General features: G+C 45.4%; 7 protein-coding genes across 39 annotated transcripts; 3 read left to right on the top strand and 4 right to left on the bottom strand.

Moving 5' to 3' along the window:
• Positions 1-128,686: 128,686 nt before the first annotated feature.
• LOC130839624 (uncharacterized) lies at positions 128,687-139,628 on the bottom strand. Its single transcript, XM_057713854.1, has 5 exons — positions 139,400-139,628; positions 130,405-130,527; positions 130,156-130,270; positions 128,988-129,750; positions 128,687-128,755 (listed from the first exon to the last, which is right to left on the bottom strand). The coding sequence occupies exons 1-5, from the start codon at positions 139,626-139,628 to the stop codon at positions 128,687-128,689; spliced, it is 1,299 nt and encodes a 432-aa protein (XP_057569837.1).
• Positions 139,629-144,840: 5,212 nt separating this feature from the next.
• Positions 144,841-179,653, top strand: CRHR1 (corticotropin releasing hormone receptor 1). Of its 2 annotated transcripts, XM_057715362.1 has the most exons (14): positions 144,841-144,850; positions 151,286-151,308; positions 152,118-152,205; positions 161,554-161,673; positions 166,900-166,985; positions 173,976-174,082; positions 174,838-174,958; positions 175,187-175,340; positions 175,636-175,696; positions 177,978-178,050; positions 178,314-178,399; positions 178,635-178,770; positions 178,961-179,002; positions 179,513-179,653. In XM_057715362.1, the coding sequence occupies exons 1-14, from the start codon at positions 144,841-144,843 to the stop codon at positions 179,651-179,653; spliced, it is 1,248 nt and encodes a 415-aa protein (XP_057571345.1). The 2 variants fall into 2 exon arrangements, with proteins under 2 accessions (XP_057571345.1, XP_057571346.1); XM_057715363.1 differs by lacking the exon at positions 161,554-161,673.
• Positions 179,654-190,865: 11,212 nt separating this feature from the next.
• Positions 190,866-192,929, top strand: SPPL2C (signal peptide peptidase like 2C). Its single transcript, XM_057716830.1, has one exon. The coding sequence runs from the start codon at positions 190,866-190,868 to the stop codon at positions 192,927-192,929; it is 2,064 nt and encodes a 687-aa protein (XP_057572813.1).
• Positions 192,930-218,277: 25,348 nt separating this feature from the next.
• Positions 218,278-326,423, top strand: MAPT (microtubule associated protein tau). Of its 21 annotated transcripts, none has more exons than XM_057716587.1 (15): positions 218,278-218,614; positions 218,998-219,085; positions 279,349-279,468; positions 283,637-283,723; positions 286,189-286,275; positions 290,098-290,163; positions 293,773-294,885; positions 297,543-297,598; positions 300,156-300,353; positions 301,434-301,566; positions 304,616-304,881; positions 315,484-315,576; positions 319,050-319,131; positions 321,210-321,322; positions 325,723-326,423. In XM_057716587.1, exons 3-15 carry the CDS (start codon positions 279,366-279,368, stop codon positions 325,936-325,938), a joined length of 2,613 nt encoding a protein of 870 aa, XP_057572570.1. In that variant the 5' UTR covers positions 218,278-218,614; positions 218,998-219,085; positions 279,349-279,365; the 3' UTR covers positions 325,939-326,423. The 21 variants fall into 21 exon arrangements, with proteins under 21 accessions (XP_057572570.1, XP_057572569.1, XP_057572572.1 ...); XM_057716593.1 differs by lacking the exon at positions 218,998-219,085 and having other exon boundaries at positions 218,279-218,614; positions 293,773-294,480; positions 294,580-294,786; XM_057716591.1 differs by lacking the exon at positions 218,998-219,085 and having other exon boundaries at positions 218,279-218,614; positions 293,773-294,480; positions 294,580-294,885.
• A 6,214-nt stretch (positions 326,424-332,637) lies between these two features.
• KANSL1 (KAT8 regulatory NSL complex subunit 1) lies at positions 332,638-493,383 on the bottom strand. 4 transcript variants are annotated; one of them, XM_057714854.1, is made up of 16 exons: positions 493,363-493,383; positions 491,638-491,776; positions 450,925-452,296; positions 382,010-382,151; positions 370,645-370,749; positions 363,658-363,770; positions 362,658-362,853; positions 348,526-348,697; positions 340,000-340,182; positions 339,334-339,522; positions 338,850-338,998; positions 335,154-335,275; positions 334,468-334,525; positions 334,160-334,272; positions 333,316-333,568; positions 332,638-332,998 (listed from the first exon to the last, which is right to left on the bottom strand). In XM_057714854.1, exons 3-16 carry the CDS (start codon positions 452,211-452,213, stop codon positions 332,771-332,773), a joined length of 3,312 nt encoding a protein of 1,103 aa, XP_057570837.1. In that variant the 5' UTR covers positions 452,214-452,296; positions 491,638-491,776; positions 493,363-493,383; the 3' UTR covers positions 332,638-332,770. The 4 variants fall into 4 exon arrangements, with proteins under 4 accessions (XP_057570837.1, XP_057570836.1, XP_057570839.1 ...); XM_057714853.1 differs by lacking the exon at positions 493,363-493,383 and adding an exon at positions 492,818-493,035; XM_057714856.1 differs by lacking the exons at positions 339,334-339,522; positions 493,363-493,383 and adding an exon at positions 492,818-493,035.
• On the bottom strand, positions 366,762-367,438 carry LOC130839956 (60S ribosomal protein L13a-like). The gene has a single exon (XM_057714857.1). It carries the CDS (start codon positions 367,398-367,400, stop codon positions 366,789-366,791), a length of 612 nt encoding a protein of 203 aa, XP_057570840.1. The 5' UTR covers positions 367,401-367,438; the 3' UTR covers positions 366,762-366,788.
• Positions 493,384-519,201: 25,818 nt separating the features above from the next.
• Positions 519,202-575,623, bottom strand: CDC27 (cell division cycle 27). 9 transcript variants are annotated; one of them, XM_057715329.1, is made up of 19 exons: positions 575,461-575,623; positions 564,843-564,918; positions 555,137-555,284; positions 553,271-553,396; positions 549,108-549,205; positions 548,184-548,338; positions 547,867-548,078; positions 546,688-546,802; positions 544,027-544,160; positions 537,680-537,779; positions 536,509-536,716; positions 536,110-536,282; positions 533,532-533,684; positions 532,392-532,600; positions 530,116-530,233; positions 527,737-527,865; positions 524,405-524,479; positions 523,437-523,529; positions 519,202-522,245 (listed from the first exon to the last, which is right to left on the bottom strand). In XM_057715329.1, the coding sequence occupies exons 1-18, from the start codon at positions 575,485-575,487 to the stop codon at positions 523,455-523,457; spliced, it is 2,331 nt and encodes a 776-aa protein (XP_057571312.1). In that variant the 5' UTR covers positions 575,488-575,623; the 3' UTR covers positions 519,202-522,245; positions 523,437-523,454. The 9 variants fall into 9 exon arrangements, 8 of the variants coding, with proteins under 8 accessions (XP_057571312.1, XP_057571308.1, XP_057571309.1 ...); XM_057715325.1 differs by having other exon boundaries at positions 523,437-523,593; positions 575,461-575,622; XM_057715326.1 differs by having other exon boundaries at positions 523,437-523,593; positions 536,110-536,279; positions 575,461-575,622.
• Positions 575,624-575,833: the final 210 nt, after the last annotated feature.

Here is a 575,833-nt window from a genome sequence, read left to right as displayed (position 1 = left end):
AAACCCTGCAGCCTGTAGCAGTTACTCCCCATTTCTTTCTTACCTCCCAGCCCTAGGCCATTGGTAACCAGTGGTCTCCTTTCTATCTAGATTTGGTGGGGACACTTTTTAAACTGCTAATTTTCACCACCAGGTGGTCTTTGAGGAGTACCACACTAAGAATTTTTCTCTTATTTTGATTTTCATTCTTTTACTCTAATACTTGGGAAGGCTTCTAAGAGGATGCCTGTGGCCAACACACAAGCATTGGATGGACCACTGAACTAGGCGACTTCCAAGGTGTGTCCAAATCCTTAGACCAGATACTAATTTGGTCAGTAAATAGCTTGCCACACTCACTGCCACTAGGTGGTGCTGCTGCTCCACCCCACTGACGCGCAGCCCTGGCTGGGGTGGGCCATGGGGGTTCCCAAGGGTGGGAGAATCCATCTTCCTGCCTGGACACCAAGAGTGGCCCAGAAAACTACAGCCAGGGGTATGCCTGGACGAGACAGACAAAATAGGCACCCAGGAAACCCAGGACTTCTGAGCGCCAATAATAAGAAAGGCGGCAGCAACGATTGTAATTGTGAAGCAGTAATCTCTGCTCTTTACTGAGCATACTGAGTACTGTTCTGGATCCTTTGCACACATCATCTCTAATCGTCACACCCAGTAAGGCATGTGTACCTTATATCTGCTTTGCAAAAGGGGAAACCAAGGTTTAAGATTACGAAGTGACTTGCTGGTGGCCACATGGCCATGATTCAAATGCAGGTCTGGGGCACCACAGCCCATGTCCTTCCAGTACATGTTAGTGCCGTGGGCTCTGGCCTCCAGAGCGTGGCAGGGGGGAGGGAAGGCAGCAAAAGTGTCCAGTGGAGACGTCTGGGGAGGGGCACAGAGCAGCATGTGGAGAACCGTGTCAGCTGACATGCGAGGAGAATGAGCTGTGGCAGGAGGGGAAGAGCCAGGGCACAGAGATGCTCTGAGGCCAGTGGAGACCTCGACCTACACTGGAGGCTGATAATGTTCTTGGGACGCAAAAGCAATAATCATCGTGGTCTAAAACTGGATTGTGGCGATGGATGCATAACTGTATAAATTTAGTAAGAACCATCAAACCATCATATAGGCGAATTGCATGATATATGAATATTCAATAAAGCTGTATAAAGTTTACAATCACGAAACCAATAGCAATGAGGGTGTCGACTCAGTAGGTCTCAGCAGTGCTGCAGGCACTTTGAAAGAGAGGGAGAGTAGCAGCTCAGAGTAGAAAGCCTGACCGATGGCTGTCCAGCTTGAATGCTTTCAGTGTCAGGGAGCTCAGCACCTCATAAAGCAGCCCATTCTAGTTCAGGATAACTCTCTCTAATCCTTAGAAAGTTGAAATCTATCTCTTGTCCTTATCCTGTTGTGCAGAATAAACCTCTTTGCTTTGCCATATACCACCTCTTTCAGGGCTTGAGGACAGTCATTGCATCCCCCCGAGTCATATTTATCCTGTATAGAAACCCCCAAGGTTTTCCATAGGACAAGATTTCCTGCCTCTCCCATTCTCCTGGCAGCTCTCTGCCATACTTGCTTTGATCTGTCAACATTCTTCCTAAGATGTGGGGGCCAGTGGTGGGCCCGATATTCTGCAGATGCCAGCCCAGTGCTATGGTTCTCAGGTTGGATCCTAGAGTTACAGGCCAGCGGTAGGACCATGGTTAAAAGTACAAACTTGTCTGAGTCTCAGTGTCTCCGTCTGAGTGACTGTCAGGATGATACTGACTCTCATCCTCTGAGGGGTTCTGCTGTCCAACCCCTTTAGGTGGGCTTGGCCTGGCTTGGTGACAGCTAGAGCAAAGGAGAGCAACCCAAAATGGCAAGCTGTCCCAACTGCTAATGAGCCCAGTGGATACACACAAGCCAACAGGGGAAGCGGCTCTGCCATCTCTGCCTACAGGGCTTTCCTCCCAAGGAGCTTAGGTCCCTGGTAGAGGGGGTGTGGCCTTGGGGAAGTGGGGCAACCAACATCAGCTGATGGGCCTGACTCAGATGCCCAAGAAGCTACTTACTTACAAATAACTCCCTTCTTTTTCTTTCCTCAATGTTTTTATTTGAAAAATTTCAAACATACAGTTGAAAGCAGGATTTAGAAAATCTTCACCTAGATGCAGCAATTGTTTACTTTGTTCTATTGGCTCTTTAGATCTCTGTTCATATACACTTCTTTTGCCGACTCATTTGAAAATAACACGCAGACACCATGAACCTTCACCCCTAAGAATTTCAGCATGATGCTCCTACATGTGAAGACATTCTGAACATAAACCCAAGATTATTATCACACCTAAGAAAAGCTGTGCTCATTTCCTAAAATTATGTCATTTATAGTTCATATTTAAATTTCCTCAGTTGTCTATCAATTGTCTTTTATAGCAGGTTATTTTTTTTCCCCCAAACCGGAATCCAACCAAGTTTTATCCATTACATTTGTGTATGTTTCTTTAATCTCTTTTAAGCTACATCAGTCTGTCCACCTATTTATTTCATGGCTTTTTTATTTCTTTTTTGGTTGTGCCGCGTGGCATGCAGGATCTTAGTTCCCCAACCAGAGATCGAGCCTGTGCTCTCTGTGGTGGAAGCGTGGAGTCCTAATCACTGGATTGTCAGGGACGTCCCCATGGCATTTTTTTCAAGAGCGTGTCTTCTTAATCTCACCCTTTATCACAAATCCCTCCTCCTAACAACCCCCAGGGCAGGGCTAATTGAATCACGAGTTGCTCCGTGACATTTAATTAATTAATTGGTTAATTAATTAATTTTAAGCTTTTTATTGGAGTATAATTGCTTTACACTGTTGTGCCAGTTTCTGCTGTACAACAAAGTGAATCAGCTGTATTTATACATATATCCCCATGTCCCTTCCCTCTGGGGACTCCTTCCCACACTCCCTATCCCACCCCTCTAAGTCATCACCCATCATGGAGCTGATATCCCTGTGTAATGCAGCAGCTTCCCACTAGCTATCTGTTGTACATTTGGTGGTGTATATATGTCAGTGCTACTCTCTCACTTCGTCCCAGCTTCCCCTTCGCCCCCCACCCCGTGTCCTCAAGTCCGTTCTCTACATCTGCATCTTTATTCTTGGCCTGTCACTGGGTTCATCAGTACCATTTTTTTTAGATTCCATGACTTATTTTTATTTCAGCCCTTTCTCTTTGCAATCCATTCACTTGAGAAAGAGGCCCGCACACTGACACACCCTAGGCTGGGTCTACATAATTCAGCTTTAGTCAGGTCTATGGCTCCATTTGGTTGAAGTCTAATTTGATTCACTTCTCACTCCCCCGAGGGTCCTAGGAAAGTGAACACCCTGCAGATTCTCCCACCAACACTGTTTGTCTCATGATGTTGCTCTCAATTCACTGACTCCACACATTATTACTCTATCTTACATACAAACAGACTTTTCCCTCTTCAAGTACGATAGACATTCTTTTTGATCAAAACAACACACAAGTATCAAGAAATCATTCATGTAAGCCCAGCACAGTACCGGCATACAGTAAGCACTCAATATATACGAGCTATTGTTGCTGGAGCAGTGTGCATTGGGACCCTTCTTCCTCCATCCTCTCGTGTAGCTGAAGGTTGCTGTTGTGCTTTGGCAGCCACTTCACGCTAATGAAGCACGTTAGCTGCCCATTGTTTCAAACCTCTTTATCAGATCTCTCCCATGAACTGTGGTGAAGCCGTATCTCACTTCATTTGTGCAGCTGCTTTTAGGAACCTAATTAATGACTTTTGTCTCTTCATTTCATCTAGGCCCTGGCCCATCATCCCAATTTGTTGGCTTCATTTTGAATCTTGGATTTTGTTATTGAATGTATCAGTTCTCCCTCCAAGTTTTGGTTTCTGCAAATTTGTTATCATGACTCATAAGTCATTATCTCAATTGCTGATAAGACATATTGAACAAGACGAGGCCATGCCATCAGAAACCTCCCTCTGGCTTGACTCATTCGTGTAGCAAATATTTACTGAGCCCTATAATGTGCTCTGGAGTGGGCACTGTTTGATTCTTTAGATGTGGACATTTGGCCACCTACAATTTGGCTAGTCCTACTTTAAATCTAGCCCTTATTCTTCATCTTGCCCATCAGGAATCCTGAAAAATTCTGTCAGGTGCTCTGCTAAAATTAAGTATACAATTTGTATAGCAGTGCCTTCATGTACCAATCTATCAATAATGGAAATGAGATCAATTTGACCAATTACCCTTGGTAAGCCACATTGGCTACGAGTAACACCTGCCATCTTCAATAAGGGCTTAAAACCTAGCTGACAACAGCATACATATGAATCTGTAATTTCTGAAATCCATTTTCTCTCTCAAATCTGGGCAACATTTCCCCAGCTCCAGTCTTCCCCACCCCTCCCAGCTTCCTGATTTCTCAATATTTACCAGTAGGGGTTCTCCTATCATACTGGAAAATTTTCAGATATTTTTAGTTGGAATCAAGAGCTCATGCAAAGCAGCAGGGCTCTCCTTGAGTGTTCCATTGTCTATCTTGGGTCCCAATTATTCCATAATCATGTTTGTTAACCTTTCTAGTTTGAATATTATTCTCTTTAACAAAGGAAATGGAAGAAAATTAGGAGAAATAAGGCTTTAACTTTTTTCAGTCTTTTATTAACATCACGTCATCTGCCTTGGGCTATTATTCTTGCTCTGAAAAAAATTAGTTTTTAAAGGCTGCTTTAGTTAATTTACATTTTATTATAAGCCCTCATCATTCTGAGATTCAGTACTCCTACTACTACTAATAATATGAATGCCAGTTAATATTTATTGAATACTTTCTGCATTCTAGGCACTGTGCTAAGTAACTTACACATATTTATCTCATTAGTAAACAATTCTGAAACTATCCATTCTTATAATTTGTCCTTTAGTTTTTCATTTGCAGCCTCTTAAAATCTGAGTTTAGCTGTGCTCTCCTGGTGCAACCACTTGTGTTTCTTTTCCTTTTTTTTTTTTAAACTTATTTATTTATTTATTTTGGCCGTGCTGTATAGGTTATGGGATTTTAGTTCCTTGACCAGGGATCGAACCCGGGCCCTTGGCAGAGAAAGCTCAGAGTTTTAAGCATTAGGCTGCCAGGCAATTCCCCACTTGTATTTCTTAAAAAGGTGAGCCTCATTGCTCTTTCTTGGGTGGGTGGATCCTGCCTCTGAAGCCAGGATGATCTGGGTACAGATGAGTCCCACCTTCCAAGACCTGCAGGAGGGGTGGTTCCCCGAGGCTGGATGGATGATGCAAGGGTGTGACTCAGGCTAAATGTTGGCTTTGAAAGGGAAGGGAGAAGCTAACAATTAACCAAGGAAGGTTGCAGAAGATGGGGAGGCAGGCTGAGCATCGGGACCTAGGCCCTAGGATGCAGGGGAAAGGAATCCAAAGGTTAAAGTCTGGGAAGCTTGGTGCGGTCAGGACATTCCAGGTGGGGGCTGTACCACTGTGAACCCATCTGTGAGGGTTCATTTTACTAGTCAGCTTGAATGCGCTAGACGATGCCCAGCTGGTTGGTAAAAAATGTATTTCTGGGTATGTCTGTTGAGGGTATTTCCAGAAGGGATTAGCATTTGACTCTGCAGACTGAGTAAAAAGGATTCATCCTCACCAATGTGGGCTGACATCATCCAATCCACTGAGGGCTAGAACAGGACAAAAAGTGGAGGAAGGGCGAATTCTTTGTCTTCTTGAGCTGAGACATCCATCTCTCCTGCCTTTGGAGGTCAGAATTGAACCTCCTGGTTCTTGACCTTGGACTCCAGGACTTACACCAAGCTGACCCTCCTTTGGCCTCCTTTATGCCACGAGCTTTCCTGGTCCTCCAGATCACGGCACATCTCAGCCTCTATAATGGTGTAAGCCAATTCCCATAATAAATTTCCTCTCCTATATCATGTTGTATCCTACTGGTTCTGGTTCTCTGGAGAACCCCGATGCACTATCATTTCCTTTTTTCAACAATGAGGGTCAGAAATGAGTCCAGAGGAGTGGCTTTCTCCACTACTTTCTCAACTTGCTGAGGATTGAGGCTGGCCACAAGCAGGTAGGACCTTATAGGACACTGTACTTTTAGCAGAATGAGTCTTTCTTACAACTTCCTGAGAGCCAAATTTCCTCACCACTCCTGAATCTTGGCTCTGTTCCATGCTGTGATTTGCATTTTTTTTTTTTTTTAAGATATAGCCTCCTCACCGTGCTGTCAACTCTTGGAGATAAGGGATTGTTTTTGCAAAATTGCATCCCAGGACCTGGCACTGGGTAGGTGTTTAACAAATATTTGGTGAGTTAGTGAATGAGATCAAAGCGCATTCCTTACCCTCTTCTGGCTGGGTCATGTAGAGAACAGTCCCAGGGTGGTATCATTTATAGTTCTTTCTCCTTTAACCGACCTTAGAAATTCTCTATGATGTATCCATTCTCAGATATGTGGATTTCCAGGCCAGTCATTTGCACGCAAAGACTGCTCAATATATGTTCCTTATTCATCTAACTAAAGACCCCAGAAAAGACTAACAACCCAAAGGAGCAAATATTTCTCTTTCAGGGCTTCCCAGCCCAAAGCAAACATGGTAGGGGTGAGCAGACAGAAGGCAGCTAATAAATACTTGGTGACTAATTAAGGAGTACAAATATGTAACAATATAAATTAGAAAGAAGGAGAGCTGCATTATAGTTAATTAAATAACAAAGTTATCTGGAACGGTAGAATCTACCTCTGTGAGTTCTGAATATAGGAGAGGAAGCGTTGGCTGGTGAGACAGATCTTCCTTGTAATTAGCTTGCATTAGGATAATATTGCAATTAGTCTGGGATATTATAGCAGCTATCTTCTATTCTTGGAACAAACTCCCTGGGGATTTAAGTTGGGTGGTAAAAGCAGGTTGTCCCAGGAATGAATAAGTTCGCTATGGACCACTTCTGAGTGAACCCTCCTCCTGTGGCTAATGGAAGCTCAACCATCTTTGTAAATTTGATTAGGTTGCTTCGTTTTGTATCAATGACACTTAAACACAAGCTCAAGAATCTGGATGGCCAATTAGCAGAACGTGGCTCAGGAAATGAGAAGTTTTAAATTGCAGAAAAATCAGTGATAACTCGACTATCTTCTCCTCATTTGGGCAGAGAGCCTAAGCCTCCAAGTTCTGGCTGACAAGGACTTGCTGTGAAGATGGGCACCAAAGAAAGTAAAAAATAATGTTCTCAATTATCGTGCCAGTTATTGAGATGTTTAAAAAATCCACCTCACCCCCCTCAATCCCATTTAAAGAGCTCAATTTCATGTTCTTTAATCTGTTGGCAGACCCAGGAGGATGGGCTGTCTGGGGATGTCTGCTCTCTCTGGCTGGGTTGGATACGGTTCGGCAGGTTCAAGGTCCTCTCTGCCTGTGACAGAACCAAGCCACCCATTCTTGCTCTCTGACCCCTCCAACCAGCAGATTTTCACTTCATTCATCCCATCCCATCTGCTCATCTTCTCTTTCTTCTGTGACAAGAGAGACAGTTGTCGTGCACAGAGTTTCAAAGGTTCTGAGCTGGAATCCCTGCCTGGCTCTACTGCCAACTAGTTAGGTTCTAGCTTTCTCAGGCTTAGTTTCTCCATCCGTAAAATGGGTACAATAATATCCTCCCAAATCACTAAGGAGGTTGCTGGAAAGGGGTGGTGCCCATGTGACTGCCCTAAGATTTATAGAGCCGTCTGGGTGCCGGTCTGTAGTCTGCAGTCATTACTAGATTCTGACGGATGATCGGCAGCCCTCAGGACCAGCCCCAGTAGCCTCCGCGTGGATGCAGGATTCCCTGCAGATGGCGCTCTGGCCCGGAGAGTGCTGCTAGCGATAACTCAGGGCAGGTGGGACTACCCGGAGTCTAGCAATCCGTGGGTCCAGCCTGGGTTTCCACTTCCTGTACGTCCTGGGTGTGTGTCCCCACAAAAGGTCTCCCACCATCGCACTTCGTTTCTCATAGTGCTAAATCAGTAATCCTCTATTTCTCCTTTTCTGCCCTCTCCAGAGGATGGAGCAGTGGGTCTCATCGACCTCCTTTGCCAAGGCCTCTCCTGCTTAGCCATGGCCTTTGACCCCTGTGAACCCTTGCAGCAGGCCGTGTGTCTGCAGCTCCTTTGATCCCTTTGGGGCATCTTAGATGACTCCCCTGGACTCCCTTCCCCTGTGACAGAGACTGCCAGCTCTTCTCTTGGGAACATCCTTTTTCGGACTTCATTTCTTATCCGAGATGAAGCTATGCAGTCTGATAAAGTATCTAAGCCAGTGCTAAAGGAGAGGGGCCCCAGGACCCCTTGTGTTGCTTAGAAGACAAAGGCTGAAGGGCATGGCTTGGCTCCAAGAGACAGGTTAGGTCAGAATCCCAGCCCACCACCCAGTATTGTGTGACCAAGAGATGCCCTAAGCCTCCCTTCCCTCCTGCACAGAGAAGAGAATGATACCTGCTCTCCAGGATGCAGTAACAAAGACACAGCGAGGTGAGTCATGCAATGGGCCTGGCAGAGTGCCACGCACATGGTGATATTCAAATGAGAGAGATTATTATTCAATGAGACGTAGAGGTGATGGGTCGGGGACATCAGGCCAGGGAGAAGACCAGGCCAGCTAGTGAGGGAGGACTGCGGGAGGGAAGTGATGGTGCGTTCAGGAGAGGAGGGTTTCTTGGGGGCCTTTGAAAGCCACCATGGGGACCTGCCCTCACTCAGCTGACCCCTTGGGGGTGGCCCTGCTGGCAGGGATCTGGGCACAGGGCAAAGCGAGCTGACCGTCTGGCCAGGTGTTTTTGCAACAAAAAGAGATGGTGTCAGAGGCTTTGAGAACGGAGCTCCTTTGACCCACAACTGGCAGCGGAGGCCAAGGCTCCCTGGCGATCACCAGACTCTCAATCCCAACTGTCAGGCCGGCAAACTGCAGGAGCCCATGAGCACAGCAGGCGGCCTGCAGGAAGCCTGCGCGGAGGCCTGAGGGCCAGAGCCTGTGCTGAGCAAATCCCGAGGACACCGTCTCACCCTCCTGGTCAGTGGTCCCATGCCCCAGGGGCGCCGTCTCCTCTGTGCCCCACCAAGATGCTCCCTTCCCTGGCTGCAGTATTTCCCACACTGCACGGTTAGCAGTGCGGCCAGATTGCCCGGATTCACAGCCAGCTCCCCTGTGCATTAGCAAGTTGACCTCGAGCAAGTTACATAGCAACTTTCTGCCTCAATTTCCTCAACTGCAAAATGGAATTGTGAGTGAGGGTCTATGGAGTTAATGCATGTAAGGTGTTGCAACAGGGCCTGGAGTTTAACACGTGCCTTGCAGATGTGATCTGGGACCACTGTGTGCCTGGGGTTCTTGGTGCTCCGACATCGCAACTTGTTCTCTCCCATTTGAAATTCAATCTTTCTGTCTGTCTCTCTCTCTTACTTTCCTATTCCCTTTCTTAGCATGTATGAAGGACCTGCCACATGCCAGGCCCTGGGGAGGGGAGGATGTTGGAGACAGAGATGGAATGTACAGTGAGCCCTGAACAGGACTCTCCAAAGCTGTGATCTGTCCACCCTGCTGCTCTTTTACCATCACTGCAATGGAGCTGGTCTCCCAGGCCCTGAAGACTGGTCCAGCACGGTCCCCACAGAGACAGGGCTGCCGTGACCCTCAGCCTCCCGCGAGAGCTGCCGAGGCTGGGGGAAGAGGAAGAGGCGGCAGAGGCTGGGAGTGAATGGGGCTGGTGGCTGACAGCACGGCTGTCAGATCCGGAGAGCCTCGTCCAGGCGCAGCGTGCCTCTGCCCTGCTAATGACAGAGCTGTCACTCACAGGACACCACGGCATCATACAGGACCAGACACTGCTGTCTCTCCCCTGACAGCGTGACACATGTCGTGGGGGCCTGGGGATTTCCAAGGGGAAAGTTGGGATACCCTCCCCCCAATCAGGTCACATCTCCCGGGGTCACACAGAAATGTTCTTACACACCTCAGTGCCTTTGCAGAGGCCGTTACCTCTGCCGAGCCTGCCTTTCCCTACCTCAGGCCTTCTCCATCTGATGGTGACTCACGTGTCCTTCACGGCTCAGTTCCCAGGTCACCTCCTTTGGGAAGCCTTCTTCAGTGCCCCAGGATGGAAGGAATCTCTACCTTCTCTGCACTGCCCTGACATCCACAATGGTCACAGTGTGTGATCATTATTTGTTTAGGTGTTTGTTCCCCCACCACACAGAGTGAGCTCCTTTTATTCATTCATTCATTCATTCATTCATTCATTTATTGGCTGTGTTGGGTCTTCGTTGCTGTGTGCGGGCTTTCTCTAGTTGCAGAGAGCGGGAGCCACTCTTCATTGTGGTGGGAGGGCTTCTCATTGCAGTGGCTTCTCCTGTTGTGGAGCATGGGCTCTAGGCACATGGTCTTCAGTAGTTGTTGGCACAAGGGCTCAGTAGTTGTGGCACATGGGCTTAATTGCTCCGCAGCATGTGGGATCTTCCCGGACCAGGGATCGAACCCGTGTGCCCTGCATTGGCAGGCGGATTCTTAACCACTGCGCCACCAGGGAAGCCCCACTGTGAGTTCTCGAGACTGCCGGCCAGGTCTCCGCTTCCCCTGTGTCCCAGGGCGGAGCACATAGTCGGCACTTCGCAAATGTGTCCTGAGGAGTGAATTGTCGTTGCTGCCACCATCCACCCTGCACAGTCCTGACACCGAGAGGGATCCAATCCCTGCCTCATGCTTGGCTTAGAGCCACAGAACCGCTTTAGTCCGGGGTTGGGGTTTGGAAGGCCAGCTGGATAGAAGGATCTAGAATGAGGGAGTCTTTTCCTATCGAGGACCAAATCTAAGCTCTTTTTTCCTAATGAACTAGGAGGACCCATTTGGAATTGTTTACAAATGTACACGATGGATTTGAGCTCAGAGCTAGCTAAGCCTCTTATTCCCATCCGAGGTGACCCACAAAACGTGAACTGCACCCACCGGAGGCGGAAATGAGACAGGGTTTCCCAGGCAGAAACCCAGGGAGAGGCCTCCCACAGACCAAAGGGGAAAAAACAAAAAGCAGTTTAATTTCAGTTTTGTAATCAGAAACATAAAGTGTTCCACATGTTTGCTCTTAAGATGGAGATGAGAGAACAGAAAATGACACCAAATGAAGGAAGCAATTAGAAAAAAAACCCTGCTGCTCTTTGTGATGGTCAGTTAAGGAAGAAAGAGAAGGAGGAAGAGGGAATAGGAACGGGAAAGGAAGGAGGGCAGTGTGCAGAAACAATGACATGAAAGAAGAGAGAGGCCCAGAGAGAGAGGGTCTTTGAGAAAGCCGGAAGAGATGAACCTAGAAACACTCATACCCATCACACCCACAGACACACAGACTCAGACTCACACCCACAGACACACACACAGACACAGACACACTCACACACACACACCCCCACAGACACAGACTCAGACTCACACCCCCCACCCCAGACACAGACTCAGACTCATACCCACAGACATGCAGACACACACAGACACACACACAGACACAGACTCACACCCACAGACACACTCACACATACCCGCCCGCCACACACAGACTCAGACTCACACACACAGACACACAGACACACACAAACACACACACAGAGACACACACACACACACGTTTGATCTCATCAAAGAGTTATTTTCTAAAATTATTTTTGTTTGTTGTTTTTACCATTGAAGGGGGCGATTTCGGACGTACTTCTTTTGTGGTTTTGGGATGTCTAGAATGAAAAATTGCCAGTGAGAAGACTGATACCATTCTTAGTATTGCTCTCTCTCTCTTTTACAATCTGATATTTTTCCCTCCTCTGGAAACTTTTAATATCTTTTTTTTATCTTCATACACATCACCATGAAAACAGTCTGGGCCTCCATTCATTCATGTGTTGGATGCTCAGTGGATTCAAAATCTGGAAATGCAGGTCCTTCAGTCCTGGGAAATTTTTTGGTATCATTTCTTTGATAATAAACTCCCATCCATTTTCTCTAATCTTTCTTTCTTTTGTTGGGTCTCCTAGGAAGATCTTCTACTTACCCTATTTTTTCTCTATTTTCCATATTTTTTTACCCCCACTTTCTGAAAGATTTCCTTGCCTTTATCTTCCAAACCCTTCTATTGACTATTTTATTTCTGCTATCATATTTTCAATATCCAAGGGCTTGCTCCTTTTTTTTTTTTTTCTGAGTATTCCCTTTTTTACAACAGTATTTTGGGGGTTCAATTTACATACCATAAAATTCATGTATTTTAAGCGTACGCTTCAACGATTTTTAGTAAATTTACAGAGATGTGTAACCATCGCCGCAATCGAATTTGGATTATTCCTTCTCTTGAAGTCTTTTGTTCTAGTTTCGTGGGTGGAATATCTCCTCTTATGTCTCTGAAGATATTCATGACTACTTCTTTGATGTTTTCTTTCCTCCAGTTTCCTCTCTTTGGTTGTTGATGAGCTGGTTTCAGTTCCTGTCTTTCATGTTGAAGACGTTCCTCAAGTTCTCGGTTACCCTTTGTGGTCCACTAATATTTACGAGTAAAGTATGAAGAGGCCATCTGGACACTCTGTGCATGGGTGTCATTTGTCAATTGATGAACTTCACCATAGGAGCTATATAGGGACCATTTCTTTGGGGTTCCCCAAATGTCAGTAGCAGGTCTTTTCTAGGGGCCATTCAGTTCCTCCAGAGAAGAATCCAGCAAATGCCTCTCTGGGGTGCAGGTGGATGAATGGGGTGGGGTCATGCAGATCAGTTGCCAATATCCTTGGAGCTGTGTGGCGCTGGCGACTGGGGATACAACCATTTGTAGATAGGTTTTCATTTAATCCTCCTATTTTCCCTCTTGTGCCTCTCTCTTCTTCTGTTCCTGTTGATTTGGGCTTTAGATTCTCAATTTCTCCACTGAATAAACTCCCTGCTGGGGTAGGGAAGGGTGATCACCTGGCTATACCAAATGGGTGTGGGGACCTGGGGCATCTTTCTACCAATCCCCCAGTTTCCAGTTGGGCTGAACCTGCCGAGTTTCCAGTTCTACAACTCACCCTTGTCTTTTGTGGTCCCCAGGCGGTACCTGCAATCCCTGTGTCTTGCCAAGGTTCCACAGCTTGAATTGGCTCCGTTCTCATTAGCATCCCCCTGTGTAGGCACATGTATTCAGATTTCTCAGCTCTGATAATTCCTCCACCTGCTTTCCTCTTCCAAAAATCTGTTGACATCTTTTGTCTTCTGCTAGTTTTTTTTTTCTCTTACTCTTTTCATTCTTGTGGGCTTATGCCTTTTTTATACCTTAACGCACACTTTAGTGGAGTTTCAGAAAGAAATGATAAGACCATGTGCTCGATTTGCCAGGTTTAACATGTGGGATTAAAGAGTTTTCACGCTATATTGTGTTTTTGCAGCTATAGACATAAGGAAAAACAAGAGGAGGTCTCCTGCGTTCTATACCAAATACATTATGGATTCTCTTCTCATCAGAGCAATCTTTCTAATCTGGGTCACTGGTTCTTAAAAAAGATGTGGGAAACTGAGGGACATCCTGAGAAAGGAGCCTGAGATAATCAAAGGGATGGACTTTGGATCCAGGGGAAAGTTTGAAGGTGTTGGCTATGTTTAACTGGGAGAGGAGGCTCAAGGATGGTTTAGTGATTCATTTGAATTCGTTTTCCTTAAAGTGATTTCTGTCCTGATACATCGCCCATTTTCCTATTTTGTGTTTGTGTGAACTTCTAAGTTGCCGTGGAAGAGGCAGCCTAAGCTTGAGAGAGAGGCAGGTGGGGGGAGAGAGCAAAACTGTATTAATCAGGATAGGTTAGGCTATGCTGCAGTAACAAGTGCTGAAATTTCAGTATCTTAACAAGAAAATGTTCATCCCTCTCTCATTTCACCATCTTGTCCCTGCTTCGTAGCTCCCTCCAAGAGGGGGCTCAGGGACCTAGCCTACACCCATCTCATAGCTATGTCATCCGGAACACACAGTTTTCCAAGGTTCTGCTGAAGAGGAGAAAGAACTGGAAGATCATGCAAGATGTTTTTAAGGGCCAAGACTGGAGGGGTTTATATCACTTTTACCCACAACCATTGGCCAGAACTCTGTCATACGGTCCCAAGTTACCTGTAAGGGAGGATGGGAAAGGTGGTCTTCCTATGTGCTCTGGAGGAGAAGGCAGTGTGGTTAGGATGTTGCATTGTCTCTGCCATCTTTCTACTAGGTTTTCTGAGGGATGCCAATATTCCTAGGGGAAGGGGAGATGTAGTCTCTGTATCCACAAAGCCTGAAAAGAGGAAATGATGTTCAATTAAAGTAGGAGGCAGCAGTCAGACATAAAGAGAATTTTTTAAAAAATATTTATTTATTTGGCTGCACCCGGTCTTAGTTGCCGCGTATGGGATCTTTAGTTGCAGCATGCGGGCTCTTAGTTGAGGCATGCGGGATCTAGTTCCCCAACCAGGGATCAAACCAGGGCCCCCTGCATTAGGAGCATGGAGTGTTAACCACTGGACCACCTGGGAAGTCCCAAAGAGAACTTTCTTGACTCTAAGAGAGTCAAATGTTAGAATGGGCAATTGAGAGGTGACATCTACTCTTGCAGATCGCTGAGGAAGAAGGTCTTGGGAGCTGATGAAGCTACCTGCTTGAGGGATGAACCAGATAATCTTTTGGAATTCCATCTAATTTGGGGATTCTACTTTCAAATATGCAGGCCTCAGAGTTTGTAAACCTGGAAAACAAGGACCAAGGGTGGATCCAGGTTTTGGGAAACCTGAAGATTATACCACTTTGGGTGCCTTCTGTAAGAAAAATAATACAAATTTACAAATGCAAAATTGGGTACAGTAGGGGCCCTTGCAAATAGAGGGCCTCAAGCATAAACTTGTTAGCTTTCCGATAAGTACTCCTCTGGCCAGGAGAGGCGCATTGTTCACTGGAACCAATAGATTCCAATAAATCTTCCCCCAACAGACTTGCTCTTCCATCAGGGCAAAAGAGGAGGAGGAGGAGGAGGAGGACAGGCACAGAATGCCAGAGGGGAGAGCAGGTCCACGCATGACCTGAGGACACGGGTGGTCGTCTGTGGACTCCAAGCCCCTGGGCTTGGAGGAGAAATCCATGCTGCTCTGTCTTGCTTCTAAAAGGAAATTTTCGTGCAGAAGCCTGCTGTGGGTTGGGAGGCTTGGCTGTTTCCTGCGGCCCCTCTGTCAGACATATCACTCCTCTTTGGGGGCTGGAGTTGAGTGTCACCACGAAGAGTCAGCAGTCTGCGCTTCGACACTTGGCCTGGAGCCCAGCTGTTAGCCCTGTCCCCACCGCTGTCCCCAGCACTGTCTGGGCCTTTCTGAGCTGATCTAGCTGCAGTGTCTGGAAAACTCCAGAGCAATGCTAAGTCCTGTATCCAACCTCTAAGCATTTTCCTTTCTCTCAGAATTTTTAACCAGTAGAGTCACAGACTAGCAGTGGTTTCTGAGGCCCCCTCTCTAGTCAGAAGACCAGGCCACAGATTGGCTTGGACGACCTTGACGGACACTTTTGTCTCCCTGGGCCTCCTTTTCCCTTATCTGTAAAATTGAGAGAATAATCCCTGTGAAGGGTGATTTTGGTCACTGTGGCCAAGGCCAGTATGGGTTTGGGGGAGTGGGTGGGACACTGACATCCCACTGTCTGTCTTCTGGTTCAGCTGCACAGGTGCTAGCCAGGGGGTCCAATCAGCTAGGTAGAATGGAGGTAACTGGGCAGGTAGGGTTCTTGGAAGCCCCGAATTTGCTTTATGGTTTGTGACATCCGCTCCTGGTTTGCACTGGGCCGAGGCTTGGCAAGGCTAGATGGAAGGAGTAGAAAAAATCAACTTCCTTAAAGTGATTTGCCTGAAAATTTTTATATGGAGACACACTGTACTGAACACAAGACCTGAAAATGCATTTTAAAAGGCTTTCTAATGAAGCAAATGCAAAACAACTCACGTTAGGTATACCTCTATGGCAGAGGACGATTAAGGGGAGAGCAGAGGTTTTCTCAGCCAGAGAAGGTGCGCCAAGGAAGAGGCAGGGGGGGATATCAGGGTGGGCTTTGAATGTTTTCTGCAAAGAGGAGCCTGATTTTTCTCTCGATTCTCCCATTCAGGACCCAGGACAGAAACCCTCCCTCGAGACCAAGCTGAGGGCCAGAGAAGGTGGCCAGCTGGGTCACTGGGAGGGTGGGATGCAGCACCTTAAACATTTAATCACACACTGGTGATTAAGCAAGAGGACTATTTATAATACAGGGCTACTGACAGTCATAATTGTGGGTAACAATGATTGAGAGCTTCCTACGTGCCAGGCCCCACATGGTGTTTGTGGATTACTGACGATCGTTTGATCATTCGAAGAGAAGAGACTGGGACAACCTCCTCACCGGGTGCCTTCTGTCACCTTCAGTTCCAGTTCATTCCTGCCCCACCCCCATTCTCACTGAAGCCTCCCCACGCATGCCCCCCCATAAGCCATGATCCTCTCCTGAAAGTCCTAGGTCAGAGCCAGGAGGGGCTTTGGAGATGCCCCAGTTCAGCGCCTCATTTTATAGAGCAGGAAACTAAAGTCCCTGAAAGGAAGGGACATGTTTTCTAGATCAGAGAAAAAGACCTCAGAGCCCAGCACGTGGTGGGTGGATCCAGGCAGGGGCCGGGGTTAGCCTGCATTTAATGCCCACGTGATCGGGGGTGGGGGTCTTCTGGGTAAGGTCACGCCAGTGATATGCTGGGTGTCCACATGCTCCCTAGATTCACATGCAGGCCACTCTCCTTCCAAACGGTCGTTGTCCTCCGTGCCCCAGGCCACCTGGTTTCCCCTCAGGTCAAGCAGCTGAGGTGGGAGGTCCAGGCCTGTCCAGGGCTCCACCTGGGGATGGAGGAGACATGGGCAGGATGCCATGGCGACGGTGATGTGTGAGGTGATAGGAACTGCTCACTGTAGCACTGTGTGAGGGACCAACTCTTAGCCACCTTGCATCCAGCCTCATCTCCTTTGGGGACATACCTGGGAGTGGAATTGCGGATCACATGGTAACTCTGGGTTTACCTTTTTGAGAAACTGCTAAACTGTTTTCCACAGAGGTTGCACCGTTTTACACTCCTACTAGCAAAGCACAGGCTTCCAATTTCTTCACAGCCTGGCCAAATTTTGTTACTTTTAAAACAAATTTCTTTTTCCTCTCTAACCACAGCACCTGCAGGGTCACTCCCAGCACGTTCTGTTCTCTTTAAGACCGGATCTCAAATGGCCGCATTCTCACTCCTGAGAGAGCCGCTGCAGTGACTGGGAACAAGGTGCTAAGGCAGCAGTTCTCAAAATTTGCGCATCAGGATCCCCTGGAGAGCTGTTAAAACACAGGCCGCTGCGCCCTACCCCCACAGTTTCTGATTCAGTGGGTCTGGGATGCGGCCCTGGAAAATGCATTTCTAACAAATTCCCAACTGGTGCTGATGCTACTGTCTGGGAGACCAGTCTGAGAACTAGACTTGAAGATACCATTCCGCACATTTTGCCCTAGGAGGTCTCTGCTTTGTTCTTTCCCTTCCTCGTTTGCATAACAATAGCATCCCTCCTCATCTCAATTATACTTTAAACTCCCCCTCCCCCAAATCTCATGAGGCTGAGGGTAGGGACTGGAGGGGAAGAGAGGGCAGTGATTCTTCCTCTTCCTCAGTTCTCAGACCCTCAGCCCACCCGTTCTGCTCCATCTGGACAGTGAGTGTCCCCTGGCTGATAGCATCACAAGCATTGAGGCCCCAGTGTAGCTTTGGATCATCTTCAATGACTTTCCACTTTGGAGCTATTCTCGGTGAGAGACTGATATTTTATTCAGTGTGTTAAATGGCTGATGGGAGTTGAGCGTGGTAGAAGATTGCCCTGGGAATACTCCCCCAAGGCCAAGTGTGAGGGAGAAAGAACGAAAGCCTGGCCTCTCTTCTGGGATGGAGGGCCTCTCATTTGAGCTCCAGAACCTTCCACGGAAGCTCTGTCCAAGAAAGCCAGCTGCCAACCACAGCTCCTCTTCCTCTCCCATTCTCCCAACTCTAGCGTGGAGACCTTGACCAACCCTTGGCCTCTGGATTTGGGAAACCGATTCCTGCATCTCAGCTCTACCCTGGCTGCTCACTTTGCATGACAAATCGCTTCCTTTATTTGGGCTCAGTTTCCCTGTTGGTAAAATGAAAGACTCGACTACAGCAATGGTTTTCACACTGTGACCTACAGAGCCCAGGGTTCTGCTGAGGGTCAAGGTATCTGCCAGATGTATCACCTCTGCTTCATTAGAGTGGCCTCACTTAATTTTATGTCTTTGGGCTCTATATAAACATCCTTTTTTTTTTTTTAATGTGTTTCTCCTTTTGTTTCTTTTTTATTAAATATTTATGTATTTGTTTTGGCTGCGCTGAATCTTCATTGCGGCCCGTGGGATCTTTAGCTGCGGCATGCATGCAGGATCTAGTTCCCTGACCAGGATCGAACCTGGGCCCCCTGCATTGGGAGTACAGAGTCTTACCCACTGGACCACCAGGGAAGTCCCTATATAAACATCTCGATCTCGGGTGGCCTTGGCCTGTAGCAGCTTGAAGCAGGATTTCGGTTCCTGGCCAGAGACTGAAGTCAGGCCGCGGCAGTGAGAGTGCTGAATCCTGGCCACTACATCAGTGGCCAGTGACAAGGCCCTGACCCTTCAGATTTGTAGAAATGAATTCCCACAAAGAGACGGAAAGTAGTGAAACAAGTGAAGTGTTTATTAGGATGAAGAATGGTAGGTGTGAATAGACTCACACGGGCAGACTCATAGAAGTTTGAATCACTTATATGGGAGTTTCTTCCAGGTTTCCTTTGGGCAATCATCTTGCTTTGCCTGGTTCTGAGTTCGTATTTGGTTTATCTCAGGGCCCTCCCCGTGTGCCTGCATATCACTCAGCCAAGATGGATTCTAGCCAAGAGGCCTAGGGATAGGTTGACATCACTTACTATGGGGCGACACCCCCTCCCTTTTGACCTCTGAGGAGCCTTTCTGCGTATGTGTAGTCGGGAAGGTCTCCCTGACCTCAAGAATGAGAGATATGAGGTCCCTTATCTGGGCAGGGCTCAGCTCCTCTCTTGCTCCTGCTATCATCTTCTTCTTGGAGTATCTGTCCACAGGGGACACTCCAGCTGCTCAGCCTGGGGCCCATCTATCTCCTGCCTCAATCTCACTCGGAAGACCAAATTTCTTGTGCTGAAAAGTAATTTGAAAATCACTGCATTAGATGATCTTGAAGATTGTCCCCATTTTGGTTTTATCTTCTCTATTCTGTAGTTCTTTGGCCTCTGTATCTTTTTTCAAGTCCAACCTGTGTGTGACTCGGCCTTGAGATTCTCCTTGAGCTTCTGAAATTCAGCACTCAGGATGTATGTTTCTTCCAGGACAGAGGTGGGGGGCAGGTCTGGCAGGTTAGCTGCTATTCCAATTGACTGATCTGGTTAGGGGGGCGTCTCCAGGCCAGCTGGGTGGGACTGAGATGGGGAAGGAGGTTTGAGTGGACACCAAGAGCCTGTCAGGGTGTGTGTATGTGTGTGTGTGTGTGTATGTGTGTGTGTTTTCTATTAAGAAGAAGGCATTTGCAAAGGAGTGGGAACCCATTTCATAGTCCCTGTGACAGGCCTGTGTGAAACCAGCAAACTCCCAGGCCCAGGGATGGTGAGAGTGAAGGTCAAGAGGGAGCCACCCATGAGGGTGTTTTCTGGATCTCAAATTGACCTCCCATGACTGAAGCTGGTACCGGGTAACCAGTAAGCATGATTAATGAGCTGTCATCAGGACAGAAAAAAAAGTCATCCATGGGATGCTTCTCTGAGAGCCAGAAAGGTGGTAGGAAGATGCCGAAATGCGCTGAACTGGAGGAGTGGAGGCGATTTCCCCTGGAGAGGAGTAAGCAGGGGTTGGGGTGGGTAGATGGGGGCTATCTATTATTAGGCTCAGGTACATGTATCCTTATTCCTGGGAATGTGATGCACAGGCTTCTGGATTCACTGTGAAAGCGAGGTAGGACTCTAAATCATCTTACAGACCCTGAAACTGTGACTGGAGGCTTCTCGGGCTGGAATATATTACAAGTGGGAGCACTTCCTGTGATTTGCCATAAATTGTAGCACCATGGCCACTCCAGAGACACTGGAAATATTCAAAGGGAAGAAGGAGGAAGGGAGTTGGATGACAGGAACGTGCATGTGAAGAGAGTGCCCAGGCAAGGGAGAAACAGGCAGCTGTGGTGAGAATAATGCTCCCAGACGGGACCCAGGTTCTAGCCCTGCCCTGGCATTCTTCAGCTGTGGAAATTTGGCCAAAGGCCCTTATTGTGTAGGAGGAAGGGCTTTGCAGCCAGACAGAGATGGATTTGAATCTTAGCTCTACCAATTCTCAGCTGGATGACTTCGGGCAACTTCTTTGAACTCCAAGTCTGTTTCATTATCTGTAAAGTGGGAAATAATAATAATAATAATAATAATAATAATAATACCTATGGATGTCACTGTTTGTTGCCCATGCAAAAGCTAATCTCTCCTTTCTCCTTAGATTTTGTTTAGCTGGAACATGCTCTGGAAGGAGGTTCCCTCCTGAAATCTCAGGGGATAAAGTACAATTGGTCTAATCCAAGCATGGACATGTCCTTTTCTTTTTGTTACTGATTAGTTTCAGGGTGGGCATGTGACCTAGTTTTAGGCAATGAGATATAAAGGGGAGGTTATTGGGGGACTTCTGGGAAGAATTTTTCTTCTTCACATGCCAAGAAGTCTTGCTCCTATCTTCCTGCCATGAATGAGGTTGAGTGAGGATGTGATGCTTGGAGCTGTGGCAGCCATCCTGCAACCATAAAGTAATAAGCCTGAGAAAGAAAAGCTAACATAGCAAGGATGGTGGAGCAGAAAGAGGCTGCATTTGTTGTTTTTTTTAACTTTTTTTTTATATTGGAGTATAGCCAATTAACAATGTTGTGATAGGGACTTCCCTGGTGATCCAGTGGTAAAGAATCCGTCCTGCAATGCAGGATGATCCCTGGTCAGGGAACTAAGATCCCACATGCCGTGGGGCAACTAAACCCTTGCGCCACAACTATGGAGCCCGAGTGCCTCAATTAGAGAGCCCACGTGCTGCAAACCACAGAGCCCATGCACTCTGGAGCCCGCGAGCCACAACTACAGAGCTCACACGCCCTGAGCCCAAGTGTCACAACTAGAGAAGCCAGTGCACTGCAGCGAAAGATCCTGCAAGCTGCAACAAAGATTCTGCATGCTGCAACGAAGACCCAACACAGCCAAAAATAAAAATAAAATAAAAAAACAAACAAAAAACCCCAGTAGTTTCAGGTACACAGCAAAGGGACCCAACCATACATATACGTGTATCTATTCTCCCCCAAACTTCCCTCCTATTCAGGCTACCACAGAGCCTTGAGCAGTGTTCTCTGTGCTATACAGTAGGTCCTTGTTGGTCATCCATGGAGGCTGGATTTTTGATGACTTTGTTGAGCTGTTGCATCAGCCCTGGGATCCCTCCAGACTTCTTTTCTGATCTGGTGAAGCAGCTTTATTCCATAAGACATTAGCAGACACACTGTTACCTACAGCCGCAGCATTCCTTGCAGTAACACAGCGATCTCAGGGTTGTTGTGAGACTCAAATAAGATAATAATATATGGGAAAATTCCAAGTCCAGGACTTGGCTCAGAGTAGGTGTTCAGTGCGCACTAGTTTCCTCCCTCCTCTGTATTTTCATGTCTTAATTTTAGATTTTTTTCCTATTCTACCAGCTTCACAGGATTGTGGTAAGAAACAAATGAGATAATTGTTATTTATTGCCACAATAATGCTGTAGTAACAGAAAACCACAAAACCTCAGTGGCATACCACAATAAACATTTCTTTAGCTCACAAGTGTGTGCCTTCATGATGTAGGCTGGCTGCCTCACAGGGCTGGTGGTCGGCTGGCTGTCAGCTGAGGTGATGAGGCAGCTGGACCACGTACCTCTTTCTCCACAGGGCAGCCCGGGTGTGTTTACAGGGCGATCGCAGAGGAGCAGGAGAGGAAGTCGAAACACCCAGCCCTTATTCAAGCCTCTCTTCCCTCCGGTTGGCTAACGTCCCACTGGCCAAAGCAACTAGCTTGGCTGCGGCCAGCACAAAGGGGTGGGGCGGAATGAGAACACCACGCCCACAGCGGGAACGATTTGCATAACAAAGGGAGGGAGGAAGAACCGGCCCGGCTTTTTGTCTTTGCTTTTGTTTTTTGCGATTGATTTCCAACATACTTATGAAAGGACTTTGAAAACTGTAAAGGGCTCTACAAAAGATAGTAATGATGAGGGTGAGGATTTAGACAATGTCCCCAAAAGAGGAATGTTATGTGAAATGTCAAGAACAGGCAAATCAATAGAGACAAAAAATAGGTTAATGATTACCTAGGGCTGGGGGAGGGGGTGGGGAGTTTGGGGGGTTGACCGCCAAAAGGTGCAGGGTTTCTTTTGGGAGTTATGAAAATGTTCTAAAATATATATATATATATTTTTTGGCTGCATGGCCTGTGGGATTTCAGTTCCCTGATGGGGGACTGAACTCAGGCCACAGCAGTGAAAACACCGGATCCTAACCCCTAGACCACCAGGGAACGCCCCCAAAGTGTTCTCAAATTGATTGTGGTGATGGGCACACAACTTTGTAAATACATTAAAGGCCATTGAATTATACAGTTTAAATGGGTGCATTGTGTGGTATGTGAATGATAGCTCAATAAAGCTGTTCAAAGAAACGAGAAAAAAAAAAGGAGGGGTGATCCTGGATTAAGGAGGGGCGCTGTGAATCACTAAGTGGTGGCAACATCTCCCATTTCCTATAAAGCTGCCATGGCACCTCCATGAGCGACCATCGAAAGACCAAATTGTTAAGGTTTTCTCCTCCATCTTTGGAAATAATCTCTGACTTTATAATGGATTCTGTGTGGATAATAAGATTCTTTTTATAGCAATTCACTGCATGGCAAACTTTAGGACAGCAAGCCCCCTAAGCCTGGAGAGGGTCTGCGGGGAGTCTCAGGGCATGTGGGATGTGGTAGCTTTTTACAGGCACCACGTGAGGTGCAGGAACATCAGCCCAGGCTGTGGAGGGAGGAAGAAGTCTTCAACGCTCTTAGGGTCCCTGCCTGGGTCCGAAAACAAAACTGACAAAGGCAGAACAACAGGAGAAAAGCATACACATGTATTTAACCTAAGTTTTACATGATACCAGAACCTTCATAAGGAAGTGAAGACCCAAAGAAACATTAAGCTTGGGTGTTTTCATGCTAGGTTTGCTGAAGAGTGGACAGCCGTGTCGAAATATAATAGGTCAAAGAGTATGAACAAGAGTAGTAAACTGGGGGAAATATAGCAAGGTCCATTCGTCTAGATTCTTCTGGGTGTCCCTCTGTCTTGGAGATAGGATGCTCCTTTCCTCTGGGTATAGGGAGGGCAGCTCTCATGAGAGGGTCTTAAGACCTGATTCAGGGGAGAAAGATGGGGGATGGTCAGAGAGACTTTCCTGCTTCTGATGTTTTCTCAAACTCTTTCAGCTTAAAATATTTGATATGCCAAGGTGTCCTATTTTGGAGCAGAATGTCCTGAACCTGTCACCTGCCACCCCAGCTGGAAAGAGCATTAAGGGCTGCTGTTCTGTTGTGTGTTTGCAGAGGTAGGGTGTGTGGAAAGGGGACAGGCTAGAGAATGAGAGTGGACCTACGGGGCTGGACCTACAGGGAAAAATGAAAGCCATTGTGTTATGAGTTGAAGAGGGCAAGCTCAAAGGGTGACTTAACACCATCTACAGGAAACAAGGAGTCTGTGTCCAAAGGCCACTCTGTTGATTCTTTGAACTTGAGTTTTTGGGAAGCAAAGCTGTTTTCAAGGAAACTGGCAACTGCCCGCAGCATCCCAGCAAGTGCATGGGTACCTGGTTCAGGCTGACGTGAGCTTCCCCTTTTCTCTGGAACATCTCCCCTCTGCCCTCTGGTTGCCCAACTCCTACCTGCCCTTCAGGACTCAAGGAAGACACCTCGTTCTCCAGAAAGCCTCCCCTGATGCTCTCGCTGCCCCTTTGAGCATCTGTGGCACCCTCTAGCTGAACGCCTATCATGCTGAATTGAATTGTTTCATGTTAGACTGTAAGCTCCCTGTCCTAATGATCCCAGAACCCTTATATCTGGCACAATGCCTGGCCAGAGAGGGGAGAGGGGAGGAAGCAAGGAGGGAAGAAGGGGGAAGGGAGAGAGAGGGAGGGAGGAAGCAGAGGAGAAGGAGGGAGAGAGGGAAGGAAGGATTCCACTGAACCCTGGTGAGGAGCTGGGGAATCTGGCACATGGTACCCGTTTCTGAGGCAGGTGATGACCATCTGATCAACCACCGGCATTGCCTCGGTCCCCACGGCCTCAGCACTGTGGTTTGCAGGCATCTTGGACCTGCTGGGATAACCCAGGGAAACTGGGAGCCGTGTCCAAGTGTGGACCCAGGGTCTATTGTGCTGGTTATATTAGCCTAAAATAATGAAATGTGTCACGTGTTGCGTTCTCTGGAAGCAGAGGCTGGGACAGCGTCTCCTGGGGATCAGCAGTGCAGGGGAGGGGAAGCAGCAGGGCTGGGCACAGGGAGAAGTGGAAGGACCTGTGAGGCCTGACAAAGGCTCAGCCAACCCAGGAGGCAGGGGGGCTCTGGAGCAAGCCCTGCACCCCACAAGATGAGGGGGTCTTTATTCCCCTTTGGCGCTCAGCTACCTGAGGAGGGCGGCCCTGCCAGGGGCTTGACCTGGGGCAAAGCTGCTCTCTGCAGCTGAAGCTGGGTGCTGACCCTGCACGCCTCGCCTCCCAGCCCCCTGAAGCTGGGCAGCTGCCCTTTCCTCAAAGGGGGATCTGGGTAGCACATCTCCGAGTCCCCACAGTGAGACAGTCACTGAAGCTGCAATTCAGCGAGCACTTCTGCCAGGCTGTACAATCATCATCCTTTACAGGTGAGGAAAGTGAGGCCCAGAGAGGTAAAGTCACTTACCTGAGGTCACACAGCTAGGCCAGAAAGTGGAGGAGCTGGACAACCAGACGGGCCGATTTCAGAACCTCCGCTAATTGCTGAGACAAAGGGGCGTAGTTATACACGGACAAAACGGATACTTTTTCACAGTGAGTTCTTAAAATATGAATATATATGGGAGGGGGTGGTGGTCACAAGGGAGCCCTTCACCCTTTTGCCTGACTGCATGCTTCTCACTGTCCCCAGCAGGAGTGTAAAAAACTCTGCTCGTCCCCTTCCCTCAACACTATCATCAGCTTATCGCACTGAAGGAAGGGACAGCCTCCTTTCTAAACCCCATTCTGCCCACTGAGCTGGGGCTTGGGAAGCACATTCAGTGAAGAAAAACCCTGTGGTGCAGTTGTAAAGATGTGGAAGGGGCCGAGGGAAATTGCCTTTGCTGAGAGAATTGCTCATATTTTCATGCTTTTACAGAAAGGGCTGCTGGAGGTGAGGGATGCCGCGGGCGGGAGGGAGGCAGGCAGGCCTGGGGGCCAGAGCACCTCTCTTTGTCCTGGGCCTCACCAGGGGGGTGAGTCTTGCCTGAGAACCACTGCCCCAATCCAACGGCATCATTTTATATAGCAGGAAACCAGACCCCACAGAGAATAAACAAGTCGTCCTAGTTCACACCATCAGTCTGAGTTAGAGGACTCATCCAAGGTGGCAAAGTAGCATTAGGATCTGGTCTTTTGACTCTAGCCAGCCCTCTGTCTATGCCCCGAGCTGCCTCTCAGAGCTGGAAAGAGGGCACTTGCTGTCTGTCGTCTTTCTCTGTAACTGCAATGGTGTAGATGCCCTATGAACTGGGTTGAAGATGTGACGTTGGGGGCACCCTGAGGTCTCTCTGGAGGAGCAGAGTTTCGAGCTTACCCATTTAGGGAGGCAGCATAGGCGGAGGTCCTTTAGAGGGAAACAGAACTCCACTGACTAGCTGTGTGACTTTGAGCAAGTTACTTTACCTCTCTGATACACACTTTCTCCATTTATAGGATGGGAACAAAAATGCCTTCCTTGTGAGACTGTTGTAGGATTAGAAGAGATTATGCATGTAAATGTTTAGTGTTATTCCTGGCACAGAAGTTGTGCTAATCAACAGGCGCTATTACAGTATTTTTATCTCATCTTGGTATTAGATGCACGGCTGAGCCCTCCATAGCGTTGTGTGTGGTATTCTTAGCAAAGCGAGAGGCAGGAACTGAATCAGAAGATAGAGGGCATTCCAGGCACGGGGGGATGGCCGAGGAAAGGCCCCGAGGTGGGAGTGATTGAGCTGTGATGAGATCCAGCTCTGAGCCTCCATCCAGGTGCTACCAGCCCTGCCTGTCTCCAGACTCTGCCTCCCAGAACCTCTCCTCCGTCCCAGCTCCTGAGCTCTGCTCCGCTGCCGGTGGAGTCTCGCCCGCATCCTGTTCCTTTGGGGAAAGCAGGTGTGCTGTCTACATTGGTAGCCCCCAGGAGACGACTCCTCTGCGTGGCACACAGTAGGTACAGCCAGTCAGGCTGAAAAGCAGTGACTTCTGATAAACATGAAAGAGAGACAGGGCAGGGGTGGCTGTGGCGGGGAGGCTAAAGAGCTTCCGGCCGATGCCATGTGAAACAAGAAGCCGTGGTTGGCCAAGCTGGGGCTGGTAAACAGGAGACCCCCAGGGGTTCCTGGGGACCCTGTACTTCTCTGCCCCCAAGGCTGGCTGCTCTGGGTGGAGCGGTGCCTCGGCCCCTGGCTGGTCTGGGAGTGCTCCCTGCCCAGCACGGTCACACCCTTCTGCGCGTGTGGAATACAGCCGCTCCTCCCCCAGAGCTCGCAACCCATCCCCTCGCTCACTGCCAAGGCTGGGCCCAAGGTGTCCGAGCCAGCAGCAGCCACTCTGCCTGACAGTGCTGGGCAGCCTGCCCACGGCTCAGGGAGGGGGTGAGGAGGAGGGGACAGGCTAGGGAGAGGCAAGGGCTCCTCTGTGTCCTCACAGGCAGGTCTCAGCAATGGGAGAGCCAGTGGGTCTGGAAGGGGAGTGGCTACAGGCGATTCGGGGTCCACCCAAGCCAAAGTGATCGTGACTGCATTCAGAATCCTGATGTCACCCTTTGCATCTGTAAAGACAGCATAGTAGTGCTGACAAAATTCTTTACCGTGACTTTCTCATTTAGGGTCCTCAGGCCATGTCTTAGCCTCTGTACTTACTTCCTTGGGGCTCGGAGATGTTTTTCCAGGCCGGCCGCTGGGGGAAACGTGTTGGCTTTTCAGCTGGTGCTGTTGATCCCTAACCTGCCCATGCCTGACTACCCCACCCAAATAAAGGGGTAAAAGGACCCCCCCTCCTGTGCTCCCCCAGGGATCGGGGTGTCTTGGGGGCGGTGCAGGGAGCACACCACGCTTTTCCTCCAAGGCCATAAGCCCAGTCTGGGGGTGCCACTCATCCTCCGAGCGCCCAGGTTTCTTCTCCCCCAGGGACCCCTCCCCACGCTAGCGTCCGCCCCATCTCCAGCCCCCTCAGGCGGACTCCATCTGGAGACAGAGAGCGGGGGACTGATGTGCTGTTTTTAGTTCCGTGGGAGAAGTCACAACAGGGGTTGTAATTTTTCTGCAGTTTCTCTCCTCGACGAGACATCTGTTGGCGTGCTTTGAGGAGGGACTCTCATCTGAGCCGACAGCCTGTATCCGGAGCCACCGGTGTGACTGAGCCTCACGGCCCCCTCCTGCCTCCCAGAGGCACTGGCTTTTGCTCTGAATCAGGGGAGCCATTTAGGGGCCTGTGGTCTTTCTCTCCCTCCTTCTCCGGCTGGGTCGCACGCAGCCCCAGCCCTCTCCACCCTGAATGGCACCTGTCTATGTCTTGGTCACGATCTCATTTCATGCCCTGAGCCAGGTGGTCTCCTTGATGGCGCCGCCCCTGGCCCCTGCTCGGTCACCACTCTGATCCGCGCCAGGCCCTGCGCTTTGTCTGGAGATTCACAGATGCAGAGGGACACCCTGTGCCCCGGCAGCTGGCTGCCCCCGGGGCGGGAGGGGAGGCTCGGAGACTGACATGGGATGCTTGTGTTCACGGTGCCATGCACGGGGGCCTCAGAGCTCATAGAGGGAAACCCTCGTCTCTCGGGGGTAGTGATTGGCAGAGCTGGAAGCCCAGACTGGTCAAATATAGAGGCTGTGACATTTGGGGAAAAAAGTGATTTTAGATTTTGTAACGAAAAATGTTGCTACGTTTACCTGATGACAGGACATGCCTCCTACACAGTGAGACACCTGACAGGAAGAATGGTTATTTAAAATAGGAAGCTTCCAGGTGCATAATTAATAATATCCTGCTGCCCACCCCCGAGCCGTATCCGGCACTGCCAAGCCGATCTTTGTTCTTGCCCTGGGCATCAGGATTGCCCCGTACAGTTCTGGTAGTGGAGGGTCCACTAGACAGCAGGTGCTGCTTGAGCTGAGTCCTGAAGGGGGGCTGGACCTGGCCAGGGAGGTGTGGGATTCAGGGTGGGGGAGGTGGAAAGAGTTCCAGGTTGGGGATGGAGGTGTGAAGGCCCACACCGTATTCGGAGGATCAACATGGTTTGGCTGGGCAGAGGCTTAATGGAGAGAGGGCAAGAGATGGTCCTCAAATGGTAGGTGGAGGCAAATCCCGGGGGCCTTGAATGCCATGCTAAGGAGGTCAGAGCGTCCCACCTTCAGACCTTTGCTCATCCCGGACTGTGAGCCCCCCAGGAGTAGGGCCAGGACTAGGGTGAGAAGAGCAAGGCAGCCAGGGAGCAAAATTTCAGAAGACACTCATCCTCAGAGTTGTAAGAAGGCAGGGCTGGCCCCTGACAGTGATTAACTCCTTATTAATGATTATTTCTAATTATTATTAATAATAATTATAAGTAATAATAATTATTAATAATTACTATTATTAGAGAGAGTGACTGCCCTCTCACTGCCTACTTGTCTCACTAGACCTGGCCCTGCTCAGGGGACAGGTCACATCCTGTAAACCTTCGTATCCTGAGGACCTAAAACACTGCCCAACCGTCATAGGTCAATAAATGCTTATTGAATGGATGAATGAACAAATGTTTTTTCCTCTGTCTGGATTGTGTCTGCCTTCCTCATGGCCAAAGTGTCATTTCTTTTACAGCTACTCCTTGCCTGCAGCCCCTCCAGGTAGCCCTCCCCTCAGTCCTCAGCTCTTAGGTCATACGCACATCTCATCTCACAGCCAGATCATGTTGTTTTCTCTCGGACAAAGACGTAGACACAGTATGTGCTCATGCTAGGGGCATAATCAAACCTCCGGACCTTTCCTGGGCAGGCTCAGTAGTTCTAGAATATCCTGGCCCCTGGGATGGGAAGGACCAGCTGCTGCTACTGCTGCTGAGATTTGAGGCCTCGCTTCTTTCCACCTCCTTCGCTAACCTTCACAGGGCCAGACTCAGAGGAGGCCATGGCTCCAAACAGCCCCTCCACAGTACTGCCCTCTTATCCAGCCTGCTTCCTTTGCTCAGCCCTCTTGGACCACTCCTAGCTGGCTGCTATTCATGCAATTATGAAGGTTCCAGAGGTCTTCTGATACATCGTCCTTCCCCCGCGCTCCCCCTCCTCCCCCCGCCCTTCTGATTGATAAGACTCCTTGCCAGGTGTGGAACACTTGGCTCAGAAAGGACATTCTTGGGCTGTTGAACATTCCTGGGCTGTTGAAGCTGGGGGATGATTAATGATGCTACTTGGGAGGGGTTGAGACATTCGCATTTCTGTCCAGTGGAGGATCTATTTCAATCAAGAAGTTACTCTCGCAGCCCAAAGAAGCTGATTGGTCCCTTCCCACGCTCACTTACTGCTGAAGGGAGAACAGGCACATGGCATCGTGTGGGCACCAAGACGGGGGCCACCACCTCGGCACCCATCAGGAGCTGGCAGCCTGCAGATTTGATCTCAGAAGGCACCAACCTCTCAGGAGCATTGTTGCTAAAGAATCTGTTGCTCAGATGAACTTTGAGCAACTGCAGACAGAGGATGAGACCATCTGCGGATAGCAACAAAGGGCTGGAGACAACGTCAAACCCCAAATCTCCTGCAAGGTGAAAATAAATTGGGAGCCCCAGAGGAGCTCCAAGGTCTGCAAAATAAAGAACAAATACTACTTTAATCAACGAAAGAACTAGAGTATGCTCTTAGCCAATCCTGGCCATAGGTTTCTTATTTATTTATTTAGTTAGTTAGTTATTTGGCTGTGTTGGGTCTTTGTTGCTGCGTGCAGGCTTTCTCTAGTTGCAGTGAGCAGGGGCCACTCTTCATTGTGCTGCACAGGCTTCTCATTGCAGTGGCTTCTCTGGTTGTGGAGCACGGGCTCTAGGCTTGCGGGCTTCAATAGTTGTGGCATGTGGGCTCTGGAGTTGAGGTTCACGGGCTTAGTTGCTCCATGGCATGTGGGATCGTCCCAGGCCAGGGATTGAACCTGTGTCGCCTGCATTGGCAGGTGGATTCTTAACCATTGTGCCACCAGGGAAGTCCCCTGACCGTAGGTTTCTTATGAGCTGCTATGATTGTTAATTATGCTTGAATCGGGTGGCAGTATAGAGTCCTGGTGAAGAGCTCTGCCATTTTATAGTTGTGCATCCTCGGGCAAGTGACTTAACCTTGCTGGAACTTACTTTCCTCATCTGTAAAATGGAGACAATAATTGTACTTACCCCATAAAGTTGTGATGATTAAGTAAAGCCCTTAGAAGAGGGCCTGGCGCACCGCAGGTGCTGTGTGCAGATGTCGGTCTGTGGTTTGTCTCTTCATTTTTATAACGGTATCTCTTGAATGGCAGACGTTTTTTTTTTTTTTTTAATTTTATATAGTTCAGTGCATCATTTTTTTCTATTATGTTTGGCCTTTTTTTGTGCCTTGGACCCAGAATTTGAACTCAGATGTGTGGGCATCGATGACTTTTTTCTTATTATATTTGGTGTAGTGTTTCCTCAAAATCTATCCTCAGACCAGTGCCATGCTGGCACCACCAGAATCATGCAGGGAGTGTTTTAAAATTAAAGAGTCCTGGGTCCTCACCCCAGGGAATCCGCCGGGGTAGACCTGGGAATCTGTATATTTAACAACTCTGCAGGTGACTAGGTGATCAGCCAGGCATGGAAGGGACTTTAATCAGGGCCCCTGGCATCCCCAAGTCTTCACATCTGGCTGCTTCTTGGCTTCTAGCTGCATCCTGCAAAGCACTGCTCATGGTGATGCTTCTTGGTCTGTTTCCTACCGTGTCCCCACCGCTTTCTTCTTCCCCGGTTCTTTGGCACAGTATTCAACATTCATCAGATGATCAAAGCATGTTTTTGAACTAACCAACCTACTCTCCATCAGTCGCAGGGAGAGGCAACCCCACTCTACAACTGGCACTAAGTGGAACCAAGTAGAAATTGTGTCATTACGGACCTTGGTGGGACGTGTTCCCGTGCAGCCCCCTCCCGAGCTGTGGGTGGCCACTTAAGCCAGTTTCCTCAACCTCCAGCCCAGTCAGAGGGTTCCCCACCTGGAGAGACTGTTATTTTAAAGTAGCTCCAAGATCAGCTCATTGGAGTTGAGAAGGACACTTCTGCAAGTGAACAGCTGTGCCAGCCTCCACATAGAAGAAAACTGTATTCGTTTGCAGCAGGGGGTGGGGAAATGGAGTGTGTTTTGGTTTAAGAGCAAAACAAGCATGTAGAGGTTTTAGCAATTTTTCTTTGGCGTATCAGATTGTGACTTGCTTTCCCCAAGCAGATTGGGTAGCAGATAAGGGAACTAGGATCCGTTGAGCCCCTTCTATAAGCCAGGGATTTATATTTTTAATTCTTCCAACAACCCATAAGGTCGATATTATTATTCATATTTTACAGATGGGGAAACTGAGGCTCAGAGAGGCTATAGAACAACCAGGAGTTAGAATGTAGCTGAAGCTGAGCTACTGTAAAAAGAGACCTCAACATACAGTGGCTTAAAGAATCTTGGTTGACATTCTTTCTTTCTCATTTAACAGCCCAAAGTTAGTAGGAAAGCTCTGCTCCAGGCAGTCACTCAGAGACCCAGGATCCCACCACCCGTGGCTTCACAGGTCCCTACAGTTGGAATTGGCAAATATTTTTCTGTAAAGAGCTGGGTAATGAACATCTGGGGCTATGCAAGGCATATGGAGTCTGTCCTTACTACCCAACTCTGTTATGTCATGAAAACAGCCACAGACAATATGTGAATGAACGGGTATGGCTGTGTTTCAATAAAACTTTATTTATAAAAAACAGGCCACAGGGTGGATTTGGCCCAAGGGCCTTAGTTTGTTGACCCCTGCCCTAGAATAGCGGTTCTCAAAGTGCAGTCCCAGGGACCCAGCAGCATCAGCAGCATCTGGAAACCTGTTAGAAATGCACCTTCCTAAGCCAGTCCCCGGACCTGCAGAATTAGAAACTCTGGGGGTGGGGCCCAGCAGTCGGTATTTCAACAGACCCTCCGGATGATTTTTATACGTGTTGAAGTTTAAGAACTACTGTTCCAGAGCCCTGACTCCCAGCCCTGCCTGCAAGGGAGCATCACCTGGGGAGCTTTCAAAATTCTCAATGCCCAGGCATGTCCCAGGGCAATTACATTAAGCCCTGTGGAGTGGGCCCAGGCATCAGCATTTTTAAAGCTCCCCAGCTGAGACTAAGGTGCAGCCGGCATGGAGAAGCACTGCCCTAGAGCACTGTCACCACCTGCACGGGTCGCCATCTGGCCCACTGCCACATCTGCCTCTCCAGGGGGGATGCCCTGTGCTCCCTGAGATCTGGGTTTTGATCTCTTCCTTTGTCTTACCTCCCAAGCTCCTAGCACCCTGGCCCCTTCCTGGGGACTCTGTATGGGGGGGAGGACCTTGGTTCAAGTTTGTCAAAGTAACCCATCTTGGCAGGAGGCGGGCAGCAGGAGGCGATGACTTCATGGGGGGTGAGGAGTGGAATGGAAAGCAACCAGAAAAGGAGGGAGGTGACAGCAGGAGGAGGACATGGATGTGGAAGCACCTAGCACAGTGGCCAGTTGCTGGGGCTCCGGGAAGTCCAGTTCTCTCCCCCACCCATGCTCTAGGGTGACAAACAGCAGTCTCCGTGTGTCCCGGAGCCTTCCTTTTTATGGAGAGCGGGTACGTGGCACTTACTGTGAGCCTGTGCTCTGAGTGCTTTACATAAATTAACTCACATCCTCACAGCAACCATCTGGGGTAGGAACTACCATTAACCCCACTTTATAGTTCGTGAGACTGAGGCTTTAAGAGGTTAGGTGACCTGCAGAAGATTACACAGGTAGTAAGTAGTACAGCTGGGATTCAACCCAGGCAGTCTGGCTCCAGAGCTGAGCTGTTGGCCGCTATGCTTTGTTACTTCTCTTTGTAACAGCCACAATGATGTTATTATTCCCATCTCACAGCTGAAGAAGCTGAGGCCATGAAACTGGCTCAAGGTCACAGAGCCAGGAGGTGGTAGAGGTAGGATTTGAACCCAAGTCTCTCTGCCACCAAAGCCCTTGGACTTGCCAGTTTGCCCCACAGGCGGGTTTGGGTTCCCTCCCATCTTCCCTCCATCTGTCCACCCAGAATATTCTGGGTTTGCACGTGCGTGGCTGACTCATGGCGGAGAGGTGAGCCCATCCTCTGGAGTGAGAAGGCAGATTTTATTTCTGTTCAGAGCTTCTTGGGTTGGTGCTGGGATTGCTGCCAAGCCCAGCAGGCAGATTCTCCTCCACCCGCCCACCACACCCCCACCCTGCCCCGCCACCGCCAGAGCTGCTGGGTGGGTGGGCAGCCCCTGGGGACCCCATAGGGCCCCATGACACCAACTCCTCCGATGAGTCTCATCACCCAAGGGAAAGACGGGCATGCCTGCTTCATCTGCCTTAACTACAGTCTCTTTCCCCAAGGGGGTTTACTGGTTCCAGTTGCCAAAATCTCTCTCACTTCCTCTCTGCTCTGGTCCAGAAGTGAAAGGGACCCCAAGAAACCATTTGTTTCAGGCTTGCCTTTAGGCAATTGACACATCCTGGTTATTTCCATTTTACACATTCACTAATTAAAGTTAGCCATGGACTCCCAACTGGATTTTCCTCTTCCCATCAGTTCTATAATTTCCCAGACGTCCCTGATGGTAGGAGTCAGCTGGGGCACTTGTCAACTCTCTAGATCGTTAGTCCTCCGCTGGGAAAATTCTGATGTGGGTGGTTTGAGCTGCGGCCCAGGTGATTCTCATCATCAGGGATGATGGGAAATACTGGTAAAGAGGGAGCCCTACTGGGTGCAAGGATTCTCCCCCATTTCAGGTGCAAAAGCCTGACTGGCTGCCTCAGCTATGCCCCAAAATAGTAGCAATTGCCCCCTGAAACTTGGATGAGTCTTGTGGGCTTCACGACTCATTTAGCGACATTTCCTTTCCAGTCCAACTCAGGAAATCAAGAAGGGTCTAGAAGGATGGTGTGGGTGGGATCTCCACCCACTCTGGTCCATTCTGCTGTGTCCTCCAGGGGATGTATACTGAGGACCAACAGAGACCTTCCAAGTGTCCTCAGATATACAGATATCTTATCCCCACTTCAACCAAGTCCTCCAGAGGCTGAGGGGCCCCTACTGGCTGAAGGTTCCCTAGCCCATTTTTTTGTGGTCTGTGTAGGAAAAGCCAAAAGGCTTTGGAGGGGGAGTTTGTTTCGAGATATGGCAGTTTTAAGATACATATGCAGACTCTTGGACACTCCATCCTGTAGAGGTGGAGCTTGATTCCCTTCCCCTTGAGTATGGATGGACTTAGTGACTTCTCTCTAATGTGTAGAAGAAAGTGGACACAGCAGTATGTGGCTTCTGGGACAAGTCATCAAAGGCACCGTGGTTGCCTTCTCTTTCTTGGAGGGAAAACCCACTGTCCTTGGTGAGGACACTCAAGCAACCCAATGGAGAGATGGTCAGAAACTCTCACATGGTGAGACGCAGAGGCCTCCTGCCATAGCTGGCAAGAACTGAGGCCTTTGGCCAATAGTCATGTGAATAAGCCATTTGGAGGCAGAGACACCAGCCCTGGTCAAGCCTTCAGATGATTGCAGCTCAGGTCAATGTTTTATCTGCAGCCCCATCAGAGACCTTGAGCCAGAACCCTCCAGCCAAGCTGCTTCTGAATTTCTGATTCAGAGAAGCTGTGAGGGGATTTCTCTGATGGCGCAGTGGTTAAGAGTCTGCCTGCCAATGTAGAGGACACAGATTCTATCCCTGGTCCAGGAAGATCCCACATGCTATGGAGCAACTAAGCCCGTGCACCACAACTACTGAGACTGCGCCCTAAAGCCTGTGAGCCACAACTACTGAAGCCCATGCACCTAGAGCCCGTCCCCTGCAACAAGAGAAGCCACTGCACTGAGAAGCCTGTGCACCGCAACGAAGACCCAGTGCAGCCAATAAATAAATAAATAAATTTATAAAAAACAAGAAGCTGTGAGATAATAAATGTTCGTTGTTAAATAATAGAAAAAATATATATTGGTCTCTGCTCCCAGTTCCTGGCACAGAGCTCCTAAAACCCTTGTAATTTCTTAAGTAATAAGAGCAGTAGGAGCATCTTTTGTTCTCATCTTTGGTCTTTGTTCCTGGTTTCTGACACAGAGCTTCTAAATCTCTTGGAAATTTCTAGCTGATAAGAGTATCTTTTGTTCTAATGAGGCAACTCTTGGAGGGCTCCTGGAAAGCTTCAGGATGGTGGCTGCTCACCAGAAAAACCAAGCCATGATTAGAAGTTTGGAACTTTCAGCCCCATCCGCCCATCCTTCAGGAAGGGGAGAGAGGCTGGAGATTGACCTAGTGATTGATCGTCTATTTGAAGAAGATTCCATAAAAATCCCCAAAGTCTGGGGTTCAGAGAGCTTCCCAGGTGAACACATTCACGTGCTGGGAGGGTGATGCACCCCAAGTCCATGGGGACAGAAATTCCTGCACTCAGAACCCTTCCAGACCTTACCCTATGTATCTCTTCATCTGGCTGTTCACCTGTATCCTTTATTATTATGTAATAAACCAGCTATGCAAGTAAGTGTTTCCCTGATTTCTATGAGCCATTCTAGCAAATTATCGAAGACGGGTACCAAGGAGGAGATCCTGGGAGCCCTGATTTATAACCGGTCGGTCAGAAGTACAGGAGAAAACTTGGGATTTGCAATTGGCAGCTGGAGGTGTATGGGGGAGGGGTCAGTCTTGTGGGACTGAGCCCTTTATCTGTGGAGTCTGATGGTCTCCCCAGGTAGATCCTGTCAGAATTGAGTGAAATTGTAGGATACCAGCTATTGTCAGAGACTTGCTTGATGTGTGGAAAAAACCCTCTCATGGTTAGTGACCAGAATTGAAGTGTGATGGTGTGAGAGTAAAGGAGAAACACAGGTGTGTATTTTTTCCTGTACAGTTGTTTTAAATTTGGGGTAATTTTTTTTTTTTTTGGCCTTGTGGCGCAACTTGCAGTGTCCTAGCTCTCTGACCAGGGATGGAACCCGTGCTCCCTGCAGTGGAAGCATGGAGTCCTAACCACTGGACTGCCAGGGAATTTCCTTGGGTAATTTTTTTTCATTCAGCAATAGATAACTAATACACAAAGCAAGAGCAGAAAACCCTCTGCAAGCCACAAGGGTAGTGAGAGAACTGAGGCAGGTGTGATACCCAAAGACCTGGCACCACTTGGTGGACAGGGAAGCAGAATTTACAGGGCTGGAGGTCAGCGCTTTCAGGTGTGCCCTTTCCTTTGCTGTTAGGGCTCTTATCCTCCCTGCTGTGCATGTGAGGCTCAGAGAGGTCAAATCACTTACCCAAGGCTGCTGAGCCGGTCGGTGGTGGAGCCAGGACTGGAGAGCCGTCTGTCTGCCCTTGGCCATGCTTTCCCATCCTCCATGCTGCCTCCATGATCTTGGTGACCTTGGGCAAGTGTCTCCCTTTCTGAGAGCTTTGCACAGAATTTGAACAGGCCCCTTGCACACCCATGAGAAGATTGAAGCTGGTTCTTCCTGGCCCTCAACGCGCTGGTACAGGGTATGTTCGCACGCCCCCCCCGCAGCCTTCGCTCTGTAGCGTGCCCTGGAGTAGGGTGGCCCTGTGGGCTAGAGATCTAGTGAACCAAGGATGAGGTTTCAGCAGCTTGGCTTCAGCGGCCCCTGTGCAAACTCGCAGGAGCCCTTGGCAGTACCCTCCACCCCATCTCTGCTTCCCCCCGCTGGACACACAGACACAGGCCCGCAGGCATCATCCCCTGCCCTTGGCCTAGCTCCTCTGGTCGCCTTTATCCACACAGAGGCCAACAGCGGGCACTTACTCAAGACACATGTGCTTGGGGTGATGAACCTTGAGGCCATCCTGTCACCTGGAGCCTCGGGTGTGAGGCTCTCACCACTTACAGGGACACGATGGGGAAGCACTGGCCGAGGGGGAGGGTGCTTTCCTGAGCAGTCGGATCGGGGGCACGGGGCTCAGGAGCAGCCTCTGGAAGTTGGTTGCTTAGCAGCTGCCAGACGTTCTGGTCCATCTCCTGGAGCTTGGCCATCACCCTTGGCATGTGAGTTCTTTCTTCCACACCTCCTTCTGCAGGCCAGGATCAATTCCACTCCGGGACCCCTCCCCGCAGCTCCATTCAGGCCTTCAAGGGGACACTCTTCAGCATGTCTCTCTGATCCACAGCTTCCATCTTGGCCACGGCCCCAGCCCCGACCTCGGTGCCCCCCCGCCCCAGAGCTCACAGTCTCACTGCCTCTGCTGGCAGCTCCATTAGCTCCACGCTCACCGGGAGTGGAGCCCCCCAAGGAGCTTCCTGCAGCCCCACCTCACCTTGTCCCACCCTCTTCCTGAAGAACCCCCACCGGGTCCTCCTCCTGCCGTTCCTTGCCGAAGGAGAAGCCTGGGCCATAGCCCTTCCCTAGAAGTTTGCTGTGTGATGAGAATAGAGGGAAAGCTTGGGGCAGGGGCGGAGCTTAGGGAGGGAAAGGTGGGTTTGTTTTGCCCCATCTTCTTCCTAAAGAACCCCCATGGGCTCTTCCTCCTGCCGTCCCAGGCCCTCCAGACTCTCGCCTGGTCCACACACCGTATCGTCCCCTTCACCAGCCTCTCTCCAAGTGGTCTGAGCCCGGGGTCCCTCCAGGGCTCAAACCCCTTCTGTAGACACCCCCACTCCCCCGCACCTACTTCCACACTAGGAATAGAGGGAAGGCAGATGGATAGGGGTGTCTGCACAGCTCGGGGGGCGAGGTGTGGAGACAGGCAGGTAGGGCAGGCCCCAGGATGGACAGATGGAGAAGGCATCCAGCCTTCCCCTTCCCCTGAATGGCCACGGGAGGAATGAGGTCGCCGCCCCATGCCTCTCACAAGATGCTGAGAGTGTGAATGAGAACAGCTTGCGAGGGACTCTGACGGGCAGGGCCTGGTGAGGAGACCTTTTGTAACCTTCCGGACCTGGCGTTGAACCAGTGGACAAGTCACATGACCCAAGTTGCTATGCCCCTTTAGCCTTCCTGGCTCACGTCCCAAAGGCCCCTTCACCCTGCAGGGGCTCTTTCATCTGAGATGGGGACATGGATCTGTCTGGGGAGGGGGCAGTGGCTCTGGGGTACATGGCCTAGGTGAAACATTATGGGTATGTGCACGTGTACATGTTTTCTCCCAGAGAGTCGGCAGCATCCCAAGAGGGGTCTGTGACCCACGAAAGGGCCCAGCTTGGCACCAGCTATCCAGACTGGGCTCCCATGTATGTCTACTCCAGCAAATCCGCTTTCCAAGTTTAAGGGCGGTCAGCGTTCACCCTGAAGAAGCGCTCACCACTTCATGTTGAAACCCTGACACTTAACCCGCTTCGGGAGATTTGAGATCAGACCTGCTGGGGGTGCATCCTCTATACTTCTCATCCTCCCAGGCAGACAGGTTTCCCTGCACCTCCAAGTGGACCAGCCTCGTGTTCCAGCCACACCCCAAGCTACAGGAAGTGTTCACAGCGGCAGGGAAGTCATCTGCCCCATGCAGACATCCTGCATCTCAGCAGCCCCTTCCCAAAGGCTTTTTTAGGAATGAAATTTAAATGCATGGGTTCTGTGTTGTGTAGTTTTTGTATGTTTCCTGGAACTGAACTCAGCTTCCTGATATGAAGAACAAACAGGATTGTTCGTGGGCTAATGGCCTTGATCGCGGCAGAAATGACTTTTGTCTCAGTCTTTTCTAAGTTCCTCCTCAATTCTGCTTTAATGTGAGGTCTGAAAGCTGACTATAGCGCGCTCATGAAAGCCAAGAGTGGCAAAGAGGGAGTTTTCCTCAAGGATTGCCCTGTCCCAGGAGAACTTTACCTTATTTTTTTACATGTAACAAATTCCTGAAAGCATCTATGAGTATCAAATGTATCAAAGTTGGATGATGCCCTTGTTCTATACAGGAGGCAGTGTGGTCTAGTGGTCAAGAACATGGACAGCACCCTGGTGGCTTGGGCATAAATCGGCCACTTCTTGGTGTATGGCTGAGAGCACTCTGTGCCTCAGTTTTCTGAAAATGAGAATGATTATAGTAACTACCTTGTAGGATTCCTGTGCAAATTAAGTGATTGAATATATTTAAAGCCCTAGAACAGAATCTTATTGCACTATGTGTGTTAATAATTGTTGTATTGATATGTTTTAAGGTGGGTTCTTTATTTGACAACTGAAAGGAATGATCGACGCCCTACTTATATCTTGCCTCGAAGACACAATTAATGATAATTTATTTCTAAGACTTCTTTTTTTTTTTTGGCTGTGCCACACGTCTTGCAGGATCTTAGTTCCCCAACCAGGGATTGAACCCAGGTCTGGGCAGTGGAAGTGCCAAGTCCTAACCACTGGACCACCAGAGAATTCCCAAGACTTCTTTTCCTCACATGTGAATCCAATCAAAGGTCTCAGGACCAATGAACACTTAAAGATTTGCTGCTTTCTGCATCCTGATGATTTTCATCTTAGTTTCAATTGTTTGTGAAAACTTTTGTTTTTTATTACTAATACGTGCAGTTTTAATTTCCTGGTTTGGCTCATCCTTTACCTCAGTAAACACAACAACATATCCAAACAAGTGCACCATTATGTCGTGTGGCGCAGGTCAAATGGAATGGGGATGATTTAAGAATGGGATTGTTGGTTGGTGGCTTGTGTCACCTTACGACAGCTCAACGTATTTACCAATGTATGCGCAAAAGTACAAACTGGTGAAGGAAAATCAGTTTAGGAATGTCAAAGTCCAACGTAGTGTGATGATGGCAACGATTCGAGAGCCAAAGACCACTGAGCCTGGCACATATTTCTGGGTTCAGGTTCATGATCTGTTGGTTGAAAGGACAATGTGTTACCGTGAAGTTGGAGACAGGCATCCTTCACTTTAATATCGGACCCGTTCCAAGAGAGCTGGCTATAAAGCAACCATTTATAATGTAAGTCATATTTTTTTTTACATCACTTTAAAACTGAGATGGTCTTCAAAGGAAAATGGACCCCTTTGAAAAGTTTTGGTGATGGGGCCATGTTTATGTCATGTTGAGATTGTGAGAAGAGAGATTTGAAAGTGCTTTTAATAATTGCTGCTCCTTCCTGTAGCAGAAGCTTCAAAGGAGGTGATTCTTAAATGGAATTGTGGTGAGTTCTGCTGTGTACTCTGCTTAAGAAATTACAGGGAGCAGCAGATACTCAAGGCTGCTTCCTCAGTGTGGCCTGGATCCCTCCCTTCTTTTGTTCCCCTGGAGAGTAGTCTTGCATTACAGCTGATAATTCTCACTAACTTCTCCATTTTTTAATGCCATATTTCTTTGACTCCTTTTCTGATTGTGGTTAGTTAGATAGAGTTGGAATTCTTCATTCTCCTTACAATTAGAGGTTACGTAATCTTGGTATCCTCCTTCCTTTGATGGCTAGATTCTAGAAGTTGGAGAGGACACGTGTGACTCTGAGCAGCACGTCTGGCAATGAAACATCGAGAGAGGCCTGATGCTGATGGGGACTTTCACATATTAAGGGGATGGCTCTATATATAGAAGCAACCATGGGCTCCAGAGAGGGAGTACCGTCACCAGATAGCACTTCATAAGGACAAAACACTGAATTCCTTCCTTCCTCTCTGATGGTAATGCCCCCTACTTTTAAATTCTGGGATGTGCATTGTTTTAGTGGTGGGGGCTTGCTAAATTGACAAGGGATGGCAACTGTTATAATGTCAAGTGGTATTTGGATCATATGAACATTTGTAAGTGTTTTTTTTTCTGTTTCCATCCCCTACACCTGTCATGCCAGTGGGCATGTGAGGTCAATCATACCTTCTCAGCTTGTACAGGTCAGCCTGGCTGCCCCTGACCCTATATGATTCTGGGGACTCCGAGGAGGTTCCAGAGACCAAGAAGGGTCCAGTCTTATGGTCCTGGACAGATTGGGATTTCATCCTTGACCTTCTTCTCATCCTTATGCTTTTCTAGACTATAAAGGTTTCTCCTAGCTCAGAACACCTCCACTGTATCCTTGTCAATCTCATCCGCCCTGAGGGCTCATCAGGTTTTTAGATTGGGTGGTTCCAGGAACTCCTGCCTACCTCCCCTCTCCCGGACCCCTGGGCAGTTGTCCTAGTTGACAGAGCCGGCCACCCTGTCGCATTCCTTCCACCAGCGGGAATGAGCATTTAACATGTGCAGGGCAGCCCATTGAACGCACCTGCCCTTGAGAGGTCTAGAAATTAAACCCTTACCCAGCTTTATCGATCCTGGAAGCTCACGTTTTAGTAAAGTTAATTTACTTCAAAGGAGATGTGAAATTGTTCAGGCCCACTCGGAAATCCATTACAAGAGGTTCTGGCATTTACAAAGTTTTATTATTTTCCCAATTATGAGAGTAATACATGCTCATTGCAAAGAATTAAGAAAATACAGAAAGGTATTCATGGAAAGAAGTAAAATCTCTCAGAATCTTCTCTCTCAGAAAGAATCATTATTAGCATTTAACACGCCACATTTTTTTTTTCCCGCGCACATCTATTTATAAGATTAGATGGTATGTTATATACAATTTTACGTCTTGCTTTTTTCATTTTATGCAACCGGAGCTTTTCCCTATGTCATTATCTAGTTTTGAAAACTGCCATTTTAATGACTACATGATATTTCACTGGCTGGTTGTACCAGAATTTATGTAGCCAGTTCTCTATTTGCAGGCATCTAGGCGGTTTCCTATTTTTCATGATTATAAATGATGCTGTGACGAATACTCTCGTCCAGGAAATCTTTATCTGGGTTTCTGATAATGTCCTTAGAAGAAATTCTCAGAAGGGAAATTATGGAGTCTCAGCTCTGCTGTTTGGTACCTCTCTCCTTACAGATGCCCTAGGGAGGTGAGCAACCCCTGTCACCCCCTAAACTGATGGCCTTTGCTGCTGCCTCTGAGGCCTAGACGGGAGGATCTTTTATTCATGTCGGGAAGAGAGGCACAGGGGGCCCCCACAGCCTCCCCAGGCTACTTACCTGAATCCACTCCATGCAAAGCAGAGCTTCCCCCTGCAGGAATCATTTCATAATTAACTTAGAGACTAAAGCATATTTAATTAACCATGGAAAGCCTCCCAGCCATCTGCCTCTGTTTTTATTTTGAGGAAGATGGCAGATTTTTTTTTCCTGAGCTCTCTCTTTTTGGGGATGGAGCTCATTTCCAGCATCTTGGTTCTTGTAGGGAGCAGGGCCCCTGCTCTGCTGCGGTGAAGCAGAGTGGCAGAGCTAGGCGCCTAGCTTGAGGTGGCAGACGGGGTCAGAGGTCATGCAGGCTCCTTCTTGGGGGCAAGCTAGGCCAGGTAAAAATACAGAAGGTATTCGTGGAAAGAAGTAAAATCTGCCTGCACCTGCCCTGGCTGAGCACTGGCCATTTGAGGGTCCCAACCCCCGCCTCTTGGCTGCTGTCTTAAAACCACAGGCCTAAGGCACATCCGTGTAGGAAGGAAGCTTCAAGGAAAAGGCCAACATTCTCATTTCTCAGATGAGGAAACTGAGGCCAGGAGAGGCTCAGGGTGATCCGAGGACACAGTCTGAGGCCCGATTTCTTTGCTCCTTTCTTGGGACCTCAAGGAAAGGGTACGGCTTTGCTTTCAGCTGCACTCCAAGGCCGGAGGATTTAAATGGAATCCTAGGGGATATAATGGTCCACCGTGTCAGAGCACTTTAAAATGTGCAAATTGCATTCCCAGATCACATATTGCTGGACACTCACCCCAGCCCCGGAACCCTCAAGGGAGACTCGGGAGGTCACGTGACTTGCCTGTAGCCACACAGCTGGTTGAGTGAGTCTGGAGGCTGAGGTGGAAACACTAAGTGCTTTGATCTGAATTGCTAATGTACAAACATGCCTTTCATTTCCATGGTATTCCTCAGAAGACCCTGACTGGGTGCTCACGGAGGAAGGGTCCAATGGAATGTTAGTCCAGTTACTTCTTATGACACCACCTCCTCCAGGAAGCCTTCCTGGGGTCACCTCCCTACCCAGCTGAGTTGGGAGGAAGGACTGGTTCTCTGCCCCTTTGTCACCCCACACATACCTCAGTATTATAGCCTAAAGCTCTAAACTTCCTGTTGTCCCTAGTTCTAGCTAAGGGCCGGCCTTACACTGACAGGGCAATAAATGACATTGAATTCAGTGAGCCTGAAAGTGGACACAAGTGTGATTGCTTCAGTAGTCTCCCCTCCTCCTTTCCCTTCACTTTGGCAGGGGGTCATCTCTGGTTCCTCTGGGGGGGTGAGTGTCATGTGTGCCTTGGGATGGTCCCCGAGGGCTGCCATATGGACCTACTCATGCTGCCAGGCTGGCCTTGTGCCCCAGATCCTGGAGCTGACAGCAGGGATGGGGATGTATTCCACAGACCCCAGCCAGGTAGCATTACCTTCAACAGATGTGCAGACAGGCTTGGCGGGGTACTGGGGACATCCACCACCAGGTGGCCTTGTGCTTTTTGGGCAAAACATTTCCATCCTCTGAGACTCGTTTTCTCTTTTATCAGGCAAGGCAATTAGACTGGGCCCTCTCATCCCTGATGTGCTGTGTCCTCTGACTCTATTTCTCACGAGCCATGGGAGGGTCCAGGAGTGGCAGGATGAGGGCCAGGGCAAACGATGGAGAGTCAACTTCAGCAAGAGGTCAGAGCACTGAACCCGATAACCAAGCCAAAGAGGCATCCCGCACATCAAAGGTCTGAGCCAGATGGGAAAGCGCAAAGCTTCGAAGAGTTCCTGGATCTATTTCAATGTTCCTGCCAGGCTGAAATTCTCTCTCCTTTTAAGATGTAAAAGATTTGCTCCCCGAGACTGTCTTCAATCATATTCTATGCCTCTCCAGCCACTGCAGACGGCACTGAAGAAGAGGGAATCTGTGGTGATGAATTAGGGCTCCATAGATATTCCTCCAGAGCTGCCTGTTAAACTCAAAGCAGGTTTTGGCTCCAATAAAATCAGATGGACCAAGAAAAGCCCTGGATGGCAGAGCACTGGGGTGCCTCCAACCCAGAGCCTCGCTGCTGTCTTCCCAGCAACACCCGCCTCGGCGCCCCCACACTGCCTGGGCCAGCTCGTCTCTGAAATACAGTAAAAGGACAGTGGAGAACTTATTTTTTTCCACTCAAGGGCATGACCTACAGAATAGAAAAATAAATCAATGGAGGAAGATGAAAGTAAAATGCAGCTTCATTCAGGGAGGATTAGGGTGAGAGAAATAGAAAACGTTTCCATCAATTGCTTTTAAAAATCAAGAATGGGGAGCGTGTAACTCTAGCCGGTAAGTACAACCAGCAATAAAAATACACTTCAGTTATCTACTGTGGCCAGTTACTGAGAGAGGCTGAAGGCAGAGGAGGAGAAAGAGGTTCAAGGAATGGGAAGGAGGAGAGAAGCAGACTCAGAAACAGGTGACTAGAAATAAGGAAAATATTGAAACTCAGAGAGAGGGGGAGAGAGAGAGAGAGACAGGAGCAACAGATCCACAGTCAAAGAAACACAAAAATGCAGACAAAAAAAAAGAGAGAGAAGAATACACACACACAGAGGCACTCGTGAAGAGGGACAGAGATGGAGAGGCCAGAGCAAAAGAGAGAGAGACACCTAAAGAGAGATATGAGAGGAGACGGCAAAGATTGAGCTCATCCAGGAAAACATCTATTTAAAATAAACAACAGGGCCATCTACAGTTAGTTAGTTTTTTTTAAAGAGACAGACGTTACCAGAATTACTTCTTTTTTTTCGGAATTCCTTTGTAATGTGTTTTCATTCCTAACTTTGATAAGCACAGGCATTCTTTAAAGCCATTTTCCTCATGCACCACGGCAGGAAACCCCTTATTCATTGGCTGAGAAGGAAGACATCAGCCTCAGGTGGTAGGCTTCTAAGATGATGCCACGGCTGTGTCCTCACAGCTGCAGACCTGGGCAGGGTGGGGGGGCGGTCTCACCTCTCACTGCAGCTAAATGGCCACATTCAGCTCAGCCCTGTACGCCTGTCGAAGTAAACCTCATTTGCTCAGAGATCGCTAATTCAGAATCCGGGATGGATGATTCCACCAGCTGCCGGTGCCACTCTGGTCAGAGTTTGCTGATCAAATAAGTAATGGAGTAAGATGGCAGCAGACGTGCTGATGTGCTGGGTGAGTGACAAGCGCCAGGCAGTCTGGCCACATCGTACTCAGCAACAGCTTCCCAAACCTGCCAGCCACGCTGACTCCCCGCTGCCAGGAACACCCTCTCCTTCCTCCCTGCCTCTGCCTGGTAAAATCTTCCCATCCATCGATCATCATCAGTTCATATGTACTGAGCATCTCCTCTGCGAATCTGTTTCCGACAACCCTCTACTCCCTGGGAGCTAATCGTTCCTTCCTCTGGGTTCTCGTCTTTATCGTCAGTTGTTGCTACGCTTCGGGTCTTGGCATACTCTATTAGAGCAGACTTTCTCAACCTCGGAACTGTTATTTGGGGCTGGGGGCTGCTTTGTTGTGGGGCTGTCCTGTGCATTGTAGAATGTTTAACAGCATCCCTCACCTCTACCCACTAGATGCCAGTAGCCCCATCATCCCAGTTGTGACAAGTGAAAATGTCTCCAGTTACTGTCAAATGACTCCAGGGGGCAAAACTGCACCCAAAGATGCTACATTAGAATGAGCTGTTTGGGTGCATTAGCCCTCAGAGAGGGTGCACCCTCTGGACCCTCAGTGCTAGAATGGTGCCTGGCATGGAGAAGGCACCTGGATCCCATGGAGGAAGGATCCAGACCCTTGGGCTGGGACCATGCGCAGGCAGACAGTGAACTGGCCAGCTGTGCACATTGGCCATGCTGATCATCACGACAGGAGCTTATTGGCACTTGAGGTCTGTAACTAAATCCACAGGTCTCTACTGAACGCTAACCTGCTATGAGCTGTGGGGGACACGCACAAGTCAAATAAAAGCTTCTACATTTAAGGCACGTGCAATGCTCTAGTTCATCCGAAAAGGCCTGCAGCCACAGGACGCTGAGGTAGGAATATCAGGCAACTTAGAATGAGGTTCTGAAGCAGCGCAGGTTCCTCTATGATGGGCTAGGGGCTTAGAGATGGGAAAACCAGAGTGGTCTGCTACTCCTGTGGAGGGCTTAAGACACTGTGTAGAACTTGACCTGGGCCTTTAAAGATGGGTGAGACTTGGATGACAGCAGTGGAGTTGGGGTAAGTGCGGCGTGGCCTCAGCAAGGAAAGTCCACCTCATGGGGCAGACCTAGCTGGCCAGGCCCAAAAGCTGGTTCTTGATTCAGGGAGGCCAAGTGTCTCCAAGTATGTCATGAATAGCTTTCATTGAGGTCACCTGGGATACTGGTCACAAATGCAGATTCCTGGGCTTCCAGGCTCAGTGAATCAATTTTGCTGGGGTGGGCCCAGGACTCTGTATTTTTCACATACCCCCCTCAGATGATTGGGACATTTGATTAAGTTTGAGACCTACTTTCTTGAGGGGAGGGCCACTGGACAGGCTTAGTAATAACCTTGGTCTTCCATTGTGTGCTGTCTATAGGGTTTATACAGTCTAACAGAGTATGAGTAAACAGGCAGTAGAGCCAGACTGCTAGGGTTCAAATTGGGTTCTTGTCATTTCTACCTGTGCAATCTTGCGCAGTTTACTTGAAACTTCTGTGACTCAATCTTCCCATTTATAAAATGGAATCGCCAATGTCCCTGCCTCATGGGGTCTTTGTGATCTTTGTGATAATTACACATGTGTATATATGCCTGGCATGGTACCTGGCAGTTACCAAAGGCTCACATGATAACTATTAGTCATCATTATTATTAGTTTGGCATTTGATGCTTGCTAAAGTTTTGAAAGGACTGAAGCCACCTGTCTTTAAAGGATAGTCTGTCGGGAATTCCCCGGTGGTCCACTGGTCAGGACGCTGTGCGCTCACTGCCGAGGGCCCAGGTTCAATCCCTGGTTGGGGAACTAAGATCCCACAAGCCTCACGGTGCAGCCAACAACAACAACAACAGAAACAAAAGTATGGGCTGTCACCCGCAGCCCTCCTCTGCTCCCCTACCTTGCTCCCAGTTACTCCCAAACCTGAAGTCACACCGGCCCCTCCCTCCTCCAGTAGGAAGCTGAGCCCTGAGGTTCTCTGATGAGGCAAAAGGCAGCACAGGGACACAAAAGAGTGTCCTGGTGGGGTCAGGTCCCTCCCAGTTTGCAGTCTGAGAGGAGACACTTTTTGCCTCCCCAGCTCTGGGGTAGATGGACATATTGGAGGCCCAGAACCTCCTCTTGTCGTTGCCAGATGGCAGTGTCACTTCTCAGCAACTCTCTCCCTGAGGGGTCCCAAGTCAGAGCAGAAAAGTAGGGAGGGCAGAAAATGGCTCCATCTGTATGAAGAGCCACGGCTCCAGCCTTCCTATTGTACTAACGTGACCCTGTGTCCAAAACCCCACACAATGTCCTCCACTGAGCCTCACAATGGCCCTGCGAGGTGGATGGGAAGGTCTTGCCCATCCCATTTAAAAAATGGCTTTATTGAGCTAAAATTCACATACCATGCGATTCACCCTTTGGAAGTGTACAATCCAATGGTCTATAATATATTCTCAGAGTTGTGCAGCCGTCGCTACTACATAATTTTAGAACATTTCGTCACCTCCCAAAAAAGAACATTTTCATCGCTCCTAGTCCCTGCGCCTTCCCCCAGTCCCTGGCAACCGCTTATTTACTCTCTGTCTCTACGGATCTGCCTGTTCTGGACGTTTCATATAAATAGATTCATACAGTATGTGATCATATGTGTCTGGTTTCTTTCACTCAGCATAATGTTTTCAAGGCTCAACCACGTTGCAGCATGCGTTAGTACTTCACTCCTTTTTATGGCTAAATAATGTTCCATTGCATGGGTGTACCACATTTTATTTATCTTTCATCAGTTGATGGACATTTGGGTTGTTTCTATTTTTTGGCTATTATGAAAAATGCTGCTAATGAACATTTGTGTACAAGTTTTTGTGTGGACATATGTTTTTATCTCTTTGGGTGAAGCCCTAGGAGTATAATTGCTGCATCATATGGTAACTCTCCGTTTACAGTTTGGAGCTAGATTGTTTTCCAAAGTGGCCGCACCATTTTACATTCAAAGTGTATAGGGTTCCAGTTTTTCCACATCCTCGCTAATACTTGTTATTAGCTGTCTTTTTGATTATAGCCATCCTAGCAGGTGTGAATTGGCATCTCAGTGTAGACTGATCCCATTTTATAGGTAAGGAAATTAAGACTCAAAGAGGTGAAGCAACTTGTCCGAGCACACTCAAGTAGCCAGAGGTGAAGCCAAAATTCAAACCAGGCATGTCTCACTTCCAAATCCACTTTTTTTTTTTTCTATTACATCAGGCAGCCCTCCAACCGGACAACTGTGTCTGGGCCTGGACCAGTCCCTCAGTCCAAGTGGTTCTTGGGATCCACACCAGTCATGGGACAGGGACACTCTGGCTGTGAGCTGGTCAATGTCTACTTTCCTGGCCAGGCTACCGGCCAATGCTCACTGAACTCTTATTAAGGGCCCAGCTCTGGAGATATAACTAGAATATGAAAGGCATAACCCCTTCTTTCAAAATGGACTGAATTCTCCAGGTGCTTCATCAAATAAAAGGAGGATTTTTTAGCTTCTAGATTTACAATGTGCCAGCAAAGGGCAAAAAGGCAGGAAAAGAAGCGTGGAGAGACCCCTGGCAGGAGGCTTGGAGGATGTTGGTCTGAGCCAGCTTAAGAAAGATTTGGTGCCAGTGCTGGGGTCCAACTTAGAGAGGTAGGTTGGACTGCTTTCAAGGATGGGGTTTAGCATGTCACTGAGCAGTGATTAAGAGGCAGAAATAAAGAAGAGGGTCTGAAGGAGGAGGGGAGAACGAGTGAGGGCTGGTCAGTGTAAATAATATCAAATCTATACCTTCCATTTAGTGAGCGCTTCAGGGCTAGGCACTGTGCTAAGTGCTTTGCGTACCCTACAAGGTAAATGTGAATATTCTTATTTTACAGATGAGAAAACCGAGGCTCAGAGAGGTTAAGTGCTTCAACTAAGGACACACAGCTAGTAAAAACCAGTCTGATTTCAAACCCCATTCGCCTAACCACTGAAACATCTACTGAGTGAATAACTGAGGGATCTGATGGGGGACATGCTGCCAGGGGTACTGGAAATGGGAACCTGGCTCAGCCTCCTTTCTAGAAGGCTGGTATTGTTAGAAATAGAAATGCTCTGGAGCTGATGGTTTCGCCTGTGATGATTTCAGCCTGTTTGGACTTTCACACTTCAGTTTATAGCCTCAGCCACGGGTGCTTGCTTACTCATTTATGCCTTTTTACAGGAAAAAGCCAATGAATTTTTAATAAATTGGGCTTGAGTATTTGACCAGTGAATCAGAAAGGTTTCCAGGTCTTCGGGTGGCGGTGCCCGTGGGAGATAGAAAACTCATCCCCGTCTGTCCCGAAGGAGGTGGTGCTGCGGAGTGAGGGTCCCAGGGGTTCCATTCAGGACCAGCACACGAAGGCAGAAGACCAATTCCACAGGCTCTCTGTGCAGGATCTCCGAGCTCTCTGGGCATCGTGTCTCTCAGGGGACAGCAGCTGGTGGAGGGGCTGCAGGTGGGTACAACATCCAGCTGCATGAAGAGGAACTAGCCCAGAGGCGGCAAACTTTTCCTTTAAAGGGCCAGATAATTTTGAGCTTTGCAGACACCTGTGGTCTCTGTCACATGTTCCTGTCCCCTTTCCCTGCCCTTCTTTCCTCTTCTTCTCCTTCTTCCATAACCATTTAAAAATATAAAAACCATTCTTAGCTCATGGGCTTTACAAAAACAGACTGTGGGCCAGATTTGCCGGCAAGCCGGGTTGCCAGCCTCTGGTTGGGATGTATCTTGGAAACTCGCTTGGATGCATTACTTAAGTTCTTGGGGTTTCATATAATATACTTACTGAACACCTACTGTGTGCATACCTGCATACCAGAGAATGTTCACGTTCTTTGCAAAGGAAAGAACATGACGATAAATGAAGAAGCTTATTCTAGTTGTTGTGGCGTGAGGTAAGAGGAACAGCAGTGGACCTGGACAGAGCAGACCTGGGTACCTGACCTGCTTCATTTCCCCAAGAGCCTGCAGAACCACATCTGTAAGATACACTAAAAATAATATATTCTTTGCAGGATTAAAGAAGCTCAGGAGGAAAATAATTTTGAAAATCACTATATAATAGGAGCTATATTTAGACAGTTGGGGTTACATGTACCTATGCATAGTTGATTGACAGTATAAAGACTGTATAAAGCTGTGATATTTGAGGTGTCACAGGTTAGGAGAGAAAAGAGATTGACTGAGATGCTGTCATATGGGACATACTATGCTGGGTACTTTCACCTGTGTTAGCTTGTGTGCAGTTTAGGCAGTTTATCAATTAGGATTGGGTTTAGCTGCTTCCTACAGGAAACCCACAATAATCGTGGCTTAAACAGGACAGAAGTATGTCTCTCTCTCTTTTAAAATGCAGAGAGTGAAGTAAGTCAGAAAGAGAAAAACAAATACCATATGCTAATGCATACATATGGAATCTAGAAAATGTTATGATGAACCTAGTGGCAGGGCAGGAATAAAGATGCAGATGTAGAGAACGGACTTGAGGGGGAAGGGGAGGCTGGGACGTAGTGAGAGAGTAGCACTGACATATATACACTACCAAAGGTAAAATAGACAGCTAGTGGGAAGCTGCTGCAGAGCACAGGGAGATCAACTCGGTGCTTTGTGATGACCTAGAGAGGTGGGATAGGGAGGGTGGGAGGGAGGCTTAGGAGAGAGGGGATATGGGAATATATGTATACATATAGCTGATTCAGTTTGTTGTACAGCAGAAACTAACACAACATTGTAAAGCAATTATACTCCAATAGATGTGTGTATATATATATATATAAAACAATAGGATATGTAATATTAAAATAACTAGCAATGCCATGTTTTAGCAAGAATGCAGAGCAACTGAACTGTCAGTTATCACTGGTGTAAATTAAAGAAATATATAGCTAAAAAATAAATGAATAAATAAATGAATAAATAAATAAATAAATACAATGCAGAGGTAGGTAGTCCAGAACTTGTAGGGTAGCCCCCAAAGTGTCAAGAGCCCATACTTCTCCATTTGCTCCATCATCCTTGCATGTAACTCCATTCCACAAGGTCATCTCATAGTCCAAAATGGCTGCTAAGTCCCCAACCATGACATCTGCATTCCAGTCATGTTAAAGGAGGAAGGAACAAAGCAGCAGAGGGCTAAAGGACACAAACCAGCAGTTTTATGGAAGTTTCTTAGAAGCTGGCTCTAAATACTGCTGTTTATTTCTAATTGGCCATACCTAGCAGCAGAGGAGGCTATGAAAATCAGTCTTTATCCTGAGCGGTCATGTGCCCAGTTAAAACTAAGAGGTTCTGTTTTCAAAGAAAAAGACAACAAATACTGGCATAGGCAACCAGCTATGGCTGCTGTAAGGAGTATATTCACGGAAAGGACAGGTATCTAGGTGGCCAGAGGAGGGAGGGCTTGGTCAAGGGAGCAAGACTGAGCCTGGCCTTGAAGAAATTGATTGCATTTTTAAGTGGTAGACATGAATGGAATGGGCATTCCAGGCAGGGGAAAGAATATAACAAAAGGGAAATGCACTCAGTGTGGCGGAAGATAGTGGGAAACGTCTAGCCTGGAGCACTCCTATAGAGAAGGTTTGAGAATTAGTGCTGGAAAAGATAATAAAAATAAACAGTAACCAGACTTCTGTGGTGGCGCAGTGGTTAAGAATCCACCTGCCAATGCAGAGGACACAGTTTGATCCCTGGTCTGGGAAGTTCTCACATGCTGCGGAGCAACTAAGCCTGTGTGCCACAACTACTGGAGCCCGCACACTTAGAGCCTGTGCTCTAGAGAAGCCACCACAATGAGAAGCCCGCACACCACAATGAGCAGCCCCTGCTTGCCACAACTAGAGAAAGCCCTTGTGCAGCAATGAAGACCCAACACAGCCAAAATAATAATAATAATAATATTATAATAAAAAATAACAGCAACCAGTCAGGGAGGGACCCTACCACCTTGGGTGGGATATGGCTCCTTGACCACTTTGTGACTCCCCCAGAAGCTCCTCCCCTTGTGCTCCCCTCCCTTCACTTTGTCACCCGCATAGCCTCCTCCTGCCAGGGCTGCCTTCCTGCAGGAGATAGTCCTTGGGGCCTCTTGGGTGACCTCAACACAGCTCCAGTCTGTCTACCTCCTCCTGCATCCACCTGGTCCTTGGAGAAACTTGGCATCTTTGCCCCACTAAACTCTGCAGGTGGGGATCGTTCCCCGCTCAATGGTCTCTCTTTTCTCGGCTGCCAACACAGACACAGGCTGCTCCAGTTGGTCTCTTGACTTTAGACTTTTTCAGGGGTGAGTTAGGCCCCAGTCTCTGTATTTTCTGAGATCTGGGGGGGTCACAGGTCAAGTTTTTCCAAGATATCTCTGATTCCAGCTCCACAGCGGTGTCCGGTCAGTGGAGCGCCCGCACTTGGCTAGGGGAGATGGTGACAGGTGCGCCCAGCATTACCGCAGCTCTCACCATTAGTTGAGGAGTCGAAGAAAACCCACCTCCATCCCATCACCCCCATCTCTAGCCTTCTCTTCCACATGGGCCAAAATGTATAATGAGGGCAAGTGTTGCAGAACCAGTGTGGGGCCAGTCTTAATAAGTCCTACCTAGATGGTCTGGCATCTCCCTTCAGTACATGTGGGCAGTTTATACCTGGAGTCCTGAGCCTTGGGGCCTCTGGTGAGATTCCAAAACAGCAAGACAAGCCCTCACTGAACATCCTGTCCAATAGACTACATTTATTGGGTGCTTACCACATGTCAGCACCATTAGCTCATTGGCTATGAGGTTGTTACAGGTGAAGAAACTGACAGTAGAAGTGAGTGAAGACTGAAATATCCTGGGAAAAAGTCATGAGAAACGAGGCCAGGAAGGAGAGGTGGGGCCAGATGACAGAAGCTTTAGTGCCAGGCTCAGGAGCTCAGACCTTCTCCTCTGAGCACTTTGAAGAATTTTGGGCAGGTTGTAATGCGGTCTCAGCTGTGCTTTTGAAAATCTGATCTCAAAGCAAAGTGTGGGATGGATCAGAAAGAGAGGGCAGATGTCTTTCCATTAGAATATGAGTCCTGGGGAGTTCCCTCGTGGTCCAGTTGTTAGGACTCCACGCTTTCACTGCCGAGGGCACAGGTTCAATCCCTGGTCAGGGAACTAACATCCCACAAGCTGCGAGGTATGGCCATAAAAAAAAAAAAAGAATGTGAGTCCTGGGCAGGGCTGGGGTGGTAGAGGGGAAGAGATGACGGAGCAGGGAGAGGGGACCAGGGGGACCAGGAGAGGGGACCAGCATACAATTCCTGAATGCCCAACACACGCGAGAGGAGCTCAGATAAGCAATGTCAGGACCACCCACGGCCCTGTAAGGACCTCACAAAGTGGAAGGGAGGAGGGTCGAGGATGCCAATGGACATATGCAGGGTCCTTTGGGGGCTCACAAAGAGCCTTCACAAATACAGTCTCACTTGATCCCTGTACCTGTTCTGTGCAGTAAGCAGGACACGTATTCTCATACCCATTTCATAGATGAGAAAGCTGAGGCATAAGCAGGTTAACTGCCTCACAGTTGTATAGCTGATCCGGGACTCAAATTCAATGCTCTCTCTGTTACATCAGGCACATCCAGGAAAGGTACCCAGAGCTCTGGGGGATGTGGGAATTAGGTAGAATGGTTAAGGGCTAGGCTCTAGAGTCAGACTGCTTGGCTCCATCTCCAAGTCGCTGTATGAACCCTGGGCAAGTTTCTTAACGTCTCTGTGCTTTAGCACCTTCACCTGTAAAATGGGAAGAAGGTGCCTATCTTGTAGGGCTTCTTGAGGTTTACTCCTGATACCACATACAAAGTGTTCAGCACAGGTCTGGCCCAAAGTGAGCACTCTGTAAGAGATTCTACCATTACTATTATATTTTGAGGTGAGTGAGACAGGGAAAACAGTCCAGGCAGAAACAATGAGCCAACTCAGAGGATGTGGCAGAGATCCAGGCCACCATTAGGGCCTTTTTTCCATGCCCTGACCCCCTATAATACCCTGTACCTAAACTTTGCTTCCTCTCCTGCATCCTTCTCCCATCCTTCTCTTCCTCCCCCTTTCTTCGTACCATCGATTTTTCCCTTTCCTCCCTGCCGCTCCATGCTCAGTTCTGCTGGGAGCCCTGGGGGCTGAAGACCTTGCTGACACCACCCCACCCACCTGTGTGACTGCGGGCCAAGAGTCAGCCTTCCAAATTGCTTTGACATCCACTGAGGCGCACCCTCCAAAAATATCAGCTATTCACCAGGTCTGCAAAAGGATGTGGTCCAAGCACCTGGCTTTTTCTGGGGGGAGAGTCCTCTGTAGGCAAATGTCTCCCTTCCTTATGCCATTTCTCCTGATCCTCAGTCCAAATGGTCTCCTTTTGATTAAACGGAGGAAATGGGAGAGAGGGAGAGAGAAGGGGTGGGGGTTGGGGAGAGAGAGAGAAATATTATTACAGTCTGCCCTCCGGTTTCACAGGAGGTAATCAACAAAGAAGGGAGGGTAGGACTGGGCTCTGTGGTTATCACAGCTATTAGCAGGAGATTATTTGTTCATCAGCCTGTAAAAAGTTCCCAGCTTTGGCCAAGGTAATTACCAACCTAGGTGCTGGCCAGGTTGGGGCATGGGGGAGGTGAGTTTGTCATTTCCAATTCACCAACCTCCATTTGCTGCTTGGTCAAGGGGTTCAAATGAAAAGGTTAATTAAGAATCAGAAGATTTGCCCATCAGGTTAAGTCATGTACACACTGCACAAAGGTCATATCTATATACGATAACTGCTTTTAAGAAAACCAGTCCAATTCTACATGCACATATTGACACATGCACCTCCTCTCCCACCTCCACCTGCCAACCACATCCCCATCTTCTCTGGACCAGGTGTCTGCTAGGCTTTGTTACAGGGGATGGGTAGAAGGTACGGCATGGGTGCTGCTTTTTTGATGCTCACTTGGGAAATGGGGCTCATACCACAATGGAGAGCCTACAAATATTACGTGGGCTCCTTTCACACTAGCCACTCACCTGCTGTGTATCCCTGGGCAAATCACCTCCTTTGTCTCAGGGCAGGTTGGAGTAGATCAGTAATTCCTAACCATGATGGCTACTGTGTGTGTGTTGCGGTGGCTGGGGTGGGGTGGGGGTGGGGGGAGGTGGAGAGGTTGTAACAGAGCATCTTGGACAACTCTTTAAACTATGCCTCTTCCTGGGATTCTGATATGTGCCCTCTGTCCGACATGGTTCAATTTGTTATCCCATGTGGTGGTTGCTGTGGGTGTCACCCTGATCCCTTCTTCAGGACCAAGGTCTTCATTCCTCCAGAGTTGGAAGATGATGTCAGCTGAGTCCCTCTCCAGGACTTGCCCTCAGCCAAAACAGCCAACCCACTCAAGGTCATGCTACCTTCCTGCTTCCTGGGGGAAGCCAGCATCCCAACTATGAATGTGGGGGTGTAAATACTCATCCTTTTTGCCTCAGGACAGGACAACTCAGAAGTGTCTCCCAGCTCCAGAGCTCCTGTAGAACTGGTTGAGAATTTTGTTGAAACTTCAGCCCAGGTCAACTCCTCTCTCTGCCCAATCCTACTTCCTTCACTCTCCTCCCCAGCCCTCACTCACAGTTGTTGATACCAAAAGCATCCTCAATAGATTTTCTGCATGCAAATCTCCATTTCAGAGTCTGTTTCCCAGGTAACCTAATGTAAGACAATACCACAAAATTGAGGATCACCAGATTTGGTGATTCCCAGGACCATCCATCCATCCGTCCATTCAGCAAATGAGTGTTTGGCACCCAGGATAACTCCAGCCCTGGAAGTCTTCCTGAATGAGGAAGGAGTCCAAGTGGGCCTTGAAGGGCAGGCAGAATGTGGAAGGGGGAGGAGAGGCAATAAATTCAATGGAATTGTTGTGTGTGTTGTGCTGGTCATATTTGTTTTATCTCAGCCTGTGGAGCATCCACCACAGTGGAGATTTTTGAAGTTATCATGAATTACCAACTTCCCAGTTCCAGCTCTACAGTGGTACTATCTGACCTCTAAGAGGTGCTGGATTATTGCACACCAAAAATTCTATCTTGTTGCTACCATGTGATGTGTCCCGTTGGCATCCCCTCTTTAAAGTGGTGACCCATCTCCACCCCAAAGCTGATATCAAAAAACCAGAGGAAACTCTCAGCCCCATAGTATTATTGCAGCATTTGTCTTGAACCTACCACCTCTTTCCACTTTGAATCTTCTCTGAATTGTCCCTGCAGGCCTCAGATGCTGGCCCCTTGTCCTGTCCCCTGTCCAGGGCTTTGCAGACTCTGATGACTAAGGTTGCCTTCCCAATCTTCAGCCTTTGACTCTCTCCTCATCTGCAGTTCAGACATGTTCTTCATCCCATCTGTCTCAGGCTCTCTCCCAGCATCACCCAGCTGGCCAGGTGTTCTGCTGGCCTATAACCCCCGACTACAGACCATGTTCAGAATTATTGTGAAGGGGATCTGCAGCTCTTGGGGGTGCTTGGGGACTGTGGCTCTGGCTGGGGCACATAATTCAGGTGGTCTTCTCATTCTAAGCACAGCAAGAAAAGGTGCGAGATCCCTTCCTTTCCAGGGTCCTTCTCCCATCTGGTCTTCTCCCACTTGGCATGGTGTGGCTTCTGGCTCCTGGTGCAGTCCTCCCCAGGAGAGAGGCAGGTTTGAGTGGAGCTGAGCCCTCAGTAAGGCAGCTGGAGGCTTCCTCTTGAAAGAAATCAGGAGGGAGACATGGGAAATAGAAAGCAGCCTGGGAGGAGGAGGAAGAGGAGGAGAGGTTCTGTCCATGGGGCTGAACAATCCCAGAAATAATTAGCCACTGAGTGACTATTCACGGCTCAGCACTCAGCTGTCCTTTGCCTTCCTCATAGTGGAATAAATGGCCTGCCATAAATGGTCTTTTAATCAAGTTGGAGACAAACACCCATGTGAGAACACATAAGAGTAATCCTAAACAGTCCGTATAATGATAGGTCTCAGAAAACTACATGGGAGAGAGGGTTCTGGCTGTCTTGATAAAGGGGTCCGTGAGACAAGCCTCGCTTTAGGATCTATGCCCTTTAAGAGAAAAAAAAAACCACTTTATAATGAGATGTTCTTTCTTTAGTCACCATATCATTCCCTAGGGTATTTAAAGCCTAAAGTTCTTGGATATAAAACCAGTTGATCTAACTGCAGCAGTGCAGTTTAAATTTAGGTGCTAATGCTATGTTTGATATCTAAGCTTTGTGACTGGCTTTTTAGTTAGGTCTTTAAAGAGGATTGGTGAGTGATTTTTACCTGAGTGCCCATCCCAGGACTGTAAGGCATGGTCTCAACCTCTGCCTGTCCTAGTCACACCCAGCTGCCCCTATCAGCAGGAGGCTCCAGAAGACCACTGCTGAGGGAGTGCTGTCCCTCCTCAGTCCCTCCTCTGCCCTCAGCATCCTCAGGACCCGGGCCTGTGGAGACTGTGCCCATCCCCCTTCTCCACTCTCTGCATGTGCCCCTCCTTGCCTTGAATGCAGGGAGGCTGCAACTTGGGACTCCCTCTTTAGCTAGGACCTCCCTGCCTTCCCCACTTGTTTGCAGGGGGGATAGGAGGAGGCAACTCGCCCATGCCTTCATCCAGACTCTATCTTTGTGAAGGTCTACTACTCACAGAGGAAAGGAATTTCTTTAGCTCTATCACTGAATTGGAAAAGTTAATATTTCATCAGATCAATACACTGATCCCTAACTAACTTGCTGTATGAGGGGCACGTTGCATGTCTGTTGGTCTCCGTTTCTCCTTTAAGCTAGAGGAGTTGACTAAATGGCTGAGCAGGGGTCTGGCTGGTTTTTCCTTGCAGTCTGGGAATCAGAAAATGTTGGCTAAGTCATTACTCACTTTGGACGTATATAGAACCCGTTCATCCACCTCATTCCCTGAAGCCTTAACTTCCTGAGAGCTAATACTCAGGAAAATTTCCATCCGCGGGCATACTCTTTATTCTCATATGGGACTGTTGCTTTCAATTTTATTTGGTTTCTTACCAGTGGAGCTGGGTTAGACAATGTGGACCCTAAAGGAACCCTACACCCATCCCTTTCCTGAAACCTTAACCAGAGCCAGCTTCACTAGCAAGATCCTTTTTAATTTCTAGTAACTCTCAAGAGAAAAGGCAGTGGGTATGACCAGATCCCAAGCCTCACCATCTTGGAAAGAGAAAAGAGAGAAGAAAGAATAGATCTTTACTCCTCCAGACAAAGGCTTCACTCTCAAGGCTTCAGGGAGGGACCGAGTGATGCCAAGAGGAGGCTTGTGCAGGTGGGAATGTGGGATAAGACATAAAGCCCGATTCTGTGTGTGATAAGGATTCCCCAAGAAGGCTTCTTCATAGAAGCTTTCAGAAGAAACACTGGATCAGGATTTGCAGAGAGATGGGGATACTCACACATTGTAAAGACAGAAGCAGGAATTGGCAAGTTGAATGTGTGTAGGGAGCAGGAGAGCTGAGTGGGCTCCAGAGGGCCAGGTGAAGGCCGGGTGTGATGTGTTTGGTGAGATGCAGGACTGTGGGGTGGGCAGATGTGACCTGGGCCTTGTCTGCTGGAGTCTAGAGTTGCTTCAATAAGAATGAGAGACTCGTTGGTCCTGATACCATGTCTCTGTGGGTTGGGTTTTTGCCCTGGGACTCCCAAATTTGGGGAGATTTTAGGGCTCAGACATAAGTTGGTGTGAGTGTATGATATGTGCGGAGGAGACCATGGAGATGGAATTCATTTGGGTTATTATGGTTTGATTCAAATTAGTTTTAATTTGGTCAAGAGTATTAATTCAGTGTTTATTAGTAATTGGTAATTAGCTCCAACTCAGCCCAGGCCCCAGGGACACGCTGTCAGGCTGTGTAATTGCTTCCCTGCCAGGGGAAAGGAGAATGGGACTTCAATATTTGGTAAATACTGGGTTGGGGAAGAGAAATGGAATTTTTTTCTCTTCAGTCCATCAATTTTGTTATTCTCAATTGCTGTCCCAGCAGATTCTGTGTCCCCAGACATCCCTGAAAATTCTGTCACATTTGGTATGGCTGGGGACAGGAGAAGAAATGCTAGGAGGGGTACCTGGGGGAGAGTCTAAGCCCTTCTCAGAGGAAAGCCAGCCATATCTGGATGGGCAGCAGGATTCTGCACCAGCCACGTAGATCCAGCCATCTCTGACTTCTTGCCTCCAGCCCCAGTTTCTACCCTACTTTCCAGATGTTAGACTTCACTTAGCAGAAAGCCAAGAACCTTCCCTTTCAGGGGCTCCAGAGGCTTCCTGTCCAGGTCTCCCTCCTGTTCCCCCCCCAGCAGCATCAACACTGGAGCCCCTGCTGGGTGTCCCCACTCCCTGCCCCCATTAGCCCCACACGTACCAGGGGCCAGTCTTGGGAACTGCAGGAAGGGTGGGGAAAGCGTGTTGGGTCTGTTGACACAAGTGAGTCACTCTGAGTGGGAGTAGATGACGAAGCGAGTATGACTCAGTGAAGGGACTACAACGTGGGTGTAGGCAAAGAGTTTGCACATCTTTACCTGCCCAAGGAAATATGGCAACTCAGGGGCCTCAGCGTGGAGGCAGCTGATGCCCACTGATAGCATGTTGGCCTGATGGCCTGGCATCCTCAGGTCTCTCTTTGGGTCACTCGTGTATACGGTATTGTCTTCCTGATCTTGTCCCACCTGCATTCTTTGGTGCTTCCTAGTATATTTTGTTTTCATCCCTTTAGTCCTTCTTAGTCAGTGAGGTTGGTGAGTAGAAGTTTCAGGGAATCTTTAGCCAATGGCCCCCCAGCTACTGAACTAGGTGCATGTCCATCAGAGGGTGATGGAGCTAATGGCCAGTGTCCTGGCCTGAGTTTTGGAGCAGAGTCTGCCATGGAGAGAGACACTTAAGGGTCTGTGTTAGTCACTGGACATAGCAATGGCCTGTGTGGGTCTCTCTTTGGAAAATGAGGAGACGGATATTATCCTGGCTGCTATATATACAGTAATGCCTTCCTTCTGTGGCCAACACTTTGAAAGAAATGGGAGGACAAAGTGATCTGAGGAGGCCAAATTATACAAGGAAAAAAGAGTGGGGAGGTGGATGGGTGTTGCCACAAACCACACAGGACCAGCAATCACCTGCCTCAGGGCCTTTGCACATGCTATTCCCTTCACATGGAAGTCTTCCTCCTGCCATATCTGGGTGGCCAATTCCCTTATTTATTTTATTTTATTTATTAATTTATTTATTTTTGGCTGCATTGGGTGTTTGTTGCTGTGCACAGCTTTCTCTAATTGTGGTGAGTTGGGGCTACTCTTCGTTGGTGTGTGGGTTTCTCACTGTGGTGGCTTCTCTTGTTGCGGAGCATGGGCTCTAGACGCATGGGCTCAGTAGCTGTGGCACACGGGCTTAGTTGCTCCGTGGCACGTGCGATCTTCCCAGCCCAGGTATTGAACCCATGTCCCCTGCATTGGCAGGTGGATTCTTAACCACTGAGGCACCAGGGAAGTCCCACATACAGCTTTTTGGTTTCAGTCCCCATTCCTGACCATAGTTTCTGTGTCTCTGTGATGTTCTCAAGAGAGAGCATTTCTGGTGCCCTTGAATCAGCCTATGGATGGAACTGTCACTTGTCCACCCCTCATCCAGGTCCCTGTGGCCTGGAGGGGGACAAAGTCACATGGCACATGGCAGACGGGTACATGGCTTCTCCCTTTAATGTCAGGGGGCAGGGAGAATTGATCTAGAGGGGCAGTTGGGGGACTTTCCTGGTGGCACAGTGGTTAAGAATCGCCTGCCAATGCAGGGGATGCGGGTTCCATCCCTGGTCCGGGAAGATCCCACATGTTGTGGAGCTACTAAGCCGGTGTGCCACAACTACTAAGCCTGCACTCTAGAGCCTGTGAGCCACAACTAATGAAGCCCACGCGCCTACAGCCTGTGCTCCTCAATAAGAGAAGCCACTGCACTGAGAAGCCTGCACACCGTAACGAAGAGTAGCCCCCGCTCACAGCAACTAGAGAAAGCCTGCGTGCTACAAAAAGACCCAATGCAGCCAAAAAACAAAAATAAATAAATAAATAAATTTATTTTTAAAAAAAGGCAGTTGGGCAGGGGTTGAATACAAGTCCTCAATAGCATTTTGCGGGCAGGGCTCCCAGGGCGGATTCTGGGAAAGGGAAACAGGGCCATTCCCATAGTGACCCTGTCAGAACTTTAAGCTTTACCTTCACTGTTGCTTCACTCACTCACCAACCCCCAGTGCCTACCTCGTGCCCTTGCTGTCTCCCTGCCTGGCTCTTCTCCATTGATTGAAATCCACCCCTCCTTCAAAACTCCGCTCTGCCCCATCTCCTGCCAGAAAACATCCCTATCCACTCCATCCCCTTGATCCCCGCTCCTCTCCTCCTCTCTTCAAGGTCATTCCCAGCCCGTTGGCCCTTGATGTGATGGCTTTTGTAAGGTCATCTTGTATTGCTGTTTAGTTCTGGTAAATTTTCATGCCTTGTCTTTCCAGTTGGTTGACAGCACAAACATCCTGCGCCCCCTCCCCAGGCCTTTGCTGGGTACACAAAGATCCTTATAGAACTGCGGTCATTTACTTTCAGGGCTGGAAGGGGTGGTAGCCATCCTTAGCTCAAAACTCCCCAGTTTAGACATGAAAACACTGAGACACAGAGAAGAGGAATATTTTGCCCAAGATCACATATTCGGAGTCAGAACTGGGATTGGAATTCAGATCTTTCAGCTCTTTGCCCAGGAGAGAAGGATGAGAAGGAAGAGGCTTTGGCTGCGAAGTTGGTATCACAAGGCTACAAGGTCAACCAGAGCAGGGTGGCCAGTGGCGGTCAGGGAGGCCTCGTGCATCAGGGAACACCCCCCTGGGGTGACTCAAATGCCTGCATCCCCCTTCTCCCTGGAGGGAACCAGGGCCTGATATCCTACCAGGAGCCATTTACACCTTTGGGGATAGGATTTCCTCTTAAAATGCAGACTCCTGAGAGATGGCTGAAGGGCACAGGCTGGTAGAGAGCTCTGTTGGGTCCTCCTTGCAAGGAGAGAGAGGAGTGGTAATGGAGGGGTCTTATGATGTCACCTATTTCTCAACCTGGTTCCGGCCATGGGCATGTGTGTGTGTATTGTATTGTATTTTATTTTATTTTATTTTATTTTATTTTATTTTAATTTTGCTGCTTTGGGTTTTCATTGCTGCGCACGGGCTTTCTCTAGTTGTGGTGAGTGGGGGGCTACTCTAAATTGCGGTGTGCAGGCTTCTCATTGAGGTGGCTTCTCTTGTTGCATAGCATGGGCTCTAGGCTTGTGGGCTTTAGTAGTTGTGGCACACAGGCTCAGTAGTTGTGGCACACGGGCTTAGTTGCTCCATGGTATGTGGGATCTTCCTGGACCAGGGATCGAACCTGTGTCCCCTGTATCGCCAGGTGGATTCTTAACCACTGCACCACCAGGGACGTCCCATGATATGTATTTTTGATTGACAGGTGATCTGAATAAAAGCCAGCCCAGGGATCTAGGAAGAATAAGTTTCAACAAATGTTTATTTTGAGGGTTCTGCTGCTCTATGAGGGAGAAGCAGTTGAAGCTGACAAAGAGCAGGCGGGGTGGGGGCTGGGCTTTCCCCAGCCCCTCGGGAGGGGTGACTTCAGGGCCTGGTGATCCTGGCCTCAAGGCAACAACACAGCTATGATTCCATTTGATCTCACCTGGTCTCATCTGTTCCCTGTGGAGAGCCCCCTGGAAGACCTGGAGGGCAGGAAGGGATGCATGATTGTCCCCATTCTGCAGGTGGGAAGAGTGAGACCCGAAGTGGCTAAGTGGATGTGAAGAGAATAACGAAGTAGAAAGGGAACTGGATAGGAATTGGGGTCCTAACTCGCTGTGTGATTTTGTCCAAACCTCTTACCTCTTCTGGGTTTCTTCACTCCGTTGTGGAGGCTGAACCAGATCAATGACTTTCAGTCTATTTATTTCCACTTATGACTACACTCGCTTGCCTCTCCCTCTGGCTGCTCCAGGACTACTCCAGGGGCTATAGGAACAAAACACCTTACCCTCCTCTCCAAAAAGCTCATTGGAATGATGACCAAAAATGACATTGCAGGGATACCCTTGCAGCAGTCCTAATTTACATCACAAAGTTCAAAGCTTTTGCACTTGATATTTAGGAATGATTTACCGAGCACCTGGGTCACTGCCTTGAGAAACTCCAGGCATCTGCACTCATGGGCTAAGATGTCCTGATTCTGGCTTTCTGGGTGTGCCCAAGCACTGGTCCCCTCAGGAAGAGGCAAACCTGGGCCAGGTTGGGGTGCCCAGCGTGCATGCCCTTCACTGCCAGGGGCCGCAGTGCCCGCCGCCGCCACCTCCCCCTGCCTGAACACCAGACTATGGCCAGCGGCAGGGAAAGTGGGTCAGATGTCCAGATTCCTCCTCTGGGCTGAAGCAGATCCAGCTCAGCGTGCTCCCCAGCCCTGCTCCCTGGGGCTCTGAACTGCCTTTTCCCATATCTCCACGTCCCTTTTCTCTGGTCTCCACGTCCCTTTTCTCTGGTCTCTCACAGGGAGCCTGATGTACCAAGCTCTGCGCAAGGTGAGAGATGCTAATAGATCCCCTGGGGATGACAGGCTGGGGCGAAGGCTGGCACGGAGAAGGCAGACTGCACGGCAGCTGCCACCCCAGTGATGCTGAGCACTGCGGGCTGCGGCGGCTCCAACACTGGTGAGACATCCTGATCAAGGCCATTCCTACCTCTGGGTGAACAAGCCAGGCTCAAGGGCACTGCTGACTTGCCCTGAGGGAGCCTCTAGGCAGCACAGAGGGCCTTCCCGGCAAACCCAGGTTGGAAATTTTTCTTGCTCTAGGCGCACGCCAGCGCTGATTTCAGAGCCTGAATGTGGTGCCTGAAAGTGCACGGTGCCCCGTTCTGATTGAACTTAAAGCCCCAGGACCAAGGAAGAAAATTACACTTATTAGGACCTGGTGGGTAATGGTGACTCCTTCAGGCACCATCTCATTCGTTCCTCGCTTCCCAACAGCCCCGAGCGGCAGGCAGCGCTATTCTACATATTTACAGGGACATTGCCTTCCATCCAGAGACGCCAAGCAGCGGGTCCAGGGTAACACAGCTGGCCAGAGGTGGCAGCGCAGGAATTCTGCCAGTCCCATCGCCCAAACCAAGGTGAGAAAAGCCAGGAACCGGAGCTCCGTTTAAGGTGGACAAAATGGGGCCTGTTTCTTCCTTCCCTTGCCCTGGGTGGAGGTGAAGACCCTTTTCCTGCACCAGCCCCCACTTGCCTCTCTTGAGACCCCAGCCAGGGCAGTATCTTTTCTGTTCAAGAAGGAAGAGAATCCTCATCTCCTGCCAGCAGAAATCTATAATTTATGAGCCACCGCTCCAGCCAGAGCAGAGAGTGATTTTTTTTAAAATGCTTCTTAAAATACAACATTAACAAGTCTTCTAAAGGGTGAAAATATTTGAATTAGGGTAAATGAATGTTTTAAGAGTTGGCTGGGGAGCAATCCCCTGAGGTGGGCCTGTGGGGAAGCAGGAGAGACTCTTGGATTAGGGCTGGCTGAGCTGTCCTGGGGCTCCAAGCCTGAAGCCACAACTCCAAGGGCAGAGCAGATTCAGAATCGGGCCCAGCAAAGGGCCCATCCCTGATGCTTGTTAGGTGATGGCCGTGGGTGTCCGGGTCTAAAACTACTGTGGATTTTAAATTCTCACTTCTTGGGACCTGCTCCCTTAGAATGGTTCTCCAGACGTTCCCACCCAGGTGGCTGTAGGCAGAGCCACCCTTTATGGAAGACTGCGTTACGTTCAACATATATTTCTCTCCTGGCGTCACTGTGCCGCTGAGTATACTGCCTTGCCCTGTTGACTATTGCTTTGCTGATGGAATGTAGCTCATCCAAGCAGAGGTCTTAAATATGCTTGTTTGGATGGCTTGGCCTCTTGGGCTCCAGCCCTGCACCCGGAAAAGAGCATGCCTCGTGCAGCCACTGCTCCTTCAACCTGGGTCCCAGGATGAGAGACAGGTGGGGCAGAGCTGAATCCCACCACAGCCAGGAGGAGCCACCACAGCCGGCCTGCAGACTGGTGAGCTCATGGTTAGAAGACACTGAGATCTGGCGGCGGGGGTGGGGGGGGAGGGGGGGCGGGGGGACGTTTGTCACAGAATCAGCATCGTCACAGAAAAGTGAATACAGCTTCCCAGCCCCTCTGCCTCCACCCCCTTATTGGAGAGGCATCTCCTTACCTCTTTGTCCAGGCTCCCCGTTGTCAGAGGCATTCCATTTGAAGAGTACCCACTTTCCTACCAGACATGCTCCCACCAAAGAGGACAAAGAAAGCTCCCCACACTTTTTCCATTACGAAAGCCCTTTCACAGCATCGACCCATGTCTCAGACCTCCAAGCTTCAGCGACTGTATTTTGGTATCCATCAGTTTGGACCAGGTTGGGAGGAGGGACACAGCGTTAAAAAAGCAACAATGAATTTGTTACCTTTTAAAATTGATTTTTTATCCAATATGACAGCTGTTTATGAACATTTGAAAAGCAGTACACAAACAGAAAAGGTGTAGTATTTATTCTGTCATTGTTTGATACACTGCAGATTCATGGATTCCTTGCAATCTGAGACTCCAAGGGCCCAAGGGAAAGCATGTGAATTTTGTTGTAACACAGACCACTCACCAGCAAGCCACTTAAGCTCTCTGGATCTCAGTTTTCTCTTCTGTAAAATGGTGATAAACACATCTGTGCTGTAGGGTTTTCATAAGTATTAAGTTTGTGAAAACATTGGTGGCAAAGCACTTGGCAGACATGGGAGGTACCTGGCTAATCTCCTTCCTTCTGTCTGTCTTTGCTGCTTATTTAGCCCTGTGACCTCGGGCCAGATTTAGAGCCAGCTCTTGGCCTCAGTTTTCTCATCTGCAGAATGGGGACCACATACTTACCTCCGAGTATTTTGGGGGAGATGATCCAGAGTTCTGAATGGAAACAAACCTGGTGCACAGTAGGTATTAAAATAGTTTTCTCCTTTCTTTCTTCTTTGCCATCCCCACATATCTTTTTTCATGACTGTGTGCAAGTCACACCTTCTCCAAACAGCTTTCCCAAGACCCCCACTGTGCTCCGGAGCCTCCTTTAGGACATAAAGCTCTTCTCCAGGAATGCATTCATCACAAGCTAAAGACCCAATAGCTGATGTCAGTAGCAGAGAAGCCCTAATCACAAATTGATTTAAGATCCTGTTTACACCCCTTAACCATGACCACGTGCTCCTTTGACCTGCAGTCCTGCACCTTAATTAAAGCAATTAGTGTGCAGCAGTGAGTGACAGTCTGGATTTCTCAGACCTCTGCCAGTTTCACACTTGCCTGCACTACCCGAGGCCAGGCTGGGTCAGCTCGTCTACACCTGGTGTTCATAACGTGGCCAGGCTCTCACCTATGTGACTCGATCACTCTTCAAAAGGGAACTGGAAATAGAATCCCACCAGGCAGCGACAAAACAAGGCAAGAGGAGTACTTTGCTGAAGCAGGGACTGCATGATTTTTTTTTTTTTTAGCACAGACCTCCTATTTTCACATCAGTAACTGGGCCACAGTAACTGACCTACGTCAGCCTCCTAGGGGCTAGGATATGCTCTCCGCTCCCACATGTCCTCGCCTGTATCCTTTTGTCCTGGACTTTGCTCTCTGTTCTGAGGACAGCAGCAGGATATGAATATTACTTATAGCTAGGATAGGCTGAGTGTTCATTTGTGTCAGGCATGGCACTGAAATGTAGTTTTCAGTGTGGTGGGTAAGAATTCCATTTCTGGGCTTGAGTCCTGACTCTGCTGTGTGACCTTGGACAAATTACTTAACCTTTCTGAGTCGGTTTTCTCATCGGTAACATGGGGTTGTAATAGCACCAGCTTTTAGGGCTGCTGTGGGGGCAAAAGGAGGTAATGCTTATCGAGCGCTCTGTGCAGTGACTGGCACATCAGAAGAGCTCAAGAATTGCCAGTTATTATTATACCTTGATGATGAAATGACTTCTCCCAATAACCTATGGAATAGCTGAACTTACTCTTCTTTTACACGTGAGGAAATGGAGAACCGGGGAAGTTAAGTAACTTGCCCAAAGTCACACAGCAAATAAGAGGCGCTGAACCCAGTTCTGTGTGGCTCCAAAGCCCTTGCTCACAGCCCTGGGAAGCCACTGTGTGTCAACGAAGGAACAAATGCCTCCTAGGTGTCCAAGGTGGGAACCCCTCTGAGAACCCCATCTGGGGGGAAGCAGTGGGGCCTGAAAAGACTGAGTTCAGAGCCACAGACTTCCGTGCTGACAACCAGCTCCATGCCTCACTGGCTCTGGGCCTTCGAAAGTTCTTGGCGTTACTCAGCCTCCGTTTCCTCCTCTGTACAATGGGTGTGAATGCCTGCCTGTGCTGATCATCGCACAAACACTAGGGGGCAAGGCAGTGTGGCACAGGGCGTGGCACAGACTGGATGCTCATGAAATGTGAACTCTTCTCTCTGCTCCGGTGAAGCTTTTGGAGTTGGGGGTTCCTTCAGTCGCACCCGCCCCGGCCACCTCGCACCCTGCTGATACGCGGTGCTGGTCCTCAGGGAGACTGCAGCCCATCAGTTCCCAGGCACTTCTGTGCTGGATCGTCACACAGCACAGGCTCGACTAAGGGTGACACTCTACCAGCTCTCTGAGAGACCTTGGTGAATTCTTACTCTGTGGGATTCAGTTTCCCCACCTGTCCCATAAGTGGCTTGGCCTAGATAGGGGGCCCAGATAGCACATCTTGGATGGTGGGCTGCGTTGGAATCATCTAGAAAAATATTTTAAAATACAAATTCCTGGCCCCATCCTCTGGAAGATCTGCTTCAGGAGGCGGGATGGGGCCTGGGAATCTGAATTTTTTTTAATTAAAAAAATTTTTTATTTTACTTTTTTTAAAATGAAAGGGTATGATTTTTTTCATTGAAGTATAGTTGATTTACAAGGTTGTGTTAGTTTCAGGTGTATAGCAAAGTGATTCAGTTATACCTACGTATGTATCTTTTCTTTTTTCAGATTCTTTTCCCTCCTAGATTATTATAAAATATTGAGTATAGTTCCCAGGAATCTGTATTTTTAACTATTTCCCCAAGTGATTCTGTTGCTCAGTCAGGCATGGGAACCATCAACCTAGTTTCTAAACTACTAGCGGTTCCCCTGGGCTTCTGTTCTACGTAGGGACCGTGCTGCCTCTCTCTGTAGGCTCCCTTCCCCTCTGGTGCCACCCTGCACCCCCGCCTGGGATGACTGGTGAAGCAAGGGATTAGGACCTGATGGCTGGAAGGAGGAATGACTTTTCAAGTCAAACAGGAACTTTGCCAGATGCCTTGGGGCAATCACAAGCTCCCTGGGAACTGTTTCCGTTTTCTCCTGGGGATAAGGTACTTCTCAGCTGGGAAGATTCATGCCAGTGTGGTTAGATTCCCTTTCCTCACTCCCCGAAGACCATCCCACCCCAGACATACATACCAAGGGATCGAGTCTGTCCAGGCCTTGGCTTTGCCCACGCTTTGAAACCGCTGGGCGTTTGGAACTTGCTCACGCTGGGGTGGGGGAGGGCAGATGGACTTGCTCATTAGTTTGGGTCAGGGAGGGGGAACTTCCTGCCGGGTCTTAGTTGCGGCACAGGAGATCTTTAGTTGCGGCCGTGAAGGATCTAGTTCCCTAACCCGGGATGAAGCTGGACCCCCTGCATCGGGACTGAGGAGTCTTAACCACTCGACCAGCAGGGAAGTCCCCAGAGCAGCCTTTGAAATAAGAAGACCAACACATAAAGAGCAAGAAATAAGGGTCAACCATGACAGGAAAGCTGTTCGACTGTGGAAAGAACTGGGTTTTGTTTTTAATGATTTTATTTGTAAGAATCAGAACAAAATCCAAAACTTACAAAAGGGTTTCCTTTGAAAAGTGCCCCCTTCACCGCACACACTTAGGCGCACCCCATGGCAAACACCAGCCCACTTTCCTACAGATCCTTCCAGAGACAGTCTACGTCAATCAGTGCATGTAGGGGAAGATTACTCTTGTCCTCCCAGGAAAGGTAACATCCTATACACACTGTTTTGCCCCTTGATTTTTCGACTTTACGTATCTTGAAGTACTTGTCTTGAAGATCTTTCGAGATTCACACAGAGTAGCTACATTTTTTAAACAGTTGCCAGTATTTCATATTATGGACTATTCATTTAGTTAATCCTCTATTAACCATTTAGATCATTTTCTAACATTTTGTTTTACAAGAGGTGCTTCAATACAATAGCCCTGCAAGTACACACTTCTATGCTTAAGCTGTGAGATAAATATTTGGGAGTAGAATTTCTGGGTCGGGGCATATGAATTTTGATAGGGCCAAGTTGCCTTCCTCAGAGATCGTACCAATTTACACTCTCCCCAGCGATATATGAGTGCATTAGCAAATGTTTTTTATCTCTGCTGATTTGACAGGTGAAAAAAATTGCTATCTCCTTGTAGCCTAATTTGCATTTCTTTCACGAGTAAGGCTGAACATCTTTTCACATGTCTGAGAGCTATTTGTTGTTCTTTGCTTGCAAAATGTCTGTTTAGGCTCTTTACCTGCCTGTTTTGTATCCAGATTGTTGTTCCTTTTTCTTATGGATTTGGAAGAATCTTTACATAGTAAGAAAACAACCCTTTACCTGGTACTAAGAGATGCCACCTTGTTGTTTGCTTACGATATTTTTTTCCTTGGCAGAAATTCTTGACTTTTATGCAGTCAAATTTATCAACCTTTTCTTTATGACTTCTAAGTTCTGTATCACATTTTAAAGGTCTTCCTACCTCCAAATTAATTTTTTAAATCTCTTAATAGTATTTTTCTGGTTTCACTTTTTTTTAATGTTTAAGCCTTCGATGCACATGACATGTATTTTAGTATAAGGAGTGAGACAGGGATCCAATTTTTTCCCCAGTTGTTCCCTGCTGTATAATAACTAATCCTTCTCATCCCTAGTCATTTGAAACATGACCTTCACCACATACCAAATTGCTGTTGCTATGTGCTTTCGTTATGTTTTTTTTCCTGTTTCATTGATTTGTTTGTCTATTTATGTTTTTTTTTTTTAACATTTTTTTAAAATTTATTTTTTGGCTGCGGTGGGTCTTCACTGCTGCACGCGGGCTTTCTCTAGCTGTGGTGCACAGGGGCTACTCTTCGTTGGGGTGCGTGGGCTTCTCACTGCGGCGGCTTCTCTTGTTGCGAAGCACAGGCTCTAGTCATATGGGCTCAGTAATTGTGGCTCGTGGGCTCTAGAGTACAGGCTCAGTAGTGGCCCATGGGCTTAGTTGCTACGTGGCATGTGGGATCTTCCCGGACCAGGGATCGAACCTGTGTTCCCTGCATTGGCAGGCGGATTCTTAACCACTGCACCACCAGGGAAGTCCCTATTTACCTTGTTTTAATCACCATAGCTTTATACTATTCTAAATATCCCGTGGGTCTAAGCCCCCTCACTTTTATCTTTTAGTTTTCTGCCTATTCTGGCTTGGTGATTCTTCTGTATGAGCTTTAGAACGAGCGTGACTGATTCCCAAAAGGAAGATGTTTTGGCGGTGGCGTGTGTGGGTGGGGCTTGCTGTCTGCCTCCTCTGGTCCTGACATGCAGCTCCCAGCAGAGGAGACGCAATGGTGCTGAACAGTTACGGGTGACTCCTTTTTCCTTTCTCTCCCTAAATCAAAGAGGGCTTTCTGGAGGAAGAGGAGTTGAAGAAGGCAGAGAAGGAACAGGAGGAAGAGGAGGGGTGGAAGAGAATCTCAGAGCAAAGGATAAAAGAGGCCTCCTGGCACTATTTTCTGTGGGAGAAGAGACAGAGTGAGAGGAGTCCTCTTGGAAGAGCAACCAAAATGAAAGCTGCAGGGAGGTTTTCTTGTGGAGATTGGAAAGGAGTGGGTGGGCAAGGAGGTGGAGGCCAGCTGGGAGGCTCTTGCCTGGTCGGGGGTGGCCTGGAGTTGATGAAAGATGTGGTCAGAGGGAGGCAGTCAGCCTCTGAGTCATGAAGCAGGCCTTCAGTGAGCCAGCTGCCCAGGCTGTTTGGAAGAAATGGAACAAAAACCAGAAACCCCAATGGCGTCTCCAGGCCTGTGGCCCCCAGGGGCCCCGTCTCACAGTCCTTCTAGTGACACAGAGCCCCTCCCTCCAGGGGAATCATGACGTGGGGTTTTGACCTGCCTGCTGTGACCAAGTGGGTGCATGTACTCTTGGAGACGAATCAGAAGCTGGATTTTGAGAGCCCTTGATGGGGTTGTGTGTCCTGGGCTACAACAGAAGCACCTCGAGGGGGTATTGCAACTTCATTAGAAGCTGTAATTCTCCAGACCAAAGAAGGCAGCAGGAGCTGGGTCCTGGGAGCAGGGGGTGCAGAGTCAGGGAATACCCCACAACGGGGAGATGGCTGGCACCAGGGAAAGAAGGGAGGCTGGATGAGCCTGAGCTTGGGTCCCACTCACAGCCTGTCTGCTTCCGGGAAGACCTCCCTGGGTGAGGACCCTCTCGGCCCCAAGCAGACTGGTACACACTGCTACAGACATGTGCAATGAGCTGCTCTTGTCTCCCTGCAATGATGCCTTCAGAGCCCCTGTCCAGGGTGGCTGGGACCATCTCCTGCCTCTATCCATCCTAAAGCTGGCTCTTCTCTCTGCTCCCTTCTGACTGGGCTGGCCTGGGAGCAGAGTCCTGCTTGCCTGCCTGAGGACCTAACCAGATTTTTCCACAGCAGCTCAAATCACAGAATGTCATCAGTTCCAATAGCTCCCCACCCCTGAACCTTACCACCTGAAACACTGATGCCCAGAGAAGACACAGGAGGGTCGCGCAGTCACACAGCAAAGTCATCATTGATGTGACCAGAATCAGGCTGCTGGCTTCCATCTGCAGGTCTCCCACCCACTCTGGTCTCCCCATCCCCCGTGTGCTATGAGGCACATTCTGCATCCCACCCCTGGGAGCCCATGCTCATCCCTGGAGGAATCTGCCTGTGCTAGGCCCGGGAGGTGGGGGTGGGATGGTCTTCCTTCTAGAGAGCTGGGACACCTTGGTTTCAAAATGCTTCCTAGGTGGCGCAGTGGTAAAGAATCTGCCTGCCGATGCAGGGGACACGGGTTTGAACTCTGCCCTGGGAAGATTCCACATGCCACGGAGCAACTAAGCCTGAGCGCCACAACTATTGATCCTGTGCTCTAGAGCCCGTGAGCCACAACTATTGAGCCCATGTGCCACAACTATTGAAGCCCATGTGCCTAGAGCCCGTGCTCCAAAACAAGAGAAGCCACTACAATGAGGAGCCTGTGCACCACATGAAGAGTAGCCCCTGCTCGCAGCAACTAGAGAAAGCCCGTGTGCAGCAATGAAGACCCAATGCAGCCAATAAATAAATAAATACATTTAAAATGCTCAGGGGTCAGTGCTTTGAGGGGTTATGCTTATTTTCAGTTAAAATGGATAGAATAGTTGTTTGTGTTTTGCTTTTTTTAAAAATAAATTTATTTTAATTTGTTTATTGGCTGTTGGGTCTTCGTTGATGCACACAGGCTTTCTCTAGTTGAGGTGAGTGGGGGCTACTCTTCATTGTGGTACCCGGGCTTCTCTTTGCAGTGGCTTTCTTGTTGCAGAGCATGGGCTCTAGGCACGTGGCTTCAGTAGTTGCGGCACACAGGCTCAATAGTTGTGGCTCACGGGCTCTAGCGCCCAGGCTCAGCAGTTGTGGTGCATGGGCTTAGTTGTTCCTTGGCATGTGGGATCTTCCTGGAGCAGGGCTCGAACCCGGGTCCCCTGCATTGGCAGGTGGATTCTTAACCACTGTATCACCTAGGAAGTCCCAATGGTTTGCTTTTTTAATACAAAATACATGCCCTGGATATGAGGCCAGCAATACAAATTTCTAGGGAGTTGGTAGGGTTTAGTAGAACATGTTCGTGCTGAGGAGCTGAGACTTAAACTCTACCTGGAAGTCACATCCTCCCTCTGGGCCTCAGTTTCCCCCTCTGTAAATTGAGGGGGTTGGATTAAGGAATCTCTCAGGACCTTCCAGCTCTGACCTGCTCTGATTTTCTAAAAGGGCTATAGTCCCATGATACTGTGTCTTGGGGCCCCCAGTGGAGATAGGGGTGAGGCCCTCAAAATCTTTTTCCAGGGATGCGGTTGGCATGATTTGCTGGGAACAGTCTCAGGCCTCTCTGTTGGGGGCGGCCACTCCTGCACCTTCTGCTCAGTAGGTCATGGGGGTGGGGCTTACTGGACACATGTCTTTATTTATTTGTTTTTTGTTTGTTTATCTATTTATTTTCTGCCACATCACACAGCTTGCAGGATCTCAGTTCCCCAACTAGGGATTGAACCTAGGCCACAGCAGTGGAAGTGCTGAATCCCAACCACTAGACCACCAGGGAACTCGCACACATCTCATTTTTAGAAGGAAGTAGCTGCTGAAGGAGCTCCCAGGGACCCAGCACGGGGCCACAGTCCAGCAGGGAGAGATCCCAGCATGGAAATGGCCAGGTGAGCAGAAACACTCCTCACTGCCAGACCAGGCCAGCTGGGTACCTCCTACCCCCAACACTCCACTACATCAATGTAGCACAGGCGCTCCTAGAAAGAGCATTTGCCCTCATGACTCCGCAGAGGGAAAAATATGCTTCATGACAGTTAGAAACATGAGCATTGTCAGGAGTATATCCAATCAGTGATGTAAGTTATGAAACAAAAGTCAAAGTTCCATTTGTAATGAAATTGGGGGGGAAAAAATCAAGAAAAGCCCAAACTAAGAAAAATCATGAGCCCTGCAGCCAAGCACATGACAATGACAATTCAGTTACAGCACCTCTGCCAGACCTTGCAGCCACCTGCGTGGACTTTTGGTGCACGTTAAAGGTTTGCAGAGTTTTGCATCACTCAGCACACTTATTTTGACATTCCCTCAATTGTTTGCAGCAATAATCAGACCTGGTTTTTCCTTGGTGTATTAGTTAGGGTAAGGCAGGCTGCTGTAACAAAGAGACTCAACCATAACTCAGAAGATAGAAGTTGAATTCTCTCTCCTGTAATGAGGTGAATATTCCAGGTCAGTGGGCAGCTCTGTTCACACAGACATATAGGCACCCAGATTCCTTCTGTGGTGTGCCTCTGTTGACTCACAGCCTTGGGGTCAAAAATCCAGGCTGGATTTCCATGGAGATACCCCTGTCTTAGGGCTTCAGCCTGGAACTGAGCCCCTCTCTTTGCTCATATTCTGTTGGTGAAAACTTAGCCCCCAGGTCACACCTAACTGTAAGGGAGGCTGCTTAATGTGATCCCTAGCTAGACACAACTTTGTTACTGAGGAAGAAGGGGATATAAAATTTGAATGATCACTAGTAGATTTTGGATATCTGAAAATGATGTGAAGCCAACAAAAGTTCATTTTTATCCTCTGGCAGTCCTTTTTGTGTGATTCTGATTTTTGCATCATCTGTCCACTTATTACTATCCCTCCACTTCCTTGCTCTTCTTTCTTCTCCTTCTCCTTCTCCCTCACCCTCATCACACCCCTCACCCTCTCTCTTTCTTCCACCTTTTCCCTCACTTGGTACAGAACTTCTAGGATGAGCAGGATGGAGTGCCAGGTACCATGGGTCAGGGTGCACAACAATGCCCCAGATGCTTGCAGCTAATGGTGATGGTGTGCATCCCTGTCTACAGTAGCCCATGACCACTTAACCTGTGCTAAGCCATCCCCAATCCAAATGGCCCTTGAAGGTGCATTTGAGAAACAGGTAGACTATACTAGAAAGAAATATTGATTTTGCAGGCAGGAGAACTGAATTTCATGTCCTGATTCTGCCAGTTACTAATTGTGAGATCCCAAGCAGGTCTCTTGGCCTCTGTTCTGAATCTTCATCAAAAAAGAGAAAAAAGAAAGAAAAGAAAAATTAACCTGCATACACCAAAGAGTTTTTGTGAGGCTAACACAAAATGATGTTTGGGTAAAAGTGTTGTATCTTTTAAAGTATTTTTCTTTAAGTAACTTAAACATGCTTGCTTATAGTCTGAATTTGACAATTCCAACATCTGAGATCCTCTGGACGTCTAATTCTGCTGGTTGTTTTATCTGTTGATTTTCATTCGCACTGGCTTATTTTCTTAAGTATCTTGTAATTGCAGGTTGTGAGCTCATGTTCACCTGGGCTTTCCTTATCTGTGGGAATCCTGGGAGGCCTGAATTAAGAGTGTTAGCTCCAAAGAGGACTAGCATTAGCACCCCAAGGTGTTATTGGTCTGGTCCCAGTTTAAGTAAATTTCTTGGTTTGGGATTTTCCAAATCACATAAGCAGTGTACATGTGAACCTCAACCAGCAGAGGAGAGGAGCTCTGATTTCAAATTCTTAGGAGAGACTGATTTCTTTCAACCCAGAGGCCAGGCCAAGACAGATGTGTTTCCTTCAGGCTCTCTTCACTGATGGAGCCCTTCAAGGATCTAGGTTTTATGTTGGGAATCTCAATTAAAACTTCCCACCTTGCTTGGGTCCCCATGTGGATTTTTTAAAATTAATTTATTTATTTATTGGATTTATTTTTTTATTGGCTGTATTGGGTCTTCGTTGCTGCACACAGGCATTCTTTTGTTGCAGCGAGCGGGAGCTAACTCTTCATTGTGGTGTGTGGACTCCTCATTGTGGTGGCTTCTCTTGTTGCGGAGCATGGGCTCTAGACGCGTGGGCTTCAGTAGTTGTGGCACATGGGCTCAACAGTTGTGGCTCACAGGCTCTAGAGCACAGGATCAATAGTTGTGGCACATGGGCTTACTTGCTCCCTGGCATATGGTATCTTCCTGGGACAGGGCTTGAACCCATGTCCCCTGCATTGGCAGGCAGATTCTTAACCACTGTGCCACCTAGGAAATCCCCCCATGTGGATTTTAAAACTCAAGACCCCATGTTAAGGAGTTGAGCTAATGCCCTGAGGGAAGCTGCCACCTTCAATGCCATCCCAGCGTTCTTACTTCCCATTCCTTCTTCATTTGGGGCCTTTGAGGAATGTCCTCACCTGCCTCTGAATTCAGGACTTCATCGAAAGGTGTTTGTGGTATTTTGCCTAGCATTCTAGTGCAGTTGGAGAGGTTTTCAGGATGGCCAGTGGACTCTGAAATGCCACATCTTTCACCTTTTTTTAACCCCCTGCTCCTCCCCCCTTCCCCTTTTTCTCTCTGGTATTCTTCCTAGTCTATGGCTCCTTCTCTCTGCACTTGCCTACTAGATCTCAATTGTTAGCTTTTCATGTCCTAAAGGAACATTCTCTCAAATTTTCTTCAGTGCTCCTGGTTTTCTCTCCCCAACTCCTCGCTTTGGTGTTCTAGGTCCAGCTCCTTAATGTGGCCAGTGAACAACCCCAGACACTCCACTGCCCCAGTCTGCGACCTCTGGCTTTATCTTCCACACAGACTTGTCATAATCCCTCTTTATTCATCCAGAGCTCTTCAACCCAGCACTATTCAACACGTCAAAATATGCTCCGCCAGGAGCAGGTTTTGGTCAAAGCTTTTTTGTAATCTGTTTGGAGCTTTCCTCCCTTGAATCACTGTGAACATTATCCATCAGAAAAACTCAAAGTTTTGAGCCTCAGAGCCCCAAATATTAACACCAAGGCTTCAGTCCCAGCTCTTCACATGGGCAAGGTTCTAGCCTGTGAGGTCCAGCTATGGGTTCGGAGGGGCCAGAATTTGGCTAACTTCTCCTCTTCAGAGTGGAGTAGAGGAATGTGAGCAGATTCTGGGGTGGGAAAACAGGCAAACTTCATGAGAGGGAAAGAGGATCTTTGGCCCTGCTTTGAGGGTCATTTTTCTTCTGGTTGGCACTCATCTCCCCACAGATGGGACCCTGAGACCTTCATTCAAGCAGGCTCCCAGGAGGGTGTGATGAAGCTTTTACCCTGAAGGGAATTGACCGGACTTTGGAATGTGCCGCCTCTATCGGGGACTCTACGTGCTAATAGGAGACAAAGCCTTACACCCAGGGGACAGGAGCCCAGGCTTCCAGGGAAAGGAAAGCCAAACAGCGGGGATCAGGGACCCTCTGCCCAAGTCTACTAGAACTAGGCCTAGAAAGTTCTGGATTCTCTAGTGCAGTCACTGTGCCCCAGCACCTCACTTCACATGCGATGTCTCATTTAAAGCTCATTACCACCCTATGAGCACATGACATTATCATCATTTTGTAGGAAACCGAGGCTTAGCAGGCCACAGAGGTCCTGTCACTTTCTGACTTCCTTTGAAACCGGTCCTCTACCTATTGTGCTGAGCTGTGTCCAGGAGGCAAAAAGATGGATGGGCAAGTTGGCTCCTGCAGCAATCCGGGTAAGAGCTGACACCTGTGCACCAGCCTTCAGGAGGTACAGACCTAGGGGCTCTGGAGAAGCCCCTGGGCTCTGGAGTCAGAGTGGTTGAGTTCAAATGCCAGCTATAGCCCTGAACTAGCCAAGCAACCTGGGTAAAGTTTACTCCAGCCCCTCCCCTAGTCTCTCCCCACCTGTAGCCAGAGTGAACCTTTAAAATACAAACTGGATCATTTCACTCCTCTGTTCTCAACCTTCCAACAGCTTCTCATCACTTTTAGAATAAGATCCAAGTGCTTCACCAGGGTCCACGGCAGAGACTGCCCGTGGTCACCAAAGCCTCCGTCCTTCCCTTGGTCCCAGACTCAGTGCTGCAGGCTTCCTCAGTCTCCTTGCACAGTGGGGCTGGGGGGCAGGTGGGGACATGTGACTGGTTTTTGCCAAAGGAATTCAAGTGGAGGTGATACTTGAGGCTGCCAGCTTAGGCAGTCGAAAGGGGTGTGCCCTCTCCCCACTTTCCCCATCTGCCGGCTAGATGTGGGGGACTTGATGAGGACTCTGAGAAGTTGATAGAGCCCCTAGATGGGAGGTGCCTGGGTCCCTGGGCATGTAGAACGAACACCCGCTCCCTGCACTCTGAGGACTGTTTGAGGATAATCGAGCTGTTATACAAGCCAAACAAAACAAAACAAAAACCAGACCTTTATTGTGTTAAGCCATTAAAACTTAGGTGACAACGTGTTATATCAGCGGGCTTACCCTGACTCACACAAGACCCTGCATGGCCTGGCCCCCTCTCAGCACTCACCCACTTCTCTCCCTCTCCCTCACTCTGTCTCAGCCACCGGCCTTCCTGCTGCTCCTCAGACACTCCAAGCTCACCCCTGCCACAGTGCCTTTGCCAGGCACTGTTCCCTCCTCCTGGAATGTTCTTCTCCCAAAGCTTTGCATAATGTCTCTCTCCAGGCTTCTGATCAAATATTACCTCCTCAGATACAGAACCCTTGGGCACCCTTCTAAAGTAGTTCCCCCATCACTCTGCATCCTGACTCTGCTCTATTTTTCTCCAGAGAAGCTATTATTTGACATTTATTATCTATCTTCTCCTATGTCCGTCTCTCCCTGGTGCCTAGAACAGAGACTGGCACATCGTAAGTACTTAATCAATAGTCTTTGAATGGATAAATGAACACTCTTCTCTCTGGTTCTTTATATTTCATTCTCCGTTTTCTCATCCATCGAATGGGGGTTGCGTGTTGAGGATGCTAGGAGATGATGCCAGTTAAGTGTGCAGCACAGAGACTGGGCACAGATGTCCCAGGAAGGGCAGTTTCTAGTGTCCTTAGGGATCTAGACGGCGGAGGCTGAAGAAAGAAAGGTTTGAATGGTGCGATGGCAGCAGGAGACCCAATTCCTCCTGGACTCTCAAATTTTTACTCAGGCCCACCCTCTACCCCTGTCCTGTCCCCTCCCCTCCCCACTCTGCAGAGCTATCAGAGGTCTGGAGCCTTGAGGTGGGGGTGGAGAATCCAGATTGGACCCAGTGCGAGAAGACCCAGGCCCGTGCCAGGGGGCTGCCTAGAACAGAGCCAAGGGGGGTGCTTCAGGCAGGAAGATTCCAGTCACTGCCCTCCCAAGAGAGAGAGTGGGGCTGAGCCAGTGAGCTCGGGATCCTTGGGCTGGCCACCAGCTGCCAACACTGACAGGCACGTGGAGCTTCGCTGGTGCAGGTAATTGAACTAATGGAGTGAGCTGACAGGAAGGAGGGAGGTTTAGGCTGCACTTTAGGCGAGAAGCCGTGGAGCTGGCATCAGTGGCTGTAGCCACAGGTGGAAGGAATTCATCTGCCAGCCCTTCCAGCCTGCAGGGAGGAGACCCTGGGGCTCTTGTACTTGTGGCCTGAGGGAGATGGACAACTTCAAGGTTGTCCTCTGGTTGTTGGAGACGGAGGAGGGCTTTCAAAGAGAGAATAACACAGGCGAAGTCATGGAGCTGTGAAATAACAGAATAACGAGTGCTTGCCAGTTAGGATGGCGAGAGGGAGGCGGCATTGGTGGCCCTAGGGTGGTGGGTTGAGTCAGGAGCTGACCTCAGAAAAGCCATGTGGGGGAGGGTTGAGCGCTAGACTAGGAGCCAGGAGACCTGCCTTTCAAATTCCGGGTCTGCCACAAACTGGATCCTTGAGCAGGTCATTTACTTCCTCTGTGCCTCAGTTTCCTCATCTGTTGAACTGAAGATAAAGCTCCTCACAAGAGGTGAGGAGGAGAAGTGGGTGTCTGTGCAGCCTGAAAATTGCAAAGTGTTCGGTTATTTGGACTGAGAGGTAGACAGGAACAGCTTAGAAATTCTCCTGGGGCATCTTTGATGGGAGGGCTGAGGGTCAAGTGGGAAATGACTTTGCTGAGAAGAGAGAGGGAGAGAACAGAGAGAGGAAGCCCAAAATGGGCTACAGTGGGGAGGAGAGAAGGGGGAAGGAGAGAAGCTAGAAGTGGTTCCAGAGGAGACCAGATGTGGCCAGTGGACAAGATTTTTGGTGTCTCATGGCAGAGTCAGTCCAGCTGCTTTCTGAGGAAGCAGTGAGGGTGCAGACTGGGTCTCTCTGGCTGTCAGTGGGCTGTGCACCAACACTCTGGTGTCTTGCCATCTAAGTACACAGCAGGACTGTGTCCTGAATGCCTTTGAAACTCTGCATGGCCATGTGACTGGCTTTGGCCAAGGACATGTGTGTGGAAATGACAGCATCACTTCTCGGTGGAAGCTTGAAGAGCCATGTATGACTCACCACGGAGGTGGACTCCATCAGCGCCTCACCTGTATCCCTTAGATCTTTCGGGCCAACTTTTACCTGCAGCGTCTGCATTTTGGTGCCTCAGCCCTTTCTCTAGACCACAAAAGACAGTCTGCCTGCATTCTCAGCAGGCCTGAGTGCCGGGGAATGACCTACCATCACCCCCATCAGCCCCCACAATGACTAGGGAGTTGAGATGTAAATACTCCAGCTCTCTCACCCCTTAGGTGGGCTCGCCCTTAGCGCACGTTCCTCACCACTTCCCTGGGATTTCCCGTGGCATTCAGTTCACTCACCCACAGTGGTAGCTGGCTTAACAGGCATCAATTATTAGCTGCCTTCCTTTCCCTGTTGCATTTTCCCAGTCCACACCAGTGTTTCTTGCACCTCCCAAATAAACTCTTGGTACTCATGTCTTTGTTCTGGGTCTGTTTCTGGAAGGCTGTGTTCTTCTTTTCTGCTGTCATGACAACCCACTGACCAACCAGAGAGTGGCTGCTCTGTCATCCCAGCCCTTGGGGTGCAGATAACTAGAAGTGGAGCCCCCAGTGGACTGACCATGGACAGCAGGAGTAAGAAACCCAGGGGCTACTCTTTGTGTCTCTCACCTGCTATTCTCTCAGGTAAAAATTTCAAATTCCTGGGACTTCCTTAGTGGTCCAGTGGTTAAGATTTTGCCTTCCAATGAAGGGGATGTGGGTTTGATCCCTGGTCAGGGAGCTAAGATTCCACATGCCTCGGGGCCAAAAAACCAAAACATAAAAAAATGAAGCAATATTGTAATAAATTCAATAAAGACTTTAAAAATGATCCACATTAAAAAAAAAATCTAAAAAAAAAGTTCAAATTCCTGGCAGGAAGAGTCTGATTGGCTAGCTCCAGTCAGATGTCCTCCTTTGCTCTAACTAGCTAAATCCAGGAGTGGGGAGGAAGCTAGGAGCACACTGGGACCAGGCTTGAGGGTGGCCAGTTCCTGGAAGATGGGGACGGTGCGAGGAGTCTGCCATCCACTCATACCTCCTCTTCAAAGGTCTTGCTCTTCATTTTTCCAGAGAGCAGGGGTCTCTGTCACTTCATTCAGCCCTCAATGAGATTCTAATTGATGTCTCACGGGCACCAGGCGCCATGGAGACAATCCTCACACCCCTTGTTAAGACAAGGGCATCCACCAACCACAGCAATGCGGGACCCTTGGGAGAGCCTGGCTCTGGTGGGACCCATCACTGCTGGCTCTGTATCTCAGTCTCTTCCCTCAGCCAGGGGATGCTGGGTTTGATCTGGCTGAGCTAGTTAGCACAGTCACATGCAGACAGAAAGTGCTAGAATCTACCTTCATCTGCTCCCCAAGTTCCTACATGGAAGGCTTCAGGTTTGTGAAAAATCCCAGAGTTGGATTTCACTGACTCATCATATTAAGATTCTGTCAGTGGAGGGAATTCTCTGGTGGTCCAGGGGTTAGGACTTGGCACTTTCACTGCTGGGGCCTGGGTTCAATCCCTGGTCGGGGAACTAATATCCTGCATGCCATGCAGTGCGGCCAAAAACAAAGTAACAAAGAAAAGATTCTGTCAGTGGGGTTTTTCCTAAAGAGGGACGCTTGCCCTTTGACTCAGCTGCGGAGCTGCCCACAGTGTTCCCTCAGCTCGATCTCTCCTCCCACCGCCCCTCCTGTCCCCGGGGACTCCCTCTGGGTGCCTCCAGGCCAAAATAGCCTCCCACTCGGGGGGAGCCTGGCCAGAGGCCCTGTTGTCATTTTCACTCCTGTTCTCATAACGGTCCCTATGGAAGGAAAGAAAAATGTCACCTAGATAAAGACACAGAGCATAAAGAAGGAAAAAACCAAAGAGTGACATTTGGAAAAGTTTAGACAAGAATGGCCTGCGCAGGGCTGAGCTTGAGAGGAGGAAGAAGGTCAGAGCCTGGGGGAATGGGGACGTCAGACGGGTGACAGGGTGACAGGAGCTGTCTGGCCCTGGGTTCCTCTTTCATCATGATCAGAGGTTACTCCCTGAGCTCTGCCAGAGCACTTCTTAGATGCTAAGCACCTTCCATTCACTGTTGCATCTAACCCACACGACAACCCTAGGAGAGCGTTACTATTATTCCCTCAGTGGGTGATGGGAAACTCATGCTCAGGGAGGTAAAGGAATATCCCCAAGGTCCCCTATCCAGCCTGACACTGTCTGACATCCATCTGACACCAAATCTCACCAAGTCTTGCTGGGCTACCAGGACCCCTCTGGTTTTGAGGTTCAGGGTGACTGAGATGTCTGAGATAGTAAAAAGCTTAATCCAAGCAGGTGAGACTTGCTTAGAGAACAATCTTTGTGTTCCCGGAGAATAGGGTGGCAAACTGCAAAGAAACTAGCTTGGAAGTCAGAAATAACTGAGTCCCAGCCCTGGCTTTGCCTCCTACTGTAGTGTTACCGGGAGCAATTTATAATACTTTACTTTTGGGAGCCTCAGTTTTCTCATTTGTAAATAGACTAATAATCCCTACTCTGTAGGGTGTGCTATCTGACCCAGCTCAGGTACTCAGTAAGTGGGAAGACTGTCCCTACACTATGGCTTCCTCAGCATCTTCTTCTCCAGTGTGCAGGGTTCAGAGCTTCAGTACAGCCCCGATGACTTTTTTGCAGAACTTTCTGATGGGGAAGCAGCTGCACACCCACACAAGATACTCCCTCTCCCTGGTACAGACCCGGCTTTGCTCCAGCTTCTGGAAAGGGGGAAAGAGGGCACTTAACAGCTCAAGTAGCCAAACCACTGGCTGGGCAGGAATGCTGCCAGCCTCAGAGGTGACTAGAACCAGGGCCCCTGGGGCCAGCAGGCCTCACTCCTACTGTCTTATCTCTGATCCTCTGGGTGTCCCCTCCTGCTCAGACACCTCCTCCCATCTTCTGTTCCAAACCTAATACTCCACTCAGGACCAAAACTCTTCTCTCCAATTCTAGTTACAAACACACAAACAAGGAAAGACTCCAATTGGGCAGACTTGGGTTACCTTCTCGACCAATCATTGAGATCCAGAAGTAGAAAAGTACCATGAATGGCCAGGCTTTGATCAGGTGATCACACCCAGACCAATCATTTTTAGCAAGATGGCCACTCCCACACAGATCCCCTAACTGGAGCTGGAATGGAAAAAGGGGATGAAAAGTTCTGGGCAAATTAATAAATCTCTTTTATTTTTCAAATCCCAGTTCTCTCTGTGTCTAATCATTTCCCATTCAATACTGAAATGCCACTACTAAGATTTACATTCTGCCACCTCCTGTCCACTACCCTGGCGCTTAGGTCTCTGCTTTCTGCTCACTGGGCACAGCCAGCCTGCTGAATCAGCCTGGCTGACAAACCTGATGGGTTTTCCTAACTTCAAGGAAGTCCTCTCTTCCTTCCAACTGTCTTCAATGTCTTTTCTCCTCTGCCTTGTTAACAATTTCATTGTTGGAGATTCACCTTTTCGCTTAGTAGGGCTTGTTCCCATTAAAATGCACATCCTCTTGTGAGCAGGCACTTGCCGTCTGAACAATTATCTGTGACTTAGTACTAGAGGCTTTATTGGATTTTCCCAATTTGGCGGGGGAAATGAGGGAGAAGGCTTGAGAGGACTTGCTTGAGGCTGGAGGAAGGAAGAGACCGGATGCAGAATGAGGAAGCTGACCACTCTCCTGATTCAACAAGTCTGTCCTAGGTGAGTCCAGGTGCCTGTCTGGAAGCCTTGGCCATCCTTATTTCATCTTGGAGAAGCAGCAGCTGTTTTTCCTTTTTTCACTCTCTCCCAAGTTTAAATTTATTTATTTACACCTTTTAATTTTGAGATAATTGTAGCTTCACATGCAATTTTAAGAATTAACACAGAGAAATCCCATGTGTCCTTTGCCCAGTTCTCCCCAATGGTAACATCTTGCAAAACCACACTAGAATATCACAACCAGGATACTGACATCGCTACAGTCAAGGCACTGAACGTCTCCATCACCATGAGGATCTTCACGTTGACATTTCAGAGCCACATCTATTTCCCTTTCCACCCTACTCTCTCTTTAATGGGTGTCAACCCCTATTCTGTTTTCATCTCTATACTTTTGTCATTTCAAGAATGTTATATAAATGGAATCGCATAGTGTGTAACCTTTGGGGATTGGTTTTTCCACTGAGTGTAATTCTCTGGAGATTCACCCAGATTGTTGTGTGTATCAGTAGTTCATTCCTTTTTATTGTTTAGTATTTCACAGTAGGATATGCCATAGTTTATTTAACCATTTCCCTTTGGAGGACAACTGGGTGGTTTCCAGTTTAGGGCAATTATAATCAAAGTTGCTATGAACCTGTGCACAGGTTTCTGTGTGAATGTCTTCATTTCTCCATGAAAAGGAGCTGGGACTAATTATTCCAAAATGATTTTAAAAATTACATGCATATAATATACATGATTTATTTTGGATGTATTATTTATATTATCCAACCATTTTGGAAGAAATTTAGATTTACAGAAAAGTTGCAGGATAATATAAACAGTTCCCTTATGCCCCTCATTCAATTTCCCCTAATATTAACACCTTCTATCACAACGGTACACTGTCACAATGAGGAAATAACATTGGTACAGTACTACTAATTAAACTCCAGACTTTATTTGGATTTCACCAGGCTTTCCACTAATATCCTTCTTTCTGTTCCAGGAGCCAATCTTGGATCCCACGCTACATTGGGTCATGGTTTAGTTTTGTGGTTTTTGCACTAAGGCCTCAGGGATGTGGCAGAAAGCTGCTGTGAAGGTGAGGTGGGGAGGTGACAGAGGCTTTAAAAAAACTATGTTATAATTTACATCCAGTAAAATTCAGCCTTTACAGTGTACATGTCTTTGAGTCTTGATAAACGCACACAGTCATGTAATCGCCACCACAATCATGATAGAGAACATGGCCATCATCCCCCCAAAATTCCCACCTGCCCCTCCATACTCAACCCTTCCCCCATCGTCAGCACAGACAACCACGGACCTGTCTTTACAGTTTTGCCTTTTCTAGAAAGTCATGTAAGTAGAATCACATGACACGGAGTTTTTTGAGGTCTGGTTTCTTTCACTTAGTAAGATGCACTTGAGATTCATCCGTGTTGTTGCGTGAATCAAGACTTCGTTTCTTTTTACTGCTGAGCGTGGACATCCCATGGCGTGGATATGCCTGTTTGTTTACCCATTTACCAGGTGAGACACTTTGCGGGGAGGGGCTTTTTGATGATTATGAATGACGTCTCTATGAACATTCACGCACAAGGTTTTAGCATGTACATACTTTTCATTTCTCTTGGGTAAATACCTATGAGTTGGATTGCTGGGTTGTAGGGTGAGTGTATGCTTAACTTCACAAGAAACTGGCAAATTGTTTTCAAAAGTGGCTATACCATTCTGCATTCCCAAAAAGCAATGCATGTGAGTTCTAGCTGCTTCACTCAGCCAGGACTTGGTACTGTCAGGTTATTATTTTATTATTATTGTTATTTCAGCCATTCTTTTTGGTGTGAGTCTCAGAATTTTATAGCCCTTCTTTCTGTCTCTGCTGCCCCCCTCCCCCTGCCATGTGTACCAGTGAGGAAGGGGTGTGGCCACAATCCAGAGAAACAGAAGGACTGGCTCTCAGAATTCCCCTGGACACTAGAAAGTTCAGGACTGCAGTTTTCAGGAAGGGGTGACTGTCAGCAAATATGTCAGAGAGAATCAGGACAAGGGCAAAGGTGGGAGGGGCACCAGGGCATAGGGCTGGCAGTGGAGGGCCTGGGGGCAGCGGTCCAGAGTGGCAGGACCTGGAAGACCTCGCCTGTGCACTCAGGGCCTGCTGGTAGAGGGAAAGGGTCTCCTGGGGCCCAGGAGGAGGCCCTACTGTCTCAGCACGCTCCCACTGCCCTCCAAGCCTCCCAGCCTTTGCCTACAGAGAGAACTGCAATCTCCTGGGATCCCCACAGGCTTGAGAGGGAGGGGGAGGGAGCCTGGGAACCAGAAGCCTGGCTTGGGGCCCAGTTGTGTGACATCTGAATCTTGGGGAAGGTGGCAGAGGGGCCAGGCCACTGGAGCCTCCCAGGACAGCTGGGGACAGGGAGGGGCGGCTCAAGTTTCATCCCTGCTTGATGTGTTACCTGGGTTCCGACTGGGCAACAGAATGATGCCAGGTCCTGGCTCCTGCAGGGTGATACCTTTCAGCAAGTAACCGCCATCCTTTCCTCGTTCCACAGGGACTACTCTGGACTTCGGGTCCTGTGGCCCAGAAGAAAAGAGACCAGATTTAAGTCAGGCCCCAGGACGGGAGCCTAGAAACTCCACTCTGGAGAGGATACATGGGGTGTATGTGTGCATCTATTGCCCTATGTGTCTGCAGAATGGGGAGGGTGTCATCGGGGGGAGGAGTAGCCTCCAAATACTTGCTTTCAGTTTATTGGCTGTGTGACCTTGGACAAGTAACTTAACCTATTTGGGTCTTGGTTTCCCTGACTTTTGACTCAAAAGTTTGGTGATTTTCAAATTTCACTGAATATCGACATCACCTGGGACTTTTAAAATAAACTACAGAATTCTGGGCCCCACCACAGACTCACTGAATCAGCCTCTCTGGGCAGTTAACTGGTTCCTCAGGTGGATTTTTCTGTGGCCAGCAAGGCACTGACATTTCAAGAACCACACGACCCAGTAATCCAGTAAATCCCAGTAATCCAGTAAGTCCCAGTAATCCAGTAAGTCCCGGGGCAGCCTCTGGCAGAAGTTAGGGAAGCCGGTCCAGAGAGGAGGGAGGAGCCAGAGAAGGGGAGCCAATCAGTGACCAGGAAGGAGGAGGAGCCAGAGGGGGAGCCAATCAGGAGAAGCCGTTGCTGCAGGACTGGCATTTGCGGGAAAAGGAAGATTTAGTCTGGTTAGAGAAATGGCTGTGCTAGGAGCTCGGGAAGAGAAGTTTCTGAGAAGAGAAGCCAAAGAACTGGCTATTACTATCTCCGTGTGGCTGTTAGCATCATGAGACAGTGAGAAGGGGACCACCTTTGGGTTTCAGGAGAAGGACAGAGAAGGGCGGGCAAGTGGGGCACCTTCTATGTCTGCTTGGAGACTCCGAGCAAGTCTAGGAGAAGCTGCCTCTGCCTGGAAGGACACTATAAACCCTGCAAACCCTGAATAGCTCGGGGAATAAATGACTGCTTGGGCCCTGGCCAGTCCACGCCCGCTGTCCCTGACTCGGTTTGGAGGACCCAAGAGTCCTGGTTTTCTACTTCCTGGCTTTGTGACTGTGGGCAAGTCCCTCAAGCTTTGTAACTCTGTTGCCTCCTGTGTAAATGAGGATAATGATTACACCTGCCCTACCCCTCACGGAGTTCCTGCAGGCATCACCTACGATGAGGGAGGTAACAGGGCTGTGTCACCGGCAGCATGGGGGGGGCACTCGTGGACCCCCAGGAAGGAAGGCATTGACCTCACTCCTCTGCCCCATAGTTGGAGTGTCGGAGCTTAAAATGAAACCACACAGGCCGACTCCTTATACATTATTACATAGTCACAGATCATCTCCCCTTTGAAGCCTTACTTTTAGGGGTAACGATTACTATATGAGTTTGGCGTGATCCTTCCACACTTAAAAATATTTGGGCCCGTGGAAAATATACAGTGTTTTGTGAGTGTGTATGTATGTGTATGACTTATTTTACATAAAGTGTCACTGTCATATCATTCAGCAAAATACCTTTTTTTTTTTTTAACTCAAGATTTTATGTCTGAGATCTAACTAGGTCATCCCTTTACCCGACGTGTAGGATTTCACCGCGTGTCTCTCCACATGCTGTCTATTTGGCCTGATCTCAGAGCTTTCTTGTGCCTTTTCTGGTCCCAGGGCAGCCGGATGGTCCGCCTTCAGCCGCAAGCCTAGCAGGGTCAGTAAGGAGCCGGAAGCTGTCGAGGAAGCCTGAGGGTGAGTCGTCACCTGCAAGCCTGGAAGGAGCGTCCTCTGCACCTGGCCCTGCTGGTTCATCCACCACCAGCAGGAAGGAGAGCAGGAGTGAGCCAGAGAGAAAGAGAGAGGGAAGGAAAGGGAGCCGAGGCCCCTGATGCCAGAGAAGACCTTGGGTGGCCATCCTCCCATTGTCAGAGCACTGCCACCACCCCTTCACATGAAGGTCAAGGATCTTTGTCCGAAATCAGGGCAGGTGACATATTTCGCAATGCCCAATGCAAAATAAAAATGCAGCACATTTGTTTCAAAAGTATGAAGAGGGGACTTCCCTGGTGGTCCCGTGGATAAGACTCCGTGGTCCTAGTGCAGGGGGCCCGGGTTCGATCTCTGGTCAGGGAACTGTATCCCACATGCATGTAGCAACTAAGAACCTGCATGCCACAACTAAGGAGACTGTGTACTGCAACTATGGAGCTGATGAGCTGCAGCTAAGGAGCCCTGGAGCTGCACCTAAGACCTGGTGCAACCAAAAAGTAAATAAATATTTTTAAAAATAAATTAAAAATTTAAAAAATTAAGAATATGAAGACTGCATCGAGCCAAAGGCAGTCTCCTTCTAAGTGTGGGGCCCTGTGTGACCCCATGAAGGTGGCGCTGCCTGAAACTGTCCCCCGGGGCGTCCTGTCATGGTGTGGGGGAGAGAGTGCCAAGCTCTGCCAAGGGAAATTCTGTCGTTTCTGAAGCGCTCGGGGACTTTGAGAACGATCACACTGAACCGTGGAGGTCACTGCTCCGAATAAGTTGGGAAAAGTCTCTGATTTGTCCAAACAAATAGGCAACCTCACAAAAAAATAAGCTTCCATCCCTAGGATAGAGGCTGGAGAGCCAAGAGGGTGCAGGGCCAGCAAGTAAGTCAGAAGGCCGGGGCCCAGATCCTCCCTCTGTCCTTGCTGCGCTGAATGGTGGCTTTGTTGCTCAGCTTTTCTGTGCCTCAGTTTCTGTATCTGTGATATGGTGTCTACTAGGCGGGATTGCTTTGAGGATTCATCCTAAAACTCTATGGAGAGCCTTAGCAGAGTGCCCAGCATGGGGTGAATGCTTAGTGTTAGATACTCTTTCCCAGAAAAAGAGAATTGAGGGTGGAGCAGGCAAAGACAGAGGGAGCCCTGGATCTGGAATGAGGAGCCCTGGGTTCCAGCCTCAGCTCTACTACTGATCACTGTTGACCAAAGGCAGGCCACCTTCCCTTCTGAGTCTCACTTTTAAATCCAAGGGGTATGTGTCTATATGTGTAGGGGGTGGGGGTGGGGGTTGGGCAGTGACTTGTCCCTTCCAGCTTTGTCATTCTGTTTCCAAGGGAGCCTACCCCTCCTTCTCATTGGCTTATTCAATTACTTTTCTCCAAGATTTAAGAAGTTCTTCCTCTTATCTGAATTCAAATCTTTCTGCTTTAAAGTCCATTTCTCCTTGTTCTGCCCTTCAAGTGAAAACAACTGGCCAGTGACCCATTTTATAGACTAAGAAACTGAGGCACATGAGCCATCTGCTCTCCAGATGGAATAATCCCAGTCCCTGTCTTTGATTTCTTCTTTCATTGGCCCTTCACTGTACCCCCTCCTGCAGGAACTTCCACCTCGTCCCACATTTAGAGATGCACACAGGTCACTTCTGTGAGCCAGGCACTGAGCTACATCCTTCCCTGGATCTCCCTGTTCAATCCCTTACCTGGAAGGAAGCAGATCTTGTTATCGTGTTTACAGTTGGAGAAGCAGGCTCCTGGAGCCTGGACTGAGAGGGTCCTTTGTGGGTGACTTCTAAGACCCCCTAATGCTGTGACGCTGAGCCCCCATCCTGTGGGGCCCATCCTTCCCTGGAGAAGGGCTTGCCCTCAGCACTCATGAAGGAAGTTGTCCCTGCTAAACCCACCCCTTGGGCATGTGCAGCTCTGGGCACGCCGGCTGCGGTTCCAGCCCCCTTGCTGCCACTCAGGAAGACCCATGAAAATGCAGACAAGTGCAAGTGACCTTGTCGGGGACAATCCTCAAATCCGGGCTCCTCCCTGCAGACGAAGTCAGGGCCCCTGTCAGCTCCAGCGCTATTACAATGCAGTTTGAATATTTATTTGTGGGGATTATTTAATGTACATCTCCCCGTAAAATACAGCTCTTGGGTTGGGGTCAGGGGGCTTGGCTTGTTCACAGATGCCTGCCACGCTGCCTGGCACGTGGAGGTGCTCAGTAAGTGTTCCATGGGTGAGCAAATGATCCACTGTGATTCCTTTAAAGTAAACCTCTGGTAGATGTTGGCTTTTCACTCTTACTAACAAATTCCTAGAGGCACAGCTCTGACAGGATCACTACGACTGCCTACCGATTTAGAAAAGCGCTATTTCTGTATCACGTTGTGATGGTTCATTCATTCAGTCCATATGTACTGAGCACCTACTATGAGCCAGGGCCCTGGGGAGAAGGCAGGAAACTAGCCAATGTTCCTGATCACATGGAGGTCACGTCCTAGTGGGGAGACAATTAAAAAGCAAACAGTCCACAGCTACCTGATAGGGTCGGGCAATGCTTTACGCTATGGAGAAAAATAAAGCAGGGAAAGAAGACAGGAGAGAGGTGGGGTGGGATCTTATTTTATACCGAAGGGTCCGTGAAGCCCTGCAGAAGGGCTGGTATTTGAATAAAAGCTGCCACTGAAAGTGTATCAGGGGATTTGGAGCATCCCAGGTGGCCAGCAGGACTCAGAGAGGATTCCTTGAAGTCTCGGGCTGCTGGAGGAGTCAGTGGGGACACACTCTGCTTGCCATCAAAGTGAATTAAAAACTCATCCGGCTCAAAGCCTGTGCCAGAGTCGTCTGGGCAGCAATGGCCTCTTTCAAAGAGAAGAGTTAAACCAAAAAAAAAGAGAGCAGCGTGGCATCCTGATGAGGACTGGAGGCTTTAGAGTTTTAGGCAGAAACGTGTTGAAATCCCAGCTCCAACAAGATTAAGATTCATGTCTTAATCACCCTGTGCCTCAGTATCTTCATCTGCAGATGGGGCTAACAATAGTGCCTCTGCTATAGGGTTGCTCTAAGGGTTCAGAGAAATAACCTGTGTAAACCTGTGTTCAGCCCAGTGCCTGGTGCAGAGGAAAAGTTTATAAACGGCGGCCTTTACTACCCTTGTCGTTCTCTTGGCTCCCAGTGGGGCTCCTTGCTTCTCACTCATTCATTCCACAATTCTCCCACCTACCAGTGGCTGGGTACTAGATGCTAGGGTACCCAGAGGAGAGACACCTGAGCAAAGGTGAGACAGAGGAAACACCAACCCAAGAGGCAGAGCCCTGGGCATTAGGCTGCCAATCCCACCCCATGAACTTGGCCGCATTGCTTTATCTCATTGCGCCTGAGATACCCCAACTGTTGACGGAGGGGTCCTCTTGGCAGACCTTAGGTGGTCAGTGGTGGGGACTGCCACCTCCAAGGACCCACCCACATGGGCCTAGGGCCCTCGTGGGGACATGGAGGGAGCAGCCTGAACAGGGAGGCAGAGGGTCCAAACATACCTTCAAAGGAAGAGGGCGTGCTCAGCAGCAGTGAGGGGGTCAGGGATTGCGAGGGAGGCTCCTGAAAGAGGAAGCCACTGGGGAGGTGCCCCGAGGGGTCAGACGGAGGTGGAGGCAGAGGAGGGGGACCTCAAGCCGGAGAAGGGACTTGTCCCATTTCCTCCCAAGACCTGTTTTCCCTTCTGGCTCTAGGAGAACTTATCAGCTTATTTGGGGGCCCCCACACTTTTGGCGTGCCTTCTCCTCCTCTCCACCCCCGTCTCCGTGGATGCCTTGTTCCCTGGTACTGTCCCCTTCTAATTCTTCCTCCTTCCCCCCACATGAAAATTTACCCATCCTGTGTACCTCTCCCTCAGGACTATGGGGAACTTGGCTCTGCACTGTGTTAATTCATTTATTCAAAAAGTTTTCAATGAGTTCTGTGCCAGGAACTCCTTGGGCATTGATGATATAGTAGTGGACAAAACAAACAAACAAACAAAAACTCCTGCCTTCTGGGAGCTTGCATGCTAGAAAGTTAATAATTTAGTGCAGCATCTTGTTAAAATCCAGTCTCATTCAGTAGCTCTGGGGTGGGGCCTGAGAATGGCCCAGTGTTGCTGGACCACAGTTTGAGTGGCAGGGTTTATGTGTTATCCCTTGTACGGGGATTAAAATCTGGAAGAGAACTCCCTGAGATGGAATGACTTATCCAAAGGAATGGCTATCTAATAGTGGAACCCTGGATTGGTATAAGTGCTGGTAGGTGGGTACTTGAGGGCAGTAGGGCCATTAGCCTGACCCTTATGGTGGCTGCTTTCTTTGTCGATATAGAAGGCTGGCTCAGCTTTCCAGCTCCGGCTCTTTAGTTCCCCACTGCTCTTGTTCAGCCAGGCTGTGGGTGAGAACATCTGGAAGGGATTCCCTGGAACTGGAGGGAATTTCCAGGCAAATGAGGCTCTGTCACCCCAGCTGGGAACACCCACCCCTGCCATCTGCTCCAGACATCATTACAGAGTCTGTGTGAGAGGAACCTGGCAGTTTCCAGCTCCTGCAAGGGAACATCCGTGTCCTGCCCCAGGGTACATCAGCGGACAGCCCCTGCTGCTGGTGCCCCAGGATCCTGAGAGCACGAAGCAGGGCCCTTTCCTTTCTCCCTTTCTCCGCTGGGAGGTAGGATGCCTTGGAATTCCAGAGATGCTCTGAGGGTCTTTCTAAGAATGGTAATGGAGACAGAGGCTGCCCTGATTTTCAGAAGCAGTCCCATCAGCCCAGAATTTTCTCATCCTTAGGAGGCAATGTTTGTCTGACACCCTCCATGCTCTGCCCTGTGCAGCACCTTGGTGACACCCACTTCTGTGTGCAGATGGCCCTGTGTCCGGGGGGCTTTACATCTTGACCTCAATTGATCTGCTGGAAACTCTGTGAAACTGTTCTTATCCTCACCTTCCTACAGATAGGGACAGGGCAGCTCAGAGAGATCAGGTTACTTCCTGCAGGAAGTACAGAGCCAAGATTTGAACCCAAAGTCATCCAATACCAAGGCCCAGTGTTAACCCCTCCGCCAATCACCTCCCTACATGTTCTTCTAAGAGCAGGTGCTGGCTGAGAGGGACCGCAGGGCTGGGTGGGAATCACCTGGCCGAAAGTCTTGCCTCTCCCTCTCCTCCAGCCTCACGGGAAGCTCCTTGCCCAGGGTTGGGGTGGGTGTACCCACCATATTTCTCACATGCAGCTGCATGAGACCAGGTGGCACGTTACTGAGGGTGACAAATGACCATCATCAAGCCTGGGAGTTACTCAGCACCAAAGATGGATCTCCATTTGTGACATCCTCATTAATAGCCCATGATGGAGCAGAACGCCTAAGCCAAACCTGGAGGCCCAGGAACTCCCAGGGGGCTCCAGGGACGATTGCTCAGTCACCGGGCAGCAGGGTGGGAGAGCCAGGGCTTGGGGTCTGCTCTCGTGGAGGGGGTCTGAGACTCCAGTGTCTCTACCCTCCATCCCCAAGCCCCACTGCCATCAGGGGATATGGGGGGCGACGAGGGTACCATATGATACTAAAGCTGTTTTTTTCCCCTTTCTATCTTTATTGGAATATAATAGCTTTACACTGCTGTGCCCGTTTCTGCTGTACGACAAAGTGAATCAGCTGTATTTATACATATATCCCCATATCCTCTCACTCCTGAGACTCCTTCCCACCCTCCCTATCCCATCCCTCTAAATGATCACTCATCATCGAGTTGATCTCCCTGTGCTATGCAGCAGCTTCCCACTAGCTGTGTATTTTACATTTGGTGGTATATATATGTCAATACTACTGTTTCACTTCATCCCAGCTTCTCCTCCCACCCCCCACCCCGTGTCCTCAAGTCCGTTCTCTACATCTGCGTCTTTATTTTTCCTCTGCCGCTGAGTTCATGGGTACCATTTTTTTAGATGCCATATATAGGTGTCAGCATACGGTGTTTGTTTTTCTCTTCCTGACTTGCTTCACTCTGTATGACAGACTCTAGGTCCATCTAAAGCTGCTATTTTATTATGGTGCCCTCCCACCACCACCACCGCCGTCTCCCGCACCTTCCACCTAGCATGGATGCCCCTGGCCTGGGAGCCCCAGGCTGAGCCAGCAGGTGGATGAACACGTCTTGATGTGTAAATTTGTGCCAACCACAATGAAACAGAACCCCTGCCCCTCCCAGCTGGCTGGGACCGCAAGACCAAACAGGCAACACAATCGCTCTGTCTTCACCTGCTCTGCCGCCCTCTTTGTCTGTTGTGCCCTCAGCTTTAAATCTGAGCTGGGAAAGGGTGATCAGGGAGAGAGGGCTCCGTGACCATGATTGGCTGGGAGATTAGGGGCCCCTGAGGAAAGGCCTTTGTTCCTGTATTTTGGTTTCACAGCTTGGGGAGATTGGAGATAAGGTACATTCCCCTGAGCAGACTTGCTATGAAGGTTCTATAAAAACCAGGCAGTGCTCTTGCCTATAAATGGGAGGACACAGATTGTCATTTTATGGGGCTGAGCCATCTCAGACAGGTCTAGACTCCCACCCCAGGATGCGGCAGTGGCCGGACTAAGACGATGGGGTGGGGAACAGGGTCTCAGGATGTTTGGAGACGGGTCTTCACAGTGGACTGGCTGTGTGTCTCCAGGCCGGTAAGGCACCTCTCTGGGCCTTGGATCCTGGTGAGAAGGAGGGAGTGATTTCAGAAGATGAAGGTACAGAGTGTTGGTGAGAGAAGTAAGAGTGACTGGGGAGGTGGCTGCAGGTTGGACGAAAGAAGGAGAGGGACTGGGACACAGGGGGGGATGAGAGACAGGACAGACTCAAGAGTGCTGTTGGTGAGGCCGGAGGGCCCGTTCCACTGGCCTCCTCCGCTGTCTCCTGCTCCTTCCTTGTGGCCTGGGTGCTGCTGTGCGGGGCACCCGTGCCGAGGTGGCAGATGGATTGATGTATAGGACGTGTGCCAACCACTGTGAAGTAGACCCCACAGGCCTCCAAAGTCCTGCCCATCTCCTTGCCCCTCCAGCGCTGCCCCACCCCACAACGGGCGCTGCTCAGCCTCCATCTGCAGGGTCCCCCCCCACCCCAGGCTCTGCTTCTGGCCCTGTTCCCAGATGGAGGATTTAGAGGGTCCATAGATTCAAAAGCAAGTCACCTCTTATCTTCTTGGTTCCGTTGAAACCTGACCTTCATCCTGGGCCCGGTTCCAGCCACGGGTTTGGATCCCAGCTCTGCAGCCTTTAGGTCTACAAGTGCCTCTGCCCTGAGTCTCACCTCCCTCTTTTGTAAAATGATCATAATAATAGTGCCTCCCTCCTAGGGCTCTTTGAGGATGAAATGAGAAAGCCAGAGCTCCCATCGAAATGCCCACACATGGTAGGAGTCCCTCTCCCTCACCCCTGCTGTTCAGCAACTGGGGTTGTGCAGCTAAATGGGCTTGTTTACAAAGGCCTGGCCAGGCAGCGCACAGCTAAGGTGCACAGAGGAGTTCCAGCTGCCACCACCAGCAGTAAAATTAAGTGGGTACCAGGACCTATCACTTATTGGGTGCTTTAGAGGGCCAGACCCTTGCCCTGCAAAACTTGTAATCCTCACATTAACCCCGCAAGGAGGGTTTTAATATCCTTGCTTTCGAGATGAGGAAACAAAGTTCTACCTTCTTAAATACCCTGCCCAGGTCCCAGGGCTAGTGAGAGGCAGAGCCTGGATTTGTATCCAGCCCCCATTTTCAGGCTGGCTGGGCTCTCTCCACCACCCCACTTTGTGAGACAGTGTCACTCAAGCCATGGGTGGCTGAAGGCGGATAGGACCAGGTGAGGAACACCGATGCTGGAAGCAAAGGACCGCAATGTCAAGGCCAGGGCTGTGAGGAATGCTCAGGTAAACAGAGACCAAGAGCAGAGCTAAGGGGCCCTGGGACCCAAGATCAGACCCTGGACTGGATCAGAAGACAGGCAGACAAAAACCCAAGCAAAAGAGCACCTCGGAACACAGCTGTGATTGTGGGAGCGAAGAGACACGGAGAGGCCTGGGCCATGGTAGCCGGAGGGTGCTCAGGGTGGGGAGCTTATGTCATTTCTCCCAGGCAACACGTTTCTCCAGTATGACAGTGGCCAACAGGAAAAACTAATTACTCTACAAAAGCCCAAGGTATAGGCATGACCGACCAATGTTTCAGGGAGCCCCCAATTTCTTCGTATTTCCAAACCAAGCTATTTCTCCCAGAACCCCACAAACGACCAGGCACTTGGGCAGACTTGCCCAAGGTCAGGGACACTATTCCAGGTATGAATTCCATTGCTAACCAGGTGACACTTGAAGAGGCTCAGAAATCGAGGTGAGAAAAAGTCCCTGGTTGTTATTACTCAGTACAGTCTGGGAAGAAGAAAGGGCTCTTTGTGGAGCAGTGAAAGGGATCCAAATTGAGGCAAGCCCCTGCCCTCCTGAACAGAAATCATCTTTTCCATCACCAGTTTCTGCTTTGCACGGCCCAATCTCATTGTGCCCCTGCATTTCACCAGGGGTGAAAAAATATATTTGGACACATGGCTTTCTCAGTGCAAGTGCATGTATTTCTACATAAGGACCTGAATGTAGATCTATTCTAACCATCATTATTTAGAAATATTTTGACAAATTATTTCTTTAAAGGTACTGCTATTCCCCTCCCCTCTTTTTGTTGTTTATCTTTTTTCTCCCCCCCCCCATCTCGGGAAGGGTATAATTCTCCAACACGATTTGCATTGTAAAGCCACAACAACATTGAGTTGAAATGCAGCAGTGGAGGCCCGGTAGGCAGAGATGGCTTGTGTGCACAACAAGAGCATAAATCCAGGTGGCCGCCAGCACCTACGGCTCCTCCAGACCTGTCCTGCCACGGTCATGGTCACGACCCTCACGGTCCTTCTCCTCCCCCTCTGTCCACCCCACCCCTCTGTCCTCCTCCTCTGTATGTCTCAGCACCAGAGCTATGGTGGTGAGTCAAGGAGACCTTTTTCTACCCCAGGGGGCGGGGGCTGGGGAACAGGCAGGAGACTTCATAAGGATGTTTCTAGGAGTGGTGGGTGACCAGCACTACAAGGCTGATGGACCAGGTGAGGAGCACCGATTTGGGAAGGGAAGCACCCAAAATGTCAAGGCCGGGGCTGCAAGGCATAAAAGAGACATCTCAACTCTTTGAGGCCTTATGCTCCAGCTGAGTAGGTAAGACAAGCTTTTCGACATGTTGCTGAAGCTGTGGCCTCTGTGCAGAAGGCAGTGACAGTAACAGAAGGTGGTTGGGCTGATGAATGTGGCAAACTGGTAAAACACACAGCTGCAGTATCCGGATGGGTGGACAGGGTAGGGGGTAGCTTGTCCCCAGGGTGGCTGCCGTCCATACCCTCCTTTTCTATGGATGTGCCATCCTCCCATCCCTGCCTCCTGATTCTGAGCTTTCCTTAGTGATTTGCTTGACCTGTACAATGTGGCAGAAATGACACTCAGGATTTCTAAGCAAGATACCAAGAATCCTGCAGTTCCTGTTTGAGCCTCTAAGAACTTGGGGCCTTGAGCTGCTGTGTAAGACTAGCTTCCCTGAGGCTGCCATGCAGTGAGGAAGCCCAAGGTGTCACGTGGAGAGACAGAGCAGGGAGAGGGAGACATGCCAGGCCACCTCCATAGGTTTCAGCTCCCAGCTATTTGAGTCACCTGAACTGCAGCCACGGACACCCTGGAGCAGAGGTGAACCATTCCCTCTGTACCCCGTGCAACTGTCCAAATTCCTGATGCACAGAATTGTGTCACCTGATAATAATAACTTGTTTTTTCAAGCCACTGAGTTTCTGGATTCTGTCTCATGCATCAGTAAGTGACAAGAACCCAGGCAGGGGGCAAGTATAAATGCCAAGGATCTCTGTTGATCCAACCTTCCCTCTTTAAGACATTACCCAGGGACTTCCCTGGTGGTGCAGTGGTTAAGAATCCACCTGCCAATGCAGGGGACACAGGTTTGAGCCCTGGTCCGGGAAGATCCCACATGCTACGGGGCAACTACATCCATGCGCCACAACTACTGAGCCTGTGCTCTAGAGCCCTGTGAGCCACAACTATTGAGCCCTCGAGCCACAACTACTGAAGCCCACGTGCCTAGAGCCCGTGCTCTGCAACAAGAAAAGCCACCACTATGAGAAGCCTGCACACCGTAACAAACAGTAGCCCCTGCTCGCTGCAACTAGAGAAAGCCCACGTGCAGCAATGAAGACCCAACACAGCCAATAAATAAATAAATAAACAAATAAATTTATTTTAAAAAAAGAAGACAGTACCCACCTCCTCTGCTCCCCCAGACCTCCTCCTCCACCATCACCCTCCTATGCCCTGGACCTCCCATCCCCAGGACCAATCCTGATTCCTACCAAATTTCCTTCTAGAAGCCCAGTTTGGGAATTAATTTGCTGCTTGGAGAAGAACTAGGGAACACTGGGAGAAGGGTGGCGATTCCGTGTGGCCTGTCTCTGGGGTAGCCCCCGGTGGACTGGCCAGTGGGAGGGGAAGAGTGTGAGTCTTGCGTGCACAGTGGCTGTGTGATTCCTCCACAGAAATGATTCCTCAAATGAAAGCTCGTTCTTGCCTCCCCTCCAGAACTCCTGTCCAGTGTTTCCAGCTGGACTCTCCTCAGAACCTCCCTCAGGTCCCTCAGATCCAGTACATCCCAAACCAGGGCCTTCTCTAAACCCACCCCTAAAGCTATGTCCTGCCCTGCCCCATGTCTGCCAGGGATGCAGAAGGCACCAGGCCCCTCTAGGGCTGGGCAGCCAACCCTCCAGGGCCAGGACTTGCCCTGCGAGAGCTGGAGCCAGTAAGAGGTGGCGCGAATGGCTGGAAGTTAGTTCTGGGAACCCCAAGGTCAGGGCAGAGCTGGGGCGGGGCTCCTGGGTGTGGGCCGAGGTGGGAAGACTTACGGCTGAGGAGCTGCGCAGAACCCAGCCAAGGTCATAGGGTTCCTCCTGAAAAGGAAAGGGGTCCTGAGGCTGTGTCCTAGGGGCTGGGAGGTGCCCACAGGAGGCTAACAGGCCATCTGCAGTCTTAGAATCCCCCCCTGCCTCTTCAGTCCCCCTCCCTCCCGCTGCTGCTGGAGCAGCCATCAGGAAACGCAGCGGCTTCCTGCTTTCGGGGTTCCTCCCACCCCTCCTGTGCTTTCCGTCCCCCGTCAGACCCTGTCTTGGCTTGTCCTCCCCTCAACCCTCGCTCTGATCTCCCTCTGGTCCCCTGCCCTCACCTCCCCCTCCAGCCCAGCCGCCACCATCCCCCACGTCACTCTTCTGAGGCTCCCTCTCGTCATAGCAGTCCCCTGCCAAGACCTCCAGTCACTTCCCACTGCCTGTGGGATGAAGCCCCTGCGTGGCCCAGTGGTTCCAGGCCCCTGCCCTCTGCCTGTCCTTACAACAGTTCCCCAGCATGAGCTCCTGGCTCCTGCCACTCTGGCCTCCCCTTGGGGTCGCTGACCTCCTCTGAGCAGTACTCGCCTGCCTTTGCAGACCCTAAAGCTGCTGGGCCTTCAGGCCTGTGATCCAGTTTGATAGCCAGTTACCCGCCTGTGGCCGTTGAACACTTGGAATTGGCTTGTGCAATGGAGGAACTAAAATTTTATTTTCCTTTACATCCATTTAAATTTAAAAAACTGACAGTGGATTCAGTTATTGGAAAACTTTTAAATATGTTTGGAACAACTCGGGTATGTGAACCTACCTTTTCAACTGTACTTTTAACGAAATCCAAACACAGGTCTAATATATCCAGTGAAACACACTTGTGTCTGAGGTTAGCGTCTACATTGAGATGTGCTGTAAGTGTAAAATACGCATTGGGTTTTGAAGACTTTGTACAAAACTTAAAAGGAACAAAATATCTCAATTTTTAAAATTGACTACAAGTTGAAATGATCATATTTAGGATATATTGAGTTGATACAGAGAGCAAAGAGAAAAAAAATCTTTGGGTTCATTTTTTTTTTTTTTAACTTTTAAAATGTGGCTACTAGAAAATTTAAAAAGTATATATGTGGCTTGAAGTCTATTTCTGCTGGACAGCACGTATGTAAGCCACCAACCTAGCACTTGATTGACAGTTCAGCCCCACCCTGTCTTCCCATCCCCCACACCCTCAGACTCAAATGCCAGAGCCCTTGGGTGTATGGGTGGCCCATACCTGGCATGCTAATCTCAGTAGGACACAATATTTCCAAAGAACATGTGTGCGTGCGTGAGGCCACACGCACGTGTGCCCCTACCCACACGTATGAGCAGGCAGGTCTGCATCCAGAGCTCTCCATGTTTTCAGTGTGTAAGCACCCGGGAGGGCCCCCTGCATGAAGGCATTCTCAGGCCAGGGTCTGGATGGGAGTCCAGTGCCTAGGAGGCGTTGACGTGGGGACAAGGCCTGGGCGTGAAGCCTCAGGCTGCTTGTCCTCCCCGAGGGGATGCTGGAACAGGCAGCGTTTCCTTGGCAAGTTGATGAGAATGTCATGTAGGACGGAACCAACAGCCGCCCTGAAATCAAGATAGATGACAGCTCCTTCTCGCCCCTCGCCAATGAAGCCCGTCACTCTATCACTGGAGAGAAAATTAAATTGGTCTGGCACAGTTTGCTGTTCCCAAAGCCAATGTGGTCGCTGCTGTGTAGTGTGTTATGCACTTCTGGGTGGTGTCTAATTGATCATTTGGTTTACTGATAAATTTCCAAGGTACAGTCTGCGGCGCTAACCACACCACAGGAAACCAGGAGGATGTCCTTATTCCTTTTCTAAAAATATGAAACAACCCCTCCCTTCATCATCCGTTCATCCACCCATCCATCCATCCTCTGAGTCATTCAGTTATTCAGCCAATATATACAAGTACCCACCATGTAGTGGGCAGTGTGTAAAATAAAAAGAACTGTGAGGTGAGAGTTCCAATACCAGCCCTTGGGTAGGTCTCTACTCAGTTTGAGCCTCAGTTCTCCTCTGTAAAATGAGAGATGGGACTAAAGATCTCAAGGACCCTTCCAGCTCCGGCACATCAGGGTTTAGGGTCAATTTTCTGGGTGGAGATTTCTCATTCCCAGGTAGACGTCCTCTCCTAAAGCCCGGGGGCTGCTTGGACACTAATAGTGGGATGGGGGGGACACAGAAGGATGCCAGGGCCATGGGCATCACTAACTTCCACAGGCTTAACTCCTGATTTACAAGAATGGGGTGACCCTGAAATACAGAGGGTTCAGCTCAAGTGGGTCTTTGTGTGTTTGTTGTAGCTCAGAGGTTTGCAGGCACCAGGCAGAGCAGCAGTGGCTTAGTCTGTTTGGGCGGCATTAACAAAGATAATACATTCTGGGTGGTTTCAACAACAAACATTTATTTCTCAGTTTTGGAGGCTGGTAAATCCAGGATCAAGTTACCAGCAAATTCTGTGTCACAGACCACTGTCTTCTTGCTGCGTCCTCACGTGGTGGAAGGGGTGAGGGAGCTCTCTGGGGTCTCTTTTATCAGGGCACTAATCCCATTCATGAGGGCTCCACCCTCATGACCGAATCACCTCCTAGAGGCCCACCTGCTAATGCCCCCACACTGGGGATTAGCTTTCAGCATACGAATTTTGGAGGGAGGACGCTAACATTCAGTCTATAGGGAGCAGACTCTGGCATTAAGATTTTGGAGACTGTTCCTGTCTTGTGATGTCCCTCAGTCCCAGGAGCACGTAAGGTCGCTGGAAGCCTTTTCTGGTTCCTAACCTCCTCCACAGGCAGCCTGTGTCTTTGGGCAATTCCAAGGCTCTCCTCCTTTGTACCAAAAAGTTCTTACCATTTTCTGTCCTGTCTTCCCTGCTTCTCTTCCACTCTAGGCTGGTTTGGTTTTGGGGTCTGCTTCCCAGTGCCCCACATGTTGGCTGGAAAGTCTAGCCCTGGGGCTCTGAGGCATCTTGTCCAGCTGGCTGTCCCCAGCTCCCAGGACCCATTCCAAGCCCTCCTAGGAATCTTTTGCCTCAGCCTGGCTGATTGGCGCAGATTAACGGAGCTGTGCTGATCTGGTTACTGAGGGCTCTAAATTTCCACCACGGAAGTCAGACACAGCAGAAGCTCTCTCAGATCCCCGTCTGTGTACCATCAGTCTTCGTAATGAAGGTGCCTGATTGCAGGCTGGGTCGTAGGTGGGCGGAAGCAGAGGAACAGGGATGCGGAGAGGGGAGATTTGTCACTGAGCTTTGCCAGCTTTGAGCCTGCCCGCAAAGAGCAATTTCCTAGGGCTCCTCTTCCAACATTCAAAACCTGTCAGCAACCCCCCAAACCAAAACCACAACAATGACGGCATGTTGGAACATCCCGAATTCAGAAATAAAAGATGGGAGGAAAAGTGGATGTTGAGAGCATCTATACTCACTTCCCAGAAAAATGCCTCCCCCCAGCTAACCTCATCTCCTCTGTAATTTAGACCATGAGGGACTCTGAGTTCTGCTGTGTCCCTGAGCCTAGCGCAGTGCCTGGCATGTTGTAGTTGTTCAATAAATATCGTTGAATAAATTGATTTCTAGCCCTAGAATCACATTGAGATTTCTTGGTCATAAACCCAGTCACAAGTGGCTGAGGGCATCATATATTCATCCAATGAGCATTTGTTAGGCCTGGCACTGTGCCAGGTGCTGGGGACTGGGATGACTGGACAATGAAACCACTCAACAATAGGCATTAAGCTCCCATTCTGCTGCAAGCTCTGTGTGGGGTTCTGGACACAGAGAGGTGAACAGGACAGATATTCTCCCCTCCAGGGAGCTCATATGTTCCCCTCCACAGGAGACAGACAATAAGTACACAATAAATAAGCAAGAGGATTCTAGATCGTGTAGGTGCTGTAAAGGAAATATGTAGGTGCTGTGATGGAGAGCCGCTGGGTGGCCTATTTGGACAGGGGCAATCTAGGGACGGGCTCTCTAGGACCTGAAGACTGAGGAGAAAGAGCCAGGAAAAAGCATAGAAAGTGCAAAGGCCCTGAGGCTGGAAAACAGCTCAGGGGGTTTGAGGAACAGAAAGGAGATCAGCACAGTAGGAGTGCAGGACTGAGGGCACAGCGAGGCAAGATGAGGTTGGACAAGTCATTGCCCTCCAGTGGGAGAGGCAGACAAGTGAACACTCAGAGCGGAGTGGTAAATGCGGCGATGGAGCGGGGAATGTGAGGGGGAGCCCTGAACTCAGTCTGGAGGAGACAACGTTGGCACCAAGTCTTGAGACTGCACCCCAAAATCTCTCCCAGGTCCAGTGTGGCCTTCCATGCACCCTTCTCTCGTCATGGACTCTGCTCCAATTCCCTCCCCTTCCTTGTCAGAGCAGGAGGCTCTGGGTCGTGTCAGCTGCACCCTGCTCCAGTCCCGAGGAGCATCCTCCAAAAGATTTCCCTGCCCTGAAGCTCCTTCCAGTCTCTTCCGCTTCTGCAGAAAGCTGCTGGGTGGCAGCTGCTGGAGTTACCTGGGGCGGGCGAGGTTGGCAGATGTACTGCGTGGGGTAATATCACCAACATGGCGAGACTCTTCCTTTCATCTCCCTGGTCTCTCTGGAGTTTTTACTATCAGTGAGCCCAGCATCTAGCAAATAGCTCCTTTTATCTGGCTGGCTTTCAACTTGAGACACCCTTTCCTGGGGCCTGGCTTGGCAACAGCACTCTTTGGAACTACCGTCCTCAGAGTAGGGTATGCCAGGCACTTTAATAATAATAATAATAATGATAATAATAATAAATGATGTAATAATAACTGAAACATCAGCTGCCTTTTTATTAGAGTTCTGGGCATGCCAAGCACTGTGCTAAATACTTTACATGTGTCATTTTATGTAATTCTCACTGTCACCTTCTAAGGCAGGTGTTGGTATGAGGCTCAGAGAGGTTAAGTAACTTTGCCAGGTTGCATAGCAAATAAGAGCTGGAACTGACAGTAGACCTAGGGAGGTCCAATTCTACAGACACGTTCTTCTATAGACGAGTGGTTCCCAGCGCCAAGCTGGCTGAGTTGGAATGATCAGGAGAGCTTGTTAGAAATTAAGATTTCTGGTCCCTCATGGTCAGAAATTCTGATTTTGTAGGTTTGGAGTAGGGCTCAGGAATCTGGTTTTATTTGTTTGTTTGTTTTAGCAGGTTCCCTCAGGAGATTTAGATACGAGGTCAGATGTATACAGGTACACCTCCTGCAGGTGTCCACTTAATCTTCTTAATCTTCGTGAGTAGAAGGCAGAGAGAGGAAGTGGGTTGGGGAAAGGAAGTTCTCCCAGAGGAGCACATCTGACTCCCTGGCCCCCTCCCTCACCTGTCCTTTCCCCAGTCAAGTGCCAGAGACCAAACCCTTCTCAAGCTCACCTCTTTCTCCCACAGTGAGGAACAGCAGGGAAAACACTGCTGAGAACAGACTGAATAAAAGGGCTTTCAGGGAATACAGGAGGGGCTTGGGGACGGAGGGTCTAAAGTTGGAAGCCAGGCAGGTAAAAGGCATGATAGAAAGTGGTGAGGTGACCTGTGGGGTCTCCGGTCTGCCATAGTGATGGTAGACTAGCATTTTTTTTAAACTTCCCCACCCCGAGTGCCGCACAGCATGTGGGATCTTAGTTCTCCAACCGGGGATCAAACGGGTGACCCCTGAAGTGGAAGCACAGACCCTTAACCACTGAACCACCAGGGCCGTTCCTGAACTAATCTTTATTAAGCAGCAGTATGAACTAATACTGGCCTGGAAAGGGGTCGTAGGGTAGAGAGGAGATACACGTTGTCCTTGCCCCGAGCCTCCATCCCAGCACCGAGCATTCTTGTTGGCATATGTGAATCTTCCGAGACAGTTCTGTCACATGAATAAAGAGCTTCTGTTCTAGTGGGAAGGCAAGTGCAGCATCAGGGATAGCAGAAATGACAAGTGGGACGAAACAAAATTAAATGTTGACACATGGCAACATGGATGGACACTGTACTAAGTGACATAAGCCAATCACAGAGACAAATATTGTATGATTCACGTTTACGAGGTATTTAGAGTAGTCAAATTCACAGAGACAGAAAGTAGAATAGTGGTTACCAGGGGCTGGGGTGGGTGAGGGGAAATACAGAGTTGTTGTTTAATAGGTACAGAGTGTCAGATCTGCAAGATGAAAAAGTTCTGGAACTTGATTTTATAACAATGTACTTAGCACTATTAAACTGTACACTTTAAAATGGTTAAGGGATTTCCCCAGTGGCACAGTGGTTAAGAACCCGCTTGCCAATACAGGGGACAGGTTTTCGATCCCTGGTCCAGTAAGATCCCACATGCCGTGGAGCAACTAAGCCCATGCGCCACAACTACTGAGCCTGCGCTCTAGAGTCCGCAAGCCACAACTACTGAAGCCCACGTGCTGCAACTACTGAAGCCCGTGTGCCTGGAGCCCGTGCTCCACAACAAGAGAAGCCACAACAATGAGAAAGCGCAGTGCACTGAAGAGTAGAGCCCCCTCACAACTAGAGAAAGCCCACACACAGCAAAGAAGACCCAATAAATAAGTAAATAAATTTTAAAAAAATGGTTAAGATGGTAAATTTCATGTTATGTGTATTCTACCCCAATTAAAACAATTTTCAAAATTTTTTCTATAAAAATAATTGTGTTACTTTGTGCGGGAGGGTGGTAGAGATTGTTAGTTTCCCCCCAAGGTCCATTCTCCCCTTTTCTGATAGAGAAATTTTAGCCAGGTGCAAGGCCACCCAGAATAAGGACTACATTTCCCAACATCCTTTGCAGGTGGGTGTGGCCATGTGACTAAGTTCTGACCAAGGGATATAAGGGCAAGGGTCCTGTGAGAGCCTCTGGGACTTCTCTAACAGATTTCATCAATGCACACTTTACCCCTCCTCTTTGTCCCTTCCTCCACTGGCAGCTAGGAGCGTGGGGGCTGCCATATTGGAGCATGAAGTTGGGAGCCGTGAGCTCATGGAGGTCACACCTGGTTGAGGAGTGGGGTGTGAGGCCCTGGAATGGAAACACCTTATCAGCCCTGATCTATCAGCATGGACTTCTGCGTGAGAAACAAACTTTCATCTTCTTCGAGCCACTGCTATTTTTGTTTTTTGTCATTTGTACTCAAACTTCATCCTAATAAATAGAGGGATAGAATGAATGATGGTGGGAACAGAAAGGACCATGAGGGTTAGAGCATTCATGGAAGGCTCTGTGGGTGAGGTCAGACCCGAGCTGTCCTGATGGATAATGAACAGGCTGTGAGATGAATAAGGCCTGGTCCATGTCCCCTAGGAGCTCGCTGTGTAGTGGAAGGAACAGACATTTACACATTATCTATAGCCAGGGCCACTGCAATCGGCTGACATTCGGGGAGCCCTTGCCAGTGTCAGGTCAGACGCGTGAACTTGTATGTTTAACCTTCACAACAGCACTTAGGGGTCAGTACTGTTATTATTATCTCTGTTTTTCAGGGGGAAACAAGCTGGTGGAGGTTAGGCAGCTCGTGAAGGTTGTACAGAGCAGTGGCAGAGCAGGGATGGTGACCCAGGCGGTTTGGTCCTTAACCACTTAACTAGGCAGAGTGTAAAGGAACTCAACAGAAGGAGGATTCATGGTCATTTGTAGGGCTTTGGAAAGCTCTATGCAGGAGGTGACTTTTTTTCTGAGCCTTGAACGGGGCATGGTGGGGAGGGGCGCTGTGGACAGAGCAGAGGCAGTGGCGTGGTGGGGAGCTGGTGAGGCTGACCCAAGAGGGGTGCAGCGGGAAACGAGGCTGGAAAAGGGCTCCAATGCCACACAAAGGATTGGAAGGAAGCCATCTCTTGGGCCTGAGAGTGTTCCCTGCTGAAAGGCTTGAATTACAGAAGACTGTAGACCTGGGATGATGGATCTTCCAGGTGTATTATGATTATTTTTAAAAAGCCAAATCTGGGGCTTCCCTGGTGGTCCAGTGGTTAAGACTCCACGCTCCCAATGCAGGGGGCCCAGGTTCGATCCTTGGTCAGGGAACTAGATTCTGCATGCCGCAACTAAGAGCCCATATGCTGCAAATAAAAGATTAAAAGATCCCGCATGCCACAACTAAGACTCAGCAGCCACATAAATAAGTATTTAAAAAAAAAATTCTTCTTGAGAAGAAAGAATTGGAAAGGTGCAGCAGGGAGGAAAGCAGGTGAATTCCTTCCTGGATAATTAGTTCTCAATGGCCAGATTAGCATGGCAGGCGGAGGAACTGGGAAAGGCTTTTTTAAAAGAAGAATTGCTAACGGCTTACAAATGTCCATGGATAGTTCCAGACCATGGATTTTGAAAACTTAACTATTTCCAGAGAGGCTCAGGGAGATGCCAGAATTAATTTAAGCAGAGATTGATAATAGTTTTGTTGACAGAAGGCACCCATCTGTACTCAGGGGTTGGGGGGTACTTTCAATCTTGTTCCAAATGAGATTTTATTTTAAATTTAATGGGCAAAAGGAGTTTGGAAAGTTTTTGTATCATTGTTTTAATGTTGCTGCTTTTATAAAAAAAAATCTAATTACAAATAGAAATGTGTGCGTTGTGGTAGCCCCTGAAGAATAAACCACCCCTCTGACTTATGCCCTGTGGGGGTGGCTACTTGATTTGGGGACCGGTGGCCAAAGGGAAATGAACCAGCCCCTCCAGGGTAGAGTCCCGCCTCGCCAATGCCACCCCCATTTCAGGCACAGAAACTGGGTAGGATGTGGGGGGCAGGGGAAGAGAGTTTGAGGGAGGGAGGCATCCGACTGGGGAGAAGCCTGCCCTGCAGATGGGTGGCAGTCAACAGCTCCTCCCCCTCCCCTTGCCACTGGGGAAACTTCAGGTTCTGCAAAGTGCTTTTATTTTCTGTGATCACAACATGCTTGTGGGGTAGGAAGAGCATCCACAAAGTGGCATTATCCTCGTTTTGCAGGTAAGGTGAATCTCAGAGAGGTGATGTGGTTTCCCCAGGTGGTGCAGGAAAGACCACCAGCGTCAGGCAGAGGGATGCGGGGGCAGGTGTCTGAGCAGAGGAGGCATGACTGACAGAGGTGGTGTCTGATCCAACCCCGTCCGGATTGTGGGAAGGAAAGGAGCAGGCAGGGATGGAAGTGTGGGGGAGCTTCCCGATCCCTGTGTCTTTCTCACGCCCTTCGCCCGCCCCCGACACCCTCCCGCACCCAGTGGACAGAGCACCCCCTTCCTCCAGGGGACTGTGCCCGACTGCCCGTGCTGAACCGTTACCTCATACCATTTGCAGCCAAGCTCCCTGTCTCCACATGCACCGTTCTCATTTTTCTTTTTTAAAATATCAGAATGAAATTTTATTAAAGGAAAATCAATACCCATGACATAACCCACGGCAGATAAATCAGAGAAGCTTACTTTTCACAGTCTGAGTGCCTTTTGCAAGGATTCCCCAGTTTCCCTTCTACTCCCTTGGCCAGAAACCTTTCTGTCATGGGGTCTCTGATGAAGCCAGCCCAACCTCTGGTCTTGCCGGCAGTTCGGCTCAGCTCTCCTCTCATTACACCTGGCTGCCCCAACCCCAGGCAGGCCAGCCTCCTAAAGACTCACGCCCCTCAGCCTCGGTTTACCAGCCTCTCCAGCGGTCCAGCCTATCACTTCCTTCAACACCTGCTTCCTTGTCACCTCCTCCAAGAAGCAGGGACCTTGGGGTCAACAGCCTCTGGTCTCCTCTCACTCCTGTGTGACCTTGGGTCCACAGCACAACCTCTCTGAGCCCCAGGACCTCAGGTACCTCAAGGGTAAAAATGTTGATACTGGCACCTCTTCCACAGCACTTTTGAGCTAAGGAAATTACCTAGTGTATATAACAGCCCTTAGCCCGTGCTCAGCACTAGCAAGCTCTCAGTAACACTTGATTCCTTTCTCTGGGCCTATCTGAACCCTGCTCCTTCATCCCACCTCTCCGGGCACTTAAATGCCGGAGAGTGTATCCTGGGAGCAAGCATCCTACCCCTTTCCCCTCTGTTTGGTGCATCCACTGTGGTAGGCATCAAGCTCCCCTCTGGATGGTCAGAGCTGGAATTCTGTCTGTCATGAGCACTCAGTGCATGCCCGAGGGAAATGGGACCAGAAAGACAGAGGAAGGAAAGGAGGGAGAGGGAAAGGGAAAGGAGGAGGGGGGAAAGGGAGAAGGAAGGAACAGAGGGAGGAGAAAGAAAGAAATCGTGGGGGCAGGGAGGAAAGGAAGGAATCCTTTGTCAGCAATAGACATCTGGTGAATCCCAGAGGGACTGGTGCAGAACAGGGGCTTGGGGCACTTTGAGCCGGACAGATGGATGGATGGGTGGGTGGATGGATGGATGGATGGATGGATGGATGGACAGATATATGGTTAGATGGAGGGAAAGGAAGGAGGGAGGAAGAGAAGGGAAGGACGGAGGGAGGGAAGAGGGCGGAGGGAGGGAAAGTGGTGTTAGTCCGTGTTCCCCTGATCTGGAGTCCCCTTCCTGTCCAGCTCTGATCTCCCTTGAGGCAAAATGGGGCTTCCAGGCAAGAAACCTTTGCTCCAGAGGCCCTGTGCTGCCCATGGCCAGGTGTGGCAAGGGGCCAGGGACTGCAGAAGCAGCAGTCCTGACACAGGCAGGCCGGATATGGGCGCCTGGCTGGTGAAAAATGCTTTCACCTTCCTCCTTGGCTTTGCATCTAGCCTGCAGCTCTCTATCCTGGGGCCTTACTGAGGGGCAGCCCTGTTTAGCATGCACGGGGCCTCCTGCCTGGCTGTGGGTGGGGAGGGAAGCAGGACAAGAGCCCTCTGGAGATTCCTGAGCTCTTAAAGGCCTGTCTGGATGGATGGATAGGCAGCTGCAGCATCCACGTGGCAGGCAGGGGGCTGGGAGCCAGCCCAGGTCTCCAGAATGCAGCTGCCAGAGTCCACACTAGCCTGGAAACCCCCCAGGAGAACCCTTTCCCAACTGGACTCCGTGGAAATCTTCAAGATGAGGAGAGGGAGGGAGGGAAATCCTTAGTCTCTGGCCCCTTCCTAGACATTCATGATGTAATGAGTACAGTAAAGGCTCTGGGGAGTCCTGCTGCAGGCGAACCTGTGTAATTTGAACTCATTGCTTCCCAAACCTTTTCCATCACGGGAACATTTTTTCCCCTGTGGGCATTTAATGTATATCTTGAAGACACTAGAGTTTGTAGGATGCAGTTTGGAAATGCTGAGGTTGCCTGGGGAATAGGATTTTGGCACCGACTTACTGAAAGGACCATTGAGGTCCCTCTGGAAAACTCCTACTCATCCTTTGAAACCCACTTCAGATGTCCTCGGGTTCTCTGTGGTATTTCTCTACTCCTCACTCAGGGAGAATTGACCAGTATGCACCCCACGACCCTCACATACCACTTTATTCTGTTCCTTTTGTGCGGAGTTGGTAGGAGTTGGCTGGTTTGCTGTCCTGCTCGACAGAAAGCTCCTTGAGGGCAGGAACCATGTGTTGCTTACTTTTGGTTCCCTCCTACCTGGCATGTCATAGGTGCTCAATGCATGTTTCTCAGTGGAGTTTAGTCCAGCACCCTTATTTTACAAGGAGGTAAGCTGAGATCTAGGGAGGAGTGAGGCCTTGGCCTGTCTTCACCAGCTGGACTTGGCAGAGGCGGGAGTTGCTGAGCAGGCTTCCAGGTTCCCCTGAACCTGCCCTTTCTCCATCCTTGACATGGAGCCAATTGTCCTGAGTGCTGGGTTTTCTTTCCTGGATTTCTGTTCACAGTCAAGCAGGAAAAGGACTCAGGTAGGAGAGGTTGCAGCTAATACATCCACTTGGTTCAGCAAATGTCAGGGTGGTCATTTCTGTTCCCACCGTAACACCCCATTTATGTCATGGGTGGCTGTAGGTTTGGTTTAAGGGCTAATACCCCTGACCATGGTCCTGGCCTGAGCCTGCTGGGTAGAGGATTGTGCTTTTTCGTATCCTTTTGTGTCTGAGGCTGACTGTTAATGTCCTAGCAGGGAGAGTAGCCATCACTTAAATAAGCTAAGCGAGGGCACAGCATCCTGAAAGCAGGTGAGAGGTCGCCACAGAGCAGATGATCGGCAACTCACCGAGCAGGTGGCCAGGCCTGGCCTCTGTAGTGTCCGCTTCTCCACCATCTTCTTCGGGGGCCTCAGGTGAGGTGGGGGACTGGGTCTCTGTCCCAGCCTTGTGGGGACAGGGTTGGGAGAGCAGGGGTAGGGAGAGGAGAGAGAAGGGTCCTGGGGCCCCGAAGGCCGACGCCACCTCCTCCGTCCAGCCCTGTCCGCCGGCTGCAGCGGGCTGACTCCTGGCCTTGAGGTTTGTGTCCTCAGCGTATGGCCTTGTCCCTCTGTGGGGTTCACAAGCAAGGTGTGGATTCCGGGGAATGAGGGCAGGATCTTATCTTGGACCAATTAAATAATTATGGAGTGGGTACTTTTTGTACGGATGCCTGGAGGTGGGGGCGGGGCTCAACGGACGTGCCAGAGGTAGTTTCCTTTTAGGGAGCTTAGCGTCGCGTTACCCCAGACATACCTCTGGACCTTCTCCAGGACTCAGCAGCCCGGTGGGATCCTGCAAGGGCGGATGACCAGGTGTCAGCCTGCGGTGGTGCAGCAGGATGGGGCGAGGGGAGGGGTGTCAAGGGAGAGAGGACTGGCGTTCCAGAATAGCCATGTGACTTCGGGGAAGGGGCGGGGCAACAGGGCACCCCCGTTTCTGGAGGAATCCTACCCTCACACCCCCCCCACCGGGATAACGGAGGCACGCCTCCCACACAAGCTCCCCCGTTTCCTCAGTGGGATTAAGCTCCAGTCGCAACAGGGGTTACCTGCTTGCTTCCTTCCCTCCCCTGTCTCATTCCCCCACTCCCCTGCTAGAGCTTCCTGGGATCACCCCCCCCCCGAAAAAACTACCTGCTCTAAATCCCCATCCCAGGGTCTGCTTCTGGGGAAACCCACCCTAAGACAGTGTAAATTGGTACGATCTATCTGGAGGATGATTTGGCAAAAAGTATCAAAATTATCAACAAACATGTTCATGGGCTGTAGGCATGAAATTTATCCTGTAGATATACTCTTACAAATGCCAAAAGATTTATGAACAAGGTTATTTTTTTGGCAGCACTGCTGATAAGAGCCAAAGATGAGAAACATCTAAATGTCCATCACCAGGGACAAGGTAAGTAGATCATGGTTCGTCCAGTTAGTGGAATGTTATGCATCCACGAGAAGAAGTGAATGGGGACGCTCTTGATGCGCTGATTTAGAACAATCTCCAAGATATGTTACGTGGAAGAAAGCAAGGCACAGAAAATCATGCTTGTATGAAACAAAATCATGCTTGAAACAAAAAGAATATACAGCCGTAATTGCTTGCTTATGTAGATAGACAGGCGATCTCTGGGACTGTGCCAGGAAACTAATAACCTTGGAGCCTCTGGAGAGAGGAATTAGGAGGCTGAGAGCAGGGAAGGGAGGGAAATTTTCAGGATATATCCTGTGCACCTTTTGATTTCTGCATCATGTGCAAGTTCTGTGGTAGCTATTAAAAATTATATATATATATATACAACTTAAAAATAATTGTAAAATATAACCGTATACCTGGATGCCTGATCACAGAGTTTTGCTATAATAATCAACCCAATTTTAGCCCATCTCAGGAAAGTTGAACCCATGGCCAGCGGCGTTCAACCTTCCTTTTCTCATTTAACATTCCCATAAGGTGGTTCTGCATCATTAGTCCAAGTTTCTAAATAAGGAAAGTAGGCCTGAGTCCAGCCTTCCCCCAAGATGCTGAGAGTCCAAGCCGTCCTTCCCCTACCCCTTACCTGGGATAACAGAAGCTTCCTAAATCTTCCTGACACACGGAAGTTTGCAGCCCTTCCTTTATAGAGCTATTTGAAATGCAGATTGCTCTCTTTGGAGAGGATGAGATGAGGCAGAGGGCTAGATAAAACGACCTCTTCTCCTGGGCTCCTTGTGGGCAGGTGCCATGTTCTGTTTCTATACTCCAGAGGCCGGGTGCAGCATTTGGCACATTTGTTGGGTGCACGGATGGATGGATGGATGGATGGATGGATGGATGGATGGATGGATGGATAGATAGATGGATGTCTTTTTGCACCAGAATTCTAGGTGTGGAGGAGCAAAGGGGGAAAAGACCCCCTCCTTCCAGCTCCTAGGATCCTAGGTCAGTGAGCAGAGCTTTGGAGTTGAACACATTCTGCTTAAAATTCCAGTTTTGCTCCTCTGGCTGCCATGTGACCTTAGGTTAGTTTCTTCACCTGAGCCTCAATTTCCTCATCTATGCAATGTGCGATGGATACAGAGCCCTCCTCTGCAGAGGATTAAATAAGACTCTGTCCAGGTGCCCCCCGTGTGCCTGGCACATCGTGGGCTCTGCTAGGTGTTTGTTCTCCCCCTCCCCTCCTTTGAACAGAAGAACAACCACCACCAAGACCAGACATGGTCACCTCTGCCTCCATCAATCCCTCTCATGTCAAGGGAGTCCTCCTTCTGTCTAATTGACCCATCCTACTGTAACCCAAGTCTGTGGCATCCTGTGTTATGGTCTACGGGCAACAGGGAAAGCTGTCAGTGTGGTCCCTACAGGAGGCTTTTCCAGATCTGAAGGCACAAAGAAAGTCAAGGTTGAGTCTTGTTAATTGTGGGCTCTGCAGGCCCAGTGCCCCCGCTTGGCCCATTCATTTTAACTTCTCTGCCTTCTCCTGGGGTCAAGAACTCCTGGTGCAAGGTCAGCTGAGGGTTGCCTAGGGTTCCAGGGTACAGCGCCCGCCCCTTCTCCACCCCACTCCCTTCTCCTCCACCCAAGGAATCGGCAAATGGCTCAGATTCCCAGAGCTAGGAGATTGAACCCCGGGCACACAGAGCTGACAAGTTGTATTTTACAATAAATCCCTGCAATTAGACCCTGCAAACATCTTCACTGTTGCTTCCCTGATATACGGCAGGGAATTAGCTTAATGTCCCTGGCAACCAATTCTTGGACTAAAAATAGTTAGCTTGTGGGTTCACCTTTCCTTCTTTAACATTCAATTTCCACTGGTGTCAGGGAAGGAGTGAGCCTGGGGTCTGGGTCCTGCCCTGGTGCTGGGGCAGGGGTGTCAAGGTTTATACCCAGCTTTAAATAACGCGACTGTCAAGGAATTAGCCAGCAGGGCATGGGCGGGCCGCCTTCTGTGGTGGAGGGGAGCCAGGCTGAGCTGTTTTATTTTGTGCGCCAGCTTTTTGAGTAGGCAGCCACCTTCCCAAAGGACTCCCTGGTTGGCCTCCTGAAATACCACCCCTTCCTCCACCCTCCCACTCCCACCCACCCCGCAGCAGACACCACCATTCAGTGGACTAGGAATGTGTTCTAACCCATTGTGTCACCTTGGCCTGGTCCCTTCTCTGGTGTGCTGTTCCCTCATTTGCAGAAAGAGGGATTAAATGAGTCCATCTGTTTATGTATTGGATTTTCAGACACTGTGGACTCACAATTTATAGTATTTTGTCCCGAATCTCTTCACAAACATCAAGGTTCCTGAAATGCCAACACCTCTGTGTGCAAACTTCCTCAGGAACCATTAGGTAGAGTGACAGTCCTTTGTCAGACTCTTCACACTACTTTTTAACCCTGGAGGGAGGGGGAAAAAAAAAAAACCTAAACAAACTTTAACATGACCTTTAAAGTCCTGTCCAGAGCTAAAAATTCTAAAATCCCTGTCTTAGAGCCACTTGCCAACAGTAAAACACCAACTATCCCCATAAAACAGCTTATTCATGACATCTTGTCAGTCAGTCACATCTTAGTATAAATCAATCCATAAAGTCCTTTCCTGGAAGAGGAGGAGGAGCATGGAGTCCTCGGGTCCCTCATGGGGCTGTCAGGATATTGAAAGCCTCCCCTGGCTCCCCACCACCCCTATGAGAAGCCCCCAGGTGGAAGCCAAGGGCCTCCACAAGCTGTGGCCCCAGCCCACCTGTGCCACCTCAGGACCTCCCAGTCACCCTCTACTCCAGGGTCACAGGACTCCCTGTTTCTCAAACAGAGCAAGCACAGTTCCACCACTGGGCCTTTGTTCACAACAGTGCCTCTACCTGGAATGCTGTTCCTCCTTCTCCCCTCTGTACCCACATCACATTTTTCGGTTGATGGAAATCCTATGCATTTTTGAAAGTACAAATGCCACTATCTCTTTTGTGAAGTCTTCTGTGTCCCTTGGTGAGAATGAGTCTCTCAGGGTCCCTCTTCTACCAGCATTTGGAACGGTGTCGTATTAGAGACAGAAGAGCCTTAGGGACCATCTACACCAGTGTTTCCCAAAGTATTCTGACTGTGACCCATTATAAGAAATCCACTCTGTATTGTGACCCAACACACACACACACACACAAAATATACATAAGTGCACATATGCACACACGTACACACTCAGCTATACATACATGTAAGCACATAGATACAAAATACATACATGTACACATACCCATTTCTTTACGCAATACTTACCTCTACTATGTGCGGTGCTTTGATTCTGGTATAGTTGCTTAGCTGCTGCTTTTGTTTTTTGAATGCTGGTTCTGACTCACTAAATTTATTTCACCATCTTGTAATGGATTGCAGAACGACAGATTAGAAAATGCCAACCTTGTTCAACTTCTTATTTTACAAATAGAATCACCAAGATCCAGAGAGAGGAAGGGACTAGCTCAAGGTCATACAGCTGGCTGGCGGCAAGACCCAGACCAGACTGCAGTTCTGTTGGCTTCATAGGGGCGACCTCTCCTCTCACACACCGTTGCAGCTGCTCCTGCAAGATTATAAATCCAGGAGGAAGAGGGCGGTGTCCGCAGCCCAGCCACCCCCTCCTGGCTGTGAAGGCCTCGTCCAGAGCAGGTGCCCAATAAAGGGCTGCATTGGAATAATGAGGAGAAGGTGTTTGGGAAGTCAACGACGGCCCTGCAGGAGCGAGGCGTTAATAAATGCAGCAGCCTGGGCTTGGAGACCAGCTTAGCTTTAGCTCATTAATGGGGCTGGGCTTTCCCAGGGCGTCGGAATGCAGAAATTTGTCGGAGAGCAGAAATCCCTCTGAGTTGGGGTGGGGGCGGGGAAACGAGGAGGGGAGGACGGAAGAGGCGAGGAGCCCATGGGGAGGGGCTGTTGGAGGGACGGCGGACAGAGGCCAAGGGGGGCGGGGGCGCGGTGTCAGGGGCAAGCAGGGCTGCGGCGCATTGAAAATCTGGACAAGCTCCAGAGAGAATGCAACTCGGGCTCCTTCTGCCTCGTCTGCTCCTGTCATTCTGGGAGAAGTGGCTCAGCTCCGGAGGTCGGAGAGGCGAGGCAATACGTGCAGAGCGAGAGATGAGAAAAGGCGAAGATGCAGAAATGAGCAATTTGGACGCAGTTCACATCAGAGGCAACGCGGCTCGGCTCGGGGGTGGCCTAGAGCCCCTTGAGGCGTCGCACAGCCCCCTCCCCCTCCAGCGCCACCCCCACGGCACCCCACCTCACCCCCCAGAGCTCTGCCTTGCTGGGAACAGTGGGGCCAGTGCCTCATCCACCCACCAGAGCGCCCCCCCTCCCCAAGTCCCTGGGCCTTGTGGGAAATTAGAGCTGGGGGACTGGGCAGCTGGGGGACTGGGCATCTTGGGAGGGACGAACACTCATTCATTGACCAGATGAGCCATGTTCTCCACCTGAGATAGACCTGGAGTCTGTGAGCCCAGAGTCCTCAGGAGTCATCTGGGCCCATCTCCTGTGTACCTGCATCCCCGTGTACCAGTGATAAGCACAGGTGCAGGATATAGAAAAGGAGATGAGTAGGGTGACCTGGTGGGAGCAGGGGCCCGGCCACTGGTTTATTCATTCATTCGACAGGTATCTACTGAGTTCCTGCTGTGTGCCGGGCCCAGGGCTAGAGTGGACTTGTGAACAAGCATAGAGCTGAGGGTGGAGCAGGGAAAGCAGACTCTGCACAGGTGTTCTGAGTGACCAGGGGAAGCCCAAAGAGCTAGCCTGGGATACCAGTAAAGGCTTCCTAGAGCAGGTAAGGTTTAAGGTAAAATTTCCAAAGATAAAGAGTCCAGAGGAGGAGCTGAAGCAGGACGGGTGGCCTGGGGAGTGCTTTATGTCTGCAATTTGGTGGGGGCTCCTCACCCTCCTCCTTGACCTTAACTTTGCAGCATTGGGAACTTTGTTATTTTTGCTGCCTCCAATGGGATACAGCTCAGTGGGGCTGACTCACAATAAACAAACCTTCCAGAGACTGAGTCATACATCAAAATGCCAATTTGTTTTTCTGTAATGGAAGTGTATTTGGCAAACTAAGCCTCACTGGCAGCCGGCTTTAGGACTAGAGACCCAGAGTGTGAGTCTCAAGGCCACATCACACCAAGTAAGGAACTTGGGCAAAACTTTAATCCTCTATGAGTCTTGGTTTCCTCATCTGAAAACAAGAATAATCATGGCTACTTAGGATTGTGCTGAGGAGTAAGTGAGCTATTGCATGTAAAAGTGCCTCATTTCTCTATCAGAATATCTATCCATGGGTTAGTGATTTCCTTTTATTTATTATTTATTTATTTATTTATTTATTTATTTAATTGGCTGTGTTGGGTCTTCCTTGCTGCACACAGGCTTTCTCTAGTTGCAGTGAGCGGGGGCTACTTTTCACTGTGGTACATGGGCTTCTCATTGCGGTGGCCTCTCTTGTTGCAGAGCACAGGCTCTAGGCTCATGGGCTTCAGTTGTTGCAGCACATGGGCTCAATAGTTGTGGCGCACAGGCTTAGTTGCTCTGCGGCATGTGGTATCTTCCTGGGGCAGGGATCGAACCCGTGTCCCCTGCATTGGCAGGCAGATTCTTACCCACTGCATCACCTAGGAAGTCCCAATGGGTTACTGATTTCTTAAATTTATATTTATATTTTAATAGATGGTAAATGCACGTGGTACAAAAGTCCAAAGGTAGCAAAAGATTTAAACTAACAAATGAATCTCCTCCCTGCTCCCCACCCCTGCTTCAGTCCTCAGCTACCCAGTTCCCCTTGTTGGAAGCAAAACAAAAAAAAATTTGACTTTTATTTTTCAAAAAGAGTTTGTTATGTTATAAAAGTAACTCATGGATTTAAAAATAATCCAGAGAGAACACAAGGGAAGAAAATGGATACTTTTTCTTTCTACCAAGATGCCCAAGCTCACACCCCAGAAGTAAAGGTCAATGGTCTTGTGTTCCTTTAAAGGATAATAGTTATTGCTGGTTCCCAATGCACCTTTCAAGGGATGGTCTGCTCAGGAACGTTTACAAATGAGAACATGCAGGATTTGTCAGGAGGTGGGCAGAGGTGGTGGGAAGTTCCCAGGGAACAATTCTATTAATTTAGGGCCATAGGATGAATTGCCTTCCCCCACTCTGGGGAGATTTATCATTCATCCACCCACCCACTCACCTACCCACCCATCTATCCATCCAACCCTTACCAGCTGGGCCCTCTGTTAGGTGCTGTGGGGAATAAAAGGATGAATGAGTGAAGTGTGCTCTCTTCTCTTCCATCATCTATCTGTGGGATAAAAAGACATAGGTCTATAGATTTGTGCAAGTCTGAAAAGGACAGGAGTGTTCCCCTAATATACCACCTGCCACCACTACCCTTTCATAAACAAGGAAACTAAGTTCCAGAGAGGAGACGTGACTTGCTCAAAATCACACAGCAAGTGAATGGCTGGGCCAGGTCTGGGAGGCAAGTCTGGGGACACAAGCCTAATGTAAGACAGGAACTGATGGAGCAAAGAAGTGGGCCTGGAGTGCCGTGGCAGGCCAGGAGAGAGTCTAGCTGTCCTAGAGAGGGTCAGGGAACTCTAGGCAGCCAGCAGAGCTTGAGGAAAAGTGCGAAAGCAGGGAGCTGGGCAGTGTCCAGAATTCATTCTGGCTCCCTCAGGATGTTTACCAGGATGGGGGAGGGGAGAAGTACCCAGAGCAAGGTGGGGAGGTAGGTTGGGCAGGAGCTTGTCCAGCCAGAGGGGCTCATCCTTGGGAATCCAGCAGCCATGAGCCCAGACCCCAGGGCACCTCTGGAGTTGTGCAGCGCACAGCTGTCTTCCTCAGCGCAGCTGGAGAGGGATGGGCAGAGCCTGGCCTTGCTGCTCTTTGCCCTGGACCCCTCCACCTCCTGTCCTCCCCTCCCCCATAATAACATGCTTCCAGTGAGGTTTGGGGAGACCCTCAGATCTCCTCCTGACACCTCTACCAACCACACTTCTAGTCGGATGCCCTCCACTGGGGTTTCTGCTTCTTTGTTTTGGGTTGTCTCACATTCTGCCTTCACCCTTTGCCCTCTCTGTCCAGTCAGGCCCCCTGGGGAGGCCTCACCATCCCTCCGGTTCGCTAGAGTTACATGCAAAAAGAGACTCATTGTGCAATCACATTTGCAAACTCAGCTTCTGAGCAGCCTGCATCGATCAAGGTCTTAGCAGGGAAATGAATGGCCCACCTGAATCTGGATAAATGAGAAGGGTTTATTAAAGGGACTGTTTACAAAAATTTGCACAGGATGGGGAAACCACAGGGGGTGATGCAGTACCTTGGGGGAAGGGGGAAGACTACCAGAACCCTGGAGGAGAGTCATGGAGAGAGGCTGCCATGAGAGCTTGGGGACCCTTAGTCAAGGGACATAGCCAGCCCATGGCCTCCCCACTGGGAAAGAGCTGGTGGGTTAAATACCCCCAACTCATTCTCATCCCTTCCTCTGATCTTCAGCCGAGGCTTCCTATTGGCTAAATCCAGCTGGAAGTGGGAGGGTGAGGAAGCCCTTTGGTGCAATTCACACCAGTCAGCCTGGAGCGCACAGCAGGTAGGGAAAGGTGGAGGGTGGGTGTGGACGGGCAAATGGGAGATCCCTTGCACAGCCAGCATGGCCTCCTTCATCTCTGACACTCCTGCTCTTCCTTTGTGCCCTCCCGAGTCCTACCAGGCTCTGTTTCCTGTGAACGGACCTCCTACCTGTGTCACAGGTAATTTCCCCTCTTTTTCCCCTCGTCTGCCTCATGACTCAGGAAGCCTCTGTGCTCCCTTCCCACGTGGCCTGCTGATGGGACCCAGTACTTCGGCCTTTATTACGCCTTTCCCCTGACCACATTGGGATGGAACCGTCTGCCTAGCCTCAGGCCAGTCCTGCCATGTGGTAGGGACTTGGGAAGGGGAAGCATAAGGCATCCTTCTGCTGCTGTGTATGCGGTGGGCTGAGCCCTGGTCAGCACTTCTCTGGCTCAGGCATGCCTGGAGGTGCTGGCTCCCACCCAGCTGAGCCACTGGGGCTTGGCCATATGGCAGCCAGCAAAGCTGAGGCTGGCTGTGAGCCACAGGCCTGGCTCTGGAAATCAGGCGATGAGAGGCCCACGGAGGCTGCATACCCAAAGGCACCTCGGGGCAGGGATGGCACGGCCCAGCCCTCATCTTGGCTGTGGCTCATTAAACCTAGGCCTCAGTCTCCCTGAGTCTTGCAGGGGCTGTGGGGCATCAGCCAGGCTTGAGGAAGGCCTTGTGGTGCAGTGCAGAGCACAGGAGGCCTAGAGGCAGGAGACTGGGCTCTGTCCAGCTCGGCCCCAACACAGCTGGTCTTGGAAAAAGTGCTTCCTCTTCTGGGCAGAACCCTTTTCCCAAAATGAGATCTCCTGTAGAATTCCAGTGTATAAAACTAGTTCAAACAAAAGTGCAGCCTCAGAGTGCCCTGTCCAGTCTCATTATCACCACTTCCTCCCTCCACCCCATCTCAAGCATCAGTCCCTGGGGCATCTTTTTGCAACCTTGGGGTTGCACAGAAAATGATTTGGAAATCCGGGCCTATATACTGCCTAAGAGGTCTCAGGCAGCTCTTATATGCTGTGAATTTTTAAATACATAAAAATAGACAAAATGTTACCATAACCCCCCAAGTGCCCATCACCCAGATTCAACAATTAACAATTCATGGCCAGTCTTGTTTTGTCACTATCCCCACCTGCTTCCTCCCTTTCCGTATTACTTCAAATCAAATCCCAGAACTTCCCTGGTGGCACAGTGGTTAAGAATCCACCTGCCAATGCAGGGGACACGACTTCGTTCCCTGGTCCAGGAAGATCACACATGCCTCGGAGCAACTAAGCCCATGTGCCACAATTACTGAGCCCTCATGCCACAACTACTGAGCCCACATGCTGCAACTACTGAAGCCCACACACCTAGAGCCCATGCTCTGCAACAAGAGAAGCCACTGCAGTGAGAATCCCACACACCACAACGAAGAGTAGCCCCCGCTCGCCACAACTAGAGAAAGACCCTGTGTAGCAACGAAGACCCAACGCAGCCAAAAAAAAAAAAAAAAAAAACGCAAATCCCAGCCATCATGTCAGTTCACCTGTGAATATTTCAGTTTGTGTCTCTAAAAGATTAGGACTCATTTTAAGTAGATAACCACAATGCCATTGTCATCCTTTAAAATATCTAATCAGAATTTTTATTTCCAATTGTTTATTTATAGGTTGTTTGTTTGTTTGTTTACAATTTGTTAGCATCGAGGTCCAAATGAGGTCTGCATATTGCACCTGGTTGACAGGTCTCTTCAGTCTCTCTTTGTCTTGTTCTGTGTATTTTAAGTGGCCAGTGAAGGTCAGGGTGGCCAATTTGTACAGGCTTCTCTGGCAGCAGTAAAGACATTCCCAGCACCTGGAGGCAGAATCTGTTCTGTCCTGAGCCTCTAAGGGAAGAGGAAGAAAGGAGTGAAAAGGCCAGACTGAGGCTCAATTGTGTAGTTTCTCACCAAGAAACTGCAGCTATCTATTTGTGGGGGATGGGGGGGTGTTCTCATCCAGGGCTGGGTGAGGTCAAACCCCAGAAGAGGGGGTGCCTCATTGGTGGTGAGGAGGACCCAGAAGAGGATGGATGCCTACAGAGTCTTCTGCCCTGGAGGCAGGAGCCTGGGGTCTAATCCACTGGTAAAATTGACCATTAACTGAAAACATTCCCTTTGGTTTCTGCTGAGACACAGGACTTTGCCAGAGGCTAAGACTTCTGAGATGAATGGGGAGCAGTCCGCCCTCCAGAAGCTCATAGCTCTTCAGGGAAACAGATAGGTACATTGTACATTTAACCTCTAGAATTCAATTAGTGATCTGTAAAATGGAAATAATAGCACCTTACTTATTGGACCAGTAGGTTTCTATGAGAAACATCCTAGTCATAAATGGGATTTAATGAATAGGAAAAAAGGGACAAACTATATGTATAAAAGAGGTGGAGAGGAAGGAGGCCTGGGCACTAGCATGGTGGAGGGATGAGGAACATTCACGGAGACCCCAGAGTCCTCAGGTCCTGGCTTTACCAACTACCAGCTGGGCAGCCTTAAGCAGGATGCCCCCACTCTTGGTGTTACCCCAGTTCCTTCCCTGGTGCCTCAGTGTTTTGGAAATGATGGAATTCAGAAAGCGTAGAGTGGGAAACCCTTACCCTCCGGTGATTTTCAGACCAGGTAGAAAATCTGGGTTTGGATTGTAGCCCCATGGAAAGCCCAGGTTTCTGCTGTCCATGGTACCAAATTCTTGTCTGGGTTTCAGTGCCTCAGCCTCCGCACTGTGGACGTGTTGAACCAGATAATTTATGCTGTGGAGGCTGTTTTGTGCTTTGTTGGGTTTAGTGGCATACCTGCCCTCTACCCACTGTATGTCAGTAGCTCTTTCCCAGTTGTGACAGCCAAAAATATCTCTAGACTTTGCTAAACGACCTCTGGGAGGCAGAAGCACTCCCAGCTGAGGACCACTGGTCTAGCCTAAAGGGATGCTATTTCTCTGTAAAGATATGAGTATGTGCCCTTCCTTTCGACTCCACACTCTGACTGGCACCTCTGATCTGTTGTCACTTCCAGAATGTTCCCAGGGTGCACCTTTAAAAAGTCCTCTTAAAAACAAACAACTTCAATGGCCCTCTTGGCCACACTTAATAAATGCAAAAATATGGTAATTGTGCCCAAGGTAAGCACATTTGCCCTTGATTGATATAGACTCAGTCTCCGGAGGAGGAGTGGGTAGGTCACCTGAGGAGCCTCTGTGACCTGACGGCCCACCTAGCAGTGTCTGCTGTCACTGTCAAGCTCTGTCATGTAGCTTGCCTCTGCTCCTCCCTTTTGTCCATCCACTGGGAAAAGAAAAAGGGAAAGACTGGCCCTAGAGCATCATTTTTCTGGAGCCAGGGCCTCCTCCAGGTGATATCACAGCTCCTTGCGTGTCCAGGCTCAGGTCACCCCTCCATGGTAACACTGGAAAGTATCTGGAGCTGGGGACATGGGGCTGGAATCCTGCCATGTGACCTTGGGCAAGCTATCAACCTCTGAGCTCAGCTTCCTCATCTGTAAAGTGAGGCTATTAATACCTCCTCCTCAGGGTGGTTATAAGGATTAAATGAGAAAATGTTTGTGAAAGAGCTATGTGGCACACACTGCCCCACAAATCCCTATCAGTATTGCTTGTTCTAAACAAGAGAATGAACAGTGTCACCGGGTCACTGCACCCCCATCGCTTGTCCCCATCAAATCAGTCTCCTCCCCTGCCCCATACTTTTTCCTCTGGCTGTATCTCTAAGGGACCCTCCTGCCTTGAAGGTGTCCTTCTCTTCTTCATCTGTCCACACCCACTTCCTTCAATGCCCAGCTCCCAACCTGCCTCCTCCAGAAGGTCCTTCCTCTGACAAAGGGGGTGGGCCAAAGCCAGCCTACCTTCTGCCCCCGACCTGAGCTACCTACAACCCCACAATCCCAAGCCGAAGTTAAGCACAGTTCTGGGTAGATCTGGGTGGATGATGATGGCAATAACATAAGATTTTAATAATAAAAACTGCTAACACCTTTGAAGCACTCACTCTGTGCCAGGCACTGCACTAAGCACTTTACACAAAGTAGCTCATTTATTGAGTGCAGGCAGCCTGCGTGGAACTGAACATCTGCCTCTCTGCCTCCAGACCCCAGCACAATATCACTTACTTGGTAGACCTTCCCCATTGGCCCTGAGAAGAATTAATATGTCTCCCTCCATGCCCCGATGCCTGGTCTATTACTGACCTAATTTCACTAGCTTTTAATCATTCATCAAAGCGGCTGTCTCCCCTTCCAGTCTGAACATCTTGAGGGCCGAGGCTCTGTTACATTCACCTTTATTAGCTTTGGCATCCAGCAGTGACTGGCACATAGGTGCTGCTCATTAAATGTTTGTTGAGTGAATACACAGATGAATCGAGGAATTAACACCATCTCCCTCAATGTTCATGTGCTTTTATAAGCTGCTCCCTCCGTGAGGCCATGTCCCTGACCTCATACTTCAGCAGCATCCTAGTGCTACCAAAGCATGACCTGCCTGCACACTATTCGCTGCCAGTCGTGACAAGGTAGATGCAGAAATGGAGAGTAAGCATGTAGAAATTTTTAAGCAACTTGACAGGGTAGTTTTATATCCATTGCATCTAATAATTTTTAAAATTGGACTTGTCTTTTGTATATCTTTATTTTTTCCTCTTGTTTTTGTTTGGTTTAATTTTTGTCATGAGATCAGAAATTGTAATAGATTATAGTTACGGAGTTCTTATTATGTTCTGAATATTAGCCTTGTATGTCTTTATTTATTTTTATCTCATTTTTCCAATATTTCATTCCACATATATGTGTGTGTATACAAACACACACATTTTTTTGGCTGCATTGAGTTTTCATTGCTGCACACAGGTGTTCTCTAGTTGCAGCAAGCAGGGGCTACTCTTCATTGCAATTCGAGGGCTTCTCGTTGCGGTGGCTTCTCTTGTGGAGCACGGGCTCTAGGCCCGTGGGCTTCAGTAGTTGCAGCACTCAGGCTCAGTGGTTCCGGCAGGCGGGCCCTAGAGCACAGGCTCTGTAGTTGTGGGGCACGGGCTTAGTTGCTCCATTGCATGTGGGATCTTCCCTGACCAGGGATTGAATCCATGTCCCCTGCACTGGCAGACAGATTCTCAACCATTGCACCACCAGGGAAGTCCTCCCACTATATTTTGCAATAGTATCATTCTGCAACAGATTAGAAATTTAAAAATCAAAAACTGATTCTTAATCACAAGCAGTCTAAGAAATACAGTTCCAGACCACCGACCTCACTGGGATGCCCATGGTTAAGCCAACGGCAGAAGGGATGTGCTCAGTGCTCTCTAGCGGGATCCCATCCATCACTGCTTGTTCTCATATCTGTCTCTCCCACTGTTTGGAAGGAAGTGGAATCGTCTTTTATTCCTGTTTGGATTCCTCTTATTTCTCTTTTCTTCCAATCTGGCAGGTTCAGTGGATGAAAGCTGACTCTGGTCTGGGCTTGTACAGGAAGAGGAGAGGGCAAGGGAGGGGTACAAAGAGAATTTGGGAAGGGTCTGGCTGGGAAGAGGATGCTGGGATGGAGCAGGAGACGATCCTGAGGAGGGTTGGAGAGGCTGCTAAGGAGACCACCCTGAACCATCAGGCTGGTTGGCTGGAGCAGCTGGGTTTGATGGGGGGAAGGGCAGGGAAGGCCTTTGAAGACAGAAGGAAGCAATTTCAGGACAAATGAAAGGGGATATGGAATCCTTTCACAAGAGCATTAAATCTGAGGCTTTCATAACCCTCCTGAGGTGGTCAAGGCCAAAACTACAAATAAGTAGGTCATGGAGTGATACAGAAGGCCTCCTCCTCCTACCTAGGGGTGGGGGCAGTGTGGAAGTTAAGTCAATGAAATCAACACAATCAACTGGAGGGGGAAAGAAAGGGGGATGAAATGTGCCATGTATAGATGCCCCTTTAGAGAGAGAAGGTCTGAATCTTAGGCCAAAAAGGCCGGAAGAGCAAGACTTGATTACAGCCTGATCGATGGCATTCGCATATTTAAAGATCATGTCAAGGAGAGAATGAAGGGGCCCATCCAGAAAGGCGAAATGGTGTTTATTAAGCAGAGAGAAACAGAATCTGGAAATCTGGAGCTGTCTGGTCCTTGAAGAGTCAGCTCCAAGGTCAAGCAGGGCTGGGGAGCAAGGCCTTCGCAGGGCCTGGGCAAGCCTCCCTTAGGACCTGCCAGTTCCCTCTCCTCTGGTTCCACAGTCCATCGCTGCTGTGACCTTCTAATCAAGATTCAGTTTTCCGCAAAGGACTGCCCAGAGGGAGGGACCACGCTGTCCATTTGAGCATCTGGTCCACTCGAAGATGATTATGATGGTGGTGGTGGTGGTGGTGATTACAGCCGCTAACCTTCACTAAGCCCTCACTACATGCCAGGCACCATTCCAAGCCATTTACAAATATTAACTTGTTTAAACCGTCCAACCTATGAGATGGGTATTCCTACCTCCATTTTATAGATGAGAAATTTGAGGCAGTATTAAATAATTTTCCAGGTTTACACAGCTTGTAAGCAGAAGAGCCAAGACTCAAACTCAAGCTGACTCCAGAACCTGTATACACTAGACTAACCCTGCATTTAACTTTTGTTGAAAACAATAAATTGGCAATCTGGTTGGTGCATCCATGCCTTTGGAATTGGTTAGGGTGAATCTGTGCCAAGCTCAGCATGACCAGTTCTGGGGCATTAACCAAACGGGGGGTTTTTCAAGACTCAAGACTGTGTGCTTCATTTATCTGTTGTTTTAAGAACTTTTATTGATGTATAATTGACATGCAATAAACTGCATATATTTAAAGTGTACAATTTGATTTTTTTTTTGTATTAGTAATGTATATATGGCAATCCCAATCTCCCAATGCATCCCACCCCATGTGTGCTTCATTTAGAAAGCGCCACCCAGTGTGGCTAAGCCAGCGTGACCAGCTGGTGTCCTGGGCATTGCCCCTCCCCACTTCAGAGCCCCAAACCCCATCAGGGCCCAGCCCTCCAGGCACTTTGAGCTGGGGATCAGGAAGCCAGAGGACTAGGCTTATCAGCTATGAGATCCGGACCGGTTCCCACCTGTCTGTGCGCCTCAGCGCCCTCACAAGACCTCCTGTAATAACTCCCTGTCTAAATGAAGTATCAGTTGGACCCATGAGTGTGCTGGCTTTTGCTGCTCAATGTGCTAAGTGGGTGGAAGGAAGGAGGCGAGTGGGCGCAGCAGGGCTCAGAATCCAGGGCGGTTAGGTTCCGCGCTGGATTGCAAATCCTGCCGACCACCACTCTGGGAGCGTGCTCCTCCCGGAGTGCTCCCGGTACCTCGCGGAGGGGCTGCGGTTGGCACTGCAGGCCGAGACTCTGTGCGGTAGAAACATGTCTCTACCTCCCCTGTCAGCTCTGGCGCGAGGAAGGAAGAGATTGAAGTCAAACGTTCTGGCCACCTGGAAGAGCTGGAGGGGCAGGTTTAAGGGGCTGGAGGCGGCGGGAGCTGCTTCCCAGTGCTGGGGGCGGGATGGGGAGCTAGGGAGCCAAGCTGGATGCGGGCCAGGAGGTCTGGCGGGCCGGCTGACCCGACCCTGAGCGCTCGGCCGAGAGGAGGCGCTGTGGCCTCCTCGCCCAGCCCTTCGGATTCCTAGCTGCTGTCCCTGCGGCAGCGCAATGCTCGCTCGACTTTCCCCCTCCGCGGCGCTCAGAGGCCGGCTAGTCCTGCAGGGCCCCGCCATCTCCCTTGGTCTTGGGATTCCCAGGTTAAGCTCCTTGCCGGGACCAAACCGGGCAGGCTTTTAGTTTGTAGAATGAATGAAGGATGAACGAACGAATGAAAGACAATGAATGAATGAATGAGAAGGGTTCCTCCCTCCGAGCTTTCGCGCCTCCGCGCGCACCTGGCGCTTCAGTGCCCAAGGCGCGGGGGATCTGGCCCAACACCCCGGCCCGCTGAGGATGGGGGCGCGGCGGGGACCTGCGGGCCGGCTGCAGGGCGGGAACTGCCCGAACGCAGCTCCCAGCTTCTCCCGCTTTCCGCGGCGGCTCTGCTCAGTCGGGGCTGCCCTACTCCCCCGCCTCCGATAGCCTCGCTCTCATAGATTCACCGGAGCCCCCCAAGTCCCCTCTGACTCCCCTGGGCTCCCCAGGCCCCAAGCTGAGATCCGGCGGGAGGCGGGAGGCTGCCTCCTCTCCCGCCCCCCCCCCACCCCCTCCACCCCAGCTTCTCCCCGGGCTGCGGCGGCCGCCAGCGCAGCCAGCGCGCCCCTCCGACTGTCGCAAACCCGGGCTCGGGGAAAGGGGGTGAGCGCGGCGAGGGCGCGGGGAGCCGGCCCCGGGAAGGAGAGGGGGCGGGGGAGGCGGGGCGAGGGAGGGAGCTGAGGGGCGAGGCGGCGGAGGGACCGGAGGGGAGGAGAGAGAAGGAGAGGGGACGCCCAGGCGAGGGGGCGGGGAGCCGAGGCGAGTAGCGGCGCGCACCGAGGGGGAGGCGGCGGGGGCGAGGCGGGCTCCCGGCGGCGGCCGAGAGGCGGCTGCGGGTCGGGCTGAGTCGGGAAGCGGCGGCTGGACTTGCCCGGGAAGGGGAGAGCGAGAGCCCGCCGGGCCGGGCTGCGGGGCCGGGGAGCGCGGGGCCGGGCACCTCCGCCACCCGCGGCCGCACAGGAGCCCGGCCGCCCTCCCGGCGCAGCCTGAGCCCGCACCCGCCGGCCGGCCCCTCTGGGATGTCCGAGGGACCCAGGCATCCGGGACGGTGACTGAGCGAGCCCGAGGATGGGACGGCGCCTGCAGCTCCGGCTCCTCAAGGTAAGAGCGAGCCGGTCAGCCCTCGAGCACTGCGGGGCCCCCAGCTCCGGGCGCGCGGGGCTCGGTGGGCTGTGGGTGCGATGCGGGACATTGGGTGTCACTGAGCAGAACTGTGCCCAGGTCCAGGGGTGGCCGGGGTGTGAGGGGCAGCCCAGCTCCCTCTCCATGGCCCTTTGGAGCCGGCGGTGGGCGGTGGGGGGAGAACTCAGGTGAAAAAAAGAAATCGTTGTGGCGAAGCTGCCGGGATGTTGGCGGGGGGCGGGGGGGGGGTCCGCCCACCCGGGTAACCAGCTCTGTGACGGGAATCGCTCTAGGCTTTGGGAACCGAGGCAGGGTTCCTCCTCCCACCCCTCCCGGGTAGACCAGGGTCCCGAGACAGGAGGCTCGGCAGAGGGGTTCCCCATCCGCCCCCAGCACCCTCTCATCAGCTCCCCCACTCCGCACGCCCCCGCCCTGTTCCTGGGGGCTCCTTCCTGCCCCTGCAAGTCCGGGGAGATAAATTGTCCCCCGCGCCTGCGAGCCCTGGATCAATATCGCAATCTCCGAGGAACAGACCGAGCATCCGGCGGTAGTTACCGTTCCTCCTCCGTCGCCGGCCCGCCCGCAGGAGCGCAACGCTGGCTCTCCGAGCCTTTGCACTCGAGGGTCCCCGCGGCTGCTCGCTCCTGCCCGGGCTCTGGCGACGCGATTCCTGCGCCCGGAGTTTAGGAAAGTCGCCAGATCGCACGTCCAGCGTCTGTCCGCTGAAGTTCGGGGGCGGCGGGGGGTGCCCGGGGAAGGGCTGGGGGGTCGACACCCTTGTCCGCCGCTAGTGACAGCCGCCACTTCCTGGTGCCCGGCGATTCCCAAAGCGGTTCGGCTTGCGGGGTGCAAGCCGGCAGGCAGCAGCCGGAGGGAGGGGTGGGTGGGCCTCCGCGCCGCAGCGGGGGAGCCCAGCGCAGCTCTCGCCTTAGGATCCGGACTCCGCAGGGTCAGTGGGGACCGCCAGAGCACAGACAGACACCAGCTTGACTGGATTCAGCGCATTTAAAAGCGATTACATTCAAAGGAATTGGATGGATTTGGGGGAGGGGTGCGGATTGACTGAATTTCATTTTTCCATCAGTTATTAAACCAACTGTACGTATATCAGCACACAAAGTGGTTTGAGTTAAACCACCAAGAATTAAAAAATGCAACTGCTGCGGGATCATCAGTTGAGACCTTGCTAGTTACCCAGGCCTTCTCCATTCTCTCCCCCCCCTCCCGAATATTTATAAGTTGGTTTTTTAAAACGACTAAGGGTTGGTCTGATTGAACCCGTATCCCCTCCCCCATTCCTTAACTGAGGACCGGGGCGAAACCAGAGATTATTTTCTGGGTGATCAGGGAGACCTGGGGAGGGAGGGAGGAGGAAAAACATCCAGAGAGCTTGCATAGATGGCACTGAATGGGAATGTTTTCCAAAGGCTAGTGGGTCTAAATTCACAGATCACTTAGACCAAATTCAATGTTTTAAATGGATTCAAAGGACTGAACTGTGCGTTTTTGGTTTTGTTTTTGAGTTTACATGGTAATAGGTAAATGTTCTTTCCTCTGGCCTTTCTTGGAATCATGTGCAAATTTCTGCTTAGAATTATGATGCTTTGTAAAAGGAAAATTTTTTTTTTCTGTTGTTGTGTGTGTTTTTCCTGCTAGGTGGTGAGATGTGTGCCCTTTATGTCTGGCCTAATGAACTCAGTGGATGCTCAGTAAATACATACAGAATGGGTGGGAGGCAGTGAATGAATGGGCAGCTAATGTGGTTTCAATTAAATAATTACTTTTTTCTTTCATTTATGTGGCACATACAACTTGCCAGGTAGTGTTCTACCTGCTTTGCAAATATGAAGTCATGTAGTCCATAACAGTCCCGGGAAGTAGGAATTACCACTGAGGCACAGAGAGGCTAAGTAACTTGTTCAAGGTCATGCAGCCAGTGAGTGGTGGAGCCAGAACTCAGACTCAGGCGCTGTGGCTCTAAGGCTTTGTTTTGTTAGCTTTTACCAGAAAATCTTCTAAGCCACTAAAATCTCATCCTAGACTTCTGCCAGATGAGAGAGTGCAGGTGGTTTTGTTGGTATGAAAGTCTGAGTCTAGGTGGGGTTTATCCAAAATCTGGCTCTGTCCTCAACAAGTCAGCCAGTGTTGGGAAAGAATCCACTCTGGGGCCCTTACCGTGGGCCTCACACTGTACTGGTTACAGAGAACTGGGGGAGAGTGCGTGTGAAAGTGCGTGAGTGAGAATGTGTGTGTGCACAGAGGGTGGTTGTATATGCCAGTGAGGGAGAGATGATGCATGCGGGAGTGTGCGTGAATGCCAAGAGGGCAGATGAAGTATGGTCTCTACCCCCAGGGGAGGGCCAGAGACCAAGCACCTCTGAGTCCCCTACCCACCAGCCACAGTTCCTTGCAGGGAGACCCAAGTGTGGCTTAACATGGTGGGTTTGGTTGAATGTGAAGAGTGGAGAAGGCGAGGCCTGGTGGACTATTAAAGGAAAGTGAGTTCTTCAGAGAGAGCTGGTTTTATTGCTGTTGTCATAAAAGCAACCTAGCAGCATCACACAAAGTTTGAAAACCAGAGGGGAAAATTATTACAATCTCACGCTCCTAGCACAGCTATTGTTGTCATTTAAAAAATAATCCCTGCAGGCCTTTCTTTCAAGTGCAGGTTTGGGCACAGCTGTGGCCCCTGGGAACGCCCTCTCACTTACTGTCACAGCCCGAGTCTGTCCCATGTTATTCCAGAGCCTCCAGAGGGATGTCGCCAAATCTGCGTATTCCCTGTGAGGGGATGCTCTTTTGCCATGCCTGTATCCGTGCACATTTGGGCCATCTCCAAATTGCTTCTTTGACAAATAATATGGAGCCGGGTTTTGAGGGGAGCATGGGCCGGAGGGAAAACGAGGGTAAAAAAGTGAGCCATGGGGTGTGGGGACAATTGGCATGGCCACAGCCCAGAGGCAAAGGAGGAGAGGGGGGCTGACACCAAGCCAAGCCATCAGGATTTGATTTGCGCAGCCCTGGAGAGGGGCATGACTTGGGTCCATCCAGTTCTCTCTCTCTTTTTTTTTTTCGGCTGCGCTCGGTCTTAGTTGCACAGGATCATTTGTTGCGGGCTCTGTAGTTGTGGTGCGTGGGGTCCATAGTTGCAGCACACAGCCTCTCTAGTTGTGGATCACATGCTCAGTAGTTGTGCCTCATGGGCTTAGTTGCACCGCAGCATGTGGGATCTTAGTTCCCCGACCAGGTATCGAACCCACGTCCCCTGCATTGGAAGGCGGATTCTTAACCACTGGACCGCCAGGGATGTCCCCATCCAGTTCATAAGGAGGGCATAGATTTGTGGAAAATCAGGACACTGACCAAGGGCTACTGAAGAGGAGCTCAAGTGGAAAATCCATTTCTCACCCTAGCTAACATTTGGCTCCTCAGAAAGCATCAGTAGCCAGTGGGCTTCAGCTGCACAGAAGGAGTTTGGAGGGTCGAAGTTGCCCCTTGGCAGTACCCCATGTGCCCATGATGTTTACAAGCCCATGGGCCTGAGCCCCAGCCATGATATGACCTTGAAGGAAGGGGTTAGGCACAGGGCTGATCATTTTAGCAGCTATTGGGGTGGAAAGACCATCAACCTGGGAGCTGGCAAACCTGACATCAGTCACAGCTATGCCTTTAATTAGCTGTGTGACCTCAGGTAGGTCACCCTCCCTCTCTGAGCCACGGTTTCTCTGCAAACAGGGATATTTGACTAGATTCCCTTTTACCTTTCACGTCTCCGTGCAAGATCTATTTCCAAAAACACTCCTTAGGGCCATGACCTCACACGAGAAGGGTGGGGTGCAGCAGATTTAATTCCCAACTCTGCCCCTTCCCAGCTGCAGGACGTCAGTCCTTGGACCCAAGTACCCTCTCTAAGCTTGAGTGTTCCCACCTATGAAATGGAGGCAATACCTAACTCGTAAGGTTGAGGTACGGATGAAATGAGTTAACACATGCAAAGTGCCTAGAACAGCACCTGGCACAGAGTTTGCTTTCAGAAAAAGTTGCAAGGTGACCGGTCTTTAGAGCCAATGAGGTAGTGCAGGAAAAAGCAACTAGGGAAAGCTCTTGGACGTTCATTAGGTAGCATTTTTGCATTTCATCCTTCACAGCACTGGGCCTAATAATCCCTGGTACATTGTAAGCGTTTCACAAATGTTTGTGGCTGGATGGGTGGAGTTATTGCTGCTTCCCCCAGTTTAGTATTATATGATCAGAGCAGACCCATTGCTGTTCCCACGAGATGCAGGTGTCATGTCCAAACAGACTGAGAGATGCCAAAACCACCCTGGCAAGTAAGGCATCTCTGATGCAGAAAAGACTGGAACTGTCCCCCTTAAGCCCACTATAGTTATGTTAAAAAAAAAAAGAAAAGAAAGCAACAAACAGCCAAAGTAGCACCTGGTGATCTGGAGAATTCGTTGGAGGTGGGGCCTTGGCTGGTCTAGAGGAGAGCAGGTTGGTTAGCAGGTGACTTGGGGCCTTTCTTGTTTCCTCCTCTGTGAAAAGAGAGGGTGGTGTGACCTCTCCCAGCTCTGACTCTACCTAACCACTCATGGAATCAACAGAAGGAAAAGTGAGCCCATGTTGGAGCTAAGGCTAAGTCTTAGCTGCAGTTTTATATTCAATGAACGAATTTATTAATTACAAATGACTCCTGTCTACTTAGATCCTTGAGGGTCCCAACAGCAGAGTCCCTTGGAAGTAACATCGTCAAGTCCTTCTTAAATACTTGTCTTCGGACTTGTTGCTCTTAGGCAGCCAGCCTTCACTCCACCCAGTGTGGCAGTCAGCGTCTTCTTGGGTGGACGGGAACATCAGGTGAAGCAGATGTGAGCTTGAAACCTGACTCTGCTAGGAAGCCAGGTTGTCACGTGGAGCCTCAGTTTCTTCATCTGTTAAAAAAAAAAGAAGAAAAATAGTATCCACCTTATAGGAAAATCATGATAACTTCATGAGATGTCAAGTGTGAAATTAAGCACAATTGTACATTGTCTGCCTAATAATAGTAAATAATTACGATTATTTATTTATTAAATGAATAATAGTAGTCTCTTAATAAACCTTTACTGAATTTTATCAATCTGAGGAAGGACAGCGAAAGGAGGAGTGGTAAGGAAAAGAGAGGTGGACGAGGGAGTGTTTAGCAATGTAGAATCTCCTCCTGCCCCGGGGTCCTTTTCACAGACCCTGGGGAGAAGGGATGTGGCCACCCGCAGTCAGCCAGGTTCAAAGGGCAGAGGACAGAGGTGCCTGCTTTTGGCCCTCTGAACATCTCTGATCTGTGAAAACATTTGGCAACAAAAGTAGAGACATGTAGGGAAGATAATACAAAACGATTAAGTCACTGAGGCAAACAATTATTTTGAAAACAACTAACTGGATTCCATTAGGCAACAGTTTGTTAACCATTACTCTTCAGGGTAACTGGGGTCAGCGTCAACAAAACTGAGAAGCTGGAAGGCAGGAGGGGAGGATGGGAAGGAGGAAGACTTGGAGAATATGGACGTGCATTTCCTTTTCTGGGACACGGGCGTGTTGAGATGTCGTTCTGGGAGATGGGTCCCATGTGCTTAGAACCACCAACTCAAACGCTTTAGCCGAACGTGTTTTTTGGCAACTCCCTACCCAGCAGCCATGAAACCATTTCAGGGACACATGAAGAGGTTTGTGGGTGCCCTTTCTTCCCTATAAACACGAGCAATGTCACAGTTCCACCCCTGGCCCTGCTGGGCCCCAGGGAGCAGCTCCAGCGAGGTGCTTAGAGGTGGGGTTTGTGAGGTGCACACCAGCTCCCCTTCACCTGTCACCCTGTTCCCATCCTCCAGCCAGCCTGGCCGGGGACCCAGGACACCTAGGTCAAAGCCCAGGACAGAAACTGGCCAGACTGGTCGAGCTGCTCCCGTGCCTAAAGAGCCAGGGAGGCGGGGTTTGTTCCGGGTTGACAGGCTGCAATTTGGAGCCCACCTGTAGCGAGCTTGAAGAGGTAGAGAGGCTACCCGGACGCACAGAGGGAGACTTAGTTGAACCTTTAGGCACTGGGAGGTCAGGCCTTTGGGTCAATGTTTTGCTCGGTATCCCTGGCAGGTACATGGAGCCTAAGAGCTGGAGGACAGGCTGCCCAGGGTGATGGGCTAGTGATGGCTGCGACATTTCCACTTACAGCAGGGGTTTCCCCGCTGTGATCTGTGATTCCTCAGCCTCCTTGATACCAGCTGTTCCTGGAGCAGCCCCACCACTGTGCCAGACAGAGCTGGGTGGGATAGGGAGGGATGGCCAGGGATGAGGGCCTGGGCTGTGCAGGCTGCAGACAGAAACCAGGTGCAGGAGGGCTTTGGCTACCCAGGGGAAGGGTCGAGGGAAAGCCCCGGCTGTCTAAGGAGCAGAAGGTCCCCCTGCACAAAGGCCCAGGTGGGTGCCCATGGGCCTGCCCAGGATGCACGATTTTATTATTATATAAGATTTGGACATGTAAGCAGACAGAGAGAAATTAAAGGTGACGCAGAGATGGAGCCCACTGGCTAAAGGTAGCATGAAAGAGCGTTGAGGACAGAGAGGCCTGGAGGAAAGAGGAGGGGGGGACGGAGGGAGAAAGGGAGAGAGAAAGAGGTGATCGCGAGAAAAAGACCTGCGTGTCTTTTTTGGCCGTTCTTGCTTTGTACTTTCTCTTTAGCGACTAAGAGAATGTGTGCTTCTGGTACTGAGACCAGAAATGGCCTTTACCAGAAACCCCCTTCTCCATTTCTTACAAGAATTACCCCCACCCTCCCTAACCTGCTGCCAGGAGCTTTCCTCAGCCATCAGGGTCAGGAGAGCACCAGAGAGCAGGGATGCTCTGAGTCAGGCCGTGTGGAGGCCGCAGATGCCTGCCCCTGAGAAGGAGCTCCCCCCAACCCTACACCCTCCAGCACCCCCAGGGCTGGGTTCCCCTCACTGAGTTCAGAAGGAACAAAGCCTGTTGCCTTTGAGGTTCTAACCGGCCCCCAGTGTGCAGTCAGTCTCTTTCTTTCTTACAGACACACACATACACACACACACACACACACACACACACACACACACACACACACACGTGCGTGAGCTGGGATCCTCAGGGAGCCCTTTGCAGTATTTATAATAGCATCCCCCCACCTGCTACCCCCTCAGAGGCTACTGCACAGTCAAACCAATGAGACACGTGTGCGGGTCCCGCCTACCCAGGCCAGGGCTGGAGGACAGACTCCCAGGGACCATGGGGTCAGCAGGGGGAGTGGATGGCAGGTTGCACAGCCTCCATGGCCATGCCCCAGGCCACACATGCCTGGGAAGCCGAGAGGCTCGTCCTTGGAGGGAAGCCTGTGTCTGAGTTTGGTCTGAGCCCCTGCCTGTCCCCCTCCTCCTGCCCTTTCCCTCCACTTCACCCAGCTTCTCTGGCCAGATGCGCTGTTCACCGAGCTGCCTCTGTGCCTGTGCCCAAACGCACAACCGATGGAGTCCTCCTGTTCCACTCTAGGGGTGAAAAACCCAGATGCTCCCCACATCTCTCCATCCGCTCTTCTGGCCCTCTGCCCCAGCCCTCCTTCCTACCTCCACAGAATATTCATTTTTTCCCATCTGCCTGCCTGCCTTTGGCCGTACTGTTCCTCCTTCTAGGGCTCCTGTCCTCCAGTCTCTCTGCATCAGTCCTGTCTAACAGGTCCACCAAATTCTTCCTGAACCATCACTACCCTCTCCTCCAGGAAGCCCTCTGGTCTAAGTCCATCTCTCACAGGTCATTCCTTTGCTTGCTCTCCTCCCCCCTCATGTGAGCCTCCAGCTCACGGTGGAGCCTGGGCTCTCCAACAATAGGGGACCCTGCAGCTCTTTGGTGTGTTCCCCCCACAGGATGCTCAAAACATTTACCAACCAGACCCCACACTCACCTAACCCGAGCCCTTGTCCGCCACAGATTCTGAGCTCTGCCTGGGCCAGAAGGATTCCCTTAAAAATGAAAACAAAAACAAAAAGCTAGTGACCCTAGTGCCTAGCCCAGTACTCCAAGCGCTGTAGGCACACAATAGATGCAGAATGCAAAGGAGGGCATCTCCCTGCTCCTGCTCCCTGCTGAACATTTATCTGTGCGTGTGGAGGTGCTATGGCGACAGAAGACACAGAAATGACAAGCTAGACAGATAGATTCCTCCGGCTCGGCATGTGGATTTATGACTCGGTGGCTTATCAAGTGCTATGCTGTTGGCGCCACTTAGTAACATTCAGCGATTCCAGTCCTGCCGCACGTTCCATCCCTGGTCCCCGTAGCACTGGGGGCATTTGTCCACGGGCAAAAGCAAGGGCAGCATTTTGTTTCATGAGGAGTTCTGGGCAGGGCTGGTAGGAGATGTTGCCAGAGGGAGGTTGGGAGCTCGGCTGAGGACAGATATGCAAGAACCTTCTCAGAACCTGGGGTCTTCAGAGAGCAGATCCAGGGTGCTCTAGTTCCCAAGCAGGGAGGAGGCTTGCTGGCAGATTGGGGCTACCTCCCCGCTGCTGGCCTGGTTCTGCTGGTTAAGGGGTAAGAATAACCAGGCAAGGCAGAGGTGGGCAGAGGACACCACTGGAAGGGAGTGGGCCCATTTTTGGCTCCCTCTGTGGGATCCTGTCTCTCAGTCCACATCCCTGCCCTCCAGCTCCCTAAGGGTGGGGGTGGGGCAGACTTTGGTGTCTTTCTCTCTAGATCCTGGGCCCCAGTGGCCTCACTGTCAACACTGCTGCCAGGCTGTGAAACTCTGGGCCCATGCAGTGGCACTTGTGCACCCCTGAGAAGCACAGCATCCCTGAGGGGAGCACTGTCCTTCAAGCTGAGGAGGCAGGAGGCCTGGGATTGGGACTGGCTCTGCCACTTCCTGGCTGGGTGACCCTGGGCAAGTCACACAACCTCTCTGGGCTTGGTCTTCCTCTGGACCATGATGGAGAATAAAGGAGGAAATGCCTGTGTGGTGAGCGGCCCGTTTCCACCGAAGCTCAATGAGTGGGACCTGCTGCTTTCCCTGGTGGGGTCCCTCCCCCAGCCCCCGCTCCCCCTGCCACCCCCCACTCCTCCCATTGATGCTGAGCCCAACCTGTGCTCAAGACCCTCCTCCTCCATGATGAGGCAGCTGTCGCCTGCTCTCCTCTAGCTAAGGCAGGGCTTCTCAAGCCAGCTGTGGGGAAGGACCACGTGGGTCTTTCCAGTCGGTGGCACGTGTTGTGCGTGATGACCATGCAGCCTGCAGCACACAGCTCCTCTGGAGAGCTGGACAACATCTGAATTGGTCTAGACCCTGATCAAGGAGATCACGGCGAAGACAACCTCATATCAACGTTTCCAGAGGCTTACTCTTGGTAACAAACGGCCCCGCACAGTCCCCGCCACTCTTTCAGCAGCGCTGATCTAAAGCCCTCCTTTGGGGCCAGGATTCACAGCCCAGAATCCCTGTTCACTTTTCAGGGGAGTCTGGTTGCCGGCCAGCCCTGCACCTGTGCACCTCCTGCTGTAAGACTCGGTGCTGTAGTGGCTGGGCTGGGTTGCTGGAAGAAGAAAGAACTCCTGTCCAGGAGGGTGGAAGCCTTAGGTTTAGTCAGAGCCCTTACCTGGCAGGTGCTAGGTGGGCCCCTTCCCCCTCCTCATCCTCACTCATCAACCTGCACCTCATCACCCCCGAGGTCAGGCGGGGTGGGGTTGGGGGAGGAGACTCATGACATTCACAGAGCTCTGGCGAGACACAAGAAGCCCTTCCTCGGTGGTGGGCTCACCCCCAAAGCTCACAGGACTCAGCCCCACGCTGGTTCTGGCCCTTGTCCCTGGGCTCACCCAGGATAAGGGAGCATGACTTCTCCAGGGTCAGCGCTGCCTCCAGCCTCCAAGGAGCTGGCCCGGGGGCCGGCTGGCCGAGCTCTGCTCTCTGGCTCTGGGAAAAGGCTGTGTACAGCACGTGCCCTCCCTGCACAGCTCGACCCCTAGCGTTGGCCACCGCCCACAAGTGCTTCACCTGCATCTCCCATGCACACCCCCCAGGAGAAGGCCTGGGGGCTCCAGGACAGCAGCGAGGGGAAGGACATCCCATCTCCCCAGCTGGCCAGAAGGGGTCATTCCCACCAGTCCCCTGCCTCTGGGCTGAGACTAGGAGGTGGGGGAATGATGGGTCCAAGGCCACAGAGTGAGATCAGGGCCTCTTCCTCTCCTGCAGGCTCCTCCCTCTTGTCCTCCCATTCTTTCCAGGGTTTTCCTCCCCGCCACCACCTTCCTTCCGCACTCCCAACTTCCATGATGGGCAGGCAGGTGAGTGTTTTCAGAACTGGGAGGGAGCTCCCAGGGTCTCCCCTGCTCAGCACCGTGGACATTCGGGATCAGGTAATTCCTTGTGGGGCTGCCCTGTGCACGTAAGGCTGCTGAGCAGCCGCCCCAGTCTGTAGCCACAAAATGCCAGGAGCTCCTCCAGGTTGTAGCATCAGAACTGTCTCCAGATGTTGTCTTATATCCGTGGGGGACAAAATGCCCCCAGGTGAAAACTCCTGGGCTGGCGCAGTTCCCCTCAATTCTGGTGACATTTCAGAATCACTTGGAGAACATTAGGAAATAGACTCCCGAGTTTCCCCTCAGGCCTGCCGAGCCCAGATTTCTGAGGTGAAGCCTGAAAATTAGAATTTTCTGTCTCTTGGCTCCCAGGCACTGTTTGAAACTTCTGATTTTGTCTAATTCACTTCTCTTACAGACAAAGAAACAGGCAGGGCCATTGCCCATCTTATGGAAGATGGTACCGTTATTCCTAATCTCTGTCCTGAATCTCCCTGCTCAGTGGGGTTGGATGGTCCGGCAGCCCCCTTTAAACCGCCCCTCCTGGCCTTGGAAAGCAGCCACTTCTCCAGGAAAAACAGCCTTAATACCTTTAGCGGTTTTCTAAGAGAAATTAATTTCCAGCCGTCAGACGCTTTCACTCTGCCTTCCCGGCCCTCTTCACATCCCTTTTAAAATGTAGCTTCTTAAAGGACATCCCTTTTCTGCTGACACTGAAATCCCCCTCACTTTACCCTTGTCAGAGAGCCAGCTAAGCGAGAGCACAGTTGATAGTGGCACCTGCGTGGCTGGTGTCTCCGTGCTGTCCCCAACTCCTCGGCTCTGTCTCTCCCACCCCCTCGGGGGCCGGTTCCCAGTGTCTGGGAGCGGCTCACAGCTCATGGCCGGGCAGCTCCCAGGGGCAGGCCCACGCCCTGCGAGAACCAAACTCTACCCTTCCTGAGTCCCCCACTGACAGGGCCCCACTGGTGTCTGCCCCCCAGTTCCCACTGTCAGATTTTGGGGAGCCAGGCCGTGGCCCGGAGCTAGAGGTCAAGAGGCAAAGGAAACCTGTTCCTCCTCTTTGGGAGGATCCACGCGGGGCTGGGGCTAGGAAGGGAGGCAGGACAGGCAGGGAAACAGGCGGACCTGCCCAGGGATGCAGCCCCAGGATTGGAGCGTCTGTATGGTGGGTAGATAGTAAAGGCTTCACTTCTTGGGGTTGAGAAGGAATAAATGAGAAAAATCACAAGGTCTGGCATTGTACAACTCTCCAGTCAAAGCTGGAATTTAGAAGAAGAAAGGAAGGAAGGAAAAAGAAAGGAAGGGAAGGGAAAGGAAGGGGGGGGGGTGGGAGAAAATGGAGGCTAGGGAAGACTGAGAGAGGTGGAGAGCTCAAGACCAAGAGAGAGAGGAAGCTGAGTAGGAGGGACACCGGGAGGCCAAGAAGGCACGAGCTGTGAGGAAATATTAATGAGTGAATCGAGAGCAAATCATATCAAGAGGAGGAGAGAAAGAATGTGTGAGCAGCAGGAAAGGAGGCTAGACCGGGATGGGAGTTCAGCGGTGCTCCAGGGCACTGCCCACCCCCACCTCCCTTCCGGAGCTCAGCAAATCTGCAGCAGCCACAGTGATGCAAACTTTACTTTCACAGGTGGCTGCTGGCTCCTGGGACTAGAGTGGCGGTGGAAAGCAGGTGTGCACGCCCTGGGTGGGCAAGGGACCAGTCAGGGGCAGCTTCTAGAGAGAAAAGCCAAGTCAGGAAGGAAGCAATGCGTACATGGTCGAGTGATACTCATCACTACCACTGGTTAATGGTTTACTGTGTGTTCGGCCCCATGCTGTTTGAAATGCACCAGATCGTTGAATCTCTCCAAAAGTTTTAGAATGTAAATACTTCATCCCTATTAGCCCCATTTACCGAGGGGGAAGCTGAGGCTCAACGATGTTAAGTGATTTGCCCAAGGTCACGCAGGTAGGAAGCGGCAGATGAGAGATTCCAGTGTGGTTCTCTCTGACCTCAAAGTTAAAGGGCTGAGTTTCTACTCTCCTGTAAGTCCTGGAGCCAGAGCATATTCAGACCTGGAAAGGAGTGTAGGGAACACTGCCCTCCTCATTTCACAGATAAGGAAACTGAAGCAGGGGTTGGGGATAGGGGATGGGGGTGGGGGGGGGAAGAGGAGTGAGCCTTGCCCACGGTCACAGAGCAAATTTGTCAGATTCAGAGCAGGAACTCAGCCCTGCACTTTCCACCCCCCAAAACACTTTTTCTTCAGTACAGCCTTCTGGAGTCCAAGGTGGAGATCAATGTAGGAAAGAAGGACCAAGAGCAAAAGAGAGCTCCTGGTGGGCATGGTGAAGAGATGCAGGAAAACGGGGACAGGAAGTGAACCCGTCAAAATGTCCTGGTGGGACCCCACTGTCAAAGGGGACAGAAAGTGGGCTTTGCTGGTGGTACCATGGTTAAGAATCCTCCTGCCCATGCAGGTGACATGGGTTCTGTCCTTGCTCCAGGAAGATCCCACATGCCAAGGAGCAACTAAGCCCGTGAGCCACAACTATTGAGTTCATGTGCCGCAACTACTGAAGCCCATATGCCTAGGGCCTGTGCTCCACAACAAGAAAAGCCACGGCAATGAGGAGCCTGTGCACCACAACGAAGCGTAGCCCCTGCTCACCACAGCTAAAGAAAGCCCGCACGCAGCAACAAAGGCCTAACACAGCCAATTAATTAATTAAAAAAAAGAATCTGCCTGCCAATGCAGGGGACATGGGTTTGATCCCTGATCCGAGAAGATCCCACATGCCACGGAGCAACTAATCCCACAAGCCACGACTACCGAAGCCTGCACTCTAGAGCCTGCAAGCCACAACTATTGAGCCTGTGTGCCACAACTACTGAAGCCCGCGTGCCTAGAGCCCATGCTCTGCAACAAGAGAAGCCACTGCAATGAGAAGCCTGTGCACCTCAATGAAGAGTAGCCCCCCAATCGCCACAACTAGAGAAAACCGGTGTGCAGCAACGAAGACCCGACACAGCCAAAAATAAAATAAATAAATAATATAATAAATCTTGTAAAAAAAAGGGGGAGGACAGAAAATGAAAACCCTTCCATTCATTCACTCTATCAGTCATTCATTTATTTATTCAACAAACATGTATAGGGGCCCACTCTGTGCCAGGCCCCACTAAGGGTACAGGATTGGCCAAACACAGACCCTGCCCTCAGGGAGCTTGTAATCCAACCAGACAGCATATCTGGAACCCTTGGAAGCGCATGTGTGAACTCCAGAGCTGGGGTCTCTCAGGTCCTCACTGCCCTTAGGGTGGGTGAAACAGGCTTCAGCTCTGCTATGGAGCCCCATTATGGGAGCAGAGGAATGAAGTACAGTAGCAGGGTAGGGTGGCAGGATGCACCCGGAGTCCAGGGCCCCATGGAGAAGACCTGGAGGCGGAGCACCCAGGTATACCCCACTCCTGAAATGTAGGCTGGAGATTTTCCTTCCCATTTTTTCCTCTCTGCACAACAGCAATTTAAGTTAATTAAATGTAACAATAAATTATTTCTCAACTGCCTAGAATAGAATAATCTTTCCCTACTCACCCACTTTGGGGAAAGCACAGGCTCTTTGCTTTGAGGTGGTGACAGGTTGTGGCTATCTTAGAAAGAGGCTGCTGGAGCTGGGAGGAGCTGGCCTGGGTCAGGATGAGGGGACATGGTGGTGGGGCAGACGTCTTGGGCAGTCAAGAGGGCTGAGAAAGGACATCTAGCACCACTACCCTCTGTCCCAAGTCTGATTTTACCCTGGTTAGTCTTTAGAGCACCTCTGCGTGGGTTGGAAAGTGCGCCGCCGCCACCAGCACCGCCCCGCCGCGCCCCCCCACCCCCCACCCCCCCGCGCCCGAGGGTCCGGGCTCTGCTGATGGCCAGCCTGCAATTCTAGGCCCCAGAGACCCTCCGCTTGGCACCTCTGTGCAGGGCAGGAATTGCACGATTGCATGTGGCTCTGCGCCTCCCCCGTATTGTCATTCTGTCACTACAGATATATCCACCATAGGCACACAGGTTTCAGAAGAGTTAATCGCGCGTATGCTTTATTTCTGCAAAGCAGATCCTAATTTTTAAATCCAACGGGGGAGCCAGCTTTCTAAAGAAATCTTGATTTACGATGCCTCTTATTTTTCATATTTAGATTTTCTTCTCTTGGCTTTGCTTAAAGCAGGCTATACCTTGAAAATGACATCTCTGATAAAGGGTCAATATTCAAAACATATAAGGAACTCATACAACTCAATAGCAAAAAAAAAAAAAGCCCCCAAAACAAAAATGAGCCCCACAAATAATCCAATTCAATCTGGGAAATGCAAAGAAAAAACACAATAAGATATCACCTCACATCTGCTGGAATGGTTATTATAAAAAAGACGAGATAAGCACTGGGGAGGATGTGGAGAAAAGGGGACCCTCGTGCACTGTTGGTGGGAATGCAAATCGGTGCAGTCACTATGACAAATAGTATGGAGTTTCCTCCAAAAATTAAAAATAGAACTGCCATATGATACAGCATTTCCACTTCTGGGTATGTATCCAAAGGAAATGAAAACATTATCTTGAAGAGATATCTGAATCCCCATGTTCATTGCAGCATTGTATACAATAGCCAAGATATGGAAACAGCCTAAGTGTCTACCGATGGATGAATGGCTAAAGAAAATGTGGTACCATATATACATACAATGGAATATTATTCAGCCATAAAAAGGAAGGAGATCCTGCCACGCGTGACAACAAGGGTGAACCTTGAGGGCATTATGCTGAGTGAAATAAGTGAGACAGAGAAAGACAAATACCATATGATCTCACTCATACGTGGAATCTAAAAAAGTCAGAGGACAGATTGGTGACTGTCGGGAGTGGAGCGGAGGTGTGGGAATGGGTGAAAGTGGTTGAAAGTTACAAGCCTCCCATTATAAGATGAAAACATTCTGGGGGTGTAATGGACAGCATGGTGGCTATAGTTAATACTGTGTTGTATATTTGAAAGTTACTAAGGGAGTAGATCTCAATCATTCCCAACACACACGTGTGCGCTCACACACACACACACAACTGTAATTATGTGAGATGATGGGTATGTTAACTAAGCTTATTGTGGGAATCTTTTTGTGATATATATGTATAGCAAATCATGTTGTATACCTTATCTTATACAATGTTATATGTCAATTATATCTCAATAAAGCTGGAAAAAAGCCGCAGCACAGAGCAAAGCAGAGTCAGAATGGTTAGAAATTCAGGTTGTGGAGCCAATTCTGGGAAGCCAGGACCCAAGAGAAATGGGCCTTCCTTCCTTGGCCAGCAGGCAGCAGTGTTCACTGGGGGGGGGAGGGAGGGGTCTTGCCTCCCTGGGAGGGCTGCAATTATGGCTTCACTGGGGAGTTGGAGGGGGGAGCCTCTCTGTGCCCCAAGTCAGGACCTGTCACGTCTCCTGGGCCAGAGAAGGCAGCCAGGCCCAGCTTCATCCCCCAGCTACTGAAGTGCCTTCCACTGAGCCAGTGCCTCTGAGCTCTTTCTTCCTCTCTCTGGGCCTGTTTCCGTACCTGCGAATGATGCGACTGATCGGCTATGACAAGCTGATGCTCAGGAATCCACCTTGGCACTCCAGGCCTGATGGATCCATCTCTGCCCAGTGTCTGAGCCCTTCCACAGGTGGCCCGTCCAATCCCTCAAATTCAGGACCCTCCCCTTGCCTGGAAAGCCCTCTCTCCTTCTCACAGTCCATGCCGACTCCGCCTTCCTCAAACTCACCTCCTCCAGGAAGCCTGCCCACACCATCACCTTGTGCTGACCCCTCCTGTAATCCCACAGCCCCCCCGCACTCACAAACACCTTGCCTTGCCATTCTCTTTTTAGTGTGTGTGTGTGCGCGCACACCCGTGTGTCTTTCCCTGCCTCTTCTGAATCCCTTTCCTTTTTTCCAGATCAAGGAGTCCTGGAGGGACTTCCCTGGAGGTCCAGTGGTTCAGACTTTGCCTTCCAAGGCAAGGGGTTTGGGCTCAATCCCTGGTCAAGGAGCTAAGATCACACATACCTAGCAGCCAAAAAACTGAAACATAAAACAGAAGCAATATTGTAACAAATTCAATAAAGACTTAAAAAAAAAAATGGTCCACATCAAAAAAAAAAAATCTTCAAAAACAAAAAGGAGTCCAGGACACCTTGAATGTAGAATCCCAATTCAGCAAGGGGCTCTGTGAGATCACTTAATCTGGAGGTTTAAAAAAAACGAGACAAAAATCAAAACAACTTTCCTTTTAAGCTGAAGAATCCCTTTTCAAAGGAAAGCTTACAGAGAAGACAGAACAGCCTGAGTGGAGGAGAGGGCTCTGGTCCTGCTTCAGCCCCTCCCCCAGGGCCTGGACGGAGCAGCAGAACCAGCCTGCTCTAGTCCAACCCTCTCGGTAACCAAGGAAGATTCCAGGGCCCAGAGTGAGCAAGTCATGAGAGTGACCCCATGGGTACTTGTAGGAGACTTTAAATTTCAGAAAACATCTTTCTCCTTCCCCTCCAGGTGACCTGCATCCCTGTGATGGGGATGCAGGTAAGAAAGAGCGCTTGACCAGAGGGGCCCAGTGACTCACCCAAAGTCGCACAGTCAGTAGCAGGACTGGGCTCAGAACTCAGCAGAAAGGGGAGCAAACGAGCGCTGAAAGGTTGCTCTCACATGCTGCAGCTGTGGCTCTGCCCAAGGGCCAGCTCAGTCCCTGGCCCCTAGGGGAGGTTTTCCTGGGGCCTCTGGGGGGGCTGTCCCAGGCTAAGCGTCAGAGATTGTTCTGAAAGGGAGGGCAGGCAGGCCCCCTTCTCCGTGCTCCTCCTGAACTTTTGGGAGGTGAGGGCGGCAGGACTCTCCCGGAAAGGTTAATGACCAAATCATCCCATCAAAGGAAGTTGCACTTTTGTGCCTTGAAGACCAAACTGAGCTTCAGCAACAGGGTTATTTATGGTCTCTAATAAGCATTTTCTGGCTGTGATTCACCTTTATGCCAACGTCACACTGGGAATTGGGCTGGCAGCTTCAATTCTAGCCACGCTCTGCGCTGGCCGGGGGTCGGGGCATGAGCCGCAGCTGGAGCAGCCTGGAGCAGGCAGCTGTCAGACTCTGGCCCGCCCGCCCCGCCCTCTCCACAGCCTCCTGCGCCCCTCCCTCTCCTCTGCCCATCCCTTCTTCCCATGCCCTGTCCTGGTCTATCCCCCTCCATCTTTCATCCACTTGAAAGACAGGCCCGATCGCCTGCTGACTGGACCCCAGCCCCCACTCAGCCACGAAAAACAGTTCTGTGACCTTGGGCACCTCAACTATTAAAACCCCTCTAAAACGGGGAGCAAGAGACTCGTTCTGTTTGCTTTCCACAGCGCAGTGCCCCTTCTGTGTCAGGGATGCCTGGGTCCTCAGACGGTCATTTTATGTGATGCTGTGATCGAGCCACTGCACGCCCTTGGCCTTCTCAGATTTAACCTTCAAGGTTTGGCTCTTTGGCGAGTGGAGAGATGTGCAGCTGAGGTTCGGGTTTTATTTTGGGGTCTCGGGGCTGCCAGGCTGGCACACGGAAGGGAGGCTCTACCATGTGAGTGAGCCTAGCGGCCGCCAGCTTCAAATCCTCAATTCCACTTTGATTTTCTCTCCCACCTCACAAAGTCCTGAGAACTTGGTTTCTCAAAAATGGTTCTGAAAGGAGAGCCAGCGGCTAGAGCTGGTGACAGAGGTGTCCAAGAAAGTGGTGGTTCTTAGGTCAAAACCACTTTTGGTTTACTTTGAGAGAGGATGACGTGTCCGGTTTGGTGAGGCCCAGGCCTCCGATGTGACCCCACTCATCACATGTTCTGGCCATATTTTGGGATGCTAGGCCTCGCTGAGGAGTGGAGGAAGCTCTCAGCCCTCCCCAGGAAAATGGTCGGACGACATTCTGCATTTAATTACAGGGTTTCATGCCCCCCACCCCCGCCTCATGTGTTTGTGGACCCCAGATTAAAAACTCTCGGCTTCAGAAGAAAGCAAACAACACCCTTGAAACTTCAGGGACCTGTCCTTACAGTGCCATGCTTTCCTGTTGGTGGAGGTGGAAAACTAGTGGATGTTGGAGAGGCGATCAGCGTATGGTGGAAGGAAATGCACAGGAGAACTCTGGATTTTCATGAAAGTGTGATTCAGGAATAAGCCAAGAGCCTTGACAAACCCTTCCGCAGGGAAAAAGGTGGCACAGGCCCAGATTCTGTACAGAGCCAACATTTCCTGAGAGGAGAGATTGGTTTGGGAATTTTAAGAAGCCTTTTTTTCTTTGCATAATGCAAAATCAGCCCTCTATTGGGAGAAAATGAACTTGTGAACCAGCACATCCATGGAGAGATCAGGGTCAGGGTTACAGGCAGCCAGCCGAGGACAGGCTTCATCCCGTGACATTTGCTTTGGTTTCATGATGAATCTGGACTTGCCCTGCTTCTCTGTGAACCCTGGGACGCTAAGATGCGAGGCTAAGACCTTCTGGCTGGTGTATCTGCCATCTAATTAGAACCCTGGGGTGTGAGCGCTCTGCGGTGAGGCAATTCCAGGCATTTGGGACTAGTCTGAGTTCTCCAATTGCCAGGGTCTAGTGCATGAATGGAGGGGACCTGGGCACATTGATGGGGGACTGAGCTGCTTTGCTTTGGAGGGTCGGGGAAGGCGCTGTCAAAGGGGAGGGGCCCTGATCCTGGCTTTGGAGGACTGCAGAGTTCACCAGGTGGGCCAGGGTGAGGAGGGGACAGAAGTGTGCAGACACCAGCAGGACCCCCATGTGCTAGGGAAGCAAGTGAATTAAACGTGGTATGCTTTCGAGGAGGATCTGAAAGACCGAAGCACGAAGCACAGCTTCAAGCTTAGAAGGAGAGCAGTGGAATGCCAGGCAGCAGGGCTGATATTCCCACGTAGGATGTTGCCGGTTTCGTGAATTTGCCTGTGCTGAGCCGGCTCTGGGAGCCCCATTTCCATTCCGTGTGTAAATTGTACATGCATGTCGTGTTGGGAGGTGGCAGAGGCAGGGGTGGGTGACAAGCCAGGGGCGGGGGTCCCTATTCCCCTTCGAGAAGAGGCCTCTAGCCGTACAAGCTGAGCGGCCCTCTCTGGGGACAGCCCAGAGCTGGGTCCTTGTGGACTGTGCTGAGCTGCCCGGCAGGTTTGCCAGCGAGGACACTGCTCTCCGCTCCGTATGCAAGAGCCACTGGGGGGCCTGGTGGCTTCCCCCTCGTTCCCCTTCTGCGTTTTCATTTGGAAAATGAGGGTAAAGATATTTCGCCATCTCTCTGGGGACTGTGACGTTTAATTACTGATGAATAAAGTGTTGGAAGTTCCTTGGGGCCAGAGAGATGAATGGGTCTGTTCTAATCACTCTTGAGCCCCAGGAGTGAGAGCTGACCCCAGAGCCGTGGGCTGAGGCCGAGCACTGAGCACAGGATGGGGGCGCAGAGCTGGGGGGGCTCAGAGCCTTGAGCTTGGCCCAGTAGGAGCAGAAAGACCCCTAGATGTGACAGGAGGAGTGTGCCAGCGAGGGAACAAACAAAGCCCACGGAGGGCTCAGGCACGGCACGGAGAGGACAGAGTGGTGAAGCATCCGCGTCAAGGGGGGGGCTTCCTACGGGAGGTGGGGGTGGAAGAGGCCCTGACCAGGAGTGGGGAGCATTCAACTGCATCTGGGAATACAGGGTGCGAGAGAGGGGAGCAGGGTCTGCCGTTGCCATCAGACGGGAGCGGGAAGATGGGTGGCACGGGTTGAGGGGTCCGGGGGCTGCGGGGAGGCCGGCTTGGAGAGAAGGTACGTGAGCAACAAGGCCAGGACCAGGGTGAGGCAAGCGAGGCATTTTTTTTCTCAAGCACGGAATTTAAACCACTTCCCTAAATCACAGTGTCAATATAAATAATATGTTAATATTATTACTGATTTTTCCTTTTATCCCAGGCTCCAATATGACCCAGCACTGTTAGTGATCCTGCCTTTTAAAAAAAAAAAAAAGCCTTTGATATGTTGCTCATCATGGAATTTTTTGCATTCATTTAGAGTTTAAAAAAATATTGCATTAAAATATTATGTATTTTGACTACTAAGGTTTTGGGTGCCCCCCCCACCGGCTTAAATTTTGCACCGGAGGTGAGTGCCTTGCTTTCCTCATCCTAGTCCCGGCCCTGCGAGTAAGGTCTGCAAATGAGGGCTGCGAATATGTGCTGCTGGCATTGGCCACGGCCCTGGCTCTCGTCTAAATTAGAAACTTGCTCACCGTGGGACTCGGACAAGCCCCTACCTCTCTCCGGAGCCCATTTCCCCCTGTGAAATGGGTAAGGCTGCTTCCAGATCTAAGTGCCCTTGTCTGAAGTTCTGCAGTGGATTTTGCAGAACTGTTTGGAAATGGGCTGGTGCTGAGACACCCTGGCAGGTTGGGGGGAGGGGAGGAGAGGGTCCCAGGGAGGGAATCCCAGGAAGAAAGAGCAGGGGAGCAGGGGTAGCGATGTGGAGAGCAGCCTCCCATGAGGTCAAGGAGACAGAGCTCTGCTGGTCACGGAGGGGTGCTGGTTACAGCCCTCCCCCATCTCATCCCCCCACACGCTCCTTGGCCCTTCACAAATCAAATCCCAGGGGAAACAATTGCCTCGCCTCCAACCTCTGCCTTAAATAAGAATCACCACGTTCAAATCAATCAACATGACCTATTGAGTGCCTGCTGTAGACCTGAAACACAGTGTAGCTCGTTAATGTATTCAGCAAATTTGAATGCAATGAACAAAACAAAATCCCTGCCCTCTTGGAGCAAGCTGTGCTACTCACAAAGGACTTCTACATACACTGCATCCTGCAAGCCTGGCGGAGTGGCGGGGAGCAGCTATCATACCCATCTTTACAGGTGAGGAAATTGAGGCACAGAGAGGTCAAGTAACCTGCCCATGGGAACACAGTGAAACCGGGGCTGGATGCCGGGTCTCTTTTGACTCTAAATCCACAGGGAGGGTGTTGACCTTAAGGGAGGGAACACAATGATTATGTGGGGGTGTTAGCTGAAGAAGGGGCAGTCCTCTAGGTGTGGGGCCCGTGCTACTCTCCTCCCAGGTAGGCTGAAATTTTGGAATCAGAGTGACACAGTCCCCAGGGAGGGTAAGAGGCAAAGACCCTCCCTGGAATAGGACAGCCATCTTTCCAGACACATTTATCCCTTCCCCTCTCTGGGCCTCAGCTTCCTCATCAGGAACAGCCACGCCAGGCCCACAAAAAATGAAATACCATCAAGGATGTACAAGGGCTTGTTAAATGGTGAAGCACAATTTGTAGTGACCAGTAATTAGCTGGGCGGGGATGAGGGCCCAGGAGGCAGCTCATTAAAGCACAGGTCCTGAGCTTCTGCAGCTCGGGAGGGAGGGAGGCAGGCTCACTGGGGCGGTGGGGGGGGGGGGGGGGGGTCTTTTTTTTTTTTTTTTTAATTTATTTTATTTATTGGCTGCGTTGGGTCTTCATTGCTATGCGAGGGCTTTCTCTAGTTGCAGCAAGTGGGGGCTACTCTTCGCTGCAGTGCACAGGCTTCTCATTGCGCTGTCTTCTCTTGTCTCATAGCACAGGCTCTAGGTGTGTGGGCTTCAGTAGTGGCACATAGGCTCAGTAGTTGTGGCGCACGGGCTTCGTTGCTCCATGGCACGTGGGATCTTCCCAGACCAGGGCTCGACCCGGTGTCCCCTGCATTGGCAGGTGGATTCTTAACCACTGTGCCACCAGGGAAGTCCCAATGGGGATCTTCTGTGAGCCCCGGGTTGGGGGGTGGTGCTCAGGGGGCAGGTGGGACTGTGTGTGCGCACGCACGTGTGTGTTGGGACACAGCTGTGCCTTCCTTGGGATCCCATGAGGATGGAGGTGGCTTTGTCAGGCAGAACCTCCCTGGAGGCCCTCAGCCCTCAGAGAGAAAGGTCACCTCTGTGCTGCTGTCACCTGCCTCCCTTTCAGGCCCCTCAGACAGCAAGGCAGCCCCAGACCTTGTAGGCAGGGAAGACACAGGGGAGGAGGGCAGGGAGGCTGGGCCGGTGGGGGGGGGGTGTCTGGGATGAGGCACGTATGAAGGGGACAGGAGGCGCAGCAGGGAGCTGCAGGCCAGACTGCTCACGGCACAGTCTAACTGTGTCCCTCGCCTCCCTGTGCCCACAGGCCCTTCTCCTCCTGGGGCTGAACTCCATCTCTGCCTCCCTCCAGGACCAGCACTGCGAGAGCTTGTCCCTGGCCAGCAACACGTCCGGTGAGCACCCCCATCTGCCTCCTGCAAGAGTCCAGGTCCCCACAGCCCCGCCACCCACCACCCTCAGGGCCCCCAGAGCCTGCACGCAGAGCCATGCCCTGGGGCAGGACGAGCAGAGAGATTTCCTCTCTCGGGCTTCACGCAATCCATCATCTGTCCACAGAGGGCTGTGTTGAGGAGGGTCCTGAAGCTGGGTGTAAGCGTGGTGGGCGAGAGAGCTCCGATTGGGCGCTAGCGTCAGCCAGGGGCACAGCGGGGCTCGGGGCAAGTGTGCCAAGCAGTTATCTCCCCTGCTTTGGGGCGGACAACAGGGGAAGTCGCCCAGCCCTTGCTGCTGCGAGAATCAACGGAGCGGAGGGCTGGGCTGTGACTCAGGCATCAGGGAGGAAGAAAGCCTGCTGTTTCCTGCTGCTAAAAACACCCAACGCATACTCTGTAGGGTGCTATGTGCAGGGCACTGTCTGAGGTATCTGAGATACAGCTCGTCCTTGACTTGCGATGGGGTTACGTCCAGATAAAACATCGTGAACTGAAAATATCGTAAGTGGAAACTGCACTGAATACACCTAACCTACCGATCAGCATAGCTTAGCCTCGCCTACTTTGAAATGCTCAGAACACTTACATTAGCTGCAGTCGGGCAAAATCATCTAACACAAAGCCTATTTTATAACAAAGTGTTGAATATCTCATGTAATTTATTGAATACTGTACTGAAAGTGCAAAACAGAATGGTCGTCTGCGTACCCAGTGGTTGTTTGTGTATCGGTTGTTTACTCTCATGATCACGTGGCTGATTGGCAGCTGCGGCCGCTGCTGCCACGGCCCAGCATCACCAGAGAGCATCGTACCACACATCACCAGCCTGGCAAAAGGTCAGAATTCAGAATCTGAGGTGCGGTTTGTCCTGAATGCGTATTGCTGTTAAGCCAGCGTAAAGTCGAAAAATCATGAGGTCGAACCATCGTCAGTCAGGGACCATCTGTATATTACCCGGTTTTCACAATGACCTCCTGAGGGAGGTGCTGTTATCCTCCTTTTACACATAAGGAAACTGAGGCACAGAGCAGAACTAGGAAGTGCCGGAGCTGATTTGAGCCCAGGAAGCCTGGCTTCCAGATATGTTCTTTACCACCATGTTCTACCCCTCCTCAATAGAAAATATTGCCTAACTGCAAATATTACTAATACTTGTATAATTTCACCATTTACAGAGTGTTTTTGTGTAATGACCTTATTTTATCCTCCCAAGAGTTTAAGATGTGATGTTTGTACGGATGAGGAAACTGGGGCATGGGAGAATTACGGTTTTGGGCTCCCGAGGCCATGCCTTTTCTGATTTGGGGTGTGGTCTCTGGAGCCTCACCCCGGCCCCTTCAAGCAGGGTCCTGGGGACGCTGCTGCCCAGCAGAGGTGGAGAGGTGCACCTGAGGGTCTTTGGGAGGCTGATTCTTTGGTGATTCATTTTCCTCTGCAGGTCTCTCTCCTTGATTCAATCCAGTTCATTCACTGAGCACCTACTATGTGCCGGGCCCTATCTTCCCTGGGAGAACAAAGAGGGGCTCACATTCTGGTCTGAGAGCCAAGATCATAAACACATGTGCTGTGAGGCGGAGCACAAGGCTCGTGCTGGTGGAGAAACGGCCACCATGTGCCAGCAGCAAAGCAGGGAGTTTCTAAACTTGGGCCTGCGGGGAGAGGAAGCTTCCACAGCTCCAAGCAGCTGCCCCCTGGCTTGCTGTTCCCTCCCTAGGGAGGCCCGGGTGGAGGGAGGGGAGGGGTGGGGGATTGCACCTGACCTGGAGCACACACTGGGTTCCCCGGTCCACAGCGGTGCTCAGTTTTGTCCTGTCTGCCCTAGGGGCCCCCACTGGTAGCCACAGGGATGAGCTTGAGCCTTGAATCCCTTGAGCCTCACTTTGTAACTGTAGAGGAGGGTGAGAGGGCGGACCCCTGCCTCAAGGATCTGTTATCATTAAATGCACTACGTTTAATGGCAATATTTCACAAACTGTAGAGTGCCACACCACTACTGAGTATTATTTATCATGGTTGGTAAGAGCAGGCTTTTAAAAGTGCTTATCGTGTAGCTGGGATGAGGGGCAGGCACTTGCCATGAGTTGCTCACTACAATGGAAGTGGCAGGGAGGGTAGATCTGGGGTGGTGTGAATCCAGAAAGGCTTCCTGAAGGAGGAGGTTTCAAGGTGAGTCTCTGAGAGACTCTGAGCAGGGACTGGCAGAGAAGAGCCAACGCTCTGAGCTGAAGCTAGAGTTGACTGAGGACTAGCAGCTGTGTTTGTTGGAAGACCAGGGGAGGGATTAGCAGGGAAGAGGAGTGAGCCTGGGGAGGTGCTGAGGGCCCAGAGCATCTGGCTGCAAAGTTGGCTGAGCTGGGCCACAGGGAACGGGAAAGTTCATGAGTAAGAATCTGGAGTTCTAGTGGAGAAAGAGTGGGAGGGAGGAGACCTGCTCAGAGGCCCGGCCTGAGATGAGGCCCCCACCCCAACCCGAGGCCCGTGCACGGGGGCCAGGTCAGTCTCCAGTACCCTGCTTGCTGTGCTCCTGCGCAGTGACATCCCTGAGCCCACGGAGGTGTCACCTGTCCTTGGAGGCAGCAGGCCGTGATGAATGTCGTTCATTCCCCAGGGATTTGTACTTTGTGCCCCTATTCCCAGCCCAGCCCAGCCCAGCCCAGCCTGCCTGGCTTCAGGACACACAATCCATCACCCTCCACAGCAGCCTCTGAAAACGGGCTATTTGTTTTCCGACGCTAAGACCTACCCAGACCGATGGGCACTGGTAGAGACAGATGGTGAGGGTGGGGTGGAGGGACTGAGACAGATGGATGGGCGTCTGGCCGGGGTGGCTGGCACTGATCTGGGGCCTTTGGGGGGCCTCTCGCATGCCAGGAGCAGGGAGAAGGTGGGTCCCCAGGGCCGAGGCTCCATCACGTGGCAGATCACAGACTTGGCAGCCCATAGAATCATGGCATGAACATGACGATGCCAGAAAGTAACAGAATTATTGACCAATGACATCAGAGACACGTGGAATCATATTGCCGACAAGGACCCAGGGTCATCCCCTGTCTTAGGCTCATGAATGATAATAATAACTAATGTTTACTTAGTGCCTATTGTATGTTAGACACCATTCGAAGTGCTTCAATTTCATTCAATCATCAAACGATACTGCTAGGAATTATTTTTATCATCATCTAACAGAAGAGGAACCTGCAGCTCAGAGAGGTCCAGTCACGTGCCCAAGTACACATGGTTATGAAGCAGTAGCCCAAGATTTCAATCAAATGGCCAGATTCTGGACTTTCCCGCCGCCATATATGTGGTTGCCTGGAAAGTCGCAGTACCCAGGGCCCGCTGTGGTCAGTCCCCCGGGGCTGCAGAGCTGCCCCTGCAGTTTCCCATACCTAGGCTGGGTTTACACACAGCCCGCCATTTTCCTCAGGATCTACTATGTGCCTGGCACTGTACTCGGTGCAAAAATGAAGAGCCCACAGACCCACAGGACAAGAGGCTCCCACCCACATGTCCTGATGAGTCACACACCCTACAAAGGCATCTTTCTATTCTGCCCAGCCAAGGAGGAGACAGTCCAATGACAAAGTGGCTGAGCAGAGAGCAGGACTCTGCCTGGCCTCTCCATGCCAGGTGACCCAGGCAGAGCCTCTGCCCATTCATCCCAGCAGCACCTTCCTGGAGTGGGCAAGCATGTGTGTTTCAGAGGCTGCCCTTGGGCCACCTGGCTACCCCTCTGGGCAACCTTGGCTGAGTCCCTCTCTTGCGCTTAAACCAAACAGGGGGATGGGCTTCCCAGCTGCAAGGCTGCTGCCACATGCCCACCTACCCTGGTTCACTCAGAAGCCCCTGATGGGAGACCCGACATAACCGGGGACAGGAACCAGGTACCAATCTTCCTTGCAAGTTATCTACCATGGAAAGATCTGCTGGGTACTTTTGGACCCTGAGCCTGATGGGAAGGGAACTATATAATCTACTTGGGGGAAGAAACCAGTGCCCAATTGTGCACAGGTTTTAAATAGGCCACCTTCAAAGGTTTCTTCTTTAAAGCAGTTCCCCCAGGACTCTGACTCAGCAGGAGTTTTTCAGAGGCGGGTGGGAGCCCTTCACACTGTTCCTCTCTTCTCTCCCTTCCATTTGCAGGGATCTGGGGCAGGCTGACCACGGTGCTCCCATGAACAATTGGAGTGTGGGCCCCCAAGCAACTGCTCTGTGATGTATGGGGAAGGAGGGAGATGCAGGACCAGTTTTATGTATTACTTTAGCCCACTTGGCTCCACCCCCCTGTCCCGAGAAAAAACTCTGAAGGGATCTAGCTGCCCCATGAATGAGGTGGTGAGCCACCAAGTGATGGGAATGTTAACACCTCAGATACACTGAGCACACACCTGCCTCAGGGCCTTTGCACTTGCTGTTTCCTCTGCCTAGAACACTCCTCCTCCAGGTATGCACACAGCTCCCTCCCTCACTTCCAATGGGTCTCCACTTAAATGTTAGCACCAAATTAAAATAGCACCCCGTCAGTCTTTTTTTTTTTTTTTTTTTTTGACACGCAGCTTGTGGGAACTCTTGTGGGATCTCAGTTCCCTGACCAGGGATTGAACCCCAGACACAGCAGTGGAAGCACCGAATCCTAACCACTAGACCACCAGGGAACTCCCCTCCTGTCAGTTTTTATCTCCTTACCGACTGTCTGCACACACAACCCCACTCCCAACCCCGTAGACTGACGGTGAGGCATTTATTTTATCCCCAGCTCCTCGAATATTTCTTGAGTGATCAGTAAAAACTTGTTAAATAGAGAGCAAAGTCTTTATTCCTCCCCATCTATAACTTCACTGACCAGGAGGGGCTTCATGGGATGGGTTGGGGTGGGGAGGAGTTGGCTCCTAAAAGTAACTCAGGCTTCGTGCTGCTTGCTGGTAAGTCCGCTTGGCTATTTGCAAGGCTGGTTTACTCTGGTCCAAACTGCTCCTCACTCCAGAATTATGATATCCAAGTGGGAAAATATCCGCCAGGAGACCCGGAGAGATTGGGCAATTGTATCAGCGGGACCCGGAAGGGACGGACATTGGTCCAGCAATCACAGTCCAACAGCCCTGACCGCGAGCTCCTTATAGTCCCCACACCGAGTGACAACAGGACTTCCTTTCCTTCCCTCTCCCCTTCCCAACTGGGAGATCCAGTCCCTCCCCACCCCCAGCACCTCTGAAATTATTTTTCTCTGTACCTTGTTCTCCTGGCTTTCTGCCTGCTTTTCCCTGTTTTATTGTGTCTTTTGTCTCCTATTTCCTCTCTCCTCTCCTCTCTCCTTCTCCACTTGTCCCCTCCCCACTTTCCTTCTCCTCAAAGGGTGATGGAGTGAATTGAATGGGTGGCATGAATTTCAGCAAGTGCCCTTCACATGGCCTGATACAGAGTAGTGTTCAGTAAAGGCTGTTTCCCCCGACCCCCCAAATCCTGAACACCCTTCCCCTTCGGAGGCTGCAGCCCCCTCCCTTCCCTCGACCTCTGGATCCCTGCCTCTCTTCCTCCACCCTTCCTTGCCTCCTCGATTCCCTCCCTACCTCTCTCTTCTCCGTCGTGCGCTCCCTAAAACCAAGCGGCCACCTCCGATTTGAACTTTCTAGCCTGTATTTGCGAGCCGTAGCCCGGTCGCCGCTCCTGATTGGCCCTGTGCCTCTGGCCGCACCCCTGCTTGGCTCCTCCCCCATCGGACCCCGCCCATCCAGCCCCGGGACCCCAGGCCCTCCCGCGCTGGCCTTTTACTCCGGAGGGCGGGGCAACGTCGTCTCCTGACCCCTTGCATTTGGTTTCTCTACTTCATTCTTGCAGCCTCTCTCTCCCTTTCTGTCCGAGACGGACACGCAGACTTTCATCCCCTCCAGAATTTTCTGGGCTCTTCATGTAAAGGTCACGTCTGCTGCAATGCTCCCCCGCACCACCTCCACGCAGCCTTCTGTGAGCTTCGGAGGATGAGAGGGAAGAAGGGAGGCACTGCCACCCGGAGGAACCCGCGGCATAGTGACCGGTGCAGCCAAAGGCTGTGAGGGCCAGTTGCCCAGACTGGGGACCGCTGCGGTGCCATGGGAAGAGCCCTGGGCCGACGTCAAAACCCACTTTTGCCTCTTAGTGTCTGTGTGACTAAGTGTAAGCAATTTGCTGGGCATCAGTTTTCTTACTCGTAAAATGGGGAGAATTAGCACCCACGTGGGCAGATGGTGTGAGACCTATAGTAGGTGCTACGGAATCCTAATCTATACCACAGACTAGGGGCAAATAGTGTCCACCCTGCGCACTCCCACCCGCGCATACCCGACCAGCTGTGGGCGGGGTCAGCCCATCCGGCATTGGCTGGTCCCTGGTCCCTGCGGCCACCGGCTCAGCAGCCTTGGCTCTGACCTGGTCTTGGCCGTGGCTGATGCCCAGTCCTGCCCTGCCCTCTGTTCTTTTCAGAACAGGCTCTGGGGAACTCAGGAGCTACTGTGAATGAGTGACCGAGTCCATGAACAACCTATTGAGGAAGGTTATTAAGTCAGATGGTTTATGTAAAGCACCTGGCAGGTGCCTGGCACACAGTCAGCCCTCAGTAAATACTCCTCCTTTCCCCACTGCCCCCTTGACTGTGCCCCTGCCTTTGTTGGCACACAATGTGGTGTCGTAGAAAGAACACTCGATTTTAAGTCCGAAACACCTGGCCATAAGTCTTGGTTCTTTCACTCATTGACTCATGACCTTGGGCAAGTCACAATTTCCCTGGGCCTCAGTTTCCTCATCTATAAAAAGGGAAGAATGAATCTGTAAATTAAAAAAAAGGGGGGGAGAGTAATAATGACATTGCAGGGTGAATGAGGAGCAAACAAAATACATAAAGAAAGGCTTTGAAAAAGCAGAGCAGGGACTTCCCTGGTGGTGCAGTGGGTAGGGATTCGCCTGCAAATGCAGGGGACGCGGGTTCAATCCCTGGTCCGGGAAGATCCCACATGCCGCGGAGTAGCTGGGCCCGTGTGCCACCACTACTGAGCCTGTGCTCTGGAGCCCGCGCGCTACAACCACTGAAGCTTGCGGGCCGCAACTGCTGAGCCCATGCACGGCGACTGCTGGGGCCCACGCACAGCAGCAAAGACCCAGCCAAAAAAGAAAAAAGAAAATTAAAAAAAAAACAAAAAGAAAAGAAAAAGCAGAGCAGGACCCATAGTATTATCCCTGCCTCCCCGTGGGCACGCGCGTCTGGCTTCTCCCCTCAGCACTGTCGGCATGACCCGTGGTGGATTAAAGTCTCAACCTGCTTCCCTCACTCCCCCACCCCCAGCCCCTCTCTGTGAAGCCGTTCATGGAGTCGACACTGTGGCACAGCACCAGGGTTCAGCCCACCCCCGCCACCTGGCCGGCCATCTCCTCATGTCCATTAAGCCCCAATCCCAATTTCTTTCTCTTTCAAGTAAACCCCTTGGCCTCGAGGCCTCTGCCCCTTGAGCCTGGATTTGCCCGCACACCCTATGCATAGCTTTGATTAGAAAGAAAAACTAGGGCTTCCTAGGTGGTGCAGTGGTTAAGACTCTGCCTGCCACTGCAAAGGACATGGGTTCGATCCCTGCTCCAGGAAGATCCCACATGCCACGGAGCAACTAAGCCCGTGTGCCAAAAAAAAAAAAAAAAAAAAAAAGAAAGAAAGAAAAACCAGCATTTGGTACCAGTGTTGCTCAGCGCTGCCCTGCATCCAGCAGGTGAGGGATGCCAGTCTAACCCAGTGCTGCTTCCTGAGAGACTGGGCACAGGCTAAGCTGGGGAGGAGTTGGCAGGTGGGCCCCAGCCAGGGCTTGGCAGCTGCTGATGCCCGGAGCTGAAGATGCCACCCCTCCTCATTTGTCCGTGGCTCTCCCTGGCTTGTCTGTACATTCTAGGGCCAGTCTCAGGTCATTAACCTCTCCCATCATGATGGACACGCTGGGTCTCCGCAGGACTGGTGCACCGGCCTTGAGAGGAGAGGGGCGTGGAAAGGCAGAGAAAGAAGGGGCAGCATCTGGGGGGGGGGGCCAGGACTGTCCTCAGCCCAGCCCCCATCCCTTGGAGACCAAAAGCCCTCCTACCCTCCAGAAGTGTTATCGCGGCTTCCACTCTGCTCCAGCACACACGCACACCCACCCACACCCACACACACACACACACACACACACACGCTCCACTCCAAAAAGCTCTTCATTAAGGGTGAACATTTGGAAGGGGATTTTAACATCCTCCTTCTAGTCCAGTTGTTTACATCCTTTTTTTGAGTCACAAACCCCTTTGAGAATCTAATGAAAGCCATTGTCCCTCTCCTAATTAAAGTGCAGGTACAGAACAAACTTTTCACTTAATTTCAGAGTCTCTATGAACCCTGAAATTTTCCAGTGGACTGAGATTAAGAATTTCTGGGGGCTTCCCCAGCGGTCCAGTGGTTAAGACTCACACTTCCAACACAGGGGACCAGGGTTCGATCTCTGGTCTGGGAACTAAGATCCCACATGCCGCTTGGCACAGCCAAAAAAAAAAAAAAAATTCTGATTAGATCCAAGTACTTCATTATCAATAAAGACACTAAGGCCCAGAGAAGGCAAGCGACTTGCCTATGATCACACAGCAAATTAGTAGCAGAGCCCAGTCTGAAGCCAGGTTTCCAAATGACTGGTTCAGTGTCCTTTCCACCCCCCCCCCCCCCCCCACATGGTGTCTCCCTCTCTTTTTTTCTTCATGGTCTCCTTCTCAGCCAGTCGTCTCCTAGGTCCCAGCACAGACCAGAGCATGAATGTTCAGTAAATGTGGTTATCAGGCGAGCTGGAAGGTGGGCCAACTTCTTTTAGATGGTTCCTCCCTGAAGGTCCAGAGCAGAGGTGGTCTGGTTCTAGAGACACGTGAGGGGACTGGGTCGGGGCTTGGCTGGTCCCTTCCAAGCTCTCCCTGCTGTGAATTCTGAGTGCTCCTGTCTACAGCAAGCGAAGGGCCAAGAGAAGTGTCCTCAGGCTACAGAGCAGGGGACCTGGATTACGTCCAGCCTTCCTCTAAATGCCAGCCAGGACCTCAGCTTTAACAGCACCTCCAGCCGTCTCTGTCCCTCATCTGCTCTGGAACCCACACTGGCTCCCTAGTGCCACAGCGTCAAATTCAGATTCCTTTCCCTGGAGTCTCCCCTGCAGAAAAGGAGCTCATCTCTGTACTCGGGTCACTGCTCCTGTGCTGTCCCCAGCTGGTGTGTGAATGTGGGCCTGTTGCGGGGCGGGGAACACGGGGTTGGGGATATTGCTCTGCCTCACTAGCCGTCTCTGCCCCCAGGGCTGCAGTGCAACGCATCCGTGGACCTCATCGGCACCTGCTGGCCCCAGAGCCCTGCAGGGCAGCTGGTGGTTCGACCCTGCCCTGCCTATTTCTACGGCGTTCGCTACAACACCACAAGTAAGGGAGCCCGTGGAGGGCAGACGTCTCCTGGGAGGTGGGACAGGATGGGGCGAGCTGGAGACTTGTGGGAGGTGGGGAAAGTAAGAATGACAGTAACAGTAATGATAACAATACCACTTGTGGGTACAACCGCCGTCGACCCGAGGCCGGCCCCGTGCTCTGCTGGGCACTCCGCTCGCCACCGCTGACACTCACGGCACCCTGGAAGGTGCGGCATGTAAGTATGTTACATCACCAAGGCCTCTGAGGCTCAGAGAGGTTAGGGAAGTTGCCCAAGGTCACCAGCTGGTAAGAGGTGAAGCTGGAATTTGCATCCAGGCCTGACACTTTCTTAACCCAGTTCACAAACTAGGTTAACGTTGGCATGAGCCATGAACTAGGGCAGGAATCATCGGAATAGCCCCGGCTTTGCTCAGAGAGGTTACTGGGCCCACCCAGGGCCCTCCAGCCACGAGGTGGGGGACTCAGAGTTGTAGATCCACAGGTGGGGCTGGGGAGGGGGGAGGCGGCAGGGGAGGACAGACCCAGGCGGTGTTTGTTCAGATACGTGATCCCCACACAAACACGTTGCTCCCCTAGGGCCCTGAGCCTCTCCCTCCAGGCTTTGCAGCTTCTTGCTATGCCACCTGTCACCCTCAGAATTAATTTGCTCTCCCCTGTCAATGACTCATAGCCCCTGCTTATCGAGAGAGCAACAGCTGTAGGCCAGGGGCCCTGACCTGTCTGAGGGGAGGGTGGGGGTCCCTGGGTGGGTCCTTGGGGTCTGGTGGGCCTGAGCTCAGAGCCCCCCAAGAGGGGACAGAGGGTGACCACAGACACCAGGTGACTGTGTGACCTTCAGCACATTTTTTCCTCTCTTCTGGCCCTCTGGTCCCTCATCTGAGGATGGAGAGGACTGGATGAAATGGCTTCTTAAGACCTTGTCCAGCTCAGAACTCCCAAGTTCCTTCTCCTGCCCCTCCCTTTTTTACCAGCTGGATTAAGGGGGTTTGGGATGGGGGCCACAGCCAAGGAGGGGTGGGAGGGCCCTGGGAAGGTGTTGGGACTGGGCAGGAGGCTGGAACAGCCAGACTATGTAGCTTCACGTGTCTGCAACTGCACCCTGGGCCCCAGGAGGAGAAGAAAGACTGGGAGAGGTGTGGGGAGGAAGGGCAGAAGGACCTAAAGGAGAGTTTGCATATCCTGTCAGCTTCTAACTTATTTGGGCTCATTTTAGTAGGAAATGGAGGCCGAGAGGCCAAAAATGCCCAAGGTCACAAAAGCTTGGGGGCAGCCCTGGAACTGGGGAACCAGAGTCCTCCTGCTGTCCCACTCACCAGCTGGGGGCCGCGCCCTGGAGCTCCCCGGAAGGAGGCAGCGTTGGGGCTGGTGCGTGGTGGGGGGCTGCTTCCAGAAGGAGCCCCCCAACCCCCCTCACAACAGCACTAGGTCCCGTCAGTTCCACCTCCAAAGTGAGTCTCCTGTCTGACCCTCCCTGTCTTCCATCCCCAATGCCACGGCCCCCGTCCAAGGTACCCCAACCTGCAACCCTCGTTTCTCATCTGACCTTGTCACATCCTTGCTTGGAGTCAGCCCTCCTGTGGCTCTCAGTTGCCTCCATGGTCAAGTCCACCCTCTGTGGCTACAGTGCTGCCTACCTTTGCAACCAGTCCTGGCCACTCCCCACAAACTCCCTTAACTCTTGTCCCCAAGGGCCACTTGACATGCCCCAAATGAATCTTTAGTGCCTGGGCACAGGCTACTCGGTTTGTCAGCTGTAAGTGGAAGCCAGGAGTCCTGGGCTCTAGTCCCAACTCCACCTGTAACTGGTTAAGGAACCCTCTGCACTGGCTCTCTCTGGGCCGCAGTTTCTCCACCTGCAGGATGGGTGGGTGGTTTGGGTGAGGTGCTAGCTCAGCTCTTTGCTCTTCCCTCTGCGATCCCAGGAGAGGAGCTGGAGGAGGTGATGGTTGCTTGATGTGGGGACAGGGCCGGAAGCTCCCCCCTTTCCAGGTGCCCCCAGGGCCAGAATGATGAGGAACGCCCGTGTAATCAGTAGCGGCTGGGAACCCAGAATTGTGCCTAATCATTAGGCACTAATTAATTCATTTACGGATGAGGTGCTGCCAAGCCTTCTAGGCCTTCTCCTTAATGCTCCCCCTCCCGCTGCATCTGATCTTCAAAGGGATGGGAAGCATATCCAAAAATATCCATTTTCCCACGATTCTCCGGGAGGACTGCCCAGCTCAGCAATTAAAGACGAGGAGGTCGCATCCTCCCTGGCAACGATGTCTCGCTGCCTGTTGGGTCTGTTTTCCTGCCGGATCACCTCCTCGCTTCCCACCAAAGCCCGTTCGCTCCCTCCGGATGACCCATCCTGGGAGGGACTCCAGGCTCCTGCCCTACCTGAGGGAGTCAAAGGGGTCCTTGAGCCAAGGGCATGCCTCCCAGAATCCCCGCCAGTACCCCCTGTGATAGCAACAAGTGACGTTCTGAATCTATGTCAGGTTATATACATACAGCTCTAAGACAACAATAATAATAATAAAATAACAACTCACACCACATGCCAGGTAGAGCTCCAAGCACTCTATACATGTCCACCAAAAATGCTTCTCAACCACTGAGGTAGGCACCCTTGTTAATGTCATTCCTATCTTGCAGATAAGAAAGCTGAGAGGTTGAGGGACTTGCCCAAGGTCACACAGCTAGTAAGGGCTGGTGCCAGGATTTGAACCCAGCTGTCAGGGTGGAGAACTCTTAACAGCACAGTGTGCTGCCTCTCTTAAGGCAACCCCCACGCCCCCCACCCCTGCCCTCGGACCCCTTTCCATCAGATTCCCTGAGCCCAAGTCCCTTTCTCTGCAGACATTTTGGAGCAGCCTCTGGTCCCAGGCACCTCCCATCCATGGCAGGCACACGGGAGTCCCCTGCTTCCGTGCCTCCCCACCAAGGCCTCCCTGAAACCCCAGCCACTGAGCCCTCAGCCCTCAGGTAGCTTATCCCTCGTTTAGCAATTAGGAAGGAATCAGCAGCATCTTCAACTCTGCCCAAGGGTCAACTCTGCCAAGACTCAGGTCCACTGGCGGGGAAGCTGAGCAGAGCTTTAATATTTGTAGTGAGGTGAATGGACCTAGAGTCTGTCATGCAGAGCAAAGTAAGTCAGAAAGAGAAAAACAAATACCGTATGCTAACATATATATGGACTTTAAAAAAATGGTACGGATGAACCCAGTGACAGGGCAAGAATAAAGATGCAGATGTAGAGAATGGACTTGAGGACACCGGGCGGGGGACAAAGCTGGGACGAAGTGAGAGAGTAGCATTGACATATATACACTACCAAATGTAAAATAGATAGCTGGTGGGAAGCTGCTGCATAATGCAAGGAGATCAACTCGATGATGGGTGATGACTTAGAGAGATGGGATAGGGAGGGTAGGAAGGCGTCACGGGAGGGAGGGGATATGAGGATATATGTATTAATACAGCTGATTCACTTTGTTGTACAGAGGAAGTTGGCACAACAGGGTAAAGCAATTATATTCTAGTAAAGAGCTTAAAAAAAAAAAAAAGAGAGAGTCCATTTAGCCTCGTTTGCCCACCCGTGTGCTGCAGGTCGAGCCGCCTCTCAGCTGAAGGGCCGAGGAGTGGGCTTAGAGAGGAGGCCTCAGCCTGGCAGCCCTGGAGGCCAGGCCAGGGCTCCCTCTCTGGGGCAGGCAGTAGCAAATCCGCCCCCCGCCCCCCACCACCCACCCCATCCTCTCCCTCTTGTCTGGTGCTGCCAGCAGAGAGGCAGGTCCCAGGCCGGGTGGCCCCTTGGGGATCCGCTGGTCCAGCCCTTCCTCTTACACATGAGGAGAGGGTCCCGAGAGGCCGGCTGGCTGATATCACTCATGCAGCAAGGGGCCCCCGTTTCTGTCTGCCGCATGGTGCTCTGCCCCTGCAGGTCTCCAGGCTCGGGACTGGGACTCGAGCAGCTTCCCCAACCTTCCTTCAGCCCTGCTGGGGTGGGGATGTGTCGCGAAGTTCCGTGTGAGCCATGGAAAGGCCTGCAGCAGGGGACGGGCTCCGGTGGAACTGGCTCAAGGCTCTTCCAGCCAGCGCTGCCTGGAGTCAGGACCAGAATTTACTCGAGGAAACATTTAGGGCCACCGATGCCTGAGAGGGGTACAGGGTGGGGCAGGGTGACCTCCATCAGCAAAGAAAAGACTCCAGATTTGAATCTCCTTTAGACCCCTCCCTACTGGGTTTCAGGGTCCTGGTGCCCCCGGGGGCGGGGGGTGGGCAGGAAGGAGGGTGTCCCAGAGCCCTGAGGCCGGGCCTCAGTTCAGGCCACAGGCAACCCTCAATCTCCTTAGAAGGTGACGCGTTGTGGCTTCCAGGCTGGTGGCTACTTGGACCCCCACCCCTCCCCAGGCCGCTTGCCTGTCTTTTTTTCCCAAGTGCCACGTGCAAGGCTGGGAGCCAGCTGGAGAGGATCCTAATAACGAGATACTTGCTACATGAGACCCCCTCCCATGACACCCCCCCCCCCCGGCACATCTCCCATCTCCTGCCACCTGTCATTTTCTGTCCCAAGAGACCTCCACCATGCATGCTCCCACCACGTAACGCTCAAACCTAAGGCCTGCTGTAGGGAAATGCCACCCTGGGGACCGTCCATAACACCTGCCATGTGAGCCCCCCCCCACGGGATACCTCACCACAAAGAGTCCCACCGTGTGAAAACTGTCACTGCACGGTGCCACGTGAGCTGTCACCACACTCCCTTCCACATCATGCCCGGCCTCAGGAGTGAGAATTGACTCATCAGAACTCAACCATCTCTTTTGCTGCCACGTGAGACCCCAACATGGGAGATTTTTCAGAAGGGTGCCCACCGTGTAATCTGCCCCACACAAGGGCTTAAGAGGAAATAGCCCAGTGAGCTGGTGACGTCTCTGCCCGTGGGCCAGTCCTGTGGGCATCATCGTGCCAGCCTGGGTGGGCAGAGCCATGGCCCATGGGCAGACACTGGAGTCGCCACTGTACCTGTTGGGGGCCAGTGGGCAGAAAGATGCGGGAAGATGGAGCTAGTAAGAAAGCCCCTCTCCCCAGCCTCACCCCAGAGCCCCCCAGCAAGCCGGCTCCTGTGCTGGCCCAGATGGACGGATAGATGGACAAATGAATGGGCAGACAGAAGCTCGGTTACTCTTTGGGAGAGGAGCCATGGGTCACTCTGACTTTCTCTTCTTTTTCCAGACAACGGCTACCGGGAGTGCCTGGCCAATGGCACCTGGGCCGCCCGCGTGAACTACTCGGAGTGCCAGGAGATCCTCAGTGAGGAGGTGAGGCCCCGAGCCAGCTGCCCTGTCGTGAGCTGGGCCTGGGCCCCCAGCACAGCTCTGGGCCAGTCGGGTGGGGGAGCCAGAGGCTGGCATCTCTGCCCTGCAGAGAGCTGCCAACTGGGGAGCCAGAACTAGGCCAGCCCGTGAGTGGGCATCCTTGAGGGAGGACGAGGCAAGAGGGCAGCAGGCAGGCTCTGACAGCAGTGAGTTGAGTCTTCCTTCCTTCCTTCCTTCCTTCCTGCCTGCCTTCCTTTCTCCCTCCCTCCCTCCCTTCTTAGCTCACTGGGACCGGTGGTTCTCATCTGGTTTCCACCCCACCCACCTGAGCCACACATCCAGGTCCAGCCAGGGTCCTGCATCAGAATCTGGGATGGGGGTGGAGGGAGGAATGGAGCTGGAAAAAGCCCTCGAAAGAGCCTTTTAAATATTTAAATGTTTTTGAGAGAGACGTTGCTTAGACAGAACACAAAATTCAAAAAGTACAAATGGGAAAACAGGAAAGTCTCCCTCCCAGCCCTGTACCAGCCACTGGGCGCCCCCCCAGTTAGAGGTAACCATTTTGCCAGTTTCTTAGCGTTCTTCCAGAAACCGTCTCTGCATAGGCAAGCGGTTATGTATATGTATTCTTTTTTGGTTTTCACCCAAATGTTGCATATTATACACGTTGTTCAACACCTTGCTTTTTTCATGTAATCATCCATCTTGGCGATTGTTCCGAATCAGTACGTAAAGAGCATCGTCGTTCTTGTTTTTACATTTGCATAATATCGCAGTGTACAGATGTTCCGTAACTTATTTAACCAATCTTTGTTCTCAGTCTTTGGTTATGACAAGCAGTGCCACAAGGAATAATCTTTTCAGGGTGACGTGTGGCAGATGCACAGGCATATCTGTCGTCCTGGTGTTGCTCTACCTCTAGCTCCCTTGCCCCCTCACCTACATCTCCACTTACCCCTTCGCTGGGTGCCGAGGAAGGTGGGGGTCATGGAACTGGAAGGAGTGAGTACAAGGGAAAAGGCAGCTGGGAAACGCCCCGATGTTGTCCAAGGTCCCCAGGCTGCTGGGGTGTGGAAGAGAGGAGATAGGGTCTGGGTTTCAAGAATTCCAGTGTCTAAAAGATCTAAATTGGAAGGGACCTTGGGGACCCTCCATCCCATCTTGATCTGCCTGGTGATAAGAATCATCCCTAGCACTTGTTCAAGTACAGGACTACACCCAACATCCAATAAATCAGACTCTCCAAGGACGACCTGCGGATCTGTATTTTCAACAAGCACAGAGGGGGAGTGTGGGGGCGGGGGTGATGGGGAAAAAGTGAGAAACTCTGATCTAGGGTAACCTGTTCACCTTACAGAAGGGCAGACTGAGGTCCAGAAAGGGGGAGTGACTCACACAAGGTTACACGGCCAGAGTGAGTCAGAGCCTGGAACCTGGGGCTTTGGAGATGGCTCCCTTTGCCCACCACCAGGTACTCCGTGTGAGGTGAGGTTGATGGTGGGAGGATAGTTTTTCCCGCCTAGCACGCCCCGCCACCCTGAACACCTTGCTTAGCCGCTCCCCCAGGCTGCCTGGCCTCACATCACTGAGGTATTGGGGCTCTGCTGTCTGCTTCTAGAAGCTGCAAAGATGGGGCAGTGCTTAGTCTAAAAGAACAACACGCTCTCTAGTAGTGCTGCTTTGGCCGATGAAAGAGTTACTTGGGATGCAGGGCAAGAGGCTTCCTGGCATCTAAGTTCACAGGGGCCTGGACATGTGGTCCACCCCAGGCCGGGGTGGGTTAGCCCGGCTCCCCGACGTCCTGACCCGAGCAAAAGACAGCCCCCAGACTGCTAAGCACCCGCGTGGTGAGCTGGGATTGGGGATGAGGGCATCCACCTGGATTGGGGGAGGAAAGTAAGGTTCCTGGTTAGGAAACATAGTTGAACCAAAAGAATGGGCTTGGGTGGGGGGTGGGGTGGGCAAGAAGACCACTCAGCAAAGCAGGGAACACCTTACCTGGCACGAAGTCGAGGAGGCGGGAGGATGGGAGAGGCAGGTCAGTGGTCAGCGACGCTTAGGACCGCAGTTCACGCCCAGAGAGGGATGGTGTGGGGCAGGCACGGCTGAGGCAAGAAGTCTGCAACCCCCGGGCCCCTGTTGCGCCCCACCCTGTGCTTTGCTCACCCTGCTGGGTCTGCAGAGCCTGATGCTGACCACGTGTCCCCAAGTAGAGGTCAGGTCACCCGCCTCCTGCCTTAGGGCAGACACTCCTCCCCCACGCCAGAGGAGCTGGCACCTGTCCCCTTCCTCAGCATCACACCGCAAAGCTGGAGATGCCAAAGCTGCCCTCAGCCTCCCTCCCCGCATCGGAGCCTCCTGAATGTCAGAGAACATTCATGGTCCCCCAAATCTCTCCTGCTCTAATTTAAGCCCCTTCCTTCTAGTTGGCTCATAGGGGACACTCAGCAGCCCCCCTTGCCCCAACACCCTTCAAAGAATCAAGGGCAGAGGTCCCTTTTCCGCTCTGCAGCTCCCACCCCTTCTGCCTGGACTGGGGTCTCTCTCTCCACCAGCAGGTTAGAGGGAGAAGGGGGATGAGGGAGCACCAGCTTCTCATCAGGCCCCTCTTTGGCGGTATAATGGGAATAGCACCAGCTTTGCAGGCAGGAGCTTTGAGGTTTAGATTGTGGTTCCAGCACATGCGCTGTGTGACCTCGGGCAGGTAACTCAGCCTCACTAAGTCTCAGCTTCCTCATCTGTAAAAGGCTGGAAAGCAACACAATCTGCCTTCCAGGGGAGGGAGGGTGGTGTCCTCCTGCGGCTTGGCCTGTAGAGGGCGCGCCATCCACCCGCCAACCCTCCGCCTCTCATCACCTGAGCTCCGGTGGAGGTGGTTGTGTTCACCTGGAGTGGGGGGGCGGAGCGGGGTCATTGATGAGGAGGCCACAGATGACACGCGCACCCCCTTTCTTCTGGTTGCTGTGCTCACCCCCACCCGGCCTGCCCCTCCCACCCTTTTCCCGGCAGCCCCTGCGGGCCCCTTTGCCTAGCACTCTGGGTAATCAATTAATTTAATTAGAGAAAATGCCATCCCCTTCTGCCAGCCCCCAGCCTCGCCAGACCTCTCCCCACTCCCAAGACTCCTCATCCCCTCCTGGAGCTGCTGTGAAAGAGGAAAAGGAAAGTCGCCAATTAACAGAGAAGCCTGTTTCTCAGCTCTGGGTCTGGGTTCAGCTCTAATTAACATCAGCGCCCCCGGGGAACTGCAGACTGTGGATCCGCAGAACCGCTGCCTGTGAAATGGGACGTGCGAGGGCGCCCAGAGGCCCGGCCAGAGAGGAGACCTGCCCACAGCCATCGCCTCCGGGGGACGAGCCCCCGGTTGGGGAGCTTGCTTCATGCGTGGCCGGGCTCCTGCACTGACCGCCCCCCAGCACCCTCCCACACACTTGTCTCCCCCCACTGCAGCAACGCCCGACACCCCCCAACTGCCCCAGACGACTGTCCTGTCCCTGTCCAACCACCCCCCACCCCGCCTCTCTTGACACTTGCACACTGCCATCCTGGGAGGGCACACACCTTGACGACACATCCCTTGACATGAAAGGGACTCTGGGGGTGTAGGCTTGTGGGCCATGGTTCACTGCTCACAGAGAGGGGTTGCTTCGACCAGGGCTTCTGAAATGCTTAGGAATCATCTGGACTTCTTGCTAAAATGAAGATTCTGACTCAGTGGATCTGGGGCAGGGCTTAAGATTCTGCATTTCTTAAGATTCCTGCAAGTTCCTAGGTGATGCTGAAGTTGCTGGTCTGGGGACCACACTTTGGGGAGCAAGGGGCTGGAGTGCCCAGGGGCGGGGTGAGGGAGTAGCTTGGGCAACTCAAGGGGAGAGGAAGAGCCACAAAATGGGGCAGGTAGGAGTGAGAGAGAGCCCAGGGCAGGGCACTGGGCCGGGGGCGGTGGGGACCAGGCGGGGAGAAGCCATCACGCCATTCTGAAGAGGCATGGGGACAGGCCTTACGCTGCCACCATTTGGGACCAGGTGTGTCTTGCAGAGTCTGGTCGTGAGGGTGCAGTGGAGTGGCCTCTGCCCAGTGTGCCACCCTCCTTAGGGCACCTGCCAGTCTCAGGTCTCCAAACTAGACAAGACAGAGTGCTGGTCAGGTCCCCAGGGACCGGCTATGTCCCTCTGCCCGTCAGGCATCCCAGCTACTTCTGCAGTTAAGGGTGGCTTTCTCTCAGGAGGTCACTGACTGTCTCTCGGGGTGTCATCAGGGTCTCCTGGAGCGTCACTGGGTGTCTCCTAGGATGTTGCTGGCTGTTCTCTCTGGGTGTCATTGAACACCTCTCAGGGTATCACTGGCCAGCTCGAATGGTGTCTCTGGCCACCTCTCCTGGTGATGCCAGTCACCTGTCTGGGTGACACTGCCGTCTCCCAGCAGTCTTCTCGGGCTCTCTCTGCACGGTAACCCCGCAGCTGCCTCGCCGTTTCTCAAATTGCGTCAGGCTGATGTGGCGGGTGAGAAGCAGGGCTCGGACCCAGCCTGGGCCCTCCAGCTCAGGGAGTCAGGCAGAGATGGCCCTCTGCGTGGTTTGGTCCAATCCTCCCCTTTCAGCCTCGGTGGAGAAAACCCCTCGTGAGCCCCCTCCCCCCTCCCCATGAAGCTCCCCGAGAATTCTGGGCCCAGGACAAAGACAGTGCCTCTGTTTTCAGTCCCTACTTATCCTCCAAGAAATGCACCGTGGAGACAGAGGAAGGCGGGTCTTTAAGGCCACGCAGACCTGTTGCCGTAGCTGGCTGGGCGGCTTGGGCCGATGTTGCAGCCCCTTCAACTGGAAAAACGGGGACAGAAGGACAGTCTCAGGGAGCAGTTGTGCGAAAGAAAAGCAATGATGTCTGTAAAGCCCCTGCGCAGCGCCCAGCATACAGTCAGTGCTTAATAAATGACTCATCCAACCCCGAATCGAAGGGCCCCAGCTCAGCCTGCTGTGTGGGGCAGAGGCAGTGAAGGGCCTCCCTGCACGCCGCTCATCTTGGCCACCCAGGCCTGTGCGTGACGCTGGGCCATCACACCGTTCTGGGCTCCACGGACGCTGTCATTACCCTGGGGCCTCACAGCATGGGTTTGTGGAAAATTTAATAAAAGGAAATGCAATATCAGCTCCAGACAGGCTGGATGTGTGCATATCTGCTGGAGTCTCTGGATTTGGCACCCACCGCCAAGTGCGCAGAGAGGCTCCCCCACCCCCGGATGTATCTGACGGCGGTGGATACCCTCTGCCCCTCCCTGTCTCTCTCCCCACTGCCTCCATGTACACCTCGCTGGCTCTCAGCCCTTCAGAGCCTGAGCTGCTAACGTGATTTCCTGTCATGTCCCTGCAAGGCTCTTCCGGGAAAACCAGCCCCTAGAACAGAGCTACCTGGGCCTTCTGGGCCTCGGAACGTCTTCGCTGAGGACACCCCTTCAGAAAGGGGTGCGGCGGGGGCCGGGGAGAGCAGGGGAGAGAGGGCCTCACCCCTTCTCAGATGGCTGCTAGGTGTCCTACTGCAGAGGTACACCCCTTGTCCTTGGGCGGTTGAGTTTGGGCTTCGGTGTCCTCATCTGGAAGACGGGTAGGGCTGGACTCGATCCCTTGGGACCAGCTCTGATGCCCATGGATTCTGTAATTCTGACTCCTGTCCACAGAGAGCTAGGGGCCCTGGGGGCTCTGAAAGGGTGAACAAGTCTCCTGCCAGCTCATCTTTTTCTCCATCCTTGCCCATTTCTGGGCAACACCGTGCCCAGGCCCCACCCCAGAATCTGGAAAGGGTGAGAAAGGGAGAGGTTAACAGGGACCCCCTCCCTGAAAAGCCAATGGTTTTCCAACATCCATTTTTCCTTCCTGCACTCGACACGTAGTTCCGGGACTCCACCGTGTGCCGCACTCTGGCTCTTTAGCCCCTGCCCTCTCAGGACCTAGAAAAGGGTGATGGGGGCCTTTGCTCTCACGGGGTCAGGAGTCTGCAGAGAGCGGGGCCCTGGGGACCACCGGTCCCCCGTCACGGGGTGGGGACTCGTTTGCTGCCTCAGCACCTTGCGAATCTGCACATGAAGGTGAGAGGTGGTTTGCAGCTGAGTGACCTCGGACGAGTCCGTGTACTTCTGGGCCTGTTTTTCTGCAAAATAAGGTACAGACCCTCTACGCGCTCTTCCCCCAGTGTTGCCTGGAGGGTTTGAGAAGATAATAGATATGAAAATACTCTGTAAATGGGAAGGCTTCAACACACACAGAGCAAACGTTGATTGGAAAGGGGGCTGCCGTGTTTCCTGGCTTCCATCAGTATGTGAAATGAATTAAGTAACAACATCGGAAACTTTGTTTTCATCCCGGGAGAGGGCGCCACTGACTTCAAGCAGACCACCTGGGCCGGGGTGGGACCCGGGAAGCCAGCTATGGAGCCTAGAGAAGGTTTTTATGGTTTCTAGTGATTCTGTGCAGGAAAATCCACTGCCCCGCCCCCTCCTCGTTGGAAGGGGCGGGCCTCAGCTGCAGCGGGAGGGACTTAGGTGTGATGGAGAAGGTGGTGGCCTAGCTCAGAAATGGGAGGAGGATAGAAGTCCTAGAGGGTTGGTGTCGGCACCCACAAGGGCCACCTGGTGTTTGGACTGAATGGAAACGTGGGCGTGAGAGCACACATGTGAGTGAGCTGTGCACACATGTGAGCTGTGCACACGCGTTCGTGCACGTGGGGTGGGGAACCGTATGTGATGTGGAGATTCAAGTTACCTGATAGTTTTCCCACAGCACAGAGCAGGGCACAGAGCATGGGGTTTGGGGACAGACAGACAGACACTGACTCAAATTAGACGGCCCTGCTCTAGGGCCACACCTGACACGTGGCAGGGGCTCAGGAAGGGAGAACGACGGCTGTCGTGGCCCACTCTGTCCCACGCATCTGGGGGCACGTCGAGTGGGCACAGGGGGGCAGCCGTGCAGGAGCCTCACCTCTGCCCCCTCTCCTGCCGTAGAAGAAGAGCAAGGTTCACTACCACACTGCTGTCATCATCAACTACCTGGGCCACTGCGTCTCCCTGGTGGCCCTTCTGGTGGCCTTTGTCCTCTTTCTGCGGCTCAGGTAAGGGGCCCTGGCACTGTCCCCCACCTCATCCCCAGGCCTTGAGCAGGGCGGCGAAGTAAGATGTGGGAGGCAGTTCTGGGCTGGGGGAGTCCTGTCCCCTCACCTCAGTAGGCGGGGTGACAGATATAGAGGCCCCAGGCCTCTTGGAACATCTGGGAGGGTCACTTCTGTACCCCTGCCCAGTGACTGCAGCGGGGAGGGGAATGGCCAAAGCCCAGGCTTGCCTCGTGTCACCCACACCCAGGCCAGGCTGCACCCACTTGGGAGACCAGGAAGGTGGAGCCCCCTTTGGGTTTGAGCCTGCCTGGGCCCAGCACGACGGCCAAGGACGCAGGTGGCAGTGCCAGCCAGGTGTGTGCCAGGAATGGGGGGTGAGAGCAGGGGCGGAGCGTCAGGGCTGAAAGCTGGGAGGGAGGCGTCTCACTGGAGACTTTTTATGTTTTCTCAGCCTCAAACCTGGAACTACAGGGAGGGAGGGATGCTTATGGGAGAAAGGGCAGCCCCTGGTCCCCACAGCACTGCCCGCGTGGCAGGCTCTGCCCCTGTCTGGGTGGACCACAATTCGGCGGGGACCTGTGGGATATCAGGAGAGCCACTGCTGCCACCTCCTAATGTGACTTAGCCAGCCCGCCCTGCTCAGAGCCTCAGTTTCCCCATTCATACATCTGGGCTGGAGTGATGCTGGTGGCCTGTCACTCATCTTCTCTCTCCTCCCCTTCCTCCTGTCACCCACCCTCCCCTGCTGCCCCCAGGAGCATCCGGTGCCTGAGAAACATCATCCACTGGAACCTCATCTCAGCCTTCATCCTGCGCAACGCCACGTGGTTCGTGGTCCAGCTCACCATGAGCCCAGAAGTCCACCAGAGCAACGTGGTGTGTCCTGGCAGGGCAGGCTCAGGGTCAGAGGAAGGGTCCGGGTGGGGCTGCGCTTGTGGAGGAGGGACCGGAGCTCGGCCTCGGAGCCCAAAGCACAGGAGTGGGTCCTCAGGGGTGCCCCCTCCTGCCCAGAGGAGACCCCAGGCCCGGGGTGGGCTGCTGCTTCTGCTCCCTCCCATCCCCTGCTCCCTGGTTGATCATCACCTCTGATGGGGAGGGCGGCAGGGCTGGTGCAGGTTGGTGACAGCCGCCTACAACTACTTCCACGTGACCAACTTCTTCTGGATGTTCGGCGAGGGCTGCTACCTGCACACGGCCATCGTGCTCACGTACTCCACCGACCGGCTGCGCAAGTGGATGTTTATCTGCATTGGCTGGGGTGAGCGGGCCAGCCCCCTGCCTTGGCCAGGCCGTCCTCTCATCACCCAGAGACTCAGGCCAGTCAGCTGGGGGCCTGAGACCAAGGCCAGGTTAGGGTGGCAGGGTTTGCACACAGCCCTCTGCCCCTACTTGGGGGCAGGGACAGCAGGAACATCTTGAAGGAGGCAGGATGGGCCAGTGGGTTCCTGGGGGGACCCCTGCCCACTTCTAGGCCTGGGCTGCCCTTGGGTCTTCCAGGCCTGCATCCCCCAGACTCCACCAATGGGTCATGTGACAGCTGGTCTCTCCCCTAGGTGTGCCTTTCCCCATCATTGTGGCCTGGGCCATTGGGAAGCTGTACTACGACAATGAGAAGTAAGTCACCTCCTCTTCAGTGCCCTCAGGGTCCCCTGAGCCTCGAGGTTTAGGCTGCCAGCCCTGCTCTGCCTGACCCTCCCCAGGGACCCTCTGCCATGTCACCTTCCCTATCAGGGCCAGTCTCTTCATCCATATTATAGGGAGGGTGCTGGGGGTCAGACTCAATCTGAGGCTCCCTAGCAATGCTCTGCCTGAGGTGGGGCTGGACAGACGGGTCCGGGCTGTTTTATCAGTCTTGGGCTTTCATGACAGGCAGAACAGCCTAAAGGTTACTGGCAGTCCCTGCAGCCAGACCACCCAGGTTCTGAACTGTGGCTCCATCCTTCAGTAGCTTTGACCTTGGGCTAATTACTACAGTGTGCCTCAGTTTCCTCATCTGTAAAATGGGCATCCTCATAATAGTGCCTCCCTCAAAGGGTTGTTGTGGGGATGACATGAGTTAATATATGTCAAGCATTTAGAATGGAGTCTGGCACATAGCAAATGTCATATAAATATTTTCTATTAATAAAGATTATTTTAACAAAAGATTCGAGACTCCTTCTAGCTCTGAAGTCCTGAAGCGCGATACTTAAATGGAAGCAGGTGTTTCCAATTGCCCCTGAAAACTGCATTTCTGCTCCAGTGGTTCTCAGCCTTGGCTTTCATTAGAATCACCCAGGAAGCTTTAAAAATTACAGATGCCCAAGCTTGACCTCCAGAGACTTGGATGCCATTGGTCTGGAGTGTGGCCTGGGCACCAGGATTTTTTAAAACTGCCCAGGTGGTGTTATTGTTTTTTTGTTTTGGTTTTGACTACACCAAGTCTTAGCTGTGGCATGCAGGATCTAGTTCCCTGACCAGGGATGGAACCTGGGCCCCCTGCATTGGGAGCTTGGAGTCTTAACCACTGGACCACCAGGGAAGTCCCTGCCCAGGTGATTCTAATGTGAAGCTAAGATTGAGAGCCACTGAAAGAGAGAGGCAGAAAAAGCGGACAGAGACGGCCAGGTGAGGTGCCAGGATCTGCTTTGCCAAAGTGTCCTCAGGAACCCACTGTCTGTCTGGGGTTCCAGGCGGCCTCCATCACCATGGCTATTCCTCTCCACCCCTGACAAGGAGCCTGGAAAATTATATTTACATGTATAGGGTGATCCTTCCCGACTCCAGCCCAGCCTGGCTGGCTCTCTCTCTGCATTTGCACAGCCGGTGGCATGGCTGCCTGGGCCGTGCGTTGCGGGCAGCAGACAGACAGGACTGAGGGCTTGGCAGTGATTCAGGGATGATGGCCTGGGTTGCAGAGCAGGAACATTGTAAATCCTGGGCAATGGAGCCTATGCCTGCAGGTGTGCAGGTGAGTCCAGGGAAGGAAAAAAAGGTTTCAAAAAGCTGCCCTGTGTGTGTGTCTGGAGGCACCTTGGAGCAAAAAGGATGATTGAGCTCAGAGGAAAACTGGTCTGAGCATCTATGGAGCTCCACCTTGTGGTAAGATGCTGACACTGCAGCAGAAGGGATCCAGGTGTGAGGGGAGAGAGAGCGAGGGAGAGAAATTGCACGCCCCGGGGCCAAGGGCTGGACCTGACCCCAGGACAGTTTGCATTTGGTCTGCATGGTATTTTTTGAAAACTTGAATTTGTCTCCAACCTTGAAAAAGTCAAAAGGTTTCACATAAAAATCAGTTTCTTGATTATGGAAGCATCATGAGATCTAGGTACTGAAGATTTGCATGCCCGAGGGTCTATCATCTCTGCACAAGGACATAGGCATCCCTATATGTCCCAACCCAACCCACTCCCCAGACCTCCCTAGATCTTGCTGGAGAGGAACTCAAGAAAATGCATAACAATTCTGCCTCGCAACTGGTGGACCCTGTAGAATCTCTGCCTCAAGGTCATTCGGGCTGCAGTAAAACAAATTCAGAGATTGTTAGCTACTGGGGGTCACCGCATGACAGGTACAGGGCAAGGGCCCCCTTGTGGGCATGCACCAAAGCCACAGTGGGGACCGAGGGGAGCAGTGTGTGTTGGGCCCATGCCTGTTCTATTCAGTGGTCTTTTCCACGATCCCCCTCCCTGCCACAGTGCCTGCTTCCAGCTTTACATCTCGAAGGATGCTGTCCATTCTGCAGATGGAATAACTGAGGCATTGTGGGGGGATCTTGACCTTCTGCCAGGTTGGAATTGGGGCACCCACATCCTGGCTTTTGGCCCCAGTCCTGCCCTGGCCAAGCCTGCTTCTCCCTCATGCCACTGGCCTGGACCCAGATAACCCTCCTCTTCTTACCTCTGTGGCCTTCTAGGTGCTGGTTTGGCAAAAGGCCTGGGGTGTACACCGACTACATCTACCAGGGCCCCATGATCTTGGTCCTGCTGGTAAGAACCCAGGTGGGGGGGCAGGAGAGGGGGGTCAACGGGGAGGGGCAAGCAGTGGTGACTGCGGACTGAAAGGATCCCTCTGCCTAGAGTTGGGGGGCACCAGGCCGGGAATATGCAAGGGCTGGTGAAGGCAGAGGAAGAGCAGCAGGGGGGAGGAGGCCAGGCCTGGGACGGCTGAGTCCCTGCCCTGTCTCCCACCTTCCCTCCAGCATCTTGCACACGTCCATGCCTAGGCCATCCCACTGTGTGTCAAATTACAGATCAATTTCATCTTCCTTTTCAACATCGTCCGCATCCTTATGACCAAACTCCGGGCCTCCACCACGTCTGAGACCATTCAGTACAGGTAACCAGACCTACTGCCCCATGGGGGGAGCTTCAGAGATCCCAGCCTCTGACCCAGGGTTTCCCCCCAGGCCTGAGAGTCCCTCCTGAAACCCCAGCTCTCCCTGTCTCAGACATCCCAGGGATCTGCTACAGCCCTCCCCCAGACCCCATCCTTTTCACCAAGCCAGAGGCCCCAGTCCCTTCCTGGGGCGGGCTGTGACTCTGGGCCTCTGCACACCCCCGCCCCACCCCAGGAAGGCTGTGAAGGCCACTCTGGTGCTGCTTCCCCTCCTGGGCATCACATACATGCTGTTCTTCGTGAACCCTGGGGAGGACGAGGTCTCCCGGGTCGTCTTCATCTACTTCAACTCCTTCCTGGAATCCTTCCAGGTACAGCCACCCACCCCACCCCACCCCCTCCCCCGACCCTCACTCCTGTCCCCTGCACCTCTTCGGGTGGGGATTCTCCCAGGCAGGGGCCTGGAGGGGCAGGAGGCTAGGGACAGGAAGCGGACAGCCCTGAGGCTGGGTGGGGCCACCCCGCCCCAGTCCCTTGACCCACTTTCTCCCCTCACCCCAGGGTTTCTTCGTGTCCGTGTTCTACTGCTTCCTCAACAGTGAGGTAAGGACCTGGAGCCCCAGGACTCGGGACGGCAGGGGGCCTGCTGGGGCCAGAGTCCGTCCGTAGCTTCCTCCTGCCCGCCGTGGCAAGCCCACTTCTTTGCTCTTATAGGCAGTGGGTGTGGGGGGCCGGGGTTCCAGTCTCATCGATGAGTCTGTGAAATGGGATGTTGAAAACCAGGAAGCGGAGCCCTGGGGCAGGGGGTTATGTAGGCTGAGGGCAGGAGACGTGTGTGGGTTGAAGGTAGAGATTCTTCATGGCAGAGGCCACATGGCACCTCTGGGTGGGTTTGAAAAAGGCACCCCTTCCTCAGGATGCTTGAGAAAATTGTCCTAACAAGTATGCAGATCAACAGTGTTGATGCTGTGAATGTCGCTGCCTCCTGTGTGGCCCCCTGTGCACGGCTCCCCTGTGCACGGCTCCCCTGTAAGTGGATGGTGGCAGCCCTGGGGGAGCAAGGGGAGTCCTGAAACCTGGGCTCAGACCTTATGCTCTGCTCCATGCCCACAGGTGCGCTCTGCTATCCGGAAGCGATGGCACCGATGGCAGGACAAGCACTCGATCCGCGCCCGCGTGGCCCGCGCCATGTCCATCCCCACCTCCCCCACCCGTGTCAGCTTTCACAGCATCAAGCAGTCCACAGCGGTCTGAGCTGGAGGGCCGTGGAGCCGCCCCCAGGATCTATGGTTGAGAAGATGGTCGCCAGGCTCAGCCAGCTGCCCTGTCTGTGAAGGGGACCAGCTCCCTCCCACACCCCAGACCCCCAGCTGAGCAGGAGTTTCAGGCCTGTGAGAGCAGTCCGGGCCATGGGATGAATGGAAAATAATCTATAGGCCTGGGCTGGGCCCAGGGCTTCTGGCTCCCTTTTGCCTCAATCCTCCCTGGAGAACAGAAAAGAAATGGAGTGGAGAGGAACAGCAGGGAACTCAAAGCAGCACGTGGGTCCCTCCAAGAGGTGTTTTTTGCCCAGAGTACAAGATGGCGGCCCACTGGAGAGTCCAGGCTCAGCGACCAGGGGTGGGGGAGCATTCGCTGCTCCAGGGGCATCATGGGAAACTCTTGGGACAGCATCCGAGCCACAATGATGATGCCTCCAGGCCTTAGCAATGCTTTCCAACACCCCTGGGAACCAAGGCCGTGTTATCAGAAGCCCTGGCGACATTGTTAGAAATCAGGTGGCATCATCAGACATCAGGCCACATCACCGAAATCCTCCCAAGCCACCAGAAATTCCTCTGACCCCGTGGCACTGCCACCAGAAATGCCCTGCCTCGCTGCCTTGCACCCTTGGACCTTTACTACCCCACAGCCTACACGGGTTCCCCCTCCTTAACCTCCGCCACGTCTCTCCCCCCTTGGTGATATGACAGGGAGGTGGGAGAGTGACAGAGTGTCCTGGAGCAAGAGCCAGTGTGTGCTGCAGCCAAAGCCAGCCTCCCTTTGAGGGGCAGAGAACAGTTGGGGCCACTGAGCCTGCTGTTTTCAGTGGCCTGGCCTCTGGGGCAACCCCTCTGCTGGTCAAAGGGATCCTGTAGCCCTTGGATGCCCTCTGGGGTGGCATCATTAGCTAAGCAAAGAGAGAAGGGGGGGTGCTCGGCCCCTCTCTGCCCCAGCTTCCTCAGAGCAGGATAAGTGGCTCTTGGGACAACCAGCCAGCTGACTGCGTACACTCCGGGTAAAGACCTAGCCATGTCCAGAGGTATTGGCGAGCCAGAGCAGGGCTTTGGGGCAGCAGGGCTGGGAGATGGGGTGGCTGGTATAAATAATATTTATCTTTCAACCAGCACTTGTGAAGGCCTGGTATGTCCCGGGGCTGGGTAGAGAGGGTGCCACAAAGAAACGGAGGCCGCTTTCAGCCTTTAGGCTGCTGTGTGGCTGGGGAATGTGATGGCACTCACACACCTGCCGAGAGTGGGGTGCTCGGGGAGCCCCTGAGGGCTGGGAGAGGACTTAGGGGGAGGGGGAGGGGGAGGGTCTGCCGGGCCCAGGTAACAAGGGCAGCTCTTGTAAGGGGATGAGCTGTAGGGAGAAGGTGAAGGATACCGCGGGCGGGGCACAGCTTGAGCAAAGGTTGAGGCCATGGGACCAGGCAGGAGTGTGTCCCAGCCCCAGGGGAGAAGCTGAGCTGGAAACAGGAAGGAGTTAGGAAGCAGGGGAGGATGAACAGCTTGCCTTAGCACGCAAACCCCAGAAGCAGACTGGGAGACAAAGCTTTGAGAACTGACTGCAGGGCAGGGGCGCACACGCCCACCGCTCTGAGCGGCTGCAGCTCGGTCGTGCTGCGGAAGCTGAGGGAGCCGGGTGGGACCCACACCTGCGTCATCCCACCAGAGGGACAAAGGATATGTATCCACCAACTCCCAGGGGGCAGTGATTCCCTGCACCTTCTGTAGAGGCTGGGAGAGCACCTGGGCACAGGTGGGCCATGCCCTCAGGACAGGAGGTGGTTGGGACACAGAAACTCCACCCAACACACTCAGGCCTGGGCTTTGCGGCGGAGTCTCTGACCCAGAAAGAGAGCCACGTGGCTTTGTTGTACGTGTGTGCGTGTGTGCAGGCATGTGCACGAGGACACCTGCACACGTGCACACAGGTGCCTATGGTATCGGGACGCCAGGACAGACCGGGATGACCACAGCGCTGGGAACCCAGAAGCTTCTGCTGGGGAAGGGAGGTCCAGTGGGTGAGGGTCTGGCTGCTTCCTGAGGGAGGAGCCAGGGGTGTCCCTGAAGGCCGTGTGGGGTACCCTGCTTTGCCAACTCTTTAAGGAGAGAGATGGGGGACCAGTTGAACAGAGGAAGCCACGAGAAGTGGATCAAGTGGCACCAGGACAGAGATATGCTGACAGCTTCCAGAGCAACTGGGATGGGGGGAGTCCCATAGAGCATCCTGGCTGACAAGAGGGACCAGAAGTGACTGTTGAGTCTCAGATGGCCACAAATGAGGCACAAAGGAGGCATTTTTCTCAGTGTTGCCTTCCACCCAATGAAGGAGAAGTGAGAAGGCGACGCTTTTCCTGGACAATGTTGGGATGTGGGGTGCTGGGGCATCCCAAGGGGAGAGGAGCCTGAGAGGGGCTGTGGGGACTGGGAGGAGGGTTTATGGTCAGGAGGTCTTGAAGGGGCCGAGCTGAGTGGTGCCTCCTTTCCTGCTTGTGCCTCCGGGCTGTTCTAGCTGATGGGCACCCTTCACACGCCTACCGTGCGCTCAGCCCCGTTGCGGGGCGGGAGGGGGAGGCGAGTGGCACCCCCAGGACGTACGCTGGCAACGGGCTGCAGGGCTCAGAGCTGCCGGCTCTGGAAGGCCGTGGGAAGACATGCAATGTGAGGCTGGCGGTCATCACAGAAGCTGGGCAGGCAGGGGCTGGTCCAGACGAGCCTTGGGAGCCCTCTTATCCAGAGACTGTCTAAGGGTAGGGGGTCTGCTGGGGCACAGCTGGGAACACCTGGGCGGCAAACAACTGCAGCCCCTCCCGCCAGGGGCAGGTGTGCCGAGTTTAACGCTTCCACGGACGCCAGGGCCAGGGCCAAGGCAGGCCCCTGATGGAGTTTCTGAGGTTTATTCTGCCCTGAGCTTTGGCTTGTGGGCGGGAGGGAAGGGAAGTCCCTTGGGGCTGTGGGGGGGGCGACGGGCCTGCAGACACACACATCACCACGCTGCGGGAAGGGGCCCGGCAGCTGCAGGCTGGGGGTCACTGCGGGACAGGCCCCTCTCTCAAGCTGGGAAGACTTTTTCTCCGTGCCACACCCGGAAGCTGCAGTTCCCTAAAATTCCCCCGACCTGAGCCCTTTGGGAGGGCTCACCCGTGGAGGAAAAACCACCCTATGGGGTTTGGGTTTTCCAGTCTGGACTCCCCACCTCCCTGAGTGTGACGGCACAGCTCCTGCTTTGGAGTCCTTGGCATCCCCCCACCTCAAGGCCTCTTCTGTCCCCCTGCTGCCTATGGGACCAAGACTGGGACCCCGATAGACACCCTAGGACCTGAACGCAGGGCAGAGGGTGCAGATCAAGGAGGAAGGGAGATTTTGGAATTCAGACAATAATTAATTGTGGGCATTTACAGATTGCTTTTCAAATCCACAAAATGCTTGATACCATTCACAGAAGTAGGAACAGAACCAGCCCATTCTCCAGCCGAGAAAACTGAGGCCAAGGGACTCCCCTGAGATCTCTGGCTTCAAATCCAGGTCTCTTTCCACCCTATTAGTTGACTGAAGTTACTGGGCCTGGGTTTGGGGAGGCCAGAACTGATAAAGCAGCTCTGGGGGTGGGGAGGGGACAGAGAGGAGGCCTTGGGGTTTCGAAGGTCTGACTGGGGACGTGTCCCAGGCAAAGAGGGGACTGGCCCAAAGACGGCCCAGCCAGTATCCGGCTGCTGAGCCCAGCTGGGTGGGAACAATGAGGGTTCTGTACATCCGGCAGCCCCGTCCCCACCTTCCCAACCTCCTGCACCCCTCCCCTCCTTAAAATGATGCTTAACTGCCAAGAGTGCGGCCCAGGTCACCAGAAGGCTCTGTGGGTCTCCCTGCCCAGAGCCTCCAGCTCAGGGGTCTCTCAAGCTCATCTCATCCAGCCCCATGACTTCAAACTCACATGCCCACCCTTGGTTCAAACAGAGGGGGTGCTTCCTACATTTCACCATCAGCAATACCATCACTGCATGTTCACGGGGAGCCCCCGTGCTAAGCCCCTTACCTACTGATCTCATCTACTCTTCATACCACCCTATGAGACAGGAACTGTTATCCCCATTTAACAGATGGGGAAAGTGATGCCCAGAGAGGTTAAGAGACATGCCCAGGAGCATCCAGCAGTGACATGGCTAGATGTGAGCCCAGGCTGGCCTCACTCGGCCCCCCACGGCATTTGACCCCTACGCAGCAGGAGTTCTTTGTAGAGTTCCCCTCCCTGCCCCACTGCTCCCTCCAATCCTTTTCCTAAGGAAATTCTTCAGCTTCTCCAATTTGCAGACGCACAGGGTTCAGAGACAAAGCTGGACGCAGGAGTTTGTGCCTGCCAAGCCTGGAGCTCAGATGGTCCACTCCCTGGACCAGCCCAGCCTCCAGGCCGGCCACAGGTTGCCAGCCTCCTAGGGTCCCTAGCCCTGTCCCTGCTTCATTTCAGAGCATCACCTCCTATTCCCCACCTTCCACAGCCCCATAACCCCTGCAGATCCTGCTGGGCAGGCTCAGGTCAAGAGAGGCCTGGACCAGGTATATTTTTCAAAGCTCTCAGTGTATTGAAAACACCAATAAGATCATCATTTGGAAATAACACTGGAGACCACCTTTGGCCCCCAGGCTGCCACCCATTCCTTCTGCCCCTTCAAGGGGTCCTGGACAGAGGCCTGCTGCCCAGCCTCATGGCCCACGGGTCCAAGGCAGGTGGGGGCAGAAACAGGGGTGGGAGCCATGCACTCAGTGTGCCTAAGAGGAGACTGAGGGAGCACGGTGGACACCCAGCAAAGGTGGGAGGGCGTGCAGGTGGGACTGGCCAGCGTGCTCCTGCCTCTCTTGCCTTCAATACTGGGGTTGTGGGAAAGGGAGCACCTGGTGATCTGGTCCCTTCTCAGGGTTTGTACCTTCTCTAGACTATCCACCCAGGATGGCGCTGGGCCGGGAAGCAAGGGCAGTGCACGGGCCAGGTGAGCTGGGTACCATCCCACCCGTCCTGAGCATCCCCACTGGGCTGAGACGCACTGCCCAGGGCCTGCCGCCCTCTCTGCCCTGAGTGGATGAGGATCAACGCTCCAGCTCCCCAAACGGACGGCAGAGACATTGCCCCAGCCTGCCTTGGGCAGCAACCCTGAGAGCCCAGGCCATAGCTAAGGGGGGCAGCGGGGAGGCACAGAAGCTGGAGATCAGGAGGATGCCCTCAAGGAAAGGGGTGGAATCCAGGGGGCATGGGGTAGTGTGGGTGCTGCAGAATTTTGGAGCAGAAACACAGCCTGGGGAGTGGGCCTCGGCCACGCGTGGGACTGAGCCTACCAGGGCATCCTGTCAGGGCATCAAGCAGCCATGAAGAGGAGCAATTCCAGGGCTGGGGGCTGGGGGCTGGGGGGCGGGATGGGGGGATCTGGGGAAGCAGCAGTTAGACAGACACTCAAAAGCCTCTATGAGCCAGGAAGAGCCTCGGAGGAAATGAGCCTCCAGAGAATTCTTTGAGCCCAGACCACCGGGAGCCCAAGGGTAAATCGGGGGTGGGGAGAGGCGGGAGCAGGCTCTGTTTGGGGGTCCCATGTTTCTGAACCCCAAATGTGGGCACATGCTGATCTGATGGGGTCCAGAAGATTTACAACCAGGCAGGTCCTGAGCACAGTGCCCCCGGAGGGGACTGGAGTTACTCCTTGTTTTGTTCTTTTTAAAATTGTGGTAAAATACACACACCATGAAACTTACCATTTTAATTCAGCATATTAAATGCACTCACAAGGTTGTGCAAACATCACCACTATCCAGTTCCAGAACCTTGTCATCACCCTAATGAAACCCTGGACCCACTGAGCAGTCACTCCCCATCACCCCTTCCCCCAGCCTCCAGCCACCACCAGCCTGCTTTCTGTCTCTATGATTTGCCTATTCGGGGCATTTCATTACAAGTAGAGTCATGCGATATCTGTCCTTGTGGGTGTGGCTTCTTTCCGTTGCTTGATGTTTTCAAGGTCCGTCCACATCCTAGCGGGCGTCGGAACATCATTCCTTTGTATGGCGGAATGATACTCCATTGTACAGGTAGACCACACTTTCTTTATCCATTCATCAGTTGAAGGACATTTGGGTTCTTTTCATCTATTCCAAGTTATTGTGAAGAGTGCTGCTACAAACATTCGAGCACAAGTTTTTGTTTGAACACCTGTTTTCCATTCTTTTGGGTACATACCCAGGAGTGGAATTGCTGGGTCATATGGTAACTTTCCGTTTAACTTACCAAGGAAGCAGCTAGTATTTTCCACAGAGGCTGTACCACTTACAACATTCCCACCAGCAACAGATGAGAATCCCAGTTTCTCCACATCTGCGCCAAAATGCGTTATTTGTAAAAAAAATTTTTGATTATTTGTTTGTTTTCTGGCTGCGCTGCACGGCGTGTGGAATATCTTGATCCTTGACCAAGGATCGAACATGTGCCCCCTGCAGTAGAAGCGCAGAGTCTTAACCACTGGACTGCCAGGGAAGTCCCCCAAAACCTGTTATTATCTGTTTTATTTTTTTTATAATAGCTACCCCGGTAGGCGTCTTAGTCTTTGGTTTTTTAAAAGACCCAAGGCTCCCTGTGCAAAGAACAGAGACTTGAGGTAGAGTTTAGGCTAAACATTAGTAGCTGGGGGCCCAGAGAGAGTTTTATTATCACAGCCCTGCAGTGCCCAGCACCTGGGTGCTCGGATGCAGAGAGATGCACCCTGTCTAGACACTGCTGCATTCTCATAAGAACTATATAAGCCGAGTGCCCCTCCCCTAATGGCCCCTGACCGACACACCTGTTCTCCCTTTCTAACAGGAGCCCAGGGAGGGGCAGCTGGCAGTGTTCTCCCCCTGCCCTGCCACTTCACCCCCACCAGCTGGGGATCTGCTCACCAGTCAGTTGTCTCTGCTCTCTAAAGTGTTTCTGACAGTTAACTTGTCATTGTAATTACTGTTTGTAATCTAATTAAACGTTATATGAATGGATGAAACAGAAATGCACAAACAAGCAGGGATGTTATTTCTTACAAAAATGCAGTCGCATGCTTTGAAAGACACAATCTGAGTCACACAAAATATTTATTAGCTGTCAAATCAGGTGTGGGTGAGACAAATGTAAACAACTGGGTGGGAGGAGACCGTCAGAGTCTACACGGTTCCACTTGTCACTCACTTTGAAGGGTCCAAAGCTCACTCTCCACCTCAAAGAATCCAGAGCTGGATGTTGGAGATGGTGTCTCTTTGGTGTGGATTTCACAAGGAAGAGGACCTGTAACCCAAGGAGAGGTCTTAAGAGAGATCAGTGACTGCATGCTTACTCATTGGAAGTTAACATAAAATGAGTTTTGTGGGTCACACTGTGTCCCCAAAAATGATGTAGAGTCCAAACCCCTGGTTCCTGTGAATGTGACCTTATTTGGAAAGAAAGCCTTTGCAGATATCATTAAGTTGAGATTGTACGGATGGGCCGTAATCCAATGTGACTGGTGTCCTTAGGGGGAGACAAAAGATACAGAGGCACACATGGAGATGGCATGTGACAAGAGAGGCAGGGATTGGAGTGATGTAGCTGCAAGCCAAGGAAGACAAGGATTACCATCCAGATTGGGAAGAGGTAAGGAAGGATTCCACCCAGAGTCTCTGAGGGAGCATGGCCCTGCTGACACCTTGACTTTGGACTTTTTCTTAGTCAGCTTGGGCTGCCACAACAAATACCACAGGCTGGGTGGCTTTAACAACAACAACAAAAAAGCATTTATTTCTCACAGTTTTGGAAACTGGGACGTCAAGGTCAAGGTGAAATCAAGGTGCTGGCAGATTCAGTTCTTGGTGAGGGTTCTCTTCCTGGTTTGCAGACAGCCTCCATCTTGTTGTGTCCTCACGTGGTAGAGAACGAGACCATGTCTCTCATGTCTCTTCTTACGAGAGCACTGATCTCATTATGAGGGCTCCACCCGCACGACATAATTATCTCCCCAAGGCTTCACCACCACCGGCCATCACAGTGGGGATTAGGGCTTCAACAGACAGATGTGGGGGAGGGGCACACAAACTTTCAGTCCATAGCAGACTTCTAGCCTCCAGACTGTGAACTAATAAACTTCTGCTCTTTTAAGCCACTCACTTTGTGATCATTTATATAAGGCAGCCCAAGTAACTAGTACAATGTGTAAAGTATGTAGGTGACTTTTTTTTTTAATTTAATTTATTTATTGGCTGCGTTGGGTCTTTGTTGCTGTACACAGGCTTTCTCTAGTTGCAGCGAGCGGGGGCTACTCTTCATTGTGGTGCGTGGGCTCCTCATTGTAGTGGCTTCTCTTGTTGTGGAGCACAGGCTCTAGGCACATGGGCTTCAATAGTTGCAGCACACGGGCTCAATAGTTGGGTGCACGGGCTTTGTTGCTCTGTGGCATGTGGAATCTTCCCAGAACAGGGCACTAACCTGTGTCCCCTGCATTGGCAGGTGGATTCTTAACCAATGCACCACCTAGGAAGTCCTATAGGTGACTTTTTGATGATTTCCCTTTTTCACTGACTTTTTCAATAAGCCCATCTCCCAGGACTTCCTTCTATCCCTGGTCCCACAAGTTGCAGGGCAACTAAACCCGCTTGACACAACTACAGACCTTGCGTGCCTCAACTGGAGAGCCTGCACGCCACAACTACAGAGCCCACGTGCCTTGAAGCCTGAATGCCACAACTAAATAAGAGAAAACCTGAACACCGCAACTAGAGAGAAGTCCACGCACAACGTAGAGCCTGCATGCTGCAACTAAGACCCGAAGCAATAAATAAATAAATAAATAATAAAGTAAAATAAATACTAAAAAAAAGAGAGAGAGACCATCTCCCACCCATCTGGGAAAAGCAGGTCGACCACGTGGTGCCCCAAGCACATCACACAGAGCAGAGCAGGCTCGGCCAGAAGCTCCTCCACCCAACAGCCTAAGCTTGAATCACGTCTCTGCCACTCCTGTGTCACCTTGGAAAAGTCCCTTCACCGCCCTGCACCTTGGTCCTTTCTACTGCAAAGCAGGGCCACTCACTCCTGCATCCCACGCATATTTCCTGAACATCACTTTCTGTTCCAGAATCTGAGAGTGGTGCATAGAATTGATAAGCTCTCTGTCCTCATGGAGCTCGACCTGCAGGAGACAGAAAATAAACACGGAAACACATAACTATACAAAAACCTAAGCCTGAGACAACTCCTGTGAAGAAAGTAAGACCTGGGAATTCCCTGGCTGTCCAGTGGTCAGGACTCTGTGCTTTCACTGCCAAGGCTGCAGGTTCAATCTCTGGTCAGGGAACTAAGATCCCACAAGCCTGGCGGTGCAGCAGGGAAAAGAAAAGAAAAGAAAAGAAAAGAAAAGAAAAGAAAAGAGAAGAGAAGAGAAGAGAAGAGAAGAGAAGAGAAGAGAAAAGAAAAGAGAGAGAAAGAAAGAAAGAAAGAGAGAAAGAGAGAGAGAGAGAGAAAGAAAGAAAGAGAGAGAGAGAAAGAGAGAGAGAGAAAGAAAGAAAGAAAGAAAGAAAGAAAGAAAGAAAGAAAGAAAGAAAGAAAGAAAGAGAGAGAGAGAGAGAGAAAGAAAGAAAGAAAGAAAGAAAGAAAAGTAAAGAAGACCTAAGTTGTGCTCGTGACACATTCAGAATGGGGCCTGTGGTCTCCTGGACACAGTGGTGGAGCTATCCTTGGAGGCAGGGCCTGAAGGACAAAAGTGGGCAGCCAGTGAGGCCTCGGGGTGAGGATCTGAGCTGCCGTCAAGCAGTCAGGGAGCCAGGCAGGCCCCAGGCAGTTCCCTGGACAGGGCAAGACCTCAGGGTCATGTCCAGTATGAGAGCCAGATCTGGGGACTGGGGCTGGGGCCCGTAGGTGGGCTTCTCTGAGCCTTGGTTTACACATCCACAAAGTGCGGGTATTCCGGTAAGGTTAAGCTGCTGTAACAAAGAGATTCACAATAAGCCAGTGGCTTAAGGAAGATAATGTATCTAACAGTCCACCATGAGCATCCCATGCTCCATGCAGACATCCAGGGGCCTGGCTCCTTTCACTCCCTTTCTCCCCATCCCTTAGGACAACACCCTCCTCTCCATAGCCAATGGCCTGTCCGTGACTGACTTGTGAGAAAAGGAAAAAGATGGACAAGGAGCCCCACGGTCTCTGTCCAGGTCCCTGAGGGACTCACATCATTTCTGCTCAATTCCATTTGCAAGAAATGGCCATTCCTAAATCCGGAGGGATGGGTTCTGAGAAAGACATTCCAGTCATGTGCCTGCAAAAAGGGGCATGATTTAAAGGACAGCTTGCAGCCTCACACTGGGTAGGTGTGGTAACACCTTGCAGGGTGGCATGAGTACGGATAAAGCACCTGGCACTTAGTAAGAGCTCAATAAAAGTGCACAATATCACTGAGGTCAGGGATCCCAGGGGCCTTGGAAACTCTCTGGTCTAATGTCCTCATTTCTTTATTTTTATTTATTTATTTATTGGCTGCATTGGGTCTTCGTTGCTGCACACAGGCTTTCTCTAGCTGCAGCGAGTGGGGGCTACTTTTCACTGTGGTGCACGGGCTCCTCATTTTAGTGGCTTCTCTTGCTGTGGAGCACAGGCTCTAGGTGTGCCAGCTTCAGTAGTTGTGGCACATGGGTTCTAGAGCACAGGCTCAATAGTTGTGGCGCACAGGCTTAGTTGCTCTGCAGCATGTGGGATCTTCCTGGAGCAGGGATCGAACCCATGTCCCCTGCATTGGCAGGAGGATTCGTAACCATTGCACCACCTAGAAAGTCTCATAACGTCCTCATTTCTTTGCAGTTAAAGAAACAGACACAGAGAGGAGAGGCATCTGCCTGGGTTGCCCAGTGTGTGAGGGGCAAGGTTGGTCCAGAATCCTGTCTGGGATCCTCAACCCCATCCTCCCACCTCTTTTTTCAAATTATCTGGTCCATTTCCACTGGGAGCTAGGCAGAGCTAGGGGACCCAGATGACCTCTCCATCCAGAGGCAGGGCTGGGGGACAGGATCCAGAGAGGCTGCACAGCTTTGTGACTAGGTAGGTGTGGCCCTGGTTTCCTGGACAGAAGGCAGAGCTTCTGCTCTGTGACAGAGGGCCACACCCAGCCCGTGGGAGGGGCAGCAGGCTGCAGGCAGCTGCCACACTGGTATGCGGCGGTAGGTGTCTGAGGAGGATGGCGTGCCTGGGTTTCCTTCTTTCTCTCCCCCTCCTCCTCCTCCTCCTCCTCGCCAGCACCATAGCCCAGGGGGAGTACGCCGTGGTCCACGTGGTGTCAGACAACTGGAGCAAGGACTACTGCGTCCTGTTCCGCTCAGATTACGTCACCCTGCCCCGGGACCTGCACCACGCCCCACTCCTGGCCCTGCATGACGGCACCCAGGCACCCTGGTGCCCAGGCGAGGGGTCCTCCCACCAGGCCCACCCCAGCTCCCCCAGCCAGCGGCCCCTCCGCCAGACCACCGCCATGGTCCTGAGGGGTAACTGCAGCCTCCACGCCGAAGGCTGGCTGGCTCAGGGCCAAGGCGCCCACGGGCTGCTCATCGTGAGCAGGGTCGGCGGCCAGCAGTGCCCAGACACCACCCCGGCCACCCGGGACCCCCGCAAGCCCCTGCCAGACCTCACCATCCCCGTGGCTGTGCTCCGCTACACCGACATGCTCGACATCCTCAGCCACACCCACGGCGGCGGCGGGGTCCGCGTGGCCCTGTACGCGCCCCCAGAGCCCACCCTTGACTACAACTTGGTGGTCGTCTTCATCCTGGCTGCAGGCACCGTGGCCGCAGGCGGCTACTGGGCGGGCGTGACCGAGGCTGACCGGCTGCAGCGGCACCGGGCCCGAGGGGGAGGGGGGCCTGGCGGTCACAGTCACCGGGAAGCAGTGGCAGCCCAGCGAGGGCACGAGGAAGAAGACGAGGACGTACCCGTGGACTTCACGCAGGCCATGACGGGCGCAGTGGTCGCCACGTCCTGCTCCATTGTGCTGCTGCTCTACATCTTCTACGACTGCTTTGTCTACGTCATGATCGCCATCTTCGGCCTGGGCGCCGGCACCGGCCTCTACAGCTGCCTGGCGCCCGCGGTGCACCTTCTGCCCCTGCAGCGATGCTGGTGGCTCCTGCCCGACTGCCGGGCCTGTCTGCGGCTGCCCCTGCTGCTGGCCGGCCTGTGCATGGCGGTGACGGGCCTCTGGCTCACCTACCGCAAGCAGGGCCGCTGGGCGTGGCTCCTGCAGGACATGCTGGGCGTGGCCTACTGCCTTTTCGTCCTGCGGCGCGTGCGCCTGCCCACCTTCAAGAGCTGCGCCTCCTTCCTGCTGGCCCTGCTGGCCTTTGACGTCTTCTTTGTCTTCATCACGCCCCTGCTCACCAGGACCGGCGAGAGCATCATGGTGGCGGTAGCCTCCGGCCCGGCAGATTCCTTGAGCCACGAGAGGTTGCCCATGGTGCTCAAGGTGCCCCGGTTGAGCTTCTCGGCCTTGACCTTGTGTGACCAGCCCTTCTCCATCCTCGGCTTCGGTGACATCGTGGTCCCCGGCTTCCTGGTGGCCTACTGTCGCCGCTTCGATGTGCAAATCCGCTCGCGGCAGGTCTACTTCGTGGCCTGCACCGCGGCCTACGCGGTGGGCCTGCTGGTCACCTTTGTTGCCACCGCCCTCACGCAGATGGGCCAGCCCGCCCTGCTCTACCTGGTGTCTAGCACCCTGCTCACCAGCCTGGCCGTGGCCGCCTGCCGCCAAGAGCTCACCCTCTTCTGGACCGGCCAGGGCAGAGCCAAGACCCCTGCCCAGCCTGCGCCAGGGCTCTGCGGTGCCCCTTCAGCTGGCTCTGAGCACAAGCAGGAACACACAGCAGATGTCCACCGAACCGGCGAGCTTGAGGGGGCCACCGACCAGTCGGCAGGGGATTTAGACAGCAACCTCGGGGAGGACACGGCGGAGACTGTCACCATATCTGAGGATGAAGCCACCGGTCCGGAAGGCCAGAGTGACAGCTCCGAGGGCTGGAGCGATGCCAACCTGGAGCCTGATGAGCTGCCCCGGACCCTCCCTGGGGCCTCAGAGGAGCTGATGCCACTGATGCCAGTAGCCACGCTGGTACCACTCACGCCCCCGCCCTCGGAGCTGGGCCACACCCACGCCCAGGCCCAGGCCCACGAGGCCAGCCTGCCCTGGACGGGGCTCCACCGGGGGAAGGGTCGGAAGGTGAAGAAGAGCATGTCGACTCAGGCTCTCTTGTGAACTGGGGGCCCTGAGACCTGTGCCTCTAGCTATCACAGAGCAAAGCCACGTGTGACAAAAATAAATCGGGGCATTAAAGATATTCTGTATCTACCCAAAGGAGCTCTTTGTTTGTTAGAACTGCAAGAAAGCAGCAGCCACAGAGTAAGTCCATGCAGAGCCTAGAGGGTCCTTGGGACAGGCCCCATCTGTCCCTGCGGCCCAACCCTGGCCTCATTGCCCATCTTCTTCTCATGCTCAGGTCCAATCAAATTATTACTGTTCCTTGATCACGCCACATCCTCTCCCTCTTTGCACATGCTGTTCCCTCTGGCTGAGATACCCTTCCCATCCCATACAGAAATACTGCAGCCCAGCTCCCTGGCTCACTGAAACATTTCTAAGCAGCCTTCAGGTGTCAGCTCACATCCACCCTTTCTGCTAAGCATCGCTGCTCTAGGCATCCTGGTCAGCAACACCACGCCCATCGTGTGCCTGTTGCATCCACAGACTGAGTATGCGTCTGCTGTGTACACTACCCTGTGGTGAGCACAGAGGGAGACTGCTGTCCAGCTGGGGGAAGGGTGGGGAACCGAGAACAGTTAAGAAACAGCTCAAGAATTGTCTCAAAACGGGGATAGAGAGGTTGGAGCTGGAGTGGCAGAATTTAGGAGACCACAGCTTTAGTTCCCATGCTTCCTTCACTGACCCTGGATAATGGACCAGTTAATCTCTTAACTCCAGGAGTCTCATTGTCAAAATGGGACTTATAATACCATGTCCACCTGGAGGCAGGGGCATGGACAAGATGACCTCCTGAGGATCCCACAGTTTCTTAAGCTTTATGGTGTTTATATGTTGCTTAAGCAGAGCAAACAAACGCTGGGGTGAGGGAAGGCTTCCAGAGGAAGCTATGTTGGAGGGGCAGTGTTGTACAGTGGTTAGAGTTCTGGACCCAGCAGCCTACTGGGAATTCCAGCTCCACCACTGACCTGTCCTGTGTCATTGAGCAAGTGATTTAACCTCTCAGTGCCTCGGTTTCCTCACCTGTTGAATGAGATAATAATAGGACCTACTGTGGGGACTTGGAGGGGGGAGGTTTGATTGAGTTGGCTTATGCAAGAGGACTGACACAATGCATGTGGAGAGAACGATATGAATGTTAGCTGTGTTTATATTACTCCCCTCTCTGAAAGGAGCTGAAAGAATCAAATCCAGCTCCTACAAGCCTCTGAGTTCTGGCCCCGACTCCTCCCCTCCACAACCAGAGTTCCTGCTTTTACCACCACCAGCGAGCACACACCAGCCCCACCACACACATCTTCCCCCCACCCCCCAGGTCCTTCCTGCATGCTGGGTCCTCTACCTGCAGCCTTCCACTCCTCCCACCCCCAGAATCAGGTCTGGCTGGTTTCTTGTCCTTCCAGCCCCAGCTCAGATGCCCCCCTCCTCATGGAAGCCTTCCTTGATGACCCTTCCTAAAGCAGCCCCTGGCCTCAATCACATCATCCTACACCCCATTCACTAGTTTTCTGATCTCCTGCAGTCACGTCAGCTTCGTGAGGGCAGAGACCCCTCTGTCTTGTTCATCTGTGTAGAACAGGACCTGGTATGTGGCAGGTGCTTGATTTATATTTGTTGGAGGAATGAATGAATGAATCAGTGAATCCTGGGCAAAGCCTGGCCTCTGCCTGCAGTTCTGACCCAGAGGCCGCCCTCCTGGGATTCCTCACCCATCACAGCCCAGGTTGTCTTCCAGACCATCCTTGGCTGCAGCCACAAGATTGTGAGTCAAGGGTGGGTCTGGTCTCAACCCACCTCATTTAATACTTTTTTTTTTTTTAAGATTTATTTTATTACTCATTTGTTTATTTTATTTTTGGCTGCATTGGGTCTTTGCTGCTGCGCATGGGTTTTCTCTAATGGCGAGCAGGGGCTACTCTTTGTTGCAGTGCGTGGGTTTCTCATTGCAGTGGCTTCTCTTGTTGTGGAGCACGGGCTCTAGGTGCACAGGCTTCAGTAGCTGTGGAGCATGGGCTCAGTAGTTGTGGCTCGCAGGTGCTAGAACGCAGGCTCAGTAGTTGTGGCGCATGGGCTTAGTTGCTCCGACGCATGTGGGATCTTCCCGGACCAGGGCTTGAACCCGTGTCCCCTGCATTGGCAGGTGGATTCTTAACCACTGTGCTACCAGGGAGGCCCCTCCATTCTTAAAGCTGGTTGTAGTGAATGAATGGACACATGAATGAGCTGATCCAACCTGGACACCATGAGGGGAGACCCCAGGCCGCCTCCCTGGGGTCCTGCAGGGCCTTGATCTGTGTGCAGATGAGACTCTGAGGGGTCTGGTTGGGCCCTGGGGTGGGGAGGAAGGATGCCAGTCAGGTGTGGGGGGGGTGCAGGTAAAGGGCATCTCAAAGAAAGTCCCACTCACTGGGGACGAAGCCCAGACTCCTTGACAGACAACACCTGAAGGCCGGGTCTGGACAAGGGCAGAGCAAGGAACCCGGGCCAGGACTCTGACCGGAGGCATTGGCAACCCCTCCTGCTGGAGCCAGCGACCATCTGGCCTGGACAGAGGGGCCTCCGCAGGTTCTGGCTCACCCCCAGCCGGCACGGCCTCCCCACTGCTGACCTGCGTCACTGGGCCTGCCAAGGGTGGGCTACACCCCTCTGCCGGGCCGGAGGGGGAGGGCTGGACACAGCCGAGGTCTCTCAGTCCCCCTCACCACCTAGACTGGGGGGCAGGGGAACTCCGCTGTCCCAGGAACTTGCAGCCAGGGTGGCTCTGAGGACGCTGGACTGGAGCTCCCTGCGGCAGGGCGATGCCTGCTTCCAAGGAGAGGTTGCTCGAAGGGAGGGTCTGAGCAGGGAAGCCCCCCCCCGCCCCCCAGCCATGTCCCAACAGGTTCAGGGGAGAATGAGTCCAACTCTGTCCTCACTGTTCTACCCAACAGAGGCATGCATTCAGAAAACATTTTATCTATAAAATGGGGGGGGGGGGGGCGGGCGGGGCCAGGGATAATACTACCTGCTCAGGGGGCCGTGGCAAGCATTAAGCCATCCAGGTAAGGAGCTGAGCCTGGGCTCCAGAAATCTTGTAGCACTGCTGCTGGTGCTGCTGCTGTTCTCTGATGGCCCAGCATCACCTGCTCCTGCCCTGACCCCAGAGCCAGGATCCTCTTTTAACTGCAGCCTCTGCTTCCCTTTGCCAGTCTGCTTCCCAGGGACTGGGCCGAATCCAGGTGGCTGGACCAAGCTGTCACCTGTCAGAGATGCCCAGAGCTGGCGGTGCCCACCTGAGTGCCAGAGAGAAACAGAATACTGCACACGTGCATGTACACACACACACACACACACAGAGACATGTACATGCATCCATACTGCACCCTCAGGCAGCTAATGACAGACCAAGACAGCAAGACCAGCGCCTGACCATCTCCACCGGGGCTGACAGAGACAGCGGCAGGCAGGCCCGCACTCCGGTCTGATGGCCCCCCTGCTCTCACCTGTTTCCTTCTCTTCTCCTTTTGCACTTCAGACTCCATCTCAGTATCTGCAGAGGGTTCAATCCCTGGTCGGGGCACTAAGATCCCACGCGCTGCATGGCGCAGCCACAAAAAAACAAACCCCAAAACAAAATAAAACAAAACCCCCAAACAAAGCAAACAACAACAACAACAACTAAGATGGGATCAGAGCAGGAATGAGCCCCTGAGCCACGCCCAGGGCTTTAGCTGGCCCAGTCCCGGCTCTGGGGCTGTGCTGTGCTCAGGCTGCCCAGCATTTTTCTTTGTGGCCTCATTTAATCCCAGCAAGAACCCCATGAGATGAATAGTCACAACCTAGTATTTTTTTAGTTAATGAGAAGCTTGGTGCTAGAGCTTTTGGCTCTCCTGGACAGTGAAACCACCAAGGACCCAAGAGATGCTCTACTCCACCATGAGAAAAGGAAAGCCCAGAGAGAGTCAAGACCTGCCCAATGGCACACGGCAATGGAAGAGCAGAAACAGAACACAACTCTGGTCTTCTGTCTCCCAGCCCAGCAGCCTGGATCAGCTCGTATCCTCAACACCCCTCCTCTCTGCACACACCGATCTGCAGAGTATGCCTCCTCCAGGAAAACCCTGGGTCTATTCATTCCTTGGCCCTGTGCTCCTCGGTAGGTTCAGGCCTTCATTCTCTTTGAGAAGTAATTGTGTGTGGAAGGCTTGTGATTCACCATCAAGCATGTCCTCAGCTAGCACAGGAGGACCCAGCTGGACTCTGAGTCACTGAGACTTGGATTCAAAGCCCAGTACAGTAAGTCCCCTACATACGAACCTTCAAGTTGTGAACTTCCAAAATGTGAACATATTACAAACCTATTACAGTATGGTATTATATAGCCGATTGTGCTAGTTGGGTATCTAGGCTAACCTTGTTGGACTTACGAACAAATTGGACTTACAAACACGCTCTTGGAACGTAACTCATTCGTATGTAGGGGACTTACTGTATTGCTATTCACTTGCCACGTGATGCTGGACAACTGAGGCCACCACTCTGTGCCTCTGTATCCTCATCTGTAAAATGGGCTGCAGAGACTTACATCGTGCGTTTGTTGTAAGGATTAAATGAGGTGAGGTATGTGTACACACAGCTAACATATGCTAAGCAGTAACGACAAGAGATACACATTAGTACCTGATGCCCAGGTTTCAGAGCCAAAGTTTCCAGGACAGCACTTGGCACCTCTCCATATGCCATCGTTCCCAAATCAGTTTACAATTCTTCCTTGTTGAGCTCCCAGAGACGGAGTCATCCTCTTCCTTGGAATAAGGATGCCCAGCCATGCCCAGTGTAATGCGGTGTGAGGGTGGGTGCCTGGCGGGGAACCGGGAGAGGGGTGGGGGTGGGGCACCACCACCGCAGAACCAGAAGAGGGATCCCTCTCCAGTTAGACTGAGACGCGGAAGGTTTTGTGCCTTTTCTCCTGCAACTTTGCGCGCTCCGGTGCTGCCATCTGCTGGTCAGTAATAAAAGAGCAGGCGGACTCACACCCTAAGGGCCAGGGGCATTCCATTAGGGAACTTAAGAATAATTACAGTCAGGGGTGATATTAAAAAAATGTATAATAAACTACCCATCAGCAAAGTTCTGAAGCCCCTACTGGGTCCCAGGTTAACTCTTTAGAAGTTGATTGTGAGCAAATGGAGGTGTCCTGGAGAAGGGTCTGAGAGTATTTTGATGTTTTATCAAATGATGTAGCCCCAATGCAGCATCAGTAAACATCCTTAGTGCTCAAAGGGTCCATGCCCCCGTGCTTATCCCACCCCCATAGAATCAGGTCACCACGAATAAGTGACCTTATTGTGAATAATGAGTTCGTTTCAAGACCCCCAGAACTTGGACCACTGTTAGGAGAGCGCGATTCCCCACTTTGTCCTCCTGCCCCCCAGTACTTGTCCTTGTAGGCCCTCAGATGCCCCTTCCCACACACAGCACAATGATTATTTATTGTTTGTGAGTACATTCCCTGCCCATCACTGATTTACTTTCCAGATGCCTAGTTTTGTCTTTGGGAATATCTACTCTTCAGCCTCTAGGACTCTTATCTAAAGTTCTTCCAGGCATGTTAAGTCTGAGTCCAGATCTCACATCTCACTCCTGAGTCCACCTAAAATTATGGGACACATCTCGGAGAGACTCCGGGAAGGGGAGGCTGGAAAGGGAAACTGAGGCTCTGCTGGGAGAACCTTGGGCTGCTGACATTCTGAGGAGTTGATCTGAGAAATGCCTTTGAGTAGCTGCCCCAGCCTCTTAAGGACTTGAACAGTGCAGAAGCTTAGGACGATGTATGAAGCCTGAGTGAGCATGTTGGCAGAGCTTCCAGAGACCTTTCAGAACGCTCCATAGCTGAGGACAGAGAGGGAGAGCCACCTGCCTGAGGTCACACAGCAAGCCACTGACAAGGCCAAGGTAACTAAGAACCTGGAAACTAATCCAGGAAGCCTTCACAAACAGGGGACTCTTTCTGGAATGGAAATGCTTGTCTTTCAGGGATTGTTTCACAAGGTCCCATTTCCCCTCCACATACTTGGTTTTCTTAAAGCAGGAGGCCCTTGAGTCCAGAGAGAGGAGAACTTTTCTGGGAAGAATCCTCAGCCCCTTGTAAACCATCCTGGGCAAAGCCTGGCCACTGCCTGGAGTTCTGACCCAGACAATGAAGGGAACCTAGGCAAGAGATGCAGCCCCCCTGGGAATCCTCACCCGTCACAGCCCAGGTTGTCTTCCAGGCCATCAATCCCTGCTGCAGCCACAAGTGTGTGAGCCAAGGGTAGGTCTGGTCCCAATCCACATCACTTAATGCAGGGGTCCCCAACCCCTGGGCCTCAGACCAGTACCGGTCAGCAGCCTGTTAGGAGCCAGGCTGCACAGCAGGAGGTGAGCAGGGGGCGAGGGAGCGAAGCTTCCTGTGCCACATCACTCCCCATCACTCACATTACCACCTGAACCAGCCCCCCGCCACTGTCCATGGAAAAAGTGTCTTCCACAAAACTGATCCCGGGGCCAAAAAGGTTGGACCTGCCCACTTAATTCTTTTTTTAATTTGTTTATTTTATTTAATTTATTTATTGGCTGTGTTGGGTCTTCGTTGCTGTGCGTGGGCTTTCTTTAGTTACGGTGAGCGGGAGCTACTCTTCACTGTGGTGCGTGGGCTCCTCATTGCCGTGGCTTCTCTTGTTGCAGAGCATGGGCTCTAGGCATGTGGGCTTCAGTAGTTGCGGTGCATGGGCTCAATAGTTGTGGCACACGGGCTTAGTTGCTCCGCGGCATGAGGGATCTTCCTGGAGCGGGGATCGAACCCATTTCCCCTGTATTGGCAGGTGGATTCTCAACCACTGCACCACCTAGGAAGCCCTGCTGACTTAATTCTTAAAGCTGGTTGTGATAAATTGAATAGTGTTCCCTCCAAAAGGTAGTCATGCCCTAATCCCTGAAACCTGTGAATGTTACCCTATATGGAAGGGAAAAAAAAAAGACAACTTGGCAGGTGTGATTAAGTTAAGGGTCTTGAGGTAGGGAGATTATCTTGTATTATCCAAGTAGGTCCTAAGTATAATCACAAGCGTTCTTGTGAGAGGGAGGCAGAGGAGGATTACACACACAGAAGTGACGAAGGCAATGTGAAGATGCAAGCAGTGATGGGAGTGATGTGCCCGCCAGTCAAGGATTGCTGGCAGCCACCAGGAGCTGGAAGGAGCAAAGAACGGATTCTCGCCTGGAGCCTCCAGAAGGAGCGCTGGCCCTCCGACCTCTTGATTTTGGGTCGGTAGTATGGATTTCAGACTTGTGGCCTCCGGAATGGGGAGAGAATGAATGTCTGTTATTTTAAGCCACCAAGCTTGTGGTAATTTGTTACAGCAGCCACAGGAAACCAGCACACTGCTCAATGGGCAAGCCTGGCACAAGCTGCCTGAGTGCCCAGCACTGTGCTTGAGAGTTAAACATCTCACAGAGCAAAAGAGACAAAGACACAGCCCCCCTGCAACACTCCTAATCCCCCCGGGTGTTCCTTCCTGCTGAGGCGAGCCGGGCACAGGGCAGTCAGTGAAGGAGAGACAGGAGTTGGGGGTCTCGGTTACAATAGCCAGTAAACGTAGTCCCAGTTCAGGGTGATTTATCAGACTCCAGGGATTTCTTTCTATCATTATTTTATTGTGCTTTGGAGAAAAAGTGGAGAGCACGGAAAAGTAGAAAACAAGCACAATAACTGTTAAACTTCGGTATATTTTCATTCAGTCATTTTTCCCCATTCATAGGTTTTTATTTGTGTGTTTCATTTACATAGTTATAATCAAAATGGATATACACATTGGTATTCTGCTGTGAATATTCTATACCTTTTTAATCTTTATTTGGAATGGGCTATGTAGTATTTCCATAGCAGATATAATTTCATAGATTTCACATTCTCTTTATTGGATGTTTGATCTCTTTCCTATAGAACCATGAAGAATATCTTTGGCTGTAAACTGCTTTATACATTTAGAAGATTTCTGTAAGATACATCTAGCAATTTTATTTCCAAGAACCTAGGGATATGAAAATCTTTAAAGATTGTAATGAGTTTTGCTACTTTCCAAATTATGTGTATGTCCATTTATTCTCTGCATGTGCTGTAAAATATGAAAGTGACCATTTTACCACAACTTCAGCATCTTTTCCAGTTTGCTATGATGAAAAACAATGTCACTTTCAATTTGCATATCTCTACTTAATAGTGAGGTTGGACTTGTGTTTCCACATTCTGGTTTATTAACAGAATACTCTCCATCCCCAGGCTTAGCACAATATCCAACCAGTTACAATTTCCTATTGATTCTATGCTATGAAAACCTCTGGGATACATTTTCTCCTTCCCATTTTTACAGGTTTATTTCGAAATGTCACTTCTCAGCTGGTGATAGGAGGTCTTTAGGATCCTTGCGAGAAAAAGAGCACAACTATTCTTGGTCATGTCCTCCTGGCTGAAAGACCTTGGCTGCTTCCCTACTGCCTGTCAAACCAACCCCAGCTCCTCGGCTTGGTGTTTAAGGCCACCCACGATCAGCCTTCCCTACAGCCAAGCTTTCCTGTTACAGCCTCCAGCCACCCTGCATGTGTGTAGCCTTCCACACATGCTTGCCCAGCTCCATGCTTCTGCTCTGCCTTCCGCTCACTTGGAATCTGCTTTTGCACCTTCCCCTAATACCTACACACATAGTATCCAGAGATTCACGCCAGGCTCTGCCGCACCACGTGCAGGGCCCTGTCCAAGGTCCTGGACACAAACATTAGACAAGATGTAGTTCCTGACGCAGAGGGTTTCACCATCAGGAGCAAGTGGATGAGGGCATAGATTCGTACATTTTGATTAATTCAGGCCCTTTGGCTTCAAAGAACAAGAACCCATTCAAAGTATCTCAAGCAAAAAGAGGAGCTTATTGGAAAGACACAGGGTTTCTCGGAACACCAGGGCAAACAGCCCAGGTGGGGCTCATGGGAGCTGGGAATTAGAGAGCTGTCAGAGAGCAAAGGCATCCTCTGTCTGTCCAGGCTGCACAGGCTCTGTGCGTCCACTTCCTCTCCTCCCCTCCCCAGCCAGCTGCCTCTGCACACTCAGTTTGCTCCTGGCCCATCGTGGCATGGGCCCCACCTCTGCATCGTGGTCTCCGCCCAGGTTCACCACCAGTGGGCAATGGTCTCTGTTCAGACACTCTTCCATGTGGTCAGGGTCTTGTCATTGGCTGCCAGTGAGCCCATGGACCCTTGACTCAACATCTACCCCCGTCCAATCAGCTGCGTCTGGAGAGGGACAGCGAGGAGAGCAGGGTCAGACAGTACAAAGGGTTGTCAGAATCTGAGCTATAACACAATGTCTAGGTGATGACTGTGCTTATTAAGGTCTAAGGAGAACTGCTTTCGAGCCAGGGTTCTCAAAGAGTGATCCCTGATCCAGTAGTAGCAGGCTCACCTGGGAACTTGTCAGGAACGTAAATTCTGTAAATCAATTATACTTCCAGAGAAAAAAAAGTCATCCAATGTCTTCTTTTAAAAAAAAAAAATGGAAATGCAAATTCTGAGGCCCCACCCCAGGGCCTGGAGGGGGCCTGGGAAGGAACAGGACACTTCACACATGTTCTCAAAGTGAGCCCCACCCCTGCCCTCTGTTTTCCACAAAGAATATTCCCGCCTTCTTTCCATAGTGAAGAACCGGTGCCTTGCCCTCCACCTGTCACTGTGGGGCTGGTAAAGAATGCTACCACACAGGCTGTTATGCATAAATGAAACATGCTGACGTTTGCTTACGCTGGTCAGAGGCAGGTCAACCCTCCCTGCGGTCCTCATTTTCCTACTCAGGCAACAACGGGTGATTTCTGTTGTCCCTTCAAGGATTATGGGTTTTAATGACCTGGTTGGTTGCCACCTATATTAGTTTCCTGTGGCACAAACCAGGCGGCTTAAAACAACGGGAGTTTGTTTTCTCACTGTCTGGAGGATGAATGTCTGGAATTCAGGTGTCAGCAGGGCCATGCCCCCCGCAAAGACTCTAAGGGAGATTTCTTCTCCCCATCCCCCAACTTCTGGTGACCCCGGGCATCCCTTGGCTTGTGACTAAATAACTCCCATCTCTGCCTCCACGTTCACGTGGCCGTCTCCTCTTCTCTGTGCGTCTCCAATCTCCCTCCATCTTTATCGTATGAGAATGCTTGTCATTAGATTTAGGGACTACCTCGATAACCCAGGATGACCTCATCTTGAGGTTCTTAATAATCACATCCTCAAAGACCCTTTTTCCAAATCAGGTCACATTCACAAGTTCTGGGGGGACATGTATTTGGGGAGGGGGGCACCACTGTCCCGGCCAAATGTCTGGGACCAGGCTAGGGACAAAGGGTTTCTGCACCCCATCTCCTTCCTTATCTAGAGTAACTACAAATGACAAGATTTCTGGTTAGCCCCATTTTAGAGCCAGAGGGAGGAGAGTATCAATACACGACCGCCCTACTCAAGGAACTGATGGCTGGGTAGAACCAGTGCAGCCAAGAGGGGTACCCAGGGCACTGCCCGCCTGGCAGTGCCCGCCTGGCCTGCCATCTCCTGTCGAGTTCCAGTGCTGCGCCTGGAGGATGAGAGCGTGGCCTGAGAGCCCTGGGTGGCCTTCTGGGAACTGCAGGGCCCCCAGCGATCCCAAGATGCACACGCCCTCCTTCTGTAGCTTCCATTCTGCCCGTGCAGGAGGTTTCACGATCGCCAGGACAGCAATTAAGGAGGGGACAGTCAGCCAAGTGGCACATTCTTGGGCCTCAGCAGCCGCGTTGTCTGCAGCCTGCCTCAGGGCCAAGGGAGATGAGACTTTCCAGAAAGCAAGCTGGTGTCCAGAAAAGGCCCAGCCCAGACAGCCGCTAATGTCATTAGCCCAGCAATGATGAGGGAAGTGAGGAATGAGCCAGCAGCCCTGGCCCCACTTGATTCTCTGAGGGATGCTGATAAGAACATGGTCTCCCAGCTGGGGACCACAGAGCATGGACCAGGGGAGAAAGGAAGCAATTTAGAGGCAGGAGAGCTGGGGTCAGGGCCTTTGTAGTGGAAACAGGCAATCAGGTTAGATCTGGGTTTTCAGTCACTAATTAGCTGTGTGAGCTTAGAAGAGTTCTTAAATAAAGAGTGTCTGCAAATCATTAGAAAAAGGCAAATAATCCAAGAGGGGGAAAAAATGGGCAAAGAATATGAACGAGCATTTTACAGAAGAAACATGGATGGCAAAAATACAAAACAAAAAGATGTTCAATCTTTCTAGTAAATGGGGAAACAAAACTTAAAACAACCAGAATAGGAGTGGGAAAATTGGTGATGTCTGAATAAAGTCTGCAGTTTACTTAATAGTGTTGTATCAATGTTAATGTCTTAGTTCTGATCCCTATATATGGCTGTGTAAGATGCTGACATGAGGAGAAGCTGGGGGAAGAGATTATGAGAACTCTGTATTTTCACAACTTTTCTGTTAGCCTAAACTCATTTCAAAATAAAAAGGTAGGGAATTCCCTGGCAGTCCAGCAGCTGGGACTCTGCGCTTCTATTGCAGGGGGCCTGGGGTTCGATCCCTGGTTAGGAATCTAAGATCCCACAAGCCTCAAGGTGTGGCAATAATAATAATAATAATAGTAGTAAATAACAGCTACTATAGCAACCCTAACAGAGATATCACTGTCTTCCCAACACAGTGGCAAGAATTATAAAGATTAATAAGACCCAGCATTGGAGGTGGAGGTGCTGAGAAGCAGGCTGTCATATGCACTGTTGGCGGGAAGCTGATTTGGTGCATTCTTTTTGGAGAGCACTTTGGCAGCATGGATTACGATTTTGTCGTGCCTGCCCCTGGACCTGGGAGTTCCGCAGCTTGGTATTTACCCAAATCTTTGCGCTTGTATTCACCACAGCCCTATTTCTGGTAACCAGGGGCAACCCAAATGCCCAAGAGAGGAGAGGTTAAATGATACAGTGCATCTAACCATGAAATACTATGCAGCAGGTAAAAAGAATGCAATCCATCCCGCATGAACAAAAGTGAAGAGGTTTCCAAAGCCGAAAAGTATAATCTTACTGATGTAAAGGAAAAGCCTAAATAAAGTAAACATTTCTAAATGTACGTATACAAATGTATATCCTGATCCAAAAGTAAGGAACAGTACCCTCTCGACTGGCCAACGTACCCTCTGGAGAGGACAGTGAGGTGGAGCCTGGAGCAGGCAGTGTGGGAACGGGGTTGTGCCAAAGGGGGCTTTTGCCTTTTCTATATTCTCTGAATTTTTAACATGAAAGCGCACGTATTACTTTGCAGGTTTTTTTAAATAATTATTTTAAACAGGTGGTAACCTTCTCTGACCTGCAATTTCCTGGTCTTTAAAATAAAACAGTAATATAATGTTATATGCCAATTATATATGTATAAAATAGACAAGCTACAGATATATTGTACAGTACAGGGAATTATAGTCATTACCTTGTAATAACTTTCAATGGAGTATAATCTGTAAAAATACTGAATCACTATGCTGTACACCTGAAACTAATATAATATGGCAAATCCACTATACTTCAATTAAAAAATAGAAAAATAAATACATGAAAATGAATAAATAAATTAAAGGGGTTTAGTTAGGGCCCCTCCGAGGTTGCTTCCGGCTCTGAATTTCTTTAACAGGAATCTGAGGCCGTGTCCTATGCTGCCCTCTCCCCGCGCAGCCCTCCACCTGCTTCTCTCCAGTCCTCCTGCTTTCCAGCTCATTCCTGACTTAGGGCTTTCATGATTGTCGTCCCCACCTCCCCCATCCACCTCCCCCATCCCCCCCCCAGCTGGCACACACTCTTCCCCACACCTTCAGGAAGCTGGCTCCTTGCTATTTCTAGCTCAGCTTAATGATCACCTCCTTTGGGAGGCCTTCCAGACCATCCAAGATAACAATGAGGGAGGAGAGAAAGGCAGGGCCAGATCAGAGAGGGCCTGGGAGACCCAGGAAAGGAGTTAGGATTTCAGCCTCAGGCAGGTGGGAAGCCTCAGAAGGGTTGTTTGTTTTTTGTTTTGGGTTTTTTTAAAATAAACTTATTTATGTATTGGCTGTGTTGGGTGTTTGTTGCTGCGAGTGGGCTTTCTCTAGTTGCAGCGAGAGGGGGCTACTCTTTGTTGGGGTGCACGGGCTTCTCATCATGGTGGCTTCTCTTGTTGTGGAGCATGGGCTCTAGGTGCGAGGGCTTTAATAGTTGCGGCACATGGGCTCAGTAGTTGTGGCTCACGGGCTCTAGAGCACAGGCTCAGTATTTGGGGCTTAGCCGCTCTGAGGCATGTGGGAGCCTACCAGACCAGGGCTCGAACCTGTGTCCCCTGCATTGGCAGGTGGATTCCCAACCACTGCCCTACCAGAGAAGTTCCCTCAGAAGGGTTTTAAGTGAGGGGGGTGGGATGGGGTGGGAGGGGAGGAATGAGGAAGGGGGAGGGGTGGCATAAGGCTGCCTCCACCACCTCATCAAAGCCAAAATCAGTCTAAGTCTTAGTAGAACAGGAAATGTAAGGTAGAGCCTGCCTTTAAGCAGTTGGGGGCCGTCTCAAGGTAAACAAAGCTCGAAGAAAGGTGAAGGGTCAGAGTAAATCTATTTCAGGTGAGTCTCCTGTTAAAGTCTGTTTACTTTCTGTCACACAGTGTTTTTCCATCTCCTAAATAGGTAATGTCCCTCCCAAATTCACTTAGTGTGCTGTTTTGACATCTTCTCAGATCCTTGCACTGAAACCCAAATTTATTCTCAAAAATGTTTCTCTCAACACAATACATCATCCCTCCCCTCTGTCTCTCTTTTTGCCACTCTCTTCTCTCGACCACCGTTTTTCCCCATCTTCTTTTGCCTAAACTTCCTAAGATTTTGGTCCCTTCTCTCTTTCCTCACTTAGTGACATTTGCCATCCTTTGATAAACCTCTTTCCATTTTATTGCTGGTCCAGCCTGCCCTGCCCAAGTGGCCCTGAGGCCTGGCCACATCTTCCATCAACTTGGCTCCACTTTCCAAGGCTGGATTCCCCAGGCTGAATGCACAGAAAAGCTTCCAGGACTCTCTCCTTCTTCCCTCTTTCCCACGTCTAGCCTCACGAGATGTAAATGGTTAACTGCAACTCCCTTGAGCGGGGAAGAGGGGGGAGGGGGTTGTGGGCTCAGAACTGGCTGCAGCCAGGGCAGGGAAAGGTCCAGCCAGGGACTCAGACCCCTTCAGATCTCCCCCCTTCTTCTTTCTTTTTTTAAAAAAAGTTTATTTATTTATTTATTTATTTGGCTGTGTTGTGTCTTTGTTGCCCCCACATTCAGCCCATGGACTGGTCTTGGTATGTATGAGGTCTGCTTCCTTAGCAGAGACCTTGGGAGATCTGGCTGGCATCTTCAGCTGTTCTTACCTTACTTCCTCCACCCAGATGCTGCCCTCGACAGCATGTGCCCCCAGCGCAGTGGCTCCTGACTCCAGCAGCCCCTCCTCAAGGCACCAAAAACCCTGGAGGCTGACAAATCTGACTTTTTTCAGAAACCAGCCCTATCTGGAAGAAAGTTATTTTCTATTTTAAAATGTCAGGTTTGGAAGGTCAACTGTCTCAGAAAATGTATCATTTATATATAAAGGATGGGCCCATGTTTTCTCCAGGATGCTACTGCTCAAAGAATCGGAACTTTTTAGAGCTAAGAGGCCCCTGGAGGGTTTTTTATTCCAACTCCCTCAGTTTACAAATGAGGCAACAGGCCTTTTACCCAATAATACCAGCTAGTTAGTAGCACTGGCAATACGGAATCCTAAAAATTAATCAACAACTCAAGGTTTCCATCTGATGTTTGCAAATTATTTAAGAAAATGTAGTAATGAAAACTTGGACAGACATGCCTTTTTTTTTAAGGCTTAAAGTTTAAGCCATAGGGTTTTTTTTTTAACTACATGAATATTAAATTGAATTTTTCTGTTTTGTGCGTTCATCTACAAAATGTTTTTATCTTTTTTGTCAAATGGTAACGAATCTTAGCTTCACATTTCTCTGCCCTTCACCTCCACCTCTGGAATCTAGAGACCTAGAAGTAAACACTTCCAGGGCACCAAGGGAATTAGGAAAGAAAACTTCTTTGTAAAAGAGTTGCTTTCGTTTTTGGTCACTCTTTCTGGTTTATCTAGTGTGAATATTCACATTTTTCTTCCTTAAAGAGACATACAGCCCTAGGGGCTTCCCAGGTGGGGCAGTGGTTAAGAATCTGCCTGCAAATGCAGGGGATGTGGGTTCGATCCCTGGGCCGGGAAGATCCCACGTGCCTCAGAGCAACTAAGCCCGTGTGCCACAACTGCTGAAGCCTGAGTGCCTAGAGCCCACTCACCACAACTAGAGAAAGCCCGCACACAGCCATGAAGACCCAATACGGCCAATAAACAAATAAATATTTTTTTAAAAAAGAGAGACATACGCCCCTATAGTTATCATGTTTGGTACAATTGTACATAATTTTGATTCCATGCCCCAAAGCCAAAGTCATTGGCCTGAACTTACAAGAAGAAAGCAGTTATTGTGGATGAACACGCAAAGCACATGGGCCCTGAGATGCTATTGTTGGACACAAAAGCCCCTCTGTGACTTTGTGAGCACCAGTCCCCCACATCACACAGAGCAAGAAAAAGGGCACACACTGTGCTCACACTCTGTTTAACCCTCCTGAATTTGTACACAACTGAAACATAACACAAACAAGTCGCTTCTTTTTTTAGCTCGCTGGTGTTTTTAACTCAATAAAATGTTTGTTAATTAACCTCATGAGCTTTTTTTTTTTTAACCCCAAATTATCTCAGCGTTTGAATGGACTCCACTGGCTGGTTTGAATGGGATGGTTTCTTTGAATACTGCCTGATTTCTGTGTATGTCCTTGTAACAGTCAGGATAGGCTAGATTATGGTGCGATAACAAAGAATACCCCCGTCTCAAAGGTTGGACAGAAGTTCGCTTTCCTCTCAAGTTACATGTCCCGTGAGGATCAGGAGGGAGCTTGGAGTTTATGGTAATTACTCCGGGACCTTGCCTGAAGGAGGCTCCATCTTACCTGTGCTTCCACTCACCTCAATGGACAGAGAGAACTCCAGAGGGTCTCACACAAGCAATCATGTGCTCCAGCCTGGAAGTGACACCTGTTACAACTCATTGGTTTGAACTAGTCACATGACCCTGCGCATCAGTAAGTCGATTGCCTCGCCCCATGTGCTCACCAGTCCTCAGCAGATACACACACCACTCACAAGAACCCCACCTCCATACTGTGTCCAGGGAAAAGCCTCTCTGAGGAGAGCCCAGTGCTGAATCAACTGGTCAAACATTTAAGTACCAATTATGAGCAAGGCCTGGAAGAGACTAAGGAATAAAGACAACCAAAGGCATAGAAGATTTTCACCTAATTTTATGGTATATGAGTTACATCTTAATTTTTTTAAAAAAATGGGGACCTCCCTGGTGGTGCAGTGGTTAAGATGTCACACTTCCACTGCAAGAAGCATGGGTTCCATCCCTGGTCAGGGAAGTGAGATCCTGCATGCCACGTGGTGCAGCCAAAATTATTTTAAACATCTAAAAAAAATTTAACTGACGTGTTCCTCCACAGAGAAAAAAAATCATAGAGGTGCTACTGACATCTACTGGGTAGGGGCCAGGGTGCTGCTACGTGTCCTAGGCACAGGACAGGCCCCACAGCTACACTTGCTGTCTAGAGTCCTCTCAGGCACATAAATCTGAGTCCAATTCTCACACCTCACTCCTGAGCCCACCTAGGATCATGGGACAAGGGCTCAGAGAGACCCCATGGTTGCCATGGTTGAGAAGTCCTGTATTAGAGTAATGCGAAATCCACATTCTGAAAACACAAAAGAAAAATAAGCACCCAAACCAAAACAAGCAAAAGGCTGCCTTGAGTTTCGCCCCTGCATGTTGGATTAGCTGGGAGGTTGTGGTTCCAGCTGCTGAAGTCACACCGAAGCATCCATGAGATGGGCTGCAGCTGGGCCCCGCGGGGCAGTGATCAGATCCCACTCCTGATAAATGATTACAAGTGGCCTTGATTCTCCAAACACCAGTTAGCATTCCTTCCCCAGCAGTGGCAACCAAAAATGCCTTCAGATGGTGTCAAATGTCCCTGGGGGCAAAATCTCCCCAGGTAGAGAACGCTGTTTTAATAAAACCTCCAAGTTTGCTGAGGGTGCCACTGCAGTTGTGCTGCAGAGGAACAAACCCTGGACTGGGAACTGGAGGGCCTGATTTTAAGCCAAGTTCTGCAATTAAATCACTCAGTGCCTTCCCTCTTGGGGTCTCTGCTTCCCTATCTGTAAGATGAGAGGTCAAACAGGACAATTCCTAAAGTCTGTTCAGAGCTTTCTAAGGCTCTAGGGCTGGGATTCTGGAATTTTTCTTTTTTCATTCATGCATTCATTTATTTATTTACTTATTTACTTTATTTATTTTTGACTGTGTTGGGTCTTTGTTGCTGTGTATGGGCTTTCTCTAGCTGTGATGAGCAGGGGCTACTCTTTGTTGTGCATGGGCTTCTCATTGTGGTGGCTACTCTTTTTGCAGAGCACGGGCTCTAGGCACGTGGGCTTCAGTAGTTGCATCACTTGGGCTCAGTAGTTGTGGCTCATGGGCTCTAGAGCACAGGGTCAGTAGTTGTGGCACACGGACTTTGCTGCTCTGTGGCATGTGGGATCTTCCCCAACCAGGGATCGAACCTGTGTCCCCTGCATTGGCAGGCAGATTCTTAACCACTGCACCACCAGGGAAGTCCTAGAATTTTTCATTCCAATACTGTGCCAGTCATAGCCTCGCCCTTTCCCCAAGGAAACAGTGGAGTGAGGATTTCAGCTACACAGTAACACAGTCCAGGTGACAGGAGGGACCAAAGAACTTGGAGGGCCAGCGGCCAGTGGGATGGCTGGGCAAACAGGAGGAGGGGGAAGAGGTAGTGGAGGTCCTGAATCCAACAAAAGGCATTTCCTGGACTGACTCTGCAATAAAAAGTCATCTGTGATCCAAGGAATAAGAAGAGGTGGGCAGGGGCTGCTAAATGGTTTTTGGAAGAGAAATTGAGATAAATAGCATGCAAAGTACACAGAGAAAAGAGCAATGTATCAAGAATGGGAGGGAAGTGTGTGTGTGTGTGTGTGTGTGTGTGTGTGTGTGTGTGTGTGTGAGAGAGAGAGAGAGAGAGAGACTCTGCTGCATCCTTGCTAATGGCAAGAGAAATTGAACAATTTCAATTCAGCTTGAATCTGCCTGTGAGCTTTAAAAAATCATAATCACAGGATTATTAGATTTGCTGGTCTCTTACTGGCTTGTTGACTCTTGTCCAGCTGTAATCAAAAGACTGGGCAAAAGGAGAAAAGAGAGTGATGCCCCCTTGCTCCTCGCCATCCACATTTCCTCCTGGTCCATCTCAGAATCCAATAAAGCCTGACAGTGAACTTGAAAGGGAATGAGAGGTATTTAATAAAAGGCTGCTGCTTCTAAACAATGATTCAGGACTTTTTGGAAGCTGGGAGAAACAGGCTGAATAGCCTTTTCCACTCCAAGTCCTCTAAAGAGGGTTTATGCATATCTTTTATTTGTCTTAGGTTTGTACCTGTTCTCTTCTTTTCCAGCCACATCAGCTCTTGTCTGGATTGCCAATAAGCCATGCTCTCAGGCTCTGCTGTATCCCACAGTCTGCACCTGTTTCTCAGAAATGTTTCACCCAGTTCTTTTATCCATCCAGTCTGCCAGCCCCTCATCAGCTGTTTATGAAGCACCTACTGTGTGCCAAGTACTGTGTTATGGGATGGGGGTACAAAGGTGAATAAAATACAGTTCAGGCCTTCCATGCCATCACACTCAGATGGGAGAGACAGGTACACAAACGATCACTCCCCAGTAAGTGGGCCTCCCGGGGTAACACCTGGCCCTAAAAGGAAGGTCTCAGGGGAGACCTTCTGAGGAGGGGGTATTGAAGCTAAGTCTTGAAGGACAAATAGGAGCCATTCAGGCAGAGATGAGAGAATGATCTAAGCTCATGAAAGGTTTGAAAGCAAGAGAGTTTGGTGAGTCATTGACCTGTAAAGAATATGTGATTGGATAGCAGTGTTTAGCAAGGACCCAGGCCATATCTGCCAAACCAAGTCAGTGTGTGTGTGTGTGTAGGTGTGTGTGTGTGTGTGTGTTTCACACCACCTTATTGAATATACAGTGTGGATTTATTAACATTGAGCTCACAGCCAACAGCCCAGTAACTCATGCCTGCATGATGCTTACCTAAAGTACGTATTTTCTCCATGAGGCACTTCACAGTCTTCTCGTGCTTAGCAACACTAGAGCCATTTTAAACAGAAAAATCAGGGAATTCCCTGGTGGCCCAGTGGTTAGGACTCCGAACTCTCACTGCCAAGGGCTCGGGTTCACTCCCTGGATGGAGAACTAAGATCCTGCATGCTGCACATGGCCAAAAAATTAACTAATTAAATAAAAGATAAGTTTAAAAAAATAAAAGCTATGGACTTCCCTGGTGGCGCAGTGGTTATGAATCCGCCTGCCAATGCAGGGGACATGGATTCAATCCCTAGTCTGGGAAGCTCCCACATGCCGTGAAGCAACTAAGCCTGTGTGCCACAACTACTGAGCCCATGCTCCGCAACTACTGAAGCTGGCACGCCTAGAGCCCGTGCTCCGCAACAAGAGAAGCCACCGCAATGAGAAGGCTGAGCACAGCAACAAAGAGTGGCCCCTGCTCTCCACAACTACAGAAAGCCCACACGCACACAACAACGAAGACCTAACACAGCCAATAAATAAAAATAAATTAAGAAAGAAAAAAAAACTTTTTTGAAAAATAAACGTGAAATCACCAGCAAAATCCACAAAACCATAGAAAGCGTGGCAAAGCGTGGCACTAAATACACGGTGGAAAGGACACTTGCTTACAGTGTGAGAGGTGAAAACAGAAGAAAGTGATGCCTTGTTGGATCTCCATTGGGAACATGCGAGGTTAGACCAATCACATTTTTTGTCCCTCTGCACATATCCACAAATAACCACAAAAGTGCCATGAGTATTGATTTGTGGGTACAAGTACATTTAGGGAGTAGGCAAATTCACAGATATGGGGTCGTGAACAATGAGGGTCATCTGTATTTCAGAAACGTAAACACAAACCCCTAAATTCTCAGTACTGCCAATGACCACTGTATTCAGTAAAACATTTTTATTTCTCCTAGAATACAAGAAAAAGGCATGCGTAAGTTTAGAGCTGTCTGTGAATTTAAGACTAAAGATCTGGGGACGCTTGTGCACTGTTGGTCGGGATGTAAATTGGTGCAGCCACTATAAAAAACAGTATGGAGGTTCCTCGAAAAGTTAAAATTAGAACTGCCATATGATTCAACAATTTCACTTCTGGGTATTTACCAGAAGAAAACAAAAACACTAATTTGAAAAGACACATGCACATCAATGTTCACTGCAGCATTATTTACAACAGCCAAGATACAGAAGCAACCTACGTGTCCACTGATAGATAAATGGATAAAGAAGATGTATATATACATGTGTGTGTGTGTGTGTGTGTGTGTGTGTGTGTGTGTGTGTAATGGAATATTACCCATCCATCAAAATTAAAAGAAAATCTTGCCACATGCGACAACATGGATGAATCTAGGGAGCATTAGGCTGAATGAAATAAGTCAGACAGAGAAAGATAAATACTGTATGGTCTCATTTATATGTGGAATCTCAAAAACAAAACAAACGTAAAACAAACACAGACTCATATACAGAGAAAAAAATGCGTTGGCCATCATAGGCGAGGGGCATGAGGCTGACAAAATAGGTGAAGGGGATTAAGAAGTGCAAACCTCCAGTTATAAGATAAAGAAGCACAAGGAACATGGCCAATAATATTGTAATGACTCTGTATGGGGACAGATGGTTATTAGGCCTCTATCATGGTGATCGTTTCATAACGTATGCAATGTCCAATCACTATGTGGTACACCTGAAACTAACACAACATTGTATGTCAACTAGATTTCAATTCTGTAAAGAAGACTAGAGATCTGGGACTCATGGAAAGCTATTTTACACTAAAGCAGTGGTTAAAACAGACCACCCTGCGTCATTCTAGAAGGACAGCCTGTCAGAGGGTGACTTACAGCTCATGCCCTGATGCCAGGGAAGCCAAACTACTGGACGAGTGGACTCATTTCCCACTGGAGCAAAACAAAGCGCCTCAGAGCCCAAGGGGGCTCCCTGTTCTGTCAGCTGTCAGCATCCACACTGTCTGTATTTGTCTGCAGGTTGTCTTAAGCTGCCACTTGCTGACAGAAATGCAGCAGGCTTTGCTCAGCGATGTCTTAAGAGAACAGTTTTGGCAGTCGATGCTTCAGAACTTTCCATAACAGTGATAAATAAGTTCCTTAAGCTGCTAAATCCTAGGGATGCTCTGGGGCAATTATTTATCTGAAATGCCAGACATGGGACTGAGAGGTTTTATTTAATATTTAAAATACAGGCAGTCTCTTACATAGAAAAAAAAAGTTATAAAACACAGTCCCCTCAGAGTCCACCTCGTAGCGGTGCCACTGAACTTCACGGGAATTTTCCTTGATCAAAAAAGTATAAAGCTTAGAATTTTATTTTTAAAGAATGTATGCCACCAACTACCTGGGTGGTACCTAATGCCAAATTTTTTTGTTTGCATTTCCCCAAGTTTGTTTTAATTTAGTTTTTAAAAGATGGATTTTATTTTTAGAGTAGTTTTAGGCTCAAGCAAAACTGAGTAGAAAATACAGATACAGTTTCCACACACCTCCTGACCCCTCCCACCCACAGTCTCACCCACGATCAACATCAGGCATCAGAGTGGTACCTGTGTTACCATCCATGAAACTGCACTGACACATCATTATCACCCAAAGTCCACAGTGTAGAGTTTACTCTTGCTGTTGCACATTCTGAGTTTTGACAAATGTATGACAACGCATATCTACCATGATAGCATCATACAGAATAATTTTGTGCTAAAAATCCTCTTCGAGGGACTTCCCTGGTGGTCCAGTGGTTAAGAACCCGCCTTTCAATGCAGAGGACGCAGGCTAGATCCCTGGTTGGGGAACTAAGATCCCACATGTCATGGGGCAACTATGCCCTCACACTCTAGAAGACCACACCACAACTGGAGAGAAGACTGCGTGCCGCAATGAAGATCCTACTTGCCATAGCTAAGACCTGATGCAGCCCAATAAATAAATAAATAAATAAATAAATAAATAAATATTGTTTTTTAAAAATCCTCTTTGCTCCACCTCTTCCCCCTTAACCCCTGACAACTACTGACCTTTTTACTGTCTTCGTAGTTCTGCCTTTTCCAGAATGTCATATAGTGGGGATCATACAGCATGTATCCTTTCCAGATTGGCTAACCCTCAATGTGTAAGATCAACAGCAATTAATAAGTAACCTGCAAATCACTATACAGAGAGCAATTTACAGTCTTGGTTTTCATTGTATTCCACACACAGGAGGCATTCAAATGTTTGTTGAAAGGATAAACAATCTTCTTCTCTGATTGAAAAAAAAAAAAAAGGGCAGGCCACTAATAACAGTCGGTAATAGTACTTAGAGCTTGGTATTACTTAGAAAAATAAATGATAATGATATTTACTGTGAATAAAGAACAGCTCATAAAAAATAAAGTCAAGTACAAATGCCAGCCTGTAGCTCATGAGATGTGACTCAGGTCTCAATATTTCAGTAACTTTTAGAATTCTTACTTTTTTTTCCTCTTTTATTAAGATATAATTGACAAAAAGCACTGTATAAGTTTAAGGTATATAGCATAATGACTTGACATATATATTGTGAAATGCTACAACAGTTTAGTTAACATCCATCATTTCATATAGTTACAAAAAAATTTTTTTTCCTTGTAATGAGAACTTTTAGGATTTACTCTCTTAGCGATTTTCAAATATAACATACAGTAGTGTTAACTATAGTCATCTTATCGTACATTATTTCTTACTTTTAGAAATCTGATTACATCTTCCATAGAGTGTGATTTTGCCAGTGATGGCATGGTTTAAGTGAAAGTTAATGCTCAACTTGATTTCAAGTTCTGTATTTGGGGCTCCCCTCTGAGAATTCCCCAAATTACCTGACACTCTCCTAGACAGGCAGATCTAGAGTGTCTGGGCAAAGCCAAATATAAGGAGAGGCTGACCTCATGGATCTGTTATGCCTTGTCCCTATTTCTGGGCCCCAGGATCATCCTTGCTTTTTTGACAATAGAGCTACTCTGCTGAGTCATGTGTAACTGAAACCCTCATCTGCAGTTTGTCCTGCTTCTTGCTGGAATCCAGAAAACCTAGACAAGCGTCAGTGGTCTCACCAGGGTAACAGAGGTGGGTAAGAAGCATTCAGGAAACATAAAGACAGAAAGGAAAATCTGAGCGTATGCAATAATTAGTGAGAGGTAGAAGTCTAGAGAAATTAAGGCATGGATCTGCCTCCTTTTATGCGATTGAGGTGTTTATAAATTTGCCTGCAAATCAATTCACAATTCAAATGTAACAGGGAGCTGACCTCTAGGGGAATCTGGATATTGTTCCTTGTGTATAGTAAAGCATTTGTCTGTAATGTTAATACTCACCCTCTAATCTGGCTGTATTATACTGATGCTCCCCTACGTTGGCTTTGAGAGAGGACTATAGCTGTTTCATCAAAGCACCTTGCCTAACAGACAATTAGGCAGAATAAATACACTTCAGGCTGTCCAAATACTCTGCCAGGTTGGAAATATCCCTTCCAGTTGGAATGATTAGGGGAGGCTTTGGTAAAACTTGAGCTAGGGTTCGAAAGTTAGGTAGGAAATTGGTGGGTGGAGAAAGAGCAAGAACTTTGTAAACAAAGGAAGACCCCAGAGTAGAGCAAGAGTTCCAGTCTAACAAGTTCAGTTGGCCATACAGTAGATGAGAGAAAACTGGAAGGGACAGAGGCTCAGATGACGAGCTGGGGTGGGGGTGGGGGGTTAGGAGGTGGAGATGCAGAGAAGTTTAAGGCTAAGGAGTTTAATTTCACTTAGTGAGCAGTTAGAAGCCTTTAGGCAGGATGAGCTGATATAGAAAGAAACAGAGAAGAGAGATCAGTAAGGTCACTACATATCCAGAATCAAGAGAAGGGTCTTTAGGATGGAGGCAGTTGGAACAACAAAAAAGGTCAATTCTAGAGACTCAGAACTTAAGAAACTGGCCCCCGTCTCCATCATCCACTCGGAGCTCCCAATATTACATTAATTAAACCCCTGTGAATAAAGCATCTTTAATTACCCGCTTTTTGTATTAATCTATAACATACACAATATTACTTTGAAAAAACACACATGCAGATTAAAACTTTAAGAGAAATCCCCATCTTCTAGGACGAGATGGCTGTCCTCAAGCCCTCATACACTTAAAGCCTCCCACTGTCAGGGCTTAAACTAGCCCTGAGAGAATGAAAGCCTCTGGTCAGTTTCAGTCTGAGGCAGTGTTATCCAGGTGACAATCTCCAGCAGGCACTTAGAAATTCAGATCTCAAGTTCTACTTACAGTGCAACAGTGTTTCACAAACACGATAAAAATAACTGTATATGTGAAGATGCTCTGTAATGTGGTAAGTGCCATTTGAAACTTCATCTAATTTAAGATTTAATTCTTGGGTCACAGAAAAATAATAGCGTCGAATGCTCCTTGTTAAAACAAAATAAAACAAAAAACCCCAAACCCTGCAAAAACTTTGTATTACAATTCAGTTAGCCTATTTTAAGTAGATTTGCTAAGGGAAGAATTCACCTTGATCAATAACAGAAAAGGTGGAAGAAAGCAGGTTGAAAGGAAGCAGATCCAGGGAAACTGAGCTCCAACAAGGGAAATCATTTCGGCAAATTCAGGGGAGGGTCAGGGTGCCAGTGATAAGGCGGGCAAGCCCGGGGTAGGTTTTGAGGTCCAGGGTGGACGGACTAGAGGGATGGTCATGTGGAAACCCGCCCAGAACCTTTCCGAGACAGAATATTACCCAGGGACAACAGGGGAAGACAAGGGGTAGCGCACCTGGGGGCGGAGCACCCAGCCTCTTCTTGACCCAGGAAGCATCCAAGCCCCCTTCCCAAGGGAGGAGACAAGACAAAGGCTATAGGCGCGCGAGAAGACGCAGAGTGCGCCTGCGCCAAGGAGCGCGCGTGCGCGCTGCGGTCAGTGCCGCGGCCCAAGTCAGGGGAGGAGGGGAGGCCTGGGAAGGGAAGCGCCGAGAGACGAGAGCCGGGAGGCGGGGAAGGGCCCATCCTTGGGGCGCTCGTGCGCGCCTGCTGGTGGCCGGAGGAGAATACGCCCTCGGAGGCCTCAAGGCCCGCCCCTCCCCGGGGGTGGCTCGCGCTCCCGCGGCTCGCGCCTGCGCCGCCCGCCGGCCTCGGGAGCGCGCCCTCCTCGCTCGTGAGCGCGCTCGCAGCCTCCACCACCCACCAGCTCAGGCACCAGCAGCAGCGCCGCCGCCGCCGCCGCCCACCTTCTGCCGCCGCCACCACAGCCACTTTCTCCTCCGCTTCCCTCTACTCCCCTCGCCTGCTGTCGACTATCAGGTAAGCGCGAGGCTCCTCTATCTGCCTCCCCGTCCGCCCCCCCCGCCCCCCCGTGCCGCCGCCCCTCGCCTCAGAGATGGATTTCATGAGGTAGGCATTGGCGGGGTGACGGCGGCGGCCCCTCCTCGCGCCCTCTGCGCTCCGGCCCTGAGATTGGGGCGACCTGGAAGGGGACCCAGGCAAGGGATGCGCGCGCGCGCGCGCGTGTGTGTGTCCGTGTGTCCTGGGGCCGGGGGGTGTCTGCACGACCCGCTTCGCGCGGACCCGGCAGAGGCTGTGCGCACTGGGTGGGGCGCGGAGGGCGGAGAGCCGGGGGAGGGGGCTGCTTTGCACTCTCCAACACCGCCTTTTGCCGCAATGGGCGTGTGACTGTGTGTGTGCAGGGGGTGGATGGGGAGTCCAGTGACGACCCCCGAAACCGAACCTGTGATCCAGTCTCTCTGCCTCGGTTTGCCGTCAGCTCTAAGGAAGGTATGGATCGGGTTCTAGAAAAGATGACTCCCTGCCTGCCCCTCCCTACACCTCCTTGGCAGCGATTCCAGTGGGGCTTTCGCTGCCCTTGGTTTAAGGCGATGGCCCACCCTCGCCTCGTTTTCCTCCTTCAGAAACCCGCAGGGGACATTTGGGGGCTGGGAGTGTCATCGGGGAGATGGGGAGGGGTCCTGGAGCTGTCACTTTAGTCGTCCTTCCCCCCGCGCGCTCCTGGCACCAAGACGCGAGCAGCGCCGTGCCCGAGAGAAGATAGGGCGCGGATCCCCATGTGGAGGCTCGGAGAGGCAGGGGTCATCTGGCCTCGCGATGTGGAAGGACTCGACAGCCGCCGACCCCGGCTCGAGGGCGCGCACAGCCGCAGCCCCGCACAGACGGGCTCAGGGGCTGCAGGTGCATTTCGGGGCGGGCCTCTTTCTCTGCGCTCTGCGCCGGGCGCCCGGCGTGTGCGCTCCCTGCCGGAGGCGCGGGGCTGGCGCGCAGGGCTCGCCCCTCACTGCGGCAGTGGGTGTGGACCCGGGTGGGCGAGGAGGGGGAGGGTAGACTGTGCCTCCTCCCACTTCCACCCCTGCTTTTTTCCCCTCCGAACGCGAGGTGCCATCTTTTTGCGGCGTGTCACGTCTTTACAGTATTATGCCAAGCCGGGTGGCTGGGTTTAGGAGGACAGGGCGGGGACTGTCATGGGGGGGGGGGCAATTAGCGCTGAAATCTTGGCATTATGCTGCTGCCGGCTTGAGCACCGGGGACGATCACCCGGGATCTTCCTCGGGGGCTCGCTGCTTTGTTTGTAGGGCTTACGTGATCTTTTTTGCCAGCACTGGTTTTTGGCTTTTATTCTATGAGGGTGTTTAACCAAGGTCCCCCCCCCCCCGCCCGCTTTTTTGCCCCTCATTTCCGAGCCCTTTGTTAGATCTCGGAACTGTCCAGGGTCGAGGAACTCGAGTCAGCCCCACGGGCACACATGGAACGGGTGTGACCCCGCGCAGCCCCCTCCCAGAGATGGGCCGCGCACCAGAAAGCATCCGCGGGGCTGAAGGGGTGAGATTCGAGCTCTCCGCGCGCCTCGCGGGTGGCCGCTGAGGGACGATGCCCCTCCCCACACCCGGAGCGTCCCGGGGGCCACGCTGCACTGGGCTGCCCACCGAGGAGCTCACAGGCGGGGCCGCTCTTCCCTTCACGCCCTGTTGCTTCTCCTGGCGGGAGGTTGTGAGGAGGGGGCGTGAGGTTTCCTTGGGTGCTGCGGGACACACCCATTTTATCAGGAGGACCGGGGCAGGGGCCGCAGAGGGGCGTTGTCATGGAGACCACGCGCGCGCGGGGAACAGACCTAGGGGCGTTGCCCCGCCCCTTCCCAGAGAAGATTGAGGACCCTGGGATGGGCAGGGCCGCGCACCCTCTGGCTCCGGGAGTACGCGGGAGGGAGACCCCGCCCCCCAACCCTGAACCCGTGGCTCTTCCTAATTGGACTCCGGCGGCCGCAGCCACCCAGATAGGCATCTCTCAAGTATTTTTATTATTATAGCCAAATATTATTTTAGAACTGTGCGGGGTTTTCACTTTAAGAGCCAGAGTTTGCCGTCGCCTTGAAACCGGGAGTCGGGGGTTGGGGGGGGGATGGAATAAGAGGCGGGTACGGACCCTGGCGAACATATTCGAGCCTCGCTTTCCTTCGATTAACCGGATCCTGGCCGGCTTTCTGGTTAATTCTATGGCTGGAAACTGGTGCGGGGGCGCAGTTCTGAGAGGGATGAGCATTTTAGGGGACAAATTGTGCTCTCGAGCCGCGCAGACTGATCTGAATATGCGGGGAATGACTCGTTTTGGGGTCGAGAGCCTGCCCTGGGTCAGGCCGAACCTTCCCGTGGCTTCAGGATCGGAGCAGAGCTGGGCCCGGCGCGGGCGGGTTCAAGGAGAGAGGTTCAAGGATGAATTCGAGCATCTTCCCCGACGCTTCCCCTCCCCCCCCCCACCCCATAGGGCTGGACAGGAGGTACCAGACAGAGCAAGGGTCTCGGAGCGGCTCTAGGAACGCGGAGCCCGCGGCCATCGCTGCCCGGGCTAGACCGGGGCAGAGAGGTCATCTCCTGTCGGTTGCGGGAAAAGGAGCGCGGCAGAGGCAAGTGCGTTTAGTCCAGTGCCTGGAACAAAGCGCCGTCCAGGCGTCCGCGATTTTACTCTCTTTTGAAATGTGTTGGCGGTTTGGTCGGGCTCTCGGGTTGGCAAGACCAGGAGGGGCCGTTAGTGCAGAAATCCTGAGAGCAGGGGGATGGTCCTTCGTATGTGGATCGGGAAACTCCATCGCTGGCTCTAGGCGCGCTTTAACTGAACGCCTTCCTCCCCGGGATCTCGAGGGATGCCCCGTTTGCTCCCACGCTCCGACGCTGAAGCACGGAGCCCGCCGCCGCGCCTGGGTTCCCGGCACCGATTCAAGGGCCATCTCCCATCCCCGATTCTGCAGTAGGTGGGGGCTGTTTTACGTCCCCGTTTGGCGTCAGGCGCTCCGGACCAGTCTCCGGCTGGTCTGGGTTGGGATGGATGATGGGACCTCGGACGGCGACTGCCGGCCTGCCCCTCCAGGCCACCACGCACTCAGGCTCAGCAGGACAGCTTTGAGTTTTATCTGATCCCCATCCCTCCAACTTACCCATCCTACAACAGAAAGAAATGGCTTTCCTGCCATAATTGATTAAGGTATTTTTGTGTGTTTTATGATGTTGCTTATGTTTACTACGTAAGAATTACTTATCCGTTCCTCCAACTCCAAACCTTCCCCTAAATAAATTACACACTTCTCCCAGCCCCAGCTCCAGAGTGACTCTTGAAGCTAATCGATTTCTTGACCAACCTTTGTTTCTATAATAGGTTGTGTTTACTGCAATAACCTGGCTTGACTACTGGGGTTCGGCTTTGGACAATTTGGGGGGAGGGGTTTGTTGGCGCTGCTGGTTTTGGATGAATGACAGCCTGTGACTCTCCGACCTCCTCTGCACATGCCCATCTTGCAAGGGCGTGGCTTTTGAGTGGTTTCTAATATCAGGCACAGATCCCCTGACAGGAACAAAAGAAATGGGTTATTCCCACAAATTACAAGAAGAAAACTTACAGTCAGTTTAATTGAAGAAGGGTCAGATTTATTCCAGTTAGGAAAAGAGCCCCTTCTGTGGAACATGTCCTTTGACCCTCATGCCTTTTGAGAGCTGTGGCAGCCTGCAGATGTGAGAAGATTGGGGTGCCCTTTGTTTAGGCTGAATTTTCCTTCTGCCCGTCTAACATCAGTTCATGAAGCCCGTTTATTGAAAATGTTAAGAAATTGTGTTTTATTCCACCTTCCCTCAGCATTTATGTGTATGGTTTGTGTGGCTCCACAGCTGTGTACATGAAGATATGTTAGTTTTCAATTAGATTGTGCCTTCTATTTAGTTAATTAGTACCTTCCTTACTCTCACTTTGGAAAAGAATCACTCAAAAACAAATAAAAGCACCCTTAGGGGCTTAGTGCAGTACTAGACATACAATGGGTCTTTGGGCCATGCTCATTTAACAAATAAGTGGATAAAATGGGAAAAAGCAGGTCAAAAATGTGGTGAAAAGAAATCAGAATGGGAGGAGGGCATTATTCAAGGTCATGGCATCAAGAAGTTTTGGGGACAAATCCGGTCCAGTTCGTCCCCTGCTCCGTGTTAAAATGACACCCAGAAAGCTGCCTGTGCCCCCTTGGTGCACCTCCACACCTTCCCCTCCCCCCACCCCCACTGCTTCCCTGCCTTCCCCCTTCCTGCTGCTTATGGCCCCCCAGCCTGGTCCCCACTGCTCACCTCACCCTCATTGGCCAGAAGAGTGGAAAGGGGAGAGACCACCCTCCACCCTGGGGGAAGGAAGCCCCTGCCCCGGCACCTTTAGCACTGCAGGTGCTCCTTATGCAGGAGGTCAGAAGGGAGGCAGGAAATCCCCTTTGCCTCTGCTCCTTCTTCTGCCTCCCACTTTTCATCATCTCACTTAGAGGACCCCCCCAAAACCCCTCTACGTGCCCAGAAACGTCCACCTGACCAACCATTCCTAGCTTGCCAGCCTAGGTGTTTCCACTAGTGACCTGGAGCTGGTACAGGAGAGACAGCTCAGCAGGTGAGGGGAAGAGAAGACCCCAACCTCACCAACTGGGCTACTAAGATGATGGTGCCAGCAGGGAGAGGAATTGATGTTCCAGTTGGGACTCAGCTGTTTTCCTGTAAAACAGTGGTTCTCAAGCCCTGGGGCCATTGAGATGTCTAGAGACACTTTTTATTTTCACAACTGGGCGGGGGGCTGGGGGCTGGGGGTGGGGGGGTGCTACTGGCATCTAGTGGATATAGGCCAGGGATGCTGCTAAACACCCTACAAGGCCCCGGGTTCCTAAGTAGTCTGGCCCCAAATGTTACTAATGCCAGGGTTGAGAAGCCCTGCTACGGAAACATTGTTACCTGGCACCATCATCTTAGTGGCATCTTATAGTGGTTGAGTATCTTCTTAGAGGCACTGTTCTAAATTCTCCCCAGAGATTATCTCATTTAATCCTCACAATACCCCCTTTTTGTAGCAGGTTCTGTTATCTCTGTATTACATATGGGTAAACTGAAGTACAGAGAGGTTTAGTTACTCACGAAAGGTCACACTGCCAGTGAATGGTTGAGCTGGGTGTCTAACAGTAGCCCTCTCCCTCTCTCAGCTACACGTGGGCTAAATAGGCCTTTGTGGGCTCGCAGGAACCAAAGCACCATCTATAACACTGACCCAGTGGAATATACTAATTCCAAAACCACTAACTCACACATAAACTTTTGTAAGAGTCTGTAATTGGAGCACAGCCTAAAGCTCAGAATTTCGGCCTTGACACGTGGAACAAGGGATTTCACTCAACCTCTGTGCCTCTGTTTATAAAGCAGGGAAAATACCCTGGAGACCTTAAACCTCTTCCCCCAAATCCAGGATTTCAGGGCTGCTCTGTCATGCAAAGGAGCCGCCAGGTCTTTTTGGTTCCAAGAAGGCTGGAAATCAAGATTGAGGGATCATGCCATAGACTCAGCTATGGTCAAAGTCAAATCACTGAAGTTTTAAGGACATCTGATCCCCACCTTAGATTCTGTACCTCAGAGAGGTTGAAGCTTTGGCCACTCGCCCTGGGACCCAGCTCTGAGCCTGTGGGTATGAGAGGGGTAGGGCGGGCATAGGAAGGACCTCTTGCAAGAATCTCAGTCTCCCTTCCCAAAGGTGGGCCTGGGGGCTTTTCTCACTTCCTAGGGCCCAGGTTCTGCAGTAAATATCCCATTATACTGTGGTGTAGAGGGATGGCCTGGAATCCTCCATCCACAGGATTCACTGCCACTCCGTCCAGCTACGATTGCACTGCTTCCCACAACCGCCTGTGTGGGCGATTGAACACATAAACACATACTGAGCAGACTCACTCTGTTCCCTTGCCAAAGGGATTGCTGTTCAAGACTTCTTTTCCTTCCTCAGGTGCCACGCTCCTGCCACCTCTGCCAGGTTCCTTTCCTGGACAGATGGCCCCCACCTGCGTACAGGGAGGCAGTTTGAGGCCAGCTTGGTGGTTTTGAGCTTTGGGGGTTCTTTGATTAGGAAATGTTCTGTAGATTTAGGACTTGGCTTCTACAGAATGCCAGCTTGAATGACCTCTAGGTGGATTACCTGAAATTGTTTTTGCTTTGTTGATATTTCACTGGGCTCTGTGCTTGCCCCCATCAAGAAGACTAAGAATTAAGCCCCAAGAAATGCATTTTGTGCCTCAGCTATTCAAGAAAGATTTGTGAGTGCCTGGAGGGCAGATGCTGGTTTTCCCTGGACAGGTTCCCCAGCACACGGCAGTGTCCTGCATGTAGATGCAGTAGGTTTGGCCTAATGGTTAAGGGTAGGGGCTTGGATCAGAACTCCTGGGTGTGAACTTCCCTGGTGGCGCAGTGGTTAAGAATCCGCCTGCCAATGCAGGGGACACGGGTTCGATCCCTGGTCCAGGAAGATCCCACATGCCACGGAGCAACGAAGCCCACGTGCCACAACTACTGAGGCCCCAGTGCTCTACGGCCTGCATGCCACAACTCCTGAGCCTGCGTGCTGAAACTGCCGAAGTCCACGCACCTAGAGCCTGTGCTCTGCAACGAGAGAAAGCCCGCACACCACAACAAAGAGTAGCCCCTGCTCGCCACAAGTGGAGAAAGCCCTAGCATAGCAACAAAGACCCAGCGCAACCACCACCACCACCAAAAACAAAAACAAACTCCTGGGTGTAAATCCCAGCTCCCCTGCTCACTGAGGGACCTGAACTGTGTTGTTTAGCCTCTTGGAGAGGTTTTTTTTTTACTGTTTGTAACTAGGGGTACGATAGTACCTATCTCACAGTTTGTCATGGGGTTTAAATGGGGTGACGTAGTGCTTAGCCTAGGCATTGGCACATAATAATGGCTCATTTAACGGTTTCATGGGCAGCAGCCTTGAGTAGACCCTTGTGATTGGATGAATGTGCAAAGGCTTCTACTGACCCTGGCTGTTGGAATCTGTTGAAACAGATACACTGTTACACTGAGTAGGGATGAAGATAGGAGAAGTAGGCAGTTGTCCCTGGAACCAGGTGGTGGTGTTTGGGTGGAAGTGGAGCCCCGAAAATCCAGCACACCCATGTTTAAATGCACACACAGAAGTCTTGCCACAGGCAAGCAGAGTGACTTATCATCTGCTGTCCCTGCTTCTGCCCTCTTCCTTCCTGAAATCTGCTGCACGCTAGGAATAGCCTGTGTGCTCTCCACACCAGCCCGGAGCTGAACCGCCCTTCCTCCCACCAGCCTGGGACTGGTGACCCAGCTTAGCAGGGCAGGTTCCCAGATCTTACTAGTTTACTCTTTGAATAAAACCTGAGCACTAACGAGATTGAGAAAGTAACAGAAATGGAAGGCAGTGGAGGAGAGATGTTACAAATGAAATCACTCAGCAGTGTTGAACTTGGTAAACTGAGAAGCAGGCTTCATGGTGGCAGCTGAGAGTCAAGTAGAAAACGTTAAATAAAGCAAACACCACATGTTCTGAATCCGGGGAACGCCAAGCATCTGATCACCATAGTTATGTCTGAATTAATGTCTGGTTTAAGAATCCTTCTTATCCATGGAATGAAGACTGAAAATCATAATACATGTGTTTTTCTTTTAAAGTAATTAAGGGGCTTCCATAGTGGCGCCGTGGTTGAGAATCCACCTGCCAATGCAGGGAACATGGGTTTGATTCCTGGTCCAGGAATATCCCGCATGCCGTGGAGCAACTAAGCCTGTGAGCCACAACTACTGAGCCTGCGTGCCTAGAGCCCGGGCTCCGCAACAAGAGAAACCACAACAGTGAGAAGCCCACGTACCACAACGAAGGGTAGCCCCCGCTCACTGCCCACGTGCAGGAACAAAGACCCAATGCAGCCAAAAATAAATAAATACATTTTTTAAAGTAATTAAATCAGAAAGGCATAAAAAATGACACATATATCTTTTAAACATTTAAATTAACCAGATAGTTGTGCATTTATTCCTGCATCTTTTGTTGTAAGACCCAGGCCTTCTCTTGGTGTTTGGATCAGCTGGTTGGAATTCCTTGTCTTTTTGGCCTAAACTACACTCCTAATGCATCATCTAAGACTTCCAGCTGGTTGGAACAAGGGCGTACACAGTTGAATAATCTAAATGCAGAATCTCTCTAGAGTTTTACTATTTTTTCAGTCTTTAACATCCTATTTGACAGTTAAAAACTTATTCACCTTTATGAAGTCTCTCCAACATATTCAACTTGATTTTCTTAAAAGTCAATGAATGGTTTTCAGAATTCATCTTTCGTTTAACAGTTGAATGTCATCAGCTTGCACCGCATTTAAGTTATGTGACCATGGTAACAAGTGTGATGGAGCTAGAAGGTTGGCTTTGGTAGGAGGAGGCCGTGGCTGTGGACATCAGGCCCTGTGGACCCAGCCTTGAATACTTACACTCCTTCAGTTCTGCTTCTCACGTGGCATCAGGCAGGAGAGCGCCTGCTGTGGAGACTTTTGCATTGAGTAAACGGTGGGCATCGTCCTCCCCACACTACTTGCCTGTCTTCTAGGTCTAGCATGGCACTTGGAATTCATTCACATAGATTCTCAACGAAAGGGGGCATTGCAGAATTCTCCCCACAAAACTCAACATAAATATAACTTCTCTTTCTCATGTTAAGTCCCCTTAGTGAAGGAATTTTAGATCAAGGCCCAACAATTAAAAAACCATTTTTTAAATCAGCAAGTTTGATTTAAATCTGAAGCCACTGGTAATGATGTTTCATTCATGGGCCTCCCTTTGGTTGTGTCTGCTCCACTGTGAAATCAGGCATCAAAGAGGATAGGGGCATAAATTATCTCTGCTCTCAGCTGTTGGGTTTCCTTCCAGCCTATGGCCCAGTTTTCTGGTTTCCCAGGAAGGCTGGGCGTTGTGGTCTTGGGACCTAAGCCTGTAATTCTACAAAAAGCCTCAGGAGGCCCTTTCATCCTTGTGTCCTCCTCCTCAGGGCACTAAGGATATTAGAAGACCCCTGGGTCCATAATCGCCTGTGATGTGATTCACAGTCAATATATTAATGCCAAGAAGGAAGTGGCAGAAAGGACCAATTCACGGTCATGAAACAGCCCCTCCCCCTGAATTAGAACCAGAATTCTAAATTATGTGTCAACAGATTTGTCCTGGATCAAATCCGGGTCTGCCATTAATTTACAGGTCATTTCAGAGGTGCTTATTTCCAGTTATTCTTGATTGGACAGTGATACCAAACGACTGTCTTATCTCATTCCCTCTCCCATGATCTCAAAGAGAGGCTTATTGGATAATTAATAACCCAAAGGCATAAGTGCCCAAGGGAAGGTTACAATTTAAAGAATCTCTTTGGTTTAATATTTACATGTGACTATCCACTACCTTATTTGTTGTATGTCTGGGTTTTTATATTGGGTTTGCTGAAAACCAGAACAGCTTTCAACTTTGATATTGGTAATGAGTCAGAATTTAAATCAACGTACGTTGATAAGCCAAGCAAAGATTTTATACACAAATAAAATAGCTGTACATAACCTGCCACTTTGGAGCAGGGTAATAATCGTGGTGTAGATTCATGTGAAACCTGCCCTGTTCAAAGCTACCACTTGCCAGGAATCGCCAGGAATCGCTGTTTGGAAGAGATGTTAGCCCTTCTGCTGTCCATTTTCTGCCTTGTCTTTTTCCTGAGAACAGGGAAATTCTACGCTGGCCCCAACCCACAGCACAGCAGTTCAGCTTCTGCCTCTGCTGTCACCATGAGGCCGGCTTAGAAATGAAGGATTTTGCAGAACATCCCTAAATCCGCTCGAATAATGGACTGATCACTCACAGACTCACCTGAACCTTTGTTAAACCTATTTAATCTTTTTCCCAGGGTTAATCTTATGGGGATAATGTGCCTCCTGGGTGTCTCTCCACTGGGTTCATTTCTTCCTCTTTAGTTCTGAAGTCCCTCCCTTCTTAGCATTGAAGTGAGTGATGGCTTCACTCTGTTCCCTGCAGAGTATTAATGCAGACTGAATACACTGAAATAAATCCCTTTCAGTGTCACTAAAGTGCTATAAATAATTATGAACCAATGTTTGATGTCTCATGGGAAATGGGGGAAAACATTTTTTCAACTGACAGGATTCATGTTAAAAGTTGACAATCTGGGCCAAGTGAAAACCTTTTTAAAACATCTCCTTATCTGAACAATAAATCTTGCTGGTAAGACTGAACTCCAGAAGTTAGCCATCCTCTCATCTGGGGGGCCTCTGTTATTACCCACTGCTTGGGCTTACCCAGCCCTGAATTTAATTGCAGTCTTCCTGTTTATCTACCAGTTGTGGCAATAATTACCATTTCCTGGAATTCCCTGGCAGTCCAGTGGTTAGGACTCGTGCTTTCACTGCCGATGGCCTGTGTTCAGTCCCTGGTCAGGGAAATAAGATCCCACAAGCCGTGTGGTTCAGCCAAAAACGAAAACAAAAACAAAACAAAACAAAAAAGATTTCCTGAATCTTCATCTTTCCATCTGTAAAATGGGGATTATTCAACCTTCCTTCTCAGAATGGACGATAATGTGGTCTTTCTTCTCACTGGGTAATCACAGAACTGAAATAAAACGATCTAGGAGAAGGTCTTTGAGCTTTTCGGGAAGTAAGCACTGCAGGGGTGAGGGTTGCCACCTGGGAGCCATGGTCATGCACCTGATCTGAAGTCTCTCTTGGGCTGAGCCTGGGCTAGTACAGCCCCTGCCTCTGCCTCTCTCCTTTGGTGCCGGCCAGATGGTGCAGCCTGCTTCCCAGGGGTGAGCGCCCAGTCAGCTGGGCCTGAACCCGGGAGGGATGGACAGACAGCTACAGTGCATCCTCTACTGGTCTTATCTGCCCCCTCTTTGGAGGGGAAGCCAAAAGGCAGGTGCGGGACAGTGGGTGGGGTGACCTCTGACGATATCCCGCACTGCCAGTGTCAGCTTCTCGGAGAGGGACTGGGAATTCCTCGGCTCATGCTGTGACCCTCAGAGAGAATTAATTTCCTGGGAGCCTGTCTGTTTTCTCGGGGGGTTTCAGTTTCCTCCTAATCAAACGGGGACTTGGTGCAGAATCCCATATTCTAATTATGCCCAGGGGCAGCCTCTTCCCGTCACCGTGTTTAGCACATGCCAGGAATCGATTAAGACAAGAGCGATTGAATTAAAGGCTAGAGTTGACTTTGATGGTATAATACTCTGATGGCTGTTTGGTGGCAAGAGGCACGGTGAAGGCTCATTAACTGAACACTTACATTTGGAATTTGAATTGAGCAGGAGCTGGGCTGCAGTCTATTTGCCTTTGCCCTGGGAATGGAAGGTTTCTCGTGCAAGTGGGCAGTGGGAAGTATTTCAGGGCCCGTGTGTGACCCCACCCTGACAACAGCCCCGCTGCTCTGCTGAGTGGCTGGCCTTGAGCACCAGTCCGGGGTACTTAGTGTCCCAACATCATTGACCTTTGTTTACCCTGCTCTCCTCAAAGCTGTCCTCATTGTACCATGATCCCATCCACTTTGGTCATGGGAACCTGCCATCCTCGAGTCCCCATGCTGCAAACCTTGGCGTCTTATACTCTTCTCCCCTCCATTTCCTTGAACAGATTCAACCATCCGTTTCTTCCTCCCAGATATCACCTGGACCTGCCCCTGCCTTTCCAGTGCATCCTCACCCGTGCTCAAAGGAATGTAGGCCCTGTCACTTTACCCTCAGATCATTGTGGAAACAATAATGGATTGTTCCCAAATTCGCTTCCAAAATTGACACCCAATCCATTGTGCAGACCAGAGCAGCCCTGTCCTCTGCCCTGCCCCCATCCAAGCACGAGTCCACGATTGCCTTTTCTGTCCCTCACTAAGCCGCATCCCACCTCTCGCTGCCTGCCTGTGTCTGCATGGCTCAGCTTGGGCTCCCTGTCTAGTCCCACTGGTCCAGTCCCACCGCTGGCGAGCCTGCCCCTTGGCTCATTCATAAACAGCATGCCCTTTCTGCCCCAGCTCGCCCATGGTACCTTTGCTGAGAATTTTCCCCTCCCCTGACCTTCCCTGATCTCTGTCCTCCCTGAAATCTTTCTCCAGCTACTGCACAAGATCCAGAGATCTACACCTTTCATCTCTCAGCAGTCATCAGCACCTCAGGGGTTAACGCTTAATTGTTTTCCCTCTTGCCTTGCTGTGTGTGCCGTTCTCATCTTCCCACGGGTTGCATGTCCTCTGAGGGCAAGGCTATGTCCTGTGTGGCTTTCCTGCTCTCCTGGGTGTCTTGCCCAGTCCCAGAGCTGGGCACATACAGAGCTCAGAATAATTGCTCTTGAATCATGCAGCTGGATCCTAATAAATCAAACACGCTGGTGTCAGTTGTTTTACCCGTTTAAATAAAGTACATTCTCCACCTCCTAGTACATGGTTCTATTGTTCTATAGACTTGAAAATAACAAAAGTCACATTTCCTTGAAAATATTCTGTAATCGTTGCTTTGCCTATCTCAGACCAACTTAACTGTTAGTCCGTATTAGTTTTGCTATACGAAGATGCTGATAATAATGGTAGTAACAGGTTGCTTTTATTTCCCTAAAAACACTGCTGCCTTTAACCCTCACTCCTCCACGAGGCAGGGATTATGATCGTCGTTTTGCAGAGGAGCAATCGGAGGCTCATAGGTTTCACAGCGGCAGAGGGAGCCAGACGGTGCCTCACTCCAGGACCTTGCCTTGCTGCCTCCACGCCCTCAGAGGCAGCCCCCTCTGGTTCCACCCTTCACGCCAACAGACATGTCTTTAGTGCTAACGACCGGAGGAGCCGTGCCCTCCAGCCTCTGTGATCGGGTCATGTGTAACGTGAGCCCAGAGAAAATATTTTAAACCGAAAGCTAGCCTCTAAACTGGGCTGCTGCTTCATGTCGCCGGTGACGGCAGAACCAAATTTAGTGTCGTGGGCAGGTCCACACGTACCAAATAGTGAAGCTCGTTTTTCTTCCAGCGTGAAAAATTTTCACACCCGCCGCACTTCCATGGAGGGATACGTGGGACCAGAATGCTGGAAAATGTGGCCCTAGAGGGGAGCCTTGGGGTGTAGACTCAGGGAAGATGACACTCAGGTTCCCAGGCAGTGTCTGCAGGGAGAAATTTAATTCAATGTGGGTGGTTTTCCTGGGCGGCCGAAGCAAGTCCCCTGCTGTTAGGAAAAACGGGTCACTGTGGGAGGGTCACCATGGGGTGGGGCCAAACCTGCATCCCCAAGCCTCCCAGGTACTGCCCCATCCCCCTTCCTCAGTAGTCCACTTTATTTCTCCCAGGTCTACACCACTCTGGTTCATGCTCTAGGACCAGGGAAAGTGATGGGGATCAGAGAAGGGAGAGACAGACACCTATGAGGTTGGGGTTGCACATACTGCATTACTTAGAAGCTGCAACCTCACCAGGCTCTTTGATGGTGTTGAAATACATTTCCCACAGCCAGCCTTCCATCTAACTAAAACAAGAGTCTGTTCTCAGTTCTGTTCTTGCGTCCTACCTTCTCCCCCAAATTAAAAAATTCACCAGCTATAAAGCCAAGATATGATATGTGAGATCCCGCCCTATTTTCTGATCTGTTGGTTTGTTTGTTTCTTTTGGGGGGTTTTTTTTGGGGGGGGAGGGTGGGTCAGGGATCATTTCAGTCTATAAATTGTATTCAGGGTGAGTAGTAAGTGTTTCTTCAAGAAAATTCTTAAAAGCACTGCAAAAGGAAAGATGGAGTACCTGGGCAGGAGCTGAGGGGTATGAGCCCCTTTGCGTACAGACATGGATGCAAAGTTAGGAGCCCAGGAAGGCTTAGACAGCCCAGGGCATGCTGGTCATATCTGTACCCCAGGGTGCAGGGACTTCATCATCAAAGCCTATGGCCACGTAATAGACACCAGATCCTACATCACTGGGACTCCACTTCTGAGGCCCCTGGGATTGCCACCTTCTAGCAGAACAAGCCCTGATCCCAGTGGGCCAAAAGTTTGCAAAGAACTTTGGGTTGACCTGGCTCTCTGGGTACACTAATATTGTTCTAATTTCGATTGCTTCGGGAATGATCAGTCTCAATTAAAAATCTGACTCATTTTCAGGCAGAGAGACAAATATTATATGATATCACTTATGCACGGAATCTAAAAAAATAATACAAATCAACTAATTTACAAGACAGCAACAGACTCACAGACATAGAAAACAAACTTATGGTTACCAAAGGGGAAAGGGGAGGGGGAGAGATAAATTGGGAGATTGGGATTGACATGTACACACTACTATATATAAAATAGATAACCCACAAGGACCTACTGTATCGCACAGGGAACTGTACTCAATATCTTGTAATAACCTATAATGGAAAAGAATCTAAAAAACAATAGATATAAATGCATATATATAACTGAATCACTTTGATGTACACTGCTTTTCCCCCCACAGGGACAAAGAAAAAGTTTTTCTTTAAGTTTATTTTATGGAAGTATAGTTAATTTGTAATGTGTTAATTTCTGCTGTACAGCAAAGTGATTCAGTTATACATATATATATATACATTCTGTTTCATATTCTTTTCCATTATGATTTATCACAGGATATTGAGTATAGTTCCCTGTGCTATGTGATAGGACCTTGTTGTTTATCCGTTCTATATATAATAGTTTGCATCTGCTAATTCCAAACTCCCAGTCCATCCCTCCCCACCCCCAGAAAAAGGTTTTGATTTTTTTTAATAGGTAGGGTAGAGACCTGGAATGTCAGTTTGAGGACTTGTGCGTTGTGATGAATAAATGCTTTTTCCTCTTGTAAAAAATTCTGTGTGGCATAAGAGGTGTTTGAAGAACGGGCCTAATTTGTGCCCCAATGTGCTCCTGCACCAGGTAATGGGGAGCAGGAGGCAGCCGCAGGTGAAGGGAGAAATCACCAGGTCTGTGCAGCCCAACGTGGAGTCTGTGATGGGCGGGGCTGTGGCCAGAGGACCTGCCTAGCCGTCCCCATGTTTCCAGGAATCCGGAAAACACGGAAAGAGGAAACAGCTCCATCACGTTAAGGCAGCCCTGGCTAAGTAACACATCTTGTCATACAAGTTATTTTTTTCCATAACTGAAGGCTAAAAATGGTTGCTCGAATTTAAAGATAATTAGTAAATTAATTGGGTTTCTCTCTATACTACTGGTTTTGAAGCAAACCGATTAAAATTTTCTGCTTTCACGTAACTAGGGCCCATTATTTTGTGTTTAATTTCCACAGCTTTGTCTGATTCCATTTTGAGGGGCTTCCCCGGGGACCAGGCTCCCGAACACATCCATCTCTCCGGCGAATTTTATTCATCTTTGTGTCCTCAGTGCCTGGCACAGCACTTGGCACAGAATAAACGCCCAGTAATTGTTTAGCGAGTGATTAAATGGGTGAATAAGTGAATTCAGCACTGACTATTATTTTTTTAATTAATTAATTAATTTTATATATTGGCTGCGTTGGGTCTTCCTTGCTGCGAGCAGGCTTTCTCTAGTTGCTATGCGAGCTGGGGCTACTCTTGGTTGTGGCGCACAGGCTTCTCGTTGTGGTGGCTGCTCTTATTGTGGCTCACGGGCCCTAGAGCACAGGCTCAGTAGTTGTGGCGCACCGGCTTAGTTGCTCCGAGGCATGTGGGATCTTCCCAGCCCAGGGCCCAAACCCATGTCCCCCTGCATTGGCAGGCGGATTCTTAACCACTGCGCCACCAGGGAAGTCCCTGAATTCAATACTGATTAAAACTCAAGATTTCTCTTAAAAAGACTAGAGAACTGGGAATTCCCTGGCGGTCCAGTGGTTAGGACTCTGTGCTTTCACTGCCAAGGCCGGAATTCAGTCACTGGCTGGGGAGCTAAGATTCCACAAGCCACGCTGGGAAGCCAAAAACAAAACAAAACAAAAAAGACTTGCTAACAGAGAGGGAAACAGTTTTGTAACTTGTATATTTGTTCATCCTTCTGCCCTCCTGGAGGATGGAGGGTTATACGTCTGCCTTCGGAGAGTATGCGCTGAAAGTGGAAATACATGTACCCTTTGCCATAATCTTTTAAAAAGGTAAGCCTTTAGATTAATCTAAGCCTTTAAGTTCTCCTGGAAACCAGAGCCGCCGTAAACCGCGAGCCCTACTTCAGAGACAAAGATCTTGATGACCAGGCCTGGTCCCCGTGAACATGTCAGGAAGAGCAGTGAGCAAGTCAAGACAAACTGCTTAAATCCCCGCCATTTCTTGAGTGGCTCAGGCCCAGGTTCAGCTGTCAGAATTAGCAAATGAAGACACAGGATACCTAGTTAAATTTGAATTTCAGATAAACAACAATTTTTTTTTAGTATAAGTGTAACAGGCTACGTAATGCTCCTCCCCTGCCACGAGATATCGAATTCTGGTCTCCAGAACCTGTGAATATGACCTTATTTGGGAAAAGGATCTTTGCAGATGTGATTAACTTAAGGATCTTGAAATGAGATTGCCCTGTATTATCTGGGTCCTAAATGCAATCGCATGTGTCTTACAAGAGCCAGGCGGAGAGAGGTGACAAACGAGGAAGAGAAGATGATGTCATGATGGAGCAGAGATGAGAGTGATATGGATGCCTCAGCCACCGGAAGCTACAAGAGGCAGGCAAAGGGTTTCCTCTCAGAGCTTCTGGAGGGAGCATGGCCCTGCCAACACCTTGCTTTCAGCCCAGGGGTCCTGAGTTTGGGCTTCTGGTCCCCAGACCTATGAGTGAATCTGTTATTTTAAGCCCCTCAGTTTTTGGGAATTTGTTAACAGTAGCCACAGGAAACCAGTACACTTAAGTACGTCCCATGCAATATTTGGGGGACACACCAAAAAAATTGTTTGTTGCTTATCTGAAATTGGAATTTAACTAGGCATCCTGTGTTTGATGTGGCAATCCGAATTCCCAGGACCAAAGAAAGGGGCTTTTGAATGTGCAAGAAAGCTGGTTGAGGCTGTCAGGAAGTGGACCTCCTTATGCTAGGAGTCTTTGTAAGCACAGTCCAACTGAACCAATTTGAACTTTACTAACTACTCTCTGGACAAAAGAGGGGGGCAATTAGACAGGTGTTAATGATTTATTTTTTTCCCACAGTCATTTGAGCACTTCCTATAAAACAGAAGCTCCGTGTAAGGGTGGAGGAGTTAGCCATTAATCCAGTACATCTAAGCTAAGCTACAAACCATTCCAGCTACATCACGTGAAAAATGGCCATTAGCAGAGCTTGAGTGATACTGCAGTGCGTTGCTGATACTTGAGCTGCCCCCGGGAGTCTCGTACCCTTTCATTGTAGGGTGGCGAGGCCCAAGCAGAGCAGCTGGGTACACCCCCGTTGCTGAAGGAGAGGACTTCACGGCAGACGTGAAATGGAGGGAGGGGGCAGATGTTGCAGGAATGAGTTGGCTGTGGATTCCCAGGAGGCGCTCTCAATGGACGTAGATGCAAAACGTCTCCGTCGTGTCCTGTGGCATCACGCTCTAACGTGAGTTAAAGACAACCTGGCCTGTTCTCCCATGCAGAGAGGGTTGCCCCGCCCAGGCCAGGACATCAGTCTTCAGAGGCTCAGACTCAGGCTCAAGGAGGGGCTGAACGTCGCAGCTCTCCCTGCTGTGCGGCTGAGGGCTTCTTTCGCGTACTGTTGGGGTCTCGGAAACCTAGACGGTCTCCAGAGCCTCGGGCTTTGAATGATGCTTCCAGAACCCACAGTGTTAGAGCTTCAAGGGGCCTTGGGTCATCCGGAGCAGGCTGGGGGTCCTAGGACACCCCAGAATTGCCCCAGATGCTCTACCAAAATACCTATGCCTCAGAGAAGGGACAAGCAAATAGTTTACAGGAGGAAAAGAAAAGGTGGGGAGCTGAGGGGTACCAAATGTGCAAACGATGCTTGACCTGGCCCGTAACTAAAGGACTGCTGGACTTCCCTGGTGGCGCAGTGGTTAGGGATCCGCCTGCCAGTGCAGGGAACATGGCTTCTATCCTGGGTCCAGGAAGATCCCACGTGCCGAGGAGCAGCTGAGCCCGTGCGCCACAACTACTGAGCCTGAGCTCTAGACCCCGCCAGCCACAACGACTGAGCCTGCATGCTGCAACTACTGAAGCCGTAGAGCCCGTGCTCTGCAACAAGAGAAGCCACCACACTGAGAAGCCCACACACCACAGTGAAGAGTAGCCCCAGCTCTCAACTAGAGAAAGCCTATGCCAAGCAATGAAGACCCAACACAGCCAAAAAATTAAATAAATAAGTAAATTTCTTAAATAAATAAATAATAAAGGACTACTGTTAAGACCACAGTGAGATGCCACTGTTACACGGATGAGATGACCAGAATCCGGAGGGGTGGTGACCCTCGGCTGGGTGGGGTGCGCTGCCGGCAGGAGTGGAAAACGATGGCTTCTGGAGAGCAGTGTGGCGGGTTGATCAGATGCCTTTTGGCAGAGCATTGCTGCTCCTGAGAATTTGCCCTTTCTGTCCAAGCAGAGGCTTACATACGGGGGGTTCACTGGGGAATTATCTGTTATGCGGATATGGAACGGGTGAAATAAACTGTGGGCCCTGGAGAAACGCACTGGGTCTACAGGCACGGCTCTGGCTGCTCCCTCAGACACCTTGTTAAGCGGGGAGCAAGGTGAGCATCGTGTGTTACCGTTTGTGTAAAAGGCGGGAGTGTTTGTGTGAGTGTCACGTATATGGAGCCTGACTCTGGAAGGAAAGATGAAAATCAGGTTTTGATGGTAGCCTCTAGGGGGAGGAATTGTGGGTGGGGGGCAGGAGATGTCATTCGCACTCTGTACTCTTTTATCATGTGTACATATTACCTTTTTCTTTTTTAATTGGCTGTGTTGGGTCTTCATTGCTGTGCGCGGGCTTTGTCTAGTTGCAGAGAGGGGGTGCTACTCTTCCTCGCGGTGCACGGACTTCTTATTGCAGTGGCTTCTCTTGTTGCAGAGCACAGGCTCTAGGCTCACAGGCTTCAGTAGTTGTGGCTCACGGGCTCTGGAGCACAGGCTCAGTAGTCGTTGCGCATGGGCTTGGTTGCTCCGTGGCATGTGTGATCTTCCCAGACCAGGGCTCGAACCTGTGTCCCCTGCATTGGCAGGCGGATTCTTAACCACTGCGCCACCAGGGAAGTCCCCATATTACTTTTTTTTTTTTAAGATAAATTTATGTATATACTCAGGCCCTAGCTCACTTCGAAAGGATGAGTGTATGTGGAATACGGTTCTTTCAGAGCCTCTCCAGGTGATGCGTGATGCCCCCTGGTGGAGAAGCTCTGATCTGGCCTCACCCTCATTTCCCAGAGGGGCAGAAGCGCTGTTACCTGGCCAGCTGGCCTGGGCACTGCATGCCTCAGATAGGGGAACCTTCCAGATGAACTGAAGGAATAGGGTTTAGCAGGAGCACATGCACAGTGTGTGTGTGAAGCATATATAAAATGTGTAATAGAACACAGAGAGCACCTTCTAGAATGCTTCCTTGGGACAAGAGGAGGACAGGGGGAGGTGAGCGACCGTGTTAGGGAAGTGTCTAATCTTTGTCATGGTTTGTGACAATCAAGACCAGCGCCGTGAGCCACCCTGGTCCCCAGAGTGCCTGGTGACCTGTGTTGCAAGTGAGACCCCCGTGGACAAGTTCCCTGAGGCCAGGCTGCCTGGTGTGCCGCTTTACCATGCTAATGCCCAGTCCTTTTATATCAAAAACAACCTCAATGCTGTTTTTCCTCTTAGTGCTTCACACAGATGATCTCATGTCATCCTCCCAGCCACTCCAGGCTGGGTGACACTTCCTGCTGGGAAAGGGAAGAAATGGAAGCTGCCATCCCAGAACCTCGGCCGTGGGACAGGGTGAGGGCTTCCTGGTCCCAGCCCTGCCGAGGGGCAGGGGCCTGTCTCTCCTGGAGCGACCTCCGTGGTGCAGGTTCCAGAGTGCCTTTAGAATCCCCTTCATTCCCTGAAGGGTGCAGAGCACAGCCCGAGACCCTCCTCTCTGGGGACACGTCCCATGCCCAGAGACGCAGAAAAGCACGGCGGGTCTTCTCTCTCAGACACAAAACTGCAGTCCTCAGACGTGGTCCAGCCAGTCCTCTGACGGTATCGTTTCAGTTATAATTATCATGTTGTCCCATGGGCTGTCCCCAGAGAGGCCGACGGCCACGGCCACGGCTGGAATGTAAGGTTCCTGACCCCAAGGCCTGAGCATCTCCTATGTGTTAGTTAAGGGTCACTCTGCCTAGCCTGTGGGACCCAGACCTCCGAGAACCATGTGGGGGAAGAATGCCCATAGCCCCCCCGGTCCCACCTCCCACCCGCCACCCAAACCTCCGCCTCTGCCTTCCAGACGGAGTCACCCCAGCTTCTCCGTGATGTCAGCTCGTGGCCTGATGGGGGGTTGGGAGGGAGAAGAAAGAAGGGGCCAGAGAGGAAGAGGAAAGTGTTGGGAGTGGCCCCCAAACGGATGACATCCTTAGAGTGAATCACCATCTTCCCTTCAGCTGTTTCTTCTCCTGTCGGGACCTCCCTTCCCCCATACCTCCCCGCTTTCTGAAGATACACTGAGAGAAATCCACAGAGATGCCAGCGCTAGGTGTTGAGGACCACGAACTTGGCATTTTAACAGATGCCAGAGCCACTTGAGAAATGAGGTAACAGCCCAGAGAGGTAAAGTGACCTCCCCAGAGTCACACAGCAAGTTCATGGCAAAGCTGGGCTAGCCCAGGTCTCCTTCCTCCCCACGCAGATGCCCTCCCGTGCCCCATCTCACCTCCCTCCAGTGGCTGCAGTGCCCACCTGGCCACTGGGGTTGACCATGGTGGGGGCCTGACAGGGAAGCACCAATGTTTGAGATCCCAAGAAATGAAGGTGAAGCCTCTCAGATGATGGAGGCCAGTCTCTGGGACACACAGTCTGATTTAGGGATTCGTCCCTTGGGCAGCAGCTTTCCAGAGCATTCCCACTTTCTTCCATAGAGTAAAGACCTCTTCTCCTGCAGTCTCCTGCTGGTCTCCTCCCGAGGATCCCTTGTTTTACTGATTTTGACAAATCATTTCACTTCACAGCAAGTGTGAGCCCTGCCTTGGAGGGATCACATGAGCCTGCGTTGAGTAACCAACTCTGAGGCCAAGTAGTTACCCCTTAGAGGAGCAGGGGCAGGAGCCAGAGTGGGTATTACGCCTGGTGACTAGGACCTGCCCTCAAGGAGAAAAATAAAACAAAAGCAGAAACAACAACAAAAAGATATCTCTCAAAGACTGGCTCTGGGACTTCCCTGGTGGTCCAGTGGTAAAGAATCCGCCTTCCAGTGCAAGCAATGCAGGCTTGATCCCTGGTCAGAGAACTAAGATCCCACATGCTGCAGGGCAACTAAGCCTGTGCGTCACAACTACTGAGCTCACGCACCTCAACAAGAGAGCCCACGTGCCGCAACTAGAGAGAGAAAAACCCACACACCACAACTAGAAAGAAGCCTATGTGCCGCAATGAAAAATCCTGCGTGCCACAACTAAGACCCAATGTAGCCAAATAAATAATTTAAAAAAAAGATTGGCTCTGAATCAAGGTTAAGTGTCCTTTCACTAAAGCAGCCAGGCTGAATTGCCTTCACTCCTTTTGAAAGGACCCTGCTTAAAGAAAAATGCTAGTTTTCCTAGAGAACGTCCACCATTCCTGAAGGATGCACAGGTGTCCCTAGTGGAATAGCCTTCCCCTTGGTGCTGCTTAAATAACAGAAGCAACATTTGTTGCTGGAAAGTATCGCTTAGGTTAATGAGGTTTTTCTTGCCCAGAGAGATGAAGCAGTTCCCAGCAATGGACACACTTGTTGGGAAACAGGGACAGAGCTGCCCAGCCACTTGGCCCACCCATGGGGCGAGCCCCAGGAGACCCTGGGTGTCTGATTCCAGAGTCCTTCATGTTTCTGTCCCCTTTGGTCTTTTCCATCTTCCTTTTCCTTTCCAAAGTCAGCCCATCTTGCTATTAGCATAAAACGGCTAAGGGGGCTCCTCAGTGGTCATCTCTCTCTGCACCTGCCTGGCCTATGCTTAGCCCCTCAAACAATTTTTCCCAAGTATTTTAATCATTATATCATCACCATGTCATACTTAAGAAATGGACATGAGATCAATTTACCCACCTCTCCCTGCCATCCCGGATTGTGGATGAGATGTGGGAAGGGCCCAGGCCTTGGAGGAGGGCTGACAGGGATTGACTCTTGGCTGCTCCCTTCTAGCTGTGTGACCTTGGGTAAGTAGTTCGACCCCTCTGAGCCTGGTTCCTCATCTGAAAAATGGGAATAATAGCACCTCTCTTTCAGGGCTGCTGTAAGGAGTGGCAGCGATGTCTGTAAAATACAGAGCACAATGAGTGACGGGCCCTTAGTTACACTGCTGAACACCTACCATGGTAACCAGGTGTCATGATAGACCCATAAGTAGCCACCTGGAAGCATGCCCCTGCTTTGATAAGCTTTTAGAGGGTGGTTGTAGAAATGAACGGGGGTTACAGAAGTCTCTCGCTTTCTACTTTTTGCACTTGCATTTTTTTCTTAAATTCAGTAGGTCCATATTTCTTTTGTGTGTGTGTGTCAGGGAACTTTTTAATATTACATAATTAATACACGAATAGTTTCTCATCAGAAATTCAGACAGCAGCGTGAATTACTTTTATTTATTTATTAAAATTTTTTATTCATTTATTTATTTAGGCTGCGCTGGGTCTTAGTTGCAGCACATGAGATCTTTAGTTGCGGCGTGCAGACTTCTTAGCTGTGGCAGGCTTGCAGCATCTAGTTCCCTGACCAAGGATCAAACCAGGGCCCCCTGCTTCGGGAGCACAGAGTCTTACCCACTGGACCACCAGGGAAGTCCCATGAATTACTTTTATAATTAGGAAAGAAGACAAAAATACCATTTGGAGCAAATTCATCTCATCAGCTCCACTTTCCACCCTTCTGATGTTGTAAGTCTTTGCTGCTCCCCCCACTGGCCAGAGATGCTAACTACTCAAGCCCTGCCTCTGGCCACCTCTCCAGCCTCCCCCGGCTACTCCTCCCTCTACCTGGCCCCGGGGTCCCTCCCCGGGAGATGTTTCTTCCCGGGTAGATTCTGTTTCCTCTTACATCCAGCATGCCAGGACTCACAGAAATGGAGGAAGGAAAGGGTACCCTCCTCCCAGGGCACCCTCACCCCTGCTGGGGCCGGAGCCTCATCCTGGCCCCTCACCTGCCGCTACCTGCGGAGGGCCCCGAGGTTTCCTCAGGCCCGGCGCAGAGGGCCCTGCTCACAGTTAGTTCCTGTGGCTGGACCCACAGACGACCTTGTGGGAAACAGTGGGTTGGTCACCAGAGCTGGCAGTTGTTACTCTGCCTGATTCACGTGTCTTTCCTCCTGCTCCCCACCTTCCCCCTCCCTCTGCTGGGCTCAACTGGAGGCAGGTGGGGCTTAAAGCTCAGAAGGGTTTAAAGGGGCTCAAGGTGGGCCCAGCAGCTCGAAGCCACTAAGGTCTATCTCAGACACGCGCTGTGTTCCTAGGCCCTGCAGGGCTGGCCTGGGCACCTGGCTGCCTTAGACAGGAGAACCTTCCAGGTGAGCTGAGGGCAGGGAACACAGGTGCTGAGAATATTTTCCTGGGCTCTGTCCACACCTGTAATGCTCTGGACAGCACACTTGCTTTGTACAGATCCTCTGCCTCGGGTTCCTTTTTTCTTTTTTTTAAATGTTGGGGGATGGATTTGGCTTTTCTCCCAGCCCTCCGGCGCTTGAAGCTGTTGACCAGCTGCCTGGCCGGAGTTGGCATGACGATGGTGAGAGAACAGTGATGGCTGGCGTGTTCCTGCTTCATCTCCTTTCATCACTGTATCGCCTACTGAGTTTGCAGATTCTACCTCCAGTTTTTCACCTGGTGAAACCAAGGCTCAGAGCATCTAGGTAACCTTCCCACACGGTCCCTCGGCTCTCAGGGGCCACACTCGGCAGCACAGCCTGAAGGACCCTCCAGCCCGAGCATCGCGGCCCCCAGGGGCCTCCTCTCCCCAGGCTGTGGACCTCCTGCCTCCCTGGCGGCTCCATCATCCCACCCGCTCCATCATCCCGCTCTCCCCGTCACCTTGCCGGCTTTCAGTGCCTCAGCTCCGGCCCCAGACCCTCCCCCGTCCCGCAGGGACACCAGACTGGAGAGCTCTGGCAAAGTAGGGGATGGCTGCCTAGTGCCTGGGAATCCCCCAGACACACCCTGCTTAGTCACCCATTAACTCATGGGGGACACATCTGAAGTCCCCGAGACAGCAGGGGTGGCTCTGCAGGAACGCTAGCGGCAGAGCTGAGCAGTCCTACTAACAGCCGACTGGAGGAGACACAGTGCCTTCATCCCACCCCGCCCCGCCCCTCATCTGGCATTTAGCACCTGGCACACGGCGGGTACTAAATAATAATTAAGTTCATAATGAACGTCAGAAAGGCCAGCATGTGGTAAATCTCTGCATCTTTGCACAATCATTATACAGCACGACGCACAAGCCATTAACCATTCACCAAGAAAAATGAATGCGAGAAAAATCTGATGGCAAAGATTTGTACTCCTTCCTCCCCTCCCCAGATTTTTAAATGAAAGTTTGGGGGTAATTGCCCTTCAATTATCCTTGTCGTAGGATTTATCATGAAAAGAACTGGGACTATCATCTTCGTGTGCTTTTCTGTGTAGATTTGGGCAGAAATTTGGAGTGTTTCTCACTGGTGAGGGCCAGTGCAGAGCAGGCTGTGGGAAGTTTTCTGGAATGGGCAGTCAACATCCCTTGCAGAAAAATTCTCTTCCCCAGACCCGGATCCCACGGCCTGGCAGCCATTGTGACGGTGTGTCCTACAGTGTGGGCCAGGGCGCCTGTCAGCCCAGGGTGCCGCAGCCCGTCTTTGCCTTACAAACCTATCAGTTCAGCTTGCCCTGGAGGAGATGAGAGAGATATGGATGCCTGAAGCCACCAGAAGCTGCAAGAGGCAAGCAAACGATTTTCTCCTAGAGCTTCCGGAGGGAGCATGGAGTCACCGGGCTTGGAGGGAAAGCCGAGAGGGTTCACAGATTGCTTAGTTAAATGGGTGACAACAAAGGCCCCCAGCCAGTTATAGTGTCTTGTGGGCGTGTGGACCCATCGTGGCCAGATCATTCCAACTTTTCAAGATACATCAGAAGTTGCCTTTCAATCAACTATCCGTATTTCAGTTGTGCCTTACTAATATAGCAGCTTTAAACTCTGTAATATACTCCTGGGCTGTTGGTCTGGTTTAAACTCTTTCTGGAGGAATTCAAGCCAGACAACAGGAAGAACTTCCTGGGGTGGGGATTTTGAGAGCTTGGGGAAAGGGGGTATGGTGTTTCTTTGGGGTATTTGGTGCCATCCTGCTGCAAGTAAGGGGCAGGGACTAGAAGATTCCTCAGGGAGTCTCAAAGAACCTAGCTCGAATGTTTTTTGACTGACGGACAACCCCTGAGTCCTCTCCCTGGCTCTGTGTAATGGCAGCTCTGGGTAGGTCTGTGACTCTCATTCCAAAGGCTTTCTATTTTTCTCTTTGAGGATTCCTTTCATCTGATGCCTGTTGGTTGCCATCTTTTAACTTTTAAGGTTAAGGGATGTTTTATCAAAATTCCCAGCCAAAGTGTCCAGACAAATTATACCATAAATGTGAGAAAGTCCAGTGTGTCCGTTTGGATGCCTGCTATGTGCCAGGTACCAGGCCACTTGGGAACTACTCAGTCCTGGCCCGTGAGAAGTTCAGAGTCTAGCTAGGGTACACACACACACACACACACACACACACACACACACACTGTGGTTTTATATATCAGTTTTATATGTACAATAAAGGTGTTATGTTATTATGTTGAGGCGTCTTGATACACAGACTCTCTTAAAAGAGAAGAAGCTAGAACAGGTGTTACCTGAAGCCTTCCAGCACTGGCTACCCTCTATCATGGCTCAGGTGTTTTACTAATGAAATTGGAATGCGGTCCCAAGATGGGGCCGACGTTGGGACTGGATCCCCACCAGGAAGTCAGGCCAGACTAGGGCAGATCCCCAGAACCATCAGGAAACAGCAGCCCCTCCATGGCTGGTTTAGCTCAGAAGCTCCATAGGGTTTACTCCTGATTCAAGAGCACAAGACATGCCCAGGGAAGGGCAGCCTGGATGTGGTCTGGCCGTCCCGGGTTTACTTGTGGGCACTTGGGCAAATGCCCAGAGCTAGCCAGGCTTCATTTTAGGCTCTGTGTGGTTCTGAGTTGCTCCCATAAAAGGTAACCAAATTCTTTCTCATTTGAGTCTTCCTCACCCTGCAGCACATGATGGGACTGCAGCTGTCAGTGACTCAGCCAGTACCATGTTGCATGAGACCCTGGTCTGTGCACACATTGTGGAGCCACGTGGCCTGGATTCAAATCCCAGCTCTGCCGTGTCCTAGAGGCCAGGTCTTTCAGCCTCTCTGCCTGGGTTTCCTCACCTATGAAATTATAATAATGATAATACCTGCCTCATAGGGTTGGGAAGAGAATTAAATGAATTAAGATTCGTAAAATGCGTAGAAAAGAGCCTCGCATGTAGCAAGTGCTAGCTGAGGGTTTAGATTTAAAAGACCCTTAAGTACCTTTTCTGTGGATTTCACAAGCCCTTTATTTTGCATTTCACACCCAAGCCTGCCCTCCCTTGGAATCCAGCCCTGGTTCTGCTTCACAGCTGTGAGACAGGGCCCAGCAGGTATGCACAAAGAGGAGAGAAAGCAGTCCCTTGTCCACGATGGTGAAACCAGGACAGAGCAGCCTAACCACCCCATCAGGGGCTCAAAGTCTGGAATCTCCAAAGCCCACTTCAGACGCAGGTGTCGAGCTCATGAGTGCAAGTCGCTGTGCCGCTGAAGGCTCCTTTGTTCGGTGTATCACCGTTATCGGGCCTGGGGAGTGGAGGGGTGCTTAGGGGAGAGCGATGGGCTGGCTTCCCAGCCTCCTCCACACCGCTCTTCTTTGCCTGTTCATCCATCACTTCCTCTTTGAAGGTAAACAAGGCCAAAACACAGTGCCCAAAGTAGGAAAAGAAAGGCCCCAGAACTCCATGACTTCACAGACCGGGCTTTTCTTCCAGGGTGACTGTGATGTCATGCCCGCCCTCCCTGGCCCCATAGCCCCTAGGGTCACAGCACGTCCGTTCCATCACACGTGTGCACCTGTGTGTGCCCATAGCCTCCCTGCAGGGCCCACTCAGCCCACTTCAGCCAATAGGGGTTGCTCCTACCCCATCTAGACAACCACGGTGGCTTACGGAAAACCATCCCAGTGGAGTGACCTCACATCCGCTGCGAGCTGCCAGGCCTTTCATCTCTGTAGCTGAGGCCCACTCATTGTCAGCTGGCTCCTGGCAGAGAAGTCGCTGCAGGGGACCCCCACAGTTTCCTTAGGTAATGTCCTAGCTGCCCTTTCCTGGGTGATGCTGGGGGAGTGGCACTTAACACACCCCTGACTCTTCCCTCCTGCCTCTTCTTAGCTGCTTGGATTTGGGAGCTGAATGAGATTGGGGCTTATCTTGTGGGGGAGGGATGTCTGTAAGTGATCAGCCTAAGCAGAGGTCAGACTGTCCTAAGAAAACCTGCTGTACTGCCTGTGGGGTGGATTTCGTTTTGACTCCTGTGTGCCCCACTGTCACGGCTCACCCCCTAAACCCTCGCTTTTTTTCTTTGTCTCTTGTGTTGGACATGTGATGAGAATGCAGAAACGCACGTTTGTGGATTTGTTTATTTACAGAGCAACCGTGTCTTGAGTGTCTGCGGTGGGCCAGGCAGAATGGGAGGCCCTGGGAGGCTGGGGTTTCTCCACCCACCCTCCTGGTTTCCACTGGGAAAGGTGATTTGTGATGCATTCTCCCCTCGGGAGTCACCCTTCCCTGCATCTGTGCCCCTTGGTCTCGCCCCAATGCAACAATAGCATTTACTCAAGTCTGCTCCCATACAATGCTAGTGGGAGTAGAAGTTTGGACCCATATCCAGGAAGCAGTTTGGCAGAATGTAAAGAGAGGCTTTAAAATGTTGCTGGCCTTTGACCCAGAATTTTGCGTCTAGGAATCTGCCCTAAGGAAATAATTAGAAACCTGAAAAGGATGAAAACACTAAGGTGTTCCTCAGTAGGAAGTCTTAAAAGCAGGCTACATGTCCAATCTCTGGGAAATGGTTATGTAGAATACAGGTAGCCATTAGAAAATGATATCTATGGAATTTTAAATTATTGAGAAAGTACTTCTGACATAAGAAAAGAGTATGGTACAAATTGCATATTCAAAAGAATCTTGACCATGTTTGAAAACGTATGGGAGAGCTTCCCCAGCTGGTCCCGTGGTTAAGACTCCGAGCCTCCAATGCATGGGGTATGGGGTCAAACCCTGGTCGGGGAACTAAGATATCCCATGTGTTGTGCAGTGCGGCCAAAAAGGAAGGAAGGAAGGAAGGGAAAGAAGGAAGGGAGGGAGGGAGGGAGAGAGGGAGGGAGGAAGGAAAAGGAAAAGGAAAGGAAAGGAAAGGAAAGGAAAGGAAAGGAAAGGAAAGGAAAGGAAAGGGAAAAAGAAAATGCATGGGAAAAACCCAAAAGAAAATATATGAAAATATTGGTAGTGATGTTTCTGGTGATAGGATTATTGGTAAGTACTTCTTTATACTTTGCTGGAGCACGGAGTCCTAACTATTGGACCGCCAGGGAAGTCCCTGTATGTTGATTTTATAGTAAGAAAAATATTAAGTTTAAAATTAAGTTTTGTATATAGTTATACTATGCACATGCAGAGAGTGACAGAGAGAAAACAAATGTTGGAAATATTAACAGTTGGCGAGTCAGGCTCTGTTATCAAGGTTTCACTTGCCTGAGGAAATGAGTTGTGGAGGTTTTTTTTTCTCATGGGGAAAAAAAATAGTTTGCTAGACTGGACTGTTCTTTGAGTATTTGGTAAAGGTCAGATAAAAATTCCTGGGTAGGCTTTCTTTCTTTGATGATACATGTAGTATTTATATTTCTAGTATTCAGTAGAATGATCCCTTTAAATTTCATTCCTATAAAAAGGTGGATATATCGCTTACTATCATATCCATTTCTATTTTCGCATTAGCTGACTCTTCAGCTCTGACATTATTCCCTACTCTGTGACCTGTGCTTCTCATCAGTATCCTCTTGTCTTTCCACCTGCTTGGAGCCACCTCCTGTGATATTTAATCCAAGCCTGCCTTTCTTACAAGTGCACCCATCCTTCAGATATTTTCTGGCTCTACTAAAAGTAACTTGTTCTATATAAGTTCTATGTAAGCAAATACTTATTACTGTTTTGGAGAGATCTGCTTTGGTAGACATTGTGAAAGCTAAGCCAGACTGTGATAAAAGGAAAAGTAGAGACTATCCATTATATTGTAAAAATCTGACTTTACTTTTATAAATAATATATTTATTAGTAATTTTTAAAAAACGGTGAGTCTAGGAAAAGGATATAGAGGTGCTGATGGTATTATTTGTATAACTTCTCTGTAAGTTTGAAAATTTTCAAAGTAAAAGATTGGGGGAGGGGAGGCCACCCCTGAGCTCTCTTTTGGAATTCTAGAAATATAACCAATGTGATCTGACAATTTAATTTGTTTTCTGTTGCGGGCAAATGGTCTTTAAATGTTGGGGGGAGGGCTTCCTAGGTGGCGCAGTGGTTAAGAATTCGCCTGCCAATGCAGGGGACATAGGTTTGATCCCTGCTCCAGGAAGATCCCACATGTCTCAGAGCAACTAAGCCTGTGCGACACATAAAAAAAAAAAAAAAAAAAAAAAAAAATGTTGGGGGGATACTGGGATTTGGTAGCCTTAGGAAGGACCCCCCAGGGGTCAAGGTGCTTTGCAGGGCTGACCTGTGTGGGTGGCCCAGAACATGTCATGTGCCAATACAGCATTGTTCTGTTCTCGGCCAGAGTTCACTGTGTGCACCTCTCGGGCAGCTCTTGCGCGACTCTGCTAAGGCCAGACCCTCCCCCACCCCATGCCCTGGATTCCACCCCTCCACCTCTCCCACCATTCAGGAAGCTTGCTTAGCTTTTACTTTCCCCCTTCTCCTGTTTCTGTCCTCTCCTTCTCTCTTGACTCCTTCCTGTCAGCATGTAGGAGATTTAAGTGATTTCCCTCTTTATTTATTTATTTTTAAAATTTTATATATTTTTAAATTTTTTATTTTTTATTTTTTTTTAGCATTGGGTCTTCATTGCTGTGTGCAGGCTTTCTCTAGTTGCAGAGAGCAGGGGCTACTCTTCGTTGTGCAGAACGGGCTCTAGGTGAGAGCCCGGGGCTTGGGCTTAGTTGCTCCACAGCATGTGGGATCTTCTTGGACCGGGGATTGAACCCATGTCCTCTGCATTGGCAGGCGGATTCTTAACCCCTGCACCACCAGGGAAGTCCAGTTCCCCCCAAAACAAATGCCGCCTCAGTCCACCACCCTAGTTCTGTGCTCCTCTTCCCAGACAGATTTCTTTTTAAAGCATCATCGATAGTTTTGCAAACTCCATTTTCTCGCCACATACCTGCCCTTCTCAGCTGAATCCAAGCTGGACTCCACCCCTATCTTTCTACTATAACCACTTGTATTAGTCAGCAAGGCCAGGTTTATGCTGCAGTAACAAACAAGTCCCAAATTCCAGTGGCTTCACACCTCTGGCACCACCGCTTTCCTCATCTTCCAGCCTTATGGATCATCTTTTAGTTCCTTGAAAACTCTTTGCAGTTTCCTGACTCAGGGCCTTTGCTTATACTGTTCCCCCTGCATGAAATGTTTCTTCCTACCCCCCTCTTCACCTTGCTCACTTGTACTCATCCTTCGGGTCTTAATATAAACATCACTTTTTTAGGGAAGTTTTCTCCAACCCTCCCAAGACTAACAAGTGCCCATCTTAGACACCTATGACCTGCTGTCCCTTCCTTGTGACACATCTCATTTGATTGTCGACCGTCTCCCTCATGAGGTGCCTTCACAAGGGCAAGGACATGTCTGTGTCACTGCTGTGGCCCTAGCCCCTGTACCCCCATTGCCAACCTTAACTATACATTAGAACCATCTGAGGAGCTTTTAAAACTCATCATGCCCAGGCCCCACCCCAGGCCAAATGAATTCTAATTCGAGGTGGGCCCAGCCAAAAATAGGTATCTTTTTAAAGCACTGTAGGGATTTTTTTTTTAAGGTTTATCATGGGGGTGGGTTTTTTTAATTAATTACTTTATTATTATTATTATTATTATTATTATTATTATTATTATTATTATTTGGCTGTGTTGGGTCTTTGTTGCTGCATGCGGGCTTTCCCTAGTTGTGACGAGATGGGGCTATTCTTCGTTGCGGTGCACAGGCTTCTCAGGGCAGTGGTTTCTCTTGCTGTGGAGCACAGGCTCTAGGCGCCCAGACTTCAGTAGTTGTGGCATGTGGGCTTAGTTGCTCCGAGGCATGTGAGACCTTCCAGGACCAGGGGTTGAACCTGTGTCCCCTGCATTAGCAGGTGGATTCTTAACCACTGCGCCACCGGAAAAGTCCCACTGTAGGGAGTTTTATTTTATTTTATTTTTGGTCATGTTGTGCGGCTTGCAGGATCTTAGTTCCTGGACCAGGGGTTGAACCCAGGCCCCGGGCAGTGAGACCGCCGAGTCCTAACCACTGGACCATCAGGGAACTCCCACTGTGGGGAATTTGAACGCACAAGCTTGAGAACCAGTGACCTGCGTTGTGCTTACCACTCAACTTTTCTCGAATGACTAAATCAATCTCTGAAAATTTAATCTCCCCAAACTCCTCCAAAAGACAGGAGGCTAAGGATATTTAGCTAGGTAATAATATGTTAATTTCATATTTTGTGAAATTTCATATTTAATTTCAACCAAGCTTCATCATGCACCTTACATGAGGCCGGTCCAATGACTGGGAAGGGTGTGATTTATACCCACTATACAGACAAGGAGAAGTTACTTTAGGTGAGGGAGGCACAAACAGGCAGTAAAGGGTTTCAGGGTTCAGCCAGGGTGTGTTTGTCTTTCAGTTGCAAGTGACAGAAGCCCAAAGAAACTGGCATAAACACAAGAGATAATTTATTGGTTTCCGGATTTTAAAAAGTCAGGGATAGATCTCAGTTCAGGTACAACTGGGTCTAGTCACCCAAATGATGTCATCAAGAACCTCGAATGCACCCTTTCTTGGTTCTACTTTCTCTGAATAGTCTTCCCTAGGTAGCAAAAATGGCCATCAGTATGTCTAGACTTGTGTCCTATTTAGTTGGGATATATAGAAAGATCTCAGTAAATATTCTACACAAAACAGAAACAAACCTTCATTATGGGACTTCCCTGGTGGTCCAGTGGGTAAGACTCTGTGCACCAGTGCAGGGGGCAAGGGTGCGATCGCTAGTCAGGGAACTAGATCCCGCATGCATGTCATTGTTGAAAACTAAAGGAGAGAGAACTAAGATGGTACCAGGTGCTCAGAGAACAGACACAGTTCTGCTTCATCTCAGGACAGCCTCTAGAGGTGGGGTTATATCCCTACATTACAAACAAAGAAGCTGAGGCTCAGAATGATATAGTCACTTGCTCAAGATCACACAGCCAGTAAATTGCAGAACCAGAATGTGAACCCAGATCTTTCAGCTCCAAAGCCTGTTCTTTCTGCGACCCCCTGATTAATTTTTTAATTTCCAAGATTAGACTCTTCCTCTGTCCATGCTGCCTGCCTCCCATCCCCAGAAATAGTTGCACACTGCTCAAACATTTTTCTAGCATGGGCTCACTTCAGATCTGCTCAATTTTGCTTCGTCACGGCTGCCCAGTTCCCTGCCGGTAGACTGGGAAGTAGGTCATGGCTGCAGGGACCACACACTCTCGCTCTGCAAGGGCCGGCCTCTGGTTTCGGGGCTGGGCAGGGGCCAGACCTCACCAGGAGCATCACCCCTGCGGGTCCTGCTTGGGTTTCTCATCCCTGGCCCTGAGAAGTCTTCACAAACCTTCACATCATTGAACTTTACATTGTAGAATTCACTGTCACTGTGGCTGCTGTGTGAGGTGGTGTTTAGAGAAAGGAACATAGGGATTAACAGGGAAATTGATGGTCTGGGGAAAAAAAATTAATCTTCATTCTCTTGCAGATCCGTGAGTAATTGAGACTAAGTGGTTGTTGAAGGGGTTTGCTCCACCATCACATGCCACTTTACAGAACAGAGGTACAGAGACATTTGACACCCAGCCATTTAACTGTCCCCTCCTTTATGTGACAAAATTATCTTCAGAAATAATCGTGAAATGAAATGGTCATAATAATGGCCAGAAAAGAAACACAGATAATAAAATATTTCTCTTCTAAAACTCTGTACATATAATTATGCCAGGATTTTTTTAAATAAAAGTAAATATTAGTACAAAAAAGGAAAAAAAGCACAACTATTTATTAAAATTTTTTTATTTGCTGAGTTTTGATCCTTTGGTTGCAGCCTGATATAATGATTACATAAATTATCATTTGTTACTAATAGGTGAACTTTAATAAAAGTGAGACATCTACAAAAGTTGTCTATAATTTAGTAACTACTAAATCATACCACTGATGTACCGCTTTATTTTCTTGCTTAATTCTTCTTAATTCTTGCTTTAGTTTTAAAAGCTACAACTCACAATTTTAAAAGAATAAATTTCCATTTAAAAAATACTATTCAGGGACTTCCCAGGTGGGGCAGTGGTTAAGAATCCGCCTGCCAATACAGGGGACATGGGTTCGATCCCTGGCCCAGGAAGATCCCACATGCTGCAGAGCAACTAAGCCCGAGCACCACGACTACTGAGCCCATGTGCTGCAACTACTGAAGCCGGTGAGCCTAGAGCCCGTGCTCCACAACAAGAGAAGCCTGAGCACCGCAAGGAAGAGTAGCCCCCACTCGCCACAAGTAGAGAAAGCCCGTGTGCAGCAACAAAAACCCAACACAGCCAATAAATAAATAAAAATGAATAAATTTATTTTTAAAAAATGCTATTCAATCTCAGTAAAATATGTCACATACGGAGTAAACATTGTACTTCCCAAGCAAAAATAATACACTTTGCAGTTCATACTCAGTGTCGCTGTTTTCCATTTTAAACACAAATAAAATCTACAAGTGGCCATGTGGAATGACAGAATTGAAGTAATTCAGCTTCTTTGTCATCACACTGCTACCACTATTCAAGCCTAGAGTCTACTGCTTAAATGCAGGAATATGTGGTCTCACAGAGGCTGGAAACGCAAAGGTTTCCTGAAGCAGTCGCAAAATTCTGAACTGTTAAGGATTTCTCTCCGAACAGCCGTGTGTAGCCGACTCCACATATGTTAGGGCCAACTGTGTAACCAGGGGTTCTACAAATGACTTCCATGGAGAAGACAAGGTTTAGTAAAGGACTCGTGTTCAGACGTGTGAATTTGAACTTAACATGTGTATTATTGACACTCAACAGCATCAGCACCAATTGTTTGTAACTTGGACCAAGAAGACGTTTTTCAGGGAGGAGAATGTTATCACTGACATTGTTGAGGATTTCCAGCACGTGATGCTCATGAAAAGGAGGCTGACGTTTCCCTGGTTTTATTATTGTTTTTGGATTCTCTACAGACAGTCCACCCTTTACTAGCTTGCCATGTGCAGCCCTTCCTCCATCCCATACTTGGTGCCAGTATTATATCCAGCCCCTGGTCCTGGTGGAGGTGAAGGGAGATGATAGAACATCTCTGGCGGGAATACCCTGGTGGTCCAGTGGTTAGGACTCCACACTTTCACTGCCGAGGGCCCAGGTTCAACCCCTGGTTGGAGAATAAAGATCCTACAAGCCACGTGGTGTGGCCAAAAAAAAAAAAGAACATCTCTGGCAGTCCTCCTAGGACTGAGGAAACCAAAGCAATGCCTGTGTGTTCAGGGAGATTAGGCCACTTGCTAGATCCTAGGTCCCTTGACCTTTTTCCTGGACAGGATCAGCTCTCCCCATGCTCCCAAGAATCTTTGCATCTTAACATGGTTTCTGGTGGAACCTTTGCTCTGTTATATGGACTTCCTTTATAAAAGAAAACAGACAAGCAATAAACTGTTAGGTTTGAGACGGTTGACGTGAGCAATTGAGCTAGAAAGTGAGCCTGAACTAATTTCTAGCAGGTTTTTCTTAGCAATAATGTCATCTCCAGCCACTCACAGTAGATTTATTCTGAATTCAAAAAGAGGCTTCATTGGCTGTTTATACTTTGTGTTATTGGTTTGTTTATTTAAATTATGTTCCTTAGTCACTAGGATATTTCGGGGGAGGGGGGGTGTGTTGGATCTAAACGATACATGTATTTGTTCTTTTTTGCAGAGTAGTTTATATGGTGGGTTTTAATTTAACTTGAAATAACCTTTTCTTGGACAACTGCCCAAATGTTATAATCAGCCATACGGTTGAGAATGTGCCTCCTGCAGGTGCCTCCTCGTCTTTGCTTGCTGTTGGCCTCCGGCTAGAGGCTGCACATGAACAGACACAGGCTGGAGCACATAACCACGCTGATGTAAGGTCATCAGTCCTCTGGAAAACAGACACAACACCTGCTTTCTGAGCCTGTGGTTCGGCCAAAGGAGCTCTCTACTGAATTAAAACAATGCCAGAGGCAGAAGCTAATTTCTTGTCTTGCTTGGCCGTTGACCAGCGGGGTGACTTTGGGCAACTTGCTTGGCTTCTCCGTTGCCTTCTCTGCAAAGTAGAATTATCTCCTTACCAGACAGAAGGTGGACCCTGAGCCCAGGGCTCTCTATTTTCTCCCCTCTTAGAAAGACTTCTGATCCTATTAACTATTTAACAACTACAAGTTAATAATTGGGAAAAGCAAAGGGAACACTTCTACTTAGATAATTATGCGTGTTTTTGTCCTTTTCTGGCTGGAAAGATGTAAACGTGACCAGGGAGGTCACCTCATACAGATGCAGCCTTTCTAACCTCTCTGGGGAAGGTTGCTGTGCCCAGAGCCCATCACCAGAATTTGAAAACTGATTGTCGTGGGGTCTGCTGACCTCGACAGCTACTGATGTGCTGAATTGTGCCTCCAAAGAGGCCTTTCCATTCCCTCGGGAGACTCTGGGCATCCCCTCCTGGGCGCCGTGATGCTGTCTCCTCCCTCAACCCAACTGTTCCTTCTCCTTCCCTCCCCAACCCCCTCATTTTGCTCACAAGCCTTTATGCTGCTGCAGCCTTTTCTGAAGAGGAGGCTCTGGCCAGGGCCTCTCTGCAGCTTGATTATGTAACCTGCTGCTGCTTCTGGTCCAGGGATCACCCTGGAAAGGGGGTCAGAGGTAGGCACACAGCCAGGGCCATCCCCACCCCCTTGGAACTTGGAGGCAGTGCAGGAATTTGGGCTCTGCAGGAGTTAACAGCTCCAACACCAGCCCCAGAGCCAAACGTACAGGATGCCAGGAGGACTGTCCCTCCAAGACTGCCCTCCCTTCAAGTCTTAGCTCAAATTCACCTTCTTTCCAGAGCCTTCTCTAGCCTTCTCAACCCCCATCTCTTTTCGGCCGCTGAGCTTTGTCTCCAGCACCTTTTCCACACTTGGCTCACAGAATCACAGACTCTTGGGGCACAAGCCAATCTGCCTTCTCTCTTCTGACCCGTGGCCTTGAACTGTATTTATCCCTTTGTCTCCCCTCCCAAACCAGACCCCAAGAAGTCTTCCATCCCATTGTCCCGTCTGGAGCCCATGGGAGGCAGCGTTCCGAAAATGGCATTGACCATGGGGTTGCTCCGAAATTATCCCTGTGTCGTTCAGTATTTACACATGTATCTCCCTGGCCAGACTGAATATATCCAAAGGCAGCAGCCACATCTGCTCCCTGGTGGGGGCTGGTACACGCCTTTCTCATAATCCACTCACTGCCCTGGTCCCCGGGGTCTCCCCAGCTGCTCAGCCAGGGCTGGGCCAGTGGGATTGCTCTGTCCTCTTTATACCATCCTCTCCCTGCCTGACTCACCCTCCTGCCCAGAGGTATGCCTTTGGGACTGGAGGGCCTAGACGCACGTGCGTGGGTACGGTGCACATAGATGCAGCCCCAAAGCTCAGCATCAGTAATGCATTTGATACAGTGAAAGCTGCTATAAACTTTATTTATTACACCGCTGACATGTCTGAATTGGCTCCCGAATCCACCACCAAGTGTGTGGTGATTGGTGGGCCTGTCCCTTAGGAGCCCACTTTTCTCTCTGTCTGTTAATAATAGATGCTTTTTACAGCCTCGGCTTGACAGCTTTGATTTAAAAGGGATCTTAAACCGAGGAGACTCATGGATGGGTCTGAATTTGGGCCTTTTAAGCACAAAGCATCGCTCTTAATTAACGGGATTCTGTCCTTTGGTTGGAAAAGACTCACCCCTCATCGCATCATTCACTACCCACATTTGGACAGCACCCAGGGCAAACCTCAAGGGTGTTCCCTGAGCGCTCAGGAGGCAGCGAGAGCCACCTGGATGCACAGTGCATGCATACCTGGGGTTGTCTAGCGGTGTGAGACATCCAGAGAGATGACTCCCATTCCATCTCTACCCCCCTGGGAGAGGAGTGTTCTTCCATCCAACTCACCGTTCAGAGTGGAAAAGGATCCTTCCCTGTCCCCCACACGCCCGCTCCTAGTCCGCAAACATGTATGTGGTATGAGAGCAGGTCGGTGAGCTGTCATCAGTGCAGCTCGTGGATCAGGCCCCCCCCCCACCCCGCCACCGCTGCCCCGAGTCACTTCCTCCCTGCATCACAGTCTAAGGTGCATTGCACGTCTACCTTTGTACCCCGCCAACAGACAGTGCAGAGGGCGGGGCTGTGGAAGGACCAGAGCTGTGGGGAGAAGCCACCTCCAACCTCTGCCCTGGTCTCCAGCCCCATTCCCTCTTGGAAGCTGGTGGGTGCTGACAGGAGCGAGGAAAGAAGAGGGGACCGAGCAGGGCAAGTGGGGAGGATGTGGCACCATCCTGCGGCTATCCACGTGCACAGTGGGACAGAGCAGGCCCTGTGGGCGTTTTGTACCATTTAGCTTGAGTGGAAAGGGAGGCGACACCATCAAATAGAAAGTGCTCTGGAGGCAAAGCCAACCTGATTCGCAGCCTGGCTCTGCCACTTTACCAGCCGAAGCCTTAGACAGCACCTTAACCTCTCGGGGATTCAGAGCCGTCGGTCGCACACTGGCGATAACGCCTACGGGGCCGGAGGGTGGGGGGACCGGGTGGTACGTGCCGCAGGCCTCGCATGGTGTCTGCCATACGGCAGGTGCGCCTCCCACGTCCATTTCTTTCCTTCCTTTTCCCAAAATCAAGTTGTCATTAACGTGCTGGTCCACATTAATGAGCAGACGTACAGAAGTTGACTGGTAGTTTCTGCTGGCTTCTGTAACAAGCCAGCACAAACATAGTGGCTTAACCCAACACAAAAGCCTTACCTGACAGTTGTGGAGGCAGCAGAGGCCCCATGCAGGCCTCAGGGGCTCAAATCCGGGTGATGGCAGCGCTGCGTTCCTTTCTGGAGGGTCTTGGGGAGAGTCTGTTTTCTTGCCTCTTCCAGTTTCCTAGGCTCGTGGCCCCTTCCGTCTTCAAAGCCAACTTGACTGGTTGAGTATGTCTCAAATCCTGTCACTCCGACATTGACTCCCCGACCTCCATCTTCCATGTGTAAGAACTCTTGTGATTACACTGGACCCACCTGGATAATCCAGAATAATCTTTTTTTTTTAATTACTGTATTTATTGACTGTGTTGGGTCTTTGTTGCTGCACACGGGCTTCCTTTAGTTGCGGTGAGCGGGGTCTACTCTTCATTGTGGTACGCAGGCTTCTCATTGCAGTGGCCTCTCTTGTTGCAGAGCATGGGCTCTAGGTGCGTGGGCTTCAGTAGCTGCAGCACATGGGCTCAATAGTTGTGGCTCACAGGCTCAAGAGCGCAGGCTCAGTAGTTGTGGCACACGGGCTTAGTTGCTCCGCGGCATGTGGGATCCTCCTGGAGCTGGGATCGAACCCGTGACCTCTGCATTGGCAGGCGGACTCCCAACCACTGAGCCACCTAGGAAGCCCGATTCTTAAGCACTGCGCCACCAGGGAAGTCCCCAGAATAATCTTAAAGTCAGCTGATTAGCAACCTTAATTCCATCTGCAACCTTAATCGTCCTTTGCCACATAAAGTAACAAAGTATTCATAGGTTCTGGGGATTAGGACATGGACATTTTTAAGATACTGTTATTCTGTCTACCGCACTAACTAAATGCAAATACATATTTTTACTTAATAGATTAATAATTAATAGCTAATCTTTTTCAACAAGATCTGGAAGAGGTGGGATAAATATCTAAGTTAAGATGCAGGTAATCTGAATCATGTTTGTAATATCCTTAGTTTCACTGCACTTTTTTTTTAAACCAGGTTTTCTTAAATAAAATCAGCTTCTTTGTAGCCCTTTTGCAGTATCTTATCTCATCATGTATTCTTTCACCTAGAACAAGCATTTAAATCACTGGCTTGAGGTCTTTAGACATTCTTTGTCCCTTGGATATTGCTTATAAATCAACATTTCATGACTCCCTGGAAAATACTGTCTAAACAATAAGCCACAGGATGAGAAGGAGAGGAAAGGAAAATTTGCTCTTTAAGTGCAAATGGTCTTTTACAAGGAGGTTTCTAATTACTTTGCTCTTTGTCTTGAGCTGAGGAATTGAAGTCTGGGTGACAGAGAATCATATGATGTGCCTTCATCCTGAGCCTCCGAGGACCCAGTCACAAAGTGGGCGTACCCACTCCCAAAATGTCCCTAGGGCCACATCTGAGAAGAACCCTGGATTTCGTGCTGGCCTGCATTGGCAAGGATTCCCTCGGAGTATGTTTCAGATTCTGATGTCCTTTTTTCCCTTCGGTGGAAAGAAGCATTCAGTGATATTTACTCTGTTCTCAGTGAACTCACCTTCTTGTATTTTTGTTCATCGTTTGTGTAGCTTGAAGGAATCAGATTATTTTCCTCCTCCCTGACAGGAAGCAGAGATGCAACATCCTAGAATTGTGGTGGGGATTCTCAGAAAACAGAGAGTAGTAAAATCTATGAAAAGGGACAACGATAGCCTCTATGCTACACGTTTCTAATTTTATGGCAAAAACACTGGTATTTTCTAAGTAAACAGAACTGCATTTGACCTTCAGTATCAAGTGCATGGATTTGATGCTTGGAAAACAGTGGTTTCTGCTTTACTTGGGGTGTGTTCAGTGAAATGTGCTCCTGACTTAGGTTCGAATCCTGGCTTCGGTGTTGACTTGCTGTGTGACTTTGGGCAAGTTACTTCACCTCTCTGTGCTATTGGGGGGGTCTCTTTCTTTAAGGTCTGTTCTAAGCTTAGCACCCAGGACTCTATGATTCTGTCCTAGTCAAGCAGCGGAACCCAGACAGATGCCTGGAGAACAAGTTCTGCTTTGCAGGGAGGAGGAGAAGGGACCAGAGTGGGAAAGACCTTGATGACAAAGATGAGTAACTCAAGGTCATTCCTGGTTAATGCAACGCTCAGCTGACACAGCAGTTATATCTCATTTATTTTGGTCACTTGAGGTTTGCAAAGAGGGGAGAGAATTTGAGTTCCCTCCTCTATCACAGAGGAATAGTCTCTCCAGTGGGGTGTGAGAGGTAGTTATCCAGGGAGCTGGGGTGGTCCACACAAGAGAACAGGTCAGGTCGACTGTCAGATTTGCAACAGACTATGAGCTTGGGAACTGTCATCAACTGATGTTGTCACCTCTCCTCCTCCCTCCTGCTGAAACCCATCTCCCTGCTTGCCCCCCGCCCCAGCCACTCCTTGGTTTGGCAGCATCATTGGGGCCTTCCTCCCACCAGGTGTGGGGCCAGGTGCTGAACACATCATGGTGAAGGAGGTGGTCATGGCCCTCCCATCCTCAGGGCATCAACATTCCAGAGGATTACAGCACCAGGCAAGTGTTTGTGAGGAGCAAACGCCAGGAGTTTGGCAGGGTCAGGAAGGACTTCGAGAAGCAGTGACTACTTTGATAGAGCCTGAAGCTTGAGTAGAAGTTAGCCAGACAAAGGGGAGAAGGGGTGGAGGAGAGGACTTTCCTGGCAGGGAGACCAGCCCGGGCAAAGGCCTGGGGGTGATAAAGTGTAGCCGTTGGAGTCGCACATGTCATTTGAAGAAGTGTGAGGGGCGCCTTTCAGTTCACAATCATTCTTTCGTTCATCCTGAGCACAGACCCTGTACCAAGCACTGCACTAAGTACTGAGTTGTTTACACTGGTTTAAAAAAATCAGTGCAGGAGTCTCCACCCTCCAGGAACTTGCATTCTAAGGTGCGGTTAGAGTGGGATGTAACAGGTACAGCAGGAAAGACCAGCCCAAATGTTGAGTGGAAGGAGGCCAGGGAGGTAACAGATTCCTACCCACCTCTCGGGAATGCGTGAGTTTCCAGCCTAATCCTGGAGGTGGGGTCAGGGAGATGTGTGTGGTGAATTCTTTGGAAGTGAGGGAGTTGTGATGTTTCCCCAGGGTACCTGGGGTGTGTGCGTGCGTGCGTGTGTGCGTTTGTGTGTTTGCCTCCCCAACGAGCCTGGCCTCTCTCAGCCTCTGCTCGCCCTGAGCTTTGCAGGGATGGGGTAGAGAAAGCTGCCTGGGCTCACTGGCCTGGAGGGGCCCCTCAGACACCCACGCTCCATCTCTGCAGCGCACAGCCTTCCCAAGCAAGCAGTTCATTCGTTCATTTTCCCTCTTTTTATTGTGTGTGTCCAACTCCGGGTTTTCACAGGGAAGATGCTGCACCTCCCCTGCAAAGATGTTTTGACCTGCCCCCTGCTGCTGGCCTGTCTACCTGAGAAGGTGCCCTTTGGCCCAGCGCTTTTCCTGGTGCCCCTCTGCATCCTGGTGGGTCACAACCCCCTCGTTCGGTGGAGGCCAGGACTGTTGAATGAGGGGAGTCACTGGCCACCAGAAGGAAAAACTTCTCAGATCATACAAACGATGTAAAGCCACCTTGGAGGTTTTGTTCTATCACAGACTCCCCTGGGGGTTAGATTTGAGCCAAAGCTGGATGGCCCAGCAGGGAGAAAGTTTTTGTACAAGCTGCTTCCTCTCTGCCATTCCTCAGAGAGAACCACGTTCTACCCGCTCTGGCGAAGGCCTCCACCTCCCCGCCCACAGGAAGGTTGGAGGGCATCTGTATTTTTAGATTTAGCAAAATAAAATAAATTTGACTTTGAGCCTCTTTTGCAATGTTTTCAAAACATCTTTATTGAGACTGTAGTTCATGTACCATAAAAACCACCCATTTAAAGTTACAATTCAGTGGGTTTTAGTGTTTCTGTACGATTTCGATTTCAGTGGTGATTCCTGAGACACTAGGAAGACCCAGAAGCAGCTCAGACGAGGCAGGGCGACAGCACTGAGTCAGCTGCTCCTCCCTGTCCTCCCGCTTCATGACTGGCAGGCCTGCAAGGGGCCCCCTGGGCTTCCACCGCAGGTGTAGTGCTTTCTCCTTTTCCAAGAAGAATTTCATTTCCTATTATGTCTCTAAGTTCTTTGTACTTCTTTCTCACTAGCTTTTTCCCTCTCATCTGCTCATTCTGTCTTCCCTCATTCTGTCTTCCTTCCCAGACTGGAATTTCTGTTTCTGACCCTAAATGTTGTCCAGGCCTTTCTGCTGGAAGATGAATATTTTGCAACCAAAAGAGGCTGCCGGGGCTTTTTCCGAAATATGTACCTGAGGCGCCAGAGCCTGGCTTTGATTGCCTGTTTCTCCCCGATCTGAATTTCTGATGTGTCCATTTTAATTGATCCAGATATTTGTACGCCTGGACTGGATCTGGTTCCAAAGCTGTGTTGAAATTCTTTCAAGATCATTTCTTCACTCCACACAATGTTCTGTTTTCCACTGTTCTCCACTTTGTCAAGCATAACTATTTTATCCAAATAGGAGAGCATGCTGGATAATATCTGCATTTTATTATTTTAATTTCAATGAGAAGTAGTCTTGTTTTGTTTTGTTTTTTGGCCGCGCTGTGCAGCATGCCAGATCTTAGTTCCCCAACCAGGGATCAAACCTGTATCCCCTGCAGTGGAAGCACAGAGTCTTTTTTTTTTTTTTTAATATTTATTTATTTATTTGGCTGCATCAGGTCTTGGCTGCGGCGTGCTGGATCTAGTTCCCCATCAGGGATCGAACCCGGGCCCCTTGCATTGGGAACACAGAGTCTTAACCACTGAACCACCAGGGAAGTTCCTCAATGAGAAGTTTTATTGATAAATATTGAAACTACTTTCCCAACCTCAACAGATGCAGCAAAATTGACCAGTTTCCCCTTTATCTAAATAAAGAGGCTGTATTTGTATATTTTGATGTGGCTGTGGACCCTTACTGCACACATTGCATTTGGATGTTACATTTTCTAGGGTTTGTTAAGACTGTAACTTCAGCTCTGGTGGGATGCCTTACCTCCCTGCTTCTCTAAATCCCTTTTTGGAACAAGGTAGATGTAAATACATGAACAATTACAGCTCCTGATGTGTTTAGACATGTCACTGGATCTTAGAGAATCGCACTTGACAGGCAGGGGTTTGTGACCTCAGAATGCTATGTCCAGGTGTCCCTGGCTCTCTGCATTAAATGTGTACCTGAAAGGCTGCATATCAGCTTTTAGCGAACACCACCTTTTTGTGTCATGACTTTGCTTCCAGCATGTGAAGCTCCCCCATCCAGGGGCCCCCACTGGCTCCATAGGCCTCCCCCCCGACACCCCATCAGGCCCCTCTGGCAGTGTTCCTCCTGCCCCAGGTGAGAATGCCCCCCACACATTGTCTCCCTGGGCTGCGTCTGTCTTCATGATTGATCACGGATGTGATTGATCACATCACACTGATGCCTAGAATCAGTGTTAAGCCTCTTGGTCACCTTGGCCCATCAGCCATGCTGGCGGCTGCAGGCAGTCCGTGATTTGTGAATAAAAGGAAGAGCACGCTGTAGACGAATCCTTGACTTTCTTAAGGGTGTTTTGTTTTGCCAAAAGGGGAATGTATTTATTGCTTTTTCTCAGATTATAAACATAATACATGTTTAGAAAACAGTACAATAAAACAAAAATGAACACAACAACAAGAGAAAGTCTCCTTAATTCCACTTGCCCTCCTAGAGCACATACCCTTTATGACTTCTTGTCTGCACATATGCACATACACGCTATTTTCTTGTTTATAAACATTCTGTCCACGTACATTTCTAAAACTGCTCGCTCCCATTGGTGATACAGGATGGAGCTCTCTCTACGCCAGTGTGTTCGCTTCTCCTCCGTCCTCCTCACAAAGGGGTCAGCTTCACACAGGGTGCTCCGGGACACGGTTTTGGCCCCGTCTCCAGGCGTCACGGGACCAGGGGATGATCTCACTGGGTACACCATCTGCCCTGCCTGGCCAGCGGCTGCATCAGGAGGGCCAAGGGGGCACCACGTGTCGTTGGATCCAAAGTGGGGTGGGGCTCTGGGCCCTGAGGAAGCTGTTTGGTCTGAAAATACAAACAGGATACAGAAAGGTTTGGCTTAAATAATAGGTGATAAGGTTGTCATGATAATAACCACAGCTGGCACTTCGATCGTGTTTGCTGGGAGCCAACGATGGTTGTAAGCCCTTGGCACATATTAACTCGTTTAATCCCCGCATTTTCTGAACACGGCAACGGAAGCTCTGAGAGGTTGAGTGACTTACCCAAGGTCACCCAGCTAGTAAGTGGCGAATCTGGAGAGGAACCCAGACAGCCTGGCTCCAGTGTGTGCTGCATGCCCCTGAACTGCACTGTCATTGACTCCGCCCCTGAGGCTGTGTGAGCACCTCTGTCAGCGGGGCGGGGGATTCCAGGACCGTGTGCTTGACCTGGTTGGCATTTCTTATGTGTGTTCAAAGGACGCTATTTTCCATCCTTTCAGCCGTGCTGAGTTCAGGTTGCTCATTACTGAGGGACAGTGCTGATTAGAGACAGGTTCTGCCATCCTCCTGTCCCCTGCATCCTTCAGGGTGTGTCCTCAGACTCAAAAAATAGAAATGAAAACATCCTCAAAACTACCGCCTTCCCTTCCTCATTCCCTCTCCCCTCCATTTCTTCCTTGTTGTTTCATCTAATGAAATGTTGTGGCAGAAAGAGAAAATTTCTGGTCATTCCTCTCAAACTCCCGCCTCCCTCACTGCTGAGACTTGGGTGCTGACAGTTCGTCCCTCCCCACATCACCTTTCCACCTCACCTCCTCACCTCAGCTCCCCACATCACCTCCCAGCATCACCTCCCCTCTTCTCCGTGCTCTGAGCACCAGTGCTGGGAGGGGTAGGGAACAGAGATTCCCCAGTTCTTCCCCGACGCTCACCTTCACTCCATCACTTCCGAGACCTTCCCAGAAGGACCCCCTCATTTCTCCTCCTCTCCAAGTGCTGACCCAGAGCTGCCTCTCACCTCTTCATGCTGTTACTCCCCCTCCTTCAGGGCAGAAGCACAAAGGCTCTTGTGTTGGCCCCTGATTTTATCCCTTCAGGTTAGGCCTCCTCTTCCCCATCCTCAGATATCTTCTTACTCGGAACCCACATATCGTGACGACAGTACTGAACATCAGTCTAGAACATCACAGTTCACTGACGTGTTCTCTCTCACATGCATTTTTCCAGTGACCCTCACAGCCACCCTGTGACACAGGTGTCCTCATGTCCATGTTACAGATGAAGAATCTGTGGTTCAGAGAGGGCAAGTGACTGGCCCAGCTTTGACCAGCCAGTGAGTGGTCCCTACTGAGCCTTGAACCCAGGGCTTTGGACATCACACCACATTTCCTTTCTTCCCAAATCCATGGGGAGGTCTGAATCAGGAACAAGGGTCCCTCGGGAAGATCTGGAGTCAGTGCCTACACCTTGGAAACCAAGGGCTCAAGGAGTCCAGCCATTCATGCAGCTAGCACAGCTGGACTTGGCGCATTCCGCAAGAGGAGCTGGGGCTGCGCAACCTCTCAGGGCCCCCGTCAGGGTAGATGCAAATATCGCACCTCTGGGTCCTGATACCCTGCTTCCTGGGAGAGCCCCCGGTCCAAGGGGAAGTGAAGCAGGGGACCCTCCAAGGCTCACCTTTGGGAGCAGGATGGAGGGTGCCTCCCCAGCCCCTGCGGTGAGGGTGAGGCCGTGCAGTGCTCTCAAGGGGCCTTGAGAGGGGGCAGCCTGAGCGCTCTCCATCAGTCCCAGGAACGGCTAATGGAGGGGCAGGTGCTCTGAGAACCCATGATGGTCTTTGGCAAATGGCCCAAGGTGCCTCTGAGAGGTCTCCCAGCACCTGACATGCTGCTGAGGCAAGATCCTGGCTGTGGAGGCCCACTCACCATCGGATACAGCCATGTCCTCGCATCCGTGACATCATTCCACCCAGCGTCCACTCCCAGTGACTTCCCATCCCTGAGCAGAGCTTTCCAGTAAATCACCACACGCCAGACTGTGTCCCAGCTCTGGTACTACCTCTAGGTCCACTTGAGCGTCTCTGTGCCTGAGTTTCCCCAGCTGCAAAATGGAGCTAAGATGACCCATGTACCTCACAGAGACGCGATTGGAATGGCTCCGCCTCTGTCTGGGCTTCAGAGTGGGCTTTGTGATTTGTTGGTGAAGGTCTCCAAAGACCACCCTGTGTCAAACTGGAGGCTAGGACTGCAGATTCAAAGCCACGTGTGCCTCCTCCCTCAGCCTGGGTTACTAAGCATCAGTGCAAAAATGAGGGTAAGATAATAACATTCCCTCCTTCACATAGATCGTTGTGAGGGCTAGATGGGATAAAATGTGTAAACAGTGCCTGGCTACAGAAGTATTTAGTCTTATTAAGGGAATGTCATGAATGGCTAAAAACATTTGGGGGGGGACCTTAAAAGTCGCCCTCCAGCACTTTTTAAAAACTCTTTATTTATTTATTTATTTATCTATCTATCTATTTATTTATTTAGGCTGCACTGGGTCTTTGTTGCAGCATGTGGGATCTTTTAGTTGAGGCATGCAGACTTTTTAGTTGTGGCATGTGAACTCTTAGTTGTGGCATGCACGTGAGCTCTAGTTCCCCGACCAGGGATCGAACCTGGGTTCTCTGAATTGAGAACGTGGAGTCTTACCCACTGGACCACCAGGGAAGTTCCCCCACCAGCACTCTTTATGTGTAATCTGGTGTTGGGTTGTGGACCATTTGCTGCCTGTTAGAGCTGGAGAGCAGAGATACAACAGCAAAGCTAGAAATTACATCTATTGAAGATCAACCAGGAATTCAGATAAAGTTTATTAATATCAGCATATTTATTAAGCACACAAAGTAGGCTACAGGACAACTGTATGATATGGCCTCATTTAGGGAAAATTATATATGTGCATAGGAGAGGTGTTTGCAAGGAAGTTCCCTGGAATGTTAACAGTGGTCATTTTGCTTTCCTCTTTTAACATTGTTGTATTTGACTTCTTAATAATGAGTATGAATCACTTTTATAAAACAATAAATTCTCTCTCTTTCTCTCTCTATCTCTAAGGTTTAAGAGTAGCTTGCCCAAGAAAAGCAAAGCAGTTTTTTGCTCTGATTTTCCCAGCGTTGACATCAAAAGAGACTCCTTTTTTATCCATTTGGTACTCTGAGGTCAAGAGATCATCTCAGATAGAATTAAAGTGGTGACCAGGGACACTGGTAGTTCCTGAATGGGAAGAGGCTCAGCAGGCCACCTCCACCACCCGGGGGGTGTCACATGGCAGTGCTGTCCTCATTGAAGACGAACCGATCAGTAACTTATCAGAAAGGAGGGAAAACTACTCCAACCCCTAAAGGCCACCCAAGCATGCTGTGTCACCCTAACAGATGCTACAGCATTGTTTGGCTATACCAGCAGTTACAAAGGAGGTGAAAAAAATAAAGCAGAAACCTTGAGCTTAAAACCAGAATTGTCCTCTCGGACACAATCTGTGGATTTTCTTAGTGGTGGACATCAGCCAGCTGACATCAGCCATGACACATCGTGTGTGCACAGCAGCGGCACCGCCCCCCAGAAAGCGGCCTTCATTCATGCTTTCACACAATCGTTGATTGTTCTCGTTGGACTGAGGCCTGGGATTATTCCAGTTTCTTCTCACCCACCAAAGTCTTTCCTCTCTGTGGGCTCCTTTATCTTCTCTCCACTTAATTTGGCAGTTCTGCGTGAAATCCGGGTACTACGATTATCACTGTTGTTATTAGTGTTCAGATTTGGTTCTAGAACATTCTCTGGTACCCTGTGATGGGATGTGAGTACAAGCTCACCCTTCAGCGTTCCTCTGAGGTTTGCCAGGCCGTCTTCCCTCCAGCAAGTCTTCCTGGGAACGTCCCTGTGCTGCCTCGGTGCTGGCTGCCACGTGTCTGTCAGGGGCGGGAAAGAAGAGGGGCGACACAAAAGGAGATGGACTCCCAGTTGGGACCAGCTGTCAGGGAAGAGCATCCACAGCCTCAGAAGTGCCACAAGCCAGCCTCAAGGGGGTGTTTACTTGAACCCCAGAGGCTCTTTCTCTCTCTTTAGGTGCAGTTGGCTCCCTGCTTCCTAAGTACAGGGATTTCCTAATGACCTGGGGCCCAGACTTCACCTCCACCAAGGAGACTACTATACTGGCCCTTTCACTAATCTTTCTATCTTAAAGCAAAACAGTGGGATCGTAAGCATTAAAGAATAGTGTGTAAATACAAAGAGAAAGTTTTCAAAGGAAATGAAAGCTTTTGCTCCGTTGAGCAGGCCCTGGTGTTCCTAAAATGGGTTATTTCAATCACTGCTTGACTGAATCACTGTGTTAGTCAGCTTCACAAGGTCAGATTCTGGTGCCAGGCTGCTTGGACTTTTGAGTCCTGACTCCATTACACGTCTACTGTGTGACCTTGGGCAAGTTACTTAACCTCTCTGTGCTTCATTGTCCTCATCTGTATAAGTAGACATAATAATAGAGGCAGTTGCATGAATTAAATGAGTCAATACCTGGAAATGCTTGAAACATGGCTCCTCTCATTATGAGGAATCCTGTTTTCCACCCAAACGCACTGGCAAATTCATGATGGTGCAGAAAAGGAACCAGAGCAAAGGAAAGAGGGGATGTGGGAGCCAAAAGTAACCTTGGAGAACAAAGTCCATTTTAAGGTTATTTTTAGATTTCTCTCTACTTGATCCTCAACTATCTGAGAGCTCCATTTAGGGTGCTTGCTTTTTTTAATAACAGCTTTATTGAGATAGGTCACTTGCCATAAAATCCACCCTCTAAAGTGTACAATTCAGTGACTTCAGCATAGTCACAAAGTTATGCAGTATTACTACTCTTTAATCCCAGCTGGGGTTTTAACCTGCGGGGGTCTAAAGGCGATCGACGTTCTTTTTTTTTGGACGGCGCCACCCGGCCTGGAGGCGGTGATTCCGCTGAGTCACGGCGCGGCCCGGGAGCCTGCGGGGCTGCCTCCGGGAGAAGCGGGCCGGTGGCTGGGCGGCAGCGAGCGGGCGCCGCGCCCCGGCACGTGCTGCCCCCTAGCGAGGGCTGCGGCTCCGCCCGAAACAGCCCACCCGGCGCCTCCAGGGAGGTGGGCTCTGGGACCCTTAGATTTAGACACAAAAATCGCCCCCAGCCCCAGCCCCAGGCCCCGCGGCTGGACCACACGGGCAGTGCGTCCTGCTTGGAGCCTGGTGAGCCAGGGTGCAGGACCAGCCGCTGACGCGGGCTTTGTCCTTACCTACTCGACTCTAATTCCAGCCAGCCAGGACAGGGTCGTTTCCCTGGATCCTGGAGGGGAGAAAAGGGCTATGTTTTTAAACTTTCTGTTGGGAAGGCACCAATATGATACAGTATCTGAAAGATGAGTTTTAACGTCAGAAGATCAGAGTTCACATCCTGCTCTGCCTCTTACTAGCTGTGTGACCCTCAGCAGGCTCCTGAACCTCTCTGAGCCTGTTTCCTCATCTAGAAAGTGGGGATAATTCCCTCTCATGGGGCTGTCGTATTATGGAGACTCTCTCTGTCTCTCTCTCTCTGTCTCTCTCTTTCTCTCTGAAGCCCCTGCAATTGGTTTATAGTCACGACTCGCATAAATAGATGCTGTTAAAACTCTAAAACTGCCCAAAAAAGGTGTCCACTTTGCCCTCACTTACTTGAGGAACTTTATAGAATCAAATGCATGGCTATGGATAAGAAAATTAGAAGGAATAGGAAGGATGGCAATAGGCGTAGGAAGGCTATGCGGTTTCCATCTCCTTCAGGTACAGACTGCCCCAGGTCAGCTGAAACCTGCAGACCCCCTAGAGAACTGGGCAGGAGCAAAGGCCTGGCTGGGGAAGCAGATAGAGGTATCAGAACTGCCGGGAATCTGTTCCAGAGGGGAGTCAGGTTCCAGGCTGCCTCGGTGGCCTTGGGCGAGTCATTTAGGCTTTTGGGGACCTTAACCTGGCTGGCATTTGCATCCTGCTCACCTCACAGGTTTTTGTGAGCCTAGATGTTCTGTATGGAAAAGTGTCCAGAAAAATGGCAGACGTGCTTCAAATAGTGAGCAGGGTCTGCTGAGGATGCCCCAGAAGTCACCTCTGAGCTGGGCTAGGTCCCTGGGGTTCCCTCATCCACCTCTGGATGCCTCAGAGGGTAACCTAAGGTGATCAGAAACAAAGCTGCCTCTTCAGGTAAGCTACACAGAGCACGGGAACGCCATCGGGTGGAAAATTTATCCACCTTGCAGCCTGAGAAGGCCCTATTCTTTGGGAGCAAAAGGGACCCGGAGTCTCACCTGCGCATCCCTGTGCCCCTGAGGGTCTGGAGGGACCCGGGGGCCCGGCCTTGGCAAAGTGAGGAAGAAGTTGAAGGTTGTCTGAGGGTCTCTGCCATTCTCCTCTTCCACCATCCTACCCCGTCCTGCGCTCGTCTTTCCTCTCCCTCCACCCCGATTTCACCTTTGTCAGACAAATGTAAAAGTAAAAAATTTCCATATTATCTTGTTTCCAAACTTAAAAGACTGTGGGTAATCATCCGTGGATACATGGATAAACAAATGGGGTGTATCCATACAGTGAAATATTATTCCAGGAGTGAAGTCCTGACACGTGCTGCAGCGTGGGTGAATCCTGAAAACATTACACTAAGCAAAGGAAGCAAGAGACAAAAGCCCACGTATTAGATGATTCCATTTATTTGAAATCTCCAAAACTGGTAAATCCATGGAGACAGAAAGTAGATTAGTGGTTGGCAGGGTGTAGGGGGAGGAGGATGGGAAGAAAGTGCTTAATGGATGCGGGGTTTCTTTCCGGGCTGATGAACATGTTTTGGAACCAGATAGAGGTGATGGTTGTTCGCTTTAAAATGGTCACTTTGTGTTGTGTGGATTTTACCTCAATCAGGAAAATTAAATAAAAAAGACTGGGTTTGATTCAAGGGGTTCCTCCCTCCCCGTGCCTTCAGCCCCTTCCCCTCTCCTGGCTTCCCCTTTATCCTCTCATCACCTGCGCTGTCCTCTGTGTTCCTCTCTCTCCCTCTCAGCCCTGCAGACACTTCTCTCCCTTTTCCTGACTTGCCCGACCCCCAAGCCATTGGCACGGCAGCATTTGGTCTGGGCGTGGGGGGGTGGAGGGGTGGAGGTGATCCTATAGGACCAGGCACCCTAAGCAACTCAACAAGCCCCTTCCACGCACAGGCCTCCATTTACCAGCTACAGAATGACAAGGACAGACTCCAGGATCCTCTGGTGTTTGGTTTTTCTATGCAGGAGGCAATGCTTTTCCAAGGGTGCCTAAAAAGTGACCCGTTTGCATTTCCAGGTTTAACTCAACTTTTGTGCCACTCCTAACATTTCTTCCTTACCTCCCACCCCACTGCCGGTAGGTCACTGCCTGCGAAAATAGGAGGTAGGAAATCAGAGAGATTGAGAAAGAGATTGGTTGATTTAGAAGAATAAGAAAGCAAAGCAACGCCTTAGGACAGCAGCTCATGGCATGTTTATTTTCCTGTCTGTGTGTCTCTCTTAGATTATAGGGATTCATGGGGTGGTATAACCACGTCTAGTCTGGGCTATGGACCTTCCTCAGGGCTGTGCTTATCTTCGTGTTTTTAGTGTGCTGTCTTTGCATGAACGTCCTAGGGTTGGGACATGCAGCTGTAGCATTTGTCCGTTGGTTTACATGGTCTTTGTCCAGTTCTTCCAGAAAAATCATCCTGCCACAGGGGTCAGAGACAGTAGAAAAGGAAGGAGGCAGGCTGAGCCTTCAGACCCTTGGCTGGGATGCCAGGGCCCCCTGCCTCTCAGGCAGGCCTGGGCTAGACACTCCTGCTGTCCTGCGACCAACCCTCCCAGGGCTCCCGAGCCAGAGGACACAGGCCTCATCGATCCACTTAGAATAAAATGTTGGAGCAGGAAGGGAGCTCAGGGATTGCTGGGTGACATGAAGGAGGTTGAGAGAAGTGACTTAGTCACAGCTTCAGGGTGTGAGTCCTGGACAGTGCTGCTTCCACACCCCAGGCTTGTGTCCCAGTGGAAAATCGGGGACCATTGGATGAGCCCGGATGGAAGAATCGTCAGGAAGGGCAGCTGAGTGCTCCATCAGGACACAGGCTTTGCATCCTGGCATTGCCTCTTCCTGGCTGTGGGATCTGGGCACCTCCCAGATCCCACAGCCAGATTCCTCATCCCTCCGTAAGTGACCCAGACAGGTCCCACCTGACAGAACTTGCATTCTTGTGCTCAGTGTTTGTCCTAAGACTGAGAAGAAGAGCTACTTGGTTTTGCTTTCCGATGACATCCACCTCTGGGTTCTGTTTTCTGCTTATGTCGAGTAGCCTCTCGAGATGCTCCAGGACTTGGACTTGTCTTTCTTAGTATGACCTGTACATTAGCACAGGGCAAGTGGCCCAGCCCAGACGAGTTGGAGAGACAACGCTGGTGGCCTCGTTGAATCAGGAGGCCCGTGAACCTAAGGCCATTTGCTGTCCCGAGGTTCACAGCAGGGACAGGGGCAGGTGCCTCCCTGTTTAGAGAGTTCTTCTCATGCATTCCACTTTTTACCCCAAAGGAAAATATTGGCACTTGAGATGCACACGGTCTATTTATTTTGCATAGTGAATAGTAGCCTGTGTTTTAAAGGATGATTTAATTTCTCCAGAGGCCCCTGTAATTCATTCAGCTTCCTATTAGTGTTTCTGACTTTCTCCAGCCCTGCAGGGGTGGTGTTGGTGGTAGGGACGCGGGGGGATCATTAGAAGCTGGGGCGATGAGACCCATTGTCTTGTTATCTGCTCCATGGGGCTGAGCGAGGCGGCCTGGCAGCCAGCCGAAGGGGTTATACCACGGATGCTGCCTGCAGTCCCCAGAACAGCGGGGTGCTGCCCCAAGCCCCAAAATGACTCTTAGTTCTCCTGCTCCTGGCTTGACACCTCTGGAAACCTCTGGAAACAGCTGGAGAAAACATCAAATGCAAAAATCCACACTGAGGGCTTCCTAGGTGGCGCAGTGGTTGAGAATCCGCCTGCCAATGCAGGGAACACGGGTTCGATCCCTTCTCCAGGAAGATCTCACATGCCGTGGAGCAACTAAGCCTGTGCACCACAACTATTGAGCCTGCGCTTTAGAGCCCGTGAGCCACAACTGTTGAGCCCATGTGCTGCAACTACTGAAGCTCACGCGCCTAGAGCCCGTGATCCACAACAAGAGAAGCCACGGCAATGAGGAGCCTGCGCACCACAACAAAGAGTAGCCCCCATTCACCTCAAGTAAAAAGAAAGCCCGCGCACAGCAAAGAAGACCCAATACAGCCAATAAAATAAATAAATAAATAAATAAATAAATAAATTTATTTTTAAAAAAATCCACACTGAGAATATAGGGGGAGACCAAAATGTACAATGATTCCTGCTGACTTAATTACAGATTTTTTTTTTAGTATTGAGAGAGGAGAAGAAATACTGGAAAAGCCGAAATCAAGAGCCTATAAACTGAGGCCTACGGGCCAAATCTGGTGTTAGCTAAGAATGGTTTTTACATTTTCAAATGGTGGAAAAAAGCGAGAAAAATATTTCATGACACATGAAATTATATGCAACTCAGATTTCAGTGTCTGTAAACAAAGTTTAATCAGGACACAGCCATGCTCATTCATTTAGGTATCTATCAGCGATGCCTGCTTCCCTGCTGTAGCAGCAAAGTGGGGCAGTTATAACAGAAGGCATGGCCCACAAAGCCTAAAATATTTACTATCTGGCCCTTTACAGAAAAAAAGATTGCTAACCCTTGACCTGAAATTAAAGTGGAAAACTGTTTCATTATAGATCTATTTTTTAAAAAGATCCAGGGGAGGACTTCCCTGGTGGTGCAGTGCTTAAGAATCCACCTGCCAATGCAGGGGACACAGGTTCGATCCCTGGTCCGGGAAGATTTCCACATGTCATGGAGCAACTAAGCCCATGTGCCACAAGTACTGAGCCTGCGCTCTAGAGTCTGCGAGCCACAACTGTTGAGCCCGTGTGCCGCAACTACTGATGCTTGAACGCCTAGAGCCCACGCTCCGAAACAAGAGAAGTCCAAGAGAAGTCCCTGCATTGAGAAGCCCAAGCACCACAATGAAGAGTAGCCCCCACTTGCCACTCATGCAGCAATGAAGACCCAACACAGCCAATAAGTTAATTTTTTTTTTAAAGTTAAAAAAAAAAGATCCAGGGGGACTTCCCTGGTGGTCCAGTGGTTAAGAATCCGCCTTCCAATGCAGGGGACACGGGTTCGATTGGGGAACTAAGATCCCACATGCCATGGGGCAACTAAGCCCACGAGCTACAACTGCTGAGCCCGTGTGCTCTGGAGCCCGCACACCACAACTAGGGAGAAGCCCGCACGCCACAACACTGCAGCGCACTCGCTGCAGCTAAGACCCAACGCAGCCAAATAAATACATTTTTTTAAAAAGATCCATAAAAAATTAAAAATTAAAAATTATAGTAGAAATCAACAGGGGTAGCAGAATCTATTTTCTGGAGTTTATTAAGTCAAATTAATCACCAGTTGGTAAAATGCAGTGGGAGTGGGGTGGGGGGGGATTCTTCTAAAGAGCAGGAATCTTTTAAAGACAGAACCGGTGCTCGATGACCAGCGGATGTTGTTCCCTTTGATTATGTTACCCTCTCCCATTTTCCCAGCCATCCAAATCCCCACCTCTAGTATAATTCTGGACTCTGATGTCTCTCCCTGACCCCGACCCCCAATTTTGAAGCCCAGTCTCATGTTGTCTAAAGCACACTTCTTGGATCCGTCCCTTCCTTTCCATGGCCTCTGCCTCCACTCTGGTTCCAGCCTTTTTGCTGTATGCCTGGACCAATGTAGTCACCTCCCTGCCAACCGTCCTTTCTTACCCATCCGACTGGTCCTGCCAACTGCTGCCAGTGACCTTAGAGCACTTCTTTGATGCCGCCCCGCTCGTGCCTGTGAGCAAAGTCCAAACTGGCCGCCTTGTCCACCTCCAGACTCATCTGAGTGAGACGTCACCATGTCACGTGGTTCACCTCATCCACCCCCGACTGGTGGTCGTGCAGATGGGCGGGGAAGGGACCAGGGCAGCCACAGCACAGGCAGCCCCTCTGGGTGGGACACACGCCAGGGGTGGTGGGAACCACCTCTGAGAATAACGTGCAAGTCCAAAGGGAAAGCGGGTCACTCTGCACAAACACTGCCGCGACCTTCATTGATGCCAGATTTGCCTGTTAAGCACTGTCTAGACACATTTGAGGTCACGAAGGTCTGCTTGGAGTTCGTGCTTATCATCAGGCCCATGTTGAGCCTGGCCTGCCACCTGGTGCAATTTGCTGTCCTCGCTTTGTGCGAAGGAATGAGCTGACAGATGGGGGCACACCCTGTGCTCAGGCATTGGGGAAGCTCAGCAGGAGGGCTGGGGCGGCAGCGCTAAGTGACCAGAAGAAGAAATGCTCATCAGCCCATCTTTTCAGGCGTGACGGGAGGGTGGGCTTTGGGACTTACAGGTGGGCGGAGGGTGGTGAGCTACTGCACACGTGAGTCCCCGGCTCCTCACACCTCCTGCTTGGGAAGATCTGCTTTCTCCAAAACCGATGATTTTAAAATATGAGCAACCACAGGACTGGGGGCAAACGGATTTCAAGAGTAGAGATAAGAGCAGACGGCACCTCCCCCACACACATTCTTTTCACGCAGAACTCATTTTCTCTCCAACTCTGCCAGCGTCTTTGCACAAGTCATTGAGTGAGAGATTTTCTGCGAAGGGAATCACATCTCTGACAAGCAGAAGCCTAGAAAATGGTTCTCCCGTTCATTCCCCAGAAAGCTTGAGGGGAACGCACTGCTGCTGTGCCCTCAGAGCTCCAGCCGTAATCATCTGGGCTGTGGAAACCCGGAGCCCTTATTAGCACAGCACCGGGGACTTCCCTGGTGGTGCAGTGGTTAAGACTCTGCGCTCCCCGTGCAGGGGGCCCGGGCTTGATCCCTGGTCAGGGAACGAGTTCCCACATACATGCTGCAGCTAAGGAGCCTGCAAGCCACAACTGAGTAGCCCGCCTGCTGCAACTAAGGCCCAGCGCCACTAAATAAATAAATAAATAAATAAATAAATAAATAAATAAATAAAAATCATCAGCATGATGAGCGGGAGGGTCCCACTCACAAAGGCAATGCCAAGGATGGGGAGACATCAAGAGTGGCCACAGCAAGATTAGAGAAGATAAGAAAAAGAGAGAGACCAAAAAAAGCAAAAACTTTAAGAAAGAACGGCCTCAACAAGATGCAGGACTGCATCCCCCCATCCCCTCCACCCCAAGAGATTTAGCAGTGAGAATAAATAGGAAAACATACCTTGCTCTTGGGTGGGGACACTAACAATTGTGAAGAGGGCAATTTTTATCGTTTTGGTTCATCACGCAGTTCTAGCCAAAATCCCAATGGAATTTTGAGAATCTGAGAAAAAAAGTTCTGAAGAGCAGCTGGTAGAGAAAGTGTATAAGAAGATCAAACAATTTGGAAACAAGAAAATGAGAGTGTCTAAGCCCATCTAGAGAATAAGACTGGAGATCCAACGCTTAAATTGGGGGGCTCTGGCACCAAAATTGACAGGTGAATGGAGCAAAGTAGATGGTTCATTCACCTGGGAAAAGAGGGCAGACTGTTCTATGAATAGGGCTGGGCCCATTGGTTTAACTATTGTATTTGGGAGAAAATTGGTTAGATTTCCACCTCATATCATACACTTAAATTCTAGATCAATTAATAAATTTAACACGAAGAATTAGTTTACTAAAAAACATAGTGGAAAATATTGATGATCTTTATGTACTATAGAGCGATGGCGTAAATCACAAAGGAAAATAGACTCGACTGTATGAAAAGTAAAACCCGTTGGTAGAAGCCGTCAGAAACCAAAATAGGGAGTTCTCTGGTGGCCTAGTGGTTGGGATTCGGGGCTTTCACTGCCATGGCCCGGGTTCAGTCTCTGGCTGGGGAACTGAGATCCCACAAGCCATGCAGCACGGCCAAAAAAAAAAACAAAAAAACAAAAAAAAGGGCTACCAAAGGGAGAAGCTATCTGCCACAAACACGATAAAGGGTCAATGTTTCTCACAGATTCATTCATCATTACAAAGATCCCTGAGACATGACAGAGAACCAAAGGATGTAAACGGGCATTTTGTAAAAGAAGAAGCCAGCGCATCAGATTTTTACTTTTACACTTCGATCCACCGTGTTCCAGATGGGAAAACTTGAAAGAAATTGATCAAATCTACAAAACAAAACCACGGGGCTCATTAAACTTCTTAGTGTTCACTAAAACCTTAGCTGCCGGTTGAGCGGGATGACCTGGCCTGGCTCACCTGGGCCAGGTGTAGTGTCTCCAGCCAATTTGGGAGGACTCGAGCTTCTGGGCTGAGTCCACCGCTCCCGGGTGGGGCTCCTGGTGAGTCAGCAGGTGAGGTGACTCATGGACCAGTCCTGAGGACGAGCAGTTAGGCAACGACCAGGGACGTCCTGAGAGAGACTTCATCAGGAAGTAGCGAGAGAGGCATTACTTCCTAGAGTTGGGTGGGGAGCAGTAGCTGACTCCTTGGATAATGAAGCTTGTTTCTCTTAGCACAGGGATTCTTATGTTTTGGGGCTTTCTAAGGGAGACAGACCATCAACATATCTCAGGGTAGAGAACATCAGCACCAAATCCTAAGACTTGAAGGATGAATGAGGACTTTGATCTTCCCAGGAGAAAGTCCTGCTCATCCCTGGGGAGACGTCAAAGGTTTGGAGATGTTCAGCCTGAGATGCCTCTCCGAAGAGCTCCCTGAGAGACAAGGGCCTCAGTCAGAATGAAGAGGCTCCCCTTCTCTACAGGCAGTAGCTGCCTAAGTGGGGCCAGGCTACCCACCCTCTGCCTCACCCAGAAGAGGTCTCACTGACCTCATTCTTAGAACCCTCCTACACCATCCCAGCTTCTTATCCTACATCGTGGATGGAGAAGAGAGCTCAGAAACCCGTACTAGTGTGTCCTGCCTAGAAAGGAGAGCAATGGAGCTGGATGTGAGTATACCAGCGGCCAGCTGGTATAAACACAGTGCAAGAGCCTGGCTGTCCTCCCCCTCCCCCGGTGTCAGTCTGGGAAGTGTTATGTGGAGGGTCTGCCCCAGGTGGACCCTCCCACCCTGTGGCCCACCATTTATATGACTTGTCCAATACCTGTCAGAGGTGAGACTCTGGATTTTAGAACATTCAGCAACTCATAATGCATTTTGACAATGCATGACATCAGGTACGCCCTCCACACCTGGCCCGTGGCAGACATTACTCATTGATCACAGAAGCCAGGGAACCAGTGCAGTGGAGGCAGAGAGGAGACAGGCCTGTCCTCTCCAGTCTGTGTTACCGGCTCTCCCTGGTACCAGCTGACCACTCGCCTGCGGCCACTGAAAAACAGCTCATGAAATGAGAACAGACACGTAAGAGGATAACTGTTAGCAAATTATAAAGGAAAACTAGAGATTTAAAGTAAAGAATGCAAACAAACTTAGAATAAAGGTAAGAACATAAATGAAAGGCAATAAAGAAAGGGAAATGGCAGCCCACATTTTAAAAATGAAGACTAAATTTAGGTCAAAATTATGAAAAATGACAAGTTACAATTATAAAAAGGAGAGAGTAAAAGAAAAAGCAACCTAAAAGTTTAGAAAGATAGACAATAACAGGGAAATGTATTTTAAAGGGATTTCAAAAGGTCAGTGACCCTCTGGGCAACTTTTACAATCTTTCTATGTCTAAAATTATCTCAAAAAATTTAAAATATTAAGTGAAATGCTAACATGAATTTGGAGTGAAACTTCAAAGTAAAAATGATGAAACAATGTAAGGATTTAAATATGTAAAATAAATCAATAAATATGTGTAAATAAATGTTTATTGAGATGTTTTATTACATATAGTAATATATATGTATTTATTACATAGCTTTATATAAAGATATGTAGTAAATCAAAAAACATATGTAAAATAAATCAAAATATAACTGAGTTTAAAAGGGTAAGAAATAAAAACCAAGATCAAAAATTATGAAAATTTGAAGGGTGGAAGTCAAAGCAGCTAGAAGAGGGGAGTTTCAAAGATAAGAAAAAATATGAAATAGAAAATAAATAATATGAGATAACTAGATAAAGGAAGATATCAAAGTAAAAGACAGGAGACTCAGATTACAGAGATAAACATGTAAAACATGGAATAATCCAAAGCAGCACAAAAGAACCAGAGCAAAATGACATCCTCAAAAGTTCAGAAATTCAAAGTTATGAATTATTTTTAAGACAAAGAATTAAATATTCTCAGTACGGAAGAGGGCAGAGTTTGATTAAATGATCATTTCTGGTCAGCCTTGTTGAGCTGAAGCTGCCTCTGGGCTGGGGCTTTTGGGGGAGGGGGCGCATCGCTGCTCTTCGGCCCCAGATTCATGGCCCCCTGCTGTGCCCTGTTAAGGCCTTAGCCCCGCCCTCAGAATACACACCGGAGAGTCCCGGTGGGAACCGGTGAGGTGAGTGGACGCCCCACCCTGACCCCGGGGCGGCGCGGGGTGGCGCAGGGGGGGGCACTGAACTCAGAGCTGGGGCGTCAGGATACCCGGGTCAGGTTGGCTCTGTGGCACAGCTGGGTGTGACTGGACGATCGTGTGGCTTCTCTGTGCCTCCCTCTCCTCACCAGCAGTGCCCAGCAGATGCCTTCCCTCTCCACAAACAAACAAACAAAAAAACCCATCAAACTATTAGTCCGCAGCGTTTACTTTTTAATGAAGTGGAAAGAGCTCTGGGCACAGCACCACGTCAGGCCTGCTGAACCTGCCCACCTGCTGGTTTTGGACAGGAACTGATGGGATGTTGTTAAATTACAAGTGCATATACATGCAAATAACGCTTTGGCAGAGATACACCCCACGGATGAGGTTGGGCATTTGGCTGTTGGGGAGGGGAGAGGGGAGGTGGAAGTCTGTCTGCCGTGACCTGGGGAGGTGGCACCTCTCTCTCCCTGCCCCCCACCCCACCCCCAAGCACTTGGCCTCAGCACAGCATCCCAGCCCTCACCTCCCATCTTCATTCCCCAGGTGGGCCTTGAACCAGGATGGCTGAGCCCCGCCAGGAGTTCAACGTCATGGAAGATCATGCCCAGGGCGACTACACCCTGCTGCAAGACCACGAGGGTGACGTGGAGCAAGGCCTGAGAGGTTAGTGCACAGCCCCGCGAAACGGGCCCAGGTGCCGTGGGAATCATAGCCAACCCGATTGCTTTGGAAAGGGCCGGCAGGAAGGGTTCGCATCCTGATTTTTAAAGGAGTTTTAAATACTTTATTGTGTTAGATTGTCAATAGACTTGAAGCCTCATTAATCTGAAAGAGCTGACAGAACACAAAATGTGAGGCTCTTTGAAAATCTGCCTTTTGCAAAGGAGAGTTTGCCACAAATGTGGGTACAGTGTGACGAAGATTGCTGGGGGCTTTTTGGTCTAATTAATGCCAGGGTCCTCTGTTGAGTCTGGAGCCACACCCATTAACCTATAAATCAGCAGGATTCATTAGCATGCAAAATACATGACTTTATACATTTTTGTTTTCTTCCTTAATAGGCCTGTCCAGCTCTATTTGGCCACGGTTGGTTAGTTCTGGGTTTCCTATTGTACCTACATTAGTAAACCGCATCAACTTCTAAATGTTCTATAATAAAGTCTTTTGGCCAGATTGGCTTGGCCTCCTCTCTCCACTGCATTGCACATCTGACAGCCAAGTTCAGGGAGCCCCGTGGAGCACACAGAGCCCCCTCTGCAGCTCCGAATGCGGGTCCCTGTGTTGCTGCTGGGATCACCAAGCCGGCCCATGGAGCGCTGGGTCGTGCCACAAGGAACTCTTCTCCTCACAGTGTCCCTGGCAGCCAGTGCTCCCTGGAGCAGCCCACGTTGCGGCCCTGGTGTGAGAAAGACCAGGTGCCTGTCCTCTGGACCCATTTCTAAGGAGACGAAATGGCAGTCTACTTTTGTCTTTTAATGCTAAAAATAATAAAACACTTTTCAGCCTGGGGTGTGGGGTGGTGGATGGAAGAGGTGAAGCTCCAAGGTGGGAGGGGACCTCTTCTGGGTATATCTATCTGGGAAGGTTCCCTTGAGGAGGTGGGCTCACCAGGAGGAGCCCTGGGTTGGGGAAGCACAGGGAGAAATCTTCCCTACCTTGGAGAGGTTTCAGGACTCCTTTGGGGGGCCCTTGTTTCCAAGGCTGACGTCTCTGTACCTGTGTAAGCAGAGAGCACATTGGAGACAGAGCTTGGGAATCAGACAAGCGGGCTCCAAGTTGGGGGGGGTGAGGGAAGGAGTGGGCTGTCCCGGGAGATCAGAGGCTGCCCTCTGGCATCTTGGGAGCCCATCCAGCCTGAAGCTCTGGGTGAGGGGCATGGGGGGAAATGCTTGCCCCAGCCGAGCGTTCCCATTCGGCCCAACCCTCCACTCCTGGTGTCGGGCACCAAATGGTGGCAAGAAATGTGCTTTCTGACCTCTCCCAGCCACAGCCTGGCTCCAGCCAGAGCTGCTAATTTTCAGCTCCCCATGGAGGGGTGGGGGCCGCTGGGCCTGAGCGCTCCCTCATCTGAGGACCTGAGCCCAGCGTCCCTCCGCGTGTCCGTCCTGCCTCGCTCTCAGCATCCCTGCTTTCACGTCCAGGTGTCCGGATTTGGGTGATAAAGTATATGGCTACCTTACTTATAATGGGACATCCTTAAAATGATGATTCAGGGGACTTTCCTGGCGGTCCAGTGGTTAAGACTTCGCCTTCCTATGCAGGGTGTATGGGTTTCATCCCTGCCCGGGGAGCTAAAATCCCACATGCCTCGTGGGCAAAAAACCAAAACATAAAAACCACAGAAGCAATATTGTAGCAAATTCAATGAAGTCTTTGAAAATGGTCCACATCAAAAGAAAAATCTTTAAATAAAAAAAAAAAGATGAGTCAGGCGTTTTTGTAGAATTCTACAGAAGTTGGCAAAGGGCTTTGGCCACTGACATCTCAGGTAGCACTCACAATAACCAGTGAAGGCGGAGCTTACTTTCTGCGGTTTACAGATGACAGACAGAGTTTCATGTCTGAGATCATGGGGCTAGTATAGGCTTCAGCTCCATGTCAGCTGTTCTTGCCTCTAGTCACCCTTGGCCAAGTCCCCTTGCAGCGTCACTTATTAAACTCTTGTGGGTGGAATCCAACTTAGAATCCCAGCATATTGAACTCTCCCCAGATGAACTGTGCCAATGAAAAATGATGCTGTTGGAAATTCCCTGGTGGTCCAGTGGTTAGGACTTGCCAATTTCACTGCTGTGGCCAGGGTTCGATCCCTGGTCAGGGAACTGAGATCCCACAAGCCGCATGGTGCGGCCAAAAGTAAAGAGAAAAATGATGCTCTGTTTAGGATAGCCTGGTTCAAAAGTTAAGTTAAAGATATATATTATGTTGTCACAAATGTACCATAATAATGTAGGATGTTAATAATTGGGGAAACTGGGTGTGAGGTATCCTCTCTGTCCTATCTTTGCAATTTTTTTGTAAATCTAAAACTGTTCTCAAATTAAAAGTTCATTTTTTTTAAATCCCAGAGAAGAGTGGGTTTTACCACTCTTATTTTTTGAAGGGATACTAAATTCAATTTGCAAAGTAAAAACAGGTTTACCAGGTTATTTTGTGCCTCAGAGGGGCTTAAAGTAATTTTGCTGAAATTCCTCAATTCTTTTAACATAAAATGTGATTGGAGTTCCATGCTAAAACAAATATATGTGTGAATATATATTATATATGCAAAATTTAAGTTGCTAACCTTTTTGTCACTGCTGTTGAAAGGAAAATGTTTGAAGATAGTTTAAACAACCTTCCCCAAAGAACATACTTGCCAAGAAAGCAAGTGATACCTAAGAGAATTTCATAGTTCTCATCAAATTTGTTCTTGCTACTAAGGATTTAGAATTTTATTTTTACATGGGGAATGAAGGGTGTGACTTGACAGAAGGTGTCACTTTACAAGCAACATTTTAGATAAGTGACAGAGACTTTTTTGAATAATGTCAAGAAACCACATGTAAAATACTAGAACAAAGAGCATCTGAGTGGATGCTAAAAGTTGGAACAGGATTAGATAGAGCCAAAGAGAGCTGCAAAGTGGGTGAAAGTCGGTTAACTGATAAAATAATGCACCTGCATGAATTAAAAGGTGTTAATGAATTGTTAGACCTTCCAGATAAGACATTCAGAAGAGGCTTCTTCCTTCTTCCTTCCCTCCCTGCAAGAAATTCAACAAGGATGATGCAGGTGATGAGGGTTGAAGGCTGGGGATGGATTGGGGGAGGGGTGTTTGGGGGACAAGTGTTTGAGGCACCATCAGGCCCCGTAGGCTCCGGTGCTCTGGCAGTCAATGCTGATCGGTAATGAGACCCGGAAGACAGTCTACATGATGCCCCCTCACCATGTGTCCAAAGCCTACTTGAGGGAGTTGGCAGGTTTTTCCAAGCTCCAGGACCGGAAGCGTCTTAGAATCATCCCTTCTCCAGCTAGATGGGTGTGGCCAGGACTGGGTGTCCAGGGATGGCGTTCTAGCTAGCAGAGGGTGCAAGGTGTCTGATCTCGAAGTGTACTAGAACACCACTTGCCTTTTTTTTTTTTGTCCCGGGGGTCTGCTTCACGCAGAACCAGGTGCCTGTCCTCTATCTCCAAGGCTGCCCCCACGCCAGGTGGAGTGGTTTTTGCAGAGTCCATCAGAGTTCCCTTGGCTTTGGATTCTGAAAGAACAGTTTTCTTGTAAGGAGCGATGGCTATTTCAGGTGTAACTCGAGGCTTGTTGGGTGGTACTTGGAGACACAGCCAAGTGTCCAGTTAGAAGTAGGTACTGTGTCTACCCTGTGCTAATTCCTTTGCAGAGGAAGGAGTTGGATCTGCGAGTGTTTTCCCAGGTGTCTACTTGTCATTAATTCACAGTAATGATCTCCCGTAACCCTCTTCAGTAAGGAAAGACAAAGCCCCAAGTTTACCTGTGGCTTAGCTTTCTGGGGTCTGCTGCCTGTTTGTCAGTATAAGAGCCTTTGTCTCAATCGGAACCACAAGCTAATTAAAAGGCAGTTTTTCCTCTCGCCCCAGAAGAGGTGAATGTCATGTGCATCTTCGCCTGAATACCCTGGTGTGGGGGCCCAGTTGTGTTGGGGGGGGGTGGGATTGGTCCCCTTTGTGGTTTTATCACGTGGCCATGGTCCATCCATCTGGGGTCCATGCTGGGTGATTTCAGTTCCGAAAGACACCGTTCCCAAGGTCCTCTGAGGTCGAAAGCGGGGGGTGGAGAGAGGCAGCCATTCTGAGGGGCTCATTGTATATGTTCCAGAATCTCCCCTGCAGACCCCGGCCGAGGATGGATCTGAGGAACCAGGCTCTGAAACCTCTGATGCTAAGAGCACTCCGACGGCGGAAGGTGGGGCCTCCCTCCCCTCATGGCTTTAGTTAAGCAGCTCCTTCCATGCTCTAGCCTGCACTTAGCCACGCTTTAAGCTCATACGTGCCACCCTTCCTGGCTGTATTTGCTGCTGCCTCTCCCACTGGCTGAGAGATATGCTCACTCAGTGCTTTGCGGGACGGGGCTCGGGCCCCGGATGTTGTGGGAGCCACGCTCTGCTTTGATGCCTTGTTCGCTAGGGCCAGGTATGGGCAGCTTCATCACGTGTGAGCTTTGAGGCAGCCACACCTGAACAGGCTGCGATCTGTGGCGAAGCAGGGCCTGACCTCAGCTCCACAAAGCCCCTGCTCCTCGCCCACTGTCCTCCCCAGACTTCTTTCATGAGCAGCCATTTGGCTGAGGAAAGGGCAGGTCACTACACATCTCCGAGCTCACACTTTGGGACTGGTCTTGGTTCAGTATCTTTCATTTCTTGGGCTTGGCCTGGGCGTCTGAACCTTGGTCATGGTGTTAGTTCCAGACCATCTTCTAAGCTGCCCTCTGTAGACATTCGGTGTCTAGGTTATTGCAAAGCTCCTGAAATGCTCCTTGATCCTGATTTTGACCATCTTCTCTTGCTTCCCATCTATATCAGTCAAGACTGTGTTTGACCACAGGTAATGGAAAACCCAACTAAATGTGGCATGTGTAGGAAGAGGTTTATTTGTCTCACGTAATAAAATGTCTGGACTTAGGCAGCAGCTTCTCAGTGTCATCAGTGCTCTTCTGTCTTTATCTTCTGCCATCCTTAATGGCTGGATTGTTGCCTCATGGGTACAAGGTGGCTGCTGCACCTCCAGGCAGCACATCTGCCTTCAAAGCACAGCCAAAAGAGCCCTGAAACCAAATGTGTTCCCTTTTTATTAGGAAAGCAAGAGTTCTTCTGCAGGTCCCACCTAACCAACTTCAGTTTATGTATCGTTGGCCAGCTTTGGGTCTCATGGCCACCCCTGCCTGTGAGGGAGGCTGGGACATTGAGCATCTTTGCCTTCCAGCTTCTTTAGTAGGAAAAATCAAGGGATAAGGGCATTGAGAATGGCTTTTGAGTAACCAGTCTGCAGTATCTGCCCCGCCATCTCTCCATCCTCTCCAAGTTCCTATTCTCAGCACTTCCCTGGGCCCTGCCTATGACTTTGATGAGAACCTGGCCCCAGCATCATCCCAAGCGTCCACTTTTGGGTGAATTCAGAAAGTAACTGTCAAGTGCCTGCCAACTGCTTGGTGTAACGGTGTATCTGTGAGAAAATATACTGGTTGTGGTGCTCCCCCACCTTGCTCCCCCACCTCCAAGGTTCTCAGCCTAGTGAAGAAAATATCAGATGAAATGTTCTTTGCTCTCCTTCTTAGAGCCAGTGATGCAAGACACAGCCTGCTGATCTTGTTAGGACAGTTTTGCAAGTTGCCTACTGCCCTCAGAAAATCCTGAAACACAAATGCCAGATTTTATGCCAGCCTTCCAAATCAACTTTATTCTAGAAGAATCTTCCAAGCAAGTCTTGCTGCATTCTGGACCCTGTACACGTGAGGGTCCCAAGAGCTTTAGCTCTCACTCCACAGGGAACGGGGAGGCCTGCTGGGGCTGGACTCTACTGGGCTGCCCCTGAGACAACCGTAATAAAATGGACTCCATTTGACAGACCTGACTCAGGCTCTTGGAAAACTTTCAAAGCTGACAACTCCTTGTTTGCCCAGAATGGCCTGGGAGTACGCCAGGGCATTGCTCAGGGAGGAATGCCGATTTAGAAGTATTCACCTTGATGAGAGAGCAACAGCAGCTCCTGGTGGTAGATCTTTCTCTCCATCCTCTGCTCTGAAGGTGGACCCATCCGTGGGCCTGACTCTGGACAGGACTGGCCTGTTCACTGCCACCCAGGGGAGTCTGTGCTTTTTAACCATGGGTCGTGGGCTCCGGGAGACAGGGGGGTTCGAATTGGAAGAAAACTTGGAGGTCACCTGGCACCTCCAATTTTGCAGATAGGAAACCGAGACCCTAAGAGGACAAAGGACTTGCCCAGAGCCAGCCTCCCAGCAGAGCCACAGACTCCAGCCCTGACTGCAGAGTTCCTGCACTGCCTTGGTCCCAATCCCATTCTCCTGTTCTGCTATGCTGAAAGGATCAAACATCTGTGACTGGTCATCTAATTTTCAACACTTCTTCCTAAAAACACTTGCAACCATCCACAGCAGTCCCTCTCGCTGCCGCGTTTACAGGGGTCTGTCCTAGCTTTCCTGGCAGAGGGCCTGGGTGTCTCTTGATGCGCTCCCTGGGGAGATGTCAGGTGGGAGCTCAGCTCTGGGCCCTGATTTGTGAGGTTGCTTTTTTGCATGCGGCTGAGCCCCTTCCTGCCTCCCCATCCCTGCCTCTTTGCACCCCTAAAGAGCAAAGCTGAGGGGCGTGGCACATCCCATCCCAGTCCCCTAAGGTGACTCTGCATGGTTTCCAGACGTGACAGCGCCCTTAGTGGATGAGGGAGCCCCCGGCGAGCAGGCGGCCGCTCAGCCCCCCACGGAGATCCCAGAAGGAACCACAGGTGAGGGTGACCCCCAGGGCTGAGTGCCCAGCCCCTCTGCTGGAGGATGGGTGCACCTGGGGCCATGCCCGTCTCCCAGTGAGGCAGGAACATGGTGGACGCCAGCCTCTGGGAACCTGGGGTGGTTCTGAGCTCGATGCCCTGTTGCTTCCGCGGCTGCCTGCCAGCCTCCCAGAGGATAGAGGGCCTTCTGGACTCCTTCTAGCTTCTCCTCTCCTTGTCTTCGCTCTGGAGAGTTCTCTGAGGCAGGCTGGTGGCAGATCCTGACTTCACCTCCGAGGTCACTCCACCCTCCTGCTGGGACTCTGCCCAGCGACAGGGTCACTTCCTGGGGATATCAGCTCCCTAGGAGAGCACCGGAGTGTGCGGCAGTGTCCAGACGGCCCACCCACACCTTTGGAGGATCATAACTGGGCAGTCCTCGAGGAACTCAGCGATGTAATCCAGCATCCGTTTTTAGGACGGTCTTTGCAAACATATCAGCCTAGAACAGACATGATGAGACTGTCCTGTCAACACAGATGATGGGGAGTAGCCCAGACAGGGCACTGACCAGAAATAGCCCTGGACGCGGGGTCGCCAGTGTCACTGTGAGCTGCCCAGGCCCTTAGGAAACAGCGAGCACAGCCCAGAGCCCTGGCTGTCTCTTCCTTCGTGTCCCCTTCCCTTATGCACGACTCCAGCCATTGGCTTGGTGATTTGGAGGGTGCTCAGCAAGAAATGCAGAAGAGTTCTGAACAGTGCTTCACCAGCAGTGGAGAGCGGGGGAAATGTCCCCTGGCAGGAGTTTTCCTTCCTTCCTGAAGACGGGGCTCACGGCAGCCGTTTGGGAAGCCCGCAGCCCTCTCCCGGGCCCGGTGTGCTGAGTACACCAGGCAGGGGCTGAGCAGTACCACCAGCTCCTCTGAGTAGTTTCTGTTTGCAAGCTGGTCTTCTGAGATGGGTGGAGGGGATGTTCTGGAAGCTGGCAGGCCTCGTCCTTGACAGTGAAGGTCGTTTGAAGGCCGTGGAATGAACGACTCGTGGGATGAGATCACGGAGAACTTGACGTTTGTGTCCCGCTGCCCCTTGACAGTTGTTTCAGTGGGCGAAGCTCTTCCCCTGCCTGGGATGAAAACTCTAACCAGCTCTTGACTTTCAGTCACTCTGGGGTAATCAAAAGTGTTTTGGTGTCCACCGTCACCAGACCCAGTCTGCAAATGCTGATTACAATGTCCAGTCCTGCGTACCAGCCAAAGCTGCAGCTCCTCCTCTCTGGGACTGGGGAGGGGCCAGAATGGGGCACGGGCAGAACAGCTCCTACTGCGTTGGCGCTGCTGTGAGCTGGCTTCACACGGTCTGCAGGTGTTTAAAGCTGATGCTTTCTCTGTGGGAACCTTCTTCGAATTCTTCCAGACGCTCCCCACCCCGCCCCCCGCCGCCATCCCCTTCATCCCCCGAAAGGTCCTTCCCTCTGCCTCTGATTTCAAGAGACATTTCTTCTCTCTTTGGCCCCTTGGGGTCTGAAGATCCGCCTCCAGCCTCTCCCCTGCTGAGGTCGGCTTGCTCACGTCGGTGGCCCTGCTGGACACGGTCTGAGGCGCCCCCTCCCCTGTAGCCGCCCTGTGCCTACAGTAGGTCCACGGGGAACACGGCTGTTCTTTGCCCGAGCAGACTGTGCGTATACAAACTGCCTGTAGGCATTGCTCTGCCACCAAGGCAGGGCTGGCCTGCCTCTCCTCCTCTAGTTTGCCCAAGTGGGGTTCTCCTGACACCATGTCCCTAATCATAGGGTACACACACCACGTTTCCAACTGGTGCCGTGAAACCCTTTCAGTGGGACTTGGAAGGTGGCCAGGCAGCCACCCCCCCATCCCCCAAGTTGCTGTCTCTAAAGAAATCCTCCTCAAAAATTCTCTCCCACTCCCAAGTGGGAGGTTTAAGAGTTGGGAGGACATTTTTTCAGCTGGTGGCTTTAACACATGTACCTTAGTTTACACCTTGCTGTATCGTGGTTCTCCTGTGAAACTTCCCATTTGAGAGGTCCATTTGGGGGTGCAGTATGGCTGTCCCACTGCAGGAATCGCTGCCTTGTGGAGTGAGCATGGAGCCCTCTTGGGGCCCCAGGGATACAGAGAGGCCATGTAGGCGTGTGACGGCACAGCCACTCTCTCACACGCTTCCTCCCTTTGGCTTCTTTGAGCATCTCCCTTGTTGGGATCAGGGGATGTCAGAGATAGCAGCAGCCTGTCGTTTCTGATTTGCATCAGGACCAGGATATCACGACACTGCATGGGCAAGCAAAAGCCATGGGCTTCCCAGTGCCGCGGTGGTGATGTCATCAGCACGCCTCCTGGTGTCATCTGTCTCCAGGACTCCGTGCCACGTAGCCGGATTTGCTGTCACTCTGAGCCTTTCTTCCATAACCTCGTCAGACACTCAGAGCTGTGCTTCCCAGACAGTCAGCTGTTGTTAAGTGACTCGGAACTGTCACCGTTAGGCCTCACGGGCTGTACAGGGTCAGAGTGCAGGGGACCCAGAGGTGTTCCTGCCTAGGAACTGGCAGTGGGGGAGCTGCCCGAGCCTACTGCCGGCCCCCCGCCCCTCACCATGGCTGCCCTGGGCCAGCCAGCAGGCTGGGTGTTTAAAAAGCCATCACGCATCTGTCCAGTGACCCAGGGAGTCTTTCTTTTGCCTCCTCCGTGTTCCCTGTGGTGGACCTGTATAGCAAGGAGTGGTAATCTGGCATTTCCAGATGTAGAGACTGAGTCATCGCAGGTCTGGGAGAAAATACTGGGGGCCCAGCCAGCAGCTGGTGGGCATTTCTCAGAGTGGTGGCCTCTGTGTCACTATCCATCAGGGCATGCTGGCTCTCCTGGGGTCGTGGAGTCACCGCATGTCAGTGTGTGGCCAGCTTGCCCTAGAAGCTCTTTCTTCTGGACAACTGTGTCCATTGTGCTGCAGCAGTATCCCGATTTTTTCATGATGCAGACATTGGTGTCGTATGAAAGCTTATTGATTTTGGTATCATTGATGACTTGATCAGGAGCTTTCCTCCGTCCTTTTTTGTTTGGGATGAACTGTAATTCCCTAAGCAGGAGCCCAAGACACCCCAAAAGCTGCTCACTGACACTGCGGGCCTCCCTTTAACCAGGTAGCACCTATGCTGAGCATGAGGTGAAAGGTGTTTGCCCAGTAGTTTAGAGGAAAGACACTGAACCGCTGGGGGGGCCCCCTGCCCCGTGTACCAGGCACTTTGCTGGACACATTCACACAGTTTTGTGTGAACCCTCACCACTCTCCTGCGAGCCCAGCCAGGGTCATCGCCTCGGGGTTCTAAGGTTGGAGACGGAGGCTCAGAGGCTAAGCAACGGTGGCACCTAGTGTGACCCCCAGCCGGGCTCCACGGCCCACACGCCTAGTCCTCCCTGCACCTTCGGCCCCCCGGGAGCGCTGACTGGGGCTGGGAGCGCAGCCTCCGCTGGGACGCGGCTCCCGCAGCGGCGGCTGAGCAAAGAACTGCTTCTCTGACCCCGCCCCGTCCTGTGTCTCTGTTGAGTGCGGGGCCCAGGACCCTGGGCCCACCGTTGAGGAGGTCTTTCCTACTGGACTGTGTCGCCTGTAAGGTGTGTGGGCGTGCGGGCCGTGTTTGGTGAGCTGTTTTCACCCACATCCCCAGCGGTCACGGTTGCACAGAGCCGGAGGTGCAGCGCCTCGGTGCTACTGAGGCGTGCCTTTCCTGAGCGCTTTCAGAAACAGGGCGGAAGAGGCAGGGAGCTCTGCTTCTGGCAAACAGTAACTGTCTCTGCTTTTATCTTCTTTGTGTGCTGACACACAAACCAGCTGAAGAAGCGGGCATTGGAGACACCCCCAACCTGGAAGACCAAGCTGCTGGACATGTGACCCAAGGTCAGTGGGCTAGAATTGCCTGCCACGCACGACATGGGGGTTGGGAAGAGGGGGGTGGCAACACAGATGGACTTGACCCTGAAAAGAGAATTTGAACCTGGGCCTTTGTTCCCAGGTCCAGGTCTTTAGGAGGTGGTTTTTATCGAAGGTGGGCTGTTCAGATAGAGAAAGAGCTCTAGCTCTTTCTAGCCATTTCTGAGTCTTTCCGGAGGTGTTTATTGTTCTGAAAGAAGCTGGCCCTGCCCAGCCTGGAGAGTCGAGAATCAATGACCAAGAGAAACACAAATATGTGTGGTGAGTGATTTCCCTTGTAGGCGGCCCTCTAGCCTGTCCTGGGAGGAAAGCCTCAACCAAATCGCCACCAAGCCATTTCTTTTCAACTTTCTTCTGTGCAACCTTCAACCCTTATTATGATTTTCTTCTCAGGGACCAAAACTGCTGTGGTCAAGAAAAGCAACTTTGTATAATTACTGAGCATAAATGTTCAAGAACTTACTTTTTTAAATCTTAGAGATTCCTTATCTTAGGACACGGAGACCTCCTGTACAACCTAGCTGGGTTTGTTTTCTATCATTTGCTGCATAAATGAACTTGAGAGTCTTCTGTGTAACGTGGAAGCTTCTGGATTGCAAGAGAGCAGGGAAAACACCGTTCTTTTCTCCAGAAAGTGATTTGGGATTCGTTTAACGCCACCACTGGGGCTCTCTGGCTTTGGGAAGACTCTGGGCCCTGAAGAAATGTCTCCTTGAAGGTGTTTTGAAGCCTAACTACACATTTCTGCTCCCCAGGGGGCCCTGCCCCACAGTAGGCTGGTGTGTCTCATCTCACAGGGCACAGAAAGGCATGCTTTTGTTCTTAGGCTTACAAAGAGCTTCAAGAAATATTAGACAGCATAGTCACTATAAGGGGGAAACTATGTGTTAAATAACTGGGATCCGCCTTCTGCTTCTTTTAGGTCATGATTTTCAGCTTTTAGGTAAAAGCAGTGGTTTTTATAACCTCTGGAAATGATCATCTATTTCCATAAAGAGACGTGAATTTGTGTTTTTTCTACAAATTCGTATTGCAGGCTCTGTCTCCATGCCCCTAAAACATATTCCATGCAACAAAAAGATCAGGCGAACAGCTTTCCTAGAAACTTTACTTTTGCACTCACTGAATTTTTAGGGTTAGCACCGGCCTGGAATCATATAGATATATAGATGAACACCGGGTAGCATACGCAATGGGAACTTGGCACCAAGTCTGTGCACATGTGGAGGGTTCTACCTCTCCTCTCAAGGCCAGTATTTCATGTCTTGGCTTCACCTGCTAATCCAGGCCAAGCCCAGCTCCCTCCAGCAGAGCCTTGTGAAATTCAGAAGCACTGGTGGCCCACAAACACACGTTATCTGCCACAGGCCTGCAGTCTATTTTGTACTAAAACAAGCAGATTGAGGAAGAGCCGTGTACACAGGAACACAGCTATTATCTCTTCCTTGCTTCCTGCTGCAGAAGGAAAACCTTTGGCAGCCTGTGTTCGGGAAGCACTATGACAGAAAAGATGTTTCAGGATGGAGCTGCCGTGGGCTGAGAGTAGGGTGGGGAGACCCTACCCCTCTCACCCCTGCTCACGCCAGGGGTAGACCTCTCTTCTAGGAGTGTCTCCGGGACCAGGCCTCCCAAGGCGGGAATGAAGGCACAATTTTTCTGCACTCCTGAGGCCATCAAACTGTGTTTTCCCAAGTGTTGTTTACCTTGGACCCACCCCCAGGGATTGCTACATGTAATATTTACTGAGCACCTTGCAGTATTCTGGGAGCTGAATAGAATATTCTCCCAGCCTGGCTCCTTCCTCCGGGCGTGGAATAGCATGATGTCAGGTTCCTCACACACATACATGCACACACACATGCTGAACTACCGTATATTAATAACTTTTCAGGGTATGTGCACTCAGTGTGTTGGGGCCCTTGTTTCTGTTTAATGAGGGTCTTTTAAAGTCCTGCAGTGTATCAGAGTGTAGTAACATCCATGTCATGAGCAATTTCTAGGAAGCTCTGGGAAGAAAGATTTTTTCCAGAAGGTGCTGGCGACCTGGCCTGTCAGGGGGCATGGGGGCAGCAGCTGCCGCCACTGCTGGGCTGCGGAGCTGTGGGCTGGGAAGACGTCGTGGCACAGAGGCACCCGCTAAGGCCGCCTCCTGCGGAGCTTGTTTCCTGTGTCTCTGTCGTTTGGGCTGTTCTTCTCTGGGACTGACCAAGGGCCCCCAGGAGGCTCCTGTAGACCCCGCGGAAGGCAGAAATCAGCACGTTTTCTTGACACGCCTGCATGTATTGATCTGGCCACGTGGCAGGCTCTGTGGCGACGCTAGGGACACGAGATGAGTGAGATCGGGAGCTTGAGGCCCTGGCACAGGGGTGGGAGGTAAGGGAGAGCCAGGCCTCTTGATAAGGGTCCCGTGGGCAGCTATGTGGACTCCAACTGGGCTCAGGTGAGAGGGACAGTCACGTGTTACCTGTGTGCGTGGACACCTGGGTTCTCCCACCTCCCTCCCCTCCCTCATCCAGTCTCTTTCTCTTCCAAGACCCCCAATCCTTTGGGGTTCCAGATTTTGTTTAGAGGAGAGCCATGAAGTTGTTCTGGAACTAGGTAGGATATTTGAAGAGTTGGGAGTTAAAAACAAAAAATACACGATGATTATTAGGAGAACCAATGAGCATACGTCTCGTGTCCTTCATACACAGATACTTTAAGGGGGGATTCACGTGAATGTCACGTGAATGAAGCAGAATAAAGGGAAGCGTGCCCTCCATCCACTGGGTTGTTGGCTCACAGCAAGCTGTGGGACAGGAGTGAAGCAGTGGTCCCCATGGCCGGTCACGTCTTTGCCGCACAGACCACCTTTACTGCCATGGTGGTCGCCTCACCTTGTACAGAAGGCTGTCGGTAATCCACGATGTGGATAAACCTGAATGGTGTTTCTGTTTATCAGCATCTCCTGGTGGGTCTATTAGCAAAGACTCGAGCCCTGATGTTGATACATTTTGGGTTTTTCAAATCTATCAGGAAACACCTGCTGGTTTCATTCAACAAAAAGGGGAGGGGGGCGGAGACAGAGAGAGAAAGAGAGGAAAGGAGATCCTCCCTGTACCCCAGGCAGGTCCCAGCTAGAGGCCAGAGTCTTCAGGAGGCTCACTGTCCCTGGAGAGGAGGACAAGCTTCTGTGGCTGGTGGAGTTTGCCTGAGGCAACCCGGCAGCAGGGCTGGCAGCCCCGGTTATGCCAGCATGCTCGGAGCTCAACCAGACCCACGAGAGGCAGAGGAATAACGCCTGTGCTAGACGGAGCTTTGGTCCAAGCTCCCCTTTTACAGATGAGAAAACTGAGGTCCAGAGAGGGGAGGTGTTCACCTAAGGCCACCCAGCGAGTTGGTGGCAGATAGACCAAGAGCCCTTTCATTCCGAGCAAAGAAAGGCAGCAAGGGTGAGCGCAGAGCATGGGCTCCTTTTTCTTGGTTAGTTGGGCTTGAGATGCCATTTCAACGTCCTTCTGTTCTTTCAAAAGTGTGTCTCCTTAAACACAATGCGTTCTCGCTAACCTTTTGCCACCACTGCCTCTTTAAACCCAGAGGAGAGGAGAGTTCCAGGCCAGCAGAGGGAAGTATCTGAGAGGTCCCTGGACAGTGGGCTTAGCTCTCAGGTCCAGCCTGCACACGGCCGAGAAGATTCTGGGGTCTCCAAGCTGCCTCTGGGGGAGAAACAGCCGGAAGCTCCCGTCCTGGCCATCTCTCGCCTTTCCCAGCATCCTCCTGTCTGCCAGCCACCTCCTCCACCAGGAGGCCCTCTGGAGCCCCACCAGGAGTGGGGCCCAAAGCGAGGGGAGTGGGCCGAGGAGGGTCTGGCCTTTCCGAAGCCCACCTCCCCTGGATGTCTCCAGACGGAGCCTGGGAGTGTCAAGGCTGTCCAGGAAAGCTTCCTCGGGGAGCCGGGCCGCCGTGGAGGTGAGGCCATGGACCCGGAGACCCCAGGTCTGAGCCGCCAGCGCGTGTCCGACAAGCCCGGGGCTCCCGTCCTGCCTGAAGGCCCCAGAGAGGCCGCACACCAGCCTTCGGGGACAGAACCTGAGGATGCGGAGGGCAGCCGCCGTGGCTCCGCGCTGCTGGAAAGCCAGCTTTTGAGAGACCTGCCCCAGGAGGGGCCACCTCTGAAGGGGCCGCAGGGCAAAGAGAGGCGGGGGGGCCAGGAGGTGGATGAAGACCGGGACATTGATGAGTCCTCGCTCCAGGACTCCCCTCCCTCCCAGCGCTCCCCTGCTCTGCAGAGCCCCCCAGCCCAAGGTGGGCCAGCCCCCCTGGCAGTTTCCGGAGAAGCCCCTGGGATCCCCGGTTATCCAGCCGAGGGTGCCATCCCCCTCCCTGTTGATTTCCTCTCTAAAGCTTCCGCAGAGACCCGGGTCTCAGAGCCCGACAGGCCTGGTGAGGGGGCCCCGGCAGAAGGGCACGACGGGCCCCCCGAGTTCATGTTCCACGTGGAAATCAAAGCCAACGTGCAGAAGGAACAGGGACCTTCGGAGGTGGATCTGGAAGGGGCTGCACTTCCCGGGGCCCCTGGAGAGGAGCAAGAGCCCCGGGGCCCCCCCGAGGGTGAGGACACAAAAAAGACTGACCTTCCAGAACCATCTGAAAAACAGCCTGCAGCTGGTCTGCCAGGGAAGCCCGTCAGCCGGGTTCCTCAACTCAAAGGTCTGTGTCTTGAGCTCCTTTGCTCCTGCCCGGTGACCTCATGTGCCACCCAGGCTGCGGGCACTGCCACTGAGCTTCCGGCCCTTCCTTGGCTCCTGCCGCTTCTGAGGCCCCTGGGGACAGCCACCAAACCAGCCACCTGGGCCTCTGCTCACCTTCCTGGTCTCCTCCTGCCCTTCAGTCTCTAATAGCTCGTGCTCCTCTCACGCTTGCCCGCCGTTTTGCATGTCACCAGCACCCCCTGCCCGGTGCTTTCTGCCCTGTTCACTTCTCTGGCCACTTGATTTATCTGCAAGGCTCCATCAGTCTGCTGGAGACTGGTGGGCCGCACTCCCCAGAGAGCACTCCCACTTTGGAGGGTGTGTTATGTGTCGCAAATTCACTGTCTAGGACCCTCCCAACCCTCCCAAGTGGGCATAATTAACCCCAATTTGCAGATGAGGAATCTGAGACTCGGAGAGGTTAAGTACCTTGCTGAAGGTCACTGAGTAGTAGGTGATGGAACCAGGCTTGGAATCCAGGTAGGTCTGCTCTGAAAGGCCCTTTCTATACACCACAGTGCCTTCCAGAAGGTCCTGAAGTGTGCCCTCCTAGCCCAGAGACTCAGAGGGCATGTGCTCATCCTCTGTGACTGTCAGTGGGCAGTACATTGCATGTAGCAGGTGGCACACATATAAGTGTTTGGAGGTGGCCCAGAGCCCACGCTGAGACTTTGGCCCAGGAATGACCACCCCACCCCCACTGCCCCACCCTGCCTTGTGACGGGAGAGACAGTGAGCAGAAACAAAACCTTCCACGTCCAAAGTGCCTCCTCATCCCTCGGTAGAACCCGGGCAGTCCCTGTGCTGGGATCCCGGGGGCTCAGCCCTGGCCCTGTCCTGAGCCCTGGAAAGTGTGATCGCAACAGCCCTTCGGGAGCTGGAGAGATGGGAGATTCCCACGGGTCGAGGTCTCTGTGTCCTGCCATGGAGAGGACAGTTTATACCCTAGAGGAGGCCTCATGGCCACAAGTCAGGCACATTCATACGTTTAGGTCCTGTAGCGTTTTAGAATTATTTGCAGGGCCCAGAAATTGATGCTAGTTAAGCTGTCAACTGCAGAGATCTGTTAAACGTTGATTAGTTGTTACTTTTCACAAAAAATTTGAAATGTTATAGAGAAATGAATCTGCATTTAAAATTTAAGACAGAGAAAGAATCCTACTTTAAAATATCTGAAATTCTAAAATAATATGGGACAAATAATTGTGACTTGACAAATTACAAATTTCAGTGTGTCCTGAAATGGTGTTTTGTTGAATACTGGTCCACTGGATGTTGATAGGTGTATCCAGGGATAAAAGAGTTCCATGGTCCAATTAGTTTGGGGAAAAAACAGGTGAAACAAAGTTAAACAGAGTTTGCTGCAGCAGGACTTATCAGAGCCTTTAATATTCTAATGTACATTATGACCCTCTGAGAAGGATACATAGTCCACACTTCCCCAGTTTGGGAAATGCTGGTCTAACATCTGCTTTTGTTATGACATAGATGATGATTGTCATTGGGGCAAAAGATGTGACTCTGGTCCACCTGAGGGCTCTTATTAAAATGCAGATTCCTGGGCCCACCCTTAGGCTTACTGTCTCAGAGTTAGCCGAAGATTCTGTATTTTAGGAGTCTCTCCCAATGGTTCTGCTGCATAATAAAGTTTGAAAACCTCTGGGCTAGATCATCTGTGCTGGTCACTCTAGAAATCCGGTCTCCAGTAACCGATGAGACACTCCAAGCAGCCCCATCATCCTTGGAGCAGGGGAAATACCATATTGAAGGCCAAGATGAAAAGCTATAATCAGTTTCCAATAATGAAGACCAATAGCAGGAGTGAGTTAGAGGTGAGGCTAGTAGACAAGTGGATTGGTTTCACCAAGGCATGTGGCTTTCCAAACACAAAAACCATCAGTGGTTTGGTCCTAAAATCCAGAGGTTATCTATAGGATGTTTGATGGTGGCTAGTTTATTGCTAATTTGGGGAAATGGCAAGCATTAGTCCCCTTGGGAGAGCCTGTGAGTGGTGAGAAGACCCTCCAGGGTTGGGTCAGGGGTGGGATGGGCTTGTCAGGGAGCCAGCTGGGGCTGGTCACCGAAGCCCCCGTTAGTGAGGGGCGGGCTCTGGGAAAACAGCCCACTCCCCCTGGCCCTTGGGTGAATGAGCAGAGGGCCCTGCAGGGACCAGAGCCAGGCTGAGCTGCCCCATCCGTGGCCCTGGGGCTTCCAAATGCCCCTCCTTGGAGTGGGTTGGCCCCAGCTGGGGGAGGCTGACCCTGGCAGAGACTGGGAGGGAGCCTGTGAGAGGTGGTCTCTACCTTCCCTGACCGTCCCTGTGCCAACATGTGCCCAGAACAGTTTCCTCTGCATCCCTTCTGCATGTCCCCGCCCTCGGCCAGCCTGCTGCCCCCTCTGGTCAGGGTGCTCCAAGCAGTGACCCCAGTGTGCTGTGTTCGTACTAACAAGGAGAACCTAACAGATTCAGGGGGAAAGAAGATCAACTGGGTTTCCACCGGCCCAACTGTAACAAGACACATCATACGGATCCTGAGAAATCAGCTTCACTCCGTTGAGCTCTCCGTGAGCTGTGCTAATGGGTGTAACATACATTCTCATTTTATATTTTATCAGCTCGCATGGTCAGTAAAGGCAAAGATGGGACTGGACCCGATGACAAAAAAACCAAGGTAAGCTGACAAAACCGTGAAACCTCTCTACTGCCATCAAGTTGATCAAGAAGCCGTGCTTTGTGTCTGAATTAATCTTTTATATAGAACATGTGGAGAGCTTTGTCCCTGAAGTATAACTGTCATTCAAAGTGCTTTGTGTTTTTATGCAAACTTTTAAAATTCCAGCATTTATCCATCGATACTTAAGGCCAGGCGAGGGCAGTCAGCAGGTTAATGAATTAATTAATGCTGCTAATTATAGTTGCATCGATAGTTTAAGACGTTCATGGTAAATAAAGTTGTGTTTGAATTTTCTGCAATGAAGTTTGAACTTTGCACATTTTACACTTCCTACTGTAGGCCTAGGCTCAGCACAGATAGATTTATACACACACGCACACAGATATATTTAAGATATATCCAGAAAGTACTGTTTACTTAGGGGGCTGAGGGAGAGTTGAACAAGAAAGGGATCTCCAGCCTGAGGCGGAGGGTCCTGGAGAAGCCCTAGAAGAGAGGACCTGTGAGGCAGGCCGAGAAGGAAATATGAAGGGGGCTTGGTGACACAGGGGTGAGAGGAGGCGTTCTGAGGAGTAGGCTCAGCACAAGCTGAGGGCATGAGGAGATGTTTTGGGAGCTCTGAGCAGATCAGCTTAGTTGCTACTGAGCTGGGAGTGGGGCTGACACAGGCTGGAGGAGGGAAGCCTGACACACCCTACATGCTGAGTGGACACATGGGCCGTCACGCGGTGAACGTGGTCCTGAAATCCTGCCAGTCGGTCTTCAGAAACCCCCCAAGGAACAGAAAACGAAGCAGCCTGCTCACCACCAAAACCACACCCAGAACCATGTCGTCCTTCTCACACTCCCTCTCAGCTGTAGTTTACCCTCCTCCATGACTGTGCATCTTGGAAAAAGCTCTTGTAACTGCATGGTAGTGTTTTTCCGGAAAACTCTCACTGGGGCCGTAGACGTAGACCTGTTTTTCTTAAAGGCTTTTCAAACGTGTCCTATCCATGCTGCCTGAAACACCTGGGTCTTAATCCGTCCTGGAGGCCTGATGGAGTCCCCAGATGCAGAATGAAGCCCTAAGGGTTTGGTCATGTGTGTTGGGGGCCCCTGCCCACAGTGCCCACTCTGGAGGAAGCCAGGGTTCGCCACCAGGACCCCCGTGGGGCAGCTGAGGGTCCTGCAGGGGTGCGGGGGGAGGCAATAGCTGTTGGCTATTGATGACACCCATTCAGGGGAATCCCGTCCTCACGCAGGCGTGTATTCTGTTCATCCTTTCGTAAGCTGTGCCTGCCCTGGAGTTGCTCACAGCCTCACAGCAAGGGGTCCGATCTTTCATGAACCTTGGTCACTCGGCCAGGTGGGGAGCCGTGCCAGTGGAGGGGGACCTTGTGCAGCTGGGAAAGGACAGGTTGCCAGTACCCACCCTCAGTGTTCCTTGTCAGCAGCCCCAGGGCCTCAGCCTGCATCCCTCCCCTCACACCCCTGCTCCATCCCTCTCGCCCTCCTCCTCCCCCAGGCTGGCTGGAGAGAGGGTCTCAGCCACCTTAGTGGTGAACCCTGGTAACAACGTCTCCAGTCAAGACCCTGCTCTGTAGCCCTGATTCCCTCCTTGGAACACCTCTGGACTCTGCCTCTTGGTTTTATTCCTGAAGGCATGGCCCTTCCCCCGCCCAGGCCACCCTTCTCCACCAGGGCCGCATATCAAGGTCCGAGGCACCCAGAGGCGGTCCAGACAAACCACAGGTGCAGGCCACCATCCTTCCTTCACATGCTCTCATCTCCGTGAGGTCGGCCAGCTCACAGACACCTGTCCCATTGGCTGCCCGTCCCCCAGACTGTTTCATTAGGTGGATATTCTAGAGTAAACAGTGGAGTGATAAGATTCATCAGACAATGTTTAGTTTTCAGACTTTAATCAGAAAGTGTGAGGGGGTGTGTGTGGGGTGTTGTGATCTAAGGGGTGTCAGGCAGGATCTTCAAGACCCAGGGCAGGCACAGTCCTGATTTTAGCAAGAACGATTCCATCAGTGTGGTGGAAGAGGGCCAGGGGTTGGGGGCCCGCGTGAGTTCCCCACCTGGAACTGAGCAGAACCTGGGGCACTTCTGACCCATGACACATTGGAGATGTTTTCTTGAGAAACATCCTAAGAATCACATACTTTTGGCAATCTCCATCAACTCTTTGGGTGCGAGACACTTTTAAACCAGCGGTCTCCAAAGTGCAGGGCTGCAGTAGATCCAGTGGGCTGGAGAAAGAACATACCAGCACGTCTATCCATTTTTCAAGTTCTGCCATATGTAAGTTTCTTAATGTATGTCATATGTTAGCGTCTTAGTGTATATATTAGCTGATGAATAACTACAAGTACCTGAGATGCGTGCGTGTGCACTTTCTGTTCTTCCTGACAAGGACTGATAAGGGTACGTGATCCAAACAGTTTGGAGATCACGGCTTTAAACCATTACCTGCCTGATTTATTTTTAGTTACTGTCCTTTTTCAGTTTTGTTTCTTTCTCCCATGTGCTGACTTTTATTTTGATTTTATTTATGTTTATGTTTAAGACATCCACACCTTCCTCTGCTAAAACCCTGAAAAATAGGCCTTGCCTTAGCCCCAAACGCCCCACTCCTGGTAGCTCAGACCCTTTGATCAAACCCTCCAGCCCTGCCGTGTGCCCAGAGCCATCTTCCTCTCCTAAACACGCCTCTTCTGTCACACCCCGAACTGGCAGTTCTGGAACAAAGGAGATGAAAGTCAAGGTAAGGAAACCACCTTTGGAAGGAATCAGGCTGCTCTACTGTGGTTTTCAAATGTGTGCTTTTCTAGCCACAAAGACCTTTCTTCAGATAAGCTCTTACCCAGAAGCGCCATGTAGAACAGCTAAAATTCTAGTTGACACAGGGAGAAGGAGGCACAGCGCCATCCTTCTTGGCTCCCCTTCGTCCCTCGTGGCAGCAGCCCCTAAGGCACCAGAGAGGACCCTGGTTAGGAAATCACCTCTCTGTTTGGGTTCCTCTGTCAGTTCCCGACTTTTGATAACCGGGGGTGCTTCCAGGTCACCCTCATTTGGGATGGACAGCATCACTCTGCAGCCACGCATGTCCCACCAGTTCACTCCCTCCTGAACCATCTCGTGGTCCTCGGTTCATGTCAGTTTCTTTTTTGAGTTTGTGTTATAACGTCAAGGTCATCGACTGGGTTCCCAGACCCTGTCACTGTCCCCGTTCAGCTGACCCTGCTTGTGCACCTGTGCGCCACCTTTGGCCCATTTGCTAATTGATGCTAGTGTTTGCCCGCCAAGGGCTCTTAGCACACCTGAGGCGGTACTGAACCCTGAGGCTTGGTTGGGGGAGAGAACAGAAGGACAGGACCAAGCTTTGTTAGCACTCTCGGTCAGGTTCAACAACCTGTGTCTCAGTGTGCCTCTGAAAGTAACCACCGCCGGTCAGATAAATCCTGGAGGGAGTCAGAGAATGGTGTCCACATAGGAAGAGTCTGCAGATGTCCTGCCTGCCGACACTGGGTGGATGTTGACCTAGATCATTGCTATACGCTCTGTTGACTTTTTATTAAATGCATTAGCTCAGCTCACGCAGATAACTCGTGTAAACAGTTCCTCCAGGAGGAAACGGTAGTCAGGCATTTGGGAGGGGCTGTGGATTTCTGCGTCCAGCAAACACTTGTCATTGTAGAGGACATTTGTTGTATCTGGCTGGCAAAAGTCACCCCGATCTTAGCCTCATTTCGAGTTGCGGTGGTAGAATGGGGCTGGCATTGATGCCGGGTGGCAGGAACCTTTCCCAGTTGTAAAAACCACTCTCCCGTGCTTCGGTTTGTAGGGGGCGGATGGTAAACCTGGAACGAAGATCGCCACACCCCGGGGAGCGGCCCCTCCAGGCCAGAAAGGCCAGGCCAATGCCACCCGGATTCCAGCAAAAACCACGCCCTCCCCAAAGACCCCGCCGGGCACTGGTAAGAAGGACGTTCTCTGGAATCCAAGCCAGGGGGAGAGCTCGCTGTGGAGGCCCTGACAGTTAAGCTCTAGTAGCTGATTGACAGCTGCAGTTTACTAAGCACCAAATGTTCGTTTTCTCTCTAACTCTTTTAATTTACTGAGCTATATATTGAATCCCCACTTTTAACCATGAAGAAATCAAGGCTCTGAGAGTTTGCACGACTAAGTGTAACCAGCCCTTTAAGCATAAGGAAAATGCAGCCATAATAACTGATGGAAAAGAGGCTTCTCTGAGCTTCTCGGACCCCACGTCCAGGACGCCTGGGAGGTGCTTTTCAGCCCCCAAATGAGGGTTAGGTCACTATGCGTGACCTCACACAGGGCGTGGCTCCTGCTAACTTGCTGGGATGTTAGGGACCCTCTGACAGGCCCTAAGGGTGTTAGCTGAGCAGTCACATGCTGGGCCCGCTCCTCTGGGCTCCTGTGAGTAAAGCCCACTGGGTTTTGAGTACCAGGCAAGGCTTCAGTCGAGCCATTTTGCTTCCAGTGGGGACGGCCAGCCTGGGCACCCCTGTCCCACTGCCCCCACGACTGTCCCAGGCAACTGGGTTTAGATGGTGCGTGACTCAGGGCGTGCCCGGCCTGCGCTGGCTCCAGGGCGGTGCTCGGGGGGCCTGTGGATCTTATACGGGCTGCGCGTGAGGCCTGCGCTGGTGCCAGAGGCCCTCTGCTGCTCCCTGGCCCCAGGTGGCCACTCAGAGCCCTTGTCCACTGTGTGTCTTGGCCGTGGTGTTTAGCGAGGTTGCCGTAGGGTGGGGCCTGCATGGACGCCCGCTCGTGGAGGCCTGTTGGTTGGTTTTCTCCCGTAGGGTTTTCCCTCCTGTATAGAATACATACGATACAGGGGTAATTTACAGACTCGTGACTGGATTTGATATATGATTTTGACCGTGCTTTTTTTCACTTGCTGTTTATGCCAGTTGACTCATGGAATGGAGTCATAACTGGAAATAAGAACGTGTGTTTCTTTTCGGATCTTACCTGCTCTTGGGTGGACAGAGCTCCCCGCAGGTCGGCCTTGTTTCCCGCCGGACGGGGCCCCTGCTCCCTGACCCCGCCCCCCGCCTCGCTCGCCTCTGTGGATGGCCCGGCTGGGCATGGCTGGGCGCCCGCTGTGTAGAAAAGAGCTCACAAAGGCCTTTTTAAGCTTGATGATAATGAGGCGTTCTGTGGATGTTTCTTTTTAAGCTACCAAGCAGGTGCAGAAAAAACTACCCCCTGCAGGGGCAAAATCTGAGAGAGGTAATTCTGAGCCTGCTTGGCCCAGCGGGGTCATGCATTTTGCATGTTTGGCGGTTGGTTGGCTTGGGTTTTTAGAGCCGGAGGACCTGCTTCCGAGACGTAGGTTTCCCACGTTGAGCCTGAAGTTGGAACAGTCCGAATTCCTGCTCCTCTTTTTGTGGGGTTCACGGGGAGGTCTTTGCGATGGGCCTTTCTAATCCTGCGGGTTCTCACGTCCGCCAGGGGCTGTGGGGGGATCCGGGGGAGTATGTGCCTTGAGCTGATGTGGGGGCTGGAGGTCTGGACTGGCCCTAACCAGCTCACGTGGGAGATCACGCTGCCACCCTGCGGGTGACAGTCCCTGAGCTGGGTCCAGGGAGGTGGAGTACCTTGCCGAAGGTCCTTCTGCAGTTCAGCGGCACAGAAAGAATTTGAAGCCAGCAGCAGGTCCCCCCGCCAGCTGGGTGCTGGGGGCGGAGGGGGGAGGTGCCGAGCCTGAGGCTTCATCGGTCCTGTTGCTGCAGAGCTTGATGCCTTGAGGGATTCCCGACAGACGTGGGGATTCAGCTAAAAACTGCGTGCTCGTTCTCCCCTTGACAAGAGAAGTCGCTGCTTCCGAACAAGAGCTGCCCTTCTCCAGCTTGGGGCCCGGCAGGTCCCTGTTTGGTACACGTGGTTCCCGCCCCCAGAGCTGGAGGGGCGCTAGGCCGTCACCTGGGCACAGCGTCCAGCCCGCTGGCTCTCAGACGCGAGGCCGCTCAAGAATCCCTGGGAGCATGGGAAGCCCCAGTTTTGCAGGCCCCACCCCTAAAGATTCATTCTGTCCGATCAGGTCTAGATGGGGCCTGGGAGTCTGCATCTCACAGGTCCCGCCCCGCTGCGGCACTCCGAAGATTCTGATGCAGGGGTGCCTGGGCCGCACTCGGTGAAACACAAATCCGAGAGGCGGACGGAGTAGCCAACTATTGAAGTGTGATGGGGGATGAGAGGGCAGGAAGAGATGCACGTTCGGGAGCCGAGGGCTGTTCTGCTGGGAGGGGGGCGGTCCCAGCAGCCTTCCTGGAGGGCTTGGCGTCTGCGTTGTGTCTGGAAGGGTGCACTGCTATTTGCTGCGCATTGGTGTGGCGGGGAGGGTGTTCTTGGGGAGGGCAGGGGGGCATGAAGCAGCATGGCTTGTTTGGAGAGCCAGGGAGAGATGGACATGAAGTAGGCACACCGTTCTGGAGCCCAAGGACCACAGAAGAGTTGGGAGGTTGGACGGGAGTCTGGGGGGAAAGGGGACTTGAATTTGGTGCACAGCTTAAAATTCACCCTGTGGTTAAAGAGTCCAGAGGATCCAGATGGGCCCTGGCCCACCATTCCATTGCTCCTATTCAGGGCAAAGGCCACATGGTCCCCCCCAGCCTCATTCACTGCAGGCATTACAATTATTTCCTCTGAGCTCAGAGAGGGAAAGTGACGTGTCTGAGACCACACAACTAGCTGGAGCCTCTCTCCTGACCCCAGGGCCACAGGGCAGAGTCGGTCCCCCCCGGGAAGGGGTACCAGGTGGTCCTTGGGGACCGCTCTTTTGCTTCCCTGGGAAGCAGGATACCTCTGTCCCAGAGCCACAAGGCTGGGACGAGGAGACGTTCCTCTGGAAATGGGACCCAGGGCAGCCCGCTCCTGGTTTGACTGAGCTTCTGACCTTGCTCCCAGCTGCCTGATCCAGCCCTGAGTCTGGGAATGGACCCCCGGGCAGACAGCCCTTTGCTAACTGGCCTCACGCCCTGCTCCTCTCTCCAGGTGAATCTGGAAAATCCGGGGATCGCAGTGGCTACAGCAGCCCCGGCTCCCCAGGTACTCCGGGCAGCCGCTCCCGCACCCCCTCCCTGCCGACCCCACCCACCCGGGAGCCCAAGAAGGTGGCGGTGGTCCGCACTCCACCCAAGTCGCCGTCGGCAGCCAAGAGCCGCCTGCAGGCCGCCCCCGGGCCCATGCCAGACCTGAAGAACGTCAAGTCCAAGATCGGCTCCACGGAAAACCTGAAGCACCAGCCGGGAGGAGGGAAGGTAAGGGCGTGCGGAGGCTGGCTGCGTGTGTGCCGGCCCTGAGTGCCAGGACCGGCGTGTGGGTCCCCTACCCCCGGGCTGGAGGCGGGCAAGTGACTCTGCTCCTACCCCAGCCTGGGTCAGCTCCCGTCCCCCAGAGCCCAGGTCCCTCGCCGACCTCTTCAAGGAAAGACAGTGGGCCAGGGTTCAGTTCTGTATTGAGGGCACCACCAGGCCATGAGTCCCCGCTCAGGGGAGAGAAGGGTTCTTTCCTTCCTGTCTTCAGCCCCTGCTGATCGGACAGATCAGAGGTGACAGGGTTGTAGCACCACGACCTGGTGTTTCTCGAAGTGGGTGCCTGCGGGGGTGCCCGGGCTGCCATGTGTTTAGAACATGAGACAACCAGTCTGTAGGTGGTGTGTCTCTGGCGTCGGTTGGACATTTATTGAGGCCCCAATTCTGGGGAAATTCGTGATTCTTGATTCCTCCGGGGGCAAGTGGATGCTTGTGACGTCTTTGGGTCTCCCAAAGCTGGAGAAAACGAGCTTCCAAGAGGTGGAGAGAGATGGGGACGGCCTGGACCCCCGCCTCCTCTTCTTGGCCCCATCCCCCATTGTACGAGTGTCCTAGGGTTGACATACAAAATACCACGGCTTGGGTGGCATATACAAGAGAAATGTAGTGCCTCACAGATCTGGAGGCCAGAAGTCCAAGGTCAAGGTGTCCGTCGGCAGGGCTGGTTTCTTCTGGGGCCTCTCTGCTTGGCTTGTAGGTGTTGCCTTCTCCTCGTGTCTTCACATGGCCCTTCTCTGGGTATTGTTATGTCCCAGTCTCCCCTTCCTATTAGGACACCAGTTGTATTGGATTAGGCCCCCCTCATGAGCTCATTTTAACTTAATGACCTCTTTAGAGACCCTGTTCCAAATACAGTCCCGTTTGGAGGTTCTGGGAATTAGGAGTTCAGCTTGTGGATTTCAGGGGACACCATTCAGACCATAACAGTGCCCCTCAGCACCAGGGAGAGGAGTGGAGAAGGGAGAAGGGGGGCCTGGTGGGGAGCAGGGACCAAAACCTCACTCTTGTGTTGGGCCTTCTGGGCTGGGCCATTTTCAGGGCAGTGAGCCTCCTGGTGGGCAGGGGCTGGTTCCCTTTCAATCGGGACCCCCAGCCGGGGTCTCTGCACTCTTGATTTTATAAATCACTCTTGTCTGAGGCCTGGGTCACCGCGGAGGGAGGGCATCTCACACGGCCTTTGGTCCATGCCTGTGCCTTGCCTGAAACCCCGCACTCTGGTCCCTGTGGAGCCTCAGGGAGCCCCACTGGCCTTTCCCATCCTTAGGGCCCAAAGGGTCCTGCCCAGTAGGGAGGTCTGGGTGCCTCTTGGGGTCTCATCGCACGGGTGTTTGGGCCACAGGGCTGGGCCTGAGCCATGTTTACCTTCCTGCAGTGTTTGCTGTGCTTTGTAAAGATGCATGTCTCCTTCCAAAAGGGGTTCCAGGGCAGCTGGCTGGGGAGCTGGCTCAAAGTTGACCCCTCTGTTAGGCTCCGGGAGCAGAGGGACCCCCAGAGAGAGGGCTTCCAGGGTGATGGGATGTTTCCCACTGGCGTTCGCACCCCTCCCTCAGTGCTGTGTGTGCCCTGTTTTCATAGCACAGAGCGTTTCCCTCTGTTTTGAAAAATGAAAAATGAAACCCCGCATGGCCAATTCTGCACGACTGGGAAGATTGTGGGGCTGTGACCAGCACGCCCATCACGGCAAGTGGGATACCGTGACCAGCAGTGTCTCCCAGCCTGTGGGGCTCTGTCACCCACCCGCAGACACCCACCAGCTCCCCCAGCCCAGGCTGCACCCTGTCAGTCCTAAGTACACTTGAGGTTGGCTTGGAGGGTTTGGGCACCATTTTGGCCCCGTTCTCGTAGCTCTGTTGAGAGCAGCAGTGACACGGCTGATGGGGAGATACCCACCCCTTGCACCTGAGCTGCCCGGCCCCGAGGGCCAGTGACTTGATGCTCAGGGCAGAAATGGGGAGGGTGCCCCCAGGTTACGGCCGCACCATGCTGGACACAGACGTGTGTCTGCGGCGACGTTTTCTTGGGGCTTGTTAGGGGAGGGGATGTGGGGAAGTGGCAGAGGGGGAAGTAACAGCTTCTCTTTAAATTCCGTAGAAAACCTGGGGACTGCCCTGGTGGTCCTGTGGTTAAGATTCCGCGCTTCCATTGCAGGGGGTGCGGGTTCTGTCTCTGGTCCAGGAACTAAGATCCTCCATGCTGCACTGAGCGGCCAAAGGAAGGAAGAAAGAAAGAAAAAAAGATAGAAATCCCGTGGAAAACCTAGAAAATTGTGTGAAACAAAGAAAATCTGAGCCAGAACAACAAAGATTAACACCTTAATATCCAGGAAAAACGACAGAAAAAGGAAAAAAGAAGGCACCTGGGGTCATGCATAAGACCTTTTAAAATGACTGGACTAAAGGTCCCTTGAGGTCCCCGTGAGATCTTTGGGTCCCTGTGGCCTTTTGTTCAGCCCGACATATAGTAAGTGCCCAGTCACTGTTTGTTCGGCTACAAAAGGGACCACAAAAGCTCCAAGAGCCTGAAGCATAACTCAACTCCCCGAACAGATGACACACTGAAGAGGCGAGAGCAGGAGACAGTCATATTTGTAAACCTGCAGAGACTGGAAACCGCAGTAGATCACTGGTTGGAAAAAAATATATACCGTCTGCTTTCTGCTTCGTACTTTCTCTGTTTTCATAATCTGCCACAGTGAACATATATAGCTTGAAGAATCCAAAATGAAATTACTTTTAAAGGAAAATGCAGATGATCACTTGGCCACTTTAACAGAACCAGCTGGATCCACCCAAGGTGGGGCAGGAAGGAAGGAGTAGCAATTCTCCTGTGACTGCAAAGGCGAATCACCTGGGACGGGGAGGCGGGGAGGATTCTTTTAAAAATCCGAGTGCCGGAACCTCCCCCTGGCCCGTGAGAATCTTGAGGGGGCCTCCCTAGGGGTTCCCAGCGTGCCGTCCAGGCTGAGACTCCGTGTCCCTGAATTCTTACCTAACGGCCTTTGACCTCAACCCCAACTACTAGAGCCTCCCATGAGCCCTGGATCTGTGACTCATTTTTGCTCTTCTGGTCCTGCCCCTGCCCCGTCCCCCATTTTCAGATTCCAAGCACCTGGCTCCTCAGACAACTCAGACCCAGGCCAGGTCAGCCCTGGGTCCTGCACCCCCTCCCCAAAGTTTGTCCCAGCCCTATTCTTTGGGGGAAGCGGGGCGGGGGGAGTTCAGACACAAAAAACTGCATTTAAAACACATGAAAAGGGACTTCCCTGGTGGTGCAGTGGTTAAGAATCCACCTGCCAATGCGGGGGACACAGGGTCAATCCCTGGGCTGGGAAGATTCCACATGCCACGGAGCAGCTAAGCCCGTGCGCCACAACTACCGAGCCTGCGCTCTAGAGCCCATGAGCCACAACGACTGAGCCCGTGTGCTGCACCTACTGAAGCCTGCCCGCCTAGAGCCTGTGCTGCGCCACAAGAGAAGCCACCACACGGAGAAGCCTGCGCACCACAAGGAAGAGGAGCCCCTGCTTGCAGCAACTAGAGAAAGTCTGCGCGCAGCAATGAAGACCCAACACAGCCAATAAATAAATAAATAAACGACAGCAATGTTAAAGAAACAAATCCATTTAAAAATAAAATTAAAATAAATAAATAACATAAAAAGATAAACTACCCACTGCAGGTGTGAGTGATGTGAAATTGACATCCTCATGTCCTGGTGAGGGTGGGAATCCCCTCAGTCCTTTGGATATAATGAAGGCTTGTTCACAGTTTTCACAATTTAATTCTGCTAAATCAATGATCTGTCAAAGGGTCTCTTCTGGACTAGATTGAACGTCACCTTGAGATTTTTGTGTCCCTCTGGCTTCACACAGAACCCAATATACAGTAAGTGCTGTGTACTCAAAATCGAGGAAAGAAAGACCCAAAATTCAGAAAAAGCTTTAAGCGCAAAAATGTACATTGAGCTTTATTTATAATTGCAAAACAAAACTAAATATCTAAATCAAAGAGATAATTAACAGTGATGCCATACTATAAAATATTATGTAGCCATTAATAATCTTTGAAGATAATTTTTACAATTATAAATGTTATTAAATTAAAAATAAGACTATAAATTTGGTAGGTTATAGCTACTATCTGTATAAAAAACATGCATAGAAGACAGACACATATGACAAAAGCTAATAGTGGCTCGTAGAGATTGTGACTGATTGTTTCTTCTCTATTTTTTCTTTTCTTCCTAAATTTTCTACAATGAAAACATTTCTAATCAGAAAAAATATAATGGAGGGACTTCCCTGGTGGTCCAGTTGTTCAGACTTCGCCTTCCAATGCAAGGGGTTCAGGTTTGATCCCTAGTCAGGGAGCTAAGATCCCACATGCCTCACAGCCAAAAAACCAAAACATAAAGCAGAAGCAATATTATAACAAATTCAATAAAGACTTTAAAAATGGCCCACATCAAAAAATTTTTTAAAAATTTTAATTTTAAAAAAAACGGATAGAAATACAGTTGTGACTGGAGGTGTCACAGTAGATATTAGTAGAGGATAAAAGGACATAGAAGTCCATGTAATTGAAAGGGGAAGATTAACAAATATTAGGAATTAAACTGCAGGGCAAAGGGTTTATCTGTTGTTAAGAGTTCAGATATTATGGCAATAATCTCGTCCATAAAGAAAAATACCTATAAATATAAACAGAAATTGCTTCAAATCTGTAAACTCAGTGTAATACACCAGAACTTCATTGTGTGCATATCACCAAATATGACCACAAATGCTTGAGAATTCAAAACTTTTCGTCACTGCTCATTCAGTTTAGACATGAAAATGCCTTTTCCAAATGCCTTGGTAACAGATATCATATATTATGGGGTGATACCCCCAAATTGGACTTAGAAGGAATTCATAATTTTAAATACTTTTATTATTTAAAAAAATTAGTGACTGCAGCGTATAAATTATGTTCTTATTGGAGGGAAAAAAGAATACAAGAAATAAGACTACAGAAACAAAGATAAGAGCAGAAATAAATCAGACAATACAACCAGTAAACAGAACATACAATAGCACCAAAAGCTGGTTCCTTCTTTCTTTCCTTTATTCATTCATCCAACACTTCTGGGGCACCTCTGAGCGCCAGGCCCTGTGCTGAGAGTTCCTGCCTCCAGGCCCAGGCAGAGAGACAGACAAGTGAGCAGATTCAAAAGAGACAAAAGGAGAGGTTGGCCAGGGAAGCATGTGTAGGAGGGAGCAGCCAGCACCATCGAGGGTCCCCCACACTGAGGGTCACCTGTGCGGTTGTCACTCACACTAAGGGGGTCACCTGCGCCTTCAAGGGTCACTATACTGAGAGTCACCTGTGTTGTGGAATGTCACCTGCAATGTCGGTTGTCACCAAGTCAGAGAAGACAGGACAGACCCTTGTTTGGGACCATCATTGGGTCTTTGAAAGGACCGTCCCCCACATAGAGTGCTGGAGACACAAAAGAGAGAAGAGAGGAAAACTGCACCTGGAGATGCCCAGAGCAAAAGCAAAGTAAAGCTGAAACTGGCACCAGCTGGGGTAGCAGAGGGGCGTGGGTTAGGGTGGAGCTTTGTTCGTTTATGCAAGAGCTTTGAAGAGTTAACAGCTGATAGAGGGAGGTCCCCGCTGGGTCTGCTGTGAACCAGCTCGGGCATTTGCCCCGACAGGACAGGATAGGATGGAGAAGAAAGAGGGTAGTGGAGGGCACCCCAAGCAGAGCCTCAGGCTCCACTGTCATTAAGTTGTGGAGGGTGAGGTGAACAAGAGGGCGGCTGTGGCCCCAGCTGAGGTGAAGGCAGCACCAACCTCAGCAGCCTCTCCGTGTGGTCAGTGGAGAGCACAGAGGTCCCAGGTACCTTCCAGCATGAGAGAGAAGGAGCTCATTTGGGGCCGAGGCTGCCAGGTAAGGAGAACTAGGGGGAGTCCCTGTAGCTGCCCAGGTGAGAAGGAACATGCAGAGTCATGACCAGAGCATGGGGGGGGGGGGGGGGTCTGGTTGGCTTTGAGCAGCTGGAGCTAAAGTCACTGCCTCTGAGGATGTCCAGGGCAGTAGCTGGGATGCGAAGTCCCCAGGTAGGTCGGAACCCTACCAGAGCTGCAGGGCTTGAAAAGCTTTGGGCTGCAATATTCCATATGGCCACAAGATGGCGATGGCATGCTGTAAGCTTCTGTCTCCATTCTGGAGAACAGAAGTGTTTTAAAAATTCGTTATATTTATTGACAAAGTTTCAGGTCTCATTTTTAAAAGTACATATGCAGAACATTTATGTGGAGCAAATATGGTGAGTCTGTACCTAGGATAGTTTGTCTTGGATCAGGGCCAGGGACTCAGCTGAACTTGAGCCGAGGTGCCAGGCTGTACAGAGCCAGGCAGGGACCCTCCTCTGGGACAGCCTTGTGACTCTGAGACACTCTGGGCATCTCTCCCTGCACACAGCATCTGTGTTTCTGAAAAAAAAAAATCTTGTGTAAATGCCATCATTTTAGAGAATCTTGGGGCAGTCACTGTTTAAAAGAACAGTATAAATAGTTCTAAAGGTGACTCCGCTTTTATTTGATCTCCTGTGTCAGTTCTGAGGCTGACCACCTTGGACTTGAAGAGAAGGCTGGCTGTGAGCATCTGGTGCCCACCCCAGGTTAAATTCCCACCAGAGCATTCCAGCCCCCAGTTCTCAGCACTGGGCCTGTTGGCCCTAGTGAGGCTAAGCCAGGTCCAGCGCCGGGCAGTGCTCGAGACAGGCCTCACCAGGGGTGCCCCAAGGACACTGGGCCAGCTTGGGAGCTGCTGGGGTCGGGGGAGGGCTGGGACATCTGGAGGACCTCAAGAAATCTGAGCCCAAACAGAACCAGAACAAGGTCTGATGACGGTTTGGAACCATTTCAGGTTCTCCAGGAAATGGATTAAACCCAGCCTCACACCACTGCAGCCTCTCCTCTAAGGTCGAACCCTGACCACAGGAATTTATCCCTTAACTGGAAGTTCCCTGGGTCAAAATTTGGAGATTCCAAAACATTGTTTCTTCCCTTTGGCTATTTTCAGTGTCTGCCCGGAGCTGATGCTCAGTATCCCTCATTTACTCTAGTTGAGAAATTAAACTTCAGGATTCCAGCTTCATAATGCCAACCACTGCCCTTTTTTCTCCTTTCTGTAAATCTACCATTCTGTAAAGGGTGTTGACTTAATTTGAGGACTAACAGTAATTCAGGTGTGCTTTGTAAATATGCTTATGTCTCCTACCAAATCCCACAAAAGCTTCTGGCCTTTTTATGTGGGATTGGAACAAGAAAAAGCCACGTGGAGAAAACATTTCTGTGTATGTTCTACATCTTGTTATTGCTTAATGTCTCCTGAGTCATTTGATGACTTTCTTGTAAGAATTAGTACAGAAAAAACAAGGCTATCCTCCTTGAAAAACGGGTAAGTTTTCTTTGTCAGATAAGAGAGTTATGTAACCCAACATGTTTTCCCTTTTTGCCTTGGCTTCCAGGAAGCTCAGATTTAAATGTAAGGATCAGTCTTATAATTGTCAGTCCTGATGACCTCCCCTTCTTTTACCATGGTCTTTTCAGTGTTCTTGTTTTATTATTTTGTGTGTTGGTGTGTGTTTTCTAATTCTAAACTGCTCCAGTTCTCTTGTGAAAGCAGGCAAGTCTGCTTCTGGAACTTATCCAGTGGAAAATTATGAATAAAAAATCCCCAGAGCGGGAGTTCATGTGGAACTCCTTAAAATTTGAGGGTGGGATGAAATGATTCAAGGACATTGTGCAGAGGGTGACAGCAGCTTGCTATGACGCAGGGTGAGAAAACCTGTTCCACCTCCTCATCCCAGCTCAAGCCTGGGCTGAGGCGCTGCCTGCTGTCTCCTTGCTGGCGGGAGAGACATCACCGTTCACCCAGAGAGAGTGTTGTTTTTATTTGGTTTATGAGACAACAGGCTTGAGGACAGCTCAGCCAAAATATTGTTGTTACATAGGTAGCCGTGGTTACAGAAACACCCAGATCTACATTCCTGTGTGGATTCTGGCACTCACTTGAGAAAGTCACTGACCTTCTCTGGGCTTTAAGTGACCTATTCATCAGGAAGGTGGTGGGGCGGGGGTGGGGGGGGGGAGCGGGGAAGGTGGTGGCAGGTGAGAAGGGTGATGTGGAATTAGGTATTTATCCAGCCTCTAAATGAGGGGTAGTTTTCACATTTAAAGACCAGAGAAGTTACAAGGAAAGAAATGTTACAAAGGAAGTATATAAAAATGTCAGCATTTGTATGTTAGGAAAAAAAATACAACTACTAGCAAAAAAAAAGACAAAGGAGCAATTTTAATAATAATCAAAGAAATGCAGACTCAGCCAACAGTACAGGCCTATTTATTTTAAAGAAATGCGAAAAACAATTTCTTTTAATGCACAGTGCTGGCAGCAACATGGTGAAAATGACTTTCTCAACAGTGCTCACAGGAGAGACGAATCCAACCCTTTTAGAATGCCTTTTGGAGAATTGTGTGGAGAGTATTTATAACTTTGACCTAGAAATTGTACTTCTGGGACTCTGTGCTATGAAAATAATCCACAAAATGGGAAAAACTCCTTGCAGAATGATGTTCATGGTGAGGCTGCTTGTATTATTTAAAATGGAATCAATATAAATATCTGATAGCACAGATAACATGATATGGAATACGATGTATTTTTTAAATCAGTGCTTCTGATGGCAGTAGAACGTGGCAAATACTTGGTAAAGCAAGATATAAAATAGTATGTATACAATAATTACGGCCATTAATATGTCTATGATGGTAGCTTTATTTTTATAGATTATATGAGAGTTCAAGAGAATACACGAAAATGCACTAGTGGTTGTTATCTATTTTTCACAATCATAATGTTATGTAACTTTTTTATAATGAAAAAAATACGCAGCTTTTTACTTTAAAGGAACGTAAAAGAAAACAAAGGGGTGGGTTAGATGTGTGTTTCCCAGGTTTTTCAATGCAGATCAGTGAAATAAAGAAAAGAAGAAAAAACAGAGATGGGGTCCAAGAGAAGATGAGTATGTTTTTATTTTGCCAGGTTAAAGACATCTAAAAATAACATTCTCTACTATCAATGTAATTTAATAATTAATTTAATAAATGAAAGGCCATTTAATTTTTAATTTTAATTTTTTTAAATTTTGTTGGAGGAGAGGCAATTTTAAGACTAAAGAGTAGGATGGACAAATTTTGCTATCACATCCTTATTTCCTCATTTGGCTGACGACCTGTGGACCCCTTGCTGGCTGGCTCTGGCTCTGGGTCAGATGTGGGGCCCTTCATAGATGAGCCAGGCCTGGGCTCTGACCCTCGGTCACAGCGTCCTAACAGGTCCTGGGCCTCGGGGGCAGCGGCTCCCACCTGGCAGCAACTGAGATCTTAGTGCCATTTCTAGAACTTCAGAGGGCAATGCTCGTTCTTCATTGGGAACTTCAGTTGGCAGTTATTTATATCTGTGATTAATAGAAACTAAAGCCCACTGCTTCCAAATGTGGTGCTCCTTATGGAGGACACCTGGTGATGTTGTGATCGCTGCTCTAGCATACAAAACGTGGAGTTTTTCAGCTCCCTTTCTCTGCACCATGCTTGTCTGTATTATTCACATACAGACAAACTGGGTAAAAATCATTCCTCCCTGGAATATTGAAAGCCCCACACCTTTTCCCTGGTGCCTAGAGAAAGAGGAGCGTCGCAGAAATACAGTGAGATCTCTACTGTCTGGGCCACAGCTGCTCGGGAAAACTTAGGAAAGGTCACCTGGGAAGCTTGCCCTGTTCCCTCTGAGCGCCTGGTGGTTTGTGGATGAGGACGAGCTGATGGATGGAAGGGCAGCTGCTTACCCTGCCTTTCCAAGAGGCAGAGGCCTCCCATGAGAGGGAGTACGGTTTTATCTTCTCCATAAAACTACCTGTGTCCTCCCCGTGAAGTCAGCGATTCTTGAACCAAGCCGTGCATCAGAACCAAGCACCAGGGCTGCTTTCAGAAGCACAGAGGCTGAGATTCTAAGGTCAGGAGTGGGGTCTGGGATTTTTAAAATGTATCTGCAGGTGATTTCAATGCCTAACTGACTTGAGAACAGCCATGTAAAGGTCTCAGTGAAGGTTCAGGTGGGTCTGGTAGGTGTATGAATGAGGCCATAGCTGGGACTTGCTATTTATTCATTTAATAATGTAAATAAGTACATTTTGCTCCATCCCAACCTGGTGGACACTCACCTCCAATTTTTAGGCCTCCGAGGTGCTGAGGGGGCCTCCATGATGCAATCCTCTTAAAAAGGGAAGAACTGCCTCCTGATGGATGTTGTGTAAACCCAGTGCTGTAAGGTGGGGTCCACCTCCCACCACTCACAGTTCTGGAATGCTCCCCAGGGGAGGTGTGACTCGGCCCTGCCCTCCTCTCCCGGGCCTGCAGCCAGACAGCGAGTGTGTTCGTGCAGGGCAGATGCATCTGGGTGTGGTGTGTCACTCATCCTTTTTTCTGGCTGTCAAAGGTGCAGATAATTAATAAGAAGCTGGATCTTAGCAACGTCCAGTCCAAGTGTGGCTCAAAGGATAATATCAAACACGTGCCAGGAGGCGGCAGTGTGAGTACTGTCACACTTTCCCTGTGCCGAGCTGCGGTCCCGGGTTTGAGAAGTGGCATGCGTGTTTGTACTCGCGAGACATTGCATAGAATAAACCATTCTCAGGCTCGGAGTGTATCCAGGTCCCCAAGTAAATGTAGCTCAGGCTTCCCGCACCCGTGCCTACCGTTCCAGGAGGGGAGCCCCTGGGCAGAACCGGGAAGGTGACTGGTCCTCTCTGGTGTCTGGGTCCTCACAGCATAAGTCCCGTCTTCGCTCCTGCTCATCGGGAGCCCCGCAGCCTGTTTGAGTTTGGGCTGAAGGTGCCGGCACCTGAGACTGGCCTCTGTCATCACCTCCTCCATCACCTGGGCACGTACACTTTAAGGGGCTCCGCTGGGGACGGTTGGCCCACCTGTTGGGGCTCAAAGGTCATTACTGTCCTACCTCAGAGCAGGCAGAGGCCAGGCTCTGCTCTCCCGTGTCTTCTGCATTTGCGAAGGATAAACTGGTTCTTAAGCCTCTCGGCTCATGTTTGAAACCAGCTTTACCCTCTGGCAGAAGCTCCAGGCGGAAAAGAGCCCAACGAAAGTGCGCCAGGGTCCTGCCTACAGCCAAGGGTGGACAGAAATGCTGCTTGGACCTCTTTTAAATCTGGCCTCCTCCAGGTGGCTCTGGGGACTCCCTTTGTGGATGTGTCCCTGAGGCCTGGGGCCAGCATCGTCACTCTCGCCTGCCCACTTGGTCAGCTCTGCTGTAATCCTCCAAGTTCCCCAAAACGGGTGAAAATGTGGCATCCTGAGGCTTGGCCCCACTTCTCCACAGCCTCCTCCCTCCCCCAGACTCCTTGGTCAGCTGTAGGTAAACATTTAAACACACCCTGGAGCAGGAGGTCCGCCCCTGGGGAGGAGGATGGTTTCTGAAAGCAGACATCTGGCCCCTGGCTGGCAGCGCCGGGGTGATGGGAGGGGGGAGCCGCCAGGTGGGCTCGCTCTCCAGAGAGTGCCCCGCCTGGGCCCGCACATCATCTGTGTCCAGACCTGAGGGTTTATTCTTGCAATGTGCTGCTGCCTCCTGCCCTGAGCGCCCGGGTCCTGGCTCTGCCACAGCCTCCTCGTGGCCCCGGGAGGAGCGGGCTGCATGGAGCTTCCCTAACGCTTCCTCACCAATGTCTGCCCTGTGCCCCCAGTCCCTGCTCTTCTGTCCCACGGCCACCTTGTCTTCCGCCAAGAGAAGGGGTGGGGACCACCCCAGCCCCTGCCAGCCGTGATCGTGGGCTCTGAGTTTTAGCTTTGACTCCTGGCTCCCTGGCTTCCCTGCAGACTGAGGGCTCCAGCCAGAGGAAGAAAGACATGTGCTTTCTAAGTCTCACCTGGTCCGCTGGTGGGATGTGGTGCTGCTGGGGCCGGGGCATGGGGTCCAGTGGCCACAGTCAGCCGACCGCTCCTTCATGCGGAAGCTAGGGGGAGGGGGAGCATTCCCACTGCCGACGGCAGGGCCCAGGACATCAAGGGACTTCCTGCGGGCACCTCTCATCTGCCTGCACTCTCTGCCAGCCGGTGGGCTAGCCCATGACCCGGCAGAGAGCCACAGGATGTCCTGGGCTAGCCCCAAGCACTGTCCCTGGCCTGCGGCCACTGCAGTAGAGCCGTCACAGAGAGCTCTTCTCCTGGTGAAGGGTGGCTGGGGGGTGACAAGCCCCTGCACAACATCGCCTCAGGCGTTTGGGGGCAGCGGCCCCTGGCCCGGGCTCTGCCTCTGCTCGCTCCCTCCCCTCCCCTCCCCAGCTTGGAGGCGACGCCTCAGCAGGCAGGCCCTGCTTCTTCTCGGGGTTCTCCCTGCCTCCTGGCTGGCGCCGGGCTTCACTCCAGAGCCTGGCCTCCTCCCTCCCCAGCCTGCAATCTGCCTGACCCCGCTTCCCCTCCAATCCTTCCACCCGACCTCCTGCCCCTCCCCCTGCCTCCTCTTCCCAGCCAGGCTCCCACCCTTCCCCATTCCTTTCCTCTCTCCCCGCCTTCCCCCATTTCTTTCCCCTTCCTACCAATCCAGGCTCTCCCTTCTTCACAGCTCCACCCTCCTTCTCCCCCACTGGTTACCCCATCCTGGGTGAAGGGAGGAGAAGGAAGCCTCGCGCACACCAGCCTTCGCTTTCCTGTCCCTCTCGGCAGGAAGGAAGGGGTGGTTCCCATAGCTCCCTGCCCCGCCCCACCCAGGGCTCAGACTCAGACTCCCTCATTAACCCGCCCACCCCCACAGGTGCAGGCTCGCCACACCTCCCTACACACGCACACGCACCCCTGTCCACCTGTCAGCCTCAATCAACTCTCCGTCAGTAATCGGCAAACGGTAACATGATTTTGATTAATGTTATTGGGGATTGTTCCAGATGATTTAGACCTAAGTAAAAACATCTTTTTTTTTTGCTGATGTCCTTGTTAAACCCACTCTCGGGCACGAGGCCATGTCTCTCCCGGGTAACGCCAAGGCTCCCAGCGCAGGGAGCTGCAGCCGACTGGCTCCATGGTGATTGGCCTCCTCTGTCCTCAGGTGGCCTCACGTGAGGGAAGTGTCACCCGGTGACCATCAGGGACCCCTCACAGTCATGGCTTTCTAGAGACTTCCTCTAGGAGACCCCTCTGCTGATGCTGGGTCCCCGTGGGGTGTCTCCTCCGCAGGGGCTGAGGTCAGTGGGCGGCCCGGGGGTGGCTGTGGCCACGTGCTGGACCCTCAGGACAGCTCTGAGCACTGCGGCCCTCAGGCCTCCCCTCGCGTGTCTGCTGAACCTCCCCGAGACACTAAACCTCTGATTTCTGCTGTGCCGCCTGCGCAGCCTGCTGGTGTCGCTTTGCTCCTTTTGGTAAAGAACCAAGATGTCTAAGGACATTGTGTGCCCCGGGGGAGTTAACTGGCGCTTAACTCTTACCGCGCTGGGGAACTGCTGTGGGTCCGTTCGCTGGCCGTCACCGCTCTGCTGTGGGGGTGCTGGGCTTTGTGAAGCTTCTCCTGGGAGAAAGTGCTCCTCGCAAGCCCCCGTCGCCCTCTGTTCTCAGAGGCCCAGCAGATGCGGCTCTCTTGCTTTTCCGAGATTTTTCAAATGCTGCACAGACATCATATCGATCCCTCTTTCTTTCTGTCTTCACTGAATGTGATCTGTCGATTTCATGTCAGGAAAGAGAATGACTTTTTCACAAGTGTTTGCTAAACCAAAGGTGTGCCCGCCCCCAACCCCCCAGTAGGGAAGTAGTCCTGTGTTTCCCTGAGCGTCCTTGTCCTGTGGGATTGAAGCCACTCCACTTATTTTGTGAAAACCCAGCTCCCCTGGGGCAGGGCTGGCAGAATTCCAACACATTCTCCCACCCAGACTAGCACGCGTTCCTCGAGCCGGGCAGGAAACACTGTCGGAGCAGGGCCTGGACTTACAACAGCTGCTTTTCATTGCCTTATACCCCCAATAAAGTAATCCTACTTTACGCTCTCTCGTCCCCTCTCTCCAGGTGCAAATAGTCTACAAACCAGTGGATCTGAGCAAGGTGACCTCCAAGTGTGGCTCATTAGGCAACATCCATCATAAACCAGGTAGAAGGCGAGGGCGTGGCGGCCTGGGGGCGTGGCGGCCTGGGGGCGGGACAGGATGGGGCGGTGCCTTCTCCGGAAGTGGCTGGGAAGGGTTGATGGATAGGCCATCGAGGAGAGTGTCACGGTGGTACTTGCTGCTGCCTGGGAGGTGTGACTCCGCGTGTTGCTCCTGAGCAGGGCCAGGCTGGCCAAGATCAGGTAAGGAGGGAGGGCAGATGCTGGTCTAAACCCTAACCCGCGGTTCTCCAAGCGGGCTGCCGACTGAGCGTCTAGAGCTGGGGCAGGGCCTGATCTGGCCCCAGAAGCCTGTCTGCGTGGATGCCCCAGTTTGGTCCTCAGCCAACATGAGGGGCATTTCACCAGCTGCCCCAGCTTTAACATGGGACCCTGGGCTGTTGCCATGCCCACGCTGTGAGTTTGTTTCAACAGAAAGTGATACCTTGGAACTCCCCTTTCCCTCTCCATCTCAGGCCGTATGGACATCAGTGCTATCTGTAGATCTTTCTGTGACAGTGGAAATGGTCTATATCTATGCTGTTCAGTATGGTAGCCACTAACCACATGTGACTGTTGAGCATTTGAAATGTAGCTGCTGCAGTTGAGGAAATGAACGAATTTTATTTAATTAAATTTGAGGAATTCCCTGGCAGTCCAGTGGTTAGGACTCGGCACTTTCACTGTCTGGCCTGGGTTCGCTCCCTGGTCGGGGAACTAAGATCCCACAAGCCAAGCGGCGCAGCCAAAAAGATAACATTAAATTAAAATTTAAAAATAAATAAATAAAACTTAAGTAGCCACAGGCAACTAGTCGCTACCATCTTGGAGAGCTGAGATCTAGATTCTAACTCCTGCCTGGGAGGCCAGAACAGGGCCTTCTGCCTTAGGTCCTGTTCAGGGCTGACATCTTTGTTTGAACCATGACTGCAGGAAGAGAAGGTCATCAGAAGTGTAGTCTAGAATGTGTGTCAATCCTTTCTGCCTCCTTTGGGCATTTTGTGGGAGTTTAGTCTCTCCCCGTGAAACCTGTCCCTCTCCTGGGGCCACCATCCTATCACACTGTGGCTTTATCCTTCCAAAGATAGTCATGTAGTTCATCTCTTCCCCAGGACATGCCTCCCACACTGGGGCATGGCATCGAGTGTCTGAGGCGGGAGGAAGGGTCAGGGCCCTCCCTTATATTTTAAAATTTTATTTATTTGCTTGTACTGGGTCTTAGTTGCAGCTCGCAGTCTCCTTAGTTGTGGCATTGGAACTTTTTTTTAGTTGCGGCATGTATGTGGGATCTAGTTTCCTGACCAGGGATTGAACCTGGGCCCCCTACATTGGGAGCACGGAATCTTAACCACTGTGCCATCAGGGAAGTACCAGGGCCCTTCCTTATTAAGGGTACATTTTGCCATTTAGTTTTTTTTTTTTTTTTTTAATTTTATTTATTATTTTTGGTTGCATTGGGTCATCATTGCTGTGCATGGGCTTTCTCTAGTTGTGGAGAGCGGGGGCTTCTCTGTTGTGGTGCGTGGGCTTCTCATTGTGGTGGCTTCTTTTGTTGTGGAGTACTGGTTCTAGGTGCACAGGCTTCAGTAGTTGTGGCACAAGGGCTCAGTAGTTGTGGTGCATGGGCTTAGTTGCTCCACGGCATGTGGGATCTTCCCAGACCAGGGATTGAACCCATGTCCCCTGCATTGGCAGGTGGATTCTTAACCACTGTGCCAGCAGGGAAGTCTGCCATGTAGTTTAATTCTGAGGTCTTATAGGGCTGTAGCTTACAGGATGTTGGCATAGAAAGACTTGACTCTTTGGAAGCCAACCAATTTAGAAGTTAGAATAATTTCTCCCTGAGCTGTCATTTACCTTTGCATCATCTAAGGAGGAAGAGTTTGCTGAGTAAATATTTCATGTGCACCCTGATTAGAGAGATGAAGCAAACTGTTTTCAAGCCCTTTGGAAGGACCTACTTGCTCCAAACCACACTCTAAATAAAGGCTGGTCTTATCTCCTCCTCAAGGTTGGCGTCTGCACGGACTCACTTGCTTAGCCCTCACTTAGGGCTCGGTGCCCTTGTGTGTGTTGTGTTCCAGGAGGTGGCCAGGTGGAAGTGAAGTCTGAGAAGCTGGACTTCAAGGATAGAGTCCAGTCGAAGATCGGGTCCCTGGATAACATCACCCATGTCCCTGGCGGAGGGCATAAAAAGGTAAAGGGGCAGGGCAGGGAGGAGGCGGTAACAGAGTTGGGTGGACAGGTCTGGTCCAGTTCCCCAGAGCAGGAGGCAGAGGGTCCTGTACTAACTGGCTTGACGTGGATTCTCAGCTACCACCAGGCCTGCGGGCTCCACCTGGGCTGCCCTTTGATGTCCCCTGGGAGCTTTAACAGACTTGATGCCTGCCCGCCCTGGATATCCTGACTATTTGGTCTCAGGTGCTGACAGGGCACCTGGAGTGGAGCTTTTAAAGCCCCCAGGTGACTCTTTAGTGCAGTTAAAGGTGAGAGCCACTGCCCTAGGCCCTGTGGTTGGCAAGCATCCCCAAATGGAAGCAGCCGTCACCAAGCCTGCCCCAGTCACGAAGAGCCAGTCATGGAAACGTAACTGAATTTTCTAAATGGGTCACTAGGCAGTTAGAGCAAGATAGTGACGCTGGCATCCAGATTCAGCAAAGTCTCTGTAAGTGTCCTTGGGGAGGCCGCTGGGCCAAGGACCTCAGCGTTCCCTGCAGTTTCAGAGGCCCTGGGTCTGGCTCCAGGTGCCTGTGTGCGGTGTGGGGGCCGGGGCACACCAGCGCCTCCCTCTGGGCCCATCGCAGAGTGGGATGTGGCTGCACGTTTTCTCTTCTGCATAAATACAGTGGAGTGCCCTCTGGGGTTTCCTGCCCTAAGTTCTGCAAGTGGCTCACTTTCTAGTCCTCAGTGCCTCCCAGCAGCTGACTGAAGAGTGGTGGAGGGAGAAGGGATGTCCCAGAACAGGTGTGGAAGCTGAGACCCAGCCCAGCAGTGAGCAGCGGTGCAGCCCGGCGGGGGCCCTGCTGGTCAGAAGCGGCAGCCCGGCCACACTTGGCAGCAGCTGGGGTCCCCACAGCAGTCATCACCCCTCCCCACATCCTGCTCAGCACCTCCTCCTCTGGTTCTGAACAGACACGCCCCACCTTTGCAGGGAAAGCCTGACAGTGTAGTTTTGGAGAAGCATTTGCTGGCGTGTTCTTAAAGCAGAGGTTGCAGACTGAGACCTCGGGGCCAACCTGACCCGCGACGGGAGGCGCCTGAAGGCTGAGGGGAACATGGGGTCCTGGCTCCCCATGGGGCTCCCTGAGCATCATGCTTCCGCAAACTGGGCTTCCCCAGTATGGGGGAATGCTTCTCAGTGCCTGGGTCTCTATCAAAAGTGAGACCCAGGGAAATGAGAAGGTTCTCTGCCAAATGCCAGCTTATTTCCATCTCTGCCCCCAGACTGTTTAATGCAGGGCCTCTCTGCCCTGGGGGGCTTTAAAGAGACCACGTGCTGAGAGTCTGACTTAGTATATTGTATGTGGAATGAGTCTGGGTAGGCCTGGGCATTGGCGATTCTCTGGTGAATGAAGGCCTCTACCCCTGACTCTGGAAGCTTCTATGTCCTGAGAAAGACTCTGGGCTTGACTCTGCTAGGAGGCGTGACCCAGGCAAGATCTGCAAGCCCTCTCAGCCTCAGGTTCTCCTTCAGCAAAACTGATGGAAGCATTCCTGTCCCAGGGCGGTTGTGAGACGTGGACGAGGCAGGGCTCAGGAGGGTGCCTGGAGCTTTGTAGTCATCAAACATGAGTTAGAGCCAAATCTGAGTCCAGACTTCTGTTTTAACTCATCTCTGTGATGCCTCAGAAAGGGTGGGCCCTGCCCTGCCCACTGCCCAGAAGACATTGTCCTGGTCCCAGCGGGTCCCCTCGTGTTCAGTCCCCTGTTTCCCTCTGTGAGGAGCAACGCCGCCGACAGACCGTGGAGCACAGGACCCCCATCACTGGAGTTCCTTTCAGTTTAGGGGACTTGGGCGCCTTCTCAGGATGCTGTCACATTTTTCTTAAGAACATAAGTGTTCTTATCAAAGCTTATGTCAAAATGGCCTTTCAGTTACAGTAATAAGGAAGAGTCATTTTTTTCAAAGCAGTAACCCAAAATGAACAAAATAAGCACATAGCTTAGATGGGAGCCTGGTTTTTCTCTGCACTCAAATGCCCCTGCAGTAGGGCCTCTTTACCTGGGGTCCAGGGACTCCTGAAATTGTAGGGAGAAGTTGTCGTGTGTGTGTGAGAGCAGACACGCATGTGTACACATTTTCCTAGTCTCACCAGATGCTCAAGCAGGTCTTTGGACCCAAAAAAAGGTTGAGAATTACTGTGTCCACCACGTCAGGACTCATCAGGAGAGAATTATTAGGTACTACTGGCATCTCCAGCTAATGCGTTCTGCTTCTGAACTTCCCAGGTATCCTTTTGGAGCTAAGACCTCAGGGTCAAGGATGCTCTCCTTTGTTTATTTTTTAAAATTTATTTTTAAATTAAAGTGTAGCTGATTTACAATGTCATGTTCATTTCAGGTGTACAGCACAGTGATTCAGTTATACATACATTCATATATATATTTTCTCAGATTCTTTTCCCTTATAGGTTATTGCCAAATATTGAGTTTAGTTCCCTGTGCTATATACAGTAGGTCCTTGTTGATTATCTATTTTGTATATAGTAGTCTGTAGATGTTAATCCCAAACTCCTAATTTATTCTCTCCTCCCCTTTCCCCTTTGGTACCCATAAGTTTGTTTTCTACATCTGTGAGTCTCTTTCTTTTTTGGAAATAAGTTCAGTTGTATCTTTTTAATTTAACTTAATTTTTTAAAATTGAAGTACAGTTGATTTATATAGCTTTGTGCCAATCTCTGCTGTACAGCAAAGTGACTCATGTAGATATTCTTTTTTTATATTCTTTCCCCTTATGGTTTATCACAGAATATTGGCTATAGTTCCCTGTGCTCTACAGTAAGGCCTGGTTGTTTATCCATCCTATATACACTAGTTTACACGTGCTGATCCCAAACTCCCAGTCCTTCCCTCACTGATCCCGCTTCCCCTTGGCAACCGCAAGCCTCTTTTCTACGTCTGTGAGTCTGTTTCTGTTTTGTAGATCGGCTTATTTGTGCCACATTTTAGATTCCACTTATCACACATAAGTGATATCATACGGTATTTGTCTTTCTCTTTCTGACTTACGTCACTTAGTATGACAACGTCTAGTTGTATCCATTTTGCTGCACATGGCACTATTTTGGGTTTTATGGCTAATATTCCGTTGCATACGTGCACCACATCTTTATCCACCCATCTGTCAGTGGACATTGAGGTTGTTCCACGTCTCAGCTATGGTGAGTTGTGCTGCTATGAACATAGGGTGCGTGTATCTTTCTGAATTGTAGTAGGTTTGTCCGGGTATATGCCCAGGAGTGGGATCATATGGCAGCTCTATTTTATCTGGAGACTTTTTGATGATGGCCGTTCCGACTGGAGTGAGGTGATAACTCATGTGGTATCACATGACTTGCATTTCTCTAATAATTGGAAATGTTGAGCGTTTTTTCGTGAGCCTGTTGGCCATCTGTATGTTGTCTTCGGAGAAATGTTTATTCAGGTCTTCTGCCTATTTTTTATTGGGTTGTTTTTTTGGATCTTGAGTTGTATGAGCTGTTTGTGTATTTTGGAACGATGCTTTACTTTCAAAAGGGCTTTGCTGCATCATGTTTTGTAGTATACCTGCCAGTGCTGCCCGCAGCTGCTGCCCTCTCCAGCGTCCTCATCAGTCACTGGTGACGGGGAGGCATGTGCGTGGCTCCCAGCTGGGCGGCAGGGGCTCTGGGCCTGTCCCTGAATCTCCTCCAGCCTCTCCGTCCACACTTTCATTTGCAATTTAGCAGTGCGAGTACATCAAAATAAAATGCTCATGCCTTTTGACCTGCTAGCAGTTCCACTCTAGGATACTCTACTTACAGTAGCGTGTGAAATGTTGCGCCTGCCAGGTCATTCAAGGTTATGCATACACAGTGCTGTCTGTGAGAACGAAAGACTGGAACAGCCTAAATATCCACCCGCAGGGGAGTGGATACATTTTGGTATGTGTGCTGTGATGGGAAATCACACAGCCCTCAACAAGCAGTGAAGGAGCCATGTACCGCCGATAACGCAGGTATTAAGTCTAAACACCGAAGCGCAGAGCATGTGGATATTGTCGCTATTTGTATTCATACATACATATGGACCTCCCTGGTGGTCCAGTGGTTAATCCATGCTCCCAGTGCAGGATTGATCCCTGGTCATCAGAGAACTAAGATGCCACATGCTTGCGGCCAAAATCGACATATATAAAATATACCTAATATATAATTTCTCCCCCCATACTCCCACATACATGTTTGCATGTGTGGCCTATCTCTGGACGGTACTCAAGAAACTCACAATGGTCACTGCCTCTGGAACGGGGCCTGGGGGGTCGGCTGGCAGGTGACCGGGACCCTGCAGAAGCTCCCTCCCACCCAAGGCCAGCGGTTGGCGGGGCCTCTCCTCACCCTGCCCCCACCCCTCTTGCAGATCGAAACGCACAAGCTGACCTTCCGCGAGAATGCCAAAGCCAAGACCGACCACGGGGCGGAGATCGTGTACAAGTCGCCCGTGGTGTCGGGGGACACGTCCCCGCGGCACCTCAGCAACGTCTCCTCCACCGGCAGCATCGACATGGTGGACTCGCCGCAGCTCGCCACGCTCGCCGACGAGGTGTCCGCCTCCCTGGCCAAGCAGGGTTTGTGATCAGGCCCCCGGGGCGGTCCCTAATCGTGGAGAGAAGAGAGTGAGAGAGTGTGGAAAAAAAAGAATAATGATCTGGCCCTTCGCCCTCTGCCCCCCCACCCCCCAGCTGCTCCTCACAGATCGGTGAATCGGTTAGTCACTTAACCTGCTTGTGGCTCAGCTCTGGCTCGGGACTTCCACATCAGTGACGGGAACGAGAGCCAAGTTCATCTTTCCAAATTGACAGGCGGGCCCATCGTAATAAAGTATTTTTAAAAACATTTAAAAAGATGGCCCCACCCAGAATTTCCTTGGGCAATTACCTTTGATTCTTTTTTTTCCCCCCTCTGAGTGGAAGAGGGAGAAGGAGAGGCTCTGAAAGCTGCCTCTGGGGACTCCCGTGGGCCTGGGGGGCAGCCCGTCCTGGGGGTGTCACAGAGGCGGCAGCAAGGTGGAGCCGCTGGCGCAGGGCCACCTGGAGAGCAGGACGGGGTGGGGAGAGGCTGTGGCGGGGGCTGGGCAGGGGGAGGGCGCAGTGAGGGGGGTGTGGGGGGGGCGAGGATGCGAGAGGAAGAGCTCAGGGAGGAGATGCTGAGGCCTGCCCGGAGGGGCAGGGGGCAGGGCACAGCCTCTGCCGCCCTCAGCAAACTCGGACCAAGTGGCCTCCCGTTCGTGGTGGCCCGGGGTCTGCTGCGGGTCGGGACGCCACCCTCTGGAGGGAGAAGGGCTTACACCGCGAAGGGACGGGGGCAGGAGGAGGAGGAGGAGGAGGAGGGTTGAGGGGAGTGGCATCCTGTGAGTTACTTCCTTGGAGACCACGGAGTGCTGGCCTCTTCCTCCCTCCCCGCAGGGTGGGGGTCTTGAGCTGAGGGGCTCCCCTCTGCCCCGTGGAAACCGTGTTTTATTGAGTTCTGACGGTTGGAACTGCAGCCACGATTCTGGCCACCTCACAGATCTGGGACTTTAGGGCTAACCAGTTCTCTGTAAGGACTTGTGCCTCCTGGGGGACATCCGCCTGTTCCCAAGCCTGGGCCTCTGGCATCTCTGGAGTGTGCGGGGGTTCTGGGAGGTGGGTCCTGAACCTCTCATCCCTCCCATGGCCACCGCAGCCACCTGTCTGCCCCCCCCCCCCATGCCTGTGTGTCTGCCATGCGGAGCTCAGTCACTGCCTGTACCCCTCATTACGTCACTCTGTCCTGAGTTCCCAGACTCGCCACCCCCCTCCTCAGTAATGGACATTGGTTAGATGGGGAGGCACCTACTCTCATCCAAGGGGTAAGTCAAGGAGGGCAAAGTCTGGACACAGTGGGGACCCCAGTGCCTCAGTCTAAGTTACATGCATCTAGTCCCTCACCATGAACCTGCCCCCGTCACAGATGTGAGCCAGGGTGGGGTTCACAGTGACCCCGGGTGTTTATGCCTTGTTGACGCGGAGAGCCTTTCCTCCCAGAAGGCCTGGTTCCCTTCCTGTGCTGAGCTGGCAGCAGGTTGGCTATCTGGGTGCTAGAGATGGCCTGGGGACAGGCAGGCAAGGCCCCCCAGGGCAGGACCACGCTCCCTCTGTCCCCAGCTTGTGACTGCCAGCCTCTCAGAGAGCCCAGCTGCTACTCAACCCCAAGTGCGTATAATCAGCCCCCCACACCCCAGAAAGGGAGACGTGCCCCCTCGGAAATGGTTCTCCCCCAGTCCCAGCTGGAGGCGATGCTGTCTGTCCTCCTGGAGCAGCTGAACATATACATAGATGTCGCCCCCCCCCTCCCCCCATCTGCACCCCGTCACGCTGTAGTCGGATCTGTCTATTTATGCTTGGATTCACCAGAGTGACTATGATAGTGAAAAGGAAAAAGAAAAAAAAAAAAAAAAAAAAAAAAAGGACGCATGTATCTTGAAATGCTTGTAAAGAGGTTTCTAACCCACCCTCATGGGAGTCCTAGACGTCTCTCACCCCCCAGCTGGGACTTGGATCCAGAAGGCCAGTGTAACTCTCCTCTGTGGGGCCTCCACAATTTTTGAAAGACTTTCGTCAGCATCTGGGACCCAACAGAGACCAGATTCTGACGTCTGAGAACCCTCAGCTGCAGAGAAGGCCTGAAGCGCAGGGATGAGGACAGAAGCTATGGTACCCCCGCCCCCAGGGCTACCTTTTGTCAGGCAAAGGGCAGTGTGTCTTGTGGTGAAGACGGCCCTGGAAAAGCCCCACAGCAGCTCTGAGAGGGTCACACACCTCCCCGCATCACGAGTGCCGGGTGGGGAAAGGTCTGCAGCCCACCCCCCAGCCCGGGGTCCTGCTCCAAGCTCTCCCTCGGGCAGGCCAGCCCATGCCTCCCCACCTAGGGCCCTGCGGCCACAGCAGGGATGGACCGCCTGCCCTACCCACCCCAAGGCGCCTGAGCTGCCTGACGGGAGACACCACTCCCAGAGCCTTGCCAGAACTCCTGCCGTGGGAGAAGGGAAGCAGCCTTTGTAGAAAATGTGTTGTTTAAAGAAAAATCAACAATCTCGGCCTGGTTCTGTCACGTCTGAGTTGGGTACAGTGAAAGGCAACCCCACAGGGCTGGGTGGGTGGAGTCCAGGGCTGCATGCTTCATGTGCAGCCAGAGCTATTCCATGCAAGGGGTCATCTGGGCACACAGCTGCCCCCAGTGAGGCTCTCCTCTGCCCTCTGAGTCCCAGCTGGTCTTGGAAGGGTTCTGAGGAAGAAAAAGGAAATGTGGTGTAAAGATTTGGTAGCTGTTAAGAGATGCGGCCCTTCATTACTGCCACCGATTTGGGCTGCATTTCTTGCACCTCCTCCTGCGGTTTTTGTGCCCTGATTTTCGGTACCTTTTTCCAAGGGCTTTACTTAGAGGGTTCTGGACTCTCCTGTGTTGGGTGGTTGTTGGGATCAGGCTAAAGATTGTGGTTTAGGGTGATCAGCGCTGGCAGGGGGTTTGCAAAGGAATGCTGGCTTGTAACCTTAAATGAGGACAATCCCCCCCAGGGCTGGAGACTCCCCCACCCCCCCATTCCTCCAGAGTTGGTGCCCCTTGGGTGGGCTAGATAGGTTACGCTATCCGCCTGGTCCCTTCAAGCTCACCACTCACTTTATCAATAGTTCCATTTAAATTGACTTCAGTGGTGAGACTATCCTGTTTGCCATTGCTTGTTGTGCTCTGGGGAGGGGTGGGGGGTAAGGGGGTGGGGAGAGGAACCTGTAAGATAGTTACCACTGGGCAAAGGGGAGTCTTGGAGTGCAGCAGTCCAATGCGCCTGGGAACCCTTTTCTTCCTGATTTCAACCACGTGTGCTAGAGGTCCCTTGGGATTTCACCTTTTCACTGACAGGTGCCACAGGCTGCCAGCTAGTTCCCATCTCCTTCCCGGCCAGGTACAGGCAGTGAGGCTTGTGGAGGAATCTGGAGATATGGTTGCTCTGACCTGCTGCCCTTTTGCGGGGTCCCAAGCCCACAATAATGCCTCCCAGAGACGCTGGCATCCTTTCCTTGAAGCTGTCAGCACCTCCATGTCACCTTCCCCACCAGCTCCGGACACAGCCTGTACTTCTAGCAGCTGCGGAGATTTCTTCATCCTTTAATCTTTGTCCTCCAAGGAAAGCAGGCAGGGATGAGAGCACAGGTGGAGGTCATCAGCTTGTCCCATCTACAGATCTGTGGCTTCAAGAGACTTCTGGTTTCTCTTCAGCTTTGAAAAGGGTTACCCTGGGCACTGACCCAGTCTCACCTCCTAATGGACTTAGCCCTGTGAATTTGCAGTGTTGGGCAGGACAATTTCTGGCACTTGCAAGTCCCATGATTGGTTACATTTGGGGGGTGGGGGGGGGGCGGGGGGCGGGACATGAAACCATCTTAGCTTAGCTTCCTGTCTGTGAATGTCCATATGGTGTATTGTGTTTTAACAAATGATTTACACTGACTGTTGCTGTAAAAGTGAATTTGGAAAATAAAGTTATTACTCTGATTAAATAAGGTGTCCATGTATGGATTCAAAGGACCAGAAAATGATATATTTTCCAAGTCCTTTCCCAGCCTTATAGAACTTAGGAAATGACCATAAATACTGTTAAAACCTGGACATCAGGATTTATCAGCTGGCTCTGGAGCCCTGGAGGTGAAAGAGCTTTCAGACTTGTTCATTTTCAGTTGATTCTCTCATTCTGGGGCTGGCAAACCATCTTGGTCCAACTCAAAGGGCAGTACGCTTGTGGTTGAGCTCACAAGGCTGCACTCAGTTTGTAAGACCCAGAGCACTGTATTCAAACCTGAGGAGGCTGGGCTGGCCCTATGAGATCTCTTTATCCCTCGAAATTAGGCTAGAGGCCTGGGGCTGAAGCAGAACTGTAGGCCAATCAGATGAATGAATGGCTTAGATTCTTTCCAGGATTACAGAGCTGCTTTCGTCTCTCCTCCTTTGAGCCTTATTACAGATTGGAGAGTGTCTGCTAGGTCAAAATAGGGATATGAGATAGCTCCTGGCAGTGCTACAAAGGAAAAGAAAAAGAACAGAACCCATCACATTAATTATTGTTCCTTAGTAATTAGGTCAAGGTCAGTAACACTCAGGCCTTTGATTTTTCACACACTATTTCAAAATACTACTTTTCTCAGTTTTTCCTGATGTGCTTTAGCCACTGTAGGCAGAAGCTTAAGTAGAGCAGATCTTAACTGCAACCACAGAAGCAGCAACAGGGCAGCCGAAGAGAAATGCTACCTCAGAACTCACAGCTTTCACAGCCAGGATAGGCAGCTTCACTGGCTGTGTCAACTTGACCGCTGTGAAAAGGACAAAAGGAAGTAAAGAGAGAACCAGGCCTGCCTACTTATCATCTTGTACAAAGAAAATCAAACAGCCTCCTCAGAAGAAAGCTACTGAGAACCAGTGCAGGCTCCAATGCAGAGTATATACACATCCTTAGTGACCTCAACCCCAGAAAAGGTGGGTGGTGGAAAGTGACATCTCCGTTAAAGAGTAATTTAGAATAGAGAAAACAAGTCACGCTGCTGGCTGGCCTCACTAGAGGAAGGGACGATAAGAGCAATGGGTCAATTACTTACATCCAACAACAACAGAAAAAGCAGGTGATGTACGGAGACCTCCTTCCTCCTGGCATCTCTTACCTCCCCCACCCGTGAAAACTACACCCTCTCCCTGGTGCCCAGAAGACAGCGGAGACTTCCTGAGTGCAGAGCCAGTCAGAGGATGCAGAGACGTGCTCTGGCGGGGCAGGCACCTCAGCGTCACCATTACCATGTCCAATAACAAGAAAGGCCTGGCATAAAACATTCTGTAACTTTTTTTTATTATTTTTTTCACTTTTTCCTTCCTTTTTTTTTTTAAGCACTAGTCTGTGCTTTGCGAACAGAATCAAGACATTAACAAAGATCAGCTTCTCTGAAGAAAAGCATTTCTATAGAACAAAGACAGCTACATGTTTCGCTGCCAATACACAGCTCAAAGCAGGAAAAGAAAATATTTACAAAATACAAGGTTTTTTTTTCCATTTTTGTTTTTGTTTTTTTTTTTTACAATGCTAAAAGGGTTATTCAGAATTTTCAACCTTATAAATAGAAGAAGCACTTTATGCATAGGGATATGGTGCATTATTGGTTTTTAAAGAAACAATGACAAACCCTTTAACTTGCAAACAGAATCAAAAAAAAAAAAATCACTAATGTTGAAAATTGTGAAAAAACCCCAACCATTAAGCAGTTTGTCTACTATTTTTATACGATTACAAAATGGCAAAAAAAAAAAAAAAAAAAAAAGTCCCTATTGCCCCCCTTTTTGGTGATGTGATCATAGATGAGACAGGCACAAGGTTAACCCAGGGGGGTGATGGGGAGTGATGGGGACCACAGCGAGGACCAGACAGTGTTCCACAGGCAAGGGAGCTCGAAAAAGGAGAGGCCCGACAGACACTGACAGGGAACTGGACGGGGGTGGGAGATACGACCCAACAATCAGTGAAAACAATTACACAGGGGAGATGGCTGCTCATTTCCAACACCCCCTAGAGTCTGCGGAGGAGTGGGAAGAGAGGTTAATTAGTCCTACCCCTACCTCCACAGACCAGGATGGGTGGGAAAAACACTGAGTGGAAGGGCTGTGGGTGTGGGGGTGTGTGCGGTGTGGGAGAGCAGATGAGAGGACACAAAGGGGCAGGATGGGGACCTGAGCAGCCGCAGCCAGGTTACTGCAGTTAAGGAGTCAAAGCAGGGATGACCAAATGCAGAGGAAACCCAGGTAGGTCTCCAAGATTCCAGTGACAAGGGGAAGCCATTCTGTCAGCTGAGAGCTGGGTGAGAACAGCTGGCAGTTCCAGCCAAGAGGCTCTGGTGGGGGCGCCCCAACACCAATGACGGAGGGGACCCAGCCGGGAGGGCCGGAGCTGAGCCAAGCCACAGAGCATACTGCTCTCTCCCACCCTCACCTCAGGGGGCGACGCTGAGCTGGAGGTTCCTTGTCCTCTGCCCACCTGGCTGTCCCACCCTGCCCACAGGGGTGAGGGAGAAGGGTGAGCATCCAACATTGCTAAGTCCAGTGATTCAACAGTGCAGAGGATGTGCCAGGACCAGGCTACCAGGGTCTTATCCAGAACTGTCTGCCAACTGGAGGAAGTGCTCAGGTGTGTGACGATGAAACATGGAAACCAAAACCTAAACAAAACAAAACAAAACAAAAAAACGAAAAAAAAAAAAAAGAAAAAAAAAAACCAACCCCAAAGTAGAATCTAAATTCCTTAAATTCACTAAAAACTGTGAAAATTTTCAGCATATGATGTTTGAATATCAAACGCAGAGATTTCTGAAGCTTTAATGCCAATAGTTAGTGAGTCTGTTTAGATTCTCGTATCCCACTCATCTGTGAGTTGGACGCTGAGCTGGGACTGTTGCCACCAGATGCCGACTCTTGAGGGGAACGACAGGAGGCGAGGTGGGTGCCACCTCTGTCTCCCGGCCAGTCTTGCTGCCTGAGGTGCGCCGAGTGCAGCGGGACGCCCGTTCCTGTGCATCCAGTTGGTCCTCACTCTCCGCCTGGGGACTGTATGCCAGGGGGAAGGTTCGCCGCTCCCACGGCTGGACAGACTGTGGGCAGACAAGATGCCTTGGTGAGGACCCAAGTCCCAGCCTGCCTCCTGCCCCAGACGTGTGGACTGGAGGCTGTGATCAGTCTCTCCAGGGTTCCTGGGCTGGCCCAAGGAAAATTTTCAGAGTGGGCACCCTTTTAACAATGGCCAGTTCCACGGTACCTTCAGAAGGTCAACTTCAAGCACAGTCCCCTTCAAACTGGGGAAAGGGGGGGGGGGGGGGGTCCATAAAATGAAGATCCATCTTGAGCAGGTGCTGCCCCCAGCAATCCCATCTGCCGCCCGCTAATCCCACGGAAAGGCAGCGTTCCTCACCTGTTCATCGAGCCCCAGCTCTGGTGTGGAACATCGGGTGTCCTCGCTGGCCAGGTGTCGGAGCGTGTCCCGAGCCACCGGAGTGAGGGGGGCCGAGTGCAGTTCCGGGCTAATGGGGCTCCTGGGGGACTGCCCGTGGGAGAACTCCGACAAAGAGTGGCTACTGCTGACGTCAGGGGAGGCAGGCTGGGGGGTAGAGGGGTTGGCACTGCCCAGCTGAGGGGTTGTCCGGCCGTCTGATGACCTGTAAGACCTGTACACCAAGAAGTGCAAATCTCAGTGCCTGGGAAACAGAGCATTTCTTATGTATTTATTTTCTGGGGTTGGGAAAGAGGCATGAAAAAAGCCTCCTGACCAGAGGAGCTGAGGCAGACTGACACCAACAGTTCTCTCCCAGGAACCACAGACGCCCTTCCTCTCCCACCACTATGCACAGGGGCAGGCACAACGTGGCGTCTAAGAGCTGTGTACGCCTGTCGTCCTGAGCAAAGGCCATGGCCGAACAATGCTAATCCCTGGCTCAGTCCCCAGTGAGTTCACAGGGGAAGGGGAATCAGTCCAGACTTTGAAAACTGTAGGCAAAGAAAAAAGTAAAAACAAGAGCCCTGAATCTATTGACAATCAGCCTCCAAATGCCACAGACAGCCTACTCCTGGAGCCCGGGAGATCACCAGAGTTTGTCAGAACTGGACAGTAACCGCTCAGCAAGGATCTGGCCTCTGACTGCTCAGCCCCTCACTAGTCCCAACAAACACCAAGGAACGTTCGCATCCTCGGCCATCACCACAAACTCCCCACTGATCCTCCCTCCACAGGCCTTGGGGGCCTAAGCCTGCCCCGTCACCTGCTGCCCCGCCGCTGAGGTGGCACACTCGTGGTCCACAACCACCGAGCCCTCTCCATCTCCTCACATTTGGCGTGCAGGGCGGCGAAGGCTGCATCAGACAGGTCCTCGATCTGCAAAAGAGCATCTTCATCGATCCCCTCTTTCCTCCAAGAAGTTTAAATGTGGGTAGATCAACTGTAGAGGCAGCCCCACCCCATACTAGGCTCTTCCTGGTCAGCACAGGAATACGAGCTTGCACTTGACACCCACAAGTCTTGACGCATCCACAGTGTGTGCTCTTCTAAAAGGGACGCCCATGCCATTACCTCCTCGTTCTCCTCGTCAGGACTCCCCTTCAAAGACCGAAGATCGACTTCCCGCCAGCTGCAAAACCAGGAACAATCGTGAGATGGTAGGCAGTCTGGGGCAGGATAAATACATCCGTGCAAGAACGAGAGCTCTCCACCTGCAAGTGACACTGCTCTCTGCTGGGCCTTCTTAGCCCAAGGGGGCCTCTATAAGAGGCCCCGCACTCAAATGCCCACAAGGGCCAGAAACAGGGGAAGCAGGCTGAGGGTGGGACTAGAGCTGGGAGACTGACAAACTCAAGCAAAAGAACCTGTTTAAAGGGGACCAGCACGACTGAGCACCAGATGACTGCTCCCACACGGGAATGCGTGCACAGGTTTGCCCAGTCTTTTCATTTGTCAACAAAAGTGGAAATAAAGATTCATATCGTGAAATCTTGCTTTGATGCTGACGACAAATTCAATGTTTTAAAACACATTTGTATCTGTTGAACAAAACATGTCTACAGCCCGTGTGTGGCCTGTGGTCTGGTTGGTGCTCGTGTAATGGAAGAAGACTATATAGAGAAATAATTTCACTCGTATCAGGTAGACCTTCTCTAAGAGAAGACTAGGCTAGGCCCCAAAGCTCAGTGACTAGAGGAGAGGGAAAGGGGCAGTAACAGGAAAACCAGAGAGAAGGAGTGATCACCCAGGGCCTCTACCTGGGAGTAAGGATTTCCTTGTATTGCAGCTTCTCGACACGGGTGGTCGCAGCGACAGACATTGGGATGACAATGTTGTTAATATCGAAGGAGCTCTCTCCCCTTCTCCTCCTTACTGGCTGCTGTAAGACAAAGGCACGTTTAAAAGGGAGGAACAATTCTACACACATCAAATCATACATCTGAGATTTAAAACAGGATCACCAATAACCAGACATCTGGGTCCTGGGGTAGGGCCCAGGCAAGGATGGTAGCAGCTGCTTGCACCTAGTAGACGGTCCCTCGACAGCAACGTGCTCAGGAGAAATACTAGGTGGTCCCGAGGAGAATCTACTGTCTACAAGTCTCACTGGCTTCCCTCTTTCTTTGTGGGCTCATGTGAAAAGAGACTTGTGTTGAATTTTACAGGGGTGGGTATCCTGGGGCCTTGAGTCAACTGCCACGGTTTCTACTCCTCCACACACACCTTTATTACTCCCCTCCCCCCAAATCCTCCTTTGTTTCCCCTTCTTATCTCTGTCTATAACACAGACCCATGGTAGATCCTAAAAGCAATGCTTCAGCCTAGTGGTGACCCTTTGGGTTAAAAAGATGAATGCCCCTATTCTGAAAGACGCCCAAAAGGATAGGCCCAGCTCAGTGGATCATCTAACCTTGGTTGCCATGAAAGCACCTCCTTTTCGTAGATCTGAACTCTTCAGCTAAATCAGTAACCACCATCTGCTCAGCCCTTATGTGATTTCCCCTTTCTGGCTACTATTCTTGGGGAAAGAGCTGAGAGCTTTCTAGCTATATCCGTGGAGATGAGTGGAGGGAAATGGATGAAGCGGCCCTGACTGTACAGCTCACACTCCTGGAGAAAGCAGATCTGCTCCTATAGGAAGTTAAGATCAAACTCTTGGGAAAGAAGACTTTAACGAGGATCCAGTATCAGGGGAGGAGGTGGGCATCTGCGGCAGCTGGGAGATCAGATGAGGCATAAAGCAGGGAGCCAAAGGGCGAGCTTTCTTAGATGGAGTGGCAAGTCCACGAGCTGCCTGTGCCCAGACAGCGAACACCCTGCCCTGAAACAGAGAGACTGGCACCTGTGCTGTGCGAGGCCAGAGGGAAACAGTGGGATGACAAACACGCTGCCATGGCGACAATACAGCTGCAAACACCTACGAGGCTGCATTCAAACCCAAACCACCAAGTGTGGTCAGCCCAGAGGGACAGGGTTCGTGAAGGAAGATGGGGAAGAGGCTGTTCCCTACAACTAACCTCTCTACTCTGCTCCTCGAGAGGGATCTGTGATTGAGGCAGCCTATGGTTTCAGGACCTTCTCAGAGAATGTTGAAAGGCAACGCTTCCTGGGCCAGGATGTTAGCTTCTGTCCCCTATGATTTCAGGTTATCACAATGTCGTTTTCATCTCAGTTTCCTCCTCTATCAGTGAGAATAGACTGTCACTGACATCACAAATTTAGGGTAACTGGTTAACCAAAGCAGCTGAAGAGACCTCTGCAAGCCTCGCCTGGCTGAGGATTAGCAACCTTACACCCAGAGGCCTGAGCCGCTGCCACATCTCTGCCGAGCTCAGATGCCCCACTATGAGAAGTGTACCTTCCGGAAGCCTCAAGAGAGAGCTTGACCCTGTATCTTGCTCAAGAATGAATGTAAAATTGCTGGCAGAAACAGCTATGTATTTTCCCTGAATCTTCTTGGGCCTGAGGCAAAGAGATGGGGGCAGGTTGTGGGGTCAACAGGTTCCAGCTCCCACCCTACATTTAGATTCCCCAGTTCCATAAGGCACTCGTTTGATCTAAGTTAACTGCCTTCTCCTGTTTAGAACCAGAGGTGGAGGGCAGGTGGTGGGAATGAAAAGGGGTTCCCAAGCCTGGCTGCACATCAGAAGCAAGGTGAGTATATTTAAAGAAAAAACAGGTTCAGGGTCCCCTCTCTTCTAACTATCAAATCAGAATATCCAGGGCTTCCAAGAAAGAAAGAAAGAAAAGAAAGAAAGAAAGAAAAAAAGCCACGGAGGTGATTCTGACGCATCCATTGGCTCTTGTGGCTTTTTGTGGGACGCACTACCACATACGGCCATGCCCCTCCTCCCCCATTTCTCTGTGTCTTGTAGCTTCTCTACCTTATTTTAACTATCTGGCCTATCGCTCTTCTTGCTATTAAATAAATCCAGATGCTCTGAAACAATTTGGCAGCAAGAGCCTTAAGGGTCAGCATAGTGCTTTATACAAAATTTGTACTCATCAGATAATAAGTAAAAATTTCAAGTGATTCAGGCCTAAGTTTACATTCTCCAGGCACAAGAGGGCGGCAGGTGAAAAAATTCTGCAGTCTCACCAAGTGCTGGATCTCAGAGAAGACTTCTATCAGAATCAGTCTCTTTAAAAATCCTTTGGTTTTTCTGAGACCCCCTGCTAATGGATAACTGAGTTTGTGATAGATACTACACACCTATGGAGACAAAATCTGTGGGTGTGGGAGGGGAGGAAGGGGGAAGAACAAGGAGGTCTTTGGAAAAGACTGTCTGATTTTTAAGAGCAAAGACAGAACAACGTGAATTCCTACCTGATAGCAGGAGCTTAGTGAACACATTTTGTGGGCTTAGAAGTTTCTTGATATAAGCTCTGAAGGGGCTTCAAAACACCTGCATAAGTCACCTCTGCAATGCCCCAACCCAGGCTCACTCTGTGCAGCATGATGGTAGGAGAGCTGGCCCTGCAGTCAGACTGCCTGGGTTTGAATCACAATTATAACCCTCACAAGTCACCTCACCTTACGCAATTTACTTATTAACTTTGGAAAGTTTCAGCTTCCCTGCCAACAAAATGGGAATCTTTCATACCACCTACACCTCAAAGGCCATTATAGGATTGAATGAGGTAACACACATAAAAATGCACTTAGCACTGACACAATAAACATCTCAGTTGCAGCGTTTTACTGTTACCATCTCCATTATGATGAAGATGATGCCTATATAAAAGACCCTTTTAGTGGCACAAAGCAGCTACAGCTATATGTGTTACAGGAGGCACACACTGAGGAATTAAAGATTAGAATGACATTAACGTGGATGTGTGTCTGGAGTGGCCGTGCAAACAGCTTTCGGGGTAGAGTGTGGTACTGCAAAAGCTGAGCAGGGGTCAGACAGCCCAGCGCTGTGAGCGTACGACGACGTGTCAGTGCTGCCAGTGTGACACACCTGAAATCATGGGCTCTATGTCCCCCTTCCCTCCCAAGCACCCTAACACACCCAGTGGTTATTCTCAGCACTCCAGCTCCACTCCCCAGGAGAGTAAAAACAAGGACATCAAATGTCTCCAGTGCCTCCAGGCATCTCTCTTTTATCCCTCTTCTCATGTTTACTTCTGAGACCAACAGAGCTCGAGTCATGGTATTGTTGAGTTCTGTGTGAAACTTAGTCCCACGCATCTTGAATAGTCACAGATCAGCCAAGAGTTTTCTCTCTGCATCAAGCTTTCTATGGCTGGCTCAGCTCAGATCCGTCTCTACTACGAAAAACAACTCAAGGAAAACAATGTAACGGAGGATCAAACAGCACCACTTTGACTTAAAAAAAGACACACACTGTCAAGATGAGTTGAGTCCCCCTAACTGCCCTGGCCCTGACAACCCTCTCTCTGTACTGTCCTCCAACCCACTGTCCAGCCAACTCCACGGAGGTACTTACAGACGCGCTGGCTGTAACCTGTGGGCTAGAACTGGTGGGTACAGAGGTGTCTGATGAGGCAGAGAGCTGTCGCACCAAGGGACTGTGTGGTGGATGGTGGGTGGCCGCCAAGTAGTTCGAACTGCTCATGTCCGTGTGATGCTTCAACACTGCAGAAGTCAACAGAAAAAAGGAATATGTGGCTACCTCAACCTGCTCTATTTCCAGCACAAGCTAGGAATGCCAGCAATACGCAGTAAAGGCAAAAATGCTTTCTAAGCCTAGAGGATAACAGATGAAGCAAACTGATTGATGGGAGGTAGGGGTGGAGCACAGGTTGCTACAGCAGTAAGAAGTGACCTACATTTAGAAGCAGTAGGGCCCCTCTACTCTGCCTTCATAGAAAGTGAAAGACAAAGCTAGGGGCAATTATAAGAAGCCCAGGCTGCCCCAGAAAGCCCTGAGCAGGTGCAAATGCAGGCAGAGGTGCCGGGCCTGGCCCTACCTTCACTTCTCTCAGATGAATGGTCTCGCAATCTCATTTTGCTGTGGTTTGGGTCATGCACGGGTGGCGGTGGGTTGAGCAAGCGCTCTGCTTTGGGCGCTGTCACTCGCTCCACCATAGGCACGGCCCCCACATCGTCTAAGTGCTGCCTGTGGGTCCTGTCAGGCCGAGTTTGGTGATGGGACAGCTCTGAAGAGGGGAACAGAAAAAGAGCTGTGAAATATCTTCTCTCAATCTTTCTTTGAGTTCCAAGCTCTTGAGTTCTCTCTAGGTCAATGACAGACACCTAGGGCAGCAGGACAGTCCTCTGGGACCGAAGCTTCTAGCAAATAACACACTGGCCAGAACAGGCCAGGGAGCCCACAGGGCTCTCACCCAGAGAAAAATGTGACACCAGACTACAGAAGACAGCCTGCCCACAGATGGACCCAATGCCATGCCACAGTTGGCTGTTCACTGAGCCCCAAGATACATGGTGTTTGGAATAGCTTTTACAGTCCATCTGAGAGCATCCAAGACAAGGAGAAAAGGAAAACTGTGAGCTGAATTTATATCAGTCAACTGCTTCTCCCAGCCCTGACACAGTGCCAGGGCTATACCAGTGACCTGAGAATATAAAAGGAATAGAAGAGTAACTGGAGGCGACTCTGGACCCCTGAAACTTACTGGCTGTTGTTAGGAAGGAGTTGACCAACTTGTGCCTGTCTTTACGAACTGGATCTGGCAGACTGCCCGGCATGGGTGCTCTGTGCTTAAGTGAAAACTTTTTTGGAGGTTTGATTTTGTCAAAAGGCTTGTTCTGCCACTGAGATTTCAGCATGCTCTGGAAGTGCAGGCTTGTGGGAACATCTGCAAGAAACACAAAACGCTGGTTAGTCCAGACACCTGGGCTCCCCTCTCATGAAGTGACGCGTGTTCACAGCATCTCTAACTCTCCAGTGAGCAAGACCCACATCTCACCCCTCTTTTATTTCCCAGTGGCAGGATGACCCAGAGGGGCAAGCACTGTCATGTGGAAGATCTGTTTATTGGAACTTTACTGAAGGTCACTCTTTTGTTCACAGACACGTCACTGTTGCCTTTTATTTTCAAGTTCCAAACAAAAACAAAATCTAAAACACCCTTTGTTAGGTTGATGGACTTTTCTTTGTTCCTAAGTCTATTAACTTTATTGGTTTGAAAGACTGATAAACATCCTGTTTTTATTCTTCCAGTAACTGAAACATTTCAACCTACTTCTTTCTATCAACATGAAGTTAATCAGGATATATTCATTCAGTGTCTACCATTGTACCAGGCACAGTACTGGGTACTACATCTTTCCCTAAATAAGAACTATACCATTCTCCCCCCTCCTTCCTCCAGACCCCCACCACCTCCCACCTGGAGATTATCTAGGTTTTTAAGTGGATTAGTTAATATTCAATATCACAAATTAATCTTTTAGACAATTATAGTTTTTACCTTTTTGGGGGGTTCACTACTGTTTACTGTATTTTTCCATTTTGTTAGTTTCCTTTTTTATTTTCCTAAGAATGTGGCCTTGAGTAATTTCTTTAGAAATAGTATTTCTAGATTAAAACCAGTTCTCTCTCAGACCTTTAAAGCTATTACTGCAATGTCACCAATAAGATGGAATGTAACTCATTCACTTGCAGGTGCTCTGTTTCTTCTTTTAAACTGGGGGGGGGGGGGGGGGGGGGGGGGAGAGCGGGAGCTTGTGGTATTACATTGACTCAATTTGGGGAGAAATCTAATACCGAGTGTTTCAATCTGTGAACATGGTATATCTCTCCATTTATTTAGGATTTCTTTAGTTTTCTCTCATAAGTGTTAGGTAGTTTTCATTGTACAGCTCCTTCTTTAAAAAAATATTTGTTATACTACCAACTGTAAAATAGACAGCCAGTGGGAAGTTGTTGTATAACAAAGGGAGTTCAACTTGAGGATGGAAGATGCCTTAGAGGACTGGGAGGGGGAGGATGGGGGGGGGGGGAGTCGAGGGAGGGTGGGGGGGGGAGTCGAGGGAGGGAGGGAATACGGGGATATGTGTATAAAAACAGATGATTGAACTTCGTGTACCCCCCCCAAAATAAATAAATAAATAAATAAAATTAAAAAAATTTTTTGTTTATTTGGCTGCACTGGGTCTTAGTTGTGGCACGCAGGAATCTTCATTGCAGCATGCGGGCTCTCAGTTCCAGCATGTGAGATCTAGTTCCCTGACCAGGGATCAAACCTGGGCCCCCTGCATTGGGAGTGTGGAGTCTTAACCACTGGACCACCAGGGAAGTCCCCAATGTACAGTTCTTATACATATTCTATTAATTTGATTCTTTAAGTATTTCCTATTTTTGATGACACTATAAATGACTGCACTTATAAAAATTTTGATCTATAATTGTTCACTGCTAGTATGTAGAAATACAGTAATTTTTAACATAGTGACCTGTACCCTATGATCTTGCTAAATCTGTTATTAACTTTGTTATTGTGGAGTCCTTAGAATTTTCTACATACACAAGTATGTCATTTACAAAAAGCTGTTTTACTTTCTTTCCAATTTGTATGCCTTTTATTTCTATTTCTTGCCCTATTATTCTGGCTAGAACCTCTATGGCAACCTGAAACGTACATTTTCCTTTTTATAGTCTCATCCTGAAACTTCACCACCATGGATACAGGTGTGGGTCTTTTTACAGGGTTCTGAAAAGCTTTCATGGTCCTTTTTAACCTGAAGATCATCAGCACATCTCTCTTTATTTCCCAGGTCCTCCTGGGAATCATTAACCACCTGGGACATCCTCAGAAGTCCCAGCCCTTGAGTCCATACCTGCTGCTGCAGCATACAATGAAACACCACTATACAGAAAAGGGGAAAAATCCAACCTAGCTATATTCCAAAACAAGTTCAAATTTATCACCCAGACAAATGCCCAGGTCCCATCCCTTCTTCTGTGTCCTTTTTCATTGTCAGCAAAGAACCTTACCGTACCAGCTTCTACCCGACAGGAGTTTACTCAAAAGCATGCGCTTTGGGCTCTTTTTTTCTAGTTTTATTTATCCACAGTTATCCTGTTTTCCATCTTTCAAAAATCACTCCAAACTCTATTCACCCATGGCATGCCTTCTTTTTTCAGAATTATTAGAGGTGTATTATGTTTAATGTGTTTCCTAAGTATCAGTGGGGTTTTGGCTCCCAGGGAGGGTAGAGGATGTGCTCAATCTGAGCTAGGAGTGGGGGTCAAAGAAGGGGAATAAATGAACATTTACTAAACCAATTACACTGTGGCTGGCATTGTGTATCACAATCTCCATAACAATTCCACGATGTAAGCATTACTATGCTCCTTTTAAAGATAAAAAACAGATTTAGAAAGGTGAATTAATTGTCAGGGTTACACAGTTTAGTAAGTAACAAGCAACCTTCAAACTCAGATCTGTAAAACCCTAAAACCCATACTCTTAGCCACTATACTATGAAATTATTCTTTGGCCCAGAGAATGGGGCAGTTCGATTCTGAGGTGGAATCTGATATTTCTCAAATTATTCCAGAGGAACTGGAGAGTACAGGTATTTTTCAAAAGAGTTCTGCAGTGTAAAAAAACTTAACTCTTTCCTATAGCATAGACCATGTTTTCATGGCACTTCAAAGAATAAAGATACATCTGTGGAAACAGTGCTTGTCTTCTGAAATTTTTTCCCATAATCATTCTTTCTTTTCTGCAATTAAAAACGAATTCACCTATCCCAACCCTTAAAATAAATATATTAGCTTTTAGCCAAGCCAAGAACATCAGAGCTCATTGAACTCCCAGCTCTCAGACCCCACCCAAATTCCTCAATAAAATGGTTTGATTTCCCAATCCCCAAAAGGTCAAATGTTAAAAAAAAAAAGTACCTCCCAAATAAGAATTGAGTTTAGAGGTATTAATGGTAAAAATTCTTTGCTCTAACTCACAGTGGTTGGGGAGAAGGGTGTATAGGAAATAAAGCATCATCTAGAGGAATTCTGAAAGCTGGGCTGAGCTCAAAGGTATAAAGAAGGCTCAAGAAGTGGGAGAACACCTCCTCTATATCCCAGGATACTCCTTTGTCAGCAGGAGAGTTACTCCCACTTGGCAAAGGCTTTTTTTTTTTTTGTTTGGCTGCGCCATGCAGGATCTTCCCCAACCAGGGATCGAACCCGTGCCCCCTGCATTGGGAGTGTGGAGTCTTAACCAGTGGACCACCAGGGAAGTCTGCAAAGGCTGTTTAACGGGACTATAAGAGCACAGTGATTTCATTTTTTTCCCCTTAATTTTCCCCAGTCACTGTGCTCCCAAACCTGGACATTAAGCCAGGGAGAAAAGGAGACAGGATATGGTTATGGTGGAAATAAGAGTCCTAGACATAGGTCCCAGTCCCATCACTGAGTAGGAAGAGAAAACAAGAACAAATCACTTAGCTGGGCTTTAGCGTCTGCATCAGTAAAAGTAAGACAGCGAGACTTGATCAGGGCTGGTAACATCCTTGCACGCATGCTCTAGCTCTCCCCTCTTTTGTTTGTTGCAGACGTAGGCTAATCACAACATTCTGTTGTACCCCAAGACCTTAGACCCGTCTCAAATAATCAATTAATTAAATCCAGACAGACACTATCAATCAAGTAAGCACAAAAGAGAGAAGACATTCATATGTTATTGCTAGACCAGATGACTAACCTCTCAACTCTAACATGTTAAACCAATGACTCTTCAACTAAAACTCCACTCCTAATCCCCTCCCCTCATTTAAATACTCTGAAGTGGAAGCTGGCACAAGTGTAGACCACTGCCTTGCGCTCTGGAGTTGAGGTATTAAGCAGAATCAACAGCAACTTCCCCTATAAACCCACTGAAAAAGCAGTCAGGAATAATAACTAGCTGTTTAAGGGACTCGGCTGCTACACTCTGCAGTGTCTTGACTGCTTTCATATAAGAGTGAAGAGAAACAGTTAAACCCCCCACTCAGTGAACAAAAATGATCTCTTAGGAATTGCTAGTCTGAGTTCATACTCTAATTGAGTAATAACAGCTGGGATCCACACAGAGCTACAACTCTGAAACAGACTGGATATAAGCTTACTGAAAGTAAGCAAAGAAAGAGTTATAAAATGGTAGAGAACACAGTAGGGACCCATTCAGCTAGCGAACTCCGCACATTCCATACCTGCGTAGGTAATGGCCATTAAAGTGCTATTATCAGACAGGAGGGTGCAGATCCTTGATCAAGTCAATGACAGGAAACATCACCATAGGTCACTATTTCCTCAAACAAAATGAAAAGACTTTAACTTCAGGCCCACTAGGGTCTGACATTCCATGATTAACCTAACTGTTTTACTCATTACTTTCCACCATTTTCTCAAGCACACTTTCTTGGAGTGTTTTGTAATGCTCACTTCCGCTTCCTGCTGGTAAGCTGCAGTAGCCTCGCGTATACAGCTAACTGCTGTCTTGGCAAGTTCTCTCAAAAGAGCATAGATCTTCATGGCCAGCAGGTGGTGCTCTTATTAAGCACAAATCTAAATCAGCACTCTTCCCCAAGGTTATACATCCTCTCCATTTCAAGCTAAGGATTAACTGGCTTAAGTGAGGTAATAAGGAAACAAACTCCTCTTTCTGGAGTACTGAAGGGTTATCACACAGGCAGTAGTTCCTCAAATTAATAGGAGTGGCTGAGGTGTGGTAAGATGGGAGACAGAACTCTAGGATTAAGAGCTTAAATTGGTTCCCATCCTAACAAAGTACACAAACTGGTAAGGAAACATTAGTAAAACTCTACATGAAAATGAAAAGTTGGAAGTCCTGCCATCTTTAAATATAAATATATTCCAGAGAAGAGGTTGCAAAGGGGTGGCCCGGAGGTCAGGTCTGGAGCACATGTTTGACCCACACAGGATGCTGGCTGCTAGTTTTCACTATTACTCACTATTCTACACAAAGATATTTGGGGAATCTCAATACTTTAGGATGTGCTATTCACATCTTTGTGGCCTCGGGAATCTTCCAGTTTACAAACAGATTGCATTCTGAATGTGGCAGTTGTTTGGATCAAGTCAAAATTATCCCAACACTCACACCAGATACAACTATTAGGTCCCTGGATCAACCCACAGAAATTCTATTATTTACCATATGCAGATATATTAATCATTCTACGGGATAGTAAAACATATACAGTATCCTCCTTCACAGTCGCATAAGGAGAATTTAATGACCAACTATGTTGTCCAAAACCCAATGTCATGGTTAGAAGCTGTGTGTGTGTGTGTGTGTGTGTGTGTGTGTGTGTGTGAGAGAGAGAGAGAGAGAGAGAGAGAGACACACAGAGGGAGGAGAGAAGAGGAAAAAGGCAGGAGGGGGGGAAAGGGAGGGAAGTAGAGAGAGACAGAAACAGAGACATGGACAGACAGACACAGAGAAACAGTATTTAGAAGCAGGCAGGAGAATGCAGATCACAGAGACCACAGAAATGGGTCTCCTTCTTTGCCCCCTCATTTGACACCTATAGTTGTTTGGAATGGAACGGAGTGGGGAAGTGTAAGGGCAGCAGTCAGATTTATAGATATGATGCAGTCAGAAGAACAGAAAGTGTTAATAGGCAATGGGTACCTCCTAGTAGAGATGCTGAATGATGGAACAGGAGATGCCAGGCAGGTGTTTTGGGTATATCTAATTGGGGGATGGGAGAGAGAATTCACAACTATACACGGTAATACTATTGACAAAGGAATGATCAACATATTTATCAGCTGATATTCAATGAGTATGGAAGAGACCTTATCAGAATCAGAATATAACTACAGGCTTCAGGCTACTTTATTCAAATACGAGACCATACAATTCAACACTGTAATCCTGAGAGAGTAACTCAAGGAATGTTTCCTAATGATCTTCATGGCTCTGTCTGCAGCTAGAGCCTGAAAATGGGCAGAAAGCTGACTTCTCTTAACAACCTAGCTGGGGAGAAACATGAACTATAAGACAGGTATCAGATGACCTGGGTTTGAATTCTGGAACCTTCTACATTAGCTATGTAGCCTGAAGTAAACCACAACCTCTCTAAGCCTATTTCTTGATCTGTAAAACTGAAGTAACAAGATTACTGAGAGAAGCAAATGAGACGAGTACAAGAAAAGTGCTTACAAACTATAAAATACTATACAAATATTATCTTAAGTTATATGAGTTATAATCCAAATGGCAAGACAGGGTAAAAGTCAACGACTCTGGAATCTGAAGCACAGAGAAAAATGTTTTAGTGTTTTCCACTCATTATGTTCTAAAGTTTATTTACTGCTCCACCACTCCTGATCTAAAACCTTGCCTAGCTTGCTATCCATATGTTTCAAGTTTTCTAAATATTTCCACTCTTACTAGAAGTCATGTGGCAAGAATATTACACCATGCCTTTCTTACAGCTGAAGGGAGTCATGATGATAAGGGCTGGAGTAGCTAACAGATTTAGGTGACCAAGAAAGAATCCAATCATTTGAAGAACAAATAAGGAATCTGAGGGGATTACAGTCATCTAATGCTTGATCAACTGTCAATCAGAAGAGGGGATTCTCCAGGATCTTTATAAATAGTTTTATTGAAACGGCCACACCCACTTGCTTATACATGGCCTAGACCGCCTTTGTGCTACAAGGGCAGAGATGCCTAGTTACAACATGACTAAACCTAGACAGTATGACTCATAAAGCCCCAACTCCTTAGTATCTGTGCCTTTAAGAATAAGATAATGTACCACTCATGCTAAAAACTTGAGTTTTCTTCTCATGCCACTAAGTAAATCTTACATCCCACATAATTCTCAGTACCAGACTCCTACTTCAGTTATCCTCCTATCAACAACTTGTACAGACCATCTGTAAGGTGCTATGAAGGATAGAATAGAAAGAAAAACACGGCTCCTTATCCTCAGAGAACTTAAAATTTAACTAATGGAAAATAAGGTCATAAGATACAGATAAAATACCCACAGTGATTCAAGAGGAAATGCTTACATTCTGTAGGTTGGTGCCAGATCGTGAGATTATTTGCAAATCAATGAAACCAATCCAGATTATGAAAACACTCGCTTCCTGGAGTCTATAGAGCAGTTTTCAACATTTCTGCTCATGTACCCTCACCATTTGAAATGTAATTTTTAAAAAAAATCTTAGCGATAAAAGCTGTATTTTCTAGAATACTACACACATTAAAAATATTTATACCAACACTTTAGCATGTAAATATATACTATTTAGCTTAACTAAAAAAAAAACTTTTAAAACTACTTATTCAATCAGACTTCTGTCACAGTAAAATCCAATCTCAGTTATTAATTCTCTTTTTAAAACTGAAATACTGTACAGTTGACATGCAATATGTTAGGTTTCAGGCATAAGTTATTAATTCTCTAAGTTTATTCTAAGGTGACAGAGAAGGCAGAGAATCTTGCCATAAGTTATACACACCAAAAACAATGTACCTCCATCTTTATTTTTTATTCAAAACTTCCTTTTACTTAACTTTCAAAGGATTCTTCTTCAGGAGCCATAAACTCTGAAATGGTTCCTTTGGTGTCCCTACTGCCCAAGGTTTTTATACTCTGGGAGGCAAGACCCACAGCAAGACTCAATATGGGTAAGAGGAATGACTTTCTTTTGTGTAGTGGGAGAAAAGCAATTATGAAAAGGGAAATTGCTTCTCAGGAAGATGAACTTAAAAAAAAGTAGCACATGCTAACTCTGAGGATCTATGCTTACGTACACCTTGTAACGCCATCGTGTAACCAAAGTAATACATACACTGCAGCATGAAGACACTCTCCCCAGACAGGGCTACCCATGCTGTTCTACATCACGCCACAAACAGATAATACCTTTGTAAAGATATACTCGGTGTAACAGACCAGGCTCCCTGTGTTGCAGCTGGAGGCAACTGTCCTAGCCTCACCATTTGAAGCGTTAGGGGGAGTCTCTCTCCTAGCAAGCTGCAATCTTTTAGTGGCACATTCCAGTCCAGGGGATCTGTTGTGCTCTATTTGCAAAATTCTAAGAGAAGACTTTGTTGACAGAAATACCTTAACAGTACCTGGAGGTTGTACCAGATTCTTGGACAACTTTCTTTCACTTTGAACCCTTTAAGTCTCACTTTGTATTATTATGTAGCCTTTCTTACCATCTGGAAATGCTAGAACTGGGTGAACACAACAGTCCAACTGGGAAAGGCGTTCCAACAGAGGGGCTTCGTAGTGGATTTCTGGAGGCGTGGTGCTGGCACTGCCTGAGCCGCACAGTGCGCAGGAGGGATTCACATCACAGCCAGAGCGCACTGTGCTGTTCCGGTGAACCTGTGAAAAGACAGACAAAACTGACAAGTCAGTGCCTGATAAAAACCCAGCTCCCTATTCAGTATCCCGAAGATTCAAAAGGCCCTCTCGAATACAGGGATATGTGTATAAAAACAGATGATTGAACCTGATGTACCCCCCCCAAAAAAATAAAATAAAATAAAATTAAAAAAAAAAAAAAAGGCCCTCTCTAGGGACTTCCCTGGCAGTCCAGTGATTAAGACTCCATGCTTCCAATGCATGGGTCGCAGGTTCCATCCCTGGTCAGGGGACTAAGATCCCACATGCCGAGCAGTGCGGCCAAAAACAAACAAACAAAAAAAATCACTGTGTTGTACACCTGAAACTAATATAATGTTACATGTCCATTGTACCTCAATAAAATAAAATAAGAAATAAAAGTGACCTGCAAGCTTTAAAAAAGAAAGAAAAGCCCTCTCCAGATACGTATATGACACCACTAACAAAGTTTGTTAGAAGATTTCCATTTCTCCAACACACTAACCTTCAAAGTAATTAAGTAAACCTGCTTCTTCTCCAATGAAGAAATCCAATTATGTGAAGTCTTAAGTGCTTACCAAGAACACTTTACAAAACCTGTATGTTTCCAACACCTTGATGGTTTCCCACCATCTGCTAAGGTGAATAGCTGGACCCAGGTTTCTAGGTGGAACGTGACTTGCCCTCTTCAGCAACTTCATCTACCTAAGACCCTTACTCATGAATAACCAACACACCTCTCCTGTTCTTTTCACTTCTCCTAAAAAGACTTCCAGGTGGTCTGAAACATCATGGCAAGTTTCCCTGGACTATAAAGAACTCGTTAGCTACTCTTTAACCTAGCCTAAAATCCACTGTTATAAAGCTCATGCTAAGTAATGAAAATGAGTTTGGTATGGTGAGTGTTCATACCCATAGTCTTTGTGTTAGATTAATTCCAAGGGGATAGAAATCATTTTCATTAAACTTCCTTTGTATACATGTGGGCAGGATAGGAAAGAACCTCTCCAACTAAGTCCACAGTGAAAAATAATCTAAGTCTTCAAAAGATTTAATTCTGTTACAAAAATGCAGGATCCCTAGGTTCTAGTGTGAGGATGAACAAGTCTGGCAGCCGCCAAATCATGACCACAAAAAGTCACCTGGGCAGCATGCAGTCCTAGAAGAAAGGACTTGCCTGTGGAATCACACTTTGACAAGGGACACTAGGAGCCAGAGTAGTATAATAAAGACAAAGGCTTAGCATCAAAACTCTAACAACTGTGAGAGCTGTATTTACTTTCAGCACACACATCTCTTGAAAGCTGTTTGCCTTCACAGACACGCAAGCAGAAAGATAAGTATGAAAACAATGTGGTCTTTATCAGCATTCCCCAACTTCCTCCTCCTTGCAGCAACATAGGTGGGTGGCATTCAAAGAAGGCCCTGTGAAGGTTAGACGGGGCAACTTACACTAGAGTAAAAGAATTCTAATAAGCTGCAATTGTAGATGCCTTTGAAAGGAAATGACACCAACTAAACATGCACTTCTGTGTAGACAACATTAACTAGTACTGTTTTGGGAAAAAACACCTCTTGCAATTGACTTAACCAGGGCTGGCCTTTCTGGGGGAGATAAAATTTTGAGGGAGAGAGAGAGGGGCCTACACTGGCAGGGACAAAAACCACAGACCACACAGTAGATGAATGGGAGGACTTAGGTAATTAGAATCCAAAAATTGCACCTAAACATTGATGAGATTAGAAAAACACATAAAAACCAAAATAAGAAACCTTAAAAGGGAGGTATACTTTCTCCTCAAAAAACTAACCCATGCATCAACTAGCTTTCTAAGTGGGCAAAGAACAACATTCTATTTTATGGCTAGAGTATATCCCTTAAGTCAACAGCTAATAGACTGGATGTAGAGTAAAATGAATATGGCAAGAATATAACAAACTAAGAAAAAGAGTAAAATAAAAGCTGAAATTACCAAAAGAAAACAATACATGCTAGAAATAAAAATTTAAGAACTGCTCTTTGGGAGGTTTTTCCCCCTGTTCCCAAACCCACCTCAAGAATGGGGTAGAGGGACTTCCTTGGTGGTGCAGTGGTTAAGAATCCAACTGCCATTGCAGGGGACACAGGTTCGATCCCTGGTCTGGGAAGATCCCATATGCTGTGGAGCAACTAGGCCTGTGTGCCACAACTACTGAAGCCTGCACTCTAGAGTCCATGAGCCACAACTGTTGAATCCGTGTGCCACAACTACTGAAGCCTGCGTGCCTAGAGCCCATGCTCTGCAACAAGAGAAGCCACTGTGAGAATCCCACGCGCTGCAACAAAGAGTAGCCCCTGCTCACTGCAACTAGAGAAAGCCCTCTCCAAGCAACAAAGACCCAACACAGCCAAAAATAAATAAATAAAATTTATATATTAAAAAAAAAAAAAAGAATGGGGTAGATAGGAAAAGAGCAATTAATTTAGATAAACTGTAAGACTGGCCTAACAGAGAAAAAGGAAACAATGCAAACATATAAGAACTCCTCAGAAAAGCACTAAACTGGATGCAGGATACAATAGTGTAAACACACACACAGCCAAGTTAAAATAAACAGTCTTGGCATAGTAATGTTATCCAAATAAAACACTAATATACAGAGAGATGCAGAGAGAAGGAGGATAGAGGAATGTACAAGAAACCACTGATGTAGTTATGATGGCAGGGAGGAGACAGAGCTCTCATTTTCCACATTATACATTTCTATAATGTTTAAATGTTATATATATGTATACATTTTTTTTTGGTGGGGGGGCTGCAACAGGTCTTAGTTGCAGCGCATGTGGGGTCTTTTGTTGCAGCACGTGGGCTCCAAAGTGCATAGGCTTAGTTGCCCCGTGGCATGTGGGATCTTAGTTCCCTGACCAGGTATCAAACTCGTGTCCCCTGCATTGGAAGGCAGATTCTTAACCACTGGACCACCAGGGAAGGCCCCAAAGTCTTTTATTTTTTTATTTATTTTTATTTTATTTTTTTATTTTTTATTTATTTATTTTTTTTCGGAAAGTCTTTTAAATATATAATATCCAGCACTGACTCAAATGAATTTCACATTGTATTAGACACACCAGAAGTATGGATAAGAGAACTGGTAGATAGATTAATAGGATATATATTAAGGAACAGAGGAAAAAAATACAGGAAAATACAGAACAGAATGTAAAAGGCATGCAGGGCACTGTGACCAAGTCCAACACACTTGTAATCAGAGGCCCAGAAGAAGACAGAGAATGGGACAAGGGCAATGTCTGAAGAGATAATGGCTCCGTTTGTGCTAAAAATGATTAAAGACACTAATCCACAGATTTGAGAAATTTTGCAGAACCCAAGCCAAATGAAAATACAAAGAAAACATTCAAATCATAAATTGCAAGGAAAAAAAAAAAGATAAAGGGAAGCCTATAAAATTAGACTTAAAAGACTTACTGGAATGTATGGACTTTATCTGGATCTTGATGCAAACAAACTTTAAATATCATCTATGGAGTTTGAATAATCTGAACAGAGCAGTCTCTGATAACAGCAGGAATCACTGTTAAAGTTAAAAGCATTACCAGTGGCAAAAATCACCCACAATACTGGAGATGGTACTACCTGATTCAATCTTAAAATAGCCTAAACCTTCAATATGCAGAACTAATAACAACAGTAGACTCTTATACTATGGTAAACATTTCTTAGAAAGTAGACCCCCAAGGAACTAGTCTAAGATGATAATGAAAAAGGGAAACATTTTGAAATTTGTGCCAAAATGCTCATGGCTCATTTGGTATATAACAGTAAAAAATGAACTGCTGAATGGTTAAGCAAACCACGGCATCACTTCTTATGTGGAATCTAAAAAGCCAAGTACACTGACATTAAGAAGTATGTATATACAACATAAAATCAAGTGTATGTGCAGAGCAATTAAAATAATAAATGCAAGTACATCAAATATTGAAAGAAAATGTACAATCATTTGACTGATTTTTTTTAAAACTTGTTTTATTATTATTCTTTTGGCCACACCATGCAGCAAGAGGGATCTTAGTTCCCTGAGCAGGGATGGAACCCACGCCCCTGCATTGGGAGCACGGAGTCTTAACCACTGGACAGCCAGGGAAGTCCCTGACTGATCTTTAATTACTAGTTCTGATCCATGTTCATGTAAGAGGTCCAAATTCATATTACCTATGTATGTGCAGGGACTCTAAGGTAAGAATTTGCCATTCCAAATTCACCTAAATTCCTGAAGTCTCTTCAGAAGCTAACAGAAAACTGCTTTAAGGACACTTTCACAGTCCAGGGATCACAAGACTCCTACAGAAAACACACCTCCCTCACCCTGGCTCCAGATGAACTCACTGTGAAAGATATTGTAAATCATACAAGAAATGACTGTTATGAGTCAGTCATTACATGCAAAAATGGGAAGAAGTGATCCTTGGCAAGCTAGAAATACAATTACAAAACAACTTTAAAATAAGTATATTACAAATTTTCATAGTGATAATGGGAGGAATGTAAGTCATGAAATAACAGGATGAAAAAAAATGTTTCCAAAAGTAACAAAGTGTGAAAAAAAGTAAACATTGAAATAAAAAACCCAACTGACAGGTTTACCAATAAACTAAATGCAGCTGCAGAGAAACCTGATAAAGAGGAGGGACAGTCAGAGAAGATTACATGAAACAAAGCATTGGAAGGCAAATATGAAATTGCAAAGTATAAAAAGAAATGAAGCAATATGGAAGAGAGAATGGGAAGATCAACAACAATGGATAGACATTCTATATTTAAAAAGAGAATAAAAGAGGAAAAATACGAAGAAATTATGACTAGAAAAATTTCAAAACTCAAGATGAATAAGAACTCTCAGAATAAGGGTGCACACCAAGACCTAGTGGCTAAAAACTAATTCATACATCTAAATAGGTCCCTTGATACCGCAAACCTAAAAACAAAACCAAAAGTAAGGGTTGGGGTGAAGATTTAAATTACCAGAGAGAAGATACAGATAATCTATAAAGAAATGACAAACTGACATCAGAATTTTCAACAACAACAAATATTGGAAGGCAATGAAATTATCTTCAAAGTGCTGAATATAAACTTTTACATGCATTTAAGTCATCATGCAAGAATAAAGGCAATATATAACTGTGTGTATTCACAAACACACACATATATACATTTCACACATAAATGATAATTCTGTATGTTTTTAATATAAAAAGACTTCATGGGACTTCCTTGGTGGCACAGTGGTTAAGAATCGCCTGCCAATGCAGGGGACATGGGTTCAATCCCTGGTCGAGGAAGATCCCACATGCCGAGGAGCAACTAAGCCCGTGAACCACAACTACTGACCCTACACCCTAGAGCCCGCAAGCCACAATTATTGAGCCCACATGCCACAACTACTGAAGCCTGCGTGCACACCTAGAGCCAGAGCTCCGCAGCAAGAGAAGCCACCACACTGCAACAAAGCATAGCCCCCGCCTGCCACAACTAGAGAAAGCGCAGCAATGAAGAAGCCCCAATACAGCCCAAAAAACAGAATAACAAAGCCAAAACAAAACCAAAATAAAAAATTTTACAACTCATACCATTGTTGGAAGGCTACTAAATGTATTCAGCAAGAATGGAGTGGGATGCAAGAAGCAACAGTGAACAAGAATGACAAAAGTATTGGTAAATGTAAATAAGTATGAACTTAAAGATGACTAATTTGGGAGGATTTAAAAACAAGGTAACTAAAATAATAAAAATAAATTATAGATAATGGGTTGGAAAGACTGGAGTTTTTAGAAGAGGCATTGTAAAGTCCTACTGTTCCCAAAGCAGACAGAGATGAAAAGAACTTTCAACTAACCCAACAGACAGCAGAAAGGCATAAAAGCAAGGCAAAGAAAAGGCAAAGCTTAAAACAAAGATTATGAGAAATTACTGATTCCAAACATAATAATAATCAGAGTTAATGTAAATGGATTTAAATCACCTCTTTAAAACACAATGAAAACAAACTGACACAGAAAAACTGAAAACAAAGAGATGGAAAAAGATGTATCTAGCAAATACTTATCAAAGTAGCCCATTTAAAGTAAAAGCATTACTAGAGTTCAAAAGGGAAACAACATCATGATGAAAGGAATGAAGGTGAAGAAGAAATAACAATCATTAACCAGGATGCACTGTTATAACCAGTCACCCTGGAGCTACATGAACATATATGAAGGGGGGGGGGGGGGGGGAGGAGGGAGGGAAGAATGTGGGTGAGGCTGGGGAAACAAGAGAGGTAGTTTAAGGGTATAAACTGACTACTAGTAGATAAGTAAGTCCTGGAGACCTAACACAGAGTGGTTATAGACAATGCCACTGTATTATAAAGAGCAAATGTGCTAAAAGACTAGATCTTAATTTTTCTCACCACAAAAAAACATGATAACTATGTGCCATGACAGAGGTGTTAGCTAAGGTTACAATGGTAATCAAATTGTAACTTAAACTTACACAATACACATATCAAACATACTAAAAAAAAACAAACCAAAAAACAAACTAAAAAAACCAAACAGAAAGCAGACCAAAGGATACAAAAGATATGAACACAATTAATAAGCCCAAGATATGAGTTAAATTTAGAACCCTGAAGTCAACAAACAGGATATGGATATACTCACATCCACACAAACACTGTCTTTTTAGGAAATCTGGACTATTTACAAAAATTATGTATATCAACACCGAAATCTTGAAAACACAGTGAATTAAAACACACACCCCCCCCAAACCAAAAGCACACACCAAAAAATCAAGTTGCAGAATATGTATAACATGACAACATTTATGTAAACTTTAAACAATACTGCATCTTGTGCTCCTGAATACATGTATGTGTAGTAAAGGTCAAAGAACCGGACCTGGGAGTATACACACCAAATTTATAACAGTGGTTAGCTCTGGGGACGAAAGCAGGTAAACGAGATGACAGAAAATAAAAGGAGCATTGGTTATATATAATTTCTTTTTAATATTAAAAAAAAACCACATGAAGTAAAAAAAATTTTGAGTGTTAACATTTAGGGTGGTACATACATCGACGTTTGTTACATAATCTTTTATACATCACAGAATTAAAAAAATTAGGGGAGGAGGCAGGTAAACCTGTAATTTTTTCTATATACAGAGAACTTGAGTTCTTCACAAAATAAATTCCATGGTACAGAAGAGCCCCAGGAAAGTGGCAGTAGGAGTAAAATAAAGTCCAACTATTTCAGAGCAAAGGTATATTAAGTTTGAAAGTTGCTGAAACCCAGGAATCAAATTGGGAGTAGTACCTATCCATCTGTCTACTAGATTGAGAAGTGAGCAAAGGATTCAACCATCATATGAGCAGCAGAGATAAGGACCAGTGGCCACTGTACTAAGAACAGTGTCCCCTCCCAGATCCTACCTCAAAATTCATGGCTACCCAGAACCACAGAATGTGACTGTATTTGTAAATAAGGTCTTTGCAGATGCAATCAGTTTAATATGAAGCATTACATTACCCTAATCTAGTAGTACTGGATTACACTAAGCCGTAAATCCAATAACTGGTGTCCTTATAAGACCATGTGAAAACACAGACACACAGGGAAGATGATCATGTGAAGATGCAGGCAGAGATAGGAATTATGCTGCTACAAACCAAGGAGTACTAAGGCTGCTTGCAGGAAGTGTGAAGAAAGTATTCTTCCCTAGAGCTTTCAGAGACCAGCAGGGGCTGACACCTTGATTTCAATGTCAGGCTTCTAGCCTCCAGAACTATGATAGGAAACTAATTCAGTCAGCTACTAAGTTTTTCCTAGTGATAAATACAAAGTCGGGAGGGAGGGGAAAAAAAAAAACACCCTCAGCATGGAGAACTACAAGTAGAACATCACAGAACAAAGGAAAAGAAAGCAAATCTGAGAAATTCAGAAAAAACATACTTCTGGAAAACTACCTATTAAACGACTTCAGTAAAACAATTAATGAAACTTTTGGCATCTCCAATAGAGTAAAAGATAACATAGCCTCTATCATAAAGTAACAGAATAAAGTGAAAGGACAACAAGATGATATAAAAAGAAAATATAAAATCTAAAAAGAAGAAAAGAAAACCTTAACCCACGGTAGAGAATTAAAACCTACACAAAAGGAACTATAAGTCAGAACTGATGATATAGAAAATCAAAACAGGATGTGGAAAACAAACTTAACTGTCTTACTCCTTTGCACTATGGGAGAAACAAAGGGATGAAAACAATGAGAGAAAAGTTAACAGTTAGCTAACATCTGAATACTCATGCGCATTCAGAATGTGCCAGTCGGGACTTCCCTGGTGGCGCGCAGTGGCTAAGAATTGCCCTGCCTGCCAATGCAGGGGACATGGGTTCAAAACCCTGGTCTGGGAAGATCCCACATGCCATGGAGCAACTAAGCCTGTGTGCCACAACTACTGAGCTCATGCACCACAACTACTGAGCCCATGCACAACTACTGAAGCCTGTGAACCACAACTATTGACCCTTGTGACACAACTACTGAATCCCACACACCTAGAGACTGTGCTCCACAACAAGAGAAGCCACCACAATGAGAAGCCCACACGCTGCAACTAGAGAAAGCCCATGCACAGCAACAAAGATCTAATGCTGCCAATCAAAATTAAAAAAACAAAACCAAAAAAATTTATCAAAATGTGCCAGTCACTTCCTGTATCTAATTTAATGATGACGACAATGCTGTGGAGCAGGTAGATAAAAAGGATAGGAAACAACACAGAAAATTGGTATACTTAAAAAGAGGCAACTACAAACTTAAGGGAATCAAAACCCAAAGCTACTATAGAAGAAAACTTGACAGTGCTACATAAAACACACTGAAGCACTGTCTAGTGCAATTCTACAATGGTAAAAATGTTCTGTATTAGAGCAACTAAATATGGTAGCCACTAATCATGTGACTACTCAACACTTGAAATGTGGCTGGTTGAGTGAGGTACTGAATTTTTTGTCCTAATTTTAAATAGCTACATGTGGATAGTGGCTACCGTATTGGACAGCATAGAGTAGAATCAGTTACCAACATATAGGAAAGAAACTAAGATTGGCCAAAACAAAACAGAATAAACAATTGCTCTCTTCCCCCCAACAAATGACAGTGGAACAGAGTTTTAAGGTACAAAGGTTATGATTTAAGAACTTGAAATAGAGTCAAACTGTTGCTCAAATCACTGAAAAATTACAAATCCAACTTAAAAACTCAATAAACAGGCATATGAAGGTATAAGGACTGTCAATAAACATTGAAATGTTATAATCAAAATAAGCCTTTAAGTCTACTTTCAAAACTGAATATAAAATTAAAAAATATTCTCTATTCAATAAAATCCCCATTAAAATCAAAGACTTTTAGGAGATTAAAAGAAAAACAAAAAACTCTAAATCTGCTTTTATGCTGTTTCAAAAAGCATATAGAAAACAAAATGTTAAAACTAAATGGATGAGAAAAACACATACACTAAACATTTATATCAAGAAAAGTAGAATGTAAGGCAAGAACAACTACTGGAGACAGAAGCCAGTCACAAAGAAGATATAAACATATAAAACTGTACAGACAACAATGAAAAAAATTTTTTAAAGAAATCCACACAATAGGGTCACAAATATAAGCAGAAACTATAGGAACATTATTTTGACCAAAATGCTATAAAAATTAGTAATTAATAACAAAGGCTTAAAAAGAAAAACAATTTGGAATCTAAAAACTCAATTCTTAACTCGGGAAAAGAACTTAAAAACTCAAAGGCAACTTGCAAATAGCAAAAAGAACATTTCCTTCACACATCAAAGGCTATGGAATGCTATCCAAAACTACACTCAGAAGAAAATTCAAAAAGTTAAATGCTTCTGTTATTACGTAACAAAGAAGAGAAAATAAATTAACCAAGCATTTGAATAAAGGCAGAGAGGGGGAAAAAAAACCAAGACCACAGGAAGAAGGAGTTAATAACAGCAAAGAATTCATCTTTGAAATGACCAATAAAATAGAAAAATTGCTGACAAGATTGATCAAGAAAGAGAAGACAAACACAACTGAGACTGAGAAATGGATATTAACTACAGACACAGGGATTTAAAAAGTAAGAATGCTTTAAAAAAAACTGTACGAGTAAATTTGAAAATATCTGAGTGATAGATAATTTTCTATAGAATAGATGCCAATCTCAGATGGTTTTACCTTGAACTCTAACAAATTTTAAAGAAACTGATCCTTCCTTTAAAATCTTTAAACTTTCCTAAAGCATAGCAAATGATAAATACTGTAAGTGTCCCAATGCATTTTCAGTTGTCCTACATCAAAATTAATAGTGACTTTTCTAAAAGTATTGCCATTCAAACCAGAAATGAGATGTTTCACTATGACCAATTACTTCTTAACACTGTTCTGCAAGTGAATCCAGACAAGGAAAAGGAGTAAGAAGTATATAAAGAGGTGTCAAATTGCTTGCTGATGACAGAAAGCCAGCCTAGAAAATTAAAAACAATCAATCAAAATAGTGGTAAGAGTTCAGAAAAGTGTTCAATTACAAAATAAATACCTAAAACCCAACATCACTCATAAAATAACACTAACAGAAAAGGTCTCACTGAATGAAGAGATAAAATACTTAGATACGAAGAGAAATTCTGTGTTCCCTTCATACTTTAATGGCATTAATTCTCTCAGAAGGAATTCCCATCACACCCAACGCAGCGGCTATGGAGGAAGTCCACATCAAAGCAAGGCTCCATGCGTCACTATCTGTTAATCACAGAATATCAGTCCAAAGTATTTTAAAAAATTCTTTTGGCTTGAGGATAGTTTGTAAATAAAATATTAGAGCTTCCATTCTATCTCAGCCTTTCATTTATTTTGTATGTGTTTTATAATGCATATATAAAACATTCCCATAAAAGTTTAGAGGCTATTGTTCTGAGCACTGCATGATTACTGAGTACTCTGCCACTAGAAAGCAAGCTCCATGAGGGCAAGGGCTTTTTTTCACCAATGAAACCCAGGTGTCCTGGAACACAGTGGGGACCCAAAATTGCTGAATAAATTTGCTTTGCAAATCCACCACTTCAAAATGAGAGGGCAAGATACTTGTTCAATAGCAAATATCACTGAGCAAGGATCCACTGGAGACACAGTGAGCAATTAAGAGAGAATGCCTTTGTCTCCAGCTTTGGCAGAACTCCAGCATTACTGCTATAATCAGCAAATGGTTTATTTCCCAAACTAAACTTATTTTTTGTCTTATTTTCCATGCAGTTTACTTCTGCATATGTCAGGATTCTGCTTTAGACATTGGCATTGGAACCAAAGGGTCTTTGGTATGCTTTGTATGTCTCCCCCTTGTTTTTTTGTTTTTTATTTTAAATTTTTATTTATTTTTAGCTGTGTTGGGTCTTTGCTGCACACGGACTTTCTCTAGTTGTGGCAAGAGGGGGCTACTCTTCCTTGCGGTGCACAGGCTTCTCATTGTGATAGCTTCTCTTGTTGTGCAGCACAGGCTCTAGGCACTCACGCTTCAGTAGTTGTGGTTCATGGGCTCTAGAGCACAGGCTCAGTAGTTGTGGCGCACAGGCTTAGTTGCTCTGCAGCATGTGAGATCTTCCTGGACCAGGGCTCGAACCTGTGTCCTCTGTGTTGGCAGGCGGATTCTTAACCACTGCGCCACCAGGGAAGTCCCTCCCCCCTTGTTTTAAACACTTATACGTATCACCTTTAAAAGTACATCAATTTTTAGGCATGAACAAGAAGAAACTACTGTCAGTAGCAACAAAGAAGCCTTGCTACTGCACAGATACAAAAGCAAAGAATCCAGGGAGCCATCTATACCTCAGAAAAATTTTATCACACCCTTAGATGTCATGACACAGTGGCTAGCAAACTGCCAAAACAGAGAAAGGACACTATTTCCCCATGAGGCAGTGCTGTTGGTGGGTTTTTTGTTTGCTTTTGTTAAAAGCATCAAGGGCATGGCCAAAAAAGCTACTTTCTTATACATAACTGTAATATACTGTTTTTTTTTTTTGCTTTCCCAATATAAATTCTTCAATCTTTCAGAAAATAATTTAGATTTATATGTCTATTAATAAAAAATTGATTCAAATGTCAATATGAGAAACGCACCAGATTCTCTTCTGGTATTTTTGTAATTCAGGCAGTCTGAGGAATCGACAAGAGAGAAATGGTACAGCCTGATAGTTAATTTTCACTAATATTACTTTCCTTAAAAAAAAAAAATCATGGCAAAATTACACAGTGAAAATGCATATTATAACAGAACAAGCCAAGCACTGAAAATCTACGGTCCAAATATTAATGGTTCCAACAATTATCTCCTCTCCCTTGTCCTCAGTTTTCTCACCAGCAAATATACTGCAACAGCATTATCTTAAGAAACATTCCCCTTCAACCAAACAGGCTATTTCTCTGTTCTCCTTTACAGAAACATTCTCTGAAAGTTGTATCTATGATGGTTCCCTCAATTCCTTCCCTCCCATTCTCTCCTGAACCTAATCCAATCAGAATTCCACTCTTCTACCTCTAACAAAACTGCTTACAAAGGTCTCAAGCAACCTTGGCCCCACAAAATCCAATGGTCAACTCTCAGTCTTCATCTAACTTGACCTGTCTGCAGCATCTAACACAGGTGATCATTCCTTTCTTTCTGAAACATTTTCTTCACTTGCCTTCCACATACCACACTCTCTTGGTTTTCCTTCTACTTCACTGGTCACTCCTTCTCAGTCTCTTATCTTTCATATCTCCAAAGACTTGGAGGGAAAAAATGCCTCAAGGCTGAATTTCATCTGAGTTCCCCAACATTCCCTATTCCCTTCTTCTGCTGTATTTTTCTACCTAGCACTTAACACTATAGAACATACCATATACTTAATCTATTGCTTTATTTTCTGTCTCTAGTTCACGAGGGTAAGAATTTTTGTCTGTTTTGCTTAGTGCTGTACTCCCAGTGCATAGAACAGATCTAGCTTATTATAGGAGCTCAAACAATTTGTTGAATGAGTGAAGGAATTAATAAAAATAAAAGTGTTAACAGCAACAGTCACCTTGTATTAGTAACTTACCACCCAGATACCCCAATAAGCAAATTACACACATTTCATTTAATCCTCAAATAACCCTATGGATCTCTGATGCACTGTGGGGTGGGGTGCAGTGTCAACATGCTCCAAACACAAAGCTACTAAGTGGCAGTGCTATGATTCAAACCCAAGTTTATCCACTTCAAAGTTAATAGTCTTAATCACTGCATGATATTATTTTTACTGGAGTACTATTTCATTGGGTTTGGAATAAATCCAACCCTGCTACCTGAAGGGTCAGCAATCAAAAGTTTCCTGTAGTTGTAAAATAACCTCCATTTTGTCTGTGAAGACAAACATTCGTTTAGTATCACCAACTTAGAAATTTTAATGGAGATTCTTATTTAAAAGGAAAGCATTCCACGTTGCCATTTTCAGGGATAACAGTATAAATGAGAAGACACAGTGCTCTCGTGCAAAGTGTTGATGGCAGAACTTAAAACTTCCTCTCTCCCATTTCTATTAAAAATCTCAAGCCAATGGTTTCCAAACGTGGCTGAAGAGTCACCTAGGAGCTTTTTGTTTTTTGAAAATACGATTCCCAGGCCCAACTCCAGAGCAACCGAACCAGAATCTCTAGGAAACAGGGCTCAAGAACTCAGTATTTTTTTAAAGCTCTGCAGGAAGCACTGGTGGTTAGCCAAGTTTGGAAAACACTAGTTAAAAGTACCAAAGTTGGCAAGAAACTAGAACCTCTATCTGAGCATCTGGCTCACTGTTTAACAATGACCAAGTCTCACTGGTACTGACCTTCTTGGAAAGAGGCACGATGCTGTTGGGTCGAACAAGCCTCCGTTTCTTACAGCTCAGCACAGGACGTGTTCGGGCTGCCACACAGGTGCCATCAGGTGATGAAGAAACTAGATTCAGTCGTTGCTTTTTATGTAATTGTTCCTCAGCATCAGAGCTGTCGCCTGGAATGTGGTCTGCCAAGACAGGCTGAAGACTACACAAGGGGAAGGAAGAATATGCACTTCTCAGAAGAGCAAGAAAATAAAGCCTCTAATACTGATTCAACCACCTCTACTTGCGAATGTTCACAGACACAAACAGGTGCTCTAGAGCACACAGAGATCACCTCTTGATGCTGACGTCTGCTAATCTAAGTGGGGGTGCAGTGTCTGCGCTTATTTTTAAGGTGCTCTTGGTGGATATTACTCTACATGTCTGAAAAATGCAAAAGTCAATAAGTAAACTCAGGTTCTAATGATAAAATTCTCTTCTACAACAAAAACATGAATTTTAAAAAGTCTAGAAAATTGCAACTGGTAAGAAAATGATGAATTTTGCAAATGTTAACAATAAGCTGCCTGACAATCAGTTCTCCTGTAAAACTTGACTATTAGGGATATGTACACACTGTTCACTTGCAGAAGGATTCCTTGATCTTTCATGAATACAGATTTACAGCCTTTAGGGATGTAAACTGTTTTAGAGTAGAGGATTTTATGTAAACACTTCTGAGGAATTCTACCAAGATAGGATCAATCACAACGATTCACAATAACTTCAGGACTTTTAAATTTTTTTCCATGCTGAGTCGATTTTAGGCCACAATAACAGGAAAATACATTAACAAGCTACTTAAAATATACTTGCTACAGTAGGAGGCATGCACAATATTATGAAGTGATAAGGTTTCTGCTTCTTTAAATCAGGGTTAGTCCTGAGGAGGGATGACTAAGAGCCTCAAACCCATCTTTTACAAGCCTGCTGAGCATAAGAAGTATGCAGAAGAGATAAAACTTACGTATTAATAACTCCATTGACAGGCCTCAATGCTCCACATGATTTAGTAGACAATGACTCTGAAGGATGACCAGAGGCACCATGGTTTTCCAGTGGCTGAGAAACAGACTCGATCTTAACGAGAAGAAAAAATGAAAATATATTATCAACATTTAACCAATGCACCAGCCTGAAAGGCAGCACCATTTCATTTTAATGAAACACCTAAAATTTCTCATGACCAACTTGAAAAACAACTCATTTGTGGAATATAATTTAAGTGCTTCTTGGATTTGTGTCTCCTGGGCTGCAGCACTAACAAATTCCAAATAAATGCATTTTTGGCCTTAAAAAAAACAAAACAAAACCACTCTTATGACTGAGGGAAAGAGAAAATAATTAAGAGAATCAGCTTTTGCTTTGGAGAGGAGTGGTTAGGAATTAAAATATTTAACAGACTAAAAGTAGTAAAATGCCTACTGACAGGGAAATGACCTAATGAATCCATGGAACAGAAGCACAGCAAAACAATTATATAGTAACAAGAGTCTTCAAGTTTTCAACCTAAGGATCAAGAAGGGTATGTAAGTTCAATAGCAAGACAACTAAGAGGAAATTTAAATGTAGTTAATATCTGCTTAACTTCACAGTATATGCTGGAAGCTTGTTTCCAGAAAACCTTTCTCTCTCTCCATATATACACACACACACACACACACACATATATATTTCTCCCCTATGATAAAAGAAATAGAAACAATTAATAAAATGTCAATGAATAACTAATAATTACCTAACACTACCAGGCAGTAACTTTGGACTATACAAATCACATACAGTTGACCCTCAAACGACCTTTGGATTTGAACTGCATGAGTCCACTTATACGTGGATATTTTTCAATAGTAAACACTACAGTACTACACAGTCTGTGGCTGGCTGAACCTGTGGATGTGGAGGAACCGTGGACAGGGAGGGCTGACTACAGTTTATATGTGGATTAAATCCCGTGTTGTTCAAGATTCAACTGTATATGCTTAGAATATAAAATGAAAAAAGGGAGGTACGAAAAAAGTCTGGAAAAGTTTGAATTTCACTATTTCAAAATAAATTATATATTTACTAGGCTAAGAGGGGTAGGGACAGCCATGAGATAGCAATCACGTGGAGTGTCTGAGGTACCGGCAATAAAGCCACAGTTCAGTTATCCCTCAGCTCTGGGAGTTGCTGGAATACCAGAGAATGGCTGTGGTCTTTGTCTCCTCCTTACACTCAAACTAACTCTGGGGTGTTTTTGATGTTCCCTTTCCTGTAACTGCTACCAGTACACATCAAAGCCAATACTCTGAGGCTAAAATTCTATTTATCAGTATTGTTGAGTTTCTCTTCTGATCTTTATACCCCTCAAGGAGAAAACACTGAAGGAGATAAAGATCCGAGAGCAGTCTCAAGAAAGGACAATAGATTGGGAAGCTAATTTTAAAAATTTAATACAAATTATCCAAAAAGCTAGATCACAGTGTACAGACAGACACCACACATGAGTAAATCGCAATGAGTAGACTCTGGGAAAGTGCTCTGTCTTCCCTGCACATTTACTGTTATATCTTGAACAATTATGTTAGTCAATGACACCAAAATTATGGTAAATTTGGCTCATGTACTCATTGCCTTAAAAGCTAGGCTGCTTTCCCCTTGGAAAGTAATGTGAGCGTCATAAAGACGCTCACACCTGCTGACAAAGCATTTTACTCATCCTTTAATCTATCTTAGACAAATAATTCAACAAAACTCTCCCCTAAATCTTACACAAAAAGGTAGTCACTGCAATTATATGCATCAATAACCTAAATGCTCAACACGTGAGGCACAGTTATAAAATGTGAATATTATAAAATCAGAATATTGAAGATTATGATTAGGATAGTTCCTCTTCCTTTACCCAGAAGAATATTTAAATATAGAAAATAACAGATAGAAATGATTTTGGAAACGGGTTAAAGTCAAAGTATTTTTAATACAACTGTGGCGACTAAAAATTTATATACACAGATAATGACAAGATAAAAACAGTGTTATAGAGGCAGAATAGGACTATTCTGAAGTTTTCTTTATATTCAGATAATATTTTTAACATTAAAAACAAAACAAAACAGATAAAACCAAATACCCTCCTGAATGCTAGTGAGGATTTACTATTCAGGGAACACCTCAAAAACCCAAACATTATGGTATGACAAAGGACAAAAAGATTTAAGATTCAGGTTGGCGTTAATTAGCAGATGCATGACTCCAGCCATGTTACAGCTTTCCTAGATTTCAGAAGTTCTAGTTTAGATGAAAAAGTGTCCTCTCAACATGAAAATGCTGTGACTATGGTATTGTTCTAAAGAACTTCTGTCAACTCTATATTCACTTAAAATAACAGCTTTTAGCATTAAAGTATAACAGAGATCTGGTTTCTATATCTACACATTTTACAAGGTGCCATGTTTAAGTCATAGGTTGACTCTCCATTTGATTAAGATTTAACTAGAGATCATGGAGAACTAACCACCAGGACACCTGTCAAGACAAAATGTTGCCATTCTTTAACAAAATCTCATTTCAAAACAAGTTTACCTTTCTTAGCTAATAATTCATTCTTGTTTTTCATGCCTACAGATATACAGTATATTTAAAGGCCATGAATCTTCAATGTGCATTTTATTATTTTTCTTAGAGGAACCTGAACTTTTCTGGGAGTAATTCAGCTCCCAAATTAAAATAGAAGTCAACAGACAAAGCATTATTTAGCACAAAAATGGTAGTCAAAGATACAGAAGCACACAGCAACTAAGAGCGTGAAAGTCCAAGAGGAAATGTGCTTGGATTCCAGTCCCAACCATACAAGAAGACACTGAATATTTAAAATGAATCTGCTTAGAAACTTTGGGATATCCTACATGTAATCACCTTGATATCCAGAATCAGGGCACCGGGGCAACTAGGTTCATCATTCACTCTCAAATTCAAAGAGCTTAAAATATTAACCCCAATCCTCTAATTGTGTTCCATCAAGACAAAGAAAAACACAACTCACAAACACATGTAATTTTACTTAGAGTTTTTTTTTTTTTTTTCCCCCAGAATAAACAGTTAATTTTATTGGGCTCAGACTAGGAATCCATGGGTCTTGAGGACCTCTGTGAATTTGTCAATTTTCTTCTCTATGTTCTTTTCAGCCTGCTTCCGTAGCCTCATGAGCTCCTTCTTTTTCCGGTAATGTATCTTGGCCTTCTCCTTTCTCTTCTCCTCCAAGGTGGCTGTTACTGCCTGGTACTTCCAACCAACCTTATGAGCCAGGTGCCCTAAGTAGGCAAACTTTCGAGTAGGCTTCAGATGCACAACCTTGAGGGCAGCTGGAACCACCATCCGCTTTTTCTTGTCATAGGGTGGCGGGATCCCATCAAACACCTTGAAGCGGTCCAGAGCAGCCTGGCCTCGCTTGGTCTTGTGGGGCAGCATGCCTCGCACTGTCCGCCAGAAAATGCGGCTGGCGGCTCGGAAGTGATAGGGACTGCGGGAGGGGTTTGTATTCATCCGCTTGCGGAGAAAGGCCAGGTACTTCAACTTGTTTCTGTAGAAATTGCCAGAAATGTTGATGCCCTCACAGTGCACGACCACCACCTTCCAGCCCAGAAGCACCTGCTTGGCCACGATGGCCGCCAGGTGGCCCAGGAGATGGCCTCGGCCATCAAGCACCAGGACCTGCCCCTCCGCCATCTTCGGCAGCCGCCTGGGAAAGGTACTTAGAGGTTCTTAAATACATTCACATTGCCTTAAGAAAAAGTGAACCCTCCTTATCTTGCAGTCCAAAAGGCTGCAAAGACAGGGTAGAGAAACATTAACAAACACTTCACAAATATTAAATCCACACACTAATTTAAGCCTGCCTGTTACTACTTCAATGGTTTACATCATGAGTATTTTCAGGAAACTAAAGCATGATTCAGATATTTGTCATCCAATGGGAAACTGTAAATAGGAGTTGTTACAGAGCTTCTCTTGAGTTTTATGTGATGTTCAGATATACTCTGAGGGTACGTGCATCCCACAGCCAGAAGAGAGTAGAAAAACTGAAGTGGAAGATAAGAGCGCTTCTGTAATCCCTCTTTTTTCTAAAGCAGAGCCCCAGGGGATTACCTTTTGGGGCAATCTTAGAGTTAAAGGTAGCAAGAAGGGTTACTGCAGTGATTTTTTCCCCTGACTAAAAGGGTCAGATGTATGGAATGAAATGGTTAACACGGCAACAAGATTCTATTTTGTTATTCACATAAAGCAGGCATCTGTTTGATTCATTACTCTACCCTCTGGGCCAGATCAATTAAGCGTGACAAAGAGCCCTTAAAGAAAAGCTAGATTAAATTATTTGGGGGTGGGTGGGTGGGTGGGTAGATTTTTCTGAGGTCTAAGAACCCATGTCCATCAAATCTGTTTTACTGGAAGTAGAGAAACTAAGGAGTAAAGATCAAAAGGTACACAACTTTAAAACATATAAGAAAATAAATCTCTAGGTATGTATGCAAGATCTGTGCATATCTTTACTCACTCAAGTAACGCCATGCCGTAACTGTCTGAAATACCATTTTTCTTAGATGCACCATATTTGTTTGTCTAGAAAGTTTAACAGTTCTGTTTTGGTTAGTTTTTGCCTTTCTGACAAACATTTATCAACATGGAATGAAAAGGCTAACTGGATATAAGGAATCCAACTTTCATTCCTGGATCAAAATGCTCTCCATGTCAATGATACCCAGCATAGTCTTGCTTAAAATTACCAAACTATTGCTGGCCCATACAAGAGTATACCAGTCATTTCCATGAACTAGCACCATGGCCAAGAAACTGTGCTAAAGTGGAAGTGGAACTTTCTGAAAATTCCACTTCCACCAAGATACTTACCTAGGCTTCAATTTCTGCATATGTAAACTGGAACTACGTGCCTCACTTTCCTATGTCTCTACACTGAGGTTAAAATAAAATCTATAATTATATTAAAACTCTGAATTATTCATTTCTAAAAATTCAACCAGCATAATGTTGTTACAAGTCCAAAGACTACTGAACCTAATATCTGTATTTACCAACACTGTTGAAAATCTTTCTCTAGAATCTACAGAAATATAGTAACTGCAAAAACAGTCTTATAAATTCTTACTGTTCAATTTATTTATCCACACAGCCCAATTTATTTTAAAAGTCCAAACTGGTCAGTCAGTGTTTTTTAATACAGTGGATCAAACATTCCCCAGCCAGTATCTAACCCTCTACTCTAGACTGGTATTCGTATAAACACATGGTTTTTAGTGTATGTACAGATGGGTAGATAACAAAACATATATGTGTGTGTATGCATGTAGTAGCATACATACATCTCTTTCCTAGCTGTGTTGAGAAGTCCTAGATAGAAGCAATGAGACCAAGTAGCAACGAGCACAACTAGTACCCAGAGCTTGGTTTCAAAACCCTGTTCTCTTAATAAAAAGAACCTGGGCTGGAACAGGTAAAATACAAGATGAGCCTGAAACATTTTGGGGTGCCAGAAAGTGAGTGCTCAAAAAACAAGGGGGGTATGTTGAAAGGACACAGGCGCCAACCTGAAAGAGGTTCCAATGCTCCAAAACTTGAGACAACTGGACTGAAAAACGAATAATAGTAGATTATAATCCATAAAATAAAATTAATATCCATAAAACCATTCTGAAATAAATAACTGATTGACTAAGTAAATGGGGGAGAAAAGACAGCTCTTCCAAACAGAATTACAACGAACAAATGTAGAAAATAGAAAACCACCATTTAGTAAACACCACAGTAATAATTCTTGCAGTAATTTTGCAGACAAAATCCACCAGTGGATTATAAAACTGTGGATTAAAGTATAATGAGCAACAGAAAAATGCATAGTATCCCCCCATGAGATAGTCATTCATTACAAAGGGAAAAATACTAACTTTAACAGCAGAGAAACCTGGCAGGCACCACCTTAGTGAAAAGGTGAAGAGGCTATCACCACCAACTTGCACCCCTAATATGGTATACTGAGAAGGGCACAGTATCACTTCTATGGAATTAATGCCAAAAGTGCATAACCTCTAACGAGAAAACATCTGGTGACTCCAACCTGAGGAACATTACACATAATAACTTACCGATACTCTTGTGTTAAGGTCATGAAAGACAAAAACTGAAGTGCTCTCACACACTAGAAGAGACTTAAAAGAGATATGACAACTAGATGGCATGTGGGGTTTTAGACCAGAAAAGGGGGGCATAAGTGAGAAAATGAGTGAAACTGGAATAAAATCTGTAGTCTGTATCAATGTTAATTCCTGGTTTTGACACTGAGCAATGGTTCTGCAAACTGTTAACATGAGAGGAAGCTGGGTGAAGGGTATGTGGAGACTCTGAGTATTGCTTTTGCAACTTTTCTGTTAAGTCTAAAATCAAATTTCATTCATACACAAATCTAGGAGTTTCCCCTTAGATCAAATTACTTAAAACAAGAAATGTTAATACTCATAAAAGCCAGTGATCTTTAGGGAAAAGTAAAACAGTAACAGAAATAAATTAAAACAACAGCTTTACCCTCATTATAGAATTAAAGGGGGTAACTCACACCATTTTCAACATCTTTGTGAGTTAAACTTGTAGTCCAACCCTTCCATTTTATAGTGGCCCAGAAAGGTTACCTTGCTCCTCAAAGGTATCAGAGCCACACGGTCTCCCAATTCCCAGGAATATTCCATAATGTCACGCTTGCACTGACTGTGCTGTCTTGAGAGTGAGAAACTGCTTTTAAATTTTAAAGTCAGCTACATAACTGCACAAGGGGTCCTGTGCTGCCCTATTCAGGAATTCAGAGCTTAAAATGCCAAAAGTGATAAAAGCTGATACAGTCCCCCGTCCTTTGGCCAATGCAAAGATCCTTATTTCTTATTTCCCCTTTTCTGTCTTTTATACTTACCAATTTATCATTCCCATGATCTGTCTTCACCTCAGAACTAAGTGGAAGAAATAAGTCTGTTGTTGTGTGCTCTGGGGGAGGCGCCTCTCCAAGAACTATCAACCCCTGCAAGACAGAGAGAAAAACAGCTTAAGTGGTATAAGCTACAAATTTAACTTAGGAGTTAACATCAAGAGTTAGGGGCAGGGGACTGGTGTACCAGAGGCCTTTTCCTTTATCCTAGGGTTCTGAAACAAAATACACCACCAGCAGCTTCCCTCTCCAAAGACATTTCAACAAAAAAGCCCTAGCAGCAGCCATGAGTAAAGCCTAAAACTCAAATCCAAGCTTCCCCTTTCTTCTACCTGAATGTCTGGACCTACATAGCCTGTAGAATTTTTTATTCACCAGCTTCCAGGTCTGGGATCTTATCAGAGTTTGGTATTTTATACTACATCACCAACCAAACTATCCCATATTAACAGTAGCGATGCAGTTTTCCTAGTTAACTTGATCACAGATGTGGCCTAAGGATGACCAATCTAGCAGTGCTACAATTATAGATGATGAGCTAAACCAGCGATATCCAAGCAGTACAACCACTGGGTGAAACAATGATAGAACAGTCTCTCATAAGTATATTAGAAACCAAACCCCTAAACTAAACAAAACTCCCCAAAACAAAAAACTGTTCCAAAGACACCCGTTTCTCACAAGCATAAACATTACTCCAGATTAGGTTCCTGCCCGACAATTTCAAGTTCAGATTTTACATTCATCCCAGAAAATAAAAAATGTAAAAAGAAATTTTAAATGACTCCACAAATCCTCTCCTTGGCCAGCATGGGCCCAGCTTGGTGAAGGCAGAAGTTAGCTTACTATGAAAACCAAACAAAAACCATACACATGAATCTCCCATTAACACAAGTAGAGGTGACTAAAATCAGGTTATATGTAATACTGTGTAACAGAAAGACTGAGATGCAAGTGATCAGGGCTTTGAGGCTTTGGTTCTCTTTCTCTGGTCTTGAAAACAAGGAGATCTGACTGCTAAGAAGCTTGTAATGGAAATTTTGTATTTGAATTCACTTATCAAACTATACCTGCCCAGGTCCAACATCAAACCTACTCAAAATCTCTGGGGTGAGGAGCTGGGTTTTCTGTTTTAAAAGAGCTTCCCTGGTAAGTCCTAATGCAAGTTCTAAATTAAAAAAACACTAGACGCAATCATCTTGACTCAGCATCAGAATCCCCCAGAGAACATCCTAAACTATATCAACAGATTTCAGGGCCTAAAGATTTCTGACTGTATCAATTTGAGCTGCCTAGGCCATTACAACAAAGGCTCTTGTGAGCCAATGAACCAGATGACCCTGTCCCTGGAATTCTTTCTAACACAAAAAACTCTATGAAATAGGAGATATAAGGAGACTGGGAATTTTACCTCAGTTTAAAAGGAAAGGAAAACAGGACCACCACCCCCACCCCCCACCCCCCACCAACTAAGAGAAACAACCATTACCTATTCTGGAAAAAGTCTATACCTAGCCTATGTAAAAAATGAAGTAGAGACTCTTCAGAAAGAGGGAGAGGTTATTAACAAAGCAAGAAACATTTGCCCTTGCCTTCAAAATGGGGTTTCTCTGGCTGAAAAAACTTCTCCTGCAAAATATTTTCTTGTTTCAATCACAAGCATAACACAGACCTCACAAACTTTACCATTTCAAAGTAAAAACTATTTGTAAAAAGCAGCTATTTTGTACAACATTCCCTTCTCAAAATATTGCATTCAACATCATCTCTGCTTAAGAGCCCAAACCATTTCCTGTGTAAAGCTAGCCCGAACTGATCCTGGCATTTGAAGTCCTCCATAACCTGGCCCTACCTTATTTATCTATTTCCAACTACTTTCTCCAATTATTGTTACAGTTACACTAACCGCATTACCTCCTAGAAAATGTCTGAATATATATGAAGTTGTTGTTGAGAGGTGGGGGTTATTACAAAGTAGTAGGTAAATAAACACAACTAAAGGTTTACCCATAAATGCAACTAAAGGTACTAACCACTATCTATTAAAAGTTCCTTTAGCATTTGTTGTAGGGCTGGTTTGGTGGTGCTGAATTCTCTTGGCTGTTGTTTGTCTGTAAAGCTTTTCATTTCTCCGTCGAATCTGAATGAGATCCTTGCTGGGTAGAGTATTCTTGGTTGTAGGTTCTTCCCTGTCATCACTTGAAATATATATCATGCCACTCTCTTCTGGCTTGCAGAGTTTCTGCTGAGAAATCAGCTGTTAACCTGATGGGACTTCCCTTGTATGTTATTTCTTGTTTTTCCCTTGTTGCTTTTAATAACTTTTCTCTGTCTTTAATTTTTGTCAATTTGACTACTATATGTCTTGGCGAGTTTCCCCTTGGGTTTTTCCTGACTGGGATTCTCTGCACTTCCTGGACTTGGGTAGCTATTTCCTTTCCCATGTTAGGGAAGTTTTCAACTATAATCTCTTCCAATATTTTCTTGGGTCCTTTCTCTCTCTCTTCTCCTTCTGGGACCCTTATAATGTGAATGTTGGTGCGTTTAACGTTGTCCCAGAAGTCTCTTAGGCTGTCTTCAGTTCTTTTCATTCTTTTTTCTTTATTCTTTTCTGCATCAGTGATGATCACCATTCTGTCTTCCAGGTCACTTATTTGCCCCCCTGCCTCCGTTAATCTGCTACTGATTCCTTCTAGTATATTTTTCATTTCACTTATTGTGTTGCATATCTCTGTTTGTTTGTTCTTTAATTCTTCTAGGTCTTTGGTAAACTTTTCGATCTTTGCATCCAGTCTTTTTTCAAAGTCCTGGATCATCTTCACTGTCATTATTCTGAATTCTTTTTCTGTAAGGGTTGCCTATCTCCTCTTCATTTAGTTGTTTTTCTGGAGTTTTACCCTGCCCCTTCATCTGGTACAAAGTCTTCTGCTTTTTCATTTTCTCTCTCTTTCTGTGGCTGTGGTTTTCAGTTCCACAAGATGAAATACTGCTGATACTGCTTGATACTGCTGTCTGCCCTCTTGTGGAGGAAGCTATCTAGGAGGCTTGTGGGTGCTTCCTGATGGGAGGGACTGATGGTGGGTTGGGCTGGGTGGGCGGAGCTCAGTGACACTTTAATCTGCTCGACTGCCAAGGGGTGGGGCTGTGTTCCCACCCTGGGGATCGTTTGGCCTGAGGCTACCGAGCACTGGAGCTTACAGGCTCTTTGGTGGGGCTAATGGTGGACTCTGGGAGGGTTCATGCCAATGAGCACTTCCCAGAACCCCTGCTGCCAGTGCCCGTCTCCTCAGTGAGCCACAGTCATCCCCCACCTCTGCAGGCAACCCTCCAACACCAGCAGGTAGGTCTGGTTCAGTCTCCTATGGGGTCACTGCTCCTTCCCCCTGGGTCCTGGTGAGCACACTGTTTTTTGTGTGCCCACCAAGAGTGGAGTCTCTGCTTTCCCTAGTCCTGTGGAGGTCCTGCAATCAAGTCCTGCTGGCTTTCAAAGTCTGATTCTCTGGGGATTCTTACTCCTGTTGCTCGACCCTCAGATTGGGAAGCCTGACGTGGGGCTCAGAACCCTCACTTTAGTGGGTGGAGTTCTGCGGTATAACTGTTCTCCAGCTTGTGAATCACCCACCCAGCATTTATGGGATTTGATTTTAATGCGATTGTGCCCCTCCTACCGTCTCATTGCGGCTTCTCCTTTGTCTCTGGATGTGGGGTGTCTTTTGGTGAGTTCCAGTGTCTTTCTGTCAATGATTGTTCAGCAGTTAGTTGTAACTCCGGTGCTCTTGCAAGAGGGAGTGAGCGCAGTCCTCCTACTCCGCCATCTCGATCCTATCTCTCCACCACTACCTATTCTTATGTCTTTGTTCATATTGATTCTGCCCTTTTCTTACATTTATCTATCCAAAATGTCATGCTTCAAAGAGCCTGTCAAAGCCAAGTCCCACCTCCTTCAAAGAAAATGTGCCTGGTTAACTAAGCCCCTTATTTTCTTTATCCACATTGCCATACTTCCTAAAGCATCGTGATTTTATCTTACATTCTGTATATTTAAATCTCATTTCTGCAGTACCTTAGGCCAAATAATTTAATTTATTGTTGCCTCAATTTGTTGTTTAAATGTTAACTAATGGTAAGATCCTTGAGAACTTAGACAAAATAGAAATATATTCAAATCTCCCATCTTCCTTAGCAGAGTTATACACCAAGAAAGGAAATGCATAATAATTATTTTTTGAATTTTATGTTAAAACCTTTTTTCCCTTGAACGAGAAAATAGTAAGTTTATATTAATTATAGCTAGGAGCCTAAATAAATCCAACCATTAGGTATAAAGTTACTGCCTCAATTTTTCTTAGGTGAGAAGGTAAGTCAGGATAAAACAGCCAATATTTTCCAAAGCGAAATTTTTCTCCTTAAACTCCCAAGTAATTTCTAAAAAACACCTGAGAAACTACAAAGACACCCTCCTGTGAAAGCTTTAAAAGACCTAGTAGGGACCATTCCCCATCACTTTATAGACCCAGGGAGGATGCAGGTGGAAGGTCATGTCAACAGACAAATCAGTGGCAGAAACAGGGACAAAAGCTCGGTTAGTTAGGCCCAGCTACTCTTTGTTCTGGCTTTCATTCATTCAAATCAAGCCATCATTTCTCCAGCTATCAACATTTTTTAGGTTCTGGGGGTACAGGAAAGAAGGAAGACATAGCTTTCTTTCCACCCACCCTTGCCCAAATTCATCCCTCAAAGTATTTACAATTCTAATACAGGGAACAAAGACAGAAAAATCAACAACATGAGTAAGTAAAATTTATGTAGCATATTAGAAAGTGTTAAATGCTAAAAAACTAAAGGACAGTGAGAGGATTAAAAAGTAGGGGTAGGCCACTCGTTCATATTAAGGTAGTCAGGGTAAAATGCACTGAGAAGGTGATATCTGAGCAAATATTTGAAAGAAACTTGGGAACAAGCTTTGGGAATATCTGGAGGAAGAGCTAATGCAAGAGTTTCAAGGTTAGAGCCAGCTTGATAATTTTAAAATCTGTAAGGAATCTGGTATGGCTGAAGTAAAATCAATGAGTGGAGTTTGCGGTAGGAGCTCAAGTTAGAAGAGGTAAATGGGGGTGTGAGGCCTTGTTACTCATTGTGAGTATTTTGGCTTTTATGTTCAGATGGTAAATCACTGGACAGTTTCAAGCAGGCGGGGGGAAATGATCTGACTAACTGTTTAAAAAGATCGATTTGCTATTGTGTTGACATGAAGATGAGCGGATAGCAAACAGAGAAGCAGAAAGAACAGCTGCTTGGACCAAAGTGGTTGAATTCTGGATGGATATATATATTTGAAGGCAGAATTAATCATTTATGCAAATATGCTTCTTAGGATGTGAGGGAAGAGAGTCAGAGACTCAGTAAAGGTTTCTGGACTCTGCAACAGAGCTCCTATTAATCTGCCGAAAGGTCTTTTCAATGCATATTAGTTTTAATCAAATCTATTTTTGTAAATATGTACTCAAATGCTATTCTGATGCAGCTACCACTCATCTATGCACTCTTTCCCTGACCCCTAAAACTATGTACATTCATTATAGCACACAAAACTAACCATTAAATCCTTTATACTGTACCTCATACCAAAAAGGATGAAAGCAACTAAAAGGAAGATCAGCAAACAAAAAGCATACAAATAGCTAAAATTTGTTCAGTCAGGTGACATTTACTGCGTGTCTACCAGGTGCTGGGTGGTGTGAAACACTAAGAATAAGAAAATAAATAAAATACATTCCACTCATAAGGAGCACACCTTCATCTACCTCAGATAGACAGGTAGGCAAAGTATTATAATGACAGTACTATAACAGAAGTTTAGAGAAGATGATTTGAGAGCAGAAAAGAAGTAGAGCCTAAGGAAGAGACTGATGGAAATAAGGCTTACAGAGCGGTCTATACGATTACTTAAATTTTCCTAAAACATACTTAATATAGTTAATAGTCATGGAAGGAAAGGTCATTTTTAGCAAAGAGAACTCCATAAAGTTCCACTCCACACTTGTCATGGCAACCCCAAGCAGGGACTCCCCAGCACTGTGGGTTTATACTGGGTCAACATTACATGCCTGTGTTATCAGCCACGAGTGGCAATAACCTCAAGGCGACTGCACTCTAAGGCCAAGGTAACACCCTTCCCTATCACTTCCTAAGTCAGAGCCAGGACCATGCCTGCCCGGATTGTCCAGGCCTAAAGGACTCCTACACAGGACAAAAGAAATTGGGAAGGGTCACAGTTGCATGCAGTCGTAACATATCCTTATAAATTATTCCTCTGTGGAAATAAAAGTCTGCTCTACATTAAAAAAAGGGGGAAAAAATGAAGTAAATCTGGGCTTCCTAGGTGGCGCAGTGGTTAAGAATCCGCCTGCCAAGGCAGAGGTCACGGGTTCGATCCCAGCTCCAGGAAGATCCCACATGCTGTGGAGCAACTAAGCCTGTGTGCCAAAAATTAAAAAAATAAAATAAAAATAAAAAAAAGTAAAACTGAAAAAGGAAGAAACTGTGCTAAGCCTGATTACAAAACAGGGCAAAAGAAAGCAAGCAAAAAGGAAAGAAAAGAAAAAACTAAGTTATATACTTGGGTCAACTGCTTTCCCTTTACCAATTTCTGGTTAACATATGGAGTCAAAGTACAAGAAAAAGGAAGGGGAAGGGGGGGAAGAGGAAGGGGGGAGGGGGAAGGGAAGGGAAGGAAAGAAAAACAAAAAAAATGAACAACCACCTCATCTGTGAAACAAAATTAAGATGCAATTTCACATACTCACTTTCTTATTTCATTCAAATTGGTCAAGCTTTCCTCCCCATCTTAAGATATATCAGTGACCTTACTGTAAACCAGCTCCTGGCTGTCCATAATGCCTTGTAACTCTTTATTAAGATGGAAACTTCAACTGCTTTACATCAACTCTGAAGACAGGTTATTCTAGGTTACTGCTATTCTCATTCAGCAGTTTTTCTATCCATAAGATTCGCTGTTATTCCACCTCACATTCCCAATAACATTTCCATCCTCAGTTAGCAAATGCTGTGTAATCTGACAGATCAGTCAAAAGAAGGGGTAAAAAAATAACACACTGTTTTGTACTAGACGTGGATGTTGAAGATTGTGTGTTAAGAGAAAAACGTCTCCTTTAGCAACAGAACCCTCTTGGTGCCTGTGCCCTTCCCCTCAGTTTTATTTAACAGGTATGAAATTTCAATAGATATGCTGAAGAGAAATGATGAAAAGGATACAACAGCAGAACGTGTTAGACAGAAAATGCTCTGGGGTCAGATAAATAGCCCTGAGTTCAAATTTAGCTCCGCTTCTTACAACCTATAAGCTGTTTTTTTTGTGCATTAAATAACACACATGAAGGTACCTGTATATAGTACACATTCAAGGTACAGACACTGTTTCCCTTTCTCATTCTAAGGCATGGGAGCATCTTTAAAAAAAAAAAAAAAAAAAAAAAAAAGCTGATTGAATGTGAAAGTTAAAACACAACAGTACGCAGAAGAGTACAGAGGGGCTCCTAGTAACTGTACCCTTTCTCCCAAGAGCAGCAGGAATCACTATTCTCAAAGAGACTCTAAAGACTAGTAACTTAGCCTGAAAGGCAATACCTAACTTCTGACAGAACAGAAAATTGATAATTATCTAGCAGTTCTCAAATACTTTCTTTTTCGGAATACGTCACTTTAAGAATTCCCCACCCAAAGACAAATTATAACTGTACAGCTGACCACCAAACCTAGATTCATTTCATGCAAATGTCTGTACAACTCTGGCAAATTTTGAAGCAGAATGGGAAATGAGAACACCAATCTCTATACTATAAATATAGGGGTTTAAAAACCTTCCGTTTCAATAACTCAAAAAAAAAAAAAAAAAAGTCAAGCATTTAAAGCAACTGCTGATTTGAACAACAGAGTCAGATACTCAAATCTCAGCTCTGTGTTCATATGGCTATATGACCATGAACAAACCACTTGATCTCTTTGACCCTCTATCTTTAAATTTGTAAGCAACAGTAAAATGCTTAGTACAGTGTCTGGTGCATAGTAAATCTTCAAAGACTTCTGTTATTAGAGTGATACATGAAGATCAAATGCATGTTAATATATTTTGGGGGGGGAACACTCTATTGCTTACTTGTCACACTGAGTTGAACAGTGTCTCCCCCTTACCTCCAAAAATCTTTGTCACCCAGAACGTATGACCGTGACCCTATTTGGAAACAGGGTCTTTGCAGATGTAATCAAGTTAAGAGGAACCCTTTAGTGTGGCCCCTAAATCCCAATATGATTGGTATCCTTATAAGAGGGAAATTTGGAGACAGACATGCTGAGAGCGAGGACAGCTATGTGAGGACAGAGGCAGAAATTGGAGCGATGCAGCTATAAGCAGAGGAACCCCAAGGATTGCGAGCAACCACCAGAAGCTTATGAGAAGCCAAGGCAAAATTCTTCTCTAAAATCTTCAGAAGAACATAGTCCTGCCTACACCTTGATTTAATTCTAGCCTCCAGAACTGTGAGAAAATAATTATCTGTTGTTTTAAGCTTACCATCCAATCTGTGCTACTTTGTTATGGCAGCCCCAGGAAACTAATACATTTGTTTTAAAAAGACATTATATAAATATAAATATTAATAAAGCTGTGAATTTTCCTGATATATTACTTATTTGGACTATCATTCTACTATTACTCCTCCTGTCAGAATTTTTAAGATACTGTGTATTCACACTGCAGACAATGAAAATGTACTATAATCTAGAATGTCTTATGTTATAAACCATGAAACTGAGGCTCATGAGTGTTTAGTGACTTTTCTTCCCAAAGTTATGATAGCAAAGCCAGGACTAGAATTACATACTACCAAGTCCAGGTTTGATGTTTCTTTAACACGTTCTGCCCTGAATGGTAAAACCCATGGATAATTAATATATACACAAAACCCCAAAACAACTACTTTCCAGATATTTAGAAACAGCTAAGACTTTTGATAATTTCCCAAAACTGCTGTCATTACTGCTGAGTTGTGAGCCAAAGAATAAAGCAGGAAAAATCTTTAATAAAAGTCTTAAGTAAAAAGTGAAAAATCTTCCCCCACACAGCTAGTGAGACTGTGAACTGAGGCACACTGCCAAAATACTACTCTGAAGTATGCATCAAAAACATACATGTATCCATATTGTGATTTAGGTAAAGACGTTTACTATGGCATCTTTATCATTTAGTTTTAGTAAAAAGCATAATTAAAATAGCCAGAGAAGGTAACATAATATAGCCAACAAAAATAATGTTTTCCCAAAAAACAACAGGAAAATGCTCAGGGTCCACATGTAACATGACTATGTTTAAAGAAATTATGTGCATAGAAAACAAAAGCCATGCAAAAAAAAACATGCCCAATGTTCATAGTGGGTTAATTGGGAAGGTTTTTTTTTTTTTGGTGGGGGGGGGTTAGGGTTAAAAAAGATTCATTTATAGATTCATTCATTTTAGAGCAGTTTTAAGTTTACAGCAAAATTGAGATTAAGGTACAGAGATATCCCATGATATTTTTTCTTTCTCTTTTTGTACTCCTTTCTCAGTTTCCTAAGAACTGATATGCAGTATTTCATCAATTCTAAGACATACTTTTTCACATCTCAACATCTTCTAAATTAGGATGCATCTTAACAATTGATGGTGTGTCTTAGTTTAATTGAAATCATTTCTTAGTGGCATATAACGTAATGGTGCAGCTTACAATCAACAGCATCTTTGAGTCTATGAAATACAGTAGTTTTATAATGAGGCACTAATATAACAAAACAAACACATATATAAACACACAATATGTATAATTATATATACATATATAATTATATATATATATATATATATAAAAACAGATAAAGCAACAAATAAGACTACCACTCTAAAATTCTCACTTAACTATTGGCTATAAAAACCCAGACGCAGACACTGAAGAGGTATCCCTGACAGAGCAAGACTTTTTCTTTTCAGGACAGGCATTATCTCCTAGATACTCTTATCACCATTCCAGCTCATAGTCTACAAATCTCACTTAATTTTCTTTGTGAAAAAGAGCTAAAGAAAGCATAATATTTATCATCCTTGGTGAATATTTTAAGATTTAATTCCTCATTTGCACTAGCTAATTTTTAAGTTAGTCAGGATTTAATGTGTTCCCTATCCTAAGGGAACAAATTACTATTTTTAGTTTTTACAGTTAAGTCCTCTGGACTGTGCCCTCAATTATGGCATGTTCTACTGAACTTTTGGAGAATTACATATAAGCTCATTTGGGGAAGAAGCTCAAAGAACACTCCAGTGAGATGTCTGGAATAAAAGCTTACATAACATACAAGGAGGCTGCAGGACTTTTTACCTCAAACTCTCACTCTTTTGTTCATCTTGTCAGTTAGCCATCCTTTAACTCTTGGCTTACTAATTAATGCATGCAGTTCACCGTATACAGCAATTTTCTTAAGGCTCTGACCAGCACCAAGGCAGGACAAAAAAAGCATTGTGACATTTATTTTTCAGAGCAGTAGTTGCTTCATCTAGATCCACATGTTCAGTGAGGGAGATCACTGCATCAAGCTAACACAAAAAGTACCTTGCAAGAACATAAGCATCATGAAAAGAGGATTTTTATTTACTGCTGTGACTAAGGAGAATGGTGTCGGTACACAGCAGGCACTCAACTATTAACTGAATGGATTTCTTTTCCATGTACATTTATCTCCCAAACCCCAAATAAGCAGAGGACATTTTTCAGAAGACAAACTACACAAGTATCACTGTTAAAGATAAAAGCTATATGGTAAGAGTCAGTCCACTGCACGCAGGAGGACATGGGAAAATGAAATCTCCAGTGTCTAATCTTGCCTGAATGATCTTTCAGGAAAAAACCCTATTTGTCCTCAAGAAACGAGGGAAGCTTAGCAGTAAAACAGAAATGCATCTTAAAAAAAAAGATGAGAATCCTCAGTCATTACCACTTTTTCATAAATATAACAAATATGCAGGTATGGCCAATGGCTTACATTAAATATTGCCTTTTTTAAATGTTCCCTGTTAGCCCAGATATACAAACTGTTTTGTTCTAAACCCAAGTTCTAATCTAACATTTTATTCTAACAGTGTTGTCTGCATTATGCTAAGTAACACCAGGCTCTTAAACAAATTAAACCGCTATATCAGATCATATTAAATCATTCTCTTTGACATAGTTAAGAGTTATTGAGGGATGAGGAAAAGGGGATAATGATACTTTTTAGCTGGGCTGAAAAAGACCAGACACTTATCCCTTACCTTATTAGCACGTATCTGTTTGTAAATATCTGTTTGTTGCCGAATTCGATATTCCAAGTCAGAAACATGAGCCTGAAGCCAGTTCCAGCGGCTGACAATAGCTGCTCGGTCTGCAGCCCATCTCCATTCTGACCTGCGCCTCCTAAAAGGAAATAAACTGAGTGAAATCCAAGAGTAGCAGTAACATTTATACTAAATGGGAGTAGGAAGGTTTCAACGTCTAAATGCTCTTATACAGATCAACTCCAGTGTCAAGAAAAACTCAAGACTATATGTATATGTATGTATGTATGTCACAGCACACACGTGAATAAAACTCTTCACAGATACCTCCTGAATTAACTAGCTGAAACTGCCTTCTAAGTATCCTGATCCTGTGGCAAACACTTTTTCTGAATTGCTTTACTTTCTCAGGAGATAGAAATATTTTCTACTTTAAGACATATAAAGAATAAAGATTACATACCTACAAAGAAAGTCCAAAAGATACCACAAATGGTTAAAGCTAACCAAGAATTCAGCAAAATTGTCAAGTAAAGATCAACACACCAAAATTAAGTGTTTTCAAGTGCCAACAAGTAGAAAATACTCATTTTTTAAAAAAGCACTATTTACAACACTAACAAATGCTAATATTATACACAAAAGATCTTTGCAGAAAAAATAATAAAACCAAAAGACCTACATGAATGGTGAGATATTTTAACATGGCAATTTTCATATCTACCTACAAATTCAAATAATCGCCAAATTCCACACAGGGTTTTTGTTTGTTTGTTTCTTTGTTTGTCTGACTGCGCCACACGGCTTGTAGGACCTTAGTTCCCCAACCAGGGACTGAAAACCAGGCCCTCACAGCGAGAGCAGAGAGTCCTAACCACTGGACCACCAGGGAATTCCCACCGCTGGCCAGGTTTTTTAATGGAAGCTTACAAGCATCCAAAAATCCACATGAAAAAAAAGGGGGCCAATACTAGAGAAATTCTAAAGAAAGTATGATAAAAACTCACATTGCAGACTTAGGCTAAAGCTATGGTGATTAAGGCAGTCTAGAAAGACAAAAAGACCAGTGGGACAGATACAGAACTCCCAAACTTAGAACTGGATATATAAAAGAAATGGGCATTCAGAGCAGCGAGGAAAGATTGAATATTTCAATAAGTGGCATTGAGATGCCAGTTCTTTACATGAAAAAAGTAAAATTACTTCCTTTATGATATAATTCCCTATTTTTGGAATTCCTAAATCTGAAAAGCCAAACTTAAACAAGGTTATCTTTGGAACTTCAGGGCAGGGAAGGATTTCTTAAATAAGACACACAAAAAACTTAGCTAATTTCAATATACTGCAAAAGATTTAATAAAGTTAAAGGCAAGCTACTGGTTGGTAGAAGATATTGTAACACTCAAAACTAAAAATAAAACATCAGAATATATAACAGAACTCCAACAAAGAGGTTTAAGAAGACGATCTAACAAAAGATGAATACATTAAAAATTCACATAAGAGAGATCCAAATGGCCAATAAATACATAAAAATATGTCACACCTTGTGAGATTTTGGTTAAAATATTAGTAGGTCAAACACTAAGAAGTCATTTCCAACCTAGACTGAAAAACCAAGTGTTAGTGAGATGTGGAAAACAGCAATTCATGCATTGCCAACAATAAAAACTGGCACCACCACTTTTAAAGAATAATCTGGAAATACTTGGCTAGGTGGAAAATGTGTGTATCTGCCATCGTGAAATTCCAACAAACAAAAAAACAAGGGTCACACTTAAAAAAGAACACGTGGCTAAGGCTGCGAGTGACACGTCTAAATATAACAATGAACTGGTTTCTAATGGAGTCATTATCAATAATGAAAAAGATGTGGATTCCAACACTGAGGAGTCTTTCAACTCTTTCCTGTTGCTTACTCTGTGCTAACAATTAGTAAAATAATTGTTCTGTGTTGTCTGTGCAGGACACTAGGAAGCCTTCTAAGGTGTTGTTCTTTATCCTAAGATGTTCTGAGGTGCTGTGTACTTTATCCCAGTTTGTACCAAAATATTTGTCTACATGTACTGGGCTACTACCTGAGTGGGAATTCATTTTAACTTGTATTTTGCTCTTTGCTTTTATTAAATGTTTTATTGGTAAATTTCCTTTGTCTGCTGCATGTGCTGTATAAAAATCCATTAAAATTTTACACAATGAATTGCTTTTTGATTACCTAAATGCAGAAAGATACAGTACCAATATCTGCTTTTGTAACATCACATGAATAGTAAACTATAACGTTGCCAGGTATGTACCAGTATTTACTTGTATAAAACAGTGTATGTTGTATAAATAGATTTCCTTTTTAGCTATGTGAACATATATAGCTTTAATAGTTTTTTTTTACAGGATTAGTAGAATATTACCACATATCTAGAACTTAAGATGTTCTATGGGATCTAAGAATAATTATTTACTTGAACAAAAAAATCATTTCCTCTAAAAAAGCTCTCATATTTATAAACGCTTTAAAGCTAAACAGTGGAAAGAACTAGAAAATTTAGAGTTCAGGTTACATGTTGGCCAATGTAGAAAACAAAAAAAGGGATTAATTTTTGTTTTTAATTCTTTAAAATCCTCTTGAATGGTAACATTAATGGTAAAGTTTCATTGGAAGAGGACAAACAGATCAACACGGGGACTTTGATGTAAGGAGATTAACTTCTCTTCAATGTGAGGACCAAGCTCCTTTCATTTTTATTACAAAGTAGATATTATCCATTGAATCTTCAAAGGTGTCTGATAAAAACCTTTCTACTATACCTTAAGAATCACTTAACTTAGAGGTGGTTACCACTAACTTTACTAAAAGAAAAGCAACAAGGAATGTAATTTCTATTAACATAGAGAAAAGACAAAGGTTTGCTACACCCCTTATTGCCAACTTACTGTCAATGAGTTCAATAAAAGAGATTACTAATATAACTCTTTGTATCTGATAAATCCTATCTTCAATGCCTACACTGCCACAGACACCAGTGATAGATACTGTAATTTCTTTTTCTCAAAGATAAACTGCAGCAAAAAGCTGATTTATCTAAAACAATAAAACTAGGCAGTGAACCATGTCAAACACATGACCTAGAGCTGCCTTTAAGTCACCTAGTTCTAGTCCAGGATGGGAAATCTAAGTTCAGTAGAACAGTGCTGGTGGATTATAGTTTTCCCTGATCTAGAAAAGTTTTTAAATCGCATTAAAGTAACAACAGTATGCTGCAAAGACCTGAATGGTGGCAATTCCATCTTTGATTCTGAGGCTCTCCTTTTCTGATTCTCCAATTCTTTCCTTTTATGCAAATAAATATTCCAGTAACAAGATAAAAATGACTGTCCACAGTAAGTTACAATGTTCAACTAAAAACTATTCAATAGTTATGTGCTACCTCCAAATGTGCAAAGTGTCTGAAACACCTACATTCTGAAATCTTAGGTTCTTCAGATGACTTATAAAACCAATAAAACAGACAGTTAAATGGAGATCATTATCAAACAACTAGAGCACACAGTTGCTAGCATTCAGGGTAAGAGTTAGGGTCACTATGGGATAGGAACAGAAAATCTTAACAATATTAAGAATAACATTAAAAAATGTGCAGACAAGCATTAACTGCCTAGCTCAAAAGCAGTGTGAAAAGAACAGAGGGAAGAGCAGGAAGATAGGTTTAAGCCAAGTTATGACTTTTATTTACTTTGTATGACCCTAGACATGTAAATTGACCTCTAGAAATAACACAAACATCAACCTCACAGGATGTGGCATTCATAAAATGATGTAATCCTAACTGCAAAGTACAATGTGTGTATTAGAAAAGAACAATTATTAAATAAATATTAACATTTGATTTCAATTCCATATCATAAAAGATACCAAAGAGAAGAAATAAAGAGATGAAAAGAAATCTCTACGAGACATACATAATCAGGAATTAGGTGTTTTCAATGAGCAACAGAATTCTCAAGACTTTCTTGAGTGTTGGCTTCATAGTCATCTAAAGCAGTTCTACTCTAAACATGAAATCCGAAGTAGTTCATTAGAATTGATATTGTATTCAGCCACAACTTCACTGACATTTCTCCTGTGCCCACCAAATTTACAGAGATGAGAGAAATAAAGTACGGGGGGGGGAGAGGAACCAAACTGTCCAGCATCAAATATCCCACATGTTTTAGCTATAAAATAAAACTTATAGATGACAACGGGTTAAGAGACGGTTTGTGCCTGTCACTCTTAACTAGGTTACATCAGCTTTCTAGAGATGTTTGTAGCAACAGGAAATAAATGTACTAGAGCCAATTCATCCTGATAAAGACTCAGGTTGTTGAACACTTAACCCTTCTGTTTTACTGCTTAAACGAGATTACATCTGAAACTAAAATGAGATTTGTGTATTTTGGCCGATTATTTCAGCCAAGCTTTCAATTCAGCAGGAACTCTTCCTCCCTCCCCCGCCCCCCCCCCCCGCATTTAACAAATATTTAAGCACCTATTATTTACCAGGGATTATACTAGTGCTGGGGATCCAGTAATAACAAACAAGAATGGTGGCTCATTAAACTGAAGAGTTTAATGGAGAAGACAAATGTTAATAAACAAATCATCATACAAAATGTGAGATATGAGACCATAACCATGACATCAGAATTAGACTGGGGGGTCTGGAAGACTCCTCTGTGGTATAAACATTTAACCTGAGCTCCAAAGAGTTAAGTCAGGCCTTGAACAAGCAAACTTGGCAAGATAAGGGGCAGGGGTAGAGGATATGGAGAAAACAGAAGACCCTGAGGGTAGTTGGTATGTCTTAGGAAGAAGAAATGACTTGTATACGGGTTACGGAGCTGGGGCTCTGACAGTGAAGGAGAAGAATGCACTGGAGTTGACAACGGATATAGGCAGGCAGGGCCAGATCACACAGGACTCTAATCCATGTTAATATTATGAAACAATATAAGCAATCCTAATCTTGGCCCACGCTCTCTACTTTATCTTGGAACTCTTAAGTGAAAAAATGTTAATACAAGCTAAGGGATAATGAACTCCCACATAACCATCAACTAATTTCAACTATCAACCCTTGTCCAATCTTATCTTATCCAAAACATTTATCCTCCATTCTTACAGGTTAATTTTGAAGCCAATTCCCATCATCAGATCATTACCTCTGGTATATATTTTTATATGTATCTCTAAAAGATAAATTCACTTTACATATATACTTTCAGAATTTAAAAAACAATAATTCCTTACTAGTTCAAATACCTTATTAGTCCTTACTAATTCAAGTATCTAGTTATTGTTCAAATTCCTGGATTATCTCAATTGGCTGGTTCAAATTAAAGTCAAATAAGATCCACACACTGCATTTGGTTAATACACCTCAAATTTAAAGTTTCCCTCTTTTTTTTTTTTTTGCCCCCTCACAATTTAGCTGTGGAAGAAACAGACACATCTGTCCTTTAGAATTTCCCACACTGTGTATTTTGCTGACTGTACGTTTGTCACAAAGTCCACAATTTTGAACTTTCTAAATGGACACCTCTAAACTACCTTTAGTTTGTTATTTATTATTCTGTAGATCAGCAAATAAATTACTTGTACATTCAATTTTTTCATGTTTAAGACTGAGACATATACTAAAAAAACAGGCCCAACCTTTAAAGATTTACATAGGGTACCTCAAACTCTCCTCAACGCGCGTATGTTAGACTTTTTATTAAACATGGTAACATATACATGATATATAATCTGCCAGGCACAATAAAAGTGAGAAACATAATTCTCCAACACAGACCCTCAGCAATACTAAGGCCAATCTGTTTGTTCTATGCAAGTTTCCAAGCTGAAAATACCCAGGAACATCTTTTATCCCTAAAAACCATCTCCCTCTTAGAGTCTTTCCTGGTGAACTATATCCCACAATTCGTTACTCTATATTCTTCAAGCTTAGTGTGATCCCCTTTATTTTGTTATTTATGTATTCTACATTTCCAAGTCATGTCATATATATGACTGGTTTTCAACTAGATTATCCATGCTTTCCTATAGGTACTACCTACTATGTGCTTTAACTGTAAATCAATTTTCAATGACATCTGCATACATGTAGATGACAAATAAGAAATTCCCAGGAAATATAAAAAATATGAGACTTATTTAGCCAGTGGCTTGTCCTGCTTAATCTTCACACTTAAAAAAACACCTAACTGAAGTCTGAAAGACCTGAATGCCTTAGACACGCTGAAATGTTGTCTAATGGAGAAAAATACAGCATTACAAAGAAGGATCGAAGTGGCTTACAATTTTTTGTGGCTGGTATAGAACTGGACATGGAATCTGAGCATGAAGATCCAGAACAAAATAATGGCCTAGTTATTGTGCCTTATTTTTAGAGAACAGGACTCTTGTTATGTTTCTAGAAAAGGTACTGAAAAGATCTCAGTTATTCAAAGAACTGCTAATCCATAATGGCTCCTCCAGAGTGAACCAATCAAGTTTCTGTCTACTTTTCTGCCTAGAGAATCCATCCTTTTAGAGTGACGTTTTAGAACCATTTTAGAACCTTTCAAAAATCAAACTGAGGTTAGAATATTCAAATTCTGTATGTGATGTTAATTCCTCCTTTGAAAAACCCAAATAGTTAAGTAATCCCATTCACTCAAAAGCCATAAATTAAAGTTTAAGAGTAGCTATTATTTGATCCAACTCACTCACCAAGGCAAGAGACTGACAAGGATCACATCTTACAACATAAAGTACCTATTGTTAGCAGCATGGGATTTAGAAGCTTCTCACAAATATCACAACTAAGACTGAAAGAAAAACAATCCTCTTCACCATCCCCCAACTACTCCCCAGCCCTGGGCTCCTTAAAGGAGAGTGAAAGGGTGGAAAAGTACAACCCACTGACGGGGAAGAAGGGGGAGAGAGGACATCAGCACTTCTTACTCCACAGGGAGAGCTTGTTTCTGGCTATCTCTAGAACGATCAAAGACAATTCTGTATTTAGCCCAATAGATTAACTGTAGTACAATAATAGAATTTCTATATAGAAACATGTTTCTCCTCACTTTAAAAATAAAACATAGATTGTTGGAAAGAGCATAAGTGAACACTAAATTCCAAATCCTGACCCTGTCCACTGCTACTATCACGAAGCCAGCTACTGAAAGATGAAAGAACAAAAGTTCCTATCAGTGTTCAACCTCCAGGAATGCTGTTCCAACTTTAGTGTGCATCATAACTATATTAGAGTTGAAGTGAGTCCTCGGGATCTCCTTGAATAAAAAGCCTCTTACATAGTTCTTATGCAAGAAGTGCGTAAGAACGTGTTCTCAGAAATATTACTCAGAGCTACTGAGGTTTAGGAACAAATGATAGATCTTCAAGAAAATGAAACTGAATCAAAAATCAATTTGTTAGTTAATCTATCAGTTCTTAAAAATAAGTAGAATAACTTCTGGTCCAGGCAAGACCAGCAGACTCTCTCTGCCAGCTCATCCCTGCTAAACACAACTATAAACCCTGGAAATAATGCAAGAGGCAACCAAAGAAAAACTCTGAAAGGTGGAAAAGAGGAAGGTGAACTGGTTAGGGACCTCGGGACTAGAAGAATAACATAGTAACAGGGTATGTAAAAAATTCCATTCAACAGAAGGTAACTGAGGCCTGGTGTTTCCTGACTCTCACCCTAGCAACAAAAAGTGGCCCAGACAAGCTCATCACTTCCCTGGATGGAACAGGGGTACTACTCACAATACCAGGCTAGTCCTGCAGCACAGCTAACAGTAAGAGGCCAGGGGAAACATTACTACCCCATTTCTCTCTTTCCTTTTTACAACAAATATCCACTATGTCTGATCTCTCTCCCCATCACCATTATCTCTTAAATCCAAGTTCGCATCCCAACCACTGCACTGAAACAGCTAGTAAAAGTCACTAATGACCTCCACTGTGTTAAACCCAGTGTCCAATTCTCAGTCCTTATCATCGCTGCCCTCTCTGCAGTATCTAACACAGGCAATCACTCGCTCCTCCTTAAATTACTTTCTTCACTTGTCTTTCAAGACATCGTATTAACGTGGTTTTCCCTTAACTTTTACAATTCCTCCTAAGACTCCAACTGTCCACACTTCTAAATCTTGTTTCCTACACTCACTTCCTAGGTGGTCTTATCCAATCTCATAGCTTTAAGTATCATCCATGTTTCTGACCCTCAAATTCTTATCTCTAGCTGAGACTGCCCCCCCCATCCCAGATTCCTATATCCATTTGCTTTCAACACCTCCATCTGAATCTCTAAAAAGCATCTCAAACTTGTGTTCAAAACGAATCCCATCCCCTGCCACTTCCCCATCTCTCACACCACCCCAAACCTGCTCCAACTGGATGGATCTGTTGAGGTCAAAAATCTGTGTTGTCCTTAATGTCAAACTCCTCAACACCCCCCCTCTCTCGCAAAAACACAACACACACACACACACACACTCCACATTTGGTCCATTAGCAAATCTACCAGCACTATCTTCAAAATCCATTTAGTATTCAACCACTTCTTGTCACCTCACCAACACTACTTTCGTTGAAATTGACCTGATTATTATAAGGAGCCTTCTAAATGGTCTGGCTCTCATCCTTGACTGCATTCCCACTATTCAGCATGAATATAGCAGCCAAAGTGACGTTGTATAAAAGGACAATTTAGAACATGTTACTCCTCTCTCCATAATCCATTCTAGTTGCTTCCCATCTCTGAGTAAAAGCCTCAAGTCCTTACAACTGCCCCAAGTGGTCATGCAGCACCTACTACCACCCATCCCTGTTACTTCTCTGGCCTCATCTATTCTCCTCCTGGCTCATTCCACTTAGTCACTGCTTTCACTGCACATGCCAGGCAAGCCATCAACCACTAGGCCTTTTCCTTGCTAATTCCCAGGGCAGACTTCTTCACTTTCTTCAGATCTTCTCCTCAAAAGTCACTTCGCTGAGGCCTTCCCTTGACTGCCCTATCTTAAAACTGCAAGCCTAAGCGGGCATGCATGAGCACGCACACACACAAACACACACACACACACCCCTTTCTATTCCTCATCCTAGTTTTACAATTTGAGCTTACATATAAAATACTTTAATCATTTTATCTATCTCACTTATTGTCTGTTTCCCCCATGAGAACCCCTCGCCCGGAGAGCAAGGATTTTTGTCTTGTTCACCATCACATCTCTCGTACCTTGAACAATGCCTGGCACATGGAAGGCAGTCAAATATTTGTTTAAAGGGAGGGAGGAAAACAGAAAGGGAGAGAGGGGAGGAGAACAGAGGTTAGAACTATGATCCTAACTTTTTCCTTCCAACAGATAAAAACCAATGCAATCCTAGAGTGAAGCTAACCCCTTTCTCCTTTCATGCCAAGAGATCTCATAAACCACTCTGGCCTCTCTTGCCAGAGGGAGACACAAAATTGTAGCTCACACTCTCACTCTAAACCTATACAGATCAGGAAAAATAGAGCTATATTACAAAGTGAAAACCCGTCCACAAGGAATTCGATCCATGTTCGTAATATCAACCATACACAACTTGAACGGCTGCTTACAGAGGGTACTATCAATGTTCTGGATGCTTTTACACATAATAAAACAGAACTCTCACATCTCAATTGCCACGCCCTCTCATACCATTTACTAATAGTTAGAATCTCCGATTATGTAGTATATATAAGATATTCTATTTCAAAGTTTTCTTGGCAACTTTTGAACATTTTTCCATATGAACTTGAAAATTATCTGGTCAAAGTTCTTGTTTACCATATAGCATATAAATGCAATCTCCACTCCACCTGCCCAAAAAACTTTAAGAAAACTTTAATGACCTACTACTTTAGCCCTCAGAGATCAAACCAGCTTGTAGTGCTGAATGACTGAAAGCACAAAGACATTTCCCCTGCCCTAACAACTGGGAGACACCAGTAAGTACTGATCTGCATTACAGCACTAACACAAAGCCTAACATTACGGGAAGTGTTCAGCAAGTGGTAGCTGCTGCTGCTCCCACTAACTCCTGGCTACCATACCCAGCTGAACTAACTCAGCTCAGCCACTCCGTGCCCTTCCATCTAATGACAAATATTCGTTTTGGTAAATGTGTATTCCTCAAACACACCTGAGAAACAGGAACCTGAGAGCAAATATCTTTTATTCTGAATCCAGTTACAGCATGCTCAGCAGGGTATGTATGGGGGGTGGAGGGTGATGAGGGAGATGGTTTCAGAGGCAGATTATTCTGCAGCGGTCCCTCATTTAACAACAACAACAACAAAAAACCAACCAAACAAAAAAGATGATAAACTCATCCATAAACTCAAGATCACTGACCAGTGACCACAGTAATTGTTCATCTTAACTCATTAAGAACCAGCTCTTGCGAACACTCATAAAAAGCCCTAGCACGAAGGAAAACACTCTTTCATGTGCTCCTAGAATAAAGGACAATATAGTCATGTTAGAGGCTGTGGTTTTCAACTGGTCTAGTGAGGAAAAGCACAGTGGTCAAATAATAAGGAGCTTTAAGTTTTACTTCATTTTACTAATGTTTCCTTATGAGAATTAAATAACACAGAAATTATAAGAATCACTACATTCAGAACACTGCACATTACATACATTAATTCCTGTAACTTAAAAACCCCATCAGAGAGGTACTATTATCATTATTACCCAATTTTACGATGAGAAATTTAAGGAAATTAATTTTAAGAAGGTTGACTACTTTGTCCAAGGTCACTATACTGATAAGCAGCAGAGCCAGGATTTGACCTAGGCACTCTGACCCAGAGTTCTTATTCTTAACAACACACACACACACACACACACACACACACACACACACACACACAATTAAAAGAGTATCACTGCCAAATTAACTTTCTCAAAAATTGTATCAAAAAGGGGGAGGGTGCTTAATTCACTGAAGAAAGGTTCTGTGAAAAGATGCCAAAATAAATGAAAAGAATATTTAACTGCCAAATACATGCAATTTAGAAAAATTACTGGTATGGAATACTGTAGATAAAGAAAGGATCACAGAATTACTTGTAGTGAGTTCTGGAAAATGGAAGGGTAGAAATGAGGTTGGAGTAAGGAGTGGGAAAAGCAAGTCAGGAAGTGGTAAGAACATAGGTAAAAAATGCAAAGGCAGGAAAGAAAAGCTATATCCTGGACATAGAAAAGCAGCAGCAGCAGCAGCAGCAGTCGTAATAAAAAGCACTGCCATTAGGTAAAAGGAATTTAGTCCATACCTGAAAAGAACACAAAGACAATTAAAACTTCCAGATGTAATACAAGATGGAGATACAAACAACATTTCTGGAAATACAAAAAACATTTCATATTCTTGGTTGTGATAACTTCACATCATAACTGAAACTTTTCTTAAAAATAATGTCTGATGCACTTTTTAAAAGGCTTTTTGTTGTGCTGGGTTGTGTTGTGAGAAGGCACATTTACAGAAGTGTGGACAAGAATCCGACAAATAATTTTCAAGTTCACATGGATTAAAGTTCAAAACTTGCCAAGAATACACTGAAAGAGAATACTAAGGGAGGATCTGACCCACCAATTATTAAACTTACTATTTATAGGTCTAGTATAATAAAGACAGCACAGAGTTTAAATCAGAATAAACAAATAGGTCAGCAGACCACAAAATACAGTACAAACCTACACCTAAACATATATGGCAAGTTAATATACAACAAAAGTACATTTCAACTCTCAGAGGAAAGGATAGTGTATTTCATAAATGGTGCTGACATAACCAAGTATGCATCTGGGTGCGGGGGGAAGGAGAGGGAATTTCGACTTCAAACCATATACAAAAATAAATTTCAAACCTATTAAAGAGTTTAACATAACTGCTACATTGGGGAGGCATTCTTAAAGAACAGAGGAAACCCAGAGAAGTTAATTTTTTGGAAAATTATCAATTAAAAATCCTCATACCCTTTGATCCAGTTATGCCACTTTTTAAACCCCTATCCCAAGAAACAAAAGCACCCAATACAATGACATTCACTATTGGGGTAACTGAAAACTGGCATTTTTAGTGGAGCGGCTAAACGTACTACAATACACAGGAAAGTCCTCCACAACAAAATGTCATTAGAGCTGAGTTTGAGAAACCCTGCTCTATAAGACAGACCTTAAAACCACTGCTCAGTTCTCTCATCTATAAAACTTGTGAGTTGGACTAAAAAAACCTACAGGGTGCTTTCTTTACAAGATGTGATGCACCTGTGACCATCGGCATGAAGTACATCCTGTATGCAGAGCTGTACTTTATACTAGGGGCAGGAGAATATTATTTATAACTAGATAGATATCTGCAAGGCTCAATTCACTCCAGATGCTTCAACAAAATTCTTTCCCTTAGTTTTAAGACTCATATAGACTTTGTAAGTCCTGGGATGCTGACCAAGCAATGATGCCAAGTCTAAATCTAAATTACCCTCTCGAAACATGCCCCAAACTTTAAAACCAAAAGAAAGAACTCTCTAAACACCTCAATTTTTAAATGATCAAAATGAGACTCAAAAGAGTAAATAAACGACTTTACCAGAGTCAGAAGTCAATTCAGTCAGTCAAGCTCTTAAAGCAAACACCTGAAAAAGAGGCTGAGAAGAGTATGGCATGCCAACATGAGCTAAGAGTTACATTCTGATTTCAGAAGTTACTTTGGCTTCTGTAACTAATTGGCCCAGGTAACAGTGACTCAAATGTCCTCTTTTAAAAATTTAACACCTATTTTACTGATTCAGAAATAAGACTATCTGATCAGTGCTACCATGTTTGCATTTTCCTAATAAAAATATATAAAATTAAGCCTGATGATCTATTCTTAGAAACAAGCAGGAACCATATAAATAATAGGATACACCGATCATCCAAATGGCAACATGTTAAAAAAAAAAAAGACAAAAAGAATTCTATTAACGGAAACCAAGCCCCCAATCTTTTCTATATTTGCATGGCCCGCAAGTTTCCTCACTTGCAAAATTGATCACTAGGGTCCTTCTAGCTCTAAAATTCTACCCATCTTTGCTTCTAAGTGTCCCATTATAAGCAGCAGACTCCACATCTTGCTCACAGTTTAAGGCATGTTCCTGCAAACAAGGTGCTGACTAAAATCAATAATGCACTAAAACTGACAGTCAACTGAATGATTAGGTAACTAAATTCCCCAAAAGAGGCTTAATCCCATTAAAGTTCATCAAACAATTGCCTCAGCATTTTAACAGAAATGTTAATTTCTTTCCAGAAAGCTATAAATTATATAACACAGAAAGATTCTGTCCACATAAGGTTTGGAACAGTTTTTCTTTCTAGTGTCGCCTTTCAATTTAGATACTCTCTAAAGATCTGACCAGGTAAAGGGTCATCTCTCTGAAAATGCTCCAATTTTTCTTTCACAATACTTAGCTGCTTTTATAAGACAAACATAGTTATTTTGAAGAACAAAAGGAGGTAACAACAGTTTTTCTTTCTCCCCTGCTGCATTAGAGCAAACAGTATAAAGCTATAGAGGACAGCAACAGTTCTATAGCACTACCCCTGCCCCCCACACACAACCAATTATACAGCTCCTGAAAAGCTAAACAGAAATCCTAAGAATAATACACATTCTAGAGATGAAGATAATGTTAGAGGTGCACTACATGGTAGCATGCATATATAGCTTTTCAGAACATTTCAAACTAAAGACAAAAACTTCACTATAACATTATGAATGAGAAACAGCTTATTTGTAGGACACTTGCACTTGCACCAAAAAGTGTGTTGAAACAATCCAAACAGCTCTAGGGAAGCCAATAAATACAATCTCTGTAGAGGGGCAGAAATGCTAAGGCAATTGCAAAACATGCACATGGAGCTTTTAATGTTTCCCCAGAGACAGGTAGGGTCATCACAGAGGGTGACCATAAAATGCTTGAGCTGTTCGTAGACACCAGGCAAATGCCACCTAACCACTAGAGAGTGAGTTCTCCCCCTGGGTAGCTTCCGACAAGATGAAGTGAGAGGGAGCCTGCAGGTTTGAAAAATACAATAGGAAAAGTTTGGTTCATTTCACATTTTCTGATTAGTTTGAAACTCATATCACCAATTACAGAATCACAGAAAAAAAGAAAGAACTCCAGGAACCAAATCTCTTATAGATATGATAAAGCAACTGATCTGCCAAGACATATGGTAGAGTGAGAACAGACCCCCAACTTTCAACTACATGCACAACTTTCTACCACACAAAATTTAAACATTAAGTAATTTAGATAGTTAGAAACAGACAGTTTACATATATTCCTCAAAGGAAACACTGATAAAGTTCTTTTTTAAGAAATCTATTAAACTATTAGAATCTTTCCTATTACGGCACAAAACATTCAAAGGATATCAAGAAGAACAGTAACTCAATTCAGTTTCATCCTGTGACTTCTCTGTTCAGCTTCTACCAGTGGCTCCCTTCATCCCTAAGTACAATGCAATCTCAACTTTGCCACTAATGAGCCTTCATTACTAGTCCTCCAACAATTTCAACCCTCCAAAAGAATAAAAAAACTTTTCTACCAGGAAGTAAAAGTTCCATCATTTTTCTCTTCCATAGCTTGGTACTGGGGAATTATACACAGAACAAAAATCCATAAGCCTATAGTTTCTAGAAGAGTGCTTGAAAATGTTTTTTAAATGGCAAAATAATCTCAATAAATCAATAGTAATGGTGTAATAATAGTTAAAATTACATTTTTAAAAACTATAAACTGGTACATTCAACTGAAAAAAACTGTATTACAGTGGTTTTAAAATATGACTACAAATTCCTTGAGACTCCTCCCATTAAAATATGGGGTTCTCTCTTTTTCCCTTGAATCTGAGAGGGTTTGTGGCACCACTTCAGGCAACGCAATATGATGGAAGTGATGCTAGATGACTCCCCAGGCCAGGTTTTAAATGAAGACAGCTTGCACCCTTGTTTGCTAAGCAAAGAGACACCCTGTGACGGGTCTGACAACCCTGAGGCTGTCACACTGAAGAAACCAAGTGTGGGAGCATTTGGCCAAGGGTCCCTTAGCAAAGCCATCTAGGCATCCCTAACAAGGTGCCACACATGTGAATGAAGAAATCATCCTGGAAGTGAGGCTGAGTCCCAGGTGTTTTGGCCCCCAGTCTTCGAATCTTCCCAAGCTGAAGCCCCAGATATCCTGAATCAGAGACAGGCCATTCCAACTGTATCCTGAATTCTGACCCAGAGAATCTGCAAGAATAAAATAAACACTGTCTCATGCCATTAAGTCTGAGGTGACTTGTTGGGCAGCAATAACAGAAACAGTCATTATCCAATAAAGCTGAACATCTGCATACTTTACCACCCAGCAATTCTAATCCATGGATACACACCACTCCCTTAACCCTTCGCACACATATACCAGGAGGCATGTTCAAGAATATTCAGAGTAACAGCACTGGACATTATTTATCAAATAAAATAACCTGAGGGAAAAGCCAAATGCACACCAAGAGGAGAATGGATAAACTACAATATATTCACTCAGTGGAGCAGTGAAAATGAATGAACTACAGTACATGGGAAAACAAAAACAAAAACCCACAGACTTAAATGTTAGTACATAATGTTGAAAATCCAAGTCCCATAAGACAACTTATAATATACTCTCTTCTGTAAAGTTTAAAGATAAACAAAAGTAACCTAGAGATCATGCACACAAAGTAACCTGTGTGCACATGTTTTGCAATTGCCTTAGCATTTCCACCCCTCCAACAAAGATTCTGTCTATTGGCTTCCCTATAATTTTTTAGGCAAACGGGTATGAGTTGGGCAGTAATGTCATAGGTGTGTATTATTTTAAAACTAAAGCCAAGCACAGACCAGTAACAACAGTGTCATGAGCCCAGAAGTCCAATTAAAAAGAAATAAAGAGACTTTCCTGGTGGTCCAGTGACTAAGAATCCACCTTCCAAAGCAATGGACACAGGTTCAATCCCTGGTCAAGGAACTAAGATCCCACATGCCTCAGGGCAACTAAGCCTGCGCACCGCAACTACTGAGCCCACAGACCACAACTAAAGTAGCCTGCATGCCTCAACAAACAGCTCGCGTGCTGCAACAAAAGATCCCACATGCTGAAACTAAGACCTGATGTAGCCAAATAAATAAATATTAAAAAAAAAAAATACACACATAGTAGTACATAAAATGAAAGGACATGCTGTATGACAGGATGGGTGGGAGGCAGGGAACAAGAGTATCAACATTACCATTAGGTTACCACTGGGTTAAGAAAAATCCTTTTTCCAGTTTCAGATAGTAGATAGTTACTGAAATCCAATTTGCACTCCACCACCTTTCCTTTAAATACACAGGAAGATTAGAATTTTAAAGTTTCAGAGCTAGAAACTAAGAATACTGGTTAATCTCTGAATAGCCAGAGAAATTTCCAATAATCAAAATTAGGTAGAAGCATTGAGGCAAAAAAAAAAGGAACACATATGGACACCAAGTGGGGAAAGCAGGGAGGGTTGGGGGTGGGGGGGGGGGGATGAATTGGGAGATTGGGATTGCCATATATATATTACTAATAAGAAAAAAAAATACCAAGCCGTACACTCTAAATATATGCAGTTTGTTGTATGTTAACTGTATCTCAAAAAAAGCTCTTAAAAAAAAGTACAATTCTGGAAAAATAAATTATTACTGTTAAAAAGAAAAGGAACATATGAGGAAAAGATAATTTCTACTTCCAATTACTATATCATCTATAGAATTTCTAGTAACCAAATAGAGTGAAGGTATCTACTGCCAATCCCTTCTACAAAACAAACAAAAAAACACAAAACAAACAAAAAACCCCAAAAACAAACCAAAAAACTCATTTATTTCCTGCACTACAAATCTCAAAATAATGAAATGAAAGCTAGATGAAAGTAGACAGAAAGTTGTATTTGATATCCAAGGATATTTAGTTGGTGATGAGGAGATGCTGAAGCATCATTTTCATTAACGATGGAAAATGGTATTCACTGACTCTCAAGCAAGGAAAGGACTAAATACTACATCAGGGTATCCAAGAAGCAACATTACTCAAAAAGACAGTGTGACATAATCATACAGAAGATCCCTCCTCAGCCAGCATATCTGAACACCATCAAGTACCAGAAAGTTGGCCAGAGGCTGCACTCTGTAATACTTATAAAGCTGAAATCAGGAATTTAAAGGCAACAAGGTGGACACTGAGAGAAATCATTCCATCAAGCTGTTTACCTGCAAACACCAAGAGCTTTCCTCCCTCAGAGATTCAATACTCTGTAATGACCCATATGGGAACAGAATCTAAAAAAGAGTGGATGTAATGTATACATATGACTGATTCACTTTGCTGTACAGCAGAAATCATAAATCAACTATACTCTAATAAAAATTAATTTTAAAAAATCCCTCAGAGAAAAAAAACAGGGAAACTATCAGAAGTACAGTTCACTGTAAAAGCTACAAAATCAGCCAGATAGAAAATAAGTGTCCCAGGGCTTCCTAGGTGGCGCACTGGTTAAGAATCCGCCTGCCAATGCAGGAGACACGGGTTCGATCCCTGCTCCAGGAAGATCCCACATGCCACGGAGCAACTAAGCCTGTGCTCCAAAACCACTGAGCCTGCGCTTTAGAGCCCATGAGCCACAACTATTGAGCCCATGTGCTGCAACTACTGAAGCCCATGCGCCTAGAGCCCGTGCTCTGCAACAAGAGAAGCCACGGCAATGAGGAGCCCGCACACCACAACAAAAAGTAGCCCTCACTCACAGCAACTAAAAAGAAAGCCCGCGCACAGCAAAAAAGACCCAACACAGCCAATAAAAGAGAGAGAGAGACAGAGAGAGAGACAGAGACAGACAGACAGACAGAAAGAAAATAAGTGTTCCAAAACCAAAATTCTCACATCCTTCCAAAAATCTGTTTTTGATAGTCCTCTCCTCTGTTAAAAACAAACAAAACACAACAAAATATTCTTCCAGTATCTCAAGCTGAAAAGCTTGTTATCCTCAACTCCTCTTTCTCTCACAACCATATTTAATCCACGAGAAACTTGACCTTTACAATACATCTAATCTTGACCACTTCAACCAAGCAACCATCATTTCTCACCTAGAAATGGAATCAGCCTGAGTGGTCCTCCTGCCTTGACCTACCTGCCACTCTTATAATCCTCTGCTCAGAACATTCTCATCTAACCCAGAGTAAAAGCCAAAGTTCCTACAAGGCTCCTCACTATTTCTCACTCTCCACTCTCTGAATTAAACAAACTTGTCTTGGAACACTTTCTTCTCCCAGATATCCTTAGACAATGTTTCTATATTTCCCTGAGGTCATCTTATCAAAGAAGCCTACTCTGACCAACACAAAATTGTGACACTGCTGCCACTAACCTCCCCTAACCCTGGTTTGTTTCCACAGCACTTACCACTTGAGCATAAATATTATATATTATATATTTATTCATTTATTGCCTCAGTTCCACCAGCAAAAGGGCAGGAATTCTTTGTTTTATCCACTCATGTACCACAAGAAAAGTCTTGTTTTATTCACTAATGTAGCCCCACAAACTCAATGCAATACGTCCCCTACACACGAACCTTCACGTAGAGAACTTTCAAAGATGCAATCCTTAACCTCTATAATCTCCCATCTCCTCTCCCTCCTCCAGTCAGTAACTCTTTTTTTTTTAATTAATTAATTAATTTATTTTATTGGCTGTGTTGAGTCTTTTTTGCTGTGCACGGGCTTTCTTTTTAGTTGCCGTGAGTAGGGCCTACTCTTCGCTGTGGTATGCAGGCTCCTCATTGCTGTGACTTCTCTTGTTGTGGAGCACGGGCTCTAGGTGCATGGGCTTCAGTAGTTGCAGCACATGGGCTCAGTAGTTGTGGCTCACAGGCTCTAAAGCTCAGACTCAGTTGCTCCGTGGCATGTGGGATCTTCCTGGAGCAGGGATCGAACCCGAGTCCCTTGCACTGGCAGGCGGATTCTCAACCACTGTGCCACCTAGGAAGCCCCCAGTCAGTAACTCTTAACTGTTCACTTGATGCCGGCCCCTGTATGCCAGCTGTCGTACTGTACTTCTCAAGGTACTGTACTGTGAGATTAAAAATATTTTCTTTACTTTTGGTGTTTGTTTTTTTTATGTACTATTTGTGTGAAAAGTATTATAAATCTATTACAGTACAGTACTATATAGCCGATTGTGTTAGTTGGGTACCTAGGCTAACTTTGGACTTACGAACAAATTGGACTTACAAATGCGCTTGCGCTCTTGGAATGGAATTCCTTTGTATGTAGGGGACTTACCGTAGTCTCCTCGGATGCAAAAAGCATTCAATAAATGTATGTTAAATGAATGAATACTGGTGGTGGTGGAGGTGAGGAAGGGAGTATCCTATGCACAGTGGTTCACAGTAGCATGTGCACGGCTGGGAAGGCAGCCACAATCTTTACCGGGGGTTATTAGTTTATAGATTTGATCTAAGTTCAATGAAAACTCCAGTGGGATTTTTTGAGAGAATCTCATGAGACTGATGGATTTAACTACACAAATTTAAAACCTCTAGAATTCAAAAAATATACAAATTAAAAGGCAAATAGAAAGCTAGGGAAAACAGGTTGCACTTATGAATCAATTCAAAAGGACATATAATAAGCAAATGACTATGGAAGATTTATTTATTTAAAAATACACATAGCCAGGACTTCCCTGGTGGCGCAGTGGTTAAGAGTCCGCCTGCCAATGCAGGGGACACGGGTTCGATCCCTGGTCTGCGAAGATCCCACATGCCCTAGAGCAACTAAGCCCAGGCGCTACAACTACTGAGCCTGCGCTCCAGAGCCCGTGAGCCAAAACTATTGAGCCCATGTGCTGCAACTACTGAAGCCCGTGTGCCTAGAGCCTGTGCTCCACAACAAGAGAAGCCACCGCAATGAGAAGCCTACACACAACGAAGAGTAGCCCCCACTCGCCGCAACCAGAGAAAGCCCGTGCACAGCAGCACGAAGACCCAACTCAGCCAATAAATAAAAAACCACAACAAAAACAAAACAAAAAACACATAGCCAATATATATAAAGCAAGGGTTAAACTACATTAGTAAATCAAAGCAATACAAAATTTAAAGGATGACTTTTTTGCTGATCAAATTTTAAGTCATTTTAAAAAACTGTAATCTCTGCTGGGTTTCAGGGAAACAGCAGTTTCATTCTGGAGCATATCACATTTACCAAAAACCTTAAAACTGTCCTTAACCCATGACCAAAAAAATTTTCCACATCAGAAATTTAATCTAAGATAATAACCTGTGATATGGAACAAGTTTTACTACAACAAAACTCCTACAACATAAGAGATCACAAACTAAGGTCACAGTCCTGAAGTTGGTTTTATTTGCTTATAGTTGAATTTTCTTTGGCCTCCATACCCTTATCAAAATGTTTTCAATTCTTTGCCAGCACTTTAAAATCTATTATATACAAAGACAAGATCTGCAAATGCTGGGTCTGCAAGTCTCTTAACGAGCCTGTGCTCTAGAGCCCGTGAGCCACAACTATTGGGCCCATGGGCCGCAACTATTGAAGCCCACGTGCCTAGAGCCCGTGTTCTGCAACAAGGGAAGCCTACACACAATGAAGAGTAGCCCCCACTCGCCGCAACTAGAGAAAGCCCGTGGCGCAGCAACGAAAACCCAACACAGCCAATAAATAAATTAATTAAAAACAAACAAATAAAAAAAACCAATAGACACTGTAGATGTCATAGCACTGACTTCACCTAATTATCAGAGGTAGAAAACCATTGCCCTATACTAAATTTAGGAATAATCTTAGATTAAATTCTTGGTCCTATTTTTAAAATTCTACATTCTTCCTCATGGGTTTTATCTAATCTCAAAGTTTTAAACACCTCTTCTACATTTTATGTATAATATAATACAGGTTGCAAATAAAGACTGTTGTAAAAGATACCTTATAGTTCCAATATTTCACGACCAACAAATGTGTTATTATCAGCTCTAATATTTTCTACTGAATTTGAATTCTTTCTTCAGCTGGAAACTATATAGAATAGCTAACATTTGTTGAATGTTTCCTTTGTTCTGGGCATTGCTACACACTCAACATGAATTTCATCATTTAATCACTGTAACAACCCTAAGAGACAGCACCTATTATCCCCATACTGCAGATGGAGAATCTGAGGCACCGAGGGATTAGGTCATTTGCCCAGAGAAGAAAAAGCAAGATGTACATCTGGCTCCAGAGCCCTCAGTTTTAAGCACTGCACTATAGTGCCTCCATACTCATTGTCTTTTGTGTCAAAGGCAAGTTTAGTTAACAGGGAATTCAATTCAAGGTCTTTACATACCTCTTGAATCCATTTTTCTCCTGTTTCCACATACAGATAAGAACTCTACCTAAAACTGGCCAACACGTATGAAGAACTTTCCTTACTTATGAGGGAGAAGATGGAGGGCTGAAAGGGGAAAACCTCAAGGAGAAACAATATTCACTCTTTAAAAAAGTATTTCTCCCATCCTAAAAAAAAGTGTAAGGCTGCAAGCTTCGAAACCAGAACATTCAAACATCAAACCCCTCATTCATGGAGCCACTAAAAATTAAAAAAGAATCTCAAGTATAACAACTTACACAATGTTATATGTAAATTATATTTCAATAAAGCTGGGGAGAAAAAAAGAATACTTAAGCTATTGAGGCATCCCAATATAACAAAATCTGAATACCAAGGCAAGTTTCACTTTAAGGTCAGGGGTGGGCTTCAGCTCCTGAAACAAAGTTTTACAGACCCTGTATAAACCTCCTGTTTGAAATTAAAGAACTGTAAGCTGTTTGTTACAGAGAAATTGTCTTTTAGCCTGAACGAAAGCAGCACAATTTTCTTAAGTATATTTATATAAGCCATGCAGTTCCACACAACAGTCTACCACGATTTTGAAGGGTCGTATCTAACTAGTCAGATGCCAGCAGCTATCTTCAAAGGTAATCTAACAGATACATATCTTAAATAGATAAAATGTGAGAGAGACAGCACTTTAGGAAGAGCAAAGGTGAAACTAGACTACTAGTTTGAATCTAGTAATTCAAATCTTTGCTCCAATAGTTACATGTGACCCTGGGCAAGTCCACTGTCCCCCCACCCCCGACCCCCTACTCTGAGCCTCACTTTCTATAAGAAACTACCTAACTTCAAAGAATTGTTACAGTAATTTAATGACATCATGTGTTTAATGCCATAGCACAAGAGTACAGGTATAAGGCACTACAGGTATAAGAACACTGGACCTTATCCTATCACTATTTATCATTATATATCCTTATTTATAATTATTTATCTTCATTTATCATTATTCCTTATCCTATATCATTTAACATGTTAGTCTTAACTGGGCAATGGGATTACCAGTAATTTATTGTTTTGCTTCCTACGTTTGTAAATGTTTTACTAAAAATTATTTTTATAATAAAATATTTTAAAATTAATTAATTAATTAGTGGCTGTGCTGGGTCTTCCTTGCTGCGCAGGCTTTCTCTAGTTGTGTCGAGCGATGGCTACTCTTCGTTGCAGTGTGCAGGCTTCTCAGTGTGGTGGTTTCTCTTGTTGTGGAGCATGGGCTCTAGGCGGGGGGCTTCAGTAGTTGTGGCACTCAGGCTCAAGAGTGCAGGCTCAGTAGTTGTGGCGCACAGGCTTAGCTGCTCCAAGGCATGTGGGATCTTCCCGGACCAGGGCTCGAACCCGCGTCCCCTGCATTGGCAGGCGGATTCTTAACCACCACGCCACTAGTGAAGTCCCAATAAAATATTTTGTAAATAAAAAACTTTAAACAATTTTATTAGAAAAAAGAAAAATTCAAATGATCTCCCTTTTTTAAAAAATATTTTATTTATTTATTTGGCTGCATTGGGTCTTGGTTGTGGCACATGGGCTCTCTAGTTGTGGTGTGTGGGCTCTGGAGTGTGTGGGCTCAGTTGCCCTGCAGCATGTAGGATCTTAGCTCCCCGACCAGGGGACCAGGGGACCAGGGGACCAGGGGACCAGGGATTGAACCCACGTCCCCTGCATTGAAAGGCAGATTCTTAATCTCCGGACCACCAGGGAAGTCCCTGACCTAGTGATTTATTTCTTAACATTTTTCCTGCTGCCACAACACATGCATTCATAACAAAGTTTAGTTTCTCATCACAAAAACCAACTTTCATCTAGAGATAAGCTAAGTATTATCAATAATGCCATTATTTCTACCCCAAACATACTGTGATCTACCCTAACACTGAAAATCACTTATTGAAAAACAACACATTTTATATTAAAAACTTTGAAATTCTTGTAGTGCTATTTCTCAATTATAAAAGGAAGCACAAGACACTCCACTATAACATTAATAAAACTATGTGGCTTTATGTGATACACAAAATAAAAACACATTAGTTCCTGCCCTTAAGATACAGCATGCAAAACAAAATGATGTCCAATTCACCCTAAACTCAGTCTCCATATGGAAAGGTATAAAGATGAAAAGTCAAGAAACTGCAAGCTGTAATCCCTTGAAGGGATCACGGAAGCTGGTCTCTAAAGCCCAGTAGAGAAATCCTAGGAATGTGTAAATGACCCTGCAGGGCAAAGGGGAGGAGCAGATAACCAACTGAACAAAAGAACAAAAAAAGATCAGTGAAATTGGTTTTAAGCCTATGGCCACATAGGGTTCTGCTACTTCATGTATTCCTCATTTACTCTTAAAAACCACTGCAATATATTGGTGATGTCCAAGACAAATATTACGGCAATAGTATTTACTTTGCTTAAGGAAAGAATTCAGAAGTAACTGAGCAACTAAAGAGAATGGAAAAGAGGTCTACTCTGGGCATCGAATTGGTATGAAATTATGTTAGAAACAGATCTGAATTAGAAGGGAAAGGAATCTGACATGCTATTGCAAAAGAAAGAAGACTGCCCTCGGCAATGAACAAAGGTGAAGATCAGAGAAAACATGATAGCATATATCTGCATGATTGCTTTTTAAAAATTAACAGACGTTATTTCTTAGAATAGTTTTAGGTTTACAGAAAAACTGAGAGAAAAGTACAGAGTTTCCATACATCCTCCCTCCTCAACAGTTTCCTCTATGACTAACATATTGCATTAGTTCAGTGCATTTGCTGCAACTGATGAACCAACTGATGTATTATGATTATTAAAGTCCATAGTTTACACAATAGGATTTACTCTGTGGTTCTGACACACGCACCCACTATTTTGAATATGTAATGCCAAATTCAAAGGCAGTGGTGTTCTAGCTCTCATTGCCTTTATCATAATAACATAAACTGAACTCCTAATCCTCCCCCTGCCCTCATCTACTTTTCCCACTTTCCTCCATCTCAGTAAAGAGCAACACCTTCCTTCTACTGGCTGACACCAAAAAAACTCACTTTTACAATTCACACATCCAACCCAACAGCAAATCCTACCTGCTCCGCTTTCAAAATATACCCAGAATAAAACATAGCTTCACATTCGTAACGTAAGTGCTGTAATATTAACTGGCTCAGAACTGGGGGAGGATCTCCTATCAACTACAAGGATGGTTAGAAACAGTGAATTAATCCATCCTGATAAGAAACTTATTAGGTATCAAGCTTTAATGTGAATAAAGCACTTCTCTTAAATCTAGAAATCTAGATCCCAAATACATCTGCCTACACAGGATACCACCCAGGGGCCTGAAGGGTGGGAGTGGGAAGGGCAGAGCCATACAACAGACATATAGTAACACATCTGGTTACTCTTTATTTTCTGCAAGACAGCTATGTTCAATGGAAACCTCTTATAAAATGGGCAGAATAAGGTGATCCTTCTGCTCATTAATACAATAAAACCAAGCCTTATGTAGGAAAAGTTAAAGAACAATGTAGTCGAACTAACAATTTCAGCCTTGCAGATCAATTTGTGTGACTGTGTTCAGTAGCATCAGATTTTACTATCACTACTGTCCATTTCGGTTCAGCTCCTGGGCTTTAAAATCCCAAAGGACAGAAAGACGTAAGTATACTACATGCTAATATTAGTAATATTAAAAAGTGCTACCACTTATTGAAACTTGAAGGGCCAGGTACTTGACATATACCATTTTCTAATCTTAATTACAACAAAGTAAATATTGTATTCCAAGGCTATTAGAGACTGAGCAATTTCGACACACAGCTAATCAATGCCAGTAGAAATTCAAACTCAGGTGGGACTCAAAAGTCTATTCTAAAATACACCTCAAGAAAGCTGTTTTCAAAAAATGCTTTCATTCCAATAGACCACAGGCTTTTCGTAGTCAAAACTGAAATCCTTATGACAAACATACGAAACACACTGGGTTCTGGACAATATTTGAGGAGTCCTATCAGAATATTTTAGCAAAATAAATCAAAGGTAAAGGGGCTTAAAATCTGAAAATATTTACCTAATAAGAACTGTACATTTTTTGCTCAACTTCAAAATAAATGATTTTTAGGACTCAGGTTTCCACAGTCCTTTCCTCCAAGGCATCTCAACACCCTAAAAACAAATACATAAATAGCATGGATATTTATTTCCTTTGATCAACGGAAAAAGGTGATGTAAAAATGTTTCTAGCTATACTACTCAACAAAAAAACTGCCCACCAATATGGAATCTAGCCTTCAAAAATTGGTCATGGTCATTACCCCACCTCTAAACAATAATACATTCAACTGGATTATCAAGCTAATAAAGGAGGAGGGAGAGAAGCCACAGGAAATTCAAGAGGTAATTTATAATTGGCTTGCATCAGACTCACAGACTGAATCTAATCAGAGGCCAGGTGACACGGTGAGATAATGAAAGCCAGTAACAACCATAGTTAACAAAATGTTTTTTACAGAACACCACCACTTTCCCCATAAAAGAGTTCAAAAGGTTACTTTCATTCCTCACAGTTACATTAAAGATAAGAAGGCCAATCACAGCTCGGAGTAACCAGATTGTCTATAAAGGAATTCAATTCTGTATTCTCTTCAGAATCTTCCTTTCCCAGTAATGGGGATACTAAATTTCATGTATGAATCAAATTGAGAGAAAAAAGAAAATAGAAAATGTGCCGTAAAATCTATGCTCACCATCTACAAAACAGCATCAAATAATAAACAGAAAGAAAAAGTAAAATGTTAATGACTAAACACAGCACCTCTCTGTAAATTCTCCACAATAAAGAATTTCCCAAGCCAGCTACTAGTTCAAGTACATGATAGTTGAGAGCTTCACACTTTACCCTCATCTAATTATGAATTTAAAACAACATCACAACACCTACATCAAAGATGGGGACGGGGGAAGGAGAAGCCCTTCCCTAATTCTTAACAGGGACCAAAATTTTGGTCCTGCTTGATCGGGCTCTGCCCATACCATCATTTCTTAGAACCACTCTCAAAACCTCTCCTGGCTTTTTTATGCTCTGGCCACACTGGTAGAAACTAAGGGAGAATTCCCTGGCAGTCCCTTTCACAAATCTATTTGTTCTTTGCTATACTCATCATAATTATAATTTTAATCAGTTGAATGCTTATGATGTTTCAAGACACTTTTGTTATAGGACAAAATCCCTAACAGGAGGAAATTTACATTCCAGAGGGAGAGAAAGACAATAAGCTAGTAAGCAAAGCTGTGTGTGTGTGTGTGTGTGTGTATTAAAATGTCACTTGTGATGTTAAGCTGCCCTTTTACCGCTAGTGGTCAAGAATATCTTTTTTAAAAGTGGCAACAGGATGAAAAACCAAACTCAGCTGACAGGAAATCTGCAGAAAAGCTTTCCAGAGAGAGCAGTAAAATGCACAGGCAGGAATGTACTTAGAGTTAAGAGTAAGAAGACCAGTGTGGTTGGAGCACAGTAAGCCAAGGGAAATGTTATGATACTGAGGTGGTACACAAAAGCAGACAGACCCTAGATCTAGCAGGGCCTTGCAGCCCATGATAAGGAGTTTGACTTTCAGTCTAAGTGTGACATGAAGGCTTTGGACAAATTTGAGCAGGGGCACAATATATCATCATTTACATTTTTAAGCTCACTCTTGCTGTTGTGTGAACACACTATAAGGTGATCAATAACAGAAGACAAATTATGAGGCTGCTGAGGTTGTCCAGGCAAAAGATAACAGCTTGATGATAGTGACAGAAATGCGCAGTAGGTATTTATATGCAGAATGTGATCTGAAGGTAGAGCCAGCAAGATTTGCCAATGGAACATAACGTGGATACAAAGGAGGAAAATTTGATTATCTGTGTCTCCCCCATGAGAATATATCTGACTGCTGTGAAAATAGGGGCCACGTGTAACTTATTCAGGTCCTCAAGACATGGGAGCAGTGAGTGTATTCTAGTTGAATGAATTAATGAATGGCCTATTACATTTCTCAAAAGAATAAAAGTACAGACATTTACTTTGGCTGTCAAGCATGGAAATTAAGCACCCTAGGGAAAGAAAGGTGAGTTAAAAGATAGCCAAATAAAAGAAACCAGAGACCCATATTTCACTGAACTTGCAAAATTACCTGAAAGCACCACATGTCTGAAAATTGAATATATATATATATAGTTCATCTAGGAAAATAAATTACAATATCAGAGCAACAGTACTTTTTTTGTGAACTACAAGATTGACTATACTATCTGACAAGATAAAACTGGCAGACTTGTCTCACCAAGTAGAGCTAGATGTCCTTGGAGTACTGTGATATCAAAAATCTAATAAATCAAAGTGTGTTGAATTTTTTTAAATAGACAAAATAAGTTTAGCAACCAAAGTCTCTTAAAGAGGAGACTGGAAATTATTTTTAAAACAACTCAAAGCCTACTCTATATATTTGCAAAATTATGGGATTAAATTTCCATGCTCTTATGTAAGATTCGGAATTGACATTCTTAACTTCCCTCTGTAGAAAACTACAAAGGACTGAGATGGGGGGGTGGGGGGGGGATACACAGGATGACTCTGTTTTACCTCCAAGAAAGTTACTGGAGTCTGTAAAAACAGAACTTAGGGCAGTGTTCCCTAATGCTGGCCGTACGTTAGAATTATCTGGGGAGGTTTCAATTATCTGGGATTGCCATATATACAACACTATTAAGAAAAAAAAATCAAATTGTACACTTCAAATATATGCAGTTTATTGTATGTCAACTGTATCTCAATAGAAGTTCTTAAAGAAAAAAAAGAAAAAACACGAATGCTGAAGACCCACCCCAGATCAATTAAATCAAAATTTAACTGGGGGTAGGGCCTGAATTTTTCCTTAAATGTTTCCCAGGTGATTCCCATTTTGCAGCCAAAGTTTTGAACCACCAACCCATAGCAATAAAGATTAAAGTAGAGGGATTTAAACAAAAATTCTTAAAAGAAACTCAACATTATCTGAGGCAACAAACTTGAGCCCTCATGTTAACTGATGGCTCATAGTGAGCATTTTGGAGGACAGTTAAAAGGAATTGTCTTGGAATAATAAAAGGTTCATTTCATACATACTTAAACAGCTCAAGTAAGGACAGAACAAACAAAACAAAACAAAACCCTGGTTAACCCCAACCACTTTCTTTCCCAAGGCTTGTATTTTTTAACTATAACATTACCACTGCAACAAAACTAGAGTCAATTCAAGATGTCTTCTTCCTGTAACGCTGCCTTAAATCGCTATAGAACAGTAGTTAACTGCTGCACAGCTAAATACATCTTCAGCTGAAGAAACTTTACATAGAAAAAAAGAAAGCAATACCCTAGCTTGTCCCTCCCATTTCCCCTCAACAGATAACTGTGAACAAAGTCTGTGGACTCATTGTATCATTACATGAGGATAGGGCAGTGAAATTCCCAGTGCTCAGCTGCAAAATAAATATATTTCTTCAAGAAATTCTATAGAAGACAAGAGTAAAGCAAAATCTTAGTAAACTGACACATGTTCCCATCCTGCTGTGCGCATGAAGAAGGCTGTCATAGTTTTCCAATTACAAGCCAACTCTCTGTCCTAGTTTTAAAGCACAAGCTGATCTTCACCTCATTACAGATGTTCAAATATCAGAGAAATGACAAAATCCCTATCTATGACCAATGATAAAAGAGATATGGATAAAAGAGAAGGGAAATTTAGTCTGTGTGGTTTTTACAGTGATTTAGACCCTTTTATAATGAATTAATTGTTCAAGCTGACAGGTGGACAGGAATACAAATAAAATATGGAAATCATTTCAAAGCATAGTTTTAGGCTGAAAGGATCTAAATGGTTTCCCTTATACATTCAGTTTCTGGGAATCTGAAATCAGAACACAGGACTTTTGATTTCAGATTGATATTTAATGTTCACCTGATTGAGCGTTTTTCTTAATAAAATTAATTAATGTTGTCTTATTTTAATCATGTAAAAGCAGCAAAGTGGTAAGGATGCCATGACACGAATATTCAAAATAACTGGTACACCCCATGCGTTAAACATGAGTGCCTAATATATACCTCCAAAATGATTACAATGACAATCCATCATCATCTGAACCATTACAATGTGAGCAGCTTTCTGCTGAGCACTATACAATAATCAAAAGACAGGGCCAACAGCCTCAAGAAAGTTTATAAATTTGAGGAGCTAAGGCTGATAAGCAAAATAGCAATAAACACATAGTAAGGGCTTATTATCAGGCAGTACAAACTAAGTATGAGTAGCAGTTCCCAGCCTGGAGTCTCAGCAACCAAAAAACATGTTGGTAAGCCAAATAATTAAGAAGTGAAACTATATGTAACAGTCCTAAGTATGTAAGAAGCAGAGGTTGGAAGACATTCATTCCATCATGAGAAAAAAGGTTTGTGTCTTTGCGAGCAGACCAGGGCAGTGTCAACTTTGCTATTTACTGTGTGAATGTCAACAATTTACCTAACCCTTTAAAAGAGGTAATACCTACTAACTACCATGAAAACCAAACAATATTGTACATATAAAGGATTTGTGCACCATGCCTGCCACTTAGTCTCAGATACTGGCTACTTCCATCATTCTTGTTAGACAGACAACAGTAGTATCTTAGTGCTGGCAGGATTATCTGATTATCAAGTCCAGTGGTTCTCAAGTTGTGGCTCCCAGACCAGCAGCATAAGCATAACCTGGGATCTTTTTAGAAACCCATAGAAAATCCTGTAGAAATATGTTTCTATTGTTTTTAAGCCACCCAGTCTATGGTACTTCATTATAGTGACCTGAACTAAGACAAAGGTTGACTCTTAGAGTTTATTACATATTGAGTGTAATAGGTGGCAGACTGGGAAGGTGAAGTGGGGGGGGGGGGCGGGGGGTGATGAGAAGGATGTTGATCACAGTGGCAAGGGAAAACAAGAGCTGCATTTTAAACATTAAATTTGAAGTACTCACAAGACAGATAATTGCATATGAATCTAAACTTCAGAAAAGAGATATAGTTGGGCTGGGGATATAAATTTGGAATTATTGGTATATGGATGATACTCAAAGGACAGGACAGGACAAAAGATCACCAATGAAGGGCTTCCTAGGTGGCGCAGTGGTTAAGAATCCGCCTGCCAATGTAGGGGACACGGGTTCGATCCCTGCTCCAGGAAGATCCCACATGCCGCGGAGCAACTAAGCCCGTGCGCCACAACTATTGAGCCTGCACTTTAGAGCCTGTGAGCCACAACTACTGAGCCCATGTGCTGCCACTACTGAAGCCCACACGCCTAGAGCCCATGCTCCGCAACAAGAGAAACCACAGCGATGAGGAGCCCACGCACCACAACGAAGAGGAGCCCCCACTCACTGCAACTAAAGAAAGCCCGCGCACAGCAAAAAAAAAAAAAAAAAAAAAAAAGAGCCAACACAGCCAATAAAATAAATAAATTTATTTTAAAAAAAGGAAAAAAAAAAAGAAAAAAAAAGATCACCAATGAAGAGTATAGATGGGGGGGGGGGGGGGGTACTGAAAACCAAACTATGACGCACTTTAACATTCAAAGCAGGAGAGAAGTGGCGCCATAAACCTGGATGGAGGCATGTAAGACCGGGGCAGGGGGGAGACAATGTGCCATCTTCTGATATTTAATAACTTCTGGCTGATATCCCCTTTATGGTTCTGGTTCTGGGTCAGCCCAATCATCTTCTCTTCTGAAAATCAAATGTCAGTTGCACCTAATTTCTACTCTGTCCCACCTGTATAGTCTCTACCTCATTCCTTCGCATCTCTTTCAACAAGAATACTTTTTAAAAAAGAAAAGGATGATGGGGGTAGGGGGGAGGAGGCAGCAAAAGAGCTTTTATCTTTTAGAGAAAGATTCTGAAATATTTACAGATAAAATAATATGTAATATAGAACTGATTTCAGAATAACTGAAGTGTGTGTGTGCGCGCGCACGTGCACACTGGTAGTGGGGGGGGGGGGGTCTGGATAAAAACCACAATGGCTGTGAGTTGACGCCTGTTGTAGCTGGGTGATACACACGGGGGTTTACTGTACTGTTCTCTCCACTTGCATGTAAGCTTGCATTTTCTACAATAAAACATAAAGGAGGGAGGGGAAGGGGGGCTGACAAACACCAGCCCAAGAGAAATCTCTCAGTTTTATCCAGAGTAATAACGGCTACAACCAAAAATCCACAGGATTGACCCAGACATTTCAGAAGATTAAAGACACGCCTTTGGACTCTAAAGATTTTAAGGGTAAAAGATTTTTTCCTAAACATATTTTTATTTTAAAATATCTCAAAGATACTTAAGTCAGGCATAAATTTACCAAAACAATGACTCAACAATTCTCCAAAGGGCTAGGACAAACTAGGCTCTACTGAACACTTTCATTTCTCAAGACATCTACTTGAGTTTAACAAAATTTCACCATCGGGAATCTCCTACATTAGCCTGGGAAGCTACGGAGACATTCACACATAAATGAACAGGGATCAAGTGCTCCTACACTAGTTAAAAAAAAAAAAAATCACTCATCACACACACACACATTCTGTGAGATGCACTAGGTTCCACAGTTGTTAATCATCGAGAAGCTGGGCACTGCATGCTCTCTCCTGGTCATAATCCCATTCACTACTCAAAATTAGGATACTGTATTTGAGAAAATAATAATCCACAGTAATCTTCACATTCTTTATAAAACATTTCTTCTGAATACAATGCAGGCTGATGCACCTTTCTTTTCAAGCTCTCTTTTCTGAAACATAACAGTTATTTTTAATTCATCACCAAGTTTAATTTTATTTTACACATACAAAAAACACTGGCTTGCTTCTGGGCTTGTGTTCACACTTATTCCCTTGGCTTACTTCTGTCCCCTGGCCCTGCTATTTTTTTTTTTTAAACTCTACTTACTTATTCTACTTACTTATTCTCTTATTAGAGAGGATGGATCCAACCCCATACTCTCTAATATCTGATAGTCAAAATAATATTCCATGCTAAAAGCATTCTCTGAAATATTTCCAGATATTCCAACCAAATATCCTCTCCCCTTTCTCTAAACCTTAGAAGCTTATTACATTTTTTTAGAGCATATGCTTATTTCTGCCCTGTATTTGTCACTGACAACAACTTAGATATATGACTTCACATCCTTAGTCTAAGTCTAACTATATATAGCATGCTATCCTCAGAGCCCAGCAAGAAACTTATAAAAAGCAGGCACTCAATATTTATTGGGGGGGCGGGGGAATTCACCCCCCTAGATACAAACAACTGTCATAAAAGTTTTCAGTGTGCACTTAAACAATTTGACAATGTGGCTTCCATCTTCCTGTTTTGAAAACTGTTTCACAGGAATGATTCATCCTTCAGAGGAAAAAAAAATCCCAATGAAAAGGTGGCTAAAGTGTGTCATAATCAGCTCCCTAGCCTCTAGCTGCCCTCAGAAGTGAACAGTGGCTAACTGCAGCTGAGGCTAGTGAAAGGATCTGTCCTAGGTACAGCAAGCCATCCAGGAATAAACTCACATTTCCTGACTTCTGACTCGACTTCTGACTCGACTTCTGGAGAACACTGCTCCCACACACGCAAAGTATATACTAGCCTTCATCCCTAAATCAAGAGCAAGCCTGGTTGTTTGAATATATTATTTGTCTAAAGGTTCAAAGATTTTTAAAAATACAAAGTCACATACAAAGATGAGGTAGCATTTTCACCTGATCCAAAAGCTTCACCTGACAGCAAGGACTGGAGTTCAAGGATCATCACAGTAACCCATGAACATACTCACAAGGTTAGAATTCACGAAATAACAGAAATACAGACCTCCCACAAATTTAACCTCTAACTGGGAATCCCAGATAGAATTCATTAAACCTATTCACATCCAACTGCCCCCAGTGGCTCAAGAATCAATCCTAAAAGGCACCAGACACAGAGTATTACTGTTAGAAGTTTCTAACTTGCTATGAAGTCTTAAGTTTTCAGTAGAAACTAATGTCAATTTAGAAAAAGAGAAAGCAGAAAAAAGGAAAACTAGATGTCTTTCTTAACTGCTCTATTCCCAAAACTAGAACAATACTTGGAACATCAGAGGAATGTAATGTTTATTCGCTAAATAAATGAAGAAAAAACCTCTTCATCTTTATTAAAGTGAGCTCGCACTATCCCCATTATTTTCTGTCCTCTTACAGCACTTGGCCAAATTTTTAGAAGCAAGTTTAAAATATTTCACAGGCAGAAAAATGTACAACGACTAACATGCTTTGGGTACCATGACAAATACAATTAAATACTTGCTCTCATCAAGTTCATAAGTCCTAGTTCCCTCAAGTCACTTTGCAATTTCCTTTTATTCATCTTCTTTTCTCTTTAATATCTATTTCTCCACCAGGAGCCCTCTCATCCATCTTTAAGTACATGCTTATCCAAGCATTCAATGAACTGCTTACTAATGTACTAGTCAGCACAGAGAAGCACAGAGAAATCCTAAGCTTTGGAGTGATACAACTCTGATTCTAGTTCTTGCTCTTAACCAATTACTAAGTCGTGTGACAGTGTAAGTCACTTGTTACATCTAGTACTCATATTTCTATCTGTAAAAATGTGAAGAATTAATATGTATACAAAAGCATAGTGTCAATAATAGGCACTAAGTGAGTGTTAGTTTCCTTCCCTCTTCTGTAATAGCACCCTCTGACTTTGAAAACTATCACTCCAGGAACAGAAAGCATTCTTTGAAAACACTGTCCTAAAATAAAACCAAAACACTAAAATTAAACAAAGTATCTTTGGCCCTAGCCTAAAAGTCGCCATATCAATTTAAGTAAATCAGCATAATCAAGAGAGATAAGAATTACCTTCTACTTTTTTTAATTTTAAAAAGTCATAATACATTTTAAAATTATTAAAGTAGAAAGTTATCCTTTCTCCTTCCTCTATTCCCATCTCATCCTTCAGAAATAATCACTGATAATACTGGGGAGGGGGGATGTATTTCACTACCAAAGTTATGTTACAGATATTTGGGGGAAAAAAACCAATAACATAAAGAAGAAAATATCACCCACACTAACACCAAAATTTTAAAAACAAGAACACTTCCATTTCAAAATTATATTCATTTCCATTTTAAAACACATGATGGGGAAAGAAAAGCCTTTTCAACTAATAATGCCATGACAACATACAAAAGAATGTATTTGGACACCTACCTCACACCACATACAAAATTAACTCAAAGTGGATCATAAGCTTAAATGTAAAAGGGCTTTCCTGGTGGCAGAGTGGTTAAGAACCCGCCTGCCAATGCAGGTGACACAGGTTCAAGCCCTGGTCCAGGAAGATCCCACATGCTGCAGAGCAACTAAGCCCGTGTGCCACAACTACTGAAGCCTGCATACCTAGAGCCCATGCTCCACAACAAGAGAAGCCACCACAATGAGAAGCCTGCACACTGCAATGAATAGTAGCTCCTGCTCACCCCAACTAGAGAAAGCCAGCACACAGCAACTAAGACCCAATGTCGCCAATAAATAAATAAAAATTTTAAAAACATATATATAAGTGCTAAAACTATAAAACTCCTAGAATGAAGCATAGGAGTAAGTTCATGACCTTGGGTTAGACAACACTGTCATATATTATGACAGAAAAAGCCAAAGGAACGAAAGGGAAAAAAAAAAGATTAAATGGACTGTACCAAAATTTAAAACTTTTGTGCACTGGACAGATCAAGAAAGTGGAAACAATCCACAGAAGGAAAGCAAACATCTGGAAGTCATTTATCTGCCAAGAGATGTATATCCAGAATATATAACACATTTACAATTCAACAATTAAAACAAATAACCTATCACTATTTTAAAAATGGGCAAAGGATCTGAATAGACATTTTTCCAAAGAAGATATACAAGTGATAAACACCTGAGACTCACAAATGGATCAACATCATTACTCACTAGAGAAATGTAACCAAACCAGTGACAGGACTCCACAGCCATTAACATGGCCACAATTAAAAAGACAATAAAAAACTTGTACATGAATGGTCACAGTAGCATTATTCATAAAAAGGTGGAAATGACCCAAAGTTCATCAATGGATGAATGAATAAACAAAATGCCATATAGCCATACAATGGAATTTGGCCATAAAAAAGGAATAAAGTACTAATACATGTTATATCATGTATAAACCTTGAAAATATTGTGCTAAATGAAAAAAGTCAGAGGCTAATGGTTAGGTATTGTATGATTCCATTTATATGAAATGTCTAGCATAGGCAAAAGAAAGATTAGTGGTTGCAAGGGGCTGGGTAATGGAAGAGAGGGGGAGAAGAGAATGGCTGCTTATGGCTAACAGCGTTTCTTTGGGGGATGATGAAAATGTCCCAAAATTAGACAGTAGTAATAGCTGCACAATTTTGTGAATATGCTAAAAACACACTGAATTGTACATTTTGCAAAGGTGAATGTTATGGTATATGAATATCTCAATTTTTTAAAAATAATAAAAATCTTTAAAAATGTAATGACTGCACTGTGTCACACCAAATGTGAATCAGTACCTGGCAACTTAGAAAATACTTTAATACTAAAATCTTCCAGTTTATAAAATGGAGGATTCTACAAAGACATTTGAAGTAATTGAAAACAAATTTTCTTTAACTTCGTTCTTTTTTCAAATTTTAACTGGTAAAACACACACAACATAAAATTTACCATCTAAACTATTTAAGTGTACAGGTTCAGTGGTGTTAAGCATATTCACATTGCTGTCCACCCATCTCCAGAGCCCTTTTCATCTTGCAACTGAAACCCTGTGCTGAAACTCTGTATTCCCGATTCCCCCCTTGTCTCCAGCCCCTGGCAAACACCATTCCACTTTCTGTTATCTGTGAATTTGACTACTCTAGATACCTCATGTAAGTAGAATCACGCAGAATGTCTTTTTTGACTGGCTTATTTCATTTAGCATAATGTTCTCAAGGTTCATTCATGTTGTAGCACATGTCAGAATTACCTTCCTTAAAAGAGATAACCAACAAGGAACTATTGTATAGCACAGAGAAATCTGCTCAATACTCTGTAATGACCTAAATGGGAAGAGAATCTGAAATACGTGCAACTGAATCACTTTGCTGTATACCTGAAACTAACACAGCATTGTTAATCAACTATACTACACTACACTAGAATAGAATAACCTTCCTTTTTAAGGTTGAATAACATTTCATTTTATGTCTACACCACACTTTATTCATCTGTTGGAGGACACCTGAGTTGCTTTCACCAACTTAATTCTTATGTGATCAATATCTGAAGTAATTCAATTTATTAGGAAAAATTAGATTATGCAGCTATTTGCCCAACTCTGTGAATATACTAAAAGCTAATGAGCTATATATTTTAAATGAATAAATTGGATGGTACATGAATTATAATTCAATAAAGCTGTTAAAAAAACCATGAAGAATCTTTCTCATGGACATCTGAAAATAAGTTTTAGTCCCCCCGCCCCCATAATCACTGTGAAGTATTTCCACTGCCAATACACTGGAAATATCTGCTACCATTTTATTTATTTCCTCTAGCCAATATTCTGAACTGGATTAGGAATGAAAATATTTAACAAGTGATCTAGCAAGAGATACCATTAAGTTAAGGGCCATTCAGGTGACAAAAATCATCCCAAACAATCTCCCATCATTAATTCTAATAGTAAATTGTTTCGACAGTCTAAAATTACTCTTGAGTTTAGGAGAAATAAAGATCAATAATAGCCTTTACACTAGCAGTAGAAAGTGACCCACAAAGTCATGATTTTCCATTAATTATATACTCTACCCCACCCCTTTCCTTCTGAATTTCACATCCTAAATAATTCAGAGGAAAGAAATGACATCCTTTCTTTGCTTTAAATCAATGGTTCTCAAACCTTGGTCTTGCACCAGAATCACCTGGAGGGTCTACTTGTTAAAATACAGACTTGTTAGGCCTCAACCCCATAGTTCCTAATTAAGGAGGCCTGAGAATTTGCATTTCTGAATTAAGTGAAGGATTTCTAACCACGAACTTTAAGTTCCTGAGTCATGCTCATTCTGTTGGTCTGTGGACCACACTTTGAGAATCACTGTTAAAGTCTAAAGGCAAATTTAAGGGTCTGGATAAAATTGAAAATATCAGTATTATATTATGGCACTTAAGTGAATATATGGGGTGGAGAGTGAAAGATGAAATTGGAAGATTCTGCCTATGTATTCTTTGTTATTAAAAAAAATTGTTTAGAGTTAAATCATGCAGATGAGTATCTGGTTGAAAAGAAAGGTAGTCTTTCAAATCTGTAACTCTGACACAAAACAAATAGCTTTCATTGGTGTCCATCCTAAAAAACGATCTTATACATAATAACAATTGACACAAACAGTTCTTGCTAGCAAAGTATTTCAAAGAAAATCAAAGAGGAATGCACAGAGGCCTAAACATCAAGGGACACTGGCAATTTTAGGTAGTTTGGGATAAAGTTATTTATTATTTTATCATTATTTACCACAATGAACTGAATACTGTCAGTCCTCCGTATTCCAGGGTTCCACATCCTGGGAACCAACCACCCCAGGATACGAAGGGCCAACTGTACTATATTACTTTATGTAAGGCGCTTGAGCATCCATGGATTTTGGTATCTGTGGGGGGTGGGGGTAGGGGAGGAGACACAGTACTGGAACTAATCCTCCCCTACCAAGATACTGAAGGACAACTATATTTGCAAAATGGTTTTTAAACTGTCTTCAGCCTCTCTGTTCTAATAAGTGCATACATCTGTGAGAGTCTTCATCCTAAAACATCAATTTCATTATGTCAGAACCCTGAGCAGGAATGTTCCTACTGCTTTTTTTAAAATTTATTTGGCGGCAGCGAGTCTTAATTGCAGTATGCAGGCTTCTCTCTAGTTGTGGCACATGGGCTCCAGAGTGCTCTGGCTCAGCAGTTGCGGTGCGAGCTTAGTTGCCCCACGGCATTTAGGATCTTAATTCCCCAACCAGGGATCGAACCCATGTCCCCTGCATTGGAAGGTGGATTCTTAACCACTGGACCACCAGGGAGGCCCCGTCCTACTGCTTAAACGAAAGCATTCTAAACTCCTTTTCCCAGGTCTTTTCAGACCCTCCACAATTGCTACAACCCAGGTGTTTCAAGTAACCTCCCCAATGTCCTACCACAATTTAACGATGGCCACGGGCAGCTCTGCAAGCCAGCCATTAACATCGATGGGCCATGTCAAAGATCAACGCCACAGATCACTAACAACACATATTTGGACTAGGAAAAAGCAAATACAGTTCTACACCATAAGAGTATTTTCATTTACTGGTTAGTTAAAATTAAGCTAAGTCAAGTAGGTGGCTTATTAGGTATGAAAGAGGTATCCTGCAGTTTCTGGTCACATTCCATTTCCTGGTAGATGGTTCAGCATGCCCTTGACCAAAATCTATCCTCCCTCACAACGGGAACTTAAGCCAGCTTAATTTTCAAATTACAAATCTACCTTTCAGACCAATAAGGTCTTAAAGTAAGAAATATCCACATTTCAACTCAGAGATTATCCTATGGAACACAGTCCAAACTGAAGTCTTGCCACTAGGAATCATTTCATAGAACCCTAGCCTAGATTTAGCTACTCCTGGAGACAAGAAAGCAGCCAAAGTGCCCTTCTCCTCCCTCAAAGTTGTCTACACATCTAAATCAAGTTCACTGGAGGGAGGAAGGGGATATTTAAGGGTCTTAGGTAAATACTTCCATGCAATATCTTGAGTTCATAAAAGGTCTCTCTTGCACTGAGTTCAAAACATTGCACTCAGCTACTGTGGAAACACTAGGGTGCAAAATTTAAAAAAAAAAATTTTTTTTTCAGGTTAGAGTCCAAAAAAAGGGAATACAATCACAACTGTGGCTCTTCTTTAATTTTAAATTTTATTTTTGGCTGCGCCACAAGGCATGCAGGATCTTAGTTCCCCAATCAGGGATCAAACCTGTGCCCCCTGCAGTGGAAGCTCCGCATCTTAAACACTGGACCGCTGGGGAAGTCCCTGTTGTTGTTTTAAAACTACATGAAGTGGGGGCCTTCCTAGGTGGTGCAGTGGTTAAGAATCTGCCTGCCAATGCAGAGGACACGGGTTTGATCCCTGCTCCAGGAGGATCCCACATGCCGCGGAGCAACTAAGCCCGTGTGCCAAAAAAAAAACAACAAAAAAAACTACATGAAGTGGGAATTCCCTGGCGGTCCAGTAATTAGGACTCCAAGCTCTCAATGCCAAGGGCCCGGGTTCAATCCCTTGTTAGGGAACTAAGATCTCACCAACTCAACGGCCAAAAAATTAAAAATTTAAAAAAAAATTTTTTAAATAAACTACAGGAAGTATCAAAAAAAAGTAAACTTTAAAAAAGTAAACTTTAACAGTCAAACATAAAACTTTCCAACCCTTCCCAGACCCCTTTATGGACTGACCATGTTCTCCCAACTAAATTAAAATCTGAAGAGAGAAATGCAAGCTCAGATCACCAAGCAGAAGGTCCTCACAGTTCCACCCTCTCCTAGAAAGATGATGATAATGACCAGGTAAAGAAAAAATAAACTAACCAATTACAAATATCATATCAAAAGCAGAGTCTCCACTTTAAAGTTTATGGATAATCTCTGTTTCTGCAGTTGGAATCAAAAGGCCAGCTGCACAAAGACAAAATGGGGAAGACCAAACGTGAGAAAAACAAAGGTTTAAGTTGACAGCAGGCTAGATAAGACTGTCAAAGTAGCTGAAACTGCAATAATATAAGTATTGTTATCAGAATAGGGCTTAGTAATAGGACCACCAGACTCTGTAATACTAATCAAGCCACACCAACAGCTGTCTCACAAAAAGATCCAAATAGAAACGCAAAGAGAAGTAACAAGGATAGTCCATCAGACCTAAAAACGGTTAAAAGAAAGTATATTTAGACAAAAAAAAAAAAAAGAAAAGCACATGACATTCATTAAATGAAATAATCCAGGTTAAAAAGTGTTTATTAAATATCATAAACTGGTCACTCAACAGGTAAATAGTGGCTTTCAAATACTTGAGCAGCTATCATGAGAAGAACGGGGCAGGGGGATATGACAGGACACAAAACCAGCACCAAAATAGAAGATGCAGGTAGAAATTTTTTCCCCAAAGATATGTAAAGGCTTTTTCCCTGTTGTCCAAGAAAGTGATGATGTCTTCACTCAAACCAAGTATGGATAACTTTTTTGGGAGACTTACTATAAAGGGACATACGAATGAGTCTCCTAGTCTGTCATAAACAAGCTGTGAGACCACAGTAAATTTGTCTAGCACTCAGTTTCTCCATCTATGAAATTAAGAGGGTAGCCCAAGTACCATTCAAGGACTCTTAAAACTCGCAGCAAAATTCCACAACTGTAGTAAGATCATTGCTTCTATAAAGGAGAAAAATAAAACTTACATTAGAGCACATGGATTGGCTAGATTTAGTTTTCATGCCAAAAAACTATCACCCCAAAAGAAACAGTGGCAGTATTTTAAATATGTATGCATAAATTTTACCAAAAGGAATTGTTCATAAAAGTCTTATTCTAGGGCTTCCTAGGTGGCGCAGTGGTTAAGAATCCGCCTGCCAATGCAGAGGTCACGGGTTCGATCCCAGCTCCAGGAAGATCCCACATGCCGCGGAGCAACTAAGCCCGTATGCCAAAAAAAAAAAAAGTCTTATTCTAAGAGTAATGTTAACATTAGCGCCCACTAGATGGTAGGCAGTGATTTTCACTTATATTATCTTTAACATTTATAAAGATGTGCAAAGTCACTGTTATCGCTTTTGCAGATTTCATAAGAATGTAAATCACCAGAATGGTTTTATTTTAAAATATCATTTTTCCTGCCATTACTCTTTCAACCTATTGGAGAGAGGGGTAAAAGGAGGCATGCATATATACAACTATAAACTGCTTATCAAAAATGAATTATTTCCTAATATTACTTGTACTTATTTCTAGACTTTTAAAGTAGATAAGATACCAGATGAAAGATGTAAAAATTTTTTTTCATGTTTAGTATTTTTGCTATTTGCCAGCAAGAAAGATATCTAATGAAAAGAGATCCTATTCAAAAAAGCATTAAAAAAAAAAGTACAAAATACTCAAAAATACCCTTATAAAATAGGCTAAATGAATATAAAGAAAACTGAACAACTCAGATTTGGGATGGAAAGATATTTTTTCAAATTAACATGTGGGTTTAATGCAACTTCAACAGTTCAGTTCCAAAGAAAAGTAATATAAAAATAAGTGGTTTTGAGACATTATCTATTTGGGAAATGTGGTGGAGAGGACTTATTTAGATCCTCATAGCATGCAGCAAAAAAATGTTTTTGATGGATTAAAGAGCCAATTTCTAAAAAAATAAAACCACTAAAAACATCTAGAAGGAAACAGGAAAAAATTATCCTATTACTGTTGCAGGGATAAAGGATTTCCACTATTTTAGTTTGAGAAAGAAAGCTCAAAAGAAAAGATCGATAGACAAAAAATTTAACTATATATAACTTGTATCTTATCAGAGTTTGATTTCCAATATTATCAACAAAGGATTAATATCTCTGCTACATCAAAGAATCATAAAAATGGATGACTACTTTTTAAAAAGATTAAAACATATGAAATGTTCAACCTCCCTAAAATTTTTTAACTGCAAATTTAAATAAAGATGTTATTTTTCAGCCACAGGTTTAGCAAACATTAAAGGATCATTCTCCATGCTAATTGGAATATGGTTAAACAACCTGATATACTGCTGGTATAAATGAATACAACTGAAAGAACCTTTCTGGAAAGCAAACTAACAAGACATGCCTGGGTCTTCTGAAATGTTCAAATTCTCTTTTATAGATTCTTAGAACCTAAATACATAATACAAAAAGAACTTTATGCATAGCAAACACCAGAAAAGCCCATCAATAGAACAGTAAAACAAGTATGTAGTAAAAGGAAATATTTTACACCTTCCTTTTTCATACCATGTTCAATCCAGTGGATATCTAAAAATCACATATTTATAAAAAATACAACTCCATATGTATACTGCAAAACCAAATACATGCATATAGCTATAATACACCCAAATTAAAAAGTCCTCAAAGACCATTAGACAAACTAAAAATATGGAGCCTTCAGATGAAATGGGAGGGAAAAGGAAAAAGCAGGATGAGATACTCATTTAAGAGCCAAATATACCCTATTATGCGCTCACACGTTAAAAATTCTCACTGTAATCCTGTGAGGCTATTGTCTTCCCAGGAGATGTGAATACTTGAGAGCCCTGAGTGGTTGAGTGACATGCTCAGGACCACAGAGCTAGTAAAATGATGAAGCTGGAACTTGAAGTCTGATTCCAAATCACGTGCTGGCCACACTACCCCAATGAAGGGAATATTTTCTACAGGGCATCACAACAGACCAAGTAATACTAGAATTTTGTAAACACTTCTGTTTCACATATCTGTGATCCTTTGCTTTTTATAAAGAGTTTTTATTACTTTGTCACAGGGGGAAAAGGAATTAGCCTACAGAATGTTAAAATTATAGAACTATAACTCTCCAAGTCCTTTCAAAATCTCTATTATTCACAATAGCAGGTGCAGACTGTACAATTCTAGATTTCCCGTGGTGTACCAAAACTCTAGGGATAATCAAATGGTTGTTGAATGAATAAATTAGCAAACACCAATTTAAAACAAAGAAGAAATTCCAGATTTTCACCTCAGCACAAGGCCTACAACAAACTTCTGAAATACTAGAAGACGACTAATTACATATTCAAATTTAAATCAAAGACAAGTTGAACCAACTCTGCCACTTCCTATGGCTCTCTAAATGAAGTCAATACAAAAATACATACTCAGATTCAGCATTCTCTCTAATCATTTACGAAAATAAAAGCACAAGACAGGTTCTGGTGAACCTTTATAAACAGTCATGAACTGCAGGTATAGGTTGCCAGGTACACAACCCATATATGACAATCTGTTTATAGGGAACACCATCTAGAAAGAGCACCCCCAAGAAATATGGCCAGGGGAACACTACACAGCAAAAAATTCCAAGAATGAAATTAAGACCCTTTAGAGTAGCTGATGATGATAATTCTGCTTTTGCTGCCCCTCCCCCACAATTTTTTATGTAAAAAGAGAATATCAAGCCCCCTAAGCCAAACTTATTGCTGATTTGTGTCTTTTTCCACACAGGATGAATGGTACTTCTTCTAACTCACCCCAGATTATTTAAAATTATTTGGATGGCACATAGTAAATGATGAATAAATATAGTATCAAGATAACTACTAATTTGTTTTAAAGTTCAAAGGAATCTGGATAGTGTAAATTGGCTTCCCAATTCTTACAAGTAGGAACAAGGTAAAACTCTATTAGGTGGTAAAAAGAGTATCTGGCTAAAAATAGCTCTTTCAGGACTGACAGAGACTATATAAATTCCATCATCCCATCCAAAGATCTGCTTCTTATAGTCTGCTTTAAACCCACTCTATACAAAGAGAAGCCACAAAGAGAGATTTTGCATGAAAGAAAGGTCTTTTGTAATATGCTTTTGTAATAAGAGCACCGGTACTTCAAGAGTCCCCATTCACTTAACCGTTATGTTCCAACTCACCCTCTATGGGCCTATCCCATATTTCAAATACAGACACTACCTCCTGGCCTTTCCTAAGAGTCTTAGGAAGACAAATCTACTGATCTATGCAACAAAATTTCTATTTCTACTTAACCAATTTGATAATGTAATATCTGGAAATAGTTCTAAATTCCCCAAACCTGTCATCAGGAATTTAGAAAAGATAACAGCTACCCAGGAAAGTTATCTTCCTGAAGAACAGTAAAACACAGCTTTATTCTCAGGGCTAAGCAACTACTTAGGTCTGAATTTCCATGCAGTAAACAGCTCCACAATATTTTTTTTACACAAAAAAGCACAAATTGTCAGGCTAGTACAGCTTACAAAACCCCTTCTGTTATGAACTAGGAAATCAAACTACAAAACTTACCTAGAGTATGTCTAAAATAACATAATAAGCTCTAAGTGAAATGATGAGCATGGAGGTGCTCCCTCCATATTACCGTCTCGAAAGCCTTTTTGTTCTCCACTCTAGACAGCTAAAAACATCTCCTAAAGAGACAGTTTACCTCCACAGAACCCCCTCAGTAAGCACTCTCTACTAAGAGACTAAGTTGTGAACAGCACTAAAATAAATGCTTCACTCCTCCAAAGCTTCTGAAAAATACCACCACCTCATATTTGAATAGGCTTTCAGTTTTCACAGGAACTTTCACATACTCTTTTGATCAAAACAATAGGAAACAGGGCATGCCATCAAGTCAGGTATGGTCTCTATTGTACAGATAGGGAAACTGATTAAGAAAGGTTATATGGCATAGCCAAGGTCAAATAACTGACCAAGTTGTACACGGTCTTTTGACAACTCAGGGCTCTTTCCTCTATTCTGAACCTAAAGTGTAAAGCTGAAAAATATCACAGAAATTTGACAGGCCTGAGATTTTTGCATCTAGATAATGTTTCTTCTTTTATTTATTTTTTTTGTTTCTTCTTTTAAAAAGATGAAAGATCCAATCAATTGACTAAGTAATGTGTTGCTTCAAATTAGGATGACCTGAAAAAGCCACAACAGTTGGATGCAAAAACATGATCCAATTAAAAAATTAAATATGCTTAAAATGCAACGGAGAAGAAAACTTATGTATTTTGTATTACTGCTTTAAAAAATCTAAACTTTTTTTAAAGGTGAAAATCCAACTGATAAGATACTACATAATCACATTATCTTGTGCTTGACCAACAACAAATATTTCAAAATGTTTATAAAAAGCAAAAACTTCAGTCTTTATGGGAATAGGTTTCAGGTAAAAGTAGTTGTTTTCCACGTGAAGCATCGTTTGGTAATAGAAGTCTGTATATGTGGCAGTGTTTTCTCCAAGTCTGATGCAAGGATCACAGATATTACAATTACCTATGAGGCAAATCCTTGACAGAGAGGCCCAGGAATACGTTTTTTTTTTTTTTAAGTGCTGGGGTGATTCTCATGAACCTAAAATTTAAGAACCACCAGAATACAAACTGAGGGCAAGTTTAGGTTAGCAATAACCTTGGCTTGGTAGCTGTACAACTTAAGCAATTACTTACCTGGACTCTGGCTCAATGGTAAATAGGGATGGTAGGGACACATCTCCCCACCTCAGAGAAAAGTTCTAAAGCATTAAAGATAGTTCACAGAAAGTACTTAGAATATGGTTTTGACACCTAGTAAGTAATAAATAGCAACTATGGTGAAAAACTTCATGTATTTATAAATATTTAACACTTGTGACATTAGCAAAGAGCGCAACAAGCTTTATCCATGGCTGTGTCATTATGCACCTTCCCTTACAACTCCCAAAAGAAAGCAACGTTTCAAAAATGAGAGTCAGTCACTTGATCTGAAGAGAACTGGGGGAAGATGGGAGCACGGTGAATAAACATTCTTTCCCTGAAGTTTTAAGGACAACTGGAGAGTTTGTCACATTTTAAGGATTAGAATTTAAATATTACACATTATTTGTTTCATGTTCACAAGTATAACCATTACCTGGTTAGACCATGAGAAAAACCCACTCCTAATCATAAACAGGGAGGAAATGTTTATCAAAAGTAGGAAAAATTCATATTTCCAAAGATCACAGCTCTAAAGCATATTTAACGTAAGGTCTTTTTAAAGAACAAAATGCACAGATGGCTTACAACTAAAAGCCTATTCTAGCCCAAAACAACACCCTCAATCACTAACACTTTAAAAAAAAATTTGATTCTTTCCTCTCCCTAGACTCTTAAATCTAAGCAATTGCCAAATTCAATAAATTCCTCTCTCTCATTCACTCTCCCCTTTCCTTTTTCTAGTAGGACTGTTACAATCTGGCCTTCATTTCATGTGACATGAAGGCACAGGCTTAGACCCTAGCCATAACAACAATGCTGAACAGGATTTCTGCCTCCACCCCTCTAACCAGGAGTTGGCAAACTTCTGTATAGGGCCACACGGTGAAGAATATAAAGTCTGTCTCAACTATTCAACTCTGCCACTGTGTAACTAAAACGGCCATAGATGGTATACAAGTGAATGAGCATGGCCGTGTTCCAATAAAACTTTATTTACAAAAACTAATCTAGAGCCACATCTGGCCTACAGGCCAATTTGCTGACCCTTACCAATCGAACCAACTAACATCAACTTCAAACATAGATCATGTGATTGATCAAAAGCCCCTTTTCTCACAAAGAATTCAACACTCCTTGGCCTGATACACAAATGCTCATGTATACCTATAGCTGTATTTCCCTTCCCCCACCCTACACTACAAACACAATGATTTCCACATTCCCTGATGTGGCTCCATACACTTCCAATTCCAAGCTTTTGCTAAACTTGTACACGGAATAATCTTCCTTTTTTTCCCCTCCCTCTAGAATACCTAACACCCCCTTGTTCTCCCCATCCCAATCTAAGTCTAAATCCTATTTATCCTCCAAAGTACCAAGAAACTCTTCCTTAGCAGAACTTTCATGGCACTTTATACCTTTTGTGACAATGACTGCTTTGTATCTTATACAAAGTGAATTATGTAAATATCTTAGCTCTCCTAAGCCTGTGGATCTATTTATGACTCATTTCTGCACTTTCCATAGTACTTTATACTCAACAAATATTTAACATAAGAAATTATTACTATTTCAAAAAAATATTCCCACAATTAAAATCCTTCACATAACACAGTACTTTTAAGGTAATAAGCCTGAGGCTCTCTTATTCTGTATTAATAAAGTATATTACACTAAAACTAGTGACACTGGCTTAACAGATTGATTATGCCTTCAAAAATCACTCAATCTCACTACTCAGAAGGCAGCATGATACAGTGCAAAGAGCAAAAAAGGCCTTAATTCAAACCCTGGTTCTGCCACTGTTGTGGGGGTCTCTGCTTCTTCCTTTGTAAAACAGGCATACCTCGTTTTATTGTGCTTCGCAGATTTTGTTTTTACAAATTGAAGGTTTGTGGCAACGCTGCATTGACATTTTACCAACATCACTTTGTTCACTTGTGTTTGTGTCATATTTTGGTAATTCTCACAATACTTCAAACTTTTTCGTTACTTCTATACTTTTTATGGTGATCTGTGATCAGTGATCTTTGATGTTACGATTGCAAAATGATTACAACTCCCTGAAGGCTCAGATGATGGTTAACATTATTTAGCAGTATTTTTCAATTAAAGTATGTATTTTTAGGCATAATGCTATTGCACACTTAATAAACTACAGTATAGTGTAAACTTTTATATGCACCAGGAAAACAAAAAATTCATGTAACTAACTATTCACTTTATTGCAATGGTCTGGAACCGGACCCAAAGTGTCTCCAAGGTATCCAACTGCCTACCTGAGGGGACTAGGAATGACTATTAGTACATAGCAGGCATCCAATAAAATAACATGCATTACAACTTTCATATAAATTTACGAGCACCTGTTTAAGTTGACTGCAAGGTCCCTATTCTGTCAGCAAAATGTGTTGAACATCTTCTGTGCTCAGCAATATGAAGATAAAGAAGACATGGATGGTCCCTTGTCAAAAAAATTGGGCCTGGCTGAAATCCTTTCACAGATAAGGAGCACAACATACTGGGTGCTAACCTTCCACCTAATTCAGAAAAGATGAAAACTGGAGATTATTTTGAAATTACTTTGGGCATAAAGTTAAACATTAACAACAGTGTGTTATAATCAAGTTAAGTTCCTATCAAATTGAAATTAAAATGTCTAGCTTCTTACAGTGACCTACAAGGGTTTCTAATTTCATCTCCTACCTTTCATTCTACAACCTGGATGACCATGTGTGTTCCTGCCACCCGGCTTTCCTACCTAAAATTCAACAAGCCCAGCTCAGTCCCACCTTGGGACCTTTGTACTTGTACTTCACTGGGACTGCTCTTCTTCAAGATGTTCACAGGACTTCCTCTCTCACTTCATTCAGATCTCCACACAAACCCTCGTCCACCCTCATCAGAGATGCTTTCCCCAACCACCCTATTTAAAATAACCTCCTTCCTCAGGTAACTATCACTTTCGATCTCCTCACACTGCTTTATTTCTCGTTTTAGCAACTGTTAACTGGCCTTAGATCAGTTACTCATCCTCTATCTCCCATATTAGGATAAAACCTCATGAAAACGGGAATTTTATATTGGCAGCTGTATCCCTACCAATTATAATAGAGCCTGGAAAATAGTACTTGATACATATTCGTTATTTGTTAAATGAATGACGTGTTCATGAGTGATGCAGAATATCCCTTCATCGTCACAAATTACATAGCTTCTTACACTCAAATGGTTCCAATTAAATTCAGCATGTAGAGGCTACTCCTAGGACAGGGGTTCTTAATTTGAGGCTTCTGGGAGTCATTATACCCCTTCTTTTGGAACGAGAGTCTACAGCTTTTCTTTAAAGGGTCCCTAAATTACAAAAACATCCTAGAAGCAGTGACTCACAACTTTGGTTACATCATGGAATCTCTTGGAGAATTTTTAAAATACAGATACCTGGGTCCCATCCCAGAGATTATGTTTTACCTGGCCTGGGGTACAACCTTAACATCAGGATATTTTTTTTTTAGTTAGTCACGTGTGCAGTAAAAGTTGAGAATCACGCATGCAACTTGGAAACAACAGAAGTTAAATGGATCAGATTTCTCAAAACCACTTATATATGGAAGAAAATAAAATTTAAAAACTAGGAATTCTGAAAGAATTAGCATCTTTGCCAAACAGATTAATATATAAGTGCTTGAATTATTCCACACGACAAACATTTTAAACAAAGATTAATATCTCTACCTCTACTTAAATACCAACTATCAGTATCAGAGATACTGATAATTTAGAACTTAATCCCAGATCAAAAATCATTTTTCATTTAAAACACTCCCATTTCATACAAAAGTTCACTTGTTAATAATTTACTAGATTATAAAATCTAAACATCAAGAGAACAACAAAATACTCTTTAAAGACCGATCACAAGGACTACATTACAACTACAAACCCTTTTGTAGTTCTATTGCTAAAAACTTATTTGAAGCAATGTATTTCACCAATTAATATCCTTATTTAGCCTATACTGTTACAGAGAATGACAGAGGGTTTACGTGAAACTAATACTGACAACGCATACAAAAGGAGAAAGAAGAGGGAAGGGGAATTTCAAAGATTTATTTAGATCATGCCAAAAAGGATTTGAAAAGAACAGGTGTCAGACTGACACAGGTGGTAGGCTGTTTTTTGTTTTTGTTTTGTTTTTTAAGTCCAACTAGCAAATGCCATGTAATGAGCCAATTCATTGTTACCAATCTAGAGTATCATAGGTTACTAGTTTTTACATCCTCACTCAAGCAGCCCCTTCTAAAAAATGATTGGTAGGGTAAGAGACTAAAGCAGCAAAATGCTAAATATTTGTATCAAAAAAAAACAAAAAACACCTAAATCCAGAGATGCTGAGGTCCATAGTGATAAAAAATCGTTAAATGTCAGGATACTTAGAACCCTCTAAGGAACTAATTCCACCTACCCATCTATCTTGACTCTTGACTGCATGGAAATATGTGCCAACACAGAAGCACCAGTTCATGAGCCCACCTGGTACAGAAAATCAGAAACTTAAAGCAACAATTTTTAAATCTAAAGGAGCTCTGGGGAAGAAAGTGGGACTCCTAGCTACGAAGTCTTCTTGGCTTACCTCTTGGTCATATTGCAATTTTATCCTAAGCATTATTCATTTTCCTTGTCAAGTAAGTGAAGTAAATTTAATGAGAAAGTACAAACAAAGAGACACATGCAGGTATACAACTCATCAACCCATTTTAGTTGAAGAGACTGGAGTGAGATGGAGCTTGAAATGCACAGGAAACATGAATAAATGGAAAACTATCAGAGATGGAAAATTTCTCTTTAAAATTTTCTTTCTACAAAGATAGCCACAGGGACAGCTTTAGCTTGCTATGTCATTTTTACTCTACATAAAAGTGTTCTCTTATTAACTTTCTCTTTTATCAAGAGCCTATGGAAATAAATATTCTGGGATTAACTGGCAAATAGATAAACGAAGCCACAAACACACATTCTCAAAATGTGGGCTGGAAATGAGAACAAAGCAGCACAGGATATGAACTGAACTCCAATGGCTGTTTACAAAAATGTTTTCATGTACAAGGGTCTCTCATACAACAGGAAAACAACACTAGTATAGAGAAGGACAAGACTTCATGGAAAGGCTATCTGGAAATAAAGGAGTTGAAGACCTCTTGAAATATCAAGAGACCAAGTCATTTATTCAGTAGTAGGTTACCAACCCAGAAAGCTTACAACCCACTCACTCCTTTTAATTCAGTAATAAGAGTAAACAACAAAGAAAATATCAGTAGGAAGAAGAGAGAGACGCCAAGAAAACTGGATCCAAAAGGAAAACCCAGCCCAGGAGTTAATTGCCCAAGTCAGAAAAGCTAAGAGAACAAAAAAGCTTGACCAGTAAAACAGATTATTTCATGAATGACTTCAGATGCGTCAACATGCAAGGGCTTTAAAGAGAGAACTCTCCCCTCTCCAGCAATTGCTTCAGTGCCCTGTTCTTCTTGCAACCAGATAATACTGCACTCAACTACATGCCCTCTAAATCAGATGCAGCATTTTGAAATCAGCCCCATTACCCTTAACTCAACTTTAAAGTAGAAGGGAATGAACTCACCTGGACAAAAGGATATCTAGTTTTGTGGGGGGGGGGGGGGGGGAAGCTATAATAGTGATGAGGCAGAGAAGAGCAGACAAAGGGGGGGGGGGTGGGAGAGACTAAAAGAACAAAGCAGTGGCTCACAACCTTTTCTCTACCTCAACTTAACTGAGAAAGGCTGACTGGCAAATATCTATGTGTTTGAATCATATGCAACAGGAAATGGGGGAGAGAAGCCAACTGATTCTGATTCTTCCTTAGGAAGAACCCAATTTAAAAAAAAGAACACAATGAACAAAAGTACTCACCGCACAGAAAAACTGACAACAGTGTCCAACAATGGATATACACTTACAATCTACGTATCAGTACTATTATTTATGTGCCAGGCACTGAAATTAGGACATAGGATAGAGGAAATAATATATGTAAAAAAGCCTAACAAAAACCCCATTAGGTAAGTGTTAATAAGTCCCATTTTACAGAAGAAACTAAGGTGCAAAGATCACAGGGCTAGTAAGTCAGAGAGCCTAAAACTCTCTCATGCTTCACCCACTGTGCAATGCTGAATGCAATGAATAATTGAGGTAAAAATGTGATGGAGTATTGTGATTCTAGTAAAAATAATCATGACTACTTATTTATAAACAGAATTTTATATCTAAACTGAGAACATATACTTTTCAAATACCCATAAAAGGTTTAACAATTGACCGTGTAATGGGTCACAAAGACATAGCTCAAATTCCAAAAATCAGAAAGCACACAGGCCACATTCTTTAACACAATGCAGCAAAACTAGAAATCAAAACAATGTTAAACGATAGGGAAAAAAAAGACTGGAAAATTGAACATATCTTTCTTCTAAATAATTATGCTGAAGAGAAACTAAAATTGCTCTCCTACTTTCGAAAATAACATGACACACCAAACTCTTAGAATCTGACCAAAGAACTAACTCAGAGAAAATGCTAGAGACTTAAATGCTTATTTAAGAAAATAAGGCAGACTGAAAATAAATGACCCAAAACTTAAACTTTTTAAAAAATCCAAAGAAAGAAGTGATATAAAAACAAAAGCAATGAAATAAGAATTGTAAACAAAAGGCAAATTCCATCAATATAACCAAGTTGCTTTAGAAAGAGCAAATTGATAAAGCAGGAGACTTTGTATCCAAGAAGAAAAAAGAATGAAAGAGTAGATTCAACAACAGACTAAAGCAATACAAATAATAAATCTGTGGGAAGACTTTAAGAGATTACTAGGCAGAATTTCATGCCAAAACATTTGAAAATCTAGGCAAAATGAGCGATTTTCAGGGAAAATGTGTAGCTAAAATTTGGTCTTGATTAAAAACCTTAAGTGAACAACCACAGAAGACGTTTAAAATATAAGCAAAGACCTATCCATAAAAGTACAGCAGCAACTACTTCAAAATATTTAAGTCAAGTTAAATCAAAAACATCAGTGAGTGAACAGATAATCCTTCTCAAAGGATCTGACAGCCAATCAAAAAGTAAACTATAGGCCAAGTTACAAGGGAAGAGGAGGGAAAGCAGTCGCGCTTTTAAAAAAACAAACCACAACACTTAACAATTCCCATTTGACATATGCTAAAAGAATAATCCGGGTCATCCAGATAGTCAATAACTGCTAATATTTAGCCTAAGAACTCCCCACTGGAATGTATACTCCAGAGACCGCAGAGATTTTTGTCTTCTTTGCTCACTGCTCTATGTCCAGTGCTTTGAAGAGCCCCTGGCAAATAATAGGCACACAATAAACGTGCTGAATGAATTCAGTCAACATCAGGAAATAATTTAAAGGCTCTAAAAGAAAAAATATATATATATATATAATATATATATATATTACTACCGCCATAGACACTGAAAAGGCATCGATAGTATTTAATACTCAGCTGTAACAAAAATCCTATTACATTGGAAATTAAAAGAACTATGCCTGACCTAACAAAGGACAGTCATCACAAACCCATAGCACAAATCACACTCAATGGCAAAACAGAGCTTCTCTAATAATAAAGTCAGGACCCAGACAGGAAGTCCCCACACCTCTGGTACTATTCAACCCTGTACTGGAGGGTTCCAGTTTATGCAAGTGGACAAAAAAAACACGAGGTCTCACAATTAAAAAGGAGAAAACAAAAATGTCACCATCTATTTACTAAATGACTACCCACCTAGTAAAATCAAACAGAAGTAATTGAAAGAATTGCTAAGAATAGTGAAATTCAGTAAGGCAGCCAAACAAAAATATCAACATATAAAGTTTTCCCACATACCAACAAGAAATAAGCTCACATTTAAGAGCATTAAAATATGTAAAATATGTAGAAATAAACACAACAGAAAATATGCAAGGCCTATAAGACTAGTATAAATTTTACTCTAGACATAAAGGACCTCAATAGAGAAAAATATCACAACTTTGGAGACCTAATGTTGTCAAGATGTCACATCTCCAAATTAACGTAGTCACAAAGCAATCCCAATCCAAATCCCAACATGATTTAACGGAAGCTGACAAACTGATGTAAAATCCATACGGAAAAAGACAGTAAGTACAAATAGTGCCCCCACAAATATATTTGTTTGTGCAGTTACTCCAGCAGATATTTAAAGCCATGGCAAATGGTATGCATTTTAGATAGTATGCAGAGTAATATTATATCATGTTAAGCTTTAATAATTCAATGTGATACTGATGTAGGAATTGACATTGGATCAGTGGAAAAAGACAACACATTAGCAGACATTTATATGAATTCAGTTTACAATCAAAGAAGCATTTCTAAAAGAACAGTCTACTCAGTACACTGGTTAGGGACAACCGGTTATCTATGGTAGGGGTGGGTGCAGGGGTCAGGGGGAGGGATAAAGTTAAAGTCTTACCTCAAACCATATATAAAACAGAGCTGCATAGACAACAGATTGGTGGTTGCCAGAGACAGGTGGTGGGGTTAGGTAAAATGGATGAAGAGAATCAAAAGATACAAAATTCTAGTTATAAAGTAAGTAAGTTACAGGGGTATAATGTACAGCACTGGCAACTACAGTTATTAACATTGTATTACATACCTGAAAGCTACTAAGATAGTAAATCTTAAAAGTTCTCATCACAAGAAAACAAAACCCTGTAACCATTTACGGTGATAGATGTTAACCAGACTTACTGGTGATGATCATTTCGCAGTACCTACAAATAACAAATCATTACGTTGTACACCTGAAACTAAGATAATGTATGTCAATCATACCTTGATTAAAAATTTCAATTAAAAAAACTTTAAGAGATAAACATAAAAGCTAAACATAGTCACTGCTCTTAAGGAAACTCTTCTTTAACAAAAGGCCTTTCACTCCAAATAATTTCATTTCTTTCCCTCCCCAAACACTGTCTCTTCTTGCCTCTGCTAGTCACATCAATATTCTGCCAATTTTCAAGAATCAAAATCCAGTCATGTCATCAAGTTTCCTGAAGTGTGTAATCAGTGAAATGTGGAGTCAAGAGCTCTAGCAGAACCTTAACTCTTATCCTAATAATCTTTAGCACAGTCACTTGACCTCTCTGTCCCTAGGTTTCCCATCTGTAAATAAATTTGTGCCTATCTCCAAAGGGAGCTCTAAAATTCTCTATTTCATCCATCTTGCATCTGGACCTTTCTTTTCATTCCATGTCCATTGCCCTAGTTCAAAAGACTTATCTGTCACTAGGCTATTTAAAAGCAAAGTCTTGCCCTGCTCCAAACCATCTTACACCTCAAATCCATACAGTCCACATCCACTCTCAGACTCCTTTATCACAGCACTTTAATCATGCCATCCCATGTTAGTGATTCTCCATTATTCTTAGGATAAAATCAAAATGCACCAGCCTGGCATGCAAAAACAGTGCGACCCCAACTTATTCTTCCAACCTCATTTTCCTCTTTCTTGAAACTTTATCTCTGGCAGATAGCTCTCTTCCCTGTTACCCAACACATCATCCTCCATCTGAGGGTCCTCATGCTTAGACCCGAAACATCCTATTTCCTCTTGGAAACCTAAGTGCCATCCTTGATCCAAACTAAAGTTCCAGCTCTTCTCAGGTCTTCTGATCACCTTACTTATATTATCAGCCCAGAGTAATCACTCCTTCCTCCTAAACTTCAGCATTTAATGCCAGTACCATGCATCTAGTACTGAGCAAATACTGCCTAAATTCTAACACCTCCTTTTCTACTTGAATCGGGGGGCGGGGGGGGGGGGGGAAGGCTAGAATCAGTCACATAAATTATTCCTTGAAAGTAGGAACCAAGTGCTCAATTCTACTTAAGTGTTTTCATCATTCCTTATTTTACTATGAGAGAAGTGTTTCCTTGCCCTTTGGGGGCAAAGTTTATCTTGATGATACACAATTCTGAAAGGCTAGTCTCCAAATTAATTGTTACCTCAAAATTTTTTATATTTAATTATTCTTTGCTCAGAGAATTCTGGATCTCCTTTTCTGGAATTGCCACAGGGACACTTTTGATTACCCTCAATGATGACACATCTTAGTTTCTACTCAGATGATCAACTCTGGTAACTCCTCTGATCACTGCTGAAGGATTCTATCAAAGGAATATAAACTGTAGCTCTCTGAAGGTGGGCCTACTAGGAAACACCTGAAGGCAATACTGTTCTTTACCCTTCCATAAGTTTGCCAGCCAATCTTACTGTCTGTGGATGAAATTAAGGAAATTTATCTCATCTGGGACTATCGTCACAAGAGTAAACCGTGGAATAATAAATAATCTAATATTGCTTCAGACATTAATGGAAATAACCTGTACCTAATAAAATGTGAAACCAAATATATGCATATCATGTCAATATCTTGAATGCACACTTGCAAATACCAAAGTCACCTCACTTTGGTCTCATTTTTGAGTCTGAGACCTACTTATTATCAAGTTATCATTAAGAGCAAATTAAGACATTGAATAATGGAATAAACTTGCCAAAGCCTGAAAAAAAAAAAAAAAGAAAGAAAAAAAAAGAGCAAATTAAGAGAGTTCTCAGGGACTTCCCTGGTGGCGCAGTGGTTAAGAATCGCCTGCCAATGCAGGGGACATGGGTGCAAGCCCTGGTCTGGAAAGATCCCACATGCCACAGGGAAACTAAGCCCATGTGCCACAACTTCTTCAGCCCACGTGCCTAGAGCCCGTGCTCCGCAACAAGAGAAGCCACTGCAATGAGAAGCCCACTCACAACTAGAGAAAGCCCGCAACTAGAGAAAGCCCACACGTAGCAACGAAGACCCAATGCAACCAGCAACCAATAAATAAATTTATTAATTAAAAAAAAAAATAGAGAGTTCTCTTTTGGGGGGACAATCAGTACAACAAACTTCCTGCAAATACAAAGTTAGCCTTTCCACTTAAACTTCCAAGTCAAATTATTTCTGTGAATGCTTGAATGTATCTGCATAAAGGATCAATTTCAAATAAAGTTGGGTAGAAACAAAATGAGTCTTAAGCAAGCCTCACTCTGTTTTCATCTTACAAAGAGAAGATTGGCCTGTCTTCCAAACTTGTGAATAAAGATCTTGCAAAATTCACTAGGCATAGGGTGTGCTCAAAGAATACTTGCTGGAAAAATATGCCGGGGAAGTGCCAGTTTAAAAAGAAAAACATTTTCACCCAGTTGGAAATCTACAGAAACAGGGGTTACAACAACTCAGCTGAAAACTCTCTCAAGATCTGAAGAAAAATTTTTTTAGAAAAACCCCAGATCTTTTCATTTTCTAAGTAAAGGTCTATGAAAGGCAACTAAAAGAATCAATGAAGGATTCAACTATTTTAACTTAATGCATCTAAAGAGCAGTAATTGAAATTCTGCCTTTGATATGTGGCAATGTGAAAAGGCAACCAGTCTCTTATTCTACATAAATGTATTTTACAATCTGTAATAGTTTTTAATCAATTGTTTCTGGGAAAGAAACAGGAACAAGAGAACATTTTATTGTTTTGTTTATTTTAGGGGGAGGGGAGAGATAATGTTTTTCATTAGGGATATTTATTTTCAAAGTGTAACACTCCAAAAACAGCTTTATTAAGTGACAAGGATACCTTTCTGGTAAAGGCCTTTGTCTTTACTCTCATTATACCCCATCCTCAGGGTCCATACTTCATAAACTTACTTTCAGATTTCTTCACTGCCACAAGCAGAACACAATAAAAAAAATAAAACAATAGTTACACACTGGCACCAGGCTGCCTCGTGACAGAAACGTACGCAGACTGCTGCAGCTCCACCAACTCCCTGATGGGACCCAGTCTGGGGACTCCCTGAGGAAATGCAGGCAGTGTGAGCTACACAGAGGTTGCCTGGCAGATCAACATAACCTCAGCAAAACAGGACAGTGTGGCTAACAGTGACAAAGGCCTTTCTCATCCCAACCTGGTGTCACCATTCCACAACAACAAGAAACATTTTTCAAAAAAGGTATAATAGAGATTTTATAGGTGAGGAACTTAAACCTAGGGAGATTAAAAGGCAAAACTAAAATAAGCAATTCTCAATAGTAGTCCAAAATTCCTTCCACTATATCACAAATGTTAAGAAAAATAGTAACTTCTAGTTCATCCTTCAGGTTTTCTGGTGATTATCAAATAAGAAACAAAATATTAATGATAAACCTGATACTCAAGACAATGAAATGACAAAAATTTCTATAAGTGGGTTGAAAACCAATCAGGATATTCTTCAATTGCTATTTCATGCCTTTCAAGTTCTTAGACTAACCCGATTTACCAGAGATTTTTTTAAAATTAATTTTTATTGGAGTATAGTTGCTTTATAACCAGAGATTTCTTGCCTTTTTAATAAACACTAAGTATAGTATATGCTTACAATTCATGTAATAACTGTAAGCACAAAGAAGACTAAAGGAGAAAGGACATAAAATACTTTCATATCTTAAAAGATTTCTTTTTCCTACAACTGGGAAAACAAGAGGATTTTTCCACATAAGTTAAATAAGTTGGAATACCAAAAATGCTTATTTTACCCATTTGCTGGGAAAAAATTATGAAACAGGCACTTCCTTAGATTATTTATTAGAGTAGAGGGAAACTATTTAACCTTCCCATCATCTCTCATGGTCAATGCCATGCCCATAAGTGTACTGTGCTGTCAGAGAGCCATCTAAAGAGCTATGCACCTTCAGGTTGCTCCGTTTCTCCACAAAGAATCTTCTTTCTGCTCCTGCCAAGTCGGTTCCAGGAGAAAAATAGTAGAGAAGTAAGGAAGAACTAGCTTTTACCTTCTCCATAACTTCAAGCAAATTATTTAACATATCTATAGTCTTTGAGTCTCAACTACAAAATGAGGATATCACCTTCATCACATGAATGTTTTAAAGAGTCACCAAATGTAGGGACTTCCCTGGTGGCGCAGTAGTTAAGCCTGCACACCGAAACGAGTAACAGGCCCCGCTCAGTGCAACTAGAGAAAGCCCATGCGCAGCAACAAAGAACCAAGGCAGCCAATAAATTAAAGATATACCAAATGCAAACATACAGAAGGTGTGAGCAATACATATTAATTCCCTTGTTTCCTTCTTTTTATTTTTATTTTTTTGGCTGCACCACGCGGCTTGCAGGATCTTAATTCCACAACCAGGGATTGAACCCGGGCCACTGTGCTGAAAAGCGCCAAGCCCTAACCACTGGACCACCAGAAAATTCCCTCCTTTTTTAAAAAAAATCACTCCAGCCACTTCCTAGATGCTATATCTTCCTTAACAAAATGCCGCACCCAATCCACCCAACTCCTATTCCACAAAAGAAATGAGTAACGGTATTATAGGTTAAAGAATGTATCTGATATACCTTTCCTCAAAATATACTACTATTTAATACTACTAAAGTTTTCTTTAATATAAAGTGCCATATTTTACATGATGTTTCGTAAATTTCCTTTCATCAACCAAATTCAAAGGACAGTTTGATTCTGTTTCCACTAAAATAGGTAGTGTTTATGCCCAGGTTGTGGGTAAAGAGCCTGGAGTAATACAGTCAGCCCTCTTTAACTGTGGGCTTCCCATCTGAGGTTGATTGGATCTGCAGATATGGAGGGCTGACTGTACTCACTGTACTAGGCCATTTCATATATGGGACCTGAGCCTTCTCAGGATTTTGTTATCTGCAGGACTCCTGGAATCAACCCCCTGAGGATATTGAGGGACAACTGTATCCTGATTTCTTATTAGCTTATGTGACATGAAGCAAGTCACTTAAACTTTTCAATCCTCAGTCTGTCTATAAAACTAAGATAATATCTACCTCGTTGTATTTTGAGGACTAAATAAATGAATGCACGTAAAGCACTTTTAACATTAACTACCTCAAAATATTCTACAAATGTAGGCTATTATTTTTTTTCTCTATCACTATGTTTCAAACTATGTTGTCTGATTAGGCAAAGGTGATTTAAAATGGTTCCTAGCTCAACCAAATCAGTTCAGTCAAAATCTTCCTGGGGCCCAGGTTTCAGACTAATTTAATCCCAACAATCCTCAGCTCTGTCTCCTTCAGTTTCTATCTTACCAGAATACATCTCTCAAATACCACAAGAACGAACAGGAAAGAGGCATTAAGGGCAACCAAGAAAACGGTCACACACATAAATGGTATCATTCAGGTCCCTGGCACATGCCCTTTATTCTAGTAGGCGGAAGTAAAACATAAGAAAATGATTTTTTTTTTTGACGTGGACCATTTTTCAAAGTTTTTATTGAATTTGCTACAATATTGCTTCTGTTTTATGTTTTGGTTTTTTGGCCACGAGGCATGTGGGATCTCAGTTCCCGGACAAGGGGTCGAACCCACACCCCCTCCGTTGGAAGGTGAAGTCTTAACCACTGGACTGCCAGGGAAGTCCCAGAAAATGACTTAAAACGGAATTTAACCCCTCTTCCTGGTTGCCATTCCTCAATGTCCACTCCCCACTGCCCCCCCAAACACAATATTCTCTGCAAATCCTCCTCCTGAGTTCTGAATATAATCTATATGGTTGCTACAATGCTACTAAACAGGTTGCCAGAGCAACCCACAACATTTACAATTTAACAATTTTTCAGTATATTCTGTTTGAGGAATAGACTCTCCTGATACTTTCATTACTAGATTGAAACTGATTTCAAAGCAATTTTTTGTTTACCACTGTGGTGCAAAAGCTTTCTTCATAGTTATATAAATATAAAATCAAACAGATGGGGGGACTTCCCTGGCGGTCCAGTGGTTAAGACTCCGCGCTTCCAATGCAGGGGGCACAGGTTCTACCCCTGGTCGGGGAACTAGCTTCCCAATTGCCTTGCAGCACAGCCAAAAAAAAATTTTTTTTTTAATTTTTTTAAACTATTCTATTCCTACAGGCACTTCCTGGCGGTCCAGTGGTTAAAGATTCCTCATTCCCAATGCGGTGGGCAGAGGCTGGATCCCTGGTTGGGGAACTAAGGGCCCGCACGCTGAACAGCACAGCCAAAAAAAATAAAAATCAAATCATATAGACAGGTTAAAGTTGCCACAAAGCCTTAATTAATGAGACTCAAAATTAGTAAGATTTACTCCTTGTATTTATTACATACTTAGGCCTTTGGTTCAAACAGCATAATTTTCCCAGATACACAATGGAAAACAGGAAAAAGACAACAAACTGGCAGTCATGCAAGGAGATGACTTTAGGCATGAATTTCTGCCTAGCTTGCAAAATACATAGGTCCCTCGATATTCAAGGGGGACTGGTTCCAGACTCTCCTTCCCACCATACCAAAATCTGCAGATGCTCAAGTCTGCACATACAAAATGAGGTAGTATTTGCATATAACCTACGCACATCATTCTATATACTTTAAATCATCTCCAGGTTACTTAAAATACCTAATATAATGTGAACGCTATATAAATAGTTGCCAGTGAATTGCAAATTCAAGTTTTGTTTTTTGGAAGTTTCTGGAACCCCCCCCATATTTCTGATCTGCAGTTGGCTGAAACCACCAATGTGGAACCTGCAGATCCAGAGGGCTGACTATAATCTAATCCATGTTGGTCTCTGCTGAGGGAGAGAGTAGAGAAACTAAAGTACTATTCACTTGAAATACAATGTGACTCCAAGCTTTTCCTGTTCTAGTAAAACAGTTTATCTTGATTATGGAATCTAATAGGGTGCTCTGCAAACGACACCGAAACCTCTGGGTATGCCCAACAGCCAAAAATGTTTAAATGACTATTAGTAAATGTGCACTGCACTCAGCAACATTCCACGCCCCCCCCCCCCCACCATCTGCTGCTTCTCTGTCCCAGCAGATCCATCCAATCTAGTTACTTCTGTCAAAAAATCTGAGACTCACCTGTAATTCCTCTTCCTTCTCTCTCAACATCCACTCATCGCATCCAATCAATCACAAGTCCTAGTCACCCTACCTCCAAAATATCCAGTTCTCTCACTCTTCCCTCTAAATCTCAAGTCCCCATTCTCTTACCTAGGTTACCACAACAGCCTAACTGGTTTCCCAAAGTCCAAATCCATTCTATTCTTCACACAGTAAGAGAGATCTTTAAAAAAAAATCCAGTGATGTATAAACCCTGTCAATGGCTTCACAATAAAATTTTAAACCAGAGATGACCTACAAGCCTACCGCTATGACCTAGCCTCTAGCAACCTACAGCCTCATTTCTCACAACTCTCCTTACACTTTGCACTATTCTTGAAAGTATCAAGCACCTCCCATTCCCAAGGCCTTAATTAGCACATGATGTTTCCTGCCTGTAACATACCTTCTCTCTTCTTCACCACCAACTCCTCATCATTCAGGTCTCAACTTACATGTGACTTCTTCAAGATACTTGCTAGGACATCCCCACCCATCTTAATTAGATGTTCCTAACATGCACCCCCTTAGCACTCCAAACTTTTCTCTGGCATCCACAACCATTATAAATATATCATTAACTATATGATTACTTGCTTAAATAATTAATCTCTCTTTCTAACCTATATTTCCCATGAGGGCAGGGCAGGGCAGGGATTGTGTCTCTTTCACTCACCACTATCTATCCCTAGCACCTCAGCACAGAGTAGGCATTCAGTATATCTAATAAACGAATTAATCAATTCCAAAGTCTCCGATGTAAGGCTTTGAGGCCTCTCTGTACAGGTCAACTCCTCTGTTTACACAGGATTATTTGGAAGTCCATTTCCTGATTTTTAACAGTTGCTGGAACTCATAAGGAATACAGAAACCTTCATTTTTAAGACACTAGGTAAAGAACTTGAATCCTTGTGAGCTGTAACTTATTTTGCAAGCTGTGTTCTTAGAGTCACCCAAGCTTGAAACTTCAATCATTATGATGATCCCTCTCAGTTTTTCCCATACAGCCTTTGTTAATAATCCCATTAAATCTATTTCTGCATCATCTCTGGAATTTTCTCTTTTCCTTTTCACACTACATTTATTACACTTACCTATATTACTAGATCTCTAAAGTATTTCCACTCTAGACACCAAAGCCCCATGCCTTTTAGCCTCTGTACTCTCTGTGCCATCTTCCTGTACTGACCTACTTCATTAGACCACAACCAAAAGGCAACCTTCTATCAAAATCCTAGTCATCCTTCAAGGCTCATTTCTAATATCCTTTCTTTCCAATTTCATCAACCAGCTGCAATCTCTTATTTCATCTGCATCACCCAACACTTACCATATATTACTATATGCCACACACCGTTCTGAAGTATTCATCTTTATCTACCATGCCTCCAATACACAATCAAAAGTATAAACTCTTTGTGGATAGAAACTCAGTTTATTTACCTATGGTATCTCTCATGTCTTTCACATTCGCTCATAAGTACTTATATATGACCACTTTAAAAGAGTTCAGCTGACCTGTGAACAACATAGGTTTAAACTGTGTGCAAACATTTAGATGCAGATTTCTCTCAACAGTTAATACGATCTGTGGTTGGTTGAATCCACGGATAGAGAGGGCCATGGATGTTCAACTGCAGAGAGGATGGGCTCCCCTAACCCCAGTGTTGTTCAAGGGCAACTGTACTTCACTCAATTTTAGAGAATGAAAACACCAATCCCAAGGCAACAGAAAATATTTGGAGCAACTACATCTGCAGCAAATGTGTAACCCCCAAATTCCTGCTGCCTAACTTCCTTCCTTCAGAATCACACAAGAAGCACCAAGAACAATTTTCACTTACCTACATAACTTCTCAGAAAAAAACGGGGGAAGGAGGAAGGAAAGACAGAGGAAATACAGAAGTTCCTATTTCTGCCACTGGATGTCATATGCAGGCTAGCAGAAAAACAGGGGGCATTAAATTAAAGGTGATTAGATTAAATGAGAACAAGGTGTTTGGCAAGTAGAAGTTTACTCAGCTCTGAAGTAACTTCTCTAAGAACATGATGTAATTATTCCACGTATGTATCACACCCCGTAAGACATACGATACTCATTTTAATGGATCACGGGGCAGCAAGGGGTGGGGGGACCTAAGGTTGTAAAAAAATCAAAGCTCTAAGTCACAAGTCAAGAAAGCCAGTTTGTTTTGAGGTACACCAGTGACTTACAGGGAACTCTGCCTCAGATTCCCCAAATGCAAAATAAATGGTGCTGAGAATAGCTCCATCAATGTTAAAGACAGAGTTGTCACAATTCAAAGTAGTTTAAGCCCTAGAGATCAATTTCCTCATTTTTATTAGAAAAGTGGTTACATGATTAGCCCTATAGCTAGTTTGTAGCAAAGAAGAGTTAGACGTTAGGCTTCCAGCTAATAGAACTCTCACTCCATCATTCTGTGAAAGGACAAGGAATAGGAAAATAAGGACAAATTAAGTTGACTGCCATCTTTGGCAACATCATCTGTGTATACCTAATAAATTCAAGTAGGAGCCACAACACAAAGCATTCCACAGTATCTAAAAAGCAAAACCTACAAACACAATAGTAATTCATTGTAACCTGAAGTTTTCATGAAAACTCCAAAAGGGTGAAATTCCCCAGAAATATAGGAAAGTCACTGCAATCAAGACAATCCAAAATTTCAAATAATTTCTTCAGTGTCACTAAACTGACCATCTAGTTTATTTTTACTCAACCCTCATCTAGAACAGGCTTCAGGAGGCTATCAGATGAATAAAACACAGGTTAGAATAAATTAGACCAAAAATAAAAACATGAAAAGAAGAACAGGGAGAACAAAATGAAGCCAAAAATGAGGCTTAAAAAACAAGTACAACAATAAGATCTACAAACTTGTCTCTTAATTTCCAAAAGCCAACAGGAAAATGGAGACCTAGTGAACAACACAAATTTTAACAGGCAGGTAATAAAAACAGACATAAAAGCTTAGGAAAAAATACAGTTATTCTTGGTTGCATATCTTTGTCCTGAAGTCCTTATAAAGAAGCACTGTATAACATAAAGATATATTTTATACACAAAACAACATATATTTCTGTAGTCACTAATAAAATGTCTTACAGAATCATTTTTATACTGACCTTCAAAATAAGCCTATAGTAACTGTTTAGAGGAAAAAAATTTTTTTAAGGGAAGAGAGGTCTACACGCTATCCAGGTACTCAGAACACTGCTAATCTAAGAACACATTTAAGAGAGTATCTGGGGGAAATTTCTTTACAGGTACTTACTATAAAAGTTTAAAAGCACAAGGGTAAGAAAATGAAAACCAAATTTAGCAAAATTAGGTATGGGTCCAGGCATTCATAACAAAATAGCAGAACAAAACTCTTAAGAGAGAAATGAGGAGGAATACAAAGAAAAACTGAAGAAGAAAGTGTGGGTGCACAAGCACACACTCAACAGTTCTATTACATACACAAGATAACCATCAATAAATGCTTCTATTTCTACTTCTACAATTAAGAGTTAAACACTGAGGTATTTATTGAAACATACAGCTTCCTTTTTAGTCCCTCAATCAAAATGATGGTTTTAAAAAAGAATGAAATAATGCTATTTACAGCAACATGGATGGACCTACAGATTATCATACTAAGTGAAGTCAGAAAGGGAAACAAATACCATATGATATCACTTACATGTGGAATCTAACATGACACAAATGAACTTATTTATGAAACAAAACAGACTCACAGGCGTAGAAAACAAACTTCTGACTACCAAAGGGGAAAGGGGGTGGGGGAAGGATAAATTAGGAGTTTGCAATTAGCAGACACCAACTGCTATATATAAAATAGATAAACAAGGTCCCACTGTATAGCACAAGGAACTACATTCAATATCTTGTAATAAACCATAATGGAAAAAATATGAAAAAGAATACATGCAGATATATGTATAACTGAATCACTTTGGTGTACACCAGAAACTAACACGACATTGTAAATCAAAGTATTTGTACTTCAGTAAAAACAATTTTTTAAAAGATGATGTTTAAATTGCTGCTCATTCCACAGTGATGTTACTAAACAATGATATAGGTCAAACCCAATGTAGTGCAGAATTTCCAAAGACGTAGTTACATGTACCAAGACAGGAAGATATATATATACACACACACACATATATATGTATATAAAACATTTTTGGATGATTTTCCAAAAAGATCTTAAAATAAAAAGGTATTTTTTTTAACAGTTTTAAACTAAACATACAATCAGTTAACCCCCTCCCCAAAAAAATTAATCAAGGAAAAGGAACGACCTTCTAACATGTCTCATCCAGCAACATCTGAATTTACTAACTGTAAAATGTTAAACACACAATTCTCAACAAGATATAAAACCAATCATTCTGCTACTGCTAGCATGTGCCTAGGATTTACAATGAAACACTGATTTTCCTCTTGGGACAAAGGTAGGAAAGAAGGGAAAACACAAATGAATCCTTGGTGAAAGCTTGTAATTTTCAGAGAACCATCCACTTGTAATTTAAGCAACATCATTTAAAAACAATTTATTTCAATAGTCCTCTCTAATAAATATTTTCCTTATGGCTGCCCAGACTAAATCTGGTGACTTTATCTCTGCAGTACTTCAGCAAAGGAGTGAAATACTAGACAGGCTACCAGAAGAGGTAAAAAGTTGAAATTCACCAGCTGGGTCAAGCTCCTAAACAGTTAACTAACTGCTTATTCCAGGACTCAACAATTATAAATGTGGTTTTGAGATTTGGGAGGGACTATTAAATCACAAAGAAAAGGCTTCTCAGCATCCAAAGAACAATCTTTTTTTTTTTTTTTCCTTTTTTAATCTTCTAAGCAATGCCTCCACTCCCACTGGTCAATTGCTGAAAATCTTTAAAATACTCAGAAGGTCAACAAATACCTGGCTAAATACCAGCCTTAGGAGTAAATCTGGTGATCTTGCTTAACAAGAACTTGAAACTATTCACACTTTATTGGTGGTTTTAATTTATCAATAAATTCATATATATCATAATGTGCAGAAAGTATCTGTATTTGATAATACTTTTAGTGCCAAAATTGTCCTTACTTTAATATAATCTGAAGCATGGAAATTCAACTTTTTAAAGCATTATTTAGTTGACTTCATTGTAAGAGGATTAAACTGATCCCAGAAAGTTTCCTAAAATGATCCCTTAGCTGTCCTTATAATTCACACTCTTCCAGTCAACAAATCATAATGTGAGAAGAATGTCCAAAATCAAAGTAACTGAATGGACCAAGAGGTCTTTTTCAAATCACTAGACTACCCCATGAAATTAAAAAAGTTCTCTCTTAGGTATTTTGATTTCATTGGGTTGTAACAGTTATCCACAATATTACCAAAACTTATTAGAGATATTTCCAATACAATGTCTCCTAAAAATATTAAGCTTACAGAGTCTAGATGTTTTTCTTGATCAAATATACAAAATAAGTACAGAAAACTTAAAATGCTTCAACTACAGTATATTACACATAAAATTACTCAAACACAAAATATTCAACTGCTAGCCAAGATTTCTTAAAACAGTGGTTTTTGCAGCAGAGTCAGTGGGGGATAGTGCCACACACACCGGCAGGCCGACTGAAGCTACTACTCCATTTACGGAAAGGTAACTATGTTACAGCAGTAGCAAGGCTGTGAAATTTATTTGCTTTAGACCTGAATATAGATGTGGACTCTTGAGCAAAGCAAAGTAACAAATGGTAACAGAACTTGGTCTACATGGAAAAAACACAGCAAAATTATCCAGATTTCTTTCACTCAAAATAGAAACATAAAACCAAACTTTCATACGTGGATACAGTGTTATCCATGCGAATAACAAAAAAACCTGAAAAAAATAAAAAGGAAATTTACTTGTGCTTAAAAGCATAACTGTCAGTGAAAATCTTAGTCACTCTTTCATTACAGGCAAGGGGAAGCCAATTATTCCAACATATCCATCTGTTTCAGCTTTCTCTAGTAATCCAACCTTTACAACATCCCTACCCAAAGAGGAAATGAAAGAGGATCTACTAGTCAACTCTCCTGTCCCTCTTTTCCAACTACTCTTGTTTCCCTCTCTCATAAGTCTACATAAATGTAGACTGATCTATCTTTAAGGAGATATACTGTACTTCCTTATCTGTAAGGAGCCGAATGCAGGATCAGGAGGGAAGAACAAAAGTAAAGCACCTCTGGCTCAACCAGGTCCATCTAAAGTACCACCCAAAGCTTACGGAGAATTTTCCTCAAACCAACAGATTTTGAAAATCCAGTAAGGATTTATCCCAAATATGTCAATACATTTAACTTGAGAGAAAATAAAATCCAAATCTGATAAAGATGGTTTCTTTTAGGAATAGAATCAGGTTGCGAAAAAAGCAGTGTATATAAAATAAACATTTTCTGATTATTAGTCCTTAAAACATAAGGAAATTTCAAGTGTTAAAATTGAAGACCGGGTACATTCTCTGCTGAAAGTGCAATTAAAAGCAACTATAAATTCCAGTGAACTTAACTAGGTCAACTAAACTTTTGGCCCCACTTACTAGAAACAACAAAATCTGAAGTCAAGCCTTAGAAACTTACATACAGTTTCAAAAGAAACGTAATTATTCACTCTGAAAAGATGGGTACAGTTTTACAAATTGGAAGTCTTCTAGTTTTTCCTTAATAAGATTTTAATGGGAAATTAGTAGCTTTTACCCTATAGCAACACAACACTACACCAAAAATACTTGCCATATCTTCACTAGCAGGTGTATATGCACCTACCTACCTAAAATGAAGAAAAAAGACAAACATAACCTAGGCACCCATACACAAAAAAGCCTCTTCTTTCCACGACGGGAATTCACCAAGTCTTTCTCCTTTGTCTGAACATTTCTTAAGAATGACATTATGCGTGATTCTACTCACAGGGGCACGTGCCGCTGCTCAGGATCAGCTCTGGTCAATTCTTCCTCTTCAATATCGGACTCTCCTCCTGAACTACTGTCAGTGACGTCTGAATCGAAAGCTCGTTCACTGCACCTCAAGTTGGCTATACCACTGGCTGTAAATCTCTCCAATTCTTCTGAAATCGAATCACTTTTCAGGAAGTTGCTAAGTCCCTCTGAAGTGGCGGTCTCACTGGCAGCTTTTCTCAATGCAGCTTCAGCCTTTCGAGTCAGCATCAACTGGCTCCGAGGCCTCAAGGATTCCAAGTTTGGCAGTCTGCTCAAAGTTTTCTCTAAAAATCCACCCAACTGATGCTGTATATGCCTCTCCACCTGCTTGGCTTGCACAACCTGTAAGCGCTTCTGTAACCTGCGGGCACGGCTCTCAATATCAGCCTGCCGCCGCAGTAAAGCTGTTATCCTTGTGTCGGAATCTAAAGCACTGAAAAGAATGGAAGACAGGGGAGACTTCTTCCCCTCTAACTTGATGCCCCCCAAGTTAGAACTGGAGTCTGTGTCAGGTGATAACCTACTGCTTCCTTGAAGTGCCGGCTGTTCCACGGAATTTACAGAAGATTTGTTTGCAGTGCTATTATTGCTAAATATAGTTGTGTGTTCTACATCAAGGCTTCTATGTGGAAGAGTGCAATTGGTCATACCCCCTTTCAAGTCCCCAGATTCAGATGCCACCACTTCACCCTCCCGAAGAGAAGATGAAGTGAGAGGTCGTTTTCCCCCATTAAGGGGACTGGAATTGTCATGCTCAGAATGTGTTGAACTTTTAGTCAATTTCTTCGCCAACCCATTTACAGGTGCTTGTGGCAGAGCTGTCTGACCACTTGTATTCATGGTTCTAAGATTTTCTAAGGAAAACTCCAAAACTGGCTGTCTCCCCAACAGCTCAGCTCGGAGTTCATAGGACTGAGATAAGAGAGGATGAGATTTAAGTACTGTCTGCTTGCTGAAGACACCTTGCAATTTCAACGATTCCTTTGAGGGAACAGATGTAACATCGGAGCAGAGATAAGATGCCACCAGTGGTTGCAGCTTTCCCAAGTCTTCCTTGGTAGGATTATTTCGGAAGTCTAGACTGGGATCCTCTGCAGCAATGGCTTTTCTTTTGGTTCCGTTGGCAGCAATAAGGATGTTGGCGTTGCCGTTATTTTCGGCACTGCCAGGAGACAAAGTGGAGGATGGGGGAGCCAGTTTGAACCGGATATGGTGTGCTTCAGCTGCTGCGTCAGTGAGAGCGGGCGCCATCGCAGCCATTCAGCACAGAGAGACAGGACGTCCAGCCTCTCCCGGTGCCGAGGCCAGCTCCACAGCCCCTTACTGCCTCCCCAGAGAACAGACTAGAAGAGAAAGAAGAAAAGGAAATTAGAAATACAAGCACATTAGAAAACAACACACGTATTTTTAATAAAAACACTACTTGCGGCTGTAAACCAAACTCTGCCTCCAGAAAAAAACCACTCAAACCGAAAGCGGAGGGTGTTGGGGCGGGGCCATAATCCCTGCACAAGGGAAAGAATTCCATCCTTTTCTATCACTTGTTACCATAAACTGAAAGTAGCCACAGACTGTTAAATCATCTGCATGTAAAAGAAAAAATATCTTTAAAACTCCTTGAAATTAGTGAATTTAAAGCAAATGTATCAAACTAAACACCCAGGAATTAAACAGAAAAGAATTAGTAAGGAACTCCTCAACCCTGACAAAAGTTTGTATGCCAGGATTTCCCTGCTGGTGCAGTGGTCAAGAATCCACCTGCAAATGCAGGGGACACAGGTTCGAGCCCTGGTCCGGGAAGATCCCACACGCGGTGGAGCAACTAAGCCTGTGTGCCACAACTACTGAGCCTGAGCTCTAGAGCCTGCGAGCCACAACTACTGAGCCCACGTTTGCAACTACTGAAGCCCACATGCCTAGAGCCGCAACAAAGAGTAGCCCCTACTCTCTGCAACTAGAGAAAAGCCTTCGGGCAGCAACAAAGACCCAATGCAGCCAAAAATAAAAATAAATATTTAAAAAATACATTTCTTAAAAAAAAAAGTTTGTATGCCAAATGTCATAGGTCTGTACATTTTTCTGGCCAAAGGATTCAATGTTCATCAGCTTCCCACTTCTCTGTAAGACAGATCATACTAAAAGCTTAACTGTGTCATGCCTGTAATACCAGTTTACTTCAGCAATTCTCTTTTCACTGTCCCACCTCTCAAATTAACTGCCCAATTGATGTGTCTCTTTCCTTTATCCCAAAACTTCTTCAAAGAATAGTTATAAATAGCTGCATCTGCACTTCTCCCTCTTCTATAATCTGGCTTCTACTCCTACTGCTCTGGCAAAGGTCACCAGTAATCTCATTATCAAATCCAATGCTCAAGTCTCAGTCCCCATTCTATCTGACTTCTCTAAAGCATTAGGTAACGCTGACCACCCCACTCTTTTTGAAATTCTCCTTTCCAGATGTCCTTGACAGCAAGGTCCCTTCTTCTGCCCTCTTTTTCAACTCACTTCCTTGGCAACAACCACTATAAGGCCTCCTAGCGCTCAGAAAAACATGCTCAGCTGCACTAATCAACACCCCCATCTCTATGTTCCTCAAGCCCCCTGAAACTCAAAACTGACCTTTTTACTCTTTACCCATTTTTATCATCTCAGGTAATGGTACTGCTTTCATTTAGTAACCCAAGCTAAAAACCTCAGCCATTTGTCTCTTCTTCATCCCCTTTGATTTATCTGGTCTGAGAGTAAAAGGAAATCTATACAAAGAACTAAGCCAGCTGTTCGTAAAGTGTGGCCTATGAACTTCTTAAGAACTCAAAGACCATTTCAGAGATCCACAAGATCAAAGCATTTTCATAATAATATTAAACGTCATTTGCCTTTTTTCACAGTGTTGACATTTGCAATAAGGGTGCAAAAACAAGTCTGAGCAAAATTGCTAGTACCTTAGCACAATTCAGGGCAGGGGCACCAAACTGTACTAACAATCACTGGTCACTGTATTCTCTATTAATTTACAGTTAATAATCAATCAATAAAAAGGTATCACTGACCTCTGATATGCTTGATGAAATATGAAAATTATGACTTTTATTAAATCTCCACTCGAGTTTTCAGTGTGTGTATATACAGAGGTATATAAATATTCTGTGCAATGAACGGGAGAGTACACATAGAGCACGTCTGCTGCTTTAAGAAATCTGAGAAAAAGCACTAGTACAACTGAGTTACAATCTGAACTAGAAGCTTCTTTTATGGAACTATTTTTACTTGGCAGAACAACTGACAAACTATGATTATTCAGACTTGAATAGTCAGGCATTTTCTTGAAAATGAACAAAGTGAACCTGTCATTTCAAGTAAACCCAATGATGATGTTTGTTGCCAATGATAAAATCTAAGTTTTCAAGCAAAAATAAGTATTTTGAAAACATGTATCTACCACCATGAGCTTGAACATTTCCCCAATACTTAAGTCACTTCTAATTAAATAGACTACTGCTGAATTTAGTGAATGAGAATTTGATACCACGTAATGAAACGTGTCAACCTTTGGAAGATATGCATAACTCAGTGGAGGGCCAAATGACCAGTGCTCATCAGAAACTAGCACACGGGCAAAAGTGCATGCAAGACAGGCCAATGGATGAGTGTGACAGAGCATGAAAAGCTCACTGATATAGCTTTAGATTCCACAGTGCAGCTAACCTTTATGAAACTACTACTTGTCAAGTTTGGGTATAGTGCCAAAGGATAGCCACACTTTAAAACGCTATTTAAATACTCCTCTCTTTTCCAACTACACATCTGTACAAGGTCAGATTTTCTTTATATACTTCCAAAAACAACATATCACAACAGAATGAATGCAGAAGCAAATACGAGAACCCAGCTTATATTTCTATAAGGCCAGACATTAGAAAGATTTGCAAAAACGTAAAATAATGCCATTCATGCTTAATTTTTTTGTTGTTGTTCTGGTAAAAAGCTATTTTTCATAATACGTAATAGGTTTGCCATCTTTAAATGAATTAGTAAATAATTTTTTTTTTAACGTGGCCACACCACGTGGTTTGTGGGATCTTAGTTCCCTGACCAGGGACTGAACCTGCGCCCTTCCAGTGAAAGTGCGGAGTCCTAACCACTGGACCACCAGGGAATTCCTGGTAAATAATTATTCTTTAAATTTCTCGAAGTTTCTAATCAACTACTGATAATAAACAACCCATAAAAATTTCTCTGTGGTTTTCAACATTTTTTAAAAGTGAAAAGGGGCCTTGAGACCAAAACGTTTATGAATCACTGGACTAAAAGCAACCTCCTCCTCCCTCAAAAAAAAAAATGACAGCAACTTCCAATTTGGTCAAACATGTTATCTTTAGATAAAAATCAACATAGGATGGGGTAAGCCCTATAGTACCACACTAAGATTCTTTATAGTATGACAACTCAAACCATTAATATCAAAATATTTAAGTCAAATATTGAGAAAACATCCACACAAATACCAATACATTTACAGGTCAAATTTGTCTACTGCTCTATTAATTACCCAAACTTTCTCACTATAAGCTCATAAGAACTTTAACAAACATCCAATATTCCTTAAACTAGATCTTCTGAGGATTACAGAGTTTTATCCTTATGGACTTTCTGGCATATGGCATTCTGTGTGACTAACTGCATGTCCACTTTTCCTATTTCTGATTTTAAATTTAAAAATAATTCCTAATGTAATAAAAAAAATAGTTGTTACATTGGTTCAACTGACAGATGAACCAATGTAAGTTCTTTACTCAAAATACCTTGAGTCAATTTATAACAGGCAAAGCATTTTCTCCCATAAACAAAAATCACTATCTGATCTTTTCCATCAACTCAATATCCTCTTTCAAATTGATATCAATACACGGTTGATACTAGCAATGCAAGGAGGCATATCATCAGTGCCAGATGATTAATACAGCATGCAAGAGCAGATGTAGCCTACTACCTGAGAGCACTACACTAAGTTTCAGCAATAGCAGGAAGTAGCCTCCCTCTGGGGACTCAAGCAAGGACACAGATGTTACACAGCTTCCACAAAATTTACACAGGAAAACCCATGCTCACCCAGCACACATAAAAAGAGGGCTGTAATTAACATCACACCACAGAAGGTACTTAAGCAGTAGACATTCCAAAGTTATTTCAGAATCGTTCAGTTCTTAAAAATCCACAACTTAAAGAAAAATCTGCTGACTCAAATCCCATCTCTTTCAAGATTTCTCTGACCCTCTGAAAGTACATCCGAGAACTTGACATTAATCACATACACCTCAAAGGCAAGTTTATTTTGCTTACACTCCCTCCTGGTCTCAATATCCCCATAGGATGCACTGCAAAGAGTAGTTACTAAAACAGTTGTCTTAATAAATAGGGAAGGGGAAAAGTGACGTCTCCAGAAGAAATTCCATTCCTAACTCCTAAATCTTTATCTTTCTATACCAAAACTACTGTTAAAAAATATGTATGAAAAACTACACCCTTCTCCCTTCGTTGACTTGAAACGCTGTGCTGAGATGCAATATTCCCCCCAAAGACACTCGTAGATAAGGGGAGCAGGTCCAGGTTCACAACCTGGCTCCACCCGCATTTAAATTATTTAACCATTCTGTTCCCTCAATTTCCTCATCTGCAAAGAACAGAGCCGACCTCAGAAGGCTGCTGTGATGATTAAATAAAATACTTTCAATTACTTTTTCCACTACACCTATTAGTATCTTGCTGAACACTGTTTTAAGGGATACAACTTAGAATAAAGTTCAAATACGTGACCTCTAGGGTCCCTTCCTGTGTTTATGATTCTATTATTATAAATTGCAATATAGATTCAAAAACAAACTTTCACCTAACACAAGTAGCACTTGGGAGGCCAAAGTATACCCCTAGGACAGAGTTTCTCAACCTCAGCACTACTGACTTGTGCCAAATGATTTTTTGTTGTGGGGGAAGGTGGTCTCCTGTGTACTGCAGGTGGTTTAGCAGCATCCCTGGCCTCTATACCCACTAGATGCCAGCAGCACTCTCCTATAAACTGTGTCAATCAAAAACGCCCCCAGGGGACTTTCCTGGTGACAGAGTGGTTAAGAATCCGCCTGCCAATGCAGGGGACATGGGTTCCATCCCTGGTCCAGGAAGATCCCACATGCCCCAGAGCAACTAAGCCCATGCGCCCCAACTACTCAGCACAAGTGCCACAACTACTGAAGCCCATGTGCCTAGAGACCATGCTCTGCAACAAGAGAAGCCACGGCAATGAGAAGTCCATGGGCCACACGGAACAGTAGCCCCCACTCACTGCAACTAGAGAAAGCCTGCTCACAGCAACTAAGACCCAAGGCAGCCAATTAAAATAAATTAATTTTTAAAAAATGCCCCCAGATATGACAAATGTCCCATGTCCCCCTGGGGGCAAAAATCACACGGCCCAATTGAGAACCACTGTCTGGAGACAGGTTCTCTCTGTATCTACAGATGTCTATACGTACATATATATTTCTATACATACAGATTTCCAGAAATCACACATATCTGGCTGCTTCAAATAGTGCAAGTCAAACTCCACAACCTACAAATGAAAACCACACCTTATTCCTTGTAAATTCCCAAGACAGGACTGCACTTACACAAGAATAAACTGGCAGCAACCACCTTGCAAAACGCTGATAAGCTGCCGAGACCCAAAGAGAAGGGTTTGGCCATTTGGGTGGCCAGCAACCGCACTTTCACTGAAAACAGAAGCAAAAATCAGATGGGGAAGAAAAGCCTGCCCATAATGTGGCTCCTACTAACCTCTTCACACCTTTACCTCATTACTCTGCACAAAACAAAGAAAGAAAAGAGAGGAAGGATGGTTAGGGAAGTATCTGTGAAGTTATCAAAATTTCAGCTGAAACTTGAAAATTAGCTAAAATTTCATTAAGTAAAGGCTGGGGCAAAAGAAGGGTAATGTGGCATTCAAGTGAGAGGAAAAGTCATGGGAAAAGGCAAAACTGTGGGAAAACATAGGACATCCTGGAGGTTAAAAGAAATGATTATTTTGCTTGAAATATAAAGCATATTTTAACAGAGGAAACACTATAGAAAAAGGTGAAAAGGCAGTTTGAAACCAGATCATGACTGGACAACCTTCAAAAGCCAGCCTTTACTCAGACTGGAAGGCAGCAGAAAGTCATTAAAGGTTTTTCAAATGGGGAGTGACGCATGAGAACTGTGCTTCAGGGAGACCAGTTGGGTAGGATGGATTAAAAGAAAGTAAAAAGTCAAATAACAATGAAGAAGCTACTGCAATAATCCAGACAGGATGCAAGAAGAATCTCAACTAAGGTGGTCACCACAGTGGAATGGTCAAAGCCTCCTCTAGGCTTTGGAAGGGCCTAAAGTCTGCAGAAGGGCCAAGTAAGTGACACAAACAGAAAACGTAAAAGCGCTTAAGAAACGAGAGAGAAGGCTGTATTTTCCTTCATAATTTCAGCTTTTATGACAAAATCCTCCCATTTATTTCTCATAAAGCTGTTCAGGGTGGGGGTGGGGGGGAACGGGACGACGACTGTTGAGGTTCGGGATACCCTCTCCACTGCTGACAGTACCAAGCCAAACCCAACCTGGGTCTGCATCAGCTCACACCTAAATTATGATAACGGTTTCTTGACCGATGCCTCAGTCCTCTAATCCAGCAGTCCCCAATCTTTCGGCCACCAGGGACCAGTTTCATGGAAGGCAATTTTTCCACAGACGGGAGGGGGGGCCGTGGGGGGGGGGGGAGAGGATGGTTTGGGGATGATTCAAGCACATTACCTTTATTGTGCACTTTATTTCTATTGTTATTACACCGTAATATATAATGAAATAAGTATACAACTCACCATAATGCTGACAGGAGGCGGAGCTCAAGAGGTAATGAGAGCGATGGGGCATGGCTGTAAATACAGATGAAGCCTCACTAGCGCGCCCGCTGCTCACCTCCTGCTGCGCAGCCCAGCTCCTAGCAGGCTGCGGACAGGTACCAGTCTGTGGCCCTGGGGGTTGCGGACCCCTGCTCTAAGCCATTCCATACTTTTTTATCACCTCACTTCTCTACTCTAGAATAGTTCCTAGTATCTTTCTCATGAGTCCAAATTCTCTGAGATGAAACTTAGTATCAAAGCAAGTGCAGTAGTTGGCAAGGACCTAGAACTCCTCCCCCCAGATTCAACTCCATAATCTTTGCCTATGCCACTGCCTCTACCTGGAAGGTCCTTCTCCCCTTTAAGCCCAAAACTTAACCCTTCAATACACAGCATCTCCACAAAACCTTTTCCAGGCTATTCAGATTCACATCACTTTCTTCCTGCTTAAATTGCGCAATGCACTTAAAAGTCACCACTCAATTAAAATTACCTGAATGCTCCCTACTCTTATTCTCATTTTAAAGATAAGGCAACTTGGTACTCAGAAGCTAAGTAACATGTCCAACATCACACAACTACTAAGCTGCAAAGGCAGGAATCCAATTCCAATCTGTAACTCTAAGGCCCACGCTTTTTTTTTTTAATTGAAGTATAACTGAATTACAATGTTGTGTTACCACTATATATAAGGTTAGGTTTAAACTGGAAGGGGCTTAATTGCTAGATGTGAGGTTTCTGAATTCTAGTCTTTAGGGGAAAGTCAATGAGAAATACCACCCAATCAACTCTGATAAACATTTTATTAAAATGCCTACAGCACTCAAAACTCCACACCAAATGTCTACAAGGATGACATGGACCAGTAAAGACAGAAACTCACTATGATCCGGGAATCCTGGAGGGACATTAGGGGACCCTCACACAGGCTGAGCGTGGGTGGGGTCATAGAAGGTTTCCCAGGGTGAAAAACATCTAAGTTGAAACCTAAAGAATAAGGAGGGTCCAGCATCACCCATACAGCTACTTTCAACATCCCTACCCCCCAACACCAAATCCAAAACCAATTCTTGCCCCTCAACATTCCCTATGTGAACAAATCCTGACCCCAATCACTGATTTACCATCTACCATAGACATCTTACTTAAACATATACTAATACCAGAAAGGAACAATAGAAAGACAATAGGAGTTCAAGGCCTAATGCTGGAGACACGAAGAATTTTATAGCAGTGTCATCAATGCCAAGGATTAGAAGATAGAAATTAGGTGTGACGGTAAACCACTGTTTTGCCTGAGGGATCAAGGAAGGCTTCCAGAAAGAGATGACATTCTGACTGAATGCTGAAGGTTGAACAGGGAGGGCTCAATAGGTAGAATGATAGGCACATTCATTCCATCCTTAATACCACTGCCTTAGTTCAGAACCTCTTATGTATTACAGTAATCCAGGCAGTAATAATCTCCCAACTGTTCTTTCTTCCTGTCTCAAGCAAGCATTCAATCTAGCGTCCACTACCAAAATGATTACTAGAAAAGGAGGAGGAAAAGAGGGAAGAAAGAGGGAACATAAATCTGACCATGTTGTGCTCCGCTTAAAATCCTTCAGTGACTCTAGGGTAAAGGATGAACCCAAACTCCCACAACATTTATGTGCCTCCCCGCCCACCCCCCCCAACCCTTTACACTCAGCCTCATCTCCAACCTGTCCCCCCCAGCCACCTGAATCTTAGTTATAGTTCCAGGCTCTTAGTTGTCCTTGCACCTTTGCTTTTCAAGTTTTAGCTCAAGATCACATGCTCTATAAAGTATTCCCCATTCATTCCAGGTGGAGTCAGGGGTCCCTTCCTCTCTAGGGTCTAATACGCACTCCCATGACACCCTGGGCAACAGCTCATAATGGAACATAAACACCCAATTTTGTCACACACACACCACCCCCCACTGCATATTTCTTAAAAGGAAAGTTATTGGCTTGTTTTACCTCTAGCCCTGTGGCTGGCAGACAGTGAGCTGACACATGTTAGCCAACCTGAGTATTCTACACTGAATGCATCAGATGGAGGTCCATTATGAAATTAATGGGAATGTCTGATCATAAAGTGAAAACAATATAACAAGAAGCAGGAACCACTGAATCTAGGACAGACTTCATCTACCTTAAGTTCCAGTCATTTACATTGACAAGCACATGCACTGACAAACTTTTTAAGGGTACTTTTTAAACTATTAAATTTGGCTACATAAGCCTTTCGAAGGCAATATCTATCAAAATTTTAAATGCAACTACTCAAACTTTCACCTAGTAACTGCACTTCTAGCAACCTATCCAACAGAAATATTCTCACAGATACATAAGAATATATGCGCAATTCTTTTACTGAAGACAATTCTTTTACTAAAGAATTGTAATACCAAAAACAAAAACCCTAAACTTAAAAGATACAATATCATGCAGCTATTAAAAAAACTGTTTATGTTGATGTGAAAAATCTCTCTATATATAACTAAGTGGAAAAAAAAAAAAAAAGACCAAGTTACAAAACAGGTAAGATTGCATTTGTGTTTAAAAATACATAAAATTATTTTGAAGGATAACTACATATAAAAATATTCACTCACGTTTATCCTCTTTCTATTCTATCACTAAATTCAAGTTTCCTATCAGTCTAGCTCCCAAAAGGCAAAGAAGGAAAAACGTACTTTCATCTCCTTCTAACAAATTCTAATGCAAGTGTTTCTGAACAATACTAAAATCGAAGGTATCTTGAATGGTCCAAGCAATTCAAAAACAAACAAGTTCTTCTTTGGGGGTGGGGGGAGAGAAGGGAGTCCCTGACCAAATTCCAGGGATCTCACTGAAATCAGTCTCATCCCTTTAGAATACTGAATTAAAGATTAACTGCAAAAAAACAGCAACCCATTATCTTTTGAAATAGGCTTAAGGTCTTCCAACATCCTCAGTTCTCCATGCAAATACATGAACAGTTTAATGAAAGAAACTTTCCTGACAGTTCAACTTATCAGACCAGTATTTCTACAAAGCGTCTGTGCTAGTAAACATCAGAAGCTAAACTAATTAGCTTTTCGCCTCTATCCCTTCACACTCTTCAGTGGAGGTGCTAATAAGCAGACACAAAGGCCAAAAGCAAATAGCAAGAGAAGGGCTAGACATCAGTTTTTAGCAATTTTTGGTTTAATGCCCTAACAACAAAATTGTGATTCATCTTTTTTATTCCCGAACACTTCCCCTCCAACTGAATATAACCAGGTCTGACTTTAAGCTGCTCCCTTTTTAAAAAGAGATTAAAAGGTGAGGGGCTCTATTAAGTTTGATGCCACTCAAGCAACTTTTTCCAAACAAGGGCAGAATCTGCTGTACTTAAAATTCAGAGTGAGATCTCATTTGCAATTCCTGGTTCAAGTAACAAGAACCAGAGTTTTTGATAACATTTAGATAAAACTGCAAATTTATCTCCACCTTACATGTGCTCACTCTCAAAAGCTTGGAGAGAAACTGTAATTTTTAAAAAGTTAGAACTAGAGGACAAAGAAGGCAAATTTACAGTCAACAAAAATAAAATATATAGCTAAATAATTCCCTAGTGGGCTAGGGTATTCAAATGTTAAAATTTTATAGAGCTAGCTTAAAATCGTAGAAAAGCAAGGCTTGCAGAAGGTAACATTTATTAAGCAGCTACATCAGTTGCCAGACAGCAGTACCCAAAGGAGAAACAAGAATTTGAAAGGTCTCTACCTTGAAGGGCCTCTTGACATAATGGTTTAAAATCTTCATATATAATCTTTAAGTTTTTCTTTCAGGCTACCCAAGTTTGTTTTCCATTCATAAATATGACTCGTGCTCTCTACTTTGAAGTTGGTTTCCTCATACCCTACATTTTTGTTTTACCTTTATTTGATCAAAGACAAGAAAAGCTTAACAAAAGGAAAAAAAACATTTATTTCAGTGTTTTTTTTGGAGTCCAGGCTTTTTGGTAAATCATACCTATCGGCTTATTTTCTCCTATACATTTTTCCCTACATCCTAAAAGACAGGCACATGGCATAATGTAGGAACAAATGATAACTTAACTAATAACTAATACTGACCCTCCCAACCATATATACTGGTCTTTTCCTATGAGCCACAATTCTCTCCACAACCTGCAAGTGACACCCAAGGACACCACTTTCTTATCTCTTCTTGTGACCTTCAAATGTTGGTGACCTCTATCACAGTGGAATATTTGTCTTTTTACATTCATATTGTCTTTTCTAACCATTATGGTGGTTCACTGAGTTTTGATCTCACATTTCAAGGAATGGGAAGTACTGATGAAAGAGTTTTGTTTTGTGTCATGAATTATTACACTCTGGCAGGAATATTTTTGCACAACTTTTAGTATGCCCAGAGGCTCATATGCAATTTATCATGATAGAAACTATAATTTAAACACACATCTTCAGAAGCAACCTGAAGACTCAAAAACCAGTCTTAATATAGATTTCCAAGAAATAGTTAAAGTCCTATTTTAGGGAAAGGCCATGGTCCAAGTACTCTCTGCACTGACACAGTAAAAAGGCCAGGTGTTTGGGGCCATTTTATTTGAGACACCTGCACCTGTACTTTTCATAAAGTCATCAAGTAAAAGAGCACTAATGTAAAATACGCTTCCTGAGACCTAGAACAGTTTAACCAATCAAGGCAGAAACTTAAAACAGAGAAAGAGGGCAAAGAAAGGGTACTTTGAAACTCTAAATAAACCACTCAATCATGGTATCTGCTCTGGGGCAATCGACCAAAGACCACATACTTATTAGTCTGCACTAGTCCCTCCTTTCCAAACTCAAGGCAATGGAAAGATGCTTGGGGTTTACAGAAAAAAAAAAAATCAATTAATTTAAAGAAACTCTCTTTCTCTTCAGGAAGGAAATCACTTAATTTCTGTGTCTAATGACCTCGCCAAGATGAAAAAAATAACCCCTACAGAACCCCCCCCCCCCCAGGAAGCTGACTAAATGTAAGAGGAATAAGCATTATTCTTGAAACACAGTATTTTCAATGACTATTCTTTAGAAAATCCAATATGGATTACTATGTTTTTTCACAACATTTTAAAATTGCTTTTCTAGTACTATAGCAAGGTAACTAAGCTTTACTCAAAAAAGTTCCTAACGAGAATCGCTCAATAGTAAAATACCTTCTCAAATCAGCATCAGCAAACCACAATGGCCCTGTTTACACATTACATGAATCAGGTTATAGCAAACAGAATAAATATATAACTTGTTATTCCCTTTAAAATACAATTAAAATCTGTGATCAATCCAATAAAATCCAGAGGATGTAGAGACACTGGTTACAGTGTAACATTACTAGAAACAGCAGTGCTTGAAGAAGAAAAAAAGTTGTTTTCCTTTCTTCTCACCTAGATAAGAGTTCAAATGTGAATTAAGGCTCACTCATTTTCTAGCTTCCAGAATTTTTCTCAAGAAGATAATAATAAGTCACCTAACAATCAAAGAGTGCTCTGCAGGTTTAACCATAGAAATAACATGTGTAGGCAGGAAAAAAAATCATACAAAGATTTAACATCTTACTTTGGTAAAGTACAAAAGTCAACTGCTAAAATTCTGAATAAGGCTTTCAGGAAAGATGCAGAAACACTTCTAAATACTTCACTTAAACAGATTCAAAGGTAAAAGGCCAAAACCCTACCATCCCTCAAGGCTCTATCAATACTTAATTGATCACTCTTTTAATTGTCTACAGACATAAACCAAAAATACTTTAATATATACTTAAGGCAGTCATCAGAGACCAAACGTCTTTACCATAATACAGATGTTAAGAATCTTTGTCACATCTATGTTTCCCTCCAAGTGGTGAACACTTGAAAATGAAAAAATTAACCACCTCAAATCATGAAATCACTAACAAATACATCAAATATATTAAAGGTCAAAGGAACTGCATACTTTGTTGGATAAACCTAGCAGAAATCAAAATCAGAATTCCATGACTGAGGATAGTATCCCACATTTATAATACATTTTTTAAATTCCCAAGGGATGAGCATTTTTACCTTGCCTTATTTTTAGAACTACACATCACACTGCACATATCACATGACATGATGTAACTGTTAGCAAAGAAAATGGCCCAAAACCATTGAAAATATACATGGTAGAGGAAACAAGTCAACGTACACTTAAGAATCACTACATTTCATATTTACTTTTTGAAATGTTTTTTAACTCACAACAGATCTTTTTTCAAATTGGAAACATGGTTAGTAAAACTCTGTAGAAACAACAGAGAAATGTATTTGGTATTTTATAAAATAGGAATTTATCCAACTATTGGGAAAACTGATATGAAGAAACAGAGAACAACATTCTTCTGAATCTACAGGATCAGTAGTAAAAATTCTCTGAATCAAAAACTCAACATAAATGTAATGAAATACCTTTAGGTAGAAAACAATTATTACTCAGAAGTGTTCACTGTTGTTGCAAGAAAAGAAAATTTTAAATGACAAGCCTGCGGACAAATGAAAATTTCTAAATTGGTTAGTATGTTAGAAAAGGAACCAAGTATAGCCTATGGCGGGGGGGGGGGGAACACACCCACTTAAGCCCTTGTAAATAGTGGTTACTTTAAAGGACCCAAAAAAGCAGGGAAAATACTACAGACTATTCTGAGAAACGGAAAACATATTCCAATGTTCTACTTTCCATACTCGAGAGTGCTTTAGAAACGAAGTTCAGTAACAATCTATAACTATATCATGATTATGCAAGGCAAAGATTATGTAATTTTATCGTTTATTATAAATGTTCTCCGACTTTAAAACTAAAAAAACTAAAACGTTCTGATCTCTCTAATGGGGGGGTGAGTTCCTCTGGACTACAATTTAAAAATATAAACACACACCCCCAAACAAACAAAAAAACACAATGATTGCTAGCCACGTGACAAAGGAGATGGCAACACCAGGACTGAATGGAGGGGAGGGAGGCGAGGCAGGAGGACTAGGAAGATTTCTCAGAACTTTGGGGACGTCGGGATTCGGGTCTCCCGACCCCTAAGGTACCAAACTCTAGCCCGACTAGTTGTACTGTTAACACTCTCCAGTAGTTTATTAACAGGTTACGAAAAATGCTCCAGTGACCTCCAGAATAAAGGGGGGGGGGAGGAGGAGAAAAGAGAGCAATTTAAAGTGGCGCCATCATGTCACCCCTTCTCCCCTGAGGCAATCAATAAGCAATAGTTAAGTAACGTGTTCTCCAAAAATCCACTCAGGGATCCCGACAACGGAAAACAAAAGGATTTTTAAGTAAAACAAGAAGGTAGGGCTGTTTATCCTATGGAAAACAAAGTATCTGCTGAGAATCAAAAGACCGTCAGCCGGAAAACAGGCCCCCCAAACTCACTTAAAAGCAAATAAATGTCTCTTCCTCTTTAGTTAAAAAAAAAAAAAAAAAAACACACGTCCGCCTGATGGAGACTAGATCTGAAAACCTAAGTGACCTCAATTTACAGGCAACAAAAACAATAAGTAAATGAAACAAATAACCATCTCACTAAACAATCAGAGTTGTGATACACACCGTGAAACGCGCAAGATGTGTGTTTCGACCAGAGAAAGGCCTTTTGCAGTCAAGAGAAGTTCAAGGCGAGAGAGTTTGTTTGGGTTTGTTTTTTTTTTAACCGGAATAAATCGTGTTCTTAAGGCCGCATTTTTAAATAGAACGCCAAAGGGAAAGCTGGCGAACGAGGCGGCAGCTGGTGGGGAAGGGCCCCCGCACACCCCCGCCCTCGGGGCGACTCCCAGCCCCGGACCCGCAGCGGGGAAGCCCGGAGAGGCCATTTAAAGTTCCGGGGATTTTTCCTGCCCTGCCCTGCCTTTCCAGTTACAACTAACAAAGAGAGGGAGAAATGGGAGCCACAGGGAGAGCGAGGAGAAGGAGAAAGGGCAGCGGGAGGAGGAGGAGAGGAGCAGCAGCAGCAGCACCTACCACGTGATGGAAGAGCGTCGCCCGGGCGGATTCAGCCCCACAAAATGGGCGCAGTTTGCAAACAGCCCCCGGCCTGGGCGCCGAGGGCCGGCGGCGGCGGCGGCGGCGGCGGGGGCGCGCGGCGGCGGCTCCTGCCCGGGCCCGCCGCTCTCCTCCCCCCCGGCGCCCGGAGCCGCCCTGACTTCCCGGGCGGGGGGGCGAGGCGGAGGGGGAGGGGAAGGCGGCGGCGGCGGGGAGCGGCCGCTTTTTCTTCTCTTTCGGGCCCTTTCTCCGGCCTCCCGCGGCTCCGGCGGGGCCTGGGCACGGCCGGGGACCACAGCCCGGCCGGGAGGGCGGGCGCAGAGGGTGAAGCCGCCCCCCCGCCCCGCACAAACAAGCCCCGCCGTCTGCAGCCCGAGCCCGCACCCCGGCTGCCACCCCCGCACGCCTCTTCCTGGCCGGGGAGCGCGCTCCGGCCGCCCCCCGCACCGCCGCGGCGAGACGAGTCGGCTTCGCTACGGTGCTCGGTTCTCCCGCCGGCTCGGCGAGCGGTGGCGGCGGTGGCGGCGGCACTGGGAAAATGGCGGCCGAGCTTCTTTTCCCTCCCCCCCTTTAATCTGAAGCGGAGGGAGAATGGAGCGAGCGAGCGAGCGGGCGAGCGCCGGGGACACGGGGAGGAGGGACAGCAGCGCCTCCGCCGGTTGCGGCTGCGGCGGCGAAGGGCCGCTCCGCCCCGGCGCGCCGCCAGGGGGCGCCCGCCGCGCCGCCCCCGCGAGCCTTCAGGAGGCGCGGCCGCCGCCGCCGCCTCAGTCATGGCTCCTCGCCGCGGCCGCTGCTTCTGCACCTCCAGCTGCGGAGGCCGCGGCGCTGGGACCCTGCCGCTCCCAGACGTGCGGCGGCGGCACTGCGGCAGGCGGGAGCGGGCCCTCGCTCCGGCCAGGGGGAGGCTAACCTGAGGCACTGACGCCGTCACATTCTCTCTGCGCTGGGGCTGGCGAGACCGCGCGCCGGCTATGAGGGGCAACGCAGGCTGGCGTGACAGAGCAAGAGGACGTGAGCGAGGAACTGTTTGTGCTGGGGACTAAACAGGCCAGTGCCGTCGGTACCACACTATTCCAGGGCCAACCGTCCGCTGAATCAGGTGGGGCGCTCCCTGACCAGTGAAGCGCTTCCTGCCGCCCTTTGTCCTAGCAGCCTGCCTCCTTACACTGCAGCACGCCTGGGCACTAGCCCCAGCGCCGCGCTCCGCAGCCGCCAGGGTGAAAAAAAAAAAAAAAAAAAAAGCGCACGTCCTCTCCGCGCAGGCGCGGGCCAAGGCCCGGGAAGGGACAGCCCGGGAAGGGGCAGCCGGGAGCCAGAGGGGAAGTGATGGCCCACCAGCGCCGGGCCCGCTGGGAACTGTAGTTTTGGTTAAGAAGCACGCGTCTGGTTTTGGGTGTCACGGCTTGGCAGCTGCGCCAAAGCAAGGCAAATGGCATTACACAATGAGTATTTATGCTTCCTGTCTCCACCAAAAGGAAGTTCACTGCTATGCTAAAAGTTTAACAAAGAACTCCATAGAGAAACCCAAATCTCACAACAAAAAGCAAACTTCCACTTTCCTACTGGAGTTGGTTTAAAGTGGTGGCACTTTATCATTTCTCATGACCAGTCTGTCAGTACAGGATTTTATTCCTTTTCCAAAACAGGGCCTTAAAATCATGGAACTTTTTCTAGATTAAAAAATTCAGAAATATAATGCAAAGTGTCACATTTACACAAATTATAACCTACGATCCTTTAAAACTAAAGAAAAAGTTGCCAAAAGATGAATCCAGTGCTTAGAGACTTAAAAAAGGAACTCTGGTATTCATCAAAATCTTACTTTAAATTACAGAACAACAACAACAAAATGTTTCCAACAATTAAATCATCAAATGCAGTAGACGAGAAAGGTATGCTCTACTACCAAAAAGGAAGATGAGAAATGCTCAATACTGTTTTGTGGCTTACCAGAACCAATATCCGGTGGTATGCATCACTTCTGTTAGTCAAAAAAACAGCCCGACAGTTTGTCCCGCAAAGTTACACTGACTCACCAGCTCCTACAACATCTACACCTAAATTTCCATGAGTTTCCATTTGTACCCTTAAAATTACACTCCATCATGTCATGGTTCTCAAATATCAAAAGAAAGTAACAGGGTCAAATTACACAAAGAATAAAAATATATATATATATACATATTTGTATATACATCCAAAAGACCCTAGTCTTGGCTTTTTAATTTATAATCCTGGGGGAGTCGGGGTGGGAATTAGTTGATTAAAAAATGTAATCACACATAGCTCCACATAAACAGCAATTCCACAAAATACAGCATAAGGTGTTAAACACAATTCTAAAACCAATAGATGGCGAACTAGAGCCCTAATCTGAGGATTCTGAAATCTAAATGAGCAGAATGAAAAATACCAAATAAGGCATAGCTCTCTGCAGTGTATACTTAAATATTATGTTCAAAGACACTCACCTCAAAATAATTAATTTTACTACTGCTTCGATTCTTAAAACTCATGTCTCAGATTTAGTTAGGCCCTCAAATAACCAAGGTTATAAAATACATTCTTTTCAATGATTAAGAAAAAGGTGGAAATGCTCATTTTTAAACAAGCATTTTGGGCAAAAATACATCCCCATTTTCCCTTTTCTCATTGCTTAGCCCAAGAGTAGGGAGTTCACAGTCCCTTAAATCAGTCAATTTGTTTTACATTCTTATCTCAAATCAGATGTCTTTCTGCTCAGACACCAATGTTTACAAATAAGGACATTCAAAGGTAAGCAACTACAGACACAAAAATCTTAGAGAAACACATTTTCTTAAAATTTCCCCCAAAAACACAGTGGATGTCAAGGCTAATTAAAAATACACACACATATGCTACTCATTCTCCAAATCATTCTTGGAGATAGTCATTGTAGTTGACTCTCCTCCAATATCCACTCTATCCTAGTGGATTAGTTTTAACCCATTCTTTTTGCCAATGATTGGTTGGGGATGGGCATGAAATGTAATCCTGGCCAATGGGACATGAGTGGAAGCCCACTGGAAGGTTTCCAAGAGAGAATTGTGAGAAAAGTTTCTTCAGTCCTAAAGATGAGATGAGAAAGAAACAGTCCCTCTTCAGGTAATGCTAAACACGCTACTTCACACTGCTACAGTCACCTTACAGTGAGCCTGAAGATGCCACCAACATCAAAGAGGGCAGAATGGAGAGCTGGCAAGTACCTTGCATGGTCCATGGTGATCACATTAAATGATTATATCAAACAATCCTAATGCAATCCCTATCAAATTACCAATGGCCTTTTTTACAGAACTAGAACAAAAAAACCCTAAAATGTATATGGAGACACAAGGACCCAGAGCAGCCAAAGCAATCTTCAGGGAAATAAATGGAGCTGGAGGAATCAGACTCCCTGACTTCAGACTATACTACAAAGCTACAGTAATCAAGACAATATAGTACTGGCACAAGAACAGAAATATAGATCAATGGAACAGGATAGAAAGCCCAGAGATAAACTGTGGTCAACTAATCTATGACAAAGGAGGCAAGGATATACAATGGAGAAAAGGCAGCCTCTTCAATAAGTGGTGCTGGGAAAACTGGACAGCTACATGTAAAAGAATGAAATTAGAACACTCCCTAACACCATACGCAAAAACAAACTCAAAATGGATTAAAGACCGAAATGTAAGGCCAGAAACTATAAAACTCTTAGAGGAAAACATAGGAAGAACACTCTTTGACATAAATCACAGCAAGATCTTTTTTGATCCACCTCCTAGAGTAATGGAAATAAAAACAAAAATAAACAAGTGGGGCCTAATGAAAGCTAAAAGCTTTCACACAGCAAAGGAAACTATAAACAAGACAAAAAGACAACCCTCAGAATGGGAGAAAATATTTGCAAACGAATCAACAAAGGATTAATCTCCAAAATATATAAACAGTTCATGCAGCTCAATATTAAAAAAACTAGCAACCCAATCAAAAAATGGGCAGAAGACCTAAATAGGCATTTTTGCAAAGAAGACATACAGACGGCCAAGAGGCACATGAAAAGCTGCTCAACATCACTAATTACTAGAGAAATGCAAATCAAAACTACAATGAGCTATATCACCTCACACCTGTTAGAATGGGCATCATCAGAAAATCTACAAAAAATAAATGCTGGAGAGAGTGTGGAGAAAAGGGAATGCTCTTGCACTGTTGGTGGGAATGTAAATTGATACAGCCACTATGGAAAACAGTATGGCGGTTCCTTGCAAAACTAAAAATAGAACTACCATATGACCCAGCAATTCCACTACTGGACATATACCCAGAGAAAACCATAATGCAAAAAGACACATGCACCCCAATGTTCACTGCAGCACTATTTACAATAGCCAGGTTATGGAAGCAACCTAAATGCCCATCAACAGATGAATGGATAACGAAGATGTGGTACATATATACAATGGAATATTACTCAGCCATAAAAAGGAACAAAATTGAGACACTGGCAGAAACATGGATGGATCTAGAGACTGTCATACAGAGTGAAGTCAGAAAGAGAAAAACAAATATTGTATATTAACACATATATGCAGCATATAGAAAAAGAGTACAAATCAACTGATTTGCAAGGCAGAAATAGAGACACAGATGTAGAGAACAAACATATGGACACCAAGTGGGGGGAGGGGGAGAGGGTTGGTGGGGGATGAATTGGGAGATTGGGATTGCCATATATATATTACTAAAAAGAAAAAAATATCAAATTGTACACTTTAAATATATGCAGTTTATTGTATGTCAATTGTATCTCAATAAAAGTTCTTAAAAAGAAAAACAAATATTGTATATTAACGTATATATGCAGAATCTAGAAAAATGGTACACATCAATCAGTTTGCAAGGCAGAAATAGAGACACAGATGTAGAGAACAAACATATGGACACTAAGGGGGGGGGAAGTGGTGGGGGGGAGGGGTTGGGGGGAGATTAATTGAGAAATTGGGATTGCCATATATATACATTACTAATAAGAAAAAAAAATCAAATTGTACACTTTAAATATATGCAGTTCACTGTTTGTCAATTATATCTCAATAGAAGTCCTTAAAAAAAAATCCTGACATCTGCAAGACTTCTGGACTTCCAGCTACATGTGACCAATGTAACAAAAAACATTTCTTTATTGTTTAACCCAATTTGAATTAGGTTTCCTATATCTTACACCTGAACTCAAAAACATACTGATTACTTTCTCATATTTTAGAGTATTTGTATTATAATACTTTATGATTATTTATATTGTCATATTTTATATAAACTTATATAAACAAGCCCTTTCCTCCTACACACATCTCTGTACCCATCCATGGCTTTATATATGTGTTCTTTCTGCCATGAAAAAGAGGACCATCCCTCCTCACCACCAATCCTTGTTCATTCCTCTCCCCCAATGCACCTCTAATTTATTTTTCCTTCAAGAAAACAGTAATAAGGGAATTCCCTGGCAGTGCAGTGGTTAGTACTTAGCGCTTTCACTGCTGTGGGCCCAGGTTGGATCCCTGGTCAGGGAACAAAGATTCTGCAAGCTGGATAAATAATAAAATAGGAAAGAAAGAAAAAGAAAACAGTAATAATAACGTAGATAACTGACACTATATTACCCTGCTCTTGGTTAAATGCTCTCTGTAATTCCTCTGAGGTTGTTTTCATATACTTGCCTCCTGAAGCCAGCCTCAAAGCTCTTAAAAACAGGAACTATGATTATTCCAACTTCTCTGATTTATTACTCTGGTCTATACAATAAACATACTCCAAAAAGGCACTCTTTAACTTCCTCACCGTGCATCTTCTAACAAGCCAGAAATTCCTAAGCAGAATATTCTATCACAAATTTAGTATTTCATATGTCCAAACCAATCTCAAAAGGACAAGGGAATATTTTGCTTTTTACTAAAAAAAAAAAAAAAAAAAAAAAAAATTATTAAAATAACCAAGGAGAAAGTCCTAAAGCCTAAACCATTTATTTTCAAAAGAACAGGGACCCAGTTTTTGTTATTTGCCAATGCATCCCAGGGACCTAGTCCAGATATCAGAGAAATGAACACATCAATCTATTTAAGACAACATTAAAATTATATCATGAAAGAAACATCTTTAAACTGAAATTGGTACATGCTCTCATGTTAATATTCAGCCAGGTAAATATTAAGTAGAAAGCCAGGATAAACTGAGCCAAAATTGGGAAATTTAAATCAAAGAATTGTAGATATTAGAAGGAATATGGAAGGCCATCTAATAAAAACCTCCAGATTTTATTATTAGGAAAATGAAGCCAAGGGAAAATAGTTAGGAGACTGCCCAAAGCCAAAGCTGGAACACATTCTGGGATCCGGGTGTCAGTCTCTAATTCTCACTTTCCCCACCACATCACTTGCCTTCCAGAGTTATAGCCTCCCAACAGAAACATGCTACTCACCTAGCCAGTAAGAAGTGCAAACATGACAAAGGTATTAAACCCAAACAATTCTATCAATTCACAATTTCACAAGTATCAAGTTTCGGCCAAAGGTAAGTAAGAAAACATCTTCACATTGATTACAATGACTATAAAGCTCAAAGATTAAGATTTTTTTTTCACTAAACGGAGGTCTCAACTAATTCATGATATCATATATTCTTCTGTACTCAGTCCAACAGCGACATCCAATAGCAACAAACTTGCAGTAAGATTAAACAACTTAAGGCATTTGAAAAACTTGTCAATGACAAGTATTATAAGAATGCATGGTATCCCCTAGTTTCAATCCCACCTAAAAACAAGATAATTTTCTTCCTCATACTAGATACAGACTCTGGAATTTACACAAAGATATTATCTTACCATCTCACCATAGAAGTGATCCAATAACTCATTGAGAAGAAAAACTGATCTTTAGGCAGCCTCATGATTTAACTGTGTTAATATTGAGAATAGTAACTAAAGTTACAGGTTAACCCAGAAGGCACTCCTAAATCTAGAAATAATTTATTTGGGGATATTTAAGAAGATAGTACTAAAACTCAACTGAACGCAACTGTATCACTTAAAGAAACAAGTCAGGTTCTCCCAGGTCATCACTATGTTAAGACTTAACATCCAAGATTGATGGCTTTCTCCTTTGCAGTCCCAGATTTCAAAGTAGCTACACAAGCACTGACTTCTAATACATGCAGTTTAACCAGAACTTTACATGAATATTTTAATTAAGTTTCTCAAGGAGTTAAATTAAACAATTAAACAAACAAAAAAATACTGATTAAATAAACTGATTATTTAGGTACATTTTAATTAATTCTAATGCTTTGAACTTTAGTATAGAACATTTTAAAATTCTCAATTAGAATTAACCAAAAAACTTAATTGACCAAACATAACAGAAGGAGTATTTTAATATACTGATTTTGCAGATGAGGCAATGTCAAATGAAGCAATCTGCCTAAGACGTAAACACTGTATCAGATCATAAATGTCAGGACATGCCCCAAATTTACCAAGAAACTGTCTGGCTTCTTTTCTAAATGATATGTAAAGGTAAACATGCAAAACTTCAAGGCAGCTGTGAGCAGCCAACTTTGTGGAGGGCCTGATAAAAAGTCAGAAGGGGAAAAAACATTCAAAGAGAAAAGGATGCAACAAGTTCACAAGGCAAAAGGCATTTTAAAAAAAGTTCTAGGTGAGTTGCTGAGTCCAAAGTTAAGATTCAACTTCTAAAATCTTGCTCTGATGGCACAGCGAGCCTAAGGATTGTGGAGACAGCACATCATACCTGTTCCCTCCAATAGTGAAGCACACCATTTTTGGAAAGGCACATTACTTTTCAATCCACTGATTCCTGGATTCCTGAACTGGGTTCTCATGTACAGTGTGCAGCATATAGCTACGGACTAGGACATAACTGAAACCACTCAACAGACAAGGAAACACCCTGCTGGAGTGTCGATTTAATCAAAGATGATAGTAAAATCAGATATACTTTTGTTAACACAAAATATATTACAGAACAAAATCCAAAATTCTCATTCCTTCAAGATAGAGAAGTCTTCAAAGAAATGCCCTTTTTGTGACAAGCTGCTCTGGACAGCCCCAGGCCTAGAGAGTACTTTAGGAGAAGCATTTATAAATAACTATGCATAGCAAAAACCCCTGAACAGAGTCCGTTTATACAGATGATGAAACCTGAAAACATCTAATATAAAAAATTGTTGAACTGTTGTGGGTACAATATTATAAATGAGACCATAAGTTACTGAGAGAACATGACTGGAATTCAGGAAATGCTAAAGTCCCTGTCTTATCTCTGTCGCTCATTTACTAAGAAATCATATATAATTTTCTTAACAGCAACTGTTTTTCATTTCTGAATTAGACTGACAAAAATAACAGAACATAATATTCATTATTTTCAGCCATATTCCAAATTAATTCTCACAATCAAATTTAGAAACAAATTTATCTAACAAAATTTGTCTCAAATGATCTAGCTCTAGCTTCAACTAGTAGAACAACAACAACAAAAATAGCCTAATGAAACTATATTTTTTGTGATATAAAGAAGAAAAAATCCTTCTGTGTAGAGGAAAAGAAAAACTATTCATACGTCCTAGAATTTCTATAGTGGCAATGTCAAAATTTGATCTTGCTAGTAATATTTAGGCAAGGGCATTGAATTTTTTTTTTTTAATAAATTTATTTATTTATTTATTTTATTGGCTGTGTTGGGTCTTCATTGCTGCACACAGGCTTTCTCTAGTTGCGGCGAGTAGGGGCTACTCTTCGTTGTGGTGCATGGGCTTCTCATTGCAGTGGCCTCTCTTGTTGCAGAGCACGGGCTTTAGGCACGTGGGCTTCAGTAGTTGCTGCACATAGGCTCAATAGTTGTGACTTACAGGCTCTAGAGTGCAGGCTCAATAGTTGTGGCACATGGGCTTAGTTGCTCCGCGGCATGTGGTATTTTCCTGGGGCAGGGATCAAACCCATGTCCCCTGCATTGGCAGGCAGATTCTTACCCACTGAGCCACCTAGAAAGTCCTTGAATTTTTATAACATGACAACAGTAATACTTGTATTCCTGCCTTGAATGACTTTCTTTGATTTTCAATAAAACTAGATATCCCTTTAAAGCCCTATTATTAATTCCCAATCATTCATAAACATTTATTGTCTATTGGGTGCTAAACACTGTAGTACCTCTGGAAAAAAATACTAAGTCACCATCATAAGCTACGTGGTAGCCAAAAAAAAAAAATCCCTCTTACTCACTGATATTTTACATAGTAATTCAAAGCTAAGAAGTAGTAAGAGAACAATTAGCAAAATTTTAGTTCTTTATGCTTCCAATTCAACTCTCTTCTGGCCCTTTTGGGTAGCTTTTGTAGACCACCCCAAGAATGCTAAAATTAGGTGTTATTCATGGCAAAACTAGAATGAGGTAACAAAACAAGTACCCCAAAATAAAACTAAGAGACGAGGTTAAGGGAACCAAAAAGGAGACAAGGATCTAAAGTGCCAGACTTGGAACCTCTACCCTCAATGTCTCAAGATAGGGAAAAGGTCAAGGAAAGGAAAATTTGTGACCTAGTCCAATTGTATTTAGTTCTACATCTGCCTTTCATTCTCAAGTATTTGCTCTTGCCCTGTGGGAAGGCTTCTAGATTTCCTGTGATTGCCATAAATTCAATAACTCATCATTTCTTAAACATTAGTTGTATTAACTATTATCTTCATTCAGTAATTAGGCAATTAGAATTTACTATTGCTAAATGAACCAAAATTATTTGGAAACGAAGAGTAGCCTCCGTTCTCCGCAACTAGAGAAAGCCCACGCACAGCAATGAAGACCCAATGCAGCCAATTAATTAATTAAATTTTTAAAAGATATGAAAAAAATTATAAAATTTTGTGCATTAAAGGACCCCATCAAGAAAGTGAAAACAACCCATAAAATGAGAGAAAATATTTAAAATTTCTATGTGACAAGGGACTTTTATCCAGAATATATAAAGAACTCTTAGAACTCAACAATAAAAAGACAATCCAGTTTAAAAATGGCAAAGAATATGATAGAAACAGCCATTTCTCCAAAGACACACAAATGGCTAATAAGCATATAAAAAGACCTCATCACCATTTGCTATCAGGAAAATTAATTCAAAATGACAATGAGGGGCTTCCTAGGTGGCGTGGTGGTTGAGAATCTGCCTGCCAGTGCAGGGGACGTGGGTTCGATCCCTACTCCAGGAAGATCCCACATGCCGCGGAACAATTAAGCCCGTGCGCCACAACTATTGAGCCCATGTGCTGCAACTACTGAAGCCCACGTGCCTAGAGCCCATGCTCCGCAACAAGAAAAGCCACGGCAATGAGGAGCCCCTGCACCACAACGAAGAGTAGCGCCCGCTCAACGCAACTAAAGAAAGCCCGCGCACAGCAAAAAAGACCCAACACAGCCAATAAAATAAATTAATTAATTACTTAATTAAAAACATTTAAAAAAAACACGACAATGAGATACCACTTCACATCCACTAGCATGGCTATAAGCAAAATGACAGACAATTACAAGTGTTGCCAAGGATGTGGAGAAACTGGAACCCTCACGCACTGCTGGTGGAAATGTAAAATGGTGTAGCTGCTTCGGAAAACAGTTTGGTTCCTCAAAAAGTTAAAGTTACCACATAACCTAGCAATTCTACTCCTAGTACATACCCAAGAGAACCGAAAAGAAGTGTCTAAATAAAAACTAGTACAAGAATGTCTACAGCAGCATTATTAATAATAGCTAAAAGATGTAAACAACCAAAATGTCTAACACCTGATTATTGGATAAGCAAAAATGGGGTATATCCACACAAAGGACTATTACTCAACCATAAAAGGAATGAAATGCTGATATATGCTACAACACAGATGCACCTTGAAAACATGCTAAGTGAAAAAAGCTAGTCACAAAAGAGCCCATACTGTATGATTCCATTTATATGAAATGTCCAGCATAGGCAAATCATAGAGAAAGAAACTAGATTAATGGCTGCCAGGGGCTAGGGGACAAAAGGAAATAGAGAATAATTACTAATAGATACAGGGTTTCTTTCGGGGGTGTTGAAAATGCTCTAAAATTAGTTTGTGGTGATGGATGCACAACTGTGAATACACTAAAAAAAACTATGTTTTAAAAGGGTAAATTTTATGATATGTGAAATGAATATCAGTAAAGCTGTTAAAAGAAAAAAAAAAAAAGGATGAAGCCAAAATAACACAATTTCTAATTTCTAAACAACTTCACTGTGCAAAAAGAATGTTAAACTACTTGTAAAAACATCAGAAGAAAAGTCGTAATTCTGCCATTTATTTCCCCTTGAGAGATTACCTCAGAGCACTAATATGCCTTCATGTTATACTTCAACCTCACTGCCAGCAGTACATATAAATAATAATTAGGTTCTCATCAAACTTAAGTTATTCTAAATTACTCTGTGTAAGGATGAAATGAGGAAGATACAACATGCCATAGATAAAATCAGTCATCTATATAAATGATACAAACTAGGACATCAGTAAGTGAGTGAATAGTTTAAAGAACACAAAATCCTATTCCTGGAAGGGTTATCTTCAGTGAGATAGGACTGGAATGTATTATTATTTTAAAAGCTTCAACAAAAGTAGCAATATTATACTCTGCCCAAAGAATATTATAACAGATGGCTGGCAAGGCTTCTGTAAAAGGGTAGTTCAAAGAGAAAAAACCTGGCAGTGTCATCCCCAGTTCTACCCAGAGTATAAAGAAAATACCCTGGTCTATGAACACAGGATCTGAGAGTAAGAGTATGGGCTAAACAGGAAAGAATAAGTTGATCAGTCAACTCATTTCCCAGCCAAATTGATCATTTTATTTTTGCCCCTGTAAATCAACAATTTTTTTTGTTTGATGGTCCAATATGACGTGATCAGCAGATGAATCTATTCCCTAGCAATCAATAGACATAAAATTAATGCTGTACTGGCATTCAAGTTCTAGTTCTACCACCAAGCAGCTATGTGACTTTGGGCAAATGACTTCACTGCTCTCAGTTTCCTCACGTAGAAAACAAGAGAGCTTGACTAACTTAAACCAAGGTTTCTTTTCAACTCTAAAGCTCAACGATTCAGAAACCTGAAAACCACAACAGTAACAATGATGTGCAGTTAAGAGTCTGTGTTTAACACTACAAAACTTCTTTGAAGGGGACTGATATAGAAATTTAAGTAACAAGATAAATGCTTTCTCAAAAAAAAATTAGAACATACTAAAACATACACATACAACAGAACTTGGTTCTAAATTATAATCAGAAACTGACATATATGACTCACTAGTAACAGAGATAAAAAAACACACTTAAAAACTAAAAATGGAATTACCATATGATCCAATAATCCCACTCCTGGGCATATACCCAGAGAAAATCGTAATCCAGAAAGAGACATACATGTACCATACTGTTCACTGCCAGCATTATTTGCAGTAGCCGCGACATGGAAGCAACCTAAATGCCCATCAACAGATGAATGGATAAAGATGTGGCACATATATATAATGGAATATTACTCAGCCATAAAAAAGAATGAAATTGAGCTATATGTAATGAGGTGGATGGACCTAGAGACTGTCATACAGAGCGAAGTAAGCCAGAAAGAGAAAAATACCGTATGCTAACTCATATATATGGAATCTAAAAAATTGGTACTGATGAACCCAGTGACAGGTTAAGAATAAAGATGCAGAGAATGGACTGGAGGACACAGGGTTGGGGATGGGGGGGTGCAAAGGGGAAGCTGGGACGAAATGAGAGAGCAGCACAGACATATATACACTACCAACTGTAAAACAGATAGCCAGTGGGAAGTTGCTGTATAACAAAGGGAAATCAGCTCGATGATGGGGGATGCCTTAGAGGAACAGAACAGGGAGGGTGGGAAGGAGTCGCAGGAGGGAGGGGATATGGGGATATATGTATAAATATAGCTTAGCACTTTGGTATACCTCAGAACCTGGTACAAGAGTGTAAAGCAATTATATTCCAACAAAGAGCTTTAAAAAAACACAAAAAACACACTTAACCAACATTCTGTAGAGTCAGGAAAAACTAAAAATGTATTTATATATATATATATATATATATATATAGTCACCCAATTTTATAAAGGAAAACCTAGACTTTGGTTAGAAAAAATTAAAATTATGTTTAAAAAGCAAACGTGTAGGACTTCCTAGGAGGTGCAGTGGTTAAGAATCCACCTACCAATGCAGGAGACACGGGTTCGATCCCTGATCAGGGAAGATCCCATATGCCAAGGAGCAACTAAGCCCCTGCACCACAACTACTGAGCCTGAGCTCTAGAGCCCGTGACCCACAACTATTGAGCCTATGTGCCGCAACTACTGAAGCCCACGTGCCTAGAGCCCGTGCTCCACAACAAGAGAAGCCACAGCAATGAGGAGCCGGCGCACCACAACGAAGAGTAGCCCCTGCTCACCGCAACTAGAGAAAGCCCATGTGCAGCAACAAAGATCCGACGCAACCAATAAATAAATTAATAAGTAAATAAATTAAGAAAAAAAAACAAAAAACACACAATTACTTCCCCCCCTCAAAAAAGGAAAAAAGCATATGTATAATACAAAGCATAGAGATGGACTTTAAAAATACTTGACTGTGAGAAAGCAAAAAAGTCAGATGCTCAAACAAAATGTTTACATCGCTAAGTAGCATGGGAGGAGGGGAGGGGAGTGGAGGTGGGGAGAGGAAAATAACTTTTCCCAAAATAGACAATAAAAATGAGGAAAAGCAATAAAATACCATAAATTGTAGCTGATCAGGAGCACTAAGGCCTATGTAGGCAAAACAACAAGTAAAATCTTGCAAGAGGGACTTCCCTGGTGGTCCAGTGGATAAGACTCCGTGCTCCCAATGCAGGGGACCCAGGTTCGATCCCTGGTCGGGGAACCAGATCCTGCAAGCATGCCACAACTAAAGATCCCACAGGCCAGCAGCTAAAGACCCCGCATGCCAGCAACAAAGATCCTGCATGCCAAATATAATAAAATAAATATTTCTTTAAAGTAAAAAATTAAATAAACTTACAAGAAAATGCAAAGGCACAGAGAGGTGGTTTAAATATATAAAAAGCCAGATGCTGAATAAAGACTGGATGGACCACTTAACAGTGTATAAACAGCGATAAAAGCAAGACAACTGACAGGCCTAACTGTAATTTGCTTTGATGCTTACTGCGGAAGATATGAGGAAGACTCCTATTTCCAAATTACTCTTTAAAACATTTAAATCAGCAGGGCTGATAGGGAATCAAATTCATCACGAAACAAACAAGATGCTTCCAAACTGATATATCAGAATGTTAGGTAGTCACGAAGTCCCAACGTATTCTCTGCATTTTAAAAGAATTTATGTATAAAATTATAAAATTTCAAGAAAGAACATACTGACAGTCATCTGAGAGGACTGACCTCCAATAAGACCCAGGAGGACGGAACCCAGATCTCTTTCCTTTATCAACAACATTTACCCAGTCCCTTGCTCAACTCCTGGAATATTCAGGCACTCAATAAATAACTGCTGAACAAAAATGAACAAAAACACACCATCAATATAACTCCCATCTATTCAAGAGAAGGGCTCTGGCTGTGAGCTTCAAATCGGTCAAACTGGCAAATCCTTAGTAGAGGATGAGATCAGAAGACATATCAGCATAAACAACCTTCCCAGGAAAAGACAAACACGGCTTCTAAACGAGGAAATCACACCACACCAGTCTACCCAAACTCTCTGAGGAGAAAGTATGTGAATATAATTTATTTAGGCTTTTATAAAAGTCTTGATAAGAGTCTAAATAAAAGGCTGTTTTTAAAAAGCCTGCGTGACCACACAATTGAGAATATTTACCATAGATGGGGGTGTGATTTATGAGACTGACACACTGCCTACTGCACTAAGGAGGCAGGTTCAGATGGGACGCAACACAAAAAACTGTGGGTAGATGGATCCTGAGGTACTTCCCCATGAAGTATAAGCAAGAGATTGATCTTAGGTAATGTTTTAGAACTGCTATATTTAACACTTTCATACGTTATATGAAAGAGACAGAGAATTCCCCATTCTGCAGATGGAATGATGAGCTTCCTGACAGTGAAATACTACACTGAGTTAGAAAAGCAAGAGAACTGAGAGGTGGGAAGGATTTTTAAGTATATCAAATGAGAAACTTCGCAAAAACTAGGATTTATTTTCAATTTAGAGAATACGTTGCAAGCATGAAAGTTGTCTAAACATGTGCAGGGCTGTCTAGCAAAAGAGAAACTAGAGCTGCTCCTGGCAGTTTCTGTGTAGACAAAATTAGGCCCAAAGTGGAAATTGCAGAGAGACACATTTCAGCTAACGTAAGGTCAAGCCTTCTAGGCACCAGACCGGACCTAAACGAAAGGGTGATTCTTACCGTGAATTACCTCTCAGAGCCCACTGAGATACAAGCAGCTAAAACACTGCAGGCAGGAAAATGGCAGCTTATTAACAGCATGCGGTATGGAAAAATGAAAAGTAAAGCATTTGCAGGAAAAACATGTAAGTTGTACCTAAAGGATGCATGACTTCCGGTCAAAAGAGAAATGTCTGAATAATTACAGAATGTTGCCTAAAGACAATGTGATTTTTGCATGCAAAGGGGGAAGAGACTGCAAATTCTACTGCCAACATGGAAAAGGCTGTGAACAGAACATATTTTCCCATCCTTCAAATCATAATTCAGCTATATCTGAAGTGCAATTCTAATTGGTTACCGTAAGTCCAGAAAGGCAAAGCAATGCTGACAAAGATGCAGAGAAGCATACGTAAACGAAATGACTAAGAAGCTGAAGGAGTTTCACTGGAGATCACATTTTAAAATCAATCATCTTCAACTGAGAAACATGAAAGCCAAGGGGCACTATGATCAAAACCAGAAAATGTACCAATATGGTAAGTACTAATTTATTCACCAAATCTTGGTACAATATATTAAGCTTTTAAGCTTGAAAAAGTAGTTTTTTTCCACAAAAGATAAAAAGAAAGTTGCAGAACATGTCATCATCACAGGGTTAAGAATACTCAAGAAGAATACAAATTTATGTATATTGGGTCCATTCTGCGGTCCTACAAGATGGAAGTGACATCTGAGGTAAGGCCTTAAGTTTCCAAGGTTAACATTTGTAAGATAACTGCCTCACCTCAAAACTTCCCTTGGTGCCAACTGAGACATGACAATTGGCTGACAGCCCCCAGGAGACCCAATAAGGCTTGCTGGCATAGTTCCTTTTATTCTTTTATCTATGTATGTACAGTTGACCCTTGAACAACACAGGTGTGAACTGGTCCACTTATACTCAGATTTTTTCCAATCAATACATACTACACAATGCTTGGCTGAATCCCTGAATGTGGAACTGCAGATACAGAGGGCCTACTGTAAAGTTACACATGGATTTTCTACCAAATGGAGGTCAGTGCCCCTAATTCTTGCACTGTTCCCTGTGTGTAATATATTTTATATATATCCACATATATATTTTTTCTCTATCTTTTATATATTTAGAATCCTTATACACCTCTATATCCTGAATTTTTCATTTATCATATACTCAACATTAAAAGTTCTTTAAAAATACTGCTTTATGGCTGTATAATTCACCTTTAAATATGCCATTATTTACCCAGTAATCTCACTGTTCATTCAAGTTTATTCCCAATTCTCACCTGTATAAACGCTATGATGAATATCTTTGTTCACAAATCTTCCTACGTATCTCCATTTTTCCCCCTTAAGATAAATTCCTAGAAGTGGAATTACTGAGTTAAAAGACAGTTTAAGGTTTTTTGATATATGTTGCCAAAATACCTTCCAGAAAAACTGGGCCCAATGCACACTTCCACTAGCAGTTTTAGAGACTGCCCCCTCACTACCTTTGACAATACAGTTCAATTGCCAATTTGATAGATTTAAAAAAAGCAGTATATCATTTTAATCTGAATTCCTTTGATTACTTATCAGAATGAGAATGTTTCTTATGTGCCTCTTGGTCATTTGTGTCTCTTCTTTGTGAACTCTCATCATGATCTTTGTCAGCGAGGCTCTTCTACTTTCTTTGGGCCTGGACAAACTGACAACCAGCTGAGACAGTCACGTATCAGTGACTTCAGCTCCCCCTGCTGACCAAAAAATTACTACCAGGATCAAGACCTAGATTAAAATATCTCCTAGACGACTCTTCAAAGCTTGCCGTTTTCTGGGCTGTTGCTACAAACATAATTTATACACGGTGATGAAAGATAAAACACTATGTGTCTAAACCCATACTTAACAGAGCTGTGATGGAAAAGGAGAAAGGGGATTTCTGATCACTAATGTTTAACAATGTCACAAAAAATGTTTAAATTATAATCAGTTCACTGCCAAATTACTACCTGGATGGTACATTACAAGCATAAAATTCACTTCTCTATACTTTATTTTTATTTTTCATTTATTTATTTTTTATGCCCACACTGTGCAGGCAGTGTATCTTAGTTCCCAGACTAAGGATTGAACCTGGGGCCACGGCAGTGAAAGCGCCAAGTCCTAACCACTGGACTGCCAGGGAAGTCCCCTATACTTTATTCTAATAATGTAAAAAGATTCTAGTCACCAGATGACAATGGGCTGTCAGCACACTGGTTCTCTTTTTTAAAAGCAAAAATAAGAAAACAAAAACACCTGTGCGCCCTTCACCATTCAATGAAGAATTTAATAACAAAAAAAACCAAAATCCTCTGTAATCCTTATTCCAAAGCTGCAAAGCTGCTCACACTAAACAGACTGGGTCCTATTGTTCCAAAGGGTAAGGCCAGGACTGGCAAATGGATGTAATTAACTCAGTTTTTCCACTGATACCCTCTTAAACATGCACTTCACAGGGTGGGCAGTGCAGTGCTCAGACCATTCATTCATTCAACACACATTTACTAAGTGCCATAATTTTGCAAGCAGTGATGATGAAAGACAGGACAGAGCCCCTGCTCTCAAAGAACTTGGACACCAGCTGGGTGGAGAAGCAAACCTGCAATCACTGTACAACGTAACTGTACACACAAGTTTACACAGGGATGCACACACAAAGGCAAGCCTGGGTACACAGGAAGCTCTCTGCGTTGGTTACTGCTGTCATTACCTCTCTGTTATTAGAGAACTAGGAAGGGTATGTTTCTAGAACAGGACAGGAGGTCACTTTAAACAGTGGCAACTGCTTGTGTGAAGGCCCAGGGGCAAAAGAGCAACAAGGTGTACAGGAGGAACTGCAACCAGTTCAGCACTGCTGAACCCAGAGAACTCAGGAAGCGGTAGAGGTGATTTCGGCCTTTTAGAATTATAACATTAATTTATATTCTTTATTTGATTCTTTTACTTCTGTTTTCACTCTTACCTGGCTGTCTCATTAAATTATGATCTAGGTTGCAAACATTTCATAAGATGATTTCTAAGCAAGAAAAAAATCTAGCAAAAACTACAATCACTAGACTGTTCAGATGAGAAAGATAATTTTTTGAAAAGATAATATTTTTCCATTTCTTCAGGACATGAATATATTCTCTGAGCTTCTAGAACTTACTATGGCTACTACCATTGTCCTCTGCAGCAAACCAGCCAACAATGCCCAGAGCTGCTCTCCCGCTCACGACCTGACTTCTCTCCCCAGCTCTGCTGCAGGCTGGTAAGCACTCTCTCTGGCCTGGTGGAACGGCCTCTCCTCCCACAGTCTAAACAATCACCCAGGACCATGAGCTCCTTCACTTCAGGATAGGGAGCTAGGAGAAGGAATTTGGGAACTAGCCTCTGATGACAACTAACAAAGCAATTTCATAACACGTATTTATCTAGAGCAGTCCCAGACCACTGTAAAAACCTGATGAAAGCAATGGACTCTTCTTCTCCATAACGTGCACACAGGCAAACACCACATCATTTTTGCATCAGACTGTCAAAAAGCTGTCATTCTTCACGTACCTTATCCACAGAAAAGTCCCTCCAGCCATCATTAAAGATCTATTTACTCTTCCTTGGCAAATAATTTATACAAGCTTAGTTTACTGATATCCTAACCTACCACAGAAAGAAGGCATTAAAATAGAAGAGAGAGCTCCTGGAGGCTGGAACAAAGCCAGTAACAGCCAGATACTAAGGTAGGAGATCAGGAAAGCAGATAACCACAGGCAAAAGAATATGAAGACTAGCCTAAGAATATGTAATACGTGCACACTACTCCAGGAATACAGTTCATCTTACGGCCTCCAAAAGCACATTACATTTCAGCACAGTACAATAGTGATGTGCACAGTGAAGATCTTCTGTCATTCTGAATTATTATTACAAAATAAAATTTTCTTCAGAGTCCGTCCGTCCATCCTTCCTTCCTTCCTTCTCTCCCTCCCTCCCTTTGTTTTTTTAAATTTGGCCTCTCGGCTTGTGGGATCTTAGTTCCCCAACCAGAGATCAAACCTAGGCCCTTAGCAGTGACAGCGAGAAGTCCTAACCACTGGACCACCAGGTAATTTGCTTTCTTAAGGAGGCAGAAAAGCATGTATAACACCTTTCAGAAAAATTTTCACCTAAATAAATTTTTAAAGTCTTACTAGTTTCAGGAGAGGAAACCATCAAAGGTGCACACAGGCCACTTGAGAAAGGTAAGATTTTAAAATAAAACAGAAAGGTTAGCAGCAGCCAGATCATCATGGGTCTATATGCTACGTCAAAAAGGTTGAACTTCACCCTAAAGGCAAACAGCAGGGGAATGGAAGCAGAGGGTGGGCCAAAGCAGTCAGGCCAGAGGAGGAACTTCCTCAAGGTCCTGCTATTTCTGGAATGACCCGTACTGTCGACCCCCCAAAGAAGCTAAATGTTGGAGGATAACCATGCCAGCTTCTTCAAATATGACATCTGACTGAATATAAAACATCTCTTTATTCACATAGAGAAGGAGGTGTTAATTCCACATCACTGAGTACCCTTAGCTCCCAAACCCCTTGAGACAGATACCTGGGCCTAATTCTTAACACAGTAAGTAAATCCCAAGGTTTCATCAATTTCCCCAAAGGATGAGACACAGAGAACAGACTGTAATCCTGATCTTCATTTTTCAAATCAGAATTTTACTGATAGCTAAAAAAAAAAACATTACCGCCTTCTAAAGTTTCCATTTTATATAAATCTAAAGCTTCAACAACAAAAATCTATATATTAAAGACAAACGAGATAAGGTCCTACTGTATAGCACAGAGAACTATATTCAGTACCTTATAATAAACAATAATGGAAAAGAATCTGAAAAGTTATGTATCACTTTGCTGTACACCAGAAACTAACACAACATTGTAAATCAACTATACTTCAATAAAAATAAATTGGTTAAAAAAATAAAAAAGGCAAATGCATGAGAAGCTTAAAGAAATAATCTGCTTCTTTAAATCATGTGGCAAATTTGCACCAAAATTTTCATTTCGTATGTCTAAGTATTGATGGTTTGCTACCCATGATGAGTAACACTGTCTACAGGACTGACAAGGCTAACGGATGGTGTTATGGGTTGAATTTTGTGCCCCCCAAAGAAGATATTTTGGACTCCTAACCCCTATTACTTCAGAATGTGACTTTAGTTGGAGAAAGTCTTTACAGAGGTAATCAAGTTAAAATGAGGTCATCAGGATGGGCCCTAATCCAGTATGACTGCTGTCCTTTTAAAAAGGAGAATTTTTGAACAAAAAAGACACATACACAGAGAGAACTCTATATAAAGACTGGAGTTATGCTGCCACAAGCCAAGGACCTACCAGATGCTAGAAGAGAGGCCTGGATGAGATCCTGCCCCAGCACCTTCAGATGGAGCAGGCTCCTGCCCTCAGACTTCTAGCCTCTAGAACTGAGAGACAATATATTTCTGTTGTTTGAGCCACTTAGTTTGTGGCACTTTGTTATCGCAGCCCTAGCAAACAGATGTCATGACAAAAATTAGCAGCTTGTGTTTACTGAGCACATACCAAGTGTTATACTAAGCACTTTGCGTCAACAAACTCATTTAGTCCTTACGAAACCCACCCTAGGATCTAGGTACTATAATTAAAATCCTTTTCACAGATGAGGACACCAAGTCTCTAGGAGAATAAGAAACTTGACCAACGTCAGCCAGAGCACCCACTATGAACTCTAGCTATAAGGAACTATTACTTATAGCAATTATCTTAATAACAGTAGTAGTTCACTAAGTCAAACACTATGTACTTCACAGATATAATATATACAACAACCCCCTGAAGTAAATGTTAATTTCATTTCCAGTACAAAAGAGGACCCTGAATCCCCAAGAGATTTTCTTAAAACTGCCCCAAATCACATAACCAAGAACGTGATAGTGTATCTTATTGCCAACTTGAGGGAATCAACAATGAAAATCTTTTTTTTACTAACACTTTAAGAGCAAGTGAAATTTTTGAATGTCTGACCTTGCAATTCAATACCAGAAATACAAACCTGTAAATCTTAAATTCTTCAAGATCCCAGGAGAAAATATGCCCTAGATTACAGTATCCTTTGTGTACGCATCCCTTCAACCACTGTTCAAGGGCTATCTGCTCTCTCAGTTGTGGCCCCTTGACATTTCTCTGACTTCCAGACACATGAGAAGAAAAGATGTAAGGATTGAGACACTTTTTAAGTTTTTAAAAAAATTTTTGTATTTAATTTTTCGATTTTGATACAAACATCAGAAAGTGTGAAAAAATAGTGTCCTTCCCACTCTGTCCTCTACTTGCCCAGTTCCTAGACTTAAAAGGTAACCAATGTCACTGTTTTCTTGTTTATTCTTCTAAAGTGTTTTTTATGCATATACAACAAGCCAATACAAATTTTCTTTTCTTTTTTTTTTTCAAAAAACACGAAGGGTAACATATCATACACACTGTTCTGCATCTTGCTTTCATCACTTAACCCTATATCTTGGAGATCTTTCCATATCCTATTGAATCCTATTCTAATTACATCCTTTTGTTTGTCAAGAATACTTCTTACTTGTCTTCATCATAGTACAGTCTAGCACACAAGGCACTAGCACACAACGCAACCAGCAGTCCCTGAGAGCTACCTGAGACACCTGATGGTGGCACCATATCACACGCCAAAGACCTTGCATCTCTTCTCTCCATCTCATCTTCAGTTTGATCTTTTCTCCAACTCGCCCAGTTCTCCTCCTCCTCCTCCCTGTTCTTCTCCCATCTCACCCATGCCCTAATCCTGACAACTGGACCTAAAAACACCAAATATCACTGATACTGCTTAGTCATGGCTAGCAATAAAAAAGCTGCAGACCCTGATATAGAGAGAAAGGGGCAAATAATTTTCAATACTAGTTACCAAGAGTGCCTTAAATTGAGGAGTTTTTGTTTGGAGTTATTTTTCCTTTGTCATTTATGTTTCCTTACATACTTTGGTTCTTGAAAAGGGTGAGTATTGGCACTATTTTCTATAAGACTATAAACAGAAATAAGCACATACTGGGGTCTAACATTTAAGTAATGCCTTATAGAACTAGAGTTCATTCTGAAATAAGATATTCAGAAACAAAGTGTAAGAACTACAGAAAATGAATATTTTGGCTCCAACGTATACATTTTAATTAGCCTATCTTTTTTTTTTTTTTTTGCCTTAAAAATAAGTAGTTGCACTCTGAAAACACATCTCAGAAACACTTTAAAGGTATTCAAAACTGAAAAAGAGAATAAAGTTCTCTCCCCCTTTTTATATTCTACCCTACAAATTCAATGCTATCCTCCTCCCCTTTCCCCGACCAAAAAAGTGCCTTTTTCCCAGGCCCAGATCAAACATTACAGTTTTTAAGGTTTTTTTAAGTTATAAAAGGAGAAGTAAACATTAACAAATTAAAAGATTTGTTTAGACTCAGAAGAGGTCTTCCATTGATCAAAGGGTTAAATTAAGGCAGTCACCTAACTACATTCTTAAGTAGTTAACAGGTGGTAACTCACACAGTATGGAGTATTGACTTTACTCTGTATTCCTGTCATGCCAGAGGCCTTTGATGCAACTTCAAGGGTTACTGTAGAACTTACCCAGGTTCAGAGATGTAGAGGTAAAATGTTTTATATATATATATATATATATATATATATATATATATATATATACACATTAAGAAAAAAAGTCATATATATATATAAAGATAGATATCTTAAAAAGCAGACCTCTTTGTATCTAATCCGTTAGTTAAAACTGTAAAATAAAAATCTAATATATTGATCCCCAGTTCCTTGGGCTTCTAGGGAACTAGTACCTGTTGATATTCTCTTGCCTGCTTCCTAAAGATAACAGAGGCTGCCAGGTCCTGGCACTAAACACTGGCAATAAACACTCAACACCAAAGAGAAATATTCTTGCAGTTCCTATGAGTTCAGGACTTCTGGCTGGGTTCCCCACACAACCCCTCCAAATCCACAGGGAGAGTGGCTGGAAGAACTGTGTCTCTCTGGCTTCCTTTATACTAATATACACACTCCTCCTCCAACAATAGCAGCTGGAACATAAATGAAGATGAGAACTCAGTCTACATTTACCTAAAGACTTCCCACAATCCAAATATTTAGCTTACATAGACTGCATTAATATCTGATTTATTCACTGCATTAATCTGGAATTCCACAGGGCAGATTACCAGACAATAATCTTAATTACACTAACATTTAGCTCTGAAGCAAGCAACCTGTGCCACCCAGGGAAGCTGGTGGGGGCTTCATCACACCTTATCTTTCCCCATCCTTCCTCCCATTTTCCTCCCTACACATATCTGAAGCTTTGTCCTCTGCTTAGTCCTAATGGACAGTTCTTTACCATCTATGTACAAGAAACTGGAAGTAACCAAGAGACTGGAGAACCACCACATCACTGACAGCTTTTTCATATAAAGATCATCTACCCACACTGCCCCCAAAGAGGTTTATCTCGGGAAATGAAACATGACACAAAGTGCTACCTGTTGAGAAAAACAGTGTAAATTCGCATGCAAAGGACTAGCAGAACTCTCCAACAGAGCTATACACATAAACGAACAGGCCTTAGAAGGTTCTAACATACTAAATGACGTTTCAGAGTAAATAAATGGCTAGTGACACATCTTTTGTAATACATGAATCAGCTACAGGTTTGCAAGAGTGGGACACACCCTAGCACCTATGACACTAAAGTACCTGTCTGAAAGTGAACCTGGCTGTCTAAATTGCCAATCCATCCTACTGAGATTGGAACAGAATTGTACAACTGTGTGGGTTGTCATAATTTAAAGTTAAAAAATAAACACATCATCATCATGGAAGTTAAATTGAAAACTTCATTAGTATTTTAACACCAATAATTAAGAACAGTAGCAATACAAAGTAAGGAGTAACCAATCAGTCCTAGGAAGCAAACACAACAGTTTTTTGAGGGGAACGGAACGTTGGGTAAGAGGGTTGAAGAACTGCAAATTCGAGAACTATAAAATCCTCAATTCTAAAGAAAAAGAAATAAAATGAGAGCTTTAATTTAAAAAACAAAAACAACACATCTTACCTTAAGAGGCATCCAAATAGCATTCATAGTGCCAGGAATAGTTCAGACAATACTCAGAAATGAGCAAGACAGGAGTCTTAGTAATCCCCCAGTCACCAAGTATGAGCAGGCAGGAAAATTTTTTGTTTCAAGAAGGTATCTGAAAAGAGAGAACTTTCATTTAGATTAAAAATAATCGAGGATAAGCAGATAGTTTAAGCTATCTGGACAGAGATTTGAAGTACTGTTTGCCTCACCAACTTAAAAAGATGTAGAAAATATCGTCCCCTTTGGAAAAGGACAAATGTGTGTGGTATATGTAACTCCATATGTATGCAGAAATACATTTTTCCATAAAACTGGATTAAATGTGTAAGACATATTTTAGATAATACAAAACTGCTTATCAAATAATTAGAAAGCCAAAACCATTTTTCCCAGATAGAAAAATGATTACCCAGGGTATTTCATAAACACTATTAAAAAGTGATTTGTTAACTGATCACCTAAAAAAGACCCTTGCCACGTTTAGTTTTAATAAATTAAAACCTCTCTGAGCGTTCTGGTTTTCTTGAGTTTAAACTGCAGAGCCCATTCTACATGAAAAAAAAAAATCCATTCTTGACTAAAGTGCGACAAACAAAAGATCCTTCTTTCCTAGAGATCTTTAAAAGCAGACCAAACAACTTAATTTTGAGGATGGGAGGGAGGCAAGTTCGTCTGGAGATAGGACGATGGATCATAAGTGACCTCTTGCAGGATCCTTGCTCACATCTTAGGCCTGAATGAAAATTCCAGCTTAACCAGTTACTGCTTCGCTTAAAATGGAGGCTTGCCCGAGTAGGGACAAAAATAACAGCACCCACCTCTGTAAAATAAATTTCAAAAAATTCAAAGACTACAGCACCCTCATTTAAAAAAAAAAAAATTAAAAATAAACACCCCTGGAGTGGATTTGTTCTTCCTATGCGTTTGTCACTTCGGCTTCGAAGACTTGGCATCACTTTCCTTACCGCTCGTCGGATTTTTTTTTTTTTTTTTTTTGGGCGGGGGGGGGGGGGTTTGACTCTTGACCCAAGTCTCGGGAGGGCTTAAGAGCCCCTCCACGATCCCTACCGCAAAAGCCGAGGGGCGAAGAGAAAGGGGAGAGCCCGAGTTCCCACCCCTCCCCCCACCCTGGACCCTCAGTCCCCAAACCTACCCCCCTTCCCGCAGTGGGGCGACTCCTTCTGCCCCAAACCCATTGTTGGGGCGGGGGGCGAGAGGACGAGTGCGCTCAGGGAAGGGGCGCCTGCGGCCGTCGCCCCGGCTTGCTTCAGGAGGGGGCGGCCCGCGGGATGCAGCTTCCCTTCCTCTCCGCGTCGGTCCGTCCCACCTCGGCTCGGCCTGGCGCCCCGGGCTCTGCTCCGAGCCCCCGGCCCCGGGCCCGGCCCAGCCCGCCCCCCCGAGCACCCAGCCCCCGGCCCCTCTGCCAGCAGCCCGGGGCCCAGGCCGGCGGGTGGGCGCGCGGCGGGGGGTCCCTATGCCCCGCACACGCGTCCCCGCTCCCCCAGCCCAGCCGCTTCCAGGGCCCTCGGCGGCGCCCGCTCCCCGGGCCCGTCGGCCCCCCGCCTCCCAGCCGGGCCGCCCCCTCAGGCTCCCGCGGTCGGGGCCGCCTCCCCTTCCCCACCATCACCCCTACTGACTCGTGCCCCCACCCCGCCGGGCACCAGTGCCAACGGCGTCTCCCCCGGCCCCCGGACCTACCTGCGCGGCTCAACCAAGCCTAGAAGTGGGGGCGGGGAACCTTCCGCCCTCCTCTGTCTCTCATTGGCCCTTCCGGGGGACATCTGGAGCGCCATTGGCTGATGGCGGATGTCCGTCAGAACGGTGGGGCGGGACAGAGGGGAGAGGGATGCTGGTGTCTCGGCGTCTCTGTCTCTGTGTATCTCGATGTCTCTGTCTCGGCTCCTGGAAATCAGAGATAATTGGATAAGAGGACTGGAAAGGGGCCTCAGGTGGAAGGAATAGAAATAGGAATCCTGGCAGAGCTTCCCACCAGTCTGCCACTCTGAACCCCCTACCTAAGTCCCCTTTAGATCCCCTTGCCCATCACCCCCAACCCGGGCCCCTCACCCTTGTAGGTTCTTCATCCAGGAAGCGATGTGATGAAAACCCGAGGCCGGAAGGCCACAGAGGGAGATTTTATATATGTATATAAAATATACACATACGAATACTTACATATTGTCAACCAGATATAAGGTCATGAGGGCCTGGAGAGGAAAGGGCACACATTCTCACAGACAAGGAAGGACTTGAGATATAGCCAAAATAAGAAAGAATCAAAACTCACTCTAAGAGCTGATAACAGTGGTTTCCTCCTGGGAGGGGAGCTGAGGGGACCAGGTGGGAGGAAGACTTACATTTCACTGTATATCCTTTTGTATCTTTTTATTTTAGTACCATTCACAAAGATTCCCATTTTAGGAAATTAATTGGCTTAAATTTTAAAATAATTCCAAGGTTACAAAACCAGGGGGACAGGTAAGATAGTTGTCCAGGCAAAGTGGGACAACATGCAGATTGGGAGAGGAATTTTAGTTTTTAATATGTTCAATTCCAGATACCAGTGGTAAAACCAAGTAGAGGTGTCCCAGAGGAAACTGGAGTTATGGAACTGGGGAGAGGGTGGATAATCTGGACTAGCAGAAATTTGGAGTTCTTCTCATAAATGTGGTGATCAGTGACATGCTAAAGGATAAACTCCCCATAGAAATAGAAAAAGACACCCACAGTAAAGTCAGGAGTGGGAAAAGAAACAGAAAGAGGGTCATTGAGATAAGAAAAACAGAATAGTGAAGAGGTATGGAAGATAAAGGAGGAAGAGTCTCCGAAAAAATAAAATAATAAAACTATGAGAACCTCACAGGTCTTACGACTCACTTCAGGGACTCCCTTTAGGCTCATTCAATAAGAATGAAAGCTTGCTGTACACCTGAAACTAACACAACATTGTAAATCAACTATACTTCAATTTTTCTTTTTTATTTAATTAAGAAACAAAAAGAATGAAAGCCAAGAGAATACTCAAAAAGCAGAGTTCTTTACTTTTTCATACATGGACCCTTCTTAGAATGTTTTTATTTTATTGTTTATTTTTTATTATTTTATTTTATTGGCTGCATTGGGTCTTCATTGCTGGGCGCGGGCTTTCTGTAGTTGTGGAGAGCAGGGGCTACTCTTCATTGCAGTGTACGGGCTTCTTATTGCGGTGGCTTCTCTTGCTGTGGACCACGGGCCCTAGGTGCCCGGGCTTACAGTAATTGTGGCACATGGGCTCAATAGTTGTGAGTCGTGGGCTCTAGAGCGCAGGCTCAGTAGTTGTGGTCCACAGGCTTAGTTGCTCCACAGCATGTGGGATCTGCCTGGACCAGGGCTTGAACCGGTGTGTCCCCTGCATTGGCAGGAAGATTCTTAACCACTGTACCACCAGGAGTGTTTTTCAATGCATGACAAATATATGCAGAAATCCAAAGGAAACCAATTACATTAAAATATAATTTTCAAAATATTTTTAAAGTGTAACATAATAATATATGTACTTTATATTAAATCTGTTAAATAATAATATCTAATGGAAGGCCTAATGACCACCATAATTTTGAGGTAGTAAATGAGCAAAAATAATATTTCAAGATCTCCACAACTGTCGTATAATAGGAAAATACCTGTGATTTCTATTGGTGACAAGATCACAAGTACTGCTAATGCTACTTGGTTTGTTACCTCTGTTCATAACTGAAGGAGATACTAATTTCCTGTTTTTAATTTTCTGTTAGATTTTCCCCCCAAATCAAAGCAGGTTACTTTTCCTGATTGAAGTTCGTGGATTTCCTAATCTATGGACCCCAGGTTAAGAAAGCCTATCTGAAAGAAATCACTCTTCCCAGCCTCCACACACCCAGATAGGGATGTGGCCCTGCTTCCCCCCCATCCCACCTCTGTCTCTCTCTTACCCTTCCCCACTTACTCCAAGCCCCCTCTGGTTCCCAGTCCTACACGCAGATGTCTGATGGCTCTGTGACACTAAGGTGATGAATGAAAGTTGGATACACCTTGTCTGTCTTCAAAGAAAAAAGAGAAAGCTCTGAGGTGTATTGCAGATCTGAAAAGATGGGGAAAAGGAGCCCAGGATGGGGTATCATTCCTTACCATGAGGGAAAACAAATTATAAAAAGAAAATATCTTTATCAGTTAAGAAAGAATCTTTTCCCTGAGTTTATTAATATTGCTCAAATCAGGTCTAGAGAACATCTGCAATTCAATATCTTATTTCATAAGTATGGAACATTGGGCAAAAAATAGTCACTACCTCGTAAGGGTTTTGGGAGGATTAAATATGTATTATATTACATGTAAAGGGTTTAAAATAATGCCTGACACAGGCTAAACACTCAATTTTTAACTATTATTATATTTGGCATTCTGTTTTCCACTGCATTCCATGAAAGTTTCTGGTAAGATTATTTATATTAATGATATATATAATAGCAAATTGAGTGCTAAGAAGGTTAGCCCAGAACTCTTGCTTTTCATTTAAATGCTTCAAAATTAGAATACTCCACTTTTTCCGGTTACATTTTCATTCCTCTGGGGGGAATAACATCAGTGTCTCTTTAAAAGGATTGTGAACTTAGAAAAAAAAATGTCTGGCTACTCATATTACAAAGGGCTAATTTCCATAATGCTGTATATAAAGATCTCCTACAAATCAATAAATAAAGCCCAGCAATCCTTATACACTGCTGGGGGGAGTGTAAACTGGTACAGCCCCTTTGGAAACGACTTTGATATAATCTAACGAAAAGATATATATACTCTATCAGAGCAGTCCCACTACTACATATATATTATTACGAAATGCAGAATTTTAAGTGTCAGGATGACTGTACAAGAATATTCATAGTAGCATTGTTCCTTAGTGACCCAGAAAGGAAACATCCCAAATGTCTACCAAGCATAAAGTGCTTAAACTGTGATATATTTATACAATGAAAATTAATAAATTATGGTTGTATTCAACAACATGAATAACTTTTTACAAAGGTAATATTGAACACACAAAAAAGCAAGATACAAAAAATTATCTAGTCTTATTCCATTTATATAGTGTTTAAAAGCAGGCAAAAGTAAACTATAATTTTTAGGGATGAGTAGATAGGCGGTAAAATAAGGAAAAAAGAAGGAAATGAACACAATAAAAGTCAGGAGAGCCAGTAGAGAGGCAGAAGGAGTTTGATTTGACTGGGAGCTGGGGTTGTTCTTAGGGGCTGGCAGTGTTCTACTTTTTGATCAAGTGATAAGTATACAAATATTTGCTCTATAACTATTTATTAAAATGCACCCCCAAAACTTACACATTTTTCTATATGTATGTTATATTTCACAAAGAAAATATTTTTTTAAAAAATCTCTGTACCAAAAAACGGACAAAGGATATGACAGAAATTTCACAAAAAGGAAAGTAAGGTTGGCTCTTAAATGAAAAGAGGCTCAACTTTACTAAAAGACATGTGCTTAAACCTCCACCGACAGTCCAGACTCCCTGGCAGTCCAGTGGTTAGGACTCCGGGCTTTCACTGCCCTGGGGCGCAGGTTTGAACCCTGGTTGGGGAACTAAGATCCTGCAAGGTGAGGCAAAAAACCCAAAACGAAACAAAACACAACAACAACAAAATCTCCGCTGAGATACTAACAGGTCGTGAAGGTAACGCTTGCTAACATGTTGTGTTGGCAGTGGCAAGGGGAATAGCCACTTTTTGCATCCGTGGTGAAAGTATAAATGATTCCAGTATCTATGGGGGGCAATTAGATAATAGCCATCAAAATTATAAATGCAAATAACCTTTAATTCAGCAATTCCATCCCTAGGAGTTTATTCATTCATTCCCCAGATACTTATTGAGCACCTACTATGTGGCAGGCACTGTTCTATGCTCTAGAATTTATCTTATATAGTCTATGAAAAGTCTGGGAACATGGGGCTCTCTGTTATTATCATAGAGTTGCTCACGAGAACGTCTTGACTCTCAGAGACCTTAATTAAGATTATATCAGAGCATAGTAAATAAAATGAAAGAATTATAATAAATATTTCCCTACTTCCAAATTTTTAGATAATCTGTATATACAGATTGGTTGGTTGGTTTTTGAAACATTGTTTGTAATAGTAAAAGAGGAGGAGACTAAAATTTAAATGCATGTCATTACAGGACTGGTTACTAAATTACGATTTTCATCCTGCTCTGTCACCAGGGCTGTCTTCATGGGCATAGGAGAGCTGTGCAGTCACACAGGGCCCCACTCTCAGAAGGGCGCATGCTTTGCTGTTGCCTCTTGAAATTCTTAACAATTTTACTTCCGAACTTGGGTTTTGTAAGCGAAGTCTGATGAGGGAAGGAAGCAAATGTGTGAGTGGAGGAGCTATGAGCAATTGGTTGTCACCATTCCTTGCTACCTTATTTGCAAATAAATAGCATCTGTGATGTTCCACAAGCACAGAATTCTGGTGGACTCGTGATACGTGGGAAACTCAGCCAATGAGTACAAGGTAAGTGTGCTCCATGTTTGCCTGAATAAGCTTTGGGAGGCCACGCTTTCCATTTGAATTAGAACTTGCCCTGAAGCCAGAAAGAAGACAGTGGTTTTCTAAGAAACATGGAAGACCCAGGAAAAGTATCATAGCATTTCTTACTGTGTTACTTCTTCGTGTTAGCCAATCACTTATGCTGAAAATCATGACACAGAAGGAAGAGTCAGACAAGGCAACCCAAACCCAAGTTCCTTTTCCTTTCAGTCCTTCCTTGCTTATCAGGAAGCTGAAAGTAAAGTGTTGGCAGAATGTGTACATTATCAAGAAGTGAAATCAAAACTTTTGAGTTCATTTATCCAGAGTACCCATTGTTCTGGTAAGAACAAAATACATGTGCAAGTACAAGCTGCAAAATACAAGTTGTATAATTTCAGTGATTCAGCATTCGAGTTAAAAGCTCTTTAAAACTGGCTTTGCACAATATAAAGAAGGATGATAAATGTCATACTAATGATTTAAATTTTTAATTTTTCTTTACTTAGGTGACATTAAATAGCAAATAAGAAACACCATGGCGAGTCAAGATAGAGACCATGAAAGAAAAGAAGAAGCTTTATATTTTAGTACATTTAATGGTGTTTTCCCCTGCTTTTTGAATAAGGGACCCACATTTTCTTTTTTCTTTTTTTTTTCTTTTTGGCTGCGTTGGGTCTTCATTGCTGCGTGAGGACTTTAGGGGCTACTCTTCGTTGCAGTGCACAGGACCCACATTTTCATGTTGCACTGAGCCCCGCAAATTAGATAGCTTGTCCTGTTCATCATTTACAAATTTTGTGGCATCAGTCAAGTTATTTAAACACTCAGTGCCTCAGTTTTCATCTCTGCAAAATGGGAAGAATAATCATATGTATCTCACAGTATTGTTGAGAGGGTTAAGTATGCCAATATAAGTAAAACTCAGAGTTTAGCTATTATATACTTAATATTAGTATCATTATTGCTGTGTTGCTATTATCAAATAGACAATAGAGTATCCAGTCATAAAAAAGAAAGAGGAAATCTTTTTTTTTTAAAGCTTTATTTTGTTATTTATTTATTTTATTTTTGGCTGCATTGGGTCTTCGTTGCTGTGCGTGGGATTTCTTTATTTGCGGCAAGCGGGGGGCTACTCTTCATTGCGTCATGCAGGCTTTAGTAGTTGTGGCACACGGGCTCAGTAGTTGTGGCTTGCAGGCTCTAGAATGCAGGCTCAGTAGTTGTGGCACTTGGGCTGAGTTGCTCTGAGGCATGTGGGATCTTCCTGGACCAGGAATCGAACCCGTGTCCCCTGCATTGGCAGGTGGATTCTTAACCACTGCGCTACCAGGGAAGCCTAAAGAGGAAATCTTTTCTTATACTACATGTACTACTAAAGAGTGGTCTCTATACAAAATATATTAAGTGAAAAAACAAAAAAGGTATCCAACGATATTTTTTGACATGCTTCCATTTGTGTAAGGAAGGAGAGGAAAAAAATGTCTTACATATATACTTGCATACACTTGAAACATGTTTCTGGGACACGCCACAGTTAAATAACACTGGTTGCTTTTAGGAAGGGGAACCACGCAGCTGGAAGAGAGGGGAATTTTTCTCTCTTCAAACTTTTGAACCATGTTGAAGTATCACTTATCAAAAAATAAAATAAATTAAACATTTTAAATGTCTTCTATATTTTACTTCACACAATGCCCCGCAAGCACAGAAGACTAAATAAATAATTGTTGGCTAAAATATTTCTTTAAAATTTAAAAGGGGATAAGCTCTTTTTTCTCAGTCCGTCACACAGGTGTCTGATGTGACATTCCAAAGCAAAGACAGTAACTACAGTATCTAAAGTAAACTCTAAAGTAAACTTTCCATCCTTGTTTGTTTCCATACATAGAACCCTGTGTGATACTTTATAGAGAAACTAGAGAAAATCTTGGTGATTAGACAGAACAGGCAAGGTTAAGGAGCTTGTGCTAGTCCCAGATGGGCTTGGTTGGTGATAGATTGGGGTGCCTCCCACCTGCCAGGTGCTGTACTGGAGGGGCAGCGGTGAATAGGAAAAACCTAATTCCATCTTCACCAAGTAATTACGATACACTGTAATGAGTGTTAGGGTAATAGAAGTTGTTGTAACCATGGGTGCACATATTAGGGGGGCAAGCAAATTCTGTCCCCCAGTTTTACTGCCCCAACAATTGCATTGAGATCTTATAATAGCAGCTCATGCATTCTAGTCAAAGACGATATACCCAAACCGTTATCCAAAAGACCTGTTCCCTAAGTTTGGGAGATCCATTCACCTGCACCTGTGGGCCTCACTGTGCGAAATCGATCTGCGAAGATCAGGGGTGGGGATGTAATCTGGGGCCATGTAACTCACAAACAGTAAAAACCAATAACAGCGGTTTCACCGTGCAGCATCTTAAGCAAATAGTTAATGACTCAGTTTCTCAGTTTTCTCAGAATAATACCTAACTCCCAGGGTTACTGTGAATGTTAACACAGGTAAAGTCTTGCACAGAGCAGGTGCTCAATAAAGGCAGCCTAATGACATTATTGTTACTATTCAGTCGGTAGGACTCTGGCCTTCTGGATTCAAATATGAGAAGAGATGACACACTGCTGTCATATCCACTCACTTGTACTGATTTTCCTTCATAGTATCACGTTTATCACTTCCTTTCCTTCCCACTGTCGTCAGCTTAGCTCAGAGATCACTGGGCAGTGATATTCAGTTGGGCTGGAGATTCTGATTTAGTGGATAGGAGTGAGGTCTAGACCGGTGTGGCCAGTCTGAGGGCCAGATTCTGAGAACCACTGATCTGGAGAAGATGGGTAGGCTCAACCTGCAGAGAACCTTGAATATTATGCTGAGAGGTGCATGCTTCACCCTTGGAGGCATGGAGAACTTTTTAAAAAATTTATTTTATTGAAGTATAGTTGATTTACACTGTTGTGTTAGTTTCTGCTGTACAGCAAAGTGATTCAGTTATACAGATATATATACTTTTTTTTTCAAAAATATGAAATGCTTTGCAAATTTGCATGTCATCCTTACACAGGGGCCTGCATGGAGAGCTCTTGAGAAGTTTAAGCCTTCACGAAAAATAGTCACACTTACTTTTTAGAAAAATCACTCTGGATACAATATGAAAAACTATTCAGAGAAGGCTAGGCTAGAGTCCAAGAGAACAGTTAGGAGGCTGCTGCAGAACCCAGTTGAGAAATCACAAGGACCTCAAATAATGTTTTATTCGACTTGGGTTATCATTTGACCTGGGTAGCAGAAGCTAATCCATTTGCCTTTAACTGTCTTTGGCTAATGTCTCTTGGATAGCTGCTTCCACTTTGGGAGAGTTCTGAGTTAGGGAAATAAAGGCAAGCCCTTTGAGCTAGTCCTTCGGGGAGCCACTGGGCAATCAAAACAACCAACCAGGAACTTCCCTGGTAGCGCAGTGGTTAAGAATCCACGTGCCAATGCAGGGGACACGGGTTCGAGCCCTGGTCCGGGAAGATCCCACATGCGTCGGAGCAACTAAGCCCATGTACCACAACTACTGAGCCTGTGCTCTAGAGCCCTCGAGCCACAACTACTGAGCCCTCATGCTGCAACTACTGAAGCCCATGCGCCCAGAGCCCATGCTCCACAACAAGAGAAGCCTCCACAATGAGAAGCCCACGCACCCCAATGAAGAGTAGCCTCTGCTCGCCACAACTAGAGAAAGCCTGTTCACAGCAACGAAGACCCAAAGCAACCAAAAAACAAACAAACAAACAAACCCCGACCAAATAGAGTTATAGATGTAGGAAACAATCTTATGGTAACCCGGGGGGAAAGGAGGGGAGGAATAAATTGGGAGATTAGGATTGAGATATACACAACTAAAAAAACAAAATTAAATTCAAAGCAAACAAACGACCACAGTTCTTTGAGAATAAGGTCCGTTCTCCCTTTGGTACTAGGAAACTATACTGGGAAGGCAAGCTGTTGTCTTCTAGACCAGCACTGAGCTGGAGAGAGAAAAATGGAACTGGAGTAGGTTAAAACACCACACAACTCTCTTACCAGGATCCAGCTGTTTTCTTCTTGATTACTCATTCCCTTGGTTGCTGTAACCTTTTGATTAGTTTTCAGAGTTCCAGTGAGGTTGATTCTGACAGTTTTTGCCAGTTTACTCACCACTTTCGTGGAGGGACAAACTTTTAGAGTTTGCTACTCTGCCATTTTTGTTGGTGTTTTGTAGTTTTCAGTGAACAAATCTAACACTTCTTTGGTTAAATGGATTCCCTAAGAGTCGTTGTTGCTGTTCGCTGCTATTGTAAATGGAATTGTTTTCTTCATTTCATTTTCAGGTTGTTCATTGCTAGCACATAGAAATAGAATTGATTTTTGTATATGGATCTGATATCCTACCACCTTGCTAAACTTGTTTATTAGTTCTAGCAGCTTTAGGATTTCCTCCCTGTCATTTGCAAATAAAGATAATTTTACTTCCTCCTTTCCAATTTGGATGCCTTTTCATTCTCTTTCATGTTAATTGCCCTAACTGGGAATCCCAGTACAATGTCGAATAGAAGTGGTAAGAGTGGGCAGCTTTGTTTTGTTCCTGGTTTTAGGAGAAAAACGTTTAGTCTTTCACCACTAAGTATGCTGTTAGCTGTAAGGTTTTCATTAGATGCCTTTTACTGAGCTGAGGGAACTTTCTTCTATTCAGAATTTATTGAGTGTATATGCTTTGTTTTAAATTTTATATTTACCGTTACATTCAGAAAGTTTATATATTATTTTTTTTAAACTTTATTGGATTGTATACCAGATTACAAGTTTATTTATTTATTTACTTATTTACTTATTTATTTATTTATGGCCGCATTGGGTCTTCCTTGCTGCACGAGGTCTTTTTCTAGTTGCGGCGAGCAGGGGCTTCTCTTGTTGCAGAGCACAGGCTATAGGCACGTGGGCTTCCGTGGTTGTGGCACACGGGCTTAGTTGCTCCTCGGCATGTGGGACCTTCCCAGACCAGGGCTCGAACTGAACCCATGTCCCCTGCATTGGCCGGCAAATTCTTAACCACTGTGCCACCAGGGAAGTCCCTATATGCTTCTGTTTTATGTATTTATTTATTTATTTAAAAATATTTTGGGGGGGAGGGATAAGTTGGGCGATTGGGATTGACATATATACAGTACTATACGTAAAATAGATAACTAATAAGGACTTACTGTATAGCACAGGGAACTCTACTCAATACTCTGTAATGGCTTATATGGGAAAATAATCTAAAAAAGAATGGATGTGTGTATAACTGATCCACTTTGCTGTACAGCAGAAATTAACACAACATTGTAAACCAACTCTACGCCAATAAAACATTTTTTAAAATATTTTATGCATTTAAAATGTTATTTTAAGAAGTAGTTCATAGGCCTTGTGAGATTGTCAAAGCATTCCACGGCACAATTATTGTGAAGGGCCTCTGCTATGTGGCAACATCTTCTGGGGTTGAGTGGCAGCTCTAGACCAGGTTTATGCTTCTCTAGTTTGTCATAGTCCCGACAATCCCCTGTTACATTTTTAATACCTGGGTGCTGCGGATTGAGTTGCGTCCCTCTAAAATTCATATTGAAGGGCTTCCTAGGTGGCGCAGTGGTTAAGAATCCGCCTGCCAATGCAGAGGTCACGGGTTTGATCCCAGCTCCAGGAAGATCCCACATGCCATGGAGCAACTAAGCCCGTGTGCCAAAAAAAAAAAAAAAAAAAAGTTAAAATTCATATTGAAGCCCTAACCTACAAGGCGATTGCATTTGGAGATAGGGTCTCTTCAGAAATAATTAAGGTTAAATGAGGTTGTAAAGGTACGTCCCTGATCCAAAGGTTTAGAGTCTTTATAAGAAGAGACATCTGGACTTCCCTGGTGGTCCAGTGGTTAAGACTCTGTGCTTTTACTGCAGGGGGTGCTAGTTCATCCCTGGTTGGGGAACTAAGATCCCACATGTCTGGCCGCCCCCCCAAATAAAAAAAAAAAAGGAAGAGACACCAGAGTGCCCCCTCTGTCTCTCCCTCTCTCTCTCTTTCTCTCAGCTTCCCTCCCCTTGCCATGTGAGGACAAAGCAGGAAGGTGGCCATCTACAAGCCCGGAAGAGAGTCCTTATCAGAAATGGAACACTATCAGAATCTTGATCTTGGATTTTCCAGCCTCCAGAACTGTGAGAAAACAAACTTCTGTTGTTTAAGCCACCCAGTCTATGGTATTTTGTTATGGCAGCCTGAGCGGACTAAGACACTGGCTCTGCGTCACTCAATTTTTATTCTCGTTTGTGACACCACCCAGATTAAACGATCATGAAGCCGAGATCCAAGATTAGTTAGGAAGGAAGCAAAATCAAGGTGGGTTTTTAAAAAGGTTAATAGGATTTTGCCTCTCGAAGATGGAAGAACTGAGGAAATGGAAGGAAGCAAGAAAGCTGGAAGGGGTTAAGTTTATGGGTCAGAGAGTTGAATCCTGGAACTGGACTTTCAGAGATGGAGCAGGTCCACTGCCTGGGAAGTTCCCTTGCATGGTTGTGGGTGGAAGGTGCTATAGATTCGAAGCTCACTGGAGTTGAAGAAATTGAGGGAAAATGAGGCATACGTTTAAGCTAGCCAGGGTGGTGGAAAGGAAGATACAAACCTAGATGCCCAGGTTAACATGGAAGAATGGCTGGAAGGTTGCTGGATGACAAGTTGAGGTGGAGAACAGGGTCTCCTGGCTGGATGACATGAACCTCAAAAGGAAGAGATGCCGGGAGCTGTTCGGGGATTGCCTAAAGGCTCAGGCAAGGCCGAGCACTCCGGGAATGGCCTGCAAGGCGGGATTTCCGATGAAGGCATCTTCGGTTCGGGAGAGCTGCAAAGCAGGCATCCTGGAAGTACCGGAGTTCTCCGAGATTTAGTTTCACTATGAGTTTCCTCTGTTTACTTCTCTTTCTAGGAATGATGAGCTCTCTGGGTGAAGGGGCGCCTACGCCGCCTTCAAGAATGGTGGCTACCCCCCCGCTTTCTTGGTGTTGTGGAAATTCTATGGGCCGCAAACAAATCACATGTAGACCCTTAGGGGGCCCGGGTAATGGAGGAATGTTTAAACTTATTATCCCCACCCTTGGGCCATGCTGGCAATTCGGCCGTCATGGGCCATGCATTGTGATCAGGAATGCTGCCTCACCCAATCACAACGATCCCAAACCTCTGAAGTGAGGGTCCGTCAAACCAAAGTTGCCTATAAAATATCCCATGCACCCTTCCCTTATAAGAACGGAATATTACGGGTATCTATGTTATGTCCATGTCCTGTATGTCTGCTGTCACGTAGCATAGAGAATGTAGCTCACTAATTAAGCTTAACCTGCTAACAATGTGTCTGTCACTTCAAGCTTGTGGCGCCTGAGAGGCCTGCCCTTACAGATTGTTATCCTGTGTTCTCCTCCCCCTTGTAACCACTGGAGGGTTAAAACAAGAATGGTAATGTTAAGCATGGGGAAAAAATGTTCGATTGTTTATGGACAAGAACGTGAAGAACTGATGAGAACTGATGATTACATAGAAGACTCATCACCTGACTAAGGACTGGCCCCCGGCGGAATCAATGGGACATTTGGGGGAGGGATATGGGGCCCCTAATGGAAAAATCCACATAACAAGCTGTAAGATATATAAGACCCGAGCAAAAATTAAAGACGCTCTCTCTCTCTCCACTTCTCTGCAACTTCACTGCCTCCTGTCTCTTCCTTTCTCTCGCCGACTCTACCCCTCCCAAGGGACTCCCTGGATCCTGCCGGGGCTGGACCCCGGCAAAGAGACTTACATGAAGGCGTGGGAGCGAAGGCAGAAGGCAGCAGGGGAAGCTATGAGAATTCTACCCTCCTTCAGTGTTCTCTCCATCCGCATGGACCTCATAATCTAATAAATAGTGTCCCTTAAATCAAGTACAACTTCTGTCTTGTTCTTTTTTGTGTGTTTAGACATACATTGCTAATCCCAGTCTTTTTTTTTTTAAATAAATTTATTTATTGTTTGTTTCTGCACAAGAGTTTTCTCTAGTTGCAGAGAGCAGGGGCTGAGCGGGGGCTACTCCTTGTTGCAGTGTGGGGGCTTCTTGCAGTGGCTTCTCTTGTAGAGCATGGGGTTCTAGGCACTTGGGCTTCAGTAGTTGCAGTACGTGGGCTCAGTAGTTGTGGCTTATGGGCTCTAGAGTGCAGGCTCAGTAGCTGTGGTGCACAGTCTTAGTTTGTCCTTGGCATGTGGGATCTTCCCGGACCAGGGCTCGAACCCGTGTCCCCTGCATTGGCAGGCAGATTCTTAACCACCAGGGAAGTCCCCTTACTTTTCTTTATGCTTGTACCCAACTGTGTATGTATCCCTAAACATAGTTTAGTTTTGTCTTTTTTTTTTTTTTTTTTTTTGGCACACGGGCTTAGTTGCTCCGCGGCATGTGGGATCTTTCTGGAGCTGGGATCAAACCCGTGAACTCTGCATTGGCAGGCGGAGTCTTAACCACTGCGCCACCTAGGAAGCCCCTAGTTTTGTCTTTTAAAATTGTTACATAAATAGAATTACATACGATGTAGGTTTAATTTTAACATTTTATCTTGAAATAAAGACTTACAGAAAAGTTGCAAAAGTAATACAAAGAATTCCCATTAATTCTTCATTGGGATTCCTCAAATGTTAATATTTTATAAAATTTGCTATAATTTTCTCTGTCTCCATACATATGCAGATTTTTATTCAGAACTGTTTGAGAATAAATTGCAGATATAATGTCCCCTCATGTGGGAAGACATTCTGGAACCTTTTTGAAGCATTGAAAGTGTTGAAGTATGTGGGCCGAGCGATGGGATTCAGAATGTCCTGCTTGATCAGTGGAGGAGCTGAGGGTGCGGGGCGTGGAGACTAATATCACCCTGTTTGGTCCTGAGGGATGGCTGGTTAGCCAAAGACGGGTAAGATTCCTCAGAGGAGGAACAACCTAAGACAGGCACAGCCGCAGAGGGGCCAACAGGGGTGGTGCATAGAACCTTCCTTATATCACCGTGTTTGGCCCTGGAGGATGACTGGTTAGCCAGAGACGGGTAAGATTCCTCAAGGGAGGAACAACCTAAGACAGGCACAGTCGCAGAGGGGCCAACACGGGTGGGGCACAGACCCCCAATATCTGAGAGAGGTCTCCTGCCCCCAGGGCTGTTTTGCTCTCCACCCCCAGCTCAAATCCACACCTGCTCAACTCAGACCCAGGAAGTAAACAAAGATAATTGCCTCAATCATGTGAGGCCTTTGACTGTTTATGAGTGTAACCTGAGAATGTTAGCCCACGAACTCAATAAAAGCAGCCTGGGATGAGTCAGCGGGGCTCTTGATCCAAGAGGTCTTGAGCCCCCGGGTCCCACTTTTCTCTTCAGTCTGTGTCTGTGTCTTCTTCAAGCTTGCGGCACCCGTCACTCACCTCGAGTCGCCGAGCTGGTCTCGGCACCCTCACCCCTAAATACCTGTTTTTCCTAAAAATAAGGCTGCTCTCTCCTGTCATAGCACAGTTACCAAAATCAAGAAATTAATATTGACACTATTATTTAATCTGCTGACCTTATTCAAATTTTGCCAATTGCCTCACTAATGTGCTTTATAGGAAAAGAACATTAAAAAAACAATTTCCGGTCCAGGATCATTTCCAACATCACACATTGCATTTTCTTGTCAATTTAGTCTCTTTTAACCTGGAAGAGTTCTTTAATTTGTCTTTGTCTTTCATAACCTTGAAACTTTTGAAGATTACAGGTTACTTACTATGTACAGATATCCCTCAGTATGAGTTTGTTTGGTATTTCTTCATAATTAGATCCAAGTTATGCATTTTTGGCAGGAATATCATATCCAGAAGTGATGCTGTGTGCTTCTCCATGCATCCTATCAGGAAGCACATGGTATCTAATTGTCCTATCACTGATGTTAATTCTGATCACATGGTTAAGGTGGCACTTGCCAAGATTCTCCAGACTTGTTAATTGTAGGGAGTTCCCTGGTGGTCCAGTGGTTAGGACGCCTCACTCTCACTGCCGAGGGCCAGGGTTCAATCCCTGGTCCTGGAACTAACATCCCGCAAGCTGTAGGGTGTGGCCAAAAAACAAAAAAGTTGTCAGTTGTGAGGGGAAAATAATGTGTCTTGTGGCGAAGGACTTTGAGACTATGTACATATCCTGTTTCTCATCAAACATCTGCCTGTTAGTTTTAGCATTCATTTATCATTCTGGCCCCAAACAGTTATTACTATGGTGGTTGCCAGATAGTGACACGTATTATTTTGTTTCTTACGTTTTTGTTTGTAAAATTCATCTATATTTTTGTGTCTAACTCTAGCTTATACCATTCCACTGTTGGAATTATACCACCATTTATTTATAATTTAATTGGTGATAGACAGTTGGAGTGTTTATACTTTTAGGTAATTTAAAAAAATCTGTAATGAGTATTTTGTACATAGATCCTGGTGCATATAGTAACACACTTATGTGGGGCCACTATCATAGCCACATGTGGCTGTTGAGCACTTCAGGTGTGGTTAGTCCAAACCGAAATGTGAAAAATGTAAAATATATACCACATTTCAAGACTTCCCTGGCAGTCCAGTGGTTAAGACTCTGCACTTTCAATGCAGGGGGCATGGGTTTGACCCCTGGTTAGGGAATAAACGTCCCACATCCTGCGTGGTGGGGCCAAAAAAAATAAATAAAAAGACCCACAACACATTTCAAAGACTTAATATGAAAATAAAGTAAAATATTTCATTCATGTTTATACTAATTACATGTTCATATGATATTTTGTATTTTGGGGATAAATAAAATATACAAAACCCCCTTACAGGGAAGAAAAAGACTCACTTTCATCCAAGGACACTTTCCGTTTCTGAGCCAGCCTGCATCCAATCACTGGCCAACATGGGGGGATGAAGTACTGTCTTTTTGCCCCCACTCAGGACCACTCTAAAAGTTCACCCACTACAACATTTATAAATATTTGTAATATTTATTCCTTCCCCTAAAAGTGGACTTGTTTTGAGTTTTTTCTACCTCATTTTGTCAAATTTTAAACATTCTTTAAAAATGTCATAAGCATCATTATGTAAAACATTTTTGAATATCTTTTTGAGAAAAGTTTCTAAAAGGTGGAAAATATGTTTTTACCTGGAAATGGAGTAAATAAGGTGTTCTTGTTTGTAAGAAAGCCTGTGGAATTACTCATAGAATCTATGCTAAGACTCATGGCTACTGAAACTCTGCAGCTCCCCTAGTGAATGTTTTAGTACAAATGCCTGACCTCTAGAGAGTCTTCCAGCATTGGGCAAAGCCTCAGGCTCCATTATCTCCCATGGAGAGTGTCAAGTTGAGTTTTCTGCAGTAAACTGCAACATCCAGACCAGATTGTTAGGTGGCTCCAACCTTCTCGTGCAGATTAGAGGAAGAAAATTTTGCTAACAGAGGCCACAGGCATACAGTACTGTACTACTGTACTTTTCAAGGTACGATACTGTAAGATTAAAATGTTTATTTTTGTGTTTGTTTTTTATGTATTATTTGTGTGAAAAGTATTATAAACCTATTACAGTACAGTACTGTATAATTGATTGTGTTAGTTGGGTACCTAGGCTAACTTTGTTGGACTTACGAACAAATTGGACTTACAAACATGCTCTTGGAATGGAACTTGTTCTTATGTAGGGGACTTACTGTATTGACTAGGAGTCTGCAGCAGCTGAGATAGAGAAGGCCTGGGGCTTCAGATAAGATTATGTGTCCCTTTCATCCTTCTCTGTTCGCTTGTTCCCTGTTTAACTTGTTGAAGGAAAATGAATGTCAATTTCCATTAAATAAGTGTAGTGCTTTCTTGTAACTTCTGTTTTGCCCCCTTTGACATTGTGAACCCAGGGTCTCAGGTTTAACCCTGAGTCAATACTCCTAAAATACTCCAGCTTCAGAACTGCCCAGAGTCAGCTGAGGCCCTCACTGAGACTTCACCATAGCTCAGCTTCTCCCTTTGCTCAACCTGTTTCCTTTCCTTCTCTTCCGTAGATGTCGATCCCAAGAACATTGCCTAGTATAAGCTTTGTGCATTACTCTTTGTTCCAGTGTCTCCTTCCTGGGGACCTCAGCCTGTGACACTGCAACCGTTTCTCAGAAAGCCCCACCAAAATGAGGGCATAAAGGAAGAAGAGGAAGGCATTGGATACAGGAAACAGGAGATCCATCATAAAGGAAGAGCAAAGGAGATCTCTAGAACGATGATAAAGAGAACTAAGGATGCAACAGACAGAAGGCAACCAGTCCAGATAGAAGCAATTTTGAAAGCTATGGAAGATACTTCAAGATGATGAAATTGATAGCATAACTGAATATAGTTGAACATGTTGAGAGGAGATTTGGACAAAACGGTAAAGAGTTTGGAGTTGAATTAATTATAAGTGTTTAAAAGTTAACAACGAGAAGCAAGACATAATTCTAGGGAAAACAAAAAATTGTACAAGGAAGGAAATCAGTGTTATATTGGCTCAGTTGTGAACAGGGTTTAAATAGTGATAAAACTGGGGACTTCCTAGGTGGTGCAGTGGTTACAAATCCACTTGCCAATGCAGGGGACATGAGTTCGATCCCTGGTCCAGGAAGATCGCACATGCTGTGGAGCAACTAAGCCCATGCACCACAACTATTGAGCCCGTGTGCCGCAACTACTGAAGCCCATGCACTTAGAGCCCAAGCTCCGGCACAAGAGAAGCCACCACAATGAGGAGCCCATGCACCACAATGAAGAGTAGCCCCTGCTACTAGAGAAAGCCCATGTGCAGCAGTGAAGACCCAATGCAGCCAATAAATAAATGAATAGATAAATTTTTTTTTAAAGTTATGAAATTGTAAACTTAGAATATTGCTCTAGTCACAGTTATAACTACATTGAAGGCAGAATAGGAAGATTACATACATAGGGAGAAGCAATGGAGAAAACATAAATCTTCATTCTCTTCAGTGGCAGTCAATAGATAACTCCTAAAATTGAAAAATCTATCACTGCATTTGGAGAATACAGACAAATACTAAGAGAATCTGGTAAAGGAGATTAAAGTGATTCCCAGGGAAGAAACTGCTTTTTCACAAGTGTGAAAAGTTTTTTCACTATTTAAACTATAGGAATGCCTGTCTTTGATAAGACAATGGAATATACGATAAGAATAAATGGAATACAATGGAATACTACTAAGCTATAAAAAAAAGAATGAAATAATGCCATTTGCAGCAACGTGGATGCAACCAGAGATGATCACAAGTGAAATCAGAAAAAGACAAATACCATATGATATCACTTATATGTGGAATCAAAATATGTCACAAATGAAACTATCTATGAAACAGAAAGAGACTCACAGACATAGAGAACAGACTTGTGGTTACCAAGGGGGATGGGGTGAGGGAGGGATGGACTGGGAGTTAGTAGATGCAAACTATTACACATAGAATGGAAAAACAAGAAGGTCCTACTGTATAGCACAGGGATCTATAATCAGTATCCTGGGATAAACCATAATGGAAAAGAATATAAAAAAGAATGTATGTATGTATATAACTGAGTCACTTTTCTGTACAGCAGAAATTAACACATTGTAAATCAACTACACTTCAATTAAAAAATACATTTAAAAAGTAAAAAATACATTTTCTTAAAAAGGAAAATCTCCTACCTATCTTAAGAGGGTTTATCCCAAATATGCAGGATAGTTGGAATTTAAAAATCTAGCAACGTCATTTACCACAGTTACAGACTAAAGGACAAAGACTACCTCATCAAAAAAAATTTATTTGGAAATAATTTCAAATTTTCAAAAAGTTGCAAAACTATAAATAGTTCGAAGAACACTACCCAGATTCACCTCTTCTTAATATTTGCCTTATTTGCTCTCCTTTCTCTCTCATATGTATATATATACATATATATGTATAAATATGTATATATGTGTATATATATAAATATGTATATACACATATATATGCATGTGTCTGTATTTAATTATATATCTATTATAGAATTATATATGTGTATATATTTCTTTTTCTGAAACTTTCATGGGTAAATGATAAATATCATGGCCCTTTACCACTTAAATACTTCAATGGTTGTTTCCTAAAAATAGGAATATTCTCTTACATAACAACAGCTCGTATATTTACAGTTCATAAGTTTATAATACTTTAATCTATCATCAATATTCCAAATTTGTCAGTTGACTTAATGACGTTCTTTATAACTTTTTTTTCCTCTCCAAGACAGGATCCAGTCTAGGGTTAGGTATGTCTTCATTTGTCATGCCTTCAACCTGGTTTAATCTGGAATATTTCCACCGACAACTTTTATGACATTAACATTCTTGAAGAATGTATTCCCCCACTCTGATGCTTTGCTTTTTTTTAACATAGAATACTCTTCACTTTGTATTTTTTTTAAGAATTTTTATTGAGATACAGTTAACAAACAATAAACTGCATATATTTACAGTGTACAATTTGGTATTCCAATCTCCCAGTTCATTTCCCCCCAACACTCCCCACTTTCCCCACTTGGTATCCATATGTTTGTTCTCTACATCTGTGTCTCTATTTCCACCTTGCAAACCGGTTGATTTGTACCTTTTTTCTATATTCCACATATATGTGTTAATATACGATATTTGTTTTTCTTTTTCTGACTCACTTCACTCTGTATGACAGTCTCTAGGTCCATCCATGTCTCTACAAATGTCCCACTTTCATAGCTTTTTACAGCTAAGTAATATTCCATTGTATATATGTGCCACATCTTCATTAACCATTAATCTGTTGATGGGCATTTAGGTTGCTTCCATGTCCTGGCTATTGTAAATAGTGCTGCAGTGAACACTGGCGTGCATGTGTCTTTTTGAATTATGGTGTTCTCTGGGTATATGTCCAGCAGTGGGATTGCTGGGTCATATGGTAACTCTATTTTTAGTTTTGCAAGGAACCGCCATACTGTTTTCCATAGTGGCTGTTATCAATTTACATTCCCACCAACAGTGCAAGAGCATTCCCTTTTCTCCACACCCTCTCCAGCATTTACTGTTTGTAGATTTTCTGATGATATCCATTCTAACTGGTGTGAGGTGATACCTTAGTGTAGTTTTGATTTCCATTTCTCTAATAATTAGTGATGTTGAGCAGCTTTTCATGTGCCTCTTGGCCATCCGGATGTCTTCTTTGGAGAAATGCCTGTTTAGGTCTTCTGCCCATTTTTTGATTGGGTTGTTTGGTTTTTTTGATATTGACTTGGATGAACTGTTTCTATATTTTGGAGATTAATCCTTTGTCTGTTGATTCGTTTGCAAATATTTTCTCCCATTCTGAGGGTTGTCTTTTCGTCTTGCTTATAGTTTCCTTTGCTGTGCAGAAGCTTTGAAGTTTCATTAGGTCCCACTTATTTATTTTTGTTTTTATTTCCATTACTCTATGAGGTAGATCAAAAAAGATCTTGCTGTGATTTATGTCGAAGAGTGTTCTTCCTATGTTTTCCTCTAAGAGTTTTATAGTTTCTGGACTTACATTTAGGTCTTTAATTCATTTTGAGTTTATTTTTGTGTGTGGTGTTAGGGAGTGTTCTAATTTCATTCTTTTACATGTAGCTGTCCAGTTTTCCCAGCACCACTTATTGAAGAGGCTGCCTTTTCTCCATTGTATATCCTTGCCTCCTTTGTCATAGATTAGTTGACCACAGTTTATCTCTGGGCTTTCTATCCTGTTCCATTGATCTATATTTCTGTTTTTGTGCCAGTACCTTACTGTCTTGATCACTGTAGCCTTGTAGTATAGCCTGAAGTCAGGAAGCCTGATTCCACCAACTCCATCTTTCCTTCTCAAGATTGCTTTGGCTACTCAGGATCTTTTGCAAGAAATCGTAAAATTTCTTGTTCTAGTTCTGTGAAAAATACCATTGGTAATTTATAGGGATTGCATTTACTCTGTAGATTGCTTTGGGTAGTACAGTCATTTTCACAATGTCAATTCTTCCAATCCAAGAACATGGGATATCTCTCCGTTTGTGTCTTTATTTTGTATTTTTTTGATGCTTCCTTTGTTAGACTTAGGTTATGCACTCTTGGCTGGAATACTGTATAGCTGAGGTTGTGTCTCTTTCAGAATATCACATCTGGAGGCACACAATAATCATCTGTCTTTCATTAGTGACTATCCACTAGAAATGTTGTCTAATTTCTCTAATACTAATTCTTTTTTCTCCTTTGCAATTAATAAGGTGTGTATGGGGAGATAACTTAAAACCATGCAAATGTAGTATTTCTCATCCAAATTTCTCCTAGATTTAGTATTCATTGATGATTCTTGCCTGATTCAATCTTTACTGTATAATGGTTACCGAATGAGTCCAGCATGGCCTCTACATTTATAACCTTTGGCCATGGGGGTGACATTGTGACACCAGTGGGTCCAGAAGGCAGAACATGGAGCCAAAGAGGATTATTCTCTAGCATTAAGGTCTAATGAAATTTGCCCCATTAGGTTTTGGACTTACTTGAGACCTATCACTCCTTTCTTTTTTCCTCTTTCTCCCTTTTGGAATAAGAAAGTCTGTTCTATGCCTGCCCCACTATCGTATCTTGGAAGCACATACTTTGATTTCACAGGTTCCCAGCTGGAGAGGAATCTGCCTTGAGATGAATTGTACCTCAAGTCTCACCCATATCTGATTTAGATGATATGTGGATGAGACTTTGTTGGAGTTGATGCCAGAACTAGTTAAGACTTTTGGGCTGTTGGGATGGAATACATATATTTTGCATGTAAGGACATGAATTTTGAGGGGAAAGAAGGAGAATCCAGTGGACTGAATGCTTATGTCCTCTCAAAATTCATGTGTTGAAATACTAACGCCCAATGTGATGGTAATAGGAGGTGGGGAAGTGATTAGGTCATGAGGGCAGAACCCTCATGAATGGAATTAGTGCACATGTAAAAGAGACCTGAGAGGTCCCTTTCCTTGTCTGCCATGTGAGGACATAGCTAGAAGACCACCATCTATGAACCAGGAAGTGGGCCTTCATCAGACACCGAATCTGCTAGACCTTGATGTTGGTTGGACTCCACAGGCTCCCGAACTGTGAGAATGTTATTTAAGCCACCCAGTCTGACAGTTTTGTTACAACAGACTGCATGCCCTACCTTTCCTCCTTTCTTTGCTCTTTATTCCTTTATTAATTATTGATACGGGCTCATGAATTCCTATTTTTCTCCAATAGCAATTTGGACTTCATTTTGGGAGGATCAAATGTATCAAGTTTGGCCAGCCCTTTCAGTTGGCTTCTGTGTCCTTGTGACATGCCTCCACCTCCAACTGAGTGTACTATCAAGTTTTGAATTTTTGCAAATCTGGTGAGAAATTGTATCTCTATGTAGTTCTAATTTGCATGTATCTTATTGAGTAAATTTGAACTTTTCATGCTTAAGGGGCATTTTTAATATCTTTTTGTGAATTGTGTTCATCGTCTCCTCTCTCAAAATTAAAAATTTTTTTTTATACATTAGGGGAATTATCCCTTTACCTGTGCTATACGGGCAAATATTCTCCCAGTTTGTCATTTGTCTTTTTTTTTTGGTCATGCAAAAGGTGTTTAATGTAGTCAAATTTATCAATTTTTTTGTTGATTTTTTCCAATTTAAGTTTTCACTTCCTCATACGCTTTTAAAAGGATATTTTTCTTTAGCTTTGTGGTTGCTTGAGGGGAGAATTTTCATCAGCAGAAAGGCTTTAATTTACTTTTTCTGACTTTTTGCAATAGTTTTGTATGGACATGGATCGCTTTACTCTGTTCCCAGTCACTTCATGGGCAGGATTCCTAGTTTGAGAGCCCTTTTTTGCAGTTTCAGGATCTTGCTGGTAGGGGTGGGAAGGATGGTGTGCTTTCTCTTTTCTGTCAGTCTTGCTGGTAGTGGTGGGAAGGATGGTATGCTTTCTCTTTTCTGCCAGTCTTTTTATGTACGTACGTATATACTTATTTATTGGCTGTGTTGGGTCTTTGTTGCTGTGCATGGGCTTTCTCTAGTTGCAGTGAGTGGGGGCTACTCTTCATTGTGGTGCTTGGGCTTCTCATTGTGGTGGCTTCTCTTGTTGTGGAGCTAGGGCTTCAGTAGTTGTGGCACAGGGGCTTAGCTGCTCCAAGGCATGTGGGATCTTCCCAGCCCGTCTACCAATGCAGGGGACATGGATTGAACCCCTGTCCCCTGCATTGGTAGGTGGATTCTTAACCACTGCACCACCAGGGAAGCCCCCTCTGCCAGTCTTTTATTTCCCCTTTTTCCTTTCACCACCTCTTCTTCATATCCTATCCCCAGAAATACTGCTTGTATGAGGCTGCCACTTCTGGTCCCATATATTTTCAAACCTTTCTCTGAAGCAAGGGCTATAATCTACCAAGTGCCAACCTGTGTTCAGTATTTTACATTTGTTTCGTTTTTTCCCCCCTGAAGATTCTGTGCTTTCTCTAAGTTCTTCTACTCCATTCTGCTCTGTCCTATGGAGTGATTTAGCCTTTTATTCACTTTCTACGACCACAGAATTATGGTGATAGCACGATCCCTACCGGAAATTTTTCCCCCTACTTACAGGTAATTTGAAATTATAGTATTCTCTTAATAATGAAGGCATGAACCCTGTATAGTTTTGTTCTACTTGATTTTATGGTTGTTTTGGGAGAGGGACAGATTTGTAATCAGGTAAGTGCCATTGTTTCCAGCCCTAGGGGTCTCAAAATGCTTTTTTTATCAGACATACATTTCAGCACCCAGTCACAATGAAAACCATTGAAAACTAGCAATGGAAAGCGGTATCTCAATTATCAATGGTTATAAATGGTAGTTGAATGACAGTTGTGCTGGAATTGGCAATTGGCAATGAGATTAGCAAAGGGAAGATATTGCACATTAGTGGTTTTAGATTGTATTGAGTTGAAAGTTTGAGAAAATTAAGACGCATTTTCTTCAAGACTGGGAATAAGACAATGAGTGCTTGATATTACAGTTGCTACTGCTCAATATAATACTGGTGATTCCGGCCACAGCAATTAAAAACAGAAATTAGGTATTTTATACAAGGATTAAAAAGGAATTAAGGTTGGGAATTCCCTGGTGGTCCAGTGGTTGGGACTTTGCACTTTTACTGCTGAGGGTGCGGGTTGGATCCCTGGTCGGGGGACTAGGATCCCACAAGCTGTGCGGTGCAGCCAAAAAAAAAAAAAAGGAATTAATGTCATTATTTGCAGATAATGTAAACTCAAATAGAAACCCTACAAATTCTTAGAATAGGAAAGTTCACTAAGTTTATAAGATCAACTGATAAAAGGCATCCACTGGTCTACAGCAGTGTAGTAGGTGCTCTTGGTTGCTGAGCCAACAGACATCCCCCCTTCTTTGCTAACAAAATCTTTGGGTCCAAACCCAGATCACAATTTATCTAAATCGGTCAGGGCAAACCAGTCCCTTTCACCAGATTCTAAATTTACCAAGTATCCCTTGCAGCTAAGGATGATTATTTGACCCAGTCCTGGCCAAAAATATGTAAGCAAATATGTGCCAAGTTGTTTCTGGGCTAGATTTTCCTTTTTGCAAATGCTTTGGTTTTTCTAGACCTTAGTTTCCTCTTGTATAAAACTGATAATACATGCCTTACCTTATAAAGCTGTAAAGATGAAATGAGATTATTCTCATATCAGTGACCCATAAATCCTAAACAAAAAGCAGATAAATGCTAGCATTTTTCAAGATATGCAAATGGTTCTAGGCACAGACTTATAGCATCGACTGGTAAAAGTGCCGCAAACTCGCGAGAAGTTTGAGTGCCGTTATATACAAAGAAATTCCTTTACCCAATCAAGTCTTTTCATTACTTGGAAACTAAGAACTGATGAATTTTTATTCTTGTGTAGCACCTTGCCCAGTGATGTATTAACTCACAAAGTATTGAGAAAAATCTAACACCTCAGACTACACGTTATTTGGGGTGATTTGCAGATAGTTATGCCAATATAGCTGTAAGTAATGGTTCACCGGTTGCAAAATATAAAGTATCAGCTTATACGTATAACATAATCTATACTATATGTGTATATGTGTGTTCCTATTTGTGATATTTCTATAACATCACTTCCACCCTGATAATACCACTGTGTATTTGTACAGTGCTTTATAGTTTTACAAAGCATTTCCATGATTTAACACATATGATCCTCAGTCCTCTGTGGGATAAAGGTAGATCTGGTCTTCTTTGTATTGATGCTGAGAGCAAATGGCCGCTCCTAGGGAAGGTTATAGTCTGAGTCATTCCCTCTCATCTGCCCAGTGCACCCCACTTTATATCTTTTCCCCTAATGCTACCCTTCTTCAATTCTGAACAAAATCCTTCAAATCTTTACACTTTTCCCAAGATATCAAACTAGAGTAAAATTTGGTTTCTATATTCTACTTTTCAGATCTTGATATTTAAAATAGATTCTAATTAGAACAAAAAAGCTGCGTGTCCCTTTTAAAGGAATTTCAGAAATCACATGATTAAAGAATAATAAGCAGTTGACTTGCAAAGTAGCAGCTGCTGGCAAGGGGCTTTTGTAGTTTGGGAAAAATACATTCTAAAAGGTACCATTTTTTGGTCACAATATTTATTTTGAAATTCCAAAAATACTAAAAAAAAAAAAAAAAAAGAGTGTGAGATATATGTATGTGTGTGTGTGTATAAAAGAGGGTGTAAGCAAAAAAAAAAAAAAAAAAAAGAAGAAACATTGCCCTAGACTTTTGTGGAACACAAAACTATCATCTTTCACTATTTTACTGTGCCTTACTATAAAAATACAGATGGCACAGCTCTTATATAGCTTTAATGACTTGATTATAAATTGCTTTCAAAAGTAATTTATTTGGATTTTCCATATCCTTTAATGAATTGCAAATATATTAACAGAAAAGACTTTCCCCCCAAGACTGTACAATTTTTGAAATAAGTCAGGAAAAGCAAAAAGACACAAAATTACATTGTTTCAATGCAAACAGAACACACACATCACACCCACACTTGAATTTTTCCAGGTTTTCACAAAGAAAACAGGTCACCATATTTCTCGTGAAGACCCATACTATATACTCTGGCTAAACAGAGACTTGCAAACTTTTTTCTTCAAAAAGAGCATTTTTAATAGACTAAATACTGGTTATCACTGAGTTTTTGTTTAAGGTACAACAGCAGCATGGTTCAAATGTTACTTGCAGTTCTTGGAAAAAATAAAAATTTTAAAGTAATGAAATACAGAAAAAGTAGGACCACCTTTCATTATTTTGAGTACCATTGTTCTCTTGAAAAAATATTTCCAACCTTCTAAAATCGTAGAGTTAAGAACCATTTCCAAGGTGTAAAAATATTCAATGCCACAACATAACTTCTGAACAAGAGTGAGTGTGTGTGTGTGTGTGTGTGTGTGTGTGTACACATGTGTGAAAAGCTTAAAGAGAAAAAAGGATGTCAAAGTATTTAGTATTTCTAATTTCCTTCAAAATAACTTCTGAAATTTGAAGCAAACATTTTGCTTGATGAAAATGCATGTCCTTCTTCTGGTTGTTTGATCCCCACTCCATGCAAAAAAAGAAAGAAAAAAAGAAGAGAAAGCCAGAAACAGTAAATAGGTGGGAAGTAAGGCTTCAAATACCTAAATAACTTTGAAAGTAGAGGTGTGAGGAAAATGCAATCACGTCAAGCTTAGGCTGATCATCCCTCAGCCAATCATTGCCATGCTGTGCCTTCCACAACTATCCTTTTATCCTTGGTCTCAAAATTAGTACCAGAAACTTACTTCTGGCACAGGACATAAATTCCTACTACAAAAAATAACTAATTATACATCAGCAAATTGTTTTCTGAGCATAGCTGTCTCCAAGCTTTGGAACAAAAGGCTCAGATCAAAGCTTTCTATGAAACTCTATATTTGATACTGTTATACGGCTGGCTTATGATTTGCCAATTAAAAAAATAAAAGAATATAAAATTAAATATTACAGAACTAATGGATAATAAAATGGAATATTTGTTAGAATCCAAGTGCTAGCCTTTGGGAATTTTTAGTGATATTCATTTACTCACAACCTTTCTTTTTTCTTATAAATTATTTCTTTTTAGGCAGCACATATACAGATTTAGGTAGAAAATTTTGTTAAATACCTCTCTGGCACCCAATACCTAATCTAAGACTCCAACTTGAATTAGTTTGTAATGGTATCTAATCCATGTTCAAAGCAGCAGATTAATAGTAAATGATAGAAAATTACTGAGTCTATGGGCTAAAATTTTTTTCACATCTGTAATCCACATTATTTTCACAGCTTGACTAACAAACATAGGTAACCAGTAGATAAGTTTGTCCTTCATCAAATAATCCAAAACAATAACTGTAGGCCTGTCATTCATAAGAAACTATAAATTTGTTATATTCTGACATTGGCACTTAATAAAATGTTAACAACTAAAGTTTCTCTAAAAATTTCAATACATTACAATAAAGGAGATACACAATTTAAGACTTTAAATCGGTTACTATGAAATTCCAATAATTCCCATTTTATTATGCATAATTAGATCTTTAAAATTGTGGTCATTCCCCAAAGACATCAACCTATATTATGACAAACTCAAGCGAGAACTCATCTCCTTTGTAAGAGCAGGGGTTTTTTTTTGCAGCTAAAAGTTTATAATATCCTAAACCCAATCACTCTCAGTAAATGTTTTGGTGACTCACACTACTGAAAATAATCTGAAGCAGAGAGCTGAAAAGAATGGAAATGACCTCAACCAAAGGTAGCCACACATTCTTGCACCCTGCTTAAACACTTAGCAAAGTCAAAGGGAAACTGACTTGAACAAATATAGATTCAAGGTTATGGTAGGATTCTGATTGCATTAAGGCTTTTACTATCATGATCTCTTAAAGTCTTTCCACTTAGTGTTCTCATTTTGACTCTTCTGGTGAACTTAATGGTTATTAAGAGCCTTGTTTTGGCTTTTCAGTGGGCATCCCTTCTACCATCTCTGAATGTTAAAAGGTTATCCCACAGAGCTCAAAGAGAAGAGGCAATGTGGTAAAGACCAATGTTAAAGTCTGTAATACCAAGACAACAATAATCAACACTCTGAAGCAAGATGAAAAAATTAAAATTCTTGGTTAGACATTAAAGTATTCTTGCCAAGAACACGTGTACACTGTATGGAGGGATATTGATTCCTGCACATGAGTTCCAATATGCCCATTACATTTGTTTACGGGAGACACTTGCAAGTTTAAGATAATTTACATTCCTTGGCAATCAAGTTACTCTGTTGTAGGCAATGTCTTTTATTGTTCCATCTGGCACTTGTTAACACCATTCTTGAAGAACCTAGAAATGAAGGTCAGTCACTCTATTTAACAGGAACAGAACCAAGTAAAAACAAATTTTTGGAAAAGCGACCAAGAGATTCTGGTTCATCACTATTTTCCATATCTAATGGTTCCTTCAAGATAAAACATAACTCTTCCTTCCATGATAGCTTTCCAACAAAGGGAGATTAAAGAAGAAAAAAAAGAAAAGAAAGTTTCCCACCCTACCCTCAAATTGTCATTGATACTGGTGAAAGAGCCAGTCTTGTTAGCAGCTAAATATTGCACTGCCTTTCATTCTGTGTACAGTCAGGGTCCAATGAAAGTGGCACACTCAGGGTATAAATGGTGGATGATGACACTGCTGGCTCAACAGTGAAGACTCAGTATATGGAAGGACAAGAAACATGTCAGCACTAGTCACACATCTAGTTGCAAAAGTCTGATTTCCAGAAGTTAAAATTCATCACTTTCAGCTGCATGAAGTTGTGTGTCATCTGCATCTGTCATGCTGCTCTCCTGGGATTCATCTGTTCCCACTTCAAAAATAAAACAGAAGTCTACAGTAAGGTATCTGACAAATATTTTTTGTTGGTTCATGAAAGCAAATAAAGAAAACTATTATATTCAGAGAGATGAGACCTTAAATAAAAGCCCTTAAAAATCCTGATATCCTTCAATAAAATGCAATTCAAGTTCCTTATTTTACAGCATGTCTAAGATTATTTTATTGCATTTAAGCTTTAAGAGTTTTAATACTAAAACTGCCTCTCCCTAATGAATTCCTACTCCTAACCTAAGAATTAAAACTATTCTCTGAGATATTAAAAAAAGACTGATATTCCATCTAAATAGTTGACTCCACTTTGGGGATAGTCCCTGTTAGTTTACAGAAATATAGAATATAAATATATTTCTGGAACAAAGGCATCTTAAGTTTATCTCATCAGAGGTCTCTCAATTCTCTTATTAAGTCTTGGTTCTCATTAGTTATTTTAAGATATATACTCAATTAAGGAACAGAGTATATATATTTTTGCTTTTTAATTAATTGATGTATAGCTGATTTTCAATATTATATTAGTTTCAGTGTACAATATACTGATTCAATACAGGGATAGAGTATCTACTGCCTTAAACTATCAATATAATTCTTTGTTCCCTCCTCTTTTCTTGACTTCTCCATTTAAATATATTAGCCATATATTTAGATCTTAGATTTGTGAGAGCTACACAGAATTTGAATAGCCACTACTACAGATCAGTCAGTTCTTTAAAATGCGCACAAATTTATTATTCATTCACTTAGCACTTACAATGTTTTCAACATAGTCACACCTACCACGTTCCTATGAAGCAGATATGGCATTACATACACTGAAGCTTAGGTAAAAATCAGCAATACATTTGTCAAAATCACAGAACACACTAGATCCAGAACTGAAACTAGTTACCTGGCTCCATATGCACACTGTTATTATACTACTCTGTTCAATTTCCCTTAAAATTTCATTTGGTATAAAGAATCTATCATGGTTAGAAATAAAATAAAAAAGCAGTCCCAAATCCTTATACAAAAGGTAGCTTTCTGAATACTCGAAGAATTTCCATGTTTACCCTGTGCCATAGAGAACGATCTGTTTCATCTTACCTAACTCTGCTGTGGTGGTTTGAATTAGCTTTCTGGTTTGAATAACCATATGAATCGAATTCATATGGATGATACTCACTGATCTGTTCTTCTTGGGTTATTGGCTCCTCATCATCTGGAAGGTAGCGCTTATCAATTGCCTCTTTAATCTGGTTATTGGCTCCTTTAGGATCTAAATCCATAGCCCAAGAGAAATTCATCAGGGCGAGGTGCGTTTGACCTAACTTCTTGTAAACCTAAAAATAAACAGCAGCACTACATTTTTCATTAAGTTGTAAGCTTCAGCTATAAAATCCTAAACATTTTAAATTTAAATTAGGCTCTTGATTTATCTGCTATAAATTCATTCTGATGAGTAGGATACATTTTCATCCTATCAAAAAATTCATACAAATTTTTGTTCCTTTTAATATATTCAGATATATTTTCAGAATTCCTTGCCTGTCTCTCAGGTAATGAGCTTCTAATAAATCTTACTGTCTGGAACAATGATATTGGAAAGAAATGGACTACAAGCTGCTTAACATTCATTTACACTGATTTTAAGTGGAGTTGATATAATTCATCAACTCTTAGCACGTGTCCACTGTCCTCAGCTACCTTAACCAACTGGCATCTAGGCACCCAGTGTGTAAAGTCCTGACTAGTCTGGCCTTGGACATTTTGCAAGCCATTTTTTCAAACTAAGACAACACAGTGGCATTACTTTTCCTCTTCTGGGGGATGTCTGAGTATTTTATTGATAACTGGAAGCTAAGGGCTTTCCGTGAGGTAGCCTCAGTTATGAACTCCTTACTGGTCATTGGCTGCAAGTGCTAATATATGTCCAAAACTATAGAAGGATTAGGGTTACAGGGTGTGTGTTCTTGCTTTCATCATCTTCTTGTATGTTAAAACTAAATCCATTCTTTATTTCCAGAGCATTTAGTTCAGCGCTCTAGCTGAATTTGCTCAATAGATGCTGCACGATAAAATATTATATTTATTCTTCAAAAGTTAATATCTGTTATGAAAGTCACAGTTTAGAATCAGGGTCCCAATCTTTACCTTTCCTATTAAGAAGTAAACGAGGGATTCTTTGGGAACAATTTGTTTCAATTCTTCAAGTTCTTGTAAAGCAGACTGAAAAAAACAAAGAAAAACATAGTAGCAAACTTTTACAGTTTTGACTAAGCAAGTGTTTTTACTTAATTTCCCAAATCATCTTAACTAAAGCTTACTAGATTTTAATCAATGTACCTCCTTGTTGCATTAATTCATTGTGAAAATAAAATGCATGAAAAATACTTATGACAAAAGGAACTAAGAAATGGCAAGAATTCACTGAAAACACAATTCTTTGTGCAATATGGAGGTGACAACCCTTTCTTTTGTCACCATTTTATTTAAGATAACTAAACTCCATCACACTGTATATGAAAATGTTTTAAAAACTAAGTTGCAGAACAACTCTGAAGTTCTGTTAATATACCTTTTCCCTGACACAGGCACTAAGCTTTGAATACCAATGAATACCTGTCATTTTAACTAACGAAGAAGAGCCTAAAAATTTTTTTTTTAACCTGGTCTTTCTACCTCTATTCATTCAATATTTTTTTTCAAGTTCTTCATTAGAATATAATTGCTTTACACTGTTGTACCAGTTTTTGCTGTACAACAAAGTGAATCAGCTGTATTTACACATATATCCCCATATCCCCTCCCTGACACGACTCCCTCCCACCCTCCCTATCCCAGCCCTATAAGTCATCACCCATCATTGAGCTGATCTCCCTGTGTTATGCAGCAGCTTCCCACTAGTTTTCTATTTTACAATTGGTAGTGTATATATGTTATGCTACTCTCTTACTTCATCCTGGCTTCCCCTTCGCTTCCCCCCATCCTCAGCCCTGTGTCCTCAAGTCCGTTCTCTACAACTGCATCTTTATTTTTGCCCTGTCACTGGGTTCATCAGTACCATTTTTTTAGATTCCATATATATGAGTTAGCATACGGTAATTGTTTTTCTCTTTCTGGCTTACTTCGAAGAGCCTAAAATTTAACCCTCTGAGTTAAAATTATCTAGTAATCTTCAGACCACTGTTAAAGGGTTCAGGAGATTGAAAAGATGGATAGGAAAACTGCATTTGTATTTAGAAGAAAGATATGATGATTAAAAATAAATACTGGCTCTCCAAATGAGATATTGTTGATTTTTCACCTAGTAAATGGAAAAAATTAAAAGTTTGATGTTACATAAGGTTAACATGAGTGAAGGAAATCAGGTATTCTCATCACTGAGGGCAAAATTGTAAACTGATGCAAACTTTGTGTGGGGACAACTTAGCATTATCTATTAAGTTAAAAACTTCATGTAAGCATTGATTCAGCAGTCCCACTGTTAGGAATTTGGCCTAGTTATGTTAACATAATACTTTCCTAATCAGAACAATAAAACGTCAGTGAGAAGAGTGACACTGCTTAATGTTTTTGCAAATCTCTGGTTAACAGAGAACAGTCGGATTCTCTTATCCACTTCTGTGTTCAATCTGTTATATCACATCAAGTAGCTTTTGGAACATTCCACTGTACATGGGTGAGAGAATGAAAGTGAAAAAAGCAAATAACATCTAAATATTATTATGAAAATAGTTTTGACCTTGTAGACTTCTTGAAAGGGTCTTTGGGACCCACTCACCCAAGAAGTTCCCAGACCATACTTTGAGAATCACTGCTTTAAAGAAACTTCAATCAAGAGAACGTACCCCAAAACTTCTTTACTGCTACACCACACACAGTTCAGAACTGATGTGTTTCTTTGCATGACTGCATATTATAATTGTTATCAAAATTTCATGCATCTATCATGCTTCCCTCCCACCGACAATCTACTTGCAAACCTGAGAAATAGTGTCTAACACAGCACCAGAGTTGTCATTTTTGCCCTAAAAGACTTAAGACTTACACAACTAGATATCAATACAACACATTAAATAGAGTGGTGTCTAACAATGCTTTAGCCAGAGAGAGACTGAGGTGGCCTTCTAACACAATATGATTTTCATTTCGGAAGCAAGACATTTCAGAAGCAATCAGGAATTGTTCCTTATGCCCTTTTTCTACCTATATCTAATCCATGCATCAAAGCAGGCCTTATAATTTAGCCACTCTCCAAGCCGGTACTCAAAAATGACTATAACCATCATGGCCTGGATAATGGGTCAGATTAGAACATGGGCTTCTTAAAGCAAGTATAGGCTGATTTACATGGCATTTCTGGTAAATGTGATAGCATTAAAATGGCTTTAAGAATAATAAATTGAATAAAATCCTTCAACTGAAGAACTTGACCACATATCTAGGGAAGTACAATGAAGCAAAAACATGAAAACAAATGCTAAATTACAATTATAGTACTTGAAAGAGCAAGTTAAAAGTTGTTAAGTGTTTATTAGATTTAAACGAAGTTTTAAAAGGACAGAAGATTAGGATTAGACATCCACTTCTTCATAAAGAAAACCAGAGCAAGAATAGAAGAATTACTGAATAAATCACAAATCAATTATACATTTAATCCCCTTATATATCTTTATTAGTCTTAAAAAAAATTAAGGGCTTATCACTGATTTTGAATTTTTTTATTTCAGCAAATTTCAATGTGTACTGAAAGAATAGATTTCTAGGGAAAGAGTCTACTAAAACAGATTATTTAGCTCAAGTTTTTCTGTGCACTTAAATTTCAGATTTTTTTTTTAAGTTTTTAACTCTTTTTAGTGAAAGAGCCTGAATTTATTTAAAAAGTAACCTGAACTTTAAATCAAAACTTTGTATTCATAGTTTGATTACCTAGTCTCCTTGTTACAAGATCTCATAACTCACTATACTTTTCCTTTATGTATTCAACATGTATTATTTTTGTGATTATTTGATTAATGTCTGTTCTCCCTCTAGAAGGGTACTAGATGGTAAGCTATTCAAATGCAGGAAATATGGTCGCTTCACTTGCCACTATATTCCTAGTGCCTGACATATAATACATACTCAGATAAATACTTGTTGAATAATGCACACACATTTATTTGTCATCTGTTCATGTATTTTGGTCCTAACAGGATAGTTTAGGTTTTACATTGAAGATAACTACCTTTCCATATAGTAAATCTTTATATAAGGGATAACCATATAGTCATAAATATCCACACACCCATCCTTCCTATGAGTATTCCATGAAAAAATAAAATCACACAGGCACAAAAAAGAAATTAATAGCTTTTAAAAATGGGGAAAATAGATAAAAATTCAAGTATAAATAACTTTCAGTTTATTAAAAAAGGGGCAAAGTTTAAGCAGTGTAATGTTGAAGCCTATTAAGAGAGATATATATTATATATATATCTTACCTTATATTTTTCATTTGCAAATAAAACCGAGGCTCTGTGAAATTTGCATAGAGGGTTCTTAGGATCAATAACAATGGCTTTGTTTAGGGTATCCAAAGCCTTCTCAGATTTTTTCAGTGCATGCTGAACCTATAAGAAATAAAGATTCTATTAGTGTTTCCTTTTCATATTTATGAGGAAAGGTGAAAACCAAAAAGTGTGACTCAAAACCAACAAAGCTCCCAATTCAACATTACCCTCCATAATGATAATCAAAATTCTATCTTTAGAGTAGATATTTGGTTACCTTTAAGCCTAAAAGACAAGGAAAACCTTGGTCTTCCTTCACAAGAAAATCTGCACTATTTAGATAATACTCACATTTTAACAGATTTATTATGGTCCACTAAATATCACTTTTCAAAACTTTTCAAGAACCCCTAGAGGATTTGGCTCTAAAACTTACCAACCCTGTTCCACTCAGAACAACTACACTTTTACCTATTTTAGGAATTTGTTTTAAAAATAGTTCTTCACTTTACATATTTGAAAACCATTGATCTGTAATTCTGGGTAGTAAATAATTTATTTTAAATAACTTAAAAAAAAAAACCCCAACCAAGTTTCACTATTTACTCATGTTCTGCTATGTTCCTCTTTAGATGGATTATATGTTAAAAATGAAGTGGAACAGACTCACAGACATAGAAAACAAACTTATGGTTACCAAATGGAAAGGGGGGCGGGGGGGGGGATAAATTAGGAGTTTGGGATTAACAGGTACAAACTACTATATACAAAATACATAAACAACAAGGACCTACTGTATAGCACAGGGAACTATATTCAATATTTCATAATAACCTATAATGGGAAATAATCTGAAAAAGAATATATGTATAACTGAATCACCCTGCTGAAAACCTGAAACTAACACAAATCGTAAATCAACTATACTTCAAAAAAACCAAACCAAAACAAAAACAAAAATGGGGAAACTATAGCAAAGACAAGTGACCTTTCTAGGTCTTAGAACCCACAGATCACACAATGCTGGACTATGGCCTTTAGAAACTGGTCAGTGCCGGGTATTCAACCATCACACTTTGTCTGTTTTATGATGTATAATTTTGAAACCATGACCCAGTCTCTTACCTGGAATTTGAGTGTGACTGGAAAGTGGGATTAAAAACTGAAATTATGTTCCTTAAAAATCTCTAAATAAATTTAAATAAATAAATAAATACAATTAAATAAAGTGGAGTGAATGGATGTGGCTGTGGAACTTTAAGGAACAAGAATGTGAAAGCAGGTACTGCCAACATCTGGTGCTAAATTCATCTATGCAATGATCTTTGCAGAAGGTTATTACTACATGTGGTCAAATATTCTGCCCACAGAACTGAAATCCTAAATACTAGTTCCCTAACAAAGAAGCATACTCTTTTGTATAAAAACTTCATATAAACCACTCAAAATTATAACACAATCTGTTCCACAATAACTTTAGAAGAAAGCTTTGTTTAAAAAATGTCCAACTTCACTAAAAGGTATCAAAAGATACTCAAGTTTGGTTTATCTTAAGTAAAGAGATGAAAAAAAATCTTTGACATATTTTCTCTATATTTTTTGCACAGTATCCAACTATAAAACTTACCATTTCAATTTTTAAGAAAATTATTATAAAGAACTAGAATTCTTCCCCCAAAATGAATAGTGAAATTCCAAACTAATAACATTTTCCTCATATTGTATGCTTGTTCCCACAAAAACCAAACTTGCTGAGAGAAAGAAAAGGGCGCAGAGGGAAACAGGGAGAGGGGAGAAGGAGAAAGGGAAAGGAAAAAAAAATTAAGGTAACATGCTTGCAGAGAAACTAGTAAATGAGATTTTAAAAAGCAAACATACCTTTTCTCCTATCCTATCAAAGTACAACTTATCAGATACATTAAAAAAATAAATTGGCGATCCACACCACCTGATAAGAATTTCAATTAGCTCTGACACATCTATATCAGAGGCTAAAATACAGGGAATCGTTTGCCTCAGTATATTAATTACTTAATTTAGGAGCTAAATATTAACATGGAAAACTGCTTTTAAAAATATGAAGTGTCTCATATGAGTGTTAAAATAACTCTACGAGGTAGGCAAGGTGGTATTACTTGTCATTCATAAAATAGAAGCTCAGAGAAATTAAGTAACTTGCTCAAAGAATGAGGGTACTCCAGTGATTTCTCTTTACGCCAAGCAAAAAGACGATATTTTTGGCTGTAAAAGAATCCAGGATATTGTTTCAAGAATAACAGTAACAAAAAGTCCCAATTTTCACTATAGCAATTAAGTCAATAACAAACATTTCAAAAGGGATTAACTGAACAATACTTAGAAGCTACTTACTACTCCAATGTGGCAAAGCAAAACTGAACTTTGAGGATTGATGTCAAGTGCTTTCTGGAAATGCATTTCTGCAAGGCTGAATTTTTCTTGCTTGTAATAAATCATTCCTAAACCATACCTGAGAGTTTAAAATAAAGTACAATTTTAGGGATATGAACTGCTAATTTAGTTCAATTAATAAAAGGATATGTATGGAATATGGCATTTTAATAAACCAGTAGCATACTGATGGTCCTAGGGTAGGCAAAAACTATCAGTCATGATAGAAAACTGTCGAAGCATTTTAGACAAGTCACTTTTACAAGTAAAAACAATAAATCCAATCAATCAGTCAGTCAATCAAATAAAACTATGACAATCAGGGAAAAAAGAAACCACATCCTTAGACACACCATTACAATCTCGATTTAGTAGCTATTTTTTACAGAGTGGTTATCATGCATGTGCCAACAATTTTGTTAAATTCTTTGTGTGATTTATCTCATTTAATCCTAGAAGGAACCAAGGTGATAGGTACTGTTACCAATCACATTTTAAATAAAGAAACTGAGGCTTAGAGAAGTTAAATAACTTGTCCAAAGTTATACAGCGAATAAGGATTCTAGTCAGATCCTTCCTTTATGATTCTAGACCCTAACTCCTAATGATGCTACTTTTATATTATTTGTCCAAATATAATATAAAATTATATTTTATATAATTAGAATATGCATTGTCATGTTCTGCTTATCGCCTCCCCACTCACTGTGTCAAAAATATGCTCCTATAGATTTCAAAATTTATAGACTTCAAAATTATAATTTTAAAAGCGTCAAATAGACTTCAAAATTATACATTTTAAAGACTATGCAAAGACTTCCTAGGTGGCGCAGTGGTAAAGAAGCTGCCTGCCAATACAGGGGACACGGTTTGAGCCCTGCCCTGGGAAGATTCCACATGCCACGGAGCAACTAAGCCTGTGAGCCACAACTATTGAGCCTGTGCTCTAGAGCCCGCGAGCCACAACTACTGAGCCCATGTGCCCCAACTATTGAAGCCCACGTGCCTAGGGCCCGTGCTCCATAAGAGAAGCCACTACAATGAGGAGCCTGCACATCATGATGAAGAGTAGCCCCCGCTCGCGGCAACTAGAGAGAGCCCGTGTGCAGCAGTGAAGACCCAATGCAGCCAATAAATAAATAAAATAAATAAATAAATTAAAAAAAAAATAAAGACTATGCAATAGCATATTAAGTTGATATACAGGTATTTTTCCTGAATTTTCAAAACATCAAATGAATATATTGTGACTGATTTACATTAAGGATCCCTCTTGGCTAAACTAGATCATGATGATAGGGAATAAGCACCAAATGATTAAGAAAAAAACACAATAGTCTGCTTTATTTGTGTGGCTTTGTTTATTATTATAATTGTGTTAGAGGTGAAGAAAAGGTTTGAAAAGTTCTGTGCTAATCATAGTGAAAGTAGAGATAATTAAAGAAAGACTTACCTTGGAGCTGGAAAAATAAATTTGCTTAATGTATAGTTAAATACCTAATAACTCAATATTGAAATTCTTCCCAGTAAAAGCTTGCTAGTCTGAATATTCCTCCTTTTCTCTAAATGAAACAACTATTTTTATAACATAATTTTTGCTATGATAGTTTTTTAAGGATGCACCTATTACAATATAGCAGAACAGATACTATACATTTAAGAAACAACACAAGTCCTATTAAGAACTGAGCTCTGAAAATATCACAGAAAACTTTATGTGAATGTTGGCAAGCTTGATTGTTCAATAGGTCAGGAGAAGCTAGCACTTACCAGGCCATCTTTCAGGCAATGTAACTACACATACACACAAACAAAAAATATATTTCAGTAATCTAGTGCTTCAGATTCAGTGATAAATAGAAACTGCTATAATGATTAACCCAAAAGATTAACCTTCCACAGTCCCAACCATTTTCTATTTTATCACCATTTTAGTGTTCTAAGAAAAAGTAACAAAGCAAAGAAACAAAACCAGCTATTTGCAAAAGTTTAGTAGGAGAAAAGGTTGAAACTGTTGAATATAAGGATCTGGAATTCTACTGGCATTAGTTAAGAGTTTGTTAAAGGTATACATTTCACATAAAAAAACCATTTTGGTTAGAAGTTATCAACTAGTATGTACCATTCTTAAGTATTAGTAATCAAATTCATGACAATAAAGAGGTATCTAACAAGAAAAATTACTGAGTATCAGCCCCATCAATATGACACTGTCTTTGCACTTTGTTAGCACTTACCATGCATTATAATGTCTAGGATTGACTCTGATAGCATTTCGAAAACAAGCTAATGCTTTGTCTAATTCTTCAGTTAACACAAACTCATGCCCTAATAGTGTATAGGCATAAGCATAATTTGGATCAACCTGGATAGCTCTCTGGAAGAATTTAATTGCAATATCATGTTCCCGTTGCAAACTGAAACAGTTCCCTGCAGCACACCAGGCCTTAAAGAAATGGAAATAAAAACCAAATGCACAATTAAAATTGTGTTTTATTTTTTTTCTAACAAAAGCAATCTATGACTAAAATCAAGATTCTGATCTTACTTAGAACAGAAAGACAATAATTGAAGAGTTTTAATATTGAAATATAGTCAATCCTCATTATTCACAGATTCCATATTTGCAAACTTGTCTACTTTCTAAAATTTATTTGTAAAACCAAAATCAATACTTGCAGTGCTTTAGTGATCACTGGCGAACCCATGTGTGATATGTGTGTGTATATTTCCCCTAGGAACAACCAGTCCTGTATTTGCCAATTCAGTGTTCAAGGAGAATATACAATGTAGCTACTGGGAATAATGAGAACTGACTTTTAAATTCTAAGCTTAAATATGTTACAAAAGTACCACTAAATATTCTTGAGATGCACGGAAATAAAATCTTTATAGGACTGAAACATATAAATAAACTGTGCCTATGTCTTTTACTGTAATTTAAAACGAGCACTTTAAAAATCTCTATTTCTGTTGAATGAACTCTATTCTTGGTGACAACAGCAATTATAACATAACCAAATCCTGATTAAAGCTGAATGAAATATCTGCTTTATGATTTTTCTATTTGTGAATCTGCATCATATACTCTAGGATTTCCTCTTCTTCACTAAGTCCCTACCTATACAGGAGAATGCAAAAATAAGTGTGGATGATACTATATGAATGATTTGAGTCAAATCCATTTGGTAAAGATGATTAAAAGATAGCTACAGGGAACTCCCTGGTGGTCCAGTGGTTAGGACTCTCTCAATGCTGAGGTTGGGGTTCAATCCCTGGTCAGGGAAATAAAACCTCATAAGCCGCACTGGTGCAGCTCCCCCCCCCCAAAAAAAAAAAAAGATAGCTACATAAGCAAAGTGTTTCAGTTAATTTACCTCTGGTGAATTTTTATCCATATCTGTTAAGTCTTTTGAAAGAACTGAAAGAGCAACATCCTTTTGAAGATGCCAAAGTGTTGTAGAGTAGATTTCCATGCCTTCGACTCTGTAATTCTCAATTCTTCTAACCTCTGAGAATATTCTTTCAGCCTGAAATACAAAAATTAGTAAGGGAAAAGCAGTTGATACAATTTACATATATACAGGGAGAGTGCTGGCCACTGCTCTCATAGGACCTAAATGCTGCCTTGTTTTATAGTTTTTATGTGAATTAATATTGATACTAACACATGGACAAATTGAGCAACCTTCCATGGTAGGTCAAATATTCATACTTAACCTAGTTTTTATAAACAAGTCACAGTAGGAACATGAATTCTGAAAAGAAAATGTTTCCACCAAAAAGACAGAAGAGAGATCTGTTAATAAGTTAATTTTATTCTCAAAAAACACTACTCCAAATTTTAATAATGGCTTTATAGAATAACTCTCAGGAAAGGTGAGAGAAGAATGATCTCTGTAATACAAAACCTATTTTTGTACTGATTATTAAGAGGTTGAGTTGAAAACTTTAGGGGAAAACCTGGCTTGGTTGGCCGCCAACCCTATAGCATGCTGAGTACCTAGTATTTCCACCAATGTCTTACCTGCTAGGAACTATAGTCCCCGCCTCGTATAATTTCCTTTACTTCTGCAGCTCTCTCTTGACTTCAGGGTCCCTTCTCAGCTATCGACTTAAAGTTTCTTCCTGACCACACCCACAGCTTCCAGAACTGAGCTTCTCTCCCCTGAAGTTTGGGGCTCTGGGTTATGTAAAACCAATTAGCCCCCCAGTTTATCAATAAATTAAAAATTCTGAAAGTCAAGTCTAGTTTAGAATAAGGAATATCCGATCTGCTCTTAATGAAATGAAGATGACAAAATAAGGGAACAGCATTTATAAAACTAGGAATAATTCTTAGACCTGGCCATATACTATCTAGAATTAGATTTGTGACTTCCCTGAAATCTCTTAAAAGTTATACAGATAAGTTTTTCAAATAGGCATTTTTCAAACTCGCATGTTTAAGAGAAGACAGATCTAACCATCTGCCAAATACAGGTTTTGGAAACCTTCTGGTTTAAAATTTTCCATAATTCATTGCTTTCTCTGAAAAGTAACTGTGCCATAGACAAAAAGGAAAATGAAAAAAACGTTATTAAATTAAGTTGAAACAAAGGCTTTTCTTTAAATATCTGGGTCTATATCTGCCCTATAATTAGGGATAACAAAATAATTCATGTAAACTACCTGTGAGATAATAAGTAAGAAATAATTTTGAAAAGGCTTGCCAAACACAGCTTTTATCTGTGTACCAATAAAAATCCACAATCCAGCAATTAAAAAGGCTTTCTGTCTACAACTCTTTTTTCTTTAGTACTCAAAATTATAATACGTATCTTCTGCATTTATTCTCTACCTGGAAGAAAACTTCACTCCTAGAGCTCTGTATGGCTCATTAAAAGAGAAATAACCTTCTTCCTCTGAGCATGTTTTTTTAAAAAAATAGCACCATGCTTCACTGGCCCCCATCTTCTTACCATGCTTCATTTTCCCTTCGTATGAGGAAGGAAAAATGCTACCTGTCCTTACACACATTTATTGGCTTACAGTCTGTCTCTTACTAGAAAGTAAGCTCTATGACGGCAAGCAATTATCTGTCTAGCTATATTACAGTAGAGAAGAGAGTCTAGGATATAACATGCACTCAAATATATGCTGAAAGCAAATAGACAAATAAGTGACATTATTATCAACTTTAAGTAATTTATATTAGAGAAATTTTATTAATTTATAGGTTTCTTAAAGTTTTTTTTTAAAGGTTTTTTAATTTTAAGTTTGGAGTGGAGGCAGGAAGTGCTTTGCAGAACTGGGGAGTAAATTAGAATTTTCTTTGGCTTTAAGCTAATCATCTTCTTTCCTGATTTAAACAGATAACCTAAGCAACAAATATAATTAAGATTAAAATGATAAAAGATTTATAAGGACATTATGTCCTTGATTACACACAACTTTCTTCATAGTTTTAAATTTATAAAACATACTAAATGCCAAAAATTCATCCCAGTAAGAACTCTATATAGTATAAAGAATTTTGATTATAAATATCTATTATATGGTAAATACATGTTTTTCAGATCCAACTGAGTACAAATGCTCCACATAAGACTATGGATGGGAGCTTCCTAGGTGGCGCAGTGGTTAAGAATCCGCCTGCCAATGCAGAGGTCATGGGTTCGATCCCAGCTCCAGGAAGATCCCACATGCCGCGGAGCAACTAAGCCCGTGTGCCATAAATAAGTAAAAAAAGACTGTATGGATGACTTGGGTTCTCTACAAATCTCTCTCAAGTAATCGCAAACAATTTAAATTACCCCTTACCACAAGAAAGAATTACAAATAGTGACAAAACAAACATAGAGACATTACATAATAAATATTTGACCCTTTAGATCTAGCCTTCTCAAGCATAAGCATTTTAATTAAATTTAAATTATCTTTAGAAAGGCATATATAACCGTTTTTCATACTTACTTGCATGTACTCTGAAAGTTCAAAATAGGCTCTTCCAATTTGGCACAGTACCCAACCAGTATTGTAGTGGTGAGAAGGTAGGTGGCTCAAGATATTTATAGCTTCTTTGCAGTTGTATGAACACAAAGCTAAATAACCTTTCCCCATTTCACGAAGAAGGCTCATCAAACCTTCTAGGAGAAAACAATGTAGTAAACAAAGGAGGAAAACACAATAAAGCAGTCTGGTTTTCTAGAAAGGCTAATTACAAAACATTGCATTAAAAATTCCAACATCTATCCAGAAAAAAAATGGAAGGCACTTTAATGAACATAAATTTACTTAAAGTAAGTGAATAAAATAAAAAATAAAATAAAATAAAATAAAATACAAAGAAGATATTAAGCATTTAAAACAGACCTGCTGCTGCTTTCTGTAGATTAAATGCCTGGATCTGAGGTGTGATTGTGGAGATTTTCCCTTCTGAAATGAGTGAAGAGTCTAATTTTGTTATTTCCAGGCTATCATTTATGTTAGGTTGAGTTATTCCTCCTTTATTAGTTTTACTTTTTGTTTTTCTGTTTGGGATTTTAGGTGGAAATTTCATTTTTAATTTTTTGCTATTCTCCTGTAACAAGAAGGAAAATCCCACACTTGTTATACTCATGTATTTTAGACATCTCCCAGCCCTTTTTCTCAAGTATTAGATATCAAAAACATAGTTGTGATTGATCTATATTTTTCCAAGAAATTTTATAAAAACAAAAGTCTTCAAAGTCATTTAATTTGAAACACAACAATTCTAAAAACAAACCATATTAACTAACTAGTGTTTAAGGTACATTAGCTTTAAGTATTTCTCTTTATGAAAGTGTATCACTTTCATTTATTATTTAAAAATAATATGTCTCAGAGTCTTGTAATTTATAAGCTATAAAATTGCTGATCTATATATGTCAAATTAAAGACTGCCCATAATATTTGTCAATGAATGAAGAAAATTTACCAAAGGCATAAGTCCCTCCAATTGTACAAAGAAACATGCAAAGAAAACACAAAATTTCCATTTACTCTTCCTACAATTTTTCCCAATGACAACATTTGATATAACTATAGTATACTATAAAATTCAGGAAATTAGAATTGGTACAATAATAGCAACTAAAACTATAGATCTTATTTGGATTTCTTAGGTTTTCACACGCACCTTTAAAAAAATTTTGGTGTGTACAGTTCCGTGAAATTTTGTCACATGTATGGGTCTGTGTAATTAACTACCACAATAAAGATACAGAGCTGCTCTGCCGCTGCACAAATAAATTCCCTTGTGCTATGCTGTACAAGTCACATTCTCCTAACTCCTAATAACCACTGATCTGCTCTCCATCACTATAATTTTGTAATTTCAACAATGTTATATTTATTAAAGGAGCAAGAAGATTTACAAATGTTACCGATGGTCCTCCAAATTAAAAACCATTAAAAAAATTTAAATAGTCTAGTAATTAATTAGAGATTGAGTAATGGATGGACAGAAATTTTAGAGGAGGAAGCATGAAGTAAATGTGACTTACAGAAATCTTTAACTTACCTTGGTTGTAGAGCTGTCACTAGTAAAAAGTCGTGAACTTCTTCGAGGCAGTGCATTTGGGGGAGATGTGATAGTGGGGCTCAATACCTGAGGTGTTGTACTAAAAAATTATAAAAGTAGACATTAAAAAAAAACCTCAGTTTATAACCATTAACTATTGTTTCAAGTATACTAAAAAATATGTATTCAACATATTTGCATTCTAAAATTGATGAGATCAGTCCTTTTTCCATCCAAGAAAACTCATATTTAAAAAACTATTCTTATTACCATAAAATGATAAAAATTATAGTGCCTATCTTCACTCTATCTAAAATTGCTAATTTGAACTTAAAGCAATCCACATAAAAATTCTGGGTCAATAAATAGTAAACACATCTATATCTATAAGCCAATTATCTCTAGCCCTTATTTGCAACTATAGCAAGTTAGAGAAAAAGAAAAAGAAAGCTGGACATGGACAGTCTAAATGTGGGGTATCTGCTAACAAATAAATACCACTAGAACAATTGATATCTGAGAAGTTATTACCCGTAAATTCAAATAGCCACGTAAAGGGATTATTCTGTTTAGAGCAAAAGGAATCCAATAATCAGTTGGATGCTTTTTTTTTTTTTAACTTTCGAGGCAAACCTTAAGATGCAAGAACTCTATTCTTGATACACACCACTACATATAAAATAGATAAACAAGGATTTACTGTATAGCACAGGGAACTGTATTCAATATCTTGTAATAACCTACAATGGAAAAGAATCTGAAAAAGAATATATGTATATATATATATGTATAGAAAAATCACTTTGCTGTATACCTGATACTAACACAATATTATAAATCAATGTTCAAATTTAAAAAAAAAGAATTCCATCGTTAGAAAGCAAGCAAAGTTAAAACCTCAAATTATCTAATTGACAGTAAGTCAGTCTACGGACGAAACTATCTACAGTTTATACAGCTTATGGGAAATCCTAGTAATTACCCAAGTCTGGATCAAAGAAGCTTCTGAAAATAAAAGAGAAGCTGACCAGTGAATAAAGAATGCACAGGCTGTCCTTAATCCTTTCAAAGATAGAATCTCAATATAGAGATTTCAGCAAATGAGGTCATTTGGATTGACCAATTCATTTTTTTAAATGATAATTTTTATTAATACTATTTTTTTTTAGTGCGGTTTAAGGTTCACAGCAGAACTGAGGGGAAGGTACAGAGAATCTCTATATACTCCTTGCCCCCACACATGCATAGCCTCCCCCATTATCAGCATCCCCCACCAGAGTGGAACGACTGTGATGGTCAATGAACCTACACTGACTATCACATTGTCACTCACTGATAATCATCCAAAGCCCACAGTTTCCCTTAGAGGTCACTCTTGGTTTTGTATATTCTATGGGTTTGGAAAAATGTATAATGACAGGTATCCTTTATTATGTTATCATAATAATTATGTTTCACTGCCCTAAAAATCCTCTGTGCTCTGCCTACTCATCCCTCCTCCTCCCTTGGCAACTACTTATCTTTTTACTGTTTCCATAGTTTTGCCTTTTCCAGAAACCTATTTATTTTTGAAAGTACTATCATCCTTTACTTGGTAGGAACAACTATGTGTCATTTATACTATACATGTAAGTTATATTTTTGTCAATAAGATTATCTATTTATAGAAAAGACTTTTGCCTGAGAAGTGGGAGGGAATAATTTCATAGTATGGAGTAGTTTATAGAAAGGACAAGCCTGACAACGATGCTGAGATGGCTTTAAACGGGCAAAAGGCTACATGAGGGTAACATACATCTTGCTGGGGTAGAAGTAAAAATACTAAGAAAGTTCTGGGGCTGGGAGGTTAAAGAAGATATCGCTATACTGTAATTTTCATTAGGGCTCTGTTAGCTCCAAAGGGCCATTTGACAAAAGAAAAAACTCAAAGTCCGACAGGCAACAGAAATGTGAAACAGGATACTGCGTCTGTTTAACCAGGAGTTTGACACTGAAAGGCGTGTGCTCCAGAATCAGACTGTTGAAATCTGAAGTCAGGTTCTACCACTTACTACTTAATTTGACTATGTGTCAATTATATGAAATACCTTTTAAAAAAAGTTTTTGTAAATAACATCATTTTATGGCTTTGCAATAAAATATGAAATATCCTAGTAGTTATAAGAAAATGCCTTGGAAAGGTTATAGAAATGATTTTTAGAGGCTAATACATGTGGAGAAATGATGATACACAAACTTTCTTGGGTGATTTACCTAAGAGTACTAAATAAAAGAACAGACTTCTACCAATTGTGATAGAGTAATATGGACTAGATTTATTCTCCCATCTTAACTATAATACTGAACGAAATATATGAAACAATGTTTTTCAGATACTAGACAGCAGGTAGCACATGCCTAAGGAAAGTTCTGAGGATGCAGGGCAAGGGGAACACAAATAGAATTCAGTAGTCTCCATGTGTTGAGAAGAAAATGTTGAGAATTCAGGGAAGCCAAGGCAGTTAGTTAGAATTTGCAGGTCACAGAAAGGAGAGAGCTACAAACACAGGAGCCCCAAAGACCTGTAAGAGGTTTCCCTAGAGTCTTCAGCCGAAAACTGACCAGTGCAGGTGTTTGAGTGCTGTATAATAATTTGTCTAGTCTTGTCCCAGGTCCTTGGTGGGGAGCTTTTAAATCCTCAAAATTTCCCAAGTGATAGGAGTATCTTTGTTATTCATGGTGGGTGCCTGGGACCATGCTTGAGTTTATGCTAATGAACTGACTCATGGTGGGGTCCTAGACAGTTTCAGGATGGGGGGGTGGGGGTGGCCATATTGGAAAGATTAACCATGTGACTAGAGGACTGGGCTTTGAGCTAGGTGATATTAGCCTGACCTCCTCCAGGAAGGGGAAGGTGGCTGGAGACTAAGTAGTCAAGTGGCCAATGACACAATCTATCATGCCTATGTAATAAAACCCCAATAAAAACTCTGAACATCAAATCTTGGTTGAGTTTCCTGGTTGATGAACACAGAGATGTATTGAGAGGGTGACATCTTGATTCTACAGGGAGAGGACACAGAAGATCTTGTGTTCAAGACTCTCCCAGATCTTAACTTACGCATCTCATCTGTCTGGTCCTGCTTTGTAGTTTTATAATAAAACTGCAATTTTAAGTATAGCACTTTCCTGGATTCTGTAAGTTGTTCTAGCAAATTACCAAACCTGAGGGGCTAGCATGAATCCTCAAATTTGTAGCCAGTTGGTTAGAAGTGTGAGTGGCCTGGGGAACCCCTGAGCTTATAATTGGAAAGTCAACAAGACTTGATAACAGTCTTGTTGGGACTGTGACCACAGCCTGCAGGATCTATGCTAAGTCTGGGTAGTTAGCATCAGAATTGCTTTACAGTATTGCAGTAAGGAAACTACCAGAATCTGGTGAAAGAACTACTGAAAAGGAGCAGGCAGAACAATTCCTGGAGCTCAGCTGGGGCTGGAAATGGCTCATATTCTCAATAGCCAGAGTGAAGAAACCTCATACTAAACAGGCCATTGAGTAGAGTACTCAAACTGGGGCAAAATTAGTCCAGACAAAAGGCTGCTCTTGTCCCACTGAACAAATTAAAAAGCAAAACCTGAAAGGATCAAGCTGTTAACAAGTAACTTAAGTGCATCCCAGAACAAAACTTTAAAAATAACTTATAAGAATATAAAAAGTCTAGCACTCAACCATGTAAAATTTCCAATAACCAGCATACAAAGAAGCAGAAAAACATAACCTATACTGAAAAGAAAAACCAATCAATCAAAAACAGACACAGTAAGACTTAGTAGATAAGATCATTAAAAGAGCTGCTATAAATGTAGTTCCATATGTTAAAAAAAGCAGAAGAAAGCATGGGCATGTTAAGGAGAGAACCAAATCAAACTTCTAGAGATGAAAAGCAGAATGCCTGAGATTAAATAAGTAAATAAATAAATGTATGTATAAATACACACACACACACACACACACACACACACACTCTGAACTGGATTAACAGCAGATTAGACACTGCAGAAGAAAAGATTCGCTAGCTTGAAGACACAGTAGTAAACGCTATCCAAAACAAAAGAGAAGAAAAAGACTGGACAGACAAAAAGAACAGAGTATTAGTGAACTGTGGGACAACTTTAAAGAGTCTAATATATATGTATTTGGAGTCCCAGAACGAGAGAGAGGGACATGGACAGAAAAAGTATTTGAAGAAACAGTGGCTAAAAATTAGCTAAATTTGATGAAAACTATCAACTCACAGATCCAAGGAGCTCAATGAATTTGAAGGCTAAGAAAGGAGAAAACACACTAGAGCACATCATAATCAAATGGCTTAATGTCAGCGATAAAGACAAAATCTTAAAGAGTCAAAGAAAAGAGATTACATACACAGAGAAACAAAAATGAGGATGGCAACAGGCTTTGTCAGAAACAATGCAAGCCAGAAGACAGTAAAGCAACATCTTTAAAGAAAAACACCTGTCAATTAGAATTCCATACCCAGTGAAAATATCTTTCAAAAATAAAAACAAAGGTGAAATTAAAACTTTCTTCTGACATACAAAGGCTGAAAAAATTCATTACCAACAGACCCAGACTACAAGAAATGTTAAAAGAAGTCTATTGAGATGAAGGAAAAAAAAATACCAAATTGAAATTTGGATCTACAGAAAGAAATAGAGCACCAGAAACAGTAAATATGTGGTTATCTATAAAACACTTCCTTTTCTTATTAAAAAAAAAACTCTATTAAAGTTAACTAAGGCAGAAACTACAACAATCACTCCGTAGAAGTAAAATATATGACAACAATAGCATAGAAACTGAGAGAGGAGCATGAAAACATACTATTATAAAGTTTTATACTGCATGTGACATGGTACAGTATTACTTGAAGGTAGACTTTGATAAGTTAAAATGTGTAATATAAATCCTAAAATGACCTCTAAAAAGACAAAATAAAGAGTAACTGTTAACAAGGCAATGCATAACATTGAACGACATCTCCCAAAAGGATATGCTGAAGCCCTAACCCACAGTACTGTTAATGTGAACATTTGGGGAAATATGGTCTTCGCAGATGTAATCAAGTTAAGATGAGGTCATCAAGGTGGGCCCTAATTCAGTATGACTGATGTCCTAGTAAGAAAAAGGAAATCTGAGTACAGAGGCACACAGGGAAGACAGCTATGTGGAGACAGAAGCAAATACTGAGTTGTGCTACCACAAAATAAGGAATGCCTAGGGCTACCAGAAGCTGGAAGAGACATGGATCCTCCCCTAGTGGCTTCAGAGGAACTATGGCCCTGTCAATACCCTGATTTTGGGTTACAGCTTCTAGAATTATGAGTGAATAAATTTCTGTTGTTTTAAGTCACCCAGTTTGTGGTACTTTGTTATGGCAGCTACAGGAAACTAAAACAGGCAATAAAGATAAAGTGGAATACATCAACTATACCTCAACTTAAAAAAAAAAAAGATAAAATGGAATTAATAACACAAAGAACCAAAAATTATTATAGTTGATGCGTATTACAGTTACTATATTTGTTTAGTTTTAAGTGAAATGTATAATTCAGTAAATTATGTTTATATATTCTTTAAGACTTGGCCTACTTAATGTTGTCCTATAGGAGGCCTCAGGCTCCTTCTCATGACCAAGCCCCAGACAATCACTGCCACCTGCCTGAGAGCTGGCATTTATTATGATACTTACCAAACTGGCATTTTAGAAATATTAAGGCCTTTTATACAGTCAAGGTATATGCATGTGTATGTCTGTTTTAAGATTTATGGTACATGTTCACTATTTTAGGAGACAAAGTTGTAGCTTTCTCTTAAATTATTAGCTATAAATTATTTTTGAGTCCTTGAACAGGAAAAGAAATCCTATTTAACACCATTTCTGTATGGAAATGGATTCCTTATTTGAAGATTTATTGGAAGATGAATATTATGATCTATTTATAGAAATGTATAATAGGGGAAGAGAGAATAATTTATCTGTACGTGACCTGTGGAGAAGGTCATATAAAAAAGAAGAAAATTATTTTGGAAGAGTGCTCAGGGTATCTAGTTTAAACAAATTCATGAGGCAATTAGAGTAAAAAGATATTTTAGGTAACTCTTGTCTTGGTTTACATTATAATACTCAAAAATTAAACTTGTTTTTTTAGTAGGTTAGAAATTTCAAATTTAACTTATCCAAAATTCACAACAGTCATTCTAGAATTCTTGGGACAGTCAAAACCTGCCTAAACTGAAGAATTACAATCATGTTTCACAATAAAAAAAGCTGAACGATATTAAATAATGACACCATAATAAATACCTTGTTTGTGGGCCAGAACTTTGCGTTTGTGCAACAAGAACTGGAGTTACCTCTCGACTGTTTCCACTCTGTGAGAAGACAGATTTTGTTCCAGTTTGGCCGATTCTGGCAACAGACTGTAAAACACAAAAAGGCTAAGGTTTGTGAATTATAAATTGCATTGTAAATGATAAAAGATATCATGATGTACCCATCTACATTTTCCCAATACAAGATTTCATATTATATACTGTCATCTGAAAACACAAACTATTAATGTCATTATTTGTCATTTTAGGTTAATTATTATTGTTATCTGAGAATGAACACCAGCCTATTTCCTCATATTAACCTCAGTATTTTTACCCTTATACTATCCTTTCATCTTTCAATTTTAGTTTCCAAGGAAAGGCTCAACATTCCTAGAAGCCATTTATTACATACCTTTCCCAGTTGGAGCAAAGTGCTAAAGAATTTTAAGACAGCTACTATTCTCAAGATTTATGATTAAACTTAGTATACATAAAAAAAATAATAATACAGTAAGATTTTGAATCCCTTTTTTGGCACTTAGTAAAAACAGTTTTAGGACAATTCAGAAGAGATTAAAAAAAATCTAAGAATATTGCTCTTAGAATTAGTATTTCTTTCTGGTGTGTTCAATCTTTTATAATTGGTCTCTGTTTGCCCCTTCTCTTTTCTCTAATTTATCACCTTATTTCTAGCTGCTTTCTTCACTTAACTTCTTTCTTTTTTGGCCGTGCCATGTGGCATGCAGGATCTTAATTCCCTGACCAGGGATGAACCCCCATGTCCCCTGCAGTGGAGGCACAGAGTCTTAACCACTGGACCTCCAGGGAAGTCCTTAACTTCGTCATAAAGTGATCTCTGGCTACCATGTCACTGGATATTAAAGATTTTTTTTTACTACCAAATAAATTTCTCCAAAATTTACTGTTACTGTGATAGCCACTGTAGATAATTATAATCACTAATAATTACTTTCTCACCAGACATGAAAGCCTTACTTTGGCCTTTTCTGCATTTAACATTATTGATCACTTACCCCTCCCCCCAAAAAAACTCTGTGTAACCTCTACAATAGTATAGTATCTTGATTATTTGTTCTATCACTTCATTTGCTGGCCCCTCTTTCTTCCACTGTTTTAAATTAAGTTCCTTAGCTACTCTCTCTTTCCCTAGGAGAGCCTGGCCATTTTAACCCTTTAATTATTATTTCTATCACTTTGCCACATTCTTTCCTTTATAACTATCTACTGAATATTTTCACCTAATTTACCATCACCTTACAATAAAACTTTTATAACCCTTCTTCCTCTTCCCTCCCCAGATTTTGTCACCCAAGGGACAAAACAAAGTTGATTCTGGCTCTTCCTTATTTAACAAAGAACTATCTACTGAACTCACTACTCAGTTTGATATTTTTAGTTGATACTGCAGGCAGACCTAGAAGTGTAGCTTTTCTAGGACTGTCTTGTAATAGAGTAAGAAGAGAACAGAGGCAGAAGAGGTTGGGACCTGGCAATGAAATCATGTACCTGTTCAATGCCTAACTTGTCCTTAATTACTCTGACTCACATGGTTTTGGCCTACTTCATCTAGCATGCTAACCACCATCCTACTATGCCTTCTTATAACTGTAATAAACTAATTTCCACACTTATATTTCACTCCCATAATCATACAACAGCAGGTAGCTGCCAACTTTTAAAAAATCAGATTTAAAACAATCCACATATTAACCACTTTATAGTTCATTTTTACCACTCTTGGAGTTCCTAATATCACTCATTAAGAAGCTATCATAGAAAAAAGTTTTGCCGGCTCTAAGGAAGCTCAGGAGTAAAAGAGTAAAGATAAAACAGGAAAAATATGTCTCTAGGAGGGTGAAAGGGCTATATTAGTCATTTGCATACCAATATGACTCATTTAGCTTTTATTTCTCAAACATTTATTTAGCACGGCACTAGGCATTTTATATACATAACCTAGTTTCTCACCTAAGATACCCTACAACAGATACATTTTAAATAAATGACACTTTGGCTTCTATACCAAGAACATTATTTTATCTTCTATAAAAGAACATTATGAAAACAGTCACAGCTGCAACTCAGTCTTGTTGCAGTATTTACTATAAGGATACTGTGAAATATTTTTCATCTTACTACACATTTACTACATATTTACTCCGTATCTATGAGGATCCACCATAAAAATTTTATTATCAGAAACAGCTGGCTTTATGTGAGCATTTTTTTTCATGTTAATATTAGTACAATTAAAAAACAAACACAGTGGTGGGGACAAGCAAAAACTATGGCAGGCATAATTTCCATTATTTACATTTGAAGTGATAGAAATAATTTTGTTTTTTAAAAAATTAAAAGTAAAAATCTAAGTGTTTATTTAGCTATATGCTGAAATAAACTATACTTGTGAGTTACAAACTTATGCGGCCAAAAGAGCAACCAGCTTTGAGTCTCCTACTATATAACCAGAGGCTATGATGATGATAACCTTCTTTTACATTTAGATAAACTCCTCTAAGGTAACAGCAGTTAAATAAAGTTAGATTCTCTCCAAAATTGCCTTTAACAGTTGGAGTTTTAAATGAATTTACTTCCTCAATACCAAAACTGTATTTTACATGGAAAATACCTTTTTTGAAGGGGCTCCGGTGGATGGCACGTCAATTACAGAAGATGTATTAGTGTAGTTTTGTAAATAGGATCCATCTCCAGGACTTGGGGTTTCTAATGGCAAAATCCCAAAACTGAGAAGAGGTTGAAATCAAGGTGTCAAAAAGTCATCAAGGCATATATAAAGCAGCAGTATACTTAAATTAGAAGGTCTAAAAGGAAGAGAATGGCAAATCAGTCTTGGGGGCATTGAAGATCTAAGGGGCAGATTAAAAAGAAGCTGTGAATGCAGACTATTCCACCCACCATAACTAAATTAAAAAAAAAAAATCAAATGAAACTAAATTGAGCAGCAACTACTGATCTCAGGAGATTTATTAGAAATAAAGAAGAATGGGTTTGTAAAAGCTAAGATTCAAATTATCAAATTACTTCAAATTCTTGGCATTGATGGGATTCAGACCCTATGATAGAGAAAATGTTTCCAGAGACCAATGAATACATTTGTGGATTCAACGAGTTTTGTAATCTCATGGTCATACTACGCGGGTGAGTCAAAAATTATCTGCACTCTGACTGCAGAATTTATAGAAGTTTTAATATAACTGGAGTGCGGATAATTTTTGACTCACCCTCATATTTTAGTAGCTCCCTGGCCCCGGGACCCAATTCACAATCTGTTCTAGCATATGATTTTTTATTTTGATTCTTTTGGACATGCATCCTCTGGGCTGGGTTCCTGTATTTACATATACACATACTTCTGACAATTTTGAAAAAATATTTCATATTGATAGGTGTCAATTCTTCCTTCCCATTTTGGAATACAGCACTTTAACAATAACCAGTGCTGTCACTCTGATTATATCACAAGCATTCCAACGTTTTAAGAGGTTCACTGCTATTCACTGATGCACAGCCATAAACACGATATCTTTTAATGCATACACCAGCTGAATAAGGCATGTTTAAGTTTTAAAATTTTCTCCAATATTTAATATGAAATTTTTTATCACGGATGCTGTATTTCTATCACTTCATTTTCTGAAAATGGAATAGGTTCATTGACTTATTAAATACCTCTATTTCCATAATGATTTAGATGTTGCTGTTCATATTAATTTATATTACTAATACAGGAATTACTATGGGATCATTTAATATTATAGCACATTTTAAGCTATCTCGTTAGTCTTACCTTGGGGTTAATGGGCTAAGAGCAGCTGGTCCTCCCAATAAACTTCGACCAGTTTTTGGTTTATTTTGAACCTGTTTAGATAATATGGAAGTTCCTGTTCCAAGAGGGACAGTATCTGGTGAAATTACAGCTGAATCAATATAAGACACTGAAGAATCTGTATTCAATGAGTACTTTGCATTGGAAGATTCTAAATTCAGTCTGTTTAATTCCTGAAACAGAAAATTTCTACCATGTCATTTACAATACATTATTTAGTTCAGACCATTGTTTTTCATTTTCACAATATTTTGAACATTAGTGTATAATACACTTACAATTGTGTCCTGGGGTGTTTCTGTAAGAACTGTCTCAGGCTGTCTGTGAGATAAACTATGATTAGATACTAGTGTTGTGCAAGAGTTGGGCAGACAGCTGCTAAAGTTCTGTAAAGATGTTAATTTAAATGTTTGGTCAGGATCTGGCTTTTCACCTGTGAAGGGGAAAAAAAAAAGTTTGCCTCTGAGGAAATGAAGGTTAAATTTTTTTTCAAGTATGCGTAAATCAGCAGAAATAAGGCCTTATCCAGAGTTTTAAAGTTCTTCTGTCTGTTTCAGTGAATCACATTTAGCTTCCAAAAGCCCATTCATCAATGTACTGTAAAAGTTTACCCCTAAGATAAAGCTGTAAATTTAGGGAATAAATTAAACTGCAATGACACTGACTTTAAATACAATAAATCACAGGAAAATGCAGATTTCTGTGTTCATTTTAAAGCAGAAAGCAACCTGATCTCATTTTGCTCAAGGTAAGGAGTAAGGGTGGAGAGGTGAAACCCTGTAGAAATCATAGTAAAGTTTTAAGCACTTCCATATATATAGACACAACAATATTTTAAAAATGATCCTTCATGCATCCTAGTGCATATATACTGAGACACTCTCCCCCCATATTATCCAGGTCTTATTTATAGAAGAGTTTCTGCTCTGGACATTCTATTAATTTCTTTCCTACCCAGAATGCTATTTGGCTAGTGTTTTACTCACAATACAACTCATTCTAGAGGACACAAGAAAGGCCACATTATTCCTGAAACATATAATTCTACCTGATTTTTTGTTCTCAATTTTAAAAGCCCTTAGCTTTGAAAAATATTTTTCTTGTGGACAGATAATTTGTATCACTCTCCAAAAATTAAGCAGGGGGGAAAAAGAGGACGAAGAAATGGGAGAACCCTCCCACAGCCACCTCTACAAACCTACCTATTTCACATAATGACTCAAAGGGGGACCAGAGGAAAGGATTTAAACTAAGGCTCTTTTGGTAACATTCTGATCCTTTGGCAAGCCGATCTGTCTTGCTGTAAAGACAAACAAATAGATTAGACAAGCTATAAAACCTAAAACATCTATTACAAAGAAACTTTTGATATAGAAAATTAGGTAAATCTTATATAAGTTTGGAAAGTACTCTTCTAGATTCTTCCTTAAATAATCAGTTCCTCCTTCTTACCATCCTCCAATCTCTATTACTTAGGGCAGTTCAAGTCAAAAGTCAGGTGAAAGCAAACAGAACATGAATTGAAAGGAATGTTAACAAAATGAACAAGCTATCATTGCCTTCTTAAATACTATAATTGCTTTTAATTTCCTGTTGGATATTAGAATTACTGAGGAGATATGGAAAATGCCCAAATATTGCAGTCTTATTCTTGATTTTAAATATAAATCTCAGTGGTAATTTTGAAAGTGACAAACGCTTTAAATATGGCATATTTAAATGATCAGATTTTTTAACAAAATAGAGGTGGTAGCTCTTAAAGAAAAGGAAAATTCATGTTTCTAAACTGGGTGTATTAAGGCTTACATTTAGAATGGAGACAACATTTTGGGACCCTATATACTTGAAACAATCTGGAAATTATTAGAACAGCATTGTTGCCTCCGCAGCTTTTAAATGGGAAGGAAGATGGGATTGAGGGTTAGTGAAACTTGTTGGAACTTTCAGATTAAAAAATACTATTCACCTGGTCTAAGGCTGAAATTCTTCATTATCTAATGGAAAAAAATTAAGATACAGCAATTTTTCCAAAACCCTAAGGTTTTAAAAAGGACCAGATGGCATCGAACCAAGATTTTCAAAACAGCCCTCAAATGAAACTATTAGTTAAAACATATACTCTATTTATATGCTGTCAGTGTATCTCAGAGAACTGAAAAGAAGACCCCCTTGGGGAACTATATAGGCATGTGGGACCTCAGCTCCCCAACCAGCGGTTGAACCTGCACTCCCTGCATTGGAAGGCGAAGTCTTAGCCACTGGACCTCCAGGGAAGTCCCCTATTTATTTATCTTTCATGTGTGCTCTCCTGCAATTGATTATAAGCTTTCTGAAGACAGGAAATTAAATTTCTCATTTTTATATTACCTCTTTCCTGTTTTCAACAGCCTTGCCCCCTTGCTTTGCTTGTATCAATACAACATAAAATAGATACTTTTACTAATAATTTTTAAAGTTGCACTGAGTAGACTGTATGAATTACTGAAATGACCAGAAAAGTGGTGGACAAACTGATTAAGCATAAAATAATCTAGTCAAGAAAAAATATTATGAAAATGTAAGAGGTGTTCATTTATAATGAAGATCTTCTCCAGTATTATGTAAATTATCTTTTTTTTTTACATTAGCAAAAGGTAAATTCTCTTAAACCTTTGATAAGTTGGCAAGGCTGATTTTCATAATAAGCCATGATCTGATTAATAGACCATAAAATACATGTAAAACAAAATGTCGGCTAAGAAGAGATTAGATACACACACATACATGGATAAATACTGGTATGTATAATATTGGCTTAGCTAAAAAGTTCATTCGGGATGTTACGGAAATACCCAAACGAACTAATGGACAACCCAATAATATAAAAGTTAACTGGGGAAGGAGCCAGATGTGGAGTTATAATAATCAAATCTGGGAGACAGATCTCTAATTATTCAATAGAGAGATAAAAAGGGGAAAAGACTTAATAAAATTAACCTGGCTGGAGTGCCCCAGCTTTAGATGGATTTTTAAAAAAAAATTTTTTTAAAATTCCAAAAGAAGTTTCCTAAAGAATTGGGGTAAAAAAAACTACTTAAATAGCACTGGGAAGAAACAGGTTAATCTAACAACCAAACTTAGTATCAGTTGTGTCCTAAAGATGCAAAGTCTCACAGCATATTGTAGACAAAAAGACCAACAAAGTGTCTATATCAAAATACCTGGAGATAAAAGATAACCCAACAAGCTGTAGCTGCAAATCTATAACAGGTAGCTTTCTAGATTACTGGGTGCAACCGTGGTCACGGGATAAGCATATGATGGCTGAAATGAAAAGCCAGTTTTTGGAGCAGGGATGTGTCCCATTGGATACTTAACCTTTTAATATTTATGATGAATAAAAATAACCCATCTTTATTTCTCTGAAGAAGGGGAAAAACCTTCCTTCTTCATGGTTAGGAATTGATATAATCACACCATCAAAAACTTTTAAACAACTTATCTTATTTTAAAATTAGTAAATACATATGTAGCATTTTTGTGATTTAACACCTTCCCTTACTTTGTTTCATTAAATAATGTTATATAAATGATTTATCATAGAGTATGTAAATTTTTGAAATTGGCCTTTTTCATTTGCCACAACGCCCTTGAAATTCATCCAAGTTATTATGTTTTACAATAGTTTGTTCCTCTTTATTGCTGAGTAGTAGTTCATTGTATGGAAGTAGTTTTTTTGTTTTTGTTTTTTTCATTCACCCACCATATTTGAGTTGATTCTATTTTTGAGCTTTTACAAATAAAGTTGCTATGAACATTCATGTATGAGTATCATTTTACATTCTCATCAGCAATGTATGAGAAATCCCAATGCTCTGCATCCCCATCAGCACTTGGTATTGTCCGATATTTTTAATTTTAGCCATTTTAATGGGCATGTAGTGGCTTCTAATGGTAGTTTATATTTGCCTTTCCTTAATGGCTAATGATCTGCTATCTTTTCATGTGCTTATTTAGCATCCACATACCCCCTCTGGTGAAGTGCCCATTCAAGTATTTTGCCCCTTTTCTAATTCCTAAGTTTCTTATTATTGAGAAGTTAAAAGAAACAAAAAAGACTCTTGTATCAAGTCTTTCCTAGTTACCATCTTACCTCTCTTCTTAACTGGGTGGAACTGATCATTCCCGCATTTAAACAGAATACTGCTCATGTTTTATCATAGCACTTAAATTGTGATGATAAAAATTTATAAACTTTTGTTTACTGCTTCTTTCCTCCTACACTTTATTATAAACCTTTGGGGGAGGGAGAAGAGGACTGTGAGTTATTTATCTTTACATTCCTGTGCCAAGTATGATGTCTAGCCATAATAGGGGATGGATCTCAAAGTTTTTTGAATAAATGACAAGAATCATAGTTGCATGAACTAAATCCATTACTCCAAGTTCTTCTAGTAAGATAAATGAAGATATTGGTATTATATCTTTCTTTACTCCTGTTCTCAAAAGAGTGGTGCTATCTGAAAATGAGCCCCAAATTTCAGCCAAATAATTTATTCTGTTCAAAAACATATTTTCAAGGTTTTTTTTTTAAAAAACTACTATTCAAACTACCCTCAATATATCTTAAAACAGATGCTAACCTAATTCTTAGACAAGCAATCCTCAGTCATTTCTCCCACATGCAACAGATGACATTATCACGAGATGCCCTCCCATGGGCAGCCGAACAACTCCTGTTACTTAATTTCTCCCCAAATCAGAGTATTTCAAAATAAAAATCAGTGAGAACAATATTATCATAGTGATAACTCTGAATTCATTCTACTTGCTTTTTAAGACTTAACTTAAAATAAATATAAATAAAATTTAAATAAATTTTAAGATTATGTGCAAAATCACTATTATTTCAACTACCATCACAAGAAATTTCTCAAATTGATCATGACATACCAGATGGGAACTGCTATTCTTTATTACTGAAATGTGACTTCAAACCTCTTTCTAAGGAGCAGTGGTGATATTTAATATTATAGAAAAAACTTCACTCTTTGCTTCTTTTTCCTCAGTGGATCACATGAAGGTATTCTCTTCACCCAAAGTAAAAAAAACAAAAAAAACTACCCACATGTATACTCACTTGTTAGGCAGTGCTGCTGTAGCTATTTATCATTAAGGCAAAGTGGACACTCATAGACGGGATCAACATCTCTACCATTTTACAGGTGTAACAAGGTCATGAAACTACAAGACTGCGTACTACCCAACCAAATGCTATTTGATAAACACAGACCAACAGTTTTCTTTTCTTTTTTTTTTTTGTCCAAGCACAAAGCATTCTAGTACTGGAAACAGATTTCTGGTAATCTGAATCATTCTTACTTACCAATATACATGTCCCAACAATGAAAGAGTAAAGCAAGCTGAATCACCAAACTCAGTAACAATATCATCATGGCTTTTCTGCTTATTAAACACTCCACCAGATAAGATCTGCTCCCCTTCTGCAAGTCTTTAAAAACACAAATTTATAGATTAAAAAAAAAGTCAATATAAAAAGCATTGTGTGTAAAGACATTTTTCATGACCAATGTACCTCTTACTATGGAGACAAAGTAAAAAGTTCATGGTACCTTTAGGATAGCAATAAACGTGTTTAGAATCATTTGGAAGATTGGGAATTTAAGATCTTAAAATTTCAGTCTTACCTTTAAAAATAGAAACAGTTGCCTTTAGTGTATGTACAAATCTAGTCTGAGCAATATACACATTACTCATGTCTAAAGAAACGGACGACCATTATACTGGGGAAAAGTATGAACGGTTCTTCATTAACAGATGTGGTGCTCCTTCTCAGTTCTATAATTCCTTGAAGTAGGAATTTGTAAGCAGGTTAAACAAGACTAACATTTTAATTAAAAATTGCATACTTAATGGCCTCAGTTATTTCTAGGTTTACAAATGAAACTTGAATAGTACTTCATCTCTTTTTATCAATTATGTTTTCTTGATATAGAAAATTACAAATGTTCCCCAAAGGGAAAAAAATTTGCCTGATTTCACTATATATTTTTAGCATATCAGAGTTTGTAATGGTTTGTGCTTCAAAGTGTTTTTCCAAATTGAGGGACGTCCAAAAGGGGAGGGATATCTGTATGAGTATGGCTGATTCATGTTGTTGTGTGGTGGAGGCTAACACAACATTACAAAGCAACCATACTCCAACAATAATTAATAAAAAAATAAAGTTTTTTCCATATCATCATGTGGAAAACTCTCAAGTAAGCTTACACAGTATACCCTAAACATAAAATGTAATATCCAAAGTTCTTTTACTATCAGTGGGACTTTTTAAAAACTATAAATATTTATAAATGGGATAAGAATGTCTAATGTAAGAACTGGCTTAAGAAGCTGGCAAAGTAAATAAGCAGATTTTAAAGAACTTAACATCAGAATCTTTGGAGTAGAAATAATTCAATAACAAATGTCTCAGAAATTTTATGTATATTTTAGCTAGCTTTAATTTAAAAGTCATCAACTAGACACTGGACAAATAAAATATGTACCAGACGATGCAGATTTTATGAGGCTTATTTGTATTCTTTCACTGTAAACCTACAAGCTAAATACACAGGCTTTTACAATTGTTTAGTCACCTCTACCATTGTTCCATTTCTCACAGCGCAGAAAAAGCTTTGACAGAACATAGCTACCTAAATCTCTAGCTGCCTCCAGATTCAGAATATGGACATCTGACTTTGCTCAACTGTAATATGCAAAAGAAGTGTTCCTGAATCTGCCCCGTTGCTTCAAAGGAATAATGGTTCCCAAACAGAATGATTTTGAAAGGCCAATAATTACACACCTATCTGGACACCAGGGAGTATTAATCTCAGGTGAACTGGTAAGTTAGGTTTTCAGGCTTATTCTAACTGGGCTAGCAATGAAAGCAAAGGAAAAGAAACAACACTTAGGCTCATTTTCAAAAATGGTAGGAATCAGTTATAACTTAGTTTTCTCCAGAGTTAGATTCTATTATTTATACCATAATAATGAAATCTCTCCATAACAAAATAATAATGCCATAGGCAGCAGTGTAAACATTTCAAAAGTTACTGAAATAGAATATCTCTACTATCAAAAGAGGGGAGAAAGGGAGTCAATCAGAGTTAATTCATCAAAAGAATTTTATCCAGAATTCTACAGTGTAAGTAGAACAAAATTAGATAAAAAAGATTCAGAAACTTACTTGCTGAGATCAACACAACATTTTGCAAGCAGGTATTTACATTGTGGTGTAGTACAACTGTGTCCTTTCAAGAGTCTATATGCTTTATATGCCTTTCCTGAGCGGTAATAACAGGTTGCCAGTAAAAACAAGGCTTCTTCTGAGTGTACTAAGAACACAAATGAAAAAAAAAAATGGACTATTATTCAGTATGTTAAATGGGAATCATCATTCATCTAGCAATACGTAAACACATTTAGCAACAACAAAACAACCAGGCATGTTATTTAATACAAAAATCAATTTATTAATTCAAATTTGAATTAAGGAGAAACACTTTTCTGATAGAAAAGTTAGTTCTCCAAGTCCTGATTACCTTCTTCCTACAAGGAATCAAGGAAATAATACAATGAAGATAACCATAGCATTCTCTGTAAATTCTTAAGAAAAGCAAACACATGCACACAACTACCCTTAAACAGACTACCAGAAAAGCATCTTGTTTTTATGTAATATTTTTCTAATGGACTCTCTGAGAGGACAGAAGTCAAATTTCATGAGAGGGGAACTCAGGGAATTTGAAGCAAGGGGGCAGATTCAGGAGAACACTTCTTTTGCATATTACAGTTTCCCTCTCATGAAATTGATAAACCTAATTATCAATCTGAAAGTTTCTACGTTAAAAAGACCAGATTGGAAAACAAAGAAACAAAAAAACCCCCACTTATATCGAACACCAAATATACACTAGGTTATATTCAAGATAATTTAAGAGAAAGGAAAACATTTCTAACGTGTGAATACCCATACTAAACATTCAAATGACAGACTTGACACTTGTCCAGTAACAGAGGTTAAACTGTTCTTTAATGGCAAGAGTTGAATTATTTATCAACCTCTTTCCCTTACATTAGAAAATGCCTTAGTTAATGAAATGTGGCACTTTCCCCCTTATTTACTCTCTTCCAAACTGACCAGCACCTGACTTCTATCCTTACAACCTCTCAACCAATCCAGATGAGAGTCTGTTTTTTTTCTTTTTGGCTGCACCCCCATGGCATGTGGGATCTTAGTTCCCCAACCAGGGATGGAACCTACGCCCCCTGCAGTAGAAGCACAGAGTCTTAACTACTGGACCACTAGAGAATCCTCAGATGAGAGTCTATAGAGGGAACAATAAAGGGGATAGTAGGAAAGAGGGAAAATTCCTAAGTTCTGTGCTTCTAAAAATAGGTTATGTAATAATATCAGGGGGCTGAGGGATCATCTAAGCCAGTGGTTCCCAAAGTGTGGTCCCTATACCACTACCAGTATGACTTTGGAGCTGGTTAGAAATGGAAGTTCTTGGGCCCCATCTCAGCTCAGACCCACTAAAATCAGTAATTCTGGGAGTGGGGACCAACAATTTGTGTTATAATAAACCCTTCAGGTGATTTTGATGCATGCTAAACTTTGAGAATCACTGTTTTAAATCTGGTCCATCTTATGATTTTTCAAGAAACCCTAGTATAAAAAGCAGTGTACAATAAATGACACGTAGTAAATGATAAGAAATTTTAGCATACATGGATTAGGATCTACAGTAGTATTTGTGATTCAGAAGCAAAAAAAATGAATGAGGAGTTCTGCAGTGGGAACAAATTGTTTATTTCACTGAATTACAAGGGCTAACTCACATCAGTTAAAAAATGTGATTTCTTCTAGATTTTGCAAAGGCCTAGTTTCTTGTCATCTAATAAATTAAGCTTTTAAAAACTAGTTATTATACCAATAAAACAATGGCTCCCAAAAACTAGTTCAACTTTCAGCCATAAAAATGCTTTATCAAATGTTTGTTTACAAACACTTGATTATGTTTAAGGATTATGTTTAATTTTTCACTGTAGTAAAATTCCCTAATACCATAAGATACCAAATATTATGTGTGTGATTTTAATGTCATACTGCAATTACTGTTTTGAAGTGTGATGGCTTAAAAACTATGAGGGTGAGTCAAAAATTATCCACACTCTGGCCATAGAATTTAGCTTAGTTAACTTTTAGAAAAGACAAATACATCATTTTTCAACATAACCTCCTTGCTTTTCAATACACTTTGTCCATCTGTCAACAAGCTTTTGTATTCCCTCATTAAAAAATGATGTAGGCTGAACTGCGAGCCACGAATGTACTGCTGTCTTCACTTCTTCATCAGAAGTGAATCTTCATCCTCGTAGGGCTGCTTTCAGGGGACCAAACAGATGAAAGTCTGATGGAGCAAGATCAGGACTATGGGGAGAATGCTTTAACACCTCAAAATGAAGTTTTTACAGAGTGTCGACAGTGTGGGCAGAAGTGTGAGGACGTGCATTGTCATGCAAGATCACAACGCCCTTGGATAGCAGTCCGAAGTTTAGGCTTCAGCTCTTCAATAAGCATCTCACTGTAACAAGCACTGTTGACTGTTGAACCTTTGAGCCATGGTTGATTTGCAAATGATTTGCCACATAATCCACTGTCACACGTCTATTCAAAAGAATCATTTCACGTGTATGCTCAATGTTGTCATCAGACATGGATGGGCATCTGGCTCCTTTTTTTTTTTTAATTTATTTATCTATCTATTTATTTATTTTATTGACTGTGTTGGGTCTTTTTTGCTGTGTGCGGGATTTCTTTCAGTTGCGGTGAGTGGGGGCTACTCCTCGTTGTGGTGCGTGGGCTCCTCATTGCCGTGGCTTCTCTTGTTGCGGAGCACAGGCTCTAGGCACATGGGCTTCAGCAGTTGCAGCACATGGGCTCAATAGTTGTGGCTCACGGGCTCTAAAATGCAGGCTGAATAGTTGTGGCGCACAGGCTTAGTTGCTCCGTGGCATGTGGGATCTTCCTGGAGCAGGGATCGAACCCATGTCCCCCGCACTGGCAGGCGGATTCTTAACCACTGTGCCACCTAGGAAGCCCATCTGGCTCCTTCTTGATGGCTAACACTTGTAGAACCTTCTTTGAAATTCTCTATCCATTCATTCCCACACTTCTTTGTGACAAAACACTTTCTCCATACAGCGCAAAGTCTTTGATAAATAACAGCACGAGGTACATCCTCAGACCACAAAAAATGAATCACTGCACGCTGCTCTTCTTTCGTGCAAATCACAAAACTGCTCACACTGCAGTTACAAATGAACTGATGTAACACGTTCACACCTGCACAGCAGTAACTGGGGAGGCAATAGCCTTGAGTGGAAAGTGCTGATAAGACAGTGCGGGCAACAGAAGTTTTAATATAACCAGAGTGTGGATAATTTTTGACTCACCCTCATATATGTTTAAATGAGACTATAGATTGGAGTTTTAAACAAACCTTAAGCTTAATGAAACTATAAGACAGTGAAGTAAATCCAGAACAACTTGAAAGGTTGTGAAACACATGGAGAGACATGGGTGGTTTTTGAGGCTTCCCAGAAACAACCTGACAGCCCCAAACATAGTGAACCAGTAGTCAGTGGCTATAATAAATCTCAAAAAGGCAGTGTTGACAAGTAGATTTCATCTGGAACAGTAACTCCCACTGACTGACAGTGGCTGCCTCAAGTGCTAAACTCAGGAAAATTCTAAGGCTGATCATGGCTTTGCTAGTAAGTGTGCAGAGATCAAAACAACAGGATCTGGAAATAGTTATAGATGTCTGCATGACATTTATTTGCCATCCTCTATTAAGAGCCTTAATTAAAACATCTGATTGGGAATTCTGTGGTTTGTAATATGCAATCGGCCCTCCGTAACTGCGGGTTCCGCATCTGCAGCTTCTTGAATCTGTAGATGCAGAACCCATGGGAGGTCCTTAGACGGCTTTGTTTTATAATCAGGAACAAAGTAAACACTGAGTCCACCAAGTCACTCTTCAAGTAATACTGATAAATCAATCATGTACGAGTTAAATTTAAGGTACATCCATACGATTAAACACTCTATAGCTGTCAAAAACATAAACAAAAACAAATCTGACAAAGATTTCCAGAATGTATTGTTAGGTGAAAAAACAAACAAAAAGTTACAGAACAATACTGAAACTCCTCTTCTTACAAACAGGCTAGGCTTCAAATATAGGCTGTCATTTAATAATTAAGAGGAGCTTAAGCTTGCGTTCTTCAGATACATTTCCATCAAATGGGAAGATGAATTAGTCCCTCAGTGCTTTTAACTGGACAGACACCTCTTCTTCATGTTGACTTACAATCTAAATGAGCAGCCTTTTCCCAAATGGACCAGTTTTGGCAAGACTTAAAAGTTTCTTGAGGTGAGTGAACACTCCATCTAGCCTTGATAAATTCTACAAATACCCCAAGAGAACTCCTTAGAGGTTAGAGTACTCTGCTTGCTACGCTGTCAAAAACTCTGATGTTATAAGTATTCAAAGGGCATAAAACCTATGGAATCATCTATGATTTGTGATACCAATTTCATCTTTTTTTAAGATTTTTTTTTTGATGTGGACCAATAAAGTCTTTATTGAATTCTGTTACAATATTCAGTCTGTTTTTTTTTCTTTCTTTTTTTAAAAAAAGTTTTGTTTTTTTGGCCTCGAGGCATGTGGGATCTTAGCTCCCTGACCAGGGATCAAGCCCACACTTCCTGCGTTGGAAGGTGAAGTCTTAACTACTGAACCACCAGGGAAGTCCCTACACATTCCATCTTGATTATCTTTTAAGTTCTCACATCACCTACAGACAGTACAGCACATGGATAAGTGTAATGGCTCTAGAGCCAAACTGCTTGAGTTCGGATTTCTGCAATACCACTCATTAGCTATGTGACTCAGGGCAAGGTAACTTCTCTGATCCTCAGTTTTTTCATCTGTAAAATAAGGACATAGTGATACCTGTCTCTACGTACTTAGTTCTGTTAGAATTAAATGAACTAATATATAAGTGCTTCAGATAATGCCTGACACAAAGTAAGAGCTCTATGTGTTATTATTAAATTATTACTGACCTTCTCCTAAATTTACAATACCTGAATAGTCATCTGATATTAACGTGGGGTACACATACATGACATTGAGCCACAAACTCAAGTAAATCCATTTTATCACTTTTTTTGCTGTTTCCAAATGCCTGGATGCTGTACTTTACATATCAGGTATGATTCGTTCCACCCTTTAGAGTCAATTCTGTTGTTGAACAGTTCGTCTACATATACAACTTCAGTATTTTAATACTAATCTTAATTTTTATTTTCTCCATATTTGTTCACAACCTAAATTTCAGTACTAACTGGCTTTATACTTATTGTATATGATGGGGGTTAATAATATTTTTAAATACTTTGAAAACATATTTGGAGTAAATACACCACAGATAAGAGGGCTGGAGGAAATTTTAAAAGGCTCCCTAGTGTTTGAGGGGGAAATGGCAATATATAAGGAGAAAGCAGACAGCCAGATCGTGCAGGGCTTAGTAAGCTGTGTAAAGATTTAGGGGTAAATTATTATAGCTATTATACACCTCTAAAGGGTTTTAAGGAGGAAAGTAAAGAGAATGGGTTGATTTGGGACGGGGAAGGGAAGCCACAGGAAAGAGTAAATATGGGAAAATCAGTTAGGAAGCTTTTCTACTAAGACATGGTGGTGTCTTAGAATAGGGTGGGAACAGTATGAATCCAGTTTTGCCTGAATTGCGTTTGATGTACGAGAGAGAGTCAAAAATTACCCACACTGTATAATTTACAGAAGTTTTAATATAACCAGGAGTGTGGATAATTTTTGACTCACCTGCGTATGTGATGTTTGTGTGAAACATCTAAGTTAATGCATTGAAATAGTTGAGTCTTGGATTAAAAAACTTCGTTGGGAAGACCAGAGTCTTAATGCACTAACACATAATGAAAATGAAAACTATGATGATTAAAAACATTAGCATGGGAGTTCCCTAGTGGTTAGGATTTTAGGCTTCCTTTGCTGTGGTCCAGATTCAATCTCTGGTCAGGGAACTGAGATCCCGCAAGCTGCATGGCACAGCCAAAAAATAAACAAATAAACAACCAAATAAATAGAATATTAAAAAAAATAGCATCATCTTTTTCATCAGTAAGAATTTAACTATTGACAGTAAAAGAATAGGCCAATAGGCCAGATATCCTTTCTCTCCCCCATGTGACAAAGTGACTTGAATTTTTAGCAACAAGATATATTTATCAAATTTTCCACAAGTAATGGCCTAAAAATGACACAATATGCCATATCTTTAGTAGTATTTGGACAATTTCCCTCAATGATGACCTTAACATAACTGTGTAAATAAATTTTTAAAAAAGTTGCCACTTGCAGTCACATAATTCTGTGAGTTTGGGCTGTCAATATCATGGCTAAGACAGACAAGAGAACCAGATGCTGAACCTTTTACTCTGATTCAGTTCTCTTCAACTAAGCCCAATTTATGGAAATCACTATACTCAATGCAGTTTCTACATTTGTCCCGTTAATCATTAAGACAGGTAGAAACCTGGTGAACAATGGTCTTGGTGTCTTTATTTCTAAAATGTTAATAACAATGAACTACTTCCCAAGTGTTAAGCACTATATCAGGCACAGATAGAAAGTGGATTAAATAGCTTTATGTGGATTAATGTGGAATCCTGCTGCAATTCTATGGGAAAACCCAATGAACTAAATTTGAAACCACTAATTTGGACTTCCTAGGTGGTGCAGTGGTTAAGAATCCGCCTGCCAATGCAGGGGACACAGGTTCGAGCCCTGCTCTGGGAAGATTCCACATGCCGTGGAGCAACTAAGCCCGTGTGCCACAACTATTGAATCCATGTGCCACAACTACTGAAGCCCACATGCCTAGAGCCTGTGTTCTACAACAAGAGAAGCCACTACAGTGAGGAGCCCTAGAGCCCATGCTCTGCAACAAGAGAAGCCACTACAATGAGGAGCCCGCACACCACAATGAAGAGTAGCCCCCGCTCCCATCAACTAGAGAAAGCCCGTGTGCAGCAACAAAGACCCAACGCAGCCAATAAATAAAAGAAATAAATTAAAAAAAAGAATAAAGAAACCACTAATTTGCAATCTTTTGGAATCTAACTATAATAAACTAGAAACTGCCTACCTTTTAACAAACAAATTAAAAAAAAAGAAAGAAGTATATGTCAGCAAAACATGGGGGCTGCCTAAGTATCAAGGAAAATATATGTAAGTAGATTACCCACAACAAACTTTGCTTTTACATAATTGAGCAGAATAAGGCAATCTATTGTATCACCTTCTTTCCAAGCCTCTCCCTCTTCTAAATCTTTTCCTTTGGACCTAAGACTTCTGGTCCACAGATCTTCCCTCACTTTTCTCATTGAGCTCCTGTTCTCCCCCTGAGGACCTGACAGCACTCTCAAAGGGATGCTAATTCCCTCCTATCTTTAGTAAGGTTGGTTTCTTCCTTGCTTCTCACAACTATTTCCAAGTATTACGCTTTGCCCTTTTGTGAAAACCCCTGCTCCTGAGATTCATACCTTCTCCTTATAACTCTCAAGTTACTAAATTCAAGACACACTGCTTCATTAATGAAAGAATTCTGCACTTCACTTCTGGTCTTCCTCTCATATGTTATTGCCATACATCTCCCAATTCAACTTCACCTGGACTTCTAGTACCTCTCTAAATCGTTTTATTCATCAGTCCCTTTCTGTTTTAACTTTCCTATGTAGTTTACATTTCCTGGTCCACATCTTGTCTGTATTCTTAATGTTCTCATCCCTTGTCCCTTTTTGACACACGTTCAGCAAACCCCTAATATCTACCTTCTATGCCTGCAGTTGAGTTACTAAGCACTTTATTAGAGTAAAATCATATAACTGAGCAGAAAGGTTTCACTACTAGTTCATGCAGACAGACAAAAATAAAACTTACCTACAATCATAAAAAAAAATAAAAATTTTTGGTAATTCAATGGGAGGTTACTCAGAAAGTGGGAAAATTGAGTTAAACACCAGAGTAAAAAGAAGGCAGCACTCTCTCTGGTTAAGAAGGCTATAAGATAGTAAGATATCAATACTTCCTAAATTAATTCATAGACTTACATGGTGACAGGTCAGCACTGATCAAAATAGCTGTGAAATTTCCAAGCAGTAATAAAATACACACACACAAAATGAAAGAATTAAAAAAGGCTTCCCTGGTAGCACAGTGATCAACAATCTGCCTGCCAAAGCAGGGGACACAGGTTCAATCCCTGGCCCAGGAAGATCCCACATGCTGCGGAGCAACTAAGCCCGTGTGCCACAACTACTGAGCCTATGCTCTAGAGCCTATACTCTGCAAGCACCGAAGCCTATGCACCTAGAGCCTGTGCTCTGCAACAAGACAAGCCACCGAAACGAGAAGCCCACGTACCACTATGAAGAGTAGCCCCTGCTCTCCGCAACTACAGAAAGTCTGTGTGTAGCAATGAAGACCAAATGCAGCCAAAAAATAAAAATAAATTAAAAAAAAAAGGGTAAAGACTTCTTACCAAAGAATGAAGTAGAAAAAAAAAATGATGGGAGGTAGGCCTTATTAGATATTAAAAGACAATATAAAGTGTTAATAATAAAACAGTTTGATATTGAGTTAAAAATAGAAAATTATGTAATGAAAGAGAGGAGAGGTTCTGGGGACAGAGCAAAACATTTTTTAAAAGTTTAATACAAAAAACCAAGTAAAATACCATGTGGGAGGGAGAAAATTATTTAATAAATAACACTGACTAGATTAAGTAATAATACTATGATAAATTTTTAAAAACTTGTTTAAACTACTAAGAACTATATATTTATTACCTCACAATTTTTCAGTAAGCACAAATACATTATAATGGTAAATCTGATACTGACAGGACTATGAAGGAAGTCTCACACCACTGGTGACACCTTGATTATCACACCTCTCTCTGCTGGGTTATCAACTGGGCAAAAAATAATCTGTTGTAGAACTGATCACACCTTCTGACTTGTAAATTCCATTTTAGAGGATATAACCCAAGGAAATGACTTAAAAGAAAAGCTGTACATAATAATCTACCTTAGCATCTTAGAAAGAGGATTATAATAATTAATGACAGAAACAAAACACACTACCAGCTGATATTTACTGAGCATTTATTACCATGCCAGAAGGCTGTGCCAAGTGCTTTAAATATTTCATTCTTCAATTCTATGAGACAAATATTATTTTTATTTTATACATGAGAAATTGGAAATACTCAGACTTTAAGTAGCTTGCCCAAGGTATACTACTGCATGTTTAAGTGACAGGGTTAGGGTTTGTACTAAGGCTGTAGCCTCGAAATCCATGCTCTAAGCCACAGAATATAGACTCTAATAAGAAACACGGGAAAAAATACCTAAAGATTGGAACATTAAGTAAACCATAGCATAAAACCCAAAGCAACTCTACATAGTTATTAAAAGTAGCATATAAGGAGCTACACAGGTACTGGGAAAAATTGTTATGAGCTAGTGTCAATCATAAAGATAAAACAAAAGTGAGACCCAGGGGACTTCCCTGGCAGCCGAGTGGTTAAGACGCTGTGCTTCCAATGCAGGGGACGCAGGTTTGATGCCTGGTCAAGGAACTAAGATCCCACATGCCACGTGTCTCAGGCAGGAAAAAAAGAAAAAGTGATACCCAGAATCTTGCTACAGTTATAAAAAGTTATGCAATTCCATATATTTCACTCTTTTACAGTTCTACAGAAATGAACAAATTACAAACCTTCTGCATACAGTCGCTCTGCGAGGAAAACTGCATCTCTGTAAGCATAGTGGTTTAGTGCTTGCCATATAGCAGCCTGCAAGTGGAGGAAAAAGCACATAAATATACGGACATAAGAGAGTTTCAAGGTAACTCATAGCACAGAGCCTTGCATATGATACTCAAATCAACATGCCTAATTTAAGCAATAAAACCTCAATGCTCACAGTGCAAACTCCGTAACGTGTTAGATAAGGTTCTTCACAGTATGGCTCCTAACACATCTGAATTTACTCACTCAACTCTCCATGAACTTTTAGACCTCTGTCTTTGTAATTTCTTTTCCTTCACTGGAGAATATGAGCTCCTTCACCTACCTCCCCTTATAAATTGCTCATCCCTATAGACCCAGCTTAAATAATATCTACTTCATAAAGCTTTCTCAACTGGAGGGCTCTAATATTCATTCATTCAATAAATATTTACTGAGTGCCTACTACGTGCCAGGCACTTTCTAGACTTGAGGACCAATAAATAACAAATAGTTTCTGTTCTCATGGAGTGCGCTTTAGTGTTATTCCTGTGTAGATCAGTGGCTATCAACTCTTTCTTGTGGTGCTCTACCTCAAATCCACTGAATCACAATCCCTGGAAGCTGGGATTGAGTTTAGATATCCTTATTTTTAAACCTTTTCACTGGTAAGCATTCAGGGTTCAGAACAATTCTTATACTTTCTAGGTAAGTAGTTCTCTTTCCTTTTATAGCATACTCTTGAAAAACTTATGAAAGCTATGGACCTCCTCCCCAGAAAAAAGCACAGGGACATATATACAGAAAATCTGTATACAGTGTTAGGGGTTCACAAATATTTTAGTTCATTAAGAATCACTGGTCTAGCTGATGGGAGACAGTATTAGAGCCCAATACATAAAAGGTGTTCAATAAATATTTATGGAATTCAATTTAGATACTCAAAAGAAAGGGAAAGAGACAAGTTATTGACCTAGAAAGGTGCTTTCTCTTGCATATTAGAGACTGCAGCGGTACGAGTACCTAAGAAGCACTGCTGTTTCCAGGACTAGGAGAGGTATTTCTTGTTTGAAACTCAAAAAGTCTTTCATCATACAAGGTCACAAATGTTGGGTAAGTATACATGAAATAATGACTGTATTGGTAATTCAACTTGGGTACATTATGGATTTAAAAGATTTTAATAGGCTAGTTAGTGAACCTAACCATCATTTACAGAACTTTAAGAAAAGTACCTAGGGGTTATCCCCTCTTTTCTAGTCCCAGTCTGTAACAGAAGCTTCTTTCCTTTAAACTTTTAGTTCAAGTGGTCTTCCTGCCTATAGGCTATAATGTAATCCATCCTGTCCCAGAATTCCTCAAACAAAAACATCATCACTGCTAAACAGAAGACAACAGTGAGAGGCTTGGGTTCAAATTCATGTTCCAAGACTGACTAATTCTGTGTCTTAGGCAAGTAACAATGTCTCTTAAGTCTTAGTCTCTTCATTTAAAACATAAGACTCGAATAAAGTACACAATGGTTCCCAGCACATACCTAATAATTATTCAATAAATTTTAGCTGATGCCATCATCATTATCACTCTCATGTCTTCTTCCCTGATCAAAACTTTCTAATGATTTCTCTGGGACAGCCGCACAAAGGTTACATAATAAACCTCTACAGAATAAAGTACAAACTCCTTAGTAAACCATTCACATCCTTTGGGCTTTAATCATCCCTTTTCAGCTCTGTTTTTCACATCTCACCAAAGCTTCCTATGGTCTAAAACCATAAAAAGCCTCCATTGGTCCCTAAACATTAGCTGTATTTTCATATCTCAGTCTCCTTTGTCTTTACCTTCTACCTCCTGAAATTTGTCATCCTTTTTTCAAAATTCAGTTTACATGGTCTCTTCCTTTCACGAAGCCTCCACTGATCTATCCCATGAAATATTAATTACTCCATTCTATGAGGTCCTAAACAATTTTGTTTATACTTTTTTTTTTTTAAATATGAGGCTGTTTATTAGATTTGGTTATATTATTTGGTTAACTAGGTTGCAACTTCTTGCGGGCAAAAGCCAGATTCTATTTTTCTCTATAATTCCCTGGATATCCTACTTAGCTAGTTATTTCCCTAGTTATCCTAGATAACTGTCTTTAAACATAGTGAATGCTCAATGTTTGTTGAATGAATGTTTTAAAACTCTGAATCTATTTTCCACTTACTGATGTACAAACTTTTAGTAACCCAATCTGGAGGTAAAATATAAGATATTTCTACTATAATTAAATTTACTAACATGATTAAAACATTAATGCTAGCAATATAAAAAAGTAACATCCAGTTGTTTCTTCCTTGATACAATAAGCAAAACATTATAAAGGAACCAAGAATCTGGTAAGGAGACAAGGCTTGGTCTGACGGAGGGGTTGGAATACATCAGGTTTTGAGGCGATGAAATCTCTTAGTGGTGTGATCTATAAATACCTGGAAGATAACCAGATTTTTCTGGTTAATAGCAGTCTAGATCGTGTCTCCATACTACTTAGAGCATTTTCCTTATCATCTTATTCAATATGCCTACCACTTTTGAAACACATCATTCATCTATTTGGTAAATATTTATTGAGTGTCTACTTTGTTTGCTATACGACGCTGATTGCAGTAAAAAACAAATAACATAAAAAACAACCAATTTGAGAAATTCAAGTTCTTCAGGTGGGCTGCACAAAACCTTAACATTTTGAATTTTCAGGTCTCTATTGACAATGAGAAATTATGAATAAGTCAAGTGTTATTCTATAGGCACCTATCTGGGCACTGTCATTGTGTTCACTGTGCTTTTGTTTTCTTATCAAACAGTCAGGAAGCTGAACCTTTGAACAGAAATATGTGGTGTTAACAAGGAGTGAATATAAGAACAGGTTTTAAATATACTACAGAATCACTGCTATCTAATCTACATTTCCTCTATACTACAACATACCAAAGAGATAGAAAGGTATTGCAATAAACTATGAGTGTTTTCCTCAGAGAATTTCAACATTTGGATAGAATAATAACTCAAAAAAAGTCATTCAGAAAACAACAGCTAAAGGGTATTCAAATCTAATCTGACTCAATTATTTCTTGAATGCTTAATATGATCCCCACACCTCAATCCAAGGCAGATAAAGATCCCTCTGACACTAATCTAGATGATCAAGTCAATTCTCTGAGCTTTAGCTTTAATCTGTAAAATAGGAATAAAAATACTTACCTCTGAGATAAGCCTAGTACAGTGCCTGGCTAAATTCTAAATCCCCAAAAGACCTGATCTGGCCTTCTGGTGTTCTTCCAGACCATACATGACCTAGGGTTCTGGAACTATGCGTATAGGTATCTTTTAAAATGATACTCATTTAAATTAGGCAACTGCAGTAATAATGAGAAGAAAACACTCAATAAATTTACTTTTGAAGGCAGACCATTTTGTCCCTGGATTACTTTAATAGTGTCTTACTTCGCCTCTCTGAATTCTTTTCTACCATATGATCCACTCTCTCCCTATGGGCTTTTCACAAGTTAGATCTGATCACATTACCCCTTTGCTTAAAATCCTTCAGTGGCTTCTCACTGTTCTTAACAATAAAAGCCAAAGCCACCAAACTAGGCAGTGTGGTATAGTCTATATGTACCCCTTTTGTTCGTCTTGTGTTTTCTCATGCTCGCACAGTGACCTTCTTTCAGCTCCTCAAATCTGCCATGCTATCCTTCTGCCACAGGTCCTTTAAACATAGTTCATACTGCCTGGCACACTCCCTCCTTTCCTTGAAACTATGCAAATTCTAGTCATTCTTTGGACTTCTTTCCCAGGGAAGACTTCTTTAGGACACCCAAATGAGGTTAGGCATCCTTATACACTCTGATAATACCAAGTACCTTTCCTCTGCAGTACTTCTCACTGTTGTAATTTTACATATTTAGGAGAGTATGTGAGTAACGTCTTCCTCACTGTAACAGAAACTCTAGAAAGGTAGGGACTACATATGTTTTTGCTCACTATATACTCCCAGCATTATTATGTACTTTTTAAGCAGCTGCTTAACTAATGTATGGTGAATGAATAAACACATGATTTTTGACTTCTGGCAGTCCTCCCACTGTTAGCATTTTATGTTAGTCTTAGCCTCAAGTTTTTCTGTATTATTATGTCTAACAGTTAAGGATCTCAGGAAATCTCGAAAGAAACTCTGTGATACATAGAATTATTATTGTGATGCAAATAATTATCACCTAATCACTCCTTTATAAAATATGGGGATTTCCTAAGACTCTACTGAAAGAACATGGTGAGTAGAAAGAATATACCCAGGATTTGATGTTGGAGACCTGTGTTCAAATTTGTGTAGCAGCACTTTCAGCCGTGTGACTTTGGGGAATTATTTAACTTTCCTCAGCCTCAATTTCCTCATTTGAAAAATGGAACTCTATTTTTGGACTTGTGTGGATTAAACGAAATGATACGTATATGGTGCTCCAAGTATACTGACTGGCACACATTAGGCACTTAAAACCTTTTGCTTTTCCAGCTCTTCATATAAACAAATTCAATACATATAATTTATAGCTTATATAACACCTCCCATCATATCTGCCACAATTGTTTATTTTGTAACATATGAGCCACAAACCACCCAATGGTTGATTCGCCAGCTACAGTAGTGATACTGATCACCAGGGAAGTCTGGCACATAAAGACTATGGCCAAGAAGTCCTAGAACTTTGAATTTCTTTCTGTCTTTCTAAAATGAAAGAAATCAAAGAGAAAAAATATCATATTCAAGAGTTTTATCCATTTCTGATTTAAAACCAAGTTTTGCTCAGAACAACATTATTCTTTTATTACCAATACTTAAGAAGGTCAGAAAGGGATAGTGAAGGCAGGCAACAAAAACTCCCATACATCCCAGAAGTAAAGCCTTCCACATATAGCTTCCATCACCACTCTGCTCAAGCATCTGAGTCATGGTATGTATCTCTTCTGGGGGAATGGAGTGGGGAATGAACTATTCTCAAAAGCATTACAAATTAATAGCTGATGACAGGCAGGGCTAAGATCAGCCCTTGTCATTCATCTACTGCTCAAATGCTGGTGTAAACCTGCCCCCAAAAGAATATCACTCAGTGCATCACTTCAGGAGTTCTACAAATGAAAGCCAGATGGATGACATGCGGCTAAAGGTTATGAAGCCAAACAGAGCAACACCACCACTGATCCAAAAAAAGTTTAAAAGAGAAATGCCACTGATTAAATTAATGGGTCAGTCCTAGGCTACACGGATTTTTAAAAGATAATTAAATCAACACCACAGTAATTAATAGCAAAGTTCCTTACTTGGTTGCTCTTCTTAAATATGAAATATTATTTTAAATATAAACAAACCTCTGTAAGTTGTACAGCTAATTCAGACTTAAATGTGACCACACAGACTGTTTTGTGTTGTTCCTGTTTTTATTAAAAAAGAAAATAGCTGCCTTCTTTTAGATGGTAAAAGAAATGGACAATATAAGAAGGTATGAAGAAAAAAAATCACTGTGGGATTTTTCTATCATACATTACAATCTAATCTCTGGAACTCTAATTTAGTTCAGCTCTACATCAGTGGTTCTCAGTCTGGGCAATTTTGCCCCCCAAAAGGACATGCAGTAATGCCTGCAGGGCATTTCTGGTTGTCACAAATAGAGGGGGCATCCAGTGGGTAGAGGCCAAGGATGCTGCAAAAGTCTACAATACACAGAACAGTGCCCCTACAACAAAAAATTAGCTTGCTCCAAACATCAACAGTGCCAAGGTTGAGAAACCCTGATGTATATTACCATTTAATTGCATTATTCTACTAGCCTGTATGTCTCCCTAAATCTTGTCTTGTCCCTCCTTCCCAACAGCACCAGATTAATTTTTACAAAGCAGTGCTTTCATTACATAATTTTCCTGTTCAAAAACCTATAATGGCTATTTATTACCAACAAATTAAATCTAAACTCCTCAGCCTGGATGTTAAGTCCCCTCTACTCTGATTCTACCTGGCTAGCAAAACCTTATCTTTTCCTTCTCTCAATTCCCATTCTAGCCAAGGTTATAATTTTATTGTTTTCTTGTTCCTAAACACCATTCTCAACTTTAGGCTTTTGCTCATGCCATTCCATGCCAAGAATATTCTCTCTTTCTACAAATTCAAACCCTTTCCACCTTCTAAAGCTTTAAGTTCTACTCCTTCAAGAAACCTTTCCCATTTTTCCAGTCTATGGGGATCTCTTTCCTAAATTTATTGCTATCTGTACAATCAAATACATACTGACTTGTAACATTATCCAGCTGTTCCTGTTAAACATACTTATCTTTCCAACAAGACTAGACCCCTCAAAAGACTAGAGGTTATAATCCACATTTCTACTGGTTGGTTTCACAAATATCTCCCAACTCAATCTGTTCACAACAGAATTCTTAATTGTCCTCCTTCAAATCTGTCTCCCCTCAAAGAATTCTCCATTTATTAAATGGTACCCCCAAAATGAAATCCAAGTAGCCGTTCTTGATCCCCCCACAATCAATCAATTTCCATGTCTCATTGGTTCTACCTCCAAAACATCTGAATTTATCTACGTCTTTCCAAATCCACTGCTACTACTTCAAGTCAGGTTACCTTCATCCTAAGACTGTTTTTTCCTCTTGCCTCCTTCCTCCCTGACCTTTCACATACAGTAGCCAGAGAGATCTTAAGATCTATATCAGATCACGTCAACACTTGGCTGAAAATCCTTCAATGATTCCCCATTACACTCAGAATGAAAACTGAGCTCCTTATAATGGCCTTCCACTACTATGCAACTGCAGCCACACTGGCCCGCTTTCAGTTCTTCTAATGCCAAGTTCTGCTATGTCTTAAGGACTTTGCATATGCTGTTTTCTCTGCTCGTAATGCTCTTCAAATTACTGTTTTCTTCTCAAACTTTGAACTCCGCTTCAGTGTTATTTGCTCAAAAGGAACTTCCCTAACATCCTTTTTAAAGGTTTTAGAATGTCTTTTATCTGTGCTTGGCACATAGCAGGTGCATAACATTCTTTCCAATTTGATTTTTTCATTGAGGCTGCTTCCAAACTTTGATGGTCCAACTGCAAATCTGACTTAGGTCAGGACACTCCTATTAGATTTCTCTCCTAATATACTATTATATCGCCCTCATCACAGTTTTTTTTATTTTTTTAAACTTTTTATTTTATATTGGTATCACAGTTTATAATTATTAATTTGTGATGATTTGTCTCATGCTTTCTCTCTCTATAAGCACAAAGGTTATATTAGGACACTAGTCCATAAAGGAATTATTACATATTTGTGATGATTTTCTCCTCTACCTCCCTACCCCAAAGTTCATTCTCTCAGTTCAGGTATTATGTAGCACTGTCTTCAAGATACTATATTGTACCTAAACATAATCTGTTTCCCAAAGGAAAATTTCATAAACGAACATGTTTCAGCTAACTTGAATATATAAATTTTTGAATGAAGATCAAATAGTCAAATGCCTACTGATTTATCAATTTACATACATGTATATATTTTTTAAAGATTTATTTATTTATTTATGGCTACATTGGGTATTCTTTGCTGCCCATGGGCTTTCTCTAGCTGTGGCGAGCCAGGGCTATTCTTTGTTGCAGTGTGTGGGTTTCTCATTGCAGTGGCTTCTCTTGTTGAGGAGCATGGGCTCTAGGTACACAGGCTTCAGTAGTTGAGGTGTGTGGGCTCAGTAGTTGTGGTGCATGGGCTTAGCTGCTCCGCGTCATGTGGGATCTTCTCGACCCAGGAATTGAACCCATGCCCCCTGCATTGGCAGGTGGATTCTTAACCACTGAACCACCAGGGAAGCCCTACATACATATATTTTTTAAATCATAAATATATTTAGGAATCTCATTTTTTTCTAGTCTCACTGAATAGGACTATTTTATTAAAAAGCCTTTTTTTGGGGGGGGCGGGATCATCTAACACGCCTTTCCTGAATACAGCACCTTCAATTCTAAGTTATTTGAGAATGATACCCTTTGAATCCACTTTAGATGCTGTCCCTGTATATCTTATCCCAAGCCAAAAGTATTCATTCCTTCACTATCTCATGATCTCTAAAACAATATTATATGCGTAAAGCACCCACTTACTATACTACTTATTAAGGTGATTCTTGCAGGGCTTTTTTACAACCTCATCCAACACTTCTAAATATGATGTCCTACCTCCAGGATTAATTGATAAATCTATGCAAAATGTCTTTTAAAAAAATAAATTTCATCAGATGAATTTTTAGAAACATCCAAATTAGCATTGATTAAAGTCACTGAGGCTAGTGTGTCTTCCCCAAATAGTTATTTTTAAAATAAAATATTTGACAGAATTTCTGCCTCACAATAGGGGAGATTTTTGAAAAGACTCAAAGTAACACTTTTCTATAAGAGATAATTTGGAGGAAGCGCTTATGTTTAGGCTTACATGGTATATCAAACTGGGTATTCCATGTTAAAACTTTAAAAAAAGAAAAAGCAAAAAACTGTTGCTCATCTTTTCTCTCAATTTTTTCCTATGCCTAGTAATACCTGGAACCCTGAGGCACCCCTAGAAAGGAAATGCCTTTCTAACTTTCATTCCTCTACAAATACATGCAATCACTTACCACAGTTTTTTTAAAAAAGTATCTTATTTAGTTGTTCTATTTTTATTTTCTTCCTAACTGCTTCTTTCCAGTTTCAGCACTCTTCCTGATCAGTTTGTCTTTATCATTGCAGCCAAACCAAAGTTGCTTGTTCCTCCTACTGCTCCAGATCCCTTCTTGAATGATTTCCTATACAAAAATTACAGCCAAAATCCTCACCTAGCTATATTCTAAAACTTCTTACCACTGTCCCCAAATCTAATAAACAAAGGTAGTTGCGGGGGGGGGGGGGAGAAAAACTTGACTCTTAAGACTTAAAAATACTGAACTGCATTTACTGCTAAGAGTACTTCAAGGAAAAAGAGGAGACTTGATGGGTACTATCAAGGAACTGGCTACATATTTCTTTCCTTCTCCATGCTTTTATGCAAGTTGAAATTGTTATTAAATAGTGGTTATAGGCTAGCAATAAAACTAGTCTATCCTTTTAGAAAACATATCTATAAGGCAAATGTATCATTAATTATTAAGACAAAATAAAAATATGAAACAGAAATTAAACAACTTGAGTGATCTGCTTATTAATTTAAGAAGATAGAAACAGGAACTTCTAATTTTATGTTAGGCCTGGAAAAAAAAATCTCAAAACGCAACTCTTTACTAGTAAGAGAAATTTGGATGGAAAGAAATAGCTTTGAAAGCACTAGTATAATATACAAACAGGTAAACTTCCTAAGATAGAATCCCACATTACATTAATTACAAAACTAATAGCTGCTATATGTAAAGAGCTGGAGAAGAAGCCAACTAGGAGAAATTGATATTTCATCCTGTGAAGAAAAATTAAGGAAAAATGAAGGAGTGATGTATTAAAACATTTACTATTTGATATCACAGGTCTTTAAGGGCAATATGAAGCAATTTCTAAAATCGGCTTGCTTTATAACTTCAAAATAAAGTCCATGACTCAATGACAGCAGTTGATAGAGGTCAACTCTTCGAATTAAGTCAAAGTTCATATGGTAGGGTGAAAATCTCCCTGACCTGGTCCATCACCAAGAGACAAAAGATTCAGTTTCTTCAGATGGCAGGGGGGAAATGACTTGGCACTGCATCACACACTTAAAATCCAGTAGGGTTTCTCCCATGCCAACAGAGCACTGTGCGTCAAAGCATACCCTGGTGTGGTATAAATGGAACAACCATTATCTGCCTTTCATTTCCTGAACACCTTATAAACATACACAATAAAACACTTCTGATCCCCATCGCAGGTCATGGAAAAAACCCAATTTTGCCGTTTCCACCCCCCCCTCCCCTTGCAGAGGTGCTTGCGTCCCAGCACTGGGCCTTGGGGTTCTCTTCGCATATCATTGTCCAGAGGGAAATTTAGTGAGCGAGAAAAGCAACGTGGACTATAAAGTCTGTTACCAAAATAGAAATTAGTATTAAAAACACCGATCCTACCCTCCCTCCACCCTCTCACAGAAAACAAAAACAAACCCAACACTCGTCCCGCAAACTTCTCCCACCATTAGGAAGACCGTACAAACGCCGATCAAACGTGCCTCCCAATCATCCTTAAGCAAGAGAGCACCTGGGGCGAGTCTGCAGCCCCCGCATCCCTCACCCCGGCCGGGGCCCGGCCCCTGGGCTGACAGGAGGGACTCGCGGGACGCTGGGCCGGAGGGGAAAGGAGGTATTATCGCCGACCTCGCTCACACCAGGGGAAGAAGTAATGTAGGGCCAGAGGTAACACGGCTAAGGTTGCGGGCAAGGCCTCGGAACGGACGAGAAGACAGGCAGGAGCCGGCGTGAGGGGAGGCGGGAGAAGCAGCCGGGCCTAGGCCGCACCAGGCCGCGGAGTGGCCATACGCTGCTTCCCGACCGAGGCTGCAAGCCAAGACTCAGAGAAGAGGGTTACCATTACCTGGACGGGTTCCTGCAGCACCGTCATCCTGGAGGCTCAGGCCCACTTTCTGCAGTGCCTCAGGCCCCCCCCCCGTAGCGGCTCCGGCCCGGCCAGCCCCGGCTCATTTAAACTCACCAGCGACCGTTACCGGGGGATGAGGGAGGCCGAGCGATCGCCGAGTACCTCCGAGCGGGACACGGAAAAACCCGAAGTGGAGAGACCCACGCGGGTGCTAGACGGAAAGGCCCGAAGGTTGACGGAAATACCCGAGGTGAATCGGCGGAGGAGGAGCCCATTGCCGGAAGTTGTCGAGGATTACCGGAGATTACCGAGCGTGATCCGGAACGTAAATTCTCCTTCTCGGCCTCGCCTTCACTCACGCACGCCACGC

Source organism: Hippopotamus amphibius, chromosome 17, assembly GCF_030028045.1.
Source record: "Hippopotamus amphibius kiboko isolate mHipAmp2 chromosome 17, mHipAmp2.hap2, whole genome shotgun sequence".
Classification (NCBI taxonomy): Eukaryota; Metazoa; Chordata; class Mammalia; order Artiodactyla; family Hippopotamidae; genus Hippopotamus; species Hippopotamus amphibius.
The sequence above is the reverse complement of the archived record's forward strand: the minus strand, read 5'-3'. Positions and strand labels throughout refer to the sequence as shown.

What these genes read in the sequence shown, in the direction of transcription:
- LOC130839624 (XM_057713854.1), bottom strand. Translation starts at nt 139,628, where the DNA reads ATGCAGGTGAAGCACTTGTGGGCGGTGGCCAACGCTAGGGGTCGAGCT. An exon ending in GAATCGCCGGGCACCAGGAA is followed by an intron (nt 130,271 to 130,404) that starts GTGGCGGCTGTC and finishes CTCCGGGCGCAG; the next exon opens with GAATCGCGTCGCCAGAGCCC. An exon ending in CCGGCGACGGAGGAGGAACG is followed by an intron (nt 129,751 to 130,155) that starts GTAACTACCGCC and finishes CCGGCTCCAAAG; the next exon opens with GGCCATGGAGAGGGAGCTGG.
- CRHR1 (XM_057715362.1), top strand. An exon ending in AGGAGATCCTCAGTGAGGAG is followed by an intron (nt 166,986 to 173,975) that starts GTGAGGCCCCGA and finishes CTCCTGCCGTAG; the next exon opens with AAGAAGAGCAAGGTTCACTA. An exon ending in GTCCTCTTTCTGCGGCTCAG is followed by an intron (nt 174,083 to 174,837) that starts GTAAGGGGCCCT and finishes TGCTGCCCCCAG; the next exon opens with GAGCATCCGGTGCCTGAGAA.
- SPPL2C (XM_057716830.1), top strand. Translation starts at nt 190,866, where the DNA reads ATGGCGTGCCTGGGTTTCCTTCTTTCTCTCCCCCTCCTCCTCCTCCTC.
- MAPT (XM_057716586.1), top strand. Translation starts at nt 279,366, where the DNA reads ATGGCTGAGCCCCGCCAGGAGTTCAACGTCATGGAAGATCATGCCCAG. An exon ending in GAGCACTCCGACGGCGGAAG is followed by an intron (nt 283,724 to 286,188) that starts GTGGGGCCTCCC and finishes CATGGTTTCCAG; the next exon opens with ACGTGACAGCGCCCTTAGTG. An exon ending in CAAAGGAGATGAAAGTCAAG is followed by an intron (nt 300,354 to 301,433) that starts GTAAGGAAACCA and finishes TTCGGTTTGTAG; the next exon opens with GGGGCGGATGGTAAACCTGG.
- LOC130839956 (XM_057714857.1), bottom strand. Translation starts at nt 367,400, where the DNA reads ATGGCGGAGGGGCAGGTCCTGGTGCTTGATGGCCGAGGCCATCTCCTG.
- KANSL1 (XM_057714854.1), bottom strand. Translation starts at nt 452,213, where the DNA reads ATGGCTGCGATGGCGCCCGCTCTCACTGACGCAGCAGCTGAAGCACAC. An exon ending in AACAGATACGTGCTAATAAG is followed by an intron (nt 370,750 to 382,009) that starts GTAAGGGATAAG and finishes TCTGTCTTGCAG; the next exon opens with GGGTTGATAGTTCTTGGAGA. An exon ending in AGGTTACAGCCAGCGCGTCT is followed by an intron (nt 335,276 to 338,849) that starts GTAAGTACCTCC and finishes TTTGTCTTACAG; the next exon opens with CAGCCAGTAAGGAGGAGAAG.
- CDC27 (XM_057715325.1), bottom strand. Translation starts at nt 575,487, where the DNA reads ATGACGGTGCTGCAGGAACCCGTCCAG. An exon ending in AGAGCGACTGTATGCAGAAG is followed by an intron (nt 555,285 to 564,842) that starts GTTTGTAATTTG and finishes TTGTGTTCTTAG; the next exon opens with TACACTCAGAAGAAGCCTTG. An exon ending in AACCCAAGAAGAACAGATCA is followed by an intron (nt 522,246 to 523,436) that starts GTGAGTATCATC and finishes TTATTTTTGAAG; the next exon opens with TGGGAACAGATGAATCCCAG.